General features: G+C 39.4%; 1 protein-coding gene and 1 pseudogene across 3 annotated transcripts; one reads left to right on the top strand and one right to left on the bottom strand.

Moving 5' to 3' along the window:
• Nucleotides 1-47,218: 47,218 nt before the first annotated feature.
• On the top strand, nt 47,219-54,856 carry LOC149156422 (insulin-degrading enzyme-like 2 pseudogene; annotated as a pseudogene).
• A 187,112-nt stretch (nt 54,857-241,968) lies between these two features.
• Nucleotides 241,969-565,329, bottom strand: LOC149156421 (double-strand break repair protein MRE11-like). Of its 3 annotated transcripts, XM_089438149.1 has the most exons (23): nt 565,149-565,328; nt 563,382-563,468; nt 539,236-539,371; nt 536,181-536,338; nt 499,041-499,131; nt 492,850-492,969; nt 492,601-492,669; nt 492,420-492,511; nt 492,055-492,157; nt 491,840-491,947; nt 431,972-432,034; nt 431,812-431,883; nt 431,585-431,662; nt 380,422-380,484; nt 380,234-380,297; nt 354,340-354,422; nt 244,142-244,255; nt 243,955-244,035; nt 243,755-243,826; nt 243,224-243,489; nt 242,714-242,834; nt 242,341-242,538; nt 241,969-242,218 (listed from the first exon to the last, which is right to left on the bottom strand). In XM_089438149.1, exons 3-23 carry the CDS (start codon nt 539,311-539,313, stop codon nt 242,186-242,188), a joined length of 2,127 nt encoding a protein of 708 aa, XP_089294275.1. In that variant the 5' UTR covers nt 539,314-539,371; nt 563,382-563,468; nt 565,149-565,328; the 3' UTR covers nt 241,969-242,185. The 3 variants fall into 3 exon arrangements, with proteins under 3 accessions (XP_089294275.1, XP_089294274.1, XP_089294276.1); XM_089438148.1 differs by lacking the exon at nt 563,382-563,468 and having other exon boundaries at nt 565,149-565,327; XM_089438150.1 differs by lacking the exons at nt 380,422-380,484; nt 563,382-563,468 and having other exon boundaries at nt 565,149-565,329.
• Nucleotides 565,330-576,716: the final 11,387 nt, after the last annotated feature.

Genomic DNA, 576,716 nt, shown 5'->3' with positions numbered 1-576,716 from the left:
GATTCTTTCCACTCAAATTCGAATTTGGCCTTAGAGTGCCACATAAGGGTCCTCTAGAAGCCTCCTTTTAACCTATACATGTTAACAATCTCAACCCACTTGTTAGGTATAAGCATATGCACATTATTTTCTAATTTTTAACCACAAATTCACTTGAAAATGCTTAGAATTAATAAAGTTTGGAAAAACATAAATGTGGCCCAATGATAATGAAAGTGGGATGAATGTAGTGACATAGTAATGAAATGGAGGTGATATAATGGACATAATAGTGAAAGTGTAATGGAAATGAATGACATTTTCAAGACCCAACATACCCCCCAACTAAAGTTATTGCATGTCCTCATGCAATATATATTACATTAACTCTTTTGATTCTTGAGCTTTGGCTTAACTTTGCATGATATCATTTGATAACTTCATATTTCTGCAAAGTGTTTTACTTGAATTGCAACATGGTTGGTTCTTGTGTTACAACCATTTTTTTTGTTGTTGTTGCATTCTATTTTGATCTTTGAACTTTGCATAATGATATTTTGATTATTGTTGCAAAGTATATCTTTATTGGATTGCATGATGGTTGGTTCTTGTGTGACAACCATGATTTTGTTTGTATCCAATTTATCCTTTAAGCACTTTTTGAAAAGCCATTGTATGCTCATAATAACAATGTAATAGTTAATATATGTTGGAAGTATGTGGGCTCCTAAGTATGATATGGACATGGAAAGATATGAAGATGAATGTATTCCCCCCCCCCCCCAACTGATGGTATTGGAAATTTTATGAAATGAGGAAGAGAAATGTTTTTCCAACAATTATCATTCTAGCTTTTTATGGAATTCTATGGTCAAAAAGTTAGAAAATGACGTACCTTAACTTACCCTTTGGAATGGATGAGTTGTATGTGTGGTGGCTGCAAAATTATGATCATATTCTTCTTCAAGTGACTGAACAAGAGGAGTCATGGAAAAGAGTTAAGATGACTTTTTATTACTTCTACTAAAACTTGTTGAATCTGTCCCAAAATGTTGAAAATAATAGTCTTCATGTCTTCAAAACTCATTGGCCCAATTCCTACTATGTGAAAAGATGTTCTGATTTTGAACATAGTAGGAAATTGTTGACTTAGTGACCATTAATGGATGCCACTAGTCAACACGAGAACTCTCACCATTGATGACAATGAGAGTCAAGATGCTCAAAAACATCTTTCTAGGTATGAATGAATTTGCCAATGTCGAGTCACCTAGAATATCTGATAAACAAGGGACATTAATGTATTCCCATTGTTTGTCAGCATGAGAACTTGCCATTAAGGCATGCAAGCCTCAAAGTGTCTTTACAAGGAACTTAGACTCAAAGGACTATGGACTCAATAATTTGCATTGTAGCAGAGATTATTTGCCAAATGAAAATGACAAGAAATGGAAAATGAAAATGGAAGATGGCAATGGAGAGCATAAATGGCAATGGGAAATAAGCATGTGAATGAGCCTCTTGATTTTATTTGTGGGTTATGAATGGACAAAAAGAGATGGAAAGTGTATGTGAATGTAAATGGAAAATATGAAGTGAAATGAGGTGAATAGTTTAGTATGAGGTATAGATGTGATGGAGACAATAGTATCTAAAAGTTTTTCAAGTGTTTGGATCTGATTTTGCATCAGCATATTTCCTCTTTATTGTTGATCATCCTCTTATGAAACAAATTGGTCTCTTAGAGAGACATCATTCTCTTGTAGTTATTTGTCCTTCCTCCTGGAACCTGCAAAAAATATAATACTTCTTCTGTAATGGAATGTAAGATTATCAAAGGAGAGAGGTGATCTATCTCTCTAGTTATGATATTTACACACAAAACTAAGAATTTGTATTAATGAAACAAGTTATCAAAGGAAAAATCAAAAGAATTTATACCTGCTTTGGAATTGGTGCCTCAAGTTGTTGTTGCTTCTTTTCAGCAATTTATTTCATTATTTACCATTTCAAACTCTAATGATGGATTTCTCACTGTGTAGATCTTGTTGAGATCTTTCCAACGATACTTGAATCATCAAAATCTGATTTTGTAAGAGAAAGATATTCTAATTTGAACAATGAGGTTTTTTTGGCTGCAGAATTAGAGAATAGCTGCGGAATTGGACTTTAGCTGCGGAATGTGCATAGTTTCTGTAGCTAAAAATCTTGAATAAAAAGTTATCCATTCATCTTTCATCGTCAGTCCAAAATTAATCAATACCTTTAGAAAAGTGAGCAAATAACTTATTCATTTCATTGATTCAAAATTATTAATTTTTTTCTTGACATGCGGTGACTTAGTGTGGCAACTTAGTGATAACACACACCTTGAATTCCCTTTGACCGGGGTCTTTTTCATTGACTTGGATCAAATGAATAGGACACCATCCATGTACTGACATTTTTCCAGCTACCCATGTGGTTTGTTTCATCTCTTGACACCTATAACCTATAGAAGTATGAAAATGGCTGCGGAATTGCCAGTTAGCTGCAGAATCAGACTGCATTCCGCAGCTAAAAGACAACCAACCATCAGTTTTCTGATTTAAGTTATTTTCTTCATTGTCTGCATGTAGGAACTCTGTGAATGGTAGTGGCATATGGAGCAAAACAGTTTCAGCGATGGAAATGGAATATCAGGGTACCAACTCTTGTGCTGCTCATTTTTTTTATTTTTTATTTTTTTGAGATATACCCGAAGTGTCACTTTCCTACTGCCATCTGAATCATAAACCTTGAAGATGAATTCAATCTTTTGGTTACTTAGCAATTAGGCACGGGAACAATTTTAGAGCACTTCGACTATAAAAAAGATGCTTATGCAAGAGTGCAAGGATGCAAGAGCTAGTATGCAGGAATGATAGATTATTTTCAAGATCAAACAAAAACCAATGATTTCAAGAATACAATTATAATGCACCAGACTTTGATATGATTCAGATCAGCCCACAATTAGCATGCAAACAGTCCCAAAATCTCACTTGAAAAACAAACAAGATAATACTTATTGAGCCTTTAAGTGTATTAGGATTATCATAACTTATTTTCAAGACCAAACTTTGAAGATTACACTGTTGTAGCAATTATATCAGACTTCTGAAATACACAAGACTGCTAAGGAAAATGAGCAACAAAGCTTCAACTTATAGTTTTATAAACAACTGAAGGCACATCATGATAAAACCTCCACTCCTTCCAGTTTCTAAATCATAAAACAACCCATTTCCCTTTGCTGTCATGCTTCTATTTTCTATTGTCTGTGCCCTGTCCATTGTAAAATATGGACGATCATCCGGATTGGCCAATTTTGTCTACCTCATTCACATTTTCACCAGCAAGAAATTGAAAGTACCATCTAAATCATACGGGGCTGGAAAGAATTGCCGATAGCACAGGATTGCCATCGTCATGCTGCGAAGAGTGGATAGAAAAACAATGCAGAGTTTTGCAACGTGGCCCTGACGGTCAAAAATATTAATCTCAGCAAGATATAATAAGACATATCCTAAGCCTGCAAATGACTCTTATGCCCTTCATATTTTAGTGAGTAAATACGTCGAGCATCATAGGTATAGTCGTTAAACAGATCAATCGGGAAGAGTCGTATTCGATTCGGACACGTCTGACAGGTGTGATGAAGTATGAGTTTATTAAAGATGGGAGGCGTGTAATCAAGTTTTAGATGCTAGCACATAGTTGATTCCTAATTAGAATTCCCTTCCTCAGGCACGCCGAATTAAATCACAGCATGTTCATTAATTAAAATTCGTTTTTCTTCACGCGGCAGGCAAAAAGAGGCTTCAGAGAACCGAGAAATTCTCTCAAACCACCACGAATTTCTTAAAACCATATCTAGGTTATATAATTGACCCTATTGGCGAAAAAACCCATGTTTTATTTTTTCCAAATTCGCCTATGTTTGGCCAAATCGTGCAATCAAAGTTTGACATTTTTCTTTGTTCTGTGTTTTTTTGTGTGAATTACTGCATTCGGTTGTAAAATAAATTTCGAATTTTTTTAGATGCAATCACAACACAGGAAATGGCGAATGAACCAGCCAATATTAGGAAATTCTTGCAAATATTTTATAGCTTTGATAACTCCCGCAAAGAGCTTAGAGAGTCCTCTGGATGGTCGTTTGAAACCTGGTTGAATGCATACTTTGAAGTTCGGGTTTTGATATCAGACGTGGTCACAAATAAGAGATCAGAGCCAGCAAACAAATCCAACAAATGGGACATGGAATTTGGTAAATGATACTTTTGGAATTTGTTAAAAATGCCATCACACAAATGAAACTTGTCTTGCTTACACAGAAAATTTGATTTGTCTCTCACCATTCTTATTTACAAATCAACGTTTTCCTATTGAATTAAAGCTCAAATGATTTGCACAATTGGATTTTTCATTAACAAGTTTTGATAAATTCCTTAATCACAACAACAAAGGTTTTGATGAAGTTCTAATCACAACAATGTATTGCAATCTAATGGCTCCCAATTTCAGGCAGCAAAAGCTTCAAAATAAATGTGCTAAAAACAGGGCTTTGACTGAGGTCTTAAGCTGATTTTTTTATCAATCTGCGCTAGGTGACTAGGATAGGATCCATGTCGGGACAATTCCGGAGATGCCCATGTGGTCAGTTTCTTCAATGGATGCCTGTAACCTGCTAAACCTTGAAATTAGCTGCGGAATTCACAATTAACTGCGGAATCAGGCTGCTTTCCGCAGTTAATTTGCAGAATCTTATTAAAACAGGACACAGTGTTTTGAAAACCACTACAAACCATAACCAGTCAATCTTGGACGATTTAACCTATCAAAGCAGTTGGGTTTCATTTTTTTTTTTTCATTTCTTTTTGTTTATTTTTTTTTGTTTATTTTATTTTTATTTTTTTATTGAATCAAATGAAATGATGAAGTTTATTTCGTCTCCTTTTTTGTTTTTACATAACAACTCTTTTTCTGATCCTCCAGATCATACAAAGTGCAGGAGGAGAGCATACTCAAGAATTATTAATTTTTGTTTTTATAACAATTCTTTTTTTGATCCTCCAGATCACACAAAGTGCAGGCGGAGAGCATACTCAAGAATTATTAAAAAAAAATTAGATGTAAAAAATAAGGTCTCCTAATTACACTTCCTCGAGAACGGCGCCAAAATGTCTAGTCAATTTAATGTCTTAAATTGCTCTACATAAATTATCAATCCGGGGATCATAAATTGATGAAGTGTGGTGCACCATATGTGCTTAGTTAACCTTTTTCTTACTTCGTTGTTTTATAGTTTATGTTTTTTTTAGGGTTTTGTTCTTGTTGGTTTCTTAAAGTGTTTAATGCAAATGGAAATCTTATTCTAGGGTCTTAAGAATACTTTTAAAACTCAAGTATAGATGTGGATTTCAAGACAAGGTTTATGTCCCTTATGGTAACTTCCAAAACTTAACACTTCAAAAGATCTCAAAACATGCTATTAATACTTGAACAGGAATGTAAATATGTAGCTACTTAAATAAAAAAAAAATGAAATATTGATCATGAAATCACTGTCTCTGCTGCTCATCTAATTACAGAAATAAAATTTAAACTATTGCACTCAAACAAACCAAAAATTGCAGACTAACGAAAGCAAGATCAATTTACTTCACTTATAATCTGATAGCTCGCCAAGTAGCTTTTCTGGATTAAGCCATGGCTCTGGAGATAACGTCAATAACATGAAGAATTTATATCTAAATTATCTACTTGAAAATGAAAGTAAAATCAAGTCACTTCACTTATAATCTGATAGCTCACCAAGTAGCTTTTCGGGGTTAAGCCATGGCTCTGGAGATAACATCAATAACATGAAGAACCTGATATCTAATTGCAAAGATGAAAGTAAAATCAAATAACTTCACTCATAATCCGATAGCTCACCAAGTAGCTTTCAGGGTTAAGCCATGGCTCTATCAAATGATATGAAGAATTTGATATCTAAACTAACTAACAACAACAAATAAATAAGACTGAAATCAAAACATAACTGAAATTGAAAAGCTTAAGAAAAAGTTCAGCAGAGAGGCAAATCTCATGTCACTATTTGATGCAGAAACATGTAAAGAAAAACTAATCTACAATCAACTGGTTGAACACACTTGCATGAATTAAAATTGCATGAATGTAAAATCTAAACTATCAAACTTGAAAGCAATAAAATGACATACATAAATGAAATAAAATCAAAATTACAAAAGAAAATCCACTCTACCTTACATTCTAATATGTTCCATGACATCTACTTCACATCTCCTTCCATGTTGATAACATCAAAGCTTTATTCAAATTCTTCAAAATTACAAAGTACAACAAAGCTCTCCAAATCATTCTAAAGCCATCAAGGAAGAACTACAAACTCCAAGCTAAAGAACTAAAAAGCCAAGCTAAGCCAAGACTAACAAACTTACAAGCTAAGCTCTAAACTAACAAATGAAGGAGAGAGATCTCCTATTTATACAAAAAGATGAGAAGCCATCTCATTAATGAGAGTCCATGAATCTCTCCCTCTACCTCTAGAGTCCTAATCACAATAGGAACTAATAAGACACATGTCTTCTTAGAGTTTCAATACAATTAGGAGATGTGATACATATCCTCATGATCCCATGATTCTTTCCACTCAAATTCGAATTTGGCCTTAGAGTGCCACATAAGGGTCTTCTAGAAGCCTCCTTTTAACCTACACATGTCAACAATCTCAACCCACTTGTTAAGTATAAGCATATGCACATTATTTTCTAATTTTTAACCACAAATTCACTTAAAAAGGCTTAGAATTAATAAAGTTTGGAAAAACATAAATGTGGCCCAATGATAATGAAAGTGGGATGAATGTAGTGACATAGTAGTGAAATGGAGGTGATATAATGGACATAATAGTGAAAGTGTAATGGAAATGAATGACATTTTCAAGACCCAACATCACAAAGCATTCCTCTTTTAGATAGTCAATTACAATTTTTCCATTGTATTTGATTTGAATCATTAGTATTTCAAGTGTCAAAAACAATTTTAAATTCGAAATCCAAAGTGTCATCTTGGCTTTACTTTCATTTTTTTGAAAAGAAAATTGTTAGTACTGTCGCTTTGAAAGAAGATATTTCAGATCTATACTTAGCTTTATTTTTGTCATTCTCACATTAAGGAAACTGAAAAACAATACATGCATGTGTATTTCCATTAAGACTGCATGCTGAAGTTGATTTAGGAAAAGTGCATCTAGTGTGTGCTCTCTGCTCTATGTTGAAAGAATTTCATCTCTCTTTCCTTAGTAGCTAGGATTTTCATTGCAAAAAGAAAGTAAATGACTGTTTATCATCTTAGATTACACATTTAGGAATTGTATATCTACATCATGCAATGAACCTTAAAGGAAAACTTCTTAAGAAAGATCAACTGTAAAATAAACCTCAATGAACATAAAAAGGCTTTGGAACCTGACGCACAACATTTAGAAGTCTAGGCTAGAGACGTATTCCGGCGTTGTAAAGCCTAGTAACTATCGCTTTCATTGTAGGTTTGCTGATTCCTCCTCTTTGAGACGACAAGTGCTAGTATGGACTTGTGCTACCAGGTACCGTCAAGTATATATTGGGAGACCACAATAGGCTACATCCTTTATCCTTAGGAAGCCCTGTCCGTCGCCCTATCGATTGCAATGCACTGAACAAAACATTTGGGAAGATTAACTGCCGTACCGTAAAAAGTATTTTGTAGTTTTGGATTGGTTTGGTAATCCCTCTGTCTAGATTTCCACAGTAGTCACTTTCATTCCTTTTTAGACTCCTTAAAAGAAAAGGTCCATTTGAGCACTTGTCACTTTAGGCTCATTAAAAATCGAAGGTAACTAGAGTCATCTTTAGCTTTTTCTCGACTCTTAAAAATTGAAAAAGCAAGTTGTGTCAAAGCGTCATAAAATTTATTTTAATCGGAATAACGTCACTGTTCCCTCGTTGGTCTTGGGTTGAGAAAATGGAGTCTACCAATCAAGGATTTCCCCTTGGGGGAAATCCTAGTCCTTTCTCCTCTTGGGGGGATGTTGGTGCTCCACATATGGCTACATTGTCCCTTCTAGGACTCATAATTGGCCTTCCAGTATGGATTTTCTCGATCTCTTTCATTCAAAACACTACAATTCCTCAGCAATCCAATTAGCAACCAGATGAAGTTGCTCCCCAACCTTCTACTTCAATTGTTTCTCCTTCTCCTTCTTCCTCTTCGCTTGGTGAAGTTGGTAACACTAAAAACCAAGTAACTGAGAAGAAGAAGAAAGGGAAGGAGAAGAAGAAGAAGAATCCAACGAGGAAAGGGGCCAACCATGCATCATCTGGTGAAAATCCGTACACTGCACCTTCCAAATCTAAATCCCCATGTGTCATTTGCAAGGGAGACCACTATCATCGAGATTGTCCCTGCATCCCGCTTGCACAGTCCAGTGTCTTCAACCTCTGACGATCACGTTGAGAGCACACCATCAACTAGTGAAAACGAAGCCAATGGAAAGAAAGGAAGATCTAAATTTCCTTGTAGACTGTGCGAAGGAAATCATGTCCTCCACCATTTTCCTTTCCTAGACGAAGCTAAAAGAGTCTTGGATAACCGTCCTGCATCACCGCAGCAACTTCCTCATGGATACACGAAACTCTTGCCGAGTCCATCACTAGTTGAAAATCTGACTGACACATCATTGTTGTTGGTTGAAGCACCTATCATTGAAGATAAACCCTCTGAGTCCACACCAGACCAAAGTCAATAGGTCAAGACGGCAATCGACCCAATCTTGTCTTCAAAGTTTCCACCTTCAGATGATACTGTCACCAAGGAGAATGAGAATGACACCGTTCAAATTCTCTTTGTAAACACAGACTCCGATGAACATGGGGGCAATCTACCCATTCCTTTACTACAGGAAGGAAGTTTTTCAGAGATTTATCCGGCCGTTTATTCGGTCCCACCTCCAAGCAATCTAGTTGTTTCCTTCAATTGGAATCTTCTAGGCAAACTCCACCTACCATCTAATGTACCGTTTCGAATCATAGTACAAGCTTATAGAATGATCATGGTTGGTACTATCATAGATGAAGAGGCTTCTATGAGTATCCTTTCCTCAAATGCTTGGAAATCTCTTGGTTCGCCATCGCTTCTGCCTGAGATTCGAAATCTGACAGGATTCAACAAAGGAACTAGTCGACTGTTAGGGATCCTTCCAAATTTGCCTATAACTTTGAGAAGGAAAACCGTTCATCTAAACGTGATGGTAGTCCAAGGACCTCTAGATTACAATCTACTCCTTGGGCGTGACTACATTTATAGTATGGGAGCTATCGTTTCCTCACTCTTCTGAGTGATTTGTTTTCCACATGAAGGCAGAGTGGTCCACCTAGTTGATCAGCTTTCATTCCCTAGTTCAAACACATCTATTAGTCAAATTCCATCCCTAACTAGTCTTTTTGCATAAGGCATGTCTAATCAATCTCCAGTCCATCCACCTGATGATCACAAGTGATTCAGTGATTATGACTGAAACCCAGGAGGCATGTGCCCTAGTCTGCTTCGGCAGGAAAACCCCAGATATAAGGTAGGTTTCCATGTAGGAATATGACTAGTCTGATACCCCTTTCCGTCTAGGAAAATGGATTTGGACTGGAAAAGGATTCCCTCGTCAAAGGTTATGTGATTGGCACTGAAAACAGTCACCTTTGTCCATTTCGATGGACATCACCAAGGAAGTTTTTTGTCTGTTATGTGGATGGAACAATCTTGCTAATGCAAGAACTTCCGTATGGTAACCTAGAAACTCTACTTATACCTGGGGGCATGCAAACCTTTTTGTACACAAGGGAAAAGCGACTAGCGTAACTCTAACCCCATAGTTTTACTAACTTCAACTTCTTAAGTTAGGTGATTGGTCTGATCCACCATTCACCTTTGTCGAGACCAACGGAAATGGCAAAGTAAAGGAGACCGTTTCCCATCGAGAAACTATCCTACCTAACCTCAGTAGTTCTTTAACCCTTAGGATAGTAGTTGGTCGTTCCTTGCTTGCATACAAAAGGCTCAAGAGCAAAGTTGTGCACGGGGCAAGCTCCCTAAAAAATGAACCTACTGATGAGACATCCTTATTATAAGACTGGCATGAGCAGTTTTACGCGAAGTTCAAGCTAGTTAAAAAATAAACCTAGCAATGAGAAAATGTTCCCCCAGAGTTTAAGCTCATTAAAAAAAATGAACCCCACCTTTAGTAAATAATATTTGTAATCGCATAATTATCAGCTTTTGAACCTTGGTCATGTTCTTACCATCACGTCCACTCTTTTTTAGCTGATCATATGCCTCCATTTGATTGTTTACCCTTTTGAGGAACAGCTGTGACGAGTGATTATATTAGCCACCTTCTTTACACTGCCATGATTGAAAAGTTCCAAACCTTATCTAGAACTAGTTTCTATCCAAAAACATCACTCGTTCCTCAAAAAACAAGTCTCATTTAAGCTCTTTTCATCTGACTCGTAAAATATGAAAAGATTGCCAAGCAATTGGCCTCTCTAGCTCATTAAAATGATCGAAAGTGCCATCCCTCCTCTAGATTTTAATCTTTTTGGACCTGAGGGATTATTACACAAAAAGATCGAGTGTTTGTCTTGTTCGGCTGGTTAAAACTATCGAAAAAGTCATCCCTTTCATATTATTTTATACTTTTTCAGACTTAAGGGATTACATTACGAAAAAGGACCACTGGAGTTGCCTTTCTGTCCCTTTTTAGACTCTCTAAAATTGAAAAGGACCGAGCTATCTTTGTCGTTGAACTTGTTAAAACAATAGTGACAAACTTGTCCATGCAGACAAGAGCGAGTTTCACTGTCGCTAGGCTCGTTAAAACATAGTGACAGGTTTGCCCAAAGGGAAAATTATAGAACAAACATATGTTATCCTCCTCAAGCTTGACAAGAATAAAGAGGTACTAGTCAGCAATGACTGGGGAAAAAGGGAAGAAAACTTGAATAGCTTCGTTGGTAGCAGGTCACTCTTGAACATGACACTTTCACTCCGTCACCATGATTGAGTTGGGTTGGGTTATTCTGTTCACCAGTCATATCACCATTGGTCCACCATACCATCCACCTTGGGGTTAATGCTACCAATCCATTTCAGTGTCGTTGGTATGTTCAAGAGAAGTCGCTCAGAAAATTCACCAACCTAGCTAATGCCTCGTCCGGTGCAATACCTTCACTCTCCATTTTTCATGACCGCCACCCTTAACCTTATATCATCAAATCGTTTTCACCTCCACAAAATCCTTTTCTCGGTTCCGTGTCATAGATGTGGGATTCATTAAGGCCCTCCTACGACGGGTCACTTCTTCTCGACATCAGCTCATTATCCAAGAAGTTGACATAGGAACAACCCTTTTAGTACTTTGAAGCTTGCACGCCTCAATGGCAAGTTTCTCATTTCCGATGATAGGTTTACATCAATGGCCTTCGACCGAAAGATTTTACGTGGTGTTTGACATCAACTCATGTATTCACACCACATGAATTGTACTGCAGTACCTTGAGGGTCATCATTATTATCAGTGATTCCTCTCGCGCCTGTTAACAGCTTACATCATTGGCTGGTAATCAGGCAATGTCTTTCCATGTTCAACATCAGAACATCTTTTCACATGGATCGACTTGTACTTCGAGTGAAGATTGAACGATTTTGAAGACCTCGGATCTAGTTTCCTCCATCCGGGCAGCGATATATTCAGGAAAATAAAGACATCAAATGTACATCATAGCTGCACAGATAATCATCCAAACTAAAGGATGATGGCTCTACCAGAATCATCAATCTGCCACACAAACAATTGTTTGTCTTATGTACATGAGTATGAATTTATAAAGCTGAGTATGGGAATGCCCGCCTCAGCTAGATCATGAAAATATTATGAAGATAATGTATTATATTTTATCTTATTACAGGTCACCTTCCAGTTCGAAAAACCTCGGATCCTCATTATAAATCATTTCACCTCACATCAAAAAGATTTACGACCTCATGCTTTAGGGGGCAACTGTTATAGACATATTTGGGCACTGCAACCCCAATCACATATGTCTATAAACCAAGGGCTTATAAACCCCTAAAGTGTTGTTTCATACCCTAAAGGAACAAGGTCAGCTGATTACATCATCTTCCAGAAGTTCTCCATGAAAAACTACTCAGAACTGGTCAAAACAGGACCATACAGACTGCTCCATGCATAGGGTGCGATGCATCTCACCTATTACACACGGGGGGTGCGATGCATACTGGAAAGCCCTTCTGTAGGGTGCAATGAGTGAGAGCAGACAAATGGCAGAAGCAGTTTTCTAGGTGGAAACCAAAAGAATCTTCTAGAAAATGCTCATATGACACTTGCCTCTCTGAATTCACCCAGGGATGAGTAAGAGATCTGAAATCTCCAAGTGGAACCAAGAACTATCAGTGAAATGACACTAATCAAAATCCCAGAAGCTGACTCACTCTCCTGTAAACATCTATATATGGATCCCTCATCCTAGAGATCCAGAGGCTGGAATTTTGTAATTTGCAAGGAAGTGCTGTTGGTTTCTCTTTGAAGACATTGTTGGGTGATCTTGCTTTGTATGAGGTGAAGAGGGCTTTCATGCTGGGAGGATGATGCTGGATCAGACAGCCTGGTTGTAATCCTCTCTTCTACTACTTCTATCAATAAAGCTATTTGAGTTTTCCTCCATATGCTTGTATATCTCTGAATCTTGTATTTGTATATGCATTTATATGGTTAATGTACATTTGATCCTACATTATTTATGGTTATAGATCTCTATGCTTTGATGGTATTTTGCTGCCTTGACTCTACAGGTGTTCTTTGAAGCGGGACAAGTGAGAAAGGAGTGGCGAAATCTCTATCAAGGGAGAGAGGAAACAAGCAAGGATACTAGCGAAAGACTGAGGTTGGTACTCTCTGCTTCTCTCTCATCTATCTCTCATAAAGGAAAACAAAAGTAATTTTAGTTTGTTTGTTTCTAAGATAGCTACCCGTCTTAGTGGGACTAGCAGCTCTGAATGGACACTAGTTTTCCCGATAACAAAGAGGGATCTCTGAAAGGATATGTCAATGAATATATGTAAATAGACAGGTTTTAGGCTAGATATATGAGTTTGTTTTGATTTCTTGTGAATTTAGGTTTTTAAGGTTTGCTGGACTAGGGTTTAGAGCAAGTAATTAAGTCTAGGCTTCAAGTATCCAGAGACAAGTATAAATAGGAGCTAGATATTAGTGCGTTGTCGTGAAATTGGAGTGTTTATCAATGTAGTATAGATATTTGATATTAAAAGAAACTAATGAGCATGTGAAAGCATGAATTCATTAGCTTTAGAGGAAAGGAAACAAAAGTATGAATTCCACATAAACGTCGCTTAAATTCAAGATTCTTGTCTCTGTAACTATAAGGAAATTCATAGGAATAAGATAAAGAATGTAAAGAGATATTATTTATCCATTAGAAATTGATAGAAAGAAAAAACAAACATGATGGACTCACTGAACTAGAGTTCTTGAAATATAGCTGCAACTGCTCCTGTATTAGCTGAAGAGAACATAAACATGCAAGCCTTCTCCACAAAAGTCCAACCCCTCTCTCTAAATGAGAAATCATACATATAGACTCAATTGAACCACTTCCCCACCTTCTGGAGTGTAATTCCTAGGTGGTGGATCTGTTTCCAAGATTCTCTCAACCAACAGGTGAGAGTGAGAATGTCAAATACAAACACTTCTTGTAGACTTTGTTTTCGAGTTTTCTTCCTTAATGAGGTATAATAAACCATAAAACAATCTATCATGTATACTTATTCATCATTACATCATCTAACCTCGAACTAACTTCAATTACATCACGAGTTTTGACTTTGACTAAGTCAAACTGAAAACTAGGAAATTACATAATGAAATTTAAATGAAAAGCACAGAAATTTGCAGAAGCGCAATGCCAACTTTAAGCCCACTTTAAGGTGCCTTCCTGAGGTCCAAATTGATATATGAAAGAATTTTAAACTATCTTTTCCTTTCTAGTTTCCAGAACACCTTGAATGTTTGAAAATCACCCATGGGAAGGCCTTCCAAAACTCATTCTCCCAAGATGTCTCCAAAAGCGCAGCGCCTATCAAAAAGAGGGGTAGAATGTTGATATTTGACCCCTTTTTCTCCTTTTTTCTCAAAAACTGGGCCCTCTCTGAGAAATCTAATGAAATGGGTTTTTAGAGAAGGTCATGAAATTTCCAAAACAGAAAACCATTTGTCATTTGAAGGCCTAAGGAAAAAGCGCAGTGCCTTCTGTGACTAGCCAATTTTCTGAATTTGGCAACAAAATAACCAAAAAACAAAAAATGCTCAGAAATCCTTCAAAATTGGTCATGAGTTGTAAAATGATGTATTTCAAGCCCTCATGGATGCTTCAACAAGCATCTCCAATTTATCCCTCCCATTTATGTCCTTTAGTGTTTCCTTTAACTTGTTTTCCAACTGCTTGAGCTTGATGTTACATATCATGTTTACGGTTTGATAGTGATGTGCCATGTGCCTTAGTAGAAGGTTATCTATGTTGTATTTTTAAAGAATCATTTCTAAGTGTTCATTGACCTTATCTATCCAATACTCTCTAACCTCACTGATTTACAAAGCAATTCTCTCTTCAATGTCCAAGTCTTCATCCAGTAGGTTTTGTTATTTTTCTTTCTTCAATGCCCTTTTGAGACCTTGGTCCATGATTCCTTCTTTCCAAATTTATTTTCCTATTCATCATGTTCAATCACTACTATGATGGCTTTTTTCCCTTTTAGATTGGTGGCAATCCAATCAGTGAGCTGCTCATGAAAACCTAATTCACCCACCCTTTGACAAAACCCTAGGCAACTGACATCTTCAAAGCATTGTCTGATGAATGGGGAAAAGTTGATTTCATTGCAATTTGTGGGATCATACCTTAGGATCCTCCCTCCTTTATGATTTTTTCTCTTTTTTGATGGTGAAGAATCTCCATCCATTTTGAAAACCCTAGATGACAGGAAAGGGGAAAAACAATAAAAGTGATTGAAGTGGTGAAATGAGGGAGTTAGAGAAGGGAAAAGGTGATAGGGAAATTTTGCGAGATGGATAGGGGTTTTAGAAATCTTAGGAAGTTTAAATGGAGGGAAATGAATGAGGGAAAATGAGTAAGAAAATTAAAAAACAATCCTAGCTAGGAAAGCTGCTCAGTTTGATAGGTAAGAGCTAGGGTTTGTAGGAAGATGTAGTAAATTGAAAGGAAATATGTGTTTGGTGAATGAGATGGTGATTTATATGCAAATAGAGGTAGGGATAGCAATTTAATAGGGTTTGAATGTCTTAGCTGACTAAACTCATCATTTTCAATCTTGAAAGCATGAGATTCCTACAAACCCTAGATGATTTAAACTTACCATCATTCATTTACTTTGCCAAAGGAAAAGAGGGGGTAAGATGAGTATACTTACTTGAAAAATAGCTTAGAGGAATAAAATATTGGAATGAAAGCTTGAATTCTGAATTTGGGTTAATTTTGGCAATTTTCGGGCTACTCTATCACAAGCGCAACGTCGTTGGTAGAAGCACAACGCAGTTCACAGAAGCGCAACACCACCTCGAGAAACACAGCAAAAATGAAGAGACATTTTCCAACCCAATTTTTGAGGCCTTAAATTGCTCCAAATTGTGAACTTGATATGACATTGGAAAGATCTTGAAGTTTGCTACAATATGGACACCTCAAGAATGTAATTTGGACACTCCATCAGGGAGAAAAATGGATTTTCCCAAGGTCTCTCCAAAAACTCGAGGTGTCTCTGACAAACGTGCAGTGCCAACTTGCAGAGCACTTTTGGATGCCTTCCACTAATGCAAATCACTATCTGGAGCTACCATTGGAAATCTTAGCATGTCTTCTACACAATACTTTAATCACTACCAATACCTGCTCCAAATGCCTGGTAAACTGTCTTGATGTCAAGCTATCCAAAAGTGTAACAACTCTCTCGTAGCAAGTGTAGTTTGGAAATTTCACTGAAATAATAATACATGTGCATAAAATGAAGGAGGTTTTTGTTCCTTGGAATATAATGGACAAAATCCTCTTTCACTTTTGTGAAATTATTCTCCATTTTGCCAGAAACATATTTTGAAGAAAACATGTCACTCTAAGAAATGATGAGGCGAGGTAGTGTATTGCAGCATTGTCTTATTTGAAATAAAACATTATCTTTACCTTTATTTTGCTTTCCCTAAGCTGCTAACTCCCTTTACCCACTGAGTTACATGATGGACATGTTTTTATTTTGACCTTTGGTATCATGATGACACATGGAGTGAAACCCTAAACCATGACCTAAAATGAAGGATTTAACCATTTCATGACCCAAGACACTTAAATGAAGATATGATACCCTGAAGAAGACAATGACCATGATGAGTGATGAGAACCATGAGTAAGTGAAGGGAGTAGTAGTGACCTAGACACAATAGCCGATGACCAAATTTTTATTTGAAGACTCGTTGAAATGACAAAAAATTGACTTGACACCCTAACAATGCCTTCTAAGAGCATATTTGATCACTGGTGACAGGTAGACAAGACTGACACTAACATATCGCATATTGCAATCGCATAAAAGGGTTCGTGTTTACGAAGCATTTCAGTTGTAATCGCCAATTGCGATTTGCGATAGGAATGCCCAGACGTGATATTTTTATAAACTGTATTTAATAACCCCGGTGGGTCCATGTTGTAAAGACTTGGGTCTATCCACCGATGGATGCCACCGATTGAGAGGTACGATGGGACTGTCGGATGCAGGCTTTTATGAACTGAATTTGATAAAGCCTTCGGGTCCATGGTTATCATAGTGGTGCTTGATATACGGGTTTGGCCTATCCGCCGACTGAAAGAAATGCTAATTCTCAGTTAAAGTTATCGGGTCTAGGGAAGTGCCGATTCTTACTATTATCCGCCGGTTTGAGTTTTAAAATAAAAGCAGTTTGTATGGTTGCTTTCCGATGGGTTTTCTGTGTTAAGGATGTAAAATATCCAAGAGATGTCTTCGGACTGATATGTCAATGGTTGGATATGTCGATAAGTCTTTCCGTCGAGATAAACACACAGTTAAAGGGGTTTTCCATATTTAAAAGGGGTTTTCGCCATTTTTGTGAGGCCGGTTGCCTTGTATCATACAGGCCCGAGATCCTTGGTCTCACAACAACCCCGCTTGATAAAATTGTCATTTGTTTTTAAAACTACTCGGTTATGAAGGATTCAGCCACACCAGAATATATATATATATATATATATATATATATATATATATATATATATATATATATATATATATATATATATATATATATATATATAGATATATATATATATATATATCTATAGATATATATATATATATCTATAGATATATATATATATATATATATATATATATAGATATATATATATATATATATCTATATATATATATATATATATATATATATATATATATATATCTATAGATATATATATATATATATATATATATATATATATATATATATATGGGTCAGAAAAAGGGGGAGAGAAAGAGAGCATCTTAGATTTGCAGAGCAGAGTAGTGGCACCTACTCTTGGGAGGTAGCTGGAACCATTCATCAACAATTCAAGAGGTTCCAAGAAGGTTACAGAAAGTCCAATTATCCGAATGGGGTGTTCAGATAACTATTTTTTGCACTGTTTTTCGCTAGGAAGTCAGTGGTCTTGTCTGTTTCTAGAGTTAGGCTCTCCATTTTCCAGCTATCTTCCATATTGGAGGTATAAGGATGGCTATGTATAAATCTACTTTTGCTTCTCTCTTTTCATGCCACTTAATAAAAGAAGGCTTCCCCACTATTGAGTGGTGCCAGAAGATGTAGTCCAAATTGGACAAACTCCGTAATCAAATATCTGTGTCATGATCTTTTGTGATGATGTCTCTTTGTGTTCATATTACATGCTTAGTTTTTTATGTTTTTTAAGCACTGTAACTCATGTCAACTCCGATGCATCTATAAGAAAAAAAATTCCCAGATCATCTATCTTCTTCTGGAGGGAATTTTTCTAATTGACCTTTATCAGCTTCTATGAGATTGGTTAGGTTCTCACAGTTGCTTGAATCTCCTCCAATTGTTGCTGCTTTTGGTGAATATATTCTTGTAGCTTCAACACACTTGCGTCTTCCTACAATGAAGTCTAATTTTATAAGCTCTCATCAATAGCTTCCCACAATCTGACACTGCTATGGAGATGCCGACCATTGCAACCTTCAAGTTGGCCTCCCTCTACTCTCACACTTCCTGTGGTGTGGTTGTTTGTAGCTTCATCTGTAGCTCACGGATATTAATCTCATTTGTAAATTTTATGTCCGTGATCTTATTCTTGTATCCTTTTACTGCAAGGCCGAGCTTTGTGACCTTGTCCTCCACTGGTTCCTCTTATTGGACATCAATGTCTGGAATCTCGCAGCATGTTGCTTCGACCACATACTTCAGCTTCTACTACTGTTGTACTACCTGATCCCTCTCCTGGATCACTTGGTCAAGATTTTGCTACAGCGAATATCTCTCTCTCTCTACTTAAATGTTTAACTATGAAGTGTGATTTTCGTGCAACTTCAACTCATCTATAATCTCTACATGCAGCTTGTGTAATCTCTGAAGTGGTACTGCTACAATGTTCATGTTCACATACCTCCACTCTTTTGCGTGTTGTTGTACCTTGGCAGAGTCAAACTGCAGGGATCCGATAGGTATTAGTGCTATCCCCACTACAAGTGTAGGCTCTATTGGTCTTTCCTCTCCAAGATTTTCCTCTGCCTGCACTGGTTGTTTAACCATCTGTGCCAACATTTTCAGTTCTACAATGCGCTCCTCGACACCTATTAGAAGCATGGCATAGCAATCTTATAATTTGTTCCATGATTCCACCATTACTTCCTGAATTCTATTTCCAATATGGTCCATATCCCCATCAATGAGGACCACTAGTATTATGTCATTTGTCTTGTCCACCTTCTGCTTCTTTTTTCTTCTTGTGGCAACTTCAGCATGTGCCTTCCTCTTCTCTATGACAACTTGGTCTGTCTCTATATTTTAAGACTCTTTGTTTTGATCATCACCTTCAGGAGGATGCTGGTGACCCTCCCCGTATTTCTCCTCTTCTTCTTTTTCTTGCTCATCCTTATCCTTCCCACTCGCTTCCCCATGTTGTGTCATGTCTTCCTCTAACGAAGTATCCTCTGTCTATGTCTCCGGCGCAGTGATCCACTTCACAGGCCATTGCTATATCTGTGCTAGGAGATCATCTTCTGTCACTAAATATGGCAGGGGATTCCATGTCTTCTTTGTGTCCCTATGAGCTTGTATGTAAATTATGCGGAATTCAACCTTAAACTTTGCGACAGAGCTATACTTCTTGTATAGGCTCGGTGAAAGGCGAGGGTGATGGTTCACCAACATGTGTAAGTCCATATGATATAGAACAAAACGATTATGTTATCCTGTACTTGCACCGATTTAGTGGTATACTATAGCGAGGCATATCATGCGGCTTCACAAACATCCAAGGCTATCAGATGGAACTGTGAATCTTTCGGTTCTCTCCATGCAAGCATTGCAATTATCAAAATTAACCATACATAATGAAGCATAACACCTTTCTCGTGAGCCTCACAACAATCGTCTAGAAATTCTTGGCATAGATATGCAACCCAGTTGTACAGAACCCCATTAGTGCACTACACAACTAATGAAACTACCAGTGCAGGGACTTCATTAACCCAACACTTCCTCATGATTTTTCCAGCCAATATATTTGTTGTGAATCAAACTCCCTAGTCATTGATCAAGTTGATATCATAACCACGCTTCCCTTTTGTCAGTCCAAAATTCTTCTTATGTTTTCTACTATGGCTTTGTCCTGATCTTTTCCAACAAACTCCTCTACGAGGTTCAACCCTTGATAAGGTAGTCTTGTGATTCTACGTATTAGCATTGGGTCGATAGGGATCCTCTTACCCATCCATAGGCATCCATCATTCACCAAAACGAGAAATTGTCTCACACCAGTTGTGCTTCTTATACTTTTGTTGAAGTGTGACACATTCAACATATTCATCAAGCCCAACCACACAAATCCAACTGCCCACTATTACGATTCTAACCTTGTCACACCACTCTCAGGGTAGTGTACTTGTTTCAAGTATCTGTATGGTGTGAGCTACACATATTTATTTATGTCATTGAAAGCATAGTCTACAAACTTCAACTGTAGAATGTTCCCAAGGGTTTCTCCAGTAAATCACACTAACTCCGACAGTAAAGGTGTGAAGGTTCCATACTTTGTTGCGTGTGGAGCATGATTGTTCAGAGGTCTTTGTTTCAGCCGGATGTATACCCCAGGAAGTTTGTACACCCCTCCACGCGGGGGGGTGCGGGGGGGACTTGTCCCCCCCGCGGGGGCTCGGGGGCAGCGCCCCCGAAGCTAAAAACAAATGTAAAATTGCCTTGTAAAAGTATAGTAATTTCTAGTCAATCTGGGCCGTTCATTAGGCAGATGATCTGACGGTAGAACTTATGTTTAGTTTAGGGTTTTTGCCCTAGAAGGCAACCCCTCTCTTTGTATGAGGGCATTGTATTTGAGGCTGAGATATAGATGTGTATTCTGTGAGCGAGAAACTGAGAGGTGAGACTGTGAGAGAAAATAGAGGATATTACAGCAGATTTGTTGTAGGTTGTGTCTCTTCATTTTGCTAGGTAATAGAAAGGAAGGACTGGCTGTTCGGGGTGGACGTAGCCCAAACTGGGTGAACCACGTATATCTATGTCTCTCTTGTTTTATGCGTTCTCTGTGTTTATATTTCTGCAATATTTTATGTGTTCCATTGTTTCGTAATATATAATTTTCTAACAATTGGTATCAGAGCCGAAGGTCTATTTGGCTGATAAACTCGCAGGAAAGAAGGGTTCCTGGTTCGAGTGGGAGCAATGGCAGAAGATGGTAAGTTTAGGGTCGAGAAATTTAACGGCCAAAACTTCTCGCTGTGGAAGATGCAGATGGAAGATTATCTGTATCAGAAAGATCTATACCTACCATTGGGCGGAAAAACAAAGATGCCGACGGGTATGAAAAACGAAGAATGGAACCTTCTCGATAGAAAGGCACTCGGAACAATACAGTTGTGCCTTGCTGCATCAATTGCCTTCAACATTTCGAAGGAAACCATGACAGAGGGTTTGATGCAGACGTTGTCGAAACTATATGAAAAACCATCGGCCTCAAACAAGGTATTTCTTATGAAACGGTTATTTAATATGAATATGTCGGAAGGTGGATCTATTGCAAACCATTTAAATGATTTTAATACAGTTACAAGACAGTTAAGTTCTGTAGGGGTAAACTTTGATGATGAAGTTAGAGCTCTGTTATTCTTGTGCTCATTACCAGAAAGTTGGAATGGTTTGGTAATGGCCATTAGTAACTCCATTTCTGGATCTAGTACTTCAAAGTTTGATGATGTTGTCGGTGCTATCCTTGGCGAGGAAATGCGACGGAAAAGCTCCAGTGAGACATCGGGAACTGCTTTGAGTGCAGAGTCTAGAGGAAGAAAAATGGAAAGAGGAAAGAGCTCAGGATATCACAGTAAATCAAGGAAAGGCAGATCCAAGTCCAAATCGGGGATAATGTGCTGGAAATGTGGAAAGAAAGGACACCTAAAGAAAGATTGTAGATCTCGGAAGGGAAAAGAAGGAGATGCACAGCAAGAAAACAATCATGAAGCAAATGTGACAGGTGAGGTGTTACAGGATGCTTTGATTCTTTCTTTCGAAAATATTACCGATTCCTGGGTGGTAGATTCAGGGGCTTCATTCCATGCCACACCTGATAAGAAATACTTTCATGACTATGTTCAAGGAGATTTTGGACAAGTTCGTCTGGATGATGATAAACCCTGTAAAATCGTTGGAATGGGTAAGGTTCTTGTAAAACATCAGAATGGAAACCAATGGCTATTAAAGGAGGTAAGGCATGTTCCAGATCTAAAGAAAAATCTGATTTCAACAGGGCAGTTAGGCGGTGAAGGTTGTGTGACAACTTTCACAGATAAAGCTTGGAAGGTCACCAAAGGAGCCTTGGTAATAGCAAAAGGTGAAAAGGTTGGTACATTGTATTTATGCAATGGTATTTCTAACTCTGTTAATGCTTTAACTTCCAAAGGAGTAGACGCAACATTATGGCATCATAGGCTCGGACACATGAGTGAAAAGGGGATGAAGATTCTTCACTCAAGGAATTTGTTGCCGGGTTTGAAGAATGTTGATTTGGATTTCTGTGAGAATTGCATTTATGGAAAACAGAAGAGAGTCAGATTTCTCAGAGTTGGGAAAGAAAAGAAGAGCGAAAAATTAGAGCTTGTGCATACAGATGTATGGGGACCTGCTCAGGTATCATCTCTCGGTGGCTCTCGTTATTATGTTACTTTTATTGATGATGCAACTAGAAAAACTTGGATTTATTGTATTAAGAATAAATCTGATGTATTTGATACTTTCAAGAAATGGAAAGCTTTGGTTGAGATTGAGACAGGAAAGAAATTGAAGTGTCTTAGATCAAACAATGGAGGTGAATATTGCATCAAAGAGTTTGATAGGTACTGTTCAGAACATGGAATTCGCAGAGAGAAGACAGTTCCAAGAACAACACAAGAAAATGGTGTGTCAGAAAGGATGAACAGAACAATCATGGAGCGCGCAAGGTGCATGAGATTGCATGCAGGATTGCCTTTATAGTTTTGGGCAGATGCTGTAGATACTGCTGTTTATCTAATAAACAGAGGGCCTTCAAGTTCCTTGGATGGTGGTGTTCCAGAGGAAGCATGGACAGGTAAAAAGGTAAACTACTCTTTTTTAAAGCCTTTTGGTTGTGAGGCTTTTGTCCATATTGATAAAGAAAATAGAACAAAGCTTGAGGCAAACTCAAAGAAATGTACCTTTATTGGATATGGTGTTAATGATTTTGGTTATCGCTTATATGATTACGAAAATCACAAAATCATTAGGAGCAGAGATGTAATATTCAATGAAAAGGTCTTGTATAAGAATCAGTTGCAGGAAAAGAAACGGGAAAAAGAAAACAAGGAATATGCAGTTCTTGATGAAATCACTGAAAATGTAAAGGTGCCTGAAAATAATAATAATCAACAACAGCAACCACCACAACAGCAACAGGCACCCCAAACACCTGAAAGTGATGTTAGAAGATATACCAGGATAAGTAGACCCCCTGAACAATACTCTCCTTCATTATATTATTTATCGTTGACTGATTCTGGTGAACCCGAATGTTATGAAGAAGCAATGCAGGTTGAAAGCAGGAAGAAGTGGGAGGTAGCCATGGAAGAAGAGATGGACTCCTTAATGCATAACCAGACTTGGGACTTAGTCAGGTTGCCTGCAGGAAAAACTACATTGAAGAATAAATGGGTTTACCGGCTGAAGGAAGAAGATGGAGGAAAACAGAGGTACAAAGCTAGACTTGTGGTGAAGGGGTTTGCACAGAAGAAAGGTATTGATTTTGATGAAATATTTTCTCCTGTTGTTAAAATGACTTCAATCAGAACTATTTTAAGTCTTGTAGCAGCTGAAGATTTGCATCTTGAGCAGTTAGATGTAAAGACAACCTTTCTCCATGGGGATTTGGAGGAAGAGATATATATGCAGCAACCACAAGGATATGAGGTGAAAGGGAAGGAGAAACTAGTGTGCAGGTTGAAGAAGAGCTTGTATGGCTTAAAACAGGCTCCAAGGTAGTGGTATCTAAAATTTGACAAGTTTATGTCTGAACAAGGTTATATTAGATGTCACTCTGATCATTGTGTTTATTTGAAAAACAAAAATGATGGAAGCTATATTATATTGTTATTGTATGTAGATGACATGCTTGTTGCAGGATCTAACATGCAGGAAATAAATGTGCTCAAAAGAAAATTGGCAAATTCATTTGCAATGAAGGATTTGGGAGCTGCAAAACAAATCCTTGGTATGAGAATAACTAGAGACAGGAAAAATCGTAAATTAACATTGTCCCAGAATGAGTACATACAAAAGGTGTTGAAAAGATTTAACATGCACAAACCAATTAGTACACCTTTTGCTAGCCATTTCAAACTTAGCAAGGAAATGTGCCCAAAGACCCAAGAAGACATCGATTATATGTCTAAAGTTCCATATGCATCAGCAGTTGGAAGCTTAATGTATGCAATGGTCTGCACAAGGCCTGATATTGCACATGCAGTGGGAGTTGTAAGCAGGTACATGAACAATCCAGGAAAGGAACATTGGATGGCAGTGAAATGGATTCTCAGATATTTGAAAGGTACCACCAATCAAGCATTATGCTTTGGTGGTGCAAACATTTCTCTACAGGGATACATTGATGCAGATATGGCAGGTGACAGAGATAACAGGAGGAGCACTACAGGATATGTATTTACTGTTGGAGGAACAACTGTCAGTTGGGTTTCAAAAATCCAAAGTGTTGTTGCACTTTCAACAACAGAAGCAGAGTATGTTGCCGCTACAGAGGCTAGTAAAGAAAGGATTTGGTTACAAAGGTTTATGGGTGAATTGGGTAAGGAGCATGATAAGGGCACGTTATACAGTGATAGCCAAAGTACCATTCATCTTGCAAAGAACTCAGCATTTCATTCCAGGACTAAACACATACAGCTCAAGTACCATTTCATGCGATCAGTGTTGGAAGATGGAGAGTTGAAGCTGGAAAAGATACACACTAGCCAGAATCCTGCAGATATGCTAACAAAAGTTGTAACCAGGGAGAAACTGAGAATATGCTCAGTTTCAGTTGGTCTTCAAGGATGACGATGAAGATGAGAAATAGCCAGGTCCAAAGAGGAGTCATTGTCCAGCAAATGAAGCAGCCGTGGAGTTTCTACAATCATTCTCCAAGTGGGAGATTGTTGTGTGTGGAGCATGATTGTTCAGAGGTCTTTGTTTCAGCCGGATGTATACCCGAGGAAGCTTGTACACCCCTCCACGCGGGGGGGGGTGCGGGGGGGACTTGTCCCCCCATGGGGGTCCGGGGGCCAGCGGTCCCTCGGCGGGGGCTCAGGGGCAGCACCCCCGAAGCTAAAAACAAATGTAAAATTGCCTTGTAAAAGTATAGTAATTTCTAGTCAATCTGGGCCGTTCATTAGGCAGATGATCTGACGGTAGAACTTATGTTTAGTTTAGGGTTTTTTGCCCTAGAAGGCAACCCCTCTCTTTGTATGAGGGCATTGTATTTGAGGTTGAGATATAGATGTGTATTCTGTGAGCGAGAAACTGAGAGGTGAGACTGTGAGAGAAAACAGAGGATATTACAGCGGATTTGCTGTAGGTTGTGTCTCTTCATTTTGCTGGATAATAGAAAGGAAGGACTGGCTGTTCAGGTTGGACGTAGCCCAAACTAGGTGAACCACGTATATCTGTGTCTCTCTTGTTTTATGCGTTCTCTGTGTTTATATTTCTGCAATATTTTATGTGTTCCATTGCTTCGTAATATATAATTTTCTAACATACTTCACGTCCTTTTGATCTTTCATTGGTTTTTCATCTGGTTTCCTTGGTGGAATATATGGTGGGAGAGGTGACGGAAATGTTGCACCATCCATTTCCATTTTCCCTTGCTCTAATTCTTCCTCACTATATCTCACCTATTCGAGCTCTTTTTGAGGCTTACCAAGTCTCTTTTCTTGTTTATTCTTTGTTCTCTACTCTTTGGTCATTTTCTTTCATAGAGATTTCTGCTATGTGCGTGATGATGTTCCTATGTGTGGTGATGTTGTTTTGGGCATATCAGATGAGGCTACGATGGGCATATCTAATGATGCTTCTTCCATGACTCTGACTAAGCCCTTCTCACTAAATATAAGAATAAATTCTTTAGGCGTCAGGGCATCCATGCAAAAATTTCTGCAACTTCTTTGCAATAGCAATATTTGAACTCTCAAGACAACAAAGTTCCAAGTCTGGGTAGGACACGACTTTTTATAACAAATCTAAATTTCTAACCCCATCATTAACTCAAATTATGTTCATTAATTTCATGTCTATCACTAGATCCAACCTATCTGTCCTCATAAATGCATATTTCCACATATTTCAATGGAAACTTTCCTTTTTAACAGTCATATTTTTTGGCGAACTTCAACACATGCCATATTATAGTGAGAAACCCCTCTCATGTCGAGACTCGTATGAAATTTGACATAATCCAGAGTGTAGCTAAGTAATTTTCCTACATAGAAGCTCTCTCTGTAGCATAGTTTATAGTCCAGTGCCCACTTTCAACTGTAGGTGGCACTAAGAATCTTCTTCTTTCTTCAGACTAAAGTTGTAGGGGTAGGGTTGTCCTTGTACAACTTCAACTTCCTCCCATTTACTCTTCCATGAACCAATTATCCATTTTACTTTGCTAAATGAACTACACCTCCATCAGTAATATGCTTGATAATGTATGGGCCCAACCACTGGATCTTGAATTTTCCTGGAAATTTTACAAACTTACTGTCATAAAGGAGAACAAGGTCTCCTACCTGGAACTTCTTTTTCTTAATATGTCTATCATGCCATGCCTTTTATCTTGCTTTTTGTACCTACTCATGGAATCTTGCTATAAATCTATCTTCCTCCAAAGGAAGTAACTATGACATTCTTTCCTTCAATATATCAGGGTCTGCCATATCTGTAAAAGTTGCAATCCCCAAGCTAGGCACGATGTACTCCATGGGCATCACAACTTCTTGCACATAAACTAACATGAAGGGTGTCTGTCCTTTCAATTTTTTACATGTGGTCCTACAATCCCATAATACTGTTGGAATTCTAAGGTCCCAGTCATCTCTATTCACATTGCATACCTTAGTAAGTGCATTCTCCAAAATATTATTAAATTCTTCTACTATTCCATTGGCCTGAGGATGATAAGGGGTACTCTTCTGATGATAAACTTGGAACTCCTCAGTCAATGCTTCAATAGTATTATTTAGGAAGTGTGAACCTTGGTCACTCATCAAAATATTTGGACATACAAATCTAGACAATATGTACTCAAAAATAAATTTTGCAGCATTCTCTGCACTATAGTCCCTTATTGGTTGTGCTTTAGCCCATCTTGTCAAGTAATCAATCGTTGTAATTATGTACCTTGCACAAGTTCTCTTTCCAAGTGGGTTTATGGGTCCAACAAAATCAATGGCCCACTTTTCAAAGCTCTGCAATATAACTTGTGGTACCAATGGCATCTCATCTCTTTTGGAAGGCTTCCCTATTCTTTGACACACATCACATGCTCGACAATACTCCTTCACATATTCGTGTAGTGTAGGCCACCACAATCTTGCTCTCAAATTTTTTTACACAATAGCTTTTCCTACATAGTGTCCACCAGTTGCGCCCCCATGATCCTCTGCTAGAATCATCTATCTTTCATGTTCAGGAACATATCTACATAATATCTCATCTAGTCCCATCTTATATAATTGTCCTTCTTTTAATTAAAATTCAATTACCTTAACCACTAATTCTTTCTTTTGTTGCATAGTATACTATGAAGGAGCCATTCCTGTGGTAAAAAACTAAATGATATTTTGTGAAATGGTCATCTGCCATTCTGATTGAAAATCACTATGCATCAAGGAGATTATCCTCTATGCTAGTTGTTTCTTCTCCTGTTTCGACTATTGACAGATGCTCAGGTCATGCATTCAGTCTCCCTGGTTTAACAATGATCTCAAATTCATATTCCTATAATAACAATAACCATCTGCAAATATTTCCTCCTAAGACAGACTTATTAACCAAATACTTCAATGCAAAATGATCTATAAACATTTTAAAGTGTGACCCCAAAAAATAGTGTCTAAACTTTTGCAAAGCATATATCATGGCAAGTCTTTCCCTTTTTGTAGTAGTGTAATTCCTTTCTTCTTTAGATAACTTTCTACTTGCAAAAGCTATAGGATGATCAATATCTCTTGTACCAGGTTGTGCCAGTACCACTCCCAAAGCTATTTAAGAGGCATCCAAATGGACATGGAATTCCTTATTCCAATCAGGGAACACTAATATAGGTGTAACTACCATTTTTTCTTTGAATATGTTGAGGCTCTTCTAACATTCTTCATTCCACTGAAAAGTTACATCCTTTTTCAACAATTTCTCCATAGGAACAGTGATTTGAGCATACTCCTTAATCAATTTCTTGTAATAGCCAGTATGTCCCAATGTAGTGCAAATCTATCTTACTATCTTAGGTGGAGGCAAGTTCACAATGATAGCAATCTTAGCATGATCCACCATTAGTCCTTGCTTACAAACAATATGTCCAAACAATATGCCGAAAGGTACACAAAATATTCCCGTTTTTAGGTTCAAAGAGATCTGATATTGTCTAAATGTGTCAAGCATAATTATTAAATTTCCAATATGTTTGCTTAGCAATCCAAATATTGTCCAATCATCAAAATATACCTATAAAAACTTGTGAATGTATTCCTTAAAATCTCCAACCACCACCCTAGAAAATATAGTAGGGGATTTTTTTAATCCAAAAATCATTAATGTGTATTGATATGAGCCCCATTCTATAGCAGATGTGGTCTTATGCCGATATTCAGGTGCAATCCTAATCTAATGATAACTTGAGAATCCATCTATAAATGAGTAAGCTTCTTGGCCTCCTACATTATCTAGCACTTCATCTGTGAAAGGGGTAGGGAAGGGATCATGTAAACATGTATCATTCAACTTTCTCAGATTAACATAGATCCTAATTTCTCCTTTAGTCTTCTTCTCTTGCACAACCATAGGACTCACCCATTCTAATTCTTCTATAGGTTCAATAATTCCTGCTACTATCATCTTATCAAGCTCTACTTTCACTTTCTCCTTATACTTCGGGTTCAACCTGTAAGGTCTTTGTTTGACTGGCTTCACATCAAGCTTAAGGGGAATATTCATGACTCCTAGATATCCTATTATACCCTTCATCTATGAAAACTTGGTGGGAAATAGTTCTTGATATTCATGAAGTAACTCTGTAACTTTACTGACTGTCTCCTCATCCTAGTAGTCCACTATTGTTGCAAACTTGGGTTCCTTCTCTGATCCTATGTTCACCTTCTTGGTCTTTGGTGGCTTCATTATATTTGGTATCTCTAGCTCAAGTCTAGTTACTTCATGATATTCTTTTGACTCTTGTATTTCGATGTTGCGAGGATCTTCTTATTCATCTGTAGTGAAGTTATAACACTTTAGTGCATTTTCTATCTGCGCAACCCAATCAGGTTGTTGCCATGTCAGTGGTGTTACATTATCAATGATCCTCTTCTTGATTGTTTGAAGGGCCAAATCTATGTATGGGAAATCGTCCTCAAAGCTGAATGTTAATATGAAGCCATCAACTATGTTTTCCTAGTTCATGGTACCATGTCGAAGCTCTATTCCTAGGTACCAGTTCTTAGGGATTGTCTCTAATGTATGAATGAATCCATGTACCCATTCTTGTTGTGGAATATCCTTCCATGATGTAGTGCATAGATGAATATGCTTCCTAGGATTAGTTTCACCATAATATTTTCTCTCCATATCTGTATCTATCTGTCCAAGCCTTATCCCTATTAATCTTCGAGATTCCTGCCAGCCTCTTATATTCTTCTTGTGTGCATTCCACCATCTAGAAAGGGTAGATTTCAAGGCTATATCGAACGTTGCCAAACGTTGGTTTTTTGGAACTTGTTCTTCATAATCATTAAGAAAAATATTTACATCACCTAAGCCATCATAAGAAGGCAGGTTACATACCTCAGATATCATACAATGAACTAATTTGGTAATTATTGTACATTACCTTGTGGATACTTCATGCGACCTATTCTTCCGGTTCTCTGACTCTTCTTATTAGTCCAAGGTAAAGAACTATCACACTCCCAACTCAACTTGCCTTCTTCAATAGGGTTAACACAATCATGTTCCTTCACTTTCATTTGATATATATTGTCTATGTCAGTTGTGCAATATTCTTCTTTGACTAGTTTTGTATATCTTACTCCTTCTTATGGATCTAAGGGAACAATGACTCTCATATTGTTTCCTTCAAATATCATCTGTCTCTTCTTAAGATTAATTATGGCCATATTGTCAAATGCCCAATCAGTTCCAAGCATTGCAGGATAAGGGTTACTATCACCAATGATCTCTATTACTTCAAAATCAGTAGTAGTGTTAACTCCTTCAATATCCACTATGATACCTAGTAGTCTTCTTAGAGGGAAGAAATTTTGTTGATTTTCCATCCTTAACTGAATAGGTGACCAATGTATATTTGACTTACCCATTAATTCTGATGTCTTCTTCATCAAGACAATAGCATCAGATCCTAGATCCAAAATAATTTGTGTTGGGTTGTGTTATATTCTTTCCACAACTAGCCCACGTAGTTAACTGGGGGTTAGAGTGGGGGAAGGTCACAGGGGGTTTGAGGGGTACCTGTAACCCCACTTAATGGGGTCCAGGGCAGTGCCCCCGAAAATTTTGGTTTTGGACCCTATGTTAGGTTGGGCGGACCCACCTATGGTTTTGTGCATGATTTTCACACATGCTTTTGGACGCGGTGGTTTTTGGTCCATGGTTTTGGACGTGATGGTTTTTTAGTCCATGGTATTGGATGATTCGACATGTATAAATATATATTGTAACATTGAAAGGAACATAATGAAAAATCAAGCTGGTAGTCCCAGTTTTGGGATCCAGGGGAAAATATCTGTGTATATGTGTTTTTATGTGTTATGCTCTCACATTGTTTATTTTCTGTGTTTTATAAATTGTATGCAGGTAGTTTTTGTATGGGGTTAAAACCTACTTTTGGTATTAGAGCTATTTTGGCTTCAAGGGGATGCCTTTGTTGCTGAGGGGTTTCACTCGAGCCTGTGGTAGACCCTGTTCAGTGGGAGATCTGCGAGATCGATTCTATTGCTGAAAGAAGATGGTGAGTAGTGGAAAGATAGAGATCGAGAAATTTAATGATCAAAGTTTTGAGTTGTGGAAACTCAAGATGGAAGATCTGTTGGTGGATAAAGATCAACGGATCGTGGTAGATCCAGGTACTAAACCAACAGGAGTGTCCGATGAAGAATGGATAAGTTGGATCGGAAGGCAAAGAGCACAATACGATTGTGTGTCTCAGATTTAGTATTGTTGAATGTATCAAGGGAAGCTACGGCGAAGGCTTTGTGGGACAAGTTAGGGACTTTGTACCAATCAAAGTCTCTGGTGAATAAATTGTTCTTGCAGAAAAAGCTGTATAACTTGAGGATGAAAGATGGAGACTTGGTGACAAAGCATCTAAACGCATTTAATACTGTGGTAAGTCAGTTAGCATCTGTTGATATTAATATTTCAGATGAAGATAAGTGCATCAGTTTGTTATGTTCTCTACCAGATTCGTGGGATAGTCTGGTTATTGCAATAGGTAGCAATGAAACTACCTTGCATTTTGATGAAATAGTCTCATCCTTGCTGATAGAGGAGATGAGACGAAAAAATATGGAGAACCGGAATGGTGATGCCTTGTCTGTACGAGGACGATCCCAGAACAGAAACAAAAATAAGTCATCGAGTGGGAGATCTAAATCTCCAGGAAAACCTATAAAGGTGGTGTTTTGGAAATGTGAAAAGGAAGGGCACTTCAAAAGGGACTGTAAATCTAAAGCTCATAATAAAGGAAAGGGATCTGATGATGCTCCTTCTATAGAGGTGAAAACCACCTTAGATGAAGGTGGGGATGTGTACTTGGCTTCTTCAAGTATACATGTATATCATGAGGCATGGTTGATTGACTCAAGTGCATCCTTTCACTTCACTCCCCATAGAGAGTGGTTCTGCGAGTATGAGAAATACGATGGTGGTGATGTCTTCTTGGGGGATGACAGGAAGGCTAGAATCATTGGTCGCGGAAAAGTAAAGTTGAAGTTGCAAGGTGGAAGGGTTAGAACACTTTTGGGTTTTCTGCATATTCCTGCATTGGCCAGAAATCTGATTTTTGTAAGCAAGCTAGATGATGCAGGTGTAAAAACAGTGTTCGAGAAGGATACCTGCAAGATGGTTCGGGGAACACTGGTATTGATGTGGGGAGTTTGGATTGGAACTCTGTACAAGCTGCAAGGTAGCACTGTTGTTGATGGGTGCAACAGTTCTATGGTTCCTGAAAGTGAAGCAGAAAATCTAGTGGTCTCTAGAGAGAAGACCATGTTGTGGCATCAAAAGCTTAGACATATTGGAGAGAAGGGCCTTCGAATAATTCATGGTAAAGGTATGGTAGAAGGTATGATTAATAGCTCTCTGGATTTTGATTTCTGTGAAAATTGTGTATATGGGAAGCAGAATCGGGTGAGTTTCCCCTCCGGTAGTAAGAGGGCGAAATAAATATTAGATCTTGTGCACAGTGATGTGTTTGGACCTGTGAAGGTTCCATCACTAGGTAAGTTTGTGTACTATGTATCATTTATAGATGACTTCTCAAGGAATACATGGATATATTTCCTTAAGAAGAAATCTGAAGTCTTTGACAAGTTTAGAGAATTCAGGGCTCTAGTGGAAAACCAAACAGAGAAAAAGATAAAGGTGCTGAGGACAGATAATGATGGAGAGTTTTGCAGCAAGGAATTTGAAGAATTCTATAAGAAGTGTGGTATAGCATGACAGAAGACTACTCCATGTACACCTCAGCAAAATGGAGTTGCAGAAAGAATGAATAAGACGTTGATGGAAAGGGCAAGAGGCATGCTTAGTGGTGTCGGGTTAGGACAAGAATTCTGGGCAGAGGTGGTGGATATTGCATCTTACCTGGTCAACAGGTCACCTTCATCAACATTGGAGGATAAGACTCCACAAGAGGTATGGACTGGTAAGAAACCCTCTCTTTCACATCTGAGGGTATTTGGATGTGATGCATATGTACACGTTCCAAAGGAAAAAAAACCAAGTTGGATAGTAAATATGAAAAGTGCATCTTTATTGGGTATAAGGATGGTTTAAAGGGTTATAAAATTTGGAACCCAGTCACACAGAAGGTTGTGTACAGTCGAGATGTGGTGTTCAGAGAGGTAAAAGATGTTATTAAACATGAATTCCAACCAAAGGAACCTGAGAAGATAGATTTTGATCTTAAGGAGGAAGAATCAGACTCTACAGCAGAGGAGGAATCAGAAGATGAAAAGCCACAAACTTCGTGTGTGAGAAGATCAGTTCGAGAAAGAAGGCAGCCAGAAAGGTATAGTCCATTTGTTTTCTGTTCAAATTTTTCTTTATCTAATACTGACAATGATCCCAGAACTGTGAAGGAAGAAGTAGATTCAGAGGATGGCAAACTCTGGAAAGAGGCCATGGTTGATGAAATGGCATCTTTGCACAAAAATGAGGCTTGGGATCTGGTGGAGTTGTCGGCTGGAAGGAAACCCATTGGCAACAAATGGGTGTTCAAGAAGAAGAAAAATTTAGAAGGAAAGGTGGAGAAATACAAAGCTCGGTTGGTAGCAAAAGGTTATTCCCAGGTGTCGAGAATTGATTTTGGTGATATTTTTTCTCCTGTTGTCAAGGTAACTTCTATTAGATTATGTTTATTTGTTGCTGCTACTTTTTATTTTGAGGTAGAACAGATGGATGTGAAGACAACATTTCTTCACGGGGATCTAGAAGAGGAAATATACATGAAGCAACTTGAAGGCTTTGAAGTGAAGGGTAAGAAAGAACTGGTATGCAAGTTAAAGAAGTCTTTGTATGGGTTAAAATAGTGACCAAGGATGTGGTATCAAAAATTTGATACATTTATACGGGGACTTGGCTTCACTAGAAGTAAAGCAGATCACTGTGTGTATTTTAAATTAATTTGGGACCATGTTATTTATCTGGTCTTGTACGTGGATGATATGTTGCTGGTTGGAAATGACAAAGAAATTATCCAAGATTTGAAGACCCAATTGTCCTCCAAATTCAACATGAAAGATCTTGGTGTTGCAAACTATATTTTGGACATGGAAATTAAAAGAGATCGGGCAAAGAGGAAGCTCTGGTTAAACTAGAGGAAGTATGTCGAGACAATATTGCAGAGGTTTAATATGTAGGATAGTAAACCGGTGAAGGTTCCTATTCCTGTAGGTGTGAGGTTATCTGTTGAATAGTGTCCCAAGACACAAGAAGAGGAAGAGGACATGTCCAGTGTTCCATATGCAAGTGCAGTCGGTAGCCTGATGTATGCAATGGTCTGTACTAGACCAGACATTGCACATGCAGTGGGAGTATTGAGTAGGTTTATGTCAAAACCAGGAAAGGAGCATTGGACAACATTGAAGCAGGTTTTCAGGTATTTGCGTGGCACTAGTGATTATGGTTTGTGCTACCGAGGAAGACCAGGATTGGACAGAGTGTTGGATATTCATGGCTTTGTTGATGCAGACTAGGCTGGAGATTTGGATCAGAGAAGATCTACAAGTGGTTATGTGTTTAACCTATTTGGAGGTGCAGTCAGTTGGATGAGTAAGAAACAATCTGTAGTGGCACTATCAACTACAGAGGCAGAATACATGGCAACCACTCATGCAAGCAAGGAAGTAGTTTAGTTGCAGAGATTGTGTTCAAGTATGGGGTTAGTACAGGAAGCTATAAGGAGAGACTGTGACAGCCAAAGTGCAATTTTCTTGGCAAAGAACCCTGCATATCATTCAAAGACAAAGCACATTGATGTTCAATATCACTTTGTGAGGGATATGATAGAAGACAAAAAGGTGTTGCTAGTAAAGGTGGAAACTTTGAAGAATACTACAGATGCATTGACAAAATCTGTGAGCTCTGAGAAGTTCTCTTGATGTAGAGAAACAATGGGCGTTGCAGGGCTGGATAAATGACTAAGCTCTCTTGTGGCCCCCTGTGGAAAGAAAACAACAAGTGGGAGAATGTTGGGTTGTGTTATATTCTTTCCACAAATATCCCACGTAGTTAACCGGGGGTTAGAAGGGGGGGCAGGTCATAGGGGTTTTGAGGCGTACCCGTAACCCCAATTTATGGGGTCTAGGGTAGTGCCCCAAAAAAAATTGGTTTTGGACCCTATGTTAGGTTGGGCGAACCCACCTATGGTTTTGTGCATGATTTTCGCACATGTTTTTCGGATGCGATGGTTTTCGGTCCATGGTTTTGGACGTGACGGTTTTTCAGTCCATGGTATTGGATGCTTCAGCATGTATAAATATGTATTGTAACATTGAAAGGAACATAATGAAAAATCAAGCCGGTAGTCCCAGTTTTGGGATCCAGGGGAAAATCTTTGTGTATATGTTATTTATGTGTTATGCTCTCGCATTGTTTATTTTCTGTGTTTTAGAATTTGTATGCAGGTAATTTCCATACAAGGTTAAAACCTACAATTTGATCCATCTCATACTCTCATATCTACGCACTAAGCCTCATCTCTCTTTTAGTTATCCTCTGTCAAAGCAAATTATTTACTGCACGCATCTCAGTTCACAATTTTTCTTTGGATGCACAAGAATTGATCAACTATTGAAGCCCTTATACAACCTTTTGATCTCTTACCGATTTCATACGAGTCCATAGAAAATATTTTAAAATACCTACTTGATTTGCTGAATCTTGGTCTTGGTTGGAGCTCAATCCTGTGTCGGAGATCGGTCTTGTGTCGAAGTTGATGACATGTCATAGTTACTTTTCTGATTAGGCTTTGGTTGTGCATTATAGGTTGAAGCTCCAACATCCATAAAACTTCACTTTTCTTCCATAAATATTTATTTTTCTTCATGAATATAAAAAGCAAGAACTTTCTCAGTAGTCTTTCTAACCCATTCGATTTCATGTTCTTTCTTTTCATCTGCTTTATCACTATTGGTCGTAGCTTCACTTCTAGTGACAATACTAATTTGAGGTTTGTGTGTCCTCCTTTTAGTAGTTATCATTTGAATATTCTATGTCTGCCGCTGATTTATTTTTTCTTTCATATTCTCCATAAGTACATGACATTCTTCAATTACATGGTCAAAGTATTTATGGTACTTAAATGTCATTGTGGGGTTCTGATAGTCTCTCGCAAAATCACTAGGCTGGCCACTATTATAGAAAATTATTTGTCCACATCCTTGACCAACTCCACCACCTCAACCTCTTCCTTGGTAACCTCCTCGACCACCACACTATCCATTTTTCTCATGTCCATGCTCTTATTCTTTCATTCTATAAGTTTCAATACCGCGCTCCATCATTAGTTCGTAAGACCAAAAATTATTCTCATCATGTCCTACTGATTTACAGAATTTGCAATATAGATTCCTTGGAGTTTGTACATATTTATGTAACAAGTAACAGTCTTCTGAATGATGTTGGCCTCTAGTCTTACATATTTCACACCACAGGCTAGATCTTGTATTCAAGGGATTCGGTGCCCCACTAGCCATGTAATTTCTAAAGATAGGGCATTGTTCTTTAGAATGGCCCTCCAATCTGCACTTCGTACACCATACTTCTTCTCTAACTTCTTTTCTTTTCTTGATGTCTTATATTTGTAGGGTTAGGTTCACCGGCTGATTCTGAATCTGTTGCATGCCTGCATTAGTATCTTCTATAGGCGAAGCTTCCAATTTCATCGCAATCTGTAGAGCTTCATCTTGACTTTCTATCTACGAAGTTACCTGGGGGTTATCAAGATGGCTTTCTTCTCCTTCGCTTTCATATCCACTCAAAAGAGGACTATAATCAGTCTTTATAAAGGTATTTGGATCTTGTCCATTAGGTCTCTTTCTGGTATCTACTCTATATGTTTTTCCACTTTGTGTTACTCCGATCTCTTGCTCAGATTTATTCTCTCTTTTTCCAAACATAAGTAAACTAGCAATCTAATTTCATTTGTAAAACTCCCTTTTCACACAGAATCATCTTAATCCAAAGTTTCAGATATTTTATATACTTACCTTGCGGTCCTTTAAAGAATCGTCGTTTCGATTCGCTATAGGACATGGTCGAGTCTAGATGACCTTAGTAATGGATCTTCCCAAGATGTTATCAATCCAGAAATCGGCAGCCCTTGAGATCCTATTGTCAGTTCTCTTGAGTCATTGTATCAGTTCAGGAGTCCATACTATAGGTTCTTCACCTTTAAAACAATTCTTCCTTTCAGTCAACCTTGATATACACTCATACAACTCGACAAGAAATGAAGCAAAGAAAATCTCGTATTGATTTGTAAAAATATACTTTTGTAACCAACCTTTGGAGGTCAAACGAGGGTATCTATTTTCTTGATCACAAATTCTTTCTCTTTCAAGTCTTTCCAGTCTTAACTCTCCTTCTTTGACAGGTACCACATCCACATATCCTTCAAACAGATCCGAGTCTCGGCAATGGAACCATTTTTTGTCTTGGTCTAGGCTAACCTAGGTTCAATCTATATTGTGCACCAACAAAAACCTCAATCACTGGCCCTTTCGGCAATGACTTGCAAGCAGATCGCAGTCTCACCTGAAGTGACTATGGGAGGATTCAGAACCAGGTTTCTGCATCCTTGAGGGACTGGGAGATGTGGTATTAGTATGTTACTTTAATTTTAGCATTTATAAATCACTTTGCTGCATTAGATTAATCACTTAAACATGCCATATAAAACCATAAACCATCATTGTGTTGAAGTAAAATGCAACTGTAATAACTGCTACTCTACAACATATAATAAGAAAATATACACATCAAAAAACCAATGTATCGTGGTTCACCCGTGTAGGGATATGTCCACAAGAAATGTTTCTTAATATAATAAATCATTGAAAAGAAAATAGTTCTTGGCTTGCACACTAAGCTACAGGTTATCTGCGCACTCAGCTGCAGACTCAAGCCTCTGCACGCTCAACTATAGAACCTCACCTTCTCTATCAAATTATAGATCACCACATTTTTTCCATAACATTGATCTAGATCAATTCCATTGATTTTATGATTCTCTTCTCATTATTTTACCCTATATATACTATTACATCGAAGGGTTACATCATCAAAATACCATGGTCCAAATATGATGGAATCCCTAAAACAAGCAACTATCATCCCAAAACCATTGATCCCTTAGAAAATTGCATGATTTTACAAAAAGGAGGGGCTTCGACCCACCCCGAAGCCCTTACTACACAGCGCGGTATATTCAAAATGCTCCACTGCGCAATCCACTTCACGCTCTATTGCACGCTCCACCCCACAAAATGTGGAGTCTTTGCCAAAATCAAGGCCAAGTTGGGCTACGCCAAACACAAGGATGATCTTTAGATTAGAATCCCTCTCAACCAGATTTGAGAGGACTTCCTTGTACCCATAGAAGTGTCTAGAAGTCCCACTATCTATCAACCAACTATCACAAGAATTTAGATAAGAAGAACTAGAAAGGGAAAAAATAAGAATATATTCAGATTAAGTGGTAGCAACATTATTTTCATACCTTGAGTCCCTTTATCTCTTTTGTAGATGGTATCTTTCTTCACGAATATTAGGAGCATCTCTTCTTCTTCTATCATTGCCTCTTCTTCTATAATTGAATATTTTATTGTTGAAGCCGCGATTTTTGTTGTAATTGGACCTTGGAGCATCTCTCTTTTTAGGACAGTATCAGGCATAGTGACCATATTTGTGGCAGTTGAAGCATTCAACTTGAGCATGTCTTTTCTATACCTTCTCTTGGAGTCCTTGGATTCATGAGAATAATTTCTTGGATTAGATGGTCTCCCTCTACCTTTCATCTTCTTGTCTTGAGAAACAAATGCAAAGGGATCTCCTTCTTCATGCTTTTGAATCCTCCCTCTAGATATCATCATGGTTTCTTCTTGAGTGCACTTACCAATGAGTTCATCAAATTTTAGGAAGTTATCATTGTTTAGTATAGTAGTAATGAAGGTTTCCCAAATAGGAGGAAGACCTTGAAGAGTGACCAACGCTAGCTCTCTATCATATATAGGCTCTCCAACAGTCTGAATTAATACCTTAGTTGGGATATCCTCATAACATAGGATTGCACATATTGCCATTTGTTCATATTAATATCCTTGACTTCATTCTTTAAGGAGAGGATATGATTCAAATTGTTAACCTCATACATCCCAACCAACTTATCAAAGATATCCTTAGACTTCTTCAATTTTCCAACATAAGTAAGCAAATGGTCTTTCAAAGAATTTGTTGTAGCTCAACCTTACACAGTCAACATATTAGATCTTTTGCAATTAAGTATCCTGCTAATTCTTTAGTTTCCTTTATGCATGACAAAGAGGTGTTTTACATAATTCTTGTATAACAAAAAAGGTTTTAAACTTTTGGGCAAAAAACTGGCTTTTTATAAACAATTTTATGCCCTCGACCCCTTATGCAGGAAAGTTTGACTTTTATTAAAATCCTCGAGACCAAATCTGCAAATCCTCATTCCATATAACATATATCATTGGAGTCCAACCCAATAAAAAATCACAAGGAAGTATGACACATAATGGGCCAAACTAAGGGAGGAGCCCACAAAGGGGTTTACACTAGGGCTCAACGCGTCAAAGCAATGTGAGTGTAGAAATTAATGTGTAGATTCAAAACTGCTCATGAAATTTACTAAACCATAAGGCTGGAAGCTACTCTACTGATTTGCGGAAGTTAATTCACCATCTAGAGCACAAATCATAGACATGCAAAATGAAACATCACACATGCATAGATATTTATCTAGGGGAAAGCAACTGCTCAAAACCCCTTACTAACTATATTGCATTAATCAAAGAATATAGATGAAATACATATGCTTGCTCAAGCTTGAGCACACCCTGTAAGTGTATAGTTTATCCCTCTTCTTGTCTGACTAAGTATGGCAAAAAATTAGCTAATTTTCAAGCCCTCCAAGCTCTTATTTTATTGCGTTGTTCCTCTAGGAAATTGGCCATTATTAGTGACAAATTTCCAACTATTGAATTTCATAATTCCCTTGGGTCCTTCCTCTAACTGCATGCACCACCTGTACACATTGGAATATGCTATAACTAATAGTGCACTACCTTGGAATCTCCATCTCAACTAGGTAACTCAAATTTTCTACATGCAACAATTATTTTGGGTTGATTGATCAGTTAATTGGTTTATCACTGAGTGTGGTCGAAGTTCCACTTCCACAACTTGAGTTCCACTAGTTCTTCTGACAATTAGAACTAGTTAAACTGACAATAACTCAAATTCATTAAAATGAATTGCTACAAATTAGCATAACATACTAAACTGAACCCAATCTTCCCCAACTCGAATTAACTACCTCCAAGATTCTACTGAAATAGAAATTCAAATTTTCTCTAGTTTAACCAAGGCAAATTCAAACTGAGATTTTCTTGTTGCATTTTCAACAATGAGACCATTGATGTATATACATACTGATTGAGTGCTTCCCCCAAATAAATGTGGGATATTGGCTCTTCAAAAGAAAATATATATATATTATATATAATGTGTCGACATTACATGAAAATGTACAGGGAAATGTGGCCCATATAATGGAATTATATGACAATTTGAATTTTGGATGAGGCACAACAAGGAATTGCGCAAAAGGGAATCATGTCTCATGAAAACAACTCATTCATGAAAATGTCAATTATATGCCTTACCTTGAATAGTATGTAGATGGGACACAATTTGATACATGGCTATCTCATACAAATTAAATACTCAATAAGCTAACATTGTTCGCTGAAATGGGATTTGGAGCTCCCTAAGTTGGATGCCACATTTTAGTAGTATGTGACTTGCAATTTTAGGGCCAACTTGTGGTAATTGGTAGCATTAGCAGAGGAACTAAAGAACTCTGAATAAGAAGAGAAGGTGTCTAATAACAACAATGGAGCAAGGTAGCAATGTTACCATAGTGAAGCCATTCAATGACAAAAGGGAGTACAAAAGGGTTTTCCTTCTAAATGCTTTGCAGGTTCTCCTTATGAGTGATCTTGATAACTGACAAGGTCACTGCATCCACGAATGCATTTTTTGGATAATTTAGTGACCTTGAAGTCTTGGAAGGCTTAGCACACTTTCTTGAGCATATGTTATTCTATGCAAGTGAGAAATAACCTTTAGAAGATAGTTATATGCAGTATCTTACATATCATGGGGGGTGGTCAAAAGAATTTATTGACTCTCAAGATACCAAATTTCATTTTGATGTGAATGTTGATTATTTTAAAAAAGAATTGAACAAAATTTCCCAATTTTTCATTCGTCCCTTGATGTTACATCCAGGGAAATAAATGTAGTTGATTCTGAAAACAATAAAAATATTTCGGTGCATGCTTAGATATAGAATCAGTGGAAAAAACATATAAACATATAAGTTCAACAACTATCCATTTCATAAATTCAACATAGGGAATTTAGATATTTTGGGAGTGTGTCCTAAAGCAAAAGCACTGGATGTCAGAGAGGAGATAATTAAGTTCTATGAAATCCACTCTTCTTCGAATCTTATGCAGCTTGTCCTTATGGTAAGGAAAATATGGAAGACCTTCAAAAGATTGTGGAATCTAAATTTAGTGCAATTAAAAAAACTCAACGCAACCATCATTATTTTGTGGGTCAAACTATTCACTTTAAGCATTTACAGATTCTAGTGAGAACAATACCAATTAAGGAGTGCCACATTTTAAGTATTTTATGGTCGATCACTCCCAAACTGAAGAATTATAAGGAAGCACCTTCAAGATATCTAAGTCACCTCATTGGGAATGACGTAGATGGCTCATTGTTTTGCTTTCTTAAAAGAATTGGTTGGTAAAGCAGCTTTGGAGTACGGATTTAAAATATCATAAAGATTTTTCTTATGGAATTATTTGCTTAGTTGTTTTTCTAGCTGTCAGGTTGACTTTTCTCCTTATTTAATGTACTTCTGTTTCTTCATCTTGTCCTGAAGATGAACCGCATTGACTGATTCGAAACCCATCGACCAAATATTCTCAATGTGATTTTTTCGGAAAATTTTTCATTAACAAGTAGTTATTTAAATTAAACCAGCTTAGATCCATCTAATTTTGGATCTATCATGGGCTGGGATTATTTAAATTAAACCAGTGTAGATCCATCTAACTTCGGATTTATCATGCGCCGAAAGAAATCAAATCCCTCGAGGCACAAACTTTTCCTCAAATTTCACACTCCAAAAAGATATTGGAACAAGATTTTTTCAAGTCTTTGTGTTGAAATAACTTTTTTACTTTATTTTAGGAAATGGTATTAATTTTAGTAAAGAGTAAAGATGTTTAAAATTTTAACTCATTTGGAATTTTAATGTGGTAAAAAAAATTTGTTGAAAGTAATATTTATTTCAATTAGTTATTTTATCATATACCTTGAATTTGAATAACTGTATAAAACATTTAAATTAATTATTTTTATTTTGACAGAAATTAGTAAAATTTCAATTTTGATGAGCGACGAACAAAATTACGCATCATACTGGGCGGTAGAATACACCGCACAATAAATTAAGATCCAAATTCCATATAATTCTAAATTAAGATTCAAATTCCATATAATTCTAGAAGAAGTGTTTCAAGTTCATGAATATTCAAAATAATTTAGATGTTGAAGAGATGTATTAATCCCTTACATTTGTTCCAAGGGTTGGCTATGGCAGTCATCGTCCTCACTGTAAACAGTATCTTTTCAAAAGCCGAGATCGATGGACATTATATTTGTTTCACCACACAAAATGATGTTTGCTAACCGAATCACATATGGAACGCTGTCAGATCTATTCCTCTGACTAACACCGGCTCTTTATGAAGTCAACGAAAGGAAGTTGGGTTCATATCTCTCGAAGATACAGAAACAATCGATGGCTCATATTGATCCACTTTCCAGATTAACAAATTGCAAAAGGGTAAATAATCGAGAGTTAAAAATGGCTGAGGGTGGTGCAAATCTAAATTGCTAAACCGCTTATCACAAAATCGATGGTCCAAATTAGATTTTTTGAAACTGCTGAAGAGATCTGTCGCAAGGTGGTTTTTGGTTTTACAAAACAACTCACGATGTATGCATAACAAACCACCAGGCCTACTTTGTTATTTACATTTAAATTTTATGAGGTTTAATTAAAATCCCGATGTTTATATTGTAAAATTTAAAAAGAAAAGGTTGAATTCTATGTTTTATATATATATATATATATATTAAATTCATATTTTTTTAATATTATTATTTTAAATTTTTTTAAAAGAAATAATTTAAAATTGTTTTTTATAATTGATTGGACACAGTGGGATTAGGATAGAAATAAAATTACAGAATCAATATTTTTTTTTAGGGGTTTAGAGATTTAAGTTTTTTTTGGACAGAAACCTAATATCAAATTTTCTTTAGAGATCAAATAAAAAGACTAAAATGATTCCAATTCTTTGATGTATTGTAGTATGTGATGTTTTCTTTTTATGTATTTCACTTTATTTTTGTTATTTTTACTATGAGGTTAATATAAGATGTAGCAAGCTTATTTTGAAGAATATGAAGATTTATTTATGTTATCATAGATGGCAGACGATACCTACATTTTTTTTTTGAGAAATCCTTAAAGAGTTCTCCATTTCCTCCCTCCTATCATCTCATTTGTTCTCACTGTTTCATTCACCATTGCCTTCTCAGGGTGTAAACATTGGATTCCTTTTGGTCCAATGTGATAAACTCCATTCCAAACTATTTCCTCTTCCATTTATAAATTTTAGAATCTGCAGTCATTAAAGTAAAGGCCCTTCTAGTCCATTGAGTTTGTCTCCAAGATTAAATTGACATTACACTCAAGGGTGTTTTTTCTTCGGGAAAATATTTATAAAAATATTTATTAGTTTTGTGAATGTCATGGGCATTGACCTCATACAGCGAGAGGTTATCTCCGGGGCTACAACATCAATTGGCACCATTGCCGAGGAGTGGAGAGGTTATCTCCGGGGCTACAACATCAATTGGCACCATTGCCGAGGAGTGGAGAAAAAAAGTTAATTTTCTCTGGCTATTAAAATCTACATCTTGAAGGAGAATAAGATTTAGATATGAAATATTGGCAGTGAATCATTCATTCATCTGGTGACTCCATTGGAATTTTTTTTACTGAAGAGTATTTTTCGCTGATAGAAAATGAGGAAGCAGCATGGAAAGACCAGGTATCAAATGCTGATATTCTTCACAGAATTCTTATTCTTTTTCATCAATTCTATTATCTATTTTCCCTTACAGGTCAAAAGGATCATTTCCTGTTTTGTATATTCTGACCAGTCCAAATCCTCAGTTGCGTTCTTTCCCTTGAAACAAGAAGATTTGTTATCTGCATGTATTGTAAATATTGATCCTATTCCTTATGTTGAATCAAATTATCGAAATCATGTTTGCATTACAATCCCTCTTGAAAATAACCATTGTTGTCAACCTGTAACTAGAGGGACTTATTCATCCTCTTTGACAGTCACTACTTCACCTTGCAAACGACCCACTACTATTTAGTCCAAAATCAGGGAATTTTTTAAACCCCTGAAGTTTCCCTCAATTCTTCATGATTACCCTCCAAAATATTTTAAATATTTTCCTCAATTCAATGGGGAAACAATGTTACAACAAAGAAACATATTCTAGCCTTTGAATGCTTTGTTGATAAACTTGATATTATGTATGAAGATGTAGTTTTGAGACCGTTTTATCATTCTTCAAAAGGAGATGCTCAACAATGGTTTCAACATTTAAAAGAAGATTTTATTGACTCATGGAAAATATTTCTTGACATTTTCCTAAGATACTGGGGTGAACATAAAGCTCATGAGCAATATCTTTCAGGACTATATGCAATGCAGAGGAAGAGTAATGACATAGTTACCAAATTCAATAGGAGGTTTAAGAAGTTTTACTTCAGAATGTTAAAAGAAATTCATCCGCGTAAAGTTGCTACTATGGTATACTATTTAGAATCCCGTCATTCTGATAAAGCTTTTTATCTCAGGGAAAGGTGACATAAAACCTTGGAGGAAATGTTTATTGATTCCCAAGAAATTGAGGATAACTTGTGGGCTTTTAGGAAGCTTCTAGATCATAATATGCATGAAAATATGGAAATATCTCAGCAGGAGAGGGAATCTAAAAATTGATCATTAGATTTGAATCTAAACTTTTCTTCTTCTTCTAATCTTAGAGTTTTCAAATCAGATTTTTCCAAGGAGTCAAACAATTTGTGTCAGCAAGATATTTTACACAAGCAATAGATGGTTTTCCCTTTCATGAGATGATAAATGGATTTTTCATGGGGTTTCCTGAAGATGATGCTGCTGAAATTGGTGGTTCATGGTCACATTGTACAAAGCATTTTGTTGACAATGATGAGATTTTCCTAGTTTCTAGCAAAAATTTATCACATTAGCAATTTGTTGAGCAAGAACACCTACCACATTATCCAAATTTTTATTTTCAAATTAATTCTTCTTCAGTTGAAGAGTGCGTTAAATTGAACAAGAAGTTGTATGGACACATCTCTGAGAAAAAAAACCTTTTTATCAAATAGTGTTAAAAGACAAATTGTTATAGAGCCATCCAAAAGAATGTTGAAGCTACTGATCAAAAAGATAGATAGATATATATATATATATATATATATATATATATATATATATATATATATATATATATATATATATATATATATATATATATATATTATGCATTTTATGATCCTATAGCTGATTACTTGTAGTCTTTCAACAATTTGGAAAAGAAAGAACTTTTGCATTTGATATGTTTCACTAAACATATATCAGCACCTATTCATCATTCTCTTTTGTTCTTGCACCTACCTCTTTTTCAGGTAATTGGCATCATATCTAGCACTCAAACATTGTCCTAGTGTCACTTGAAGGTTGATTACACTTGATTGAGATCAACTCTGTGTATAAGTAGGAGTATTGTATATAAATAATCTCATCCATAAAGCATTTAATTTTCAATTTGTAGTGGTTTTAGCTCAGACTTATAATTGATGAATAAGGGAAACAGTTCTGTTCAGAACAGGTTTTGGAGATATTTCATATTTCAAGGTTTTCATATTTTGACTCAATACCCAACAAGGCTACTAGCCTGCAGTTCTCATTGTCCTTCCAGCTAATATATTGTCCCCATTTGGAGCCCATATTGTGGCTCAACCTTGCACAATTAACATATTTGATATTTTTCAAATAAGGATGGCGCTAAGTCTTCAGTTTCCTTGATGCATTGTAAAGAGGTATTTTTCATAACTCTTGTTAAAAAAAGGTTTTTAAAATTTGGGCAAGAAACTAGCTTTTTAAGCAATTTTCTGTTATCGGCCCCTTATTAAGGAAAGCTTGAATTTTATTAAAATTATTGGGGCTCTAGACCCAATCCCCAAATCCTCATTCCATCTTAAATATATCATTGGAGTCCAACCCAATAACAGGTCACAAGGAAGTATGAAACACAAGGTGCTTAACCAAGGGAGAAGCCCATGAAGGGGTTAACACTAGTGCTCAATGAACCAAAGAAATGTGGGATATTGGCTCTCCAAAAGAAAATATACATATTATATATAATGTGCCGACATGACATGACGATGTAAAGTGAAATGTAGCCCATATAATGGAATTATAGGACAATTTTGAATTTTGGATGAGGCATAAGAAGGAATTGAGTGAAAGAGAATCATGTCTCACGAGAACAACTAATTCATGAAAATGTCAATTATATGTCTTACCTTGAATAGTATGCAGATAAGACACAATTTGATACATGGCTATCTCATACAAATTGAATACTCAATAAGCTGATGGGAGCTCCTTAAGTTGAATGCCACAATTTAGTAGTATGTGATTTGCATTTCTAGGGTCAATTTTTGGTAATTGGTAGTGTTAGCAGAGGAACTAAAGCACTCTGAATAAGAAGAGAGAGTGTCTAATAACAACAATGGAGCAAGGTAGCGATGTTACCATAGTGAACTCACTCAATGAAAAAAGGGAGTACAAGAGGGTTGTCCTTCTGAACACTTTACAGGTTCTCCTTATCAATGATCCTAATAACTAACATGGTTGTTGTGTCCACAAATTTATATGTTGTATCATTTAGCGACCTTGAAGGCTTGGAGGACTTAGCACACTTTCTTGAGCATACGTTGCTCTATGAAAATGGGAAATACCCTTTGGAAGATAGTTATATGTAGCATCTTACAAAGCATTGGAGGTGGTTAAACACATTTACTAACTCCGAAGATACCGACTTTCATTTTGATGTGAATGTTGATTATTTTGAAGAAGCACTAGACATATTTGCCCAATTTTTCATTCATCCCTTGATGTCACCTGATGCCATATCAAAGGAAATAAATGTAGTTGATTCTGAAAATAATAAAAATATTCTGGTGGATGCTTAGAGGTTGAATCGGTTGTAAAAACATATAAGTTCCAACGACCATCCATTTCATAAATTTTTCACAAGGAATTTTGATATCTTGGGAGTGCATCCTAAAGCAAAAAGAATGCATGTCAAAGAGGACATGATTAAGTTCTATGAAACCTACTATTCTTCAAATCTTATGCATCTTGTAGTATATGGGAAGGAAAAAATTAAGGACCTTCAAAAAATTGTGGAATCCAAATTTAGTGCAATTAAAAATACTCAATGCAGCCATCCTTATTTTGTGGGTAATCCTTTTCACTTTGAGCATTTACAAATTCTAGTGAGAACAATACTAATTGAGGAGTACCACATTTTAAGTATTTTATGGCTAATCACTCCCAAACTAAAGAATTATAAGGAAGTGCTTCAAGATATCTAGGTCACCTCATTGGCCATGAGGGAAATTGCTTATTGTTTTTCCTTCTTAACAGCTTTGGTTGGGAAAGAAACTTGGTAGTAGGATTTTAAAATAGAAGAAAGATTATTCTTATAGATTTGTTTGCAGTGGTTATTTGAATTAAATTAGGAGCCCAATTCCATGTAATCTGAGATGATAAGTGTTCAAGTTCATGAATATTCAAAATAATTTAGATGTTGATGTTAGAAATTGTAGCAAGAAAGGCTCAATTTGACTTTTTCCTTGGTCAAATTGAGTAATTCGATTTTCCACATCAACAGGATGACTTGGATTGCAGTTAGCTTAAGTGATATGGCCTTGTTACTTAGTTAAATCAGTGAATTCGAGTTTGTAGGCTTGGAGTAGGGTTGTGCATGTAGTGATTACTAAAATTTAGCAATCTAGTTCAGTTGTTTTCAATTGAACTCAATTAACTGAGCTCTAGTCATTAATTGAGTCAGATTAAGGCCAGTAGAGTAGTAGAACTGTTGTTAACTCATAGATATCTCAGTTAAACTAGTCAATAAGCTAAAAATAGCCCATACATGGATGAAATTCGAATTCCCTAGTTGGAGTGGAGGAAAATGCACATTGTAATCATCAATTGTATACTATTTGAGTGTACAGGCTTGCCAATTAAGAAGGTGATAAATTCATTAGGATTTTTGAAAGGAAATAGGGAATTCCCTTATTATTTAGGAGCTCAATTGTTCTTGAATTGCGCAAGGAAATAGGAGGAAGCTGGAGGATGAAATTGGCTAAGTGTTGGCAAAAGTAGGACAATCAGTAGGAGAACAAGTTTACAATGCAAGGTGTGCTTCAGAGTTGAAGCAATACATTATAATGGTTTCTCATTCTCATCTGATTAATGAAAAACAATAGAGGGGTTTTTCGCAGCTGGGTTCCCTTGTAAAATCATTGTGTTCCTTGTGTTTTGACGGTTGCATGTCATTGCATGTCTTTCTATCTTGTGATTTTCTATTCTGCATATTGTAGAAGATGTTGGGAAAAACACTGAGACGGGGGGGGGCGTGAATCAATATTTTTTTAAAAACTCACAATAATAATTTTCTTTTCTAAAATTTATACGCGACTTGACTGAACCCAACTAGCGTATATACATGATGATTTTAAAAAAAACTAGCATATGCTCAGTAAACTTGTAAAACAATTAATTATTTATCTGTTAAACTTGAACCAGAATGTAAGAGATTTATTATGCATTTGACAAGTAGTAAACATGTGTAGTAATAACATAATAAATTATCACACATAAGTAACACACATGAACACCAGGATTTAAGGTGGAAACCCAATGTGGGAGAAAACCACCGATGTTGTCATCTCAGTCTTCAAAATTTATTAATATCAAAACTTCCTACATTCTTGTACTGGTGCAGACTCATACTAGTATGCAAACACCCACCTGTTGAAGACTACAACCTTCACTCATTCTCCATCTCCTACTAGAAGGGAGCTCCAACCCCCTGATCTGATCACCAACTACTACTGGCAGGAAGCTTCGACTTCCTCACTGAAGGCTCCAACCCTCAGCAACATCCATGGACCATGTTTCATGAATTTTCACACTGGATCCAATATCAACACTTATGCTCAATCATCACTGTAATACAATCATCAATCTCTGACACACAAAATCAACCAATCACTGAAACCCAATCAACTAACACTTAATCAAAACTCAACCAATCAACTGGAATAGTCAGATCAATCTAACCAGTACACAGAATTTAACTCAGAATACTGCATCAATACACATAATCAACTGCAACCCTGATCAGTCAAATTTCAAAACATATACGCTACTTCGCTTAAGGAAACCTACGTGTATATGCAATTTTCTATATAGAAACCCACGTACAGAGTTTAATATACTAAAAACTGAAAACTTGACATTTGCAATTCTTAAAAATAACACTGAATCATACTCAGATCTACTGCAACACTCTAAACCAATCACAGAACTATCTCTAATCTTCAATCACAATCAACAAGTAATATTAACATTCTTCAATCAATCCATAACCACATTCAACTTCATCATTCAATCATTTCTACTTTAGAAATTATCACTTAACCCATATCAATCATGAGGACATCATTGACAGACAGTAGAGAAGCAACAACACTGATCAAGTTGATGAGTCATTTATGAATAGAAACCCTTACTTTGTATACACTACTTTAAAGAAGTGAAGCCACGTGTATACGTGCTTTTCCCGATACCAATCAGCGTATAGATATGCAAATTTTGACCTAAAATTGTGCAGCTCTTCAAAACTTCAGAAAGACCTAGATCATAATATTCAAAGACAAAAACATGTGTCAGTACTTAGATCTAGTCAATCCATGAGCAGATCATACAATGAAAAGTCATTTCAGGTCTCATGATCTCGATCCATCATTGTATTCATCGGTGCATAATTATTTCAGATCTATGTGACAATTATGGCCCTTACAATGCAAATATACTTCAAATTTAAGTATTCATAAAAAATCCTTTCACTTGCACACTTAGGACTTTGATCTTCACCTCTTTATATAGTTTAACCCTTATCTAATACCATGGGGCAAAACTACACAAGTGCCAGTGGTAATCTTTGACGGGATCAATATCTGTTGTCGTGCTCATTACTGTGGGCCAATACCATGGTAAGGACCCTTGGTATTTAGAATGCCATGGTGAAAAAACCATACGCTACTTTTCTTTACCAAACTCGTGTGTATACGCGACTTGGCTTAACATAACCCACACATACTTCTTGAACTTCCAACTTTATCATTCCTCTACCTCTGAACTGCCATGCATTTTTCAAAGAACTCTGTCACATCTGTAAACACATCTTGTTTATACCTTTAACAAGTAGATTTTCATCAAGAGACAATTCATCAAGTAAGTTTCCATTCATCAAATAGGTTATCATCAAGGACAACTCATCAGGTAGGTTTCCATCAAGGACAACACCTAATTCATAATGCCAATAGAAGAAACTAGTATCTTATCATTTCAGTTTGTTTTCATCAATAGTAGAAAATATCTTTCCATTCCTTGTGAATATATCTTCTCCCTCAGTGATTTCAATTTGCAAATTCAATGAAACAGATTTCTTCCATGTGGGAAAATGTATTTCAATGGAGTGAGATTGAATTATGCCTTGGAGGGAACCTTGAATTACATAGATTGGAAGGATAGGATGGAAATTATACTCAATGATAATGAGGTGTTGGATAACACCAAAACTGGCATTCCAAAACCAACAATATCGGATGCACAACAATTAGCCCAATGTAAGAAGGATACCGCAAAATCTAGGAGGATCATCCTAGAGGGTGTGAGAGACCACATAGTCTCAAATTTACATGGAAAGGAACTCCATTTGATATGTGGAAGATCCTGACTAATTTATTCAAAAATAATAGTGATGCTAAGAAATTGGCATTGAGGGACAAGCTCAGAAACATCTAATTGCATAAAAATGAAACCATTCCACATTACCTCTCTAGATTCACTCAGGTTTGAGATAATCTTGGACGAGTAGGATAAAATGTGGCATCTTCTGAGCTAGTGATCCTTGCTCTCCTAGGCCTTTAGAAATCCTGGCGCAACTACCAAGACTCTATAAATTGAAGGGACAAATTGCAAAATTTGGAGAGGCTTTGGTCTGATTTGGTGCAGGAAGAAATTCAAAGGAACACTAGAGATGGAGTAACATCCATTACATAGGAGGAAGAAAATTTTTCCTTAGAAGGGAAGGGAAATAACACAAGGGCAAGAAGTCCCAAGGAAACCCTAAGTCTAGCCAAAACCATGGCAAGAAGAAGGACCTTAACAAGACAAAATGTTTCCACTACCACGAATATGGACATTATTCAACCAAGTGTTTGCATAACAAATCCAACAATAAGGCTTCAAGAGGAGTAGGAAGTGAAGCTCTCGCCTCACAATTCGAATTGGACTTCACCCTGATTGTATACATGGAAAGAACTGTAATGGGGAGTGTGTGGTACCTAGATTATGGTGCCTTGTTCCATATGACAAGATGCAAAGAATTCTTCAGTATTCTAGAGGAGAAGGACCTTCAAATGCAAATAGAAATTGGAGATGATGGGAGGTATAGTACCAAAAGAATTGGCATTGTCACCTTTAACAGGGACTCAAGCTCCCATCTTCATCTGAAAGATGTTATGTATGTACTTGGGTTGAAGAAGAATTTGATTTATGTAGCTGTATTAGAGGATAGAGGTTATGATATTATGTTCAGCAAGGGAAAATATTTCTTGGAGCATGTAGCTATAGGGAAGGTGAAACAAATTGGAGTTAGAGTGAAAAATATCTACAAACTTGAGCTGGATGCTTGCGTTGAACTGAGTAGCAAGGAAAAAATGTGCAGAGTTGAGATGTTGGAGAACTTTAGCACAAGCGCATGGGACACTTACACCATGGGGCCTTAAAAATCATGCAACAGATTACCACCGGTCTCCTGAAATGGACCCTTTACCAACATGATGTCTACAAGGGATGCACATTGCGGAAATATGTCGAATCCACCTTCTAGGGCTGAGATATCTGAGCAGAAGCAATCTTGGAGCGAGTCCACTTTGATGTATTTGGACCATTTTCTACATCCTCTATAGAAAAACACATGTATTATGTGGTTTTTGTTGATGAATTTTTTAGAAAATGTTGGATCATCTTCATGAGGAAAAGGGATGAAGTTTTTTCCAAATTTGTTGATTTCAAAGCATTGGTTGAAAAGGGGACTGATCAGAAATTAAAATAGCTAAGAATTGATAATGGAGGATAATTTGTATCTAATACCTTCAAGGAATTTTATGCCAAAGAGGATATTAGAAGAGAACTGATAGCAGCTCATAACCCGCAATAAAAGGGGGTAGCTAAAAGGAAGAACATAAGCATAGTGGGAGCAGCAAGAGCTGTGTTGCATGATCAAGGGTTGTCATTACATCTATGGGAAAAAGAATGCAACACCGTAGTTTAATTTCAAAATAGGAGCCCTCATAGAATACTTGGCATGATCACACCCGACGAAGATTTCCCTAGGAGGAAGATAGATGTATCTCATTTTTGAATTTTTAGAGATATTGTGAATTATCATGTCTTCAAGGATAACAAGAAGAAATTGGAGCCTACATCTGAGATGGGAGTCTTTGTAGGATACACAAAGACTCCGAATTTGAATAGAGAAGGTTATGAGATGGTCTCTAGAGTATCCCACTGGAGGAAGAGCTTCTAGTTACTAAGGAGGAGCCTCAAAAAGAGCTTCAAGATGTTGTGGTGCAGCCACAAGTGGAGGAGAAGACAGGAGGCTGAGTGGAGGCACCCACTCAACCAGAATCTTCAAGAGAGGGGAGGAAGATAGCCAGAGAAGATGACAGGTTGGTGTAAGATGTTAGGAAGCATGTAGGAGTTACTACATCCTTGCGAAGGTTGAGGAGGTCACCAGACAGGTATACTGGTTACATGGAACTCATGATAGAACTCATTTATTTTTAGCCTTCTTTATTTGAGGAAGCAGTTTCTCAACCAGTGTGAGTTGATTCATGGTGGAGGAATATGAATCCATCATGAAGAACAATGTATGGGAGGTGGTGTCAAGACCAAAGAACAAGCCATTGATTGGTTCTAGATGGATTTACAAAGTCAAGCATGCAGTTGATGTGAGCATTGAGAAGTATAAGGCTATATTTGTGGCCAAATGCTTCTCACAAGTAGAGGGAGTTGACTATGAGGAAAGTTTTTCCCTCATGGAAAAATATTCCTCAATCAGAACCATTCTAGAATCATTTGCATAGATGGGATGGAAAATCCACCATATGGATGTGAAAACTTCCTTCCTCAATGGAGTGGTTGAGGAATAGATTTATATAGAGCATCCAGAGGGGTTTGAGACATATGAAAGTGAGACACATGTGTGAAAAATTAGGAGATCCCTTTATGGTCTCAAGCAGGCACCCTGATCACAGTATACTCAGATTGACACATATCTCAGTGGATTGGGCTTCACCAAAAGTGAAGTAGATGCTAATGTCTATCACATTGGGGTAGATGGAAAGTTTCTTATCTTGGTATTGTATGTTGATGACTTTATACTTACAGGGGATGATAATTTGATCCACTCTTTCAAGGAGGACCTTGCAAGACATTTCAAGATGAAGGACATGGGCTTGATGCATTACTTCCTTGGGTTGGAAGTATGGTAGGGAGATGGAGTGTTGTTTGTGAGTCAGGGGAAGTATTCTTTTGAAATACTACAAATATTTCATATGCAGGACGACGAACCTATGGACACACCTCTAGCTACAAATTGGAGAAAGGAGCATAGTTCTTCAGGAGAGGTAGTAAATGCTACCATCTCCAGGTAGCTTGTGGGATCCTTGATGTATCTAGTGAAAACAAGGTCTGACATATGATATGCATTAAACAAAGTCTTTCAGTAGAAATCACATGAGAGAATTTTTTGGCTGACGCGTTTCGAACCAATTCTATCATGTGATTTCTATCGAAAGACTTTGTTTAATTCATTATGGATCACAGAATCTTGAATACAGAAAATATGATATGCAATTAATCATTTGATTCAAGCCATGGTGAAGCCTACCAAGTTGTATTGGAAGGAAGCAAAGCATGAGTTAAGGCACCTTAGAGGTACAACCAAGTATGGGCTATGGTATATAAGGATAAAGGGAGTGAAGCTCAAAGGATTCACTGATGAAAATTGGGCAGGGAGTCCATCAGAAAAGAAAAGTACTTCAAGTGTTATCTTCAGTGTTGGGTCTGCAACTATTTTATGGTATAGCAAGAAACAAAGGTCTGTGGCACTCAACTTAGTAAAGGCTGAATACATGGTTACAATTCAAGCAACAAGTAGGACCATATGGATGAGGAAAATACTTGTGGGTATTTTTAGTCAAGAGATGGACCCGAGAGTGATTTATAGTGATGATCAGAGTTGTATTAAACTCTTTAAGAATCTAGTATTTCATGATAGGTCCAAGCACATTGATATTTGGTACCATCACTTGCAGGATTATGGGCAAAGGAGAATCATGATGCTACATTACATTCCAACTAAGGAGAAGGATGCATATATCTTAAAAAAAGGAATCGTTAAGAGGAAAATTTGAATTCCATAGGTGTAGGACAGGGTGGTGCAAAATCTCTTTCTTGCTAAGAGGGAGTATTAGAAATTGTAGCAAGAAAGGCTCAATTTGACTTGTGCCTTAGTCAAATTGAGTAATTCAATTTTATACATCAACAAGATGACTTGGATTGCAGTTAGCTTGAGTGGCATTGTCTTTTCACTTAGTTAGATCAGTAAATTCGAGTTTGTGGGCTTGGATTAGAGTTGTGCATGTAGTGATTGCTAAAATTTAGCAAACTTGTTTATTTATTTTCAATTGAATTAAGTTAACTGAGCTATAGTCATTGATTGAGTCGGTTGAAGGTCAGTTGAGTAGTATAACTATTATTAACTCACCAATCTCTCAGTTAAACTAGTGAAATAGCTAAAAATAGCCCAGACATGCATGGAATTCAAATTTCCTATCTAGAGTGGAGGAAAAGGCACATTGTAAGCATCAATTGTATACTAGTTGAGTGTACAAGCTTAGAAGTTAAGAAAGTGATCAATTACTTGGAATTTGCACAAGGAAATAGGGAATTCCCCTATTATTTAGGAGCTCAATTTCTCCTAAATGGAGAAATGAAATAGGAGGAAGTTGGAGGCTTGAATTGGCTAAGTGTTGGCAAGAGTAGGAAAATCAGTAGGAGAAAAAGATTACAATGCAGGGTGTGATTTAGATTTGAAGTAAGACATTATAATAGTTTATCATTCTCATATGGTTAATGAAAAGAAACGAAGGGGTTTTTCCCACTTGGGTTCCCTTGTAAAATCATTGTATTCCTTGTATTTTGATGGTTGCATGGAATTTCATGTGTTTCTATCTTGTGATTTTCTATTCCAGAAATTGTAGAATAAATTTGTATCTATTGATTTCAGTTCGATTTCATCAGTAGTAGCAATTTTCTTTCTATTTCTACGGTTGAAGAGATCTATTAATTCCTCTAGGCATTATGTAATGCTTTGTGAATGTAGTTGTTCCAAGGGCTATCTATGGCAGTCGACATCATCATCCTCACCATAAACAATCATTCTCCAAAAGACAATATCGATAGTTATCATGATAATAGTGCCCTAGATAGTATATGTGAATCACTGCACAAAAGGATGTTCTACTAACCAAACCACATATGGAATGTTGTGAGATATAGTCCTCTGAATAACACTAGTGCTTGGGGAAGTTAATGAAAGGAAGTTGGGTTTTTATCTCTGGCAGATACTGAAACAATCAATGACTCATATTGATCCATGCTCTAGATTAACAAATTGTGATAGGGTAAATATTCGAGAGTTAAAAATGGGTGAGGGTGGTGCAAATTTGAATTGCCAAATCTCTCATCACCAAATCGATGGTCCAAATTAATTGTGACACCCTCCCTCAGTTTTTTAAAAATTGCTAAAGATACCTATTGCAAAGTGGTTTTGGGTTTTACAAAACAACTCACGGGTTTCTGATGTATGCATAACAAAAGACATGGGGACCACTTTGTTATTTTCATTTAAATTTTTTCATGTCTAATTAAAAGCCCGATGTTTATATTATTAAAATTAAAAAAAAAGAAGAAGTTGAATTCTATGTTGTAAAAGGATAATATTTAATTTAACATTATATATATTATATTAAATTAATATTTTTTTAATGTTATTACTTCAAAATTCTTTAAAATAAACAATTTTATAACTTTTTCAAGGGTCAGTTTTTAAACTGATTAGACAATTAGACAATGGGACTAGGCCATAAATAAAAGTCGAGAATCAACATTTTGTAGGGGTTTGGAGATTTATTTATTTTTGGCCAGAAGTGTAATATCAAATATTCCTTGGAGGAAAAATAAAGAAGACCAGAATGATTCCAGTTCTTTTATGTATTGCAGTATGTGATGTTTTCTTCTTATTTATTTCACTTCATTTTTATTATTCTTCCTATGGGGTCAATGTAGATGCAACATGCTTATTTTTAAGAATATACAGATTTATTTATGTTATCATAGATGGTAGACGATACTTGTTTTTTTTTTTTTCTAGAGAAAGCCTTAAAGAGCGCTCCATTGCCTCCTTGCTATCATCTCCTTTGTTCTCACTGTTTCATTCTCCATTGCCTTCTCAAGGTGTAAACATTGAATTCCTTTTGGCCCAATGTGATAAACTTGGTTCCAAACTATTTCCTCATCCATTTATAAATTTTAGAAGTTGCAATCATTAAAGTAAATGCCCTTCTAGTCCATTGATTTTGTCTCCAAGATTAAACTGACATTACAATCAAGGGTGTTCTATCTTCAAGAAAATATTTATTAGTTTTGTGAATGTCTCGGGCACTGACCTCCTACCACCAAAGGTTGTCTCTAGGGTTACAATAGAATCAATAATAATTTTCTTTTCTTTGAGCTCACCTTTATTATATTTGGACTTGGTAGAAATTGGAGAATTTTCTGAAGCATCAGGTACTTTTCCTTTGATATATTTCAAGACATCATTATCATCCAATATCACTTCCACCCTAACCTTCCAAGCAACAAAATTTAATGATTCACCCATCTTCTTTGTGTCATTGAAGTATGAGGTAAATATCTTGACCAAGCCTAATAGGCTTCTTCAACTTCTTTAAAAGATTATTTATTTAGTCACTTGACTTCTTGGGCTTGTCTTCACTAATAGCATGCTAATTTTTCACTGTTCTATGCTCACTGCAATCACTTAGCCCAATACTTTCTTCAATTATCAATTAAAATTAATCTTTCAATGAAAAATAACAGTTGTAGATAGAATAGAAAAATGCAATGTATAATAGAATACAACCAACATCAATAGAAAGCGGCACATGATTTGGTCAAAGACCATGGAAAAACTCAATGGGGAAAACCCTTTCAAATTCTTCTTCTATTATATTATCATAAAATGTTCACGAGAGAAATTACAATGTTCCAATTCATCAATTAGGTGTCAAAGTCAAACCTTTGACTATCCAACAAAACAAACTAATCAATATCCAAATGATGAGCCTCAAAGTCAAATCTAGTCAAAGTAAATAGAAACAACAATAGTCCCAAAATGGTCAATGGTCAAGGTCAAATTTCCTCCAAAAGAGCTTAGTAAACTATCCAAAAAATGCAGCCTTGAATGTTGGTCAAAGTGCAATCAAAATAGTCCCAAAGTAGTCCTCCAAAATAGATCAAAGTAAAAGTCAAAGTCTACTAAAACAATAGTTGCAAATCTGTAATCAACCAAGGTCAAAGTGCCTAGGAAAAATTGTCCTCCTTGCCAAAGAATTCGACTTCCAAAATAGATGCAAAATCTCAAGTCAAACCAAGTCAAACTCTTCCCAAACATAAAAAATTCAACATTGGTCAAAGGATGGTCAAAGACAAATTTCATCCCAATCAAAGAAAATCTCTCTCCTCGCACATGTGGAAAATAACTACAATTTTAGAAGTAGTTGAACCTCCAAAGAGAAGAAGAAGATGTGTGTGATGATGCCTCCAAATTGTTGTAAAAAATGCAACAAGAAAAATCCTAATTTAATTTGTCCTTGAATAAATTATGAATTAAATTGTAAATCTAATTCTTATAGCAACTTGTAATAGTTAACTAAGTTAATTTGACTTAGTGAGCTCAGTAAATTCGAGTTGGGAGTCTATCTAGAGTCATGTAGAGTGATCCCTAAATTTTAGGGGCCCAGGTTGAGTTATTATTGAGTTCTAATTATTTAATTAAGTTTAACTGAGTTAAATTTAGTTAAAATAGTTCTAACTGGTGGAGGAATTAGTGAGAGCTCAAGTGAATTAATTTGGATTTAATTCACATGCAGTGATCAATGAGATATTTGATAATTCACTCATACATAACTCATGCATTTCAATTTTGAGAAAGACCCAGTTGAGATTAGAGTGTAGGGACAATGTAATATCAATTGTAAAATCATCTAAATTAAACAAATGATGCATGCAATAAGAGGAATGCCTATGGATGGATTGTACAATTATGGATGAGGATTCCCAATTAAATATGGGATAATTCCCAAGGAAACTACGCAAGGAAGTAGGAGCTTGGTAGGAAATAGATTTGGCTAACTATTGGCTTGAGCTATTTTATGAAGCAGTGAGATATATTGTACTTGTGTAGAGATTGTTCGGGTTGAAAAAGCATTGTGTTTTCTTCTCAGATATTCTAATTAAGGAAATATATAGATAACAAGGGTTTTTAGCCATGGATTTCCCCAAAAAAGTATTTTGTTATGTGTGATTGAAATTCTTCCTTTTTCTACTTCATGATTTCATCGGTCAATTACTGTTTCCGCTGATGAGTAGAGTATATTCAAGTCAATTGTTTTAGCATATTACAATCTGTAGTTCGAATCTACTAGAAAATTATACATGGTATCGGAGTTGAAATCACTATAAAAGAGGAGAATACAATTTTGTTTTGCAGGAGAAATCGAATTTGCAATATCATACTTTAGAGCCAGCGGGATGTCATTCTATGGATTGATACTCGAATATGCCCTTGAGGGTAGTTCGAACTATATTCCTTGGAAGAACAGGATGGAGGCAGTGTTGGAAGACAACGAGATGAATGAATTCATAGATCATGATATCTCGAAGCCTCTAACATCTGATGCTAAAGATCTGGCAAAGTGGCAAAAGTGTGTGGTAAAGGCGAGAAAAATGATCCGGGAAGGAGTTCGAGATCATATTGTCTCGAATATCCAGGGTAAGGAAACTCCATTTTTAATGTGGAAGGCCTCGATAGACCTGTTTCAAAACAACAGTGATGACAAGAAGTTGGAACTAAAGGACAAGCTCCGAAAGATCAAGATGGAGAATGGAGACTCAATACCGAAGTACATGACCAAGTTCACCCAATGTCGAGATGAGCTTGTATGCGTCGGTGTTACTATTGCTAAAGAATATCTGGTGAGCCTAGCACTTCTAGGACTTCCTAAGAGTTAGCACAACTACCAGGACTCAATCAACGGGAGGGAGAAGCTACTAGAGTGGGAGCGATTGTGGTCCGACTTGGTACATGAAGAGATTCAATAGAACACCAAAGATGGATCCTCATCCATCCATGATGATGAGGAGAACTATGCTTTAGCTAGAAAGGTGAAGAAAGGGAAGGGGAAGTCATCCCATTCAAAATTAGATTCTAGTCAGGGTGGCAAGAAGGACATGTCTAAAATTAAATGTTTTCACTGTCACAAACTGGGACACTATGCCACAAAGTGTTCGCACAAGAAGGCTGGTAAGAAGTCATTAGTGGGAAAGGTAGGTGAATCTATTGCTTCACAATTCGAACTAGATTTCACCCTCATCGCTTACATGGTGACATTAGTGATGGGTAGTGTGTGGTACTAGATATTGGAACCTCAATCCACATGACTGACAACAAAGAGTTCTTTAGTGATTTGGAGGAGAAGGACATCCAGATGCACATCAATATGGGAGATGATGGGAGGTATATTGCAACCAACATCGGTACTGTTACCTTTTAGAGGGAGTCTTTTTCTCCCCCCACATTTAATGATGTCATGTATGTTCCAGGTTTGAAGAAGAACTTGGTTTTTGTTGCCATGTTGGAGGACCATGGCTATGATGTGATATTTATTAAGGGAAAGGCCTTCCTTAGTCATATATCCTCAGGACAGGTGAAGAAAATTAGGGCTCAAGTGAAGAACCTCTACAAATTGGATGTATAAGATTGTGTTGCTTTGAGCACTAAAGCAAAGAAGATGCAGAGCTAAGACATCGGTGAGTTATGGCATAGAAAACTGGGTCACTTGCACCATGGAGCTTTGAAGATCATGTAGAAAATTTCTACAGGACTTCCCAAGGGTACACTAGAGCAGAGAGACACATGAAAAGGGTGTACATTGGGGAAGTACGCCAAAATTTCCTTCCATGATAAAGAAATTTGAGTGCTATCGATCCTTGATTGAGTTCACTCAAATGTGCGTGGACCATTCTTGACAACATCCAAGGCCAAGCACAAATATTATGTAATATTTGTTGATGGTTTTTCTCGTAAGTGATGGATTTCTTCATTGCAAAAGAAAGATCAAACATTTGCTAAATTTTGTGAATTTAAAGCACTTGTCGAGAAAGATACTAGTAGGAAAGTTAAAGCTCTTAGACGTGATAATGATGGAGAATATGTGTCGAATGAATTCAAGAAATTATGTGCTTAAGAAGGCATTCGACGAGAGTTAATAACACCTCATATCCGACAACAGAATGGGGTGGTTGAAAGGATGAAAAAAAGTATTGTGGGAGCAGCATGGGCTATGTTCCATGATAAGGGCCTACCATTACACTTATGGGCTGAAGCATGAAACACAGTTGTTTATTTGCAGAACATAAGCCCTCATCGAATTGTCAGATGGGTAGACTAGAAGAATATTTTTCAGGTAAGAAACCAGATGTGGCACACGTCATGATCTTTGGTTCATTAGTCTACTGTCATGTTACCAAGGATGCATGGAAAAATATAGAGCCAATAGTTGAGTTGGGAATATTTATGGGGTACACTGATACAACTCACAACTATTGGGTGTACCTTCCATCCAACAGGATGACAGTGGTTCGTAGAGATGTGAAGTTTGATGAAGAGAAATCCATGAGATGTTCCCTTGAGAGGGAGCTTCAGTTACATGTAGATGAGGAGATTTCAACTCCAAAGGAGGAACCTTAGGATGATGTGGAGTAGTCACATGCAGAGGAGAAGAGACTAGAAACACCCACTCATGCAAAGATTTCCAGAGATGGAAGAAAGAAAACCAGAGAGGCTAATAAATTTATGTATGATGCAAGAGAGAATGTGGTAGAAATCACATCACAGTGTAGACAAAGGAGGTCATTAGATCGATACGTTGGCTACATGGCTCTAATGAGAGAGAGTGTAGATATTGAGCCATCCTCCTTCAAGGAAGAAGTGCAACAGCCAGTATGGGTTGATGCCATAGTTGAGGAGTATGAATCCATTATCAGAAATAGTGTTTGGGAGGTGTTCCCAAGACCAGCAAACAAGTCAATGGCGAGTTTCAGATGGCTTTACAAAGTAAAGAAATCAACAAATGGGAGTGTAGAGAAACATAAGGCTAGATTTGTGGCTAGAGGGTTCTCTCAGGTGGAGGGAATTGATTACAATGAGACTTTTGCTCCTGTAGCAAGGTACTCAACAATCAGATCTATTCTAGCACTCTCAACGTAGATGGTATGGAAGATACATCAGATGGATGTAAAGATAACATTCCTCAACGACATAATTGAGGAAGAGGTGTATATCGAGAATCCATAAGGATTTGAGACCTTTAACAGAGAGTTGCATGTGTGCAGACTCAAACGAGCGATGTATGGAATAAAACAATCATGCTATGCTTGGTACACTAGGATTGACAACTATTTCACTGGGTTGGGCTTCACCAAAAGTGAAGCAGATGTGAACCTTTACCATATTGTGGTTGCAGGTAAATTATTGATTATAATATTATATGTCGATGATTTATTTTGACAAGTGATGAGAAGCTGACAAAATATTGCAAAGAGGATCTTGCAAGAGAGTTCGAGATGAAGGACTTGGGGTTCATGAATTACTTTCTTGGTATGGAGGTATGGCAAGGAGATGAGGAACTATTTTTCTCTAAGGGAAAGTATGCCAACAAGATACTGAAAAAGTTCCACATTGAGAGAAACAAACCCATGGAGGCTCCTCTAACAGGTAACTGGAGTAGGGAGGATGCTACTTTAGGTGAAGTAGTGGAGGCTACTATTTATAGACATCTTGTGGGTTCACTTATGTATTTGGTGAAAACACAATCAAACATGTGTTTTGTAGTTAAATAGCTTAGTCAAGCCATGGTTAAGACAACCAAATTTTATTGGAAGGCAGCTCAACATGTTTTTAGATACCTCAGAGGCACTACTTAGTTTGGTCTTTGATATGTACGGACAAAGGGAGTGAAGATTCAAGGCTTCACAGATGCAGATTGGGTAAGGATTCCATCCAACAAGAAGAGAATATTGGGGGGAATCTTTAGTATTGGTTTAGCAATAGTTTCTTGGTATAGCAGGAAGCATATATCAGTTGCACTCAATTCCATAGAAGTATATTGCATGGCTACTAGTGAAGAAACTTGTGAGGCTATCTGCATGAGGAAGATCCTTGTTGGGTTGTTTGGTCAGCATATGGATCCTAGAGTGATTTATTGTGACAATAAGAGTTGTATCAAACTCTTTGAGAATCCAGTTTTTCATGATCATTCCAAGCATATTTACATCCAGTATCACCATCTATGAGATTGTGTGCAAAGGAGAATCATGTTGATGGAATACATTCCTACAAAGAAGCAAGATGCAGGTATTTTGACAAAGGCATTGTCAAGATGCAAATTCAAGTTTCACAGAGGCAGGATTGGGGTAGAAGATAATCCCTTTCTTGTTGCGAGGGAGCGTTGAAAAAAATGCAACAAGAAAAATCCTAATTTAATTTGTCCTTGAATTAAATTAGCAATTAAATTGTAATTCTAATTATCATAGCAACTTGTAGCAATTATCTAAGTTAAGTTGACTTAGTTGGCTCATTAAATTTTAGTTGGGAGTCTATCTAGAGTCATGTATCATGATCCCTAAATTTTAGGGGCCTAGGTTGAGTTATTATTGATTTGTAATTATTTAATTCAGTTTAACTGAGTTAAATTTAATTAAACTAGTTCTAACTGATAGAGGAACTAGTGAGAGGTCAAGTGAATTAATTTGGATTTAATTCACATGAAGTGATCAATCAATTAACTGATAATTCACCCTTAAATAACTCATGCATGTTATTTCTGAGAAAGACCCAATTGATATTAGAGTTCAGGGACAATGTACTATCAGTTGTAAAATCATCTAGGTGATTCATGCAATCAGAGGAAGTCCTATGGATGGATTGTGCATTTATGAATGAAGAATTTCCTAATTAAATGTGGGTTAATTCCCTAGGAAATTGTGCAAGGAAGTAGGAGCTTGGCAGGCAACAAATTTGGCTAAGTATTGGCTTGAGCTATTTTTTGAAGCACTGAGATAGATTGTACTTGTGTAGAGATTGTTCGGGTTGAACTAGAATTTTATTTTCTTCTCAGATCTTATGATTAATGAAATATACAGATAGCGGGGGTTTTTAGCTATGGCTTTCCCCAAAAAATTATTATGTTATGTGTGATTGAAATTCTTCCTTTTTATGCTTCGTGATTTCATCGATCAATTATTGTTTCCGTTGATGAATAGAGTAGATTCAATTCAACTGTTTTAGCATATCACAATATGTAGTTTGAATCTATAAGAAAATTCTACACAAATGATGTGACATGAGGTGTATTTATATGTTTCCAAGGAGGTCGAATTTTTGTGCCTAGATCGACTTGAAATTTTGTGCACTTGAGGGTCTTACATAAAAAATTAAAGTTTTTCTTGGGAAAATTAAATTCTTCCAAGGAAAAAGAGGGGCATATCCAAATGAGGAAGTTTGTCCAGAGGAGGGAATTCCCCCCTGAGATACCAAATCAACAAGGAAAGCAATAAGTGAGAATCAATTATGTTAGGAAGAAATACCAAAAGCAAGAGGTATGAAGTGACATTGCTAGCGAAACATTAAGAAAGGACCAAAAAAGGAGATGAAAACTTGAAGGTGGAACTAGTGAAAGAAAAAGGTGAGAGGTGGAGGCACTGGAGAAAAAATAACAAAGGAAATAGGTGGCTATGCTAGGGAGAAACTAGTGAAGGAAAGAGGTGATAAGGAGTGTTGAGGAAGTGGCCCCACAACTATGGGATGTGACAATTAATACCAAAATATTAAATATAGTGGTTGGTTCCATATAGGAAGAAGATATCTCAATTCTAACCTTACACGATAAAATAATCTAAAGTGAGCCACTCACCAATAATGCGAGCAAGAAAACAAATTATGAAGAAGAAAAATCAGTAAAAATAGAGGAGAAAGAAGAGAAAAAGACTCCTTGATTGGGTACTATAAACAGGTGATGAGGAGAAGGAAAATAAATCCAAGGGAGAAAATGAAGTAAGGCAGTTGTTGATTTCTTAAGGTAAGGAATTCTAATGAAAAATAGTCGATGTTGACCCCATAAATGTCCCGTTCTAGGATATAACTTGATAAACCATATTAAAATGTGAATACTTTCAAACACTAATATAACCCCAAGCTATCAATGAAAGGCTAGGAACAAAAGGCAAGACTTACTTTGAGTGTTCAAATCATAACAAAATTATGAAAGTAGGCATGAGAAAAGAAACAACTAACATGAGAAGCTAGGAGAAAGCAATGGATGGATTTCCCCAAGAAAGTCAAGGAAAGAGAATAAAAGAGGGAGGGGGTCAATAAGAGTGATTTAAGGTGTGTGGAATGGTGCTCGAGGAATCATCCATGAAGCTGAGAATGTGGAGTTATGCAAGTGAACTTTCTAGAGTATTCTTGCTAATGTAGATGCTCCCACATCCACATCACAAATGTATCCCTTTTGATTTCATGCCCAAAATTTAAAAGGCTTGAGAAATATTAAAAGAGTAAATGAGTTTTCCATATTATTTATAACAGTCGTAAAGTTTTTCCATAGTGAAATTTTGAGCTTCATGGCCTTCAAGCTTAGTAATAACTTTTTATCTCTTCACCATACTTAAGTCATTTTTTACTAGGTTTCATCACATTTAACTTTATGGGTCAATTTCAAATTTTAGAGTACAAATAATCAAACCGAAGGAAGGAATTAGAGAGGGTGAGTAAAAAATAGAGTATAATTTTTCCAAAATTATACAAAGAAACATAAAAATAGAGAGCTTGCATCAAAATGACTATCTTACAATCCAAATCTTACAAAGTAATTCCCTAGTTTATATACATCCAACAAGCTAGTTGACAGAGAGGTAGCAATGTATAAGTATAGCTTGTGTTATATTTGGTATAATATGTATGTGACAAAATAAAATGTTCCTTGGATGATTTGAAACAAGGTGTAGTCAAAGGATTCAACATGAGAATGAATTTTATATGATTCAACTCTGTAGTGATATATCAAGATGAATGAAATAGAAATCATAATCTCAATATTAACATATTCATATATTTCATTGGAAAATAAAACAAAAAACATCAGACATCGTGAACACTGCAAAATGAAGAGAAGAACACACCCATTAGAAAAAAAAAGTAGTAATGGTGAATGTCCTATAAGAAGTTAAATAAACAAACAATGTTAAAGACAGGGTCTAACCAAAATACAGAGAGAGCATTAATGGGGGTAGCTCAGAGAAACAATGAAAGCATTGCAAAAAGGAGTGGATAAATGAGCCAGGAAATAAGAGGAGTAACCATAGGAACCAATTCCAACCACAATTAATGATAGAAATACTAGAAAAATTCTTAACCTTATCACACTTAGAAGAGACTTAGAAACAAGATCTAGGGGATGGTAGAGAAAATAAGGGTCTTGTTGAACAAAATTATTATCAACAAAAAAAGGAGTGTTATCGAGGCAATGGAAGAATTGCATCCTATAGAAAACCAACCTACAATTACCATAAATGCAATAAAAAACTCAAAATTAATTGTGAATTGATTGTATAAAAGTATAATACTTTCAAAGCATTTAAAAAAAATGTGCTACATGATTAACATAACATTATATGATGGAAGGAATGGGCAAGGATTGGAAAGATAACTTAACGTAGACTGAAATCAAATTTTCCTTTGTAAAATGGGAATTGTTTTGAACAACTTGAACAATATGGAAATGAAACTCACTTGGATATTTTTATATAATAGATTTCAAATTTTAATAGGTTCTTTGTTGAATTGTACTCACTAAACAGGGAAACAATATTACATGCAAGATGAGGCACAAAAAATAGAGAAAAAAGTATAAAGTGTGAAGACTTGGAGAAGTAAAGGAATGTGAAGAAGAATAGTAGCATCAATAATGAACATATGGAGATATAAAAAATGAACAAAATCAAGGCCAATAATAAAAGTTAAAGTTTCACAAGAAACAAGACTTCTATATGTAGAATACATGATGATGCAGGAATAATGAGTTGAAGAAAGTTGAAGTTTTTTAAATGAAAGGAAACTACAACATAAAAGTAAAAAATTAAAACAAATAGTTAGAAGTTTAAGTCGGTTGAAAGATGAAAAATAGAAAAGGGAAGAATGAAAGGTAATGAGGAATCTTCCTTATAATACTTGAGAGAGGCAATATATTTTTGAAGGGGGGGAATGTTATCCCAAGTTGAACTTGTAATCTATTATGTCTCTAACACATGGTTGCTCTACATGTTATTATGAGACTTGTTATTATTATGTTGATCTCATTTTCTATAAAGTGGTTCAATAATAAGTCATGCACAAAATGTGAAGAGATGTCACTAGGAAATCTCAATTAGTTAATCGTTCTCCAATAATTATGTATGTTATCATCTATATATATATTTTCATTGTGTTACATCTCAATTTTTCTATAGTGTACCCTACATTTTCTAATGTTTTCTAATTATATGTGACCATCATGATGAACCAAAATTGTGATGATTTTTTTGCATCTAGCTATGTTGGGATGACTAATATATAAGTATTAGTTAGTGGCAGTCCAAATCCCCTATGGTGGATGGTCATGGTAGGTCATTTTAGTCCCCATTCTCAAGTTCCTTAGTTTTATTGCAACAAATGGATATCCCTTGATGGTGCTAAATCCCATTGTTGGGCCGTGAAACAGGTATAAATTTACCCTTGATTACACTCTCTTTTTCCTCCTTTTTATGCATTTGTGCGATGACGTAATAAGGTTTTGATAAGATTTCGATAGAAAATGAATGAAATTGCTTTTGATGCGATTTGATAGTCAAAACTAACTTTCGTTGTTTATTATGTAGAATGGAACAACTTCTGTTCAAACTATTGAATAACAAAGGCTAAACAGAGGAAACAATGCTCATCTTGTGTGGTCAAATCGAGAAGCAAATCAGGAGGATCAATACAAGATAGAAGACTATCTGATAATAGAATTTAGTTTCGAATTCCTCAGGATCTCTTGATCCCAAGGAATCACATTTATCTCTTTTCCTCTTTGACTATAAGGGAAAGACGCATAGAATGAAGAATGGAACTTTTCACCTTTTACTTTAGTTGTAATTTTAATATACAAAGCGTTATTTTGAAAGACATCGTGCTGTAATGACATTTGGATTTGATGAATAACATATATTTCATGTTTCTATTCATTTATGATATTTTGAAGTAATCAAGCAGTAATCATTGGCGGATTGGCCCCGATCACTGGTGGATTTCACTGTTGTTCCCTATTTTATAGTTGACCTTTCTTTTACTGCAAAGCTTAAATTACTCTGTTTTATAGCTTTACGATTGATTTACTTTCACTGGTGTTGAGTTTGTGTATTCACTGCATTAATTCTTATTGTTGTTGATTGGCTTCATTTATTTATGTCGTGGATTGATTTGATTGATAGATAAGAATCATTTCTTGTTAATTGAAAGCTAGAGTTTTATTGATTATATCAGATGTATTACTTTTATGTAGAAGTCTAGATTCAGCTAAAAGAGCTTTGTTATCACTATGGTGCACTCGGTTGATGTAATTGCAGTTAGAACTTTCGATTAAGATTGAATTGTGATTTCGATTAAGATTGAGTTTTGATGTTTGAATAAGTTAATTTCCTTGAAGTTACAAGTTGGTAGTTTATGGTTTGATCCATTTACTCTTGTATTGAAATCAATAAGTTATTTTAAAGCATTACTCTCTATAGATTCAACGATTTACATCACTTGCACATATTGTGTACACTCTTGAAACAAAAAGACTTACCCAGGTTGATAATTAATGTGAGGCATTTAAGAGTTCTAAAAGACACCTTATTTGCACCCAACATTTTGGCGCTATTGCCAGGGAGAGTGTTTCCATTTCACAGAAGGTGATGTGTGTTTTATGTTTGTGTGCTGTGAAAGAACTAGGTATTAAAAATGGAAGGTAAGAACCTGCATACGAGTAAGTAAAGTGCTTTCTCCCTCGCCCACTTTTCAGCACAATTGCGTAGGAATAGATGTTTGATGTGTGTTTGTTGTGAAAGAACTGGGTATTAAAAATGGAAGGTAAGAACTTGCGTATGAGTAAGTAAAGTGCTTGCTCCCTCGCCCGCTTTTTAGAAAAATTGCGTAGGAATTAAAGTAGAAATAAATGTTTGAATTTCTGTGTGAATGACTAAGAAGAAAAGAGTAGAAAAAGATTTAATTCCTCCACCTAGATCTGAAAAATTGAAGGGATCAGTGCCCCTTGGACAATCAACCTTCATCGACGAAATCATAAGGAAAGCTGAGTCTCAGTCATCAGTAGGACCCTGAATCGTTTCTACAAGAAATCCTACTGTAACCCTTCAGGTTGCAGGATCACCATCTGCAGCTGATGCTGAGATTCACAGCAAGACTAAAGGGTCTAGACAGAGCTTTCAAAACACTGAAAATTTGCAGTTTAGCCCTTTACAAGAAGGGAATTATTGCAACCTCCGTGAAGGAGAAGGAGAAACAGGTAATGCTGAAAAGATTAATTCATCAGAACCCAAATCTCTTGAAGTAGTACTTGAATAGAGGACACACAGTATTCTAGACCAAGGTAGTGTTGTTAAAATCATTTTAAAAGTCTCTTTTGACTCCCCCGGAAACAGAGCTCCAGCTCCAGAAATCCCTGAAGAATATATTGACATATTTTTGACCAAATGACCAATAATCCGCAACAACCTCAAACCTCCACATTACAATACCCTATTCTTCATACAGTTGTCAATGCTCCCATGAAAGCTATACCATTACACAATATTCCTACCTTCCATGGGTTAACTTTAGAGGATCCTAATGCATTCCTTTTTGAATTCAATGTTTTATGTAGGGGATATGATTACACTACCGACCCCCAGAATCTGAAACTGTTCCCCTCTACTCTGAAGGGAACAGTGCCACGTTGGTTTATGGGGCTTGGTGGAGGTACCATTAATGACTGGGACCAAATGAAAACAACCTTTCTAAAAAAATACTAAGATTATTGCCAAACTAGAGAACTGAAGGATGAAATATTTCAAATGATAGCTAAGACTAATGAGACTCTTGAAGAATATGTAGAACGTTTTCAATATAATCTGCAACGATCTCCTTATCCAAATTTGCCTCCTGAAGTTATTAAAACTATGATGATAAGAGGTATGAAAGACCAATGGGTAGAAACACTAAATTTATTTATTAAGAGGATTATGACAATATTATACAATTGCGCATCAGGTGTTCCAGAGGCAGTACAAGGCTGAAACCAACTGGGCATGACGCGATCACTAGAGACAAAAAAGCCTCAGGAGGAAGCATTACATGGGTTGAAATCAACAATCTATTAGAATATTTCAAGACTGATATCCTGGGGACCCTGACCACACCATTGGATATCATGCAAGCCAAACAAAAACAGGCCGAAGCATAACAAAATCTGGCTATTTTTTGTCCACACTGCAGAAAGAAACACAATCATAGAGAATGTCTGTTGGATACAATTCAAACATGTGCCATTTTCACTAAGGATCATACTACGGAAAGCTACCCATTGCTTCCTAGATTAAAGGCAATCTTCAAGGAAGCAGAAGAGGAAGTGGAACCAATATATCTGATGAACGAGTGCCGTCAATGGAAAACACATCCGGCAGATATGCCTACAGAACCATCTTCATTTTTTCCTTCTTCGCAATTTAATTCTTAGCAGTATTCCAGAGCAGCATGGCAGAACCAGCCACCTTTCTATACATGGCTACCTCAAGCATTTTTTATGCCACCATGGCCTAACCAATCAAATAATAATTGGCCAAATTCCTCTTTCCCTCCACCTTTCTGGCAGAGCACCCCCTATTCCTCTCAATGGTCTCCTTCTACCTCGCAAAATCATAACTGGCAACCAAATTGGCAACGATCTACAAACCAGCCTATGGGAATAGTTCCTATGCCTCAACCAACCTTACTAGCACCTTATACATTGCAGCAAAATCCTCAACCTAATATACGACCGCATCTCCCAGCTCAACCCAACCCAAACCCTAACAACAGACCAATCCAGTTAGTCCAAATTATTGAAATTCTGAACCTTGAAATTGAGATGAGAAAATGTAATGAACTTAAGTTAAGATCCGAACGCGTAATTGCTCTAGATGAGGACAAAAATATGCAACATTAAAGAAACGCATTTGAATAAGCCTTCGACTATAGATGGCCAACAAATAAAACAAGGATGAGATACAGCCAGGCAAAAAGATCCTGAGCAAATTATAATTACTTCTCCCCCATTCCCAGAAAGATTGATAATACCTCGACCAATTGAATATCTTGACTTTGATCTTTTAGGTGAACTCAAAAATCTCTGTATAAAAATACCCCTCCTCCAGGCCATTCAAGACATTCTGATATATGCTAAAACCACAAAAGTATTGTGTACAAAGAAGTCTGTGAGGAAAACAAAAATAACACCAACTATCCATGTCGTCGGAACTTTGTCTGATTTATTACTAGGCAAAGAGACATCTGTAAAATACGAAGACCCAGGAAATCCCATTGTCACAATACAAATAAATGACCGCTCTTTTCCCAATGCTTTAGTTGAATTTGGGGTAGCCATTAATATTCTTACAACAGAAAATTGCGAAGTGCTTGACATCACAACCTTAGAACCAACCACTACCTTGCTGGAATTAGCTAACCATTTAGTGATTAGGCCAGAAAAAAATTACAAGATGTGATGGTTTCTGTGGACTCATGGGAATATCCGACAGATTTTTTGATTATTAAACCCAGAAATCAGCTAGATGGACATCCCTTAATACTAGGAAGGCCTTAGCTAGCAACAGACGATGCTTATATAGGCTGCCGAACAAGCAGTATGACCATAACTAGAGGAAATGATGTAAAGAATTTAGCTTTATACCCTCCTGCTCAGCTAAGCCTAACCATTGTAAAAACTAGGAAACAACGAGTAGCATATTTAAAAGAAAATATTCGTTCACCATTGACTGTGGCAGATGTGCTTGAATTCAAAAACCAAACAGAAGACAATGTCATTAACACCTTTATTAATAACCCTGTTGCAATGTCTAATTTGATATGTCACATGATTGAAGTAGTCCTTGATAATGAGATTGAAGAAGATTCCTTGAGAGACATTAATGACCAACCAATACCAACAACCACAATCTATAATAGAAATCCTATTGAAATCGAGTAAGGGAAAATCCTTAACATTAACAGTAATTTGAGTAATGACCAACAACAAAAACTTATCCAAGTCCTTAGGAAATATAAAGGGGATTTTGCATGGGATTACCTAGACATGAAAGGGATTGACCCTCAGTTATGCATGCACCACATCTACACTGAAAAAGATGCAAGACCCATTCGACAGCCACATCGTAGATTAAATCCTCATCTAAAGGATATTGTGAAAGAAGAGCTTCAAAAACTGTTAGATGTGAATTTTGTTTATCCTATATCTAACAGTAAATGGGTTTCTCCATTAGTAGTTGTCCCTAAAAAGAATGGAAAATGGTGGATATGCATTGACTATAGAGAACTCAATAAAGAAATGCAAAAAGACCATTTTCTTCTTCCATTTATCGACCAGGTCCTAGATACACTAGCGGGAAAGAAATTCTTCTCTTTCCTGGATGGTTTCAATGGCTACAACCAAATCCAAATTGCCCCTGAAGACTAGGATAAAACTACTTTCACTTTCCCCTAGGGAACATTTGCTTACAGGATATTGCCTTTCGGATTGTGCAACGCACTTGCTACATTCCAAAGAGCCATACTCAGTATTTTTTCAGACTTGATAAATGAAGGATTGTAGGTGTATATGGATGATTTCACACCCTATGGAGATGACTTTGATCAAGCATTACAAACATTAGAGAAAGTCCTAGATCGGTGTATTGCTACTAGACTATGCTTGAGCCATGAGAAATGTCATATGATGATGACAGAAGGCCTGATTCTAGGTCATTACATTTAAACAACTGAAATTTAGGTAGATCCAACAAAGATATAGGTAATCCTCTTATTAGATACTCCTTGCACTCAAACAGAGGTACGTAGTTTTTTGGGATTTGCTGGATATTACTGTAGATTTATAAAGAAATTTTTGTAGATTGCTGCACCTTTATATGCCTTGACAGGAAATGTTGATTTTATATGGACTGATAGATGTGACACTGCCTTTACAGATCTGAAATGGTTAGTATCGACAACACCAGTATTATGAGGCCCGAATTTGGATATACCTTTTTAGATTTCATCAGATGCATCAAACACACCTATCAGAGTTGTTCTTAGCCAAGAAGAAGACAAGAAACCCTACGCTATATATTACATCAACAAAAATTTAACTCCTACTGAGTTGAATTACACAGTAACATAAAAGAATTTTCTAGTTGTTATTTATGCTATCAACAAATTTAGACACTATATAACTGGATACCCTGTATTTCTGTATACTGATCACCTTGCTATTAAATATTTAGCCAATAAACCTATTACAAATGGAAGAGTGACTCGTTGGTTACTATTTTTGTAGGAATTTGACATAACTATGAGGGATCAACCAGGGAAGGAGAACCTCGTGGCAGACTTCCTCTCCTGAGTGCCAAGAACAAACAATACAGCGGCGCTAGAGGATCAGTTCCTGGAAAAACATTTGTTTGTTGTGGCCGTAAAAATGCCATGGTATGCAGACGTAGCGAATTACTTAGCAGCAGGAAAATTGCCAAACAACTGACATCGAGAGAAAGAGATTAATCGTGCAACATAGCACTCGTTGCTCCTAGATCAGAGGATACCTTTTCCACACGAGAGCTGATATGCACATCCACAGTTGCATCAGGGAGGACGAAATTTATGATATCTTAAAAGCCTTCCATGATGGACCTTGCAGTGGACACTTTTCAGACTGCAGAATTGGACATAAAATTCTACAAATGGGCTACTATTGGCCCACTATTTTTAAAGATGCTAAGAAATTTTTCCAGGCATGTGATATTTGCCAAAGGATGGATCACCCTGGCTAGTCTGATGAAATTCCCCTGCATCCACAACTAATGATAGAACACTTTGAGTTTTGGGCATTAGATTTTGTTGGGCCGTTCAAACCACCATCCAACTAGGAAAAGTATATATTGGTTGCAACAGATTACGTAACTAAGTGGGTGGAAGCAGTAGCATTACCAAGAGAAACAGAGGAAACTGTTATTAATTTTCTTTTCAAAATTTTTGTGCGGTATGGCTTACCCAGAGAAGTAATTACTGATGGGGGGCCATAATTTGTGGGTCACAAGATTGCTGCTACATTGAAAAATCATCACATCACACACAAAATTACCTATCTGTATCACCCGCAGGTGAACGGGCAGGTGGAGAGCACCAATACAGTTATCGAAGCTATTCTAACAAATATTGTCTCATCACATCGATGAGACTGGACTACTCGACTGCCAGAGGCCTTGTGGGTGTATCACACAACTTGGAGAAACAGTACTAGACACTCACCGTATCAACTGGTATTTGGTAAGGAACCCATTTTTCCCATAGAATTTGAGATACAAACACTAAATACAGCCCAAGAAATAAGACTGGATTTGTCTGAAGCCCAGGTTAATAGGTTACAGCAGATGAATGAATTAGACGAGATTCAGCTATTGGCCCTACAACATATGACACGTATTCAACAACAAAGAGCCAAATGGAATGATGCCCTGATTAAGAAAAAGACATTTCATGAGGGTGACTGGGCACTTCTTTATGATTCCAAGTTCCAAGACTTCCCTAGAAAACTGTAGACTAGATGGTTAGGCCCCTATGAAATAAAGCAAGTACACGATAATGGCACTCTTACGCTGGCCACCATTGATGGGTTTGGTTCTTCTTTTAAAGCAAATGGGCATCGGGTGCACCTCTACCAAAATCCACTTACCAAAGAATCTTTCTATCAACAGATACGTGAGGACCCCACCATGCAAGTTTTAGCTGCAGAAGGAAATCCTTCGGCAGCTCCATCTTCATAAATTTTATTTCTTCTCTGTAAAATATGTAAATATGATTTCTGATTTGATTTCTTTTATTTTTTTCTTCTTTCTTTTTCTCTTCTTGTTTTGTTGTTCAATTTATTGAATAGCTACTATTCAATCTATTGAACAACACTTTCTTGCTTTTTGTCATTTTGCTGTTTAATTTATTGAACAGCTGCTGTTCAATCTATTGAACAACACTTTCTTGATTTTTGTTGTTTTGTTGTTCATTTCATTGAACAGCTGTTGTTCAATCTATTGAACAACACTTTCTTGTTTTTTGTCATTTTGTTGTTCAATTAATTGAACAGCTGCTATTCAATCTATTGAACAGCTGTCATTCAATCTATTAAACAACACTTTCTTTATTTTCATTGTTTTGTTGTTCAGATAATTGAACAGCTACTCTTCAATCTACTGAATAGCTGTCGTTCAATCTATTGAACAACACTTTCTTTTCTTTGCGTTGTTTTGCTGTTCAATATATTGAACAACTGTCGTTCAATCTATTGAACAACACTTTCTTTCTTTCCGTCGTTTTGTTGTTCAATATATTGAACAACACCTTTTTCGTTTGCTTTGCTGTTTATTTAATTGAACAGCTGTTGTTCAATCTATTGAACAACACTTTCTTTCTTTTCGATTGTTTTGTTGTTCAATCTATTTAACAACACTTCTTTTCTTTTTGCGTGGTTTTGTTGTTTGTTTAATTGAATAGTTGTTGTTCAATCTATTGAACAACACCTTTTTTCTTTTGTGTTGTTTTGTTGTTCGTTTAATTGAACAACTGTTGTTCAATCTATTAAACAATTGTTGTTCAATCTATTGAACAACACCTTTTTTTTCTTTTGTGTTGTTTTGTTGTTCGTTTATTTGAACAGCTGCTATTGAACATCTGTTGTTCAATCTATTGAACAGCTTATGTTCAATCTATTGAAAAACACCTTTTTTCTTCTTTTGCATTGTTTTGTTGTTCGTTTAATTGAACAACTACTATTCAATCTATTGAACAACACTTTTTTTTCTTTTGCGTTGTTTTGTTGTTCATTTAATTGAACAACCATTGTTCAATATTTTGAATAGATGTGGTCCAACCCAATTGAACATCAAAATTTTTCTTTTGTGTGATTGCTCTTCGCTTATCTCAGCCCCATTTTTCTTTTGCTTTTCATTTTGTTTTCATTTCATGGCATGAAGTACACTACTTTTATGAGGACAAAGAATTTATGGATTCTATTGAAAAGAGTTAATACCATTGACGTTATGATCTTTAACAAGAAAACTTCTTGATGATAGATTCTTTTCAAGAAAAGGGGCACAATTATTTATATACTACTTTACTGTATCGTTTTCTGTTGTACATGATGCTGATTGATTATTTTAAATCCATGCTGGTTCCACCCTTCCTGGTTATAATCTTCTCTGCCTATAACAAATAAGACTATGGGTATACTTTTCCTATTGACATGTTCAACTTCTTCCACCATCCTTGCTCTTAAGGAGTATTGAGCCTCCCTCTATTTATCACAAACATGTGTAATAACAAAAAAAATTGTTTTCATATGGAGGATAGGGGGTTTCATTATGATCCAGCCTACCATGTTCATAAGGTTGTAGCAAAGTGACATTCCAATTATGGTCACCACACCAGGGTTAGGATCCATTGGATAGCCAAAATATCCTTGGAACAGGAGGTCTCATCACGAGCCGACCTGATCACTTTTGCTACATCCCAGTGAATGTAGTGTGGTTATCTAGTTACCATGCCAGCACACTAATATCTTCTGTAGAACAACATTGGAACTCTCCATTTATAAATTGAGGATCCTGGCTCATATGGGTTAAAAAGAAACCCTGCAGAAGCTATGGAAGCCTACTGGCAACATAGGCTCTGCTTATGGTATTGAAGTTATATCTTATCGTCAATTACTACTATAATACCATCTTCTTATTCTTTCTTTTATCAGAGAAATTATTTCCTTAATGTTCCCCTGTTTATAACCTTTATGCATGAGATAATGTCTTTCGATCAATCGTATCATTCTCAGTTAGAATATCGTCAGCAGAGTACCTTTTTGGCATATTGTTGTCCTTTTCTTTTTCGCATAACTTATCATCAACCCAAAGCATCCTATCTCTTATTCATAACTATCGTTACACACTCCGCTCTCATTATAACCATACCTCTTGCCGTCCTATCATTGATATGTGTACTCTACTTCATTTACTGTCGTACTATTCATTCCCTTGCCTTGCCGTCAGAACAACACTTTCCCTGTCTACTTGGTTGTAGGCGACCTCTCTTTTAAGGAGGGGGAAGGATTTCCATTATGCCTTTGCATGCGCTATATTTATTTCGCTTATTTGACTTGATATGTTGTTGTGATATCCCATGATCAAATGACATGTGGCAATATGATAGTCCTTGAATTAATATTATTAATCCTCATGGAAATTCCGCTTAACATTATGGAATTTAGTTGTTACATCCACTTGATATTCTATTTCACCAAAGCAATTGTTGTTCTTTGTTGTTTCTTTTTTGCTGTGTTAATCCTTGAAATTGTAGGGCGAATATTGGAAGAATTCGAGCATTATGGGTGGAAAATCAGTTCGCTGAGAACCCTTAGTGTTAGAGATTTTTGCAGAGCCAGGGAAATTCTGGTGCGTGTAGGATGGATATCATATTTCACCAAACTTCAGGCCCCTAGCGAAGAAATCACTATCGAGTTTTTACAACAATTACAAGATGGGTAGTCCACAGTAAAAGTTGTAAGAGTAACAATATCAAAGGCTATGATAGCCGAAGTTTCCAGACTGCCAGCAGAAGGAGCAGTATGGCCTAAAAAGCACATAATGTTGCATAACGCGGTGGAGATTTTCAGAGACGCAGGCGAGGAATTAACACGAAAAGGAAAGGGCATTAAACCGTCCTCTCTAGGAGAACCATGATGTGAATTGGCGAGCGTCTTCCAGAAGTACATCACCTATGATGGTCGCCGGGATGTGGTAAAACCACAACAATTTAAACTCTTAGCCATTTTAAAGCGGAAGCTCACTGTCAATTTACCATTTTTCTTGAATTCATTATTGCATGACACAGAAGATAGAATAAGATGGGCTAGACATCTTAAGACTGTAGTTAGTCATCATGGTTTGATCAGACTGATAGTTACTCACAATCTTTCCCAGCAAAATTTAGTTTGGGATAATTTTATAGCACCGCTAGAGATAGGGGTAAACCCTGTAGTCCAAACCCCTGCAACCGTGGAAATTGAATAGCAGAACCCTGTTCCAAAGAGGAAACAAACTGCTCATACAACAACAGGACCCCATAAGTGCAGGTGTTCAACAAGGCTAAACCCAGTTCAGAGGACTTTCGTAGATCCTCAGGGTAGCGCCGAATGACTGACAGAACCAACAAGTCCAATTACTATGCAGGACTTTGAACCAGAACCAGAGGAAGAAGGTAATTCCGAAGCAGAACCAGAGGAAGAACCTAATTCTGAACAGGAACAGGAGGAGGAACCCAACTCTGAACTTGAACAGGAGAAGGAACCCAATTCTGAACCAGAACAGGAGGAAGAGCCTAATTCTGAATCAGAACCCGAGGAAGAATGCAATTCTGACCTAGAACAAGGGGAAACACAACATTCTTTTCAAAATGATGATGAACCGGAAAATGAAGCAGGGCCTCCTCAAACACCACCTATGAGCCCCCAAGATAATTTATTGTGGGACTTTGAGGAAGAGATGGCCCAAATTCTTGCAAATTTGAATGTATATATGCAACCTGGAGGATCACTTGACCAGAATCTGAACAACGCTCAATCCTCAGAAGATTCTAGCCACACAGAAATTTTTCCTTCCCCAGAAGTTGTACATCAGGAAGAGGAAATGGACATAGAAGTAATGCATGAATCCGATAACCGGTCAAGTGACACAGTTATATTGGAACATAGCCAATACAAGCACCAGGAACCTTTATATACATAGGGTATTGATAAACCCGCTTCTACAAAGAATGCTCCTCAGAAGAAGCGAGTAGCCGAAACAAAGTTAATGAAGATGAGAAAGAAATACAGAAAGCTCCAAAATATGGTTAAGCGGCTACATCAGAAATTGAAAGAGAGTGCAAATAGGGAAGCCCACAACACTACCACTAAGTTAGTCACTGTCGCCACACAAACTGAAATATGTGAAGGTAGGGCAATAGGAACCTATACCAAACCTATTTCTACTCAGACAGTGGTTACACAAACAAGCTTTCACAGAGAGTTGATAGATGAATCTACTGAGACCAAGAGCTTACCCTCTCACAACAAAAGCACCTAGGTAGAAGAAAAAATCAATAACGCTCCATCATGCAGTGATCATATTTTTTCAGAGTTAGAAGAGGAGATAGCACAATCCCAGCTTGCTTTAGAGCAATGTCAGATGGAGATAGTTCCCCTGCAAAAGTATCAAGAGTTGCAGAAGCAATGCAGAGAATTCACCATAACTAAGAATGAAACTTTTGATAAGTTCAGGCAGGAGGAATAAAAGCAGAGGAAAATAAAATCCAAGCTAGATAAGGTCATGGGCCAGGTCGATGCTATTTTCTCTTTATACTCTGATGTCTTATCTTGCAGGTCTTCTGCCACAAATTATGCTTTGCTTTTATTGGAAAGATATTTTCTGTTAAAGATTAAAGCTGTTAAGGCCGGAAATTTAGTTGAATTAAAGACAACTGACGAATTTATAAATTTTTGTAAGGAGCATGGGATCAAAGTCCAACGTCTCCTCTACGAATTTTATTTGCACAATTTTGTATTAGAAGGGGAGGTGGATAATAATCCTAGCCCTTTTGTTGGGGATATTTAGTTCCAAGCCTTTATTTTTTGTAGCAAACCAACTCAAGTGGTCCAAGGCTTATAACACCTTTCAAAGGAAAGAACATGGACTAGATTTGTGGGTAAGGAGTGAACCTACACACCCCTTGCAACTTTTTATTAAACACAAAAGGCTCATGACATAGGAGGGTGTAACTAAGATTCTGGGGCCCATACATAAAGAAATTGTGCAAACGGGAAGGGCATATTTCCTATCCATTCAAGAAAGATCCTTGATTGCATCCAAGAAGAGATGGACAATCTCAACCAATAGTGTCAAGGATAGAGAACTGTTTAATTACAAGAATTTTAAAGCTGCCGCAGGCCGTTTTGTCACATACAGTAATATTATCCTGAGGGAAGGACCATATTGGCTGGGATGTCAATTTAGGAGTCCTATTATTTGGTACCCACCTGAAGGATACCGTTCTGATTATGAGTTGCCTGAAGGTCATGAAGGGATAGCCTTTGCAGATTTAATACAAAAGCACAGTTTTAGGTCAGATAAAGAAAAGTCTTTCCTGCTTACTCTTTAACTGCATTACATAATAACTATTTATGTTCACGAGGACGTGAAACAAGGTAAGCAGGGGAGAATGTTGGGCCATGCAACAGGTATAAATTTACCCTTGATTACACTATCTTTTTCCTCCTTTTTATGCATTTTTGCCATGACGTAATAAGGTTTTGATAAGATTTCGATAGAAAATGAATGAAACTGCTTTTGATGTGATTTTACTATCAAAACTAACTTTCGTTGTTTATTATGTAGAAATTGGCAAATGGAACAACTATTGTTCAAACTATTGAACAACAAAGGCTAAATAGAGGAAACAACATGCATCTTGTGCGGTCAAATCGAGAATCAAATCAGGAGGATCAACACAAGATAGAAGACTGTCTGATAATAGCATTTAGTTGTGAATTCCTCAGGATCTCCTGATCCTGAGGAATCACATTTGACCCTTTTCCTCTTTGGCTATAAGAAGGGAAAGACACAAAGAATAAAGAACATAACTTTTCACCTTTTTACTTCAGTTGTAATTTTAATATATAGAGCGTTATTCTGAAAAACATCGTGCTGTAATGACATTTGGATTTGATGAATAATATATAATTTGCATTGCTTTTCATTTATGAGATTCTGAAGTAATCAAGCAGTAATCACTGGCGTCTTGGGCCCGGTCACTGGTGGATTTCACTGTTGTTCCCTATTTTATAGTTGACCTTTCTTTTATTGCAAAGCTTAAATTACTCTATCTTATAGATTTACGATTGATTTACTTTCACTAGTGTTGAGTTTGTGTATTCACTGTATTAATTCTTATTGTTGTTGATTGGCTTCATTTATTTATGTCGTAGATTGATTTGATTGATAGATAAGAATCATTTCTTTTTAATTGAAAGCTAGAGTTTTATTGGTTATATCAAATGTATTACTTTTATGTAGAAGTCTAGATTCAGCTGAAAGAGCTCTGTTATCACTACGGTGCACTCGGTTGATGTAATTGCAGTTAGAACTTTCGATTAAGATTGAATTGTGATTTTGATTAAGATTGAGTTTTGATGTTTGAATAAGTTAATTTCCTTGAAGTTACAAGTTGGTAGTTTAGGGTTTGATCCGTTTACTCTTGTATTGAAATTAATAAGTTATTTTGAAGCATTACTCTCTGTAGATTCAACGATTTACATCCCTTGAACATATTGTGTACACCTTATTTGCGCCCAACACCCATGAAGTCAAGAATATATTTCCTCAACATATATTTGTGTATCTTAGAGTAGATCTACATGGATACATGATTTATGGGAGTCCTAGATACTCAATTATTTTATCTCCTATGTAAATGTGATTATATGTCATAAGGGTTGTTAGAAAAATGGTTTAATGCACCTATTTTACCACACATGGACCCTCTCTTTCTTATGTATGTAGTACACTTTGACCATGATCCGTTGGAGGTGATTCTACTCATGATTATCTAGTTTTACATTCTGTGTTCAAACTCATAGTTCTTGAGGCATATCACATATATCAAGGCATTGGCCACACTCCCTGAGGCACAAATGGGATATTTACAACCACATGGGAGGTGATATAGTGTTCTCATCATTTCACATTTTTTGAGTTGATTTTGTCACTAATGAAGGTCAACCCACACATGTGGTCCTTTTGTGATAGACATGGGGCTATTTGGGGCTCACTTAGATGATGTAGGGGTCAATTAAGTGGTGTTTCACCTTTAGGATATGACATGGAACTCACTTGAAGTCATTTGGATGATGTAGAGATAAATTATAATCATGATTTAAAGACTAAACCAAAATGGAGGATTCTTCAACCTTTAAAGGCCCTTTTGTGACATTTGGAGAGGTTATCTCACTTATTTGAGGTAGATGTGGGAGAAAAGATAGATAAGGATCACTCATTACCTTGTTTTGAGGCATACCAATTGATTTTTTAATGGAATGGTGTACTAGAGGGGTGATATCGCCTCCTTTTAAGGTTTTAAGCATATACATAATCATTTTAATTGTGTTTAGATTTAGTCTCCAGGTTATGCAGATGACAAATCCTTTTTGTGATTTAGGCTAAATATAAGGAATAAAGAATGAGGAGGAGTTGTGAGCGTCATATATAAATATAGGTCCTCCTCTCATTCCATATTGTTGAGAATTATTGAGAATACTCTCATAATCCACATTAATAAAAAATATGTATTTGGTGTTTAGGCATAAAATTCTTAGAGCTCTCTCTTTCTTGGTTATTTTTATCGGTTCACTAAAAATTATGTCAATAATTATTGAAGACTTCTACTATCTAGCAAGATCAATCTTGTTGTCACAAAATCTAGCAAGCCTTGGAGAGAGAAACCCTACAAGGTATAAACTAGACATATTAGGAACAATGGGGTAGTGGCACACTGCCACCACAACCAAAACCCCCTTCTCTTTACAAATTTTCACTGATGGGAGGAGTCTCAATAGGAAAGAGACCACTTATAATAGATATTACAAGGCTAAATTATGAAATGATATTTCTAGGAGGTGTTTAAGAAAGACACAATTTTGGTTCAAGGCTTTGCAACAAAGCAATTTTCTTTCTATAAAGAGACCTATAAATAAAGGCATGATATTTAGGGTTTGATAGATTTGATGATTTTTGGAGAAACTAAAGTTCAAGGCAAAGAGAAAAGGTTTCTTAAAATATTTTTTAGCTAAGTTAAGACTCATGAAAACTCCAATAAAGACCTTAAGTTGAGGGGAGAAAATATAGGGTTTCCATCTTAGGGAAAACAACTAGGGCAAGAGAATTTATAGATGAAATTGAAGTGGATGCGCACAAAAATGATAATGTTTTTTGTAAACCCTATCCTCTTGATTTTTAGTCTCTCCAACCACCAAAATACCTCTTCAATAGAATTTTTCCCTAAGCCTAGCTCTCTACCCTAGCCTTGAAAGTACTAAAGTTTAGAGGGAAGAAAAATGGATTGAAGTAAGACATGATCACCAAACACTGACTTGACCAATTCCTTATGCCTTGGGAGAATGGAGTCAAGGATGATTTAGGATAGTCAAACTTTTTCCTAAGGAGGTAAAAATTTGATGCCCTAGTAGCAAATTTCAAGCATTTACCCATTCAATGGAACAATGGATTTTTATGGTAGAGCTTCAATGATTTCACCACTAGGACTATTGAATACAAGTTATACATGAATAATGCATGAAATATTCATATAGATAGAAAAATTAATTAATTTTCAACAAATTAGGGCACAATTTTGCATGACCGAGAATCAATAATTACATACATTAGACAAAGAATAATAAATCGTCAACAAATTAGGGCACTTACAAGACACCATGCAATAATTTCTTCTGTTATGCCACGGAATAGCTCCAAAAAATATCCAAGATTAACTCCAAATATCAAAATACATCCAAAATTCCAGTTCATAGAAAGAAGTGTGACTTCCTCTGTAAGGTCGAAATTCCAAGTGTGATAATGATGAGAGATCAAATGAGGTATCTCTAGTATATATGTTCTCTAACATGTCTTATTTTAGCCTACAATCCCCTATAATATTAAAATAATGTGTAAGAAATTGCCTAGGTCACAAGTCGACCTAGTATCTTTTTCAAGGTTAACTTTATCTCCACAAATGCTAGTTGAAATGTTGACATCATGCTTGTGTGGGATTCCTTAGGGCTGGCATTGAGCCCTTTTGGTTCCCTGAAAAGTGTATAAGACCTCTAAAATCAATATCTAGGGGTTGGCCCTCATATCTCAATGCAAATCATCCCGTGGCCCCCAAATGTGGGTTATGGGGAACAAAATTAGGTCTCATGGGTCTCCAAGTTGTAAAATCTTTGTCTCTGCTCGAATGTTAAGGGCACTGAAGATGGTGACAACCCTCCCATGTCTCAATGCAAGAGACAAAATTCATCTCAACCCTAGATCAATTTCCACACCATGTATATATTTTTAAGTCATCTAGGAGAAAACTAGTCCAGGTGTATCATCCCATGAATAATAAGGAAAATAGAGGAATGTTATGGGTGTTGAAGGTGCCCATGGACTACAAAAAGCTCCAGAAAATCAAGCAGTCATCCAAGCAAGTTGAATAGTCATCTTGCAAGCAAGCCATAGTTACAAATAAATCCAAGGAATTCAAACCATCATATAGCAAGAAGAGGATGAGGTAGACATAGCATCTTGGCTGAGGTTGCCCAAAATCGAGGTGGCATAAGGAGGTCTTGTTCATGTTTCCATTTTTGAAATTTTTGAAGTTATATGCTCTGTTTCTTTTTGTTGAAGGCTAAATCTGTATGACTAAGGGCTTGTTATGTAGTGACATAATGTCATATTTTGATGAAAATGTGGAGATTTTGGTTGATTGGAAGGTTTTTAGGTGTTATAAGGTTGGATGAGATGATAGGCTGATAAATACAAATAGTTTGGAGTAGGCGCTACTAATACAATTTCAGAATCTTTTTTCTATTGCGCAAGTGTTGTGCAAATGGTAAGCAGTCAGTTGGGAGGCCTGAAAAGGGTAAAGGAGATATCTCAGGGGTTCTACACTATCAAAACACCCTTTCAAGCATACCCATTAGCTTAGTTTTGTCCAAAATGATCTGCAACCATGTCAAGCTTGAAGGCCTATTTCACACTATTGTGCATTTGCTGTGCAAATTTATCAATTAGGGCTATTTTTACAAACTTTTATTTTGGGGCATTCTAGAAGTGTTTTTTGTGTTTGAATAAACATAGATAAGTTGGTTTAATTGATAAGTCTGGACATGATGTTTCTAAATTTTTGTAAGCTTTAAAACATTGATGTTTCCAAATTATGATAACTTCTATATGGTAGGTTTCTTCTTTTCTACAAATACATTGTATTTAGCCTGTTTTACTCATGTGCAATGAATTCGACCACCTAGAGTGGTAATTTCGAATTCCTCTTTGTATTTAATGATGAAAGAAAATGAAAAAGGTGTTCCTAGTAGGTAGTTTTATTTGGAGAGATCACTATTGGAATTTTTTGTAGTTTTTTTAGAATATTAATACAAATCCAGTTGTAGAAGTACAAATATGTTTTTACCAGAGATTCGAATACATGGTGCTTTGATGTATGTCCCTCTTCTTATGTGAATATGCATTATTTATTTGTTTACTATATTATCTCTAAAATATTATGAATGCCTGAAGTGTATTGTTTGGAATTCATCCATTGTAAGGTGCTCCATCACATGCAGTTTAAGTATTATTCCATTTTTTTATGATTATATGTTCATAATTCTTTCCAAGATAAATGTCATGTTCATAATAATCCTCATCTCATTCTTTCTTTCTAAAGTTATATCAAAGTTTTATCCTTTGTTAGATGCCTTTGGTATAATGGAATGTTAGTTTTATTCTTCCCAGAAACCTTAATAATCATATTTTTCACTTATAAGCACTACTAATATTGCCTTTGCTTTCTAAATAGATTTACCAATCACTAGTTTGATCATAAGCACTCAAAGTTTGGCTTCATTCCAAATGGTACTGTTAGCTCTACTACATGTTGCTAATGTTCGAGGAGCAGGAGTAAGTTTGGGTCCTTGGTTTTACTCAGAAAAAGCCTACACCGGATATCCTCACCCTTCTCCATTTCCTCGCCCATTCCCCTCTTCATCCCCTTTGCACATGCTTTTGTTTAATATTACATAATATGATTTTCCTTAAGCCTAAAGCATTAAAAACCCTGAAACCCATATAACCACGCACTTTCGCAAAACCCATAATCCGTCGTTTCTCTGTCACATCAAACAAAAAATCGTGTGATCAAACCCATGCCGTCTGATCATCTCTGTCGCGATTGGATGGCAGTCACTCCTCCCGCGCCTTCGAACCGCCCACGCGATAACTTGTGATCAAAGTCATTTTTTGCTCATCCCCGCCGCCACGCGTCATGCATTGACTCGTATTGCTCGCCCTTGTACGATTACCACCTTATGCCCCAAGGTAGTGCGATAAATACCGCTCACCGCCAAAACCGTCCTCCCCGCTCGTTAAACTCTGCACATCTCCTCCGTCCGATGACCATTGGATCTGTCCACCAAAGATCCAATGGCTCACGCTTGTTTTTCTCACGTTGCCTCCCAATGCCTCCCGTCGAGAGATCTCCGCCATTCATTCATCTGATCCAACGGCTGATATCTATTCCCGTCTTGTCCATGCATCCACCATGCAGTCCTCTCGTCCATAGCCTGTCCCATGCATCCGAAGGACAAAGGTGGCCAGTGTCCAGTACTCAGCATAATAGATCATCAACAACTGCATTCAAGAGGCAATATGGCCGAGAAGGAAAGGTACAAAGTCAAGTAGGTAAATGCATTCAATGGTTATGGGATTGCATCCCATATAACAGTCCACCTACCCGAGAAGGACAACAGAGCATCCAAGAAGATCAATTTTGTTCACTACAGCAAGCAATTGCACTTAGAAGTTCTACCAGGCAATTAAAGCAGTTGGTGGTCCATTATGACCCCTCCACGCCTAGAATAACAGAACATTTTTGTAATCAAACTCTATATATACCCAAAAAACAGATGTAATCAGGGTTGATGGTTGTTGTTTTGATGTAAGGTTCAACTTCTGGAGACTATAACTGCTTTGATACTTGCAGCATCTCGTCTTCATTTTCAGCTAATATAAGCTTCTTTTGCTGTTAATTGCTCACTTTCCATCTCTTTTCTGTTCTAGGCTGTGCTTGATATGCATTCTTCCTGAACTCTTGATGTATAGCATTAGAGGAGCTGTCATCCTACCTTTGTGTTTGAATCTTGCATGTATCAGTGAATCTGTCAATCAAGTTTCTTTTCACTTAGTGACAGAGAGATGTCATCTTGTCTGTGCATTAGGGAATTAGATTTGCAGACCTTTTTACTGGTTGCAGCCAGCCATCACAGGGTCCTATGCATCTGCTAGTGTGGTCAATATTCTCCATATTCACCCAATCCTTAAACTGTGAGTAATTGGTGGTCTAAAGCCTTGTAGTCTAGGGGTGTTCACGCATGTCTGGAGTCAAGAAAAGTAGGAGTGGTTATTTGGCTTGAACAAGCATCATCTCTTCCATTCATCTAGTTCCAACATTAAGTTGAGTTTGTAATGTTCCCAAGCATCTCCGAGCTACAACCTAGGAGAGTTTCTTGGGGTGATAACATTGGTTGGCTCTGTTTCTAGGGAGTGGAGATTGAAGCTCAGTTCCCTGGGAGAACGATACAGTTCCAGCTTTGATGATAGACAAAGTATGGACACATTTCTGGTTGTAATCATATATCTGGCAACTCTACTAGAGAACCTACCTAGTGGCGACTCCACATTTCAATTCTGGTTCAGTTTGTGAGGCATAGCCAGATAAATCCTCAAAAATCACTAGCTGACCCAGTTCCTGACCTTGAGAAGATTGCTAAGTAGAAGAAAACATCACAGAAAGGAGCATCAGGATCGGGTAAGCCTAAGAAATATTATGTATCTTTGAAGGAGAAGGTTATAGCTGAGGATATACAGTTTGAAGATTTAGAGCCTAGCACTGTTAGTAAAGAAATTCCTTCAGAGATTAATAGAGCTCCTTGTTCAGTCAGTTCCCCTTTATATCTCAATCCAAAGAAAGCCTCCCATACAGTCCATCATTTTCCTTCATTTCTGTCATCTATTTCATTACTTCCTACCATTCAATATGCCAGTATCCTTCCACGTATCTCAGTCATGGTAGGCCAGCAAGCTCCCACGAAGATGGAGAGAATCATAGCTGCTAAGTATGGACCCCTGGTCTTGCCTGTTCCTTTGAATGTTATGCCTACAAGAGAATATTAGAAATATATGCCCAAATTCACTGGTACAGAGGGGGTAATAGCTAAAGAACACCTTGAGTCTTTTATAGTTATGCTGATAACTTATATATCAGTGAAGATGATGTGTGGATGAGAGTGTTTGTTCAGAGCCTTGATGGAGAGGCTAGAAAGTGGTTCAGAGAATTGCCCCATAGGTCCATAACAGACATTGAGGCATTGGATGATGCATTCCTGAAGCAATGGGGAGATAGAAAAGACTTGCTCTACTACCATACAGAGTTGGGAAACCTAAAGAGGGAGAATGGAGAATCTTTGCCTGATTTTAATAAAAGATTTAACCGTATGTATAGTAAGATACTAGCTGAAGTAAAGCCTACCCCCACCTCTGCCAAACTCACTTATGCTAATTCTTTTGACTCTGATTTCTGCCTGCTTTCGAGAGAAAGAAGATGTGCCACTCTAGCTAATATGCAAGATGCAGCACTAGAGGTGGAATCAAATATTATGGCTGCAAAAAATCTTAAAAGTCATGCTGATAGAAGAAGGCAGAGAAGTGAGGCTTCTTCTTCCTCTGCTTCATCTTCAGAACCCAAATTAGATAAAATGACTAAAATGATAGAGTCATTGGCTGCTGAGATATCTAAGCTGAAAGTTGAGCAGAGTTCTGGGAAAGCAAGGTTTCCAAACACATTTGCTCCAAGAAATCCAAATCCATTCAGAAGAGAAAATGAACAGTTGCAAATCATTCAAAGGGGTAAAGAAACAAATGAAGAACAAAGAGTTAAGGCTCCTTTCCAAAATGTAGTCATGGAGGAGGAGCAATTTGAAGAAGAGGATGAAATTCATTGCATGGAAGATAAAGGCAGTGCTACCTTTTTTACATTGGCTGCATATGAAGAATCATTACTACAGGACCAAACCAGTCAAGAGTGGGACAGAGAGGCTATTCTGCAGACTGGTGAACAGCAAAGATATAATCTGAGGTCAAAAGCAAACAATGTCAAGGAGAGTCCTGCCCAAAAAGCTATTGTCCAGACAGAGTCACAGAATATCAGACAGAAAAGACCAACAGCTGATCCAGTCATCCTCAAAGCACCAGCTCAAGAGGTAAGAGGTCCTGATAAGTCCCCTTCCCCCTTCATTTTTGAATCAGAAGTCTAGAAGTTAAAAATATCTATGCCTATGATAGAACTAGCAAAGAATGAAGTTTTTAGAAAGCCTATCCTTGAGGCCCTTGAGCTGAAAGCCACACATACCCCTACTGACCATGTCAATTTGCAAGATGATAAACCTACAATTGTGCTTAGCCCTATGATCGAACCTGCTGATAATAATTCTCCATCATTTTATGTCTCCTTGAACATTCATGACAAAACCCTCCATATTTCCTGCTAGACACAGGGGTCAACAACAATCTGATGCCTAAAGCTGTCATGGAAGAGTTAGGCCTTGACATCACCAAACCATATCATGGTTTATTCTCATTTGATTCAAGAAAGGTGAAATTTCTAGGGTTGATTAAAGATCTATCCATTACCCTAACTCAGCTACCCATGAAGAGCATGATGATGGATATTGTGGTGGCTGATGTCCCTCCTAAGTTTGGCATGTTGCTATCTAGAGGGTGGATTAAGAGACTAGGTGGGACATTGCAGAACGATCTATCCTATGCCACTATCCCAATCTTTGGAGGGGAAAGCAAGAGATTGTACAGAGAAGCACAACTGGCCTACATCATCAGTGATGAGAAGAATCCTTCTAATCATCCTATTTATGCCGTGGACACTGATTTTGGAGCATGTATCCTCCAAATTGAAGAATCTCAGAAGGCCTCAATGCAAATCAAGAAACCAACAGATCAGACCAAGGGAGAGAAAGGAAGTCAGGTTTGGGAGATGTTCTTTGATGGAGCATGTTCCAGGGAGACCGCAGGAGCAGGGGTGGTGCTGATATCTCCAGAACAAGAAAGCACACATATGTATTTTAAGCTGGATTTTCAAGTCACAAACAATATAGCAGAGTATGAGGCTCTGATATTGGGTCTCAATGTAGCTAAAGACAAAGGAATCTGAAACATAAAAGTGTTTGGAGATGTTGATCTTATCATTCAGCAAGTAAACAGAACATTTCAAGCAAAGCATCCAATGCTAAAAGCATACAGAGATGAGGTGCATCCAATGCTAAAAGCATACAGAGATGAGGTATGAAGACTCAAAGATTCTTTTGATAATTTTTGTATCTCATATATCCCTAGAGCCAAAAATCAGCTTGTTGATTCCCTTGCTGTGTCTGCTAGCATGTTTATCCCTCCCATGCCTCCCAGACTAGTTTATGAAGTCCAGATGAAATATAGACCTTCCTTGCCTGATAATGTCCAACATTGGAAAGTCTTTGAAGATGATGATGAAGTGAATAGGTTTCTGCAAGTTATTGATGAATTTTCTGAAATGCAAATTGACCAAGAGAATGAAGCCTTGGAAGAAAGTCCCCAATCCCAGCTTAGAAACAGAATTGGTAAAGATAACATTGTCCAACTGTCCAGCAATCATATACCGAAGGGTCTAGTTCCTTTAGAAAAGTTTTTTGACTAGAATGATGTGCCTTATAAGGTTGCCCAAAAAGAAGATCAATCTGCAGTCTGTAAGCATAATATAGGGAGTCCAAGTCAACCAAGATATATAAATCTGTCCACCCGTTTATCTGTTGACCAAAGTGCTGAATACTGCAATTTAATGAAGCAATTTATTGATGTCTTTGCCTGGGAATATAGTGACCTAAAAACGTATGATAAAAATATCATCTAGCATAAAATTCCTTTAGAGAAATACACCATCCCTTTTAAGCAGAAGCTGAGACCGATAAATCCTTTGCTCCTTCCTCTAATCGAAAAAGAAATAAAGAAGTTACTGGCTGCCAAAATCATAGCCCCTCTCAGATATTCAAAATGGGTAGCTAACTTAGTGGTAGTGAGGAAGAAAAGTGGAGAAATCAGACTCTGTGTTGATTTCAGAAACTTGAACAAATGCTCTAAAAAAGACAACTATCCTCTACCCAAGATGGAGCATTTGTTGTAGAAGGTCTCAAGGGCCAAAGTAATGTCTTTCTTGGATGGATTTTTAGGGTATAATTAGGTTGTTGTGCATCCAGATGATCAAGAGAAGACTACATTCACCACTCCTTGGGGCATTTTTATGTATTCCAAGATGCCTTTTGGGTTGATGAATGCTGGAGCCACCTTTCAGAGAGCTATGGATATAGCATTTGTCGGAGAGAAGGATAAGTTTGTCCTTGTCTACCTTGATGATATAACAGTATACTCCAGCAGCCATCAAGATCATTTACAGCATTTAAAGAAAGTGTTCCAGAAGTACATAAGGTTTGGGATTTCAGTCAATCCTAAAAGGTCACAGTTTTCTTTAGAGGAGGGCAAGCTGTTAGGACATGTTGTTTCTGCTGCAGGTGTCAAAATTGACCCAAAAAGAGTAAAATCAATACAGACCTTGTCTGTCCCGATATCAAAGAAGGATATCCAGTCCTTTCTGAGCAAGATAAATTTTGTGAGGAGGTTTATCCCAAATTTTGCTGAACTCATAAAGCACGTTACCTCCATGTTGAAAAAGGGGTCAGAGGTCAAATGGACTGATGCAACAAGAAGATCCTTTGAGTCCATTAAGAAAGCTATTATGGAAGCTCCCACATTAAGAAAGCTATTATGGAATCTCCCACTTTAAGAAGTCCATATTACAGCAAGGAGTTCCACATATTTTCATTTGCCTCAAATGACACCCTTGCAGTAGTTTTATTGCAAGCAGATGAAGAAGGCTCAGAGCATCCAGTGGCATTCTTCAGCAAAACCTTAAGGGATGCTGAGCTGAGGTATGATATCATTGAAAAACAGGCATATGCTCTTATCAAGTCTTTGAAAGCTTTCAGAGTTTATATTCTACATTCCAAGATAATTGCATATGTACCCTCTACTTCAATAAAATATGTCTTAACACAGCCTGATGCTGATGGAAGAAGGGCTAAATGGATTGCAAAGTTAATTGAATTTAATATAGAATTGAAGCCCACCAAACTTGTCAGAGGTCAGGGCCTTGCCAGACTATTGGCTGAAGAAAATTGCAGAACATTGGACATAAATCTCATAAGCACAGTTGCAGAAAATGGTCAAACAGAAGAGGAAGCAGTTGAACCAGGGAAAGAACAGTCATTAGCAGAAAATCTAGCTTCTTGTGATTGGTACTCTGCAATAGCTAAATTCTTGCTGAAGCTAGAAATCCCTCCAGGCCTTAGTTCAAGCCAAGCCAGAATTGTTAAGCTCAGGGCAACAAGATATTTCATTCATAAAAATCTGCTCTACTGGAGGGATCCCTCTAGAATGCTTTTGAGGTGTCTGGACAAAGAACAATCCATTGAGGTCATGCAGCAATTTCATTCCAGCATGTGTGGAGGGCACCATTATTGGAAAAATACAGCCCACAAGATCCTCAAATCTGGGTACTATTGGCCCACCTTATTTTCAGATGTCTTTTCATTTGTTAAATCTTGTGACAGGTGCCAAAGATTTGAGGGAAAACAACAATTGAAGTCCCTGCCCCTAAAACCAATACATGCTAATGGACCTTTTCAGCAGTGGGGCTTGGATTTCATTGGAGAAATCAATCCACATTCCAGTGGCCGGCACAGATGGATAATAGTTGCCACTGACTATTTCACTAAATGGATCAAAGCAATCCCTACTAGGAAGGTTGATCATAATGTGGTCATGAAGTTTTTGACAGAGAATATCTTCACCAGATTTGGTTGTCCACATAAATTGGTCACAGACAATGCAACAGCCTTCAGGGAAAAAGAATTGGTGGACATGCGTGACTCAATGGGCATTAAGTTGGTTCATTCCACCTCATATTACCCTCAAGGCAATGGTCTAGCAGAACCTTCCAACAAAAGCCTGATAAGGATAATTAAAAAGTTGTTGGAAGAAAACAAAAAGAACTGGGATTCTAAGCTTAAATATGCACTGTGGGCTGATAGAGTGACCATCAAGAAATCCACAGGGAATTCTCCATTTAGGCTGGTATATGGCACTAAAGTTGTATTCCCGATTCAGTTAACTCTCCCTGTGGCAAAGTTCCTACAAGAAGAGCAGAATGAGGAAGAAGACATGGCAAAAAGGATCAATGATTTAGCAAAGGTACGCCAAATCAGAGAACAGCTGGTTGAAAGGTCTGCAACACATTAGAAGAAGATCAAGGAAGCTTTTGACAGAAACACAAAATCAGATAATTTTCAAGTTGGAGACTTGGTTCTGAAGTGGGTTGCACTGAAAGAGAAGAAAGGCAACCATGGGAAGTTTGATGCTTTTTGGACAAGGCCTTTTATTATTTCTCAGATCCAAGGGAACAATACCTTCATGCTGAAAAGTATCGGATGAGAAGCGGTTTTTGATGGCCTAGTTAATGGGCATTTTCTGAAAATTTATGTGATTTAAGGTCTTTTGGCCTTAAAGTTGTAAATATGTTGTTTTATCAGTTTTAGTTAGACTCCATGCCCAATGGAACACTAGGAAATTTTGCTATTTTATTTTCACAGGAAAGGCATTGATCAGCAAGTTCTTGAGACCTCACAGGGAGGATCTCATCCCCAGAAGGAGCCAGTGTTAGCTCTACTACATGTTGCTGATGTTCGAGGAGCAGGAGTAAGCTTGGGTCCTTGGTTTTACTCAGAAAAAGCCTACACCGGATATCCTCACCCTTCTCCATTTCCTCGCCCATTCCCCTCTTCATCCCCTTTGCACATGCTTTTGTTTAATATTACATAAAATGATTTTCCTTAAGCCCCGGGCATTAAAAACCCCGAAACCCATATAACCGTGCACTTTCGCAAAACCCATAATCCGTCGTTTCCTTGTCACATCAAACAAAAACTCGTGCGATCAAAACCGCGCCATCTGATCATCTCCGCTATGATCGGATGACAGTCGCTCCTCCCGCGCCTTCAAACCGCCCGCGCGATAACTCGCGATCAAAGTGGTTTTTCGCTCATCCCCACCGCCATGCATTATGCATTGACTCATATCGCTCGCCCTTGTAAAATTACCACCTTGTGCCCCAAGGCAGTGCGATAAATACCGCTCACCGCTAAAACCGTCCTCCCCGCTCATTAAACTCCGCACATCTCCTCCGACCGATGACCGTTGGATCTGTCCATGGGAGATCCGACGGTTCATGCTTGTTTTTCTCATGCTACCTCCCGATGCCTCCCGCCGAGAGATCTTCGCCGTTAATTCATCTGATCGAACGGCTGATATCTATTCCCGTCCTGCCCATGCATCCACCATGCAGTCCTCTCGTCCATTGCCTGTCCCATGCATCTGAAGGACAAAGGTGGCCAGTGTCCAGTACTCGATGTAATAGATCATCAACAACTGCATTCAAGAGGCAATATGGCCGAGAAGGAAAGGTACAAAGTCAAGCAGGTAAATGCATTCAATGGTTATGGGATTGCATCCCATATAACACTCCACCTACCCGAGAAGGACAACAGAGCATCCAAGAAGATCAATTTTGTTCACTACAGCAAGCAATTGCACTCAGAAGTTCTGCCAGGCAGTTAAAGCGGTTGGTGGTCCATTATGACCCCTCCACGCCTAGAATAACAGAACATTTTTGTAATCAAACTCTATATATACCCAAAAAACAGATGTAATCAGGGTTGATGGTTGTTTTGTTAGATTTTAGGCTTCTGTGGAGGTTTCTTGAAGCTTCATGACCCGGATTATCCACAGTTTCTTGTTCATTCTGCCAACGTTTCAAACCCCAAAGGGGGTCCATCATCAGGACAAAACAGAAAGAATATGAATGAGAAATTATTATTGAGAGAAGAGAGCAAGCGACCTGGATATAAATAAACTAAGAACCCTAATTTTATATAATGGCTGACACATGATATAATTTTATTTTAATTTTATTTATATAAATCTTAATTGATTAATTCTTTTAATAATTAAATTAGTTTATTTATTAATTTTATTATTATTTTTATTTTTATAAATTGGTTAGTTAGTAAATTTTTATTTTTATTTTAATTAATAAAATAAATTTGTTTTTTATCAATTAATAAGACTTTATTAAAATTTAATCCAAATGAATTTTAGTTTGATTTTTAGTTTGATTGAAATTATTATTTCTTTTTAAAAAATTTTAATTTTAAATTATTTAAAAATTTTTCATACCAATTGAATTTATATTTATATTTGATTAAAATTATTTAAAATTGAATTTTATTGTTTGAATAAAATTTTTATTTTAGTTAAAATTTTTATTTTCATTAAATTTATATTTAATTTTCAATTTCATTTTCATTAAAAATTTTATTAAAATTTTTATTTAATAGATTAAATCAAATTAATTTATTAATTTATTTGATTATTTTTTTTTTGAATATAATTAAAATTATTATACATAAGATTAACTTCAAATTCATTTCTTTTTATTTAAGAATTAAATCATTATTTTAATTAATTTAATTAATATAATTAATTAAATTAAATTAAATTAATTTAATTTAATTCAATTAATATAATTAATTAAATTAAATTAAATTAATTAAATTAATATAATTAAATTAATATAATTAATTAAATTAAATTAAATTAATTAATTTAATTTAATTAATTAAACCATTAATTTAATTAATTTAATTAATATAATTAATTAAATTAAATTAAATTAATTAAATTAATTGAATTAAATTAATTAGATTAATATGATTTAATTGTTTAAATTAATTAATTAAACCTACTGAATGAAAAACCCCTTACTTTCATCTTATGCTTCCAAGGGTCCGGGGGGGTTTATTTGCTTGATCAGAGGAAGCCAATTTCCACTGATTTCACTCCCATTGTCCCTGTTGAGGTTCTGAGGAAATTTCATAATTTCAATGGCCTCTCTGATTTTCCTTTTATGATAGTTGTCTTCTCTTGCAATTACCCTGGCGTCTTCCAAACACACATGATGTTTGGTCTTGGACGAGTGCTCCGCAAGGGCCGATGAGCGGGATCTTTCATTCTTTATGTCAGCGACATGCTCTTTAAGTCTTATTTTTAGAGACCGACCTGTTTCCCCAATATAACTCTTGCCACATGAGCAATCGATCCTGTATACTCCCTTGAGTTGCTGTCGATCAATGTTATCCTTAACCGACCTCATCATTTGCCTTATCGTTCCACATGTTGTAAATTGAGTGTCTATGTTATTCTTTTTTAAAATTTTTGCAATCTTATCTGTAATTCCTTGGATGAATGGAAGGTAAACTTTTCCTTGATATTCCTTCTTGTCTCGAGGGGGATGCTCAGAGAGGGCCCTATCCTAAGCCCTTCTTATAGCCTTCTTGATGCTCCACTCCTTGTATCCAATGTTTTTGAAGACAGAGGTTAAGTGTTCAATCTCATCCTTTATGTGATCAAGGTCAGAAATCCTGAAAGCCCTCACAGCCAGGGTATTTAAGACGCCGGATTTTTGGGAGGGATGATGGTAAGAGTCAGCATGAAGATAGCTATCAGTATGAGTTTTCTTCATGTAGACCTAGTGTCCCAAAGTACCATCATCTTTTCTACTGATCAGAACGTCTAGAAAGGGGATCTTACCATTCTCCTCAAGCTCCATCGTAAATTTGATTTCGGAAGATATAGAGTTAAGGTGATTGAAGAACTTCTCAAGCTCTGCCCTACCATGAGTCCAATTCAGGTTGGTGTCATCGACAAATCTTTTCCACCATGCTGGCCTCAGGTGGAATGAGTCAAGGGATTTTCTTTCAAAATACTCCATGTATAGGTTGGCCACGATAGGTGAGAGTGGGGAACCCATGGCGACTCCAGAAATTTGTTCATAATAGTGATCTTGGAAACTAAAAAAAGTGGACCGCAAACAGATTTCTGCAAGCTTCGTTGTTTCAGGATCGGTGGCCATCTTTATAACTTGAACAGCTTCATCAAGGGGGATCTTTGTAAACAAAGATACGACATCAAAGCTTACAAGAATATCATCCTTATGCACTCTTTTATTCTTAATGAGCTTTACAAAATCACTTGAGTCTTTTATAAAAGAGTCAGTGTTACCAACCAAAGGTTTTAGGATCTTAGCTACATACTTGGCCAATTCATAGGTAGGGGAACCAATAGTGTTAACAATTGGTCTAAGGGGAACCCCTTCCTTATGGATCTTTGGTAATCCATAGATTCTAGGAATAACCTCACAGGAGGGAATCAGCTTCTTTTTTAATTTATCCTCCAGGTTGGTTTCCATGATAGCTTTCTTGACCTGCTTTATCACCTTGGGAATAGGGTTGGAGTTGACTCTTCTGTAACTTCCACAACCCAAATGCTCATTCATTTTGCGTATGTAATCCTCCTTATTCATCACAACGGTGGCGCCACCTTTATCAGCTTTAAGAACAACTATCTTATCATTATTCCGGAGAGATCTAAGAGCCTCTCGCCCCTCTTTACTCAAGTTACTCTTTGGGCGCTTAGACTTCAACAAAGCTAGGGAACATTCCTGTCTTAATATTTCCCTGTCGTTTGAGGAAAGACCTTGAGTCCCATTCTCAATGTTGCAAATGATGTTTTCAAAGGGAATGTTCTTAGGAGAGACCGCAAATCCCAATCCCTTGCTCAAGATTTTTAACTCTTCAGGGCTGAGAATTATGGATGAGAGATTCACAACCCTCTTATCATGCTTATTGGGAACAATGGGGTTCCTTATGACAAACATATTATTGTCCGAATTATCGCTGGCAGCTCCATGGCTTGAATTGGTTTCAGCATCAAGATCTATATCATCAAAGTTGCTTCCATTCTTATAAACATTAAAATCATTCATCATTTTATTAGGGTCACTATTAATGTTCTTAGTATACCTAATTTCAACATCTTTAAATATATTATAATCGTTCTTCTTATTGTTGCTGGAATCGAAAGAGACCTTACTGCCTGCGCTTTCCTCCATAGCACATTTGGAATCGTTACTGCTGCTGGAAGTGTGCTCCACAATGCAGGATATCAATCTGTCCGCGTGCTCATTCAAGATTGCTGCTTTTTCCTTCATAGAAATTTTGGTATCATTATGCTCCACAACGCAGGAGACCATATCTATGTGTTCATTATATACGGCTTGCTCCACATTGATTTGAACAGCGTGCTTTACCTGTGGATCAGTTTGAACAGCGTGTATTAAAGGTTGAACTACCGCGTGCTTACAGTCCTGCTCCACACCAGCGTGATTGTTACCCATAATTGCGTGTTTCTTACCTATAACTGCGTGCTCAGGTTGACTAACAGCGTGTTCATTACAAACCACATTGAAATTAATTACTGGCTGATTGATTACTGCGTGCTCCTCATTGCCACTTACTTGAACAGCGTCCTTGATCTGAGCAGCGTGTGTAGCTTTAGCTTTTCCAGTGTCAGCGCTGTCCAGATATTCTGCTACTGGTGGAGCGTTGTCACAAATGCTCAATTCAGTGAAACCCACACCTTTCTCCAACCTGGCCAGCTTCCTGGACTGTCTTTCCTTGGGGATTCTACCCTCTGACTGGGCCTTTAATGCAGCTTTTGCATCAATTATTTTCCAAAGATCAAAGCTGATCTTCTTAGTTAGTTTCAGATGGAAGGAAAGGGCCAAGCGATTAAGCTTGTCTAAAGCAGCTCTGGTTCTTTTGATTTCACCCCGAATTAGGGCCAAACTTAATCTCAAAAACGACTTATTATTATAATGATTAAAAAGTCTATGATTTATCCTGGCAAAAGGAGGAATGATTTTCAAGTTCCTACATTGCTTCAGAAATTGCAGGTCCGCAATTCTCCTCTCAATTTTTATCCTTAGGATTTCGAGAAGACAGATCTCCTTCCATGTTTCCCCTCCGTACAGGGAAGTTATGTTAGATTTTAGGCTTCTGTGGAGGTTTCTTGTAGCTTCATGACCCGGATTATCCACAGTTTCTTGTTCATTCTGCCAACGTTTCAAACCCCAAAGGGGGTCCATCATCAGGACAAAACAGAAAGAATATGAATGAGAAATTATTATTGAGAGAAGAGAGCAAGCGACCTGGATATAAATAAACTAAGAACCCTAATTTTATATAATGGCCGACACATGATATAATTTTATTTTAATTTTATTTATATAAATCTTAATTGATTAATTCTTTTAATAATTAAATTAGTTTATTTATTAATTTTATTATTTTTTTTATTTTTATAAATTGGTTAGTTAGTAAATTTTTATTTTAATTTTAATTAATAAAATAAATTTGTTTTTTATCAATTAATAAGACTTTATTAAAATTTAATCCAAATGAATTTTAGTTTGATTGAAATTATTATTTCTTTTTAAAAAAAATTAATTTTAAATTATTTAAAAAATTTTCATACCAATTGAATTTATATTTATATTTGATTAAAATTATTTAAAATTGAATTTTATTATTTGAATAAAATTTTTATTTTAGTTAAAAATTTTATTTATTTTTGTTTTCATTAAATTTATATTTAATTTTCAATTTCATTTTCATTAAAAATTTTATTAAAATTTTTATTTAATAGATTAAATCAAATTAAATTAATTTATTTGATTTTTTTTTTTTTTAATATAATTAAAATTATTATGCATAAGATTAACTTCAAATTCATTTCTTTTTATTTAAGAATTAAATCATTATTTTAATTAATTTAATTAATATAATTAATTAAATTTAATTTAATTTAATTTAATTAATTTAATTAAATTAAATTAATTAAATTAATATAATTAAATTAATATAATTAATTAAATTAAATTAAATTAATTCAATTAATATAATTTTTTTTTCTAGGTTAAGACTAAACTAAGTACCCACGGGGAATTGAACCAGTGACCTATCGCAAGGAGTGCCTTAACAGCGCACCCATTCACCATCAATCCAAAGCCCCGTGGGCTAATTCAATTAATATAATTAAATTAATATAATTAATTAAATTAAATTAAATTAATTAAATTTAATTAATTAAACCATTAATTTAATTAATTTAATTAATATAATTAATTAAATTAAATTAATTAAATTAAATTAAATTAATTATATTAATATGATTTAATTGTTTAAATTAATTAATTAAACCTACTGAATGAAAGACCCCTTATTTTGATCTTATGCTTCCAAGGGTCCGGGGGGTTTATTTGCTTGATCAGAGGAAGCCAATTTCCACTGATTTCACTCCCATTGTCCCTGTTGAGGTTCTGAGGAAATTTCATAATTTCAATGGCCTCTCTGATTTTCCTTTTATGATAGTTGTCTTCTCTTGCAATTACCCTGGCGTCTTCCAAACACACATGATGTTTGGTCTTGGATGAGTGCTCCGCAAGGGCCGATGAGCGGGATCTTTCATTCTTTATGTCAGCGGCATGCTCTATAAGTCTTATTTTTAGAGACCGACCTGTTTCCCCAATATAACTCTTGCCACATGAGCAATCGATCCTGTATACTCCCTTGAGTTGTTGTCGATCAATGTTATCCTTAACCGACCTCATCATTTGGCTTATCGTTCCACATGTTGTAAATTGAGTGTCTATGTTATTCTTTTTTAAAATTTTTGCAATCTTATCTGTAATTCCTTGGATGAATGGAAGGTAAACTTTTCCTTGATATTCCTTCTTGTCTCGAGGGGGATGCTCAGAGAGGGCCCTATCCTGAGCCCTTCTTATAGCCTTCTTGATGCTCCACTCCTTGTATCCAATGTTTTTGAAGACAGAGGTTAAGTGTTCAATCTCATCCTTTATGTGATCAGGGTCAGAAATCCTGAAAGCCCTCACAGCCAGGGTATTTAAGACGCCGGATTTTTGGGAGGGATGATGGTAAGAGTCAACATGAAGATAGCTATCAGTATGAGTTTTCTTCCTGTAGACCTGGTGTCCCAAAGTACCATCATCTTTTCTACTGATCAGAACGTCTAGAAAGGGGATCTTACCATTCTCCTCAAGCTCCATCGTAAATTTGATTTCGGAAGATATAGAGTTAAGGTGATTGAAGAACTTCTCAAGCTCTGCCCTACCATGAGTCCAATTCAGGTTGGTGTCATCGACAAATCTTTTCCACCATGCTGGCTTCAGGTGGAATGAGTCAAGGGCTTTTCTTTCAAAGTACTCCATGTATAGGTTGGCCACGATAGGTGAGAATGGGGAACCCATGGCGACTCCAGAAATTTGTTCATAATAGTGATCTTGGAAACTGAAAAAAGTGGACCGCAAACAGATTTCTGCAAGCTTCGTTGTTTCAGGATCAGTGGCCATCTTTATAACTTGAACAGCTTCATCAAGGGGGATCTTTGTAAACAAAGATACGACATCAAAGCTTACAAGAATATCATCCTTATGCACTCTTTTATTCTTAATGAGCTTTACAAAATCACTTGAGTCTTTTATAAAAGAGTCAGTGTTACCAACCAAAGGTTTTAGGATCTTAGCTACATACTTGGCCAATTCATAGGTAGGGGAACCAATAGTGTTAACAATTGGTCTAAGGGGAAACCCTTCCTTATGGATCTTTGGTAATCCATAGATTCTAGGAATAACCTCACAGGAGGGAATCAACTTCTTTTTTAATTTATCCTCCAGGTTGGTTTCCATGATAGCTTTCTTGACCTGCTTTATCACCTTGGGAATAGGGTTGGAGTTGACTCTTCTGTAACTTCCACAACCCAAATGCTCATTCATTTTGTGTATGTAATCCTCCTTATTCATCACAACAGTGGCGCCACCTTTATCAGCTTTAAGAACAACTATCTTATCATTATTCCGGAGAGATCTAAGAGCCTCTCGCCCCTCTTTACTCAAGTTACTCTTTGGGCGCTTAGACTTCAACAAAGCTAGGGAACATTCCTGTCTTAATATTTCCCTGTCGTTTGAGGAAAGACCTTGAGTCCCATTCTCAATGTTGCAAATGATGTTTTCAAAGGGAATGCTTTTAGGAGAGACCGCAAATCCCAATCCCTTGCTCAAGATTTTTAACTCTTCAGGGCTGAGAATTATGGATGAGAGATTCACAACCCTCTTATCATGCTTATTGGGAACAATGGGGTTCCTTATAACAAACATATTATTGTCCGAATTATCGCTGGCAGCTCCCTGGCTTGAATTGGTTTCAGCATCAAGATCTATATCATCAAAGTTGCTTCCATTCTTATAAACATTAAAATCATTCATCATTCTATTAGGGTCACTGTTAATGTTCTTAGTATACCTAATTTCAACATCTTTAAATATATTATAATCGTTCTTCTTATTGCTGCTGGAATCGAAAGAGACCTTACTGCCTGCGCTTTCCTCCATAGCACATTTGGAATCGTTACTGCTGCTGGAAGTGTGCTCCACAACGCAGGATATCAATCTGTCCGCGTGCTCATTCAAGATTGCTGCTTTTTCCTCCATAGCAATTTTGGTATCATTACGCTCCACAACGCAGGAGACCATATCTGCGTGTTCATTACATACAGCTTGCTCCACATTGATTTGAACAGCGTGCTTTACCTGTGGATCAGTTTGAACAGCGTGTATTAAAGGTTGAACTACCGCGTGCTTACAGTCCTGCTCCACACCAGCGTGATTGTTACCCATAACTGCGTGTTTCTTACCTATAACTGCGTGCTCAGGTTGAATAACAGCGTGTTCATTACAAACCACATTGAAATTAATTACTGGCTGATTGATTACTGCGTGCTCCTCATTGCCACTTACTTGAACAGCGTCCTTGATCTGAGCAGCATGTGTAGCTTTAGCTTTTCCAGTGTCAGCGCTGTCCAGATATTCTACTACTGGTGGAGCGTTGTCACAAATGCTCAATTCAGTGAAACCCACACCTTTCTCCAACCTGGCCAGCTTCCTGGACTGTCTTTCCTTGGCGATTCTACCCTCTGACTGGGCCTTTAATGCAGCTTTTGCATCAATTATTTTCCAAAGATCAAAGCTGATCTTCTTAGTTAGTTTCAGATGGAAGGAAAGGGCCAAGCGATTAAGCTTGTCTAAAGCAGCTCTGGTTCTTTTAATTTCACCCCGAATTAGGGCCAAACTTAATCTCAAAAACGACTTATTATTATAATGATTAAAAAGTCTATGATTTATCCTGGCAAAAGGAGGAATGATTTTCAAGTTCCTACATTGCTTCAAAAATTGCAGGTCCGCAATTCTCCTCTCAATTTTTATCCTTAGGATTTCGAGAAGACAGATCTCCTTCCATGTTTCCCCTCCGTACAGGGAAGTTATGTTAGATTTTAGGCTTCTGTGGAGGTTTCTTGAAGCTTCATGACCCGGATTATCCACAGTTTCTTGTTCATTCTGCCAACGTTTCAAACCCCAAAGGGGGTCCATCATCAAGACAAAACAGAAAGAATATGAATGAGAAATTATTATTGAGAGAAGAGAGCAAGCGACCTGGATATAAATAAACTAAGAACCCTAATTTTATATAATGGCCGACACATGATATAATTTTATTTTAATTTTATTTATATAAATCTTAATTGATTAATTCTTTTAATAATTAAATTAGGTTATTTATTAATTTTATTATTATTTTTATTTTTATAAATTAGTTAGTTAGTAAATTTTTATTTTAATTTTAATTAATAAAATAAATTTGTTTTTTATCAATTAATAAGACTTTATTAAAATTTAATCCAAATGAATTTTAGTTTGATTTTTAGTTTGATTGAAATTATTATTTCTTTTTAAAAAAAATTAATTTTAAATTATTTAAAATTTTTTCATACCAATTGTATTTATATTTGATTAAAATTATTTAAAATTGAATTTTATTATTTGAATAAAATTATTATTTTAGTTAAAATTTTTATTTATTTTTATTTTCATTAAATTTATATTTAATTTTCAATTTCATTTTCATTAAAATTTTTATTAAAATTTTTATTTAATAGATTAAATCAAATTAAATTAAATTAATTTATTAATTTATTTGATTAATTTTTTTTATATTTTTTTTTATAATTAAAATTAATATACATAAGATTAACTTCAAATTCATTTCTTTTTATTTAAGAATTAAATCATTATTTTAATTAATTTAATTAATTTAATTAATATAATTAAATTAATTCAATTAATATAATCAAATTAATATAACTAATTAAATTAATTCAATTAATATAATTAAATTAATATAATTAATTAAATTTAATTAAATTAATTTAATTTAATTTAATTAATTAAACCATTAATTTAATTAATTTAATTAATATAATTAATTAAATTAAATTAAATTAATTAAATTAAATTAATTAGATTAATATGATTTAATTGTTTAAATTAATTAATTAAACCTACTGAATGAAAGACCCCTTATTTTGATCTTATGCTTCCAAGGGTCCGGGGGGTTTATTTGCTTGATCAGAGGAAGCCAATTTCCACTGATTTCACTCCCATTGTCCCTGTTGAGGTTCTGAGGAAATTTCATAATTTCAACGGCCTCTCTGATTTTCCTTTTATGATAGTTGTCTTCTCTTGCAATTACCCTGGCGTCTTCCAAACACACATGATGTTTGGATTTGGACGAGTGCTCCGCAAGGGCCGATGAGCGGGATCTTTCATTTTTTATGTCGGCGGCATGCTCTTTAAGTCTTATTTTTAGAGACCGACCTGTTTCCCCAATATAACTCTTGCCACATGAGCAATCGATCCTGTAAGGTTCAACTTCTGGAGACTGTAACTGCTTTGATAATTGCAGTGTCTCGTCTTCATTTTCAGCTAATACAAGCTTCTTTTGCTGTTAATTGCTCACTTTCCATCTATTTTCTATTCTAGGCTGTGCCTGATATGCATTCTTCCTGAACTCTTGATGTATATCATTAGAGGAGCTGTCATCCTACCTCTGTGTTTGAATCTTGCATGTATCAGTGAATCTATTAATCAAGTTTCTTTTCACTTAGTGACAGAGAGCTGTCATCCTGTCTATGCACTAGGGAATTAGATTTGCAGACCTTTTTACTGGTTGCAGCCAGCCATCACAGGGTCTTGTGCATCTGCTGGTGTGGTCAGTATTCTCCATATTCACCCAATCCTTAAACTATGAGTAATTGGTGGTCTAAAGCCTTGTAGTTTGGAGGTGTTCACACATGTCTGGAGTCAAGCAAAGTAGGAGTGGTTATCTGGCTTGAACAAGCATCATCTCTTCCATTCATCTAGTTCCAACATTAAGTTTAGTTTGTAATGTTCCTGAGCATCTCCGAGCTACAACCTAGGAGAGTTTCTTGGGGTGATAACAAGTACTCCTTTCAAAACCCTACCAGCACAAACTTTAATAAAAAACTCATCCTTTTCTCAAGATCTAGCCAATGTTCTTAATTGTAACCAGTATTTTGTGACTGATTTAAAAGAGAGAGCCCTCTCTAGAGTTGGAAGGGCTAGTTTCCAATTCCGCAAGTGGTTTGTGGTTACCCATGTGATCCTTCTTTTAGCCTAGAGGTTAATTAAATGGTGCTAACATAATGGCACTGTTGTCAAGGAACAAGGGTCAAATATTCCCTAGGAATACTTTTCATTTGAGAACTATATCTTATCCCTGTAGGTGACAGGTTGCTAGACATCAATAGGCTGAAAAATTGCCTTGAAAAATAGTGTTGAGATCTACAGTAGTCTTTAGGCTTCAAGGAGATGTACCAGACAAAATCCTGACCCAAATCCTCTAGAAATTGTAGACAACCCTAAAAAATTGCTTAGAAGAAAGAGAATACTTGAAGAAGGTCAAGGGAGTAATAGCCCCCTTGAAAGGTCCTACTCTCTTCCTGAAAGTTTGAGTACAGTTGAGGACATTAAATTCCACTTATCATCTGAACACCCTTTGTTTAGGACTAAGTCTGAATATTTTATTTCTGAAACTATCGTAGATGAATCAATATTGAGTCCTTATATCCCACCTCCAAAGACTGAATTTGGCAGGAATATATTACAGTAGTTTAAAAAACTTAAGGGTTTAGTCAATAAAGTGCAGCAGACTGCTGAAAAGGCAGTCCTTTTCCAGTAAACAATCCCTCTTTCATCTGCAGCCTTTACTTAATCTAATGTTTCTACATTCACAGTTTCTTTGAATCCACCAAACAACGCTACTGCCATAACATTTGTTGTTTACACACCCCCTATCATAACCACTACACAACAAACTGCTTTTTTGCCACCTATTTCATCCACAACAACTGCGACCACAACAATCTCACCAGCTACTCAAACACCAACCATGGCTGCCAGGTATGCTCCTTTGAACTTGACTTCACATTTAAATCCCTTGCCTCAAAATTTTGGTCAAAGACTCCCTGAATATGATGGCATTGGCAAACTTACCGCAATACAACATGTAGACAAGGTCAATGATTTTATTGATCTTGAAAAGGTTGATGAGGAGGATGTGAAGATGAGGCTATTGGCACAAATTTTCTCTAGGGAGGTGAAAAAGTGGTTCATAGGTGTAAGAGCTGGGACTTTTTCCACTTTTCAAGAACTTGAGGATGCCTTCATTGCAAGATGGGGAGAGAAAAAGAACCCTTTGAAAATCCTTGTAGAGTATGACAATTTGAAAAGAAAACCCGGGGAAACGGTCCAAGAATTTTCAAAAAGGTTCAACAAAGTCTATAACTCCATTCCAGCAGATATAAAGCCTCCTCCCAGATTAGCCTTGCTCCACTACCCTGATGGTTTCAATCTCGAGATGGCATACCAAATTAGAGAAATGAATCTTGCAACACTTGAAGATATGAAGAGTAATGCAGTTAGTGTGGAGGAAAACCTTTAGATGAAGAATTCTAATATGAATTTAGAAAGGAAAGTAACTATTAAAGAAGAACCTTCCACATCATCTAAAGAAAAATTGGACACCTTAGTAAAGACCATGGAGAAAATGATGGAAAATATGGCACAGTCAAACAAAATGGTTGCAAGAGAACCTCAAGGAGGTCCACAGATTCGGAATCCAAACTTTAGGAGGCAGAAGTAGGTCCAAATTAAGTAAAGGGAAAAAAGAGGTACTGAAAAACAATAGCAACAATAGGTGAGACCCCCCTTCTATGTGTTAGGTTCCTATACCAATAGGTGTCATTTTTCATGATTGACTGGGAAGTGCCAAATATGTTCATCCTTTCCATGCTGCAAAGGTTCCATATCTCAAAAGAGACAGAGAAAAATAAAAAATGTAAAGAGGGTATGTCTTAAAAGAATGATCAAAAGGCAAGAAAATGAATTGGTCAGAAAAAATAATAGAAATGAACCCCAAAGAAAGACCAGGAAAGTGGCCAGTCAAAATGCCACTACTACCTTATTTGCAAGTCCACAATGTGCAAGTATTGTTGTTTTCACACTTGATGGGTGGCCCAATAGTGCAATCTGGACCATGCCATGTTTAAATTGCTGTTGTAGAATAGAGAAAAAGTGCCTATCCAAATAGCTTAAGCTTGGCAGATGAGTAGTTAGGTAGAGAAATGAAGGAGCCCAACTGCTTAATCTGGGCCCTTGGAAGAGATAAGGGTACACTTAGATAGGAGGGCAGTCAAAAGAAAAGAAGATAATCAGGGTCTGCAAGTCTAAGTGCACCCATTCAAAAGGATGAAAAAATGTTAGGTGTATTAGGCTGGGTAGGTAGTTAAGGTTGCAGAAGCAAGGTTTTGATCACCTCATGTATTGTCAATCAGAGCTCCTCTCATCAATGACAGAAGTGTCAAAGCAGTTATTTTGATGGCAGAACTTTGGAAGAATGTCTAATTCCCCTTCTATTCCCCCATAAATCACTCACTAACATCCCCTTGAGGACCTTGGGATCTGCCCAACTAGTCTTGTTATCACTTCATTTTTGTAAAATACTAAGTCAAGCTTTGACTTTCTTCAATGAAAAGAAGCCACATTTCTTCTGTAAAAATCATTTCTCCACATTCCATTCACTTCTTATGCCTAAGTTTCAGTCCATAAACTTAACCTCAGCCCTACTCTTTCACCTCGCAAACTCATATTAACTTCTAATTCTATTTATATAGCTCCCTAACCTATGTTCCTATCCCTATTGCTACAAAAAGCTATATAAAATTCCAAAAAAATATAATAAATATTCGCACCCCATGGCACTATAGCCTTATAATGCAGTCTTGGGAAATAGTAGTCCATCTAGGACTATGATGAACCCTTCCGCGTCTTAACATGGAGTTAGTTTAACCACTGGTTGAATTAACAACCGCTGCCCACCTCTCCGCTCATTAAAATGTGTTACTACACCCTTCACGTTCATATTTAAAGTTTGGTGTTTAAATGTTTATTAACATTAAACTCCTCTCCAGCGCATATAACACATATAGCCCGCTTTCCAAAGGTTTGACCCCGCTGCCACATAAATAAATCAATATAATATATAGCAGGCCCCCGTACATTAACCTGCCGCCAGCTCCGCGCTCCGTCGACCCTCCGATACGCCCTCCCAAATCCAACGGCCCAAGTGGATTTCGGGGCGCCCCCGACACACGGGAGTTAGCTTCCGATAGCCTAGCAGTTTCTCCGCCATACAAAGGATGTGTGTCCACCTTTTATTGCATCGGGAGGGCTCTGACACATACCGCCCCCGTATAGAAGGCAATCCGATAAAATTGTAAACCGCCTTCTGTCCTATGCCACGTCGTCCCGCTGACGTCGCTGCCACATCACCCTACCGTACTACCATGTCATCCACCACCTGTCCTCTGCTGACGTCACTGCCACATCACCCTGCCGTACCCGGGACCCACCGATGACATCATGCTGACATCATCACAGAAAAGGCGCAAAGGGCGAGAATCGCGTCAAAGAATGCCTGAATCAAGAAACAAAGGCAGTTTTCGATGCGCGATTAGCGCCTAAGAAAAATTACTCAAGAAGGAGAGATTGCTATTGCTCGGCTACCTACAAAACCCAAAAATTCGCAAGAGGCAGCGCTGGAAACAGAGAACTCAAGAAAAGACAGCAGGTAGAGGGAGTCAAGATATGACTACGGCAATTTTATAAAAAGGACAAGTATGCATACCGAAAGCAGGATAACAAAGCCGTGACTCAGTAAAGCACCAGGGCAGCAGGCCCAAAAAACGCAAATTAAAAGCACAGCCTCAGCCGACTCAGTTGATCCCAAAAGTGTAAATTCTCTGACAGAACGGATAGCTAATACCCTAAATATCTACTGCATCATTTACTCTTTCATCTATTATTCCTCAAGAGTTGGTAAAGAAGTTATGAGTTATTAACTCATCAACTAGATATTTTTTAACTCATTTTTTGTATATATACCGCCCCACAGAACATATTTGGGATTGGTCGTTGGTGATTTTCTTTCTAAGACACTGCGCTGTAAATTTTCAAACCCTCTAATACAAATGGCTGGTGAAGTTCATGGTCTCTGCACTGTCTGGATGTGAAAGTAATCAACTATGTTATGCTACAGAATTCCTGTGTCGTTTAACGGAGCAATAAGTTTTCCTAAGCCATGTTTTGTCTTTTCTTTGTTTACAAAATTCACATATATGTTTCATAATCTTAGAAACAGAGAAGAAGAATAGCTCAGGACTTGTTTAAATACACCCTCTACTCAATCCCTGTTCCTAATTATGTTTTCTTCGGAATTGGTCATAAATATGAATTCATAATTGCTCATGTTTGCACTAATTCTCTCATTATGAATGCTGTTTAGGAATTCTTAATTGTTCCTAGATAATATTCTCACACTTTCCCTCTATCAGCATAGTGAAAGATCCTTGACTGCCTTTCATTCCCTGATTTCATGCCATCATATCTCAGATTTCAAGGATTGTTCCATAGATGCCTGTCTGGCTCTGTAGCATTACATTTTTCCATGAAACACTTTCAGCAGTACACCACCATTGACTCCATTGCCCAATAGTTTAGACTGTTCTGAGACTGCATCCCAGATCTGCCTGAAATCATCATCCAACCAAATTTAAAACAAAACCCTGCACTTCATATCTAGCCTAACATAACAAAAAACAAAGTTAAATCATAAAGAGAGAGCCCTCTCTGGTTGCAGGTAGGCTAGGACCTGCAGCTAAAAGATTGGTTAGTGGTTACCTCAGCCGTATTCCCTTTGAGGAGCTTAGGGAACAACCTGAGTGATAACATCATTGGCGACTCTGCTGGGGAATTTGAATAAATGTTTGTTACTACTGTCTATTTTCTAAAACTACAGATGGAGCCTGAAGTTAGCCAGATAGCCTTTGAAACTATTTTTGCTTTGCATTTACAAGAGTAAATAAAAGTTGCTTCAGTCAATCTCCAGCCTAGTTTTAGTCTTTAAACAGTTGTCCCAAAGGCTTAATCAGTTTCCCCGTTTCAAACTCATCTGAAGGAAATTCAAGCTCCTATTTTTTATTAACTTCCTCTTTCTTCAAATTGTTCTACAAGTTTAGATCTGATCTCTGATGGTGGCCAGGGATCAGACATACCAAGGTTAAAATCATCCACCTGGCGACTCCACATCATTTTCACAATCAAGACTCCACTGGAGAAATGGACCTGAAAGAACTCTATAGAAAGATCAGTCTTTTGGTTTGGATTGTTATCCAAGACATTGTGTTCTTTCTCATTGACAAAATTTTTCAATGTATAGTGTATTATAAAAATGATTTAAGATTAAATTTTTATTATCTTCTTTCCAAAAATGTAGACAAAAACTCTCCTTATACATTCAAACAACAGTCTTCTAATCCTCAAGATCATTTTTCAAATAAGGAGAACCCAAAAATTCAGATAAATCATCCAATCCCTGAACATATTCCACTGCCTCATAAAGTTCCTGATAGATACAAGCCCCTCATTTTGCCTCCTGCACTCAATAATCTACCTAGAAATCATCCCAAGTATCTCCCTAGATTTGATGGAGAGAATGGTGTCACTGCCCAAAAGCATGTCCAAGTTTTTGAAGATTATCTTAACTTATTTGAAGTGGATGTTGAGGATGTTAGTATTAGGCTTTTCGCTCTTTCTTTGCAAGGCAAAGTCAGGAGTTGGTTCAAAACTCTGCCTCACGCAAGCATCTCAAATCTTGAGCAATTTCTCGAACTCTTCCTTGATAGATGGATAATCAAATTCAATCTCCTCATGATCATAGAAGAATATAATCAGTTAAAAAGACATCCAGATGAGACAGTACAACAATTTTCAAACAGATTCAATCAAATCTATCATTCAATACCATTGAATATAAAACCTCCCCCTGATTTGGCTCTACTGCATTATCCAAGAGCATTTGATTCAGAGATAGAATTTCATCTGAGAGAGAGAAACCCCTCCACTATGCAACAGATGCAGAACATGGCAGTAGATGTAGAGGTTAATCTTAAAGTTAGGGAGAGGAAGCTGAAAGCAGAAAAAGAGGAAGAACTTGATATCTTGATAAAGAAAGCATAAGAATTAAAGCAGAAAGTCACAATGAAAGTTGAATGTTTGGATCACCATGACACTTCTGCTCCACAAGAAGAAAGGGTTGACATTTCTGAACAGATTTTTACCAATTCAACCAACCATAGATCAGAAAACAGATTCACAGAACAATGTGTGGAGGAGAAATCCCCTAGTTTACTATGTGCATTCGATAATATGGCTTCTTTTAATGATGTGCCCAAATATGATCAATATGATGATGATTATGTTTTTCAGATCCAAATTAACCTTGCAGACGAATCAGAAGATAATTTGGGCAAAAACAAAGAGATTCAGGTTCAACAGCTTCAAAGTACTAATCAGCTTGTTCACTTCAGCAATAAGAATGAGGAGGAAAGTGCAGAAAATTTTGAAATAAGTGAAGGAACTTTACCATTTTGTTTTGAGTCTTTTCAGTTTATCAGAGATAACTATCATGCTACTAAAAATCAAATATCAACAAGCCTTGGTATTGACCATCTGGAAAGCAATCAAATCTTTGTTCAAAATTTGTCATATCTAAATTTGCAGTCCCAGAATCCCATTGAACATCAGATTGCAGAAAAAGGCTTGGAAGCAGCAACAGATGATCAAAAAATCCAAGTTGGTTCCTTGCCCTTTTGTTTTGAATCATCTGAATTATTCAAAGAAAAAGCATAACAACTGGTAGGAATCTGTCAAGTTCCATTTGAACCTGTATGTAATAAATTACAGCAGTCCTTCCAAACTCCCTATGATCCAACAGCTGACAGGTTGAATGAGGAAAGAAATCAGAATTCTTCTCCATTAACAGACCATGAAGGTCCAAATCAAGATGATAATGGTTGCAGTAGACAGGCCCTACAGTCAGTTAAAATATCATCGCAAACAGCAGTTGAAAGCATGAAGGGTGGTGAAGACAAGGATGATATTTCAGTTTCATGGCATGAAAGCTATCCAGAACATTTGCACAGTTGTTTAATTCAGCTCAGGAGTAGTGTATATATTTTGCAAGATCCTTTTGTACAGTTTCTAGATTCAGCAAAGGAGATCAGGAGTTTCCTTATCTTCTCAAAGTTTAACAAAGCCAGATTTGATTGTAAGATCTCAGTTTTAAACACCATCAAATACAGGCAGCAAAGGTCACTGATGTATATAATGCTTAAGTGGTTGCATTGGCTGTTTCATTTTACCTAACCAGCAGTCAGAAAGCTGATTAGGATAAGTAGGTAGGATTTCAATTTAGTTTGGATAGTAACTTGCTGCAGTTGAAGCCCGAAGAGAAGGCCCTAAGCTCCACAAGTGTGCTGTCATATATGCAAATAAAGCAACCCGCAACAGGAAAGTTTTAGAGAAGAGCAAAAGTTATGCAGAAAGCCATTTGACCTACTATTCTTGACTTTCCACAAGGGAAAGCCATCCCCAAGTGGAGCCACTGTTAGGTTCCTATACCAATAGGTGTCATTTTTCATGATTGACTGGGAAGTGCCAAATATGTTCATCCTTTCCATGCTGCAAAGGTTCCATATTTCAAAAGAGACAGAGAAAATTAAAAAATGTAAAGAGGGTATGCCTTAAAAGAATGATCAAAAGGCAAGAAAATGAATTGGTCAGAAAAAATAATAGAAATGAACCCCAAAGAAAGACCAGGAAAGTGGCCAGTCAAAATGCCACTACTACCTTATTTGCAAGTCCACAATGTGCAAGTATTGTTGTTTTCACACTTGATGGGTGGCCCAATAGTGCAATCTGGACCATGCCATGTTTAAATTGCTATTGTAGAATAGAGAAAAAGTGCCTGTCCAAACAGCTTAAGCTTGGCAGATGAGTAGTTAGGTAGAGAAATGAAGGAGCCCAAATGCTTAATCTGGGCCCTTGGAAGAGATAAGGGTACACTTAGATAGGAGGGCAGTCAAAAGAAAAGAAGATAATCAAGGTCTGCAAGTCTAAGTGCACCCATTCAAAAGGATGAAAAAATGTTAGGTGTATTAGGCTGGGTAGGTAGTTAAGGTTGCAGAAGCAAGGTTTTGATCACCTCATATATTGTCAATCAGAGCTCCTCTCATCAATGACAGAAGTGTCAAAGCAGTTATTTTGATGGCAGAACTTTGGAAGAATGTCTAATTCCCCTTCTATTCCCCCATAAATCACTCACTAACATCCCCTTGAGGACCTTGGGATCTTCCCAACCAGTCTTGTTATCACTTCATTTTTGTAAAATACTAAGTCAAGCTTTGACTTTCTTCAATGAAAAGAAGCCACATTTCTTCTGTAAAAATCCTTTCTCCACATTCCATTCACTTCTTATGTCTAAGTTTCAGTCCATAAACTTAACCTCAGCCCTACTCTTTCACCTCGCAAACTCATATTAACTTCTAATTCTATTTATATAGCTCCCTAACCTATGTTCCTATCCCTATTGCTACAAAAAACTATATAAAATTCCAAAAAAATATAATAAATATTCCCACCCCATGGCACTATAGCCTTATAATGCAGTCTTGGGAAATAGTAGTCCATCTGGGACTATTATGAACCCTTCCGCATCTTAACCTGGAGTTAGTTTAACCTCTGGTTGAATTAACAACCGCAACCCACCTCTCCGCTCATTAAAATGTGTTACTACACCCTTCACGTTCATATTTAAAGTTTGGTGTTTAAATGTTTATTAAACATTAAACTCCTCTCTAGCGCACATAACACATATAACCCGCTTTCCAAAGGTTTTAACCCCCGCCACATAAATAAATCAATATAATATATAGCGGGCCCCTGTACATTCACCTGCTGCTAGCTCCGCGCTCCGTCGACCCTCCGATCCGCCCTCCCAGATCCAACGGCCCAGGTGGATTTCGGGGCGCCCCCGACACACGGGAGTTAGCTTCCGATAGCCTAGGGGTTTCTCCACCGTACAAAGGATGCGCGTCCGCCTTTTATTGCATCGGGAGGGCTCTGACACATACTGCCCCCGTACAGAAGGCGGTCCAATAAAACTGCAAACTGCCTTCTGTCCTATGCCACGTCGTCCCGCTGACATCGCTGCCACGTCACCCTACCATACTGCCATGTCATCCGCCACCTATCCTCCACTGACGTCACTGCCACATCACCCTGTCGTACTTGGGACCTGCCGATGACGTCATGCTGGCATCATCATAGAAAAGGCACAAAGGGCGAGAATCGCGTCAAAGAATGCCTGAATCAAGAAACAGAGGCAGTTTTCGATGCGCGATTAGCGCTTAAGAAAAATTACTCAAGAAGGAGAGCTTCCTATTGCTCGGCTACCTGCAAAACCCAAAAATTCACAAGAGGCAACGCTGGAAATAGAGAACTGAAGAAAAGACATCAGGCAAAGGGAGTCAAGATATGACTACGGCAATTTTATAAAAGGGCCAAGTATGCATACCGAAAGCAGGATAAAAAAGTCGTGACTCGGCAAAGCACCAGGGCAGCAGGCCCAAAAAACGCAAATTAAAATCACAGCCTCAGTCGACTCAGTTGATCCCAAAAGTCTAAATTCTCTGACAGAAAGGATAGCTAATACCCTAAATATCTACTGCATCATTTACTCTTTCATCTACTATTCCTCAAGAGTTGATAAAGAAGTTATGAGTTATTAACTCATCAACTAGATATTTTGTAACTCATTTTTTGTATATATACCGCCCCACAGAACATATTTGGGGTTGGTCGTTGGTGATTTTCTTTCTAAGACACTGCACTGTAAATTTTCAGACCCTCTAATACAAATGGCCTGTGAAGTTCATGGTCTCTGCACTGTCTGGATGTGAAAGTAATCAACTATGTTATGCTACAGAATTCCTGTGTCGTTTAACAGAACAATAAGTTTTCCTAAACCATGTTTTATCTTTTCTTTGTTTACAAAATTCACATATATGTTTCATAATCTTAGAAATAGAGAAAAATAGCTCGAGACTTGTTTAAATACACCCTCTGCTCAATCCCTGTTCCTAATTATGTTTTCTTCAGAATTGGTCATAAATATGAATTCTTAATTTCTCGTGTTTGCATTAATTCTCTCATTACGAATGCTGTTTAGGAATTCTTAATTGCTCCTAGATAATATTCTCACACTTTCCCTCTATCAGCATAGTGAAAGATCCTTGACTACCTTTCATTCCCTGATTTCATGCCATCATATCTCAGATTTCAAGGATTGTTCCATAGATGCCTGTTTGGCTCTGTAGCATTACATTTTTCCATGAAACACTTTCAGCAGTACACCACCATTGACTCCATTGCCCAATAGTTTAGACTGTTCTGAGACTGCATCCCAGATCTGCCTGAAATCATCATCCAACCAAATTCAAAACAAAAACCTGTACATCATAACTAGCCTAAAATTACACCAAAACAAAGTTAAATCATAAAGAGAGAGCCCTCTCTCGTTGCAGGTAGGCTAGGACCTGTGGCAAAAATATTGGTTAGCGGTTACCTCGGCCGTATTCCCTTTGAGGAGCTTAGGGAACAACCTGAGTGATAACACTATGCGCAAGATCAAGATGAGGAAGATGAAGAAGCGCCAGAAGACCAAATCCACTTCTTCGATGATGGTCAACAAATTGTATTTTTAAACAAGGAAGACCAAGATAAGTTTGAAAAATCCCTTGACAGAGGAAGAGGAGTTTTTATTTTCTCAATCACAAGATGAGATAATGATGGTTGAATTAGAGGAGTATAGAAAAGGTGACCAAAATTACATTATGTAGGTCGAAAGGCAGTACAAATTGAGGAGTAAAAATGTTGGATCTAATGCTACAAACAAAAATATAGCAGGAAGCAGTGAGAAAAAGGATACACCGAGTAGCAGCAATCAAAAGAAAGATGACTCTTCCAAAGACAAGGTAGACAAGAAGGATTTAGCTCCTAAGGAGACTCCTAAGGAAACAGATAAGATGCATAATATTTTTAGTTTTGAAGCAGAACTTGCTAAACTTAAAATTTCCATTCCTTTAAGTGAATTTTTAAAGAATGAAGAATATAGGACTCAGATTATGAAGGCTTTGAATATTGAGAAGACTTTTGATACTATAAATATAACTAACGATCATCCCGCCATCTTATTTAGACCAAATATTGAAGACAAGGGTCAGGATGGTGAAGTGCCTCCTTTCTATGTAAGCCTAAATGTACATGATGTAATTATTCACAATGCCATGTTGGACTTAGGGGCTTCCCACAACTTGATGCCAAAGGTAATCATGGAGAGGCTTGGGCTTGATGTGACTAGACCATACAAAGACTTGTACTCTTTTGACTCTAACAAAGTGAAGTGTTTGGGACTAATAAAGGACCTAGTGGTTTCCCTAACTCAAATTCCATCCAAAAGCATGGTGATGGACATTGTAGTGGCAGACATACCTCCTAAGTTTGGAATGCTCTTATCAAGGTCATGGATAGAAAAATTACAAGGGGTTGTGTAGACCGACATGTCATACATCACTGTTTCAATTTTTGGTGGCCAAACTAGGAGACTTTATCAAGAACCATTGATGTCATACATGATTACCAGTAAAGAAAAGCCTACCAATCACCCTATTTATGCAGTACATTCTGATTTGGATTCTTTTATTTTGTTCAACTCAGAATGTCCTAAAGAGGAGAAGAAAAGTCCAGTTGTCATTTCAGAAATAGAGGAAGAGGAAAACAAGAAACATGACAATGAGATACATGATGAGGAAGGAAAAGAGTTGAAGACCAAGGTAGATGAAGAAGAAGGGGAAAACCACCTTTGGAGTATGAATTTTGATGGTGCAACAAGCAAGGAAGGTGTTGGTGCAGGTGTGTGGATAATCAGTCCAGTAATTGGAAGATCCAAGTTGTGTTCCTACAAGTTGGCTTTTGACTACACCAACAATGTAGCCGAGTATGAGGCACTCCTTTGGGCTTACAGGTCTTCAAAAGGTCAAAGGCTAAAATAATATCAATATATTGATATTCCAAGTTGATTATCAAGTAAATCAAAGGTGAGTACTAGACAAAACACCCTTAGATGCGGGTTTACCATAATGTTGTCCTAGATTTGCTGTAATATTTTCCTGAGTATAATTTTTCAGTTAGAAAAAATGTTGTTGTAGATGCCTTAGCTACATATACATGTGATTTTGAAATTCCAATTCACCCAAATGAAAATTACGAAATTGAATTCAGGCATAGGTCTATTGTTCCAAATAATGTGAAGTACGGCAGGTTTTTGAAAATGAGAGGCAACTAGAAAAAAATTTGTTTATGAAGGAATAATTTGCCAAGATGCGGGTTGATAATCACAACGGATGGGAGGAAGGTGAGAAGGAAAATTTTATAAATCAGATTAGAGAACACTTAGACAAACATGGGGCATATTTGAAGGTGTTGCAGTTGAAAGGCAATGTCATTCCAACAGGGTTGCTACCAGTTGAAGATTTTTTTTACCAAAATGATGTGGCTCAAGGCCAAAGTTGATGCCTAGAGAAACATGGATAGAAGAGTGTAACATAGGCACAAAGGACAAGACCAAAATGGTCAAGTTGTTCAAGTATTTGAGCTTGGAAATGAAGCATGATCTCTTGATAGAATTCTCTAATGTTTTTGCATGGGGGTATGATGATTTGAAAGTCCATGATAAAGGAGTTATTCAGCATATTATCCCAATCAAAGAATAACAAAATCCATTCAAACAAAATCCATGGAGGATAAAACTTATTTTGCTTCCCTTGATCGAAAAAGAGGTAAGAAAATTTTTTTGATGCTAGAATTATTGTTCCTCTCAGATTTCCTAAATGGTTGTCCAACTTAATTCCAGTCAAGGAGAAACGGTAGAAATCAGGTTGTCTATGGATTTTAGAAATTTAAAAAAGGTGTCTCTCTAGGAAAACCATCCATTGCCCAGGATGGATCACATTATTCAAAAGGTAGTAGGTGCAAGAAGGATGTGTTGCTAGATGGTTTCTCAGGATACAACCAACTTCTTGTTCATCCAGACAATCAAGACAAAAGTTCATTTACTACATTGTGGGGTACCTTCATGTACCCCAAAATTCCCTTCGGTTTGATGAGTGCGAGAGCCACGTTTTAGTGAGCTATGGATATAGCCTTTACTGATGAGAAGGAAATATTTATGGTCATATATCTTGATGACATAACCATGTATTCAAATTCTTATGAGGACCATTTGCAACACCTAAGGAGTGTGTTTGAAAAGTGTAGAAAGTATGGCATCTATCTAAATCCTAAGAAGTATTTGTTTGGATTGGAAGAAGTCAAGATGTTAGGACATATACTTTCCAAAGATGGCATTAGAATAGAACCTAGTAGAATAGAAGAACTTTAGATGGTGGATACCCCACGAAACAAAAAATAAATTAAGTCTTTTCTTGGAAGAATAAAATTCTTAAGGAGGTTCATCCCCAACTTAGTAGAGATCATAAGGGAAATTAAAAACATGCTGAAGAAAGAGAACGAGATTAATTGGAGCAAGAAAGCCATAAAATATTTTAATGAGGTGAAATTTGCCTTGTCCTATGATCCTATACTTATTAGTTTGGATTATACTCAAGATTTTATCATTTTTTCATTTGCTTCAGAACATGGAATAAAATTTGTCCTAATTCAAAAGAATCGAGAAGGTGTAGAGAAACCAATAACATTCTTAAGTAGGAGTCTTAGAGATGTTACCCTCAAATACAACATTATAGAGAAGCAGGCCTTTGCCTTGATGAAAGTCTAAAGTTTTTTTGGGTGTACATTCTACATTCGCACATCATTCTTTATGTGCTAAGCTCTTCTGTGAAGGACATCCTCACTCAAAATGATATGGAAGGTAAGAGGGGTAATTTGATTGTTGTGATACTTGAATATGATGTGGAAATTAGGGTCCTATAGTCTAGGAATCATAGTGTTTTCTTATTTAACTATTCCATTCTGGAGGTCTTCTTATAAATTTTAGCCTATGAATTATTAGGTGTCATAACCTAAAGCTTTCTACGTGAAATGGTCTATGGGTGTCATAGGCTATCATCCCCCATTTTAAAGGTTCATGTCATAAAGGGGTTTTTAAAACTAAAGTTGAATTTTGTAAAATTATGAAGTCTAGAATCCATGAGAGGGAAAAATAAATTATTGAGGGTGCAAGCGGTCATTTCATGGGGTTCATCCATCATTAGTCAAAGTCATGTTACTCAGATTCATGTTAATTAGAATTGTTATGGGTCTGGTTAGTGGTATTTACTTCTCATTATTAATAATCATTGGAAGTTATCCCCCATGTTATTTCACTTTTCCTCCACTTATCCATTCACCCTCATGAAATGAAATACACCATAGGGAGGCATTAATTTCAAATTTTTTTCGAAACTGTGTTCATTCCTACTCTATTACAGCCCGCTCTTTGAGAAATTTTTGAAATCTCGCAAAGGGTCGAAAGTTAATTTTGGAAACTCAGTTGAAAGGAGGTCCATGCGAAACCGCTATGCAAACATCCCACGCTACCTAACTATTGTGCATGGGGTTCAGAGTCTTCACTAAGGTCTGTCTAAATTTTCTAGCCATTATCCTTATTTTTCATGATGTATGAGATGAGAATATCGCTCCCTATCTATTGTTTACATTAAAAAATTGGTCGAGTCATGATAGAGAGTGTCTGTGTGTATATATGCTCCACATTCACTGCACAAAGTCTGTATGCCATTGGTCATTATTTGAAATATCCATTTCACTGTTCTGATGGTTTGTGTAACGTGTTCGACTATAAATTCAACCTAAGATTCAGTTTGCACTGTTAGAAACTGAACATAGTCTCTCAGCTAAAGTTTTTCATTGTTCTGGCACGTATTTTACATGTAAACCATTATTTTGGCATCTATTTTGGCATATAAAGTTGTCGGTGTTATTTTTCCCAAAACCTAAAGCCATTTCCATCTCATTTAAAATTTATTTCAACTACCTAAATTGCCACATTCCATCATGTTTTCAGGCACTTACTTGGTCCGTCGTGCTCCTCTATCCACATATTTTACCCATAATTGGTTTTGAAAAGGCGTTCAACAATCTACATAACCATATGGAAAAGTCTGGGAACAAAAGGAAAAACAAGGGAGGAAAAGTGGTCTAGTTTGAACCCAAAAGTTCAAAGTGTGGAAAATTTGTGTAGGTTAACCCGATAATGCAATATAAATCAAAGCAGAATACTATAACCTACTTCTACTATCAATTTACGGAACCTTAAAGATCGAGCTGAACAATATAACCAGAAGAAGAAGAATCAATCACACAATACACATGAAAATACTTTGGGGAAAGCCTCAGCTAAAAACCCCTCTCTTTTGTATTATCATACATGGTGGGAATACATAGGAATTATACAAAGCCTTAGCTCTCACAACTAGCCAGCTCTTAGTACAAACCTCACAGGTGCTCACAGGAAATCTTGGCTTCTCTCCAGCTTTCCTCTCTACCCTCCAAGCTCCTATTTCCTTGCGTTGTTCCTTGTGGATGATTTTCCTTCAACCAAGTGGATGATCTCCCTTCAAAATTGCGCACCTCAAGGATAAATCCTTGACTTCATGCATGAGTTTTCTCTTTGTGAAAACACATACAACTGATAGTACACTATCCTTGGCTTTAATCTCAACTGGTTCTTTCTCATAATAGACATGCATGAGTTTCTGATAAGGGAATCTTCAGTTAACTGGAGTATCACTGGTTAAGTGCCTGCATGCATCAACTAACTGTTAACTCACCATTAGTTCCTCAAACAGTTTGGAACTAATTTAATTGGACTTAACTTAGTAAATTGAGTTAACTAATTACAACTCAAATATAACTCAATCTTATCTCCTTAATTTAAGGGATAACTCTTGCATGACTTCAAAAATACTTCTAACTTGAATTTCTCCAACTAATTAATTTAAAATAAATTAATTAATTATTTCCAAGTAGCTGTTAAGACTAAATTCGATTTTAATTCACAATTTAATTCAAGGACAAATTAAATTGGAATATTCTTGTTTCCATATTTCAACACTCCCTCTCAACAAGAAAGGGATTATCTGCCACCCCAATCCTGTCTCTATGGAACTCGAATTTACACTTTGACAATGCCTTTGTCAAAATGTCAACATCTTGCTCCTCTGTTGAAATATACTGCAACAACATGATCCTCTCGACCTGTGAAAAGCCATGGGAAACAAATATTGCCTTATGCTTCTCCACACTACCATCAACAGCTTGATTTACCTTGTAAAGCCAACGGGAACTCACAATTGACTTGTTCTTCGGTCTCAGAACCACGTCCCAAACACTGTTATGAACTATGGAGTCATACTCCTCCACCATAGCATCAACCCAAATCGGCTGCTGCACTTCTTCCTCAAAGGAATATGGCTCGGTCTCAACACATTCCATGGCAAGGGACATTTATCCAGTGTACCTCTCAAGTGACCTCCTATGTCTGTACTGAGAAGATGGTCCTCCCACATTCTCTCTCGCATCCCCCAATGATTTGTCAGCTTCTCTTGTGCGCTTCCGTCCATCTCTGGAAGACTCTGCTCAGTGGATGTCTCCACTCATGGAACCTCTACATGTGGTTGCTCTGCATCAATCTAAGGCTCCTCCTCCTTAGGAACCAATAGTTCCTCCACAGCCTATAGTTGGAGCTCCCTCTCAAGAGAAACTCGCATGGCCTTTTGCTCATCAAACTTGAGATCTTTGCGAACCATTGTCCTCCGACTAGTAGGAAAGTACACCCTATAGTTGTGAGGTGTATCAGTGTACCCTACAAATATCGCCAACTATGCTGTCAACTCAAGCTTCTTCCATGCATCCTTGGTCACATGGCAATATACCGATGAGCCAAAGATCTTGAAGTGACCCACATCTAGTCTCTTACTAGAGAAAGATTCCTCTGCTATCTTCATCCCAAGTATGCGATGCGGGCTTCTATTCTGCAAATAGACCGCTGTGTTGCATGCCTCAGCCCACAAGTGAAGTGGTAGGCCTTGGTCATGCAACATTGCCCGTGATGCCCCTATAATAGTTCTGTTCTTCCTCTCGGCCACCCCATTCTGCTGTGGGTTATGAGGTGCCATCAACTCTCATTTAATTCCTTCTGCTACACAGAAGTCCTTAATTTCTTGAGACACATATTCTCCACTGTTGTCACTTCTCAAGACCTTGATCTTCTTCCCTGAATCTTTCTCGACCAAAGCTTTGAACTCCGAAAACTTTGTGAAGGTTTGGTCCTTCTTCCGCATGAAATAAATCCAGCATTTATGAGAATAGTCATCAATGAAAATCACATAATACCTTTGCTTCATTGTGGATGCAGTCGAGAATGGTCCACACAAATCATTATGAACTCTCTCTAAGATAACCTTTGCTCGACTCTCTCGATCATGAAAGGAAGACTTGATGTACTTTCCCAAGGTACAACCTTTGCATGTGTCAACTTGATCAAGTTTTTACCTTTGGGAAGTCCTGTAGATATCTGTTGTATTATCTTCAAAGCCCCATGATGCAAATGGCCCAACCGCCTGTGCCACAACTCTCTAATGTCTTGGCTTTGCACCAATTCTACTTTTGTACTTAATGTTGCATAATCATCTACCTCTAGTTTATAGAGATTCTTCACCCGAATCCCTATCCTCTTGGTCTGAACTATGGCTATGTGTCTTAGGAACACCTTCCTTTATTGAAGACAACATCGTAGCCTTTGTCCTCCAACATCGCGACTAATACCAAGTTCTTCTTCAATCCAGGCACATACATCACATCTGTCAAGGTGAGAGGAGCTCCATGCTCCCTCTGAAAAGAAACCGTGCCCACTCTTGAAACACCATACCTTTCGTCGTCACCCATCTCTATGTGCATCTTGAGGTCTTTCTCCTCCAAGGAACTAAATAAATTTTTATCACCAATCATGTGGAATGAGGCTCCACTGTCAAGATACCAGACATAACCCATCATCGATGACACCATCCATGTGATGAGGGTAAAGTCCATTTCGAACTGAGAGGCTAATGCCCCACCTTCCGATCCTTCCGAGGATCCCTTCTTGGACTTCTTCGATGGGAAATTAGTCGCATAATGTCCCATCTTGTGACAATTAAGGCATCTTACTTTAGACATGTCACCCTTCTTCCCTCCATGAGAAGAATTCGATTTGAAATTGGAAGCCTTCCCCTTCCCTTTCCTTGCCTCACTTGCTAAGGCCAAATTTTATTCATCATCATTCTTGGATGAAGAACCATCTCGTGTGCTCCTCCTGATCTCCTCCTGCATAAGATCTGATCACAGTCATTCCCAATCCGACAGTTTCTCCCTTCCATTCACAGAGTCCTGGTAGCTATTCCAAATCTTTAGAAGGCCAAGGAGAGTGAGGCTCACCATATCATCATCAACAATAGTTATTCCCACACTTCCAAGCTCATCTCTACAGGTGGTGAGCTTGTTTAGATATGTGGAAATAGTATCACCCTTCTCCATCTTGATTCTTTGAAGCTTATCCTTGAGTGCCAATTTCCTTTGGTCGCTACTATTCTGGTAGAGGTCCTTCAATGTCTTCCACATTGAAAATGGAGTATCCTTCCCATGGAGACTCGAGACAATATGGTCTCGAACTCCCTCAAGGATGATCCATCTTGCCTTCGCCACACACTTCTTCCACTCAACCAACTCTTGTGCATTAGTCGAAGTTGGCTTTGGGATTTCTTGATAAATGAATTCCTTCAAGCCATTGTCTTCTAATACAACTTCCATTCTATATTTCCATTCTATGTAATTCAAGCTACCTTTCAAGGCATACTCAAGTCTCAAGCCATAGAATGTCATTGGCCAACCTTGAAGTATGATATGAATTCGATTTGCATCTGCAACCCCGAACTTCAAACTTCAAATTCTCTTCTCAGTATATTGTTCACAACTCCGATACCATGTAGAAAATATGTGTCGGTTAACCTGATAATACAATATAAATCAAAGTAGAATACTGCAACCTACTTCTACTCTCAATTTGCAGAAGCTTAAAGATCGAGCTGAACAATATAACCAAAAGAAGAAGAATCAATCACACAATACACATGAAAATACTTTGGGGAAAGCCTCAACTAAAAACCCCTCACTATTGTATTATCATACATGGTGGAAATGCATAGGAATTATACAAAGCCTTAGCTCTCACAGCTAGCCAGCTCTCAGTACAATCCTCACAGATGCTCACAGGTAATCTTGGCTTCTCTCCAGCCTTCCTCTTTGCTCTCCAGGCTCCTATTTCCTTGCGATGTTCCTTGTGGATGATTTTCCTTCAACCAAGTGGATGATCTCCCTTCAAAACTGTGCAATCCTCAAGGATAAATCCTTGACTGCATGCATGAGTTTTCTCTTTGAGGAAACACATGCAATTGATAGTACATTGTCCTTGACTTTAATCTCAACTGGGTCTTTTTCAGAATAGACATGCATGGGTTTCTAATGAGGGAATCTTTAGTTAACTGGAGTAGCACTAGTTGAGTGCATGCATGCATCAACTGACTGTTAACTCACCATTAGTTCCTTAAACAGTTTGGAATTAATAACTGGACTTAACTCAGTAAACTGAGTTAACTAATTACAACTCAAATATAACTCACTCTTATCTCCTTAATTTAAGGGATAACTCTTGCATGACTTCAGAAAGACTTCTAACTTGAATTTCTCCAACTAATTAGTTTAAAATAAATTAATTAATTATTTCCAAATAGCTGTTAAGACTAAATTCAATTTTAATTCAATATTCTTGTTGCCATATTTCAACATAGAGATGATCAATGTTGACCTAGCCATTTGAACAACATTAGAACAAATAGGATGTATCATGTTTTGTGAAAAACTTCAAACCTATGGTTACCATTTCCAAGTGGCCAACTTGTTTTCCCTCAGTGTCAAAGGAAACTAGGTGAAGTTTGGGGATTTGGAATTTATATTTTTAGAGGAAACCATATCCCAAGCCACAGGGATACCATTACTAGGTGAAAGTTGGTTTAAAGGCATGGAACTTGATCCATCACACTACAAATACTTCGTGAAACCTCAATACAAAGGAAAATATAGGCCTACATTTCCAAGAAGTTATCTATTGAACCACCACAACAAACCCCTTAAAGCAATACAGAGGTATTTCACTTGTATACCAATACCATATCATTTTTCTCATGCACTTCATTAGAAAAAGGAGCCTTAACTTACCTTATTACCTCTTCAAAATCTTAGGGAAACTGGTAGAAAAGGTCTAGTCCAGGGGAGAGAAACATTTGCCTAGTTTGTTCCACTTTGCACTAATTAAATTGCTGGTCTTGAATGAGTTAGAGAAGAGCAAGAGGTCTTGGGAGGTTTTCATGTCATCCCCAAGTCTGTTGGCCTATTCAGACAGATCAAAAAGCCAAGAAGTCCTTCCCTCGATAGGCACCAATGAAGAACCACCTGCAACTGAAGAATTTGTAAGTAGGCCTGAAGTTGAGAAGACAGAGAAGTCATTGAAGGATAAGAGAGAAATAGTCAAAGGGAAAGGTAGGGTGCCACAAGCTGACCAAGAAGAAACATAGTTTCACCACAAACCAAGAACTAGGTCAGCTACAAATAAAATGATTGAGGAACCAGCCTCTAAGAATAAAATTGAGCCACATGATGATGCACCAAAGAAATTAGAGGAAGGTGGTCAAGAATTTGGAGAAGATAACTAGGAGGCTCCCATGGAGGACAAGGATTTGAAAATCATAGAACTACAGGACATCCTTGACAAAGCTCATCTCATGATGGCTTATTTACAAAAGGAAAACAAGGAGCTTAGACACAAAGCAATAGAGGCAACTACATATAGTGAAGGTGAATCATCTAGGAAGCCTTCTAAACCTATAGCCCAGGACAAAGGAAAGCAAGTGATTGAGGTGGAGGAGTTAAATGTGCTAGAACAGTCAAGGAGACCTAGGATGATATAATCAGTTAAGAGGGAAGAAAAAATGAAAGAGACCCTTCCAACAATATAAAATCCAAATTTTGATGAATGGAAAGAGTATCAGAAACTGTTTGAGAAAATTTAGGACTGCCAACATCAATTTGATGAGGCGCTAGAAAGGAATGAAAGGTACAAAGAGGAAATTTATGTTGAAGTCTTGGAAGCCCTTGATGCACTTGAAAAAGCCAAGGTGGTTTTAAAGTGGACTCTGCCTGTACATAGACAAGTGAAGAGCTACTACACAAGGAATTTGATCATGAGAAGAAGGTTAAGACTGATGAGACAAAAGCTAGCCAGGACTAGAAAACAACTCCAGAAAATCAAACAGTCATCTAAGCAAGCTGAGAAGTCATCTAGCAAGAAGGCCACAGTTACAAAGCAATACAAGGAAGACAAACCATCATTTAGTAAGAAGAGGAGGAGGTAGCCTTGGCATCTTGGCTGAGGCTTCCCAAAACTGAGGTGGCATAAGGAGGTCCTGTTCATGTTTCCATTTTTGAAAATTTTGAAGTTATATGTTTTATTCCTTTTTGTTGAAGGCTAAATCTGTATGACTAAGGGCTTGTTATGTAGTGAAATAATGTCATATTTTGATGAAAATGTGGATATTTTGGTTGATTGGAAGTTTTTTAGGTGCTATAAGGTTGGATGAGATGATTGGTTGATCACTACAATTAGTTTGGAGCAAGAGCTGCTAATACACCTTCGCAATATTTTTCTTGCTGCGCAAATGGTAAGCAGTCAGTTGGGAGGTATCCAAAGGCTAAAGGGGATATATCAGGGGTTCTACTCCAGTACAACACCATTTCAAGTGCACACATTAGCTCACTTTTGTCCAAAATGATTTGCAACCATGTCAAGCTTGAATGCCTATTTCACACTGTTGCGCAACTACTACGCAAGTTTATCAGTTAACAATATTTTTACAAACTTCTATAAGTCTGGACATGATGTTTCTAAATTTTTGTAAGATTTAAAAAATGATGTTTTCAAATTATGATAACTTCTATAGGTAGGTTTCTTCTTTTCTATAAATACATTGTATTTAGCCTGTTTTACTCTTGTCCAATGAATTCAACTACCTAGAGTGGAAATTTCGAATTCCTCTTTGTATTTAATGATGAAAGAAGATGAAAAATGGGTTCTTGGTTGGTTGTTTTATTTGGAGAGAAGATTATTGGCATTTTTTGTAGTTTTTTTAGAATATTAATATAAATCTAGTTGCATAAGTAAAAATCTGTTTTTACTAGAGATTCAAATACATGGTGCTTTGATGCATGTCCCTCTTCTTATGTGATTGTGCATTATTTCTTTGTTTACCATATTATCTCTGAAATCTTATGAATGAATGAATTGTATTGTTTGGAATTCATCCATTGTAAGGTGTTCCATCATGTGCAATTTCAGTATTATTCCATTTTGTTATGATTATATGTTTAGAATTCTTTCCAAGATAAATATTCTACTCAGAATAATCCTCATCTCATTCTTTCCTACTAAAGTTATATCAAAGTTTTATCCTATGTTGTTGTTGTAGTGGCTACAAACACCCTCCAAATGTTTTCCTTAGCTTCGTTTTAGAACCTCCCCACCAACCTTTCATAGCAACATGTCTTGCCTTGTCAAGTACACAAGCTTCAATGATTTTCTTGCAGAATGACAGCATGTCCATCAAATCTTGTTGCATTCCTCTCACAAGTTGTTTATCCGGACTTGGTCTAGCTGCAGGCTGAGAAACTCCCTTAATAAATTATGCAATTTTGGAGGGAAAACAACCTTCCCTCCAGAAATTGCACAATTCTGTTTGGCAACTTGCTGGGCTCTAGAATTGCACAAATCTGCCTATCACTATTCACTGATAAAATTGCGCAATTCATCCCAGTAAGGCTACTCAGCCCATAAATTGTGCAATTCCTCCCAGTAGGGCTGATCAACCCATAAATTGTGCAACTCTGGGCAACAATCAGCTGCTCTGCCCAGAAATTGCACAATCCCTCTGGGCAGCCAGCCCAGCTCCCTCCCAGAAATGCGCATTTTTTCCCCTCAGCTGAGGAGACTATTGCATGTGCAGTTGGGTTGATCGGTTCCACCCAGGACCAAGAAAACTTGACTTCTATGCATGGGTTTATTTTTCCCGAAATAGAAAAAAGCAACATGCAAAAAGCATCCCTAGATTTTAGGGAGCTATTTTTAGCAGCTGGAGGTTACATGCAAATATCGTTTTAGAATATTTCCTCCAAGTGTCTCTTTTTAATAGATTTGTGGCATTCGCATCATGAGCCTCAACTTATTTATTCGATGCTTCAGAGATCACTTATTCACATCAATCTTGGAGTTCTAACATCCCACAACACATCTAGGAGTCTTCAACACATCCAGCTTAGCTATTCATGGGTAAGTAGTATTAACTTGTCTTTTGCAGCATTTCTGTCGCTTTTTTTGTTTTGGCTTGTGTGAGTGTTGTTTTCTTGATTTATGTGAACAATTTCTGTCATTTACATGCATACTAGCTTGTACTATCATCGTTTCAGTTTTCATTAGCATACCATTGTTGTCGTATGCATGAAATTGTTTTTCACGAACGGTCGTTGATTCGATGACTCACTTCACCCACATGCATGTTGTTCCATTTTCTGAATATTTCATTCACTATTTTCATGCACCATCATTTACCCCTGCTTACACTCAGTATCGCCATGCATTCACGTTCACATTTTCTTTCAGTTGCCCGTCGGCGAGTCTGGGCAACCTTGTCCCAGACTCTACCTCACCAAGACAACATTGTGCAATCCTGAGAGGGAAGGATCTATCTTCCTCTCAAAAAATGAGCACTTCTTCCCAGTGACTGTCCTCTAGTCTTTCATTGTGCAATTCTAAGGGATAATGATCGTTGGCCCAAAAAATTGTGCAATGAAGTCATTGGGCCTGCAACCATTGCTAGCTGCCATTGCACATTTCGCAATTCCAACAGCCAACAGGCCAGCCTGGATTGTGCATTGCACAATTCCAGTATCCATCTAGCTTTGCCAGACATCTAGACTACCTTTTGCACAGTTCTGGTAGCCAGTCTCCCAGCCTTCTACAAAAAATTAAGCTATCCTTGCCATTCAATCCCCAGGTATGTTGCATGTCATTCCTCAAGTTTTCTTTGGTTTTCGCTGACAAATTTCTTGCCATGCATGTCTCTTTGTGTCTAGATCTAGCAGGTGTTCGTCCACCTCTTAGTAGGTTAGGATGAATGGCCTCCAAGAGAGTAGGATCAAAGAACACTGATGGAAGTGCAACTCAAGCAGCAGTTGAGCGAGTGTTTGCAAGTCTACTGATCTATGAAGATACCAAGGTGATTGTAGATAAGGACATCAAGATGAAATGGAAAAAGGTGAATGATGAATTTGTAGGCACATTTGGGGAAGACATCGAAGACCGCCAAGTCTATGTGAACATCCACAAGTCCGGCTTGTATTAGATTGCATGCATATATCCTGTGCTCCCATGCGCGAACATGATACATTGGATCATCTTGCACACTGATCCTGAGACGATAACATTGAGCAATGTTAGTGGGATGGAGATTGCTACATTTAGGGCATAGGATTATGATGAGATGTATCAAATGTCAAAGTTCGTGATCATCATGGAGACTCCCTTCATCATACCCAGCAACAATGCCAACTCCAAAGACATTTTGAAGAACTTGGTGAAGGAGCCAGCCAAATTCAGGATGACACCCAACCAGGTCTACAAGACTAAGATATTGTGGAAGGCTTATCAATACTTGGTCATCTTTACATGTCAAATGTATGGCCAAGAAATAATGGGAACCTTCCCACATATTTGGATGATCGCGTTTGACAAACTAGCCAGAGAAGTCAAAGCATACAACTGGTCCAACATGTTGGCTCATTAGCTGAAGGAACAAGTAACAAGGGCTCGACAACCGCCCAAAGGTATGCAAGCAGAAATCTACATGTCTGCCTACATCTTGGATGCAATCTTTTCCCATTAGGAGTTCTCGGGCTTGAAGTGGGCATGGACACCGATGGAGACTGCTATGAACACTTATTATAAGATGTTATCTGAATGCAGCTTCAGAAGAGTCATCAGACAGTTGTCGAAACATTTTGTCACCCCGGTTTACAATATGATATTCGAATAGGATCCACCCTGGATGTCGAAGGAAGTAATGGAGGCACTGATTGACATAGCTAATTGGTATTCCTCACTGTCTGACACCTTCATACAGATGTACAATGTGGTGAAGCCTCCACATGTTCTACCAAAGTTTGCCTTGGACAAGCTCATCATGCAAGAAGTATCATATCACATCTCGGTAGGATTGATAGCCAGGATGCACCAGAAGAAGAAGGAACCCTGGTCCATTTTTCCGTTGCGGATCAAGTTATACAAGATATAGAGTTTCAAGAATTCGGATGTCAAAGTAGAGCAGATGAAGAATTATCCATTCGACCTCCGAAGTTACAATCCGTATGAGCTGCATTGCCTTGTGAAAGATCACTACGCGAGAGTACAATTTAACTGGATCCCTGAGGCATGTCATTGGGCGGAGGAAGACCCATAGAGATATTGTTACAAATCCTCTAGACTCAATGAACTAGTCATCCTCGCTGTGGAATGGATAGCGAAGCAGCATCTCGAAGAGCACCAGAAGCAACAATGGCAATAGAGGTAAGCATACCTGTCTGCAACAAGGGCAAGAGTAAGATTGTCGATTGCATGGAGGAAGAGAAAAGCTGCAAGTTCCGAGCAGACCCACTTGTGTAAAAAGAAAATTTGGCCATAGAGGCAAAGAGGCAACAACGCGACAAGAGAAACATGCAAAGGCAGAGAGAGAAATGAAGAATGGAGGAAAAAAAGAAGAGTTTCATGAGTTGAAGGAGCAAATCTAGAAGGAACATGAGCTACACAGACAGGAGAAGGAAGTGTAGAAGAAACATGTACAACAGGGGGTGCAACTTGTAGAGACAGATGAAACTACGTCCGTACAGGTAGTGGACTCATCAAAACTTATCGCATCAGGGAGACAGGATGAACCATCGCAGGAGTAGGAATTCGCTCGGGAGATAGAGCAAGCACTTGAACAGATGGATACAGATATGGAGCAATAGGAGTTAGGGCAATATATCAACCTCATGCCTCATCACCAAGAGGTCAATATACCAACTTCATTGTGTCTAGAAGAGGAGAAAGTCCCAAGAGACGAAGGAGACACAAAAATCCTTGGAGACAATCTGGAGGAGGATATGCACAACATCTCATTCGACGAGTCTCAACATAGAGTTGTGCAATCTCATAGAGTGTCGACTCCAGATGATCATACATCTCCTGCGCAGTTCGAGGAATGAGTGATCATTTCTAACAAGCGTAAACATCCAGCAACATTGTATGATTCTACCAAAGCATATGCCGAAGCTACTAGCTCGAGTGTTCACTTCCTAATAGCTAAGAATGAGTGAATGATGAAGGAGCTACAGACGACCAAGCAAGGAGGAGAATTGGTTACAGCATCCACCCGAGCAGATTTGAAGAAGGCAATACTGGATGAAGTATTGTCCCTTGACACAGTCATGTGAGCATTGTATTCCAAGTTTGGTACCATGCATAAGGCAGTCATCCATCCTAACGGATGGAAGCAACAATGTGATAGAAGAGCAAGTATCTTGTTGAACGTGCATGTTGCTTTTGATAAAGGGAGCCCCGCTTCACTTGTCTAAGATGATGAAGCCCAGAGTGGTCGAGCTAAAGGAATGCATCTAGAGTCAGATCCAGAACTATGAAGAGCTACCATAGCTCATCACTAGTCTACAGGCTTCCCATGAACATGTATTCAAGAGCATGGATGTTTTTGTGCATGCACATGTGATACCATCTATTGGGACACTCACCTAGGTAAAGACAAAGGCATAGTTCTGACTAGAGCTTCACTCGTACTTTGACAAGTTGATGTGCATAACCACTAGCCCAAACTTGTCCATCAGTGTAGACACCATGTAAAAGTATGTTTTTGGTCTGGTCGCACTCAAGACAATGATGTGCATGCTATTAGACGAGTTGGATAGAGGAGCCCGAGCAGTGTACCCGCATGTTATGGATGCAAGAGTCAGGTTCCAGAAAGATGTCACCTTAGAGTACATAGACACCATCGCGGACTACTGATCTTGGCATCAGTTTGCTATTGTCAACCACCGTGAGGATGTTGAAGAGCTCGTCTTCCAATTGTTGTCTGAGTCATAGTGATGTCTTGCATGGCTTGCTCAAGCAATTTTGTCTCACATGGGTACATGTGCATTGTAATGTAATTTCTTGTCAAGTGTAAGTTCAAGTGTCGATAATTGGATGTAATAGTCATAGAGTAGATGAAGAGTCATGAGGGTAGATGAACTCTCACAAAGGGGAATGTCAAGGGCCACCCTGCCCTTTGCTATAAATAGTCCTTCATAACTCATTGTAAAGGATTTTGGTCAGCCAAGCTTCTGATAAGACTATCTTAGAGAGAGCTTGGATAGTATTGTAACGCGCCTTGGCTTCTCCACTGCACAGAGCTAGTATATCTCTTTGGAGGAGCAAGCATTTGTGGTTGTAACATTCCGCTGTCAGAACTAGTGGTTGGACATGGATGTATTGTATGACTGGAACTTACACTTCTTAATATAAAAGGATCCAACACGTTTCATGCATATGTTGTATTGTATTCCATCTATTTGGAGTACTCTAAATGATATATGTATATGTTTTCTTGTGCATGCATGTATAGCTTTCTATATGTGTATGTATGTATCTTTCCAAAATGTGTTGTTGGTTTAACCATCACTTTGGATTTCTAGCTAACTTGCCTTCCATGTTGTGATTCATCTTTGCTCATGTGTTCCCTTCTTAACTCTATGCTATCACAGGTTTCCAAGGGGTGAACTCACCTCACCCTCCATGTGTTAGAACCGTTGATGCACCTTCCTTGGCTTACTGTAGTTGTCATACCCTTGCTACCAACTGGTACATCTTACTTGCCTCTGTGTGAAACTGCGCTCAAGGCATTACCGTATGACCCACTATTGGGACTCCTACACCAAATGGTCTGAGGTCTAATTGGGACTTCTTACTAGGGAGATCCCCTGACATGTTGGCGGGTCCAGCACCATCAACATTTCTGGCACTATAAGGAGGGCCAGATGACAAGATGTGTCCTCTCATCCTGTTTTGAACCTTTGCATATCTATCATGGAGTCTTGCACTCTTCTCCCTCCACGATGTTTTTCGCATGTTGAATCTGTTACCATCACGAGGGAGTTTTTCGATCTCTTGTCCACATACATGTATGATGATGAAAGCGAAGTGGCCTGGCATGAGTTCTTACATGGCTTCCTTGCGTTGCTTCTTGGGGATGATGGATGGTCTGATGAACAAGCCTGTTTGTTGCTTGTATACACACTTTGCGAATCTCCACATCGGTGGCTGTGCATCCTACCAACTGAAAGCGTGGAATCACTTGTGCACTTTTGTGATCTCATTGAAGACACTTTCTATCATTTTGATCAAGAACATCTTGAACAAAATCTTTTACAATAATAAAAGGCTTCGCATGAATCGCTTATGGGTTTTTGGCAGCACCTCCGTGATTTGCAGTTTCAAGCTCCGAAGAGCCAGATGAATTTTTTCTATCTTTGGGATAGATTCAAGTATTGTCTTAAGAAATCTTCCCATCCCAAGAAGAATTTTGAACTCAAGCCTCATTCAGCATTCTTTAGTGATGGAGTTGTGCAATCACAGACGGATACGGTCGCTATCACAAGTGACTGTCCATCGTCCCCTCATTAAACAGCTCCATAACCATTATAAAGTGATGTGGGAGATCATGCCCACACATCTGTTCATCTGTCACATCCTCTCAATATCACTCCACTTAATTTTCGTACAGATTTGGTTGTGAGTCCAACGAGTTTTCATATGAATTTTGTACCACAACCTCTGTCTTCGTACTCGGATGATCCTCCAGATGGTACTGTCTTGTGTTCTTCCATTCCTGACTCTACACATGTTGTGAACAAGGATCAAGTCATCGACGAAGTTGTGTTATCAGGAAAACTAGTGTCCATTCAGAGCTGCTAGTCCCACTAAGATGGGTAGCTATCTTAGAAACAAACTAACTAAAGTTACTTGTGTTTTCCTTTATGAGAGATAGATGAGAGAGAAGCAGAGAGTACCAACCTCAGTCTTTCACTAGTCCCCTTGCTTGTTTCCTCTCTCCCTTGATAGAACTTTCGCCACTCATTTCTCACTTGTTCCGATTCAAAGAACACCTGTAGAGTCAAGGCAGCAAAATACCATCAAAGCATAGAGATCTATAACCATAAACAATATAGGATCAAATGTATATTAACTATACAAATGCATATACAAATACAAGATTCAGAGATATACAAATATATGGAGGAAAACTCAAATAGATTTATTGATAGAAGTAGTAGAAGAGAGGATTACAACCAAGATGTCTAATCCAGCATCATCCTCCCAGCATGAAAGCCCTCTTCACCTCATACAAAGAAAGATCACCCAACAATACAATGTCTTCAAAGAGAAACCAACAACACTTCCTTACAAATTACAAAATTCTAGCCTTTAGATCTCTAGGATGAGGGATCCATATATAGATGTTTGTAGAAGAGTGAGTCAGCTTCTGGGATTTTGATTAGTTTCATTTCACTGATAGTTCTTTGTTCCGCTTAGATATTTCATGATCTCTTACTCATCCCTAGGTGAATTCAGAGAGGCAAGTGTCATATGAGTAGTTTCTAGAAGATTCTTTGAGTTGCCACCTAGAAAAATGCTTCTTCCATTTGTCTGCTCTCACTCATCACACCCTACAGAAGGCCTTCTCAGTATGCATTTCACCCTCCGTGTGTAACAGGTGAGATGCATCGCACCCTCAGCATGGAGCAATCTGTATGGTCCAGTTTTGACCAGTTCTGAGCAATTTTTCAGGGAGAACTTCTGGGAAATGATGTAATCAGCTGACCTTGTTCCTTTAGGGTATGAGACAACACTTTTAGGGGTTTAGAAGCCCTTGGTTTGTGGACATATGTGATTGGGGTTACAGTGCTAAAATATATCTATAACAGTTTCCCCCTAAAGCATGAGGTCGTAAATCTTCTGATGTCGGGTGAAATGCTTTATGATGAGGATTCGAGGTTTTTCAAACTCGAAGATGGCCTATAATAAGATACAATACAATACATTGTCTTCATAATATTTTCATGATCTAGCTGATGCGGGCTTTCCCATGCTCAACTTTATAAATTTATTTTCATGTACATAGGACAGAAAATCGTCTGTGTGGCAGACTGATGATTCTGGTAGAGCCATCATCCCTTAGTTTGGATGATTATCTGTGTAGCAATGATGTACATTTGATGTCTTTATTTTCCTGAATATATCGCAGCCCGGATGGATGAAACTAGATCTGGGGTCTTCAAACTCGTTCAATCTTCGCCCGAAGTACAAGTCGATCCATGTGAAAAGATGTTTTGATGTCGAACATGGAAAGACATCGCCTGATTACCAGCCAATGATGTAAGCTGTTAACAGGCGCGAGAGGAATCATCGATAATGATGATGACCCTCAAGGTACTATAGTACAATTCACGTGGTGTGAATACATGAGCTGATGTCGAACACCACGCAAAATCTTTCGGTCGAAGGCCATTGATGTAAACCTATCGCCGGAAGTGAGAAACTTGCAATTGAGGCATGCAAGCTTCAAAGTACTAAAAGGGTTGTTCCTAAGTCAACTTCTTGGATAATGAGCTGATGTCAACAAGAAGTGACCCGTCATAGGAGGGCCTTAATGAATCCCACATCTATGACACGGAATGGAGCAAATGATTTTGTGGAGGTGAAAACGATCTAATGATACAAGGTTCAGGGTGGCGGTCATGAAAAATGGAGAGTGAAGGTATTGCAGTGGATGAGGCATTAGTTGGGTTGGTGAATTCTCTTAGCGACTTCTCTTGAACATGTCGGTGACACTGAAATGGATTGGTAGTGTTAACTCCAAAATGGATGGTATGGAGGACCAAAGGTGATATGACCGGTGAACAGAATAACCCAACCTGACTCAATCATGGTGATGGAGTGAAAGTGTCATGTTCAAGAGCAACTTGCTACCAATGAAGTTATTCAAGTTTTCTTCCCTTTTTCCCTAGTCATTGCTGACCAATACCTCTTTATTTTTGTCAAGCTTGAGGAGGATAACATATGCTTGTTTTATAATTTGCCCTTCGGGCAAACCTGTCGCTATGTTTTAACGAGCCCAGCGACAGTGAAACTCGTTCTTGTCTGCATGGACAAGTTTGTCACTATTGTTTGAACGAGTTTAACGACAAAGATAACTCGGTCGTTTTCAATTTTAGAGAGTCTAAAAAGAGACGAAAAGGCAACTCCAGTAATCCTTTTTTGTAATATAATCCCTTAAGTCTAAAAAAGTATAAAATAATACGAAAGGGATGACTTTTCAATAATTTTAACGAGCCGAACAAGACAAACGCTCGATATTTTTGTGTAATGATCCCTCAAGTCCAAAAAGATTAAAATATAGAGGAGGGATGGCACTTCCAATGACTTTAACGAGTTGGAGAGGCCAATTGCTCAACAATCTTTTCATATTTTATGAGTCAGATGAAAAGAGCTTAAAGGAGACTCATTTTTGAGGAACGAGTGATGTTTTCGGATAGCAACTAGTTCCAGGTAAGGTTTGGAACTTTTCAATAATGACAGTGTAAAGAAGGTTGCTAATAGAATCACTCGTCGCAGTTGTTCCTCAAAAGGGGTAAACAATCAAATGGAGGCATATGATCGACTAAAAAAGAGTGGAGGTGATGGTAAGAACACGACCACGGTTCAAAAAATGATAATTATGTGATCCCAATGGGAACATATGCTCATTGCTAGGTTTATTTTTTAACGAGCTTGAACTTCGCGTAAAACTGCTCATGTCAGTCGTATAATAAGGATGTCTCTTGTCAGTAGGTTCATTTTTTAGGGAGCTTGTCCCATGCGCAACTTTGCTCCGGAGCCTATTGTATGCAAGCTAGGAATGACCAACTACGATGTTAAAGGGTTGAGAGCCTACAAACTAAGAAAATAAAAGGTCACTTTTCACTTGCATGCAAAAGGTTTGCATGCCCCTAGGTATAAAGAGAAGTAGGCGATCACGGTGGGACCCTCTTTCCAGTCTTATCCCATTTTCCTAAATGGACAAGGGCGTCAGACTAGTTATAAATCCTACGCGGAAACCTACCTTATAACTGGGGTTTTCCTGCCGAAGCAGACTGGGGTGCATGCCTCCTGGGTTTAGTCACAATCACCAAATCACTCGTGCTCATCAGGTGGATGAACTGGAGATTGATGAGACATTACTTATGCAAAAAGACCAGTTAGGGATGGTATTTGACTAGTAGCTGTGTTTGAACCAGGGAATGAAAGTTGGTCAACTAGGTGGACCACTCTGCCTCCATGCGGAAAACACATCACTCGAAAGCGTGAGGAAACAATAGCTCCCATGCTGTAAATGTAGTCACACCCAAGGAGTAGATTGTAATCTAGAGGCCCTTGGACTACCATTACGTTTAGACAAATGGTTTTCCTTCTCAAAGTTATAGGCAAATTTGGAAGGATCCCTAACGGTCGACTGGTTCCTTTGTTGAAGCCTGACAGATTTCTAATCTCAAGAAGAAGCGATGGCAAACCAAGCACTTTCCAAGCAGTTGAGGAAAGGATACTCATAGAAGCCCCTTCATCTATGATAGTACCAACCATGATCATTCTGTAAGCTTGTACTATGATTTGAAATGGTACATTAGATGGTAGGCAGGGTCTCCCTGGTAGATTCCAATCAAAGGAAATGATTAGATTGCTTGGAGGAGGGACTGAATAAACGGCTGGATAAATCTCTGACGAACTTCCTTCCTGCTGTAAAGGAACGGGTAGATTACCCCCATGTTCATTAGATTCTGTGTTAACGAAAAGAATTTGAATGGTGTCGTTCTCATTCTCTTTGGTGACTGTATCATTAGAAGGTAGACCTTCTGAAGACAAGACTAGGTCGACTGTCGTCTCGACCTGTTGACTTTGATCTGGTGTGGACTCAGAGGGTTTATCTTCAATGATAGGTGCTTCGGCTGACAAAAAAGGTGTGTTAGTCGGATTTTCAACTAGCGATGGACTCGGCAAGAGTTTCTTGTATCCAGGAGGAAGTCACTGCGGTGAAGTAGGACGATTATCCAAGACTCTTTTAGCTTCGTCCAAGAAGGGACAACGGTGGAGGGCATGATTGCCTTCACATAGCCTACAAGGAAATCTAGATCTTCCTTTCTGTCCATTGACTTCATTTTCACTAGTTGATGGTGTGCTCTCAACATGATCGTCAGAGGTTGAAGACACCAGATTGTGCAAGCGGGGAGACCAGTCCCTCAAGATCCGTGGGATGCAGGGACAATCTCAATGATAGTGATCTCCTTTGCAAATCACACATGGAATTTAGGTTTAGAAGGTGTAGTGTGTGGATTTTCACCGGACGATGCATGTTTGCCCCCTTTCATCATTGGCTTCTTCTTCTTCTTCTCCTTCTCTTTCTTCTTCTTCTCAGTTACTTGATTTTTAGTGTTACTAGTTTCATCAAGAGAAGAGGAAGAAGGAGAGGGAGAAACAAACGAAGTAGAAGGTGGGGGAGCGACTTCAAGATCATCTGGTTGCTGATTTGATTGCTGAGGAATTGTAGTGTTTTGAACAACAGAGGTCGAGGAAAGCCATAATGGCAAGCCAATTGTGAGTTCTGGTAGGGACAATGTAGCCATTTGTGGAGCACCAACATCTCCCCAAGAGAAGAAGGGACTAGGATTTCCCCCAAGAGGAATCCTTGATTGGTAGACTCTATTTTCTCAACCTAAGACCAATGAGGAAACAATGATGTTATTCCAATTAAAATAAATATTATGATGCTTTGACACAACTTGCTTTTTCAATTTTTAAGAGTTGAGAAAAATCTAAAGATGACTCTAATCGCCTTCGATTTTTAATGAGCCTGAAGTGACAAGTGTTCAGATGGACCTTTTCTTTTGAGGAGTCTGAAAAGGAAAGAAAGTGACTTCTCTAGAAATCTAGATAGAGGGATTACCAAATCAATCGCAAAACTACATAATACTTTTTACAGTACGGCAGTCAATCTTCCCAAATGTTGTGTTCAGTGCATTGCGATCAATAAGGCAGTAGACACGGCTTCCTAAGGATAAAGGATATGGCCTATTGTGGTCTCCCAATATATACTCGATGGTACATGGGGGCACAAGTCCGTACTGGCACTTGTCGTATCAAAGAGGAGGAATCACCCAACCTATGATGAAAACGATAGTTACCAGGCTTTACAACGCCGGAATACGTCTCTAGCCTAGACTTCTAAATGTTGTGCGTTAGGTTCCAAAACGTTTTTATGTTCATTGAGGTTTATTTTACAGTTGATCTTTCTTAAGAAGTTTCCCTTTAAGGTTCACCGCGTGATGTAGATATACAATTCCTAAATGTGCAATCTAAGATGATAAACAATCGTTTACTTTCTTTCAACAATGAAAATCCTAGCTATTAGGGAAAGAGAAATGAAATTCTTTCAACATAGAGCAGAGAGTACACACTAGATGCACTTTTCCTAAATCAATTACCGCATGCAATATAAATGCAAATGCACATGCATGTGTTTTTTTTTTCAGTTTCCTTAATGTGAGAATGACAAAAAGAAAACTAAGTATAGATCTGAATTATCTTCTTTCAAAGCGATAGTACTAACAATTTTCTCTCCAAAAAACAAAAGGAAGACTAAGACGACACTTTGCGATTTCAAATTTTAAAACTGCTTTCGACACTTGAAATACTAGTAATTCTAAAATCAAGTACAATAGCAAAAGTGTAATCGACTATCTAAAAGATGAAGACTTTACAACACTCTTTTTCTTGACTGAAAACAACACTTGTGACACTTTCAAATCAAAAGACGACAGTTTGATTAAGCTACTTTTTGCAAAGGAGAACTGTAAATGATGAAATATACATAAAACAAATTCACAATTCTTTATCAATGGAGGCTGAATAATGCAAAGGAAGATGGTTTCAACAGTGATATACTAATCATAGACAGCAAAACTATTGAATAAAGCTAAAGACAATGAATAAAAAACCAAAATCTTGAGGCAGAAACAGTCTTACTCAATCACCGCACATGTAACATAGGGAAACAGGGATGCATCTCACCTACAACACACGGGTGGTGCGATGCATCCAGATTGCCAATGAGAGATAGTGCGATGGTCTAGGGACGAGACTGAGCTTGGTTTTTACTCACAGTTTGCAGCTAAGTTCAGGGATTTAGGCTGAGCTAATGATAGAAAGCAAACACAAAGTATAGGGGCTGATTTAATGAGTTTATTTGAGCTACCACCGGGGAGCTTAGGATGTTTGCAAGTCAGATGTTCAGTTCATAAACTAACCTGGATATTGATTGAAGTAGTGTTGATCTACTTTGCAGTTGCATAGAAAAAGCAGTTCGAAGGCTAGTTGGCTTAACTTCAGGCTATGTCTGTAATTTATAAAGCAAACAATAGTAACAAAACAAACAAACTATTCATTCCCTAGCGGAGTCACCATTTTGTTATCAGGAAAACTAGTGTCCATTCAGAGCTGCTAGTCCCACTAAGATGGGTAGCTATCTTAGAAACAAACAAACTAAAGTTACTTGTGTTTTCCTTTATGAGAGATAGATGAGAGAGAAGCAGATGGTACCAACCTCAGTCTTTCACTAGTCTCCTTGCTTGTTTCCTCTCTCCCTTGATAGAACTTTCGCCACTCCTTTCTCACTTGTCCCGCTTCAAAGAACACCTATAGAGTCTCGGCAAAATACCATCAAAGCATATAGATATATAACCATAAACAATATAGGATCAAATGTATATTAACCATACAAATGCATATACAAATACAAGATTTAGAGATATACAAATATATGGAGGAAAACTCAAATAGATTTATTGATAGAAGTAGTAGAAGAGAGGATTACAAGCAAGCTGTCTAATCCAGCATCATCTTCCCAACATGAAAGCCCTCTTCACCTCATACAAAGCAAGATCACCCAACAATACAATGTCTTCAAAGAGAAACCGACAACACTTCCTTACAAATTACAAAATTCCAGCCTTTGGATCTCTAGGATGAGGGATCCATATATAGATGTTTGTAGGAGAGTGAGTCAGTTTCTGGGATTTTGATTAGTGTCATTTCACTGATACTTCTTGGTTCCACTTGGAGATTTCATGATCTCTTACTCATCCCTGGGCGAATTCAGAGAGGCAAGTGTCATATGAGCAGTTTCTAGAAGATTCTTTGAGTTTCCACCTAGCAAACTGCTTCTGCCATTTGTCTACTCTCAGTCATCACACCCTACAGAAGAGCTTCTCAGTATGCATCACACCCCCCATGTGTAACAGGTGAGATGCATTGCACCCTCAACATGGAGCAGCCCATATGGTCCAGTTTTGACCAGTTCTGAGCAGGTTTTAAGGGAGAACTTCTGGGAAATGATGTAATCCGCTGACCTTGTTCCTTTAGGGTATGAGACAACACTTTTAGGGGTTTAGAAGCCCTTAGTTTATGGACATATGTGATTGGGGTTACAGCGCCCAAATATGTCTATAACAAGTTGGTGTTGCATAACCAACATGCACTATCACTCATGAAGAGTATGATTTGGAGCTTGAAAATCAACACTCGGTGAAGGATGACTCCCTTCTGTCCGAGCCTCGTATGTTCTTTACTGACATCTTTGGTGAACCTTCCATCCCTGATTTTGCATGTGTATCTTCATCTATGAATGCACCCATTGTTGATCACTTGCAGGACACACCGGATGTTAGTCCATCATCTGACAATGGAGAGGATAAACTATTCATTGAAAATCCACTTGACCTTTCATCTGCATTTTCCGAAAACACAGAGGATGAATTTGTTCACTTCTCATCTACCCCTCTGTTTGATTTATCAGATCATGAGGATGCCAATGAAATCATTGATTTTTTTGATCATGGTTGTCGTGATCCATTTGCTCCCATATTCGATCATGACGATGATTCTATCACAGTTAATTTTTCGAAGCCGCCTGTTTATGATCATCTATCTAACGACAAAGTCGAAACACCCAAGACTGTCAACGCACTTCAGTTTGAGCTGATGGTTATGTTAGGCCCTCATTGTCTTAAGGTTGGTCTGGCTTCCAATCAAGAAATTGTTCAATCACCCGAGGCTCATCTTCACTCATCTGTATGCATTGAAGATCAATCTCACACACAGGTCATGCCTCCTCCACTTGAACTGCACAATCCCATCGCTTACGAATTGGAGGAATCTTACATTGCCAGCACACGTGCACGATGCAAGTTGTCTTTGTTTCTTTCGTTTGCTTGCATGTCACAATCAAGAGTATGTGTATGCTTCAAAGTTGCATGCAATGTCATACAACACCGTGACAAGTCCACGGACCACATGTCATGTACTTGGGCTCACTTATGTCCTGTGGACACTTTCAAACATGAAATGTTTTTGTCTTCATTGTTATATCTTTCTTATTTGTTGTTTTGGACCACCGAGTTTCTCGTGGACCTAGCCTTCACCAACATGGGTCAACCAATGTGCCGGTGGTTGCATTGGAAATATCACTTCATGTGATTAGGCCCATGAATTGTTAGTTTAGGAGTAGGAGTAGTTTTTTCTTTCATTTTGTTTTCTTGCATGCCTATTTTCTTACTTTCTTTGCTTGTTTGTTAGTTTGCTTACTCATTTTTCTTTTGCATTTACTTATGCTTCTATTTTGCTTTGTTGTTTGCTTGCTTGTTTTTGTTCATAAGTTAGTTGCACATGAAACCATTCATGGCTCTTGAAACAAGTTGGGTAGAAGTACAAGAGGCCTTGTGCAACTATCACTACTTGGTTATCTGTCATCCTACCTCTGTATGAAGAACTTGTTACTTCCGTTCCATGATACATCGATGGAAAATACATAATTTTCAAAGTGAACCTTGGTGAAAACTCAACACTTGTGCGCTAACTAGTGTCACCTACTCTAATCGGTTGTTTTGGGTTAATCCTTGTTAGCTCAGTCAAGTCGAGTAAGGTGAGGGTGAAAACCTTAACAAGCACATCAGAGGTACATACTAAACTACTTCTTTGAAGGAACAACCTCTTATGCTCTCAATAAGTTGGGATCCCTCTTCCGCCTTTGAAATGAATAAGTGTTATGCACAGTTATGAAAAAATGAAAAAATGAAAAGTGAAAATTTTCAAAAATGAAAAACAAATAAGGCGAAAAAAGAGAACGACTTCCTGTTTAGACAGGTGATGTAAGTAACTCTGTCGGGGTAATGACCAGACTCGCTAGTAGCGGAGTGATGCTTGTGTTCTCGTGTGACTCTGTCGGGGTACTTTCTAGGCCTGTTGACAGTGGAGCAACACCAGAGATGAAACTAAGACTCTAACGACTATACTGCTTGTGCACCAATATACCCCTCAATCGCAATCAAAACAACTGTGTTGACTTGGATTGGAATGTGTGTCAGCCGACCAAGATCTTGACAGATGCTACATCTTACAATCAAGCTAGTGTGAAAACCAAGACAAGCTCAGAACTAAACAATACTTCCGGAGGTGTTAGACTTGCTTTTCACGAACAAGTTCCATTCAGAGAGCTGGAGTTCTACCAGTGTGTTTCCAAGTGTTGTAGCGGCTACAACCACCCTCCAAAATTTTTCCTTGGCTTCATTTTGGAGCCTCCCCACCAACCTTTCACAGCAGAATGACTTGCCTTGTCAAGTACACAAGCTTTAGTGATTTTCTTATAGAATGACAACCTGTCCATTAAAGCTTGTTGCATTCCCCTCACAGATTGTTTCTCCAGACTTGGTCTAGCCACAAGCTGAGCAACTCCCTCAAGAAATCATGCAATTTTGGAGGGCAACCAGCCTTCCCTCTAGAAATTGTGAAATTCTTTTTGGCAGCCTGTTGGGCTCTAGAATTGCCCAAATTTCCCTGTCATTGTTCACTGAGAAAATTGTGTAATTCCTCCCAGCAGGGTTGCTCAACCCAGATATTGTGCAATTTTGGGCAACAGTCAGCTGCTCTAACCAGAAATTGTGCAATCCCTTTGGGCATCTAGCCCATGTCCCTCCCAAAAATGCACATTTTTTCCCCTCACTTGAGCAAACTGTTGCATGTGTAGTTAGGTTGACCGGTTCCACCCAGGACCAAGAAAAATTGACTTGAATGCATGGGCTGATTTTTCTCGAAATAGAAAAAAGCAACATGCAAAAAGCATCCCTAGATTTTAGGGAGCTATTTTTAGCACCTAGAGGTTACATGCAAATATCGTTTTAGAATATTTCCTCCAAGTGTCGCTTTTTCCTAGATTTGTTGCATGTGCGTCATGAGCCTTGACTTATTTATTCGATGCTTCAGAGTTCACTTATTCACATCGATCTTGGAGCTTTGACATCCAATAGCACATCGAGGAGTCTTCAACACATCCAGCTTAGCTATTCACAGGTAAGTGGTCTTAACTTGTCTTTTGCAGCATTTCTATCACTTTTTGTGTTTTGGCTTGTGTGAGTGTTGTTTGCTTGATTTCTGTGAATGCTTGCTGTCGTTTACATGCATACTAGCTTGTACTAGCACCATTTTAGTTTTCGTTAGCATCTCACTGTTGTCGCATGCATGAATTTTTTTTGCACGAATGGTCGCGAATTTGGTGACTCACCTCACCCACATGCATGTTGTTCCATTTTTTGAATCTTTCATTCACTATTTGCATGAACGATCATTTAACCCTACTTACACTCAATATTGCTATGCATTCACTTTCACATTTGTTTTCAGTTGCCTGTTGACAGGTCTGGGCAACCTTGGCCCAAACTCTACCTCACTAAGACACCATTGCGCAATCCTGAGAGGGAAGGCTATGTCTTCCTCTCAGAAAATGTGAATTTCCGCCCAGTGACTATCCTCCAGCCTTGCATTGCGTAATTATGAGGGACAGTGACTGCTGGCCTAGAAAATTAAGCAATGCAGTCATTGGGCGTGCAACCATTGCCAGCTAAAATTACGCATTGCACAGTTCCAGTAGCCAACAGGCAAGCATGGATTGCGCATTGCGTAATTCCAGCAGCTAGCCAACCTCCCTAGACATCCTAGATTTCCTTTTGCATAGTTCTAGCAGGTAGTCTCCCAGCCTCTCAGAAAAAATTGTGCAATCCCTGACAGTCAATCCACAAGTATGTTGCATGTTGTTCCTCAAGTTTGCTTTGGTTTTTGCTGAAAGATTTTTTGCCATGCATGTCCCTTTGTCTCCAAATCTAGCAGGTGTTCATCTGTCTCTTAGCCTATCAGGATCAATGGCCTCCACAAGAGCAGGATCAAAGAAAACTAGCAAAAGTGTAACTGGAGCAGTAGTTGAGCGAGTGTCTGCAAGTCTACCGATCTATGAAGATACCAATCTGATTGTAGACAAAGACATCAAGCTGAAATGGCAAGAGGTCAATGATGCATTTGCAGGAAAACTTGGGGAAGACCTCAAATACTGCTAAGTCTATGTGAACATCCACAAGTCCACCGAATTGCATGAAGATATCTCGTTCTCCCATGTGCAGACATGATACATTGGATCATATCACACACTAATCCTGAGATGATTACATTGAGCATTGTTAGCAGGACAAAGATTGCTACCTTTAGGGCATAGCATTATGATGAGATGTATCAGATGTCGAAGCCCGTGATCATCATGGAGACTCCCTTCAGCATACCCAGCAACAATGCCAACTCCAGAGACATTTTGAAGAACTAGGTGAAGGAGCTGACCAAATTCAGGATGACACCCAACTAGTGTAGGTTTTAACCCCGTATAGAAATTACCTACATACGAATTCTAAAACACAGAAAATAAACAATGCGAGAGAATAACACAAAACACATATACACAGAGATTTTCCCATGGATCCCAAAACCGGGACTACCAGCTTGATTTTTCATTATGTTCCTTTCAATGTTACAATACATATTTATACATGTCGAAGCATCCAATACCATGGACCAAAAACCATCGTGTCTAAAACCATGGACCGAAAACCATTGCGTCCAAAACCACATGCGAAAATCATGCACAAAACCATGGGTAGGTCCACCCAACCTAATATAGGGTCCAAAAAACAAAATTTTCTGAGGCACTACACCAGACCCCATAGAGGGGGGCTACCTGCACCCCTCAAACTCCCTGTGACCCCCCCACTACACAATCATAGCAATGAAGGGGGTGCTCCACCCCCCCTCTAACCCCTAGGTTAACTACGTGGGCTAGTCGTGCAAACAATATAACACAACCCAACATTCTCCCACTTGTTGTTTTCTTTCCATAGGGGGCTACAAGAGAGCTTAGTCATTTGTCTAGCCCTGCAACGCCCATTATTTCTCTACACCAAGAGAACTTCTCAGAGCTAGATTTTATCAATGCATTTGCAGTATACTTCAAAGTGTCCACCTTTACCAGCAACAAATTTTTGTATTCTATCATATCCCTCACAAATTGATACTGAACATCAATGTGTTTTGTCTTTGAATGATATGCAGGCTTCTTTGCCAAGAAAATTGCACTTAGGCTGTCACAGTCTATCCTTATAGCTCCCTGTACTAACCCCATACTTGAACACAATATATGCAACCAAACTGCTTCCTTGCTTGCATGAGTGGCTGCCATGTATTCTGCCTCTGTAGTTGATAGTACCACTATAGATTGTTTCTTACTCATCCAACTGACTGCACCTCCAAATAGGTTAAACACATACCCACTTGTAGATATTCTCTAATCCAGATCTCCAGCCCAGTCTGCATCAGCAAAGCCACGAATACCCAACACTCTATCCAATCCTAGTCTTCCTTGGTAGCACAAACCATAGTCACTAGTGCCACAAAAATACCTAAAAACTCGCTTCATTGTTTTCCAGTGCTCCTTCCCTTGTTTTGACATAGACCTGCTCAATACTCCCACTGCATGTGCAATGTCTGGTCTAGTATATACCATTGCATACATCAAGCTATCGACTGCACTTGCCTATGGAACATGAGACATGTCCTCTTCCTCTTATTGTGTATTGGGACACTATTCAACAGATAACTTCACACCTACAGGAATAGAAACCTTCATCGGTTTACTATCCTGCATATTAAACCTCTGTAGTATTGTCTCGACATACTTCCTCTGGTTTAACCAGAGCTTCCTCTTTGCCCAATATCTTTTAATTTCCATTCCCAAAATATGGTTTGCAACAACAAGATATTTCATGTCGAATTTGGAGGACAATTGGGTCTTCAAATCCTAGATAATTTCTTTTTCATTTCCAACCAACAACATATCATCCACATACAAGACCAGATAAATAACACGGTCACCAATTAATTTAAAATACACACAGTGATCTGGTTTGCTTCTGGTGAAGCCAAGTCCCCGTATAAATGTATCAAATTTCTAATACCACATCCTTGTTGACTATTTTAACCCATACAGAGACTTCTTTAACTTGCATACCAGTTCTTTCTTACCCTTCGCCGCAAAGACTTCAAGTTGCTTCATGTAGATTTCCTCTTCCAAATCCCCATGAAGAAATGCTATCTTCACATCCATCTATTCTACCTCAAAATCAAAAGCAGTAGCAACAGATAAAAGTAATCTAATAGAATTTACCTTGGCAATAGGAGAAAAAATATCACCAAAATCAATTCCCAGCACCTAGGAATAACCTTTTCCTACCAACCGAGATTTTTATTTCTCCATCTTTCCTTCTGCATTTGTCTTCTTCTTGAACACCCATTTGCTACCAATGGGCTTCCTTCCAGCCGGAAACTCCACAAAATCCCAAGCCTCATTTTTGTGCAAAGATGTTATTTCATCAACTATGGCCTCTTTCCAGAGTTTGCCATCCTCTGAATCTACTACTTCCTTCACAATTCTGGGATCATTTTTAGTAATAGATAGAGAAAAATTTGAACAAAAAGCAGATGGACTATACTTTTCTGGTTGCCTTCTTTCTCGAACTGATCTTCTCACATCCGGAGTTCGTGGCTCTTCATCTTCTGATTCCTCCTCTATTGTAGAGTCTGATTCTTCCTCCTTAAGCTCAAACTTTATCTTCTCAGGTTCCTTTGGTTGGACTTCATGTTTAATAACATATTTTACCTCTCTGAACACCACATCTAGGCTATACACAACCTTCCTTGTTACTGGGTTCCAAAACTTATAACCCTTTAAACCATCCTTATAGCCAATAAAGATGCACTTTTCAGATTTACTATCCAACTTGGTTCGTTTCTCCTTTGGAACATGTACATATGCATCACATCCAAATACCCTCAGATGTGAAAGAGAGGGTTTCTTACCAGTCCATACCTCTTGTGGAGTGTTATCCTCCAATGCTGATGAAGGTGATCTGTTGACCAAGTAACATGCTGTCACCACTGCCTCTACCCAGAATTCTTGTCCTAACTCGACACCACTGAGCATGCTTCTTGCCCTTTCCATCAATGTCTTGTTCATTCTTTCTGCAACTCCATTTTTCTCAGATGTGTATGGAGTAGTCTTCTGTCGTGCTATACCACACTTCTTACAGAATTCTTGAAATTCCTTACTGCAAAACTCTCCACCATTATTTGTCCTCAACACCTTTATCTTCTTCTCTGTCTGGTTTTCCACCAGAGCCTTAAATTCTTTAAACCTGTCAAAGACTTTAGATTTCTTCTTAAGGAAATATATCCATGTATTCCTTGAGAAGTCATCTATAAATGATACATAGTACATAGACTTACCCAACGATGGAACCTTCACAGGTCCAAACACATCACTGTGCACAAGTTCTAATAACTATTTCGCTCTTTTACCACCAGAGGAGAAACTCACCCCATTCTGCTTCCCATATACACAATTTTCACAGAAATCAAAATCAAGAGAGCTATTACACATACCTTCTACCATACCTTTACCATGAAGTATTCGAAGGCCCTTCTCTCCAATATGTCCAAGTCTTTGATGCCACAACATGGTCTTCTCTCTAGAGACCACTAGATTTTTTGCTCCACTTTTAGGAACCACAGAGCTGTTGCACCCATTGACAACAGTGCTACCTTGCAACTTGTACAGAGTTCCAATCCAAACTCCCTGCATCAATACCAGTGCTCCCAGAACCATCTTGCAGGTATCCTTCTCGAACACTGTTTTTACACCTACATCATCCAACTTGCTTACAAAAATCAGATTTTTGGCCAATGCAGGAATATGCAGAACACCCAAAAGTGTTCTAACCCTTCCACCTTGCAACTTTAACTTTAATTTTCCGCAACCAACGATTCTAGCCTTCCTATCATCCCCTAAGAAGACATCACCACCATCATATTTCTCATACTTGCAGAACCACTGTCTATGGGGAGTTGTTGGCCTCCTGTTGCAACAGGTTTCATATTTCATGATTGACAGTGGAAGTGCCAAAAATGTTCATCTTTTTTCATGCTGCAAAAGTTCCATTTTTGAAGATTTCTCAGTTAAAGGAAAGCCAAACAGTCTAAGCTTGGTTTCCCTAGGTTTAAATTTCTTGCTCTAGAATATAGAGAGTTAATCTATCTAAACAATTTAAGCTTGGAAGATTAGTAGCTAGGTAGAGAACGAAGGAGCCCAATAGCTTAATCTGGGCCCTTGGAAGAAATAAGGCTAGTTTTAGATAGGAGGGCAGTCTTAAAAAAAAAAAAAAAAGGGCAATCAGGGTTTGCAAGTCTAAGTGCACCCTTCCTGAAGTAACAAAAAATGTTAGGTATATTAGGCTGGGTAGGTAGCTCGGGGTTGCAGAAGCAAGATCATCTTCAGTTTTTGGGCATTGACAAAGAAGGCTCATCTCATCAGTGGCAGAGGTATCAAAGCAGTGTTTTTCTGGCAGAATGTTGAAAAGCATATCTAACTTCCCCTCACCTCCTTCTCAAAAGTTCCTTACTAACATCCCCCTAAAAGACCTTGGGATTTGTTGAACAAGTCCTAGTTCTTACTCCATTTTTGTAAAAAAACATTAAGTCAAGGTTTTGGATTTCTTCATGAAAAGAAGCCACATTTCTTGTGTAACAATCATGTTTTCATATTCCACATAATCTCTATGTCTATCTTTACTTCATAGACTTACCATTGTTCTCTTTCCTCTTCCACTCCACCATTATCATATTAACTCCTAATTCTACTATGTAGCTCCCTAATTTCTCCCCTATCCCTATTCACTACTAAAACTATATGAAATTCCCAAAAAAGATACTAAATAACCCCTCCCCTTGGCACTATAGCCATATTTCCTAAGTCCGGGGCATGCTAAGCTCATTTGGGGCCTGGCATTAACCCTTCCGCGTCCTAACCCGGGGTTAATATGACATTTGGTTAAATTAACAACCACCATTCCCTCCCCCACCCATAAACTTTATACTAAGTTCTTTCGCGCATACATTCCCTTCGGAATTAATTTGATATCTGATCAAATTAATAGCCACCCGCGCCCATTTGTAAACCCACTAAACCTGTATAACCCAAAGTTTAAGGCCCTGAAGCGCTGAATAAAGATTTAACAGTCAGGCGGGCCCAGTGCGTTAACATCCTGTCAAATCATTGTCCCGTCCACCGTCGGATTGGGCTCTCTCCATCCAACGGCTCTCGACGATTTCGGAGGTACCCCACTGCTCGGCCATTAGCTTCCAATGGCGGGGCGGTTTTTCTGCCGTACCCAAAGACACTTGTCCATTTCCTATTGCATCGGAGGGGCTCTGACGGATACCGCCCCCATACAGAAAGTGGTCCGATGAAACTGCTTTCCGCCTTCTGTACGCGCGCCCCATGTAACCTATCCTGTTCTACGTGTCTGCCTCGTCACCATGCCACATCACCTGCACAAACATCGGCCCCTTGCCGAGTCATCCTGCCACGTCACCCTCCGTACCCAGCCCGCCAATGACGTCATGCTGACGTCATAGTTAAAAGGCACCAAAAGTGTGAAATTATGATAAAAATGCGCAAATCGATCGTTTTATGTCATTTTCACTGCGCAATTCTGGGAGCTCTCTGCATGCTATTTCACGTTGTTTTTCCGCCTAAGTGCAAAATTCGATCGAACGAGCTACTGCCGCCCGCGAATTTGTCGACCATTGCTCTCCATTACACCTGCTCGTTCGTTACCGGCGCCTTAAGTCCAGGTATTTACCCGAAACAACGCCCGTAACCCTGTTTTTATATTTTCTCTCTGCAAGAATTGCCAATACACCAAAATTTACCTAGAGCACATTGACACATGCGACCTTTTCCTCCCTGCCTCACCATATAACTCAGTTGCGACCAAAGCCCGGCGTCTCTGTTGTCTCTGATAAAGCTGCCATTCATAGCTTCAAAATCCAGCTCCAATTTGGCCGCATAACCGCTGAAGACAGTCTGCTGAAGTCCTCTGATTTCCTCCCTCTCAGTGAATTTATTGCAGAACCTTGCACACTCTGCGTTTCATTGAATTCTGCTCATCAAAACATATCTGCACAGAGCTTAAAACTCTGAGTTCCTGGCCCGGAAAACCATCATCAGAATTCTGGTCTTTGCTGAAATACTGGCCTAAACCAGCTGTAATTATTGTCGAAGCATGGAGACCCCAGTTGCCCTGAATATTGCACCACTGAATGCTCCACATAGGGACTTGGAATGGCTGCCCCTTGCCGACAGGGAGTATCAAATGATGGAAACAGTTGAAATAAGCAACAAGTATCACATTGAAACTGTCTGTGAAATAAGGAGAAAACACAGAAGTGGTATTGATGACATGGGTATCTGGGAGTCCAACCTACCCATCTATTATCTTCCACAAGTGAATGTATTCCCAGACTTTATCCATCAGTGTTGTGAGCATTATGAACCCACTCAAAGAGCAGTTTTGGCTCCATCTGGGGCTGTTTTGTTTCACATCACCCCTCAATCCATAAATGAGATGCTAAGCTTTGAGCCAAGCAAACCTCTGGTACCCCTTTCTATGAATCTTCTACTTAACCAAGGCACTAAGCTGCCCAGCTCAGAGGTCGCGAGAATTGGCCAATTATTCATGCTCCCAGATTACCAGCCCCGGCAACCTCCTCCTTATCTACATGTCTGGTTCAATGAAACAGGGAGACTGCTAGTAGATATGATATCCTGCATCTTAGGATTCAATACCAGTGAGTATGTTGATGAGGTTATCTTGGTAATGCTATCCATGTTCACTCCAGGGCAGCCCCCCGCTGTCCAGTATGATTATGCCACCTTCATAGCTGACAAAATTCATGAGCAATTCATGAACCTGGAGAGAGAAAGGGTGTTTAAATATACTTCCTACATATATCACTTGTTGCTGTACTATCAGCCTGATAGTTTCCCGGTCTTCCTCAAAAGGTTGGATGCTAAGGGGAGGCGAAGGTCCGTAATATTTTGGTCATCAGTTTGCCACCATGTTTATTACTCTCCATACACCTACTGTGAGTTCATTGACCTGTTCATATACCCAGCTTCCTCCTTGCTAGTAAGCACTCCTCTCCCTAGACTCACTGATGAAATGCAAAAAATCCTGCAACTTTCCAAGACCTACAGTATTGGAGATTGGTATTTTTATCAACACCACACAGTAATCAGGATTTATGGGTGTGAGTTGGCCCCTTACAGACTGCCTAAATATGTCCCCATGAGACTCTTTGCCTTGGAGTACTTCCGACAGTTTGGAAATGCAGACATGCTTCACTTCTATGGCAAAAGCAAAAAGGCACAGCTGAAAATCAGGCATCAATTGGGCCCATTTATTTTCAATAAAAGAGAAGAAGCCTGGAAGGAGGCAAACAAGATGTTGAAAGACTTTCTGTTATTAAAAACAAGTTTTTACTGGGCACCATATGACCCAAATCACTTTATCAGCCTTAGAAGAGTCAAATACAAGCTTGCAGCATATGAACACTGTGATATCCCCCAAATTGAACAATTTGCCAACCAACCAGAATGGGTAGAGGGCACACTAGTTGAAGAACTGTCTGAGGAAGAGATAACAGAAAAAGCAATCAAAAACCTTGAAAAAGCAGTTGACTTGGAATCTTTTGGACAGGTGTCTTTTGCAGCTCCTCGGCAGCTTGGAGTAGGCACCTCATCTGCCACGGCCCCCCAGCAACCAGCCCAACAGACTATCCCACTAGCAGCAACAGACAAAGGTAAAGAGGTAGAGCATTCAGAGGAGAAAGTGCACCATTTAGGACAGCAAGAAAAAATGGTGGATCAACCAGTTTCTACTGATGAACAAAGTCAAGGGCAAGACTTTTCGACACAAACAAAGGTAACAGAAATTCCATTGTTGCAGACACCTCTCAATGAAGAGAGATCAAAGAAAAGGGACAGACAGCAAGAGACACCTCCAGGCACATCCACAGAGCAGCAAGGGGAGAAGAGACAAAGGTTAAATCCTTTTTCAGAAGAAGAAATGCCAGAGACAACCACAGAGCAGCAAGTTCCTCCTACCATGGAGACATCGGCCAGCTCATTTCAGTAGGGGCATGAGAGGCAGCGTGGCATGGAGGTGACATCCACAATACAACATGGCCGACAGCCCTCTGACATTAAAAAAACATTTACTGATATAAAGGCTAGGAATGAGCCAGTGAGAATCCAACTGTATAATCAGTTAATAAGGATGGCTCCCACCAACCAGCAAAGACTAATGGCGGCCTATGACATCCAAGAAGGCAAGATGACCCTTGGTCACTTCAGGCCTACAACTCAACAACCCCAATCAGCTGCTGATTACATTAGAACCAATCTGGAGGTGTTTGCCAAGGATATACATCCAATGGACCAGATTGAATTGCACAAGCAGGCAGCGGAAATGCTATATTCTACTCTAGCAGATAAGACATTGCTAGCTCACAAATTGCAAAATTCTTTGCACAACACTGCTGCCCAACTTGAGTTGGAAAAGGCTTCCTCACAGGCCAAGGACAATAGAATCAAGTCCTTGGAGGAGATTATCATAGAGATGGGACATGATCCCTCTAATCCCAAGGGCGTGCGAGCTCTATTAAAAAAGAGGGATGAAGACATCGCTGCCCTTAGGAAACAAATCAAACTGTCATCTACGTTGCATCCTCAGACTACAGAGGTAGCTCAACAGAAAGAAGAAAAGGATGTAGTAGCTTTACTCATGACCTTGCATAAAAGGTTGGTAGAAACAGAGACTGCCTTGGAGGCAGCATTACAGGGAAGACAGGGAGAGTTGGCCTCTCAGCCAATTCAAACAGCTCAGATCTCCACAGCCATTCCTCCCACGACCAGCACAACAGTCCCCCCTATCACTCCAGCAGCAGAAGCAGGTACCTCAAGTTCAGCACCAACTACAGCAACTACCTCAACACCTACAGATAAAGACACCAGCTTAAAAATGGACAATATGATGAAGGAAATTGAAGCTCTGGAATTGCAAATGACAGAGTTGAGACAAACCAAGGAAAAGCTGGCTACAATTGAGGCAAAATATGACAAATCAAAGCAGGAGGTAGCTGAGAAAACAAGAGAGGTCAAAGCCTTAGAAAAAAAAATAAAAGAGCTAGAGAAAGAGCTCACTTTTGATAGAACTCTAGCTGATATAAAGAAAATTCTATGGGCCAAAATCGGCCAATCCATTACAGACCAGTGGCAAGCCATTGAAACTATTCACGAGCAAATGGAGTTGATAAATTTGGCTCAATTCGAAAACCAAAAGGCCAGAGCATCTTTGAGAAATATGCCCGAGGAAGCAAATAGGATGATCTAATTCTTGAATACTCAAACCAAGGGGCAGCTGGCAGCATTAGGACTCAGTAGCAGGACTGAAACTATCTTGCTAATAAAAAAGGTGTTAACCCTTAGGAACTTTGTGCAGGCATTGGACAGAAAATGCCAAGAAATGCAAGCTGAGGTGGATGAGTTCAAGAAAAAGATCATGGAATTGCATAGCAGAGGACTACCAAGTTTGTTAACCAGTGCCGGAAGACTACTGTCACATGACCTTTATGCTAATAGAGTCAATAATTTTGCTGCCAACCAAATCACAACTTCCTCCAGCACTTCAGAAGGAACAAGGCCTCCATCAAGACAGAGTGTTTTTAATAAATTAGAAAATCTATTCTACATTGCACAAGAGATAAATCACCTGTTCGAATTCCAACCCACCTTCCATAGGTACACGGAGGCTGAGGAAACATTGATAAAGATACAGAGGCATCAGCTGCCTACGGAGGACTGGTGGAAGGGGATAAAAGAGATATTTCTCAGGTGATTTGGTTTATTAATTATTTTTGGTCAAGTTATAGGTCAGCACATAGAAATGGCAAGATACACCTGTCAAAGGTAGATCGACATGGAGAAAAATTGAATTGATGATTACAGCTCATCCAATGCTAAAAAGCCAAACACGCAGGACAAAGACCCAGGCAGCAGCAGGCAACGTACCAACATCAGGGGACACGCGCTAAAATAAATGCACAGCAGGCAGCCCACCCACTCAACCTACAAAGTCAATGGTTTTCTGACAAAAACAGACAGCTAGCAAGCTAACATTAACTGCAGTGTTAAATGTTTCATTTACTCCCTGGCAGGAGTTGGTGATGTAATTTATTGTCTGAAGAGTCATCACCTAGATATTTTGTGACTTCCTTTTTGTATATATACGACCTCTTGCACTGTAAAAGGGGTTGATCGACTGATGTATCCAGGAAAGACTTGCACTGTATTTTTGATATTTTTCTATAATCAAAGACTGCATACAAGCTTGGAGAATGGACTGTTGATGTGTGATTAATGTTTCTGAAGAGTTAAATGAGGAATTCTTGTGCTGCAATATGATACAATAAGTCTCCCTACCTCTGTTATTTCATTTTCATACATACTCAAGTCACTTAACAAAGGATTGGTATAGAATTTGCTTTGCCGCACTCTATGCCCAGGCTCCGTGGCTTCTTAATGTTTTTCTTCTTGATCTAGACATAAATATGAATTCTGTTAGGGCTCATGTTTGATCTATTTTCACATATGAATGACTGTCATCTGGAATTCTTAGCTTCTCCCAGATAGAGTTCATTCATCTTCTTCCTGCTAACCTGTTTGAGAGATTCTTTGCTGCCTCTCATTCTTTAGCCCTTATTCATCCTTATAAACTTGCAAAATTGTTTCATGAACAGCTACCCTGCTCCTCATCCTTTTTGTGATTAAGAAAGCACACCAACAGTCTTACTCCATGACCCCATGCCCAATGGTTTGAAATTTACCACCATATGCCTTGCCTCTCTACTTGAAACATCATCTTTCCAACCAAAACACAAACAAAAAATCCCTGAACTCAATAGCTAGCCTAAAATCATTATCAACAAAGCTAAATCATAAAGAGAGAGCCCTCTCTGACTGCAAGTGGGCTAGAACCTGCAGTCCAAAGTTGGTTTGTGGTTACCTCGGTCGTATCCTTTCTGGAGCTTAAGGACAACCTGAGTGATAACAGGAGTGAAGTGAAAGGATGCACCTGAGTCAATCAACCATGCCTCATGATCTACATGTGTACTTGAAGAAGCCAAGTACACATCCCCACCTTCATTTGAGGTGGTTTTCTCCTCTGCAGAAGGAGCATCATCATATCCGTTTCCTTTATCAGGAGCTTTAGATTTACAGTCCCTTTTGTAGTGCCTTTCCTTTCCGCATTTCCAACACACCACCTTTACAGGTTTTCTTGGAGATTTAGATCTCCCTCTAGATTTAGATCTCCCACTCGATGACTTATTTTTGTTTCTATTCTAGGACTGTCCTTTTACAGACAAGGCATCACCATTCTGGCTCTCCATATTTTTTTGTCTCATCTCCTCCATCAGCAAGGATGAGACTATTTCATCAAACTGCAAGGCAGTTTTATTGCTACCTATTGCAATAACCAGACTATCCCACGAATCTGGTATAGAACACAACAAACTGATGCACTTATCTTCATATGAAATTATAATATCCATAGATAATAACTGACTTACCATAGTATTAAATGCATTGAGATGCTCTATCACCGAGTCTCCATCTTTCATCCTCAGGTTATACAATTTTTTTTGCAGGAACAGTTTATTCACCAGAGACTTAGATTTGTACAAAGTCCCTAACTTGTCCCACAAAGCCTTGGTGTAGCTTCCCCTGATACATTCAACAAAACTGAATCTGAGACACACAATCATATTGTGCTCTTTGCCTTCCGATCCAACTTCTTCCGTTCTTCATCATACACTCCCGCTGGTTTAGTACCCGGATCTACTGTGATCCACTGATCTTTATCCACCAACGGACCCTCCATCTTGAGTTTCCACAACTCAAAACTCTGACCATTAAATTTCTCGATCTCTATCTTTCCACTACTCGCCATCTTCCTTTGCCACCAGAATCGATCTCGCAGATCTCCCACTAAACAAGGTCTACAACAGGCCCGAGCAAAACCATCAGCAACAAAGGCGTCCCCTTGAAGCCAAAATAGCTCTGATACCAAATGTAGGTTTTAACACTGTACATAAATTACCTAGATATGAATTCTAAAACACAGAAAATAAACAATGCAAGAGTATAACACATAAAACACATATACACAGATATTTCCCCCTAGATCCCAAAACCGGGACTACTAGCTTGATTTTTCATTATGTTCCTTTCAATGTTACAATACATATTTATACATGCTGAAGCATCCAATATCATGGACCGAAAATCATTGCGTCCAAAACCATGGACCGAAAACCATCATGTCCAAAACCATGTGCGAAAATCATGCACAAAACCATAGGTAGGTCTGCCCAACCTAATATAGGGTCCAAAAAACAAAATTTTTTGGGGCGCTACCCCGAACCCCATAGAGGGGGGTTACATGCACCCCTCAAACCCCCTGTGACCCCCCTGCTATGCAATTGGTGCAACAAAGGGGGGACTCCGCCCCCCCTCTAACCCCCTAGTTAACTACGTGGGCTAGTCGTGGAAAGAATATAACACAACCCAACAACCAGGTCTATAAGACAAAGATATTGTGAAAGGTGTATCAATACTTGTTCATATTTTCATGTTGACTATATGGCCAAGAAAGCACAGAAACCTTCCCACAGAGTTGGGTGTTCGCGTTGGACCAACTAGCCAAAGAATGAAAAGCATGCAACTGGTCTGACATGTTCGCTCATCAGCTAAAGGAACATGTAAGAAGGGCTTGACAACCGCCCAAAGGTATACAAGCATAAATCTACATGTCTGCCTACATCTTGGATGCAATATGTGCCCATCAGGAGTTCCCGGGCTTGAAGTGGGCATGGACACCGACAGAGACTGTTGTGAACACTTATTGTAAGATTTTGTTTGAATGCAGCTTCAAAGGAGTCATCACATAGTTGTCCGATAATTTTGTCACCCCGGTTTACAAGATGATATTCAAATAGGATCCACCCTTCATGTCGAAGGAACTAATGGAGGCACTGATTGACATAGCTAGTTGGTATGCCTCACCGTCCGATACGTTCATACGAATGTACAGCACGAAGAAGCCTCTGCATGTTCTACCAAATTTTTCCTTGGACAAGCTCGTCGTGCAGGAAGTATCATATCACATCTCAGCAACATTGACAGTTAGGTTGCACTGGAAGAAGAAGGCACCCTGGCCCGCTCTTCCATTGTGGATCGGGTTATATAAGATATAGAGTTTCAAGCATACAGATGTCGAAGTAGAGCAGATGAAGAAGTATCCATTCGACCTCTGAAGTTAGAATCCATGAGGCATGCCATTGGGTGGAGGAAGACCCATGGAGATATTGTTACAACTCCTCTAGACTTAATGAACCAATCAGCCTCGTTGTGGAATGGATAGCAAAGCAGCATGAAGCAGCATCTTGGAGAGCACCAGAAGTAGCAACAGCAGCAGAGGTAAACATACCAGTGCGTGACAAGGGCAAGAGTAAGATTTTCGACCGCACGGAGGAAGAGAAAAGTTGCAATTTCCGAGTAGACCCACTTGTGCAGAAAGCATATTTGGCCATAAAGGAAAAGAGGCAACAACACGACAAGAGAAATGCGCAAAGGCAGACAGAGAAATGAAGAATGGAGGAAACAGAGAAGGAGTTGCATGAGTTGAAGGAGCAACTTTGGAAGGAAGAGGAGTTGCGCAGACAAGAGAAAGAAGTGCAGTAGGAACAAGTATAGTAGAGGGCACAACTTGTATAGACAAATGAAACTGTGCCTGTATAGGTAGTGAACTCATCAGAACAACTAGCATCAAGTAGATAGGGTGAACCATCGTAAGAGCAGGACTTCACTCATGAGATAGAACAAGCACTTGAAAAGATGGATACAAATATGGAAAAAAAGGAGTTAGAGCAAGATATTGACCTCATGCCTCATCATAAAGAGGTCGATCCACTAGATTCACCATGTCCAGAAGAGGAGCAAGTCCCAAGCGACCAAGGAGACAAAAAAATCCTTGGAGACAATCCAGAGGAGGAGATGCACTACATCTCATTCGACGAGTCTCAACATAGATTTGTGCAATCTCGCATATTTTCGACTCCAAATGATCATACATCTCCTACATAGTTTGAGGAACGAGTGATCATGTCTGACGTGCACAAACATCCAGAAACATTGGCCAATGATACTAGATCATATGCCGAAGCCACTAGCTCGAGTGTTTGCTTCCTAATAGTTGAGAATGAATGAATGGTGAAGGAGCTATAGACAGCCAAGCAGGGAGGAGAATTGGTTACAACATCCTGTTATAGACATTTTTGTGCCTTACAGCATGAAGCATGAAATGTCAATAATCTAAGGGATCGAAAGTCCCTAAACATGTTGTTCCTACCCCTAGAGGAACAAGGTCAGCAAACCACAGCACTAAATATCAGTTCTCCACCTGAAAACACTCAAAAACAAGCTAATTCTGGATCATGTCAACTGCTCCACTGAGCATCTGCACTGAATGTCAACTGCTCCACTGTGTACCTGCGCTAAATGTCAACTGCAAAGAAGGCTACCTGCGTTGGGCGAGTTTGGCCAAGTGGCATAGTCATTCCTCAAGGTGTCAATGCCCAGGAAGCTTCCAAAATGACACTTGGATCAGAGAATTCGATTGGTGATGAGTAAGAGGATCTAGATCTCCAAGTGGAAGCAAGAACCTCCAAGTGGACTCAAGAACTGAAGAATAACTGAAGTGGGAGAGGACACTAGTCAGCTTCATGCCAGCCTCAAGCTGACTCATCCTTTCTCCAAAACTCCTATATATAGAGCTCTCTCATGAGGTCTTAGGGGGGCTGGAATCTTGTGAATGTAAGGAAGTGCTGTTGGTTTGAGTATAGAACTATTGGGTGATTTGCTTGAAGGAGGTGAAGAGGAGATTTCTTTCTGCTGGGAGGTGATGCTGGATTGGGCCTTTTATGGCTGTATCACTTCCTGAACTTTACTTCTTCCATTAATAAAGCATTTGAGGTTCTTCTATATGCATGTGTTTCAATGGTGTATTGTTATACTTGTGTATTTGATTTATTCTAATCCTTGAATCAGTTATGAATGTATGCTTCTTGTAGTTTCTCTCTCTTGCCATTTTGCGGGATCTTGGTGTAGCTGGGCCAGTGAAAGAGCAAGGAGCTGGGAGCAGGCAGCAAGGAGAGAAGATTGGATCAATCATTAGCGGAAGACAACGGTTAGTGGATCTCTTTCTCCCCTCTCTTACATCTCATAAAGAAGAAATCTCGAATAGCTTTGCTTTGATTGTTGCTGAGGTACTATCACCCTTAGAGTGGGATAGGGTCATTCCGTATTGGATACTTTTCCCAACAACAAATTGGCGACTCCGCTGGGGATCGTATCTTGTTGGCTGTTTGTGTTTTTTGCTATTCATTTCATAAACACAGGGAGTACCGAATCGAACTGCATTTGGAGCTTTCAAATGCAAAGTAGAGGGCAGCTACTCTAGCTCAGTTTCTGGGCATGTTTATGATTTGAAGAGCTGATCCACAAGGACTCTGAATAGCTCTTAGTGATAGCTTTTCATCCTCCTTTTCATCCCTTAGTGTGTACTTGACTGATAGCTTCTGATTTGGCCAAAAACTGTGAATTTTTGAGCAATCTGTGACCCGGAAACTGAGAAAAACGCAAGTTTATCTCTTCAGTGCAGGCACTGTGAAGGCAGTCTGCATTTCAGCGTAGTTCCCGAAGGGGCTACCTGCGCTGAAGGTCAAACTGCCAGTGTACTACATCCGCTGAACCAGTTTTGCCTAGTGCTACTGGGGTTCCCTGCTGTTTGTTGCCCTATTTTCACCCTTGTTTTTGCAGCCTGTTACCAGTCAATGTACCTATCTGAAACCAACTTTCCTTGCCACTATTCCGCCTCGGTTGTATAAAGAAACTGTATTTGTTCTTTGTGTATTTCTTATATCATTTGCAGTTTCCCATAACGAAAGTGAACTAGTCTTGCTGTGGCCTCTTAGATCTAGACCTGTGATAAGTGTCGTTTTGATCTTAAGAGTTAGTTTGTTTGTTGTTCATAGCTGATTGAGCTTTTGCTTTCGTCATATGGTTTGAATTTATATATTTCTAGTGTCGAAACAAGTAAATCTTAAGGTGTCTTTTGATTTTGGACAAGCTTGTTTGCTTTCACTTGAAATTGAATTCAAAATTATACAACAGCTTTCTTTTTGTATTGCACCAACATTAAGAAAGAGAAAAGAAATACCTGCATTGTGCATGTGCATTTTGACAGTTTGCATGTTGATTTAGGAAAAAGTGCATTAGTGTGTGCTCTATGATCTGTGTGAAAAGATGATGTCTTTCTTTTCCCTCAGTAGTTAAGATTTTCAAAGTTGAAAGATTGAAAAGTTTGCTTATCATCTTAGACTGCATTTAGGAGTGTTATCATACATCACATGGTGATCCATAAAGGCAAACTGCTAAACAAGATCAACCTTAAAATAAATTGAATTTACATAACAACGCATTGAAACATAACGCAAACACATAGAGGTCTAAGCTAGAGACGTGTTCCGGCGTCGTTAAACGTGATATCTTAGCGTTGAGTGGTTGGGTGATTCCTCCATGGTGAAGCGATAAGTATCAATACGAACTTGTGCTCCCACGTACCGTCGCGTATATATTGGGAGATCCCTATAGGAACAAAGCCTTTATCCATAGGAAACCGTGTCGGCCGCCCTACTGATCGCAATGCAGTGAACACAGCATTCACGAAGATCGACCACTCGTACCGTAAAACGTATTCTGTGGTTTTGCGAAAAGTTTGGCACACCCTCTGCCTAGAACTCCAGAGTAGTTTCTTTTGGCCTTTTTCAAACTCTATAACTGAAAAAGTCCATCCGAGCATTTGTCACTTCGGGCTTGTTAAAACATCGAAGGAGACTAGAGTCATCTTTAGCTTTTTCTCGACTCTTAAAAAGTGAAAAAGCAAGTTGTGTCTAAAAGCGTCTAATAAAATTCATTCAATTCGGAAACACAAATTTCCCCTTTTATATTTTGGTTGATCGAGTAATCCGCAATCGTGGAAGAAAGTCAATTGAAACCCCGTCGTTCGCGGAGGCTTACGAGTCAACCGTCTTTGTCTCCGGAATCGAAAACAGTACGGACAAAGCGAACTCGTTTAACCGGTTCAAAATCTCCTTTGAAAGTTAGAGCAAGTGTTCCAACTACATCTGAGGTTCCGGTTACTCCAAACATTTCTGGAAACCCTGCCTCTATAGAAGAAGTTCAACAGCCACAGAAGGACAGTAATATTGATCCTAGTCTGGGGGCAAATACTTGTATAACTGAACCAGTTCCATCTGTAACCGGTCCAGAGAGTTTTGTTCCTCAAACAACTGTCGCTGTCGAAGCAACCACTTCTTCGGCACCAGAAATATTTTACGGACCTGACGGTCTTCCTCTTCCACCGGGTTTGATTGCGATAGAGGAAATTGCAGAGGATCCGCAAGCAAGTACTCCAACTCATTTTGGAGTCGGGGTCACTCTATTTCCTTCATCAGAAGTTAATCCACCACAAGTGGAAGTTCCTGTAGAATCGCTAGGCAATCTATTGGATAGACTTAAAATGTCTGAACAACCATCATCATCTAGGACTGTGTCAAATGACACAGCGACAGCAGAAGCCCCTGCCGTCACTCCGACAATGTTTGCCGGCATACCAGCTGTCCCAACTAGCTCACAACAGCTAGAAGGAGTCCACCAAGGGACTATTTCGACAGTATGGTCTGTTCCAGTTTGTTCATCCGGAGTAATACCCGGCAACTCTTATGTTGAAACTCGACAGATTGATCCTCATGGAGGTCAATTTGGGCCATCCAGTCCTCAAGGACTAACAATCCCTATGAGTTCCGGATTGCTACCGTATGGGGGGCAGTATGCCCTTTCATTACCTCCTCCAGGAGGATATCCATATGGCAGTTCTCAACAGTATTCAGATTATACTGGAATTACATCAAGTAGTTGGGTACCTATGCTACCTCAACAACCAAGGGTTGTATATTCCATGCAACAGTGTGTACCTGTGACGAACATCCCAACCACACCGGCTATTGTAACTGTGTCGCAAGTTCAAGCGATACCTGTTGCATGTCAACCTCAGATTTCTCAGGTTGTAATGCAACAGCCGCTTGACCATGGGTCACAACCACAATCGCCAACTGGTGGGGCGACATAGGTCCAAACGGGTACAATCACCCCACACCTCGGTCCAACGGTTAGCATAGCACAACAGAACATGGCTTCACAACCATGGCTTGTGCAATACCAACAACCGCAATTCCAGCAAGTGTACCAAGGTTCTGAGCAGCAGATCTTTGCGAACAGTGGACAACCGTATATCCAAAACGGTCAAAACCAACCACTTTACAGTGGTCAAGTCCACCAACCGTATCAGTCATACCAACATCAATTACATTATGCTGGTATGCAAAGGCCCACTGCTCAAGCGATTCCATCGTACCCTGGTTATGCTTCGCCTAACCTGAATCAACAGTTACCATTCGTGGCAACTTTAGAGTTACCTGATTTACACCGATTAACCATCGATCTGATTGCTTATGCCCCTTGGTGGCCAGCGATTCCTCATAAACTTCCATCTGACATTCCTAAATTCAATGGAAATCCAGGTGAAGACCCATCGAATCACGTGATGACTTTTCATCTGTGGTGTTCATCGAACACCCTAAACGACGATTCGATAAGGCTTCGCCTTTTTCAGAGGACATTGACAGGTCCAGCGGCTAAATGGTATATTGAATTACCTAGAGCCTCTTTCGACAATTTTAGCTCCCTAGCCACGACTTTCTTAACACATTTTCAATTACCGATAAGGTATGAAACGGGGACAGAAATATTAACCAACTTCAAGCAGACAAATGCCACCCATATATCTGATCATATACATGAGTGGCGTCGTCGTCATAGGATGGTGAAAACATACGTTCCCGATTAGTTGTTAGCTGAGTGGTTTATAAAGTCGTTACTTCCTGCTATAACGGAAGATGTGGCAAAGGGGGGAGTCGTAACGGAGGAGCAAGTTATCGCTCATGCACAATATTTGGACTTAGTTTATACTCAGTCCGGCATGCTCTACGACAAAATACCTGACACCCCTAGACCGGAATTTTCAATTCCTCCTCCTCCTAAATCAAATAGTGACTCTCACGCCGGTGATGGTGTGATTGGCACGGCGAACGCGAAATCGATAAAGGCTTCGTCAAAGAAAGCCCATAAGAATTCGGATCAAAATGCAAAAGGAGAAATTCTTGCTTCGGAAGTAAATGCCGTATCAGAAGATAAAGGCAAAGAAACCAATCAACCAGGAAGCAAGAAGAAGCAAAACAAAGGGAAGAAGAAGAAACAGGGTGAGTCATCCCCTGGAAAGAATTCTTCGAACCCTCCTGGGAAAGGGAAACAAAATTATCCATGTCTAATATGTGATGATAAGGATCATAACACAAAGAATTGCCCATTCAAAACTGAGTTAAAGAGGTTCTTTAAAAGTTCCCAAACCTCAGCGGTGTTAACTGATCCATTTCCCAACCCAGGTCAAAATCTGGTTGATAGTGGAAATGCTTCCCCGTCTCAAGTGCTTATGTTGTCGGTTTCAAAACAGCAGAATGATGCTTTGATTTCGACAAGGAACAAAGATTACGGGAATCCTCAGCTGTCGAACAAAAAAGGTAAAGATCAACCAAGTAGTTCGACAACAACTTCGTTAGAAGTTGTAATGCCCATCATCCCTGAATTAACAATAAAACCGCCAAAGGGTGTAGTACACAAGTCGACATTTAATCCTCGCGCCAGAGCGGCGCAGCATTATAACATAGTGGAAGATTTGGCACAATCGCCATCCGCTATGTCGACTCTTGAAGTATTACAAAATTGTCCATCCCAAAGACAGGCGTTGTTATCAGCAATTGGTGGGGTTGACCCTAAGGATTCCAATCTTGTATCCTTTGATCACAAAGGATATGATCCTCAGTTGCCAGCTCAACTAGCTTTCCTTATTCAAGTGAAAGCCCTCAACAAAACTGTTCACAGAACGATTATTGACGAGGGAGCATCAACATGTATTATGTCGATGAGCTGCTGGAAAACTTTAGGATCTCCAACCTTGTCGCGATCATCGACGACATTAAAAGCATTCGATGGAAGGACTTATACCTCATACGGTATCCTTAATAACTTGAAGGTTGAACTAGGAGGAAAAACAGTAGAAATTGATGTTGAGGTCATCGATGGAAATCTTGACTATAACATCCTACTGGGTAGACCATGGATTTATGCCATGGCAGCTGTCGTGTCGACTTATTTTAGGAAGATCGCATTCCCATTTGAAGGAGGGATTACAATCGTCGACCAACAGAATTTCCTCCCTAATGGTTCACCAGTTACAGGAAGCATTCCCATGATCCATGAGAGCAACCATTCAATTCAAGATATCGGAGTAGGATTATTGAAAGACCCCACATTGATGGGAACTTTCGCGCTACCACCTCCTATTTATATAGGAAATGTACCGTTTGTAGCAACCTGCAACATGATATCGTCCACGAAGGTCGACATGGATCGTGCGATGGTTTTGCCCCCAAGCCCTTTAGAAATATTGTAGCAATCAATGTTTCAAGCATGGGAGGCGAACCCAAATCAACGCTCGTCAAGCATTTGGGTAGATAGGTCTAGAGAATATGGAACCCCATTAGATCCTTGGTCGAAAGTACATGGGACTGACGAAGGAATCTTACAATCAATGTTGATTGAGGGAGCACCATGGAATGATCACCACCATCGTTCCCTTCTTCCGGAATATGAAGAATATACTCGAAGTGAACTTTATCACCCTTCAGTATTTGAATTCCTAACAAATACTGTAAATACGGTGGATTCCGAGCGAAACCTATCCAATATTGAAGAGACTATAGCCATAAATATCTCGACTAAAACAGATGTTGTATAGAATATTTATGTCGGCAAAGGTTGTTCCCCTTCAGAACTGGAAATATATAACGCTCTTTTTCGCGAATTTAGAGATGTCTTTGCTTGGTCATATGATGAAATGCCAGGCATTGACTCGAGTATCGTTGAACATGAAATTAAGATGTATCCTGATGTCAAACCAGTAAGACAACGACTTCGACAGGTGCACCCCAAGAAAGCCGCGGCCATTAAGGCAGAGGTTGAAAAACTTCTCCATGATGGATTCACCTACCCGGTTCCTCTAACCGATTGGGTATCGAATATTGTCCCTGTTATGAAGAAACAAGGGACGATTAGAGTGTGTGTCGATTATAGGGATGTAAACCAAGCTTGTCCGAAGGACAACTACCCTACGCCCTTCATCGACCAGATAATTGATGAATGCGCCGGATGTGAAATCTTTTCATTTATGGATGGATTTTCCGGGTATAATCAAATAAATATCCGCCCACAGGACCAGTCAAAGACTGCATTTATTTGTCCGTGGGGCACATTCGCTTATCGAAAATTACCCTTTGGTTTAAAGAACGCAGGGGCGACGTTTCAGAGGGCAATGAATTATGCCTTCCATGACATCAAGAACATTGTTCAACCTTATCTCGACGATCTTCCGGCTCATTCGCGAAAGCAGACTGATCAGCCGTAGCATTTAAGAGCGATATTTCTACGTTGCCGACACTACAAGATAAGACTCAATCCACACAAATGTGTGTTTTGCGTCAGTTCTGGTCGTTTACTTGGCTTTGTAGTCTCTAAGGATGGGATTCGTCTCGACCCCTGTAAGGTTCAGGCAATCATTAATTTGCCTCCACCTTCAAATTTGCTTCAGATTCAAAAACTCCAAGGGAAAGCGAACTTTCTGAGGAGGTTCATTCCAAATTACGCAGAACTTGCTAAAGGTTATACTCATCTTTTGAAAAAGGATGTACCTTTTGTCTGGGACCAGGTGGCGCAAGCTTCCTTTGATGCTCTGAAAGATTGTCTAGTAAAAGCATCATTAATGTACACCCCGGACTATCAAAGAGATTTTAACCTGTATCTGGCTGCAGCGGATACGACCATTGCGATGGTTTTAATTCAAGAAGTCGATGGAATTGAACATCCTATCTATTATTTAAGTAAAAATTTAAATGATACAGAAAGTAAATATTCTTATGTGGAAAAACTAGCGCTTGCAGCTGTTCAAGCGATTCAAAGGTTTCGACATTATGTCCTCTTTCGGAAAACTACCATCTTGTCAGATTGCAACCCCATGACTTATATACTGTCGCGACAGTTGCTGGGGGGCAAATATTCAAAATGGATAGCGATCCTTCAAGAGTTTGATCTGGAATTTGTAAAATCCAAGTCAAAGAAAGCTCTAGTTTTCGCAGAATTGTTGTGCGATCTCCCATCGTTGTCCAACGATGAAACATCGGAAGAGTCAATCGTGGACGAAAGTTTGTTTCTGATATCTGTAAGTGATGAATGGTATGGAGATATCATAGTTTATCTCCAAACCCAAAAATTCAGGCCTAACACCTCTCGCTCCGAACAAAAACGTATACGATACCAAGCAAAAGACTACATGATCGTCGGTGATACACTTTACCGTCGCGGTATCGATACAGTTCTGAGGAGGTGCCTTACCCATGAGGAGGCCGAAAAAGCCCTGAATGAATGTCATTCAGGCGCGTGTGGGGGCCATCAATCTGGATATGCAACAGCACAAAAAATCTTACGAGCAGGATACTTCTGGCCAACCATGTTCAAAGATTGCATAACCACAGTCAGAAGTTGCCATGCTTGTCAAATTTTTGATAGCAAAACCAGACGACCACCCACACCTTTACAGCCGATAGTTGTTGTTGGGCCCTTCGCAAAGTGGGGCATCGATTTCATGCAATGTAACCCCACCTCGACCGGGGGGCATGGGTATATTATAGTCGTTGTTGACTATTTTACCAAATGGGCCGAGGCAATGCCTACATTGGATAACACTGGTGAAACAGCTGCCCTTTTCTTTTTCAATCATCTAGTCGCCAGGTTCTGCATACCACAGGCTATAGTGACAGATCATGGGTCGCATTTTCGCAATCACATGATGGTCGAATTAGCTGCCAAGCTAGGGCTATCTCACGACAGCTCTACCCCATATTATCCGCAAGTCAATGGACAAGTTGAAGTAATCAACAAAGTCCTGAAGCGTATGTTACAAAGGATGATTGGGGTTCATAAAAGAAGGTGGCACCTAATCCTATACTCAGCCTTGTGGGCTTACCGAACGTCGGTAAAGAACGCAACCGGGTTCACACCTTTTCAACTGGTGTATGGCCTGGAAGCAGTCTTGCCAATCCAGTGCGAAATTTCGTCGCTTAAACTCGCAATCGATCTTCTCCCCGGAACTTCAGAAGAAGAGGCTTGTTTCTTGGAATTAATCCAATTGGATGAAACCCGTCGTGACGCCGCTTTGGCTAACGAAGCCCATAAGAAACGAGTCAAGGCTCAGTTCGACAAAAGTGTCAAACCCCGTGTCTTCTCAGAAGGTGATTTGGTCTTGCTTTATGACCAAGAATCCGATAAATTGGAAGCAGGAAAATTCAAGTCCTTATGGATGGGCCCCTACATTGTTAAAAGGGTGTTAGCAAAAGGAGCCTACGAGTTAATGGATTATGATGGAATTCCACTGGCGCAGCCCCGCAACGGGTTGTACCTCAAGCGTTACTATGCTTAAATAGTGACCAATATGCATGCACCTTGATTTGCGTTATTATGCTGGGGGCATGCAAAATTATTGATCGAGCAGTTTTACCGCGGAATTTATGCTCGTTAAAAAATAGAAAAGCGAGATCCGAGCAGTTTTAGCACATAGTTCATGCTCGTTAAAAAATAAACATAAGATTGAGCAGTGTTTTTGGTGCATTCAAGCTCGTTAAATAAAAAATGAACCTATCCCGGTAAATAACCATTGTGATCGTAAATTTATTAGCCATAAAAAGCCTTGGTCGTGTTTTGCACCTGCCACCTCCATTCCATTTGGCCGATCGTTCACCTCCATATGATTGTTTACCCATTTTGAGGAACAGCTGCGAAGAGTGATTTCACCTAGCCATCCTTGTGACACTGCCGTGATTGGAAAATTCCAACCTGTACCTGGAATCTGCTGCTATCCCTGTTTATCACTCGTTCCTCAAAAGACGAGTCTTCTTTGAGCTCTTTTCATCTGACTCGTAAAATATGAAAATTTTGCCGAGTTTTGGCCTTCCAGCTCGTTAAAATGACCGGAAGAGCTATCCCTCCTCTAGATTTTAATCTTTTTGGACCTGAGGGATTATTGCACAAAAAGGTCGAGCACTTGTTTTATTCGGCTCGTTAAAATTATTGAAAACTCATCCCTTCTGTATTGTTTTATACTTTTTCGGACTTAAGGGATTAGATGACGAAAAAGGAATTTTGGAGTTAACTTTCTGTACCTTTTCAGACTCTCTAAAAATGAAAAGGACCGAGTTTTCCTTGTCGTTAGACTCGTTAAAATGATTAAATAGCGACAAACTTGTCTTTAGACGAGAACAAGTTTCCCTATCGCTAGGCTCGTTAAAACATAGCGATGGGCTTGCCCGAAGGGTAGGTTATAGAACAAGCATATGTTATCCTCCTCAAGCTTGACAAAAATAAAGAGGTACTGGTCAGAAATGACTGGGGAAAAATTGGGAGAACCTCAAAGCTTTAATGGTAGCAAGTCGCTCTTGAACATGACACTTTTCCTCCGTATCACATCGGGTTGGGTTGTTTCATTCACCGGTCTCATCACCATGGTCTTCGCCAAACCATCCACATTTGGGGTAATGCTACCGATCCATCACATCAGTGTCGTTATATGTTCAAGAGATGTTGTTCAGAAAGAGTCAACTGTGTCCCATCCACTACCATACATTATCCTTCATCCACCCATGATCGCCACCCTGAATCATATTTCACGGATTGTTTTCACCTCCACTAAAATCATTAGCTCTGTTCCGTGTCACTGATGTGGGATTCATTAAGGCCCTCCTTTGACGGATCATTTCTTGTCGACTTTAGCTCATTATCCAAGAAGTTGATCTAGGAACAACCCCCTCAGTACTTTGAAGCTTGCATGCCTCAATGGCAAGTTTCTCACTTCCGGCGACAGGTATACATCAATGACCTTCGACCAGAAGATTTTGCGTGGTGTTCGACGCCAAGTCCTATATTCACACCACGTGAATTGTACTGCAGTACCTTGAGGGTCATTATCATTATCGGTGATTCCTCTCGCGCTTGTTAACGGTTCACATCATTGACCGGTAATCAAGCGATGTCTTTCCATGTTCGACTTCAGCGCAATTCTCACATGGATAGACTTGTACTTAGAGTGAAGATCGAACGAGTTTGAAGACCCCGGATCTAGTTTCATCCATCCGGGCTGCGATATATATTCAGGAAATATAAAGACATTTGATATGTACATCATTGCAGCAGATAATCATCCTACTCAAAGGATGATAATTTCAGCAGAGAATTATCAGTCTACCATCAGACGATCGTCTGTTCTATGTACCAAAATGAATTTATAAAGCTGAGCATGGGAATGCCCGCCTCAACTAGATCATGAAAGCAGAATGAAAAATAATGTATTGTATTGTATTTTATTACAGGTCACCTCTCAGCGATTGAATGAACTTCGGATCCTCCTGATAAAGCATTTCACCCGATAAACGACCTCATACTTTAGGGGGCAACTGTTATAGACATTTTTGTGCCTTACAGCATGAAGCATGAAATGTCAATAATCTAAGGGATCCAAAGTCCCTAAACATGTTGTTCCTACCCCTAGAGGAACAAGGTCAGCAAACCACAGCACTAAATATTAGTTCTCCACCTGAAAACACTCAAAAACAAGCTAATTCTGGATCATGTCAACTGCTCCACTGAGCATCTGCGCTTAATGTCAACTGCTCCACTGTGTACCTGCGCTGAATGTCAACTGCAAAGAAGGCTACCTGCGTTGGGCGAGTTTGGCCAAGTGGCACAGTCATTCCTCAAGGTGTCAATGCCCAGGAAGCTTCCAAAATGACACTTGGATCAGAGAATTCGACTGGTGATGAGTAAGAGGATCTAGATCTCCAAGTGGAAGCAAGAACCTCCAAGTGGACTCAAGAACTGAAGAATAACTGAAGTGGGAGAGGACATTAGTCAGCTTCATGCCAGCCTCAAGTTGACTCATCCTTTCTCCAAAACTCCTATATATAGAGCTCTCTCATGAGGTCTTAGGGGGGCTGGAATCTTGTGAATGTAAGGAAGTGCTGTTGGTTTGAGTATAGAACTATTGGGTGATTTGCTTGAAGGAGGTGAAGAGGAGATTTCTTTCTGCTGGGAGGTGATGCTGGATTGGGCCTTTTATGGTTGTATCACTTCCTGAACTTTACTTCTTCCATTAATAAAGCATTTGAGGTTCTTCTATATGCATGTGTTTCAATGGTGTATTGTTATACTTGTGTATTTGATTTATTCTAATCCTTGAATCAGTTATGAATGTATGCTTCTTGTAGTTTCTCTCTCTTGCCATTTTGCAGGATCTTGGTGTAGCTGGGCCAGTGAAAGAGCAAGGAGCTGGGAGCAAGCAGCAAGGAGAGAAGATTGGATCAATCATTAGCGGAAGACAACAGTTAGTGGATCTCTTTCTCCCCTCTCTTACATCTCATAAAGAATAAATCTCGAATAGCTTTGCTTTGATTGTTGCTGAGGTACTATCACCCTTAGAGTGGGATAGGGTCGTTCCGTATTGGATACTTTTCCCAACAACACATCCGCTCATGAAGAATTGAAGAAGGGAATACTGGATGAAGTATTGTCCTTTGACACAGTCATGCAGATGTTGCATTCCAAGTTTGGTACCTTGTATAAGGTAGTCGTCCATCTCAATGGATGGCAACAATGATGCGTTAGAAGAGCACATATATTTTTTAACATGCATGCTACTGTTGGTTACATGCAAACATGGATGATGAGATATAAGGGAGACACCCTTCACTTGCATAAGATGATGAAGCCCAGAGCGATCGAGTTGAAGGCATGCGTTCGGAGTCAGATCTACAACTATGAAAATATGTTGCATCTCATCACTAGTCTACAAGCTTCCCATGCACATGTATTCAAGAGCATGGATGTTGTTGTGCACACACATGCGATCCCATCTATTGGGACACTCACTAGGAGAAGAGAAAGGCACAGTTCTGACTAGAGCTTGGCTCGTACTTTAACGAGTTGATGCACATAGCCACCAGCCCAGACTTGTCCATCAGTGCAAACAACATGCACAAGTATGTTTTTGGTCTGATCACACTCAAGACAATGATGTGCATGCTATCAAACGAGTTGGACAGAGGAGCTCGAGTAGTGTACCCGAATGTTATGGAGGAAAGAGTCAGGTTCCAGAACGATGTCATCTTAGAGTACACGAACACCATTGTGGACTACCGATCTTGGCATCAGTTTTCTACTATCAACCACCGTGAGGATGTCGAAGAGCTAGTCTTCCAACATTTTTTTGAGTCATAGCGATGTCTTGCATGGATTTCTCAAGCCATTTTGTCTCACATGGGTACATGTGCATTGTAATGTAACGTCTTGTCAAGTGTAAGTTCAAGTGTCGATAGTTGGATGTAACAGTCATAAAGTAGATGAAGATTCATGAGGGTAGATGAACTGTCACAAAGGAGAATGTCAAGGGCCACCCCACCATTTGCAATAAATAGTCCCTCATAACTCATTGTAAAGGCTTTTGGTCAGCCAAGCTTCTGATAAGACTATCTTAGAGAGAGCTTGGATAGATACATAACACGTCTTGGCTTCTCCATTGCACAGAGCTAGTATATCTCTTTGGAGGAGTAGGCGGTTGTGGCTGTAACGTTCCACTGTCAGAACTAGTGGTTGGACATGGATCTATTGTATGACTGGAACTTACACTTCTTAATATAACAAGAGCCATCACATTTCATGCATATGTTGTATTGTATTCCAACTATATTGAGTACTCTAAATGCTATATGTATCGGTTTTCTTATGCATGCATGTATAGATTTTTGTATATGTATGTATGTATATTTCTGAAATGTGATGTTGTTTTAACCATCACTTTGGATTGCTAGCTGACTTTCCTTCCATGTTGTGATGAATCTTTGCTCGTGTGTTCCCTTCTTAACTCCATGCTATCACAGGTTTCCAAGGGGCGCACTCATCTCACCCTTCGTGTGTTAGAACCACTCATGGACCTTCCTTGGCTTACTATAGTTGTCACACCCTTGCTACCAATAGGGAAATCTTACTTGCCTCTATGCGAAACCGTGCTCAAGGAATTACCGTACAACCCATTGCTGGGACTCCTACACCAAATGGTTTGAGGTCTAATTGGGACTTCTTACCGGGGAGATCCCCTAACGTGTTGGCGGGTCTAGCACCATCAAAAGTTAGATTATTTTTTTACAATGGACAGGTATTTTTATTCTTCCCAGACAGCGTAATAATCATCTTTTTCACTGATAAGCGCTACTAATCTCTCCTCTTCTTTCTAAACAAATTTACCAGTCACTGGTTTGATCATGAGTACTCAAATTTTGTCTTCATTCCCAATGGTACTCCTTTTAAAACCCTACCAACACAAACTTTAATTGAAGAAATCATCATTTTCCCAAGATCTAGCCACTGTTCTTTATTGAAACCAGTCTTTTGTGTCTAAGTTGAAAGAGAGATCCCTCTCTAGAGTTGGAAGGGCTAGTTTCCAATTCTACAAGTGGATTGTGGTTACCCTTGTGACCCTTCTTTCAGCCTAGAGGTTAATTACAAGGTGCTAACAAGTTGAACTTGGGTTTATCTCACTATAATGGAGTGGCATATAGGGTTATAACAGATTCCCCCAAATGCATGAGGTCAGAAGAGAAATTAATCGTCGAAATGCATTACAATAAAGTTTAGAGGTCAAAATGAGAGGAAGGAGGCAAAGCCATGAATCTAGATTGGAAGACACCAAATATTGAACTATTATATGTGCTGCTAACATCCCCAAGGTGGGAATACCCATTCTTTGTCATAAAGGAATATTGAACATGGCCACCAACCATACACTGTGGATCCATGACATGAAATTCTAGACATGGCCATTTAGAAATACACAGTGGATCCATGTGACTCATCATATAGAGCATAGCCACCAGAATATATAATGTGGATCTATGTCACAATATACATTATTAGGACTATCGACACATAACAGACATGAGGTGCCCAAAAATATCCCTTAAAGTACATAAAATACCTAACTTCAACGCAACTTGGGAAGGGTGCCATATAAGAGTGAAATGTTCCTATCTTAGGGCCTTCGACATAACCCTGATGGTACGAATCTATAGCATGAAAATAGATGTGATGTGGTTGAGCATGGTAGAAACCACGTGATTACTAGCCAGTGAGATAAACCAATAATAGACGCAAGTGAATCAACCAATGAGGAAAATGGATCCCAAGGTACCTAGTACATTCCATTAAGTTTGAATGAATGAGATGATGTTGAACACTAATGAACTTGACCAATTAGGATTCAATGACGTGAACCCACTGTCAATCATGTGGAATCCTGCAATTGAGGTTTGTAAGCTAAAAGTGATCGTTCTGCCTGTTGTCACTATTTAGCTAGCGAGAGACCACTGGGGTTCCAATCCAGACTTCTATAGATTCAAAAGAAGCTTGATTCTTTGATGGAAGAAAGGAAAATCTACTCTAGGAGAGTTACTCTATTCCAGTAATGGAGAAAGCCAACATGTAATGCTAAACCACACCATACCCTAATTAACCATTTAAGAAGCTACGATAAGCAGAAATGATAAATAAAAAATAAAAATATGCTACTATCTAAGTTGCAGAAGTAAGAAGCATCAAACAATACTAATGTGCAGGTAAAGAAACTAAACTAAATCTATTTTCACTTTTTTGGTCTTTTTATGCAAAATCAAGCATGCAAACTAATTGTTCTTGTGGATGTGACAGGTGGATTGAAGGTGTTTGAGGATGGCTAGAAGGTTTATGAAGTGGTTGGAGGGTGTGGAGGGATCCTAGGAGTATTTTTGTGACTTCCTAGAGGTTTTCCCTCAATTCATCCTCAAAACAAACCGTTTCAGAAAAACCTAGAGGATGTACTAGAAACCTACAGGATGATCCTATAGGAATTACAGGAAACCTACAAGATACAACCGAGAGCTAAATGTGAGGTGTTGTAGGTGTTGGGAGGCTTAGGAAAGGTGTGTGATGGGTGGAATGGAGTGTTAGAAGGTCTAGGAGCACTCAGGAGTCAATATCCAAGATAAGAGATGGTTAGATTCACTCAATGTGTTTGGGAGAATTTTAATGAAAAATGATGAAAAACTACTGAGGGTGATGGTGAAAGCTTGGGATGGCTAAGGTGGATGAAGTGGAAGGTGGCTACTAGCTATGAAGTCTTGGTCTCCTCCTGAAGCACCTTCTCTGCATAAAACATGTGTGTCTTCCAAAACGTTATGCAACAAGATATATTTTTATAAACTAGAAAAGAAAAACTAATGAATCAACTGCCTATATTATGCATGAAGAAAGTTGTTGAAGGGAATGAAAGCATGAGTGATATCTATTGCAGAAATGGAGATGGAAAAGATGACAATGAAATCTACCTTGCAACATTAACCAAATATTGAATTAAAGACAACAAACTCCAAAGCTCATAAAAGAACTAGAAATCTGTGTTTTTGGGGCTGCTTAAAGGTCCCTTCCTCAAGTCATGGTCCCAGAGGCAGAAAGTGAGGCTGAGACACCTACTAACAACCTTGTGGTGATCATTTTTCTCTTTACTAACCTGCTACTTGAATTAAAGCACAAATGGAAGCAAACTATCACACAACCAATCTAATCTACACTACTTGTAATGGAAATGCATCTAATAAGTAAATTAACAATTAAGCTATGAATCTATACTAAACATACATGTACAATCAAGAGGAGCCTTGGCTACTAGGTTTGGGCCCTAACCAAAGATCTTCAGCCCTCTGAGTTAACTCAGTGCTGGCTCAAAACAAAACTCATTCTTATTACCAAAATAACAAATTACATCAAAAGAATTGTCACAACTCTTGTAGATCGAAAATAGAGTAGAGTTTTACAATAAAAAATTTGAATCCCACTGAGGTCCTAGGCCACTCTAATTATACATCTGAAGTCTCCAATAACTTCCTTAAAATTTTGGAGGCTCGGCTCCCAAACTCGAGATAAACTGGTGCTTTGTCTCTTACTTGCTCGGATGCCTTCTAGTCCTCATGATTTGGTTGTTTGCACTCTGAGCTGATGGAGGAATATTTGAATGGAGGGGTAGTAAATGAGGAGGATTTACCTCCTATAATCCCTCTCCCTTGTCCCATTCGAGTTTTGACCTTGGCCTTTGCCAAAATTCCTTGATTTTCTCCTTTATTCCTGCATTAAATGCACATTATACCACAAAGAAAAATATCAAACTCTAACTCACCTCATAAAAAAACATAATCGAAAGCATGCAATAAGCTATGAGAATAGTTCGGTTGACTAAGCTAGGAGGTCAATTAAGGCCCATATAATTACCCAATGATGAGGCTCATCATCACTCGCCTATTAAAAGTGTTTCTCATCCTCTGAGCAACTTAGTCAATATCCATATCCTTCATGGCTCTGGTAGCCTCTCTGACATCCCATGCCTCTGCTGTGGTCTCCTCTTCTTGTTCATAGAACCCTACTTTATTTTCTACTTCTTCCCACAACCTCTTTTCTTCTTCTTCTTTTCTCCCTTCTAGCATCCCTAAGAGTATTGGTGGACTGAGTTTTAGGCCTATCCAATTGACCTTCAACCTTTTCCAGATTGCTTATACATAGGTGTCCTATTGAGTGCCTCTCTCAACCTTTGAGGGTAATGATATTCTCTTATCTTTAAACTGTATGGCAGGGTGTTCCATCTCCTCAGGCAAGCATGTATACTATCATCTCCTAGCAACCTGAACATGTCCTCAAAATGTGAAATTGCTTGCTCTTGGGCAGCAAGATATCTAGGTGCCAACTGAGGATCATTTGCAATCAAATTATGGGTACTGATGAGGGCCATGGGATTTTATTGTTCAGCTCTGATCAGAAGAGGTTTAGTTTGCTCTCTTGCCAATATCCTTTTCATCTCTGCAGCTCTTGACTCCTCATGGTTCATCCATGATTCCAAAGCCATTAATTGTAGATCTCCTATCTTGGCATTAGGGTCCCATACATTAATTTCTGTGAGGGCCATGTTGTGCAAATAAAACTCAGCCATTTTGGCCCTATCCTCTAGTGTACTTTGATCACAAAGATCAATAAATTGCCTGTAGTCCTGAAATGGCATGGTTCCTCTCTATGCTAGGGTCTTAATCTGAAACTGCAACCATTTTTCTTTGAGGTAGAGAGCATAGGATTTAGATGGCATCCTACACTAGGTTGCTTCCAATAGCCATACATGCCAATTGGTTCTCTCTTTCCTACAGTTGTCCCCTCAGCCATGCATTTTCTGTCTCTAGTTGATTTCTCATTATAGCTTCTCTGTCCCTCAAGCCACTTAGCTCTCTGCCCATTTCTTTGAGTTTCTCTTCCATGTGCCCAATGTCTTCCACCCCCTTTGATTTGGTGATCTACATCCATTGGTGAGTTCTAGCCCTCTCCTTCTGAAGCACGAAGAATAGTGGGATGGCACATTTCTGAGGTATGACCTTGCCTCATTCAATAAATCGGTAATAGGAGTCCAAGTTAGGTTGGGGGCTGAGTTCTTTTGTCTATGTGTCCTCCTCTTTAGTTTCTTGTTGCTACCCTACCTTCCTTTCCAATTTTTGTGCCTCCTGTAGATTCAACAGAGTATCTTATAGGATTGTTTTTGCTTCCTGTAGATTTTGCTGTGTGTCCTGTAGGATTGCCTTTCCCTTTGAGGAAGTTGATCTAGTAGTAGGCCTCTTCACATAGGTGATAGGGGACTTAGGGGAGGTATTTTATCTTTTTGTGTAGGGGAATATTCAATCACGGTAGGAATTTTGGTTGATGTTTGTGGCTTCCCCTGTCTTATTCTTGTGCTCTTTCTTGTCCTGAAATATAATGGGGTCTACCTCTGCCTTTTTTCTTTTTGCTTGATTGGGGTGTTGAGAGTAGTGAGGGCGACTGATGCCTTTCTCTTAGTGGCTTCTGGAGACACCTTAGGTGACTCCTTGTTCTATGTCCCCTCTATTACATTGCCTTCTTCATCTATGTTCTTCCTGTCTTCTTCTTCTTGTAGATCTTCATCATCCCTATCAGTTTCCTCCTTAATTTCCTCCTCTGTTTCTTCATCATCCTCCTTCTCTTCTCCCTCTTCTTCTTCATCTTCATCATGTTCCTCTGTGTCAGCTCCTTCTTCATCCATCTCATCCTTATCTCCTTTTGTATCTTCCACTTCTTGTTCTACTTCCTCTTCACTGACAGTAGGACTAACATCATAAGTGAGGGCTTTGATTTCATCCTCCACTGGCATGTCTCTAAAAATTGTCCATGTTATAGGAGTTATGAGGTTTTGGAGGGCATCTTGATGCTTGAGTCTATGAGTGATTGAAGCAAGAAGTATGGTATGTTGAGCCTTTGGTGAGGGGGTGTTTCTGCTCCAAATCTTAATTCTTCAAGGATCCTAAAATGATAGCCATAGACAACACTATACCTACCCTCACATGAGATGTATTTGATTAATTGGTAGCCTACTGCATTCCATGGATATGGAAGACTTTCCCTCCTTACTCCATTTTTGTCCTAAGTGGGTTCCTCACCTTCTAAAAAGAATTTTCTTCTGGCAACTTGGATATCTCCTTTGTCTTCTTTCCTCCATGGTATTCTTAGGGGAAGTGTGGTGGCTCTGTTGATGAGATCAGGGGTGAGATCTATAGTGAGGCCCCTTATTACAATAGTGGCATGGATTCCGATGTGTGGAGTGAGGGAGAGAGAAAATTATTGAGCCACCTCATCATCATACCCTCTGAATTTTTCAAAAAAACCCATCCAATTATGTCTTGTGAAGATTTCAAGCACTTGGGGGTGTTGTTGGATTCTCACAGTGTTGGTGGGCTCTCTCCTATTAAACCCTCCTGTCATCTTGCTGGTGAAGTTTGAGGAGAAAATGAGAGGGTTGAAACAATTTTTCAAATGCAGAACCAAAACAGAGATGATTGTGTGTTTAATTCCCTCACGCAGTTGCTAAATTCACCCAAACTTCAAGGATTTCTGGTTCATTTACTTGCAAAGAGGGATGTAGTTACAAATCCTACCTCTTTAGATTGTTTGTAGTGGCCAACTCCTGTGATATCCCTTCTGAATTCTTCTCTACCAATCCTGTAGACAGTCTCTGTGTATCCTGTAGGAATTCCTGTGCATGCTCCTGTAGGAATTCCTGTGTAGTCCTGTAGGAATTCCTGTGCAGTGAAATGATGGAGTATTGCTTCCGGTGGGTTGCCTGGGTATGAGAGCGACTTGAGTGAGGGAGTTTTGAGGAGGTGAAATGCATGAATGCATGGGAACGATGTTTTATTTCCTCTTATGGTGATTCGGGGTGAGGTGGTGTGCTGGCAGCAAAGGTACGTTGCCATTTTTGGACCGTTGGTCCCCACTACCACCTCATCATTTCCCACTCCTCGTAATCATCTCCCACCTTATAGATCCATAGTTTAACTGCTTTTTGTCCTACTCCTTCTCTGTCTTTGAGTTGACTGCAGCCATGTGTGAGAGGACACTCGGTTGTGCATGTGCTGACTGAACGAAGGTGGGCAAGTTAATTGGCCACCTTTTCACTTATAAATTGTTGGGTAGCACAGGCCCCACGTAACGGTTTTGTGGCGTAAAGCCCATAATTTAGGGTAATTATATTGTAAAAGTTCCATGAAGTGTGCAGAGCGCGAACTGTAATAGGTCGAGTAAAAGGGTTGTCCACCTGAAAATAATGTAAATAATAGAAAGATAGTCGGCCTGCCCATGGTCCACAGACCATGGGAATGTATAAATAGAACGAGGCTATGAGGGTAGAAGATAGCTTTGGCTAAGATCTAATGTATTATGGGTTTGTAAAGGCAATATTTGCTCTGAGTCTGTAAGTTTGAGTCATGGGTAGTGGTAGTTAGAGAAGGCTCTGCAGCTGTGTGCACAGAGGCCTGGTAGAGTCCGCAGCTGTGTGCACAGACCCCTGCAGCTGAGTGCGCAGGGTGGAATTGATTGTACTGAAGAGAAGAGTAATAAAGATAAGTGTTTCCGAATTATTGTGCCTTTCATTGCGATCTATATGTTTATGCTTATGTTCTGAGTTTATGAATTTCTATAAGATTTATGGTTGCGCGCGCTGGTTATACTGTGAAATGCTTGCTTAAGGACCTTAAGAAATAGATCTGATATACAAACAAGGTAATATGAATCTAGGAACTGCCCGTCACGGATCTACACAGAGGACGGATAGCTGTGCAGAACAGCGCGAAAGCACTACTTGGTTCGTGAACCTTCCAAGTTCTTATCAAGACATCCCTAGGGTGTGGAAACCTAGTTCCAGCATCCTCCCCAGCTGCCTCGGGTGAGACTTCAGTCTGTGCTCAATGGACTATTGCCGAAAGGGCCGATAGTGCGAGATTTGTTTGGCTAAAATACTTCTGAACCTGGGTCAAGCCCCATCAAGCCAACAAATGGTTCCGTTGCCAGGACTGGGATCTACCTAAGGGATGTCTGATATCGGAACACTGGAATCCTACGAAGAAAGAAATTGAAGATTGGTTGGATCAAAATCTGCATGAGTTTGTCGTACAGGAAAACAAAACCCCACAGATAGCCTCAGCTCACACAACCTCCACCAAACCAAAAGTTTAACATGGCAAGTGCGATCAAGTTGCCTATATTCAGAGGAGTAGGAAGCAAAGAGCTAGATCAGTTTTGGTTCATAATAAGAGCAGTGTGGGAAGCACATGGAGTTACGGATGATAACATTAAAAAGGCCACCTTGGTGAGTGCGTTGTAGGATCACACGCTGACTTGGTATATCAAGCACTCTAGTGATCATCCAAATGCTGGAATAGCAGAGATCCAGGATGCATTGAACAAAGATTTTAGCCGACCGAAATCAAAGACATAGTCGATCATCGAGTTCAAGGAGATCGTGATGCTGCCAGGAGAAACCTTTTGGGATCTGGATCAAAGACTGAAGAGTACGATCCATGAGGCTAACATGATGTTGACAAATGCGCAGCACCGCGTGTGTTTTGTGGCGTCTTTAACACCGCATCTAAGGATGACGTTGTCACAATAGAAGATCTCAACTCAGGCTAAAGCATTAGATATAGCGATGAGGTTGCATGAAACTCCAATACAAGATCCAGGGTTGGGAGTTCAGCCAATCCATGTGCAACTACAAAACCTATGCTTGGAAATGCAGAGTTTAAAGCAGGATAAGGCGCTCCGACCAGAAGCGCGAGAAGAGGTGTGGTGCATAAAATGTAAAGGCTAGGGCCACGATAAGGATCATTGCCCGGTATTCACGAACTATTTGACAGGGGGAGGACCGATGCCATTGAGACCAGAGGCATAGGCAGGGCCAAGCGTGACGCCCGTGCTCTAGTGTGTGATCTATCAAGTGGGAGGAAAGCACACAACGGATAACTGTCACCTATTGCAGTTGTTTTGCAATTTTTGTAGATCGATGGGTCATGATGAGTAAAAATGTCCAAGTTATGAACTATTAATGGACTGAACAACTACCTACAGGATGCAGACGGAGATGCAAGGCCTTGATCCAGCCGCGGGGATGGTATGTGCTGGGTTCCAAGGGCGAGGTCGAGGATGAGGAGGAATGGGGCCAGGAAGGGGCCGCAGACAACTAATCTACTATAACTACGAAGACCAAGGAATACGCTCGTGACTGTACCAACCTGACTAGAATATTGTGCCCTTATTGTGAGCAGTTCGATCATGAAATGATATATTGTCCCAAGCTGATAGCACAGATACGCGAGAAAAGGGCAGCATAGCCTACGTCGACGCAGAACATCTAAATGATGAGGTTCGAACCACACGAGGAAGACCCCAACATGAACATGATGCTCATAAGTGGCGCAACCACAAGGGAAGCTAAGGGGAAACAAATCGAGGGAGACATAGGGGTTCGCAAGGCCCCTGCAAAGCAGCCTGAATTCAACTTGGAAGGCGCGAAGGAGGCATATATGGAAGCTAAGAAGAGCTTTGTGGAAGTCTCTACTTCAGGTAGTAAGGATCTACCCGAGCCAGAAATGGATCCCTCTATGCTAACTACCTTTTTAGAGACATGCATGAAGCTGCTACACGACAATAAGGGAGTTAAGGGATTACAAGCACTGATAACTAGGTGTGCAGGATCGGGTGAACCTCGCGTGATCAAGAAACTAGGAATACATGCTCTGCGCACTAGCCGGGAAATGTGATTAACAGCGTAGATTGGCAATTATGAGATGGATCGGGTCATTCTGGACATAGGGTCGGACGCGAACGTGCTACGTAAATAGAAATGGGAACGCATGGGCAGGCCCGCATTACAGTGGTATCCGATTCAATTACGGATGGCGAACCAAAAAAAGATCTTGCCATGGGGAGATTGCAAGGAGTAACCATGGACATCGAAGATGCAAGCACACAAACAGATTTTGAGGTAATAGAAATTGTGGATGACAGCAACTCTTACCCCACATTGTTAGGGATAGATTAGGCCACAGATATGAATCGAGTCATTAACTTAAAGAAACAGAAAATGATATTTGAGAAAAAGTCCCTACGCATAGTTATTCTACTAGATCCAGCTGAAGGAGCATGCTACACTGAACCCATACGCGACGATGAAAGTGATGTTGACTTGGATCATATCTACAAGATAACTGCGCGAGATCAATATTGGCTAAATCCGACTGCTGAAGGAAGAATATCATGGGAGCACGCAGAGTCCTACACTTCAGATTCAGATGAAGAAGATGAACAATGGCATAATCAGTTGAACGAAGTAACAACACTAAACTATAATATTATGGCTAAATCACTACGTTGTGTATCAGTTCAAGATCGATATCTACCAACGTATGATGGGTTTATAGCGGTGGATGAATTCCTAACCAAGTTTGAGAACGTGGTACTAGAGCACTAGAGGTTCGATGCATTAAATGGGCATTGCGCGCAACGCCTGCGCGTTGGTGGGGAACACTTGAACGAACCTTTGAAGACTAGCGCGGCTGCAGGCAGATGATGCAAATAAGGTTTGGGAAGTCGGAACTATGAATAACTGAGAAATATGATGAATGTTATGACCCACGCATGCACCTCACCAACTGGACCAAGGCCTATGGAGAAGAACCCCAGCCGAAGTGGGTACACTTATTTTATCATACCCTGGATGTCATCCCAAGGAACTGGTATACTAACACAGAACTCTGACACAGTACAAGCGAATGGGATATCTTGTGTGAAGGATTATTATTAACATTCTTATTTGAGGACCAATCGATGGATACTGTTGATGATGCGCTATAAGTTTTGAAGGCTGCCATTTTCAAGATACCACTAGAACCAGAAGAAATAGTGCAGCCAGAGTGGTCGCATCAGTTGAGCCAGGCCCTAGAATGTTACAACGTGCAGGTAGAAGATGATGATGATGACCCCAGAAACATTAATATTCCATAAACAGAGGGGAGTCACGAGGTTCGCGGACCGGTGATCAAGGACCCTAACATCACCACGCCACTGAAAATGAAAAAAGTGAGCATTGGTACAGATGAGGAGCTGAAGCATGCGACACTAGGATACTATTGGGATGATGTTGTGGTGGATAAGGTCGTCGAGTTACTTTGAGAATATCAAGACTTATTCCCGACCAAAATCACAGAGTTAAAAGGGATCCTCGGCAACCTAGGAGTGATGAAAATAACTCTAAAACCCGACGCGAAGCTAGTTAAGCAGTGTCCTTACCGCCTGAATCCGAAGTATAAGGAAAAGGTCCGCGAAGAATTAGACAAAATGTTGGCAGCAAGAATTATTTAACCAGTGGAAGAATCTAACTAGGTGAGTCCTATGATAGTGCAGGAGAAAAAAAAGAAGGGAAAATTTTGAATCTGCATGGACGACCGAAAGTTGAATGATACCTGTGTCCATGATCCGTTCCTGACACCATTCACAGATGAAGTCCTAGAGAATGTTGGCGGGCAGGAAGTGTACTCATTCACGAATGGGTTCTCAGGGTACCATCAGATCAAGATCGCACCGGAAGATAGAAGCAAGACAACCTTCGCGATCGAATGGGGATGTTTCCAGTACACTGTTATGCCCTTTGGATTGAAGAATGCGCCAGTGATATTTTCGTGCATAGTAGTGGCCGCATTCAAGGAATTCATCCATAAGTTTTTGGAAGTTTATTGCGATGATTGGATTGTATTTGGGCTAGTCAAGAAACACATCGTGGGTTTATGGTTGATGTTGGATACATGCCGATGACACCAAATTGCACTGAACCTGAAGAAATGCACTTTCCTCATCCCCTTCAGAAACTTGCTCAGTCATGTGGTCTACCAACAAGGCCTGATGGTGGATCCCATGAAGGTTGTTGTCATACTCAATCTCGAGGTTCCACGAAGTGTTAAACAATTGCGCACCACATTAGCACACACTGGGTACTACCAGAAGTTCATTAAGAGCTATGCACAAATCACGGCACCAAGGGAACAGTTGTTGAAAAAGGAAACTACATATTGTTGGAATGAGGAATGTAAGACGATTCTGGAGGTTCTCAAGGAAAAAATGGCATTTTCTCCCATTCTGATCTTTCCAAAATGGGACATCGAATTTCATGTACATTTTCATGCATCTTGTATTGCATTGGGTGTTGTACTTACGCAGGAAGGTGCGGAAGGCATCGATCACCCGATCGCGTTCGCAAGCTGGCGGCTGTCCAAAGCTAAAAAGAACTATTCTACTACTAAGCGCGAGGGACTGGCGATGGTATACGCACTCCAGAAATACTGCCACTATCTTCTGGGTGGGAACTTTAAGATGTATATTGATCATTCCGCTTGAAATACTTAGTGAATAAGCCTATGTTGGGGGGGGGCATATTTGTAGATGCTTATTACTATTCCAAGAATATGACTTTGAAGTCATTAAGAAGCCGGGACGCTTAAACGCAGGTCCAGATCACCTCTCGCGAATTGAGAACAGTGAGGAGCCAATAAATTTGGAGGAAGGACTACCCGATGCACAGCTCTATGTAGTGCGTGTCACAGACGGCCACTTGGAGGACACAATCCACTTCTTAACCACAGGAACCACACCGCAGGGATATTCATTTCAACAGAGGAAACAATTGGTGATACGCGCAGTGGATTTTACTATTATCACAGGGCACCTCTACGAAATGGGAAACGATCAAATATTACGAAGATATGTACCTAAATTTGAGATAGGACAGATCCTCGTAGAAGCACATGTGGGGGCAGTAGGAGGGAATTATGCGGGACGCGCAACACCACAGAAGATTCTTCGCGCTGGACCATGGTGGCCAACTCTACATCAAGGCTCAAAAGTGTACTGTCAACCCTGTGACATATGTCAACAGACTAGGAAACCATCGTGAAGGGACGAAATGCCACTCAATCCACAAATGACACTGCAACCGTTCAAAAAATGGGCGATCGACTTTGTGGGGCCCATCGTACTTCAAGGAAAGACGGGTGCGCGCTATATCATCACCGTGACAAAATACTTGACTCAATGGGCAGAAGCATAGCTGGTTAAGGACTACACGACCACTATAGCTGCGAAATTTTTGTTCGAGAATGTGTTGACGTGGTTTGTATGCCTGAAAATTCTCATGAGCGATGCGGAACGCACTTCCTAAATGAAACTATCAGCGCACTCACTGAGGAATTCCAGATATATCATCATCAAAGAATGTTGTACCATCCGCAAGCGAATGGGACTGTCAAAGCTTTCAACAAGATTTTTGAGACTGCGTTGACCAAAGTATGTAATGCGCAGTAAAACGACTGGGATTTGCGCATACTTGTTGTGCTATGGGCATACTGAACCACATGCAAGAAATTGACGAGTCAGACACCTTTCCGATTATTCTACGACGCAGAAGCTGTCATGCCAATGGAATACATTGTACCCAGTTTGCGAATAGTAGCAATGACAGGCATGGCAAACTGCGGGGCCCTAGAAGAGAGGCTCATGCAACTTGAAGAACTGGAAGAAGAATAGTTTCTGGCGGGATTCCATCAACAGGTACAGAAGTATCGCGAAAAGGCTTGGCATGATCGCCATATCAATTGCACACGTTCAAAGAAAACGATTTAGTATTGTTGTATGACAGTAAGTTTGAGAAATTCCCTGGAAAACTCCGGATGCATTGTTTGGGACCCCATGTAGTCAAGGAAGTCACAGATGGAGGCACGGTCCAGCTCAACAAGCTTAATGGAGAGCCTTTCCGAGGAAGAGTAAATGGCAGTCGCCTGAAACTCTACACGGGTGGGCCGACTGCCTAACTAACTGACTGACATACAGTCTCACCACTCTAGACAGTTGAAAGAGATCATGGGACGATAAAGCAGTCTTGAGGAAACTGCACGACAACAAGGGGACGCGTAGAATCAATATGTCACAAGGGTCACGGTTGCGCAGAAGGGGCTGCGCTGCTGCATGGATAAACACGGAGGTAATTGTTGTTGTCACTATTCATGACAAGATGTCTCAGTTACAGCAAAAAGGAGCGGGTGGCGAGCAATTAAGATATGAAGTACAAGCCAGATCTAGCACGATCTACTGCAGATTTAACGATAATGCACTAGAAAAGGCGGGAGTAGCTGAATTTGAACTTCAACATGTCTATAAATCGTAGGGGGGCATCCACCAAATGATCTGTGGTATCGAGAGAAGTAAGCTATTGTGCCTTCCTACCGGTATGGAACTATTGATCATTGACGCTCAAGGAGTAAGCCCAGGGATTGTAATATGGCCAATGGAGATGCAGGACCTTCTGCATAGTGTGATGTCAACAGTCGTGGACACCGTGCCGAGTTCAGCACCAACGGCAAGGGATGTACCGGAAATTCTTAGACACAAAGCATAACTAGTCTAAATATCGCAGCCTAAACCACGGGCTAGCTGGCGACCCATGAAAGATAAGGGAAAGACTGAGAATATTGACACAAATGATGGAATTGCAATTAATAGTTCATCTCTGATGCACCTTGAAGATTGGGATCTCACAGATAGCAACATCTCTCTTGCAAAAATGCAACATAAGCTACAGCAGACGGCACGAATAGTGGACCAGAAATTGGAGACTTGCTGCTTTGGCACAAAGAGTTCCCACATGTGGCACCCCAACTTGAGCTAAAATCTTATGAGGGGGTGCTCTGTGTTAACCGAGCAGAGTAGAATGAGCATCATCAGTTGCATGAATTAATAGAGGCAATGGAGCAGGAGCTTGAAGAAGAGTTGCAGGAGACAAGGAGGGAGCAACAAAATGTAGTGTGTCACTCACAGGGATGGTGGACAATGAAGCCTTGGCAGCATGTATCGATGCACTGACGAGTGACTCCAGACGAGTCACGATGATTGTGTTAGGGGCCTGTTGGGTAGCGGAGGCCCTGCATAATGGTTTTGCAGCTTAAAGCCCATAATTTAGGGTAATGATATTGTAAAAGTTCCATGAAGTGCGCAGAGCGCGAACTATAATAGGTCCAGTAAAAGGGTTGTCCGCCCGAAAATAATGTAAAATAATAGAAGAGAGTTGGCTTACCCATGGTCCGCGGACCATGTGAATGTATAAATAGAGCAAGGCTCTAAGGGTAGAAGGTAGCTTTGGCTAAGATCTGATGTATTATGGGTTTGTAAAGGCAATATTCGCTCTGAGTCTGTAAGTTTGAGTCGTGGGTAGTGGTAGTTAGAGAATGCTCTGCAACTATGTGTGCAAAGGCTTGGTAGAGTCTGCAGATGTGTGCGCAGACCCCTGCGGTTGAGTGCGCAGGGCAGAACTGATTGTACTGAACAGAAGAGTAATAAAGATAAGTGTTTCCTAAATATTGTTCCTTTGATTGTGATCTATATGTTTATTTTTATGTTCTAAGTTTATGCATTTCTGTAAGATTTATGGTTGCGCTCGATGGTTATGCTATTAAATGCTTGCTTAAGGACCTTAAGAAGTAGATCTGATCTACAAACAAGGTAATACGAATCTAGGAAGTGCCCATTGCGGATCTACATGGAGGACGGACAGCTGTGCAGAACAGCGTCAAAGCACTAGTTGGTTCGTGAAACTTCCAAGTTCTTATCAAGACATCCCTAGGGTGCAAAAACCTGGTTCCAGCACCCTCCGCTGCTACCTTGAGTGAGACTTCAGTCCGCGCTCCGTGGACTATTGTCGAAAGGGCCGGTAGTGCGGGATTTGTTTGGCTAAAACACTTCCAAACCTGGGTCAGGCCCCATCAAGCCAACATAAATCAACTATCTCATAACCCTTACATTTTTTTGACTACATGATTCATATGAGATAGCGAGCGAGATACTTACTTATGGTTCCAATGCTATGCTACGGTTGTCAAAGTCCAGAGGTGCTGATGTGTATCTTTGTTGCATGCCATTCTTCTTCCTCCTCTTGCTGTTTGCTAATGGCTTCTTTTTTTTTGCAGGTACCTATGGTTGAAGATCTGATGTTGCTGCTTTGGAGCTCCTGGATCATCATGGTGAAGACTTGTTGCTAGTGTGATTGGTATTATGTGGGATAGGCTACTACAGGATTTCCTACAGGATGTCTTGTAGTTGCTTCTCTGTCATAACTCTTTAATCATTTCGCTTTCTGGGGCTGTAAGGATGGTGACATGGATGGAAAGAAGTAGTGAGAGTGTGGAGAGCAAAGAATACTCAGGTGATTCTCTTTATTCCTCTTTGTTCCCTTTTTTCCCCTTTTTTTTTGAAGACTGAAAAAAACTCTTGAAACTGGTTTTTTTGAATGGTGAGTGAAGGGATGATCATGGTTGACAAGGTGTGGTGCTAGATCATGAAGAGGGTGAATTTTAGGGACCTAACAATTCCATCATTTTCCTACAGATTGCTTCCTGCAGGATTTCTGGGTCACTGTAATTCCTAATGGATCATCCTATAGGTTTTCATGGAATCCTGTAGGAATACAAGGGATCCTGTAGAAAACATAGTCTTTGTATAAATTGAATAAATGGAGTGGAAAAATTACAAAAATGATGGAGGGATGCATGGTAATGAGTGAAAAAATAAATATGTGAGTGGCAAGGGTCTCCTTGGGATCCTCTTTTGCTCCTTGACTCTCCTTCCTACCCATCTGCAAATGGAAATTTCATGATTAAAATATATACATATATATATATATATTGAAAAACAACTAGGCTGCCTTAGAGAGGTTTGCACCCTAGTTGTTTGCCCTAGGCGCCTCAAGAAAGGTTTTCACCTAGGGATCTTCTTATTCTCTTTTTTTTTTGGTTTTTTTTTCATCATTGAGCCACCTCAAGAGGTTTTCAACCCAATGATGGGACTTAGGCACCTCATGGATTTTTTCAATTGAGTCCTTATTCTTTTTTCTTTTTCTCAGTGATTTGGTGAGGGAGGAGCTGGAACTTGCTCCACTATCATCACTGTTTTATTGATATCATCAATGAAATCTTGTTTCGATAAAGGTCTCTTGTAGATTTTCAATTGGTGTCCATTAACAAGCAAAGGAATGTCTTCTTCATCTATGGTTCTGATTTGCACTGAACCATTATCATGGCATCTTTCCACAACATAAGGTCTAAGCCATCTTGTCCTTAACTTGCCCTTGAAGTCTTTACACCTAGAATCATACAACAATGCCCAATCGTTTTCCTGAAATTGCTTCTCCTTGATATTTTTATCATTCCAGATCTTCCTCTGAAGTTGAACTACCTATGTATGTAGGAGGGCCTGCATTCTGAATTCATCGAAACCATTCAATTGGAACAATCTCCTTTTTGTGCAGTACTGAGATCCAGATCTAGCTAGGCTGCCATCCTTAATGTATTATATTCAAATTCAATGGATAGCAAGGCGTTTTTCTCATAGACCAGCTCATAGGATGCTGAATCCAATGGTGGTCTTCCATGTGGTATTATAGGCCTAGGTGGCCTCAACTAGTCTTTCTGCCCAATCCTTCCTATTGGTGCTCACCACTTTGGTCAAGATTCCCTTCAGTGCTCTATTGGTCACCTCCACTTGTCCATTAGCTTGTGGATAATAGGGAGTGGAGGTTCTATGCTTGATCTTGTGATGGCTAAGCAAGTCTTCAATCATGTTGGAAGTAAACTAGGTGCCGTGGTCTGTGACTAGCTCTCTAGGGTACCCAAATTTGTAGAATACATTCTCCCTTAGGAATTTAACCACCTTCTCTTCTGTTGTTGCCTCAATTGCCTTAGTTTCAGCCCACTTAGTCAAATAATCAATGCACACAATAATGTATTGTTTTTGCTTTGAAAGAGGGTGATTTGAAAATGGGGCACTTAGGCTTCTTGCTTAACTTACAAGAACCTCTCCCACTTCTAAAGCCTTAAATTTTCCCAAGTCTTATTGATTAACCAATGTGGAATTAAAAATGTGCTTGAACAGAAGGTGTATGCTGGTGTTGTTCATTAAATTTGTTTGTGTTGTAATTTAATGTGCTCAAACTGATATATAAATACATATAATAGTGATTAAAGCAGCAGAGACAATGCAGCAATAAAACACACACCGAACAACAATATTAATTTGGAGTTCACCCAAAACTCTTGGGCTACGTCTCTGTGAGCTCTAGTCAACTCAACTAGGCTCTCTGGGATTATAGTATAGGTCCTTTTTACAAGCTCTTGGCTCAACTCTTAATGTTTTACACAGAAACAGTGGGTTCAGACACCATGTCATTCCCCGGCTCTTGAAGCTCTCGCTCTTGGCTCTGGCTCTTTTGTAAATAGATTGTTCTATAACTACAGTATTGGACCAAATGAGATTCATTCGTTAGAATAGCTTCCATTGAGTCTCTGCACCTATCCCCTTCCTATCTTAGGAGAAGAAACATTGTCTTCATGAACCGGATTTGGCTCAGGATTACCCATTCAAAATATCCCAGGGTTCCCTGGATTTGGAAGCTATCACTTGGTAGGTTTCCATACCAAGGCTCAATTCGATCAAGTCCGTAGCGTCTACCAATTCCGCCATATCCCCTTCTCGAAGAACAAGATCATACCTTGATCTAATCCTATTATGTAATATCCATCAGCATTATTCATTGGATATTTGCTCAATATTGGGTGAGAAGAAAACAACTTTGATCAGTGCTTTAAAAGGGGTTTCAGTTCAAACGTGGGTCTTATTCAAACTCGATCTTATCAAGATGATTTACTATCCGAAATGTTTTCCAATAAGAACGAAGAAATTTTTCCTCGTATTCAAGATTGGTTTGTAACTGAATGTTTAAAAAACAAAATAGTAAACGAAGACATAGATGGAAGGAGTACCCTTTCTAATTCATCTAAAGAGGAACAGAATATTTATAGGATCTCTCAAATAGATAGTATTTTTTCAAAATGGCTCTTGGTTCTCGCTCTTGGCTCTGACTCTGGCTCTTGGCTCTTGGTTCTTGGCTCTGGCTCTTGGCTCTTCGGCTCTGTGTCTTCAACTCTGGCTTCTTTGGCTCTCTATCAGTTTACAGCTCTCTTGACTTTTCACTTGACTTCCAAGTGACTCCCTTGGTTGTTCTTTTTCCTTATGCGTTGCCTCTTTCTACTCTTTTCGCCTTAGCTTCCTGCTTTAGCTTTTCTTTCAGCAACAACCCCCAACAACCTTTAGTAGCCCTCGTCTCTGTTGTTCTGGGGCTTTTTAAGCCAAATCGGTGTTGCTTGTTCATTTTCCCTGTCGGCTTTCTGTCTCCTAGCCTCTGTCTACTTGAATCCCTCTTCTCGTGTTAAATAATCATTGCATAACGCATTTAGGGGAGGTGGCCACCTATTTCTGCAACAGATGAGGGCATCGGGCCTTTGAAATCCCTGAAATAGCCATTCTCTGTTTACACAGAGAAATGCATTCAACACTGGAAAACTCGTCACTTTGACGTTTATCGGACTTCAAATATCCTAAATTTCACCTTATATTTCTATCGAGTCCACTTGAAATCGCTATCACAAGTTGCCATGCCCATGTTTCATGGTTTTCTTTTGTATTTATAAAAATACATTAAAACATTAAAAATCCTGTAAAATCGCTTTAGATGGACTTGAAATGTTTATGCAGTGGCATTTACAAAACCCTTTCAGGTCCGTCGCATCGCATCAGCGCATATATATGTGGCCCACTCCATCACATGACCCTAATGCGATATTGCGATATCGCAATTGCGTATCGCATGGGCCCGGGGTTCCAATATGGCATGACTGATGTCAACACCGATTGTGATCCATCGATATCAACGATCGGCATATCGCTCGGCCGATCTCTATGTTATATCACATGTGGCTTCCTCCAACCTGATATCTCGGGGATAGGCGATTGAGGGTGCCCTTTTTCACTTAATCCACTCTTTTTCCCTGTTCTGATGTGATTTCCCCTTTTAAAGGTTTTTTTTTCCTTTTTAAAGGATTTTTCCTCTTTTTCTAAGGAACAAAGGGCATCTTCCTTAAGAAATAAATTCTCCATCTGAAATCCGTTTTCACCCTTTCAAGTTGCATTACATTCAGAATGAAGAGATACCTGAAATGAGACTATTTCTGAGAGCAACCTACGACTTTCATTTTCCTCTTATTTACAAAGGAATTGTGCCATTTGGCACCTTTTACCTCTTATATGAAGTCATTTAGACTTAGAGGTTTATCCAGGATCCATTTTTGGATCACGCCTTCCCACTAAAAGGGCTTTTGGTCTCCAAAAGACTAATATATTGATCTGAGCAGTAAATGAGAGTGACTCACCCTCTTCTTTCAACCTCCCTACACTTGCCTTGCATAGTGCCTCTGAGCCAAAGTTTCTAACCACTTTCCTTCGTAGATGGGCTGGTCTTCCTGGGAATAACTGTCTTCCTCCTTGCCTTTTTGCAGAACTTTTGCTGAGATGGTCATAGAAGATGGTTTGAACTCTCCTGCCTTGATCATCAATCCAAGGTGGCTCAAACAAATGTGAAGTACATCTGCTCCACAAAAGTTTCATTTGTACCTGTTGGACAAGTTGTCAACAACAACTGTTAACAACAATAGAAACACAGACAACAATTGGATGGACTAAACTCCTGCTTCAACAAAATAAACATATTTCACAGCTTGTGAACACCTCCATATCTTCATCTGCATACAAATGATGGACTAGATAACAAGCCCACAAAACATGCCTTTAAACAAATGACCCTTCAAGTCAAGCATGTAGAAAAAGACCATTAGGACTCTTTTTCAAAAGATGAAACTCTTCATCATTATCTCCATTTGGAGACCAAGTTAACTTCTTCCAAGTCAACATGGCATCACACGCACGTCAAAGCAATCAACCCTGCAAGTTAATTACACATACATGTTCAAAAACAAGGAAATCATCCACATCCCTGTGTTCATGCATCTCATGCTCATGCATACATTTCATCCTTCAACTTTCACTTAAGCACACTGTACTTTCAAAGCTGAAATGAAATATAATGTAGATGCATCAATAGACATGCAATCTTAATTGGATAAAAACTCTAACTGTTCCTTACCAATCCCTTTCAAAGGTACTACCTTTGTCTGCACATCAGCATCATCAAGCGAATCATTTTGAGACACATCATTCATGGAATCTTCACTTCCATTTTTGGCATCTTCTCTTTCCACTTTCTTCAGATTTTGTGGAAGCATTGCTGGATTCAAAGTCCAACATTTTGTAGCAAGATGTCCTTGCTTATGGCAGTAAGTGCAACACATGTGCATCCTCTTGACAACATGATTTGCCTTGTCCAATGGACCTTTGGCTTCTTGCTTCTTTTCCTTCTTCTGCTTCCTGTATGTAGCCATTCTCTTCGAACATCTAGAAATATTATGATTATCTAAACCACAAAAGGAACAAGCAATTCTTTTTCCATACTTATGTGGAAATTTATCATGCTTTGCAAAACCAAAAGGAAAATGTTTAGAACCAGATTTATACCTTTCTCTTTCACCTTTATTGCCTTCATGAGGAGGTGAAGCAAATGAAGAGGTGGCTCCCTTTGGAACACCATCAATCTCTTCAAGGTTGTTGGAGTCTCCCCAACTCTCTGGTTCAAGTGTGTGCTTCTAAACACCTGCATCCTGCAAATGATGTTTCAAGCTATTGCATTCCTCCTAAATACAATCTTCACACTTTGTAATGAAACTCCTTCTTGGAGTTGTTTCGATGGCCTTCATGGCAGCCTTGGAACTTTCTCCATAAGCTTGTCCATAGCCAAGACCCAAATACTTAGGCCTTTCCTCAATTATTATTGGTTGAACAATACCTTGTGCATGTCTACCGAAGCCTTTTCCTTCATATCCCATCTTGGACATTAGCTTGGAACCTATGCCTCTAGTATGTTTTTCAAAAGAACCAATATAAGCATCCTTAGAGGAATTTGAAGACAAACTAGAATGGTTTACCTCTTCTTCAAGCTGATACTTGACCAAGGCTTCTTGGGCAACAAAGAGTTGTGTCTCCAACTCATGCATCCTTTTCAAGTTCATATTTGCAATATGAAGTTGCCTCTCCATTTCCTGCAATTTGTCAGAAAGCAACTGCTTCTCTTCCTCCATGGAATTCAACTGCTCTCTAAGCATGCTGCTCTTCCTTCCATCCTCATACATTTCTCTCACCATATCCATCATGGTGGAAAATTCTTGCTTCATGTCTTCATCAAAGAATCTTGTGAAGAACGCAGAATTTGAGGACCCACTTGTAGAAGTTGTCATTATGTCAATGAACAAAAAAACTTCAACAAGATAAATAAAGAGCTTATTCAGCAACCTTTTGCAACAAACCTCTTGTGCTCCAAAGATTTCCTTGAGGTCCTTTGGGATAAGAAGAGTGCCTTCAGCTCTCTTTCCTTCTTGTCCTTCCTGGACTAAGCCATCAATAGCTTTCCCTTTACCTCTCAAACACAGAAAATAGTCAGTCTATAACATGCATACAATCAACCTCTGACTGTTTAAACACCTTTCAGAGAAGCAATCTTTGCTCTGTAAATCAAGCATTCTAATATAACCTTCTTTGAAGGTGGGGCTAACCAAACTTAATCTCTGATACCACCTGATCTAAAAATGGGGCACTTAGGCTTCTTGCTTAACTTACAAGAACCTCTCCCACTTCCAAAGCTTTAAATTTTCCCAAGTCTTATTGATTAACCAATGCGGAATTAAAAATTTGCTTGAACAGAAGGTGTATGCTGGTTTTGTTTATTAAATCTGTTTATGTGTTGTAATTTAATGTGCTCAAACTGATATATAAATACATATAATAGTGATTAAAGCACCAGTGACAATGCAGCAATAAAACACACACAAAACAGCAATATTAATTTGGAATTCACCCAAAATTCTTGGGCTACGTCTCCATGAGCTCTATTCAACTCAACTAGGCTCTCTGGGATTATAGTATAGGTCCTTTTTACAAGCTCTTGGCTCAACTCCTACTATTTTACATAGAAATAGTGGGTTCAAAAACCATGTCATTCCCTGGCTCTTGAAGCTCTAGCTCTTGGCTCTTGGTTCTGGCTCTTAGCTCTGACTCTGGCTCCTGGCTCTTGGTTCTTGGCTCTGGCTCTTAGCTCTTCAGCTCTAACTCTTCAACTCTGGATTCTTTGGCCCTCTATTAGTTTACAGCTCTCTTGGCTTTTCACTTGACTTCCAAGTGACTCCCTTGGTTGTTCCTTTTCCTTCTGCGTTGCCTCTTTCTGTTCTTTTCGCCTTAGCTTCCTGCTTTGGCTTTACTTTCAGCAAAAACCCCCAACAACCTTCAGCAGCCCCCGTCTCTGTCGTTCCGTGGCTTTTTAAGCCAAATCGGCACTGCCTGTTCATTTTCCCTCTCAACTTTTTGTCTCCCAGCCTTTGTCTACTCGAATCCCTCTTCTAGCGTTAAATAATCATTGCATAATGCATTTAGGGGAGGTGGCCACCTATTTCTGCAATGGATGAGGGCATCGAGCCTTTTAAATCCCTAAAACAACCATTCTTTGTTTACACAGTGAAATGCGTTCAACACAGGAAGTCTCGTCACTTTGTCATTTATCGGACTCCAAATATCCTGAATTCTGCCTTATATTTATATCGAGTCTGCTTGAAATCGTTATCGCAAGTCGCCATGCCCATGTTTCATGGTTTTATTTTGTATTTATAAAAATACATTAAAACATTAAAAATCTTGTAAAATCGCTTTAGACAGACTTGAAATGTTTATGCAGTGGCGTTTACAAAACCCTTTCGGGTCTGTCGCATCGCATCGGCACATATATATGTGGCCCACTCCGTCGCATGACCCCGACGCGATATTGTGATATCGCAATCACATATCGCATGGGCCCGAGGTTCCAATATGGCATGACTAATGCTGACGTTGATTGTGATCCGCCGATATCGGTGATCAACATATTGCTCAACCCGATCCTTATGTTACATCACATGTGCCTTCCTCCAACCCAATATGTCGGGGATCAGGAATCGGGGGTGGCTTCCCTTTTTCACTTAATCCACTCTTTTGCCCTGGTCTGATGCAATTTTCCCTTTTGAAGGATATTTTTTTCCTTTTTAAAGGATTTTGCCTCTTTTTCTAAGGAACAAAGGGCATCTTCCTTAAGCGATAACTTCTCCATCTGAAGTTTGTTTTCACCCGTTCAAGTTGTGTTGGATTCAGAATGAAGAGATCTTTGAAATGAGATTATTTCTAGGAGCAGCCTGTGACTTTCGTTTTCCTCTGATTTACAAAATAATTGTGTCATTTGGCACCTTTTACCTCTTATATGAAGTCCTTTAGACTTAGAGATTTATCCAGGATCCATTTTTGCATCAGGGGATCAATAGGCCCAATGAAGTCCATGCCCCACTTATCAAATGGCTTGAAAGTCACTTGAGGCTACAGAGGCATTTCATCTCTTGGAGTAGGCCTTCCAATCCTCTGGCACCAATAACACTGACTGGTGTATTTTTTCACATCCTGATGAAGAGTGGGCCAATAATAGCTTGCTTGTAACACTTTGAATGTTTTCCTCTTTGTTGCAAAGTGACCTCCACAAGGCCCATCGTGACAGGTCAAAAGGATGTCAAATACTTCCTCTTCCCTGGCACACCTTCTCAAGATTTGATCTGGGCCAAGTTTGAAAAGATTGCCCCTAGTCCAAGTGAAGGGGGCGCTTTTCCTGACTATCTTGCTCTTTTGTTTGGAGGACAAGTTTGGTGGGAACTGTGCTAATACCAAATAGTTTGCTATATCAGCAAACCATGGAGAGAGAACTGAAATAACAAATAAGTTCTCATCCGGTAACTGGTCATCCACCATTCCTTCTTCACCTACAAGAAAATTTACCCTAGGCAAAGAGTATGCAATAACGTTTTCCTTACCAGGCTTATAAACAATGGTTAGATCAAACTGTTGTAATAAATTAGCCATCTTATAATTTGAGCATTCACATCTGGTTTGTTCATTAAATATTTGATTGCAGCATGGTCAGTATGCACAAATGTTTGATAGATTGTAATATAATGCCTGAATTTGTTTAATGAATCCACAAGAACCAGGAGTTCTTTTTCGGTCACTGTATAATTTAGTTCAGCCTTTGATAAGTTCTTACTGATAAAATAGAGAGCATAAGGCAATTTTTCATCTATCTAACCTAGGGCTGCTCCTATGGCCTTATGTGAGGCATCAACATGAATATGAATGGGAAGGGCCCAATTTGGGCCTCGGAGAATTGGTGCAGTGGTTAACTTATCGTTTAGGATTTCTAAGGTCTCTTGACAACTTTTTGACCATTTAAACTCAAAATCTTTGGCCAACAAACCAAATAAAGGAGAGGCCAAGTTGCTGAAGTCCTTTATGAACCTTTGGTAGTATCCAACTAACCCTAGGAAACTTCTGACATCTCTCTAATTTTGAGGAGGTGGGACCCTTTGGATGATGCTATTTTGTTTGGGTCCACCTGCAGTCCTTGCTGAGATATTGAATGACCTAGCACGGTCCCTGCAATCATTAAGAATTCACATTTTTCAGGACTGAGAGACAGGTTCATTTCAATGCATTTGTGTAGTACTTTGCCTAGGTTAGACAGGGCTTCTTGAAAATCACAGCCATAAGGTGTAAAATCATCCATATAAATCTCCACCGTATCATGGACTAATTTGGCGAAAATACTCAAGACTGCTCTCTAGAAAGTGGCAGGAGCATTGCATAGGCCAAAAGGAAGGACCCTATAGGAAAAAGTATCCCAAGGACAAGTGAATGTTGTCTTATCCTGGTCTTCTGGGTAGCTATGGATTTGGTTGTACCCACTGAATCCATCTAGGAAAGAGAAAAACCTTTTCCTTTCCAGGCCATCTAACACTTGGTCAATGAAGGGTAGAGGAAAATGATCATTCTTTGTGGCTTTGTTCAACTCCCTGTAATGGACACAAATTCTCACACTTACCATTTTTCTTGGGAACTAACACCAAAGGAGAGACCCACTCACTATCGGAGATAGGGTAAATGAATCCTACATCTAGCAGTTTTTGCAGTTCTTTTTTGACTATATCTTTAAGAGTTGGATTCATCCTCATTTCTGGTTGCCAGACTGGCTTACAACCTTCTTTGATGTGTATGTGGTGAGTACACACTGAGGGGTGTACTCCCTTCATTTCCTTGTAACTCCAAGTGAAGGCTTCTAGATTTTCCTTTAGCATGTTGCATAGCTTCTCCTCTTCGAGAGCAGAAAGAGATGGATTTATCTTCAAGGTTATCTTTGGGCCGAATTCTATGGTTTTGACAAGGAGTGGGTTGGAATCGGCCAAACATAAGTCAATTCGATGATTGTTCTGAGTTTCCTTTACTGCTTCTTCTAAGGGTAATGAACTGAGAGATAGACTTTGGAGTAGGTGTTCAATCAAGTAATCCTCATCTTGTTGTCCTCCTCCCATGGTTTCTTCTAAAGCATAAAGTTGGGCAGAATAAACTTCATCTTCTTCCTCCTCCTCCAATAATAAAGGTAAGTCATGCTCTAAAGAAGGTTGAGAAAGAGGGTATAGGACTAACTTCTTGGACATATGCCCATTCTTGATGATCATATTCCCAGCTCTGCAGCTAATGTAAGCATCGGTAATGGCCAACCATGGCCTCCCAAGGATGAGAGGGTAACCAGTAATCTTAGCCTTAGGCTAGAGAACTAGGAAATCTGCAGGGTACTCCTAGGAGTCAATGGAGACCATCCTATCCTCCACAATTCCCTCAGGGGTTACTATGGAACAATATGCAAGTTGCAGAACTGTTATGGTCTTCCTCAATGAACCTTGGAGGTTGAGCTTGAGCATGGTGTCCTTGGTCATCACATTAATGGCAGCCCCAAGATCGATGAGAGTGTGTGGGACAATGGTGCCATTCATGTGCACATCTACTACAGGGCTTCGAGGGTCCAAATATCTTGGATAGATTACCTACCCCAGCATCAAGTTGGAAAGCTTCCCAATGACATTAATGATAGGGGCATCCCTTTTTCACCTCCCTAGATGCTTGAAGCACTTCTCCTTAATCAACTTATTGTAAATGGGAACATCTTTTATTCCCTGGAGAAGTTGGATCTTTACACATAGTTTTTTCAATTCTCTCAGAAGTTTAGTCTCTTCTAGGGTGGGCTGGAGTGGTTGGGATAATCTCTCAGGAAAGGGTGGATTTACTTTAAGGTTCCTTTCCTCTCTTTCTTCCTCAACCTCCATAGGTGGAGGTGGAGGTTGGTTATCTGGGATAACTCTCCCAAATATTAGGTTAATCTCCTGGATTTCCACAACACAAGATAGATATGATGTCTCTCCACTATATACTTATTGAGCCTGCCTATTGTTCAGGTTCAGATTTGGTTGGGCAGGCATCTGAGGTTGCTTGGGTGGAGTAGAGTGTAGGAGCTATGGTTGGGCAGGTAGTGGAGGCAATAGAGCTGGAGCATTGTTGTATTGGGGCCTCCACCCCTGATGTCACGCCCCTACACTGGCGGTACTCTTCCAACCGCACTATAGCGAGGTGCGGCACTACCAACCGTTTTATTTTCACCAATACTTACGATTGTAGACTACGCCTAACATTCCATACTTAGTTTATTTTTTCATTAACAAGTATTATCTTTGTCCTTTATACAGTGAAAGCCCATAACATTCACATAAACAACATTATACAATAAAAATGCACAACAGTATAAAGGGAGGGGCAACTCCCTGCAATATGAGTCTGCCCGAATCAATATATATAATCTTCTTTTATAAGTAGAAGTTAAATCTTGGGAAACCCCAAATTTACACTTAGCCAAATTTCCAACTTCGGCAAACTTTGTTGCCTAGCTCGTCAGCGCCTCCGCACGATCGCCGCACGACTCACCAACCCTTCGTTCACCTTGTCACACGATCGTGTTGTTTGCCCAACTTGGGCGCGCCTTGTCGTAACCAAGTCGCCACAGACGGTCGCCTCCACATGAGTCACACCTTCATTCACAACCTCAACACTTCACTGTTTCCACCATTTCGTCGTGCACGGCACGCCCTACCCAAGTCGCCCATCCACACAATTCTTCGTTCCGGCATGCATGGCGCGCCCTCACCCAACCACCCGTCTGCACGTCCACCCATTCACCCAAACTCGTTCACCCGAACAACTTCACCCAAGTCGCCACACGAATTCATCTGGGTCGCCACACAACTTCACCTGGTTCACCTAAACGACCTCACCCGGGTCGCCACACGACTTCACCCGGCTCACCCAAACGACTTCACCCGGCTCGCCCAACGACCTCACCCGGGTCGCCCAAACGACTTCACCCGGCTCGCCCAACGACCTTACCCGGCTCGTCCGAACGACTTCACCAAAGTTTCTTGCCTGATGACCTCGCCCGAGTTCTGCCTGAACAACCTCGCCCGAGTTCTGCCTAAACGACCTCGCCTGAGTCCGTCCCGAACAACCTCGCCCGAGTTTTGCCCGACGACCTCACCCGAGTTTTCTGCAAGAGTTTTACACCTGAGTTTTTTGCACGAGTTTTTTGCCCGACTTTTCTAAACAAGTTTTCCACCCGAGTTCCGCCCGTCATGCGGGCTCATCCACGCACCACAAAACTCCTTGTTCGAACTCGTGTTGATCGAATGATGATTTGCCTCCACAAACCATCCACTAATATATATAGGAGGGTGGCAAGTTATGTCACCAGGTTGACCCACACCCAACGCCCAAGCCGACTCGTTCAGCATGTTGCCTTCGCTCGAGTGGAGGGTCGGCCCGCCCATCTCGTGGGATCACCCTCACAACTCGCCCAACATCGTATAAACTCGCCTCTTGGTTCATTCATTTCGCATTTCGTACAAGTCCTTCGCACAGTGGAATCACCCTGCCTGTCGCACAGACCGCGATTCCATACATCCTTGCCCACTTGAATTCATTGTCATCCTCGACAATATCTCATCCCGGCAACCACCTGTCACCAAGATATCCGTACCAAGGCATACACCCCATTGGTATGTCATACATCCGAAAATCATCTCAATCCATGATCATCAACCACCTTGTCACAATCTCCACATGCTGCTCCCCATCATGGAAGGCTGGTCCCTCCATCTCAAGCTACATGCTTCCTGCGACATATTGTGTCGACCTCATCATGTGTCGTTCTCATGTGAACTGCTGCCATGATACTCCAACAAATACTAACACATCTCTATACATTGTCAACCCCCATGTTTGAACTAGTTGGGTGATCAATCCAACTATCACGCTTAAACCATGAGAATGCACATCCTCATGCCACCATCAGTCGTTTCTCAGAACATCCCGTCACATCCTCAACTCGATCAAGAATCCATCTCCATACAAATGTAAGCCATGCTCAGGTCCATGAAGTAGTCTCCATCTCATCTGCAACATGTTGTCCATGATGTTTTCTATCCAACATCATCATCCATCTGTAAAACATTCATCTCCTCAAAGTGAAGAGATCATCTCATCAAACTCCAACTCTCGATGTGCCACATCCAGGTCCATGAAGCAACCTCCATCATATCTGCAATGTGCCATCCCTCAAGCCTGTCATAGCAGCAAGTATACACATGTCTCATCTCCCATGTGCTACCCATGATCATAGATCAATCAGCTCCCATGTGTCAAAGGTGGTTGAGTCTCAGCTCAACCCATGCCTAGTTTTGCCACCAAGGCATCATCCTCGTTGTAACTCCATCACTCCAAAGTCACAACAATCTCATGTCATCATGAGCTACATGAGTCATCTCCAACTAGCACTCTGGCAAGCATACAAGTCTCGGCCCAAAGGTCTCTACAAGATGCCTCAGTTCTCCATGTAGTAGGAATGCTCCATAGTCTGCTCACAGCTCCATCCAATTCCATGGCCTTGTTGTACAAGAGTGCACAACCTCTCCATCGGCTCATAAGTAAAACATCTCCATGTCACACCAGCAAATCCACCTACACAACATCCCTGCCTTAGCACTCCTCATTGGATGCCCATAAGTGACACCTCTACAAGTGCTCCTACATAATGTCTCTGCATAAGACTGCCATGCTCCATGTCTCCAACCTAATGTCCATGACTAAGTTGCCCATGTAGTCCAACCAAGTAGACCCATCACAACAATCAGTCATCCTCATCCAAGTCTGCAATCTTCAGTCTAGTGAACTCGGTCACCCAACCATATCATCATCATGAGTCCCTTCCATCATAGCTCCCCCACTAAAGGTTTCACTAAGACTATTTCTTAGTCTCGGCCATGAGAAGTCCACCCAAGCAACTCAAGTGTGTGCCCTTCTCCAATATGTCCATGAGTCATGCCGAGCACTTAGCCAATTTTCCATATGCCCTTCTCCAATATGTTCCTCCCCTGTCATGGGCCTTTGTACCTTCTACCATAAGGTCACAAACAACCCCAACAAGTCCTGCAACAATCAACAATCCTTGCTCCTCCATACAAGGTCTCATCATAGACATCCATGGTAAGATGTTCCCTTGCACCGACAAACTGACTTTGCCCTTCTCTGCATACGGTCCATCTACCAAATGCTCAAATGAAACACAAGTATCAATAGTACTTACATCATCATCATGAGGTTCCTCCATGTGAGTATCCTCATCCATCCATGTCTGCAAATTGCACGATCCTGGTCCAACTTGATCAACTTCAAGTTCATCCTCCATCGTTGTCACATCTGCAACATCCTCAGCTATCACGGCTTCTTCTTCCTTATCTTCGCATTCTGTAGCTTTCTCCTTATGAGTCAAAGCTATGGAATGCTTCTTTTCAAGAGTTAGCCATTTCCACTTCTCTCGAATCAAGTTTTGCCTTATCTCCAATTCCTTGAGTTCTGCATCAAACAAGTCCACCTCCTTTGCAAGTCGATAGGCTTCGTCCCTATTCCTGTCAGAAATCCCTTCCTTGACCAAAGCATGAAGAGCATCCTTTGCTTTGAACAAGCCTTTGCCCCATTCTACAAAACTCTGTCCAACCTTACTTGATTCTTCAACTAGACTTCCTTCAAATTCCTCGAAGGTTGTAAAACCCATTTCCTGCAAGATAGACATCCTTCTTGACTCTTCACTATTCACTAGGTTCCCCCTGCAAGACTGAACCAGCTCTTGATTCCACTTGTCACCTGCAAAACTTGAACTCCCTTTCAAGTCTTCGGCCTTCGTAGAATCAGCTTCCTTCATCTGCACTTCACCTGAACTTGGCTATGATACCCCTGTCATGCCCCTACACTGGTGGTACTCTTCCAACCGCACTATAGCGAGGTGCGGCACTACCAACCATTTTCTTTTCACCAATACTTACGATTGTAGACTACGCCTAACATTCCATACTTAGTTTATTTTTTCATTACCAAGTATTATCATTGTCCTTTATACAGTGAAAGCCCATAACATTCACATAAACAACATTATACAATAGAAATGCACAACAGTATAAAGGGAGGGGCAACTCCCTTCAATATGAATCTGCCCGAATCAATATATACAATCTTTTTTTATAAGTACAAGTTAAATCTTGGGAAATCCCAAATTTACACTTAGCCAAATTTCCAACTTTGGCAAACTTGGTTGCCCAGCTCATCGACGCCTCCGCACGGTCGCTGCACGACTCACCAACCCTTCGTTCACCTTGTCACACGATCATGTTGTTTGCCCAACTTGGGTGCGCCTCGTCGTAACCAAGTCGCCACACACAGGTACCTCCACACGAGTCACACCTTCATTCACAACCTCAACACTTCACCGTTTCCACCATTTCGTCGTGCACGACGTGCCCTACCCAAGTCGCCCGTCCACACGATTCTTCGTTTCGGCGTGCATGGCGCGCCCTCACCCGGTCGCCCGTCCGCACATCCACCTGTTCACCCAAATTGGTTCACCCGAACAACTTCACCCGAGTCGCCACACAACTTCACCCGGGTTGCCACACGACTTCACCTGGTTCTCCTAAACGACCTCACCCGAGTCACCACACGACTTCACCCGGCTCACCTAAATCACTTCACCCAGGTCGCCCAACGACCTTGCCCTGGTCGCCCGAACGACTTCACCCGAGTTTCCTGCCCGACGACCTCGCCCAAGTTCTGCCTGAACGACCTCGCCCGAGTTCTGCCTGAACGACCTCGCCCGAGTCCTGCCTGAATGACCTCGCCCGAGTTCTACTCGACGAGCTCGCCCGAGTTTTCTGCACGAGTTTCCTGCATGAGTTTTTCACCCGAGTTTTCTGCACGAGTTTTTCGCCCGACTTTTCTGAACGAGTTTTCCACCCGAGTTCCGCCCGTCGTGCAGGCTCATCCATGCACCACAGAACTTCTTGTTCAAACTCGTGTTGATCGAATAATGATTTTCCTCCCCAAACTGTCCACTAATATATACAGGTGGGTGGCGAGTTATGTCACCCGGCCAACCCATGCCCAACACCCAAGCCGACTCGTTCAGCATGTTTCCTTTGCCCAAGTGGAGGGTCGGCCCGCCCAACTCATGGGACCACCCTCACAACTCGCCCAACATCGTATAAACTCGCATCTTGGTTCATTCATTTTGCATTTCGCACAAGTCCTTCACATGGTGGAGTTGCCCTACCTGTCGCACGGACCGCAAGTCCATACACCTGAGGTGGTGTATTCCACTGAGGTTGTGGTGGAGCATAAGGTTGAAATGACTAGCTGGCTTCCTGGTAGTGATATTGAGATTCATAGGACCACGGAGGTTGTGTAAACTAGGAAGGATTAGCAAGGGGTCCCTAAGAAGGTATGGTTGTGGTTTGGTTGGGGTTGTAATATGCATGGGACAACCCTTTCATGCCCTACGATTATGGTATAGGCCCATGAGGTCTCCTTTGGTTAATGTAGCAAAGCTGCTCAGCGACCCCTTCAGCTCCTTGAATACAACTTTGAGTCCAGGTAAATAAGGGCACTTGTCTGTGGAGTGGTTTTATTCACAGACCGAGCAAATTTCAATAGAGTTCAATGGACATTCATTCCTAGGATGTCTCCTGTTGCATCTAGGACAAACGATGGCCAAGGGTCTCTCTGCTTCTTCCTGCTTCCTCTTAATGTTCATGGTGTTCGTTTGTAAGGCTAGGGTTTGCAACATATCACTTTTGAAATCTTCCAGCATGTTTCCAATTTCACCCTTGATGGATGAGTTGGAAGATGATATACTGGCCATAGGTTGACTACCCCTACCCTTTTTCCTGGCTTCCTTAAAATAGTTTCTAAAGACAGCCTTGATATCCTCATAGGGTAATTGGTATATATATCCTCCTACTAATAAATGTAAGGTATATAGAATATCTTCTCTTACTGCCCTAAGCAGGACCAATTTTAGTGACTCAGGGTCAAGTGTGCACCTGGCCCTTCTGTAACTAAGTTAGAATCTTTCTTCGTAATCCTCTAAGGATTCATCATTGCCTATGGTCATCCTGAAAATTTCTTCTTAGTATCCTTTGACCGAAAGTAGTCCCAATATTTGTTGTTAAAGGCCTGCTGCATCTAAGCCCAAGTTATGATGCTATATCCAGGTAAACCCATGAACCAGCGCAATGATGCATCCTTAAGGGTAGATGGAAATAGTTTTAACTTTTGTTCATCATCTATATAGTCATAGGTTTGGCATATAACAGCAAACTCAAACAGGAAAGTGTCGGGGTCCTCTGTGGTCAGGCCATGGAAATGAGGTAGGGTAGAGGGACTTATATTTTTCATCTTAGTGTCCCCATTGGTTTCCCTGATGGGGAAGGCACCCTCAACTCTCTCTCTATTCCCTTTGTCATTTCGGTTTTCAGCCATTGGTTCAGTAGGAATGGGCTCCTCTTCATATTCTTCCCCTGTAGGTTCTTCAAATATGTCAGGTTTCTCACCTAAGGGTTCCTCCAATTCACAACCACCCAAGAAGAGATAAGGTTGGCTGTTGGATGCAGTGGGGGTATTTGGCAAAAATTTCCCTAAGTTTTCCCTTTTCCTACGAGCCATGAAAAGAAATATTTTTGGGTTGGTTTTGTATTTTTTAAACTTGAAAAGTATTTGCAGAATTGAAATTGTTGATTGAATGAGTATTACTGACAGAATGAAAAAGCTACTTGCTGAATTGAAATCCTACTTGCAAAATGGAAAGGAAAGAAGACAATGAAAAATGAAAGAAAGGAAACAACTAGATTACTTTTGCAGAAATAAACTAATGGCAGAATATTGAAGATGAGAAATAGAAGAAAAGAAACCAATAATCATGTTCTACTCAGACACCTCCCTAACAAAGATGCTAAAAAGTGATGAGCGCTAGTCTTGCAGCAAGGATGTTGCAACTCCTGGGCTACCAGCTTTACTTATCAACCCGGGGTTCGTACAAACTTGGAGGTGACAATGTTGTATGCATAAGTAAAAGTGATGGTTTTTCCTGTTGTCACTATTCAGCTGGCGAGAGACCACTCAAGTTCCAAGCCAGACTTCTATAGAGTCATAAGAAGCTTGATTCTTTGATGGAAGAAAGACAAATCTACTCTAGGAGAGTTACTCTACTTTGGTAATGGAGAAATCCAACATGTAATGTTAAACCACACCATACCCTAATTAACCATTTAAGAAGCTATGCTAAGCAGAAATGATAAATCAACAATAAACAAATTCTACTATCTAATTTGTAGAAGTAAGAAGCATCAAACAATACTAATGTGTAGCTAAAGAAACTAAACTAAATATGTTTTCACTTTCTTGGTCTTTTTATGTAAAATTGAGTATGCAAACTAATTGTTCTTGTGGATGTCATAGGTGGATTGAAGGTGTTTGAGGATGGATAGAAGGTTTATGAAGTGGTTGGATGGTGTCGAGGGGTCCTAGGAGGCTCTTTGTGACTTCCTAAAGGTTTTCCCTCAATTCAGCCTCAAAATAGGCCGTTTCAGGAAAACCTATAGGATGTACTAGAAACCTACAGGATGATCCTATAAGAATTACAAGCAACCTATAGGATACATCCAAGAGCTAAATTTGAGGTATTGGAGGTGTTGGGAGGGTTAGGAAAGGTGTGTGATGGGTGGAATGGAGTGTTAGAAGATCTAGTAGCACTCAGAGGTCAATATCCAATATAAGAGATGGCTAGATTCGCTCAATGTGTTTGGGAGAATTTTAATGAAAAATGATGAAAAACTAGTGAGGGTGATGGTGAAAGCAAGGGATGGCTAAGGTGGATGAAGTGGAAGGTAATTGCTAGCTATGAAGTCTTGGTCTCCTCCTGAAGCACCTGCTCTACATAAAACATGTGTGTCTTCCAAAAAGTTATGCAACAAGATATATTTTTATAAACTAGAAAAATAGAACTAATGAATCAACTGCTTATATTATGCATGAAGAAAGTTGTTGAAGGGAATGAAAGCATGAGTGATATATATTGCAGAAATGGAGATAGAAAATATGACAATGAAATCTACCTTGCAACATTAACCAAATATTGAATTAGAGACAACAAACTCCAAAGCTCATAAAAGAACTAGAAATCTATGTTTTTTGGGCTACTTAAAGCTCCCTTCCTCAAGTCATGGTCCCAAAGGGAGAAAGTGAGCCCGAGACACCTACTAACAACCTCGTGGTGATCCTTTTTCTCTTTACTAACCTGCGATTTGAATTAAAGCAAAAATGGAAGAAAACTATCACACAACCAATCTAATCTACACTACTTGTAATGGAAATGCATCTGATAAGTAAATTAACAATTAAGCTATGAATCTACACTAAACATACATGTACAATCAAGAGGAGCCTTGGCTACTAGGGTTGGGCCCTAACCCAAGAGCTTTAGCCCTCTGAGTTAACTCAGTGTTGGCTCAAAACAAAACTCATTCTTATTACCAAAACAACAAATTACATCAAAAGAATTGTCACAAGTCTTGCAACGCGAAAATAGAGTAGAGTTTTACAATAAAAAATCCAAATCCTACTGAGGTCCTAGGCCTCTCTACTTATACATATGAAGTCTCCAACAACTTCCTTAAAATTAAGGAGGCTCGGCTTCGAAACTCAAGATAAACTCATGCTTTGTCTCTTACTTTCTTGACTACCTTCTAGTCCTCATGATTTCACTGTTTGCACTCCGATTTGATGGAGGAATATTCAAATGGAGGGGTAGTAAATGAGGAGGATTTACCTCCTATAATCCCTCTCCCTTGTCCCATTCAAGTTTTGACCTTGGTCTTTGCCAAAATTATTTGATTTTCTCCTTTAATCCTACATTAAATGCACATTAGACTACAAAGAAGACTATCAAACTCTAACTCACCTCATAAACAAAATATAATCAAAAGCATGCAATAAGTTATGAGAATAATTGGTTTTACTAATCTAGGAGGTGAATTAAAGCCCATATAATTACCCAATGATGAGGCTCATCAATAGTTCCTCCACATATCCAATGGATGAATGATCGATGCCAACTCAAGATCATGTGTCAGATAATTATGCTTGTGCTCATTCAATTTCCTTGATTCATAACATAGCACATGTCCACATTGCATAAGGAGTCCACCAAGTCCTCTATTGCAAACGTCTGTGCATACCAGAACTCTTTGTCTGGATGTGAAATATTTAACACTAGAGAATTCATCAATAACTGCTTCAACTGCTCAAAACTTGTTTCACATTCCTCTATCCATTCAAATTTCTTACCTTGCCTCTACAGTGACATAATAGGATATGAAATGCAAGAGAATTTCTTTATGAACCTCCTATAATAGCTTGCTAACCCCATAAATGGAGTTACCTCATCCACATTTCTAGGAGCTTCCCACTCCATGATAACTCTTATCTTCTTTGGATCCACTATTATGCCTTCCTTGGAGACAACATGTCCCAAGTAATGTACCTCTGTTTGAAAGAAACTACATTCACACAGCTTAGCATACAATTGATTCTCTCTCAGTAATCTCAATGTTTCTACTAAGTGCTTGGAATGTTCTTCCTGACTTTTAGAATATATCAAGATTTCATCAATGAATACAATAAAAAACTTGTCAAGATAAGGATGCAACACACTCTTCATCAAGCACATAAAGGTAGTTGGAGCATTAATCAAACCAAATGGAAATACAAAAAATCATAATGTATGTACCTGGTCCGGAAAGAAGTTGTGTATATGTCCTCTTCCTTGATGTGTACCTAATGATATCCTGATCTCAAATCAATCTTCGAGAACATTGTTTATCCCTTCAATTGATCGAACAAGTCATCAATCCTCGGCAACAAATACCTATTCTTGATGGTCACCTTATTCAATTGTCTTTAATTAAATCATAGCCCAAGAGTACCATCCTTTTTCTTCACCAAAAACACTAGTGCACCCCACGATGATACACTTGGCCTAATGGATTCCTTGTCAATAATTTCCTTCAATTGTAACTTCAGCTCTACTAATACTGGTATGCTCATCCTCTATGGTGCTTTTGATGTTGGTGTTTCCCTAGGTACCAACTCAATGGTAAAGTCCACTTCTCTGTGACGCAAAAACTCTAAAATCTCTGCTAGAAACACATCTTGAAACTGTTGCAAGATTGGGTACTTTCTCAATACTTATGCATCCTTAACATCCTTACCTTTATCACTATAAATATGCACTGCCAATAACACACACCATTATTTGCAACTGCACTTTTCCTGCATAGTTGTCACTGTTCTAACTGATGTTGCCTTCTTCTTACCGTTAAAATGGAAACTAGGGCCAAATTCCGCTTTGGACAACTCATTTTATGGAGAGGATGATTTCATTGAATTCCTCTTTTTGAGAGGACCAAAATCGACCTAAATATCATCAAATTTGGACAAGAAGAAATGTGTTTTTGAATGTATGCCCACATATGTGCAAATTTTCAAGGTCGTCCACATCATCATGTAGGCTCATGAAGCCCAAGAGACATGTCACTTCAACTTCAACGACTTGTATAAATATAAGTGACCTCCAACCTCATTTGGAATTTCACTCACTCACTCATTCTTCTCTCTCCTTCTCTCATAGTTTCATACAACTATTGGGTAGCTCTTCATCTCACATGTGTGGCAAGGAGGAAGAATTTTCGGGTAGATTAAGGGCGAGAATTCCAGAGTTGTTGTAGGGTTTAACAACATTAACTAGACACTTTAACTCATCCTTTGGCTACGATTTTTTTGGAAAATTTTGGGTTTTTGGCAGGTTGATATGTTTGGCATAGAAATCAAGAATTTCTGGGTTGTTTGACCTGCATTGACTGTACAGTTGACTTCAGGTTGGCCAAGTTTGACCACAGATTTTGTGACTATTTTGGGCTATCTTTGATCAATTTTGAAGTTCGAGTTTGACTACCATTGACTAAGCTCCAAAGAGGATTTTTTTCTATTGCGTTGACCATATTTGAATTTCTATTCAGGGTTGAAGTTGATTGTAGTTGATTGTAGATTTGATAGGACTATTTTGAATTTGATTTGGCAAGTCAATTTTGACTCTACTGTACTCTCTCGCTATCTCTCTGTTGAATATTTGATATAATAATAAAGAATAATTGTTCAAAGGGTTTTCCCCATCTTGGTTTTTTTCCCTGGCATCCACCAAATATGGTGTTCTCTCATCTTGGCTTGTCGTTTGCATTTTATTGTTCATGTTCTATGTATAGTTACTATCATTGTGATTTATGGTTAACGTGATTGCTATTGGAAAACTATATTGAAATTGTCATTGGGTTGCTAAAGGACATTGAAGTAATTGTGCTAACCATAGAACATACCATTGATAACCAAAATTAGCATGGTATCGGAGCCCAAGTGAAGACAAATCCCAAGCAAGAGAGAGAAAATAAATCACCAAGAGAGGTTCATTGGACAAGTTTCAATGGCTTCTTCATCTTACTTCAAGACTGAGGACAAGCTCTATGATAAATCTGACTATCATGCATTGAAGTTGACTTTGGACCTGACTTTAGAGGAGCATGAAGTATTGCACTATGTGTAAGGAAATATACTGGAGCCCCCTTCAAATGCACCAGCTGTTGCTAAGACAAAGTATAGGAAACGTGAGGTCAAAGAAAAGAAAATTTTTGACTCTATTCAAAAGAATTTGTCTCCCTATATTTCTGATATGGGAACTTCTAAGGAGATATGTGATAAGCTGGTTGGGATGTTCAAAGTGAACAATGGAAATAAAATCCTCTTTCTCAAAAACAAGTTGAAGGAAATCAAGATGGATAAAGGGGAGTCTATTCAATCCTACTTCATGAGAATAACACAAATAAAGAATGATTTGTTATCTATTGGAGAAGCTATTTCTGAAAGTGATCTCTTGCTCATTGCTCTTGGAAGTCTTACAAGACCATGGGATGTATTTTTTACCACCATTCTCCATAATGACAGGATACCTAGTTTTGATGAGTTATTGGTTAGAAGAAATGAAGTAGAGACTAGGATGATGGAGAGAGACAAACCTTCAAATGGAAATTAACCTACTTCTTTCTTCGCTCATGCAAAGAGGGAGAATAATGTTGGTCCAAGAAAACAAGGTCAAGGATTCAAGAAGGGATTCAAAGAAGGAAGAAAAGGAAGGTTCTACAATTGCAACAAGTTTGGTCACTATGCTAAAGAATGCCCTCACAAGAAGAATTATCCAAGGGATGATGACAACAACAACCACATCAATTTCAAAAGAAATGGAAATCAAAGGAAAGAGAAATTCTCCCGCAACCAAAAATGGAAATGGTCGACCTCCCAAAAGGAAGAGAAATACCAAGTATGATGAAAGTAATGTTGTAGAAAATAAGATGACTTTTATCTTATCTCCACTCTATCTACTGCCTCTCCTCTAGATACTTTGGATGATTGGTTGATTGATAGTGGAGCCTCAAGGCACTTCATTGGGTATAAGGAGGCCCTCTCAAATTGGTTGAAAACATTACTAATTTGAAGATCTGTTGTAGCGGCTACAACCACCCTCCAAAATTTTGCCTTAGCCTCATTTTGGAGCCTCCCTTCCAACTTTCACAACAGATTGACTTGCTTCTTCAAATTCACAAGCTTCAGTGTTGTTCTTGCACAAAGGCAGCCTATTGGTCACAAATTGATCCATTCCCCTCATAGGTTTTTCACCCAGACTTGGTCCAACTGTAGGCTGAGCAACTTCCCCTTGAAAATTGCGCATTTCTGAAGGGAAATCAACCTTCCCTCCAGAAATTTCACAATCCTCTCTCGCAGCCTGCTGGACTCCAAGATTGCGCAATCCTGCCTACCAACACTCCCAGCAGGATTTGTGCAAATTTCCCTAACAAGGCTACTCAACCCAAAATTTGCACAAATTTGGGTAGCAGTCAGCTACTCTGCCCAGAAATTGCGCAAATCTCCTGGGCAGCCAGCCCAGTGCCCAGCCATAAATCAACATTTTTCCTTCAGTAGTCAAGCAGCGTCTTTCATGTGCAGCTGAGTTGACTAGTTCCCTCCAGGACTGAGCAAAATAGACTTGCATGCATGGGGCTCTTCTCCCAAGGTAGCATGCAAAGGCATCCCTTGTTTCATGGATCTATGTTTAGCAATGGAAGGTTACATGCAAGGAGAAATTTTGAAACCTCCCACCAATTTTTGCTTCCCCTAAATTCGTAGCATGCACGTCACAACCTCGATGTTATCAAAACTCATCAACTGGATGCTCTAGAGCTCATTCCTCACATCAACCTTTTAACTCTAACATCCCACATCAAATCTAGGAGCACTCGACACATTCAGCTCAGTTGTTTTGGGGTAAGCCCGCTTCCCATGCCTTGTGCTGCATTTCTGTCGCTTTTTGTGTTTTCTCTGGTGGGAGTATTGTTTGCTTGATTTCTTTGAATGCTTGCTATCGTTTACATATATACTAGCTTGTCCTAGCTCTGTTTCATTTTTTGTTGCTGTCCCACTACTGTCGTAGGCATGAAACTGTTTTGCATGGAAGTTCGCCCAACTGATGAACTCCCTCACCCACATGCATGTTGATCTATTTTTTGAATCATTCATTCATTTTTTCATGCAATGTCAAGCACTTATGCTATCACTTAGTGTCGCCATGCATTTACTATCTTAGTTGCTTTCAGTTTCCCGTCTGCGAGTCCGGCCAACCTTAGCGCAGACTCTGCCTTCACCAAGGCTACATTGCACAATCTGAGGAAGGAAGGCTCACCTTCCTCTCCAAATTTGCACATTCCTACCCAGCACTGGCCTCCAGGACTATTTTTCACATTTCTAGAGGACAATGGCTTCTTGGCCCATGAAATTGCACAAATATGTCCCTAGGCCAACAGTCCTTCCCAGCTGGAATTGCAAATTGCGCAATCCCAACAGTCAGCAGCTAGACAAGACTACGCATTGTGCAATTCCAATAGTCAAACAGTCTCCCAAAAGCCTAGACTGTAATTTGTGTAGTCTTGGTAGTCAGGGTCCCACCCTCACGACCGAAATTCTGCAACCTTCAAGATCATGCACCCAGGTATGTTGCAAGTCAATTCTCATGTTCATTTTGGTTTTTGACTGACAGATTGCTTGCCATGAGTGTTGTCATGTCTCCTGGTATCCCAGGTGTTCATCTGCATCTCAACAATACAGGTACAATGGTTTCCAGGAGAAAAGAGATGAAGACATCATTCAAAGCATACTTGGGGATGCATTTGATCAAGTGTCCATGGACTTGCCTATCCACGAAGACATCAAGTTGTTCATAGACAAGGACATCAACATATGATAGCAGCAACATCACAGCAAGCAACATCATGAACAACAACTGAAGAAAGCATACCAAATGCAACATGCAAGAGGAGGGTTGTTGACAACACAGAGGTAGAACAAGGTTGAAAGCTCGAGAAGGTCCATTGATGATGAAAGCAACTTTGGAGACTTCGACTATGAAGTGACGATGTGACATGAAAATCGCGCGAAGGAAAAGGATGGAACAGAGAAGGAGTTGCATGTGCTAAAGTAGCAACTCAGAAAGAACATGAAGCCGCACAGATAGATGAATGAGTTGCAACAGAAACAAGAACAGTAGTGGGTGCAACATGCACTCATAGATGAAACTGTTCCTGTACAAGTTAAAGATCCATCCCAGCAACTGACACAGAGCAGACATGGTGAGTAGTGTTGTTGATCACATACAAGGGATTCAACATCATCCATGTCATTACGTGCATGGATGCAATCCAACCCATTCAACACACTCACCAAGGCAAAGACAAGGAGCAAGTCCAACTGGAGCTGAACATGTAATTCGACAAGTTGATGTGCATGACCACCAGTGCACACTTGAAGATCAACATGGACACTATGCATCAATGTGTTTTCGGTTCAGTGCATCCAAGAATACCATGCGCATATTAGCAGATCAGTTGGATGAAGGAGCCGAACCAATGCACCAGTTGCAATGGAGGCAAGAGTTTGCTTCAGCAAGATGTCACCATGAGGTGCATGCACACCATCGCAGATGACCAAGCTTGGCATCAGCTCACCACCATCACCATCACAAGCATGTCAAAGAGTTGGTTGCTATAGGGATTAATGCACGGGTGTTTGATGATGTAGAAAACCCTCAAAGATCTTCCCAGGATCCTCAGCAGATAGTCAGATTAGCTGAAGCTATCACAAAGATACATTCATATCTATGTTTAACAAACGAATATCAAAGCGAGAAGGAATTATGACCTCAAGTCTTAATGTGGTGTTGCTGGAGAGCGCAATGCAGCTAGGCGGAAGACCCCTGAACTAGCTCCAGATCAAAACCTACAAATACAAGCGTAATATCACAACATAAAACCTTGATAAACAAATGCATGAACATATAAAAGATATCTAGTTGCATATAACTAAGCCACTCATGCTAGAAGATATTAGATCAGCATATAAACAAGTTATAATACCAACATCACAGAGTGGAAAACATAACTGTTGTTCTATATTGATGTAGAAAGAGTGATTACAACCACCAGTTGCATCAGCCTTCCCTTACCCCTCTAGCTCCTCTCTCTCTCTCTCTCTCTTCTTAACCTCTTTTGATGCCTTAGTCTAAGGCTCTACTTGATAGTCAAATAGGTAGTCCTTTCAGATGTTTCGACCCCTTTCACAATGGCCCAAGCCTTGCATATATATCATGTAGGGTTAGGGTTTCCAAGTCCTTCATGAGTTCCATTAGGAAAAAGCAATGATGTTTCCATGCTTTAGTGCTCTTTCCCGTTTGCATACTCCGTTAGGAATTAGTAATTCCCCCAAATAGGTTGAGTTATGATGTTTCCCCGCTTTTATGAGCTAACATAGGAGAGAATCTAAGGATATTTTCTTAGTAAATTCACTCCTTTGACCCATAGAAACTGATTTAGGGTCACTAATGTTGTTCCTGAGGTAGCAAGTAGAGTTACCCTAGGCACTAACACACCATTAGCTTGCTGAGAAGCTTTATAAAGCGGGTTGATAGTGTCTAGACAGCGCTAGCTTAACAACTGGGCCTGTGAACTTGGCTAGTCCTTCAGTCATCATGTCTTTGTCCTCTGAGTTGATGAGGAAGTCATTTTCCTGTATAATAGATGCCCCCTAAAACGTGAGATCAGAGGCTGCAATGATGGCCAAAATACTTTATATTTAACTGTCCTTTTCTTTGGAAAAAAGAGAGAGGATCAGAGCTTTGGGCGGTATGGGAAACCTGATACAACACATATATATAAAACAACTAAAATCATGTCTTGAGTCGGGCATTCCCACACTCAGTAGCTATGTTAGAGTGATTTTCTCAAAAAAGAGATATGACGATGCTGGCTGCCGATAAGCACAATGTGGAACCTGTGTCATAATAGGATCATTCTGATGAGCTGTCTCCAAAAAACAATAACCACAACTTGGGAGAGGAAACAAGGCTGAGTGATGCAAGCCTCTACCCAAGGTCTTGATTTTCGCTTCACTGAACAACATAGATTGATACATGTGAATATAGGCATTGATGTCAAACATGCACAAAATCGTTTGATTACCAGTCAATAATGGAGACCGTTAACAGACGCGAGGATGGCCACTGATAATGGTGATGGTCTCCAAGATGCACAGTACAATCTAACGAGTGCGAAAAATGTTTTTTTCGTCGAACACTCGTAGAATCGTTTAACCAGGAGCCAATAATGAAAACCCCTGATCAAACACAAGGTGACCTGCCACTGATGTCTGCAAGTACCAAGGCACTAATGTGTTTCTGGGTCTTCTTCCTAGATAGAGTGTTGAAGTCGATAGGAAGAGACCTGTCGAAAGGTAGGTAATAAGATGTCCTACATCAGTTGACACAAAACAGGACAAGAATGATTGTTTTTTGAGGAAACAAAAGATAAAGGTTTTTCCTTGAACAATAGAAGGCACAACAATGGTTTTAACCATGTAACACTAGACTCATGAACACCAAAGAGTGTTAGGATAGAGATATGCAAGAACATCGGGGTATATAGGCTAAACTCATAGGATGGTAAGATTCATATTGAGAGGCCATCACAAGGAAGGCTTATCTGAGGGAGTGCCATGTTCAAGGGAGCGACTGTTGCCAAAAACCTCTTTCAAAATACGGAACATAACGCAGTTGTATTGTCCACTTTCCCCATCTGATTAGTTTAGTGAGTCCAGATGGGTAAACTCATCGATATTTTCATGTTTTAGGAGTTTGAAAAGGACTGTAAAAATAGCGACTATATGCTCTATCTGATTAGTTTAATGAGTCCAGACAGGCAAACTCGTCGATCTTTTCATGTTTTAAGAGTTTGAAAAGGATCGTAAAAAGAGTGACTATATGCCCTATATGATTAGTTTAATGAGTCCAAACAGGAAAACTCGTCGATATTTTCATGTTTTAAGAGTCTAAAAAGGATGGTAAAAAGAGCGACTCTATGCACCATCTGATTAGTTTAATGAGTCCAGACAGGCAAACTCATCGACCTTTTCATGTTTTAAGAGTCTGAAAAGGATCATAAAAAGAGCGACTATGTACCTCGTCTATGTAATTTAATGGGTCCAGACGAGAAAACTCGGTGGTATTTTCATATTTAGAGACTCTGAAAAGATCGTAACGAATGAATCCAGGGTGGTCCCTTTGTCATAGTTTTTAACCGGGTGCGACAAAAGTTGAATAGTATACCTGGAACGGTTCCTTTTCTGTGAGTTAATCTACTGAGTCCGGATAAAGAGAAACCTATGCTCAATAGATGTTTGCCTCATTTTGTTATGAGTATGAGGAGACAGATTAAACTCGATTTTTGTCGTGAATTTTTAATGAGTCACGCAATGACAAACTCAATACCTTCATCAAATTTTAACGAGTCAAATGAAGAAAATTCAGGGTATCTTTTACAATTTAGTGAGTGAGGAAAAAGAGGTAAAAGAACTGCTCATTCCTTCTTTGTAGATTTAACGAGACCGAAAAGGGAAAAACTCGGGGATTTTTTTATTTAAGAGCAAGAAATAGTCCTAAAAAAGAAAGCGCTCATATCATCATCATAAACGTTTAATGAGCCAAATGACGAAAACTCAGGCTTTTTTTGATTTAACGAGTGAGAAAATTTCCTAAAAATAATACTCGAAGCTTCGTCATAAGTTTTTAACAACCCTAAAGAAGGAACTTAGGGTTTTTTCAGTTTTATGAGCGAGAAAAAAGTCCCAAAAAAGAATTCTCAATCGATCTTTTTCAGTTTAGTGAGGTAGAAAAAGAGGGAAAAAGAGTTGCTCAGACCATCGTCGTAAGTGTTTAACAAGTCTGATGATGAAAAACTCAAGGATTTTTCAGTTTTAGAGCAAGAAAACATCCCATAAAAGAAATCTCTCATAGAGAATTGCACATGGTCATTTCTGTCGTTCAATCCTAAAAATTCTTTCATCAAAACATGAGCAATTTCTACTGATATGGAGTCATGGCGCATGATAATTATCATTGGAAATGGACTACTTCTACATTAATGACTTCAATTAAGATAAGTCATGTCTCCAAAGTGACTATAAGGGAGTTCTTGATCCTCCACTTTCACCATTTGCATCATTTGAGCGCTGTGAGAGTGTTTTGGAGCTAAATAGGAGAAGATTTTCCACGAACGATTGCGGGAGATCTGGGCAACCATTCGACGTGTCGTCAGTCCCATGTAGGTGCCAAAACCTTGATCTTGCATTATTGAACCTTTTATTATCAGCTTTTGGGGTGATTTTTTGGAGAACTAGGGAGCCCTATTTCTTTAATTTCTCCTAACACCCCCTAGCAAGCCTGTAGGGGGCGTTAAACGCCCTTTACGACCTGCTAGAGGGTGTTAATCCTCCCTGTATGTCACTAGGGGGTGTTAGTGCATGAGGGCGCACCCCAAAATCCCCGGAAATTATTTTATAAGAAATTTGGCCCCATTTTCACTGAGTTTTGGGTTGATTTGTGTAGGTTTTGAGCCATTATGACTAGTATATGGAGAGAACAAGCCCATGACCGACAAGAATTGTTGATGCGAAATGATCCTGCTTGCATACTTGCATTGCACCGCTATGGGTTGATGAAGTATGCTAAGTTGGACTTGATGAAAGGTCAGGAGGACCTTTTGAGCTGGATTATTTAGTGCTGGGATGAACATGAGTAGGTGTTTAGGATTGGAGATCATGAGTTGGCCATTGACCAAGATGATATATACTTTTTGACTAGTTTGTCATGCAGAGGAGCACAAGAAAACTTGATCGAGGGTAGGCCTAATCCTTGATCCACCCTAGAGATGGTTCAAGCTTACTGTATCCCTAAGAGTGGACTCGTCAGCAACAGAGTCCCTATAGAGAGGATTAGGTCCAGATCTATGAGGGCCATTTTATGGTTGATTGTGCATTTGGCGGGGTCAAAGAGTCCCCATGTTGCAACAAAGGCCCAACTATTGCTTGCAGTTGATTGTGTCTAGCCTCAGATGTTCAACTGGTGTGAAGCAGTGCTTCGCCAATTGAAGGCAGAATTGACTGCATGCAAGACTCAAACCCAACAGAGTTTTGGGTATGGCACTCTCATTGTCTCATTCATACTTGAGAGGGTACTTGTTATGCACCCGTGGATGAGCTTAGGTCCCCTTGATCCGAGGGAGCCAAGACAGGGGCGATGGGCATCACTTGATCCTCACACAGGAGGAGGACCTATCCAACACTTTTTCGAAGAATATTTCTTCGAATGGCTTAGTGGCCAGATTGTGATGATTGACGACTATGCCTATGAGGGCATGGACTTCACCGGCAACCCTGACTTGATTCTGCCTCCTGGGACCAACTAGGGGCCTCAAGGTAAGAATGATTTTGAGAGTACTTAAAGTATTTTTAAGCTTTTGAATATTTATGTTATGTTTTTGTTGATTTTATGGGTGAACAAGTACTGACATGAAGCTTTTTTCTTGACACAGATGTGGCACCGGTACGACCTGTAGGCGAACCTCGCCAAGTGAGGCGGGGAGGCCAACTACCTGATGGGGGGGTGATGCTAACAGTCTTTGCGAGGTTTTAAGGAACCTGGAGGGCTTGAGCATGGGTGTGTCCCCCCTTCCTATGAGGGAGGTCCTTGCTCATATGCAATGACACACAGTCAGTGTGCCTACGTGGTTTCTAGTTCCTCTTCGGAGGATAGCTAAAGCAATGTTATCATTTCATGAGCGGAAGGATCTATTAGCAGGCGCTTTGGTATAGCCAACGGGTGTTTATAGCTAGGTTTAGTAGCCATTTTGTACTTAAAACACCCAATTTTTGGAATATTTTGATGTAAAAGACTGGATTCAATATATATATATATATATATATATATATATATATATATATTGGTATTTTATGATGTAAATGTTTTTTAAGTGTTTTTTTCAATTTTTAACTATGTCAATATTTACTTTCATACATGTATCTATAGTTAATGAGATAGATGCCAATCTAACACATAGTATGCCAATGAATCAGCAACTGTATTAAATTCTCTAGGAATGTGTTCATATGTGATAACCTCAAATTGACGTTCCAAGAGTTGTACCCTTAAATAATGACGTAACAATATTGGATTACGAACGTGATAATGATCTATCAATTGCATAACAACAAGCTGAGAGTCTAACTTGACCACTAGATTAGAGATGTCCCTTGATGACATTTCAGTGAGAAGTGAAATTACAGACATGTACTCAGCAATATTGTTGGTGGAAATACCAAGAAAGACTTCGTCGAAACAAAAAAGTTCCGACTCAGATGTGTAAATGACCCAAGCAGTTGATGCAATGTGCCGTGTGTGATGACTGGCACCATCTACGTATCCTACGTATGTTAAGGATAATGAAGACATCTGCATTACGAGAAATATATATGAGACAAATACTTCAATAAATACCAAAAAATCCGGTCACATCAAAAAAAAAGAAAAACTTATAAATACATAAAATTACAAAGCACATGCTTAGTGCAGTACTAGGCATAATACTTTTTCATATAGAAACCATTTCAGGGCTCAGCAAGCAGGACTCCTTCCCAGTCCTGAAGTTCATATGCCCCTTTTGAGAGGGCTTTCTTGACGACATATGGACCGAGCCATAAGGGTTGAAGTGTTCCTTCCCCCAAGAGGTCATGTTTTTTATCATAGAGTAAAACAAGATCTCCCTCTTAGTAAGAACGAGGCTTGACCTTTTTGTCATACTGGGCTTTGACCTGACACTTGTGGGCTTCGAGTGCCAATTCGGCATCTCGATGGGTTTCATCCAGTTGATTTAGGTATAGCAAGTGCTCTTCTTCGGCAGTAGTGTCGGGCAAGAGTTCAACGACGATTTGTAAGGAAGGAATCTGACACTCAATTGGTAAAACTGCTTCTAGGCCATAAGCCAGTTGAAAAGGTGTGAAGCCTGTAGCAGTCTTAACTGAAGTTCGGTATGCCCATAGTGCAGGATATAACATTCGATGCCAATGGGTTTTATGATTCCCTACTAACCTATGGATCATGGTTTTTAAGACACCATTGATGGCCTCTACTTGACCATTAGCTTGGGGGTAGTAGGAGGATGATTGATCCTAGCGAAAACCTAGCAACGATGTTAAGTCAAACATCATGTGATTCTGAAAATGAGACCCATGGTTTGTAATGATCATGCGGGGCACACCGAAGCGATAGATGACCTGATTAAACAGGAATAGCACTGCAGTTTCTCCATCGGCCCAGAAGGTGGGAAGGGCTTCGACCCATTTCGTGAAATAGTCCACAGCTACAATAATATAGTTATGTCTAGTAGAGGAAACGGGGTTGCAAGTTACAAGTCTACCCCCCATTTGGCAAAGGAGGTAATGGAGATAACCGGGTGCAGTAAGGCGGGAGGAGCGCACATTTTCTTTGTAAATACTTGACAAGGATGGCATTGCCGGATAGCCTTGATACAATCTTTGAACAAGGTCAGCCAGTAATAGCCTACATGTAAAATTTTCTGAGCAATAGATATGACAGAAAAAAGATCGCCAAATGCCCCAGCATGGCAGTCATTTAAAACGTGTTATGCCTCTTCATGAGTGAGGCAACGTCGAAGAACTGTGTCTGTACCACAACGATATAACGTATCGTTAAGCCCTAAATAGTGTCATGCTTGGTGGAAGATGTGACGACGGTCACCTGATGATAGCTCAGGGCAGAAACGTTGCGCTTGGAGGTAGACAATAATGTCACCATACAAAGGGTTAGTAGTGTTGATAAGATAGGCAGCTTCATCTAGAAAAGGATCATGGGCTATCGCGTTAGGATCGACAATGGGAAGATCCAACAAAAGTTCGGCGAAGACTAAGGAATTTTTCGCCTTGGCAGCAGTGAAAAACAAATCAAATTGTTGGAGGATCACGATCCATTTTGAATATTTCCCTCCAATTACTTGACGAGACAAAATGTGTCTCATGGGATTCTCCAAGGCGATGACAGTAGTCTGTCACAACAATATGTAATGTCAGAAGCGGTTGACAGCAAAGACAACTGCCAAGGACAGCTTTTCCACATGTGAATATCTGAGTTTGGGCCCAGCTAGGCCTTTCAACAGATAATATATCACATGTTCACTCTGGTCATCATGAGTTTGAACCAAGACCATTCCTAGAGAGGATGGCAAGGCTGCCAAGTATAGAAGAAAGTCGCGCCCATAATTGGGAGTGCTAAGGAGTGGGGCTGATATAAGCGCCTTTTTCAAGGCATCAAATGATCGTTGATCTTGATCATCCCATAGATACGACACTCCCTTCTTAATTAGGCGCATAAAGCCTTTCATCAACTCAGCATAGTTTACGATGAACCATCATAAAAAGTTTGCTTTCCCTTGTAAACATTGGTGCTGAAGAATGGATTGTGGTTCGGGAAATTGAGTAATTACCTTTACCTTATCGAGATCAACCCTAATCCCATACTTGGAGACAATGAATCCAAGTAAGTGTCTAGACTCAACAAAGAAAATGGATTTATGCGGATTCAGACGTATGTTATAAAACTAACACCTAAGAAAGATAGCTCTTAAATGATCTAGGTGTTGCGCTCACTTCTTGGAATGGGTTGGAAGGTCATCCAAGTAAGCCTAAATGATACATCTGATATCGTGAAATTCATAGTCCATGGCCCTTTGAAATGTTGCTCCAACATTCTTTAAACTGAATGGTATTTTTCGACAGGCAAAGATTCCCCATGGGCAAATGAAAGTGGTTTTGTGCTAGTCTTTGGGTTTTATAGCAATTTGGTTGTAACCTCAGAATCCATCCATGAATGAGAATGATTCACAACTGGCGCAGTCGTTGATGATTTGGTCGATGAACAATGTCGGATAATTATCCTTTGGACACGCGGTGTTCAAGTCTTGATAGTCGACACATACACGGATGGTTCCTTGTTTCTTATCGATAGGAACCAGATTGGAAACCCATTCTGTTAAGGGAACGGGATAGACGAAACCAGCACGTAACAAATTTTCCACCTCAGTCTTGATGGCTGCTGTTTTGTAGGGGTGGAAGGGTCGAAGCCTTTGGCAGAGAGGTTTAGCATTGTCGTATATGTTGATCTCATGCTCAAAAATAGAAGGATATATGTTGGGTGTTGGGCATGGAATCAACCCACAACAAGTTTTGGGGCTCAAAACCCAAGTTTTGGTCAAAGGTTTTGTAAGACTCTGTGAATTGCGGGCGTAGAGTGCGAAGTAGAGGTTAAGTCATAAGGTTGTCTGCCCTAAAGTAATGTAATATAATATAAAGTCATGTCGGCTTACCCATGGTCCGTGGACCATGGGATTGTATAAATAGAGCGAGGCTATAAGTTGTAAAGATAGTCGATGATTGAGTAAGTAGCGAAAGAATGGTTCAAGCTTAGAGTAGGATTCTAAGTGTATTGCGTCATAGTAGTAGGGAGAGGCTCTGCAGCTGAGTGCACAAAGGCCTAGTAGAGTCCGCAACGGAGTGTGCGAACCCCTGCAGCTGAGTGCGCAGGGCAGTGTCAAGTTTGTAAGCAAGATTGATGATTAATAAAAGAGAAGTTGATTCCTATTTTTGTGTATTTGTTGTGCATTATCTTCTTTAAGTTTGTATTGATTTATGTATCGCGCACACTGATATGATTGTTGAATATGTTGTAATAACCATAAATCTTACACACACAAGTTAAGTAATCGGTTAAGTAGCAAGGGACTTTGGTATTATACGAGTCGCGCCTTGAGTAGGGCTACGCAAAAGCTGCACCACAGGTTGCGAAGGGATCGCAAGTGCGCGTAGCGACAAGTCAGACTGCAGAACTCCAAAAGCCCATCATACATCCCAAGGGTGCGGAAACCTGGTTTTAGCACCCTCCCATACTACTTCGGGTGAGACCTCAGTCCACGCTCCACGGACTATTGCCGAAAGGACTAGTAGTACTAGGATTTGCTTGGCTAAATCACCTCTGAACCTGGGTCAGTCCTAGACAAGCCAACAAATGGTTTCGCTGCCGGGATCGGGATCTACATAAAGGATGTCTGATGTCGTGCCACCGGAATCCTACAAAGAAAGAAATTGAAGAGTGTTTGGACAAGAAGATTCACAAGTTCGCAGTGCAGGAAAACAGAAATCCGCGAGTCTCTAAGGAACAGTGGTTGGAGCGCTACTTGTACACGGAAATCCACGAAATTTTCTTTGCATCTTTTTTGTCCGAGCTGTATGAGTGGATTATGAAGATAGCAGACAACCAAGGAAGGTGTAGGCTCGACAAACCAATAGTGTGGACTCCGAAACTAGTGCGCTGACTAGAAGCTTCAGAAGATAAGATAGCGCGAGCTGTGGACCACTGGCTTGACTGAATAATAGGAGGATTTATCACTGAGTTCGCTGTAGACATGACCATCAGCTACAGTGAGCAGAGTAATGTTTTCTCAAGGGACTGCAAGGTAAGTATATTAAATCTTTGAACACTTGGATTAAGATGTTATTGTGTGAAACGTGGGTTATGTGAATAAATTAATGTTTGGGACTACGTGAAGCGGAAAGATCTATAGAAGCGAAAGTAGTGAGGAGTTGGAAAAGAGTCCCTAAATTTCACCCTCACGAGAAAGCGAGGAGGAGCTCGCGAAAGTCTCTCCAAGAAGCGCAGTTAGTTTGATAAGACAGAGAATTCCACGTTTACGACCTTCACCCACACCACCACCCATTTCACCCTCCTCACCTCCATCTCCACCCAGTCCACCTCCGCCACCATCGCAGCTCAGCATGGCAAGTGTGATCAAACTGTCGGTGTTCAGAGGAGTAGGAAATGAAGATCCAGACCAATTCTGGTTTGTGGTAAGCATAGTATGGGAAGCACAGGGTGTCATGGATGATAATATTAAAAAGGCTACGCTGGTGAGCACGCTGCAGGATCACGCCTTAATGTGGTATATCAAGCATTCTAATGACCACCCGAACGTAGGTATTGCAAAGACCCAGACCACGTTAAACAGAGAATTTAGCAGGCCAAAATCAGAGACACAATCAATCATCGGGTTCAAGGAGATCGTGATACTCCTAGGCGAGACCTCGTAGGATCTAGACCAAAGGCTGAAGAGTACGATCCGCGAAGCCAATATGACATTAACAGATGCACAACATCGCACATGGTTTGTGGCCTCACTTACGCCACACTTAAGGACAACGCTGTCATAGCAAAAACTTTCCACCCATGCTGAAGCGTTGGAAATGGCAATGAGATTGCATGAGATCCCTATACAAGACCCTGGGTTGGGAGTCCAACAAATCCAGGCGCAACTGCAGAATCTGCGTCTGGAGATGCAAAATTTGAAACATGACAGGACAACTCGACTGGAGGTGTGCGAGGAAGTATGGTGCATAAAATGCACAGGCCAAGGACACGACAAGGACCACTGTTTAGTGTTCACAAACTCCCTGGCGGGGGAGAGCAATTCCATTAAGACCAGAGGCACAGGCAAGGCCGAGCGCGACATCTACATTATGGTGCGCAATCTACCAAATAGGAGGGAAACACACCACAGATAATTGTCATATGTTGCAGAAGTATATGCAGACGTCCCAGCAATTGTTTTGTAATTTTTGCAGGTCGGTAGGCCATGACAAACGCACCTGCCGAAGCTATGAACTAATGATGGATCAGACTCCTGCCTATAGGGTGCAAACTGAAATGCAAGGCCTCGACCCAAATGCAGGGATGACGCACGCTAGGTTTCAGGGGTGCGGTTGGGGTCGAGGTGGAATGGGACCAGGAAGGGGTCGTGAACAAATAATTTGTTACAATTGCGGAGGGCCAGGGCATTATGCCCATGATTGTACGAACCCAACTAGGATATCATGTTGTTACTATAATCAGTTTGATCATGAGGTATAAGTTTGCCCTTCGCTGATAGCGAAGATGTGCGAAAAGGGGGTATTCCAGCCCCCTCTGACCCAAAATTTACAAATGATGAGATCTGAACCACACGAAGAAGACCCAAATGTAAACATGATGCTCAGGTGGTATGGCCACGGGAGATGATAAAGGGAAGCAGCCAGAAGACAGTGTGTGGGTTTGCAAGGCTCCTACAAAGGAACCCAAGTTTGACTTAGAATGTGCGAAGGAGACATTCATGGAAGCTAAGAAGAGCTTCACGAAGGCCTCCACTTCAGGTAGTAAGGATCAACTAGAACCAGGGATGGATCCTTCAATGCTCACTACCTTTCTGGAGACATGCATGAAACTGTTGCATGACAACAAGGCAGTCAAAGGGCTAGAGGAACTTATCACTAGGTGCACGGGGTTAGGAGAACCACGCGTGGTCCGAAAACTTGGAAAGCATGCATTGCACACAGGAAGGGAGATGAGGTTAACTGCGCAAATAGGCGAGTATGAAATGGATCAGGTAATCCTGGATCTGGGTTCGGACGCGAATGTACTACCAAAGCAAAGATGGGAACACATGGGCAACCCTGCCTTACAATGGTCCCATATTCAGTTACGAATGGAGAACCAACAAAATATTTTTCCCATGGGAAGATTGTAAGGGGTGAAAGTCGATATTGAAGGCGCGAGTGCGCAGGCGGATTTTGAAGTGATAGAGATTGTCGATGACAACAATCCCTATCCCGTGCTACTAGGAATAGACTGGGCTACCGATATGAACAGAGTCATAAATCTAAAGAAGTGCAAAATGATCTTTGAGTAAAGGTCACTACGCATAGTAATACCGCTAGATCTAGCCGAAGGAGCGCGACACACCGAACCGCTGCACGATGATGATAGTGATGATGATCTCGACTATATCTACAAGATAACTGCATAAGGAGAGGATTGGGTAAATTCAACTACAGATGGAAGGATTTTGTGGAAACACGAAAGCTCCTGCACTTCGGATTCAGATGAAGAGATAGAGCGATGGCAGAATCAGCTACACGAAGTAACAACACTGCACTGCAACATGATGATCAGGTCATTGCGTTGTGTAACAACATAGGCAAGGGTGCTGCCGACATATGATGGATTGTCAGCGGTGGATGAATTTCTGAGAAAATTCGAAAGTGCAGTACCAGAACAGCAGCGATTCGATGCGTTGAAGTGGGCACTACACGCCAGACCCACACGATGGTGGGGTATGCATCAAGGAACTTTCGAAGACTGGTGCAGATGCAGAAGGATGATGCGCCTACGTTTTGGAAAACCCCAGCTTCGAACGAAAGCCACTCAGCAAGGGCGGAACAACTTGTGCGCCCACCTTTCTCAATGGGTACAGACATATGTTGTACAGTCCGCACAAGCGCACACCAACCCCAGCCTAAAGAATCGAAACAAACCACAACACCAGAAAAGGCGACGCGCGTTACCAATTCTCCACGACAAGGCATTCCATAGGGTGCGCGAAGCACTAAACAAGGTTCACTAGGTGAGACGAACTGATTGGGACCTGCACGTGCCAGTGGTTCGATGGGCCTATAGGACCATGTGCAAAAACCTAAGCGCAGAGATGATTCCAAAGGTGCGAAATAGAGTAGAAACCGAAATTTCTGAAGGGAATACCAAAAGTAATCCACACGTAATAGCTCCCGCAGTTATGACAGTGCGCGAAGACTAGGATGAAGGAATCATATAGCTACGCGAGGACGACCATATAAGGATTCGGGAAGCCATTCGACAATGGAACCTTAGACTTCGCAGACTCGAAGAAGATCAGGTACGATTGAGGAAGAAAAGCATGTTGAAGGACACTGAGATCAAAAGACTAGAAAACGAGGTCACACAAGCATGTCTCGTCGGTAAACCAAGGATGACAAGGCAAGATATGAATGGTCATACCACTGCATTAGAATATTGTCGCCAAGAATTGATGACTCTGATACCATGGCTGAGACCACACCTTACCAAAAGCAATAACAAGGGGAGCACACCACATAAGGTAGAACAGGTTGTTCTAGCTTTCACGAGGGCAACTGAGGAGTGTCCACAGACTCTACTGGAAGGCAAATTGAAGTCTCGCACAGATGGTGCGACCACCTAACTAGCCGTAGGGAGCACAGTCTCGGTGCTCCAGGCAGTTGAAAGAGAGCACAGAACTATAAAAGAGTCTGTGTGGGAGCTGCGCGACAAGAGAGATGCGTGCAAAATCAGCTTGTCACAAGGATCGCAACCGTGCATAGGGGGCTGCGCTACCACACAGGTAGACTAGGAAGTGACCGTTGGTGTCACTGTTCATGACGAGATGTCCAATTTAAGGCAAAAGGGAGTGGGCGACGAGCAATTTAGACATGAATTAAGAGCTAGATTTGGGACAATCCGCTGCCAAGAATGCATTAATGACTCAGAAGTGGGGGGAATGGTCAAATTCGAATTCAAAAGACGCTATAAAACTCCAAAGGCTAGCCACGAGACAACACTTGTTCATTTGAGATTTGAGCTATTACGAAGAATAGAAAGTGTTGAGCACCAAGCGGTATTTGAGCCCCCAAGTTCGTGAACAACCACAGAGAGTTCGAACAAAATGACAACTACCAAAAGAGGTGTGGGTTTTGTAGAGAGTACCGCTGAGGAAGCCATGCAGAACCCTACGGTGCAGGTTGGGGATGCGCTGAAAATTTTGAAATCACCTTAGATGCCGAGGCCCAAGAAGGATAAACAAGCAATGGGACCAATCCGAATGTCCCACAAAATCCGTGGTTTGGTAAACTTTCCATGGAAGAAAAGGGCAAGGTTGTCAACATTGAGACGGATGATGAGGAGGACCTACAGGCTCTCGTAGATGAGATAGAGGTGGATGAAGAAATGGAAGAAGACATCTAGCTGGTGCGCGCTGTAGCAAAATTGCCCAAGTACATTCCTCCGTGGAAAGGGAAAGCTAAGGTACCCAAGGATTTGGATGTTGCTAAGAGTGCACTCCAAACCCCACTCCTCCCAGATGGAATTTTGTTTGAGGGCTTGGACCTGGACCACATGCCCACAATGAAATTTGAACACTGGGACCTCCCAGACAGCGAGTAGTTCCCACATTTAGAGACTGAGAACCTCATGAAACAGAGCAAGGAGGGGTCAGCTATAGCGCTAGAGCCACAGAAATGATTGTGCAGTGTGGAGAAGGCCGGACTACTACACCTACTATGGATTCCACACTTTCACTGCACACCTATCATGATCCTTGTCATCAGGCAGCTGCTTTACCTGGTGCACGATGGATACTTATGGCTGAAGGAGTCTATTCCCATCATGGCAGAGCTTATCCATAGGATTTCTCGGCTTCCCTGTAAGGGAAAGGACCTCGCGGAGATAGCTCGCAAAAGCAGAGATTGGGTGCTCATAGAGGCCATGAAGGAGTATAAATTGGAAAAGAAGAAGAGAGGCTACGCAACCAATAGCATTAAAGATAAACGGGTACACGTAGCCACCCAACCACTGGTCGGGAAGGTGATGCGAAAATGCCATGGAGACGAGGTACCAGCGTCGGTCGTTACGCTGGCACAGCAATGCACGGAGGGGGTCCAATTCAATTGGGCCGAGTTCCTCTGCGAAGAATTCCTAACCAACTGCAAGGAAGCTCAAGAGTAGGGAAATACCTTCTACTCTGTTGGGCATGGAATCCCCCACAACAGGTTTTGGGGCTCAAAGCCCAAGTTTTGGTCAAAGGTTTTGTAAGACTCCGAGAATTGCGGGCGCGAAGTAGAGGTTAAGTCATAGGGTTGTCTACCCTAAAGTAATGTAATGTAATATAAAATCATGTCGGCCTACACATGGTCCGAGAACCATGGGATTGTATAAATAGAGTGAGGCTCTAAGTTGCAAAGATACTCGATGATAGAGTAAGTAGCGAAGGAATGGTTCGAGCTTAGAGTAGGATTCTAAGTGTATTGGGTCGTAGTAGTAGGAAGAAGCTCTGCAGCTGAGTGCGCGGACCCCTGCAGTTGAGTGCGCAAGGTGGTGTCGAGTTTGTAAGCAAGATTGAAGATGAATAAAAGAGAAGTTGATTCCTATTTTTGTGTATTTGTTGTGCATTATCTTCTTTATGTTTGTATTGGTTTATGTATCACGCGCACTAATATGATTGCTGAATATGCTGTAATAACCATAAATATTTCACACACAAGTTAAGTAATCAGTTAAATAGCAAGGGGCTTGGGTATTATACGAGTCGCGCCCCAAGGAGGAGCTCGTGAAAGTCTCTCCGAGAAGCCCGTTCAGTTTGATAAGACAGAATTCCATGTTTACCACCCCCACCCACACCGTCACCCGTTTCACCCTCCTCACCTCCATCTCCACCCACTCCACCTCTGCCACCACCGCAGCTCAGTATGGCAAGTGCGATCAAACTGCCGGTGTTCAGAGGAGTAGGAAATGAAGATCCGGACCAATTTTGGTTCATGGTAAGAGTAGTATGAGAAGCATAGGGTGTCGTGGATGATAATATTAAAAAGGCTACGCTTGTGAGCGCACTACTGGATCACACATTAATGTGGTATATCAAGCATTCTAATGACCACCTGAACGCAGATATTGCAGAGATCCAGACCGCGTTGAACAGGGAATTTAGCAAGCCAAAATTAGAGACACAATCAATCATCGGGTTTAAGGAGATCGCGATGCTCCCGAGCGAGACCCCCTGGGATCTGGACCAAAGGCTAAAGAGTACAATCTGCGAAGCCAATATGACGTTAATAGATGCACAACATTGTGCATGGTTTGTGGCCTCACTTACACCACACTTAAGGACGGCGCTGTCACAGCAAAAACTTTTCACCTAGGCTAAAGCATTGGAGATGGCAATGAGATTGCATGAGACCTCTATACAAGACCCTGGGTTGGGAGTCCAAAAAATCCATGCGCAACTGCAGAATCTATGTCTAGAGATGCAAAGTTTGAAATAGGACAGGACAACTCGGTTGGAGGTGCGCAAGGAAGTATGGTGCATAAAATTCAAAGGCCAAGGGCATGACAAGGACCATTGTCTAGTGTTCACGAACTACTTAGCAGGGGGAGGGCCAATGCCATTAAGACCGGAGGCATAGGCAGGGCCGAACACTGTCTGCATTATGGTGCACGATCTGCCAAATAGGAGGAAAACACACCATGGATAATTGTCATCTGTTGCAAAAGTATACGCAAATGTCCTAGCAATTGTTTTGTAATTTTTGCAGGTCGGTAGGCCATAACGAACGCACCTACCAAAGCTATGAACTAATGATGGATCAAACACCTGCCTACAGGGTGCAAACTGAAACGCGAGCCCTTGATCCAAATGCAAGGATGGCACGCGCTAGGTTTCAGGGGCGTGGTTGGGGTCGAGGTGGAATGGGACCAGGAAGGGGTCACAGTGAGATAATTTGTTACAATTGCGGAGGGCCGGGGAATTATGCCTACGATTCTACGAACCCAACTAGAATATCATTTTGGTACTATAATCAGTTTGATCATGAGGCAGAAGATTTCCCTTCGCTGATAGTGAAGATGCGCAAAAAGGGGGTACTCCAACCCCCTCCGACCCAGAATTTACAAATGATGAGGTATGAACCGCGCGAAGAAGACCCAAATGTAAACATGATGATCAGGAGTGGTATGGCCACGGGGGATGATAAAGGGAAGCAGCAAGAAGACAGTGCATGGGTTCCCAAGGCTCCTACAAAGGAACCCGAGTTTGACTTAGAGCGCACGAAAGAGACATTCATGGAAGCTAAGAAGAGCTTCACGGAGGCCTCCACTTCAGGTAGTAAGGATCAACTAGAACCAGGAATGGATCCTTCAATGCTCACTACCTTTTTGGAGACATGCATGAAACTACTGCGTAACAACAAGGTAGTCAAAGGGCTATAGGAACTTATCACTAGGTGCACGGGGTCAAGAGAACCGTGTGTGGTCCGAAAACTTGGAAAGCATGCATTGCGCACAGGAAGGGAGATGAGGATAACTGCGCAAATAGACATGTACGAAATGGATCCAGTAATCCTAGATCTCAGTTCAGATGTGAATGTACTACCAAAGCAAACATGGGAACACATGGGCAGACCCACCTTACAACGGTCCCCTATTCAATTGCGAATGGCGAACCAACAAAAGATTTTTCCCATGGGAATATTGCAAGGGGCGACAGTGTGGCGTAAGTGAGGCCACAAACCATGTGTGATGCTATGCATCTGTTAACGTCATATTGGCTTCGTAGATCGTACTCTTCAGCCTTTGGTCCAGATCCTAAGGGGTCTCGCTCGGGAGCATCGCGATTTCCTTAAACCCGATGATTGATTGTGTCTTTGATTTTGGCCTACTAAATTCCCTGTTCAATGTGGTCTGGATCTCTATAATACCTCCGTTCCGGTCGTCATTAGAATGCTTGATATACCACATTAATATGCGATCTTGCAGTACGCTCACCAGTGTAGCCTTTTTAATATTATCATCCACAATGCCCTATGCTTCCCATACTACTCTTACCACGAACCAGAATTGGTCTGGATCTTCATTTCCTACTCCTCTGAACACCGGCAGTTTGATCGCACTTGCCATACTGAGCTGTGGTGGTGGCAGAGGTGGAGTGGGTGGAGATGGAGGTGAGGAGGGTGAAATGGGTGGCGGTGTGGGTGGGGGTAGTAAACGTGGAATTCTCTGTCTTATCAAACTGACCACGCTTCTCGGATAGATTTTTGCAACCTCCTCCTCAGGGTGCGACCCGTATAATACCCAAGTCCCTTGCTACTTAACTAATTACTTAACTTGTGTGTGTAAGATTTATGGTTATTACAGCATATTCAGCAATCATATCAGTGCGCGCGATACATAAACCAATACAAACATAAATAAGATAATGCACAACAAATACACAGAAATAGGAATCAACTTCTCTTTTATTAATCTTCAATCTTACTTACAAACTCAACACCACCCTGCGCACTCAGCTGCAGGGGTCCGCGCACTCAGCTACAGACTCTACTAAGCCTCTGCGCACTCAGTTGCAGAGCCTCTTCCTACTACTACGACCCAATACACTTAGAATCCTACTCTAAGCTCGAACCATTCCTTCACTACTTACTCTATCATCGACTATCTTTACAACTTAGAGCCTCGCTATATTTATACAATCCCATGGTCTGCGGACCATGGGTAGGCCGACATGACTTTATATTACATTACATTACTTTAGGGTGGACAACCCTATGACTTAACCTCTACTTCGTGCTCCGCACCCGCAATTCGCAGAGTCTTACAAAACCTTTGACCAAAAATTGGGCTTTGAGCCCCAAAACCTATTGTGGGGGGATTCCATGCCCAACAGACAAGAGAAACCCCGCATATTTGAAGGTCTTGCCCTGCTCTTGAGCTTCCTTGCCCACACAAGCCAACACCAGGCATTTCCTCGTAATACCAAACAAGTACATCGCGGAATTTCTTAAAAAGGTAGGTGAAGCTTGCAATTTCCTCAAGATTGCAATCTGCTCCAACATGGATGTTTTCTACGATGGTTGTCATGACAGAAATATCGATGAGAAATGTCTTTGAAATATTGGCCATGTTTCCTTCTGAGTCCAAAGTTTGGATAGTCGTATATGGTGAGGAAATGATTTCAGGTGCATCAGATGACATGATTTGAGGAGGCATCATGTCCGAATTAGATATCGAAACATGATGGTACGAGTCCTCCCAAGGTTTCTCTTCTAAACTCATGATCTCTCTAATAGCTTTGTTCATAGGTAGGACTTGATTGAGGGGATCGAAAGGAGTAGTTATGGGACAGGCAGTGGTACTATTGGTCGTGACCAAAGTGACCGAAGACTCGAATGGAGATTGAATGGCCTGGTAGGCCAATTCAACTGGTGATAGCGACATTTGTTCTCCATAACTGCAAATGTCGGAAGGGGCCGATAGGATCCAAGGATCAGTCAGTTCGTGAGGAATGGATGAAACCATATTGACCATCTGTGGAACTGTTGGTGGGAGAAGAGGGAAACAAACCATCAGGGAAGAGCCCTTAAGTAGATCGGTACTGATACTAATGTAAGAGTTAGCTACACCACCCACTAAGGGTACAGAGCCGTTGGGTAACAGGGAATAATCAAGGGTACTATATTTCCCTTGGTCCATTGTGACTATCTTTCCATCCAATGGAAATAGGATGATGTGAAATATAGTAGACACAATGGCAATCATGGCATAAGTCCAACTGCGACCCAACAAGAGATTATGGTTGAGCTTTCTATCTACGACTTCGATGTCCACCGTTACCGTTTTCCCATACAAGGTGTTGGGGTAGCTAGCTAGGTAACCTTTTGGGATGAAAGTGTGGCCATCGAAAGCTTTAAGGGAATTTGACGGCGGGGATAGGGTTGGAGAACCTAAAGTGAGCCAACATACTAGAACCATATCGTTGAAGAAGGAGCTCATGACACCATTAGAGAAGCTTGAAAGACTAGCTGAGGTAGAAGTCTACATGGATGTAGTTGTCATCATACAAAGGAGTATCTCTTGGTAACCTCATTAAAAGCATATATAGGACATATGGTTGAAAGAAATTTATCTAGCATGATAGAAGGAATTCATCATACATCATCATCATGAAAGGAGCATTTGCCAGATGAGGATAATATAGATCCTCTATTGGAATCTTCATTAGAAGGTTCACCTCCACCTGAAAGAAGCAAATGTCTCACTGATCATTCCACCTTGTGTGGAATCCATTGATTAGAAGGATAATTGTATGATGACAAAGGAATGTAATACGTCGAGATAGTTGAAGTACTTTCAATCAAGGAAGTTGCCAAAGGAAGACTAGATGACCAAAAGGAGAAAAGAGATATGTTTAAATCATGTGATCATATAGTTGCAGATAGCATGGGTAAATGCTCTACCTTGACAGCATGATCAAGGATCTCTTCCTTTGAAAAAATGCATGAAAGCATGGTTCACATATTGACTAGATGAAATCAACATAATATGTCTTCATATGGTATATGAGGTAGTTGACCAAGATGAACGAACTATGAGTTCTTGAAAAACAATATGTGAAGAAATAAAGAAGAGATCGTAAAAAATGCAACTACGTTCACAGGAAGTCAACATCCAACGACTAAGAATTGATCATCACATCTCCATAGAGAAGAGGATCGTGATAAGGTATGTAAAGAAAGGAGACCCTTGACATATAAAGTTTTGGAGATGTGTTTATGAATGTGCAGGATGTTGCAGGCAAGCAAGATGTCATGATGAAAGGTCATCACAAAAGGTAACTTTGATTTGATGTCCACTTTTTTATTTTTGAATAACATCTGGATGGATTGATACAAGGCTACTGAAAAGAGAATTGTAGATATCACCTACAACTAGCACTCAAGTGATTAGATGAAAGATCCTAAACGAAACATGATGTGGAAAAGGTAGGTGTATGTAGAAAAGCCAAATGTGGACTAGAAGATCACTTTCCGACAGAGAGAAGGATGACATGACCAATATGACTCGTGAAGGAAAGTGATGGATGGTCAATGCCCTACAAAGAATTCCCTAAAGATGAAGACTCCATAATGTTAAAAATAAATTTCATCACATCAAAAGGAGGAGCTCAACAAGCAACCAAAGGTCCCATGATCTCCACTAAAGAAGAAAGTTGTTCTTGGAAGCAAGTCCTTGGAAGCAAGTCCATGGATAAGAAGGAACTTGGGTACATTCTTTTTATAGGAATGGGAACATTCCTTTAATGGAATGGGTATATCTTCCCTAAGTATGAGAGAGAGATAAACACATCATTATTGCATTCACTTTGGAAGAAAGAATGGATTGGGTAAGCATCTGGCATCTGACACTCTTTGAGGATGTGGTAGGGCATTCAAGATAAGAGTGGTTGTAAATGGCCAATATTCTTTGAGGACTAAGAATCCAATATAAGAATAGTCCTGGAAGGTCATACTATGTGAATACCCGAGTACGGTATGTACCTTGAGAGACAATGATGAAGGTGTCTATAAATCATTAGTCTCACTAGCATTGTGCTCTGATCTTGTGGAGTAATAAAGTTGTTAGTCAAGGCCTTGCTATGTGACAATGCTAGAAATTATGATGCTAAACATATGGGTTACCAATCCAACTCTTCTTATGAGAACTTCTCAAGGTTGTATTGTCCATGTACCTATTGATGTCAATTATGAATACCTCCCTAGTTAAGAGGGAGCGTTGAAAATGGTAACTAGTTTTGGTCTTCATAATTGTTTATGTACCATGACTTGATGTAATCAATGTACTTGTCAAAAGGAAATTATATTTTTCAAAAGAAAAATTATTTATTAAAGAATGGGTTTCTTGCCCATTGATTAATTTATTTAGTTTTTTGGCACCCATTGTGTGCCCTAGGGTTTTGCCAAGGTCATGATGTAAAGACCCTTGAAGGGCTCTTGGATCAATGTAAAAGAAATTATTTTTGTATGTAAAATGGCAAGAAACCACCAAATGATGGGTCGGCCAGCCCACCAAGTCAGGCCCACATGAAGTAGTTGCAGCCCACTCAAAAGACTATATATAGAAGACTCATTTGATCTCCTTGGACACAATCAAGAAGCTCGCAGATCCTAGAAGTCTGAAGCAAGAAGCATAGCAAGGAAGAGGAGAATGTCTATCAAGAAAGTCCTATGTTCGATTTGTGGCATCTTCTTATGTTTGAGAAGCTCGCACGTGTAAGGGATTTTTTTGTCTTAGTTCAGACCTATAATCCAGTGAAGAAAATCAATTCGAATTGCAGAAAGAAGTTCTGATTGGGTGGCTGGCCATCACTTGGTGGATTGTCTTGGTTAAGGTTTGGATGTCTTCCTTGAGAATTCTATAAGAGAGAGAAGTTTGGGTTTTCCCCTATGGAGGGGTTTTGCCCTGGCGAAGAGCCTAATTTTCTGGTGTTCTTGTGATCTTCTTTATTGGCATTGTCTTGATGATGATAATTATGATGATCTAATCTAATATCACAAGGAATGTCAATGCTTTAAGAGAAAACAATCAAAATAATTCTGAACACTGTATGCCCTAGTTTTCTTAACATACCCAAACTGCATAAATCGGTGAAACAGATTAGAATTAGAAAGACTGACCCTCTAACATAGGTGAGGAAAGCCAGCATAACCACCATGGCCCTAACTCAAGAGAGTATATATTCATGCAGAATATGACAATTCTGCTCCAAAAACCCAATTATAAAAGGAAGGCATCCCCATTTAAAGTAAAGTGACATTTTTCATAAAAGAGAAATTCCTATAAACCATGTGAGGTTCCACATTTCTCTGCCATGAAGTCTGATCATTCACTTTTGTCTTGCAAAATCACATTTTCGAATTAGGAGAGCTAACAACAAGAATGGCACATTCAGAGGCAATCCATTCCCATAATGCTCATGCAAATTCAGCAATCCCAGAACACATCCGCAGTCTCTGCTATAAGACAAATTACACAATACCCATCTGAGGTGGAATTTATCTCTAGCTGCCAGATTTTGGTTGAGCACTAACCATCCATGTCATAGAAGACAGGTTGCATTCATAAAGGGATTGACCATAGGTATATAAACTTCAGCTTCATGGCTCTAGAAAATGGATCTGGTATATATGACTCACATCTTGCAAAATAGCATTTGGTTACTTATCAACGGTATAAGCATATACTTCGATAAATATTTCTTTAACTGAAATCATAATCATGCTTTCAACTCAGCACCATTAAGTGCACTTACAACATAAGCATATACTTCCATTGAATACTTTAGTGAATATTGTGCTTGTGAAACTAATGCTTGATAAGAACAATTTTTTTGCCTATACAAGCATGAAATGTGATGTCAAACAAAAATCAGGGACAACCTAGGGGAAGTTTTAGGTTTTAACAGACGACCACTGGACAGAAGTGCGGTCATTTTATGCTGAATAACTGTGCCAATGCACAATTGTGATGAGACATTTTCGTTGTTTCCACTTAAGCAAGAATTCACTAAAACAATATTAACTTCTAATAACTGTTAAGGATTTTATTGGGGTCACATTGAGTAATACATGATTGGAAGATGGACCATGCAAAGGCTTGTGTGGAAGACATTTGTCAAGATCAATAAACAGGCACCACACAAAAACATGCCTCATTTCAAATTGCAGAAAAATATGCACAATGTATTCAAACTGTAAATAGCTATGACTGATCTGTACTGTCTAAAGATAGAATTGACAAAGTAGGAAAGAGTGTCTAGACATAAAAGATTTTGTGAGAGATTTTTCAACGAAAATCACATGGAGTATCATTTGTCGACGCGTTTCGAACCAACTAGTGTGGTTCATCGTCAGGACAAGTTGAAGAACAGATCCACCCTAGCATGATAAATAGCCTGAGCAGAGTCTCCAACGGCTAGATTGATTAACGGCTAATTTTGACCTTAGGAGCCAGGTCAAAATTATAATTTATTAATTTAATATTTTTACTATTTTTATTATTATTTTTCTCTGGAAATAAGTTAAATTAGGTAAATGGTTGGTTTTAAAAAGGAATTTATTTATAAAAATTAATAAATATAATTATAATACTAGGTTATTAAAAGTTAGGATTAATCATTTCAATGGTTGATTTGAAAAGAAAAGAAAATTTATTTATTTATTTAAATTATTTAATAATTAATATTGGTATTATACATATATATAAATATTTTTATACATAATAATAGGTTGACAAGTATTTTTATTCAATCATAATTTAATTCAATCATAACCATTAAATTATGATTGAATAAAAATACTTGTCAACCTATTATTATGTATAAAAATATTTATATATATGTATAATACCAATATTAATTATTAAATAATTTAAATAAATAAATAAATTTTCTTTTCTTTTCAAATCAACCATTGAAATGATTAATCCTAACTTTTAATAACCTAGTATTATAATTATATTTATTAATTTTTATAAATAAATTCCTTTTTAAAACCAACCATTTACCTAATTTAACTTATTTCCATAGAAAAATAATAATAAAAATAGTAAAAATATTAAATTAATAAATTATAATTTTGACCTGGCTCCTAAGGTCAAAATTAGTCGTTAATCAATCTAGCCGTTGGAGACTCTGCTCAGGCTATTTATCATGCTAGGCTGGATCTGTTCTTCAACTTGTCCTGACGATGAACCACACTAGTTGGTTCGAAACACGTCGACAAATGATACTCCATGTGATTTTCGCCGAAAAATCTCTCACAATCTTGATATGGATCACAGAAGCCTGAACTCTATAAATAAAAGATTTTGATTTTAAATTTTTAGAGTTATAGTTATGCCGAAAGAATGAACAGAAAGAAACATGTGATTATTTGTTGAAAAATATCATGCATTGGATACCATCAAGGCAGCAATGCTTCCGTGGCATTGATGTCCTCTACTAAATATAAATTACAAATGAAGTGCTGTCACGCACAAGCAGTCATGGCCACTCATTTTTGCTTCTCACTAGTATATTTAGTGTTTCCAACGAAGCAACTGCATGTAGAATGCCATTCATCTTATGGATGTGAAGAAGAAGCTACTCATTTTAGAAAATCGTGTTGTATGGAATTTTTATTGATATAATTACAGAGATCTGATGTACATAAATTGTATTCACAAGTATGCATAGTTGTTGACAAGAATATAATGAAACCTGCAAATCTGCAAAATTGAGGATTTTCTATCATGTGAGGCACTGAGGTCCTCCAATTTGTATATATGAATGATGACAGCAGAATATCTGGATGATATTGAAAACTGCTATCTCCTTAGAGATCCCCAATTGCGATTAACCTGGAAGTTCATATCACAATCCAAAAAATGGATCTCAACCATCACAAACAAAGATTCATGTTGATGCTAAATATGCAGTCCAACAATAGTGAATTATCTATATTTGTATGCAAAATGCAAACCTTAGGACTGGAAACTTTGGATGTTCTTGGTTCATCATAAGTCTCATCTTCATCATCATCAATGAACATTTGTCTGACTACAGTATTTCCAGATTTCCTTCCCCGTTTCCCAGTAGAGCCCGTAGCTCGTCCTCTACCTTTCCCTTGTGGAGCAGGTCTCTTGCGTCCTTTTGCACTTTTAGGGGTTTCATCAGGCTCCTGAAATCAATTGCCAAAGTACTCTTTGGTGTTTAGTAAACAACTAAATTTCCATTATATAAGTAATGCATACTTTGAACTTATAGCTGATATCTACTGGACTCTATAAAGCTGTATCCTCTCGTATTGAATTCTTTGAACACAGAACAGAAAAGAAAGTTAAAATATATCTCACCAAGCCATTGTCTGGTTCATCTATTTCTTCTTTTTCAATTTCATCACTTGAAAGTGAATTCACATCTTCTTCATCAACTACAACACTCCGTACCGCCACAGATGCTGCAGCTGATGCAGTTCTGAGAAAACAATACGTACAAAATAATCAGAACAGATGCCAGTCAGAAGAGTACAGGATGCACAAAAACAATAGTACAGCTACCACTGAAGATATTACTGCCTCCATCTCTGAATCAGTTTTCTCTTTTTCATGGAGCAGGGGTGGGGCTTGGGTCACTCTCCCTAAGGAACTGTGTAAAATATATCATGAATATCTTGACTATATCTGCTGAAAGCAAAGAGGACATTGTTGAGGATGCCCTGATTTTCTATAAAGCTCAGTACATGTGATTAAATTTTAGTCAGTAAAAGCAACTGTAGTCAAATTTGAAAAATCACTCCATCTCTGAAAACTGAAACCAGTAATGTATGTATTTGTGAGTTTGAATGTATTGTGATGCACTCTTACCTCTCTGAATGACGGCTTCCCATAGCAACATCCAAAGTGGTTTGCTTAAGACCACGTGAATCTCTTCCTCTTCCTCTACCCTTGGTACCTCTTCCTCTTTGAGTACTTTCTGGAATATTATCAGTTACTCTAGAAGAAGCTTGTGATGATTTTGTTCCACGGCCCCGACTCACAGCTTTTGACTTAGTGACTTTCACAGGTTCATCTTCTTCATCACTGAACGCACTCTGGCTGGCTAGTTGTAATGAGTTTTTATTTTTCATGCCCTGTATTAGAAAGGTATTATATAAGTAAATGGTAAGAAAATACAGTGGTAAAGTCAGCTCCTTAAGTCTCCGAAAAGGATCCATCATTTTGCTGTTAACTTGTATAAATAATATACAGCTTGATTTAGAAAATATAACACGTCAAATATGCTCATGAGATTATTGCCTGGGAAGGTCACACTAGTTTGGTTAAGAAAATATGATGTATATAAACAGTAGAAGTATATTCAGAATGATGATGCTTAACATTATCAACTGATCATACCTGTGAGGGCTGAGAGCTGGACCCAACTGACAAACCTGTCTTTGGACGTAATGCTCTCTCTTTTTCACGTTCCTAAATCAATTGAATAGATATTCAGAACAAGAGTTCATACTGTCTCTCACCAGGGAGGGCCTCCTAGAACAGTATTCCTAATATGTAGGCAATTGCAATTTCAACTGTATTACTGTAGTGTTATATACCTGCATGCATTGGCCCACTTTGTGGACTAAATCCTCCTCTTCTTTAATTTGCAATACATCTACTTCTTCCACAAGTTTATTCTGAGAAACAAGCAGACAATCCAACCAATGCATAGATATGTTAGTTGAAGTCACTTGCCAATTCAAGAAAACTTGAAACAATAACTTTATCAAGCCAATTCATTACCCGTGTCTCCTCAAGATTATGCTGCAAACAAGAGTGGAAAGCCAATTTATCGTCCTTGTTAACAAATTCATGCAGTGCAACATCTAGATCATTAACCGGAAGGATCTCCATCTTCTGCAAATACATTCAAAAAATAGTACAAGGATTTCATTGCATGGACATCCATCCATGTAGATTGCAGAAGATTCAGGAGAATAAGAGCATTCACAATTAATAAACACAATACTTTATAGAAAAGCAAAAGCTATAAATACTTGCATAATCTTTAAGAATATTAGTGCAAAGATGGAAACAAATTGCTTGATTTTGTAGATGGAAAACAGGTTGATGCAGGTAATATTAAAGTCTAAGACTTTTTTAGCCATTTGGTTCAAGCAACCAGATATACAAATAATGTAGCCAGCAAAATGTAACACGATACATATGACAAAAGATCTTTACATCAAATTGGGGGGAAATTGAGATATTAAAAATAATTTGACAAACCAAATTGATCTGTGTGAAGATCATGCAAATTGAGCAAAAACCATGTGTGGTGTCATTATGGTCGAATAATGCTGCACCAGACCATCGTAGCAGTTATAGTTCCTGACAAAGTACATGCCCAAAGTGCTAACCTTTGTATTGCACTAAGCACCACCACCACTTTGTTGCCAAACTCTAATCATGTAAACCTGTAATTACAACACTGAGCCCCTTCAGCACCAGCTTAGTATTAGACATCAGAGGCCACAAAAAGATACATTTGGTGACGAAAGTGGATATGGTCATCAGCAATATTGCACACAAGTCGCTAACCAAACTGTTGAAATTTGGGTAGCTCAGAAGGTATTTCCAAGTGGAGAAAACCCACAAAAAGTGACCTTGTGGGAAAGATACCCAAGGTTTGGGGTTTTGGCCCAAAGGAATGTGCTTAAAAGTTTAAAACCCAAGATGATGAATTTTATATTCTAATTAATCTTTAAGTGGTTGAGTGGGCAACACCTTAATGGACCAAGTATCCTATGGACAACTATATATTGGAAGCCAAAGGAGAGGCTTAGATACAAGTGCGAAGGACTTCATTTGTGTGTGAGGACAACCCTAGAAGGAGCCACAGCCAGGAGAAGAAGGCCGAGTCAAGAAATTCTGTTGATACGAGTTTTAGGTCTGGACAGCGAAGAAGAAGCAGCAGGCAGGCCACAGGGCTGAGCGTCGAAGTCTGGCCAAAATTTGAAGCAGCAGATGCCTTTGTTACAGGGGTTGAAAGAGCTTGTCTGTTAGGGCTAAACAGGTGCTAAAAGGAAAGGCCTACACAGAGCTGGGCAGAGGTCAAGGAGAAGGCCGTAGGCTGAACAGGAGCTGTGGATCTATGTCCAGTGGTGGCCAACAACAGAACAGAAGAGGCTGCAGGCCTAGAATAGCCTGAATAAGACTTCAAGGAAGGTTGGCTGAGTTGTTAGAAGGCTGTAGCAGCTAGCAGAGGTCTGATCAGCAGATGTAGGTGACAGAGGCCTAAAGGAACAGACTGTATATACAGGAGACCTGTAACAGCTGAGGGCTACAGGAAAGTGGATCATTGGGCTAAAGGATATTCTCAAATTGAAATATTCATATAAGAAAGGATCCAGATTGATAAGCATCAATGATGTTAACATCATCTGTAACAAACAAGGTTCGTACTATGCAGTAATCTTCAGAATACTTTGAAGACAAAGACATCCATTGTAGGACAAATAATTATATATAAGAATATCTGAATACAAGTGAGATAATTTTGATTACAACTAAGGGTCCTGTATATATAGCTAGATAGGTACCCTTTCACTACGGTCATGTCCATAGAGACATGCCTCTTCACTACTAATTATTAGTATATATATATATATATATATATAGATTCATAACATTGTGTTCCTCCTCAAAAAGATTTGTCTTCAAAGTTTATTGCATGACAAGGCATGGCATTTGTTTCTTTGTCTTTTAATATTTTTGCATCTTTCGGAATTCTTTGAATTGTCTTCTTCGTTGATACATGATTATAGGATCCTTTGAGTGATAAACAAAATTGTCATACTAAGAAAGGATAAGACCATCCTAAATTAATTTTTATGGAACTTGGCAATTACTTGATAGCTGGGATAATTTGTTACCGTCAATCTGGATTGTGCCGACATCATTGTCATTCAGAACATGAGTTTGTTGTTTCTGTTTTGTGCGATAAAGATACGCAGACTGATTGGGATGTCTGCTCTTGTGGTTCAGATGCCGATAAGGAGTACTGGCGATTTGACTTTCTCTTATCATTTGTTTGGCAATTTATTGATTTACTTTAGATGCCGATGTTGTTGAGTTGGTTACAGAACCTTCACTTGGAATGTTCATCATCTAAACTGCAACCTCTGAGTGTGTCTTTTCTTCAACTGGTTTATCTTTTTCTTGAGTTGTAATATTGACCGGATCAGTATTCATTCCATTCTCTTCAACTTGAATTTCTTCGTTTGAAGATTTTGACGCTTCCTTCTCAATAAGCTGTTGTACCTTGTTTTCCAATGACTTCTTGTCCTTCTTAAGTTTCTTAATTTGTGTTAATAATTTTTCACTATGGTCCTTAAGCCAAGAAACTTATTCATTCTTGTCAGCGGTGATTTTGTCAACTTCTCTTTGCATATTTTGTAATACTTTTTTACCTTCTTGAATAATTATTTTTGAAATATATTGTATCTCTTCTGGTGTTACTGAATTTAGATTCAATATCATGTCCTGTAGTGTTATTTTTTTCTTCCTATAGGAAAATGTTAAAAACTTCTTCTTCGTATTTAGGATGAAGGGCCCTAGAGTTTCCATCTAGGGCGAAGCCAAAATAATGTCACTATCGTCCTAAAATAAGGTTTTCACAGTGAATTGCGAGATAAAAGTATAATCTTGAATACTTAGTTGTAGATTGTTTCTACCGTATTGTTTGCCACTTGTTTCAATTATATTCGATTCAAGAATCACTAATTGGTTAGCACATTTAGTACTAACATAATTACTATCTTCAATAGAACTTATAGAGATTTTAATATCTCTTCCTGCAAGTGATCCTTTGATTTTAAATATTGCACTAACACATTTATTAAAGGTTTTAGGAAATCTTTCATTATTGGCCTCCATCTTTTCTTTTTCGGGATGAGCCTAGGGTTTTAAAAATAACCCCTTTAACTTAATTATAACTACTTTAAATAGCTTCATTAATATACCACTTAGGTACCTTAGTATTATTTTATTATAATACCCTTTCTTTTATTTTTCTATTTCCTTTTTACTATATATATATATATATATATATATATATATATATATATATATATATTCTTTTGTTAATTTATAGTTTGAATAAATATCACTGCAATTAAATACTATTTATTTTTTTCAAAGTCAAACTTCCTTTTGTTATCATAACTCTTTAATATCCTCTCTGATTCATAGGTATCAAGTCTTTCTACTACCAATGATAATGGAACGACACTAGGTTTGAAGCGAAATCCTTCGATTAATTAAACACTTCTAATATATTATTTTAGATCTGTTATGAAGTGTCGTATCAATATCTATGAACAGTCACACCGTATAAGCCACGAATTGATATGGTGTACAAAAGCAGTATGGCAAGTAGTGGAACGTGATTGCTACAAGTCGATGTAGCATATTTTTTTTGAATTGGTGAATTGGGGTTCGTGACTGTACAAAATAGGGGTATACAACATTTGTGGTTTGTCAGGAATCTAGCGGCTTTTGCATGGGCGAAAACTGGATTTGATTAGCAACAGTTGTGGCTGCAATGTGACAAGGTTGGCTTGTAGTCGTGGAGAGCGATTGAGCAAGGTCAACGGTGGATGGGTGAGGTAAGCAACGACAAAGCATAGGTCGCAGGGGGGTCAAGCTAATAGTGGAGGCACAAGCAAACAGGTGGTGTCATGGCTCAACGTTTGTTTGTGTCGTGTGACTGCAACAAATGTCTAGTGGCTACAGTTGTTATCGGGGAAGCTATGGTCTGTTTGTATGGCAGCTTGGCTCAGCGTCTTGTGTGCGGTGGGGGATTAGAGTGGGGGCATACGGCTGGCAGAATGTTGGTTGACGCAGCTAGTCAAAGCGGTGTGTCAGGTGGTCGGCGTGAACTAGGTAAGACTGTTTTAGCCACACACACACATATATGAAATTTTAACGTCCACGAGACTAGATATAGTCTATTGGAACACTAGCTTCCCTGCATTTTTCCGTTTGCAATTCAATCCTCTTATTATTCAAATTAATGATGAGCTGACCCAACCTTCTAACAGTCTCCTCACAGAAAAGACACGGCCAAGGAACCAATGTTAACACACTGTTGTAACCCTCACTATTGTCTCTGAAAGCATCACATTCCAAAATGAAATGTTTTTCCGATTCCACTGTCCCAGAAGTGCAAAAAGTAGACACCTGCTCTTCCCAAGCTTCTTTAGGTCTTTTCCACTGACCTATTATGCACCGCAGTTGATGCAAGTTAGTTCTTAATTGAGCAATAAGAATCTTTGTTCTCCATGAAATGCTAGCTCCAATGTACTCTTTTTGTTGGAGATCACACGTGGGGTTGAATTCTTGAACATAGTACTTCTTTCTACCCAACTCTTTTCCCCATATATGCTTACAAAACTTCTCCATAACATAACTCTTTAAATTCTTGCTATTTGTGGGACATGCATTGAGGTAAATATTCCATTTTTGCATCCATTTGTTGTTTTGTCTCATCCATGATTTCTTTCTTTCACTCATTCCTTCATTGAAGATAACTTTAGGCCATCTACCTTCTCCCATTTTCTCAATTCTCTGAAGATACCTTATGAGACGCACCATAGCAATTGCTTCGATGGAAGTTGCTCCTATTTCACTCAGTGTTATCTCATAAGAAACCGAACTTTTTATTTTAAACTTGCTCATGATCAAGCATTTTTGGATTTTCTCAATTTGCTTCCATTTTGAGACGAGGATGTTGCTAGCCCACAATTCACACCCATATAATATCACTAGACAAACTAGGAGCCCAAAAGCACTTTAATTGTTTTCCAATCCCATAACTCTGCCTCTCTACATCTGTTTTGAAGAGCATATAATGCTTTCCACCCTCCTAAAATTCTCTTCTTTCTACAATGCTCCCAATTAAGTTTGTTGTTGAAATCAATCCCGAGGTACTTGTATTCATTTACTTCTTCAAGAATATTACTTTCAAAGAAGAACGTATGTTGGCTCTGCTTCTTTTTATTTGAGAAAATCATTATTTTGGTATTGTTGGTATTGACTTGCATCCCCACTACTTTACAAAATTGCTCAAGGGCATATAGGTGCATCTGCAATCCCTAGGCCGATTTAGCAATCAATACAAGGTCATCAGCATATAAAAGAAGCTTTATCACAAACTCCCCCAACCGAACACCATCCCCACCTTGCAAATTTAGCCACTCTTCCAATTTATCAATATATAAACCAAAAAGAGTAGGGGATAAAGGGCAGTGTTGCTTGACTCTGATGTCACTTCTAAAGCTTTCTAAAATGCCTGCTGAAGTTATAATTTTGACTTTCACCTCTTCATAAAGCCTATGGACAACAACTCTATAATGCAAAGGAATTTCAAGTTCTTCCATTCTACTCCACAACTTATCTCTAGGGACCGTGTCAAATGCCTTTTTGAAGTCAACAAAGTAGCAAAATACTTCTTCTTTTCCCTCCCAAACCTTTTCAATAATGTGTCTTAATGTGATACTCTGATCTACTGCAGAATGTTTCGGCCTAAAAGATGCTTGCCTTTTTGCACTCTTTTCTTTGACTTCCGCCCACTTACTGATTCTATTTTCCACCATGTTGTTGAAGATCTTTGCAAACAAAGGATTGATCATAATGGTTCTATATTTGGAAGGATTATTAATGTCTCCACTTTTAAAAAGGGGTATTGCTAGACTAGTTGTCCAATCTCTTGGGAATCCTTGCCGAATGACGTTGTTGAATATTTCCATGATGTGCAATGCAAGTATGTTCATTCCCCACATTAGATATTATGTTTGAAGTACCACCAAGTCCTTTGCCTTTCCTATTTCCAACTTATTAATTCCTGTCTCTACTTCCTGTAATGTGAAAAGCTTTGTAGTTGTGTTGATCTTGGGAGGAGGCTCCTCATCTGATTCTTTCTCATAGAGTTGTCTTGCATAGTCAAACCATTGATTGGTTGTAATATTATTTTCAATTTGCTTCTTCCTTGGTTGAAGTTCCTGCCAAAAATGCTTTGGGTGATTCTTGCCTAGATATATTAACTCTTCTTGCCTTGTTTGCATGAACTCATCTTTTTTCTTTTTTAAAATCTGCTTATATAACTTTACATTCATCTTCTTCTCGCCTGCTTCTTTCAAGGTTTTCCTTTCCATTCTGCTATTTTGCACTTCTCATGTGCACTCTGAATTATCTTTGTTAACTCGTGACTATTGAGGCTTTGGGAACCACTCTTCCCCTTCTGAATTGATCTCTCCAACATTGTTCTGAGGATAGTGCAATTTTCTTGTGTTAGAAGAATTTTTCCCCTTGATATCCATTGTCAAGAACATTGGGTTTTCCTCCTATGTTGTCTTTCATCCTAGATAACCGGATTCGTCCTATAGGCCCCACGAATCCCGAATCCAGCGTGTCCGACGTGATTCTGTCTAGATTCGTGTCCAAAACCAATGACACGTCGTGTCCTTTTCTGACACGTCGAATCCGACTGCGTGTCGCGATTTTCATCTGCGTGTCACGATTTTGGGAATCGTGTCCTGTTTCCAGGACTCGCTAAGCTCAAAAAGCGACCTGCGCGGGTATGAAAAGGGCGTGTTTGCTCATTACAGCCACGCATATTTTCATTTGGCAAGTGTTTTGTGAGCTGTTGGCAAGTGGAGAAGGGTTTGCAGCAAGGAGTTAAGGGAGTAGAGCATTCAACAAGGAGAATCGACCACCAAGTAAGTGCATTTCTGATCTATCATCTCACTGTTTCACTGTGTTCTGTATTTGGCACTATCTGGTTTCTCTCATATAGGTTGTGGACTATGTTAACTGCTTTTATAGCTATGTCTGTCCAACTGTGTTTTCTTGATTAAAATTTATCACATCTACTCCCATCATGTTTGTCTTTTTTCCATGCTTTTTGTGGAGCTGTGGTTGTCCCAAGCAAATATAACTGCTGCCGTGGTGGTCTGAATATGTGGTTTGACTCTACATCGTAGTAAAAGACTTGTAAACCAAATGCACAGTGGCTTTAATTAATCTCGTGTGCGTTCCTGTCCTCTAATTTTGGGGTTTCAGTTGGAAACTCACACTTCAACACCAACAAACAAACGGATAATTTAGTTTCTGGAGTTCAAAATAGGAGGGTTTCTAACTATATTTCTCGCAAAAGGTTCAATGATGTCTCTCCTTCGATAAAACTAAGCTACTCACCAGTCTCCTTGGAAGACAGTATGGGCAGATAGATGTCATTGGAACATGATGCAGATGGATATGTGTATCTTGCCTTAGCAGGGGTTGCAGGGTCACCCATTGTAAGCAAATAAAATATTTTGCAAGAAACTACAGCATTTATCCCTCAAAATCAATGTTGCCCATTTTAGCTTATCCTATTTGCAAGTCTTTTCTTCATTTCTAACATGGACTCGCAGAGAACTCCCTTCTCATCAGTGGAAACATTTATCTGCCCCTCGTTTCTATAGTTGATTTTTATTGATATTAAAGCTCTCTTGACATATTTCAAGATTCCATTTGTTCAAACTTCACATGTTTCTTCCCATGAGTGGGAAATTAGAAAGTTGGAATATAATTTCTATCACTGTTTGAGTTATCAAATATTATCCAACTGTGCTTTCTTGATATGGTCAACCATATCTAGTCCTGTCATGTATGTCTTTCTTCCATGCTTTTTCTGGCCGCTGTTGTTGTCCTGAGCGAGTAGAATTGCTGTTGTGGTGGTATGAATCTTTTGTAAATTGTTTCCATTATTTCCCCGTGTTTAAAATAACCCCTGCAAGAGAGTTAATTTGTTCTAAAGAGTTCCATCTCTATTCATAGCAATTGCTTATGATTGCAAGGTGATCAATACAGGGGGTTTTGTGAGTTTGTGTGTTAAATGTGACTGGCATTTCACCTCCATTTTTTTGCATTTCTTACAGCAGTTTGTATATGATTTTTTATTTACAAATTTGTGCATGCTTTGTTCATTTCTTTTGCAGTATTCATGGCTCAATCAAAGGCAGCAGTTAGGGGGCAAAGGAAGGGCAAGAATGTCATGGGTGGAAATGCCCCTCCTCCCCCAATATCATCAGAGTCTGCTGCAAGTAATGTTGAGGGAAGAGGACCTAAAGACAGTGATAAATATCCATTGTGGAAATATGTCACAAGAGAGGATGGGCCAAACACCAAGGGAAAGGGAGGAGGAAATGTCCAATGGAAATGCAACTTTTGTAACATTTCTTTCAAAAGCACATATTACCGTGTGAAATCACATTTGTTGGCTTTACCTGGTTGTGGGATTGGAGCTTGTAGAGCTGTTTCTTCACAAAAGAGAAAAGAATTGGAAAAGGAGGCCAATGTTGGTATGGAACATGTGGCTTCAAAATCAAAAAAACCCAAGAATGAAGACCCCCTTCCATTTTTGAGGAAAACCACCACCAAATTTCCATTTGAGAGTTCTACTTCTACTGGGGGACAAGCATCAAAAAGAAGAGCATTTGGTCCAATGGACAAGATTTTCCAAAAAGAGAAACGGGAAGAGCTTGATCTCACCATTGCCTTCTTCTTCTATCAAAACTTCATATCATTTAATGTTGCACGTTCACCTCTATTTATTGAGATGTGCCAAGCTCTAACTCAAGGGGCTCCAGCAGGGTATGTGCCTCCTGGGTCAGAGAAGCTGAGAACCACATTGTTGACGAAGGCAAAAAAAGAGGTGCAACAAATGCTTGAGCCTATTGTAGCATCATGGCCAACATCTGGGGTTACCATTGTTTTTGATGGATGGACAGATCCAGCATGACACCCAGTCATCAACTTCATGGTGTCTTCCTTGAGTGGTCATGTTTTTATGAAAGCAGTGGATACACTTGGCGAATACAAGGATGCACAATTTATGGGTGAGTTATTTATTAAAGTTATTGAAGATGTAGGTGTTGATTCTTGTGTGCAAATCATTACAAATAATGCATCTGTTTGCAAGGTTGTTGGCATGATTGTGGAAGCTAAATATCCACAAGTGTTTTGGACACCTTGCATTGTCCATTCATTGAACTTAGCACTGAAATCCATTGCTTCTGATGTGCTTTGGATTGGAAGCATTATTGAGGATGCAAGACATATCTGTAACTTTGTGCAAAACCATACAAATGCCCTCACTATCTACAAGGAGTACAGCAATCTATCATTGTTGAAGATTGTTGATACACGGTTTGCATCTTCATTCATGATGTTGAAGAGGTTGAGGGAGGTCAAGACCGCTCTTGGTTCCATGGTTATTTCTGAGTTTCGGTCTTTTTGGAGAAAGACAAATCAAGTAGCCTCTAAAAGAGTGAAGGACACAGTGCTAGATGATGCTTGGTGGGAGAGGGTAGATCTAATTATTCGGATCATGGACGCTATCATTTCTTTGCTTCGAGTTGCAGATACAGACAAACCCATCCTAGGAGAGGTTTATGAGGGATGGGATTCCATGATTGAGTCTGTGAGGAGCATTATTCTACAGAGTGAGTGCCTCGAGTATGAGAAATCACCAGAGGCCTTCTGTGATACCATACATGATATTCTTGTCAGCAGATGGGACAAGAATTGTACACCTTTACATTATTTGGCTCACTCATTGAACCCCAAATACTACAGCCATGAGTGGCTGAACGGTGGACCTTCCCGCAGATTCCCTCCTCACATGGATGGTGAAATCTCACAAGGGAGGAAAGAGGCATTTAGGCGGATTTATCAGGATACTGCATTGCTTGCTGAGGTGGAGGATGCCTTTGCAGAGTTTTCCACTGGTAGTGGTCGATTTGGAGGTTATGATGTGATTAGAGACAGGGGGGCTAAGAAGCCCTATTCTTGGTGGGAAAATCATGGGGCAACAAGCCCTCCTCTTCAGTAGTTAGCCATGAGGCTCCTCTCTCAGGTGACTTCATCCTCTTGTTGCGAGAGGAATTGGAGCACATATGGGAATTTGCATAGTGTGAAGAAGAGCAGGCTTGAGCAGTCCAGGGCAGAGACAATGGTGTATGTGCACACCAACCTTCGTCTTATTTACAGGGAAAGGGAAGAGTGGTTAAGGGGAAAGACAAAGATGTGGGATGTCTTTCCTGATGATATGGGTCTGGACACCACTGTTGAGTTGGCATTGGCCAACATGGATCTCAATGATCAAGTGCCAGAGCCTGTTAGATTTGATGACTTAGAGGGGTCAACCTCCACACAAGCAGATGCAGAGGCGACTATGGATACAGGGGAGGAGGAGGATGCAGAGGAGAGCAGTGGGGACCATGATGATGAGGACAGTGATGCTGATTGATGCCTTGAGGGTTGTACACCTGTAGTTGTTTTATATTTTCTATTTCTATTTGCCATTGGCATTGCACCAGCACTACCTATGTAACACATTTTGATTTGATGACTTAATGAGAAAACTACAGTTGTCAGTGTGTTTATCTTACTATCTTGTAGTTGTAAGTTGTCTTTCAGTTATGAATTATGAATCATGATTTAAATTTTAATAGATTTATCATTTATGTGACTAGTACCACTGACATTTATTTGAATTTTGTATGTACTATGCATGCTAATAGCTATAGATGAAGATCTATGTTTGAAATCAATAAATTTGTATCATTAATTAAAATTTGTGTAAGAAATATCTATTTTTTAATATATATATATAGATATATATTTTAATAAAATAATATATAACAAATCCTACGTGTACTGTTCCGGGGGGTCAACGTGTCCGAATCCGACACCATGAATCTCGAATCCTACGTGTCCCAAATCCCCGTGTCAGGTGACTTAGCTTTCATCTAACCAAGATAACTTTATATACATTGTGTTATGGTCTGATTTTAAGTCCCACATGTCCTCTCCAATCTTAACTTCATCTATCCTTTCTATCAAGCTTTGTGAACAAATAATGCAGTCAACAACACTTGCCCCATTGTATGTGTTGCAAGTGAACTTCCCAGACCTTTTCCATTTATCTAGACCATTGCAGATAATTAAGTTGAAAGCACCACACAACGTGAGCAACTCCTCTCCAAAATGATTGCTAACTTTGTCATCTTCTGAACATCTCAACCATTGGGATTCTCCTCTTCAATGAGCCAAATAGGATTGTGATCCTCTTTGCAACAAAAAATACTAGCTTGTTGATTTGTTGTTCTAGCATTGAAATCTCCCACTAAAATAACTTCTCCCTGCTGAGAATATACAACAATATCTTGCTTTAAAGCTGCATATGGGTCTTTGCTATCTAGCCCCTTATTTTTGTAAGTTTTTGAGACTTGAGGTGCAAAATAGCATGCTGCAATTCTTATGTGGTTCTCATTCTCTGTTATTTTGAACCATAAATATTGCTTATTTGTATCTTCTTTCACAAACTGTATGTGACGACCTTCTTTTTCTTTCACTAAAACTAGTATTCCTCCATACCCTTTGCCATTTTCTGCTGCCTCATTCCAAACTGCTAATTTCAAATAACCATCAAACATAGGAGTTTTACAACCATCATGTTCATGAGTTTTTGTGAGACAAATTATGTCTCTACCTTCTGCAATAGGCCCTATCCCAGGTCCCCTCCTCCAAGGGTAACCTCTACAGTTCCAACAAACTAGACTTAGGTAGACCTAGGTAGGATTTGATTGCTACGCGGCTTGGCACACAAGACTCAAATTTGATCTTGTTGATCTTGTTGCTTTCCATCCACGTTGATCTTGTTGCTTTCCTCCCTATTATAGAATTAACTGTTTTTTCTACAGCTCGATGTCTCCCCACCTCTTCTCTAGAGGTACATGAGAACTCATGGCACAATCGTCATCCTCTTCTACCTCCTTTTCTGCCTTCATTAGCATTGCCTCAGAGTCAGGCGCCTCTCCCTTATTCTTCTTCCTCGAACACTGGTTCGCATAATGCCCCAATTCCCCACAGTTGAAGCACTTTATCTTGGAGAGGTCCTTTTTCTTCCTCTTCTCCTACTTCCCCGCAGATGCCAAAGTTGCATCCTCTTCCTCCTCTTTCTTGATCCGGACTCCTTTGCTGCTACTTCCCGTCTTGGACAGTCGTCTGATCTCTTCTTGGCGAAGAGTCGCCCACAATTCTTCCCAATCTGGAAGATTTGCTCTGCCCAGAATACTCTGGACGAATGTCTCCCACTCCTCGGAGACTGCATTTAGAGCGGTCCTCACCATCAACTCCTGATCTGGCGTGGCCCCTATGGAAGTCAGTTGGTCCCAGATCTCCTTCAATCTACCAAGGAAGTGATCTATCTGCTCCCCCTTCTGCATCTGGTATGACCGCAACTAATTCTCAAGTAACATCTTCCTCTGCACGGAAGTGTGTTGATACAATGTCTTCAAGGTGTCCCACATTTCCTTGTCAGCAATATGCTGGACCACATGATCCTTGACCCCATCAAGGATTATGCATTTGGCCTTGGCCATTTCTTCGTCGTACTTTTCATTGTCAACTGGGTCAACTGGGATAGCCATTGTTCTCAAGGCAAAGGCCTTGATGCGATGTCTATCTAGAATGGACAGGATCTTGGCCTTCCAAACGACAAAGTTGGACGCCCCGTCCAACCTGTCCTGATCCCTCAGTCCATTCATGGCCATCTCTCTACTCTTCCTTTCGACTCCTCCGAGTCTCTACTTCCCTCTGGAAGTTCTCTCTTCGACTCCCTTTGAGTTGCTACTTCCCTCCTGGAAGTTCTCTGCTAGACTCCCTCTGAGTCTTGATTTCCCTCCTGGAAACCCACCTGCCAACCATCGAGTCGCACCTCTCTGATCTCCTATGCACCTGCAACACTGATCTGGATTTCTTGGCTAGAAATCCACCTAGGTAGCGACTCCCTCTACCTTGGTTTTGCCCCGTTAGGTATTGTTCTGTCTCGGCAACAACAGCACCCCACCAGCTTCACTCCTCGCAATCCGCCCACAGCGTCCTATGCCCCAGCAACTAAAGGACTAAGCCTCTAGGCTCTGCGGAATCCCGACACTGGCTGAAATGCTCCCCTAGCCAATTGCATCAACCCTCTTGGTCTATGCGTGGCTCTTTGTGAGCCTTTTCTGCCCTCCTCAGCATCTGCGCTGGCCTCTCCCTGGCTCGACCTGATGACGCAGTCTCTCTGCGTCAACCCTTCTCTACCGCTTTCTGCTAGGAACAGCTTCTATCACTTTGGACAGTTGTTTCTGCTGCAAATGCTCTGATTCAGCTGGTGCCTTCAGCTCTGTTGTGATCTGCAACCACGCTCTAATACAATGTTGAAATTTCTAAGTATTATCGTTAGAAATTTTATCTATATTTCTTTGGTTTATTTCTCCTACTTGTCAATTACAAACAAGTTATTTAATCATATAAACACTGAAACAAACAAAATACAGTCTCAACCATCTACAGATCAACAGCTGAAAGAAATAGCCAACACACAAGTGACACCGTTATTTTTGGACATCTCGTCCTGGAAAAACCCAACTTAGGAAAACCAGTGAAGCAATTCTGAGGGTTATTTTATTATGTCGTCTTTCAGAGTATAACTAGGTGCTAAATTGGCTCACTCAACAGAGAAAATAATCCAGTAGTAATACCTCTCTATTTGGAAGTAGATATTCAGAAATTTTGCCCCACGAAACCCTTTCTAGCACAATCTAAAGCTTAGCGTCAGCCCACCCGACCTCTATGTCAGCCCAAAACTCACTGCGTCAACCCTCTAAGGCTCTGCGCAGCCTCTACGGCCCTCTGCGTCACTCCTGCAGCCTCTGCATGGATGAGGCAGGCTCTGCTAGCCTCTACGCAGTCTCTTCTGCCTCTGTGTGGCTCCCTCTGGCTCAACGTCTACCTCTCTCTACTTCTGCGCTGGTCTCTCAGCACTATCTCTGCCTCTTTGTCTCGTACTCACTACCCGTCGCTGCAATTGATCACTGATTCGACTTCTCTTAGCAAACCCCTCTAGAGAACCGAATCACTGATCACTCTGGTGTGTTTTCCAACTGACCCTCAAGCCTCTTCTTATAATTTTCCTGTTGGTCCTTCAATAGCCAAGATTACATCTTTAATCAACGGCTAAGATTAGATCTGGCTTGATCCATGTCATTTGGAACCTTCTAACCCAGTTTTATATTAATACCAATTAATATTTTATTTTTCCTAAGTTTAGACTTAGGAACTCCATTAAAATATTAATTATTTTAATATCTCCTTAACTGAGTAGAATCTACCCAAACCATTTTTGGGTCTTGGAGATCTCATGTGCTTTAGCCTCTCCACAAATTTTCATGACTAAAGCACATCCGATGCTACCCCAAATCAACAGTGTTGAAAAGTAACTAGGTTTGATCTTCATAATGACATGTGTAATTGTTATTTTCTCTCATGAGTTTTGTTAGAGTCGGTCTAGTAGCCCTCCATCAGCGATCAAAACTCTTTGCATTTGCATAAGTAGGTGTCTCATCAGTGTCAATTTTTGCATTCCATTAGGCATGCAATAACCCTGATGGAGGAGCTGGTGTTTTTGTTCCCCTCTTGGCATTGCTGGATCAAAGTTGTTTCAGTCCTTAAACTCTTTTAAAGCTTACTTGTCTTGTCTTGAATTCAAAATTCTAGGTCTAGGGTTTTGGTCAAGTTTGTCTTCAAGGTCATTGTCTCTGAAGGTCAATAAGTGCCCAGCAAGCCAGAGGGATGTTTTTCAAAGTGTTTCTTCGAAATTTTCTATCTTGTACAGTTAAATTTCACCTTGGATTTAAAAACCCTGTTTTTAAAGCCAAGGTCATTTTTTAAATTTTTGTAAAAAATGGTAAAATTTCAAAAGGCTTCAAAGGACAACATGTAACCCTGGCTCCCTTGCCAAGATCCCTCAGATGTTATCCCTGCAAAAAGTATCGAGCAAAAGCATCAAATTAGTCAATTTCAGGATAAAAGGAAACCAAAAACATCAAGTTTATAAAGTGTCAAAGAAAAACATTATAAAGTGGGTTTGGGCATGAAATTAATTCAAATCAAGGTTATAAAAGCCCAATCTCCCTCCATCGAGCCTCATTGTGCATCTAAGTCATTGAGCAAGTGATTGCAAGTGAGTTCGAGGCGAATTTGTGAGTTGCAGAGGCGCGCGACCCGTCAGACCAGGCGCGCGACCCGTCAGAGGCGCGCGACCCGTCAGGCGCCCTCCGACAGTGCAATTTTTTAACGGGCGCGACCCGTCAGACCAGGCGCGCAACCCGTCAGAGGCGCGCGACCCGTCAGCGCCCTCCTTATCAAACTGCCTGCAAATTCATCCAAGGAACCACCAAAATCGCCGAATTGCCTAAGGTAGGCCCTCCAACTTAAAAATTGTTGCTTGTTATGGTCAAAGGAAATCGTGATTGCATTTTTAAAGATCTATATTTGCAAGAGAAAAGCTCCATGTGGCTGTGGTTTAATATTGTAAAAAAATGGCTAGGGTTTTATGCTGTTTTAAGGTATTCCCTTGTAATCATTTTTTCCCATTTCCCATTTCATTTTCCTTGTCTTCCTATGTAAATTTCCCTTTTAAATTTGTAAAGAAAAACTAAACCCTACCCCTCTTCCCTAAAAGATAAAAAAAAATCAAGCCCTAATCCTACCTCTCATAATACCCATGTAAACAAATTTATATAATGATGCATATGCAATGATTTTGTAATGATTTTTTCCCAAAACCCCTGTTTTATATATTTATTCCCATTTTCCCTTTAAAGTGTCCCTCCCCTAACATTCCCCTCATGCTCCTTGTCCCCTTGAAACAGCATTTTAATCAGCATTTTATCAAGCAGAAACAGCAGTACATTTCAGCCACTTTGCTCCTTAAACAATGTCAGAAACCGAAACCAATTACGAGCAAAGTGATGACCAGGCATCAGCTTCAGAGTTTGAGGTACAGAGGAGGCCTCATAAGGGTGGAAAGGGTGGTCATCATAAGAGAGAGGAGCCCACTTCTTTGACAGATTTACAGGCTTGTCCTATGGCAGTATCATGTTTCCAGTATATGTCTTGTTATGAGTTTTGCGAGAGGATCTCTCGGATTCAGCATCACAGAGAGTTGGCTCGCCTATTTGTTTTACATTTGCATGATGGACATGTCAACCTTGCCGGGGTGGACTTTACATTGACACCCGAGATGATTGCATAGACCACAGGGATACCTAATGTCGGAGAGGTATGGAATAAGCGCAAGGTGTTGGACAGTGTTCATTTTGAGCCTTTCGTTAGACCCGCACTCATGAGACACTTGACAGGTGTGTTCCCCTTCAGATTTCTCAGGAGTGAGTATGCTCCCATGATGAGGGCAAATTTTCACAGGTATATTCGTACCATATTCGCCTATTGATGCATTTCACACGGGTACGGATGATGAACATCCCTGTTTTCTTCTGCCAGAACATTGAGAGGATGGTGTCTGTGATGCAGCGGAAGAGCCCGGCACAGCAGTATAGGAGCCTTTACCATTATGGTTTGATTCAGCTTGTGGTCCTACATCAGTTGGCTCAGCAGGGCATCTCATGGGAGGAATTCATCTCTCGTGAGCTTTTCACAGCACCACCACCGCCACATCCTGAGGTTATTCACGAGGAGGGAGGACCATCACAGCAGCATGACATCCCCGTGACTAGACATGTCAGCTCCTCACCATTGGTCACTTATCAGAGAGGCCAAAGGGCCTTATTTGCAGCAGCTCGGCGAGTACTTTCTCCACAGCATGTGGAAGGGGTCTCGCCTTCTTCATCGGCTCAGCGAGTGTTATCTCCACAGCAGGTGGAAGGGGCCTCGCTTTCTTCAGCAGCACAGGTATCAGGGAGGGGCAAACAGCCCAGGATTGATGAGGGGCCATCAGGTGTTCCAGATATAGAGCTTATTGATCTTGATGTCAGTTCTCCTAGCCTAGAGTCGAAGGAGATCATTCAGCACCTTAGAGCTGAAAATGATGCATTGCAGAGGAGATTAGAGGGGGCACAATGGACAATCTCATATCTAGAGCAGCGCAACAAAGAGTTGGAGGATGAGCAAGCTCTTGATGAGTTGTGGAGGATTCGTAGTGACCGCAACTTGAATCGAAGAAGACCCGGTGATCTATTGCCCGTTGAACAAGAGTCCATGCTTATCCAGCTCAATGCTCACTTGGAGAGGCTGTTGGCTAAGGCCAACCAAGATAAGAAATTGTTGAGAAACATGAAGAACCATTATTGGGCGCGGATGCACATGTGCAAGGCGAAGATGAAGATGTTCCAAAGGCGGTTGGCCAAGGCACAAAAAAGGAGAAAAAGGCCTGATCCCCTCAACATCTTGGCCGAGGCTTCCTTGAAGGAGCAAGGCACTAAATAGCTCAACCACAGCACAAATCCCAAGAAATTTTGAGCATTTTGGGTCAATTTTGGTTTTTTCAGGCAATTTACAGGTTTTGTCCCTTTAACCGGTCTCACCCCCCGCGCGACCCTTTCTCTTGGCAACTTCATTTTGCAAAAACTCTGCATTTCCAGATTTGTCATGAAAAGTTACATATGCTCATCCATTGCCAAGAGATTTTATGAAGTTTTGGTCCTCCAGAAGGTCAAAAAATGACTTTCTGCCACATTTTTGAGACACAGAAAGCAGTCTTGGGAGATTGCAATTTTGGAGGGGCAAATGTCCACCAAATTCAGAAATTCCAGTTGGGTTGGAAAGTAGACTCACAGACCTTTCCAACAAGCCTACGCTTGCCCAATTTGGACACCTGGAAGTGTCCCAAAAGTGCCCTCAAAGGCGCGCGATCCGTCAGGCAGAGGCGCGCGACCTATCAGGCAATTTTCTCAAAATTTCACTGTACAACTCAGAAAAACGCAGATTTGACCATGTTTGACTTTTTGGAGTGGATTGTTATCCTCCTTGATGTAAATAATGTAATTTTTTGACACTTTTACACTTATGTATCTCTTCTGGAAGATTCATTCATGAGATAGGTGAAAATTAAATGAATGAATTGGTTTCCAAGTTTATAGAGGCAAGTTGTTTTGACTGCCTAGTTTTCAGTGCTTAGTTTAGAATTGGTTGAAACAGCTCCTAGGATAGTGAGCTCGACCCCTAGAGGCAGGGAAAGATGTTAGATGATCTATATTATGTACTTTCTTGCTCATTTTCATGGTTGGACTCTTGAGGGAGAAGCTATCATTGTATTATTCACTGTATCTCTGCAATTTTTTGCTAAGGAAGACCAGGGTTTTGCAGTCCTTTTTGGGATTCTTGTGGTTACATGTATTGATGGTGTGTTTCTCTATGTACTTGTAAGTGTGTTATGTGAATCATTTCCTTTCTTTTCCTTCTGCACATTAAACAAATGAAGTGTTAAAGTAGAACTCATGACTGTCATGCTCTGCTTTTAAGTTTGTTTAATTTCAATGTTTTCTACTGTTTAAGGAGAATTCAAAGTTATTGTTTGCTCTCCTTAGCTCCTCATCTGTCATTCTTAATCATCCACCTCAATCAAAGGCATCAATACTGTCTCCTACCTCGCCCCAAAGAACCCCCTGCAGAAACTGTGTCCTATCCCCGCGCCCAAAATTGTCACTCCTCAATTTGCCACCAAAAACCCTAAAAATCCCAAATCAACCCTTTTGATCAGTTTACTAGCCTAAAATCAGTGTTACCCTATTGGTTATCTCACCCATTGAAGATTTTGACCGAGATAGACCGGAGAGAGCCCTCTCCTGCCCCGTAGGGCTAGCTACGAGGCTAAGTGGTTTGATGTTGCCTTGAGGTTTACCTTTCTCAGCCTGAGGTGAAATTTCAAGCGCTAACAGGTTTCATGAGCAAGGAATTTTATTTTTAGTAATGGCTCCCATTGTGAGCCTTTAGATTTTGTCATCTAGTCATAAAAGTCAAATTGAGTCAACGACGTGTATGAAGGAACCTTCTTGGGCATGTTACATTTGTATATGAGTCAATGAAAGTGTCAAATACCCCTCCAAGACAAGCACAAGCATCTCCCTTCAAGTCGGCTTCAAAAGGAATAATAATATCTCTCCAAATGACACGTCAGCCTAGCTTGATGAGAAGTCGGCCTATTATCATGGGAAACAACTATAAAAACACCAATCGACCTCATTTGAGACCAAGTAATTCGGTCATAATATGCGATTGGAAGAAGTGCGAAAAAGGTGAAGGAATTCACATGTTGAATTTCTAAGTCTATCCGTTAGAAAATTAATCTGTATTTTGCTGGTTTATTTCTTCTACTTGTTTAAATTTGAAGAAGTTATTTAATACATTAAATATCGAAAAAAACACAATACAGTCACAACATCTACAGATCATCAACTGAAAGAAAACAAGCACACAATTGAGACCGTTATTTTTGGACAAATGTCCCCGGAAAAACCCAAAGCTGGAAAATCAGTGCAGCGATTGAGAGGGTTATATTATTATGCAGTCTATCTGAGTACAACTAGGTGCCTAACCGGCTCACCCAACAGAGAAAAATACACGGCAGCAATACCTCTATACCCGGAAAAAGGTATTCAAAAACCCTATCCCACGAAACCCTCTCCGGCACAACTAAAGCTTAGCGTTGGCCCTTGTTGGCATTATGATACAAATATTGTCCTTGATGGCAACTCTACAGGTCAACTCAGTTTTGATAAGAGGCTAACAGGAATTTTCAGAGGCAACAGGGCAGTGGTACAGAGGATCAGGAAGATGGAACTAAGGCCTATTGATCAAAATAAAGAAGTTGAAGAAAGAAGATGATGTAAGAGCAGTTTAAGAGATACACGTAGGTTCACTTAGTCCAAGCAGCGTATACACGCAGGTATTCAGATCAGAAAAAAGCATATAACGTACACTCGCACTCCCATAGAAGGCAAAGCGCATACATGCTAAAAACCATGGTTTTGGTCTAAGGTATTTGGTCCAAGGTATCTTTGGACCATGGTATTGACCCTAGGTATTTAGTCTGAGGTATTCGGTCCATGGTATTTGATCCAAGGTATTGGTCCTCAGTGGATTCGATCCATGGTATTGAGAAAGGCCAAAAACTATATAAAGAAGAGAGGATCATAAGGTCAGTGTGCAAGTGAACAAGATTCTAAGGAATACTTCTATCTGAAGTATATTTTATGTTGCAGGTTATGTTTGGGACTAGATCTAAAATATTTATGTGCACTTTGAGTTCGATGTTGGATCAGGATCATGAGACCTGAAATGACTTATTCTTGAATGATCTGATATTGGTTGAGGCTAGATCTAATGTTTTGCGCCTATTTTATTCGTTATCTATCATGATCTGGGTTTGTCTGAAGTCTAGAATTGCAGCGAAGTTCTAAGTCAATATTTGCAAATCTGTACGCAGGTTTGTCTCGACCAAAGTGTAGGAATTTACAGGGTAAGTTCCTCAGAAAGAATACCAAAAGGACACCGCTCACAACCAGATCTCAAATCAATACACCAGTATTTTTGACGTGGTTAAAACCCTCAGAGTGCAAGGAGGGAAACAGTCCACGGCCTGTCCCAACGTGGGTACAGACAATTTATTAATCAAAAAATGAAAATTTACATAAGCTTCTCTCATGCACGGATTACCCGAACAATGACCCTCCATGCGCTTTAAATAGAACTCATGGACCAATCGGGTGTCAAACCACGGATCAAGTGTCGATAATACCGAGGTGAGAGTGAATCGTCGGATCACTACATATCGTGACCGTCGGATTGTAAGTTACAATATGTACAACGGTAAAGAAAGACACTTTACCTAACTCTATACCTAACTCTAAACTAGACCAAGTTGATCTTAACTATATCCTATGTGTCGGAATATCCTAACATCCCCCCTTAAGAACAACTTGGGATAGGATTGAAGGATTTACAAATATGACACAATAGGAGAAGGAAGGAGGCACTAGAGCCTATCCCCCCTTAGTGACAACTTCCTGAACTCTAAGCATATATCGAAGTTTAGTGAACTTCGCCTCTGTGAGAGCCTTTGTGAAGATGTCTGCAATCTGATCATCTGTTGGACAATATTGTACTTCAAGAGCATGGTCATGAATGAGTTTTCTGATGAAGTGCATGTGTAGTTCGATGTGTTTGCTGCGCTGATGCTGGACTGGATCTTTGCATAGCTGAATGGCACTTTGATTATCACACCAAAGGGAGGTTGGATGCTGCTGCTCAAAGCCAAACTCTGATAGGATCTGACGAAGCCACAAGGCTTCCTTACTAGCTTCCACGGCACCACGATACTCTGCTTCTGCTGACGAAAGAGAAATGGCAGCCTGTTTCTTACAAGCCCATGTAATAGGTCCTGAACCAAGAGTGAAGACATAACCGGCAGTAGACTTCCGATCATCAGGGTCACCAGCCCAATCAGAATCAGTGAAACCAACTAACAGAGGAGCTGCTTTGGCACTGTAATGAATCCCAAACTGTACTGTACCTCGAACATAACGAAGTATTCTTTTGGCTGCTTTCCAATGACTTTCACGGGGGTTTTGCATAAAACGAGCAACAAGGCCAACAGCAAAGGAAAGATCAGGACGAGTATGGGTTAAGTACAAGAGTTTTCCTACAAGTTGACGGTATAAGGTAGCATCAACTTCAGGAGAAGAACAAGAGACTGAAAGTTTGACTCCAGACTGAAAGGGAGAAGGGGCTGGCTTACAGTCTTCCATGTGAAAATGACGAAGAATATCACAAGCATACTTGGACTGGGAAAGGGAAATACCCTCCTTGGATTGCAAGACTTGAAGACCGAGAAAATAGTGTAAGTGTCCTAAGTCTGTCATTTCAAATTTCTTTTTAAGGATAGACTTCACATGGTTTATAAGGTTGGGATCACTACCAGTAAGGATAAGATCATCAACATAAAGAACAAGGATGATAAGAGAGTCACCCACTTTCTTGGTGTAGACAGTATTGTCAGAATGACACCTAGAAAAGCCAGATTCTAAAAGAAAGCTATCCATTTTGGCATACCAAGCCCGAGGAGCCTGCTTGAGACCATAAAGGGATTTCTTAAGTCGACACACAAGGCTTGAGTCTGTTTGTATGAAGCCAATGGGTTGTTCCATATAGATTTCTTCCTGCAAGTCCCCATGCAAGAAGGCAGATTTAACATCCATTTGATGGACTTCCCATTTTAAAGAGGCAGCAAGGGAAAGAACAAGGCGGATAGAGTTCATTTTGGCAACAGGGGAGAAGGTTTCAGTGTAGTCAATGCCTTCAACCTGTGAAAAGCCCTTAGCAACAAGACGAGCTTTATGTTTATCAATTTTCCCATCTGGTCCATACTTGGTTCTGTAAACCCATTTACATCTTACAAGTTTTCGTCCCGTTGGTAGAGGAACAAGATCCCATGTATCATTTGTCATCAATGAATGATATTCTTCATTCATAGCTGCTTCCCAATGTGGATGGCCTGAAGCTTCTGCAAAAGTGTCAGGATCATGATTTACTGGAGCTTGAGCCAGTAAAGAAGAGGCTCTTTCAAACTGAGAACGTGTACGTCGCTGATCTGTAGGATCACCGGCAAGATCACCTGCTGCATCTCGAGTAGCACGGACCCATCTTGGAAGTTGAGGATCCTGAGAAGGTGGGGGAGGATTGTCATCCTCACTTTCATCATCTGAAGAAGAAATGTTTTCAAAAGTAGAAGAGATAGGAAGAGGTGGCACATCCGCCGGACTAGGCTCGCAGGCCGATTTATTTTCATCAAATTTTACATCTCTTCTAATGATAACATTTTTGGACTTAAATGGAATAAGTCTATAACCTTTTACATCTTCAGAATATCCAACAAAAGTGCATTTCTCACTCTTAGGTTCTAAAGCTTTATGCTTTTCATCTGGAATATGGGCCCATGCTTCACTTCCAAACACACGAAAGTGACTTACATCTGGTTTAATGGAACTCCAAGCTTCTTCTGGAGTGATATTCTCTAGAACCTTAGTAGGAGTGCGATTGATTATATAATTTGCACAATTAATTGCTTCGGCCCAAAAACTAAGACTGAGTCCTTTAGATTGCAGCATACAATTAGCCATTTCCTTTAAGGTGCGATTTTTCCTTTCAGCTACACCATTTTGTTGTGGAGTGTATGGAACAGTATGTTGCATTTGAATTCCATTTTCAGTGCAAAAGTTGATGAATGTGTTTTTAACATATTCTCCACCATTATCAGTTCTTAGCTTAAGAATTTGATGTCCAGATTGTTTTTCAACAAAGGCTTTGAAGGCCAAAAAAGTGTTAAATACTTCGCTCTTGAGTTTTAAGAAGTATACCCAAGTGCGTCTGGAGAAATCATCAATGAAGGTTAAGAAGTACTTGCAACCAGAGAATGAAGCAACAGGAAGAGGACCACATAAATCACTGTGCACAAGCTGTAAAGGGGCTGAGGCGTGCCAAGAGGCACGTTTGTCAAAACTGTCCCGATGATGTTTTCCGAGTACACATCCGGAACAAACACCATCTCTGCAAGATACCATAGGAAGACCTGTCACCATATTTTCTTTACATAGATGCTGAAGGGAGCGATAGTTTAAGTGACCAAATCGCTCATGCCAAAGTTTGCTCACTTCATCATTATGAGCAACAAATACTGAGGGAAGATTTGATGACCCAAAGTTGTGAAACTTATACAACCTTGTGGAATCATCAGCAAGACCAGTAGCTAGAATCTGTTTAGGATCTTTTAGATCCTTGATTACAACATCATGAGGTGAAAATTCAACAATTTTACCTTCACCTGAATGAGTTATCTGATAGACAGATAGAAGGTTGCAGGATAAGGTTGGAACACATAATACATCATTAAACTGACCATTGTCTAGATGAACAGTTCCAGTCCCTACAACACTAAGAGATCTATCATCACCAACATATATATTTTTGGTGTTACAATCTTTTAAAGAAGAAAACATGGCTTGGTTTTTGGCCATGTGATAAGAGGCTCCAGAATCAATGAGCCACTCATGAGAATGAGAAGAAGAAGAAGATACATTTAATGCATAACCAGACTGAGATGATTGACAACGACATGCAGAAAGTGCCATTCCGGAAGTTGAAGTTGAAGTAGGCTCCACATGGATGTTATGTTTCTTCATTGCGGCTTCCAAGGCTTCCATCTTCTTAAAGCATTTAGATTCTAAGTGGCCATCTCGATTACAAAAGTTACAATGTCTGTCAGTCCTCTTCCATTTGTTTTTATTGGTCTTGTCATTTTGCTGAAATGATCTTTCATCTTGAGGCTGAGTTGGTTTAGGACCATTCCTTTGAGGATAAGACTTCTTAGGATTCTTTGAATTTGGTTGCTGCTGGGCGGCTAACGCTTTCGAGGAAGAGTTTCCAAGATTAAGAAGACCAAGGTGTAAGAGTTTTTCTTGTTCTCTTATTAAGGAATCACAAAAGGAGTCAAAGGAAGGGGGTTTGTAGTCTTTGCCTTGACAAATGAAAGCTTCCCTTGTAGAATGGAAAGTGGAAACAAATACAGAGTAGGCTGGTCCCAACTTAGTAAGGATGGAATAAATAAGGTTACCATCTTCTTTCTTAACTTTAACACCTTCCAAGAGATATCTAAGGGTCTTGAATTTGGACAAGAAATCTTCAATGCAAGAAAAATTATTAGGATCCAAAGTAAGCAACTCATTCTCAAGTTGATGGGCTCTAATTTCATTTTTAATCCCAAAAACTTTAGCAAGTTTTTCTAATGCTTCATGAGGAGTTTCAATTTCTGCAATGTGGAATCTAAGATCAGGAGAAACAGACATTCCTATCAAACCACGTGCTTGATCTTGTCTATTTTCCCATTTTTCGGCCTTGTCTTCATCTTTGGGTTTCTTCTCTTGGTCTGTGGCTATTCTGAAGAGACCTTTACTTCTAAGTAAATCTCCCATGTAGGCTACCCATTGGAAGTAGTTAGTGCTGTCAAGAATGACTTGGCATGGACTTTCCATTTTTTGAAAAAAAACTGAAGCTGAAGATGCTGAAAGTAAGTGGTCCAATGGATAGATCTCGAAAAAATAGGCGGTTTTAAAAAAAACGGCTCTGAAAAAGGCTTCCGGATGAAGAAGTTATGGCTTTTTGAAAAAAAATTGTTGACGTTGCCGGCAAAGTGCGCGAATGAAAAAATCCGCCCCCACAAAATGGAGACTTGAACCCAAGACCTCTACTCTCTTAAAAAGTCTTTGAACCAATTGATCTATACAAAATATTTGAGAGAGAGAGAGAGAGAGAGAGAGAGAGGGGGGGGGGCCTCGATTTGCGTGCTTGCCTTGGGAAGGCTCTTTTCCCCTACAAAACACAAAACACAAAACCCAACACGAATATAGAAAGAAAAACGAACCTTACGGCTCAAAGTTAGCTTTAGCCAAAAAACTAGAATTTAAAAAAAAAATCTCAAAGTTAGCTTTTAACCGAAAAACTAAATATTTTTCTCAATGTTTCTGATTTTCCAAGATCACACTAAGGTGCAGGGAAAAGAGCATACGCATGAGAAAAATCCTTTCTTTCTGTTTCTGATTTGCCCAGATCGCACAGAGTCGCAGGGCAAAGAGCATACGCAGAAATGAAAGGTATAGATCCGAGAAAAAAAAGGCTAAATAAACCGAAACCGAAATAAGCAGAGAGAAAATGACAGTAAACTGCAAAAAAAACACTGTATACCTCCCGATCTGAAAAATGACGCAGCTAGGGCTACCGGAAACCTTTTCGCGTGAAACGAAAGGGGTTCCTCACTGAAACAGATGCTCCGAACGCAACAGAGCAGTCCTCTCGGCCCGAAAGCAGTCAGAAACAGCAGATCTAGGAAACGACAGCCGCATGCAGTTCTACCGGCTTCAGATTTGGATCACCAACGGACGCGGCCCTCAAATAGCTCTGATACCATGTAGGAATTTACAGGGTAAGTTCCTCAGAAAGAATACCAAAAGGACACCGCTCACAACCAGATCTCAAATCAATACACCAGTATTTTTGACGTGGTTAAAACCCTCAGAGTGCAAGGAGGGAAACAGTCCACGGCCTGTCCCAACGTGGGTACAGACAATTTATTAATCAAAAAATGAAAATTTACATAAGCTTCTCTCATGCACGGATTACCCGAACAATGACCCTCCATGCGCTTTAAATAGAACTCATGGACCAATCGGGTGTCAAGCCACGGATCAAGTGTCGATAATACCGAGGTGAGAGTGAACCGTCGGATCACTACATATCGTGACCGTCGGATTGTAAGTTACAATATGTACAACGGTAAAGAAAGACACTTTACCTAACTCTATACCTAACTCTAAACTAGACCAAGTTGATCTTAACTATATCCTATGTGTCGGAATATCCTAACACAAAGAGCGTATACACACAGATTCTGTTCTTTCAAGTAGCATATACAAAAGAAAGGCTTGATGTTCAAAGATGACTGATCTATTAGATCAGTATTGCTAATTTATTGTTGCAGCTATTTGAAGTCTTTTTAGATCTAAATGTAAATCTAAATGCATAAGGAGGTTGATATTTGATTGATTGTATAAGTGAGAAGAAGTGTTTTCTGTTGCCTGCCTGTGTAAAGTTCTATAAGTTGACAATAGATGTTCAGTATACTGTTGGTTGGTACAGTTTGTGATTCAGAGATTTTATGATTCAGAATCTTTAGAGGTATACGCAAGTTGGGCTGAAAGAAGTAGCATATACACACAGGTTTTCTTCATTGAAGTAGCGTATACAGTCTGACACATGAATTTTTGAGGTTTCAGTTGGCTCTGAATGTTGATGCAAGTTTATGGGTTTAGCACAGTGTTCTGATGACAGTGATCTGATTATTTCAGATTAACTGCATGTTGGTTGATGAAGTTTGAGTTTCTAAATTTCTGATGGGTTATTGATGAGTCAAAGTCTTCATATGTTTTGATATGTGTCAGGAGCATCCAGTGTGAAAATTCATGAAACATAGTCCCTGGTGGAAGAGTGGAGTTTTCTATAGGCCGGCACCTACGAACTAATAAACATATTGGCTAGCACAAGAGCTAGGGGGTTGTAGCCCCCTTCCAGTAGAAGCTGGAGAAAGAGAAGGTTGTAACCTTCTGCAGGTAGAAGCCTGCACACTGGTATGAATCTGCACCAATACAAGATTGTAAACAGATTTTCTTATTATTAAAAGAAGACAGAGACGATAACAACAGGTGGTTTTCACCCACATTGACTTTCCACCTTAAATCTTGGTGTTCATGTGTGTTGCTTATGTGTGATGGTTTATTATGTTTATACTGCACAGGGTTACTGTTTAATGATTGATGAAGTATTGATGCACTGATTAAATATCAACATATGATGAATTAATTGAATCATAAGTTTACTGCATAAATGCTGGTTGCCTTAAAGACAGTGGCGTGTACACGCTAGTTCCCCTATCTGAAGTAGCATATACAAATCTGATTATGAAAAAGAAAAATTATTGATCTAATAACACTAATTCACCTCCCCTCTCAGTATTATTTACAACAATTGATATCAGAGTAGGTCCTTCAGAAAAAGCTTGATCGCTTGAAGGAAGATCCATCAAGATAAATAATCACGAAAGCATGGGATCCATCAGACCGCCAATCTTCGATGGGAGCAACTTTGTTTATTGGAAAATAAGAACCATAGCCTATCTACAATCTCTTGGAACAGATGTTTGGGAAATTGTGGAAGGAGGATATAAATTTCCAACAGCAATTCCTACAGACACAGTGGGTAAAAAGCAATATGAAACCAATGCCAAAGTTGTCAATACTGTATTGGGAAGTTTGTCACAATCAGAGTTTGTCAAAGTCATGCAGCAAAAATCAGCGAAAGAGATATGGGACAAAATCGTTCAGAGCAACGAAAGAGACTCTCAGGTAAAACGTGCTAAGCTTCAAACTCTCAGAATTCAGTATGAAACTCTTAAGATGCATAGTGATGAGAATATAGCTAGTTACTTCTTACATATAGATGAGGTTGTTAATTGTATGAAGAATCTGGGTGAAGAAATAAAGGAAGTTACCTTAATTTAGAAAATTTTGAAATCCTTGTCTGCTAAATTTGAATCAAAAGTGTCTGCCATAGAAGAAAAACAGGATCTGCAGAATATCACTATGACATAGCTTCACGGAATCCTAACTGCTTTTGAGATGAGAAAAGGAGGTCCATCAGATATGAGAGAAGCCGCATTTAAAGCTTCAGCAAAAGGAAAAGAAAAGGAAGAACACAATGAATCAGGACACATTTCAAAAGAAAAAGATGAGGTAAATTTTGTCAAGAAGCTTCAATGGGGTTCTGGAAGGTTCAGAGGTCCGCTACCTTTCAAATGCTTTGCTTGTGGTAGATTCGGTCATTATGCTGCCAGATGTCCTCATAAAGATAAATATGAAAAAGGAAAGGAATATGCAAAAGGGAATAGGAAACAAGTTGTGAATAGGAGGAGTTACTATACTCATGAAGATAGCAATGGTTTATCTAATAGTGATGAAGATGAAACTGGACAAGATTATAGACTTCTCATGGCTTATGATAGCGATGATTTTTGGGATAGTTTAGAAGAGGATAGTGATGGTTTATCTAATAGTGATGGTTATAGACTTCTCATGGCTTATGACAATGATGATTTTTGGGATGCTTTAGAAGAGGAAAAATTTCATGAAGAAATCTCTGAACTCAAACTCTGTTTAGAAGAAAAGAATATGATCATAGATACCTTGACATACCAACTTGCCGAAAATGAAAAACACAACGAAAAACTAGAATGTGAAATTGTGGGTCTAAGAAAAGATCTTGAGAAAACAAAATCTCCCAATCTTAGAGTTGCTAAAGGATCAAAAACTTTAAATGAAATTATCAAAGTTCAGCGTTCTCCTCTGATAAAGACGGGTCTTCGATATACTGAAGAAGCATCTCAATCATAGAAGTCGTCAACCTCCACCAAAATCTATCTTGATGCAACAAAGACCAGTGAACAGTATGACAATCGTCAGCAAAGGCATAACGCTGATCACCAAGTAAATCATACTCAATTTGCTCCAAGGATGAATATCAATAGAAGCCACAACCAACCTCAGGCAAATCATACTCAATTTGCTCCAAAGATGAATATCAAAGAAACTACAATCAACAGGGAAATAGATTCAATAGTCGCAGAAACTTCTTTAACGGGCAATGTTTTTCATGTCATAATTTTGGGCACAAAGATGCTCAATGCGTTGCTTACAAAACCATCATGACTAGAGAAACACGAAATCAAAGGAATGTGACAAGGATCAAGAGAAGTTCCTGTAATAACTTTTCTCCTCTTGAAAATGAAATAGAATGCTCAATCTGTAACAACTTTGTTCATGAAGAATCTGAATGCAGGAGCAAATTTTGGCAAACACCTCAAAAGGAGCAAACGACATTAAATCCCAAGATATGGAGAAGGAAAGAATCTCAAACAGAAAGATGTGGTATAGCCTTGTATGCAGAAGAACAAGAAAATCAGTGGTACATCGACAGTGGATGCTCCAAACACATGACAGGTGACAAAGAGAAACTTCACTCATATAATGCCTTCGAAAAGGAAAAGAATGTTTCATTTGGAAATGACACTCCAGCTGTCATAAAAGGTAAAGGTTCTGTTTTCTTGAAAGAAAAAGTTAAAGCTGGAAATGTTATGTATGTGGATGGTTTAAAGCATAACCTGTTGATTGTCAGTCAAATGTGTGATCAAGGAAATGAAGTGGTGTTTCGATCAAACGGATGTGTTGTTCGTGAGCTTGATACAGGAGAGACAGTGATCAAAGGTACAAGAACTCCAAACAACTTATACATACTCAAAGGAGGACAACAACAATGCTATCTAAGCAAAAATGATGAAAGCTGGCCGTGGCATAGAATATTGGGACATCTAAGCTTTTCTCAAATAAGAAAAGCATGCAGACTCAAGGTTGTTCGTGATCTTCCAGATATCAGCATCCCAGAAAATACAATATGCAAATCATGTCAAATCGATAAGCAAACCAGAGTTCACTTCATGGAAAAAAAGGGTCAGCTAGTAAGCATCTTGAACTTATCCATACTGATTTATGTGGACCAACAAAGAAAAAGTCACCTCGTGGAGAAGAATACTTTATTTTGTTCATTGATGATTTTTCCATAATCTGTTGGATAGGTCTTCTAAAGCATAAAGATGAAGCATTTGAAAAGTTTCAAGCCTTCAAAGCTTTGGTTGAAAATGAATCAAATCAAAAAATCACATGCCTCAGATCTGATCGAAGAGGGGAATTTATATCGGATGAATTCTTTGACTTTTGTGAACAACATGGAATAAAAAGGGAATTCTCCACTGCAACAACACCTAAGCAAAATGGTGTAGTAGAAAGGATGAACAGAATAGTTCAACAAATGGCTCGAACCATGCTAGATGAATCTGGAACTCTCGCAACCTTCTAGGGTAAAGCTGCATTCGCTAACGTGACTATTCTTAACAAAGCAAATGTTCGAGTAAATAGCACTCAAACTCCACATGAACTTTGGTATGGTAAGACTCCTACTGTAAAATACTTTAAAGTTTTTGGAAGCAAATATTTTATCAAAAGGACTGATGAAAAACTTGGTAAGTTTGAACCCAGAGTAGATGAAGGTATTCTTCTTGGTTATTCTTCCAGAAGTAAAGGATATAAATGTTATAATAAAAGACTTGGGAAAATTGTTGAAAGGGTTGATGGTGTAGTTGATGAAGCATGCAGAAATCCAAAACAGATAAAATCAACAGAAGATTATGACAATGAGGAAGATGGGGATTACTTTCCCACATCAAATCAAAATTATATTGAAGAAGAAACCAATGAAGCACCAAAAGAAAATATAATGGTAGAAGAAAAGACTCTGTCCAGGTATTTTCAGAAAAATCATCCAAAAACGCAAATTTTAGGCGAAAAGGAGGTTGGTGTACAGACAAGAAGAACTATTACAGGGACCTCAAGCTATCTAGCATTACTATCCTCCACCGAACCTCAAAATGTAAATGAAGCATGCAAAGATGAATGTTGGGTCAAGGCCATGGATGAAGAACTTGAACAAATTGAAAAGAATGATGCTTGGGAATTAGTTCGTAGACCTCGTGATAAAAATATTATAGGAAGTAAATGGATATTGAAGAACAAGCTAAATGAAAATAGAGAAGTCATTAGAAACAAGGCCAGACTTGTTTGTAAAGGGTATGCTCAACAAGAAGGTATAGATTTTGAAGAAACTTTTGCACCTGTTGCCAGACTTGAAGCCATAAGGATGTTTCTTGCTCTTTCCAGCTTTCAGAAATTCAAAGTATACCAAATGGATGTAAAATTAGCCTTCCTTAATGGAGATTTAGAAGAAGAAGTTTATATTGAACAACCAGAAGGATTCATTCTTGGAAATGATGCAAAACTTGTATGTAGACTCAAAAAGGCTCTCTATGGTCTGAAACAGGCTCCAAGGGCATGGTATTACCGCCTTGACAAATACCTACACCAACAAGGTTTTACAAAAAGATCTGTAGATAGCAATTTATATACAAAGATTGAAAATGATAAATTGCTAATTATTATTGTTTATGTTGATGATATCATTTTTGGTAGGAATGAAGAATCCATGAGTCAGAATTTTGCTTTAGTAATGTAGCAAGAATTTGAAATGTCCTTGCTTGGTGAACATACCTATTTTCTTGGTCTACAAGTTCAACAAACTAAAGATGGTATTTTTCTTTCACAAACCAAATATCTCAAACAGATCTTGAAAAGGTACAGAATGGAAGATTCTAAACATGTATGTACCCTAATGATAACAGGATGTAGTCTCAACTCAAATGATGAATCAGCAGCAGTACATCAACCAACTTACAGATCCATGATTGGCAGTCTGCTTTATCTAACAGGTACCCAACCTGACATCATGCATGCAGTAGGAATAGTTGGAATATTCCAAGCAAATCCAAATGAATCACACCTCTAGGTAGTCGAAAGAATTTTCAAATATCTTCAAGGAACTTGGGACTTTGGACTATGGTATCCTAGAGATGCAAATCTTACTCTTCATGCATATATAGATGCAGATTCGGCAGGAAGTGTTGATGATAGAAAAAGTACTACTGGTGGTGCATTCTATATGGGTTGCAGGTTAGTGTCTTGATTCAGCAAAAAACAAAGTTCAATTGCTTTATCTACAGCTGAAGCAGAATATGTGGTTGTTGCATCTTGTTGCACACAACTACCTTGGATGATGCAAACTTTGCAAGACATTCAGATCATAGGTACTCCACCCATCTCCATTCTATGTGATAATACAAGTGCTATCAGTGTTTCAAAGAATCTAGTCATGCACTCCAAGACCAAGCACATACCCATCAAGTACAATTTTCTACGAGAACAAGTGCTTGAACAAAAAGTCAAATTGGAGTATGTCCCCTCCAAAGAACAGGTTGTTGATATATTCACTAAACCACTGCCCAGAGAAACATTTGAATATCTCAAACAAAAGCTGGGAGTTGTTGCTGCATCATCCTGTTGTTAAATCCAGTTTTTCAGACGAAGTTTACTACACGCTAGTTTCATGAAGTATATGCGCGAGTACACACAGGTTGCCTTCGCTGAAAGCACGTATATGTTTTTCTAACAGAAAAATAGTGGTTCAGACTCTGTGCTGTGTCTGATTTTTTATGACTACAATCTGCTAATATACTTTGCTCATTAAATTCTTATCTGTTGACAAAGATGTTTTGATGAATAACTTGCTGGCAATGCGCAGATAGCACAAGTTCAGGGGGAGTGTTCACATTCCACATTGTTGGCATTATGGTTGCTGAACTCAGCTTTTTCTTATTTGCATCAGTCATGATCTATATTTCAGTGAGTTCTATTGGTCATATGATGTAATTTATTTCCCTAATATCCTTGGGATGGATGATGTAATAATTGTTGTATTTCTGTCATGTATCAAGTTTGGTGTATCACCGCTTGGTTGGGCAGATGAGTCAAATATAGTGTATCCCCACTTCGTTGGGTGATTGATGTATGTATTCGTGGTCATAGGGAGGTCATACTCACTTTGTTGAGTTATAGTGTCATGTTATTATATTGAATCATCTATCTGCAGACACGGCATGTACTCAGGGGGAGTATGGATAGCATCATGCAAAGGAGGAGAGTAGAGTGGTCCGCCCTTTGCCCTTGATGTCAAAGGGGGAGAGTATTTTGGCATTTTGGTGTTGTATGGTATCTCTAACAGTGTTTACAGCTTGCAGTAGTCTACACCATCATGGTTGCCATCAAGTCCAAAGGGGGAGATTGTTGGCATTATGATACAAGTATTGTCCTTGATGGCAACTCTACAGGTCAACTCAGTTTTGATAAGAGGCTCATAGTAATTTTCAGAGGCAATAGGACAGTGGTACAGAGGATCAGGAAGATGGAACTAAGGTCTATTGATCATAATAAAGAAGTTGAAGGAAGAAGATGATGTAAGAGCAGTTTAAGAGATACATGCAGGTTCACTTAGTCCAAGCAGCGTATACACGCAGGTATTCAGAACAGAAAAAGCGTATAATGTACACACACACTCCCACAGAAGGCAAAGCGTGTACATGTTGAAAACCATGGTTTTGGTCCAAGGTATTTGGTCCAAGGTATCTTTGGACCATGGTATTGACCCTAGGTATTTAGTCTGAGGTATTCGGTCCATGGTATTTGATCCAAGGTATTGGTCCTAAGTGGATTCGGTCCATGGTATTGAGAAAGGCCAAAAACTATATAAAGAAGAGAGGATCATAAGGCCAGTGTGCAAGTGAATAAGATTCTAAGGAATACTTCTATCTGAAGTATATTTTATGTTGCAGGGTTATGTTTGGGACTAGATCTGAAATATTTATGTGCACCTTGAGTTCAATATTGGATCAGGATCATGAGACCTGAAATGACTTATTCTTGAATGATCTGATATTGGTTGAGGCTAGATCTGATGTTTTGCACCTGTTTTATTCGTTATCTATCATGATCTGGGTTTGTCTGAAGTTTGGAATTGCAACAAAGTTCTGAGTCAATATTTGCAGATCTGTACGCAGGTTCGTCTCAGCCAAAGAGCGTATACACGCAAGTTCTATTCTTTCAAGTAGCATATACAAAAGAAAGGCTTGATGTTCAGATATGACTGATCTATTAGATCAGTATTGTTGATTTATTGCTGCTGCTATTTTACTGTTGTCTGTCAATGAAGTCTTCTTAGATCTGAATGTAAATCTGAATGCATAAGGAGGTTGATATTTGATTGATTGTATAAGTGAGAAGAAGTGTTTTCTATTGCTTGCCTGTGTAAAGTTCTGTAAGTTGACAGTGGATGTTCAGCATACTGTTGGTTCGTACAATTTGTGACTCAGAGATTTTATGATTCAAAATCTTTAGAGGTATACGCACGTTGGGCTGAATGAAGTAGCGTATACACGCAGGTTTTCTTCATTGAAGTAGCATATATAGTCTGACACATGAATTTTTGAGGTTTCAGTTGGTTCTGAATGTTGATGTAGGTTTCTACGTTTAGCACAGTGTTCTGATGACAGTGATCTAATTGTTTCAGATTAACTGCATGATGGTTGATGAAGTTTGAGTTTCTAAATTTTTGATGGGTTATTGATGAGTCAAGGTCTTCATATGTTTTGATATGTGCTAGGAGCATCCAGTCTGAAAATTCATGAAACGTGCTCCCTGGTGGAAGAGTGGAGTTTTCTGTAGGCTGGCACCTACGTACTAATAAACATATTGGCTAGTACAAGAGCTAGGGGGTTGTAGCCCCCTTCCAATAGAAGTTGGAGAACGAGAGAAGGTTGTAACCTTCTACAAGTAGAGGCCTACATACTGGTATGAGTCTGCATCAGTACAAGATTGTAAATAGATTTTCTTATTATTAAAAGAAGATAGAGACGACAATAGCAGGTGGTTTTCACCCACATTAGGTTTCCACCTTAAATCTTGGTGTTCATGTGTGTTGCTTATGTGTGATGGTTTATTATGTTTATACTGCACATGGTTACTGTTTAATGATTGATGAACTATTGATGCACTGATTAAAGATCAACATATGATGAATTAGCTGAATCATAAGTTTACTGCATAAACGTTGGTTGCCTTAAAGACAGTTGCATGTACACGCTAGTTCCCCTCTCTAAATTAGCGTATATAAATCTGATTATGAAAAAGAAAAATTCTTGATCTGATAACACTAATTAACCCACCCTCTCAATATTATTTCCAACAGCGCTTCTGGCCACTGCATCAGCCTCCTGCTGACCTGCGTCAGCCCTTTGACCCTCTACGTCAACCCTCTGAGGCACTGCGCAGCATTTGGGAACCTTTGTGGCACTACACAGCCTTTGGGACCCTCTACATCATTGTAGCAGCCTCTGCGTTGGATGACGCAGTCCCTCTGGCCTTTATGATGTCTCTGTAGGGCTCTGTGTAGCCTGGAAAAGCTACTGCTCTCGCTCTCTCTGCTTCTGCGCTGGTCTCTCAGTATTGTCTCAGCCTCTCTGCCTCATACTCACTGCCCCTCCCTACTGATCACTGATTCAACTTTGCTTAGCAACCCCGCTCTAGCAAAATGAATGACTGATCACTCTAGTGTATTCTCCAACTGACCCTCAAGCCTCCTCTTATACTTTCACTGTTGGTCCTTCAACGGCCGAGATTAAATCTCTAATCAAAGGCTAAGATTAGATTTGGTTTGATCCATGACTTTTGGAAACTTCTAATCCAGTTTTATATTAATGCCCATTAATATTTTATTTTTCCTAAGTTTAGACTTAGGAACTCCATTAAAAATATTAATTATTTTAATATCTCCCAAACTGGGTAGAATCTGTCCAAACCATTTCTGGGTCTTGGAGATCTCATGCGCTTTAGCCTCTCCACCAATTTTCATGGCTAGAGCACATCTGATGCTACCCCAAATCAACAAGGCAGCTTATAACCAGTGAGTGAAAGAAGAAGAAGATCGAACTATTTCAGATATGTTTTGGGCTCTGTGTTGTCACATGTGTGAAGTAAGAGGCGACATCTGTTGCAGAGGTAACTGAGGGTATTACTAGAGGATCCAAGGTTGGTAAGGTCACTTGAGAAGCTGAAATCATCAAGCCGAAGTATTTGAGTAAGACTCCCCTCTAAGCGAAGTGGTGACAAGGTGTAGAAGTTGGTTATCATACTTCTCACATGTTGCAATTAGGGCCAAAATAAAGTGCAGGTTTGATACAGAAGGAAGCCAAAGTAGAAGGGTAACCAAGAAGAAGCAAGGAGCGGAAGTTTGAATAGTATTGACTTGGGCATGAAGGAAAAGCAGTGGAAGGGAACTTTTGTCTTGGTCTTGGAGACACAAGTAGGTCAAGGGTCTTGGTCTCAGTGTTCGTCAATTGGAGTCTCTATAAGAAGAAGAATTTGTTTGGGTTTTCCTCTCAAGTGGGAGAGGCTTTGGCCTTGGCTGATAGCCTATATTCGGTGTCTCTTGTCTCTTTATGGTTTATGCATTGCTATTTGTTTGATGAAGAATAACACTATAATAACATAAGTAAAAGAAGATCATAATCTAAGAAGTAAAAAGCATTCATAAGCAGTTACTAATAGAAGAGAAATCACTTAACTTTGATGCCCTAGATTTCTCAACACAATGAACCGTTCTACCTTAAACTTTGAAGTGGGTATCCACTACTATCTCTCACACTTTATGCTCTTACCCCTTGAGCCCCAAGCAGTCAATTAAAGAAAAATCATAGAAGGCAAAGACATATAAAGAAGGAAAACAAAAAAAAAAATCAACGTTGGGGCACTTCATGTACCACGATTGCTCCCCCTATACATTATATACCCAAGTGTGGGCTCCCCTTGTATTAGCTACCCTTACACCCTCGCATGTGACCCAGGGTTGCCCCTTTCATCCCCTATTCCATTCATCCCTTTATCACATGCCACAACCTTTTCAAGGATATACTTTGGACATACTATCCCCTTTAGAAGTAGAAACCACCTAATAGGATACTTGGTTAACCCCATTTGCAGCTTGGAGACAGTAGCATATGCCAAAGCCCACTATGGAAGGACATGCCATTTTGAAGTCCCCACCTGTTGTCCATGGTTTGTAAGCTCCTTTACTTGATTTCCTTGATGGCTTGTTGTATTGGAAGGCTAGGGGATGCATTGGATCTTATGCAAGATTGCAGGTGGTCTCCATCTTGGGTTTGGTCTCCCTATACGGGGTCCTAAGCCCCCAGAGGGCTGCATTGGCACATGTAGGGTGTGTGTTGAAAGCCATGGACCTCGACGGCAGTAGATAGCACTCCATTGATCCCCAGAGATATTCAAAGATTGCTCGAGATTCACCTATTGGATGAGAAAGATGCACCTAGTTCACCTTTTCCCAGTGAGCCTCACAGTTGTACCCTGAACTTAGCAAATGACACAGGACATGTATACTGATGTGGCAACACTTACACCATTATCTAAGCCCTTAAAGATGGTCTACAGGCATCTTCAACTCTCTTGGAGACCCTTGAGGTCACGTGGGTGCCCTCACACCCACTAGGAGCACCACAAGTTTATTATGGGGAGAATTAGGGGCCAACCCCTTGTCCATTACTTTTGGAAGTCATATTCATCATTATGGCACTTATGGACTTCATCAGGCTTCTTAGAGAGCCCAACGATATGTATTATTAATCATTCGACCTCTTGAGAGGCTTGTTATTTTGTTTATGAGCTAGTTTGGTGGGCTTGTCACGAAAAATTAGTTATTTGCACATTATTTCTATTTTAGAGGATAATGTAGGCTCAAATAGCTAAATCGAACTCATTACGAGTGTATAAATACAAATGATGGGAGTTCATTTCTCATCATAACTTGGTTTGGACTTGTCTCTCTCTTGAGATTTTCGTTATTCCTTCTTGGTGGATGAAATTTTGGTGCATGGATGAATTTTGATGTATGGATTATCTTTTCTTATCTTGGAGCTTCATGATTGGCAAGCTTATTGGTGGTTGGATATACTCTTACATGTAAGTATTGAAGAAAGTGTAACTAGGTTCGGTCTTCATAAATGTACTTTTGATATTTGTATTTATTCAAGAAAAGAAATATTATTTTTGTTATATTTATCAATGAGTTTCTTGCTCATTGAAATAGGTCTAGCACATGTTAAAGTGCTATATGTGAGTCAAGGAGTCAAAAGAAAATGTTGAAAACCCTTAAGGGCATGTTACACCATGTATATATTTGTATAAGAGTCAAAAGATATCCCTCCAAGAAAAGTCAAGTCCTCTCCATGCAACGACATCTTCAAAGAAGCAAAAACGATGAAGAAAACTCAAGTCAGCCTACAGTCCTCAAGTCGACCTAAAGGAGGGACAGTCCTCTATATATCAAGGTTGTCCACTCCTCCAGTGATACATCACATCTATGAAATCAGCAAGAAAAAGAGTAGAGAAAAGAGTGAAGGAAAAGCGAGATAAGGAGCCTCTAGTGCAGCGAAGAAGGAGGAGACATAACCGAAGTTGAAGGGACTATTTTTAGGGTGAATTGCAGTCACACATGCCAGGAAAGGAGGGCAGTTTGTTGCCACTACAGCAGCCACATCACAGTTGCTCATTTCTCATCGTTTGGGCTAGAAACTTAGGCCTACAAGGCCTCCTACTTAAGCGAAGAAGACTCTCTCTCAAGCGAAGAAGAAAACGATCAAATACACAAGGAAACCTCTCACACGTGCGAGAAACTAGGGCTGCAATACTGTCACATCAAGTCTGCAACCTCACATCAAGAAAAGGCTCGGTTGGTCAAGAGAAGGAAGGTGTCTTCATTGGTAAAAGATCTCACTAAGGATCAAAGGTTAGAGTCTCTTCTAGAGCTAGTATACCAAGGACTATCAACAGTTGAAAGAATAAAGAAGGTGTCGGAAGGAGGAAGACAAAGTGTCAGAGAACAAAGTGTCAGAAGAAGCAGGACGAAGTGCAAGGCAAACAAAGTGTAGGAAGGAGGAAGGACTTGACTTGTGCTTGGAGGATATTCTTGTCAAGGGTCTAGGGTTTGTCATTGATCAATAGAAGCTTCAATAAGAGAAATTACGAAAGGGTTTTCCTCTCTAAGAGAGAGAGGTTTTGCCCTGGCAGAGAGCCAACATCTTGTGTTCTTGTTTCTTGTGTTTTGGTAGCAGTTTGATGAAGTAAACACACATGCATTAATAAGAAGAGAAGAAGATTAAGCTAACAAGATAAATTGTAAAAGTGCTTCACAAATTGTTATCAAGTCTAGAAGAATCCTACTATATCTAATTTCCCTAGATTCTTCAACATGGTATCAGAGCTAAGGTGACACATCAAGGAAAGGGCATCTCAAGAACACTCATAAGGTGACTCATCTAAGAAGGACATCTCAAGAACATCTACAAGGTTGAAGCATCAAGCCAAGAAGTCTCAATCACATCAAGGACAAGAAGGTCTACTATCTACTATCCATCAAAGAAGACTACTAAGCAAGAAGAAAAGCCTTGTATAAAGGCACCTACAAGAAGAGAAAATCAAAGAGGGACCTACATCAAGCTACACCATCTTCAAAAAGGAAAAGCACTACAAGTCAAGTCATCAAGCAAGTCCATTTGAAGGAAGAAACTTGAAGAACATCAAGATCTAAGGAAGGCAAGCCATCAAGTCTTCAAGAATAAAACAAGTTCACTACATCTCAAACTCTATCATGTAAGTATATGTCCCCCTCTGAATATACCTCAATGTCTTTTTGCAAGGAAAGCAACAAATTGGTTAGGACCACTACCTTCCTTGCAGGAAAGAAGAGGATTGATTTACTTCTCAAAGAGAATGAACTTCTAGACCTCATCAAAGGGAATATCATTATCCCCACTAAGGAACAAACTCAAGCCTTAGCCAAGTACAATAAGGATGAGACAAGAGCTCAAAGGATTCTAATAGAATCCATCAAAGACTCTCTCTCTCATTCCTTATCTCTCCAAATTTGAAACATCAAAAGAAATCTATGATAAACTAATAGAGCTATTCTCATTAAGCATAGCTAGAGCAATAATATCTCTACGAAATGATTTGTACAAGATGAGGGTATCAAAGGAAGGAATAGCTCCCTACTTCATGAAGAACTCTGAGATGAGGGATCAACTTCAAGAGCTAGGGGAAGTCATGTCTGATAGAGAAATGGCAGTCGTAGTACTCAATGCTCTACCTGAAGATTGGGGCAACTTCACATCAAGCATATATGCCAAGAAGGAAGCTACCCCAGTAAGTGAACTATGGTCTCTATGCAAGATAGAGGAAACTAGACTCAAAGCAAAAGATCATGTGGGATCAAAGGAACAAGCATTTGTTACCATGGCCAAGAGAAAGGGGAAATTTGGAAAATTTGGTCCACAAAGATCAAGCAATAGACATATGTCCAAAGTCCAATGCTTTGGATGCCAAAAACATGGACACTACAAAAGGGATTGTCCTAAACTTGAGAAGGACAACAACAACAAGAGAAAAAGGAAAAAAGCTCATGTAACTCAAGAAGTGAAAGAAGAAGCAGAAAAAGGAAGATCTTCCAGATCTCTACTATGACTAAGTCAACCTCTTTACTAAAAGTATTCTTTCAAATTTTTTAGTATAGGAGCATATAGAAATAGAATAGAATACATGTTTAAAGATATCTTCTAAAATATGGGAGCATGGTGTAGATATAGCTCAAGATATTCATGTGGAAGGAGCATCCCTATTATAGGACCTCATCCATGATGAAAGAATAATTGATCATGGTTAAAAAGGCCTCCATTGTCAAAAGGAAGAAACATTTGCAGGATAAGGGTCTTCACAAAGAAGAACCATCAAAAGAAGCTAAGATGATCAAAGCAAAATCAAGATGAGGTATGTATGCATCAAAGTTTAAGTCATGTCATCATATATATATGATTGAGTCATGGGAATAGTTCTATACTATGATCAAGTATAAAAGGATCTCTTTCACCAATGACATGCTCGAAGGCATGTACCTCAATGCAATGAAAGTCAACATGAAGAAGTGCTCCCACAAGGAGTATAAGGTGGTTGACTAATCCATCCAAGAAAAGGCAAATGAAGAAAGAGATCAAGCATGTGAAGAACACCATGGTCACAAAGAATCACTATCTGACAAAATTCATTAAAGAAATCTCTCGAAAGAAGGCATGACAACTCTGATAAAGGACGAAAAAGATCAAAGGACTATTGACACCAATGAAGGCCTTCGAGATATTAAGGTACAAATAATTGATTCAACTCTACAAAGATGTTATGATGAAGAAGCCATCCAACAAAAGCACTATTTGATGTTGAAGCAATGTCAAGATGAAGTCATGAAGGGCTACTAAATTGAAGTATGGGAACAAGCAAGAACAACTAAGAATCTATGTGACAAGTATTTTGAAGCATAGAAGGATGAGAAAGGAGTAGCTAGTGACGAAAGAACCTAACATATATCAAGAAGGCCACTTTCCACGAAGGGAGCAATGACATGCAAAGCCAAGAAGGAAAGTGATCGATGGCGGGTGCCCTACCAAGAAAAAGTTCAAACAAAGACTTCATCACATCAAAAGAAAAAGAAAAAGGAGATCAAGCAACTGAAGGACCCATGAAGAAGAAGTTGTTGATGAATGGACAAGTCCCTAGCTAAGAGGGAGTTCTAACAAGTTCCCAACTACAAAGGAGCTTGAGCAAGTTCCTTGTCAAAGGAAACTTGGGTATGTCTTCCTCAATTACGAGGAAGAGATAGACACAACATTCTTGTCTTCACTTGGGAAGAAAGAATGGGAGGATTGGGTAATCATCTGGCATCCGATACTCTTTGAGGATGTGTAGGTCATCCAAGACAAGAGTAGGCAAGAGGATCGATATTCTTTGAGGGCTAGGAACCCAAGACAAGAATAGTCCTACGAGGTCATACATAGTGAACACCCGGGTGGGTGTGTACCTTGAGAGACAATGACTAAGGTGTCTATAAGTCATTGGTCTCGCCAGCATTATGCTCTGATCTTATAAGAGATAGAGTTGTTAGTAAAGGCCTTGCTATGAACAATGTTGATTACTATGATACTATAACAAATGGATTACCAATCTGGTTTCCCTTATGTTAATTCTTCAAGATTGAAAAATAGCAAAACACCTTATAATGATTTATGAATACCTCCCTAGTTAAGAGGGAGTGTTGAAGAAAGTGTAACTAGGTTTGGTCTTCATAAATGTACTTTTGATATTTGTATTTATTCAAGAAAAGAAATATTATTTTTGTTATATTTATCAATGAGTTTCTTGCTCATTGAAATAGATCTAGCACATGTTAAAGTGCTATAGGTGAGTCAAAGAGTCAAAAGAAAGTTTGAAGACCCTTAAGGGCATGTTACACCATATATATATATATATATATATATATATATATATATATATGAGTCAAAAGATATCCCTCCAAGCAAAGTCAAGTCCTCTCCATGCAACGACATCTTCAAAGAAGCAAAAACAATGAAGAAAACTCAAGTCGGCCTAAAGGAGGGACAGTCCTCTATATATAGAGGTTGTCCACTCCTCCAACGATAAGCCATCACATCTCTGAAATCAGCGAGAAAAAGAGCCAAGAAAAGAGTGAAGGAAAAGTGAGATAAGGAGCCTCTAGTGCAACGAAGAAGGAGGAGACATAACCGAAGTTGAAGGGACTATTTTTAGGGTGAATTGCAGTCACACATGTGAGGAAAGGAGGGTTGTCTGTGGTCACTACAGCAGCCACATCACAGTTGCTCATCTCTCATCATTTGGGTTAGAAACTTAGGCCTACAAGGCCTCCTACTTAAGCGAAGAAGACTCTCTCTCAAGCGAAGAAGAAAAGGATCAAATACACAAGGAAACCTCTCACACGTGCGAGAAACTAGGGTTGCAACAACATCTTCAAAGAAGAAAAACCGATGAAGAAACTCAAGTCGGCCTACAGTCCTCAAGTCAGCCTAAAGGAGGGACAGTACTCTATATATAGAGGTTGTCCACTCCTCCAACGACAAGCCATCACATCTCTAAAATCAGTGAGAAAAAGAGCTGAGAAAAGAGTGAAGGAAAAGTGAGATAAGGAGCCTCTAGTGCAACGAAGGAGGAGACATAACCGAAGTTGAAGGGATTGTTTTTAGGGTGAATTGTAGTCACATGTGCGAGGAAAGGAGGGTTGTTTGTGGTCACTACAGCAGCCACATCACAGTTGCTCATCTCTCATCATTTGGGCTAGAAACTTAGGCCTACAAGGCCTCCTACTTAAGCGAAGAAGACTCTCTCTCAAGCAAAGAAGAAAAGGATCAAATACACAAGGAAACCTCTCACACGTGCGAGAAACTAGGGCTGCAATACTGTCACATCAAGTCTGCAACCTCACATCAAGAAAAGGCTCAGTTGGTCAAGAGAAGGAAGGTGTCTTCATTGGTAAAGGATCTCACTAAGGATCAAAGGTTGGAGTCTCTTCTAGAGCTAGTATACCAAGGACTATCAACAGTTGAAAGAAGAACAAAGTGTCGGAAGGAGGAGGATGAAGTGTCGAGGAACGAAGTGCCGGAAGAAGGAGGACGAAGTGTCGGGGAAACAAAGTGCAGGAAGGAGGAAGGACTTGACTTGTGCTTGGAGGATATTCTTGTCAAGGGTCTAGGGTTTGGCATTGATCAATAGAAGCTTCAATAAGACAAATTATTTTAGGGTTTTCCTCTCTAAGAGAGAGACGTTTTGCCCTAGCAAAGAGCCAACATCTTGTGTTCTTGTTTCTTGTGTTTTGGTAGCAGTTTGATGAAGTAAACACACATGCATTAATAAGAAGAGAAGAAGATTAAGCTAACAAAATAAATTGTAAAAGTGCTTCACAAATTGTTATCGAGTCTAGAAGAATCCTACTATCTAATTGCCCTAGATTCTTCAACAGTAAGTACAAATTTAATGTTATTATTCTTTTACTTTGTCACATGCATTAATAATGAGATTTTCTCTATACTAGGGCTAGTTGTTGCATGCATTTACTGCGAAATTGTGGAATTATGTTTCTATATAGCATATATCTATGTATGGTCCATGTATGTTGAACGAATTCTCCTAGGGATAATTATATGGTTGAATTTATCTTGACAAGCCACCTTACCTTGCAAAACAAAGTATAAAAGCTTTTAAGGTCACTCTCCTTTGCCCTAATGACAAGCGAAGTTGATCTTAGAGCCTCCTTGACCTAGAAACGAAGTCCATTTTCATATTCATCTTGACTCCAATCTCCCCAAAGGATTAGCCACTGGTCTACCATAAGGTGATCACTTAAAGGATTACTTTTCTTCACCTCTCTTCTTTTACTCTAGGTCTAGCCACATTAGGGTGCCCAGGGCATCATTTTCTCGGGAAACCACCCATTGAAAAACTTCGATCCCTTGGCCTCAACTGTGTTGGTGTCTCTCGTAGGCCTCCTCCAAATTTGAGGAAATTCCGATGGTGGGGTTGTGAGATATCCCAAGCCCTAGCCTCGAGATTGGTTTTTGCCCTAAGTTTCCCTAGGCTAGTTCCTCATAGGGATCATGTTACACCTTTGAGTGAAAATCACTTCTTTAATCGCTTTCTCCTCCTTGTTTAGGTCAAATCTATCATTGGTTGCTAGTCTCCTTCCTATTGACCTAACCTAGGTCCACTTGGTCCCAAGTGGTCCCATACCTTTGAAAAGTCAACTCTTCAAAAGCCATTTGGGAAACCAAGGTCAACAAGGATTTTAGGGTTTTGGAAGCTCCTTTACAATTCACACTCCTTAAACCTAGCCCTTAAATCATCATCCCCTTCTCCTGGGAAGCCTTGTACCTTGCTTAAGAAGCAAGCAAGTCCCATTCTTGAGCCTCCCCTAGGAAAGGGTCCCCGGGATCACTTCAGACCCATAGTTGATCTATCCTTCCTAAGTGATTCTCTATATATCGAGTCTCCTCCCATCATTGAAAGTCCGTAAAGCGTAGGAAACTTTAGTTGTGATGACTGTAGGCTTTAGCTTCATTGTTTCTCTTGACCTAGCGAGTGCCCCTCTAGGACCCCCTGATAGTCTGAGCGGTAACAAGCATCGTGCTCTGATCTCTTTCTAGAGTCAGCTTGTTTATCAAAAGATTTATATGTGCCATATGTCAGGGATACTAACTGGGTTATGGAAATTTGGTTGATGTTGGTGATGATATTGATGATGATTCTTATCTTAATCTTGATGATTCTTTCTTATAGAAGTTGTCAACTTGAGAACATCCTAAAAGTCGTTATGAATACCTTGCTAGTTAAGAGGGAGTGTTGAATTTTATAACTAGGTTCAGTCTTCATAATATTCTTATTATGATCTTTTTAAAGAGTCAAAAAGAATTTATTTGAGATGTAAAAGAAAAAAAAAATGATTTTTTTTATGTACCCTTTTGGTCAAATCCCAAACTACCAAGTCAGCGCTCCAGATGACAAGTTGGCTCAGCCTTGAGAGGCATCTTTTCGGACATGGAAACAACTATATATTGGCACCTACACTCCATCATCTTGGCATCAATTTTGCACTCTTATGTGATAGCTTATTCGAATCAATATGAGATATAAATAAAAGAGAAGTGAGGCATATGGTTCCTATTTCATATGAATTCTAAAGCGACATCTCCTGAAGATTATACTAAGTTTGAAGCTCTCTGTAAATACGAAGTTTGAAGTAGCTCACACAACTTTCATGAGGCAGATAAAAGTACATTTCTAAGGCAGCTCGCATAGCATTCCTGTGGCAGAAGCATAGTTCGGATGTTGAGGCAATATTACAATAAATTTTTGAGGCAGTATGAAAGACAGGGAAATGAGATCACAAGTACAGATTTGTGGACAGTATTGTGAGTAGTATTATGGATAGATGGAGGGGTGACTTGGCACTTGGATAATTGGTCTACTGGTTCGTTTAACTATGACTTGGAATTCTCTTGTTGACTAAGATTCTACAAGGAAAGGACTGTTGGGTTTTCCCCTTACGGGTTTTTCCCTAGCCATTGGCCTAATCTCTGGTGTCTCTTGCTTTTCTTATGCATTGTACTTTATATTTTGAATATATAATTGCTTGATGACATAACTAAATGAAGTAAATACTAAATGGAAGCATATATATTAGTCTCAAGTAATTATCATGATCAAAAATTCTAGATTACATTAGAATTTGAACAAAATCCACAAGCTCAAGTTTGTCTCGAAAGTACTCATATTCCCCTTATGTCAATTACCTATTCAATCGTGGAGATTGGTTGTAGCTTCATTGGCTCCTATTTGCACCATGCTCTCGAATCATAAAATGCATCGACCTTCCATAGAAATCGGATTCTTGACAATCATCATACAACTTTTGATTATTACAGAGTATCATGATCAAATCCAACACGTCATCAAATAGTCCATCAAACATTTTACGGAGCCAAAACTACTTCACAGCTAACTGCACAAACTGCCAAATCTTCTACCTCTGCAGTGCTTAGTGCAACAGAATCTTGCTTTATGTTCTTCCAAGAAATCATACCAGATCTCAAGCAGAAACAACCACCAATAGTACCTTTTCTCATCATCAACATTGTCAGCCAATCAATGCAACCTTGAATCAAATGTATCAAGGAACGAATCAACAACCGATACAATGATGGATCAACAAGATCAAAACTTCTCAGCTTCTTCATATTGTTTTACAATCCATTATTCCAAACTTCTGGAGGATCTTGATTACAAGCTTCCTTTGATCAAGGAAGATTTCATCAGTTTTCTGCCAAAACCTCAAGTCCCAAGAAGTGGAGTATCACTCCAAGATCCTTCATGTCAAATTCTGCTTCCAAGTCCCTCTGAAGGAAACATCTTTTCCTCTAACTCAAGAGTTCTTCTAATGTCAGAAAACAAATTATTAAGACCATTCTTAATCAACCAATCTCTAGCTATGAGATCTACTGAGGTGCTCTCAAAAATCCATGGTTAACTCTTCCAACTGAGACAAGCATCTTATCATGATCCTCTCCCTCTTACTGGGAGAATCGTTTTTCTTTCATGTTGTCATCTAGTACATGCTAGATCTTGAGTCTTCTTGGATAAGGAATATTTTAGACTTCCTGCACCTCTTTCATTCCAGACTTAGAAAGTCTCTTTGCTACATTCATCCATTTCCTTCATTTGTTGTCAAGACCCTGCAATCCTCATTATCTGCTTCCTCTTAAACCGAAATGTTCTACATTAGTCAACATATCTATATATTGAGATCATTGGTTCACTCTTACATTTGAATCATCTTCACTGGAGTTTGGAGTAGATGTCTCATCAAAAATTAATTCCTTCTAGCTAGAAGAATCTTCATAAATTTTTCCTTGGATTTCTATCTTGCTGCAAGCTACATCTTGACTTTTCTTTAAAGAAAATAGACCATTGATTTAGAGATAGACTTCCTAACACATTCTTTGTTTTGCTCTTCTACTATCTCCCAAAGCCTTGAATATCTTCATTATATACTTGTAATCCTTACTTCTTTGAAAGAAATGTTAGCTTCCTTCGAATCTTCATGACGAGATTGTCTTCTTACAGAAGTTTCAATCATGCAACTGCTTTCTTTGATGAGGATACCACAAATGATCAATTCTTTTCATAGATGACCTAAAACTTTATCTTAATTTTAATCTCCTTGAATCAATCTAGACAAACTTCAAATCCCAAATATACTAGCTTTTGTAGCTTATCTTGTCCTTATTAGATTCTATTTTGACTATCATCTTGTATTCATAAAAATGAAAAAGTAAACTTTTACTTCAAACCTGGTGTAAGGATGGATGCAAGTTACACCAGCCATATTCTTCATGATCTTCAATAGTAGAGATCCTTGGGATTTTCTTCCTTCGGTTTCTTTGGAGCTTCTTCATCTTCAGTTGTTGATGCTTCATGTTTTTCCTTCCTCTTGTTGTTCTTAGGGTTCTTAGGACAATATTTCTTGTAGTGCCCATATTCATGACAACCATGTTAAGATATTCCAACACATAGGAAATAGTTAAGTATAACTTGGTCTAGTGTATAGTTATGTAAAGTGTGTTTCTTTACTATGTGCTTTTTGTAACTTACAATCTGACGGTCACAATATCTTCTAGACATGAAGTAATCTGACGGTTCATTCTCTCCTTGGTATTACCAACACTTGATCCGTGGCTTAACACCCGATTGGTCCATGATCTCTATTTATGGTGACCGTTCATGAGAGAAGCTTATGTAAATTTTCTTTCTTTTACATTAATAAATTGCCTGAAGTGGCTGCGTTGGCGCAGGACATGGAATGTTTCCCTCTTTGAGGGTTTTAACAACGTCAAGAATACTGGTGTACCGATCTGTGATCTATTTGTGAGCGGTATACTTTGGTGTTCTATCTAAGGAACTTACCCTGTAAATTCCTACATGGTATCAGAGCTATTCGAGCGTTGCATCCGTTGGTGATCCAAATCCGAAGCCGGTGCAACAGCATCCAACTATGATTTCCTAGATCTATTGTTTCTGACCACTTTCGGGCAGAGAGGACTTCTCTATTGTGTTAGGAGCATCTATTCCAGTGACGAACCCCTTTCGTTTCACAGGAAAAGGTTTCTAGTAGCTATAGCTACGTCATTTTTAAGATCTTGAGGTACACAGTCTTTATTTGCAGTTATAGTTATTTATCTCTCTGTTTGTTTCGGTTTATAGTCCTCTAATTTTTTTATTATCAGATCTATACCTTTCATTTCTACATATGCTTTTTGCCCCGCGAGTCTGTGTGATCTAGGAAAACCAAAAACAGAAATACAGGATTTTTTTCATGTGTATGCTCTTTCCCGTTGCGCCTTAGTGTGATCTCGAAAAATCAGAAACATTGAGGAAAATATTTAGTTTCTGGTGAAATCTAACTTTAAGCCATAAGGGTTCGATTTCTTTTGCATGTTCGTTTTGGGTTGTGTGGGTTTTTTTTTGTAGGGAAAAAGAGGTTTTTCAAGTAAGCATGAACTCTAAAGCTTCATTGTGAAAAAGCAAAAGCAAAAAAAAAAAAAAGAGAAAAAAAAAAAAAAAAAAAAACCTTCCTCCTTTCCAAAAATTACTAACGTTTTAAACTGTCTCACTTGGTCCAAAGTTACTTTATAAAAATAGAGGTCTTGGGTTCAAGCCTTTCTTTTTGTTGAGTTACTTTTTCAAAAAGCACATGTAACTTATGTTTAAAAGTTACTTTATGTAAAAGTGTTCTCACTCATTATAAAAAGTGAGTCACTTATTTTTTATTTCAGTTACAATTTAATGGGTAGTTCATAAAGTACCATTGTAAAAGTGACTTTCACTTATTTATAAAAGTGGGTCACATAAAGTAATATTTTTTTAAAAGTGAGTTAATTAGATTAAGTTTAGAAAGGAGGGGGACGGGGGGGGTATTTCTTTTAAATATAACATTATCATTCATTTCCCAACATTCATGTAGTTCGTTGGCATCTTCAACAACATTTCTTCAAAAAGCCATAACTTCTTCATACGGAAACCATTTTTAGAGCTGTTTTTTTAATCGACCTAATTTTTCGAGATCTTTCCATTGGAACACTTAGTTTCAGCATCTTCAGCTTCAGTTTCTTTTAAAATGGAAAGTCCATGGCCAGTTATTCTTGACAGCACCAACTACTTCCAATGGTTATCCTACACTGTGGATTTAATTAGAAGTAAAGGTCTTTATAGAATAACCTCAGGCCAAGAATCTAAACCTAAAGATGAAGATAAGCTAGCCAAATGGGAAAATAAGCAAGATAAAGCATGTGGGTTGATAGGAATGTCTATTTATCTAGACCTTAGATTTCATATCATAGAATTTGATACCCCTGATGAAGCAATGAAATAACTCAATAAGGCTTTTGGAATTAAAAATGAAATTAGAACCCATCAACTCGAAAATGAGTTGCTTACGTTGAACCCCAATAATTTTCCTTCCATTGAAGGTTTTTTGTCCAAGTTCAAGACCCTTAAACTTCTCTTGGAAGGTGTTAAAGTTAAAAAAGAAGATGGTAGCCCTATCTATTCCATTCTTACTAAGTTAGGACGAGCCTACAATGTGTTTGTTTCCACCTTCCATTCTACTAGAGAAGCCTTTATTTCTCAAGGACAAGCCTACAGGTCTTCCTACAGTATCTTGCAGAGATGGTGTTTGTTCTGAATGCGTACTCAGAAAACATCATCGAGATAGTTTTGAAAAGCATGCCTCTTGGCATGCCTCAACCCCTTTACAGCTTGTGCATAGTGATTTATGTGGTCCACTTCCAGTTGTTTCATTCTCTGGCTACAAGTATTTCTTAACTTTCATTGATGATTTCTCCAGATGCACTTGGGTATACCTTTTAAAACTCAAGAGTGAAGTCTTCAACATGTTCTTGGCCTTTAAGGCCTCTGTTGAGAAACAATCTAGACATCAAATTCTTAAGCTAAGATATGATAATGGTGGAGAATATGTTAACAACAAATTCATCAACTTTTGGACTGAGCATGGAATTCAATTGCAACATACTGTTCCATATACTCCACAACAAAATGGTGTAGCTGAAAGAAAGAATCGCACCTTAAAAGAAATGGCTACTTGTATGCATCAATCTAAAGGACTTAGTCTTAAATTTTGGGCAGAAGCAATTAACTGTGCAAATTACATAGTAAATCGCACTCCTACTAAGGTTTTAAAGAATCTCACTCCAGAAGAAGCATGGAGCTCATTTAAACCAGATGTAAGTCACTTTCGTGCAGTGTTCCACGGGGACTCGCCCCCCCCCCCCCCCAAGGGGTCTAGTTTCCTAGCTCCCCCGTGCTCCGAGGACTTGGGGACGAGAAGGGGTTGTTTCCCCACGCTCCCAAAAAACAGGTTATGCATGGGGACGTGCTAGGGGGTCGTTTCCTTTTGCTGAAGAGTCATTTCCGAAAAAGGGGTCGTGGGGGGTCGAGGGGGGACATCGGGGGTCGAGGGGGTTCGAGGGGGAACGTGGGGTCCAATTTTTTTAAATGAATTTTTGTTTATAATCATAAATTAAAATTTAACATTCGTTTTATAACTTTAGGGTAAAGAATGACTTCCTATTGATGATCCTGAGGTAAAGAATGGCTTCCTAGATGCAATTGCAAAGAAGTACAATGAGGAGGAGGGGGGCAAGATTTCGAAGACTGTTTGTTCAATTTGCATCTTTTAGTGGCCCCTTCAACACACGTGGTGCTTGGGTAGATCGCATTGATCTAGCCCAAGATGACCTGATTGGTTGGTGGAGGATGCATGGGGATGGTTCTCTAGGGCTCAAAGATCTAGCTATGCATTTGTTGTCTCAGATTGCTAGTTCGTCTACAACAAAGACGAATTGGTCCACATATAGCTTCATCCACTCTATCAAGAGGAACAAGCTTACCTCTAAAAGAGCGGAGAAGTTAGTTGCTGTGCACAGTGCCCTACGTCTTGAGCATTGGAAGACACCCGAGTATGTGAAGGGACCAGCAACATGATGGGATGTTGATCCAGAGGATGATGCACAGGTAGATATGGAGGAGAGACTTGATGAGAGACAGATGGAGTTGGTTGGTGTGCCACTTAGCATGTTTGAGAATGCTAGTGATTCAAATTCAGATGGTGATATGGTTGATCCTAATTTATTCATGTTGCAACTGGATGCAGAGATTAGTGGGGCATTACCTTGAGGCTTGAACAAAATTATGCTCGTTTATCTTTTGATATGTTGATGTTCTTATGTTATTCTGACTCTATAAAATTGACTCTTGATGATCAGACTTGACTTTAGTCTTTTATAATTCTATAAAATTTTGACTCTCGATGTATCAAACTTGACTTTTATAATTTTATGTCGATATTCACAATTCAGTATTCAATGTTCATAGTAGAAAGTGGAACATCAATATGGTTTAAACTTTAATCATAATGTATGATGTATGATTATAAATTAGAGTTTTAAATTTATATCATATTAGATAATGGTATTCATATCAATGGTCATGCTTTGCATCTTTTCAATTCAAACACAATTGTCATAGTGGACTCAATTTATAAATTATATTTTATATTTATAAGTTTTTAAGACCCTGACATCTCCCCACATTTCCTAAAATTTGGTGGGGAGCTTTTGCATAGGCTGCTCCCGCGTATCCTCGCCCCCTCGTCCTGGAACCTTGGTGGAACATTGCTTTCGCGTTTTGGGAAGTGAAGCATGGGCCCATATTCCAGATGAGAAACATAAAGCCTTAGAACCTAAGAGTGAAAAACGTATTTTTGTTGGATATTCTAAAGATGTCAAAGGATATAGACTTCTTCAACCTAAATCCAAAAATGTTATCATTAGAAGAGATGTAAAGTTTGTTGAAAATATATTGGCCTACGAACCTAATTCGGTGGATGTGCCACTTCTCTCTATCTCTTCTACTTCTGAAAATATTTCTTCTTCAGATGATGACAGCGAGGATGACAATCCTCCCCCACCTTCTCGGGATCCTCCTTCAGCTCCTCAGCTTCCAAAATGGGTCTGTGCTACTCAGGATGCAGCAGGTGCTCCTGCAAGTGATCCTACAGTTCAGCGTCGTACACGTTCTTAGTTCGATAGAGCCTCTTCTTTACTGGCTTAAGCTTCAACAAATTATGATCCTGACACCTTTGCAGAAGCTTCAAGCCATCCAGATTGGGACGCAGCTATTAATGAAGAATATCGTTCACTATTGGCATATGATACATGGGACCTTGTGCCAATTCCAAAGGGACGAAAACTTGTTAGATGCAAATGGGTTTACAGAACCAAGTTTGGACCAGATGGAAAAGTTGATAAACATAAATCTTTTCTTGTTGCTAAGGGTTTTTCACAAGTTGAAGGCATTGACTATACTGAAACCTTCTCTCATGTTGCCAAAATGAACTCTATCTGCCTTGTTCTTTCCCTTGTTGCCTCTTTCAAATGGGAAGTCCATCAGATGGATGTTAAATATGCCTTCTTGCATGGGGACTTGCATGAAGAAATCTATATGGAACAACCTCCTAGCTTTACACACACAGACTCCAGCCTTGTATGTCGATTTAAGAAATCCCTTTATGGTCTCAAGCAAGCCCTTCGAGCTTGGTACATGAAGTCTAGCCTTAAAAAGCAGTTTGAAATGACAGACTTAGGACACTTGCATTATTTTCTTGGTCTTCAAGTCTTGCAATCCAAATAAGGTATTTCCCTTTCCCAATCCAAGCATGCTTGTGATCTTCTACACCACTTTCACATGGAAGACTGTAAGCCAGCCCCTTCTCCCTTTCAGTCTAGAGCCAAACTTTCAGTCACTTGTACTTCCCCTGAAGTTGATGCTACCTTATACCGTCAGCTTGTTCGAAAACTTTTGTACCTGACCCATACCCATCCTAACCTTTCCTTTGTTGTTGGCCTTATTGCTCGGTTTATGCAAAACCCACATGAAAGTCATTAGAAAGCAGCTAAATGAATACTTTGTTATGTTCGAGGTACATTTCAGTTTGGTATTCATTACAATGCAGAAGCATCTCCTCTATTGGTTGGTTTCACTGATTCCGATTGGGCTGGTGACTTTGATGATCGAAAGTCTAATGCAAGTTACGTCTTCACTCTTGTTTATAGACCTATTACATGGGCTTGCAAGAAACAAAGTTCCATTTCTCTTTCTTTCGCAGAAGTAGAGTATCGTGGCACCGTAGAAGCTAGTATGGAAGCGATGTGGCTTCCTTAGATCCTGTCAGAGTTTGGTTTTCAACAGCAGCATCCGACTACACTTTGGTGTGATAATCAAAGTGCCATTCAACTATGCAAAGATCCAGTCCAACATCAGCGCAGCAAACACATTGAACTACACATGCACTTCATTAAAAGGTTCATTCATGACCATATTCTTGAAGTACAATATTGTTCAACCGATGATCAAGTTGCAGACATCGTTACAAAGGCTCTCACAGAGGCGAATTTTACTAAACTTCGATTTATGGTTGGAGTTCAGGATGTTGTCACTAAGCGGGGAAAGGCTCTAATGCCTCCTTCCTTCTCTTCTTGTGTCATCTTTGTACATCCTTCAATCCTATCCCAAGTTGTTCTTAAGGGGGGATGTTAGGATATTCCGACACATAGGAAATAATTAAGTATAACTTAGTCTAGTGTATAGTTAGGTAAAGTGTGTTTCTTTACTATGTACTTTTTGTAACTTACAATCCAATGGTCACGATATCTTCTAGACATGAAGTGATTCGATCGTTCATTCTCTCATCGGTATTATTGACACTTAATCCGTGGTTTAACACCTGATTGGTCCATGATCCCTATTTAAAGAGCAAGGAGAGTCATTTGTAAGATGACCGTTCATGAGAGAAGCTTATGTAAATTTTCTTTCTTCTACATTAATAAATTCCCTGAAGTGGCCGCGTTGGCTCAAGTCGTGCACTATTTCCCTCTTTGAGGGTTTTAACCACGTCAAGAATACTGGTGTACCGATCTGTGATCTGTTTGTGAGCGGTGTACTTTGGTGTTCTATCTAAGGAACTTACCCTGTAAATTCCTACAAACCATAGTATTGGATTTTAAGCATGTCTTTATTTCCTTGAGATATGTTATCGACATTTTTGTTTTTCTTCTTTCCAAATTTCTTCTTTGATCTAGATGCAAAAGCTTGAGAGTCTTCATTAAGAGGTTAAGTATTGCTTCTTGCCTTTAGTCTTAATTCCTCTAGAGTGCACGATGGCCTTAAATCTTCAAAAGAAGGAGTTTCCTTTCGAACATAAATGCCTCCAGCAAGACCATCCCATTCTACAGGTAAAGCATTAATTAAAACGGTAATAATTTCTGAATCAGATATATTTTCAACAACCCCATGAAGTTGGTCTCTAATCCTTGATCACTCCATAAAATATGAAGCTACATTATCATCCTTTGTCATCCTTGTTCAATAGAGTTGATTTCGTAGGGATATCAATAGAGTTGATTTCGTAGGGATATCTTGTGTCTTGTTGTGTTAATAGAGTATAAGTTCACCAAAGCATCATAACCTTCTTTTGATGTAGATAATTCCGAAACAAAGGTGATGAGATGATTTTTGATGGATTTCAAAGAGAAACCTTTGAGCTCAGACTTCTCCCTTATTATACTTGGCTACTTCTTGAGCATTGTTTTTATCTAGTGCTAGAACTTTTCCTTCAACGAATTGCATGACCTCATTTTCGATGAGAACTAAATCAATTCTCTTCTTCCAAGCTTTAAAATTGGATGCACCTTCAAGCTTGTTTCCCTCTTTGCATAAAGATGCCATTTGATTAGAAGTGTTAGACATAGAGACTTGGAGGAGTACTTACTTGAAAGAGAGCTGCTACAAAAATATCTTTCAAGGATGTCTTTAAGTAAGAGAGAGTTACTACTTGAATGGTGTCTTCAAGAGTGTGATCTTCAAGCTTTTCTTTCTTCACCTTAGCTCTGATACCATGTTGGAAAAATCAAGTGCAATATAGTTCAATACTTGTTTCCTCTTCTTGATAATTACTTGTGAATATTAGATATTTTCTTATTACTTCTTATGTATTCTTCATCAAGCAATTATACAAATGTTCAATCTTTCAGGAAAATATAGAGATGACAAAGAGACAAGAGACACCAAAATTAAGTTGCTAGCCAAGGCAAAACCCACAAGAGGAAAACCCAACAATCGTTCTCTTATAGAATCAGATCAAATGAGAGGCCAAGAAAAAATTGCTACCAAGATACCAAGTCCAACCCTCCTCCAAGTCACCTTCAAATAGTCAAAGTCAACACTCGTCAAACTGCCCCAAAACTAATCAAAGTTCTGAAATTTGGATCTACAACAAGGAGGCCGAAATTCAGCCTATGGTCACCTCAGGAATTTCAGCCTTCTTCCACATAAATCAGGCCTCTTCAAATGTGCGAATTCTAGTAGTCAAATATTCGATCAAATGAAAGAATATTCTTCTTCTTTTTTACTTCGTCTTCTCTCTTCTTTGACTCGGCTTCTATTACTCCTTTGCTTGCTTCAGAAGTTCTTGTTGGTAGAATTAATGAGCTCCAAGTAGGTCTAACTTGCCTTTTATATATATTTGTCCAGGCAAGTCGAATAAGTGTCTTTTGAAGGACTAGGTCGACTTGTCCAAGCAGGGCCGACTTGGTCAACTTGTGGACTTGTGACTCAACATAAAATTCAATTTTCCTTTTCTTACAAATGTCCAAATGGGACATGACCCGAATACATTTTCTCGAGTCTTTTAGACTCTTCAAGCATGAAGAACATACTTTGACAAAAATATGTTAAATACAATAAATACATCGATGATAAGTTTACATTATGAAGACCGAAACTAATTACAATCTCCAACATAAATATCACAATTTGTAGTCCACAAGGAGTATACCGACTGAAATAAATATTCGCTTTTTGGCCAAAACCCATTAAAACGCCAAATCAAAGCCATAGTTTATAGTTCATCAAAATATGATTTTACCTCTTGTTGACCACTACGTGTTAACGAGCCATAGCAATACAACCCCTTTTTTCACAAAAGGGATAGCGCCTGATCGATGTGGCTGTGTCATTCAGCTATCATCATCAACCTGATTATCATGTTACAATGCAAACCCATTCTGCATGTATATGATGTAAATAATCTCAGCAGATCTGTTTCATGTATGTAATTGCCTAGGTAAACCTATTTTTCTGGTAACGATCTACATTCTGGGAGGTTTTTTGTCTCACCGATCGATTCTCGGATGGTCGGCAGAGTTTTCCTTCGGTCTTACCCCAAAGCCGAAATGTATTTTGTCACTGGGATCTTAAGTGATTCCTAGTGTTATAGATCGAGTCTATGTAAAGGTGATTTGGGAATAATCCTAACTATTTGGTTAGGTTATTTTATTACAAATTGCTTAGTCTGCTGGATTATATTTGTGTCGCAAAAATGTGTGGTCTGTGAGAGTCTATTTCAGATGGGTTTTCCCCCTTATGATGTAAAAGCTATGAAAATAATGATATAAAGCATTCTGAGGGTTGGAAAAATAATTTATCCTCTCATAGGTTAGTTAAATAAATTTTCTGGCCAAAATTAATTGAAATCCTAAGCCAGAAATTTAATTGATTCTAGTCCTAGGTAAATTTAAATTTTCCAAAGCCAAAATTCTTTGGTCCTTAAAATTCAAATTTTAAAAGGTTCCGAAACTAAGGTAAATTAATTATTTTGCTAAAATTTAAGCCTTTGGTCCCTGGGGATTAAGTCAAACTCAAATTTTTGAGGAAATTAACTCAAAAAAATTATTTTTGAGTTAATTAAAATGCATTTAATTTAAAAATTCGAATTTCCTCAAGAATTTAAAATTTCGACAGATGAAATTAAAAGAAATTTTGATCCTCATCAACGGTCGAGTTTGCTTTGAAGAGGATCACTCGAACTAGCCATTGGAAGATTCATCTTTAAATAGGAGGTCATTTGTCAGTCAAATCATCCGATCTTTTGATCGTGTGCTAAGCGAAAAGCTCTCATGTAATTTTTATTCGTATAATAAAGAAAGACTTTGGGGTTAATTTTTTGTCGGTGTTACTCTTCATGGAAATACTGTAAGATGTGTCATTTTCATGCGTAATTTTTTTAGCCATTGATAATAGCTTCTGAAGAGTGATTTGAGTACAGATATCTTGCTCAGTCGTTGGGGTTTGAATAATAATCTAAATTTTGAATGTAATAGCAAGTATCTCTATGTGTCTGAGTTCTATTATTGTTTTCTCGCTCTATGTTGATAGCTAAATTGAGTTTTACAGGAAAGTCTTGATTGTTAGATCATCGGGCGTTCGGGGAAGTTTTCAGTTGGACCAGCCAACTCTCGATCCGTGTTTTCTGAAGAGCCCAGCTTAATTTGATCCCGGGCTTATCATAAGATATTTTTTATGGGTGATGCATGAAAGGTTTTGAGCTTAGCACCTCCTTTAAACCTTAAAAAAAAATATTTTTTACGTGCTAAATCGATAGATCTGGTTGTTGAGAGCCTCAAATTATCAGATCTGGGAGCGGAGTCGGACTCACACTCCCTAGATCTGATAGATCTGCCATTTATGTACATAAATCTATAATTATTTTTGGTTTTCTAGCTTGGGTTTTGTTGGGTTTTAGTTTTATCATTGTATATATTGTTTGGGTGTTTTTTGTTGCCTTGCAGCCACAGATCTAAAGAAGAAATCTTTGTAGAGTCCAGATCTAGGCCCTGGAGGGTAAGATCTGGATCTCTAGGGTTCTACAAAATCATTTTGCAGGAATATTTTTCGCAGTCTAAGGGTTTAAAGAGTTTTAAATCTAGAAAATTTTATAAGGGTTCCAAATTTTTTAGATCCAGGTTCTTTTTCTTGAGTTTAGGGTTAAATCTGAAGCAAGTAGATTCAAAGTTTTAAATTAAGATTTCTGGAAAAAAAATTAAGAGGTTCCGGTGGATTTAAAGGGGTTCTGGGCCATCAATTTTGTAGATTGATTTGCTGTCTGGTTTTAGGGTTTACTGTGAAAATTCCAATTTTTTTAATGAAACCCTTCTCTTCTCTCTGCTGCTCGTTTTTCCACTGCTTTGTCACCGCTCAAACAACCCATAGCTGCAAGCACCAGCTCTCTTTCCCTCTCGTTGTGCGTCCTCTCCTTCAACCTGCAACAAACTCGCTCAGACTTGCGTTCTTGCTACCCGTAGTCCCATCATCTACTGCCATCCAGCGCTACAACCCTCAAATGCGGCTTCCTTCGCCCTCCATACCCTCGATTCTGCCTACACTGCTTCTTCTCCTTTTCCATTGCCACTGCCATAGAAACCCGCTCCTCACTACCATTGTGTATGCATGCCTTTCCCTCTGCCACTCCCTCAAACCTTTGTCAATTCCCTTGCTAAGCCTCGAACCCCTCCGCGTAGCTGTATCCAACCCTCTTTTCTCGTCTTGTCCTCCTCGTTGTCCACCCTCACTGCTCGTGACCTACATTTGTAGCTCCAAACCCTGACTGCAAACCCTCATACGCTGCTACCTATCTCCCTAACCCTCTAATCTTTGTCACTCATTCTGCATCCATCCCATCTCTCTGTTGTCCTTGCTCCACATTGCCATAACTGCAAAACAGTCCTCCCATTGCAGCGTCCTTCCTCCTCGGCCTACTCCTTCCTCCATTTCGTCGACCTCCTCTCTGTCGTCGGGCTCACCTACACATAGTAAACATAAAAATTCGATTTTTTTTATTATGCATGGGTTTAGTTAGATTTAGTGCATTCACATTTTTTTTAAGTTTCATTTGATTTTCGACTTAGGTTAGGCCCCTTTTATTTTTTTCTTTTTAATTTCGATTTCATTTTTTCATTTTGTTTTATTTTCAATTTGTTGTTTTGACTTTTATTTTTATTTTTATTTTTTTTATTTTCTTATTTTTCTTATTTTTTTAATTTCGATTTTGGTTTTGGTTTTTTTTTCTTTTAATACTTTGATTTTATTTTATTTCTTTTATTTTATTTTTAACTTTATGAATTTGATTTTCATTTTTATTTACATTCAAAAAAAATCTAAAAAATTTAAAACATTTAAAAATTTCTAAAATCATAAAAATTCTAAAAATGAAATAAACTAAAGTAAATTAAAGGAATTGCGCTTAAACATTATAAACTTTTAATGTGGCCTATGGCCCATTAAAAACTCAATTCATTGACCCTTTGATTTATTCATCAGTTATCATTGAAGTTATTGCCTAAGGAATAATTTAAATTTAAATTTGAAGTCCCTTAGTGTTTAAAATTTAAATGCATTTTTGATATTTCTCTATTGTCAAGTGCGATAAACGTTTTAAATCATATTGACTGTTGGAGAGCGTTAATTAAACCTAGATCTGGGCAGTTAATGAAAATCATTTTAAATCTGGAATCTCTTGCATGTTAAATTTTTGGGCGTTTATATTGATCATTCCTGATTGTCACTATTTGTCACATATTGGAAAATTATTCTAGATAGCTTGTTTTATTTAGTCTATGGTTAATACAAATATTAAAGGCACTGGTCTGTAGTCGTTTATATCTTGTAATTGTGTCTTACTTTAATCCATCTATTTTAATTGACCGAGACTTGTTACACATTCGTCAAGTTGTCCATCATCAAAATCTCCTAGAGCCTGTATTTCACAAGCTATCCTCATCCATTTACCTTAGGGACCACCACCCTTGACTTGTCTAGGAGAGAGTCTAAACAGAGTGAGTAAAGATTAAGAGTGACATCCCTTACTCTGAGCATTGTCACGGTGCCTAGACACTTTGTGCAACAACATTTTTTGGCGTCGTTTATATCTTGTAATTGTGTCTTACTTTAATCCATCTATTTTAATTGACCGAGACTTATTACACATTCGTCAAGTTGTTCATCATCAAAATCTCCTAGAGCCTGTATTTCACAAGCTATCCTCATCCATTTACCTTAGGGACTACCACCCTTGACTTGTCTAGGAGAGAGTCTAAACAGAGTGAGTAAAGATTAAGAGTGACATCCCTTACTCTAAGCATTGTCACGGTGCCTAGACACTTTGTGCGACAACATTTTTTGGCGTCGTTGCTGAGGACCAATTTATTGGGCCTTGGCTCTATGACATTCATCTTTCATCTTTCTATCATTCATTTTAGCCGACAACAAAAATATTTTTTGGCGTCGTTGCCGGAGACATTTTATTCTCGGCGTTTCATCAACATTTCCTCATCATTCTTCTCATTTCTCATCTTTTCATTTGAGCCGACAATGACAACATTTTTTGGTGCCGTTGTCGGGGATAGATTTTTTTGTCCTTGGTCCTCATGACATTTTTCTAATCTTTCGTCATTTCTTATCCCATGAGCACAACAGTTCCTGGCACCATTTGATCTTTTCATCGCCCTATCTTTCGTCATCTCATTAATCGTTTCATCTGCGCTTTTAGCACCTGGGCATTTCGGTTCGTTTCTTGTTTGGGTAGCGACTCCACTTCTTTCATTTATTAATTCTCAGACAAGAATTCCTCCCTTATATCCAGCTATTTTTGCCTTTTGGATCCTAGAGCTAGATTCACATTCAAGTGGCGACTCCACTTCTTTCATTTCTTACAACAATTTCAACTAGAAGCTCACTTCTTGTGGATCTCTTGATTTTCTTGAGTAAGGGTCTCTCTCTAGCATCCATTTGGTCCCTCCTTATCCCTTTAAACAAGTCATCATGGATGATTCGTTTACCCTGTGTCAATTTACTAATTTTCTCCATGATATGCCGAAAGAGGCCATTCATAAATTGCCTTTGTTCTCGGGTGGTGATTCAGTCGCTGTTAGAAAGCATCTATGCAGGTTTACTCATACAATAATCAAATATTGTAGTTCTCCCCAATATAAACATGAAGATGTCAAAATGCGTCTATTTTCCTTTTCTTTAGAGGGTGATGCTTTGAATTGGTTTAATAATTGTCCTGAAGATTCTTTCACTTCTTTACAAGACATCATCAATGCTTTTACAAATAGATATGGTAATCAAGGTAGCTCGCCTTGTGCCCCTAACATTATGCAACAGAATGAGAGTGATCTTGTAAAGGATCTAGCTGTCAATGAAAGATTTCAAGACAATTCTCCATATCAGAATGTGCCATCCACTTGTACCGTTGCAGGACGAATCCATGATAGTGGAAAAGCAGGAACAAGTTATCAAATCAGTGTCGACAATGAAAGGGAGAATGATAAGCATCTTATAGAAGAACTAAAGCAGTTGGTTAAAGACATGCAGTTCAGTCAAACACAGCTGGTAAAAAATATGGAGCTTAATCAAGAAAAATTTATAACTGATTACGTCAAGGATATGAGAACTTTGTACACTCAACTGGAAAAACGTGACGAGGAAATGGAAACCATGCAAGCTAATCATGACAGGGAAATTAATTCTATGCAAAGCAAGTTATTAGCCCTAGAGGAAAATATGACGATCATGGAATTTAATCATTCAAATCACGTGACTACCATGGAAACAAGTTATCAAGAAGAAATAAGTTTGATTCAGAACAGATTGTCAACTATGGATGAAGAAATGACCATCATGAGATTCGATTATAATAATCAATTAGCTATCATACAAGCAAATCATGAGAAAGAGATAAACTCTATGCAACATTGCTTGATGACCATAAAAGCAGATAATGACAAAGTAATAAAAAATATGGAAGCTGGTCAGATATGTCTTTAGAATAAGTTATTGACCATGGAGGAAAACCATGCCAAGGAAGTCAGTGCTATGAAGGTTGAACACTCTACCCAGATGGATGCCATAACAATACAGGTACAGAAACTTCAACATTAGTTAGAGGATGAAAGAAACAAGGAAACATCAACAGATCATAAGCCTCCTTGTCTACTACAGCAAGCTCTATCTTATTATGAGGAGGTCATTTGTTCCATTGAAAAGTGGCTAATTGAAGGTGACCTAGATAAAACAAAAATTGATAAGAATCAGATGCAGAATGAAGAAAGACATGTCATGCATACCCTACATACTTCATCTGAGAGTTTTGAAGCAGAATGTTCCACATCATCAGTGATACAGCCTGCCACAAAGAAAAAACGCAAGAGAAAGAGAATGAGAAAGCGATTTGATGCATCAAATGACCGCAAGAAGCTTGATTTTCAGATAGGAAGAAGTCCTACCATGTGCAAGATTAGACATGGCACATCTAAGAAACAGCCGACAGATTTGCCTGAAAGCAAGCAAATGCTCAGTATGCACTATATTGAACACATCTGATGTCATGGGGCATCTTTGTATTGTATTTCTAACCATATGCTTGTTATTTTTGTATTTCATTTTGTAGTTAGATTTATGTTTTTCATGTTGTTAGACTAGTTAATAAATGAAGAGCTTATATCTTCCCTATGCTTATTGTTATATGATGATTTTTGGATGGACGCTACTTATGTTATATTGTGTGTTGCGTGGATGCAAATTCTGGATTCTCACATTCCTCTGTTGCAGCAATGTGTCCCCAAGTAGAGCTAAATGTTGACCACTACGTGTCAACAACCCATAGCAGTACACCCACTTATTTCGCAAAAGGGATAGCGCCTGATCGATGTGTCTGTGCCGTTCAGTTATCATCATCAATCTGATTATCATGTTACAATGTAAACCCATTATGCATGTATATGATGTAAATAATCTCAGCAGATCTGTGTCATGTATGTAATTGCCTAGGTAAACCTACTTTTCTGGTAAGGATCTACATTCTGGAAGGTTTTTTGTGTCACTGATCCATTCTTGAACGGTCAGCAGAGTTTTCCTTCAGTCTTACCCCAAAGTCAGAATGTATTTTGTCCCTAGGATCTTAGGCAAGTCCTAATGTTATAGATCGAGTCTATGTAAAGGTGATTTGGGAATAATCCTAACTATTTGGTTTAGTTATTTTATTAAAAATTGCTTGGTCTATTAGATTATATTTGTGTCGCAGAAATAGGTAGTCTGTGAGGATCTATTTCAAATGGATTTTCCCCCTTCTGATGTAAAAGATATGAAAATAATGATGTAAAATGTCTTGAAAGTTGGAAAAATAATTTATCCCCTCATAGGTTAATTAATTAAATTTTCTAGCCAAAAATTAATTGAAATTCTAAGCCAGAAATTTAATTAATTCTAGGTCCTAGGTAAATTTAAATTTTCCAAAGGCAAAATTTGTTGGTCCTTAAAACTCAAATTTTAAAAGGTCCCGGGACTAAGGTAAATTAATTATTTTGCTAAATTTTAAGCCTTTGGTCCCTCGGGATTAAATCAAAATCAAATTTTTGAAAAAATTAACTCAAATTTTTTATTTTTGAGTTAATTAAAACGCATTTAATTTAAAAATTCGAATTTCCTCAAAAATTTAAAACTTCGACAGATGAGATTTGTTGACCACTACGTATCAACAACCCATAGAAGTACACCCATTTTTTTCGCAAAAGGGATAGTGCCTGATCGATGTTTTCGTGTTGTCCAACTATCATCATCAGCTTAAAGATCATGTTATAACGTAAACCCATTTTGCATATATATGATGTAAATAATCTCAACAAGTATGTGTCATGTACGTAATTGTTTAGGTAAACCTACTTTTCTCGTGATGATTTACACTCCGGGAGGTTTTTTGTCTCACCAATCCATTCTCGAATGGTCGGCAGAGTTTTCCTTCAGCCTTACCCCAAAGCCGGAATGGATTTTGTCACCAGTATCTTAAAGGAGTCTTAGTGTTCTAGATCGAGTTTATGTAAAAGTGATTTGGGAATAATCCTAACTATTTGGTTAGGTTATTTTATTACAAATTGCTTGGTCTGCTAGATTATATTTCTATCGCAGAATTGGGTAGTCTGTAAGGGTCTTTTGCAAGTGGATTTTCCCCCTTGAGATGTAAAAAATGTGAAAATCATGATGTAAAGTGCCTTGAGGGTTGGAAAAATAATTTATCCCCTCATAAGTTAATTAATTAAATTTTCTAGCCAATATTAATTAAAATCGTAAGCCAAAAATTTAATTAATTCTAGGTTCTATGTAAATTTAAATTCTCCGGAGGTAAAATTCGTCGATCCTTAAAAATTAAATTTTAAGAGGTCCTGATATTAAAGTAAATTGATTATTTTGCTAAATTTTAAGCCTTTGGTCCCTGGAGTTAAGTCAAAGTCAAACTTTTGAGGAAATTAATTCAAAATTTTAATTTTTCAATTAATTAAAATGCATTTAATTGAAAAAATCGAATTTCCTCAAGAATTTGAAATTTCGACGAATTAGATTAAAAGAAATTTTGATCATCATCAACGGTCGAGATTGCTTTGACGAAGATTACTCGAACTAGTCGTTGGAGGATTTATCTTTAAATAGGAGGTTATTTGTCAGTCAATTCATCCCACCTTTGAGTCATGTTCTAAGCGAAAAGCTCTCGTGCAAATTTTTATTCGGATAATAAAGAAAGACTTTGGAATTAATTTTCGTCAGTGTTACTCTTCATGGTAGTACTATAAGATGTGTCGTTTTTCATGTGTAAATTTTTTTTAGCCATTGATAATAGCTTCTGAACACTGATTTGAGTACAGGTATCTTGCTCAGTCGCTGGGGTTTAAGTGATAATTAAAATTTGAATGTAATAGCACGTATCTCTATTTATTTGAATTTTATTATCATTTTCTCGCTCTGTTTTAATGGTTGAATTGAGTTTTGCAGGAAAGTATTGATTTTTAGATCATCGGGCGTTCAGAGAAGTTTTTAGTTGGACCAGCCAACTCCCGATTCGTGTTTTCTTAAAAGCCCAACTTAATTTGATCATGGGCTTATCATAAGATATTTTTTACTGGTGATGCATGAAGGGTTTTGAGCTCAACACCTTTCTTAAACTTTAAAATTTTAAATTTTTTACGTGCGAAATTAATGAATCTGGTTGTTAAGAGTCTTAGATTATCAGATCTGGGAACGGAGTTGGACTCACTCCCTAAATCTGATAGATTTGTTATTCATGTGCATAGATCTGTAAAGTTTTTTGGGTTTTCGGACTAGGGTTTTTCTGGTTTTCTAATTTCATCATTGTATATATCGTTTGGTGTTTCTGGGCTAGTACCTCATCTAAATTATTTAGCTCCATTTTTATTTTATTTTATTTTATTGAGCTTTAAATGATCTATTTGTTGTTTCTAGAGCTACTCTATCTGCTCTATGGGCAGAGGCGACCTCATACATAAATTAGATTTGTAGATTATCTTGAAAATACTTATAAATATTTTTTAGATTTCATTTAATTTTGCAGTTTAAAATTTAACTTTTAATTTTTTTCAAGTGTTTTTTTAATCCCACATTCAAAATTTGAAATTAGTTTTTCACATTTGTGTCTATACATACTAACCCTTTGAATTTTTCTTTTGTATATAATTATTTTAAATCTTTGATTTACTTATGAATGTTGTAATTAATTTATGAATAATTTTGTCTAACCCTTTCATTTTCCATTGTCTATATAATTAGTGGGGTTTTCTCTTACAAATTTAATTGCACGGCTAGCTCCTTCACCATTTTGCAGGTATTATGTCCAAAGGAAAAACATTTCATTGAAGTTTTCAGTGTTCAAAGGAAGCTGTCTAGGCATTCAGAGAGGACCGAGGGAATTGAGAGGTCCACATTGATGAACTCCTTGAAGGCCGAAAGTCTGAATCTGATGGGGTTTTCATTAAATTTTTGAGGGTCGTTTTCCAATCTGACAAGGCCACAGGAGTTTGACGTTTTTCTGGGCTCCCACAGGCCTTCGATCTACAATCTGGTGACCCCGTACCCTCACTAAAATTTTTAAGGCAGCCGCTGGTCTAAAATCCTGAACCTGAATGCAAATCATACTTCTGTCAGGGGTTTCGTATCTAGAAAAAAAAAGGACTTTGCAAAATAAATGATGAGATATTTCTCCATTTTTTACCATAAAAAATTTGACTCAGTTTGACTATTTTGCAGGTATATGGCCAATTTTTGGGCATACTTTTGATTGCCGAGCTTTCTTGAGCCTATCTTGCTCTAGCCATAGGCATTTTAAAGCTTTTTCCTTTCTGAATATAGTCTAGGGTCGATTATTTATGATTGCGGGTCAGCGTTATAGCATTGGAAGGGTTTCATCACTGGTTTGGAGCCAAGAAATTGCCATTTGATCACCACACCTGATATATCATTTGCAGGAGGGAGGCCGCAGGGCCCAGAGGGTTCAAATCTTCTCCAACATTCACCTGTTGCAGACTGTCTATCACTCGGATCTAAAGCGTGATATCTGGAGGGTATTCCCACAAAATTTGATAATTAAAGGGCTTGAAATCATTTAAATTCACCACATATAATTCATCAAGATTTTTAACAGGTCTTCTAACTTCTTATCTATCTTACCCAAAATTGTCGGGACTGTTTTGCAAGTAGACTTTGTCACTGATTACAAAATTTGCAGTGACTAATCTCATCTTAACAGCGGTGTTTTTAAGGACTGGTCCAGGTAGCTGAAAGCTGAAATCCATCTGCCAACAGTCACCGTTGTTTACATTCTCAGGGAGTGCTCTTGTTTGAATAAAAAGTAAAGAGGATTCTGTTTTTGTCTAAACATAGCATTGTTGCCTCTAATAACAAATCTGCCTTGACTGAAATTGCATATTGTCTAAACAATAATTTCTGCACCTACATACGAATTACAGTGGCTAAGGCATGACATTGAACTGATCTGAAACATTATTCTGGCAATCTCATAATAACCACCATTTCACTCTTGCATGAACTTGTCTTCATGGGTCTCTCATTGTTCGGCATCTCATTATTTTAGACTGTTATGGTCATTTTCTTCTGTCCCAAAATAATCGTGGTTTATTTAAAATCATTGAAATACAAGTTGCATACAAAAGGCTCATTGTTGTTTGTCATGGTTATATTGGAATGAGTTACTATTGGTTTGCCATCCTAACACGTGTTGCAAGCTGCCGAAAGCTTCAAGTTTCTGCATTAAGAACACTCTCTAAAAGACACCCAGCAATTCTAAAGATCCAAGGCATTGGTGTTTCTTGCATTTATTACATATTGCTGAATGGTCACTATTATTCTAGCATCTTGTCGCTTTGGATCTAAGCTGCTCTTTGTGTTTAAAATTGATTATCTAAGCAATATTGTCATTGACATTGTCTCTAGAGGATCTTTGAATAAGTGCTTTAATCATTCATGGTGCTTACCTATTGTGAAAATTCTCTATTAGTGAATCATTGTGAAACACATTTACTTTATTCTTAGACAAGTGTATCTTTTGGTTATCCATCATATCATTGACTTTTTTTGTTCATCTAGGCCATTCTCTTGTGTTTAAGGATTGTCCTTTAATTTCAATTAATAAGTACATATCGTCATAATTGAAGAGTAACCATAACTAAAGTACTTAACACAAGCAACCTTAAACCAGGCATCACTCATCCTTTGAGTAAGAATCCAAGCAGCAGTTTTCCGTCATGTACTTGGTCCTAATTTCTTAGCAAGTTAGTTGACTCCTCAAGGCACTGGTATCAATTGTATAAATCGAATCATTTAAGTCTTGCTACATCTAAACAAGTATTTGGTCGCTCAACTATGTCTCTCGGACTGGTTCGTTCCCAACTAGTCCTCCATTCCATTTCCATAGGGTCCACCCCCCTTAGCCTACGGTAGGGAGACAGCTTAAACGAAGATATTGGGGATCAAGGTGACAGCCCCCGATCTGAGCCGTTGTCGTGGTGCCTAGACATTCTTGCGACAACAAGATTAAAAGAAATTTTGATCCTCATCAACGGTCGAGATTGCTTGGACGAGAATCACTCGAACTAGCCGTTGGAAGATTTACCTTTAAATAGGAGGCCATTTGTCAGTCAAATCATCCAATCTTTTGATTGTGTGCTAAGCGAAAAGTTCTCATGTAATTTTTATTCGGATAATAAAGAAAAACTTTGGGGTTAATTTTTCGTCAGTGTTACTCTTCATGGAAATACTGTAAGATGTGTCATTTTCATGCTTATTTTTTTTTAGACATTGATAATAGTTCCTAAAAAATTATTTGAGTACAGGTATCTTGCTCAGTCGCTAAGGTTTGAATAATAATCTAAATTCTGAATGTAATAGCAAGTATCTCTATGTGTCTGAGTTTTATTATTGTTTTCTCGCTCTATGTTGATGGCTGAATTGAATTTTGCAGGAAAGTCTTGATTTTTAGATCATCGGACGTTCGAGGAATTTTTCAGTTGGACCAACCAACTCCAGATCCATGTTTTCTGAAGAGCCCAGCTTAATTTGATCCCGGGCTTATCATAAGATATTTTTTATGGGTGATCCATAAAGGGTTTTGAGCTCAGCACCTCCTTTAAACATTAAAATAAAAAATGAAAAAATTACGTGCTAAATCGATAGATCTGGATGTTGAAAGCCTCAGACTATCAGATTTGGGAGCGAAGTCGGACTCACACTCCCTAGATCTGATAGATCTGCGATTTATGTACATAGATCTATAATTGTTTTTGGTTTTCTGACTTGAGTTTTGCTGGGTTTTAGTTTTATCATTGTATATATCGTTTGGGTGTTTTTTGTTGCCTTGCAGCTACAGATCTGAGGAAGAAATCTTTGTAGAGTCCAGATCTAGGCCCTGGAGGGTATGACCTGGATCTAAGGGTTCGTCAAAATCATTTTGCAAGAATATTTTTTGCAGTCTAAGGGTTTAAAGAGTTTTAAATATGGAAAATTTTATAAGGGTTCCAAATTTTTTAGATCCGGCCTTTTTTCTTGAGTTCAGGGTTAAATCTGAAGAAAGTAGATTCAAAGTTTTAAATTAAGATTTTTCGAAAAAAAAAATTAAGAGGTTCTAGTGGATTTATAGGGGTTTTGGGCCATCATTTTTGCAGATTGATTTGATGCCTGGTTTTAGGGTTTACTGTGCAAATTTCAAATTCTTTTTAAGGAAACCCTTCTCTTCTCTCCGCTGCCCGTTTTTCTGTTGCTTTGTCACCGCTCAAACAACCCGTAGCTGCAAGCACCACCCCTCTTTCCCTCTCATTGTGCGTCCTCTCCTTCAACCTGCAGCAAACTCGCTTAGAGCTGCGTGCTTGCCGCTCGCAGTCCCATCATCCACTGCCATCCAGCACTACAACCCTCAAACGCGGCTTCCTTCGCCCTCCATACCCTCGGTTCTGCCTACACTCCTTCTTCTCCTTTTCCATTGCCGCTGCCATGGAAACCCGCTCCCCACTGCCATCATGTATGCATGCCTTTCCCTCTGTCGCTCCCTCAAACTTCCGTCGGTTCCCTTGCTAAGCCTCAAACCTCTCCGCACAGATGTATCCAACACTCTTTTCCCATCCTGTCCTCCTCACTGTCCAACCTCGCTACTCGTGACTTGCGTTTGCAGCTCAACCCTGACTGCAAACCCTCATACGTTGCTTCCTATCTCCCTAACCCTTTAATCTCTGTCACTCATTCCACATCCATCCCATCTCTCTGTCATCCCTGCTCCACGCTGCCATAACTGCAAAATAGTCCTCCCATCGCAGCCTCCTTCCTCCTCGACCTACTCCTTCCTCCATTCCATCAACCTCCTCTCCGTCGTCGGGCTCACCTACACACAGTAAACATAAAAATTCGATTTTTTTTTATTATGTATGGGTTTAGTTAGGGTTAGTGCATTCACATTTTTTTTAAGTTTCATTTGATTTTCGACTTAGGTTAGGCCCCTTTTATTTTATTTTTTTTAATTTCGATTTCATTTTTTCATTTTGTTTTATTTTCGATTTGTTGTTTTGACTTTTATTTTTATTTTTATTTTTTTTACTTTTTGATATGATTTTCTTATTTTTTTTAATTTCGATTTTGGTTTTGTTTTTTTTTTTTAATGCTTTGATTTGATTTGATTTTTTAATTTTATTTTTAACTTTACGAATTTGATTTTCATTTTTATTTACATTCAAAAAAATCTAAAAAATTTTAAAAAATTTTAACATTTAAAAATTTCTAAAATCACAAAAATTAAACAAAGTCTTTTGGTATCACATGAGAGAATTTTTTGGCCGACGCGTTTCGAACCAACAAGTGTGGTTCATCATTAGGACCAGATGAAGAGGCAAACCATGGCAAAGGCTTAAATAGAGAGCAATGTAGAGACATAATTTCAGGTAACGGCTATATTTGAACAATAATGTTTAAATTATAATATTAATATATTAATATATTAAAAATAAATATGATTAAGTAACGGCTATATTAAGCGGCTAGCTTTTGAAAAAAAATATTTAAATAATGATATTATTTCATTAATTTATTAAAAATATTAATAGGTGACGGCTATATTAAATGGTTAGTTTTTGAAAAATAATATTTAAATGTCCGCATGGGGTAGCTCAAGTGGCAATGGCCGTGGAAATGAAGTCTCACTGAACCGGAGATCTTGGGTTCAATTCTTGTGCTACCCTCCCCAAAAATGGGGTGAATAAGGGGCATGTAAAAACTTGAAAATGAGAGGGTCCTACCAAGCTTACAAAAAATATATATATTTAAATAATGATATTAGTTTATTAATTTATTGAAATATTAATATGTAACGGCTATATTAAACGGCTAGTTTTTGAAAAAATATTTAAATAATGATATTAGTTCATTAATTTATTAAAAATATTAATAGGTAACAGCTATATTAAATGGCTAGTTTTTGAAAAATAGTATTTAAATTAATTTATTAAAACCAAATATCACTAGTTCTTGAAAAATAATATTTAAATAAAGATATTAATTTATTAATTTATTAAAATATTAATATGTAATGGCTATATTAAACGGCTAGTTTTTGAAAAATAATATTTAAATTGATTTATTAAAACCAAATATTACTCATTTTTGAAAAATAATATTTAAACTGTGATATTAGTTTATTAATTTATTAAAAGCAAATATTAATAAGTAACCGCTATATTAAACAGCGAGTTTTTAAGATAAATAAATAAATAATCAAAGTCAAACTTTAAAGGAGGGGAGTCAAAAAATATAAAAACGAGTGAAGACCTTAATCAACACAAGATCATTTGATAAATAAAATAATTAATGGAAATAAAATAAAATAAAATAAATTAAAAATAATTAATGGAAAAATAAATAAAATAAAACAAAATATACACAGGTCAAAATAAATAAATAAATAAATATATATATATATATATAATAGAAATAAATAAATAAACAGAAACATATATATATCCAAAGAAAAATAATCAATAAATAAAACGGGGTCAACAATAAAATATGGGGCTCAGGCCCATTAAACAAATAAAAAAAATACTAAAAGGAGTTAAGAACGAATAGGATAATAAAATACATAAAAAACCCGAAGGATCAAGAAAATAAACTCTAATGAAGAATAAATCAACAATAAATACTATAAAAAGGATGCCAATACCTACATACATAAAATTAAACAAAAAAAAACTAGGAGAACAAGACAGGGACCCAACTTCTACTAATATTCCAACCATCATCTTTATTCAAATTATTGGGTCTTTTTCAATTTCTAGGGCCTCCCTCAATTTACGATGATGAAAATGACTAACCTTAGCAACAACTTGGGCCTCCTCAATGCAGATGTGATGCTTAGATTTATCTGCATGCTCCGCCAAAGCAGAGGAGCGGGTCCTACCATGCTTGATGTCAACAACATGCTCACGAATCCTTTGATTAATCGAGCGACCAGTCTCACCAATGTAGGGAGTCCCACAAGAGCATGGGATAACATAAACACCCTTCATATTCTTGGGGTCCATTGGGTCTTTTACAGATCTAAGGGAGCTCCATATGGTATTTAAAGGCCGAAAGGTTGAAGCCACCTTATGCTTCCTTAGGATCCTTGCAATCTTGTCAGTGGTCCCTTGGATAAAAGGAAAATGAACACCAGAAAATCGATCCTTGGTATCTTTCTTAGCACTAGGACCTTTTTCAGCTCTAAGGAAAGCCTTAGTACATTGGTGTCTACTATACCCATTATTAAAGAAAACACTTAGGAGATGTGCTTTCTCTTCCTTGAGATGGTTCTCATCAGAAACTCTTAAAGCTCTAGTTGCTAAGATATTGAGAACACCAAGCTTTTGAGCTGGGAAATGATGAGAATTAGCATGAGGATATTGTTCCGTATGAGTTTTCTTATGATATAAAACCTAATTGTTTAATATAGCGGTTACTTATTAATATTTATTTTTAATAAATTAATAAACTAATATCACAATGTAAATATTATTTTTCAAAAACGAGTAATATTTGGTTTTAATAAATTAATTTAAATATTATTTTTCAAAAACTAGCCATTTAATATAGCCGTTACATATTAATATTTTAATAAATTAATAAACTAATATCATTATTTAAATATTATTTTTCAAGAACTAGTAATATTTGGTTTTAATAAATTAATTTAAATACAAAAACTAGTCGTTTAATATCGCTGTTACTAAAACAGTGCGAAACACGCATATGGATTTCCAATGAATGAATTGAATAACATGAGCAGAATGAAGCTCAATAATAATACAGAGATATTTACAGTAATAGAAACATCAAGTTTCTATTAGGAAATAGAAACAACCAGTTTCATCTAAGAAACTGCTAAAAAGATAAAAATAGCAACAGCTAATAAGAATGAGCATTAAACACTAAATAGTATTATTCTAATACCCTCCCTTAATGCTCAATCTATTTACAACACCAATAGACCCTCTGAATTTTACAAACTTATCAGGACCAAGAGGCTTGGTGAAGATGTCTGTGGGCTGCTCCGTTGTGGGAACATATCGCAACTGAACAGATCCGTCTTCAACAAGCTGGCAAATGTAGTGGCAATGGGTTTCCACATGCTTTGTTCGTTCATGAAAGACTGGATTCTTGGCAAGTTTGAGCACTCCCTGATTATCACAAAATAAGGGAGTAGGACCTGTCTGGGAAACATGCATATCCGCAAGCATACGTCGAAGCCAAACTGCCTCACAAGATGCCTTAACTGCTCCCCGATACTCTGCTTCTGTTGAGGAGAGAGCCACTGCCTGCTGCTTCTTACTAGTCCAGGTGACAGCACCGGATCCTAGACTAAACACATACCCAGTTGTAGATTTACGGTCATCAACCGAACCGGCCCAGTCAGAATCTGTGTAACCACTGAGTATAGGATCAGAACTTCGAGTGTATAGGAGTCCATAATCAGGAGTGCCACGCACATATCGTAGCACACGCTTTGCTGCTATCTAATGATCAGCCTTAGGAGCTGACATGAAGCGGGAAATGTAGCTCACTGCAAAACTGATGTCAGGTCTAGTGGCAGTAAGATAGATGAGGCTGCCCACTAATTGCCTGAATAAAGTTTCATCCACAAGGGGGGAGGATGACTGAACTGAAAGTTTGAGCCCTGGTTCCATAGGAGTCGTGGCCGGTTTACAATCCTGCATTCTGAATCTGTCCACAAGATTTTTTGCATACTTGGACTGAGAGAGAAAGATGTTGTTCTCAGTCTGCCAGACTTCAACCCCCAAACAGTAATGAAGAAGTCCCAAGTCTGTCATATCAAAGGCGCTGCATAAGTCTTGTTTGATCCCATGGATCAAATGTGCAGAGCTGCCAGTAATGATAAGGTCATCCACATAGACAACCACAAACAAAATATCATTACCAGTATGCTTGATATACAGGTTTGCATCAGATGGGCTCCGCTGAAAGCCATGATCTGTCAGGTACTGATCAATTTTGATGTACCAAGCCCGAGGAGCTTGTTTTAATCCATAGAGTGCTTTAGCTAATCTACACACTTTCTGTTCTTGGCCGGCAACCTTGAATCCTGGAGGCTGCGTCATGTAGACTTCTTCCTATAAGTCACCATTTAGGAAAGCACTCTTTACATCCATCTGATGAACTTTCCAATTGAACTGAGCTGCTAGAGCAAGGACAAGCCGTATGGTACTCATCTTGGCTATAGGAGCAAAAGTCTCCTCATAGTCGATGCCTTCCTTCTGTGAGAACCCTCGAGCCACAAGACGAGCTTTATACTTGTCTAGAGTTCCGTCAGCTTTGTATTTCACTTTATACACCCATTTGCAGCTGATGGGCTTTTTCCCTGCAGGAAGATCAGAAAGGGTCCACGTGTGATTCTTCTGAAGACTCTGGAATTCAGCTTCCATAGCTTGTTCCCACTCAGATGTACCCTTAGCCTCTGAATAGGTTTGAGGCTCAGAAATACTGTGTAGGTTAGCCATAAGAGCAATATTTACTGTAGACTGCTGTGTGCTCTTATGTCTAGAAGTTCTACCTTCAAGGAGCTCATCATCCCGGAGATCACCAATGGTTTTAGCCCACCATTTAGGCCGAAGAGTAGAGGAACCAATATCAGGAGGGGGTGGAGAAGGCTCAAGAACAATAGGGGCAGCAAGAGGAGGGTTATTTTCCGGAGGAAGCTCAGGTAGTGTATTATCAAACACTGATGTTGCATCATCCCTCCCATCAGGTGGACCTACCGGAAGAAGAACACTGTGAGGCTGATCCTCAGAACACTGATTAGAAGGAGAAGACTGAAAGAATCCTCTGTCTTCATCAAATACGACATCCCGACTGAAGCTAAGATGACCAGTGGCTATATCTATCAGTCTATAGGCCTTGTGATGATCACTGTACCCTGTCATCATGAGTTTCTGGCTTTTGGAATCCAACTTAGAGCGCTTAGCAGTTGGAATCCAAACATATGCAACTGAGCCAAATACTTTGAGGTGACTGATCTTAGGCTTACGGCCAGACCAAACCTCTTCGGGAGTCTTCCCCTTAACAGCCTGAGTGGGTGATCGGTTAAGAAGATAAACAGCAGTAAATACTGCTTCAGCCCAGAATTTGTTCGGAACACTCCTGTGTTGTAACATGGAACGAGCCATTTCAACAACCGTACGATTGCGGCGTTCGACAACACTGTTCTGTTGAGGAGTGTAGGGTGTAGTTAACTGGCGTTTGATGCCATGAGTATCACAGAAGTTGGAAAAAGCAGAAGAACAAAATTCCCCCCCCATTATCTGTCCTAAGAGTCATGATATTACAGCCAGACTCTTTTTCAACTTAGGTTTTAAACTTCTGAAAGGTACTAAATGCATCAGATTTATATTTTAGAAAATACACCCACATCTTTCTACTGAAATCATCTACAATAAGCAAAAAATATTTGCAAGCAGTGATAGAAGATGTATTCATAGGACCACAAATATCAGCATGGATTAACTGGAGTACCTTAGATGCGCGCCAAGATTCTCCATCCTTGAATGAAGACCGATGTTGCTTGCCAGCTTGACAGGCGCCGCATACGCCCAATTGCTGAGTCTGAATATCAGGTAATCCTGACACAAGTCCCTCCCGAGAAAGCTGAGAGAGATACTGCATGTTTAGATGCCCATATTGCTGATGCCACAGAGTGCTGATGGGAGAAACACGAGCTGCTAGAGCCACTTCTGGAGAATCACCAGTGTCAAGAAGCCTGTATAGACCATGATCTTCTAGGCCAACAGCAACCATAAGACTAGTCTCCCTGTCGATAATAGAACACTTGTGCGCACTGAACACTACATCAAGCTGAGGGGAGTTCCTCATAATCTGGCTGACCGACAGCAGATTAATTTCCATACCAGGAACATAGTACACATTCAGGAAGATGAGTGTGCGCCCACCAGACTGGATCTGAACTGTACCTCTGCCAACCACTGTGTACTTTTCTCCTCCGCCAAATACCACGGAATCACTGAAAAGTGAGAAGTCAATAAACCAGTCACGCCTGTGAGAGAAATGGCGTGATGCGCCAGAGTCAATGTACCAGGCAGAAGACGGAACATGATCTGAAGACCTTTTAGCCATAAAGGCGTAAAAGGCAGAATCTGTCTGCTCGGAATGTTTTGCAACATTTGCTGTCTGATGGAGCCCTCCCTGTTTCTTCTGTTCAGAGGCAATCCTCTGTCAGCAATCTTTCTTCATGTGGCCGAACTTGTGACAGTAATTACACTGCACACTTTTCTTCCTAGCAGGATCAAAAGGCTGAGAAGAAACTTTCTGCTGAAATGACTGAGAAGACTGATATTTGGCAGCAAAAGCATTTTCTGAGGAGGTTGATGCGGCACCACTACCAAACTGTTGTTTCCAACGATCTTGTTGCATGAGTTTGGTGCATAACTCCGGAAACTTCAGATCAACATTAGTGGAGGTAATGTTGAGTGTTTCTATGAAGTGCTCATAAGATTTTGGTAGACTTTTCAGAGTGATGACTACCATATCTTCTTCCTCCATGGTGCGACCAATGGCTTCGAGCTGATCTCGAATGTCTTTAATCTTGTTGAGATGTTCCTGTAAAGACATATGTTCGTCCATCATGATGGAGAACAACTGATTTTTGAGAAAGAAAGCTCTGCTCTTTTCAGATGTCTCATGCAGTTCTTTCAACTGTTGCCAGATCTCGGCAACTGTCTTGCCAGAAGGAATCTGCGATAACTGATCATCAGTCACAGAGAGCTTGAGGAGCATAACCGCCTCTCGATTTCGATCATCAAACTTATCTTGATCGGTACCAGCTGTACCGGGACGGAGCTCTTTGCCCAAAATGAGCTGATCAAGACGCCTGTATTCAAAAATGGTCAACATTCTTTGTTTCCAGATGTTATAATTGCTGCCATTAAAGCGTTGACTGCCTTCCAACATCAGATTGGTTAGCGAAGCCATCTGCACGTTTCTCAAGGTACAGAAAACAGCAAAGGAATCTGTCGAGGATTATAAGGGCAATTTATCTGGCACGAATTTTAATGCAAATGCCGGCTGATCTGGTGGACCAAAAAAACTGATTCTTCCACGTAGATGACTGAAAAGAGAAAAATTGTTACGTGATACCCCCTTGGCTCAGAAAAACTGTTACGTACTTACTGGATTGAAAAAGTGAGAATCACTTCCTCCCATCACGTGTCAGATAAAGAGAAACCATTGGGCGGCGGCGGAAGAAGCCTCAGGAACGCCGCAAAGGCAAAATCGTGGTTTCCGCAGAGGAATACGTGCTTCTGTGCAAGATAACGCTCACGAAGGGAGACGAGGAAATCTATTACCTTCGCTGTGTCGGGTCCTCTGTCGCAGTAATCTCCCAAAAATATGACTGTTGAAAGAGAACAAACCTTTGCCAATAATTTTCCGCGGCGATAGATCTGTCTGGATAATATACTTGCTGGTTATTGTATCATGGCCCCATCATAATACTGTTGCAAAACTCCCTGCAGCGTATTGACGTCGGTTTCCAAGGAATATTCAAGCCCATAGAATATTCAATACACTCTGAAATGCGACCACTCGTCGTAAACCCCGCGTGCAAATTTCTCCGAGACAGACCCCGCGTGCAAATTTCTCAAAAACCCCGCGTGCTCGTTGCCTGCGAATTTCTCCGAGACTTTCTATGACTTTCTGTCGCTTTCCTCGCCGCTCTGATATGAAGACGCTGAGCTCTGATTTGAAGGGACGACTGTTGGTTTTGTGGCCCGATTACAATTCCTCGGTGGTTAATCTGTTGACTTATGTCCGGTGGTGAATTGGATTCAGATCTGCTCTGATTATCCAAAAAAAAAAAATCCACTGCCTCTCCAATGCTGCCACGGTGTTACTGGTAGTGTGTAGAATGAAACCCAGATTCTGAGGAAGAAAAAAAAAAAAAAACTGAATCCTGGAGCAGAACAACTATGATCAAATGGAGTCCAATGTAGGCATGTAGCAAAAAATCCCGTAGAAAAACCAACGTTCGCACGCTGAATTGTTTTAAAGCAACCACAATCAATCGATTGCAGTACCAGTTTCCACGGAATGGCCCAGATCCACTGAAGAAGAGAAAAAATTCTCTACAGAAGAGCAATTTCGAAATAAAGCAAAAAAATACCTTGCTCTGATACCATAAAACAGTGCGAAACACGCATATGGATTTCCAATGAATGAATTGAATAACATGAGCAGAATGAAGCTCAATAATAATACAGAGATATTTACAGTAATAGAAACATCAAGTTTCTATTAGGAAATAGAAACAACCAGTTTCATCTAAGAAACTGCTAAAAAGATAAAAATAGCAACAGCTAATAAGAATGAGCATTAAACACTAAATAGTATTATTCTAATAGTTACCTCCAGCCCACGAGGCTTTGGATTGACGGTGAATGGGTGCACTGTTAAGGCACTCCTCGCGATAGGTCACTGGTTCAAATCCCCCGTGGGTGCTTACCTACCAAAAAAAAAATAGTTGTTACCTATTAATATTTTTAACAAATTAATGAAATAATATCATTATTTAAATATTTTTTCAAAAACTAGCCATTTAATATAGCCGTTACATATTAATATTTTAATAAACTAATATCATTATTTAAATATTATTTTTCAAGAACTAGTAATATTTGGTTTTAATAAATTAAGTTAAATATTATTTTTCAAAAACTAGTCATTTAATATAGCCGTTAGCTATTAATATTTTTAATAAATTAATGAAAAAATATAATTATTTAAATATTTTTTTCAAAAACTAGCCATTTAATATAGCCGTAACTTAATAATATTTGTTTTTAATATATTAATAAATTAATATTATAATTTAAACATTATTGTTCAAATATAGCCATTACTTGAAATTATGTCTCTACATTGCTCTCTATTTAAGCCTTTGCCATGGTCTACCTCTTCATCTAGTCCTGATGATGAACCACACTTGTTGGTTCAAAACACGTCGGCCAAAATATTCTCTCATGTGATTTCTATTGAAAGACTTTGTTTAATTCATTATGGATCATTGTTTAAAGATTCGGTCGGCTCGGAAACGGACTCGATCGAGTTGGTCGGAGCCAGGAAAAAAATTTCAACCCGGCAGAAAATTTGGTTCGGTCAGACGAGTTATGACTAACCCAGCCAAGTCATAGCATGACTCAGCCAAGTCAGTCATAACTCGGTCGACTCGGCCGGATCCGTAACTACTCGGCTGGGTAGCTGACAGTGGCCAGTGAACCATAAAAACATGCCTTTTTTATTTATTTTTTTATTTTTCTAAGTGTGGGGGACTCCAAAAGGGCTTATGAATTAGTTTGTTGGTCTTTGGGATCCATTCCCCTCTCCCAAACCCTAGTATTTGATCATATTGCCCTATTAAGGCTATGTTATTCATGGTAATGTTAAATTCTTAAAGTATTTTACTTAAATTTTTAACATTACCATGAAATGACTCATGATGTTTGAGAGTGGTTCCGGCCTCATTGGATTTCATATCGAGAAAGTAGAATTTTAAATTTCATTCAAAATCTAGCAGACTTATCGGTTTTCAGGATTTCAGGATTGGGGGATTGCAATGTTTCCATTGAATTTTGTCATGTATTAGGGTATGGAACTCGTATTTAATCAAGAGCACCAATCCCTCTATGTACCTTGATGTTAGTGACATTGGTTGTCGAACTCCTCCGAGATTCGCTCCCAAACCGGGAGCTTCCGAAAATGTCGCTCCTGCTCCCTTTCTCGCTCCCGCTCCCAAGTAACACTGCGCTAGATGATGTTGGAAACTCTAGTTGTAGCCAGTAGTACTGGTTACAGACTTTTGTTGTAGAGGCCATTTGTAGCCTCCTTGGTTATGTGTTTTTGTTTTGATCTCTATGTCATCATCGTGTATGTATTGGACAATGCACTGGGTGCCATTTTAATATAATGGATATATTCATGAGCCTACTTTGATCATATGTTTTCTTCTATCTATATTCTAATGTTGTGTGATTGGAAACATGAATGAAAATCTTTAAAATTATGTGTTTTTATAGAAAATAAATATTTAATGTATTTTTTTACAACGACCGAGTCATTAAAATCGAACCGGCCAAGTCGATACCGAGTCGGAGTCAGAGTCGGAGTCGACCCTCGGCCGAGTCGAAGTCTGAGTCGGAGTTTTAAAACATTGTTATGGATCACAGAAGCTTGAATACAGAAATCATAAAATTTCTAAAAATGAAATAAACGGAATTGCGCTTAAACATTATAAATTTTTAATGTGGCCTATGGCCCATTAAAGATTCAATTCATTGACCCTTTGATTTATTCATTAATGATCATTGAAGTTATTGCCTAGGGAATAATTAAAATTTAAATTTGAAGTTCCTTAGTGTTTAAATGCATTTTTGATATTTCTCTATTGTCAAATGCGATAAACGTTTTAAATCATATTGACGATTGAAGAAAATTAATTAAACCTAGATCTGGGCAATTAATGAAAATCATTTTGAATCTGGAATCTCTTAAATGTTAAAGTTTTGGGCTTTTATATTGATCATTCATGATTGTCACTATTCGTCACATATTGGAAAATTGTTCTGGATAGCTTGTTTTATTTAGTCTATGGTTAATACAAATATTAAAGGCACTGGTCTGTAGTCATTTATATCTTGTAATTGTGTCTTATTTTAATCCATCTATTTTAATTGATCGAGACTTATTACACATTCGTCAAGTTGTCCATCATCAAAATCTCTTAGAGCCTGTGTTTCACAGGCTATCCTCATCCATTTACCTTAGGGACTACCCCCCTTGACTTGTCTAGGAGAGAGTCTAAACAGAGTGAGTAAGGATTAAGAGTGATAGCCCTTACTCTGAGCGTTGTCACGGTGCCTAGACACTTTGTGTGAAAACACCTCTGTGGCTTTTACATCCAAAGTTGGGACTTTGTCCATTTGCTCAGCGATGTAACGGCCTAGTAGATTTTGGGCTTGATCAACTGATGTGACAGGTTTTCCCTTCAATGCATCCTTGAACGTAAAAGAGCCCATAGAGTTTCTAGGGTTTGTAATATTGTGGCTACTCATTTTTAGACTTCCTCCCCACAACCTCAAGTTTATGATGATGGTGGGGTTATGTTTGATGTCGTAGTTCTAGAGTCAAATGTCGTCTTGTAACAGTTTGCCTTCACAAATCAAGCTCTAGAGATTTGTCGGAATACCCATGGTATTTTGCATTTTCTTTTTCAAATCTCTTATTAGATCTAAGACTCGTACCTCTAGGAGATGTGATTTCCCATTTAGGGTTTTTGCAAAAATTTGGAAGGGCTCCTTCAGATCTTGATTTATTTTTTGAGAAATGGGTTTTTGAGCATAAGGAAGCAAAGGCCCAAAGCCCAATCTGAAATAAGGTTGGACCTGAGGCAAAGACAATCGACTGTGCCCATAAGTCAATTGCAGTTGGTTACAAACCACCCCCTTCGCTCTTTGATTGTAAAAGAGGTAATGCATGATCTTCATAAAACTCAGAGCCCCCACATCTTAATCCTAATAACTAGGCAAGAAAGAAAGACAATCAAGCCGCCACAGTTTCCCCAAGCCTACAAGCTCCACAACTCCACCAAAGCCAAATCCTGCAGAGAGACATAATAATAATTGCAGATCTAAGATTGCAGAGCCATGATCTATTACATGGTAAATAAAACCTCCACCCAAAACTAATATATCCGTGTAGAGTTGTTTTATGCCATATACTACAAGAGAAACACCAAGGGATGACAAATCTAGGATCAAAAAGAAAAGATCCAGCATGGGAGTGTACCCATCAGAGAAAGAGTTTGCAGGAACCAAGGGTCCACTACCTACACAAGACGTTGGTTTTAGACAACCTTTATCCAGCCCCAACAGAGCTATCTCAAAATATCCATACCCCACTTCCATCACCCAACAAAATGTGAGATCCTCGGTTCGCAAATTGCCACGAGAACCAAGGACAAGCAAAACCTCTGTGGCGATGCATACTGCATTGCAGGAAACCCTAGCACTCCTATTCGCCATCGACCTTGATCAAGATCTTTTAACTTCAAGGATGCATAAAGAATTGCATATAAAAGAGCATATTAACCAAGTAACTTAACACATGGAAAAGAAGAGGAAAATCATAAAGCAACCATGCGATCAAAGGCACACAAACGATTTGATTACGGAGTTCACCCAATGTGGGCTACGTCTCCGGGCCCTGCTCACTCTAGAGAGGACTTCTTTCATTAAATGGCAGCAAAGAAATGAATTACAAGCAACTTTACAAAAATGACCCTTATACCTACATTTCTAATAATAGCCTAAAAATGGAGACCTCGACTCGAGAAACAAACTGTATGATTGGACTCTTGGAGAGAAACGTGCAAAAATGACTATAAACTTGTCAAATTCTGACAGTGACACCTTTGGCCCCCTAAGGGAATCTTTTCAGCATCTAGCAAGATCCCTCGATCATGGTTCCAACCCTCTTGGATTCTCAGGGTTCCGTGCTTTGCTCCTCTGCCCATCTTAGTCGAATGGCATGAATGAGGTTTAAGTAACGTAGGTGCGTGAAGCCACCAACATATGAGTCGTTGGCTTGCTGGTGGCAGTGGCGCATAGCACAAGGGCGGTACCGATTCGAATCCCATCACATCCGTTCAACATAGTCACATTTCGTTTACTGTTAAGCAGATTTGTTGTTAAGTTTTGGCATTATTTGATAACTGGGGCCGGCCCACATGGGTCGAGTGGGTTCTAACCCAACCAGCTCTATCAGATACGTGGCTTGCATTGAGTCATCGGGCGGGTCCATCGGGGGTGGCATGCTCACACACCATTTTAAAATATGTGCCATATATATATAACATTCGCCATTGGTTTTGTTGGGGGTTGGCACGGGTGGCAGCTCACCACCCCATAATATATTTTTTTATTTTTTTAGAACCATATAGTTAAAAAAATTCTGCCATAAATTAAGGGTTACTGGACAAATTCGCCCTTTTCGACCGATGTTTTCCATGCGTCGTCCCTTAGCCAAATTGTTGCCTCGTTAGTAACTGCCACTTGGCCAAGTTTGACTTGAACTTTGACTAGCTATAACTTGAGCATCCAAACTCAGATTTGAGTGTCGTTCGCACTGTTGGAATCAAGGTGATGAGCACCACAATCTGGTCCTGGTTTCATTTCCATCTGATGACTTTGATTTTTGAGCCATTTTCAAGGTCGCTTCTATTTTTGGATCCACCCAGATCAGTCCTTCTCTTCTTCCTCTAGTTGTCAACCTAAAGTCGATATATATATCATTACTCTAATATAGTTTATAACCTAAACTAATTCAATTCAGTTAACATTATAATTTATATCATATATTTATATTTGTAATCTATTCTAAGGGTGGATACAGATCTATATAATTTTAAAACAAGCTCTCGTGTGAATGGTGATTCGAGAAAAGGTAGGATTTGAGGTGGGTTTTTGTGAATGGACAAGTTAACCAGGTGAATAGGGTGAACTTTGGTCGAATAGAATACGTAGGGATTCGTAAACTATCTAATTTTGTCATCCATGCTTTCCAATTCTAGCAAAGTCTAGTTTGTGAACACATTTTAGCAGCGACAATTTCACCAATTTCAAATTTCATGTTAGGTAGTTGGACATAGTGACTTATCTCGAGCAACACAGAGGAAACTGAGCCTAAATCGAACTTGAATCAAAACTCAATCGAACCTAAACATTTTTTTAGGTTCACTGAACTTCGAACCTCAAGCTTCAAATCTAGTGAACCTCGTGACTTAGGGTCACCCTTACCTCTCATATATATATAGAGGAAGGAGAGAGTCTCTTCATTTATACAATCTTCATCTTGTGTTTAGAGGTTTGAGGAAGAGCACTTTAGTCTCTCTCTCTTGGAGATTCTTATTTGTACTTTATCTCTTGTCTTCAAGTATAGGGGTATAGTTTCTACCCTAAGATGCAAGAAGCTAGGGTGTGGTGATAAATGTTATAGTTGTACTTGTTAAAGAGGAAGATGAAAAGAAACATCTTTCATTGAGCCAAAACATCTTGTAGTGTTTGATCCAGGTCGATATCGATGGCCACCCACATCTTCCATTAACTCAACAGTTACCTATCTTCTTGGTGCTTTTTCTATGGTATTTTGGGTCCTATTACCTACCAAAAAGTGGGTAACCCCTAGGAGAAAAAATTTTCCCTCATTTGATAGCCAACCAACCAATAGCCACATGATGGTAAACACATAACACTATGCCATAATTCTCCATCTAATGCTCTGATCACATCTCTCTCCCATCTAGCATTTCTTCTTGAATGAAGGTGGGTCATCTATCAGCAGATACTCAAACCATTCTTGCAATTATGTGCTTTCATGTAATATTATGGGCATATTAAAATAGATCATGAGGTAAATTGGATGATTGATCAATATTGATTGTATTTCAGTCCCCATACTTCACTTGGGAGTTTAGTCTTTGACTCTAATGTGGTGAGTCCCCCTCTGAGGCCTTGGGTTTAGGAAGGGCACTACTATTGAGGCATTTACTGATATAGCATGTCCAATGTAATCCATACTTACGATTTTCCATCTCTCTCGATTATCCATCTCCATTCTTTGGGTTGGTAGTCATTAATCATTGGGATTGGCACCCTTCATCCACATCCTTGAGTCAAGGCCCAAAAACATGGCAGCAAAAGTTCATGTTGCTAAAAGAATGTTAAAAGCATGCAAAGCCACAATGAAAGAAAATGTAAAATGCAAAAGATAGTTGGGACAATATTTAGTGTGTGGGCAAAAGCCTAGCATGAGCTCTACCCCCCTCATTAGCCATCACCCAGTTCCTCAAGCATTTAATGCTTCATTTCAAATAAAGGACGTCTTGAATGTCCCAACCTTGATGTGTGAGAAACTACATCTTAAAGGGGTATTGAGATACACAAGCAAGTTTGGGCTCCTAAGCTATGCACCAAATTAGACAAATCATTAAATTAAAAGGTGCACAAGAGGGGTGGAAAAAGCAGGTCGAGGAATGAGGTAACGCATGCCATCATAATCACTCTCTCCTTACATCATTACACATAGGAGATTGGACCCTCATTAGTTGATATCATGGCTATGGCACCTGCCTTGAAGTCTCTCCCACTCCATGACCATCATTATCACACACACATAGATTTATTGGCTAACCTTAGACATGTCACTCCCCTTGGGGCATGGAACACCTAATAGGGTTGTTGACATAATCATCCATAACATAAGTGAGGTGACTTGTTTATAGGCCCTGATCTAGTTAGACATTTGAAGGTGAGTTTTGTGTGAAGCATTCTTGTGCCCTTACATTAGATATGGTCCATTATGATTCTTTAATGGTTTTTATCCCTAACAATGTTGATCTCACTTGATCTTGACAGGTTTGTTTCACGTGGTATTCGCACAACAACAAAGATCCATTGGGGATGGCCCTGACACTCTTTAGCACAACTAAAAAGGATGTTTTTCCCCATTCCAAGGGTAGATACGACCTTGATGCATTAGCATTGCCCCTCCAAAATGAGCATTGGGCATTGAGATGATTCAACATGGTACTACATTCATGTTGGAAAAATTATTACTGATGTCAAAGGGTGAATGGGCTAGCATTAGTTTGATGATTTGCGTGCTCAAATCAAGCAAATTCAGGTAAAAGGACCTGTTGGAAAATGTAACTAGGTTTGGTCTTCATTATTGTACTTGAATCAAAATGTAATTTATTTGTCAAAAGAAAGTGGAAAGAATTTTATTATTAAATTGAATTAACTTATTAAAGCATGGGTTTCATGCTTGGGTCAATTATAGGTCAAGCCGCCATTGTAGGCTTTAGGTTATTGTCAAAGTCATTTATTGTTTGACTCCTCCATCAAGTCAATCTACTCATCAAAGACAGCCTCTTGAAAGTCGGCTTCAAAAGAATTATTATCAAAAGAACACATGTCGCCTCAATTAAAATACACCTCTTCATGATACATGTCGACTCATTTAAGACAAACGAACCACTATATATATACCAACCTGGGATCTTCGCATTTCATCAACTCAGAGCTAGAAATTTTAGATAAACTTCGGTTATCACAGAGAGGAAGTTTCGATGCATCTCAGAGCAAGCTTTTGTTGAAATCTCAATGACAATTTCAATGCTAATTACAATGAGAAGTTCAGATCTCAGTGAGACATACCCTCGGTGCTATCACAGTTAAGGAAATGCGGATTGTTCAGTCTACAACAATTCTGTGCTCCCACGTTTTGATGCTATCACATACTACAGTCTCGGTGCCAATATTGTCTTGGTGTAACTATAGTATGGTGGGCTCGGTGCCATCACAAAAATGAAGTCTATCGTTGCTATGACCTCATAGATATTGCAGTGATGATGTTTCAGTGAAAACTCAATGGCAAGTATTCGATGCTAACACAGTGAAAGGAAGAAGGGTGACTTGATGGAGGTAGTCTCGAGTCTAGATTGTAAGGGTCTTGGTCGTCTCATCTTTTGAATCTACTGAAGGAAGAATTTTTTACTGGGTTTTCCCCTCGAGGGGGTTTTTCCCTGATAGTGTGTCTATATCTTTTGTTCTCTTCTTTTGTTGTTTGGCATTAATCTTGATGATAAGAAAAACAATTAAGAGATCTAATACTAATAATGTAAAACATCGCAAGTTAATGTCATAATAAAGGAAATCGCTTAAACTGCCAACTCCTAGGATTTCCCAACAGGACCCTCTAGATTGGTAGCCCTTGTCACGCCGTTTCGTTTGATAGGTCGCACACCTTGTGAGTCCTCCTGGTTGGAAAGATATTAATTTTTTAATTTTGGTTCCCCAATGATGGGTTTAGCACCAACGCTTTGCCCCAAAGTTTATGGCCTTAATCACTTAGTTTTTGCCCTCAAAGCAGGTCAAAATCATAATTTAAATTTGTCTAAAATCATGTTTCCTAATCAGCCCCCTAAAAGGAGAGCCTATGAAATACAAAAGAAAAAAATTGAATTTTTAAGTGTTCAAAATCCCCTCTCACAAGTCAGCTTGATATAGGCTCAAGCAAACCCCTAAATAGACGTGTTCGTTCAAAGGAAATTTTTTTAATTGAATAAGTTCAAGTCGGACCCAACTTAGGCTGTCCTCTATCACTATATATACCCTACTCATGGAGCAACAAAACATCACCAACTCGACTTTTCTGAGGCAAGCAGATCTGTGGAGGAATCTGAAGGAGGTGTAAGACAAATATTTGGACATGAAGCATAATGACCAATGTTGAGAGATCTAATTCTTTCTTCAAGCATTGTCTAACCAAGCCGACTGTTCAAGGTTTCTGGATTTAACCAAGCTCGTTGCACAATTACAAGCATATTATGGAGCCCTAGATGAATTAACTGAGACCTATTTTTGTTGGACTTGGATAGACATCCTGTGTGTTGAATTTTGTAGCTACTGTCAGTGTTCATAATTAATATTTTTCTCTTGATGTATTTGTAAAAAATATAAAGCATGTTCTTCATGCTATTTTGAAAAGAAGAAAATTTTTCAAAAGAGAAAAACTTGAATTTTTAAAAATAGAATTTTTGGCTCCAAAGAAGCCAAGTCAGCCCACCTCCTAGTCAAGTCGGCCCCACTACAGAGGCACCCATTTGGATAGCGTAATCACTATATATGAGGCATTCGACCTCCCTCCAAGAGCAATTCGGATCTCCAGTTTAAGATTTGTCTAAGGCAAGCAAAGAGACTAATTGAGGCTAAACAAGAAATCAAATCTGAGATAAGAGGGAGATAGATTTAAGGTTAATGCAAAATTTATCTAAAGCACAGATATCTATTGAAGAGAACATCGTATCTCTGAGAAAAGCGCAGAACTGAGATTCCTAAGGCAATGTGCAAAGCCTGAGTTCCAATGACAAGTTGTAGGACAAAGGTTCATGGTGAAAAAGCAGATTGAACTTCTGAAGTATTGACTTGACTAGGAGGATTTTTTATCCAGGTTTGACCTAGCTATTTTGTTGGCCTGTTTGATCGTGTATTTGATTGATGTATCTCTGTTGAACTTGATGATTTCTCTAAGGAAAAGGTTGTCGGGTTTTTAACCTTTTTCCCCATGTGGATTTTACCAAGGTAAATTCTTGTGTGTTGTGCTTAGCTATCTCTTTATGATCCCATCGTCACATGTGTTATATTGTTGATGTCTTATGTATAATTGCTTGATGATGAATAAGAATATGTAAAAGGAATGAAATCATTTTAAGTAATTATCCATTCAGAAGACCCTATAAAAAGTCAACATGGTATCAGAGCTATGGTATAAGAGCAGCCTTGTTGTAGAGATTAGAACAGTAACCCTAGATCTGTCCACAATGTGTTTTGACCAAAAGAGACCTAAATTGTGCTAGTGTAAGAAAAGTTCTTGAAGAGGGCAAAAGCCCAAAATCCTAGGTCTCAAACCTAACCTCAGTACCGAGCCTCAAGGTCTATTACATAGTCCAAAAAATTTCAAAATATCTGAAAATGACCTCACGAAAATTTCAAGAACGCCGAGAAGGCCTCAGGATGACCTCAGAAAGGCTGAAAGATTTCAGTATAGCATCCTCAGTCACCGAAGTAATCTTAGGCATGAAAAGGATTACAATTCTAATGTTTGATCTAGGTTTGACCTAGCTATTTTGTTGTTTTGTCTTACCGCTCAAACTAGCAGGGGGGCTAAGGGGAATCCCTAAAGGGAAAATGCTAGGCCAAGGGCAACAAATGGAGTCTTGGCCCACTGTCACCTCAGTTAAGGCTTCCTTCTATTTACAGACTTTCACCGATGGGAGGAGACCTGGTATGTGTGGAATCACCAATGAGTAACAATTCAATGGATATGAGTGACCCAAACCCTTTCAAAGAAGGTTTTGAAGAATGGGACTTGCTTTCTAAGCAAGGGACTATGTGCTTCCAAGGAAAGGAGGATGATTTGAGGGGGTGGGGGGGAGGGGGTTTAGGTGTATGAAAATAGACCTTGAAGGAGTTTCCACACCCTAAAATCCTTGTTAGAATTGGTATCCCGGATGGCTCTTGAAGAATGGTATTTCAAAGGAGTGGGGCCACAAGGGGCCTAGTGGACCCGGTCTAGTGTATGGGGAAGGAATGTAGCAACTAATGATATTCTTACCCTAGACAAGGTGGGGAGAGGATCAAAGAAAATATATTTACTTAAAGATGTTGGTTTAAGCCCTAGGAAGTGCTAGCCTTGGGGATGGGAGGGCAAGTTTTGGTCCCAGAGCTAAGGCTTGGCTTTTCTCCTAATTCCACCCTCGGAATGTCTTCAAATTTGGAGGAGGGCTAGAGGAAAGGCCAACGCAGAACCCTAGGATATCGAATTCTTTTAGTGGCTAGCTTGTCGCAAAATTGATGCCCTAGGCACACCAATGTGGCTAGAGTTGGGAGGAGGTGAAAGAATAAGAGTTTCAGTGACCACCCTTGGTACATCAGTGCCTTAATCATTTGGAGAATGGAGTCTATGTTAATTATGTGTAAGATTTCTAGGTTCCCAATCAAGGAGGCCTCAAAACAACTTCACAAACCCTCTAGGTCAAGTGAAAGCAATTTTGGAGCTTTTATACTTCAAATGCACAAGAGGAATGGCTTATCAAGGTCCGATTTTACCACTAGGTGATTTTGCTTACGCTACATGGCCCATACATGGAGAGAACTTCATAATAGAGACAGTCCCACAATATTAAGCAATAATTTGCAGCAATTAGCCCTAAAACAATGAAAATCCCATCTAGCATATATGACAAAAGTAACAAGAATAACATCGAAATTTTGTACTTACATGCAGTAGAGTATATCCAACCATTCGCAAATGACAATACAAAAGCTCCAAAAGAAGATAGACCAATCACCATACATCAAAATTCATGCATAAATGGTCAAATTCATCCTCCAGAAAAAGTGCGAAATTCTCTAAAGAAGAGAGAGATCCAATCCAAAGTGATAATGAGAAATGACCTCACCCCACTTGAAGTTGTATCTATACACATCTAAGGAGTTTGAATTAGCCTCCTTGGCATACAATAGCCCCAAAAATAAAATAATGTGCTAATAATACAACCTTTTGGTGACAAGCCCACCAAACTACCTCACAAATGAAAAGTTAGCCTCTTAAGAGGTCAAATAATAATCTATGCATCTAGTAGGGCCCTCTAAGAGGCCTAATCAGGTCCATGGGTGCCATAATGAAGAATAAGACCCTCAAAAGCAGTGGACAAGGGGTTGGCCCCTTGTAATACCCTGTGGTGTTCCAAATGATTGTGGGGGCACACAAGTGTCCTCATGGGTCTCCAAACAAATTGAAGATGCCTGTAAGTTGTCCTCAAGGGCTAGGATGATAATGTAGAAGATGCCACATCATCGTAGAAGTCTTGAATCATCTGCCAAGTGTATGGTGTAGAACTGGGGCCAGCTGGGCAAGATAGATCAAGTGCATCCTCCTCATCCAATAAGTCAACCACAAGCAATCTTTGAATGGTTGTGGGGATCCATGAATTTCAATTTGCTGTTGTGGAAGCCCATGGCTCTCAAAGCTCACCCTATATGTGCCAACGTAGCCCTCAAGAAGATTAGTTCCCCATATAGGAGACCAAACCCCAAATGGAAACCATCTATAATCCTACTTAAGATCCAATGCATCCACTAGACTTCCAATACAAGTCATTAGAGAAATCGAGCAAATGAGCTTACCTAATCATGGACCACAAGTGGGGACTTCATAATGGTCTACCCTTCTATAATGGTCTTCAGGTTGTGCTAATGTCTCCTAAAGTCCCAATGGGGTTACCCAAGTACTCCATTAGGTGGTTTCTACTTCTAAAGGGGATAATATAGTCAAGGTACATCCGTCAAAAGGTGGTGGGATGTAACAGATAGATGAATGAGGAAGGGAATGAGAAGGGGCAGCCCTGGGTCACATGTTGGGGCACAAGGGTAGCTAATAAAAGGGAATCCCACACTTGGGTTTATAAGGTATAGGAGGGAGCAATCGTGGTACATGAGGCGCCTCGACCTTGATTTTTCAACCTTTCTTTATATGCCTTTTGCCTTTTTATGATTTTCTTTGATTAATCGCTTGGGTCTCAAGGGGTTAGAGCGTGATCTATAAGATATAGCAGTGAATTCCCCCTTTAAGAACTGGCGGTTCATCGCCCACCAAGGGTTGGGACAATCATGGGTTCCTATAGGATGAAGAAAGCTCATAAAACCTGTTGGAACCAGGGTGATGGCCATGATAATGGGGTAGAGCTCATGTATTGGCTTTTGCCGACATGCTAAATATTTTTCTCACGGCCATCTTTTGTATTTTGTGGTACTTTTCCTATTGAATGTGGCCAGATATGTTTTTAACTTTCTTTTTAGCTACATCAACCTTCGAACTTCATTCCAGGACATGAACCAAGGTGTGGGCAAGGGGAAGGGGCGAGCTAACCCTATGTGGACATGATGGAGGAATGTGGACCCAAGTGGGAGAAATGATGGATGGAGTAATAATGAATGGAAAGAGCATAATATGAGCGGATAAGAGAGTGGGACCATGCAACCAAAATTGGGGTTGCCCGTGAAATACCATCCTTGGAACCAAATGCTCAGTAAAGGACATCCCGCGGGACTAGAATCTAAGGTTAATTCCTAAAAGGAGTCTAGGGGACAAAAGCACAGACCTAGCCCATTCTTTATGTTGATCCATACCCAGAAGTGTCCATGATAAGCAAACTACAATACTCAATCTCCAAAAGACAAGGCATACCTTTAGATTCGGAAGGCCCACCTTCAAAAATACAATCATGGCAGATGGGCGAGGGACCACATGGCTGGCTCAGGTGGCAGAGAAATGGCACAATGAGCTAGCTGGTGACCGCAAGGGGTTGTTGGCTACCGGCTAAGAACCATCTTGGAGAAAACATTCCTCCTAGGGATATTACCCACAAAGTTGTGGGTAACATTTGGCTCCAACTTGGACATGATCTCTCGAAGAAGTGGGCGAAGCTACTCAAACGGGAGGTCACAAAAACTCTGTGAAAATTCCACAAGAGGAACCCCTACTGCAGGAAACTGATGTTATTTCTCCTACTTGTTAATCCATATAAGTTATTTACTATGTTACAGCAAACATTGAAGTAAATACCACTGCAACCTTCATTTAATTAAATTATAAGCAGAAACAAGATACTGAGAAAGAAAGAAAATAAAACACAATAAACATCATTATTTTTGGACAAATGTCCTTAGAAAAACCAAATGCGGGAAAATCAGTGCAACTCTAAGGGTTTATATTTATTAAGCAGTAGTTATGAATACAACTCTAGATGTCGTTCCGGCAATCCAATTATAGAGAAAAAGACACTGGCAGAAAACTTAGTGATATTACCTCACTTCACCCGGCAAATCCCTCTGATCCGGCAACTGAACTAACTATCCTCAACTACAACTGTGTTGCCCCTTTGCAGTAACTGCATGGGCCTGTATGGAGCTCTCTAAGGCTCTGTGTCAGCTCTGCGTTGGGTCTCCTTACCTCCTGGAGCTCTGATGTCAACCCTTCCGGCTGATCCCACAACTCCCTGGCAATTTCAGACTTCTACTAGAAGGAAATTCTGCCTCTGTGCTGGCCCTTTTGGCTCTGCATCAAGCACTATGTGGGCCCTCCTAGCCCAGCATCAGTCTTTCCTGGGTCTGCACTGCCTCCACTAGTGCTTCTTTGCCTCTCTATTGAGTAGTTAGGGTTCTGTAGAAGATCCTCCAACCCAAGTATCCATGCCCTGCAACCACAAGAAATCTCCTCAATCGAATTTTCCTTCAGAGAACTTCAGAAAATCGATTTCTTGATCTCTCTTGGTGTGTATTCCAAATGACCCTCAAGCCCCTTCTTATATCTCCCTGTTGGACAACCAACGGCCTAGATTAACTCCTAATCAAAGGCTCAGATCGTTTTGACTTGATCTCTTTTCTAGAAGTTACACCCACAATTAGATTAATACCCATTAATATTTTAATTTTCCTAAGTTTAGACTTAGAAACTCCATTAAAAATATTAATTACTTTAATAAAATCGTCTCTGAGTGGAATTTCCCAAAACAGTTTCTGGGTTCTTTGGAATATATGTGCCCAAAACTCCCTGCAAAATTTGAGGCTTAGAGCACATCCGATACTACCCGAAATCAACACTCCCTCTTAGCAAGGAATGTGCTCTAGCAATATATTGCTACTGCATACTTCTCTAATTTTGAAGCATCGTCCTCTGCATTGTTGATGTCTGACATGTTGTCCACCAACTACTGCGCTATTGCTGCAAGTGTACTATGGCCTTTGACACTGCCACTGCCAATGCTACCTCTGTACTATAGCTCCCTCTCAAATGTTGCATCTGCTATGCTGCTAGTACTACCACTACTAACATTGCATTCATACTACAAGTCAATTGCTGAGAGAACTAACCGAAAAATATCCAAAACTACTGAACTAACTATGTTCAGTATGATACCACGTGAATGTTGGAATTGACTACTGCTAGTCTCTGCGCTGACCCTCTAAATCTATTGTGTTGTTGTTGACCTCTACTCTGTCCCATCTGCATTGTTGCCAACTCTGCTCTACGTTGTTGCTAACCTCTGCTCTGTGCCATCTGCACTGCTGCCAACTCTACTTTGCGCTGCTCAAACTCTGGCGCTCCTAGCCACTGCAACTGTCTCCTCGACACTCCTTTGCACCATCTGACACTAGTCCATCCTACTACTACAAAACCGGGCTCTCATAGCAAGGTATTGATCCAAGAGGTGGATTCCTCAAGGATCCTGCCCATCTGTAGCTCTTTCAAACTACAACTCCAAATCATCCCACCTCCCTCTTGGAGGTATCTCAGCTGTCATGGCGAACTCCTCCTGTTCGATCTTCATGGCTGCAACCTTAGGATCGTGCTTCTCATCCTTGTCCTTTTTCTTCAAAGGACACTGGGATGCATAGTGGCCCATCTCACCATATCTAAAACACTTCACCTTGGAGACGTCCTTCTTTCGTCTTTGTTTCCCTTGTTGTCCCTTCGATGCAAGGGTTGCATTGTCCTCCTCCTCCTTGAGCTTCGACCCACTGCTACTGCTACTTCTGTCAAGTTTGACTTTGACCAAGTCTCTCCTCAGCTCCTCTTGTTTTAGAGTTACCCACATCTCATCCCAATTAGGCAATGTTGCTCTGCCCAAGATACTCTGGACAAAGACTTGCCACTCATCTAAGACAAAATTGAGGGCCAGTCTAACCAACTCTAAATCTTGAGGTGTATGCCCTGCAGCAGACAACTCATCACGGGTTTCCTTCAACTTTGTGAGGAATGGATCCACATGCTTTCCCTTCTGCATCTAAGCAAATCTCAGCTTCTACTCTAAGTACATCTTTCACTGCTCGAAAGATCCCTGATATAACGTGCCCAAGGCATCCCACATCTCCTTAGAAGTTCCTCTACTAGCAATATGACACACTATGTGATCCTTGAATCCATCCAAGATCATCCTCTTAGCCTTTTCCATCTCAGCTCTATACCTCTTCAGCAGATCTGCATCCGCAAGTTCAACCACCACGCTGTCGATGTACGTCTTGAGGGCATGCTCATCTAGAAGGAAAGACATTCTAGCCTTCCAGATGACGTAGTTGGATGCTCCGTCCAACCTGTCCTAATCCCTCAAGCCACTAGTTGCCATATTTGCCAAAAATGTCGAAAATCCCCTCTGCTTCTCAATTATGCTGCATAGCCAACAAGAAAACGGACTTCTCGGCGAGAAGTCTGCTGAGGAAAAGTTCCCTCAAAGTGCTTCTCTTCCTTCTTCTGACATTTTTCAGCCCAGCAATCTGCCTGCTGAAAATCTGCGTCCCACCAGCTCTCTCACGCTAAGGCTTCAGCGTTGCTCCCTCTGCCCCGACAAAAAATTCGAACTGTAAGTCCTTCTCTCCAACGGCTCATTTGAAAAGAGACTGCCTCAAAAATCTGCCCTCCTGGCTTGGAACTGTGTCAATCCTCTAGGAGTTTCGAATTGCTGCCTCCCGTAGCTTTTTCGAACTCCCTTCTTCTGCTCAGCACAAGATCTACTAGCTCTGCTCTTCTTGCTTCACCTCTTATACTATGTGAAAATTCCACAAGAGGAACCCCTACTGCAGAAAACTGATATTACTTCTCCTACTTGTTAATCCATACAAGTTATTCATTGTCTGCTACGGCAAATATTGAAGTAAATACTATTGCAACCTTCACTTAATTAAATTATAAGTGGAAACAAGATACTGAGAAAAAAGAAAATACAACACAATAAACACCGTTATTTTTGGACAAAAGTCCCCAGAAAAACTCAATGCAGGAAAACCGATGCAGCAGCTCTAAGGGTTTATTATTATTAAGCAGTAGTTCTGAATACAACTCTGGATGCCTTTCCGACAATCCAGTTACAAAGAAAACGACACTGGCAGAAAACTTAGTGAGATTACCTCACTCCACCCAGCAAATCCCTCTGATCCGGCAACTGAACTGACTATCCCCTGCTACAACTACACTGGCCCTTCACAGTAACTGCGTGGGCCTGCGTGGAGCTCTCTGAGCCTCTATGTCAGCTCTGCGATGGGTCTCCCTACCTCCTGGAGCTCTGGCGTCAACCCTCTCGATTAATCCGGCAGCTCCCTGGCAATTTCGGACTTCCGCTAGAAGGTAATTATGCCTTTGCGCTGGCCCTTCTGGCTCTGCGTCAAGCACTGCGTGGGCCCTCTTGGCCCAACATCAGTCCTTCCTGGGTCGATGCAGCCTCCACTAGTGCTTCTTTGCCTCTCTGTTGAGTATTCAGAATTCCAGAGAAGATCCTCCAACCCAATGATCCCTGCCCCTCAACTGCAAGAAATCTCCTGAATCGAGTTTTCCTCCTGAGAACTTCTCACTTCAGAAAATCAATTTCTTGATCTCTCTTGGTGTATATTCCAAATGACCCTCAAGCCCCTTCTTATATCTTCCTGTTGGACAACCAATGACTTATATTTACTCCTAATCAAAGGTTCAAACCGTTTTGACTTGCTCTTCGTCTTTTTCTAGAAGTTACACCCACAATTAGATTAATACCTATTAATATTTTAATTTTCCTAAGTTTAGACTTGGGAATTCCATTAAAAATATTAATTATTTTAATAAAATTGTCTCTAGGGGAATTTCCCAAAACGGTTTATGGGTTCTTTAGAATACCTGTGCCCAAGCCCCCCTGCAAAATTTGAGGCTTAGAACACATCCAATGCTACCCCAAATCAACAAACACCAGCAATCTCTTGGTTACCGTAGACCTGTCACATGCACATATAATAGATGGCAAAACACGGGGCAACATGCTTTCACGATGTCTCATGATCGCACATGCTAATATGTTAGGCCATAAAATCAACACAAAATAAAACATGCAAATATGCATCTATCTATCATGATAAATATCATATGACGTAAGTTCTAATGCAAAATTAACATGTGATGCAACCTACTATACCATGCATGTGATACAATGTCGAGTGCTAGGTATAATCATAGACCCAGTGCAACCAACATTTCATTGGATCAATACAAGAATGCATGCTTCCATGATTATTTTTGCAATGGACTCGACACTATAACTGGGGATAATGATGCGAGGAGGTACGAGGGTGGGAGGTGGAAAAACAAGAGACCCATATCATATAAAGGGGAACGCTAGAAGAAGGGAAAGACATCAACCGAGAAGATTGAATTTGGTCTTCTAACCCAGAGATATAAATGTCAATGATCAAGTACATGAATCTTCGATGAAGAACTATCTCAGGCCTATCACCCTCTAGGTAAGAAGGATTGAATGTCTTGACCATTTTTAGGATGATATCATTTTGGTCATTGGGAAAACAGGAAATGGACTCATCATCATATTTTGGGAAAAACCATGATTCTTGGTTCTTTGTAGGAGAAAGCAGCTCTTCATCAAGACTAGGGAAATGAACATAATCACAAACCTCTATTTCCATGGCAGGGGAGGAACTCTCAAACATGAAGAAAAACCCTTTATCGGGGTCATAGCCTAAGGAAGCATCTTCCTACATTTCTTCTAAACTAGAGTCATCAGAATTTCCCACAATCTTCAAAAGGATCTTCTTTGATTGAATCATCCTGGAACATAAAGAAGAGACCTCTCCAATCACTAGGAAGGGCTTCATAAGGACCATCATTGTTATTCAGAAGGGGCGGAGTATTTTCTTCTTCTTTGAGCTCATTCTTATGGACTTGACAAACCATGGGGTCTTCATTTCTATAATCATATCTAATTCCCCAATCAACAACCCCAAAGTCACTCGTAGATTCTCTGTTTATTTGACTATCATGATCTTCCTTAAAATCCTCACATTCTTCACTATATATTTGGTGTTGGTTAGGATGCCATTCATTCTCTTCTTTATATAGGGAGGTCTTTTCCTCCTTCATTTGTTCTCGAAGAATGATCTCCAAGGTATTTACTACATGATTTTGATAAAATACCTCGAAAAGAAGGTCATCAGTAGGACTCTTTATATTCTCTCTTCATCTAACGGAGTCTTTCCGATTGCTCACAATAGTGGGAGAAAATCTCTTGGGAGTTATATGTGGCCATCAATTTCCTGCAAGACTTTTCATATTTCATCATCCATTCTTGCAATGTCTGAGGGCTCTCGAGATTGAAATCTTCTTCACTGTCCTCAAAGGATATGCTTTTCAATTCATGAGTCTCTCCATTGGCATATTATTAAAGTACACATCAATAAGAGGACCTTCTTCAAATATAAAACCATATTCAATAATCTCCTCCTCTCAAAGGGCCATATCTAACATTTCAATGAAGGACATTTTGGGGTCCCTATCATATCTATGGCAAGAATATATGTGGTCAACATGTTATTGGGTCCTTAATGACATGGGAGTCACCAAGGTGACTGAAATCGCTTTAACAAATGCTTGTTTCACCCTACAAGCATTGACTTTGAAGTTCAATGAAGAACTAGGGCTTCGTTATACCAATGGAGTCGCCAATAATGATATGTCAATATGTTGTATGGCAAACAAAACACACATTTCGTGTCCCAAGGAACGACACGAAAATGTTACCACTCGAACTAGCAGGGGACCTAAGGGGAATCCCTAAAACGCAAATGCTAGGCCAAGAGCAACAAATGGAGACTTAGCCCACTATCACCTCAACTAAGGCTCCCTTCCATTTACAAACTTTCACCGATGGGAGGAGACCCGGTATGTGTGGAGTCACCAATGAATAACAATTCAATGGTTATGAGTGACCCGGACCCTTTCCGAGAAGGTTTTGAAGAATGGGACTTGCTTTCCAAGCAAGGGATTATGTGCTTCCATGGAAAGGAGGATGATTTTGGAGGGTTAGGTGTATGAGAGAAGACCTTGAAGGAGTTTCCAGCACCCTAAAATCATTGTTAGAATTGGTATCCCAGATGGCTCTTAAAGACTGGCCTTTCAAAGGAGTGGGACCACATGGGGCCAAGTGAACCTGGTCAAGGGTATGGGGAATGAATGTAGCAACCAATGAAATTCTTACCCTAGACAACGTGGAGAGAGGATCAAAGAAAATATAATTGCTCAAAGATGTTGGTTTGACCCTGGGAAGTTCTAGCCTTGGGGATGGCAAGGCAAGTTTTGGTCTCGAAGCTAGTGCTTGGCTTTTCTCCCAATTCCACACTCGGAATGTCTTCAAATTTGGAGGGTGGCTAGAGGAAAGACCAACACAGGAGACCCTACAAGATCGAATTCTTTTCGTGGCTAGCTTGTCGGGAAATTGATGCCCTAGGCAGCCCAATGTGCCTACACTTGGAAGGAGGTGAAAGAATAATAGTTTCGGTGACCATTCTTTGTAGATCAATGCCTTAATCCTTTGGAGAATGGAGTCTATTTTGATTATGTGTAAGATTTCTTGGTTCCCAGACAAGGAGGCCTCAAAATTACTTCACAAACCCTCTAGGTCAAGTGAAAGCAGTGTTGAAGCTTTTATACTTCAAATGCACAAGAGAAATGGCTTATCAAGGTCTGGTTTTACCCCTAGGAGATTTCGCTCACACTAAATGGCCCATACATGGAAAGAACGTTTATAATAGAGAAAATCCCACAATATTAAACAATAATTTGCATGCAGCAATTAGCCCTAAAACAACGAAAATCCCATCCAGCATATATCACAAAAGTAACAAGAATAACATTGAAATTTCGTACTTACATGTAGTAAAGTATATCCAACCATTCACAAATGACAATAGAGAAGCTCCAAAAGAAGATAGACCAATAACCATACATCAAAATTCATCCATAAATGCTCCAATTCATCCTCAAGAAAAAGTGTGAAATTCTCTAAAGAAGAGAGAGATCCAATCCAAAGTCATGATCTCACGTCACTTGTATTTATACACATCTAAGGATTTCAAATTAGCCTCTTTCGCATACATAAGCCCCAAAACTAAAATAATGTGCTAATAATACAACCTTTTGGTGACAAACCCACCAAACTAGCTCACAAATGAAAAAGTAAGCCTTTCAAGGGGTCAAATAATAATCTATGCATGTCGTAGGGCCCTCTAAGATGCGTAATGAAGTCCATGGGTGCCACAATGAAGAATAGGACCCTAAAAAGAAGTCGACAAGGGGTTGGCCCCTTGTAATAACCTATGGTGCTCCAAATGATTGTGGGGGCACACAAGTGTTCTCATGGGTCTCCAAACAAATCGAAGATGCCTGTGGGTTGCCCTCAAGGGCTAAGATGATAATGTAGGAGATGCCACATCTTCGTAGAAGTCCTAGATCATCTGCCAAGTGTATGGTGTAGATATGGGGCAGTTGGGCATCATGGATCAGGGGCATCCTCCTCATCCAATAAGTGAACCACAAGCAATCTCTGAATGGTTGTGGGGATCTATGAAGTGTAATCTATTGTTGTGGAGGCCCATGGCTCTCAACGCTCACCCTATATGTGCCAATGTAGCCCTCTAAAGGATTAAGACCCCACATAGGGGGACCAAACCGCAAATGGAAACCATTTGCAATCCTACATAAGATCCAATGCGTCCCTTAGGCTTCTAGTACAACAAGTCATTAGAGAAATCGAGCAAATGAGCTTCCCTAATCACAAACCACAAGTGGGGACTTCATAGTGGCCTGCCCTTCCATAATGGGCTTCGAGATGTGCTAATGTCTCCTAAACTCCCAATGGGGTTAACCAAGTACCCTATTAGGTGGTTTCTACTTCTAAAGGGGATAATATAGTCAAGGTACATCCGTCAAAAGGTGGTGGCATGTGGCAGATAGGTGAATGAGGTAGGGAATGAGAAGGGGCAGCCCTGGGTCACATGTTGGGGCACAAGGGTAGCTAATAAGAGGGAAGCCCACACTTGGGTTTATAAGGTGTAGGAGGGAGAAATTGTGGTACATGAGGTGCCCTTGCCTTGATTTCTCCACCCTTCTTTAGATGTATTTTTCCTTTTTATGATTTTCTTTGATTAACTGCATGGGGCTCAAAGGGTTAGAGCATGATGTATAAGATATAACAGTGAATTCCCCCGGCTAAAGTGGGGCGGTTCATCGCCCACTAGGGGTTGGGACAATCATGGGTTCCTATATGATGAAGAAGGCTCATAGAACTTGTTGGAACCAGGGTGATGGTCGTGACAATGGGGTAGAGCTCATGTATTGGCTTTTGCACATGTGCTAAATGTTTTTGTCCCTTCCATCTTTTGCATTTTGTGGTACTTTTCCTGTTGAATGTGGCCATATATGCTTTTAACTTTCTTTTTAGCTACGTCAACCTCTAGGCTACATTCCAGGCCATGACCCAAGGTGTGGGCAAGGGGAAGGGGCAAGCTGCTATGTCGACCCGATGGAGGAAGGTGGATCCAAGTGGAAGAAGTGATGGATAGGGTAATAATGAATGGAAAGAGGGAAATATAAGCGGATAAGGGAGTAGGACCACGCAACCTAAATCGGGGTTTCCCATGAAATAATATCCTTGGAACCAAATGGTCAGTAAAAGAGATCCCACGAGACTAGAATCCAAGGTTAATGCCTAAAAGGGGTCTAGGGAACAGAAGCACAGACCTAGCCCATTCTTTTCGTCGAATCCCCTTATTAATCCATACCCAGAAGTGTCCATGATAAGCAAACTACAATATTCACTATCCAAATGACAAGGCATACCTTTAGATTTGGGAGGCCCACCTTCAAGCATACAATCATGGCAAATAGGCGAGGGACAACATGGTTGGCTTAGGTGGCGGGGAAATGGCACAATGAGCTAGCTAATGGCTACTAGGGGTTGTTGGCTGCAGGCTGAAGACCATCTTGGTAAAAAATCCCTCCTAGGGATATCACCCACAAAGTGGTGGGTAACAACTGGCTCCAACTAGGACGTGAACTCTCGAAGAAGTGGGCAAATCTACTCAAACGAGAGGTCATGAAAACCCCAGCAATCTCTTGGTTACCGTAGACATGTCACTTGCACATATAACTGAGGGCAAAACACGGGGCAACATGCTTTCGCGGTGTCTCATGATCACACATGCTAATATGTTAGCCCATAAAATCAACAGAAAATATAATATGAAAATATGCAGCTATCTATCATGAGAAATATCATATGATGTTAGTTCTAATGCAAAAATTAACATGCGATGTACCCTACTCTACCATGCATATGATACAATGTCAAGTGCTAAGCATAATCATAGACCCAATGCAACCAACATGTCAATTGATTAATACAAGAATGCATGCTTCCATGATTATTTTTGCAATGGACTCAACAATATAAATGGGGATAATGATGCGAGGAGGTACGGGGGCGGGAGGTGGGAGAACAAGAGACCCATATCATATAAAGGGGAACCCTAGAATAAGGGAAAGACATCAACCGAGAAGATTGAATTTGGTCTTCTAACCAAGAGATCGAAATGTTAATGATCAAGTACATGAATCTTTGATGAAGAACTATCTCGGGCCTATCACCCTCTAGGTAAGAAGGATTGAATGTTTCGGCAATATTTAGGATGATATTATTTTGGTCATTGGGAAAACAGGAAATAGACTCATCATCGTATCTTGGGAAAAGTCATGGTTCTTTGTAGGGAAAGCAACTCTTCATCAAGACTAGGGGAATGAACATCATCACAAAACTCTATTTCCATGGCAGGGGAGGAAGGCTCAAACATGAAAAAAAACCCTTTATCGGGAGCATAGCCTAAAGAAGCATCTTCCTCGATTTCTTCTGTACTAGAGTCATTAGAATTTCCCACAATCTTTGAAGGCTCTTCTTTGATTGAATCATCCTGGAACATAAAGAAGAGACCTCTCCAATCACTAGGAAGGGCTTCATAAGGACCATCATTGTTATTCAAAAGCGGGGGAGTATTTTCTTCTTCTTTGAGATCATTCTTATGGACTTGACAAACCGTGGGGTCTTCATTTCTATAATCATATCTAATTCCCCAATCAACAGTCCCAAAGTCACTAGTAGATTCTTCGTTTATTTGACTATCATGATCTTCCTTAGAATCCTTACATTCTTCACTATATATTTGGTGTTGGTTAGGATGCCATTCATTCTCATCATTAGATAGGGAGGACTTTTCCTCCTTCATTCATTCCCCAAGAATGATCTCCAAGGTATTTACTACATGATTTTGATCAAATGCCTCGAGAAGGAGGCCATCAGTAGGACTCTCTTTATATTCTCTCTTCGTGTTATGGAGCCTCTTCGATTGCTCACAATAATGGGAGAAAATCTCTTGGGAGTCATATGTGGCCATCAATTTCTTGCAAGACTTTTCATATTTCATCATCCATTCTTGCAATGTTTGAGGGCTCTCGAGGTTGGGATCTTCTTCATTGTCCTTAGAGGATATGCCTTACAATTCATGAGTCTCTCCCTTGGCATTATTATTAAAGTACGCATCAATAAGAGGACCTTCTTCAAACATAAAACCATATTTAATAACTTCCTCCTCTCGAAGGGCCATATTTAACATTTGGGATATGTCTTCATGAGATTGGAAACTCGGCCCTTCATGCAACAAGAACTACGTGGTCAACATTGCAAGAGAAGGAATGCTTTTAGGTTTACATGATTAAAGCCAATCGGTATATGGGGCAATTGATAGGACAAACAATTCCATTTGGTCACAATGTTGAGTTATATTTTGCTTTGAAAGCTACCTTATGAACCTTACCAAGTGGTTGGCTGCAGAATGTGGATCCCAATCGAACATTGGCATATTCTTCAAGGATTTTGATGAAGGATATTTTGGGGTCCCTGTCATATCTATGGCAGGAATATATGTGGTCAACATGTTGTTGGGTCCTTAATCACATGGGAATCACTAGGGTGAATGAAATTGCCTTAACAAATGCTTGCTTCACCCATCAAGCATTGACTTTGAACTTCAATGAAGAACTAGGGCTTCGTTCTTCCAATGAAGTCGCCAATAATGATATGTTAATATGTCGTATAGCGAACAAAACACACGTTTCGTGTCCCCGACAACGGCGCCAAAATGCTACTACTCAAACTAACAAGGGACCTAAGGGGAATCCCTAAAGGGCATATGCTAGGCCAAGGAAAACAAATGGAGTCTTAACCCATTGTCACCTAGCTAAAGGCTCTCTTCTATTTACAGACTTTCACTGATGGGAGGAGACCCGGTATGTATGGAGTCACCAATGAGTAACAAGTCAATGGATATGAGTGACCGAGACCCTTTCCGAGAAGCTTTTGAAGAATAGCACTTTCTTTCTAAGCAAGGGATTGTGCTTCCAATGAAAGACAAAGGACTTTGGGGGGTTAGGTGTATGAGAATAGACCTTGAAGGAGTTTCTTGCACCCTAAAATCGTTGTTAGAATTGGTATCCCGGATGGCTCTTGAAGAATGGTCTTTCAAAGGAGTGGGACCACACAGGACCAAGTGGACCCAATCCAAGGAATGGGGAAGGAATGTAGTAAACAATGAAGGTGGAGAGAGGATCAAAGAAAATATAATTACTCAAAGATGTTGGTTTGAACTGGGGAAGTGCTTGCCTTGGGGATGGCAGGGCAAGTTTTGGTCCCGAAGCTAGGGCTTGGCTTTTCTCCCAATTCCACAATCGGAATGTTTTGAAATTTAGAGGAGGGCTAGAGGAAAGCAGACCCTAGGAGATCGAATTCTTTAAGTGGCTAGCTTGTCAAGAAATTGATGCCCTAGGCACCCCAAAGTGGCTAGACTTGGGAGGAGGTGAAAAAATAAGAGTTTTGGTGACCACACTTGGTAGATCAGTGCCTTAATCCTTTTGGAGAATGGATTCTATGTTGATTATGTGTAAGATTTCTTGGTGCCCAGTCAAGGAGGCCTCAAAATTGCTTCACAAACCCTCTAGGTCAAGTGAAAGCAATTTTGTAGCTTTTATACTTCAAATGCACAAGAGGAATGGCTTATCAAGGTCCGATTTTACCCCTAGGAAATTTCACCCACACTACGTAGCACATACATGGAGAGAACGTTTATAATAGAGACAATCCCACAATATTAGGCAATAATTTGTATGGAGCAATTAGCCCTAAAACAACGAAAATCCCATCTAGCATATATCACAAAAGTAACAAGAATAACATCGAAATTCCGTACTTACATGCAATAAAGTATATCCGACCATTCACAAACGACAATAGAGAAGCTCCAAGAGAAGCTAGATCAATAACCATACATCAAAATTCATCCATAAATGCTCCAATTCATCCTCCAAAAAAGTGAGAAATTCTCTAAAGAAGAGAGAGATTCAATCCAAAGAGATGATGAGAAATGATCTCACCTCAATTGTATTTATACACATCTAAGGAGTTCAAATTAGCCTCCTTGGCCTACATAAGCCCCAAGAATAAAATAATGTGCTAATAATACAACCTTTTGGTGACAAGCCCACCTAACTAGTTCACAAATGAAAAAGTAAGCCTCTCAAGAGGTCAAATAATAATCTATGCATGTCGTAGGGCCCTCTAAGAGGCATAATGAGGTCCATGGGTACCACAATGAAGAATAGGACCCTCAGAAGAAGTGGACAAGGTGTTGGCCCCTTGTAATAACTTGTGGTGCTCCAAATGACTGTGGGGCACATAATTGTCATCATGGGTCTCCAAACAAATTGAAGATGCCTGTAGGTTTCCCTAAGGGTTAGGATGATAATGTAGGAAATTCCACATCATCGTAGAAGTCCTAGATCCTCTGCCAAGTGTATGGTGTAGATCTGGAGCCAACTAGGCATGTTGGATCAAGTGCATCCTCCTCTTCCAATAAGTGAACCATGAGCAATCTCTGAATGCTTGTGGGGATCCATGAAGTGCAATTTGCTGTTGTGGACGAGCATGGCTCTCAACGCTCACCCTATATGTGCCAATGTAGCTCTCTAGAGGATTAGGACCCAATATCTGCAATCCTACATAAGATCCAATGCGTCCCCTAGGCTTCCAATACAACAAGTCATTAGTGAAATCGAGCAAATGAGCTTACCTAATCATGGACCACAATTGGCGACTTCATAATGGCCTGACCTTCCAATATGGGCTTCAGGATGTACCAATGTCTCCTAAACTTCCAATGGGGTTAACCAAGTACCCTATTAGGTGGTTTCTACTTCTAAAGGGGATAATATAGTCAAGGTACATCCATCAAAAGGTGGTGGCATGTGGCAGATTGGTGAATGAGGTAGGGAATGAGAAGGGGCAACCCTTGGTCACATGTTGGGGCACAAGGGTAGCTAATAAAAGGGAAGACCACACTTGGGTTTATAAGGTGTAGGAGGGAGAAATCGTGGTACATGAAAGTCCCTGGCTTTGATTTTTCCACCCTTATTTATATGTCTTTTCCTTTTTATGATTTTCTTTGATTAACTGCTTGGGGCTCAAGGGGTTAGAGCATGATGTATAAGATATAATAGTGAATTCCTCTGGCTAAGGTGGGGCAGTTCATCGCCCACTGGGAGTTGGGACAATCATGGGTTCCTATATGATGAAGAAGGCTCATAGAACTTGTTGGAACTAGGGTGATGGCCATGACGATGGGGTAGAGCTCATGTATAGGCTTTTGCCCATGTGCTAAATGTTTTTGTCCCATCCATCTTTTGCATTTTTTGGTACTTTTCCTGTTGATTGTGGCCATATATGATTTTAACTTTCTTTTTAGCTGCATCAACCTCCAGGCTTCATTGCAAGCCATCACCCAAGGTGTGAGCAAGGGGAAGGGATAAGCTGACCTTATGTGGACCCAGGTGGTAGAAATTATGGATGGGGTGATAATGAATGCAAATAGTGTAACATGAGTGGATAAGGGAGCGGGACCATGCAACAAAAATCAAGGTTTCCTGCGAAATACCATCCCTGGAACCAAATGGTCAGTAAAAGAGATCCCACGGGACTAGAAACCAAGCTTAATTCCTAAAAGGGGTCTAGGAGACAGAAGCACGGACCTATCCCATTCTTTTTGCCGAATCCCCCCATTAATCCATACCCAGAAGTATCCATGATAAACAAACTACAATACCAAGGTCCAAATGACAACGCATACCTTTAGATTCGGGAGGCCCACCTTCAAACATATGATCATGATAGATGGGCGAGGGACCACATGGCTGGCTCAGGTGGCGGAGAAATGGCACAATTAGCTAGGTTATGGCTGCAAGGGGTTGTTGGTTGTCAGCTGAGGACCATCTTGGAAAAAAAAAATCCTCCTAGGGATATTACCCTCAAAGTGGTGGGTAGCAATCTGTTTGATTTTGTATTCGATTGATGCATCTCTATTTAAGGAAAAGGTTTTTAGGCTTTTAACTATTTTCCCCATGTGGGTTTTCCCAAGGTAAATTCTTGTGTTTTGTGCTTAGCTATCTCTTTATGATCCTACTTTCACATGCGTTATATTGTTTCTTATGTATAATTTCTTAATTATGAATAAGAATATGTAAAAGGAATTAAATCATTTGAAGTAATTATCCGTTTAGAAGGCCTTGTAAACGAATCAACATGGTATTAGAGCTATGGTATAAGAGCAGCCTTGTTCTAGAACAGTAACCCTAGATCTGTCAACAATGTGTTTTGATCATAAGAGACCTATGTTGTGCTGGTGTAAGAAAAGTTCTTGAAGAGAGCCAAAGCCCTAAATCCTAGGTCTCAAACCTAGCCTCAGTGCCAAGCCTCGGGGTCTGTTACATATGCCGAAAAATCTCAAATGATCTGAAACTGACCTCACAAAAATTTCAGGAAGGCCGTGAAGGCCTCAGGGTGACCTCAGAAAGGCTGAAAGATTTCAATATAGCATCCTCAGTCACCGAAGTAGTCTTAGGCATGAAAAGGATTATAATTCTGATTCAAAAAGCTTTGAATCATACTGCAATAAAATCTATGTATGTGTATTTGTAATCAATATTTTTGACGAAGCCTAGGTCAAGAAAATATTTTGACAAGCTAAGGACTTAGTCAAGCCTAGAGAATGTGAGAACACTGGAAAGATTACCTCTCTTATCTCAATCGCACTATTGTTTGAAATAATTCAAACTATATCTGTCAAATTCTAAGATAATCTGATATACGTACTATAAATATTTTTTATGTCATCCGTCTCTCTCTTTGAAAAGTTGCGAAATAAAATATCGTTCAATATGCTAATGCGTTTATGAATTCTTGAAGCAAGATATTATAAGAAAATAGTTTGAAGGAGTCTTAATCAATCATCCTATAATTTGCGAAGGCCTGTACTCCATCTAAGAACAGATGAAAGGCAGCGGGATGTCATGATCTCATCCTTCACCTTGTTGACATGATAACTAGAAGATTGATTTCCTTGCTATACTAAGACAATGGGATCCTATGACACACTCTTTTGATTCTGATATATTTTGAACGATGATTTCCACTTCCGAGCTTCGGAAGATCTGATAACATATAAGTCAATGATATCACAGTTTTTGGATTATGATAAAGCCGCTTCGCACCCTTAAGCTTGATTTGATTGAAGTTAAGGTTCAGACCTGTGTAAGGACATTCCTTTATGATTGTGAGCAATTACCCCGGATGCTACATTCATTGCTTCATTACTACAATCAAAATGGGTAAAAGTAAACCCATGGTAAAATGGTGGTAAAAACACTTCATACCATACAGCCTCTAGATGACCCATTTTGGAGCACTTTACAGTTATCATCCACCAAATCTTGACACTGATAGTCAAGCTAGTACAAAAGGTTTAAGTGAAGGCGGTCAGACCATACTTCAAGGCCCAAGATACCTTAGCACTTCTTAAGGACAATCTTATGCTGGTACAAAACCAGATGAAACAGCTCTCTCATAAGAAACATTCAGAAATGTAGTTTGATGTTGTTGACTGGACTTATCTTCGCCTTCAACCTCACAAACAATTATCCATCAAGAACAAGTGAAACCAAAAGTCATTGCCAAGGTTTTAAGGACACTACCAGATTGCCAGCAAAATTGGGGAGACAACACATGCCTTAGAGTTGCACTCTTGTTCATGTATCAACAATGGCTTTAATGTTTCTTGCCTGAAAATGTCCAAGGGGAAGCACATTACTATTCAAACCATATCAGCTGAGTTAGATGAAGAAGGTAAACAGATTTTGGAGCTGGAATTAGTTATAGACACCTGAAGCCGACAGTTGTGTCACAAGGCTGTCACTGAGTATCTGATCAAGTGGAAGAGTATTCTTCCACTTTCCTTCCTTTCAATCTTCAAATTAGACATCATATGTATTGAGGGCATGTTAATTTAAATGAAATCATCTGGAGGTCCTCCTTGAAGTACTCAGCAACATAATCCTCTATTTTGCCTCATCATTTGCCACTTTTTGTAGTGCACTCGTATTGATTATTTCTTCATGGTGGATGTTAATGGCATAATTTTCTCTAGGCCATTATCTGTAAGTAAAGTATCCTTCCAAGGTACACGCATTTACTCATGTACATGCATCAAATAATGCACTCAAAAACAATGCCAAATTTCCTTCGACCACCACATTCTTTGGAAAAAAATTCATTGATTTCAATCAAATTCCACCAACCTTATGAGCCATATTTTAATCTTGGGATTAGAATTAACAGCAGGCAAATTGCCTAAACTGTCATACTTCATATATAGTTCAAAACAAAATCAGTTTACATTTTCAAACACGAAAAGCAAACCATAACCTACAGTGGACTATTTATGATCATGGAATTTTATAATTTCTTCGCCAGATCACATTCAAGCAGAGGATCATGCTTCTCTTTTCCCAAACCTATAAATCTGTATTTACCAAGCATTATAGTAGATTGCAGATAATAATGTACTTTCATCAGAAAAAATTCTAAATGCCTAACTAGTGTACGACATATCATGCAAGATATCCAAGACAACTTAGCTATTTCAAACCACAATCAAGAACACTAATCTGTTTGACATAAGGAAAAAAAAGGTAATATACCAGATTACTTTCTGCAACAAGGGCCTCAATGTTTTGCTGGTTAAGTTCCTCTGGTCGCAGGCGTTCAGCATCTTGAATCTTTTCTGTGTCAAATAAGCAGGTTAAGAGCTAATTCAGTTAGAACAAATCCACTGCTGATCATGAACAACAACAAAAGAAAATCAAACATTAGGTTATAGAGGGCTATCAACAAACTCCATCATATGATTCAAATCCACTTTAAAACATAACATCTACATTGAACTTCATATCCATAAGATAAGATAAGATAAAATAATAGTACTAACATCCAACAAATGACCACAAAAGTAAGTCAATGGGACTGAAGAGTACAACCAGTATGAATACAATGTGGGAGTGCTAGTGCAACTCCTCAAAAATGCCGAAAATAATTGAAGGAAAAAATCATAAATAATAATGATAATAAAACAAACAAAAGCTTACATAAGTATAACATCAGAACATTTGTATAAAACAGTGACAAAGGTAAAAAGTAATACAAAAAACTGAGTTTGTCCAAGACTAGAAAGCTGAACAACCCTACTCCAAAACATGTCAAGAGAGAGAATGACAAAGAGAGATCAGGCAATGAGGCCTGTTACCCACCAAAAGTGGGCAACCCCATAGGAAAAAAAAATTCTCCTATCATGGACAGCCAGCCAGCCATCAGCCCTATATAATGCTCAGTTATGATGACATGCCACATTTCTCCGCCATTTGCACCAGTCAGATACCTCTTGTTAATTTTTTGGGCTAGATTGTTCTCTGTTGTAGATAATTGCATTTTTTAACTTTTTCAACATTATTACATCCCCCCATAACATCATATCATCATTAGCAACTACATAGAGAGAACAATAACATCAACAATGCAGCGGAACAGTAAGGAACTATAGAAAAAAAGCATACACAATAGAGACACCAGGATTTTGGTCAGAGACCAAGGCAAAACGCCACAAGGGGAAAAAACCCATAAATCAATTCTTCTTCTTCTATTAGATATTCATCAAAGTTCAGCTGAGATACAAAGTACATTAAGTATGAGACACATCTTTCAACACTGAATACATTAGGCCTCCTAACCCATACCTGGCAGCAGACAAGTGTAGGGACGTAGATCTCCAAGTAACATATTTCTTTGTTTAGTCACTGTCATAGAGACAAGGCATACATCATAGATATACTGCCATGCATCAGAGAGTCACTGCCATATCAAGGTCATTGTCATTGTCACTATCATTCATCACTGTTATGCAACAAGGTCACTGTCATAGTCAAAGGTCCCAGCCACACAAGGTCATTTGCTTCTGTTGCCAGGTACTCTTCTATTAGATCTATTACTGCTCTTGCTTCTATTACAGGTTAGAAACTGCATCAAATGGATGTCAAAACTTCTTTTATTAATGGAGTTATTGAAGAGGAAGTACAAATTGAACGCCCCCGAGGCTTTGAGATTCATGATAGAGAGACACATGTTTGTAAATTAAAGAAAGCCTTGTGTGGGCTTAAGCAGGCCCCTCGTGCATGTTACTCTCAAATTGATGGCTATTTGTTGAGTCTTGGTTTCACAAAGAGCGATGTTGATCCTAATCTGTACTTCAAAGTTGTTGAAAGTGAACCCTTGATTTTGCTAATGTATGTCAATCATCTATTTCTGAAAAGGGCTGAGAATCACATTGTCCAATGTAAGAGGGTGTTGATTCCTAAATTTGAGATGAAGGATCTTGGTCCTATGCATTACTATTTGGGACCGGAAATATGGCGAAATCCTGGTGAAATCCTTGTTGGGCAAGGAAAGCACATAATTAAGATCCTTCAGAAAATTGGCATGATGGATTGTAAGTCCATGGATACTCCAATGGTGAAAAATTTGAAGAATCTACGAGACTGTGATTTTAATTTTTGATATGGTTGACCCCTCTATGTATAGTAAATTGATTGGCTCATTGAACTATTTGGTTAACACCAGACCTGATATCTTCTATGAGGTGAACACATTGAGCCAATTCTTGGTCGAGCCCCGACATGTGCATTGAGTTACAGTGAAACATATATTGAGATATCTACGATTCTACATGGCACCATTGATTATGGTTTGAGATATCTTTCCAATGGAGAATGGCAGTTGCATGGTTTTACAGATGTTGATTGGGATGGATGCACTGGAGATAGAAAGAGCACTTCTAGTTTCTGTTTTAGCTTGGGCTTTGTTATGATATCATGGTCAAGTAAGAAGCAGACTTTTGTTGCTCTTAGTACGGCTGAAGTTGAGTATATAGCTACCTGTTCAGCCTATTGTGAAGCAGTTTGGCTTCAAAAACTATTTGTTGGTTTGCTTGATCAAGTGTTGAAATCGACTGTGAAATATTGTGCATAGCTATGTAAAGCTTTCTAAGAATCCAGTTTTTCATGACAAGTCAAAGCACATTGAGATCAAGTATCATTACATCAGAAAGATTGTCCAGAGAGGAGTTGTGAGGATCAAGTACATCCGTACTAATGAGTAGGTTATTGATGTTTTGGCAAAGCCACTGTCCCAAATGAGGTTTGCTTATTTCAAAGAAAAGCTTGGAGTGGTTGAGAATCCCTCTCTTGGAGAGAGGGAGCATTGATTGTATAGCATCATGAGATTGACAATCTTCCTTGGGCTTAGTTGAGAGACCATGGTTTATGGTCAAGAAGATTGTCCTGGTTACTCCCTTGGGTCATTGAGATTGACTAAGAAACCAATATGGTTGGGGAGTTTGGTTTTGAGGCTTGGAGTGATCCCTTAAGTCATTGTGTTTGCCTAAGAGACCAGTGGCTTTGTTCGGGGACACTGATTTTGAGTCCTCTTCCTTGAGTCATTGTGTTTGACTGAGAGACCAAGTGGACTTCGTCAGGAAGATTGATTTTGATTACGTGCTTGGGTCATTGCGCTTGACAGAGAAACCATTTCATATGGTTGGAGAGTTTGGTCTCATTCATTAATCCCATGGTCAGTTGGGTTATGACCTCTATGCCATTGGTTTTGTCTTGTGGGATGAGTTTGATGCTATCTATATTTCCTTATGATGAGACTTGTACACTTGAGAGAGAGAATGAAAAGTCCCTCTGTAGATAAGTGGGAGTGTTGAGAAATTTGCTTGCGGACGGTATTTTCACGGTCAAAATCAAAGGAGAAATGATTTGCTTTCTTGTTTTCCATGTTGGCCTCAACTAGACAAGTCGTCCCCATCCCTTGAAGGGGTTTGACCCCAAGGTCAAAACCCACCTCTTGACACACATATAAATTGGCATTCATTGTACCTCATTTGGCATCACTTCACAACCTAAGTCATAGGACACGTCCCTCAGGGTCACATGTCATGTATTTCACGTGTCGAACACGAAATACGACCCAAAATGTGTCCAAACGGTTTTATCGTGTCCTCCATTCGCGACACATGTTTAAAATGTGCCCTAACGTTTTTGCCTCTTAGGACACGTGTCCCACAAAAAGTCACTCATAAATCCTGCGCATGGTTCATTTTTTTGGCTTTTTCGATCATTTTTCGTCGTCCAAGCTCACTGGAGTCATTGTTGTGTTGGAACTTGGTCATTGTTTGCTCGCTGGAGTCATTGTTCTGTTGTGTTGGAAGTTCAATCAGTGATTCCCAACTGTCAACTTCACATCGACCTGGGTCCTGGATAATAGCATTCATGGTTTGGAACTCGTGGTTTAGGGCTTAAATTTTTTGTTTTGGAGCACGCGGGGCTAGGGCAACATTTTCTTGTATTCCATACGCCCATATCTATATAATTTGTATCAATGTATTCAAGTGCCTTTTTAGGTGTTGGCTACCATTCATGATTTTTAACTAATGAAATAGCTTTCATCATGGTCTCTAAAGCTCGATTCATTTGCTTGTTCTCTAGATATCCATCTAGAAACATTTCCCATGTTTTGAAATTTGGTTTTCCTCCTTTTTCTAAAACAAGTTCAAGAACGACTCTGCGGCATGTCTTTTCAATCATTCCTTTTGTGATATAGGCATCAATTAGTACATTGGGCACTCTGATATCATAACTTAGGCCATCGAACTCCCACTCTTCAAAATATCTTTCAACTCCTGCATATCTACAAGTTTGACCAATGAAGAAAGCATGCATATATAGCCATTGTATTGTTTTAATTGCAAATTTCAATGCCTATAGCTAGTTGACTTAAATATATAGGACTCTACCTAGTTGAGTCTATCTTGCAATTGTCCACATTTTCCAAGATGTGCAACTTGAGTAAGTCAGATTCATATACTAGTCAACAAGAGAGCTAGAACTACTGAGAAAGAAAATATCAGTCTAATGTCACATGTGCAATATGCAGAATGCCCCTGTTGAGATCCTTGATTTGGTTCTCAATCTATTTAATAAGTTAATAACATGAAGATTCAAGAATGAACATTGAACTGTGAGCAATGAACATCATTGATGTAGTAAATTAATAAACTAATACTATATTTCAGTAACTTAATACGGATCAAAACCTATATTTTAGTATTTTATACACACACACACATATATATAAAATGTGTCATTCATGTCTTGTTTCTGTGGTCATTGTGTCTCGTGTCGAATACTCATATTTATGGGTCCTCCGTGTCTCGTGTCCTCAGGTCATGTCACTTAGTTCACAGCTTAGTCATTTGACCTATCACAAGGAGATGTTCACACGTGCGAAGAAGAAGAAGAGGATTTATCTATGTGTTGACCAACAAGTTTTGATTTCTGTTAACCAGAGTTTGTTGAGATTTGTAGCTTGGGACTCGGAAGGTACTCCAAGCCCTAGGATTCAAGGGTTTGGAGGAAGGAGCTCCACAAGTGACCTTGTGGGCTTAGAACCCAAGCTTGTGGGCTTTGCACCCAAGCATGTGGGTGTGAATCTGTGATGAGATTTGATTATGAGAGTGATGGAGATGATAGAGGACTTCAAGAGCAACCAAAGGCAATGAAAATCATCGAAATCCGAGTTGTAGAAATGAAGTTATGAACTTTTGAAGTATATGTGTGGGCTTGCACAATGAGATTTCAAGTCGACCTAGTGTTAAGAGGCCTAATGACAACTAGACAAGCCCATTTGGATGATTTGATGGAGCCCTTATATTTGGTGTAAATATAAGGTGATTGTGTGCACTCATTTCACATCCCAAGTGCATCAATTCAAAGCATTTCTTCATCTAAAGTTGGTCGCAGCCCTAGGAGACCAAGCAAGAAGATTATTGGAGCCCTGTATGAGGTGATTCTATGATTATTTGAAGTCTATTTGGGCCACAGATCTGGGCAGACCCCAGCGAAGGAGGAAGAGGGTTCTTGGAGCACCTCTTGGATGTTGTTTGGGGGTCGAGATGATTAGATGCAAGGGTCGAGGTTGATGGAATAGTTCTAGGTTGTATAATGTAACATTAGAGTGGCATATCTCTTGTTTCGCACGCCGCAAGCTTCCTATAGCATCGCAGAGAGGTCGAGTTCAAACTAGATAGCTACAAGAGGATCGTGACCTCTGTTTTAGAGTATAGAAGGGCCATACTTGTATAGACAAGGAAGTCGTAGTTGTTGAATGGATTGTTTGGGCATATAGAAGAGAGGGTCTAACAGTGGTTGTTATAAGCCCTAACCAGGCAACAAGGTACAATAGTCTACATTAGCCTAGAAGGTATGTCAAGATATCGAATTTGTAGTTGTTTTCATGCAGGTGAATGGTGTCCTAGGAGAGGACAAATTTGTGAAGTTCGTTGGCAACCAAGAGGAAGGGTAACCAAAGGTGTTGGATGCCCTAACCAATGAGCAGATTCTACAACAGTTTGTTGGTGCCTAGATTTGTGCAATAGCTCCTCTATTGTGGAGCAAAGGGCAGCATTCACAGAGCTCTAGATCAGGCCTAGTTTGGATGTCGTGTGAGCAGATCTGAAGGACAATGTCTTGGACACTGGTGGTCTGATGGAGGCTACCGCAAGAGTGGACCAAGTGTGGGCCTAGATAAGGTAGAGTTGGTGCAGCCCAAAGAACAACTTGGGAGGATAGTGGAGGCTTGCTTCAAGCCCAAAGAAACAAGTCTCTTGAAGGACTAACAGACTGTTAGATGTGGCAGAAGAAGAAGCTCAAGGGTCTAATCAGCCAGGAGCAGTTTGAGCAGCCCTAGACTTGCCTTGTGGAGAATGACATCTACAGCAGAAGAAGGGCAATCCTCCTAGCTCGTGTTCATTGTGGGAGAAGGGCATCTTGTAGTGATAGGTGGCAGCTCTTCGTGCCCTATATTAACCTTCATTGGAGCAATGAAGGAAGACTATAGCGGGTTGAAGTCCTTGAGTAGTTGAGGAGCAATAGTGGGTAGTTGAGAGTTGTGAACAACTCGATAGGAGTATTAATGTGTTGATGCATTGAAGGACGAACAATCGATTAGAGAGCATATTGGAACCGAGATTCAATGGCCAAATGAACCTGGTGCATTGATAGAGTCAGGTGCTACAAATCGAGAGCCGAAGGACTGGGCAGGTGTGTTCAGGGTATGACCGGGAGAGCCGAGAAAGCGTGCTACAACCAGATGGTTAGAGTATCTTGTTCAAGGTAGATTGGTGGTCATCACCAAGCCATAGTTGTTGTTGTATTCTTGTACTAGAGGATATTTAAGGGCCATTATCGTTGGTATGGGAGCCCTAGACTGTTGTATTATTCAGTTGGATTAATATAACAAAGTTGGATTGTAAAATTTGTAAAAAGTTTTCTATATTGTCCATGTGTTAATTTACGGTCATATTTTATTTCGTTGTTGCAAAGTAGACCCGTTGTGATACTCGGTTTGGTAGCGTCGATGATTTAAGATTCTATCAGAGACATGAGTATCATGGAAAAACAATATAGTATCAGAGCCAGGTTTGAAGGGCCAGTGAATCAAAGTGTGCACAACAAAGCTGCTCAAAGTGAGTTGGGATTGTCTAGATCATGGAGCAAAGGGTTCAACTGAATACATGGAGATGTGGTCTCGATAAGGTACATGGTGAGATGGGTTGGGAGTTCTGGTGGATCAGTTATGAACCTAGTGCACTGTGCACTATAGTATGTTGTGTGACGGTTTGCAGATCGTGGACTTCCTATGTCTTGTCATGGATGGTTGGGATAGATCGATGATTGCTTTGGCATGGACGAGATTAGCATGATCGAGATTACTTCATTTGATGGACTACAAATTGGCAAGCTAGTTTCTTCATTGAATCGTGATGTTGCATATCCGAGATTGGAGGGATGTGCACGAGTCGTGTTTGATCCAGGAGGATGCATGCTTGCAAGATTGGTTTGTCGTGATGATGGCATGTGTTCGACCGCAACTCGGACCAACCTTGTAGGACACAATATCAATGACAAGTTGAGCCAGTGGAGATCGTGTAGACTCAAAGGTAGTCTAGCTTCATGTTGATTTGGGGTAACATAGGATGTGCTCTAGCCATGAAAATTGGTGGAGAGGCTAAAGCGCATGAGATCTCCAAAACCCAGAAATGGTTTGGACAAATTGTATCTAGTTTGGGAGATATTAAAATAATTAATATTTTTAATGGAGTTCGTGAGTCTAAAACTTAGGAAAAATAAAATATTAATGGGTATTAATAAAAAACTGGGTTAAAAGGTTCCAAAAGTCATGGATCAAGCCAAATCTAATCTTAGTCGTTGATTAGAGATTTAATCTCGGTCGTTGAAGGACCAACGAGAAAAGTATAAGAAGAGGCTTGAGGGTCTGTTGGAGAACACACCACAGTGATCAGTCATTGCTAGAGCGGGGTTGCTAAGCAAAAGTGAATCAGTGATCAGCAGCGAGGGGCAGTGAGTACTGGACAGAGAGGCAGAGACAGTACTGAGAGACCAGCGCAAAAGCAGGGAGAGCGAGAGCAGCAACCAATTCAAGCCACGCAAAGCCCAGCAGAGACAGTGCAAAGGCTAGAGGGACTGCATCATCCACGCAGAGGCTGTTGGAGTGACGCAGAGGGTCCCAGAGGCTGCGCAGTGCCTCAGAGGGCTAACGCAGAGGGTCCTGGGGCTGACGCATGTCAACAAGAGGCTGACGCAGAGGCCAGAAGGGCCAGCGCTGAGCTTTAGAGTCGTCGGAGAGGGTTTCGTGGGACAAATTTTCTGAATACCTGTTTCCAAATATAGAGGTATTGTTGTCGTGTATTTTTCTCTGTGGGGTGAACCTGTTAGGCACCCAGTTGTACTCAAGGAAATATTGCATAATAATAAACCCTCATAATCCCTGCATCGGTTTTCCCGCATTGGGTTTCTCCGGCGACATTTGTCCAAAAATAACGGTGTCACTTGTGTGTTTGTTTTCTTTCAGCAAATGATCTGTAGATGTTGAGATTGTACTTGTGTTTATTTTCAGTATTTGGCTTTCCCGCATTGGTTTTTTTCGGCGACATTTGTCCAAAAATAACAGTGTCACTTGTGTGTTTGTTTTCTTTCAGCTAATGATCTGTAGATGTTGAGACTGTACTTGTGTTTATTTTTAGTATTTATATGGTTAAATAACTTGTTAAGTAATTAAACAAGTAGATGAAATAAAACAGATAGTACAAGAAGAATTTCTAATGGGTTAGAATTAGAAATTCCAACAATTCAAAGGGAGCGGCCCTACGGAAGTTTGAGGTCTTCAGCTTCAGATGAGATGAGGCAAAGGCACTATCGAGATTGCAGGGTTCATTCTATAGAGCATGCAGCAGTGATGGACACCAGATGGGCTAGTGTCGCTGGTGATGATTTTGATGGAGACTTCCTAGTGTTGGAAGTACCTCCCTCGCTAAGATGAGTTTTGAGATTTATATCTTGGGAGGTAATCCAAGCCCTAGGATTCAAGGGTTTGGAGGAAGGTGCTCCACAACTGACCTTGTGGGCTTTAAACCCAAGCTTGTGGGCTTTGCACCCAAGCATGTGGGTGTGAATCTGTGATGAGATTTGATGATGAGAGTGATGGAGACGATAGAGGACTTCAAGAGAAACCAGAGGCAATGAAAATCATTGAAATCCCAGTTGTAGAAATGAAGTTATGAATTTTTGAATTATATGTGTGGGATTACATAAGGAGAGTTCAAGTCAGCCTAGTGTTAGGAGGCCTAATGACAGTTGGACAAGCCCACTTGGATGATTTGATAGATCCTTATGCTTGGTATAAATATAAGGTGATTGTGAGAGGTCATTTCACATCCCAAGTGCATCAATTCAAAGCATTTCTTCATCTGAAGTTGGCCAGAACCCTAGGATACCAAGCAAGAATGCGGATGAGGTGATTATGTGATTGTTTGAACTCAGTTTGGGTCACAAATCTGGGTAGGCCCCAACGAAAGAGGAAGAGGTTTGTTGGAGCACCTCTAGGAGACTGTTTGGGAGGCGAGATGATCAGATGCAGGGGTCGAGGTTGATGGAGTAGTTCTGGGTTGTATGATATAACATTAGAGTGGCAGATCTCTTGTTTAGCAAGCCACAAGCTGCCTATAATATCACAAATAGGTCGACCTCAAACTAGACGGCTACAAGAGGGTTGTGACCTCTATTTTGGAGTATAGAAGGGCCAGACTTGTATAGAAAGGGAAGTCGCAGTTGTTGATGGATTGTTTGGGCGGATAGAGAGGGTCTAACCAATGTTGTGAAAAGCGCAAGCGGGATTAAATCGGCGCGGGGAACAAATCGGAAAAAATCGGAAAAAGCGGGAAAAAAGCGGGAAAAAATCGTTTGGTACAAAAATATTCATTTTTTTTCATTTTTTTTCAATTTTTTTAATATCTAAACCATCTACAACATAAAATAAATACATTGACACATAAATATGATAGAAAAACTAATATATAAGATGTTTAATATCATTTCTAGCGCTAAAATCACACATAACATTGAATCATGTCCTGAATAGTAAGTCCTGACTCCTGAGTCCCAACTCAGCCTCAAAATATCAACAAAAAATATGATAATGTATCTCATCATGTCATAATGTCATATACAATAAAATGAGGTCTAATCCTATTGATTTCCTCTGCCCCTATTGCGAGAAAATGCCACAGCTTTCCCTTTCCCTCTAGATGTAGATGCTAGTGCCTGTGTTGGTGGAGATGGCAGTGGAGTCTGATGTGCTCTAGAAGCTGAGGAACTAGAAGTAGGAGCTATAAGAGGTAGACCACGTCCTCTACTGGTGGCAGGGGTAGCCCGAGCAGGTCGTGTCACCTGGAAACATTACAATCTCCCAATTCTGAAATCCTGAAAAACTGATAAGTCTGCTGGATTTTAAATGAAATCTAAAATTCTACTTTCTCCATATGAAATCCAATGAGGCTGGAACCACTCTCAAACATCCTGAGTCATTTCATGGTAATGTTAAAAATTTAAGTAAAAGGATGAAAATGAAGATTAAGGAGAATGTCACTTTTACTTTAAGAATTTAACATTACCATGAATAGCATATCCATACTAGGGCCTAGACTTGATCATTAAGCTGCCCCACTCAAAAATTATTTGTTTCTTTCAAAAAAAATTGCATGAAAAAACCCAAATGACCAAATGAAAAACCAAAATTTTTTTTATAAAATCGTGCTGTCCTGGCAACCCCGAGCTTTTTTCGGAAAAAATCGCGCTTTTTTCAAAAAAAGCGGCAAAAAAAATAGCCGCTTTTTTCGTGTAAAAAGCGCAATTAAATCGGCGCGGGGAAAAAAGCGCGATTTAATCGCGCTTTTCACAACACTAGGTCTAACAGTGGTTGCTAGAATCCCTAACCAGGCAACAAGGTACAGTATTCTACATCAGCCTAGAAGGTATGTTAAGATGTAGAATTTGTAGTTGTTTTAATGTAGGTGGATGGTGTCCTAAGAGAGGACAAATTTGTGAAGTCTGTTGGTAGCTAGGAGGAAGGGTAACCAAAGGTGTTCGATGCCCTAACTAGTGAGCAAATGCTACAGCAATTTGTTGGTGCCTAGATTTGTGCAATAGTTGCACTATTGCGTAGCAAAGGGTATCATTCTCAAAGCCCTAGATCAAGCCTAGTTTGGATGGTGTGTGAGCAGATTTGAAGGACAATGTATTGGACACTCTTGGTTTGTTGGGATGCAGCATGAGAGTGGACCAAGTGTGAGCCTAGATAAGGCAGAGTTGGAGCAACCTAAAGAACAACTTGGGAGGATTGTAGAGGCTTGCTTCAAGCCCAAAGAAACACATCTCTTGAAGGACTAAGGGATTGTTAGATGTGGTAGAAGAAGAAGCTCAAGGGTCTAATCAACTAGGAGCAGTTTGAGTAGCCCTAGACTTGCCTTGTGGAGGACATCTACAGTAGAAGAAGGGCAGTCCTCCTAGCCCATGTTCATTGTGGGAGAAGGACATCTTGTACTTATGGGTGGCAATCCTACGTGCCCTATGTTAGTCTTCATTAGAGCAGCGTAGGAACACTATGGTGGGTTGAAGTCCCTAACTAGCTAAGGAGTAGCACTGGGCAGTTGAGAGTTGTTCACAAATGGAGTTGTGAACAACTCGACAGGAATATTGATATGTTGATGCATTGAAGGACAAATAGTCGACTAGAGAGAAAATTGGAGTTGAGATTTAGTGGCTAGATGGACTTGGTGCATTGATAGAGGCAAATGTTGCAGATCGGGAGTCGAAGGACTAGGCAAGTGTGTTCATGGTACGACCGAGAGGAGCTAAGAAAGCACGCTACAACCAGATGGTCAAAGTATCGTGTTCAGGGTAGATTGATGGTCATCGCGAGAGACACCAAGCCATAGTTGTTGTTGTATTCTTGTACTAGTGGATATTTGAGGGCCATTATCCCTGGCATGGGAGCCCTAGACTGTTGTATTATTCAATTGGGTTAATATAACGAAGTTGGGTTGCAAAATTTGTAAAAAGTTGTCTATATTGCACGTGTTGATTTACTATCGTATTTCATCCTGTTGTTGTAAAGTAGACTTGTTGTGATACTTGGTTGGGTAGCATTAGTTATTTAAGATTCTACCCTAGACACCATTATTGTGGAAAAACAACAGAGTTGACTCGAACAAATTCTTTGATGTTTGATCGAGTTATTAACTAAGGATTGGAGACCGAATATTCTGTGATTTGTTGATTGTACTTTGTTGAGATTCTACTTTTGTTATGGGAATTGACCAAGGTTTGCCTGCAAGTCAAAATCTGAGGTTTGACCGAACTTCCTATGGAAATTGTAGCACCAAATTTCGGCCATTTGACAAGTAGCCTCAGGTCGAAATTCGGCCCCTTGTACAAAAATTCACTGTGAGCAAATCGTTGACCTATTCTCTCTCCTTTGAGTAGTTTTGACTTGGCATTTATTGAAGTTAAAGGTTGGGATTTTGACTGGAATATTCTGATGTACAATTTGATGAATTGAACTCTCTCTCATAAGAAAAGATTAATGACAGGAATGCTCTATAGAAGTCAAAATTGTATCATTGGAAGTAGTTATCAACTTGAAAATTGTCCTAGTCTTGTTTGCAACCAAACAATCAACAGGTACATCGTGAAGACCTACAAAGGCTTTGACAACAGATGGAAGAACGAAGCAAAGTTTGTGGGATGAGGATTCTCTCAAGAAGGAGAGAAAGCTATGAGAAGAAATTTGCTCCAAACCAAAGAAGGATTTGCATGGACCTCAGGCATACTATACTTGGAGTGATGCATATCTAAGGAGTCTCGGTTGATCTTGTGAACATATGTTTTGTTTTTGGTGTAAGCAAAAGAGTCACGTTGCAGAGGGAGCAACAATGGCAAGAAGATTTACTTCTGTGATAGAGGGAGCAATCATGACAGAGGGCGCAGTCATGACAAAGGAAGTTGATCTCTGATTTTTTTTGAGAAATCAATGCATGTAGATGCATGTAGTTATTAGGGGTTTGATTCCTCTTTTCTTTATAATTACTTGTGAATTGTGTTGGCTTCTTTACTTCTTTATTATGACATCTTTCATCAAGCAATTACATAATCAAATATGCATGAAGATCACAAGAATAACAGACACAAGATGTAGGCACTCAGCCAGGGGAAAACCTCTCTCTAAGAGAAAACTCAGTCAAACTCTTCCTCTATAATCAAACCAAGTCAAAGTGAGACAATCCAAGACCTTTTGACCTAGACAAAGACCTCTTCCAATCACCAACTCAGCGCTCCTTCCAAGTAAATAAACATTGTCAAAGTCAACAAAAGTACCTTCCTTCAAAACTGCTTCAATCTGGAATTTTGGCCTCCCTGCAACTCAAAATTTCGAACCTGCAGTCTCTACAAAAATTTCAGCCCCTACAACTTGCCTAGAAATACTAGAAAACTCGCATGTTTGAGAGAGAAGATGCACAAACTTCGATTTTTTTCTGCCTTTGATTTGACCTTCTTGTCCTTGACTTCACACTTCCTTTTCTCTTCCTGTTCTACAGATCAAACTTGTTGATGGATGAATGCGAAATAGGTCAAGCTCTTCTATTTATACTGCTTCCACAAGGTCAAATGACCCTAATCTGGGTCGACTTCATCAAGGTAGGGTTGACTTGGTGAGGAGGTGACAAATAATTGATTTGTCTCAAAACTAATTTTCTTCACATGTTACAAAAGCCCAAGAAGGGTCTCTACCAAATGTGACAATGACTCTTAAGACTCAATAGAAACGCTAAAAGCCTACAATGTAGGCTTTGACCTAATAAATAAATAAAATGAGCGTGAAACCCATGCTTCAAAATAATTTTCTCTTTCTTCTTTTTCAATTTTACAATAAATACATAATGATAAAGTACAATAGCAATTATGAATTTCGACCATAGTTACATTTTCAACACTCCCTCTTAACTAGGGAGGTATTCATAATTGTACAAATAGGTACAAGCATGAACTCAAATTGACATGTTCACAAAAAAGTTTCAGAATACGCAATGTTAGGGATACCCTAACTACCAAGGTATCCTCCCAACAGGGACTAAGATCTCATCAAGGCAATTGCCTCTATAGGTACCAACAGGCTACAGCTCTGGTATCAATAGACACCATTTAGGCCTCCATGCCTTGACCCCAACCCTTACTGGGATCCAAGTATCATCAACACTAAACCGAACCTCCAAGATACCCTCCCACACTAGGATCTAGACATCATCAACAACTGAGATCTCAATACTAGCCAGGCCAGGATGTCCTCCCAAGTACCATCATATGGGCAGTTTTGTGCTACTTATTTCTCCATCCCACAAAAATTAGAGATATCCACCAATCCAAGCATGCTTCCAAATCGAAATCTTCCCGCAGTAGAGGGAGCAGCGTTGAAGCCTCAGCGTGAGGAAGCGCTGGTGTGCGACACAGTTTTTCCGCAGGGCGTTTTTGTTGGGCAAAAAGACATCAGAAGAGAGAAGAGAAGCACAGTGAGGGAACTTTTCCTTAGTAGATTTCCTGCCCAAGTAGTCTGTTTTCTTATTGGCTGAGCAACAGCAGTAGGAAGCAAAGAGGAGCAGTTCGACATTTTCGTGGCAGAGATGGCAACCAGTGGGCTGAGAGATCAGGACAGGCTGGATGGGGTATCCAACTACTTCATCTGGAAGGAAAGAATGTCATTAATTCTAGATGAGCATTCTCTCAAGACCTATGTCGACAATGTGGTGGTTGTGCCTGCAGATCAAGATCTGCTAAAGAAGTAGAGAGCAGAAATGGCGAAGGCCAAAAGGATGATCCTAGATGGAGTAAAGCAAGGTTGCACGAAACGGGGAAACAGGTACGAGTTTCCGAAACGGGAAGCGATACGAAACGCGACCTCCCCAAATTTTGGAAACAGGGAAACGCGAATATATATATATATATATATATATATATTTGAACATTTAAGAAATATGTGCAATCATAAAGCATATATGATACATTCTAATTTATTACATTATGATAAAATTGTCAATTGTCAATGCATAAACTATAAGTATCTAAATTTACATCACGTTTACTCATGAATAATCACATAATGAAAATAGAAATATCCAAAATCAGCCAAGAGAAATTCCTAATTTTTTGTCTCGTGCTTGATTGGGAGTCTCCTCCTACATAGTTAAATGACCTTAGTGCTCTTGATCAAATACAAGTTTCATACCCTAGTACCCTACATTCTCTTGATTATTGGGAGTCTCCCCTGCATAGAGGGCTTTGTTCTCTCGATTAAATACAAGTTCCATACCCTAGTACATGATAAAATCCAATGGAAACATTGCAATCCCCCAATCCTGAAATCCTGAAAAACAGATAAGTCTGCTGGATTTTGAGTGAGATCTAAAATTCTACTTTCTCCATATGAAATCCAATGAGGGCGAAACCACTCTCAAACATCCTGAGTCATTTCATGGTAATGTTAAAAATTTAAGTAAAAGGATGAAAATGAAAAATAAAGGAGAATATCACTTTTACTTTAAGAATTTAACATTACCATGAACTGCATATCAACACTAGGGCAAAAGTTCACTTCTATAACTTTAGACAGGCATCTGGAAGCAACTAGAAGTCACTAGGCTAACATAAGAATAGATTAGAAAACAAATAAAAAAAATTAAAAATTAAAAAAAACACAAGTAAATGCTGAAACGTGGGTCGTACGGCCCTGAAACGCATTTCAGGCCGTACTGGCCACGTTTCAGTTTCGTGAAACGTGGCAGTACGGCCTGAAACGCGTTTCAGGGCCGTACCAAACGCGTTTCAGCGTTTCGTACTCGTTTCCGTACGGAAACGCCCTCCTACCCCACGTTTCCTGCAACATAGGAGTAAAGGATCACATGGTTTGTCACATCGCTAGCAGAGAGACTTCTAAGGAGATGTTGGATGCCTTGGCACCACTATATCAAGGATCTTCCGAGCAACGAAAGATGTACTTAGAGCAAAAACTAAGATCTACACAGATGCAGAAGGGGGTGCGCATAGATTCGTTCCTCACGAAGCTTCAGGAGACCCGGGATGAGTTAGCATCTGTGGGGTCTACACCTCAAGGGTCTGAGTTGGTTAGACTGGCCCTCAATTTTGTCTCAAATGAGTGGCAAGTCTTTGTCCAGAGTATCATCGGCAGGGCGACTTCGCCAAATTGGGATGAGATGTGGGCAACTCGTAAGCAAGAGGAGCTAAAGAAAGATCTAGTCAAGTGTAAGCTCGACGAAAGCAGCGACAATGGGTCGAAGCCCAAGGAGGAGGAAGAGAATGCATCCCTTACATCCATGGGCCTACAGGAGCAGTGGAAGCAGAAGAAGGATGTCTCAAAGATCAAATGCTTCAGGGGTGGTGAAATGGGTCACTACGCTACACAGTGTCCTCTCAGAAAGAAGGACAAAGATGAGAAGCATGATTTGAAGGTTGCACCCGCGAAGATCGAAGAAGAGGAGTTTGCCATGAAAGTCGAGATACCTCCAGGAGGAAGGTGGGCAAATTTGGAACTGTAGTTCGAAAGAGCTACAAATGGGTAGGATCCTTGAGGAACCCACCTCACAGATCAATTCCTAGCTACAAGAGCTCAGATCAGCAGTAGCAGGATGGACCAGCGTCAAATGGTGCAGAGGAGTTGGAGCGACAGATACAGTGGCTAGAACGCCAAGTCTGAGCAGCGTAGTGCAGAGTTGCAGCAGTGCAGGGAGGTACAGTGCAATAGCAGTAGCAACGTAGTAGCTTCAGAGGGATACTATGGGACTAGCACCAGTCAAATCTTCAACATCGAGATGCATCTATGCTGAACACTTGTTCAATAATTTGGGATGTTTTTCCATTGTTAATGCAGTAGCAGCCGCAGTTTGCAATGCAGGGGCAGTTGGAAGTGGCAGTACCAGCAGCAACACAGATGCAGAAATTCAGAGGGAGTTGTAGTACAGATGTAGTGTTAACAATGGTAGTGTCAGCAGTAGTACAGTTGCAGCAACAACGCAGTAGTTGGTGGACAGCATGTCAGACATCAGCAGCGTAGAGGACAATGTTATGAAGTCAAGGTGATGCTTCAGTGAGAGGCATTGCTAGAGCACATTCCTTGCTAAGAGGGAGTGTTGATTTCTAGTAGCACTGGATGCGCTCTGAGTCTCAAATTTTGTACGGAGGCTTGGGCAGATGTATTCCAAAGAACCCATAAAAGCGTTTTGGGAAATTCCACTCGAAGACAGTCTTATTAAAATAATTAATTATTTTTAATGGGACCCTAAGTCTAAACTTAAGAAATTAAAATAATTAATGGGTATTAATCTAACTGTGGGTGTAAATTCTAGAAGAAGACGAGGATCAAGCAGAAATGATCTTAGCCATTGATTAGCTTCTAATCTAGGTCATTGAATGTCAACAAGGAGATTATTTATGGAAGCTTGAGGGTCATTTGGAAGACACATAGAGAGTTGATCAGTCAAATCGAATTGTTGAAGCTAGAGCAGCGCAGTGATCTGTAGTGATCACCTAGAGAGGGGCAGAGGGAGTTTTGGCTAGAGGATCTTCTCAGGAACCAACAATACTCAGCGGAGAGGTAGAGAGACACACGAAGGAGGCAGCACAGAGAGTGATCATCATCCTTGGCCTTTAAGAAATAGATCCAGGTTTTTCTAAAGTGATCATCAATAAAGGTGTCGAAGTATTCGCCACCACTAAGAGTTGTCGTGGACATTGGGCCACAAATATCTGAGTGTATCAATCCCAATACAACTTCTACTCTATTTTTACTTCTGGAAAAAGTTGCTTTAGCATACTTCCCTAGTGCGCATCCTATACATACATCATCATGCTCATTACTAAGGACTGGAACCCCTGTAACAGTCTCTTTGAGCATCCTCATTGCTCCATGGTGTAAGTGCCCCATTCGCCTGTGCCACAGTTAAATCAATTCCTTTTCACCATTATGATTGTTGCCTATCAGTGCCATTAGAGACTCGAGCTGCAATCTATACAGTCTATTGCTTCAAGCTCCAATTTGTATCTTCTTCTTCCAACTTGGATGTTTGACGTATACTTTCCTTCCAATGAAGTATACACCGTATCCCTTGTCCTGTAACTGGGACACTAAAATTAGATTCATTCCTAACTCGGGCACCTGCAAAACGTTAGTGGCTCGTATGCTGGTTCTTGCTTCCGTCTTTAATGCTATGGTGCCTCTTCCTACTAGAGTACACTTCGTTCTGTTTCCCATAGTAATCTGAAAGTCCATTTGCTCATCTTGATAGCTCGAGAAATATTCTCGTACTCTAGTCATATGCGCTGAAGCCTCGCTATCAATATACCAAACATCTATTGACGCTAAACTTGACAAGCATGTGAATTCTTCTTCCAATCTGGAAGATAATTCGGAGACATCTTGATTTTCCATCCTTCTTTGTACTATTTTTCCTATCGATTTCTGACACTTTTCTATCCCGGTAACTGCTCCAAAAAAAACTACGTATTAGCAGAAGATCTGCTCTACAAGGAAAAATACGTTGCTCCCTTCTGCCTCTGGAAAGCTTCGATCTGGAGATCGAATTTCTCTATCAACTCACTCAGAGAAATGGATTTCTCCTCAAAACTTCGACCTTCTAGCCCAAGGACTACGCTGCCTACTGGGGATTCGAATTGTTGCCTCTGCAGTAATTTTGAATTCCTCTTCCTTTCTACTTCTGAGCTTTTCTGCTCACGATTTGTTCTCTGATACCATGTGAAAATTTCTAAATAGAAATCCAACTACAATGATTGATATTATTTCTTCTACTTATTATTTCATAAATAAGTTATTCACAGTGTTTCTACAGCAAATATCGAAATAAATTCTACTAAAGCCTTCACAATTAAAATACTACAGAAAGTAAATGCAAGGAAAAATACTAGTACAAGTATAAACACAAAGACAGAGATTTTTAGATAATTGTCGCCGGAAAAACCCAATGTGGGAAAACCGGTGCAACAGATGAGGGTTTCTTTATTAATCTTCAGCAAAAAATCTCATGTACAAGATACAACCAGCAGAATAGAAGAGGAATTTTTGTGAGAAATATTACAGACGATATTCTCACGCTTCTCAGCTAAATTCTGACTCTAGAGAGGACCTACTGCGCCCTCTACGTCCCACTGCGTCAGCTTCTGCGTAGAGATTGTGCAGTCCTAGCGTCAATCCCAGCGTCACAACCTCAGCGTTGTCTCTCCTCTGCTCTGCATCTTCTTCTGTTCCTACACCCCTAACTAATGTTGATGCCCTCTCTCCTTTTCACCAGCAACTCTCCCTCTAATTCGATTTCCTGTTACTGAACTTCGACCAGTGAGAAAATCGATCTTACTTGGGTAACTGAGTATCTGCTCGGTGTATTTTCCAAATGCTCATCGAAGTCCTTATAATCCACCAATTGAGTAATCAACGACCCAAATTAGATTCTAATCAATGACTCAGATCATATTTACTTGATCCTCGTCTTCTTCTAAAAGTTTCACCCACAGTTAGATTAATATGCTTTAATTATTTTAATTCCCTAAATTTAGACTTAGGCACCCATTAAAAATAATTAATTATTTTAACAAGACTGTCTCTAGGTGGAATTTCCCAAAACAATTTCTGGGTATTATGGAATACATGTGTCCAACCCTCCCACCAAATTTTGGGCCTTAGAGCACATCCGATGCTACCATAAATCAACAGGTGGATCATCCTCCAAGCAAGAAACGAATTCTCCATGTGATGGGCATCATGAAGAACGCCATCATGCCCTCCAAGTCTCCAATGCTCGAAGGAAATGTGCCCATAAACTTCAACACAAGGTCTAGCAATCCATGAGTAAGCTATCTCTAGTATGTTTCTCCATCACGGTAGCACAAATGTTAAATGCAATCCATATCTTGTTAATTTGGCAGCGCAAGGACAAATTCCCTCCTTTGGACAGTCTTCCTCATCAAGAAAGAACCCTCCTAGCCCTTGGAAGCATCTAATTTGGTTAAGGAAAAAATGTATTTTTGAAGAGGAAACCCACATGTGCACAAAAGGACAAATCAGCTTTAATGAGAAATTGGACACCCTTGGAAGCATATAAATACAAGTGAAACTCATTTGGATATCATCAACAAGCATCTTCTTCTCTCTCTTCTTTGGTTTTGGCTCGCACAGGTCTGAGGTTGGTTCACGAAATTGGTTCGTACAAGTCCAAAATTGTAGGGTCCAAGCTCGCACGTGTGAAGAAGGGAATTTGATTTGTAGCCGCAGGGTTGGAACAGGGAATTCTCGGTTGTAGCCGCTCGCATGATAGGGTGCTCCCTGCGGCTGGAGAGCTACAGTCGCTTGCATGGTCACTAGCTCCGTGTGGTTGTGACCTAAGATACTTTTGACAGTTGACTGCAGACTTTAACTATTGACCGTAGGCTTAGAAACTTTGATTTGAATCAGATCTATCTATTGGGCTCATCTCTTGGATATTGTTTGGTTGGTTTTGTTGGATAGTATTGTGATTGGTGAATTGGATCATTGTACTCTCTCTTTGTTGAACATTTTATGACAATCTAATAAGAAAAAGAATTTGAAAGGGTTTTCCCCCTTGTGGGGTTTTTCCTTGGTCTTTGACCAAATCCTTGTGTCTCTTATTGTTCTTGATTGCCTTCTACATTCTATTGCATTCACTGTTCTATCTACAATTGCTCTTGATAATTGAAAGAATAAATTGTGTTGAAAGATTGCAAATTAAAGAAAAAAATTAGGCTAAAGTGATTGTAACAGCATAGAAAAGTGGAATCTTAGCATATCCCATGAAGCGACCTAAAGCATGGTGTAAACACTTTCAGAGTAACCCCAAAAGCTAACACTCAATACATCATTTACCTCCATTTACTTCCACTAAAACTCTCCAATGAACGTTGAGCTCCTAGACTTATTCAAGGCATGAAAAAAGGAGAGGAAATGATTGAACTTAAAATATTTGAGGAGAAACTACAAGGAGGTGGCATTTCAGAATATCTACCCAGTTCTCTAATTTGCAACCTCATCCTATATGTCTTTGTTTTGTTTCAAGCCACATGTAAATTGTGTTGATTTGGGGTAGCATCGGATGTGCTCTAGCCACGAAATTTGGTGGAGAGGTTGGGGCACATGAGATCTCCAATACCCAAAAAGGGTTTGGGCAAATTCTAAACAGATCAGGAGATATTAAAATAATTAATATTTTTAATGGAGTCCCTAAGTCTAAACGTAGGGAAAATAAAATATTAATGTGTATTAATATGAATCTATGTTAGAGTGGTCCAAAAGACATGGATCAAGCTAGATCTAATCTTAGTCGTTGATTAGGGACTTAATCTCAGCCGTTGAGATGTCAACAGGAAAAGTATAAGAGGAGGCTTGAGGGTTACTTGGAGAGCACACCAGATGATCAGTGATTCTATTCTCTAGAGCGGGGTTTGCTAAGAGAGATAGAATCAGTGATCGGGAAAGCAGTTGAGGGGCATTGAGTTCAGAGAAACAGAGAAGGCAAAGATTGTGTCGGGAGAGCAGCGCAGCAGCCAAGGAGGGTGATGCAGAGCCAACAAGGGCTCATGCAAGGCTACATAGAGGTAGCCAAGTGCTGCGCAGAGCACCAGAGGGGCCAGTGCAACTGACGCAGAGGCTCCCAGAGCTGACACAGGGCCTCCTGGGGCTGACGCAGGCCTAGAAAGGCTGATACAGGGCCAACGTGAGACAGAGAGGGGCTGACGCAGTCCATATTGGGCAAGCGCTGGGATTGCAAGAGCAGCTTTGTGCTAAAGAGTTGCCAAAAGGATTTTCCGGGGTTTCAGCTAGGAGATTTCTCTCAAACTGTGAGGTATAGCTGCTAAGGAAATTCTTTGTTGGGTAGGCCAATTTCGGCACCCAGATTGTACTATGATATTGCTTAATAATTAAACCCTCAGATAGTTGCACCAGTTTTCCCGCATTGGGTTTTTCCGAGGACATTGGTCGAAAAATAATGGTGTCATGTGGTGTGTTTGTTCTTGTTTCTTTTATTTGTTCATCTGTAATATGTTGAGCATGCACTGGTGTTTATTTTCAGTATTTACTTTGTAAATAACTTGCTAAAGAAAAATAACAAGTAGGTAGGAATAAATCAGAAAAAGTGCATGAAGGGTGCATAAACTAAGTAAACTTAGAAACTTCAACAAATTGACTTGTTGACTAATGCCTCAAAATAGGGGTCTTGATCCTATAAGCAATAGAAGAGATGGTCCATGGTGCCATGTCCAGCCTCAAAAGGTACCCAAATTGATGGAAATAGTCAATGTCCTCCATGGTTTGAGCCTTCAAGGGTGACAAGTGATCTCCCACGTCAAAAAGTCTCCAACATTCCAACACAAGCTTGTGGTCCAAGCCGTCAACCATGGTGTGGCATCAAAGAATGGTACAACTCCCAACCAACAGCCTCAAGGGGAAGGTAGTACCATTCCAATCAAAGGCCAGATCTATGATAACAGCACTATAGACCATTCAAAGCAGAGGTCCAAAGCCTCCAACTAAGGCTCCAAACAAGGATCCATACCCATACCTCATCAAATTCTCGAATAATGGCCCACCGCTGCCATGTGTGCAAAATGTTGAAGTTTCTAAGTGTACCAGTTAGAAACCCTCCATGCACTTCACTGATTTATTCCTAACTACTTGTTCTATTAATTAACAAGTTATTTACCATGTAAATACTGAAAATAAATACAAGTGCATGCTCAACATATTACAGATCATCAACTAAGCGAAATAGAAACAAGCACACAAATGACACAGTTATTTTTGGACTAATGTCCCCGGAAAAACCCAATGCGGGAAAACCGGTACAGCTATCTGAAGGTTTTATTATTAAGAAACTCTTTTCTGAGTACACTAGGTGCCAAATTAGCTAACCCGACAGAGATAAAAAGATATGGCAGCAATACCTCTCTTCGGAAGCAGGTATTCGGAAACCCTACTCCACGAAATCCCTCTCCAGCACAATCTGAAGCCTAGCGTCAGCCCTACTGGCCTCTGCGTCAGCGTACTGAGGCTCTGCGCAGTCTCTGTGGCTCTCTGCGTCACTCCTGCAGCCTCTGCATGGATGATGCAGGCCCTTCTATATCTGCGCAGTCTCTGCTGCCCTTGCGTAGCTCCCTTTGGCTCTGCTTCTGCCTCTCTCTGCTTCTGCGTTGGTCTCTTGAAACTGTCCCTGCCTCTCTGCCTCCTACTCACTGCCCCTCGCTGCAACTGATCACTGATTCTATCTCTCTCAGCAAACCCCGCTCTAGAGAATAGAATGATTGATCACTCATGTGCGTTCTCCAAGTGACCCTCAAGCCTCCTCTTATACTTTTCTCGTTGACATATCAACGGCCGAGATTAAGTCCCTAATCGACGGCTAAGATTAAATTTGGCTTGATCCATGTCTTTTGGACCATTCTTACACAGTTTTATATTAATTCACATTAATATTTTAATTTCCCTAAGTTTAGACTTAGGGACTCCATTAAAAATATTAATAATTTTAATATCTCCCAAACTCTTTAGAATTTGCCCAAACCCTTTCTGGGTATTGGAGATCTCTTGTGCCCTAACCTCTCCACCAAATTTCGTGGCTAGAGCACATCCGATGCTACCCCAAATCAACACAAAATGGCCCTCCACATCAGCGCATAAGGTGATCAATAAGGACAGCACTCAATGATGTTACAAATGGCATGCAAAAGAGGTGTCCAAGTGTCCATGAACAGCCCCAAAACTGCCTTGGGAGGTGTAACAAATGCATCAATATATGTGAAGTTCCTTGAACAACTTGAACTTCCTTGGGAAATGTGAATGTAACCAAAAATCAGAATGCAATCAGCTCATAAATGAAGGGTATGTCGTGCCACAAACTGTTGTGTTTACAAAAAAATTTAGTATAGGTACCCCAGCCAAAAAGAGTGGTAATACCCCCCCAACCCCCAAACAACAATTTGCATTATGTCATTACAGTAGTTTCTCTTGAGTTTCTTGTCATCACCTGATTCAATTGGGGCAGCATATTCCCATGATTGATCAAGCAGCCTCTTGAATTTGAACTTGGGAGCTATTGACAGTGAAGAATCAGAGATAGGAAACAAAGAAGAATAGGAGATAGTCTAGACTCTAGAGTTGTAGGCCGATGATTCATCTCCGCAAAGTTAACACATAAATCTAAATGAAGTATCAGAAATCTACTTGGCTGTCAATGAAAATGCCTTCTGCAAAATCAGAAATTGAACTTGAAGATGCAGATGGCTTTTCCCTCAAGTCTCCACCTTTTATGCAGTCTCTAGTAGGTCGATAGAATGGATCTCCAAGTTAGACTCCAACCACCAATTGATCTCCAAGCAAGGTAAAAGGCATTACTGGAAAATGCTTCTCTGTGAACAGTGAATATGAAATGCAAAAATGAATGTATAGTGAGTGTTTTTGGGGCATTTAATAGATTTAGGGTTTTGTTGGAGGCCTGCCCCTATTTTTTCCCTCTTAAAACCTCGAGTTTGGATTTTTCTCTGAGGCAAAACCATGGGGTACGTGTTTTCTAAGTTTGGCAACTACATGTGAGTTCAAGCCAGGTTTGGGAAAATTTCCCAAGTTTGAGACACATTTTGACAATAGTGAGTTTTATGGCAATTTATGGGCAGTTAGCTGTTTCAGGAACCACCTTGCTCGACAGATACCTACCAGTTTCACAACACTGAGTCACACCCTTTTAATATGACCTTTCACTTGCATTTATACAAGAGCACTGTCCTTCGTAAAACATCATACTATCAAATTATCAATCTTTTGTTATCACATATCATTGTGCATTCTCATATGCAAGTATATTTTATTCACAGGTGCATAACACCAATGGTCCAAAAGACATGGTACATGAAGAATGGCACCATAGTATGCAACAATCTAAGCCTCTTTGTGCTTACTCTTGTACCATGTTAAAATGGTTTTGTACCTCTCACCATGATTAAAAGCCCTGATGCTCAATTAATTCTTCAAAAACAGTTATGTAAGGTATGTGAGACAACTAGAAAGGTTGAAAATGAATATTCAAAAAATAACATTTGCTCAAACCTATTAACATATCTAAAGTATTGCACAATTCGGGTGAATAAATGAGTGATTCAAAAGTTCTGAATACAACCAAATAGATTCTCTTCATATCTTCAAACCTTTGAAGATCAAATAGGCACATTGTCATGTAAATGATCACATAGTTCTCTAGTATGAAATCAAGATGGAAGCTTTTGACATTTGGCATATCCCTGACCCCAAAGATAAACTCCAACTGATTGCATCCAAAATACTAACATTTAGGAAACCATTTCCAGATTTAAATACTCTGAAAAACTCCTCATTATTCGTGTTGTCTTGCTTGAATGCAAACATGGTATTGCTTAGCCTATCCTCTAGAATCCCTTTCAGACTTATTGTTCCTATAAGTTGATTTCACAAGCCTAATACATGTGCTCCAACATTTATGAAGCCTGCAGTAATGACATTTGCAAGCTACTTTATTTATGAAACTTGAACAAGTAATGAATTTTTCTCAATCAAGAAGCAATGAGACTATGTGAGAGATTGATCCTAAGAGTATGATGATCTACATCTCATCCACATGACACTGGAAAGAACACCTACAAAGATTCTTCATGGCTATGATCCTGAGATAGTGGTTAGCATATCCACATTTCACGGGAAAAATAAAAGGTGCTGAAGCTTATCAACCCAATCAATCTGTGGTGAAATATTCTCCACAATATCAAATAAAGGTTACGTTTAAATAAAAAATAAATGAAAAAGGACAATAAAAATGGGAAAGAGAACAATAGAAGTCAGTATAATGAAAAACAATATGACACTGCCACAAGGCTCAATAATGAGTCATATGCATCAATTGTTCAAAAATTAATATCTAAATATTTCGGCATTTAAATCGATAATATAAAACCTTACCGTCCATGGATTGCTGCCTTCTTGTGGCCTTTGAAAAGAGAAGAATGTCGTGTGGATTTGCAACCTGTCCAATGGTCATATCCATTTTATCAAGATTATTGACAAAATAAAGATTTCATTTGAATAATTACTTTAAAAAGCAATGGTTCCTTCTGGTATTTAACCCCACAATAGAACATGATCCAAACCTTTCCAACAAATTTTTGACCAAATCTTTGAGGATTTATAGTTGTGAAGCCTGTATAGTCTACCTACAAAATCAAGATTAGAGACATAAGGAGAAAGCAAGTCTACTTTGCAACAAACAGTACTCTCATCTTAGTATTAGCTAAATTATCCAGCTCCTTGTCACCAATTTCCCAAAAGGATTAGCACATCAAATCAGGAAAAAACTGGCATTGTAAAGGGCAGGGAACAAGTGAACTGAAAAACTAAGGTTTATAAACATAGTATTAACACAAGGATTCATGAAACAAAAATTCAATCTATCATAATTTTTCTACGAAGTAACATATGCAGCATTTTCAAATAAGAAATCTATGTGCATCATTTGTCCATAAATATCTTCACTCTTATATAAAGAATTCTTCCGTCAATTATATCAACATGCCAACATAAAACCTTCAGGATTTCAAGGCAAGCATTCAGCATAAGAGCAAAAAAGAGTGGGAGATCTGCTCCTCAAAGTTGCATTTCATATTACTCAATAATAAATTATCCCAAAAGAATGAACAGGAGATAAAGACAAATCTTCAGCTTCTGTGAATAGACTAACTTTACCAAACGTATTTTTCCTCACCAGTGGCACTAAAACTAATGTAGTACTAAAAAAGATTCTGCAAATGGAAAACAATGTATTTATAGTGCTCAGCACTCCCTCCCTTGTTGGAGGAAACTATTTTGATTGCTGCCAAAGATAGGGAAATCCCTCAAATGGAAAGTTCCCTTTCCAGCCAAGTATATAACAGTTTGTTGTTTCAAGAAGTTTCAGTCTTGGTATAGAGCAATGCATCTTCAGAAAATCAAGTGACATAATTTACAAAACTTGACCTAAGATTTCCCTCTCAACTGTAGAAATTTCTGTTTTCCCACCCCGGTTTTCAGTTTCACCTTATTTCTCCCATATAGTTAAATACCCATTCCCATATCCATACATTTAACACTGAAAAAATAAATTTTCGCTGAAAACACAAATTCTGGAAATTTTACAGAATGCTGGAAAATGCAGAAATAAAATTCAGCAGTTACAAACAGCCATTAAAACACATTTAAACACAGAGATTTTTGGTCAAGATGACCCTGGAAAAACCCCCTACAACTCTTGGGGAAAACCAGTTCGAGAGCTCTTCTTTATTTCTGAAAATTGCCTTTTTACAATGAGAAATATTCAACAAAAAATCAGCAAGCAAATTTACAACTTATCTCTTTTCCCGTGCCTCACAGCAATCTGGAAATTACAGCAAACAGGACAGCAATCAATGTTGTACGGCCTCCTCGACTTTTGTGCCCACTTTCAGCATTAAATGTTGTTGTACTGCCAACATTAAATGCGATGTACGGACTGTAATAACTGCATTGTACGGCCTGAAATAAATGCGTTGTACGACCCTCGTTTTGCGTGCAAAAAAACCAACAAACTGCTCCTCGATTTTTGTGCAAACCACTCCTCGAAAATCGGGCCAAAAACTGCCTTTCACTGTGTGTTGAATCAGCTGTACAAATCTGCTCAACTGCTGCCTTGGAATGGGTGCCAAGCTGTTGTCTTCTTCTCCTCCCTGCTCAGAAATCTCTCTTGCTCTCTTGCTCTACTTCTCCCAATCTGCTCATGAAAGAATGAATGACCTTTTCCTCCTTTTCCTCCTTTAATTCAACCCTAAGTGACTTTTGGGTGATCCCTAAATCCAATGGCTGAAATAGATTGAGATCTAGGGCTGAGATTAAATGCACATTTAAATCTCACTTTCTATTTTTTAATTCACCCCACTTTAATAAAGACCCACTTAGTCATTTATTTTCAAAGTCACTTTTCCTTTTTAATTTTTCATTGACTTTATAAAAGTCACTTTAAAATTAGGCTTTAGTAACTTTATCACTTAAAGTCACTTTTAAATTAGATTTGATTTTATAAAAATTATAAAGTCACTTTAGGAGAAAAATTAAATTCTTTTGGACACTTCTCCCTAGGCCAAAGATCAAAGCCTTAGGGAACCACCTGTCCTTCGGTACCAAATTTCAACACTCCCTCTTACCGAGGAAGGTGTTCCTCACCACACCCATCTTGTTCCTGAAGTAGTCATGTTTGCCCCGTGGTAAGGCTTTGGTAAGAATATCTGCAACCTGCTCATCAGTGGGAATATACTCAAGCTTCACAGCGCCCTTTTGAACACAGTCTCTGATGAAATGATAATTGATCCCGATATGCTTTGACCTGTCATGAAATACTGGATTCTCCGTGAGTTTAATGCAACTCTGATTATCACAGTAAATCACTGAAGGTCTCAACGGCTGACCAAATAAGCCAAACAACATCTTGCAAAGCCAGATGGCCTCACAACTAGCTAGACTGGCTGCCATATACTCTGCTTTCGCTGAATTCAATGCTACTGACTGCTGCTTCCGGCTGAACCATGACACTACTGCCGAACCCAACCCAAAACAGCACCCTGAAGTGCTCTTCCTATCAGAAGCACAACCTGCCCAATCAGAATCAGTGTAACCTGCCAATCTCACTCCATCCCCCTGCCTATAGTCCAGACCATAATCCACTGTCCCGTGCAAGTATCACAAAATGTGTTTTGCAGCCACCCAGTGAACCTTCCTAGGGTCACACTTAAACTGACTCATCGTGTTGACTGCAAAACAAATATCTGGTCTAGTGTTGACCAAATACATCAAGGAACCAATCAGCTGCCTGTACAATGTGGGATCCACCAACTCAGAATCCGAAGCATGAAGCTTCTTCCAGTTGGTGATCATCGGTGTCGACATGGGTCTACAATCCTCCATGTGGAATCTGCCAAGGATGTCCACAATATACTTCCCCTGCCCTAGAAAGAAATGCCCCTCCTCCTGCCACACCTCCAAACCCAAAAAGTAATGCATCAAGCCGATGTCCTTCATCTCAAACTCCGCCGCAAGATCTCTCTTGCAGTGCTCTATGAGTCTCTCTGCACCTGTAATGACCAAGTCATCCACATACAGCACCAAAATGAGAGGCTCCTCACCTATCACAATAAAGTAAAGGTTCGGATCTGCCTCACTCTTTGTGAAACCCAACCCCTGCAAGTATGTATCTATCCTGGAGTACCAAGCTCTAGGAGCTTGCTTCAGGCCATAAATGGTCTTCTTCAGTCTGCACACATGGGACTCCTTCCCATGCACCTCAAAGCCCTGTGGCTGCTCAATGTACACCTGCTCCTGTATGAAGCCATTGAGAAATGTAGTCTTCACATCCATCTGGTGGATCTTCCAACCCATCTCTGCTGCTATCCATATAATGGAGCAGATCGAAGTATATCGAGCCACGAGAGCGAAGGTCTCTCATAATCAACTCCCTCTACCTGGGAGAACCCTCTAGCCACAAACCTCGCATTGAATTTCTCAATGCTGCCATCTGCAGCATGCTTTACCTTGTAAAGCCATCTGGAAGTAACCACGGATTTGCCCTCAGGCCTCGGCACCACCTCCCAAACATCATTCTTCATGATAGAAGAATACTCCTCCTGCATGGCCTCTCTCCAAACCTGCTGGCTAGCTGCCTCCTCATAGCTAGAAGGCTCAAAGTCAAGGATGTTGGTAACCATTGCCATATAGCTACAAAACCTCTCAGGTGGTCTACTCTCTCTGACCGGCCTCTTCGGCTCAGCAACAAATGTGGCATCTCTCAAGGTGTCCTGAAGCCACTTGGGCTTCCTCTTCCCTGACTGCACTTCTCCCATAGGAGAATGAAACTCCTCCTCCCCATCATCATCAGGAGCTTGAACTCCTGACTGTCTGTCTGCTGTCCTCCTGCCTGCACCTGAACCTGTAGAAGCTGAGGTACCGTGTGAACTGTCCATCAGTGGACTCCTTAGTGAACTGCTCTGTGAACTGCTCTGTGAACTGCTCTGTATGCTGCCCGAAGCACCACACCTCTGGCTCGGTGAGCCACTGCTCACTGACGGACCTGATATCCTCATAGATGTACCTCTTGATCCCTGCCCACTGGATCCCTGCGACTGAATCAACTGTTGTTGAGGGTCTGGCTGATCCAGATACTCTAACTCCTGTGATCTCCTAAAGGCCTTGTCCTCCTCGAACTTCACATCCCGTCTGACAACAACTCTCCTTTGTGCAGGAATGTAAATCCGAAAGGCCTTTGAGGTCTCACTGTAGCCAACAAAGATACCCTTCCTGCGGTGGGCTCTAGTTTGGTCCTCTTCTCCTTGGGTATGTAGGAGTATGTAATGCATCCAAAGATACGAAGATGACCAATATCAGGCTTCTTCCCAGAAAAAGTCTCCTCCGGAGTCATGTGCCCCAAGGCACGATGCGAACTCCTGTTCTACAAGTAAACAGCTGTGTTGCAGACCTCTGCCCACAAGAACAATGGCAACCCCTGATCATGTAACATGGCTTTGGCAACCCCTATGATGGATCTGTTCTTCCTCTCCGCAACCCCGTTCTGCTGGGGGTTGTAAGGAACAGTGAACTCCCTCCTAATGCCTGCCTCCGCACAATAGTCAACAAACTCTCCAAGGGTGTACTCTCCCCCATTGTCCAACCTCAGGGACTTGATCTTCCGACCTGTCTGTGTCTCCACAAGAGCTCTAAACTCCTGAAGCCGCTTGAAGACCTCACTCTTGGTCTTCAAGAAATAAATCCAAGTCCTCCTGGAGTGATCATCAATGAATAAAACATAGTACTCATATCCACTCAAGGAAACATGAGACATCCGACCGCTCACATCAGAATGAATCAAATCAAGTATCCCAGTCGCTCTGTTGTCACTGCTGGGAAAAGGGGATTTGGCAAACTTGCCCATCGCACATCCTCTGCAAGTATCAAAGTGATCAGTGCTGAAATCTGGCACACCTGTAGTGATCTCCCGCAAGGTCCTCAAGGCTCCATGATACATATGTCCCATCCTGCGGTGCCAAATCTCACACAGCTCAGAACTGCTAGCTCTGCTGTCGGTACTACTGCTCAATGCCACAAGGGACTGGAATGCAAACTTGTACACCTTTGCATGGCGTACACCTATCACTCTAGCTGAATCAGCTAGAGTGCCCCTGGGATACATCAACACCTGTCCTCCCCTAAACAGTACCTCATATCCTCTGTCCTCCAAAGCTGAGACGGATATGAGGTTCTTTCTCATCCCTGGCACATAAAGAACGTCTGACACCTTCAAGGGAGGTTTGGACTCCCACTGCTCTGACAACTCTGTCATCACCGAGTACTACCTCAATATCAGTGTCACTCTCTGAAAGCTCTGAGAAGTACTCCCGGACTCCTGTCATGTGACGTGAAGCCCCACTGTCCACATACCAGATACCTGAAGAAGCTCCGCTAATCGAGGGAAAAGCATGCTCCCTCTGAACCTGTGTGGCAAGTGATCCTGCACTAGGGGACTCATACGCAGTGAACCCAAACTCTCGGTCAAAACGAACTGCAAAGTCCTCAACCTCTGCTGAAGCTGCCACGTTCTGGTTTTTCCCCTTCTTCTTCTTCTTCTCCGGACACACAACTGCATAGTGTCCGATCTTTTGACAATTCCAACACTTCACCTTGGAATAGTCCTTCTGTGTGTCACCCTGTTTACCTTTACCTTTGCCTTTGCCCCCACCATTGCTTATGGAAGCCTGCTTCTTCCCTTTGCCTTTCTTGCCTCCTGTCGACAGTGCTACATCCTCATCCTGCTCAACTGGGTTGGCTGCCCCAAGCTGACCTTTCCTGATCTCTGTCTGAATGCAATCATCCCAAAACCTCTCCCATGTGGGAAGGGTCTCACGTGCACAAACCCCATCAGCGAAGTTCATCCATGAACGGGGGAGGCCATTCATTGCAATCCACACCAACTCAGTGGGTTGAATGGCCTCTCCAATTGCTACCAACTCATCTCCCACATTAGTAATCTTTGTGAGATATCCAGTTGCACTACCATTACCCATCTTAATGTTCTTCAGCTTCTCCTTCAGGACCATTTTCCGGTTCTCATCGGTACTCTGGTAGAGATTGGATAATGCTGTCCACATCTCATGGGCATTTCTCTTTCCTCTCACATGAGGAATGCAATGGTCTTTGACTCCGTCTAGAATTAGCCTCTTACCCTTGTTGTTCTTTTTATAATACTCAACCAACTGAGTAGCATCAGTAGGCACAACAACAGGGTTCTGTGTGGTATGCACCATGATATCCCAGAGTTCTACCTCCTCAAAGATACTTTGCATTCTCTCCTTCCAAACACTGTAATTTGTATGCCTGTCCAACCTATCCTCCACCTTCAATCCCAATGACATCCTGCTGTCCTAAAACTGAAAAATAGCACTGCTGTAGTAAAGATAAAACTGTTGTTTGTGAAAAATCAGCTTGCTGGAATTTTCTGAGTGAAAAATCAGCAGCTGTAATTTTTTCTCCTTGCTGTCCCAAACTGCACTTTAGCACTCAAGCTCTGATACCATGTAGAAATTTCTGTTTTCCCACCCCGGTTTTCAGTTTCACCTTATTTCTCCCATATAGTTAAATGCCCATTCCCATATCCATACATTTAACACTGAAAAAATAATTTTTTGTTGAAAACACAAATTCTGGAAATTTTACAGAATGCTGGAAAATGCAGAAATAAAATTCAACAGTTACAAACAGACATTAAAACACATTTAAACACAGATATTTTTGGTCAAGGTGACCCTGGAAAAACCCCCTACAACTCTTGGGGAAAACCAGTTCGAGAGCTCTTCTTTATTTCTGAAAATTGCCTTTTTACAGTGAGAAATATTCAGCAAAAAATCAGCAAGCAAATTTACAACTTATCTCTTTTCCCGTGCCTCACAGCAATCTGGAAATTACAGCAAACATGACAGCGATAAATGTTGTATGGCCTCCTCGACTTTCGTGCCCACTTTTAGCATTAAATGTTGTTGTACGGCCGGCATTAAATGCGTTGTACGGACTGCAATAAATGTGTTGTACGACCTGCAATAAATGCGATGTACGGCCTTCGTTTTGCATGCAGAAAAACCAGCAAACTGCTCCTCGATTTTTGTGCAAACCACTCCTCGGAAATCGTTCCAAAATCTTCCTTTCACTGTGTGCTGAATCAACTGTACAAATCTGCTCAACTGCTGCCTTGGAATGTGTGCCACGCTGTTGTCTCCTTCTCCTCCCTGCTCAAAAATCTCTCTTGCTCTCTTGCTCTCCTTCTCCCAATCTGCTCATGGAAGAATGAATGACATTTTCCTCCTTTAATCCAACCCTAAGTGACTTTTGGGTGATCCCTAAATCCAATGGCTGAAATAGATTGAAATCTAGGGCTGAGATTAAATGCACATTTAAATCTCACTTTCTATTTTTTAGTTCACCCCACTTTAATAAAGACCCACTTAGTCATTTATTTCCAAAGTCACTTTTCCTTTCTAATTTTTCATTGACTTTATAAAAGTCACTTTAAAATTAGACTTTAGTAACTTTATCACTTAAAGTCACTTTTAAATTAGATTTGACTTTATAAAAATTATAAAGTCACTTTAGGAGAAAAATTAAATTCTTTTGGACACTTTTTCCTAGGCCAAAGATCAAAGCCTTAGGGAACCACCTGTCCTTCGGTACCAAATTTCAACATCAACATGAACAGGTAATTGCTATGATATCAATGTCAATAAACTTTCCATTGAATAGAATAACAGCTAGGGGAGGATAAACAACAGCAAAGACTTCAGCAATTCCAAATACTGAAAACCAAAAACATGGGGCCAAGGCCTATGTCAGCATCCACCGACAACATGAATTACAACTGCACCCAACAGCTTGGGAATAAATTTCTCGAGGCCAATTCCTAGGAGGGTTCAATCTCATTGAAACTATTTTTCCCTGAAAGAGACCTGGTCAAGAAATTCTATATTCACAAAGGGAACTTGTTCTCAAACTTTACCCCAGGAAGAAAAATCCTAACCTCAACAAAAAAGCCTATAGGTACAACAAGAATACTACCCACTATCAACATAGTAGCCTGTGAAAATTCCTTAAACCCGGGAATCCCTACTGCAACAACTGATGACATTTCTCCTACTTGTTAGATTTACATGAACAAGTTTTTTGCAGTTTCCTATGGCCAACGCCGAAATACATACACTGTAGCCTACACCAATTAAATAATATGGCGAAACAAGAAACTGAACAATAGAGAAAGATACACACAAATGACACAGTTATTTTTGGACAAATGTCCCTGGAAAAACCATATGCCGAAAACAGGTGCTGCAAATCTCAGGGTTTTTATTATTAAGTATAAATATTTCTGAATACAACTTCTGGATGCCTTCCTCGCAATCTAGTTACAAAGAATATCACTCAGCAGAAGAAATTAGTGAGATTATCTCACTCTACACTGCAAGTCCCAGCTGATCCGGCAGTTGAACCAACGAATCCCTGGCTACTTCTGTGTGGACCCTGCGTCAACCTCTAAGGCACTGCGTCAACCTCTAAGGCATTGTGTCGCCTCTACTGGGAATCGATTTGCCTTCTGGAGTTGATTCTAGCCCTCCCGGCTCAGAATTGTCAACCTCCTTAGTAAATTCGGACTTCTGCATGGAAGGCTTCTATGTTGCTCTACGTGGGGCCTGCGTGAGCCCTTCCTTGCTCTACGTCACCCTCTTTGGCCTTTGTGTTGCCTCCTCTATGTGTCTCTGCCTCTCTATTGAGTATTCTTGGCTTCGGAGAAGATCCTCCAGCCAAAATTCCCTCTGCCCCTCTCTACGAGATCACTACAAATCAATGCATTGTGTCTAGCTTCAGCAATTCGATCTGACTAATTAATTTTGTGCATGTCTTCCAAATGGCCCTCAACCCTCCTTAAATAATCTTCTTGTTGACATTCAACGGCCCAGATTAGAAGCTAATCAATGGCTAAGATCATTTCTGCTTGATCCTCGTCTTCTTCTAGAAGCTCCACCCACAATTAGATTAATACCCATTAATTATGTAAATTTCCTAAGTTTAGACTTCGAGTCACATTAAAAATAATTAATTATTTTAATAAAACTGTCTCCGGGTGGAATTTCCCAAAACGCTTTTTGGGTTCTTTGGAATACATGTGCCCAAGTCGCCCTACAAAATTTGAAACTTAGAGCACATCTGATGCTATCAGAAATCAACACTCCCTCTTAGCGAGGAATGTGCTTTAGCAATGCCTCCCACTGAAGCATCACCCTGACTTCATAACATCGTCCTCTGCGTTGCTGATGTTTGACATGTTGTCCACTAACCACTACGTTGTTGTTGCAACTATACTGCTGCTAACACTGACATTGTCAACACTACATCCGTACTACAGCTCCCTCTGAATATTTGCATCCATGTTGTCGCTGGCACTATCACTGCCAACTGCCCCTACAATGAAAATTGTTGCTATTACTGCATCAGCAACGAAAAAACATCCCAAATTACAAAACAAGGTGTTCAACATAGATGCATCTCGATGTTGAAGATCTGACTGTTGCTAGTCCCACGCTATCCCTCTGAAGCCACTGCATTGTTACAGCTACTACACTGTTGCAACTCTGTGCTATGTTGCTCAGACTTGGCGTTCTAGCCATTGTATCTGTCGCTCCAACACTCCTCTGCACCATCTGACACTTAGTCCATCCTGCTACTCCTGATATGGTCTCCCGTAGTAACGTAATGGTCCGACAGGTGGGCTCCTCAGGTATCTTATCCATTTGTAGCTCTTTCGAACTACAAAGCTAAATCAGCCCACCTCCCTCCTGGAGGTATCTCAACTGTCATGGCGAACTCCTCCTCGATCTTTGCGGGTGCAGCCTTTGGATCATGCTTCTCATCTTTGTGATCCATTTCACCACACTTGAAGCATTTGATCTTCGAGATGTCCTTCTTCTGCCTCCGTTGCCCCTTGGATGCAAGGGCTACATTTTCTTCCTCCTCCTTGGGCTTCGACCCACTGTTGTTGCTTCCGTCAAGCTTACACTTGACCAAGTCTCTCCTTAACTCCAATTGCTTAGGAGTTGCCCACATATCATCCCAATTTGGCAAAGTTGCCCTACCCAAGATACTCTGGACAAAGACTTCCCACTCATCTAAGACAGAATTGAGGGCTAGTCTAACCAACTCAAACCCTTGAGGTGTAGACCCCACAATTTCTAACTCATCCCGGGTCTCCTGAAGCTCCGTGAGCAACGGATCTATGCGCTCCCCCTTCTGCATTTGTGCAGATCTCAATTTCTGTTGTAAGTACATCTTTCGCTACTCAGAAGATCTCTTATACAACGTAGACAATGCATCCCACATCTCCTTAGCAGTCCCTCTGCTAGCAATGTGACAGACTACATGATCCTTCACTCCATCAAGAATCATTCTCTTTACCTTCGCCATTTCTTCTTCAGCAGATCTTGATCTATCGGCATAGCGACCACACTGTCGACATAGGTCTTGCGAGAATGCTCATCTAGAAGGAATGACATCCTTGCCTTCCAGATGACGTAGTTAGATGCTCCATCCAACCTGTCCTAATCTCTCAGCCCACTGGTAGCCATTTCTGCCACAAAAATGTCAAATTGCTCCTCTATACTCTTGTTGCTACTACTCAGCCAATAAGAAAACAGACTTCTTGGCGGGAAGTCTACTGAGGAAAAATTCCCTCATTGTGCTTCTCTTCTCTCTTCTCATGTCTTTCTGCCCAACACAACGAACTCCAAAAAAAATTTGTCCCACCAGCTCTTCCTCACGGTGAGACTCACCGTTGCTCCCTCTGCCACGGCAAGTTTTCGATCTGGAAACCCTTCCTCTCTGTCGACTCAATCTGAGAGAAACTACCTCGAAAATTCAGCCCTCCGGCTTGGACTGCCCAAATCCCTCTGGGGATTAGAACTGCTGCCTCCTGCATCTATTTTGATCTCCTTTTCTGCTTAGCGTTGGATTCTTTTGCACTGTTCTTCTAGTCTCACCCGCACTGCTCTGATAGCATGTGAAATTTCCTTAATCCCGGGAATCCCTACTGTAGCAACTAATGATATTTCTCCTACTTGTTAGATTTACATGAACAAGTTATTTGCAGTTTCCTACGGCAAACATCGAAATACATACACTGTAGCCTACACCAATTAAATAATGTCAAAACAAGAAACTTAACAATAGAGAAAGATACACATAAATGACAGTGATTTTTGGACAAATGTCCTCGGAAAAACCCAATGCGGGAAAACCAGTGAAGCAGATCTGAGGGTTTTTATTATTACGCTGAAGTATTTCTGAATACAACTTCTGGATGCCTTCCCGGCAATCTAGTTACAGAGAATATCACTCGGCAGAAGAAATTAGTGAGATTACCTCACTCTACACTGCAAGTCTCGGCTGATCCGACAACTGAACCAACAAGTCCACGGCTACTTTTGCGTTGCCCCTGCATGGGCCCTGCGTCAACCTCTGTTGGGAATCGATTTTCCTTCTAGAGCTGATTCCATCCCTCCCAGCTCAGAAATGTCAGCCTCCTCAATAAATTTGGACTTCTGTGTAGAAGGATTCTACGTTGCTCTATGTGGGGCCTGCGTGAGTCCTTCTTGGCTCTGCGTCACCCTCTCTGGCCTCTGCATTGCCTCTTCTGTGTCTCTCTACCTCTCTGATGAGTATTCTCGGCTTTGAAGAAGATCCTACAGCCAAAACTCCCTCTGCCCCTCTCCGCATGATCACTACAAATCACTACATTGCCTCTAGCTTCAGCAATTCGATTTGACTGATCAATTTTGTGTGCGTCTTCCAAATGACCCTCAAGCCTCCTTAAATAATCTTCTCGTTGACATTCAATGGCTAAGATCATTTATGCTTGATCCTTGCCTTCTAGAAGTTACACCCACAGTTAGATTAATACCCATTAATTATTTTAATTTCCTAACTTTAGACTTAGGTCCCATTAAAAATAATTAATTATTTTAATAAAATTATCTCCGGGTGGAATTTCCCAAACGCTTTATGGGTTCTTTGGCATACATGTGCCCAAGCCTCCCTGCAAAATTTGAGGACTGTGCCAATCATGCTCCCCTAGACGTGTGATGATGACTGTCAGATGCCTACTAGGAAATCAGGGTGATATAGTCAACGTTGTCAACCTTGAGGTTCATGAATGGTTAAATCAGTATAGCTGATGCCATGGCATATTCCAGTAGAATGCGTATAGGATGGGAGCAGAAGAAATTAGGAAGGATAGGGTGATTCTAGAATAGTTTGGGAGCTTGGTTGGAGCAAAGCATGATTAATAAGATTGTAAAACTATATATATTCGAAACACAAATTTTAGAAATAACCACACATTAAAAAAACATTCAATCACAAAATATAATCCTTACATGATTACACTAACTGCTAAAATAATCATTGATATACTATATAAACCTTAACTCGGAACAAGGTCTTCTGAAAGAGGGGTGTATGTAATGACCACCTCGAGCTATAGGGAACATAGAAATATTATCATGCATACAAGACATGCATATGATAGCTACATATACATATATCACGTGCATTGCACTAGTATGCGTACTAACTAGAGCTGCGGGGGAGTGGCTCCTCCCCCTCTCCCCCGCTCCCCTCCCTAGTTTTTCGGGAGCGTTTGTCTTTTTTGCAAAAAAAAATTGCAGTAATATTCTAAATGCAATTTTTTTTCAAAGAAACAAATAAATTTTGAGTGGGGCAGCCTAATGATCAAGCCTACAGCCCTAGTATTGATATGTTATTCATGGTAATGTTAAATTCTTAAAGTAAAAGTGACACTCTCCTTAATCTTCATTTTCATCATTTTACTTAAATTTTTAACATTACCATGAAATGACTCGGGATGTTTGAGAGTGGTTCCAACCTCATTGGATTTCATATGGAAAAAGTAAAATTTTAGATTTCATTCAAAATCCAGTAGACTTATTAGTTTTTAAAGATTTGAGGATTGGGGAGATTGCAATGTTTCCATTGGATTTTGTCATGTATTAGGGTATGGGACTCGTATTTAATCAAGAGCACCAATTCCTCTATGTACCTTGATGTTAGTGACATTGGTTGTCGAACTCCTCTATCATGACCCTCCTAAAAATGTACACATCACTCAAACAAAATATTGACTTGACATCCAAAGGTAATAACAAAGATACCTCTGGATATTAATGCTTAGAGGGTGATATTAATGACAAAGATCTTGATTTTCCAACAAGACTAAAAAATTAGACATTTCTCGTGGCAGCAAGAGGCCCAAGCATTAGCAATAAATAATAGATTTAATTGTCTTTTCTAGTTTCTAGTAGTTTTTATAACTATTGACTATTTCATATTTATTATGATATTTTTTGTAAACAATATATGACAATTTAAGTTTGAAGTTTGAAGTTGCCAATTATAACTCAATAGTAATGAATTATGACTATCATGCTTCGTGAAAGTTGAAAGTTGAAAGTTGTTTCTGTTAGAGTCGGTCTTGTAGCCCTCCATCAGCGATCAAAGCTCTTTGCATTTGCATAAGTAGGTGTCTCATCAGTGTCAATTTTTGCATCCCATTAGGCATGCCATAACCCTGATGGAGGAGCTGGTGTTTTTGTCCCCCTCTTGGCATTGCTGGATCAAGTCATTTCAGTCCTTAGTCACTTTCAAGCTTGTCTTGTCTTGTCTTGAGGTCAAATTCCTAGGTCTAGGGTTTTGGTCAAGTTTGTTTACAAGGTCATGTCTCTGAAGGTCAATAAGTGCTCAGCAAGCCAGAGGGATGATTTTAAAGGTGTTTCTTCGCAAATTTCTATCTTGTACAGTTAATTTTCACTTTGGATTTAAAAATCTTGTTTTTAAAGCCAAGGTCATTTTTCAAATTTTTGTAAAAAGTGATGAAATTTCAAAAAGCTTCCCAGGACAGCATGTAACCCTGGCTCCCTTGCCGAGATCCCTCAGATGATATCCCTGCAAAAAGTATCGAGCAAAAGCATTAAATGAGTCAATTTCAGGACAAAGGAAACCAAAATGGTCAATTTTATAAAGTGTCAAAGAAAAACATTATAAAGTGGGTTTGGGCATGAAATTATTTCAAAACAAAATTATAAAAGCCCAATCTCCCTCCATTTACCCTCATTGTGCATCTAACTCACTTGCAAGAGAGATTGGGCGAGGGTTTGAGCGAAATTGTGAGCTTGACAGGCGCGCGACCCGTCGAGCCCATTCCAACAGTGTTATTTTATAACGGGCGCGACCCGTCAGTGGCGCGCGACCCGTTGGGTGAGGCGCGCGACCCGTCAGCGCCCTCCTTACCAAATCACCTGCAAATTCATCCAAGGAGCCAACAAAATTGCTAAATTGCCTAAGGTAGGCCCTCCAACTTACAAATTGTTGTTTGTTATGGTTAAAGACATCATGAATACATGTTTTAAAGATCTCATTGTGCAAGAGAAAAAGCTCTATATGGTTGTGGTTTAAAATTGTAAAATATGCCTAGGGTTTTATGTTGTTTTAAGGTTTTTCCCTTGTAAATCATTTTTCCCATTTCCCATGTCATTTTCCTTGTCTTTCTATATAAATTTCCCTTTTAAATTTGTAAAGAAAACCTAAACCCTACCCCTTTCCCTAAAAAATGAAAAATCAAGCCCTAATCCTACCTCTCATAATACCCATGTAAACAATGTATATAATGATGCATATGCAATGATTTTTGCAATGTTTTTCCCTTAAATCCCTGTTTTATATATTTAATCCCATTTTCCTTTTAAAGTGTCCTTCCCCTAACATTCCCCTCATGCTCCTTGTCCCCCTTGAAACAACATATAAATCAGCATTTTACAAGGCAGAAACAACAGTACATTTTGGCCACTTTGCTCCTTAAACAATGTCAGAAACTGAAACCTATGAGCAGAGTGATGACCAGGCATCAGCTTCAGAGATTGAGGTACAGAGGAGGCCTCATAAGGGTGGAAAGGGTGGTCATCATAAGAGAGAGGAGCCCACTTCTTTGGCAGATTTACAGGCTTGTCCTATGGCAGTCTCATGTTTCCAGTACATGTCTTGCTATGAGTTTTGCGAGAGGATCTCTCGGATTCAGCACCACAGAGAGTTGGCTCGCCTATTTGTTTTACACTTGCACGATGGACATGTCAACCTTGCCGAGGTGGACTTTACATTGACACCTGAGATGATTGCACAGGCCACAGGGATACCTAATGTCGGAGAGGTATGGAATAAGCGCAAGGTGTTGGACAGTGTTCATTTTGAGCCTTTCGTTAGACCAGCACTCATGAGACACTTGACAGGAGTGTTTCCCTTCAGATTTCTCAGGAGTCAGTATGCTCCCATGATGAGGCTCATCATGCTCTATTTTACCTGTGAGGGCAGATTTTCACAGGTATATTTGTACCATATTCGCCTATTGATGCACTTCACACGGGTACGGATGATGAACATCCCTGTTTTCTTCTATCAGAACATTGAGAGGATGGTGTCCATGATGCAGAGGAAGAGCCCGGCACAGCAGTATAGGAGCCTTTACCATTATGGTTTGATTCAGCTTGTAGTATTACATCAGTTGGCTCAGTAGGGCATCTCATGGTAGGAGTTCATCTCTCGTGAGCTTTTCACAGCACCACCACCGCCACATCCTGAGGTTATTCACGAGGAGGGAGGACCATCACAGCAGCATGACATCCCCGTCACTAGACATGTCAGCTCCTCACCATTGGTTACTTATCAGAGGGGCCAGAGGGCCTTATTTGCAGCAACTCGGCGAGTACTTTCTCCACAGCATGTGGAAGGGGTCTCGCCTTCTTCATCAGCTCAGCGAGTGTTATCTCCACAGCAGGTGGAAGGGGCCTCGCTTTCTTCAGCAGCACAGGTATCAGAGAGGGGCAAGCAGCCCAGGATTGATGAGGGACCATCAGGTGTTCCAGATATAGAGCTTATTGATCTTGATGTCAGTTCTCCTAGCCGAGAGTCAAAGGAGATCATTCAACACCTTAGAGCTGAAAATGATGCATTGCAGAGGAGATTAGAGGGGGCACAATGGACAATCTCATATCTGGAGCAGCACAACAAACAGTTGGAGGATGAGCAAGCTCTTGATGAGTTATGGAGGATTCGTAGTGACCGCAACTTGAATCGAAGAAGAACCGGTGATCTATTGCCCGCTGAACGAGAGTCCATGCTTATCCAGCTCAATGCTCACTTGGAGAGGCTGTTGGCTAAAGCTAACCAAGATAAAAAATTATTGAGAAACATGAAGAACCATTATTGGGCGAGAATGCACGTGTGCAAGGCAAAGATGAAGATGTTCCAAAGGCGGTTGGCCAAGGCACAAAAAAGGAGAAAGAGGCTCGATCCCCTCCATATCTTGGTCGAGGCTTCACTGAAGGACCAAGGCACTAAATAGCCTAGCCACAGCACAAATCCCAAGAAATTTTGAGCATTTTGGGTAAATTTTGGTTTTTTCAGGCAATTTACAGGTTTTCTCCATTAAGGGGTCTCACCCCCCGCGCAACCCTTCATCCTGGCAACTCCATTTTGCAAAAACTCAGCATTTCCAGATTTGTCATGAGAAGTTACATATCCTCATCCATGGACAAGAGATTTTATGAAGTTTTGGGCCTCCAGAAAGTCAAAAAACAAGCAAAAAAATGACTTTCTGCCACATTTTTGAGACACAGAAAGCAGTCTTGGGAGATTGCAATTTTGGAGGGGCAAATGACCACCAAATTCAGAAATTCCAGTTGGTTTGGAAAGTAGACTCACAGACCTTTCCAACAAGCCTACTCTTGCTCAATTTGGACACCTGGAAGTGCCCCAAAAGTGATCCCAGAGGCGCGCGACCCGTCAGGCAAATTTCTCCAAATTTCAGTGTACAGCTCAGAAAAACGCAGTTTGACCCTGTTTGACTTTTTGGGGTAGATTATTAGGCTCTTTGATGTAATTAATGTACTTTTATGACACTTTTACACTTATGTACCTCTTCTAGAAGATTCATTCATGAAAAAGGTGAAAATTAAATGAATGAATTGGTTTCCTAGCTTATAGAGGCAAGTTGTTTTGACTGCCTAGTTTTCAGTGCTTAGTTTAGAAGTGGTTGAAACAGCTCCTAGGATAGTGAGCTCGACCCATGGAGGCAGGGAAAGAGGTTAGATGATCTATATTATGTACTTTCTTGCTTATTTTCATGGTTGGACTCTTGAGGGAAAAGCTATCATTGTATTATTCACTGTATCTCTGCAATTTTTGGCTAAGGAAGACCAGGGTTCTGCAGTCCTTTTTGGGATTCTTGTGGTTACATGTATTGATGGTGTGTTTCTCTATGTACTTGTAAGTGTGTTATGTGAATCATTTCCTTTCTTTTCCTTCTGCACATTAAACAAATGAAGTGTTAAAGTAGAATTCATGACTGTCATGCTCTGCTTTTAAGTTTGTTTAATTTCAATGTTTTCTACTGTTTAAGGAGAATTCAAAGTTATTGTTTGCTCTCCTTAGCTCCTCACCTGTCTTTCTCATTCATTCACCTCAATCTAAGGCATCAATATTGTATCCTATCTCGCCCCAAAGAACCCCCTGCAGAAACTGTGTCCTATCCCCGCACCCAAAATTGCTACTCCTCAATTTGCCACCAAAAACCCTAAAAATCCCAAATCGACCCTTTTGATCAGTTTACTAGCCTAAAATCAGTGTTACCCTATTGGTCATCTCACCAATTGAAGATCTTTACCGAGATAGACCGGAGAGAGCCCTCTCCCGCCCCGTAGGGCTAGCTACGAGGCTAAGTGGTTTGATGTTGCCTTGAGGTTTACCTTTCTCAGCCTGAGGTGAAATTTCAAGCGCTAACAGTTTCATTTTATAACATTTCATTTCATGTTAGATATTATTTGTTGTAATGGTTACACTTAGCTTACAAGTACAACTTTGGTGATCAATGACGATAAATGTTATATATTGAATTTTGAAAGCTTGAAACTTTAAGATTGATGAATCATGAGACTCAATATGTTGTATGTTACTATGATACTAACTTGTGGATGTGGTTGATGAAGATGATAACTTCTAGATGATTGTTATTATATGGTTCAATCTATGTTTCTTATGTTTTTTATGTCTAATTCATCATTCTATATGCTTTTGCTAACATATATGTTGAAATTTCTAAGTCTAACCCATTAGAAATTCTTCCTGCACTATCTAGTTTATTTCACCTACTTGTTCAATTACTTAGCAAGTTATTTAACCATATAAATACTAAAAATAAACACAAGTACAGTCTCAACTATCTACAAATCATCAACTAACAGAATAGACAAACACATAAGGGACACCGTTATTTTTGGACAATTGTCCCCAGAAAAACCAAACTTGGGAAAATCGGTGCAGCAGTTCTAAGGGTTTTATTATTAAGCAGCTTTCTTGAGTACAATTGGGTGCCAAACTAGCTCACCCGATAGAGAAATCAATTTGGCAATAATACCTCTCTTCGAAAGCAAATATTCGGCAAGGCTGCTCCACGAAAATCTCTCCAATGCCTCTCTGAGGCTCTACGTTAGCCCTCCTAGCCTCTGCGTCACTCTGAAGCCCTCTGCAGCAGCCTTCTACTACTCCACACTGGCTCTCTGGCCCTCTGCGTCATCCACGCAAGCCCTGCTTGTGAAAAATCTATCACTACAACAACTGATTTATTTTACCTAATTATTTCTCAATAAGTTGTTTATGAAAACACTTCAGTATACATTAAAATAAATTATGTTGTAGATATCACACCATAATATAGAAACAAACACATGCACAAGAATCAACACATCAACACAAATATTTTGGACAATTGTCTCAGAAAAAACCCAATGTGGGAAAACCGATGCAACAGAGGAGGATTTTATTATTCAGCAATTCTTCAATACCATTGGGTGCCAAACTAACTTACCCAACAGAGAAAAATTCTCCAAGATTTCTCCCAGTGTCAGCGTCAAGTTTGTTGGCCTCTGCACAGCTCCCAAACCCTCTATGTCAGCTCCTGCCTCTCTACGTCAGCACTAAGCCTCTCTATGTCACCCACACAGGGCCTCTAGTGACTGCGCAATCTGCTGCCTATGCATCTGCCTCTCCAACCTTTACGTTGGTCTTTCGGTGTTGTTCTCAACTCTTTGTTCTGTACCCACTGCCTCTTGCTACTCTCTAGAGGACTAGTTTGAATTTCTCAACTAACCCCGCTCCAGAAATCGAACTGACTGGTCTCCCTCAGTGTGTTCTCCATCTGACCCTCAAGCCTCTTCTTATACTTTTCATGTTGGTCCTTCAACGGCCGAGATTAAATCTCTAATCAACAACTAAGATTAGATTTGGCTTGATCTGTGACTTTTAAAAACTTCTAACCCAGTTTTATATTAATACCCAATAATATTTCATTTTTCCTAAGTTTAGACTTAGGAACTCCATTAAAATATTAATTATTTTAATATCTCCCAAATTGGTTAGAATCTGCCCAAACCATTTCTGGGTCTTGGAGATCCCATGTGCTTTAGCCTCTATACCAATTTTCATCGCTAGAGCACATCCGATGCTACCCCAAATCAATACTCCCTCTTAGCGAGGACTGTGCTCTAGTAATACTCCACATTGAGCATCACTCTGACCATACGGCACTGGTACCTGTGTTGATGCTAGGCCTCCCCGCCCAACATCCTCTACACTACTACATCATGCACTGTTGCCCATGGCTCTGCCTCTACCACTGCTGCATCCGTACGGCAGCTCCCTCTGCATTTATGCTGTTGCTGGTCCTTTCTCCCAATATCGCATCTGCACTCAACTCCCTCTGCATCTGTGCTGCTATTGGTCCTACTTCCCAACACTGCATCTGCATTGCAACCTCTTCTCATCGTGCTGAATCGTGCTACTGCTGACTGCTACAACATTGCAACATCACCCCCATTTCTGCTACTAAAATGGATCCTTTATCATCCCCATCTTTTGCCTGAAATAATCAAACTTTGTTCTTCTAAGGGCCTTGGTGAGGATGTTTGCCACCTGTTCTCCTGTAGCAGTGTAGCTCAACTGTACAGCTCCTCGTTGGACACCGTGTCTGACAAAGTGACATCGGATATCAATATGATTTGATCGATCATGATACACTGGATTCTCAGAGAACTTAATGCAACTTTGATTATCACACATGATCCTAGTCGCCTTCATTATTCTTCTAAATAGGTTCACAAGCAGTTTTCTAAGCCATATGGCCTCGCACGAAAGTGTGCTTACAGCCATATATTCTGCCTCAGCTAAGCTTAGAGCTACAGACTTTTGTTTCCCACGGCACCAGGAGGTCATTCCTGATCTAGTGTTGAAACAGTACCTATAGGTACTTTTCTGATCTACTGAACTTCCAGCCCAATCTACATCAGTGAATCCACTCAATCTAATATCCTTACTCCTGGTGTACAAGAGTCCATAATCGACTATTCCTTGTATATATCTGAGAACATGTTTGGCTGCTACCCAATGCGCCCTCTTCGGCTCCACCATGAATTGACTGAGGGTGTTGACAGCGTAACAAATGTCTGGCCTGGTATTGACCAGATACAACAGGGACCCTATGAGCTACCTGTATAAGGTGGGATCAACATCCTTGTCTTCTAATGCATCAATTTTCTTCCAGTTGGTGATCATTGGAGTAGCCATGGGTCTACAATCCTCCATCTTGAATCTCTTCAGAATTTATGTAGCATATCTCCCTTGTCCAAGGAAGATCTCTCCCTTTTGCTGCCAAACCTTTAACCCCAAAAAATAATGCATCTGTCCCAAATCCTTCATGTCAAATTCTGTGGCTAGATTCTTCTTGCAGTCCCTGATGAGCCTAGATGATCCTGTCAGGAAGAGATCATCCACATATAATACTAGGATTAGAGGCTCATTCTCTACAACCAAATAGTAGAGATTTGAATCTGCGTCATTCTTGACAAATCCCATCTTTTGCAAATAGCCATCAATTCGACCATACCATGCTCTAGGTGCCTGTTTCAGCCCATACAAGGTTTTCTTCAATCTCTATAAATGAGACTTCTTCTCATGTGTCTCAAAGCCTTCTGGTTGTTCAATGTATACCTCTTCTTCTATCACCCCATTAAGAAATGTCGTTTTGACATCCATCTGATGAATCTCCCATCCCATCTGTGCTACAAGAGATATCACGGTTCTATTAATGTATACCTAGCTACTAAGGCAGAGGTCTCTTCGTAATCAATTCCTTCCTTTTGAGCATACCGCTTAGCCACAAACCTAACTTTGTATTTTTCCACACTATCGTCTGCAGCGTATTTAATCTTGAAGATCCATCTCGAACCTACTACAGATCTGCCTTAAGGCCTTGGCACTACCTCTTAGACATTGTTCACCATTATGGAGTTGTGCTCCTCTACCATCGCATCCAACCAAACCTGATGTTGAGTAGCTTCCTGAAAACTGGCAAGGCTCCCCATCCTGAGCTACTAATGCTTGATATCTATCTACCTGTTTTCGCTCCCTCTTATTGTTCCTTGGTGCATCGATGAAATCCTCTGCATCTCGCAGAATCTGACAAAGTTCCCTGTTCGTTCTTCCTCTGCCAATTGTGCTTCTGTTAGCTCCTCCTCCTCCTGTGATTCTTCCTAATCCGAGGAATAATTCTTTACTTGCTTTGGTTGAAGACGTTTGACCAACGGCTCCTCTTTTGACTGCTCCTCAGAAGGCATATCTCGAGAATTTTTGAAAACCCTGTCCTCCATGAACTTCACATCTCGTCGAACTACTACCTTCCTACTCCCTGGAAGATAGATTTTGTATGCCTTAGCATTCTCACTATATCCCATTAGATATCCTTTCTCTGCAGTTTGATCCAGATTCTTCCTCTTTTCCTCGGGTATGCGGCAATATACTAAGCTCCCAAATATCCTGAAATGATTGACTTCCGACATCTTCCTTGTGAAGACTTTCTCTAGAGTAATCTTGCCCATTTCCCAATGAGGAGTTCTATTCTGAACATAGACTATCGCTTTGCATGCTTCTGCCCATAGGAATTTTGGCATATCCTAATCATACATCATGGCCCTAGCTGCTTCTACGATAGTCCTGTTCTTCCTTTTTGTTACTCCATTCTACTCCGAATTGTAAGGAGTTGTCCACTCTCTTCTGATGCCCTCCTTAGCGCAAAAATCAATGAAGTCCTTATCGACATACTCTCCACCATTATCTAAACGCAAAACTTTTATTTTCTTCCCAGTCAGATTCTCCACCAAATCCTTGAACTCTTTGAATCGACAGAAAACCTCGTCCTTGGTTTTCAGAAAATAAATCCAAGTTTTCCTTGAGTGATCATCAATGAAGGTAAGGAAGTACTCGGCACCACAAAGAGCTTTAGTGGACATAGGTCCGCAAATATCTGAGTGTATCAATCCTAGTACACTCTTGGCCCTATCTTTACTTCTAGGAAATGTTGCTTTAGCATACTTTCCTAGAGCACATCCTCTGCATAAATCATCTTGTTTCGTACTAAGATCTGGAACTCCTATTATAGTGTTCCTGAGAATTCTCAAAGCCCCATGGTGCAAATGTCCCATTCTTTTGTGCCATAGTTCGTTCAAATCCTTGTCTCCATGACTGCCTATTAGTGCCATTGGTGATTCTAATTGTAGTCTGTACAACTTGTTACTTTTGATCCCGATCTGCACTTTCTTTTTCCAGCTCAAGTGTTTGACGTATACTTTCTCCTTGATGAAGAAAACGTCATAGCCTTTGCCTTGAAGTTGCGACACGAAAAGTAAGTTCATCCCCAATCTTGGTACATGAACACATTGGTAGCACGAGACCGCTCTCCTGTTTCTATTTGATAAACTATGGTACACCTCCCTACTGGAGTACACTTTGCCTTGTTCACAATGGTGATCTGAAAGTTCATCCTCTCATCCTAATAATCTGAGAAACATTCCCGGATTCCCGTCATATACCAAGAGGCTCCACTATCTATATACCATACCTCTGATGATGCAAAGCTAGTCACACAAGCCACTTCTTCTTCCAGCCTGGAAGCCAACATAGAGAAATCGAAATTACTGTCTCTTGTGCAATTTTCTGAAAATATGTGTGAGTCTCTTGACGTAGATGCCTCTACATCATGGTCTCGACCCATAATTGATTTTCCCTTCCTGTCTCTGATTACTTCCTCTGATACCATGTGAAAATTCTATCACTGCAACAACTGATTTATTTTACCTACTTATTTCTCAATAAGTTATTTATGAAAACCCTTCAGTAAACATTAAAATAAATTATGTTGCAGATATCACACCATAATACAGAAACAAACACATGCACAAGAATCAACACATCAACACAAATATTTTGGACAATTGTCCCCGGAAAAACCCAATGTGGGAAAATCAGTGCAGCAAAGGAGGATTTTATTATTCAACAATTCTTCAGTACAACTGGGTGCCAAACTGGCTTACCCAACAGAGAAAAATTCTCCAACACTTCTCCTAGTCTCAACGTTAGTGTTGTTGGCCTCTGCACAACTCCCAGACCCTCTGTGTCAGCTCCTGCCTCTCTGCATCAGCACTGGGCCTCTCTGCATCACCCACGCAGGCCCTCTAGTGACTACGCAATCTGCTGCTTCTGCATCTACCTCTCCAACCTCTGTGTTGGTCTTCTGGTGTTGTTCCCGACTCTGTTCTGTACCCGCCGCCTCTTGTTGCTCTCCAGACCACTAGTTCGAATTTCTCAACTAACCCCACTCTAGAAATCGAACTGACTAGTCTCCCTCAGTGTGTTCTCCAACTAACCCTCAAGCCTCTTCTTATACTTTTCCTGTTGGTCCTTCAACAGCCAAGATTAAATCTCTAATCAATGGCTAAGATTATATTTGGCTTGGTCCATGACTTTTGGAACCTTCTAACCCAGTTTTATATTAATACCCATTAATATTTCATTTTTCCTAAGTTTAGACATAGGAACTCCATTAAAATTTAATTATTTTAATATCTCCCAAACTGATTAAAATCGCTACGATCTTATTAATTTTGTCAAACCTGTAAATCCCTCCTCCCATGAAGTGATTACATGGATACAAAGGATTCTCATAATGTAGAAAAAAGGCCATAACGAGACCTTGGATCCCAAAATGACCGGTAGTCCCATTGTCTACATTGGAAAAAGTCGGCAGAGCTCCGAAGATGCTTATCGGTGCTCTATTGCAGTGTTCACCCCTTATTTCAGCCAACAAGAAGCAGATACAGAACTGGGAGGGTGATTTATCATATCCTTCGCAAAAGAAACACCAACACTGCAACTTGTCAGCACCACTGATAGTGGAGGTGTTAATTTTAGGTATGTTCTATGCTTAGAGCAATTTATTTCAATTTTCATAGTTAGCTCAATATCTTTTCCAGATTAGCAATCACATCAGCGTTAAAGTAAACTGCAAATAGAACATAAACATAAATCGCAGAAGACAAGCCAAGACAAGAGGACACAAGATGTGGCGCTAGCCAGGGACAAACCCCAATGTGGGGAAACCCTTGATCAATTCTTCTTATATGTTCTTCAATAGTTTAGCAGAGAGAGAGAGAGATAATACATGTACAACAGAAGTCAACACTTTGACTTATCTAGGTAAGAGAATAGATCATCTCTAAGAAAATGATACATGAGATCAATTGAAGACATGCTGCTTCAACTGATTCTCCAAGGTGACTCCTTCACCTATCATTGTGTTGCATTTCGTCATCATGTTGCACCTCACCGTGTTGCACCATGCTGCACCCATCATCACTATGCTGCATCTCATCATGCTTCATTAATCATGACTGTACCAATCATTGTACTGCATTATGTGCCATTGCTGCACCACGTTGCCATACTAACCTATGTGTTGGTTGCATCTTGCTTGCTTTTTGTCCCTAGCTTGCTTGTTGTCCCTAGCATGCTTGTTGTCCTTTGCATGCTTGTTGTTGCATGCTAACTGTAACATTGCATGCTTGGTGTACTTGCTGCTAAGTACCATACAACTGTCCCAATGTTAGTTAGTTGTCCCTTGCATGCCGCTCTCCTTCAGAGACAGATGCTTCGACAGTTCCCGACAGTTCCAGCTGTTCTGGCAGTTCCCGACAGTTCCGACTATTTCGGCAGTTCCGGCTGTTCCCGGCAGTTCCGGCTGTTTCAACAGTTCCGGCAGTTCTGGCAATTTCGACAATCCCGGTAGTTCCGGCAATTCCGACAGTTCCCGACAGTTCCTGGCAATTCCGGCAGTTCCCGACAATTCTGGTTGTTCTGGCTTCTGCCCTCTAGATTAGGGCAGCGTTATCCCTTAAGATCTCTCCTCCTACTAAAACCCAAAGACAAATAGAGAGGAAGAGATCCCAAGTGTGTTGAAATGACTTGAAGGCCACCTCTATTTATACTAAAACATTGAGCACAAGTGGTGTTTATTTGGTTGTTGGCCGACCTTGACGAATTGTCCCATAACACAAATAAATTCATATCTCCATGAATACTGCGAAATTGGACGATCTTTAGATCAATCCTACACCTCTCGATGAGAGGGATCCAAGAAAAATATCAGCTTCCATTAATAAGATGACCCACATGGATTTTAGCCCTAGTTGCCAATTTTAATAGGAGGTCATCAAATGCTAAAGTGGCTAATTTTGCAAGCAAAAGCTTGGTTTCAAACAAGCTCAAGAAAAAAGATATTACCTGGATTTGGTCGCCATATATGGGCGGGACATTAAATATAGAGATGATTAGATGAGATGTCCAATTAAAGACACAAAAGTTGCTTGCTTGGCATCGTCTTCATATCTTTCCGAGAGATTTCCTAGTCAAATCTTTCTTGGTCTTCGGGATGTTGATTTCCTTTACCATGGTTGCATACCTCATGATCTCTTCCTTCCTTTCACACATTTCATTCCAAGAGCTTCCAATAAGAGTTCCTTAATTGTAGTCAATCACCTCATACTTCATATGAGGACATATTAAGTTGATTTCATCTAGTGTGACCTATGCCTTCCTGCATCCTTTCAAAGGAGGAGATCATTTTTCCTTTGATCATGCTTCCAATAAGAGTTCCTTAATTGTAGTCAATCACCTCATACTTCATATGAGGACATATTAAGTTGATTTCATCTAGTGTGACCTATGCCTTCCTGCATCCTTTCAAAGGAGGAGATCATTTTTCCTTTGATCATGCTTCCAATAAGAGTTCCTTAATTGTAGTCAATCACCTCATACTTCATATGAGGACATATTAAGTTGATTTCATCTAGTGTGACCTATGCCTTCCTGCATCCTTTCAGAGGTGAAAATCATTTTTCCTTTGATCATGCTTCTTAAGATAGAAGTAGTGATCCATATTACCTGCAGCCATACGACATGACATTATAATATTAAATACAAGCATACATACCTCATTTACATTTAGGTCATCTAGGCTTCTTTCAGCAGCTTCCTTGATTGAAAAAGATCTTCAACCCCTTGATTTGCTTCATCTCTTATGTCATCATACCATCATCCCATGAACTCCACAAGTTGGAGTTCCTGATGAAACACTTGCTTCCTCTCTAGATCGGTGAACCCTCCGATGAGGATTCCATCAGAGAATCTTGAGGATCTTGCATATCCCTATCCGACAGATGTTTCCTTTTTGACTTGATGTATGATGAGCCTTGTCCTAGATGACTTATTCCTTTCCTTAAGTTTGCAATGAGGTTCCCAAGAGCTATATATTTGACTGCCAAGGATTTTGTTCCAAACATCCTTCATGTTTCCTATGGTGATGTCACGAGCTCTTGTTTCTAATGTTTCCATGATGCCACAATGCATCTTGTTATTTATTATAGCCATATCCTATAACATAAGATTTAGAAGCTATGTCAAGACCTTTTGTGAGGGAGACTTTCTCAGCAAAGTAGAGATCTCTTACTTCCTCTTTCCTTGAACTTCTTCTCTTCGGCTTCATCCACTTCTTTGGTGATATGGGCTTTTGATATTGTCCCTTTAGGACAATCTTTCTTGTAATGTTCATAATTTTTACATCCATAGCACTGAATCTCAGCTATCCTCTTCTTTCCTTTCTGAGGATCAAATTCCAAATTCCCTTTCCTTCCTACAAATGTTTGATTCCTTTAATCTTCAACACTTTTTCCCTTAACTTGCCTTTTCTATCTTGCATAGAAACCACAAGTTGTAGAATGAGGTAACTCTCTTATCCCCATGGAAATTTGTTATATTGTTTATTAGTTAGTGCATTTAGAACAATGATGATTATCTTCTTATCATCTCTCCCAGATCTCGTAGTTGAGATCTTATGAAGATATCCCTTCATTCTTTGATACCTTCAATTTTGTGTAGATCAGATCTAAGTCATGTGACCTTCTTTATCGCATCTTCAGAGAATAGTCTTACGAGCTTATCATATACATCTCTTTGATGTCTCCAATATTGCTATATGAGGGGACCTTTCATAAGAATCCCTTTCCATGTATTCAGAGGAGACCTTTTTCATTGATGTGTTCAATGACTTCACTTTCTTCGAGGACTATGTCTATCCTCCTTTTTCCATGCAAGGAATTTTGATGACCCAACCAGCTTATAGATCTCCTTGCAAATATGAATTCATTTACCAAATTTGATTAAAGAATGAAAGATACTTACTTGACAAGTGAAGATGAAATCTTCAACTTGATCACTTTGATGATGGTTGAAGAAGATGTATTAGTGCTCCCTTTTGGATGATCTTCTTCCAAATGAAAAGGCCTTTCTTCAATAAAGGAGATTGCTCCTTTTATGATGTCAATGCCTTTAGATCTAGCTTTCTTTGTTGATGGTGATTTTTGCTGCTTCCTCGGATGATCTTCTTCAAGGATAAGAAGAGGATCCTAGCTTCAATGAGAGGGAACTTTCTTTGTAGCTTTTGAAGATGATGGCAATGCCTTCTAGCCTTCTTTGTCTTCAAAATACTTCACCTTCTTTGGTAGTGAATGAGTGCAGATCAGAATTGCTTCTAGGGTTTCAACTTTCTTCAAGATGATGTGATCTTCGTCTTTAAAGTCCTTCGAGCTACCTTGCTTTGTAGATAACTTGATGAGGGTCTTTGTGGTCTAGAGGATCCGAAACTTTTGTTGTTGTAGACTGCTTCTTTGATCTAGGGTTTTATTCTTCAAAGTAGATCTTGATCTTTTTCTTTGATAACCTTTGACTTGCTTAGATGCCTTTCTTGAAACTCGATCCTTGAGTGTCTCTTCAATTAGATGCCTTTCATTTGAATTTAGAACCTTCGCTCTAGTACCATGTTGAGAAATCTAGGGCATTAGCAATAGATGATTTCTCTTCTATTAGTGACCGTTTGTGAATACTTTTTACTTATTTAGATTAGGATCTTCTTCATGTTAGATTATTAATGTTCTTCTTCATCAAACAGTAACCAATGCATGAACATAAATAGACAAGAGACACAGCATGTAAACTATGAGTCAGGGCCAAAACCTCTCACTCTTTGAGAGGAAAACCTGCACAAATTCTTCTTATAGAGATTCCAATTGACGAATACCCTTGACCTATTAGCCGCTTCCAAGATCAAGACACTAGCTCTCTTGATTGTCTTCTCCTTCCTCCTTTTGGTTCTTCTTACGCATTGGGATCATCTCCTTTCTGAGCATAATATGATAGCAACGAACAGTTGACACACTTGAGATGGCATTGTACCATATCACTATCTTGTCACCAAACTATCCTTACTGCAGCATTAGCAAGACACTGTAATATTTAGCTCCTTCACATCACCAAACCGTGGCTTCTATACATCATCTAGCTATGGTATAGATACCCTCATTCGAACTCTATCTTTCTGCTGTAGCAATGAGACCTTTTACCCAGAGATATGATCTTCATACTGTCACTGTTTACCCGAGATTACAGAGAGACATCTGAGCTTCTTTCACTGTGGAGATCCGAACTGTATCCTAGAGAAACCTTCATTGTCTCTTCTCTTTTGTTTGAACTGTGTATTGTGATATGACATCTGAATTCTAGAGGGATCCATATTCCCTTGACTACAGTAGTATTCGAATTGTTTACTTCTAGTTGTCCACCAAAAGTCATGAAGATGTTCGAACTTCAGTCTATCACCTTATCCTAACTACAGAGAGATGTTTGAATACTTTTTTGTTCTACCCATCCAAAAAATTCAGAGAGGTATGCGAAAATCCTTGTATTGAGGAATAGGTCGAGGTTGTTATATATATTGGTTTGTCCATTATATTAAGTCGACATGAACCATGCGAACCGTTGTGTCTTCATAAGGTAAGTCGACGTGATCTTTACTTCATCTTTGAAACCGACATGAGGAAGAGAGCTAGTGCTTGTCGTTGGAGAGCTTCTAGACAGTCCTATTAACTCAAATACATTTGTTACATGCCCAAGAAGGGCTCTTCATACATGACATAGACTTTTTGACTTTTAATGACCAATCCTAAGGCTCTCAATGGGAGCCATCTAAAATAAAATCACTTTCTCATGAAACCCATGAAACAAGGCTTACAAAAATAATTTTATTTTCTTCATTACATCATTTACAAAAGTCACAATTACATGTCATTATGAAGACCGAACCTAGTTACACTTTTCAACAGGTTTCCCATTGGCTAGTGACCTCATTGGGATCATAGCACTAAATCATCAAAGCAAGATTCTTTCTTTGATTCTCTTCCTTTGCCCAATTAGGTCAATTACATCCTTGATTGATCAACTTCATATCCTTGACCTAATTTTGGGTCCCCTTGGCCCTTGGTAGTACCACAACTTGTCAACTCCAACTCCACAAATATCACTTAGAAGCCAAGCATTCATAAGGCCTTTTGAGGCTAGGGGCTTCCTTGACAAAGCATACTCCCAAACCCCATCCTCAAAAACCCTCTTAGCCCTTCATAGAGTGCACATCACCTTGCTTCTAAAGCAAGCAACCCAATTAATTGATTCTCTCTTGCAAATAGGCTTAGGAATCATTCCCTTATCTTATCACTAACTATATCTATTCTAGTGATTCCTCACATACTGAGACTCCTCCCATCGGTGAAAGTCCGTAAAGAGCAGGGAGCCTTAGCTGAGGTGACAGTGGGCTATCGCTCCATTGTTGCCCTCGACCTAATAGTTTCACTATAGCATCCCCTCCTAGGACCCCTGCTAGTTTGAGTAGTGAAAGGGTGGAAAATTTATCACCCCTATGATTCTTCTTCTTTAAATCAAGGCATCATTATTTAGCAGATAAGTCGAGATGAGCAAAGACGACATATGATATGATGCAGTGATGATGAGACAGGTACATCTGAGATGAGACTGATGATATAGATGGAAATTCCTCCCTCGCTGAGAGGGAGTGTTGAAAATTGGCAATTGAGGGGGTATTTTACCCATTTGGGAAGCCCAGCAAACCCTAAGAAGACCCTACTGCACTTGGAAAAATTTAATTTGCACATCGGAAAATATTATTTTTAATATGGGTCCAAGTCACCTTCCAAAGTACAAGTTCGCCTAGAAGAGAAAATTCGACCTCCCAAATATGCCTCATTTGGCATCACATCACACATCCATTTCTTCTTCATTGGTTCAATCTAGTTTGAAATTGCAAGGTTAGAGAAGACATTTATGTTGACTGACTTTGACATCTGTTTTGCGACTGCTTGACCAGCATTGACTTGAGGAGAGTTTGACTTCGTTTGATTGGTTTCGGATCTGTCTTGGGAGGTTGAGTTGACTGGGACTTTGACCAAACTCTTTTCGACACTTTGACCAGTGTTGACCGTAGATGTACAGCTAGGCTTGTCACCTCTCTGATACCATTGTAATATTCCTATAAGGAAATTTTACAATGATAACAAGGACATGCATAAATAAATAACAAAAAAAAATTTCAGAAATGCATACTCATAAACCAGAAATTTCTACAAATCCCAAAACTGGCCAGATTTTATTAATACTATCTGTTGTGGTACAAATTAGTTGGAGAAATTGCACCTGGGCTTGCACAGGCAAGCTACAAGCACCAGGTGATGAGTACGAGAAAGCCAAACGGTTGTAATAATCAACAACTCTAGAAAATTGTGTTGTTGCTCTAAAATTGCACTGTTGCCTGACTTCGCCCCCTGATTTGCCCACTCTAGATTACCCAGAAAATTCTATAAAATTAGGAGAGTGCTCCTTGCCCAAGACCTAGAAAAACCCAGAAAGGGTTTCCCTTAGTTCCAATTTTTGAAATTTGACCCTTCACAACTTGGCCCTCCACCAAATTCGAATTTTGTTACTATGGCTACTCCTATCAATCTCTTCTCTCCAAACTCTAGCAATCCTCCTCAAATTTCCCTCCCAATGAATTCCGAGCACCCCAGCTCCAAACTCCCCGGATGATGTTACCCCAAAAGAGTCTCACTCCAATGACTGCGCAGTCATGGTGGAGATGATGCAGTCCTATGTATGATAAAGTGAGAGCTGTGTGTAGGTTGGTCCTCTTGGCTGTAGCTGCCCTCCACACTCATGAAAATGATCAAAGAACACTCTTGTAGCTTCTTTGGTCAATTCCCCAACAACCCAGCTCCACAAACAACCAGTGAATCCTCCCTTTATGTAGTGGTGGCTCCCAGACTGCATGCTCTACTCCAAAAATGTGTGGGACCTGTAGTTGATGCCTCTTCCAGTCTCAGTGATGAAGGAAAGCCTTCCTAGGGTGGCACTCGAAGTCCACTGAAGAAAGGTTGAGCTTCTCTCCTTGGGAAGCTCTTGTGCTAAACAACACAATATTGGCTCAGCTGAACAGCTAAGGCAAATTCAATTTTCAAATAGACAAAAGACCCCTATATTGCTCCCTCATTCCTTCCTTTTATAATTGTTGGCCATGCATTCCTTGTGGGTCCCTCCACCAATTCGATTTGCCTCAAGGAATTCGAATTCTTTCTTCCCCAAGTGCATACTTTATGTAGGCCCCATATTCCACTATCAATTTAATCTTCCATTTTCTCTAATGTTGGTGGCCTCCATCTCTCCAAAAATTAAGTGGGGACTCCCTCCATGCACTTTTGCTAAGTTTACATGTCAAAATATTTCCCAACATCCAATTGCAAAAATAGTAATTCAACTTAGCAAAATTAATTTAATTGTGGACATTACATTACTTTCAAGTGATTATCTCTTACTTTGAGCATTCAAGTATTCTTTATGTGGCATTGGTCTCTACTTGCTACATCTTTTACTTTAAGAGTATTTCATTCATTGATCATTATTACCATATCTCTTGCTTATGAATTATTACGGTTATTTATGCTCATAGAGTTTACTTACATGCTTTGAAGTAACATGTTGTAATCTGCATATTGATGGTTGAATGTGTCTTGGTCAATCTTAATTAACTCCTAGAACTAATATTCCTTATTTGCCACAAAGGTCTTTAAGTAGAGGGCTCACTAGGAGGTGGATCAATGGGATCCATCGGACCTTCAACATCGGGCATCGGGTCATCAGTGGGAGGTTCATCTTGCTTTTTCCTGCATCATCATCATCATTGTCCCTCCTGTTAGAGTCGGTCTTGTCGCCCTCCATCAGCGATCAAAGCTCTTTGCATTTGCATAAATAGGTGTCTCATCAGTGTCAATTTTTGCATCCCATTAGGCATGCCATAACCCTGATGGAGGAGCTGGTGTCTTTGTCCCCCTCTTGGCATTGCTGGATAAGGTCATTTCAATCCTTAGTCACTTTCAAGCTTGTCTTGTCTTGTCTTGAGGTCAAATTCCTAGGTCTAGGGTTTTGGTCAAAATGGTTTACAAGGTCATGTCTCTGAAGGTCAGTAAGTGCTCAGCAAGCCAAAGGGATGGTTTTAATGGTGTTTCTTCGCAAATTTCTCTTTTGTACAGTTAATCTTCACCTTGGATTTAAAAACTCTGTTTTTAAAGCAAAAGTCATTTTTAAATGATTTTGCAAAAAATGTAAAAATTCAAAAGTTTTCAAAGGACAGCATGTAACCCTGGCTCCCTTGCCAAGATCCCTCAGATGATCTCCCTGCAAAAGAATCAAGCAAAAGCACTAAATGAGTCAATTTCAGGACAAAGGAAACCAAAAAAAGTCAGTTTTATAAAGTGTCAAAAAGAAACATTAGAAAGTGGGTTTGAGCATGAAATTTATTCAAATAAAGCTTATATAAGCCCAATCTCCCTCCTTTTACCCTCATTATGCATCCAAGACACTTGCAAGAGAGATTGGGCGAGCATCCAAGCGGTTTTGAGTGAAACTGGTCGAAATTGGGGAGCAGGACAGGCGCGCGACCCGTCAGGCAAGGCGCGCGACCCGTCAACGGCACGCGACCCGTCAGAGCTCATCCCGCAGTGTAATTTCATAACGGGCGCGACCCGTCAGGCGCGCGCGACCCGTCAGCGACCTCCCTTTCAAACTAACTGCAAATTCGTTCAAGCACCCTCCAAATCATCAAATTGCTTGAGGTAGGTTCTCCAAACTTTGAAATGGTTGCTGATTATATTAGAGGGACATTATGCATTTGTTGTTGAAGATCAAATTGTGCAAGAGCAAGACCTCCATATGGCTGTATGTTACATTGTAAAAGTGTGCTAGGGTTTATTGTTGTTTCATGGTTTTTCCCTTGTAATTATTTTCCTCTTTCCCCTTTTCACTTTCCTTGTATTTCCATGTAATTTCCCCTGCTAATTTGTAAAAGAAATACAAACCCTACCCCTCTCCCTAAACACTAAAACTCAAACCCTAACCCTACCTCTCCATATGCCCATGTAAACACATGAATTTGATGATGCATATGCAATGATTTTTTTTGCAATGTTTTCCCTAAATTCCCTGTTATATACATGTATTCCCATTTTCCTTTCAAAAATGTCCCTTCCCTAACTTTCCCCTCATGTTCCTTGTCCCCTTGAAACAGCAAAGAAATCAGCACTTTTAAAGGCAGAAACAGCAGTACATTTTGTCCACTCTGCTTCTTAAACAATGTCAGAAACCGAAACATATGAGCAGAGTGATGACCAAGCATCCGTTTCCGAGATTGAGGTACAGAGGAGGCCACATAAGGGTGGAAAAGGTGGCCATCACAAGAGAGAGGAGCCCACTTCTTTGACAAGTTTACAGGCTTCTCCTATGGCAATTTCATGTTTCCAGTACATGTCTTGTTATGAGTTTTGCGAGAGGATCTCTCGGATTCAGCACCACCGAGAGTTGGCTCGCCTTTTTGTTTTATACTTGCATGATGGACATGTCAACCTTGCCGGGGTGGACTTCACTTTGACACCCGAGGTGATTGCACAGGCTACAGGGATACAAAATGTCGGGGAGATATGGAATAAGCGCAAGGTGCTGGATAGTGTTCATTTTGAGCCTTTTGTCCGGCCACCATTCATGAGACATTTGGCAGGTGTGTTTCCATTCAGGTTTCTCAGGAGCGAGTATGCTCCCATGATGAGGCTCATCATGCACTATTTTACCTGTGAGGGCAGATTTTCACAGGTATATTCATACCATATTCGCCTCTTGATGCACTTCACCCGAGTGAGGATGATGAACATCCCTATTTTCTTCTATCAGAACATTGAGAAGATGGTGTCCATGATGCAGAGGAAGACCCCGGCACAGCAGTACAGGAGCCTTTATCATTATGGTTTGATTCAGCTAGTGGTATTACATCAGTTGGCTCAGCAGGGCATCTCATGGGAGGATTTCATCTCTCGTGAGCTTTTCACAGCACCATCACCGCCACATCCTGAGGTTATTCATGAGGAGGGAGGACCATCACAGCAGCATGACATCCCTGTCACTAGACATGTCAGCTCCTCACCTTTGGTTACTTATCAGAGAGGCCAGAGGGCCTTATTTGCAGCAGCCAGGCGAGTACTTTCTCCACAGCAGGTGGAAGGGGTCTCGCCTTCTTCATCGGCTCAGCGAGTGTTATCTCCACATCAGGTGGAAGGGGCCTCGCTTTCTTCACCAGCGTAGGTACCAGGGAGGGGCAAACAGCCCAAGATTGATGAGGGACCATCAGGTGTTCCGGATATAGAGCTTATTGATCTTGATGTCAGTTCTCCTAGCCGAGAGGCAAAGGAGATCATTCAGCATCTCAGAGCTGAAAATGATGCCTTGCAGAGGAGATTAGAGGGGGCACAATGGACCATCACATACCTCGAGCAGCGCAACAAACAGTTGGAAGATGAGCAAGCACTTGATGAGCTGTGGAGGATTCGTAGTGACCGCATTTTGAACCGGAGAAGACCCGGTGATCCATTGCCCGCTGACCGAGAGTCCATGCTCATCCGGGTAAATGCACACTTGGAGAGGCTGTTGGCTAAGGCCAACCAAGAGAAGAAATTGCTGAGGAACATGAAGAACCATTACTGGGCAAGAATGCATGTGTGCAAGGCAAAGATGAAAATGTTTCAAAGGCGGTTGGCCAAGGCACAAAAAGGGAGAAAGAGGGTCGATCCCCTCCATATCTTGGCTGACGCCTCACTGAAGGACCAAGGCACTAAATAGCCCAGCCACAGCACGAATCCCAAGAAATTTTGAAAATTTTGGGTCAATTTTGATTTTTCAGGCAATTTACAGGTTTTTGCTCATTAACGGGTCTCACCCCCCGCGCGACCCTTCATCATGGCAACTCCATTTGGCAAAAACTCAGCATTTCCAGATTTGTCATGAAAAGTTACACATGCTTATGGATGCACTTGAGATTTGGTGAAGTTTTGGGCCTCCAGAAAGTCAAAAAAACTAGCAAAAAATGACTTTCTGCCACTTTTTTGAGTTACAGAAAGCAGTCTTGGGAGATTTGATTTTTGACAGGGCAAATGAACTCCAAATTCAAAAATTCTAGTTGGGTTGGAAAGTAGACTCACAGACCTTTCCAACAAGCCTACTCTTGCCCAATTTGGACACCTGCAAGTGCCCCAAAAGTGGCTCCAAAGGTGCGCGACCCGTCAGGCAGAGGCGCGCAACCCGTCAGACAGAGTTTTCCAAAATGCGCTGTATAGCTCAGAAAAACGCAGTTTGACCCAGTTTGACTTTTTGGGGTGAATTATGATTCTCTTTGATGTAATTATTGTACTTTTAAGACACTTTTACTCTTATGTAACACTTCTAGAAGATTCATTCATGAAAAGGGTAAATATTAAATGAATGAATTGGTTTCCTAGCTTATAGAGGCAAGTTGCTTTGACTGCCTAGTTTGTAGTGCTTAGTTTAGAAGTGGTTGAAACAGCTCCTAGGATAGTGAGCTCGACCCATGGAGGCAGGGAAAGAGGTTAGATCATCTATATTATGTACTTTCTTGCTCATTTTCATGGTTGGACTCTTTAGGGATAAGCTATCATTGTATTATTCACTGTATCTCTGCAATTTTTGGCTAAGGAAGACCAGGGTTTTGCAGTCCTCTTTGGGATTCTTGTGGTTACATGTATTGATGGTGTGTTTCTCTATGTATCTGTAAGTGTGTTATGTGAATCATTTCCTTTCTTTCCCTTCTGCACATTAAGCAAACGAAGTGTTAAAGTAAGAATTCATGACTGTCATGCTCTGCTTTTAAGTTTGTTTAATTTCAATGTTTTCTACTGTTTAAGGAGAATTCAAATTTATTGTTTGCTCTCCTTAGCTCCTCACCTGTCATTCCTGACCATCCACCTCAATCAAAGGCATCAATACTGTCTCCTATCTCGCCCCAAAGAACCCCCTGCAGAAACTGTGTCCAATCCCCGCACCCAAAATTGCCATTTCCCCAATTTTCCACCAAAAACCCTAAAAACCCCAAATCAACCTTTTTGATCAGTTTACTAGCCTAAAATCAGTGTTACCCTATTGGTCATCTCATTCCATTGAAGATCTCACCGAGATAGACCGGAGAGAGCCCTCTCCAGCCCCGTAGGGCTAGCTACGAGGCTAAGTGGTTTGATGTTGCCTTGAGGTTTACCTTTCTCAGCCTGAGGTGAAATTTCAAGCGCTAACACCTCCTAAGGAACAAAAGATCTCAGACTTTCCTAAGGGCGAAATCTTCAACGAAAGTGACATCATGACTTATTTCCACTTCCCTATGACCAAGCACATAGATTCTATATGCCTTTGAAGTTTCACTGTAGCCCAAAAACGTTCCTCTCTTCCGAGATGCTTCTAGCTCGTTTCTTTTCTATTTCAACGCATGAAAATATACGGGACAACCAAAAATTCTAAAATGAGAAACATCAAGTTTCTTATTGGTGAATACTTCTTTGGGTGTCTTGAAGTCCAATGCTTGATGTGGGCATCAATTTTGAACATACACAGAGGTGTTGGCAGCGTCTCTATATAAGAACTTCGGAAGACCTTGATCATGAAGCATGGCATGGGTGGATTCTATGATAGTTCGATTCTTCCTTTCGGCAACTCCATTTTGCTCAGGAGTATATGTAGTAGTGGTCTCCCTCTTAATCCCAGCGTCTCTACAATAGTCAATGAATTCATTTGACTCATATTCGGTCCCATTATCAGTCCTCAATATTTTGATCTTCTTCCCTGTTTGATTCTCAACCAAGGCTTTGAAAGAGCAGAACCATTTGAACACTTCCTCCTCCTCCTTTAAGAAATAGATCCATTTTTTGCGAAAGAGGTCATCCACAAAAATTGCATAGTACAAATATCCACCCAAAGATGTCACGGGCAACATACCTGATAGATTAGAATAGACCAATTGAAGAATATAGGTAGTTTGACTTTGACTTGAGGCGAATGGTCCCCTTGTATGTTTTCCAACTGCATAACCCTGACACATGCCTTCATGATCGAAGTTGAATTCGGGCATACCCGTGACCATCTTCCTTACATCAGGTAAGGCTTTGTAATAAAGGTGAGCAAATCTTCAATTCCATAATTCAGATTGAAGAGAAGTATCGCAAGTCATTTCTCCCAACAGACTTCCTCCAACCTAATAGAGACCTTCAACCCTTAATCCAAGAGTGAATGCATCTCTTGGGTTCCTTTGCCAAACATGAACCTTCCCATCAATGAATGTCGCCCTAAAACCTTTATCTTCCATTGCAAAAATAGAGACCAAGTTCTTTTTCAGATCAGGTACATACAACACTTCTTGTAAATGAAGGGTTTGACCTTGATTTAAGTGAAGAGTTACAATCCCAATTCCTTTCATGGGATAAGTTGTAACGACCCCTCTATAATAATTAAAGTTCTAAACTTTATATGAATAAACTTCATATAAAAAAAATAAAAATTAAAAAAAATAAAAATAAAAAAAAAATAAACATAAAACAAACTTTATAATAAATATAAAATTTAAACTTTATATTAAAAATTTAATTTAAAACTTATATAAAAGGACACATAAATCAAACCTTGCTATATAATCAAAATACATATATGAACAATATAATAAAACAGATTGATAAAGCGTGAATGATCAGTACAAATATCTGATGGTCTCGAATGCATGCAAGGCATGTCGGGAGGAGGGAAGGCGGCGGTTGCAGGTAGGAGGGCGGCCACCGCCACGCCCGTAGTTAAAACCGGAGAACTGAACCGAGAACGGGGGAGAGAACACAGCGAGAAACCATAGGAGGAATTCAGCAGTGAGGGAGATTTTGCCATCAGAAGAGCTATAATCAGTCTGAGGTTCTGGGCACAGGGGATAGTAAGCCTCTGTGGGAAGCTTACTGGATTGAGCAACCAGGCTTTGCTCAGTCTAGGCTGGGTGGAATTGGTTTCCCGGTAATTGGCATCAGAAGCAACCACAACACCATCAACATCACCAGAGCAACACCAGAGCAAGCAGCAGTTCAGGTAGGTGTCCAAATTCTTTTACTGTATTCCGGTTCAGTTTTGTTCTTACTGTATTTAGTTCTGGTTATTTCCGAATTTCAGTTTATGGTCGTTATACATGGTATCAGAGCCCGTGTTCAAACCTTCGGGACCTCCCAGGCCCTACGCTCGTGTACACTTGTGATTTAATTCTGCTGTGATTTAATTCGTTCTTGGACCAGCAATCTTTACGAGCGCTGTGTGTACCACAAAACCCTAGACGCGTGAGTCTCTACGGTGTTTACAGTAATTCAGGAGGCTGAGCCGCGCGTGGTAGAACTGGAGATTCAAGTCCCTGCCACCGCTGCCTGATGCATATTAATTAATAAATTTTGTTATATACATGGCTATACCTACCTACGGGCCACTTCCGAGAGCCCGATACTATAAATGTTTACAGTGATTCAGGAGGCTAAGCCACGCATGGTAGAACTGGAGATTCAAGTCCCTGCCACCGCTGCCTGATGCATATTAATTAATAAATTTTGTTATATACATGGACATACCTACCTACGGGCCACTTCCGAGAGCCCGATACTATAAATGTTTCCGATTATGACTGGACTGTGATCTGCGGTGGGTTGTCTTTGTACATACGACGGGATTCGGTATAAAACCATATACTGGAGGTTAATAATAGACATGGACCCAGAAAATTCAGCTTATTTTTAGCGGATGATTATTTAAACCTTCCCGACTTCCGACCGGCCATGGCGTTCACGCTTCATTGGGTAAGGCAGGATCTTGCTTAGGTTGTATCCCCAAACCCGTAATTGTTGGCACACATCAATCGTATCGCTTTCACGTGAGAAAACCTGTCTTCCACGTTGATTTGCAGAACATTCCTCCAATGTCTCAAACGCTCAGTCAAATCTGAGAGCGTAGCTGGAAATGTCGACGTACTGGCCGGATCAAGACCTCGCTCCAAGTCCCGTTTGTACTCATTCACAAACTTAACATTTTCGTTCATACCGTCTGATGGAAAGAAATCCCTACACAACTTCGAGAGCTCATCCTTAAGAGATTTGGGAACCTCGGCTGTTGTCACGATGGGATACTTGTAACATTGGTGCTCGTGCAGACAAGGACCTGAATTTTGTTGTTGGAAAAAAGTTCCTCAACCAAAGTCCTGTCACGATCATTTAGACCAGCATGATGCAGACCAATTCCAAATTGCAGTGTATGTCTTAAGTTTGTATCTGTAACCTGGGATATTAGCATTTCTATTGTTTCTTCAGGGATATTAAGAAACTGTCTTGGTTTGTCATCAGCAGCAGCAAACTGAATGAGATCAAGAGCTGTAAGCCGCGTTTGACGACGGGATGAAACAAAAATAAGCACTGGCTTCGAAGGTGAATGGGAGGTTATAGCAGCATATGATGGCTTATCATACTATTCATCCGGGGGCAGTAGAATTTTCCAGGGTATCCCTGAATGTGAACTTCAAGAGGTACTGGCCTTACACTCGGCTTGAAGTTGAAAAGACCAACTTCATCAATACCCAGCCATTCAGCCAAATCATGAGCATTGGCTAAAGCAGTTGACAAACCAACGAAGCGGATGGGACATGCTGTTTGTGAAGAAATAAATCTCATCCGAAAAACAAATAACCTGATCAGTGGTATCAGTTGGCATTCCGGTCAAGTGTGCAAGCTCAGTTTCATTTGGACTTAGAATAGTAATGCACTTGAGGAGATCATCTGGAATAGGGCCCTCCATGCCTCCAACATCCAAAATTACAGGAACATTTGCACTTTTGCAATCATGTCCAAGAAGTTAGAACCAGTTCCAGCCAAAAACTTTAATAGTTATTTTCCATTTGGTTTAGATCTAAACCAAATATGCCAACTGGAACTCGGGTGCTCTATCATACATTAATCGATTGCATTTGAAATGGTTACTGCAGTGGAAGAGCAAGACCCCCCTAAAAACTTAATTGACAAGCAAACTCCAAAATACAGTTAGAAGGATGCGGACACTGCATAAACAAGCATGCACAACCACATTTTTATCATAAATAGTGAGTTTCACATAATATAACTTTGATAAGGATATTTTATAGTCCTATAATCCCCAAGGTTGTCGAAATCCATTGATGGCCGTGTGGGTATATATGGGGATGCCAATTTTAAAATCCAGGTTAGTAGGTGTCCCAAGTGTGTCATATGTATGTATGTATATCAAATATGTGACAAAATTAAAATCAAGAGTCACAATCAAAACTAGTAAAATCTAAAACACAAAAATCATATGATAACAGAAATTATTGTTAAAACCAAAAATATTTCATCAAGAAACAAGATCAGATATCTTAATTTCATTAGCATAGGTACCGTTATTCATTTTCTGGAAATATTCTCCCTCAAGGCAGAAAATCTCTGCCCGGTGCTGACTTGGAAAATTTTCCAGATTGGTACTATTAATTAAATTGATCCCAGTTCTTAATTCCCCTCTCATTTCTAAATAAGTTTTTGCTTGTTCTCTTATTTTCACAAATCTTTCGTGCTTGAACTCCCGTGTGAAATAGCCAGCATTTTGTTCAGCTCAGTGACACACATCATAAAGACCTTGCTTGCGGGCCAAACGAGCAAGCTTGTTAATGCTCCTTGCCTTGTCACCATATCCAAGTTGAGGAATCTGGGTGTTTTGTATTTGAAAAATCTTTAAATGAATTCATTACAGTATTATACATGTGATTCCTCCGCTGAAGCAAATCATCCCAGACAGAGAAATTATCCCAATCGTTAGGAGTCTATAACCATACTTCTGCATTATTCATATTAGGATCGAATACCCTGCATTAGGACAAGGAGGTCGCGAGACCACCCTCCTTGACCTCGGTACCAGTAAGATCCGCCTAGCGGATAAAAATAGCAAAACTATACCCGTTTACAAATGTGAAGTTGCAAAAGAAAATTATGTGTTAAATTCGGTTGTCTACCTCAAATTTTTATAGAAATTTTATTATGTGTTCAGGGACCATTACAATGGTAAGGACGTATGAGCGACGACGACGTGACCAGGCAGCATCACCACCATTAATGCCGCCACCGTCGCCATCATCATCCCCATCACAATCGTCACCACCTAGACCGTTATCAACATCAAACGCCCCAGCGCCAGAGTTGACTGTGATAATGAACTCTTTGGAAGCCTTATTGGAGACATTAAAGGAATCAACTAAGGCTAAAACCAAAGAGGAATTTCAGCATGTAGCCACCAGTTCAGCAGAACCAAATAATTATGAGCCCAGAAGACCGAAAGAAGACATTTCCAGGGAGCTTCAGAAAATTAGACTCCCAGAATTCTCAGGAGGTCGAGCAGGTGAGCGCGCTGAAGCGTGGTTAGAAGGAATGAACCGGTGCTTTAGGTTAAGAAAATATTCTTCTTCTGCAAAAACAAAAATTGCCGTATTTCAATTAAAGGAAAGCGCCTTGATTTGGTGGGGAAATCTGGAGAAGCAGTTACACCTTACATCGGATAATGTCCCTTGGGAACTATTTGAGGAAAGGTTCCGCGCAAAGTATTTACCTCCATACTTTCAACAACAGCAAGCCAGAGCCTTTCATACATTAATTCAGGGAAGTAAAACGGTGGAAGAGTACGAGATAAGGTTTATGGAGCTGGTAAAATACATTCACTACTTAGACTCTGATGAACGTCAAGCTGAACGCTTCATATTTGGGTTAAATCCTCGCATCAGAGCCTTGGTAAGCATGTGGAAACCATCATCAGTAGCCGAGGCAGTCGAATGTGGTCGTTATGCAGAAGAACATCTTGGAATCAAAAAAGATATGGGGCCAACAGGGCCTATCCAACCAGGATTTCCAGGAAAGACACCCCGAAACTTCTTCAGAGAAGGTGGCTCGAGGTCACCTTACGGTAACAGGTTTACCCCAAGAAATGTGGGGACAAGAGCTTCCATGGCAGTAAACACTATAGCCGCGGAATCATCAAACACCAGTCCGTGGACATCTCGAGGGGCTGCCACTAGAGGAAGAAATTCGAGAGGAATCAACATGAGAGGACGAAACTCGTTCTCTAGAAATTCACGTCCCGATTCAAGAGGGTCAACGCAGCTTAATTGTTGGGGATGTGGGGGACCGCATTTTCAACGTGACTGCCCAGAAGCTTCACTGAATATATTGCATAGGACTGGAAAGGGACCGATATCAAACAACCCAGGTAATCATAGAATTCACGCAGTAGTCGGCAACGACCAAGCAGCACATCAATCCACGGTAGTGGAATCTTCAGGTATTATCAATGGTATAAAACTCAAAATCTTATTTGACACTGGTGCCACAGATAGTTTCATTTCATCATATGCATTAAACAAATGTGGGCTGGCAGCTCGTAGACAAAATGATTTCCACCAAGTGGAACTGGCCTCAGGAGAACTCCAAACCGTGGGCTTGAATGTGGATCAATGCAAAATTGACCTAAGAATCTGTGCGACTAAACTGAAAGTTTATGTCACAGCCTTAGGAACGTATGATCTTATCATAGGTATGGACTGGCTAGAAGCTCACCAAGCTTGAGTACACTGTTATGGGAAAAGGATCCTAGGCATAAATGATGAAGGAGAAGTAATCCAAATCCAAGGAATCAGGAGGGAAGTTTCCTTACGCTACATTTCAGCAACGCAGATGAAGCGTTGTTTAAGGAAAGGTTGTCAGGCTTATGCAATCCAAGAAGTAAGCCATGGAAAAGGGCCATCCTTAGAACAATATCCGGTGTTAGCCGAATTCCCGGATATATTTCCAAAAGAACTACCTGGATTACCCCCGGTAAGAGAAATGGATCTCACTATTGAATTAAAACCAAGTACCCAACCAATCTCTAAAACGCCTTATAGAATGACAGCTCCAGAACTTCAGGAATTGCAAATTCAATTAAAGGAACTACTGAATATAGGGCATATTCGGCCTAGTTCATCACCTTGGGGCGCTCCTGTAATTTTTGTGAAGAAGAAAGATGGATCTTTAAGATTATGCATAGATTATCGAGACTTGAATCGAGCTACAGTAAAGAATCAGTACCCTATGCCTCGAATCGATGATCTTTTCGATCAAATGAAAGGAGCTGCTGTCTTTTCAAAAATTGATCTTCGCTCAGGATACCATCAGCTAAGGATTTCTGAAAATGATATTTCTAAGACTGCATTCCGGACACGTTTTGGACACTATGAATTTACGGTGGTACCCTTTGGATTAACAAATGCACCAGCCGTATTCATGAATCTTATGAACAGTGTTTTCCGTGAATATCTTGATCAATTTGTGCAAGTCTTTTTAGATGATATTCTCATCTATTCCAAGAATGAGAAAGAGCATGAAGATCATTTGCGGATAGTATTGTCTTGCCTTAGAGAACATCGGTTATATGGAAAACTATCCAAGTGTTCGTTCTTTCAGGAAAAGATTCATTATTTGGGTCACATCATATCAGGTGAAGGGATTTCAGTAGATCCTGAGAAGGTAAAAGCGATCATGGATTGGCCAATACCGAAAAATGCACATGAGATACAAAGCTTTATGGGTTTAGCCGGTTATTACCGAAGATTTGTGGAGGGATTCTCCAAAATCGCAAAGCCAATTACCACCCTTCAGCGTAAAGGTGTTAAGTACGAATGGACCGAGGAATGTAATAAAGCATTCTCTGAACTCAAAAGACTACTCACCAGTGCACCAATCCTAAGAGTCCCAGACATGGACAAAGATTTTACTGTATGTACTGATGCATCCCAACAAGGGCTGGGTGCAGTATTGATGCAGGATAAGGGAGTGGTAGCTTATGTTTCCAGAAAGTTAAAACCTCATGAAGAACTCTACGCTACTCACGATTTAGAACTAGCCGCTGTAGTGCTAGCTTTAAAGATTTGGAGGCACTATCTAGTAGGACGAAGTTTTACACTCAAAAGCGACCATCAAAGTCTACAATATTTGTTCACCCAAAGAGACTTAAATGCCAGGCAAAGGCGCTGGAGCGAATTCCTAAGTGAATATGACTTCGAAATATCATACATTAAGGGAAAGGAGAATGTGGTAGCAGATGCTTTAAGCAGAAGACCTCGGATATTTTCTCTCATACCCATTAAAGTAGACTTAAGACAACGAGTACTGGATCATCTTATAAAGGACAGCTGGTATTTAAAGGTAAGAGCAGGTCTTGAAGGTGATAGGGTAAAAGAATCTAAATTTGAGGGATATAAATTAGAAAGCGATGGGATCTTACGATTCCATGGAAGGATGTATATTCCTAATGATAAAGATCTTCGAGATACCATCCTTGGGGAGGCCCATAGAGCAGTATATTGTGCTCATCCTGGAGTAGGGAAGATGTATGCGGATACCAAGAAACTCTTCTTTTGGGCAGGCATGAAGCGTGATATCACTCAATTTGTTGCAAAATGTCTGGAATGTCAGCAAGTAAAGGCAGATCATTGTCACCCAGCGGGCCTCTTACAACCCCACGACATTCCTATGTCTAAATGGGAGACCATTTCGATGGATTTTATCACTGGACTACCTCTTACTTCTCAAAGACACAATGCCATTTTGGTAGTGGTGGATAAATTAACGAAAAGCGCCCATTTCATTCCCGTAAGAGATACTTACGATGTTGCTGACGTAGCTCGAGTGTTCGTAAATGAAGTTATTAGATTTCATGGAGTACCTAAAAAGATTATATCTGATAGAGATTCGCGATTCACTTCTAGATTCTGGACTTGTATGCAAACAGCCTTAGGTACTCAGCTAAATTTAAGCACTGCTTACCATCCTGAGACTGATGGGCAAACTGAAAGGGTAAATCAAGTACTTGAAGACATGTTGCGAATGTATGTGATGGATCAGCAATCACATTGGGAAAAGTACTTACCCTTAGTCGAATTTGCATACAACAACAGTTACCACAGTTCGATTGGGATGCCCCCATTTGAAGCTTTATATGGCAGACCTTGCAGAACTCCATTAAGTTGGGACAGGTTAGAAGATCGAGTGATAATAGGGCCAGAATTAATCCATGAAATGGAAGCGCAGGTAAGACAAATTAGACAAAGATTAAAGGAAGCACAGGATAGACAAAAGAGTTATGCGGATGCTCACCGAATTGATAGGAGGTATGAAGTAGGGGATCAGGTCTTCATCCGCATCAAACCAAATAAAAGTACTATTCGATTCGGAAAAGGGACAAAGTTGTCACCTCGATTTATTGGACCATTTAAGGTCATGGAAAGAGTTGGACCTGTTGCCTATCGTCTTGCCCTGCCACCCCACCTGCATAGAATTCATAATGTATTTCATGTTTCTGTATTAAGGCATTATATAGCTGATCTATCTCATAACCTTCAATGGAAGGAATTGCAGGTATCAGACGAGGGAGTCGTAATGGTCGAACCATTACGTATACTGGAACGTAGGGTTCGACAGCTGAGGAACCGCCTGGTGGACCAAGTTAAGGTCCAATGGGACAAGTATAGTCCTGGATCAGCAACTTGGGAAGATACAGCGGACATATGCCAAAGATACCCTAATCTATGTCAATTTTGAAGAACTTTAAATTATGTTTAGTATATATTTACTTCACTACAATCAGAGATTCAGAAACATTTTGAATGATTATGGATAAACGTGAAATTTTGGGGCATAATATATGTTTAATTCCTGCAGGTACATGGATACCAAAACAATATATGTGGTTCATTTTACTAAATTATAAATGTTGAAGTAAAGTTAAGACAGTTGAATGATTTTACTTCTGATAGAAATCAAGATATTATAGATCTGATTTATTTATACATGTCAATATGATCAATGGGATAGAAATCAGGAAGTGAATACATTCTAGATAAAAGACAAAAGACATGCGTGGAATATAGAAAATATGTTGTATTGTAGTATCAAAAATGAATTAATAAAGGAATAATATGTGAGTTATTTGAATATGCTGATGCACATTTTACGGATGCATGGATAAGCGTACGATTGCAGGTAATAGACAGTTACCGGGATGACCACGTGATGACAGAACCTCAGAACAATTAAAGCTCCAAGTGATTCTATGATAGGGTGTTAGCCCTGAATTCTATTGAGAGGGGTGGAGGTGTTGCCCACCGTTTATCCTCCGAACCCTGGAGTCATGGGAGGACTGTGTGAATCACGCTCCCCTAGACGTGTGATGATGACTGTCGGATGCCTACTGGGAATCAGGTCGGTATAATCGACGCTGTCACCTTAGAGTTTATGAATGGTTAGGTCAATAAAACTGACGCCATGGCATACTCCAGTAGAGGACGGATAGGATGGGAGCGGAAGAGATTAGGAAGGATAGGATGATTTTATAATAGCTTGGGAACTTGGATAGGGTAAAATTTATCCATCAAAATCATAAACTTAAAACTCTAACTTTATGGTCTCTTGATATTAAAATGAAATTTTTTTAAAAATCTAAGAAATGGTTACTAATTACTATCATAAGCAATCAGATAAGATAAAAACTCTAACTTCGGGACGAAGTTTTTCTAAGGGGGAGTGTATGTAACGACCCCTCTATAATAATTAAAGTTCTAAACTTTATATGAATAAACTTCATATAAAAAAAATAAAAATAAAAAATAAACATAAAACAAACTTTATAATAAATATAAAATTTAAACTTTATATTAAAAATTTAATTTAAAACTTATATAAAAGGACACATAAATCAAACCTTGCTATATAATCAAAATACATATATGAACAATATAATAAAACAGATTGATAAAGCGTGAATGATCAGTACAAATATCTGATGGTCTCGAATGCATGCAAGGCGTGTCGGGAGGAGGGAAGGCGGTGGTTGCAGGTAGGAGGGCGGCCACCGCCACGCCCGTAGTTAAAAACCGGAGAACTGAACCGAGAACGGGGGGAGAGAACACAGCGAGAAACCAGAGGAGGAATTCAGCAGTGAGGGAGATTTTGCCATCAGAAGAGCTATAATCAGTCTGAGGTTCTGGGCACGGGGGACAGTAAGCCTCTGTGGGAAGCTTACTGGATTGAGCAACCAGGCTTTGCTCAGTCTAGGCTGGGTGGAATTGGTTTCCCGGTAATTGGCATCAGAAGCAACCACAACACCATCAACATCACCAGAGCAACACCAGAGCAAGCAGCAGTTCAGGTAGGTGTCCAAATTCTTTTACTGTATTCTGGTTCAGTTTTGTTCTTACTGTACTTAGTTCTGGTTATTTCCGAATTTCAGTTTATGGTCGTTATATAAGTGGCATTATCCCCAAGCATAATCTCCATATTTGTCTTGTTTTCAATCAAGTTTAAGAGAGCCTCTTTGTACCCAGTGAAGTGCCTTGAGGCACCACTATTAATCAACCAATGATCCAATGTACCCAGAGGAGAGGCGGTGGTGAGGGTAGAAATAAGATAAAATTCCTTTTGCTTTATAACATTAACTTCTTCATACCTAGAGTTTCTTGACTTCTTGGGAGGACAACCATTTCCATTTTGAGCAACGCGAGCATTCCTCTTTGCTTTGTTATTGAACTTGTTGTTCCTTTGATTGCCATTGCCTTTGAAGTTATTGTTATTGTTTTCATCATCTCTTGGAGTATCCTTCTTGTAAAGAAACTCTCTAGCGAAGTGGCCAAAACTATTGCAATTGAAGCATCTTCCTTTTCTTCCTTCTTTGAATCTCAGCTTGAACCCTTGACCTTGTCTTCTTGGACCAACATTGTTCTTTCTCTTAGTGTGAGCAAAGAAGGCGGTAGAATTGTTTCCATTTGAGGGCTTGTCTCTTTCCATCATCCTTATTTCTTCTTGAATGCGTCTAGCCAATAACTCATCAAATCCAAGAATCCTGTCATTGTTGAGGATGGTAGTGTTAAACACATCCCATTCTCTTGTAAGGCCTCCAAGTGCAAAAAGAGTGAGTTCCATGTCACCAATGACTTCTCCAATAGATATGAGATCATTCTTGATTTCGGTAATCCTCATGAAGTAGGATTGAATGGATTCTCCTCTATCCATCTTGATGTCATTCAACTTGTTCTTGAGAAAGAGAACTTGAATTGCATTATTTACTTTGAACATCCCAACCAGCTTGTCATACATCTCCTTAGATGTTTCCAAATCATAAATATAGCCAACCAATGGCTTCTGAATAGAATCAACAATAATTTTCTTAGCTTTAACCTCACCTTTCTTGTACTTTGTTTGTGCAATTGCAGACGCATTTGAAGGAGGCTCCACTACTCTTCCTTTGACATAGTCCACAGCATCATTTTCTTCCAAAGTCAAATCTAGAGACATCTTCCATGCATGATAGTCAGATTTGTCCTTAAGCTTGTCCTCGAATTTGAAGTAAGATGTAGTTGTCATTGGGACTAGTTCCAAGTTCTTGTCCAACAGCTTCCCTTAGTGATTGCTTTTTCTCACTCTTGCTTGGGCTTTGTCTTCACCTGAGCTCTGATACCATGTTAATTTTAGATAACAATGGTATGTTTTATGCTTTAGCATAATTTACTTCAATGTTCCTTATCAGCCCAATGACAATTTCCAATTATTTCCAGTAGCAATCACATTAACTTAAACACAACGATAGTAAATACAGATAGAACATAAAAACATGTGCAGAAGACAAGCCAAGACAAGAGGACACAAGATTTGGTGGATGCCAAGGAAAAACCCCAATGTGGGGAAAACACTTTGATCAAATCTTATTATTATTTAATAGTTCAGCAGAGGGAAAGAGTACAAATATCAAATTTACTTGCCTGAAACAGCCCTGTCAAAATCAGCAGTCAACAATGGTCAACTGCAGCCCTAAACAAAAAGTCAACGCTGGTCAAATCAGCACCAAAACGTCCTCCAAGCAGCTCGGTCAACAGCAGTCCAATTCAGCCTTCAAAGAGTCAAAGTCAGCCCAAAACAGTTCAGTCAAACCCAGTCAATGAAGAGAGAAACATTGTTGTAATTTATGTAGTCAAATCTGAATTCAATGCTGAAGTCAACTTGCCCAAAACACCTCGATTTATGTGCCCAACAACTCGGCCTAGAGAAATTGGAATTCTACCCTAAAAACCTAAGTCAAAGATGGTCGAATCAACCTTGGTCAACGCCAGTCAACGCTGGACTATTGCTTTGAGATTTCGGCCTGTCCTTGTCCTGAAATTTTCGGCCTCCTACCACAAGTGTGAAGAAGAGAAAGAGGCTGCCCAAGTTGTACAAACCAATCAAGAGAGGAGAGAGAGATGTATGTTGCGATGAGTGATGTCCAAATGAGGGTGAGGAGACACATCCATTGGGCTTCCTGAGCCTACATTTGACTGAAGCCGACCTTGACAATTTGTGCATGAGAGAATAAATTCAAAATTCCACTTCTTCTTGTCAGAATGAGATGATCTTTGTATCAAAATTGGACCTCTTGAAAAGAGAAATCCAATGCAATAATCATCTCCACCATATGAGCTGTCCCAAAGTGGAATTTGGCCCTAGTTGCAAATTTTAACAAGGGAGTAGTGAAAAGATGCCAAGGAATATTCCTGAAGATGCTCCCGTGATATTGCAGACTATGGATTGGAGTATGGGAAATGAGCAATGAATAAGTGGCTGCAGCAAGGTTTAGGAGATGATAGACATGTGATGCATTTACAAAAAATCATTGTGCTAGATGCCATGAGACAAAATTCCAACAGAAATTTTTGAAAGGAAACCATAAAATCTAAGAAACATACTACACTCATACTAGTATAAAAAGTAAGCAACCAGCAGAATAGTATATACATTGAGTGAAAGAGAAGAAGAAATGTGTGCATAAACAGTACAAGGGATAAAATAATAAAGCCAGCTAAACATGGGGCTTAGTAGGGAACGAAGACAGGGTTCAAACAATAAAGGGCCACAGCAGGGTTCAGGAGGGAGAATAGACATGTAATGTATTTACAATAAAGGGCCACAGCAGGGTTTCAGAGGGAGAATAGACATGTAATGCATTTACAAGGGATCATTGTGACAGATGCCATGCGACAAGTCTCCAACACAAATTTCAAAGGGAAACCCGAAAACTTAAGATATATACTACACTCATAGCAGTAAAAAATGTAAAGTAACCAGCAAAGTAGTGTATAAATCAAGCGGAAAAATAAGAAATGGGTGCATAAACAGTAGAAGGGGTAGAATAAGAAAGCTAGCTAAGAAATAAACATAATATTTGTGCACATATACACCCATTCAGAGAACAATTCCATCTGCACATAAAAAAACAATACAGGTTACTAATGAGAAACAAATCCTAATTAATATCATGAGCAAAATAATCTACCTTGATTCGAACTAAAGGAATCTTGAGTTCCGAACGACTAACTTTCTTTCTTTCAGCCAGTATAATCATATCTTTTACCTGCAAGATTAAAAATTCCTGAATTCTAAGAATATAAAGAAGATTATAAAGCCTCAATAGCAATGCAATGAATACATACTCAACAACAATAAAACAGGATAATAGGATATATAGAATAAGTTATGGTTTCCTATGAATGAAAAACTCACCACTTTATCTAGAAATTCTAGAACAGCATCTTGATCATTTGGATCTAAATCAGGTTCATCCTTCAATACGACCTGTTAACCACGAACTAAATTTTTCAAGGGCATTCCCATACAATGACATTGTTTTTGAACAAATAAATGTGCTCATAAGCCTGATCACCTCTTGATATTCGAAAGGTCTCACTGACTGCAAAGGGATTTTCGTCGGTCGATATTGGCTACCCTGAAAAAAGGTCGGTGCTGATTAACAAAACATATTGTTCATCACCAGTCATAGAATAAAAGCAAGACACTAAATTCTAGAACAGTCATACCATGTCCTGGCAAGTAAAGACTTCGCAGAAGAAGCTTTGCAGGAAATTCTAAAAGGCTCTAATGAAAAACTCTTCAGTTCTTGAAATGTATCCAAAATATCCACAAAATGGTAGTAATAGATATACAATGCCATGTACCATTTCCAAATAAGAAATTATTAGTTTACTCTAAATTATTTATTCTTCCAGAAATTACTTTGTTGCCCTGTTCTAATCTTTTTCTTTATGTTTTCTAGATGACGAGATAATAGTCCAACAGCAATCACATTAAAAAGAAAGCCAAGGGCTATGCCTAAGAATAATATTACTCCTACGCTATCAAATGTCAAAATCAAATAAAACAGCTATAGGTAATTAAACGATTGAAGATGATATGAGATAATCTTTCTAATATGCACAAATGACAGCAAAAGTAGGTCAATAGGACTCAAAAGTACATTAATAATGATAAGGAATAGGACTGCAAAAACTTCTCTTAAAATCTAGAAGCTAAAAGCTAAGAGTAAGGAAAAAGTTACAAACAAGCAATTATGAATTTCTATTTCCATTGATACGATGTAACAGTGGCGTACTATACAATTACCGTAGAAGTAGAAATAAGGGCAAAACAGGAAGAAGAAAAGGCAGTATCAGGACTCATAGAGTGAAGAAATTGTCACAGCAGAGAAGGAATTTCTAGACTCCACATCTACCATAGAGACAAGGCCTGTGCACAACCAAAGGATCTCCTCAGGTGAATAACTACAGTTGAGAGGGCTTCGTTGGGCAGCGTGAGAAGCAAGCATGGAACAATGAATGAAACCATACTAATAATTGAGATCTAACAGCCCAAAATGCATAACACTCTCTCGAGGAATGCCCCGGAGGAGGGTCAGGATGTAGAAGCCTTAGTTCCCCTTTGATCTGTCACGTAATGAGGAGGAGAAAAATTTTATGGCCTTTTCCATAGGTGTGTCTCTCCTATCATCTGAGATTGAACAGAGACTCTTATCTTATCTAGAATCATGTTAGGAGAGTAGGAGCATCATTTGGGTAAACTTTTTTCTTCGTTCAAAATGCATTGGATGGCCATGGGACCCATCCCCTCAATAATAGAACATTGTTTTTTATTGTAAGTTCTATAATTTGTCTCAATGACAGAACTTGTGTTACTCAGGGTAGACAGTTATCCTTATAGACTATTCTAAGTTTCATTATGGCATGTGTCATATGTGCTACTCCACGTGAGATTATTTTAGGAAAGCATATATATTGTAAGCTTCAGTATGGGATATGTTTGGTTAAAGAGAAATACTAAGGATTTTTAGTCAAATGAAGACAACAACCATCTCTTGATAACAAACAAATGACATAAACACATCATCCATAAACCCTAAAATGACCTAACTGAACTTTGAATCATTGACACAACACTAAGCATAAACTAGACTAAGTCGTAAAGTGACTTTATTATTATGCCTTCAATCTATACTTTAGATGACCATTATAAGCTATAACACAAGATTTATAAGTTATTTTCTCCTAGAAACACTGCATGCTCCATTGTCACAAAAGGAGACAATTAATTACTTACTGGAGAGTTCATTAACAGACATGAATCATTATACAAGCCACAAATAAGAAACAATACTCAAAATACTAGGGATTGTGAGTCCATGCAATTTCATTTCTCACTATGGCCAATGATGTAAAAATGGATGAATGCATGAATACGATTGCAATATTTAAATTTCATACAGAAAGAATAAACTATAAGCACTCAAATGGAGATACACATATACACCTTGTTGACCATGTACATGTCAACAGTCCGAGATGCAGAGTATAAAGCATTGGATCAAATATTTTAAGTCAATTTCATCATTGTAATACCAAATTCTGCAAAATTATTGTAAATGATTCTAGTATGACTTTAAGCCATGTAACAACACCTAGGTAAGCCTATGATTCTTTGTTAAAATTTCTAAGTTTAACCCGTTAGAAACTCTTCCTGTACTATCTGATTTATTTCTTCCTACTTGTCCAATTACTTAACAAGTTATTTACCATGTAAATACTGAAAATAAATACAAGTACAGTATCAACACATACAGATCATCAACTGAAAGTAAACAAGCACACAAGTGACACCGTTGTTTTTGAACTAATGCCCCCAGAAAAACCCAATGCGGGAAAACTGGTGCAGCTATTCAGAGGGTTTTATTAATATGCAGTTTCAAAATAAAACCTGGGTGCCAGAAATGGCTCACCCAACAGAGAATTCCCTCGACAATAGTACCTCTCAGTCAGAGACAGATATTCCAGCTAAATCACCATATGAACGATCCCACAGCAACAATGCAGCTTCTGTTTCTCTGCGTCACTCTAATAGGGACTGCGTCACTCTAATAGGGACTGCGTCACCCTATCCAGCTCTCCATCTCTCAGTCTATCCCACAAACTTCTCCCAGCGCTGCCTCTAGGCCCTGCGTCAGCCTCTCTGGCCCTGCGTCAGCCTCTCTGGGCTCTACGTCAGCTTCTGGAGCCTCTGCGTCAGCCCTTAGACCTTCTGCATCTCACATGTTAGCCCTCTCTGGCTCTGCGCAGCTCCTGGTTGCCTCTGTGTGGCCACTAGCTGCCTTTGCGTAGCCTCTAGCTGGCTCTGCGTCAACCTCTCCTAGCTCTGCGCTGATCCTCCTGGTACTAACTCTGCCTCTCTGTTATGTATTCACTGCCCCTCAGTTGCAACTCAAATTACTCATTTGATTTCCTCAGCAAACCCTGCCCCAGAAAATCGAAGTCTTGATCTCTCTTGGTGTGTTCTCCAACTGACCCTCAAGCCTCCTCTTATATTTTTCTCATTGGTCCATCAACAGCCGACATTAAATCTCTAATCAACGGCTAAGATTAGATTTGGCTTGATCCATGACTTTTGAAACCTTCTAACCTAGTTTTATATTAATACCCATTAATATTTTATTTTTCCTAAGTTTAGACTTAAGAACTCCATTAAAAATATCAATTATTTTAATATCTCCCAAACCAATTAGAATCTGCCAAAACCATTTCTGGGTCTTGGAAATCTCATGTGCTTTAGCCTCTCCACCAATTTTCATGGCTAGAGCACATTCGAAGCTACCCCAAATCAACACTCCCTCTTAGCAAGGATTGTGCTCTAGTAATACTCCTTACTGAGTATCACCCTAATCATCCAACATCGGTCCCTGTGCTAATGCTAGGCCTCCCTGCCCAACACCCTCTGCACTGCTACATCCTATATTGTTGCCCATGGCCCTTCCACTGCCACAACTGCATCTGTACGACAGCTCCCTCTACATCCGTGTTGTTGCCCATGGCCCTGCCACTGCCATTGTTGCATCTGCACTGCATCCCCTTCTCCTCACGCTGCATCGTGCTGCCCATAGCACTGCCACTGCTAACTGTTGCACTACAACCCAGTTACTGAGAAGGAAGTAATTGATCCACCCAACTCTGACATCCCTGTCAGGCTAGAGACTCTCTCGATGTTGAAGCTCCCTTTGCTGCTAGCAAGTGCTCCCTCTACTGACCTCTGCGCTGTTGCAAAAACTTCATGCATCTCGCACTGTTGCAGACCTCTCCGTGTCATCCTGCACTGGTGCAAGACTTCTGTGCTTCTCGCACTGTTGCACCCTACCAGCCTATGCGATGTCTCGGGACTCCTGCACTGTAGCACTCTCTGTCGCTTCATCTGCATCCGTCTCTACCGAAATAAACATAATACTTATGCACATATACACCCATTCAGAGAACAATTCCATCTGCACATAAAAAAACAATATAGGGTACTAATGAGAAACAAATCTTAATTAATATCATTATCTTAGCAAGGTATAATCCAAGAGGTTGGGTACCTCGAGGATCTTGCCCCTCATCGCTTGTAGTCCGTCTAACTATAGCTCGATGTCTCCCCACTTTCTCTCAAGTGGCACATGAGCACTCATGGTACAATCATCAACAGTCTCGACTTCTTTCTCTGCCCTCCCTAACACTGCCTTGGTCTCAGAAGCCTCTCCCTTCCTCTTCTTCCTAGGACATTGGTTCGCATAATGACCCAGTTCCCCACAATGGAAGCACTTGACCTTGGAGAGGTCCTTCTTCTTCCTCTTCTCTTGCTTTCCCTCAAATGCGAGAGCCACATCTTCTTCTTCCTCCTTCTTGATTTTGACCCCTTTTCCGCTACTCCCCGCCTTGGTCACTCGTCTAATCTCTTCTTGACGAAGAGCCGCCCACAGTTCCTCCCAATCTGGAAGGCTCGACCTGCCCAGTATGCTCTAGACAAATACCTCCCAATCCTCTGAGACTGCGTTCAATGCAGTCCTCACCATCAGTTCCTGATCTGGTGTGGCCCCTATGGAAGTTAGCTGATAATGAATCTCCTTCAATCCACCAAGGAAGACATCTATCTTTTCTCCCTTCTACATCTGGTATGACCGCAGTTGATTTTCAAGTAACATCTTCCTCTGCACAGAAATATGCTGGTACAATTTCTTCAGGGCTTCGAACATCTCATTTGCATGTCCTTCTCCGCAATATGCGGCACCACATGATCCTTGACCCCATGAAGGATGATGCACTTTGCCCTGGCCATTGCCTCCTCGTACTTCTCATTTTCAGCTGGGTCAACTGGGATCGCTATCGTTTTCAAGGCGAAGTGCTTGATGCGATACCTGTCTAGAATGGACAAGATCTTGGCCTTCTAGACTATGAAGTTGGAAGCCCCGTCCAGTCTATCCTAATCTCTCATCCCAATCACTGCCATCTTGCTGCTCTTCTTCCGACTCCTCTGAGTCTCTTTACTTCCCTCCTGAAAGTCCTCAGTTCGACTCCCTCTGATTCTCGATTTCCTTTCTGGAAATCCCTCCTTGGTCTTACCCTGTTAGGTAATGTTCTGACCACAGTACCCCACCAGCTTCGCTCTGCAAATTATCCGTAGCCTCCTATACCCCAGCAACTTGAAGGACTGAACCTCTAGGCTCTACGCAATCCCGGTACCGGCAAAATCTACACCTCCTGGCCACAGTGTCAATCCTTCATGACTGAGAAAGATGACTGGGCACTATGTAGGTCAGGTCTGCTCCTCTCTGCCTTTGCGTTGATCCTCCTCCTGGCTCGAACTAATGACGCAGGCCCTCTGCGTCACCCCTTCCTTGTTGCTTTCAACTAGGAACAGCTTCTGTCACTCGGGACGGTTGTTTCTGCTACTACTACTCTGCTTGGCTGATGCGTTCAGTTATCCTGTGATCTGCAACCACCTCCGGTACCATGTTGGAATTTCTAAGTTTAACCCGTTAGAAATTCTTCATATACTATCTGATTTATTTCTTCCTACTTGTTTAATTACTTAACAAGTTATTTACCATGTAAATATTGAAAATAAATACAAGTATAGTATCAACACAAACATATCATCAACTGAAAAGTAAACAAGGACACAAGTGACATCGTTGTTTTTGGACTAATGTCCCCAGAAAAACCCAATGCAAGAAAACCGGTGCAGCTATTCAGAGGGTTTTATTATTATACAGTTTCAACATACAACTTAGGTGCCAGAAATGGCTCACCCAATCACTGCCATCTTGCTGCTCTTCTTCCGACTCCTCTGAATCTCTTTACTTCCCTCCTGAAAGTCCTCAGTTCGACTCTCTCTGATTCTCGATTTCCTTTTTGGAAATCCCTCCTCCTTGGTCTTACCCTGTTAGGTAATGTTCTGACCACAGTACCCCACCAGCTTCGCTCTGCAAATTATTTGTAGCCTCCTATACCCCAGCAACTTGAAGGACTGAACATCTAGGCTCTACGCAATCTCGGTACCGGCAAAATCTACACCTCCTGGCCACAGCGTCGATCCTTCATGACTGAGAAAGATGACTGGGCACTATGTAGGTCAGATTTGCTCCTCTCTGCCTTTGCGTTGATCCTCCTCCTGGCTCGAACTAATGACGCAGGCCCTCTGCATCACCCCTTCCTTGCTGCTTTCAGCTAGGAACAGCTTCTATCACTCGGGACAATTGTTTCTGCAACTACTACTCTGCTTGGTTGATGCGTTCAGTTATCCTGTGATCTGCAACCTCCTCTGGTACCATGTTGGAATTTCTAAGTTTAACCCATTAGAAATTCTTCATATACTATCTGATTTATTTCTTCCTACTTGTTCAATTACTTAACAAGTTATTTACCATGTAAATATTGAAAATAAATACAAGTATAGTATCAACACAAACAGATCATCAACTGAAAAGTAAACAAGGACACAAGTGACATCGTTGTTTTTGGACTAATGTCCCCGGAAAAACCCAATGCAAGAAAACTGGTGCAGCTATTCAGAGGGTTTTATTATTATACAGTTTCAGCATACAACTTAGGTGCCAGAAATGGCTCACCCAACAGAGAATTCCCTCAACAGAGGTACCTCTCAATCAGAGACAAATATTCCAGCTAAATCACCGAATGAACGATCCCACAGCAACAATGCAGCTTATGTTGCTCTACATCACTCTAATAGGGACTGCGTCAACCTATCCAGCACTCCAGCTCTCAATCTGTCCCACGAACTTCTCCCAACGTTGCCTCTAGACACTGCGTTAGCCTCTTTGTGCTCTGCATCAACTTCTGGAGCCTCTACGTCAGCCCCTAGACCTTTTGTGTCTCACATGCTAGCCCTCTCTAGCTCTGCGCAACTCCTGGCTGCCTCTGCGTGGCCACTAGTTGCCTCTGCGTAGCCTCTAGTTGGCTCTGCGTCAACCTCTCCCAGCGCTGCGCTGATCTTCCTGCTACTAACTCTACCTCTCTGTTATGTATTCACTGCCCCTCAACTGCAACTCAGATCACTCACTCAATTTCCTCAGCAATCCCTACCCCAGAAAATTGAATTCTTGATCTCTTGTTGTGTTCTCCAACTGACCCTCAAGCCTCCTCTTATACTTTTCTCATTGGTCCATCAACGGTCGAGGCTAAATCTCTAATCAACGGCTAAGATTAGATTATGCTTGATCCATGACTTTTGGAACCTTCTAACCCAGTTTTATATTAATACCCATTAATATTTTAATTTTTCTAAGTTTAGACTTAGGAACTCCATCAAAAATATTAATTATTTTAATATCTCTCAAAACGGTTAGAATTTGCCAAAACCATTTATGGGTCTTGGAGATCTCATGTGTTTTAGCCTCTCCGCCAATTTTCATGGCTAGAGCACATCTAATGCTACCCCAAATCAACATTCTTCTCAAATAGTTTCACTCTAGGTAGTTTTTTAACCTCCCCAAATTATTTGTGTTTCTAAACATGGATAATTGGCAAAAGTTTTTCTCCCAGATATACCCCAAAGCTAGGGTGGCACTCATTGACGAGGTCTTAGGTGAGTCCTAGTGTTTATCGAATCTATGTATTTTTCATACTAGATCATGTGTCTTGTCGCAAAATTTGGTTGAGTCTCAAGTGGCCTATGTGTGTGTGTATTTCCCCTTCTAAGGGTTGATATTGTAATATTTGAAGTAAAAGTGTGTTTAGAAATATTTTTGGTGAATGGTTCCTCATAATTAGAACATTAGCACCAAAATATTTTTTAGATGCACTTAGAGGGTGGAAAAATAATTAATCCCCACTTGAGTCTTTTTAAATTTCATTCCTGGCAAAACTAAAAATTAATATTAGCCAAGAATTATCCAAAAAATAAAATGAAAGGAAACTTAATTAGACTCCAACAAAAAATTATCAAAAAAAACCCTCAAAAATTCATGGGTCCGAAAAAGGTTAATTTTTTGAGGTCCTCCATCAAAGGAAAAGTCAATTTTTTGAGAAAAATTGAGACTTTGGAGCATGGTGGTTGAATCAAGGATCATTTTTCAAGGAAAATGGGTTTGGAAAAAATATTTTTTGGACGAGGATCAAGGCCTTCATCAACAAATTCGATTTTTTTCAAGATCAAGGGACAGGATTTGATTTTGGCATGGATCAAGTAGCAACTAGTCATTATTCTCTAAGATCAAGTCAAGCTATCCGTTATTTCCACTTAGAGGGGTTATTCCCTATCATTTTTTCTATATAAGGAAGCTCTCAAGCTCCTCATTATAACAATGAACGGTTGTTGAAAATCTTTTGTACTGAGCTAAGCTCTGTTGGAATTTTTGCATCAATAAATAGACTTTGGGGATTCAATTCAAGGTGTCTCTCGCTCAATGATTCATGGTGTGTGTTGAATTGATTTAATGCTCTAATTTTATGTTTTAACTGAAGATCATTATTTTATAACCAATGGTTGGACTATCTATTAGCGTGGGTATCTCGCTTTAGGTTTTTGGCTAGAGTAAACACATTGAATTTGGTGGATCTAGCAGATATCTTTAGATCACTAGCCTGTTTGCATGAATTGAACCCCTATGAAGCTAATCATCTATCTTTCAAGTGTATAGAGATATTTTCAAGTGATTCAGCCCTTGGTAAAAGGTGCAGTTCATGGACTTTGAGGTGATCACATTTTGTTTGAACCTTGAACTTATCTAACGAATTTATTTCCCAAAGTTTGGGTTTGTGCGTTTATTTAAAATTATTTACATCAAAATATTTTTTTTTGTCTACTGGGCCTATGAATGAATTATTCGCTAATCAAAGTTACTTTTCTCGTGTAGATTATTGTAAATTATTTCTAACCCTTGTAAATTATTTTTCTCATTTGTAAATAATAATTTGGGGTTTTATTTTAGAAATTTCTAGATCTTTTGTCTTGTGCTCTATTTATTCATCATGTGGGCACTTAATTTCAAAATTTCAAAGGCAAATCTAAAGCAAAGGTGACTAACCATCATTCATCCCAAATTGCTAGGGTTTCAGGGCCAGCGTCAGCCTTAGAAGGAGTTGTCCAGCCTACCGAGGGAGTGCGTTGGTAATTTGAGGGTGGATCTAGGCCTTTTAGGACCTAATCTATGAGACCCAAGTGCCTAATTTTGGACGATAGGCCTGGGAGACAAAACGCTAGCCCTAGAGGGCTTGTTCGCTGCTGCAACTGGGGTTTTCTTGAGCAATTATTTTTTGAAGTGGTTTGTAGTTTGTTTTTCAAGGTTACAATCAAGTTTTGGGCGCTCTCTCAGCATTTTTGGCCTTGATTGTCCTAGCTGCAAGGGTTAGAAGGCATTATTGGTCTAGTTGTGGGGATTTGAGGGAAAAAATCCCTAGTTATAGCCTCTTCGAGACCTTTCTTGGTAGGTCGCGGCCCTAATTAGGCTTCTAAGTGTTAAAATTGGCAACTAGGGCCAAACTCCATATGGGTCACGTTATTTATGGCAGCTGATACTTTTTTTGGATTCCTCCCATCGAGAGGTGTAGGATTGATCTAACGATCATCTGATTTCGACATGTATTCATGGAGATATGAATTTATTTGTATTCTTGACAATTTGTCAAGATCAGACAGCAAGCAAAATAGTCATTTTCACCCCCAGCATATCCTCAACGTGGCATATAAAAGGAGGAGACCTTGTGGCATAAACTCACTCATCTCATCTCACATTCTTCTCTCTCCTAGCTTGATTGGGTATGCGTTGGAGGAGCAGATCTCTCACACGTGGGAAGGAGGATGCAGATTCTGATTAGGGCAACAATGAATAGGGTTGACCAAGCTGCAGGTGGGCAGATTTGATAACGCTGACCAACAATGATTGATTCTTCCATGCAGATTGGGTTAGGCTACCTCTCCTAGGCAGGCCACATTTCTAGACAGCTCCATTGACCTATTTTGGCCACACTTTGACTAGCATTCACTATCAAAGGTTGACCGCAGATCTGTCCCAATGTTGACTGAAGTTTGATTGTACCTTTTTTGAACTGTTTTGGGTTGACTTTCCCTGTTGTTGGAGGCCAAGTTGAGTGAGCGTTGACTGGGATTGGTTAGAGGTCAAATCTGACGTGTTCGACCAACTTTGACTTTGCTAGTTAGGGTTTTGTTGTTGTTGTCATAAAATTACAGATTTTTATAATTGTACTATCTCTATCTCTTTGCTAAATTATTGAAGAATATAAGAAGATTTGGTCAAGGGTTTCCTCACATTGGGTTTGTCCCTGACTAGTGCCACATCTTGTGTCCTCTTGTCTTGGCTTGTCTTCTACTATTTATATTTATGTTCTATTTGCATTTTACTATCATGCTGATGTGATTGCTATTCTAGAAATTCATATTGGGCTTATAAGAAAATTTGAAGTAAATTGCTCTTAAGCATAAGAACATACCAAAATTAACATGGTATCAGAGTTGAGGTGAAGACAAAGCCCAAGCAAGAGTGAAGAGCAATCACCAAAGACAAGAGGAAAGGACAAAAGGCTCAATGGGTTCCTCACTCCACTTCCCGACCGAAGACAAGCTCCGTGAGAAGTCCGACTATCATGGATGGAAGATGTCTCTTGATCTGACATTAGAAGAACAAGAAGTGTTGGATTATGTGAAAGGTAAAATCTCAGAGCCTCCATCAAATGCAATGGCTGCTACAAAGAACAAGTACACTAAGGGTGAAGTCAAAGCAAAAAAGATTATCTGAAATTCTATTGACAAGCGTTTGGTGGCCTACATCTCCGATTTGATCACCTCCAAGGAGATCTACAACAAATTGGTAAGCATGTTTAAGGTTAGTGATGCAAATCAAGTTTTGTTCCTCAAAAATAAGTTGAAAGATATTAAGAAGGGCAAGGACGAGGATATTCAATCCTACTTCTTAAGGATCACTGAGATCAAGAATGATCTTCTATCAATTGGAGAAGTCATTCCTGACAGGGAACTAACTATCACTACCCTTGGAGGGCTCCCATCCGAATGGTATATATTTAGAACCACTCTTCTCAATAATGATCGAATTCAGGGGTTTGAAGAATTGATGTCGATATGCATTCAAGAAGAGACAAGGATGGTGGAGCAAGAAATGCCTTCAAATAGAGGTAATCCCACTGCTTTCTGCTCTCATGCCAAAAGGAGAAATAATTCTGGGTCTAAAGGTCATTTCAAAGGAAAGCCCAGATCGATGGGTGGAAGGAAGGGAAGATGCTTTGTTTGCAATAAATTTGGCCACTATGAGAGGGAGTGTCCAAATAGAAAGGACACATCACATGATGGTGATCACAATCACTCCAGGGGCAACTTCAACAACAACAATCAAAGGAATGGCATGTCCAATAGCAAAGGAAAGAGGAATGTGGGAAATCAAGGAAATGGTCAACCCTCCAAGAAAGCAATGAACTCCAGGTATGAATCAAATGTTGTTAACAATAAGCAAGATGATTATTATCTTATATCAACCCTCTCCACTACCTCTCCTTCGGACTCGTTGGGATATTGGCTTATTGATAGTGGTGCCTCAAGGTACTTTACTGGTTACAAGGAAGTTCTCTAATTTGGTAGAGAAGAAGACAAACTTGGAGATTATTCTTGGAGACAATGCCGCCTATCCCGTAAAGGGTGTAGGGAATGTTACCCTTCAATTGAATCAAGGTAACACAATCCATTTACAAGAAGTCTTATATGTGCCTGATCTCAAGAAAAACCTGGTGTCCATTTCGGCAATGGAAGACAAAGGCTACAAGGTGGCATTCATCGATGGAAAGGTACGTGTTTGGAAAAAGAATTTTAAAGATGCTTTTACTCTTGGGTTTTGGGTTGACTCTTTATATCAAGTTGGAGGAAGTCCATTGGGGGCCATGTCTTGCGACACATCTCTACAATCTAAACTATGGCACCGAAGGTTTGCCCACCTTTATTATAAGGCTCTACCCGATGTAAGATAGATGGTGACAGGGATACCCGAGTTCAAAGTAGAGCATGAAGGTGTATGTTTGGGATGTGCCGAAGGAATTCTTAAAAGGGAACCATTCCCCTCAAGTAATAGCAAGACCTCAGACATTTTGCAGTTGGTTCACTCCGACATATCTGGTATGATGCCCGTAAACTCTTTGGGAAGATATCTATATTATCTCACTTTTATAGATGATTATTCTCGCAAGACTTGGATCTACTTCTTGAAAAAAAAGGATGAAGTGTTCACCTGGTTCCGTCACTTCAAAGCCTTGATCAAAAATCAAACCGAGAAGAGAATCAAGATATTAAGGACTGATAATGGGAACGAGTATGAATCCAATGAGTTCCATGACTTTTGCAAAGAAGTTGGCATTAAGAGGGAGACCACAACACCATACACCCCTGAGCAGAATGGTGTGGCTGAAAGGAAGAATCGTACGATTGTGGAAGTTGTTTGTGCCATGCTTCATGATCAAAGGCTTCTGAAGTTTCTATGGGCCGAAGCCACGAATACTGTCGTATATGTTCAAAACTAATGCCCTCATCAAGCATCGGACTCTAAGACTCCCGAAGAAATGTTCACTGGTAAGAAACCTGATGTCTCTCATTTTAGAACTTTTGGAAGTCCCATATATTTTCATGTGTCGAAGGAGAAAAGAAGCATATTGGGTGCATCTGGAAAGAAAGGAATCTTTGTGGGCTATAGCGAAAATTCTAAGGGCTATAGAATTTATGTGGCTAGTCAAAGGGAAGTTGTGATAAGTCATGATGTCACCTTTGATAAAGATTTGGCTCTTAGCAAGGTTGACAATCTTTCTATTCCAAGGAAGGATAAAGACGCTGACACTAGGAAGCCGGATGAAAAGGAAGATGAAACGATACCGCATGTTGAAGAACCTATGGATCCTAATGATCCTCCTCCTCAAGAGCCCTCCTCCTCTAGGAAGAGGCCCTCATGGCTAAGGGGGACTCTTGAAGATGCCGAGAGACATCTTGCACCAAGAGGGACTTTCCGTGAAAGCAAGAAGTCAACCAAGTATCAGGGATACTTGACATTATGAGCACTATCATTCAAAACGAGCCTACATTGTTTGAAGAAGCCGTGAAGCATCAAGTACGGAAGGATGCTATGAATGAAGAATACGAATCCATCGTGAAGAATGATGTCTAGGATGTGGTCCCCAGACCCCAAGACAAATCAGTTGTCGCCTCGTAATGGCTTTACAAAATCAAGCATGGAGCGGATAAGAGTGTTGAAAAGTACTAGGCTCGCTTTGTTGCTCGAGGCTTCTCTCAAAAGGAAGGTGTGGATTACGATGAGATATTTGCACCAATTGCCCGATACACCACCATCCGCTCAATCATAGCCCTTGCTACTTCGCAAGAATGGAACCTACATCAAATGGATGTCAAGACTGCTTTCTTGCATGGTTCGATTAAAGAGGAAGTCTATGTAGAACAACCCGAGGGATTTGAGATTCATAATCGGGAACCTCATGTGTGCAAGTTGAAGAAAGCTCTCTATGGGCTGAAGCAAGCACCCAGAGCTTGGTATGAGAGGATCGATAGCTATTTGATGAAGTTGGGATTCACTAGGAGTGAAGCCGATCCAAACCTTTACTTTAGGGTTGAAGATGATAAGCCTCTCATACTAGTGTTGTATCTTGATGACCTCTTTCTGATTGGTGCAGACCCTCTCATTCACAAATGTAAGAGGGAGCTGGCTTCCGAATTTGAGATGAAGGACCTAGGACTGATGCACTATTTCCTAGGGCTGGAGGTCTGGCAAAATCCAAGAGAATTTTTCCTATCACAAGGAAAATACGTGGTGAAGATATTGGAGAGATGTGGTATGGTAGACTGCAAGCCCGTGACTAGCTCGATGGAGCTTAACTTCAAGAAGTTAAGCAATAGTGTTGTCAGACCTGTTTTCGAAAATGCTTCTAAGTACCGTCAACTCATAGGAGCATTGATGTTCTTAGTGAATTCCCGTCCGGATATCTGTTTTGCAGTCAACACATTGAGCCAATATATGGTTGAGCCTAATCACTCACATTGGATTGGTGCCAAGAATCTACTAAGATATCTTCAAGGCACAATCACTCATGGGTTGAGATACATTGTCGGAGATGTGAGGCTACATGGATATTCCGACGCTGAATGGGCAGGCAGTGTGGTGGAACAAAAGAGCACTTCCAAGTGTTGTTTCTCTTTGGGTTCTGCTTCGATATCCTGGATGAGCAGGAAGCAGACGACGGTGGCTTTGAGCTCCGTTGAGGCAGAGTACAGTGCTACGAGTATGGCCTCCTGTGAGGCTGTCTGGTTGAGGAAGCTCTTCAGTGAGTTGTTTGGACATACGTTGGATACTACTGTGATCCTCTGCAACAACCAGAGTGGGATTCGTTTATCAGAGAATCCCGTATTTCATGATCGCTCCAAGCACATCGATATCAAGTACCACTTTATCCGGGATATGGTACAATGAGGAGCAATAAGGCTCCATCATATTGGGACTGATGAACAAGTCACCGACATTTTGACGAAGCCCCTTGGAAAGATCAAATTCCTGAATTTCCGAGAACGACTAGGTGTCATGGAGAGACCCTCTTATGAGGGTCTTGTATGATACATACATTGAGCTTTGGGAGCTCCCGGGGGCTTGGGTACTTCTTGGAGCGACGAGCAACCATAGGGTTACTCACCCTCCCCTAGTGGTGTGTTATGTATAGGGTGAATGATTCAGCCTTCCCATGTGATACCCGTAGGCAGGAAGAGTGGTTCATCCTTCTCCTCCTGAGACATCCTACCCATGCAGTCTGGGATGCATGGGAAGTACCTCTCATCTGGCCAATGAGTAGGGAGATGAGGATAGGGACCATAGTAGTACCGATGAACGCATCTTGTAACTACCGTACTCCCTATGCTAGGATGACATTGATCTGGGATCATTTGGAACTGACTTCGGGTCAGTAAGAGTGGTATGACACACTCTCTTTATTTGGAACTAACTTCGGGTCAGTAAGAGAGGTATGAGACACTCTCTTTATTTGGAACTAATTTCGGATCAGTAAGAGTGGTATGAGACACTCTCTTTTATTTGGGACTAACTTCGGGCCAGTAAAGAATGATATGATACATTCTCAATCACTTCTTCTTCTTCATAGTTCAACAGAGCAGTGTTAAGCTGTTAAAATTGGCAACTAGGGCCAAACTCCATGTGAGTCATCTTATTTATGGCAGCTGATATTTTTCTTCGATTCCTCTCATCGAGAGGTGTAGGATTGATCTGAAGATCATCCGATTTTGATAAGTATCCATGGAGATATGAGTTTGTTGAATTAGGGCAGCATCAGATGTGTTCTAGCAATGAAAATTGGTGGAGAGGCTAAAGCACATGAGATCTCCAAGACCCACAAATGGTTTGGACAGATTGTACCCGGTTTGAGAGATATTAAAATAATTAATATTTTTAATGGAGTTCCTAAGTCTAAACTTAGAAAAAATAAAATATTAATGGGTATTAATATAAAACTAGGTTAGAAGGTTCCAAAAGTCATGGATCAAGCCAAATCTAATCTTAGTCGTTGATTAGAGATTTAATCTCGGTCGTTGAAGAACCAACAAAAAAAGTATAAGAGGAGGCTTGAGGGTCAGTTGGAGAATACACCAGAGTAATCAGTCATTCATTTTGCTAGAGTGGGGTTGCTAAGCAAAAGTGAATCAGCGAGGGGCAGTGAGTACGAGGCAAAGAGGCAGGGACAATACTAGGAGACCAGCACAGAAGTAGAGAGAGCTAGAGCAGCAGTCAATCCAGGCTACACAAAGCCTAGCAGAGGCAGTGTAGAGCCCAGAGAGACTGTGTCATCCACGTAGAGGGCAGAGGGAGAGACGCAGAGGCTCCCAGAGGCTGCGCAGTGCCTCAAAGGGCTGACACAGAGAGTCTTGGGGCTGACGCAGAGGCCAAAAGGGCCAGCGTTGAGCTTCAGTTGTGCTGGAGAGGGTTCCATGGGACAGGTTTTTTGAATACCTATTTTCCGGATATAGAGGTATTGTTGCCGTATATTTTTCTCTGTCGGGTGATCCGGTTTAAGCACCCAGTTGTACTCTGATAAACTGCATAATAATATAACCCTCTGAATCGCTGCACTGGTTTTCCCGCATTGGGTTTTTCTGGGGACATTGGTCCAAAAATAACGGTGTCACTTGTGTGCTTGCTTTTCTTTCAGTTGATGATCTGTACATGTTGATACTATACTTGTGTTTATTTTCAGTATTTACATGGTAAATAACTTGTTAAGTAATTAAACAAGTAGGAAGAAATAAAGCAGATAGTACAGGAAGAATTTCTAACGGGTTAAACTTAGAAATTCCAACAGAATTTATTTGTGTTATGGAACAATTCGTCAAGGTCAGCCAGCAACCAAATAACCCCCACGTGTGCTCAACGTTTTAGTATAAAAGGAGGTGACTTGATAGTCATTTGATCACACACTTCACTCTTGATTTCTCTCCACTTGTTTTGGGTTTTAGTAGAAGAGAAGTCTAAGAGGAGGAAGCCCTAGACGCAAGAGGAAAAGGAGCCTAAGCATGAAATCTAAACACAATCCTAGATGATGCCCTAACAGCTCTATGATAACCTAAATCAAGGAAGACGTAGTCAGCCCTTATGGTAATGACCCACCTAAAATAAAATAATAATATAGATTAATTAAAAAAATTATAAATTTAATTAATTCATTAAAATAATAAATAAACTTTATTAAATCAAAATTTCGTATCCAAATAAAAACAACGAAATCAAATGAGATTTGATTTCATAAAAGTTACACGTAACCAAAATATTGACACAGAGATGAGAAGAAGGCGGTGGATGAGGAAATAAAAGAAGGAAGGAAATCTTGAAAGGAGAGGAAAAAAAACCATTTTTACAGAGGGAGTAGAGATGAGAACAATTTAGGAATACGGTGGTACAGCTAGGAAGGGAACTTGAGTCTTGATTATACTGGAGTTTTTGGGCATGGGGGAATCAGATTGCTTCAATTGGAAAGCTTTCTGAGGCTGAGTACCTAGGTTGTACCCAATTCGGCAGGGAGGTTTTGGCCATTTTGGTAACATAGTCGGACAAGAATTTGCAGCAGAGCAGACAAGTTGGTATTCATTAGATTAATCTTTCAAATTCAGTATTCAAATTTCATGTTCTGGTATTTAAAATTAATTTGAAATCAAGGTTCTTACATTTTGGTATCAAAGCTTAGTTCAAACTCTCGGACCTATTAAGTCTGTTAAGATAAGGTTACAGTTGAATTCAAAAAAAAAATTATTATGTTCCAAAGTCATCTATTGAACTCTTGAGTAATGAAGAGACAAATCGAGGGATTTTACAGTGGTTGATTTTTACAATGATGTATTAGTTGGATTTTATGTGAAGCTTGTTCTATGGCTCCCATTTCAGGGAATTAAGTCTATCTCCAATATAGCTTATCTTATTGCCGAAGACTCCACGATAATACATACAGGGTTTCAGGGTCTCACTAGAGGTCCTTATGTTGTTTAATTCAAATATCAGCTAGTGTGAGAATCTGTCACTGTATTGATCTATCATCTGAGATATTCGTCCCTGTAATGATATGACTCATACGTTATGTAATATGTGTACACCAAAGAGCAAAAATAACAAATCACTGTACAAAAAAAATCATATATATAGTAAGTCAGAACTAGTAATACAAGTTTATTTAAGCTTCAGAAACAATTATGTAAGTCTCCTCAGTATTATTAATGGCACATTGATGGCGATTTTAGAAGATGATTTCCTCAGAGAAGAAGCCAATGTTGGACAAGAGAATGATGGAAGTATTATACAATTTATGCCCAAAAACAAAGAACTGATAGACGGCCAAGGTCGGTGATTTGCATCTGCAACGACATAATTTCATCTGTTTGCAGTTATTTAAGTCCTTGTTGAACTGATATTATACCTTCTTCTGCCAAATCCTGTCTAACTTCTGGCACCACCGATAGAATTCTCAAAACCCCACCGCTGCCACACCTGACGCCAATAGCAACCAGATTCTGAATCAAAAAAAAAATTATCACAGCTACTAAACTACATGCTGGAACTGCTTAGCTGCTAAGCATGAGATTCGAACTTATTATGCTAATACTCACGCTTCACAGGAGTCTCACCGTTGTCCGATAGCTTATGAGAATACCTTCCATTCATTGTTCCATTCTCCCTCCATCCTGAGTATTCTTGGTCATTTTGTGTGTTGTTGTCTATTTTACCGTAGGTGAATATTTTCCTTAGCCACAGCGTAGCCTCTCCACAAATCTTACAGACCTGTTAGATTCTCCGCAAATCTTATGCACCTGTTAGATTGAAACTAACGGACCCTGCATGCATTATAAAAGCCACGGTGCTCACACATCGTTTTTAAACACCTGACGCATCGAAACTCATTTCTTAGGTGGCGTTTGGTGTCAAACGATGATATTATTTGCCTAAACCTTTGACGTATGTCAACCACCAGCGGATAGAGGAACATCTAATCAAATGATTATCTTTCTGTATCATCGTGGGGTTCACAAAATATACATTGAAGAGTAATGATGTGTCACTTCTATTCATAGTTTTGCTGATAGGGCAGTCACATGGTAGCATATCCCGGTTATAATCACATATGACGTCTGGCTATAAGGCAGATGTTCCACCATAACATGCCTTTAGTATGGTAGGCATATATTAGTATGTGATGACATGTGTTAGTCACAATATTATAAACAATGCAAGCAATATAATAATAACCCATCGTAAACCATGTAAACTATGATATATATATATATATATATATATATTATACTGAAATAGTTTGAGCTCATTCTGCCTGAGAATCTCCGTATTTGCTCATTCAAAAGACGAAATATGCAGACATTTTAGAAATTCGAGAAATATTCTAAAACTTCGCATAAGAAATGTAGTAAGGAGTGATAAAACTCAGGCATGGAGAGATACGACATCAAGAGCTAAATGCTCGGAATTTCACTGAATCATCAATGCCTCTACATTGACCTTCATCGATAGGGCTTTCACAGTAACGTTGGAGATCAAGTTAGCCGAATTACAGGTAGTAGACTCCATCATTCTCTGACCGCCGCAGAGACAGTTGAGTGAATTTACAAATCCTTCACAACAAACGCAGAATGAAACACAGAATATAAGTCGAAATGTTCAATGATGCAGAGTACTTTCTAGTGGCGCTATATATCATAACATAAAGTTGTTATATTATGCTTGTTTATTTTAATTATATATATATATGTCATATAAAACCACGAACCCAAGTAACATCAACTAAAGAAGCGCTACATATGCTAAACATCGAGAAGAGGACACATGAAACTATTAGTCCATTGTGTCCTAATTTATTCATATATATATATATATATATATATATATATATATATATATATATATATTTGTCATATATAAAATATAATATAATATAATTAATATAAAATATTGATTTAAAATATATATATATATATATATATATATATATATATATAATTTATTCATATATACATTTGTCATATATAAATAAGTGTATTAAGGTTAAGGGATATAATATAATTAATATAGAATATTGATTTAAATATAATAATAATAATAATTTATTCATATATATTAAGGTTAAGGGATATAATATAATTAATATAGAATATTGATTTAAAAAAAAAAAAGTTTATAAAGACCCATGCATTAGAATAAGTATTATTAAGCATTAGGATAGAATACCCTGCATTAGGACAAGGAGGTCGTGAGACCACCCTCCTTGACCTCGGTACCAGTAAGACCTGCCTAGCAGGTAAAAATAGCAAAAAAAAACTATACCCGTTTGTAAATTTGAAATTGCAAAATTATATGTTAAATCTGAAAGTATATCTCAAATTTTCACAATTTTATTATGTATACAGGAAACACTACGATGGTAAGGACATATCAGCGACGACGACGTGATCGGGCAGCATCACCGTCATTAACACCACCACCGTCGTCATCACCATCTCCATCACCACCATCACCGCCTCCATCGAGACCATCATCAACACCAATCGCTCCAATACCGGAGTTGACCGTAATAATGCACTCATTGGAAGCCTTATTGGAAACATTAAAAGGGTCGACAATGGCTAAGACCAAAGAAGAGCAACCTCAACCCATAGAAACCAATTCAGTGGAACCAAAAATTTCTGAATATAGAAAATCAAAGGAAGATATTTCTATGGAGCTACAGAAAATTAAACTCCCAGAATTTTCAGGAGGACGAGCTGGAGAACATGCTGAGGCATGGTTAGAAGGAATGAACATATGTTTTACACTAAGAGAGTACTCTTCTTCTTCAAAAACAAAAATTGTCGTATTTCAACTAAAGGAAAGTGCCTTGATTTGGTGGGGAAATCTGGAAAAACAATGACACGTCACAATAGATAATGTCCTTTGGGAATTGTTCGAGGAAAAATTCTGCGCTAAGTATTTACCTCCATATTTTGAAGAACACCGAGCCGGCGCCTTTCATACATTAATTCAAGGTAATAAAACAATGGAAGAATATGAAATAAGGTTTATGGAGCTTGTGAAATACATTCACTGCTTAGATTTTGATAAACGTCAAGCTGAACGCTTCATATTTGGGTTAAACCCTCACATCAGGGCCTTGTTTAGGATGTGGAAGCCATCATCAATAGCCGAGGCAGTAGAATGTGGCCGCTATGCAAAAGAGGATCTCGGAATCAAAAAGGATGTCAGGCCAACAAAACCTCTACAATCAGGGTTTCCAGGAAAGACTCCCCGAAATTTCTTCAGGGGAAGTAGTTCAAAACCACCACCTTATGGTAATAAATTTATCCCAAGAAGCTCCCATGGCAGTTAATACTATAGCCGCTGAATCATCAAACACAAGTCCATGGAAATATCGTGGAACTGCTAATAGAGGAAGAAATACGAGAGGAAGCGGCATGAGAGGGCGAAGTTCTTTATCTAGAAACTCACAATATGATTCAAGAGGACCGACCCAAGTTAATTGTTGGGGATGTGGAGGACCGCATTTTCAACGTGATTGTCCAGAAGCTTCATCAAGTATATTGCATAGGACAGGAAAAGAACCAATACCAAATACCCAAGGCAATCATAGAATCCATGCAGTAGTCAACAACAATCAAGCAGCACATCAATCCACTGTAGTGGAATCCTCAGGTATTATTAATGGTATAAAATTCAAAATCTTATTTGATACTGGTGCCACAGATAGTTTCATTTCGTCATATGCATTAAATAAATGTGGGTTGGCAGCTCGCAAACAAAATGATTTCAAATAGGTAGAAATGGCCTCAAGAGAACTCCAATCCATAGACTTAAGTGTGGAACAATGCAAAATTGATCTAGGGGTTTGTTCAACTAAATTGAAAGTTTATGCCACAACCCCAGGAACTTATGATCTCGCCATAGGTATGGATTGGTTAGAAGCTCATCAAGCTTGGGTAGACTGTTCTGGGAAAAGAATTCTCAGTATAAATGATGAAGGAGAGACGATCCAAATTCAAGGTGTTAAGAGAAAAGTATCTTTATGCTACATATCAACAATGCAAATGAAGCATTGCTTAAGGAAAGGTTGTCAAGCATACGCAGTTCAAGAAATAAGCGAAGAAAAATTCAAAAAGGACCATCCTTAGAACAATACCCGATGTTAGCCGAATTTTCGGATGTATTTCCAATTGAACTACCACGATTACCCCCCGAAAGAGAGCTAGATCTCCCAATAGAATTGAAACCTGGTACTCAACCAATCTCTAAAACACCTTATAGAATGATAGCTCCAGAACTTCAAGAATTGCAAATTCAATTGAAGGAACTATTGGATATAGGACACATTCGACCCAGTATATCACCTTGGGGTGCTCCTGTAATTTTTGTCAAGAAGAAAGATGGTTCCTTAAGATTATGTATAGATTACCGAGACTTGAATCGAGCTACAATAAAGAATCAGTATCCAATGCCTCGAATTGATGACCTCTTCGACCAAATGAAAGGAGTTGCTGTCTTTTCAAAAATTGATCTACAATCAGGCTATCATCAGCTAAGGATTTCGGAAAGCGATATTTCTAAGACTGCATTCCGAACACGCTTTGGGCATTATGAATTTACTATGGTACCATTTGGGTTGACTAATGCACCAACAGTATTCATGAACCTTATGAACAGCGTTTTCCGCAAATATCTTGATCAATTTGTACAAGTTTTCTTAGATGATATTCTCATCTACTCCAAGAATAAGAAAGAACATGAAGATCATTTACGGATAGTATTATCCTGCCTCAGAAAACACCAGTTATATGGAAAGTTATCCAAGTGTTCTTTCTTTCAGAAAAAGATTCATTACTTAGGTCATATCATATCTGGTGAAGGAATCTCAGTAGATCCTGAAAAGGTAAAAGCAATCATGGAATGGCCAATACCGAAAAATGCACATGAAGTGCGAAGCTTTATGGGTTTAGTCAGTTACTACCGAAGATTTGTGGAAGGATTCTCCAAAATTGCAAAGCCAATTACAACTCTTCAACGTAAAGGTATTAAGTATGAATGGACTGAGGAATGTAATAAAGCATTCTCTGAACTCAAAAGACTGATGACCAGTGCACCAATCTTAAGAGTCCCTGATATGGACAAAAATTATACCGTATGTACTGATGCATCCAAGCAAGGGTTAGGTGCAGTATTAATGCAAGATAGAAGAGTAATAGCATATGCCTCAAGAAAGTTAAAACCTCATGAAGAACACTACGCCACTCATGATTTAGAGTTAGCCGCTGTAGTACTAGCTTTAAAGATATGGAGACACTATCTAGTAGGGCGAAGCTTTATGCTTAAAAGCGACCATCAAAGTCTACAGTATTTGTTCACCCAAAGAGACTTGAATGCTAGACAAAGACGATGGAGTGAATTCCTAAGTGAATATGACTTTGGAATATCATACATTAAAGGAAAAGAGAACGTAGTGGCAGATGCTTTAAGCAGAAGACCTCGAATATTTTCCCTCATACCTATCAAAGTAGACTTAAGGCAACGAGTACTAGAACATCTCATAAGAGATAGCTGGTATTTAAAGGTAAGATCTAATCTTGATAGTAAAAAGTCAAAAGAACCTAAGTTTGAGGGATATGAACTAGAAGATGATGGAATCTTGCGATTTTATGGAAGGATGTATATTCCTGATAATGGGGATCTCCGAGACACCATTCTTAAGGAAGCCCATAGAGCAGTATATTGTGCACATCCTGGAGTAAAGAAAATGTATACTGATACCAAGAAACTCTTCTTCTGGTCGGGCATGAAGCGCGATATCATTCAATTCGTTGCAAAATGTCTTGAATGTCAACAAGTAAAAGCTGATCATTGTCATCCAGCAGGTCTCCTGCAACCTCATGACATTCCTATGACCAAATGAGAGATCATTTCTATGGATTTTATCATTGGACTACCTCTCACTCCACAAAGACACAATGCCATTCTGGTTGTGGTGGATAAATTAACGAAAAGCGTCCATTTCATTCCCGTAAGAGATACTTACGAAGTTGTCGACGTAGCTTGAGTATTCATAAATTAAATTATCAGATTTCATGGAGTACCTAAGAAGATCATATCAGATAAAGACTCACGATTCACTTCAAGATTTTGGACTTGCATGCAGTCAGCCTTAGGAACTCAACTAAATTTGAGCACAACTTATCATCCTAAGACTGATGGGCAAACAGAAAGGGTAAATCAAGTACTAGAAAATATGTTGAGGATGTACGTTATGGATCAGCAATCACACTAAAAAAAATACTTATCCTTAGTCGAATTTGCATACAATAACAATTACCACAGCTCAATCGGAATGCCTCCATTTGAAGCATTATATAACAGACCTTGCAGAACACTATTAAGTTGGGAAAGGTTAGAAGATCGGATGATAATAGGGCCAGAATTAATCCAAGAGATGGAGGAACAGGGAAAACAAATTAGACAACGAGTCAATAAAAGGTCACTTCGGGTCAATAAGAGTGACATGACTCACTCTCTTGGAACTAATCTGGGATTAATAAGAGTGGTATGACACACTCTCTTCATATGGAACTGACTTCGAATCAGTAGAGAATGGTATGAGACATTCTCGATCAATTATTCTTCTTCATGATTCAGCGGAGCAAAGCAGTGCAGGGCAATGATGGCAGAGATAGTACAGTCTGGCAGATGGATCAGCGAATGGAGTTACCCCTAATTGAGAGGGAGTGTTAAAATTGGAAACTAGGGCCAAACTCCATGTGGGTCATCTTATTTAAGGCAGCTGATATTTTTCTTGGATCCCTCTCATCGAGAGGTGTACGATAGATCTAAAGATCATCCGATTCCGATAAGTATTCATGGGTTATGAATTTATTTGTGTTATAAGACAATTCGTCAAAGTCGGCCAGCAACTAAATAACACCTACATGTGCTCAACATTTTAGTATAAAAGGAGATGACTTGAGAGTCATTTCACACACACTTCTCTCTTGATTTCTCTCCACTTGTCTTGGGTTCTAGTGTGAGAGAAATCTAGGAGGAAGTAGCCCTAAGACGCAGGAGGAAAGGAAGCCCTAGACGATGTCCTAAAGAAGCCCGAGACGCTGTCTTAAAGATGCCCTAACCACAGTGCATTGTGCAACACACAATACATCAGAAAGGAGCTTGTTGAGGAGGATAACTTCTGAGTTAGGCCGCAGCAAAGAAAGGAAATTCCAACGTGGATTTCAGGACTATCTTAAGGGAAAACAGGGGTCCGAAAGTGTTGGAAGGGAGCTGTGATATTCATTGGGATAGCAGCAATAGGATGGTGCTGCTAACACATTGGAACAGCGACAATAAGATTGGGACAGCAAACACATTGGAACAGCAAGCACAATTGGGACAGCAGCAATGACATGTGGCAACAAAGGCACAATTGGGACAGCAGTAATGACATGTGGCAGCAAAAACACAATGGGACAGCAGCAAGGTACAGCAAGGCTGCAATGGGACAGCAAAGCAATCATAAGAGCAGCAGTCACTAACAGTGGGACAACAGTGCTAGGAATGTGACAGCAAGGTGACACACGAAGTTTGAATGCATGATAGTGCAGCAAGATGCATGGGCAGCATGATAGCAATGATGGCATGGTACAGCAATGTTACAATGACAGCATGATAGCAATGATGGCATGGTACAGCAATGTCACTAATAGTGGGACAGCAATATGCCACATGGAACAGCAGTGACTAGCATGGTGCTGCTATGGCACATGGGACAGTTGTGGTAGCATCGTAAAACAATGGCATATGGGACAGCAATGGCAGCATAAGGTGCAGCAGTTTGATGTGTGCAGCATGGTTATGTGATCCAACATAGTGATGATGGGGGCGGCATGGTGCAGCACGGTGAGGTGCAGCATGATGACGAAGTGCAGCACAATGATAGGTGAAGGAGTCACCTTGAAGAATCAATTGAAGCAGCATGTCTTCAACTGAGTTCAGCTATCTCATGTATCATCTTCTTAGAGATGATCTATGCTCTTATTTAGATAAGTCAAAGTGTTGACTTCTGTTGTAAATGTGCTCTCTCTCTCTCTCTGGTAAACTATTGAAGAACATATAAGAAGCAGTGATCAAGGGTTTCCCCACATTGCGGTTTGTCCCTGGCTAGCGCCACATCTTGTGTCCTCTTGTCTTGGCTTGTCTTCTGTGATCTTTGTTTATGTTCTATCTGCAATTTACTTTAATGCTGATGTGATTGCTAATCTAGAAATGATATTGAGCTAACTGTGAAAATTGAAATAAATTGCTCTAAGCATAGAACATACCTAAACTTAACAATGAGCGAAAATTCCATACATTATACATGTGTACATGAAATAGAGAAATAGACCATGAAAATTCTATTTGCTAGAGGATGCAAGAACTTAAGATTGATTTTTTATTTAGCCCTTGGTCCAAATATTGTTAAAAAAAAACAAAAACAACTTAAATTTATTAATGGACCAAAATTCATGAGCACATTATCTGTTTGGGTCCAGAAATTATTATTCTGTGAAGGCCAGTTAGCTTTTGGACCAAAAATTAATATTCCTCTTTGACCAGGATGAAATTTTTTTTGAAGTCGATATCAAATTTTGGCTCCAAAATTTTGATTTTGAATTTCGTTTCTCCCATGTCGGCTCCATTATAAATGAACTTCCAAAAATTATATAAGCGACCATATCCCTCCTTCTATGGTATGGAATGAAATACACTTTTACAGTGTCTTGCTTTCTGAAGTGTGTTCGGTCCTGTGGAAGACTGTATGAAGAAATCGCATATCTCTAACATGATTAAAGTTGCGGCCCTCCTCACAGCCTATATACAAATCGGCATGTCTCCAGCTCTCCATGCAATCTGTCTTGGAGATCAGATGAAGGGTTTTAGTTTTGAATCTTGGATAAAGGGGTTTCGTTGAGACGAATTTTATTGCAGGCCGCAGATCTCTCTAGGGCACTTTTATTGCAGGTCGTAGCTCTCTCTAGGACATCAATCTTAACATCAACATCTCTATGACTCCTGGATATCAGCAAAGGAAAGAACTTTCTCTCCTGGTTGGTACAGAACTATTCATCATGAAAGACCTAGAACTATAGCAAGTTCAGTAGCATGGAAGTTTTCGTTGAGCACCCTTTGTCACATTCGACACCTAAGTTGTGGATCTTTTATGATTGTTAAGCTGTGAACTAAGCATAATGAAATTAAATCATCTTGCAGCCATAATCTTCTGAAGCTTTCGATCTTGCTTAAGAGCCAATACTCTGGAATCTAGAAGGCGAAATTATTCTATGGGATTATTGATTTATACCTCATGTACAGGACATCGCATCTGGCTTTTCTGTGAAGGTCTGAGGGCTAAAACCTTTGATTAGAACAGTAAAATTCTTGATTTAGGTCATGCAGTAGAAACTAATGACCTATACCTTGACTCAACCATGGATGTGCCTGTGGCTAGGAGCAGAAGAGCGAACCCTTGAAGTAGTTGTAATTTTGAATATTTTGGGCTTGTGGTTTCGATGGTTTCGTTGGGTTTTATTTTGCAGAAACACTTATACCATGAACCTTGGATAAACCTTCCACCTTAACAAAATTCATCTTTGCGGACTAATTCTTTGTAGTCCTGATTCCTCTCAATAAATGGTACCAAAGTTTGAAGTTCAATCTGCAGTGACATGTTTATCCTATGAATGTGTCTCGTTGTCCTGAGGCCTTGTTGATTAATGCAAACTTGTGGCAGTGGTCCAAAAACCAAAAGACTACATACAATTATGTTGTAGCATACCTTGAAGCTTGTGAACTTGTTTTGAAGGCAACACACAGATCTGTGACAACCCCTGAACCTTGAATAAGGCTGAAGCATCCATCTAAAGCAATTCATTGATTGCAACACTTCTAAAGCATATTCAGCCTAACTATATCTGGTGTGTAAATTCAAACAAACAGTGCTGGATTTTGAATGAAGATATTGCTAGAAGCCTCATCTGGATACAATAGCACCTTGATTTGTGCATGGGGGAACTCTGAGCACAAAAGGATTGTCAGGTCTCGATTTGAAGATCACTGCTCTTTGAACATCACAGTGTAGCAAAATTCTGACTACAATGAAACAATGTTTTATTAACGGTGAGATAGTATGACAGTAACTTATATCCTGATGATTTCATGTCCTTCATATACTAAGTAATATGGATATGACAATGATTGAGTAAAGACCTATGATAGGTTAATTAGTGCCTACTTTATATCGAGCATGTAGCAGTGATCCTTAATGTGACTTGTGTAGCATTAAAGCAGTGATGTATCAATGGAAATGGCATTTTAATATGGCAGTAATGAACATAACCTTGTTATACAGCTGAAACATGGTGGTAGCCTTGAAATAGTGTGTGACAATAACTTAATATATTATTGACCTAATATGGCAGTGCCGGAGTGCCTTCATGATGACAGGGTATTCAATGGCAGTAACCAACCATGCTTTGTAGCAGTGACCTTAGCATGATAATGACAGTAATATTAGTAGTGGTGGTTGACATGGGACAACAGCAGCTAGGGCTTGAACTGTTTGAGAATGCATGACCTTGAAGTGGCAAGAGACTTTGTAACAATATTGCAGTGAGAATGTGAATGTGGTAACAGCAGTGAGAATAGTGGCAAGTGAAACAGTAGTTGCAGCCAGTGAGGGCAGCAGCAGAGAGCAATGTATATTGCAGCAAAGATAACAACAGTGGATGGTAGTGCAGCAGTGAGAGCAGAGGCAGCTGGAGATAGCGGTGCAGCAGTGACAAGGACAACAGTATAAAGCAGTGATTGATTGTTGTATATCTAGGCCATTATCCCTAGTACGGGAGCCCAAACTTTAGGGAGCATTTGCTTCCTTCCAGTATTGTGGGTAAAACCCTTTGGGGAGACTTGCACTTCCTTCCATACTTGTCTGGTAAATGTTGTATGTACATCATACATAACTGAGCTTATTGTTCAGCCAAATCTTGTGTACTGTCATTGATGTGATGATGCTGCTTTATGCTTTTTGAATGCTCTAAATGTTTAATTTATTAATCTAACCCATTGTGAAAAAAGAGAGTAATAATGATTCACCCCCCCTCAGTATTTCCAACATATGACCATTGATAAAGAGGCACCTGCCTAGGTATATAATCGGGCCCTCATTTGTAGGGAGCATTTGCTTCCTTCCAGTATTGTTGGTAAAACCCCTTGGGGAGACTTGCACTTCCTTCCATACTTGTCTAGTAAATGTTGTATATACATCATACATAACTGAGCTTATTGTTGAGCCAAATCTTGTGTACTGTCATTGATGTGATGATGATGCTTTATGTTTTTTGAATGCTCTAAATGTTTAATTTATTAATCTAACCAATTGTGAAAAGAGAGAGTAATAATGATTCACCCCCCTCTCAGTTTTCCAACACATGACCGTTGATAAAGGGGCACCTGACTAGGTATATAAGGGGGCCCTCATTTGTGACAATCATCTCATATCTTTTGTACATTTGTATATATTAATATAAATATACTACTTGCCTTATAATGGATATTTACGTATTTCAAATCTTCTAAGTATTTTGTTGTGTATATGAACTTTGCTCATAACATTTGGTATCAGAGCGATTCAATTCTCTGGCCGCTCAACCGTTCAATAGAGTCAGATTGATCCGGTCTTTGGCCATCAACTTGCCATCAACTTCGTTGTCGTCGTGATTCAAGGGTTCTCCATTCTGCTGTGAAGCCTGTGGCCATTTAAAAAAAAAAAGAGTATATAATATTAAAAAATAAATAAATAAAAAATATTATTTATATAGAAAAAAATGTATATATATAATTAAAAAAAAGAGGGAAAAGAAAGGCATTATATATATAAAAAGGAAAAAAATATATATTTGAAATATATATATATATATATAGTTTTAAAAAATCAAAAGAAAAAGTCTATAAAAATTTAGAAAAAATATATTAAAAGAACATATAAAAATAAAATAAAAATAAAAATAAACTAAAAAAAAGCACTACTGCAGCCACTGTCGTTACAGTCAACCACGACATCAAATGCTTGTCTGCGTTGTTGTCTCAGACGAGCGGCAATTGTCAATTGAATTCCAGAACAGCCATCACAGTATAGTTCACTGCCATCCTACTATAGTGCCGCCAATAGACAGCTACCCGTCGCACCTGGCACACTCGTCCATAGACTTCGTCGCACCAGGTACACTTGTCCAACCGCTACATACTCTAAACTGTGAAACCAGGTTACAGTAGTCCACTGTGAAATTGCCACGCAGATTACAGTGAAAGGACTATGCATGTTTGTAGTTGTGTTAGTGAGTTGTCCTTGGTCGTTGTTGATTCTGCTTAACCTACCGAAAAGGTTGTTTCAAGGAAGGACGTGACTGCAAGGACTGGACACGACTGTCCCAATTAAAATTCAAAAGACCAGGGGGTCAGATCGTCCAAGTGAAAGAAATATTATAAATTATTAAAAGGATTCAACCCAAAGGATTAGAAAAAGATATTTTAGGTTTTAAGGTATTTTAATATAAAGGTTTTTTAAAAATATTTGATTTATAAAATTAAAATTAAAAAAGGATTAAGAGGAAGTTAGCAGAGTCAAGGTTATTTAAAAAAATGCGGAGATTTTTATATGTTGAAAAAATATATTCAAAAAAAAATTATTAATAAAATTATTTAAGAAAAAGGTTATAAAAAATATATTGAAATATATTTCATAATTATACAACTAAAAGGAGTTATAATTAAAGGGGAGTAAAAGATTAATAAAATATTAAAGGGGTTACCTTTAAAACCCTAAGCTCATCCTTAAAAAAAGAAAAAATTGGAGATCAGTGACAAAAGATTTCCTAAAACCTTTAGCAAATGTGTTAGTGCACTATTTAAAATCAAATGATCACTTGTAGGGAAGGATATTATAATCTCTATTGATCCTACTCAAGATAAAAATTATGTTAATACTGAATGAGCTAACAAATTAGTGATTCATGAATCGAATATAATTGAAATGTTGGATGCGATGGATAAAAAACAATATTACATAAGCAATCTACAACTAATTATTGGAGATTATACTTTTATCGCGCAATTCACTGTTAAAACGTTATATTGTAATAATACGGATATAATTATGCGTTTCCCTGCATGGAATCACTAGGGTCCTTCATCCTAAATACGAAGAAGAAGTTTTTAGCATTGTCCTATAGGAAGAAAAAAATAACACTATAGGACATTACATTGAAATCAAATTCAGTGATACTAGAAGACATACAAGATATCTCAAAAGTTATCTTTCAAGAAAGCAAAAAGGCGATACGAAATATGCAAAGGAAAGTTGACAAAATCACCGCTGACAAAAATGAAGAAGTATCTTGGCTTGAGGACCATAGTGAAAAAGTATTGACGCAAATTAAGAAGGACAAGAAGTCATTGGAAAACAAGGTACAACAGCTTCTTGAGAAGGAAGCGTTGAAATCTTCAAATGTAGAAATTCAAGTTAACAAAAAAAAAAAAATGAATGTCGATCTAGTGAATATCACAACACAATAAGATGACAAGCCACTTGAACGAAAAACATATTTCGATGTTGAAGTTCAGACGATGTAAAATCCGAATGAAGATTCTGTAACCAACTCAACAACATCAGTATTTGAAGTAAATCAGGAAATTGCCACACACATGATAAGGGAATATCAAACCACCAGAAATCCTTGTCGACATCTAGATCAAAAGTGTGGAAAACTCAAACAATCTGCATATCTGTATCACTCAGAACAAAAACAACGAACTTATGTTCAGAAGACTACTAATGTCAATGCAATTCCGTCTTGTGATAAAAATTCACACGAAGCATCCAGTAACCACAAAGATTCCATAGAAAATTAATTTAGGATGGTCAGATACCTTCTCAATGCGACAATTTTGTTTATCACTCAAAGGATCCTATCATCTTGTATCAACAAAGATGACAACTCCAAGAATTTGTAAAAGATGCAAATAGATTACAAGACAAGAAGAAGATGACATGCCTTGTCAGCTATAAGCTTTGAAGACAAAGCTTTTGAAGAGGAAGACAATGTTATGAACATAATTTATATAAAAATAATATAAACGTAAATAAAAATAAAAATCATAATGATGATTAATTAAATAATGATTAGTATAGAAGAGGCAAGTCTCTAAGGACATGACCATTCATAAAGGGGCACTTGCCTAGGTATATAAGCGGGCCCTAATTTGTCACAATCATCTCATCTTTTGTACATTTCTATATAAATATACTAATTGTCTTATAATGGATATTTACATATTTCCGATCTTCTAAGTATTCTACTACGTATATGAAATTTGTTCGTAGCACATTCTGGATTATCACACTCCTCACAAGGCTAGTGTCGATGTATGGTGTGTCTTTTCCCTCTCTAGCCCTAGGTCATTATGCGACCCAGTGTCCAAGGAAGAAGATCAAGGGAGAGGCCTCCGAGACCAAGGTTGCGCCAGCAAGGGCAGAGAAGGAAGTGGAGATAGACGATCACTGTGCCATCAGTGCACACACACCACTTGAGCTGAAGTGGGGAGACATCACGTTGTAGTCAGACGGACTACAGGCGATGAGGAGCAGGATCCTCGAGGTACCCACCCTCTTGGATTAGACCTTGCTACGAAAGCCCCGAATAGGAGTAGCAGTACTGGCGGATGTCAATAAAGACGGATGTGGATGGAGCGACAGAGGGAGCTACAATAAAGGATTCCCAAGACAGCGTGAGGCAACAGTGCGAGATGCATGGAGTTGTTGCAGTAGCACAGAGGTCAGTAAAGGGAGCACTTGTCAGCGACAGAGGGAGCTTCAACATCGGGAGTGTTTCTAGCCTGACAGAGATGTCAGAATTGGGAGGATCAGTTACTTACTTCTCAGTAACTGAGTTGCAATGCAGCAGTTAGCAATGGCAATGCTATAGGCAACACAATGCAGCATGATGAGAGGGGATGCAGTGCAGATGTAGCAGTGGCAGTGGCAGGGCCATGGGCAGCAGCACGGATGCAGAGGGAGTTGTTGTACGGATGCAGCAGTGGCAGTGGCAAGGCCATGGGTAGCAGTGCATGATGCAGCAGTGCAGAGGATGTTGGGCAGGAAGGCCTAGCATTAGCACAAGGACCGATGTAGGATGATCAGGGTGATACTCAGTGAGGAGTATTACTAGAGCACAGTTCTCGCTAAGAGGGAGTGTTGATTTGGGATAGCATCGGATGTGCTCCAGCCATGAAAATTGGTGGAGAGGTTATAGCACATGAGATCTCCAAGACCTATAAATGATTTGGGCAGATTCTAAACAGTTTGGGAGATATTAAAATAATTAATATTTTTAATGGAGTTCCTAAGTCTAAACTTAGGGAAAATAAAATATTAATGTGTATTAATATAAAACTGTGTTAGAAGGGTCCAAAAGTCATGGATCAAGCTAGAGTTAATCTTAGCCGTTGATTAGGGACTTAATCTCGGCCGTTGATTTGTCAACGAGAAAAATATATAAGGAGGCTTGAGGGTCACTTGGAGGATACACCGAGTTGATCAAGATTTCGCCTTTATGGGGCTGGGTTTGCTGAGGAAGTTGAGAGAGTGATCAGAGTTGCAGCTGAGGGGCAGTGAATACTAAAGCAGAGAGGCAGAGATAACACCAGGAGGATCAGCACAGTAGCCGAGAGTTAGGGATGCAGAACCAGCCGAGGGTTCATGCAAAGCCAACCAGGCTCACGCAAAGCCAGCCAGGTGTTGCGCAGTGCCTCAGAGAGCCAATGTGGGTGACCAGAGGGCCAGAGGGCTGATGCAATGCCTCCAGAGGCTAACACAGGCCAAGCCAGAGTGACAATGGGCAAACACTAAGCCAGAAAGGGCTGACGTTGTCCCTAGAGGCTGACGTTGGGGTTTCGTGGGGAAGATTGGAGCTATGAAGCTACCAGAGTGATTATCCAAGGTTTCAGTAGGAACATCTGTTTCCGATTGAGAGGTACTACTGTCGAGATTATTCTTTGTTGGGTGAGACGGTTTTGGGCACCCAGATTGTATTTAGAAACTGCATAATAATAAAACCCTCAGATAGTTGCATCGGTTTTCCCGCATTGGGTTTTTCCGGGGATATTGATCCAAAACAACGGTGTCACTTGTGTGCTTGTTTTGTTTCCTTCAGTTGATGATCTGTATTGTGTTGAGCATGTACTTCTATTTATTTTCAGTACTTACATGGTAAATAACTTGTTAATTAATCAGAACAAGTAGGCAGAAATAATCAGAAAAGTACATGAAGGGTTTCTAACAGTTAGACTTAAAAATTCCAAAATTTATAACTTTACATTGAGCTAAATCCATAACACTAATCTCCAAAGTGATTAACAGTCGATATAAGATCTCACCTCACTTCAGATCAATAGTTGAGATTAAAACAAATCACTAAAGTAAATTACTTTAATTTTCCTATGTTTCTTTTAGCTCTATAAGCTAACATAGTAAAATGTGTTTTTCAAAAGTTACACTTACGCTAAGTCATATTAGGAACTTGCTCACACTTGACCAAGTGCTCTAAGGGGAATGTGGGAAACTTTTGCACACCTAGATACAAGACATGTGCAAAAGTACCTACCTGAACTACAAATTTCAACACTCCGTCTTTGGAAGGAAGGTACTTAAGGAAAAAAACTCCTCAACCTGGACCTGTCTCGAATGCCACCACATCATCTATTGTTGTAGCTACTCACTCTGAACTGGAAGGCTTCCCTGCTACCTAGTTTGGAATCTGCACTAAAGACTTGTTTCTCCCAACTATGCTCCAAGGATTCTTAACCTGTTTCTAACCATCCATCAATGTTAATTCATACCAATTGGTTCTAACAGATCTAGAAGAGGCCTCCTGTCCATCTTCCAGATTAGAAAATCGAGTCCTTGGGCTCAACTCAATCTTCAAAGGCTTATGATCATTCTCTGTCACTAGCATCGATCCCTGATCCAAGATCCCGCTAGATCTACCTGCAGTCTGGCCCTGCAAGCTGTACAAATTACCCTTCTTGGCACCAAGCCTTACTGTTGTGTCCTCGATAGCTCCCTCTGAACGTATCACTACTTGTCCTTTCTGGAACACACCATGCCCTTCATCCTCCAGATCTGAGAATGAAAGAAAGTTCGTCTTCAACTCTAGCACATATAACACCTTTTCCACCTCCAGAGATCCTTTTGATTCTACCTAGAATAACACTGTTCAAACCCCTTTCACTGCATGCATGGTACCAATACCAGCATTCACATACATGTTTGAATCCATATTTGAGACACTAACAAACACTTCCCTCATTCATGTCATATAGCGAGAAGCTCCATTATCCACGAACCATACATCATTGTCCACAAACTGAACACTTCTAACACTAGTGCTAGAAAGACAAACAGCCACCAATGAGAACTCCTCAAATTTTGTTGCAAACTCATCAAAATTTGTTGAAGTTGCAACCTGTGTTTTCCCTTTATCTTTCATTTTATTTGGACGTTGGCTCGCATAATGTCCTGGCTTGTGACATACAAAGCAACTGACTTTGCTTATGTCCTTCTTCTTCTCATCATGAGAGGATCCTTCCTCTCCCTTGTTCAATTTGGCAGTCCCATTTCCCTTTCCTGCATAGCCCGAAAAAGCAATGTTCTCCTCATCCACTTCACCTGTTACCTAGCTGCAACATAGTGCCTCCTCGTGAGTCTCCTCTAGGGTGAAGTCATCCTACAGCTTATCCTAGGTTGGGAGATGCTCTCGTGCCACAACTCATGTTGGTTTCTCTTAAACCTAGCCAAACGATCTAATGTGTCAATAAATTTTTATACCGACAATTAATTTTTGCGGAAAACTCAAATCTGAATTCATGCACAAAAAATATTGTTGAGCTTCTAACAAATCTACACGGCAAAAATAGAAATCAAGCACACTAAATTTTGACAAAGCCTTTTTACCTAGGAAACCTAACTTCCGAAAACCAACATTTGTGCTTGTTTTTTATTTTAAGATGTAGAGGAAAACCGAAAATTTACTACAACTATAAAACTTGTCCCAATGCCTTGGAAACAGAGCCAAACAGATCTATCTAGATCTATGTGCCAAATAGCAACCTATTGCCTTAATCTGTGTGACAATAGTGCCCAAATATACATCGCAAATTGTTGCCTCAATCTATGTCAATAGTGCCTCGATCTACATGTTGTTGTACAGCCCTCGATTTCTCTACACAGATCCATGTGCATCCCTCCCACACGTGTCTTGTCTCAATTTGCATGCCTAGTTGCCTCGATCAACGTGTTGGATTTTCCTCTCCTTTTCCTCACTCGATACTCCTAAGCATGCATGCCAACTTCCTTGAAGTGTGTGCTGCCTTTGGAATGTGTGCCAAGATCTCCTTAAGCAATTACTTCTATAATTTCTGTTTTGCCTCGTGATTCACAACATCAGTGTCATGATTAACGAAGTCATCCTCGTAATTCATGATCTCAAGATCTTTTAACATTAAATAATGAATGTGCTTAGGAAAAATTAAAACTCGCTTTGCTAGGTAATTTTGTCGGACATGTTCTACATGCTTAACATTAAGCCTATGAAAAATCACTTGTCTGATCTCACAAAATTTAACAGTCCCTCTTAGCAAAGAAAGTGTTTTGCGTCACCCCTAGTTTATCTTTGAAAAAGACGAACTTGCCTTTCATCAAGGCCTTCGTGAGGATGTTTGCTACCTGCTCATTTGTAGGTACATATTGTAGCTTCATTTGTCTCCTTCTGCAGACAGTCTTGGATGAAGTGTTACCTAATCTCTATGTCTTTCAACTTGTCATGAAACATTGGAATTTCTAAGACCTTGGTGCAACTCTGATTGTCACAATGTATCACTATCAGATCCAACTTTTGGTCGAACAACCTCATAAGTAACTTCTAAAGCCAAATGGCCTTGCATGATGCCACGTTGGTTGCCATCTACGTTGCACAAACATCAAAACATCTGGAATTTTCCGAAATGGGTATGACTGGAAAAGAGACCCCACAAAAATGGAAATGTCGGGCGAAATGTCACATATATATATATATAGAAGTACGCATTTTTTTTAATAAATAAGTTAATAACGCATCTTGCAAGAAAAAAAAAGAATGAGACACATAAATGACATTTTAGAAGGAAAACCCAGTCTATGTTAACTCTCATAGATGATTAAATGATTCAAAATCCAAAATTATCATTTATAAATGAGGTTGTACATCCAAGATTCGAAAATCAACCTTTATACATGAGGCTTTACATCCAAAATCAACCTTTATATGTGGCTATATGTGTTAAAAATGAAACATAACATACACTAATGACAAGTACAATTACATATCTTATAATCCTAATCCTCATCTTCATTAACAAAAATAGAACAAGTTGCTTTTTTAGCAAAACTAGAGTGTGGATTGATTAGAGATAAATTAGTTTTTGGAGTGATTAGACATAAAATTTAGTATTATAATAAATATATTTTGGACAAAGAAGGGCCCCACAATGTTCTTGGGTTTTGAGTGAGCCCGCAGAAGCAAAAAAGTCATGGAAATCGGGCAAAATTGGCTGGAAATGGGGCAAAATTGAGCCGAAACGCCATAGAAACGTTTCAGCAGCATTTTGGTGGTGTTTCCAAATCAAGAAACGCCACCCAGACGTCTCAGCCGCGTATTGGTCGCATTTCAGCGGCGTTTCGAGGAGTTTCAAGTACGGGGACGCCACCTTGGTGATCGTTTCCTACAACATAGGTTGTCATGTACTCGGCCCCTGCAGAACTCAATGCAACTGACTTTTGTCTCCCGCTAAACTAAGAAACTACTCCAAATCCCAACATGAAACAGCAACCTAAATCATTGTTCCTGTCAACTATGTTGCTTGCCAAGTCAGCATCTATATAACCCATTAGCTTCACTCCAACTCCCAGGATATAGCTCAATCCATACTCGATTGTTCCTCGCAGATATATTAGGACATGTTTCATTTCTACCCAGTGCACTTGCTTTGGCTCAACCATAAACTGACTAAGTGTATTAACAACAAAACATATATTTGGTCTAATATTAAGTAGGTACTTAAGAGGGCCAATCAACTCCCTGTATAAAGTGGGGTCCACTATCTTTGACTTGGAGGTATCAATTTTCTTCCAATTGGTCACCATTGGTGTAGCCATACGCCCGCATTCCTGCATCCTGAATCTCTTCAAGATCTCCACAGAGAACTTCCTTTGTCAAAGGAAGATCTACCCATCACTCTGCCACACTTCCTGTTAGAAAATGTAACTATGTTCGGTCTTTAATAATGTACTTGAGTCATTATGTAATGTACTTGTCAAAAGAATAAAGAAAAGAAATTTTATTATTATTATTGTGACTTATTAAAGCATGAGTTTCATGCTTGGGTCACCTTGTTTTAGGTCAAAGTCACCATTGAGGACTTCTAGGATTTATTCTAAGCCTATAGAATTATTGTACATTTAAAGAGACCCTTCTTGGGCTTTTGAATCATGTAAAAAGGTTAAGTATTGTGTCAAATATGAATTATGTAACCTCCACACCATGTCGGCCTAGAAGAAGATCAAGTCGACCTAAGGACCCTATTCGACCCCACAAGAAGCCTATAAAAGGAAGCTCATCAAATTCATTTGGAGCATCATTCTCTCACAAGTTCGAATTCTCTTGTAGCTGGGAAGAAGTGCGAAAATCTCTTGTCACTGGGCAGAAGTGCGAAGTTCTCTTGTAGCTGGGAAAAGGTGTGAAGTCTGTTGCCGGAAAGCCAAAGTGAATGTGAGTTTGGGGGAGTCTAAGGAGACAAGGAAAATCGAAATTTTGTTGTCTCTCTCTATTTTGTGTCCTGGATTTGGGAGATCGAAGTCTTCTAAGTTTCATTGTTGCCGGAAGTTTCCAATTGCCGTAAGTTGCTTACTAGTCGAAGTTGCTGGGAAGAGGTCAAAATTCTAGGAGGTTGACTTGGGTTGAGGGAATGTCTAGTCTTGGTCTAGGGTGAAGAGTCTCAAAGAATACTATTGAAATGAATAATTATCTTGACTGGGTTTTCCCCTCGAAGAGGATTTTGCCCTGGCATGTGCCTACATCTAGTGTCTATTGTTTTATGTGTTGCTGCTTTTGGTAATTGCTTGATGAACTAAAGAAAGAAGATATAAAGAATCGTAATAATAAGAAACATCACAAGTAATTATCAAGAACAAGAAAATCTTTACTGCCTTTCTGATTTTCTAACATGGTATCAGAGCTTTGGTGAAGAAGGAAGAAAAAGGCAGTCTCAAGCACTTGATCCATTCATAGGTACTATCTCAGGGAAGGAGTCTATTATATTCAAGGAAGATGTCTAACTCAATCAAGGGTGAGAACAAACTTGAAGGAGCCTCTAACTTCAGGTCTTGGAAGAAGAGGATTGACCTAATCCTCGAAAAGAACAAGGTGCTGGACTTGGTAAGAGGAAATGTAAAGAAGCCTACAAAAGAAGCCAGTGATGCCAACAAAGCGAAATACAGGGAATTAGAATTGGTGGCCATGACTCTGATGGTAGAAGGGATAAAGGACAATCTTGTCCCATTCATAGCCAACATTGATCATGCTCAGGAAATGTATGAAGCCTTGTCGAAGCTATTTACTATTAAGAACATTGGACAAGTAGCAAGTTTGAAGAATGAGCTAAGGACTACGAAGATGACTAAAGAAGATATTGTGGCAACCTTCTTTGTGAAGATAGCTAGACTCAGGGATGATCTCTTAGCCATTGATGAGATTGTTCCGGACAAGAACTTGTGATCGCTGCTCTATTAGGATTTCCACCCTCTTGGGGCGCATTTGTTGCAGGTCTCAACAGTTGGAAGGTAGCTCTCACCTTTGAAGAATTATGGACTGCCTGCAGTTAAGAAGAACTAAGGATCTCGATGGTTACCAACCCTGAAGAAGTATCAAATGCTTATATTGCTCATCATAAAGGAAAGAGAATGAAGGGACCGAGGAAGAAAGTTGACATGCCTAAGATAGAGTGCTATCAATGTTATAAGAAGGGTCACTACAAAAGTGATTGTCCCGAGAACCCAAAGAATAAGAAGAGAGGAAGGGATCAAGCCAACCTTGTTGTAGGAGACTCAAAGAAAGTCAATCCCGAAGAACCCGACATTAGGGACTTACACTATTAAGTCTTTTGCTTGTAGCTTTATGTTATGAATATAATTCATAACAATTAAATAAATTAAATAAATGTAAATATTAAATAATCAAATATCGACTATGTTAAATAGTCATTAAGTTAAGTGAAAAAGCATGTCTAAAAGACACGGCTAGTCACGAAAGGACACATGCTTAGGTATATATATGCGGGTCCTCATTGTAACATTCATCACTTATACATTTACATTCGAGCCAACAAGCTATCAGTTTTTATGCTTCAACGGTATCAGCGCCATGGCGCACAATATAATCATGCGAGTCTTCAAATGTAGTTCACCGCACAATACGCCATTATGTTCATGTCCTGAATACATTGAGCAGTTTAGTAAAATTCACGAAGCATTTCAGGGTTTAGAAAAAAAATTTGTAGAAGTTAAAGCATGTCGAAACGAAATTGATAATAAGGAAGATGATAGCAACAGTGAAGAAAGGACACTAGGTGAAGCAGGAGAAGCAGATTTTGATCAGAATAATGATAATGAACATGAAGCTGATATACGTCAAGATGAGGATCCAAATGAAGTTGATCTTGATATGGACGAGAATGATATAAACATTGATGATGATGAAGAGAAAAATGTGGAAGAAGGAAAAAATCATGTTAAGGTGCAGAAAGATATTTTGGAGGGTCTCTTGGCTCGAATTGTAAGCTCAGAGAATACAACGCATCTAAAGGAAGTATTGGAGGAAGTGTCACCTCCGACCATCCTTGAAGCCAATGAAGACAACCACATTGTTAGCATGTTTCAGTTAGATCCTCAAAATCCCCCAGAATCATTACCGCCCGCTACTAGAAAAGTAGAGACTGTTCTTGGCACAACCAGCATGGGAAAAGGTGATCTTATTATCAGTGATGCAGGGGATGGCAAAGAAAAAAAGAAAAACTATGTAGGATATGTTGGTCAATACCAGTTTCAAGAGTGTATTGGATCTGCTTCCATGTGCATGGACAACCCTATTTTCTCTTTTGATGTGCCAGGTCAAATTTTGGACGAGAGCAAGTTATCCATTCCTGAAACTGATTCTCATCAATCTCTTTTCTAGACAGAATCTGGAAAACCTGTAAATATATCTATTGTGGGTATCTTGAAAGCTAAGGCACTGCTGGAAGTTGAAAATATTCAATCTTCCACAACAACTCTTTCCGAAGATAACACTGGTAGTGAATCCAATGGAATGCATCAGTTCAGGTTTCAAATTGCAGCAGGTCGATCTGTCAGTGTATCCACAGAAGCGATGAAACAGGCCATGAAACTTCTTGGAAACAAAGCAAACAAGGGTGCAACAAGGATGCATTCATTAAGTGATCTTAAAATGAACACAGTTAGCTCTTTAGAACCACCTTCTCTACTATTCCAAATTGGAGGAGGGAAATCTGTGTGCATTTCAAATGTTGCTATGGAAAGAGCTAGCAAGCTTCTAAGTGACAAGAGGGGTATATCTAGTGCTACAAAGGATTTGCAAAGTTTGAGTGTCTCCTCCACAAGTTGTTTTTCTCCAACTGTAAAAGATTGCAAGGAAGTTGCATCAAACAAGGAAAATATTCCTTAATCTAGACCATCTGAAATGGGAAGTGTAACTCATTTGAAAGACTCATTATTATCTTCAAGGGACACTGGTACAAGAAAATTGGGTAAACGAAAGGTCTCCATGAGTCCTTTGGCTGAAATTTAAAACACAAGTCGTGCTTTCGATTTTCGTACACATTGTCAGGGGCTTGTCAAAACATTTCAACGCAACATCTCTGGTGTTTGTCAGCAGTCATATATATTTTTTTCAATAAACCCTGTTACATTTATCAAATGACAGGCCGCAAAGCATCAAAATTAGACATTGTGTATGATCCAGTCCATTTGCATCTAGATGGCAGATTGTTTGATCGTATCGATCTGGAAGACATATTGGACAAGGATTACAGACCTGAAGGGATTAACCCGGAGACTGGCAGGCCTTTCAACATATACAATATTCAACCCCAACCCCAAATCAGAATGCAGATGCGACAACGTGTGGTGGTCGTTAGAGACGACGAGTATGACGTGGCAGGTACTCAAAACGTGTTTATATGCACTCGAGCGTGATACACGACTACCCATTTGAGATATTGGACGAGACTCATATGTCTGATTACATGCATTCACTGGTTCGATGGATTGCACGTGATATCAGTTTACAGCGAGATTTGAAAATCCTGTGGAAAACTTTAAATCTCCTTCGTCTCAATTGCCAATATAGCGACGCCAACAAAATACTGTTTCGTTCTGTAAATGGCTTCGTGACATTGATTCGACCTCTGAGCCGCCTACTCTGACAAATTGCAAGGCTCAAGTATTGTTAACCCTAGGAATGACAGGCATACTGTGAACATCTGTCGGGAGATACTTAAGCTTGCGGAGATTACAGACTTCAGTGAAGAGGACGGGGATTTTATTTTGGGCACACATTCCCGTGCCAAGAGCTTCTTTAGCATAATGCATACCGTTTTCAATTGCGGCGTTACCTTTTATTTATTTTGCGCTGCGTACAGACGTCGTCCACCACCGTGGAGAACATGCTCAACACTTTGCGCTACGTACAGACGTCGTCCACCACCGTCGAGAACACGCTCAGCATTTTGTGCTACATACAGACGTCGTCCACCACCGTGGAGAACACGCTCCGCAACAACCGTGGCAGTGAACGAAGACTAGCTGACCATTGTGTCGGGTGTCGACCAATCCGTGGAGAACAAAGTCTTTCTGGAATCCGTAAAAAGGTCAACGAGGCAGCGTGACCGTTGAACGACGTCGGTTGGGTCAGTACGAGGTTTATCATAAAAATTTGATATATAAATTATACAATTACATATTAATTATAACTTATATATTATAACTTTATAATATATATATATAGTTTATAATTAAATAAAAACAAAAGAAACAAACAAACAAAAATAGACATAACCATGGGTTCAAGAGTAGACATAACCCTGGACTCAAAATAGAGTTACTAGCGAATTATAGAAGTTGAGCCACCAGTTACGGCAAGTTTCCATATGCTGAGACGACAACTGTAAAGACAATTGCTAGCAATATAGCTTTGACGACAAAACTTTTGAAGGAAAGGGCTAATTTATGAATATAATTTATAGCATTAAATAAAATAAATAAATGTAAATATTAAATAATCAAATATCGATTATGTTAAATAGTCATTAAGTTAAGTGAAAAGGCAAGTCACAAAAGGACACCTGCTTAGGTATATATATGCGGGTCCTCATTGTAACATTCATCACGTATACATTTATATATATATATAGATATAGATATTAATTTATTATTACCAAATACCTCTTGCGTATTTTTACATTCAAGCCAACAAGCCATCAATTTTTATGCTTCACTTTAGATACTTTGTTTTATATGTTTTAGAATTTATAGGTTTTTAACATATTTTGGAAAAGACATTTTTGTATTGTTTTTATAAGTTTGTAGGTATCCCTCAAGCTTTGGAGGGAGCCCCCAACAACTCCCAAAGATAAGTATTTCATGTCTTTTCAGTTTTGGGTTCATGTACTCATTTAGTTTTGATTATATTAAATACTAATCACCTTTCTCCCTCTATTGTCTTGATTAGGGAAAACATCTACAAGGAGGATCTCTCAAGACAAGGTTAGTCAAGAAACAAAGGTATGCTCTAAATACAGTGATTGAAAGGATTATTCATTTGATGATCTATTACTAACATTGCTATGTCTAAGCTATATTGAATCTTAGTGATTCTTGTTTGGGTGATTCATCTCTTGATAAATCTACCCACCCCACTCTTAATTGATTTTGTAGAACCCTAGACAAGTTCTGGAAAACCCTAACCAAAGGGTATGCTATTGTGAATGTCTGAAACCCTAAGTTGATTAGGGATATTGTGAAATGATGTTTGAAGTTTTATTGATGATGTCATGTTTGAATTTTGGTATGATCAAGAAAACTTAACTTGTTAGGATGGAATGATAAGGTCTAAAACCCCGAATCTTTGAAGTTTTGGTTATGTTGGGTTTGTTGTGTTTCTACATTGTGTGAACAAGACCCTTATATTGTCTTAGAAATGATGTCCTTGGTATGTGTGTGTTTGTCTCATTAAACCCTAGTGTAATCAAGATAGTTGTGTGTCTAACTCCTATTGATCATTGTGAAGTTGGGTTTGCCTAACACATGATATGAAATATCTTTGCATGATGATGAAATCTAGGCATATATAGATATGTCATTTTCGGTTGAAACCCTAGTTTAGTTCAGATGTATTAATGTTGTTGGACATATGATATGATTGTGAATGATTCTGAATTCCTAGATATGTGTGTTGACCTAGTCATTGATGGTCATAAGTTTTAGGATTTAATGGAAATCCTTGTCTGAGATTCTAGGATGATGATATTTGGAAATATGGGGTTTTATAGCTAAACCCTAGTGAAGTTAAATTGTCTAGTATGTGTGATATAACAATCTCAAATTTATTTAATTGTTGGAAAATGAAAGTCTAGAGTTTTGCAGTTAAATCCTAGTAGTGACATTGTCTAATGTGTGTAATATAACAATCTAGATATATGTATTTAATGATTGTTGAGATTGTGAAAATAGAATTCTAGGGCTTTGGAGTTGAACCTTAGTCAAAGTAAAATCTCTAAAATATGCTGATTTAAGATCTATGTAATTGGAATTCTAGGGTTTTATAGTTAAACCTTAGTTGAAGTAGAAATCTCTGATATATGATGACTATATGATAATTTGAGATTTGTGAAAGATTGTTGAAATTTGAATTTTTGGTTGAGATTGATGATTGATCGGAAATCTAGGGTTTGCAACTAACCCTAGTGATAGTTGGTCATGTTAGTGACTGATTGATGGTTGATTGAAAATCTAGGGGTTGGAACTAACCCTAGTGGAAGCTGGTTAGGTTAATGACTACGCTATGATTGACTTGGATTGATTCTTTTGTATGAAATCTAAGATTTGCATGAATCCCTAGTGAGGAGTCTAACATATGTATTTTGAAATGTTGTAAGATGCTTTGTAGATCTATATTTGTGTGAATTGTTTCTAGGGTTTGCTATTTGTTGAAGAACGGTATGTCATACCTTTGGAAGAAACATTGAAACCTTAGATGGAATAAGAAGTGTTCTGAAGTAGTCTAGGGTGTGTGACAAAAGTCCCTAGCAAGATGTTGAAGAGTATATGTCTCTTGTTTGTAATTGAGTTTGGGTATCTGATATGTATAAAGATGAAATGCTTCCGTGATTCTGATATGGCTAACATCATGTTTCTATAGATTTGGTTGTACTTGCTATTTAAGTTGTGTAGGTACACAATCTTCAACTTGGTGAAGATGCTCATTGATATGATAAGCATGATGTGATGATGATGACTCTAATATGGTTGGAAGCCACGAAAGATTCTCCGATGACAAAAAGAAGAAGTTGATCTCCCTAAGAAAGCATGAATAGAAGAGAACTTCCTAAGATTAAGAGGGAGTCCAAATAGTGAGATGCTTTCTGGTTGAGGGAGGGCATAGCTTGATGTTAAATGAAGAACAAATTTCGCAAGCTATGTCACTGCATGGGAAGTACGAAGGAAAACATATGATTATGGAATCTTCTGTCAAAGATTCAGTTGATAGTCCTACTATGGAAAGTTGACAAGCAACATCAAGTTGTCTATGAGATCCAGGAGGTTTGTATTTGATTATGTACATGTGAAAGTATATTATTAATTGAGGTTGTGTTTGTACAAGTAAATCTCTCGAAGGATTTGATGTCATGTAGTAACCAATCAGGTTGATTGGGAGAGATTTGTCATTCTTGATCTGATGGATCAAGGGGTTTTGAGGCTTTGTGAGTGAAGCATTTCCTGGGAAGACATTTGGCTGACACTTTGTGTTGATGTCTAAGTCCCGAAGATGGAAAGATGGTGTTGGTTATTGAGCTCAGTGTTGGACACACACTTGGATGATTGGGTTGATGGTTAGCAAGTAAGCCTGAGGGTACCTAAAGGGGCTGAAAGCTTGAGTCCATCTTGGTCCCACTTGGATAGATTGCCCTGGTCAAGAATGTAGTCCATGGCATTGGGGTGCCTAAATTGTTGAATGATTGCCTGGATAGATTGCCCTGGTTAGGAATCTAGTCCATGGCATTGAGGTGCCTAAAGTTCTTCATGGTTCATATAGTTTGAGATCTTCCATTGTATTTGTACATTATGAATACCTCCCTAGTTAATAGGGAGTGTTATAAAATGTAACTATGTTTGGTCTTCAATAATGTACTTGAGACATTATGTAATGTACTTGTCAAAAGAACAAAGAAAAGAATTTTTATTATTATTATTATTGTGACTTAGTAAAGCATGGGTTTCATAATTGGGTCACCTTGTTTTACGTAAAAGTCCCCGTTGAGGACTTCTAGGATTTATTCTAAGTCTACAGAATTATTGTACATTTAAAGAGACCCTTCTTGGGCTTTTGAATCATGTAAAAAGGTTAATTATTGAGTCAAATATGAATTATGTAACCTCCACACCATGTCGACCTAGAAGAAGATCAAGTCAGCCTAAGGACCCTATTCGACCCCACAAGAAGCCTATAAAAAGAAGCTCATCGAATTCATTTGGAGCATCATTCTCTCACAAGTTCGAATTCTCTTGTAGCTGGGAAGAAGTGCGAAAATCTCTTGTTGCTGGGCAAAAGTGCGAAGTTCTCTTGTAGCTAGGAAAAGGTGCGAAGTCTATTGTCGGGAAGCCAAAGTGAATGCGAGTTTGGGTAAGTCTAAGGAGACAAGGAAAATCGAAATTTTGGTGTCCCTCTCTCTCTCTCTCTGTTTCGTGTCCTGGATTGGGAGATCGAAGTTTTCCAAGTTTCACTATTGTCGTAAGCTATCAGTTGCCGTAAGTTGTTGCCTAGTCGAAGTTGCTGGGAAGAGGTCGAAATTCTGGGAGGTTGACTTGGTGTGGAGGGAAGGTCTGATCTTGCTCTAGGGTGAAGAGTCTCAAAGAATACTATTGAAAGGAAGCATTATATTGACTGGGTTTTCCCCTCGAGGGGCTTTTGCTCTAGCATGTGCCTACATCTGGTACCTATTGTTTTATGTGTTGTTGCTTTTGGTAATTGCTTGATGAACTAAAGAAAGAAGATATAAAGAATCGTAATAATAAGAAACATCAAAAGTAATTATCAAGAACAAGAAAATATTTACTGCCTTTCTGATTTTCCAACACTTCCAACCCCAAAAACTAATGCATCAACCCCAAATCCTTCATGTCGAACCCTGAAGCAAGATCCCTCTTCCAATCTGCAATGAGCTTCTCTAAACCTATAAGAAACAACGCATCTACATATAGCACAAGAATGAGTGGCTCTCCCCTTACCAATATGTAGTACAAGTTTGCGTCAACATCACTCTTGGTGAAGCCCAAAACCAGCAAATAGTTGTCAATCCTGGAATACCACGCATGTGGTGCTTGCTTGAGTCCATATAGTGCTCTCTTTAGTCTGCATACATGGGAATCCCTCCCATGCACCTCAAAAACCATCATTATGAAATGTTGACTTAACATCCATTTGAATAATTTTCCAGCCCATCTCTACAGCAATGGAAATCACGGCCCGGATGAAGGAATACCTAACTATAGTGGCGAATGTCTCATCATAGTCAATTCCCTCTCTCTAAGAGAAACAATTACGCACGAACCAGGCTATGAACTTCTCAATACTTACATCAGCAACATGTTTGAATTTATAGATCCACTTAGATCCTACCACTAATTTCCCTTCAGGTCGTGACACAACCTCCCATACATCGTTCTTCATGATGGAAGAGTACTTTTCCACCCATGGCATCTTGCCACACAATCTACCCATATGTCACATGAAAACATAAAAGCTCAACCTCTATCAACTTGCTCATAAGAGCCATATACCTAGAAAATCTTTGTGGCACTCTGCTTTCCTTGACAAAAGTTCTAGGCACATCCACATGCTCTTGAGCTTCCCTCGAGGTAGGCTCTACTCATTTCAACCTCTTGTTCCTATAAGTCTCAACCTAGGTATATAGAGCATCTTGCTCCTTATCATGCTCATCTTGTTTGTTTTAAACACCAGTTTAAGGTCTTGCAATTTGTAACAATTGTCTCCCTTCTTCTTTTCATGCTTCCTACTCCTGAACCTCTACCTCAACTGGCACTAATTCCCAAGACTTTCTAAAGCCCTGTCCTCAAATTTCACATCCCGTTGCACCACTGTTTTCCTAAGTGTAGGAATGTAGACTCTGTAAGCCTTTCAAGTTTCGTTGTACCTATTGCCACACAATCTAGCAGGGGTCCTTGGAGGGGTACCTAAGGGAGAACTACTAGACCAAATGACATCAATGGGACAAAGATCCACTGTCACCTTAGTCAATTTCCCCTGCTCTTTACGGACTTTCACTGATGGGAGGAGTCCTGCTATGAAGGAAATCACTTATAATGATAGATTCAAGGACTAGGTACGAAGTGATTTCCAAGGCCCATTCAAAGGAGAGGCTCAATTAGGCCTCAAAGCTTCAAGAGAAGCTAAGGAAACTCCAAGAAAGGCTTATAAGGAAGGCCTAGACCTAAGGTTTAGGGATATTCAATAATAATAAGTATGCTTAGCATGAAGAATTCCAAGGTGAGGCAAAACCTCTCTAGGGGCTTTTCCAGATGATTCCTTTTCAAAATAGGGTTTTCTTTCCACTAGAGAGACCTAGAAGGAAGCCGAAGCGAGACCTAGGGTTTTTGAGTAATCATGGGAGGAAGACCTCCAATGTGATCACTACGCCAAGCAAGGGTAGAGAAAGGGTCAAGAATGATCAATTTTTCTTGATCTCTATGTGGAAATGACCATTGAGAAGACCACCAAACATAGACTTTCAAGATGAACTTTCAAAGAAGTAGCTAGGGCTTGAGTCACAAATGAATAGTGGGAATTCCCTGAAACTTTGAGGATTCTTGAGGGAGACACCAGCATAGTACCTTGTCCAAAAAGAGATGGAAAATTCCTCCTCTAAAGGAATTAACATGCAGCCCTAGCTCAGTCGTCTAGGAAGGGGACCCAAATTTTTGGGAGAAGAAAAAGAGAAGGGAAAAAGGGTCGATCACCAAATTTACTTGGATCAGTGCCTTACCCTTGGGCAATGGATTCTATGTGATTCGAAATTTGGCCAAAATTGTCTTCAAGGAGGCTAGAAAGTGATGCCCTAGCAAGCACTCTCTAACATTTACCCACCCAAGATCTATGCAATTTCATGGAAGAAAATCAAATTTCAATCCACTAGGAACATTCATCTACTTGTTATTCAATGAGTAACATGTGCAATTTCACAATCTAACAATCTTTACAATGATATTCAATAAATTAGGGCACAAAAGAAATAGCTAGTTGCAATAATTCCACACATTAGACATTTTTCATGCAAAAATTTTTAACAAGATTACTTGCAAGATAAAAAAGAGATATATCCAATCCAAGATCAAGATGATGGCTCCAAGAAAGAACGAAATTTCAGCTACAAATATATCGAAATGCATCAAGAGATCCCCAATAGACAACCAAGGGAAAATTGTGAAATTCGTCAAGAGAATTAGATCTAGGTGTGATGATGATGTTTGATACAAATAAGGCTTAACTCTATTTATATGATCCTCTCAAAGCTCGAATTATCCTAAGATGCCCCTAAAAATATTTTAATGTGCAAAATAACATTACTTTGGTGACAAGCCCAACAAATAGCTCATAAAGTGTAAGATAAGCAATCCAAAATGAAGCCGAAATGATGTAGCAATGGTGTAAGAGGGTTGTTGGAAGGCCTAATCAAGTCTTCAAGTGCCATGATGAAGAAGAGGGCTCCATGAATGATGGTCAACGAGGTGGCCCCTTGATCTACAAGTAAAACATCATGTGGTGCTCCAAAGTGCCTGTGGGGCACATGTAGTGGTCTCATGGCACTCCTGGTGTAAAATAAGACTGTAGACTGCACCAAATGAGGGCACGGAAGATAGTGTTTTCCCTCCCATGTCTCAAGGATGAGACAAACCTCCTCCGAGCCTCGGATAGTCTGCAAACCTTGTATGCAATGCTAAGTCGACTAGGGGCACTACTAGTCCAAGTGAATCATCTCTTATATAATGTGGGGCAATGAACAAGTTGTTGAAGGTGTTGAGGTCGCCCATGGCGTGAGATAATGCTCTGTCACATGATGGAAACCCATGGCTCTCAACACTTTCCCTACAAGTGTCAATATGTTCCTCTGGTGGGCTTGGATCCCGTATAGGGAGGCCAAGCCCAAAGAGAAACCACCTGCTAATCCTGTATAAGATCTAATGCGTCTCCTCACCTTCACATACAATAATTCATTAGTACAATTTAATCAGTAAGCTCGTTAATCAAAGGCAGAAATGGACACTTCATAGTGGGTTTCCCTTCCAAATTTGGGGCTTTGAGCATGTAATGGTGTTACCTCCCTTCGTAGAAGTGGTTAATAAACAACCCTATTAGGCGTTCCTAGCCCATAAAGGGAAGCACATGTCGAAGGTACATCCTTCAAGTGGTAGGTGCCATGTGAATAATGATGAAGTGGATCGAGACACAGGGGTATCAAGGCCAAATGACATGGGCTCAAGGGTGGTAATGATGAGGGATGTCTACATATTTGGGTGTATGAATGTAGGAGGGAGTAATTGTGGTATATGAGTTACCTCGGCCTTTCTTTTTCCACCCTTCTTCACTTTCCTTTTGCCTTTTATTGATTTTTCTTTTATTTTACTACTCAGGGCTCTAGGGGATGAGAGCATGATGTGTATGATATACCAATGATTTACCTCTTAAGGTTGGGCAGTTCATCACCCACCAAGGGTGGGGACAAACATGGGTTCCTTGATGATGCAGGGGGCACTCATAAGGGCCCTAAGAACCAGGGTGATGGCTATGATAAGCGATAGAGCTCATGTTCGGCTTTTGCCCATGTGCTAAATTTTATTATCTCGGCCATATTTTTGCATTTTGTGGTACATTTCCTTTTGTATGTGGCCATATTATGTTTTTATCTTTTTTTCGCTGCATCAACCTCTAGGGCATCGTTCTAGGCCCAACCCAGACATATGGACAAGGGGAAGGGGATACGAAAGCCTAATGGACCCAGAGAGGGAAGATGATGAAATAAGGTGTGTAATACGCGGAGGGGACTGAAAAATGTGGAATAGGAAAACATGACCATGCTACCAAAATCAGGGTTTTCGAAGTAGTGCCCATCATAAAGTTGTAAGCCAGTAGAGGAGATACCACGAGACTAAGGTTGAGGATTAGCCCCCAGTTAAGGTAAGGGAACAAGACTACAGTCAAAACCCTTCCTCCTTCCAAGTCACCAAATAATCCATACCTAAGTGTGCCCAAGAAAGAAAAAGTTAAAACAAGCACAAGCACCAAATTACCTAATGAAAAATCACACCTTTAGGATTCGATGGCCCACCTTCAAACATACGATCTCGACATATGGGCGAGGAGACATATGACTAGCTCAGGGAGCGGAGACATCTGGCACAACATCAGCTACACTGGTGCATGTCGGTTGAAGACGAATCTAGGAGAAAAATTCTCCTATGGGGTCACCCATTAGTGGTGGGTGAAATCTGGCTCCAACTACAACATGAGCTCTTTGTGGAGTGCACAAACCATGTACTCGAATGGGGAGGTCATGCGAACACCAACAATCGTCTAGGACCGCAGACCTGTTATCTTGCACATCACAAACAAACCTTGGAAGCATATGTCCTGTGCATGCTTTGATCACCCATGTTTTCATGAAATAATAATAAACCCTTACAAGAAACAAAATATATTCTAGATGCAAGTCTAATCTAAATGCATCTAATCTAGCATGAGAACATGAGATGATGATAGTAGCTATCCAAAATCAATATGCAATGCATCCTACTCTAACATGCACACTATATCATGCAAGTGCTAAGTGTAATCATAGAGCCAATGCAACCAACATATGATTAGATCAATATAAGAACACTTACCCTTATGAACCATTATGAGCCATGGCACCCAAAAATCACATTTTCCATTGCAAGATTTCCTTGAGGAATGGTAAGGGTGAGAAGTAAGAACATATGAGGATCATGTATCAAGGATCATGGGTGAGGAGGGAAAAGAGGAATCCAACTCATGCACCTTTCTTGCAACAAGAGAATGGAGAACTCAACGACCAAGCTCATAAATTTTCGATGAAGAGCAAGCTCAGGCATATCCTTTGTATGGCAAGAAGAGATAGATGGTTCATACACATCCATAATCACATTATCCTGATTATCGTGTAGGGAACAAGGTGGACTACAATCATCATATCTTGGGAAGAACCACAACTCCCTTTCAGAGCATTGGGAAGGCTCCTCAATTCCATGGCTCCCAAGAGAATCATCAAGAGGGGCACAAAGCTCCTCCTGGGAACTAATGACATCATGATCATTGAATCGAGGATCATCATCATAAAGCATATAAAATAGGCCTTTCCAATGATCTTTTTATTGTCAGGCAAATTTTCGTATGATTTCAGATATGGCGTCATTGGGCTGAACTTGAAATGCCTAGAGAGATGCTTGCTTCACCCTACAAGCATTGACTTTGAAGTTCAATGAAGAGCTAGGGCTTCGATCTTCCAATGGAGTCACTAGATAAGGATCTATATTGTCGTTAAAGAAGAAGGTGAGTATTACATAAAGGTAGACTCGCTTCTTCCCCAGCAATGGCGCCATAAATGTTGCCACACAATCTAGCAAAGGTCCTAGGAGGGGTACCTAAGGGACAACTACTAGACCAAATGACAACAATGGGACAAAGACCCACTGTCACCTCAGTCAGTGCCCCTGCTCTTTACGAACTTTCACCGATGGGAGGAGTCTTGGTATGAAGGAAATCACTTATAATGATAGAATCAAGGACTAGGTACGAAGTGATTTCCAAGGCCCAGTCAAAGGAGAGGTTCAATTAGGGCTCAATGCTTCAAGAGAAGCTAAGGGCCCTCTAAGAAAGACCTATAACGAAGGCCTGGACCTAGGGTTTAGGGATATTCAATAATAATGAGTATGCCTAGGATGACGACTTCCAAGGTAAAGCAAGACCTCACTAGGGTCTTTGCAAGATGATTCCTTTTCAAAATAGGGTTTTAGCTCCACTAGATCAACCTAGAAGGAAGCCCAAGCGAGACCTAGGGTTTTTGAGTAATCATGGGACAAAGGCCTCTAATGTGATCACTGGGACAAGAAACGGTAGAGAAAGGGTCACGAATGATTGATTTTTCTTGAGCTCTATGTACAAATGACCCTTTAGAAGACAACCAACCACAGATGTTCAAGATAAGCTTTCGAAGATGTAGCTAGGGCTTGAGTTTTCTCACAACTAAACTATGTGAATTTCCTGAAATTTTGAGGATTCCTAGAGGAGACACCAGCACAATACCTTGTCCTAACGGAGTTAAAAATTCCTCCTCTAAAGGAATTTGCATTCATCCCTAGCTCAGTTGTCTAGGAAGGGGGCCAAAATTTTTGGGAGAAGAGAAAGGGAAGGGAAAAAGGGGTGATCACCAAATTTACTTGGATCAATGCCTTATCCTTGGGCTATGAAGTCTATGGGGTTCTAAATTTAGCCAAAATTGCCTTCAAGGAGGCTAAAAAGCGATGCCCTAGCAAGCACTCTTTAACATTTACCCACCCAAGATCTATGAAATTTCATGAAAGAAAATCCAATTTCAATTCACTAGGTGTTGAATTTCCACAATCTTAGATCTAGGATAGAATCTTAAAATCTTTAATGCTACCAAACCAAGAATCTCAATGATAATACTTTGCACAGCAGAATGTAAACAACAATAAATCACACATGCACAAAATATGGACAACTTTTTACAATTTTCAATCCAACTTCGTTATATTAAACAACATATAATACAACAGTCTAGGGCTCTCATACCAGGGATAATGGCCCTCATACATCCACTAGTACAAGATACAAAACTGGGGCTTGGTGTCAGTCCATCGACAACCAATCTGCCCTCAACAAGATACTCTGACCATCTAGCTGTCGCATTCTCTCTCAACTCCTCTCGATCGTACCCTAAACGTACTCAGTCCTTCGGCTCTCAATCTGCAGCTCCTGCCTCTATCAATGCTCCAAGTCCATCTAGCCACTTAATCTCAGCTGTCCAATCTGCTCTATAATTGTGCCTTCGTCCATCAAGGCCACAACACATTAAGACTCCTGTCGAGTCGTTCACAGCTCCACTTGTGAACAACTCTCAATCTGCCCACTGTTGCTCCTCAACTACTCAGGGACTTCAACCCACTATGGTCTTCCTGCGCTACTTCGATGAATACCAACATAGGGCACAGAGGGTTGCCACCTATCATTGCAAGACGTCCATCTCCCACAATGAGGGCTAGGAGGATTGCCCATCATCTACTGTAGAAGTCCTTCTCCACACACAAGTCTCGGGCTCCACAAATTGCTCCTCTGGTTCATCAACCCTTAAGCTCAACAATTGCCAGGCTAGCAATCACCTTTGTCCATCAAGGTGCTGCACTTCGGCTCCAACTTGGACATTATCACGTTGTCCTCCAACAGACCGTAAGTGCCCAATCTCGTCCACACTTGGTCTTCTCTCACGTTGCCCTCCAACAATCCACGAGAGACCAAGTCCATGTTGTAGCATCTGCTCCTAGTTAGGGCATCCCCACACTTGGGAGACCCTTACACATGGCTGCCCACAGACTTCACCAATCTGCCCTTTGTTCTGCAATAGAGGAGCTATTACACAAATCTGGGCATCAACAACATGTCCTCTCCTAGGACACCATCAACTCATCAACCAAGGGAACATCTGCAACATACCTTGTTGTTGTCCTCTTGCCTCTCATATGATGTGCCTGCTATCACCTTGGTTGCTTGGTAGGCTCCCCAACAGTGGACAGTCCACCCGGGCTCCTCCAAACAGCTCCTAAGACAACCTGCAAGCAACCCATCAAACTGATCCAAGTTGTTGCCCAATCACTGTGGAAACTGTCACTGGTTTAGGGCATCTAACCATGAGGTTTGCCCCTCCTCTTTGACTTTCACAGGTTGCCCTTTAATTGATCTAAATCTAGTCACTACAATGACCCAACGCTTCTCCAAAATCACTACTCAGAATTATGTTTTCATGCTACTGTTGGTGGCTGTCCTGGTTAGGGCACACTGTTGTAACCTTAACCTTCTCCAACATACCCCAAACATCATCTAGAAAACTGCAGATTAGGCTGCTAGATTTGTTCCTCCAATACCTTGAGGGTAAGGGCTTAATTCAGCCCTTAGAATGGCCCACGCATTCCTTGCTGCTATGGTATGGCCTGTGGCCTACCACACAGCAATTCTTTTTCCCTACGCTGCCCTCAAACAAACCCATAGACAATCTGCAACTCCTTCAAATGGCAGTGTTTACCTTGAGATCTCTTCCAGCACCCTCGACCTCTCCAACAACAACTTCGGATCCCTAATCCACCCTAAAACAATCACAGATCTACCTTCGGCCTTCCTATAGGTATCCTTCTCTTGTTGTCGCTAGGACATGGGTTGCCCTTCCTCCAACAAGTCCTCTCCTTGTGAAAGTGTTCTTCAATTTGGATGAGTCTAAAGTGACTCCCTCACCCTCTATTTATACACAAATGAGGGGCTTCTTAAAATGTCATTCTAGGGGCTTCCACAACTAGTTAAGTCAACTTAACACCAAGCCGACCTTAACACGTGTGAAAACTCCATTACTAAACTTCAAACATTCATAACTCCTCAACGACAACTCGGAATCGGATGATTCTCGTTGCGTTAGAATCGTCTCGCCGAGAGTTATCATCCTCATCCATCACATGTCGAAGACTCGTCATGGTTTTGGCCCAAACATCTATGGGTGAAAAACCCCAGGCTTGGGTTCTACGCACACAAGCCTACTTATGGTACTTTGACCTCCAACCCTCAAACACTAGGGCTTGGACTACCTCCCAAGCTACACAAAAATGAACACTAGGAACATTCATCTACTTGTTATTCAATGAGTAACATGTGCAATTTCACAATCTAACAATCTTTATAATGATATTCAATAAATTAGGGCACAAAAAATATAGTTGGTTGCAATAATTCCACACATTAGACATTTTTCATGCAAAAAATTTCAACAAGATTACTTACAAGATAACAAGAGATATATCCAATCCAAGATCAAGAAGATGGCTCTAAGAAAGAACGAAATTTCAACTCCAAATATATCGAAATGCATCAAGAGATTTTCAATAGACAACCAAGAGAAAAGTGTGAAATTCCTCAAGAGAATTAGATCCAAGTGTGATGATGATGTTTGATACAAATGAGGCTTAACTCTATTTATATGAGCCTCTAAGAGTTTGAATTAGCCTAAGATACCCATAAAGTTATTTTAATGTGCAAAATAGCACTACTTTGGTGACAATCCCACCAAATAGCTCATAAAGTGTAAGATAAGCCATCCAAAATGAAGTTGAAAAGATGTAGCAGTGGCGTAGGAGGGTCATTGGAAGGCCTAAATGAGTTCTTAAGTGCCAAGATGAAGAAGAAGGCTACATGAATGATGGTCAAGGGGGTGGCCCCTTGATCTTCAAGTAAAACATCACGTGGTGCTCAAAAGTGGCTCTAGGGCACAAGTAGTGGTCTCATGGGTCTCCTCATGTAAAATAAGCCTATAAACTGCTACAAATGAGGGCACGAAAGATGGTTCTTTCCCTCCCATGTCTCAAGGATAAGACAAACCTCCTTCAAACCTCGAATCAACTGCCAAACCCTACATATAGTGCTAAGGTGGATGGGGTCACTACTGATCCAAGTGCAGCATCTCGTATATAATGTGGGGCAATGAACAATCTGTTGAACGTGTTGAGGCTACTCATGGCATGAGATAATGCTCTATCACATGATGGAAACCCATGGCTCTCAATGCTTCCCCTACACGTGTCAATATGATCCTTTGGTGGGCTTGGATCTCGTATAGGGAGGCCAAGCCCAAAATGAAACCACCTACCAATCCCATATAAGATCCAATGTGTCTCCTCTCCTTCAAATACAATAATTCATTAGTGCAATTTAGTGAATAAGCTCGTTAATCAAGGGCAAAAAATGGACACTTCATAGTGGGTTTCCCTTCTAGATTTGGGGCTTTGAGCATGTAATGGTGTTACCTCCCTTAGTAGGAGTGGTTAACGAATAACCTTATTAGGTGTTGCCAGCCCCTAGATGAAAGGACATGTCCAATGTACATCCTTCAAGTGGTAGGTGTCACGTGACGAATGTTGAGGTGGATCGAGACACGAGGGTCTGAAGGCCAAATGACATGGGATCAAGGGTGGTAATGATGAGTGATGTCTACATATTTGGGTGTATGAATGTAAAAGGGAGAAATCGTGGTACATGAGTTACCCCAACTTTTATTTTTCCACCCTTCTTCATTTTCCTTTTGCCTTTTGCTAATTTTTCTTTTATTTTATTGCTCGAGGCTCCGGTGGATGAGAACACGATGTGTACGATATAGTAGTGATTTACCCCTTAAAGTCGGGCAGTTCATCGCCCGCCAAGGGTTGGGACATACATGGGTTCCTTGATGATGTAGAGGGCACTCGTAAGGGCCCCAAGAACTAGGGTGATGTCCATGATAAGGGGTAGAGCGCATGTTCGGCATTTGCCCACGTGCTAAATTTTATTATCCCGACCATCTTTTGCATTTTGTGGTACATTTCCATTTGTATGTGGCCATATCATACTTTTATTTATTTTTTTAGATGCATCAACCTCTAGGGCATCACTCCAGGGCCAACCCAGACATGTGGACAAAGGGAGGGGGATACCAGAGCCTTGTGGACTAAGTGGTTATCTGGACCTACAGAGGGAAGATGATGAAATAAGGCATGTAATGTGCGAAGGAGAGTGAAAAATGTGTAACGCGAATACGGGACCACACTTCCAAAATCAGGGTTTTCCAATTAGTGCCCATCCTAAAGTTGTGTGTCAGTAGGGGAGATCCCAGGGGACTAGGGTTGAAGATTAGCCTACTAGTAAGGGAACAAGACTACAATCAAAAACCTTTCTTATGCCAAGTCACCAAATAATCCATACCCAAGTGTGCCCAAGAAAAACAAGCATATGCACCCAATTGCCTAATGAAAAAATCATACTTTTAGAACTGGATGGCCCACCTTCAACATACGAACTCAACATATGTGAGGGGACATATGACTAGCTCAGGGAGGAGAGACATCTAACACAACATCGGTTACACTAGTGGCTATCAGGGGTTGTTGGCTGTCGGATGAAGACAAATTTGAGAGAAAAATTCCCCTATGGGGTCGCCCACTGGTGGTGGGTAACAGTACCCAACGAAAATGTTTTTCTTTGTAGTAGGCTCAAGCTTGGTCCTCTTCTTTGATGGGATGTGGCAATAAACCATGCACCCCAAAATATGAAGATGTCCAATCCTTGGTTTCTTCCCCGTCTATGCCTCTTCAGGGGTCATCATCCCCAACACCTTATGTGGACTCCTATTTTGCAAATAAATTGTCATATTACATGCTTCCACGCATAAGAACATAGGCAGATCTTGATCATGCAGCATTACTTTTGCTGCCCCAACAATGGCTTTGTTCTTCCTTTCTGATACTCCATTCTGTTGTGGGTTATATGGAAATATCAGCTCCCTCTTAATTCCAGAATATGCACAAAACTCCTTAAAGACATTCGAGTTGTACTCGCCTCCATTGTCAGATCTAAGCACATTGATCTTTCTCCCTGTTTGATTCTCCACAAGAGCTTTAAACTCTTAGAACCGACTGAAGGCCTCATCCTTGGTCTTCATAAAATAGATCCTGGTTTTACCGATGTGATCATCTATGAAGGTCACATAGTAGTTGAACCCTCCAATAGACACAGCTGACATGGGCCCACATACATTTAAATGGATCAAGTCCAAGATCCCCTTGGACCTGCTATCACTGCTGGGAAACATAGTCTTGGTGTACTTGCCCATGGCACACCCTTTGCACACCTCATGTTGATGTGTAGTGAAAGCCGGAAGACATGTTACAACCTCCCTAAGCACTTTGAGTGCTCCATGTTGCAAGTGTGCCATCCTCCTATGCCACAGCGCCCCCAAGTCACGGTTGTTGCTGCGACTTACCAATGATTTGTCTGACTTGATCTGAACTCTGTACAACTTGTTCCTTCTTACTCCAAGCACTTTTGTTGTGCTGAGGCTGGAACCCAAAATACACCTTCCCCTTCCAAAAAGTCACCACATAACCCTCGTCCTCCAATGCTGAAACAGATATCAGATTTTTCTTCAATCCTGGAACATACAGCACATCCTTCACCAGTAGAGGCTTCCCAGACACCCTCTGAAACTTGACAATTCCACTACCTACTAGCTTGTACTTGACATTGTCATGAAGTTCAATGTGGAAATCCAGATTGGGTTCTTTTAGACTGATAAATTAGTCTTGCACTTCAGTCATGTGACATGACGCGCCACTGTCAACATACCACAAACTAGTGGCCACTGAACTAGCGAGACATACGATGAGTGAAAACTCATCCTCAAATCTGGCTGCAAACTCATCCATCTCAGCGGTAGCAGCGACCTGCTTCATTTGTTTGTTCATTTTCTTGATAGGGCACTAGCTGGCAAAATGTCCTGGCTGGTGGCAAGCAAAACATTTTACTTTGCTGATGTCTAACTTCATTTTCTGTCTCTTGTACCATCCTGACTACTTTTTAAACTCACCAAACTGTTAAATGAAGTTTGGATTTCTATAGTATGCTGCATCTTAATACAATTATTACAGTTAAACAAACTGGCATTTCTTATACTTGTAGAACAAACAATTAAGCAATAATTCAACAGTGGACTAGCCACTATATAGAGGAAAACCTTTATATCCAGAAGAAGCACATGCTTGGGCTTTGCTTCACCATCAATCAGGGATGTTGCAACTGAAGAGCCTGGCTGTGTTAAATGAAAACCCATTCCAGGAACTTCCTACACCATAAATTTGAAAAACAAATTAACTTGCAAAATCAAGCAACACAATTTCTGTGCACAATTTATTACAAATCCACGTACAGTCAAAAATTTAAATTGAAAACCTGTGGGTCAACCAAGCATTCGTGTTCATGCCCCCAAATTACAAGATCTAAGAAACGTGGAAGGAACTGCTCATTAATGGCATTTTTTGGATTGGTTTTGACCCTGCAGTATACAACAAAATCATAACTAAATAGGATTTCACTTAAACAAGATGTTCATGTCCCTTTCAAACCACAACTCAACACTCACATGGACCCAGAAAAATACTCTAAAAACAAGAAACAGTCAACCCAGCAAAGTAGTCAATATTGCAGACAGCTACTATTTTTAAACAGCAAGCTCACCACAGACAGCATATTTGCATTCAAGTAAATGTTCAAGTTTCGAAGAATGACAGAAAGGATAACAAAAAACTAATACCTACCTGTTTTGATGAAGAACTAAAATATTGAACCAGTCTGACATCGGGCATCCTTCCTGAGGTTCAGGCCGCATCCACTGAACAGCATGGGGTGTCTAAATCAAAATCAAACAGTTTCAATTAATATCTGTAACCTTGGCACTACTCCAAAATTCCAAATGTAAGAGGAAAAATTGTAAACTACCTGGAACATGCGGTTAAGCCGCTCATCACGTATATTTCCCATCCCATAAAGAGCAACAGATGTAACATCCTGTAGCCAGACAGTATTGATTTTATTTCTACCCACGGAGAACACTTTCAAATATTTTATGTGAGATTAACATAAAGATCATTTTTTCCAATCTACGGCTGGCGTTTAGGGGTAAACAACTTTAAAATCAAACATCTATAAACAAGTCTATCTTCAAAAATTTATAATGGAGAAGGGTACCTTTCGGATAAGTATAGGATAAAGAGTAATCTGACCAACCCCAGAGCCTCCAAGCACCATTTTTCCAAAATAATTCACAAGATTACATGCAGAAAGGATGTCAATTGCAGAAAGATTATCCTGTCACAACACGAGGTAACCAATTACACGAGCTCAATCCAAACTCTTGGACAAGGAAATACTCCAATCAAGAAAATAGTATTCATGGATACTAATTCTCAAAAATGTTAATAGGAGTACTTCTCAAGAATACATGCCTCAAACTTATTCGTATATCAGTCCAAAATAAATTAAGCTGATAAGAAGTAAGAATTGTTGATTTTTTGTAGGGTCTTCTAAACTGATAATTACTTCTAACAATTTAATTATTTTCATATTCATTCACATCATTAAGCAAGTAGGATCATGAAGAGAGAGCCAAATCAATAACACAAGAATTTACCCTGGGAAAAACCACATGGGGGAAAAACCCAGCAACCTTTTCCTTAGAGAAATTGTTCAGATCAACAAGAGATACACCTAAACTTTCAGGCCAAACTTAAAGTCAAACTGACTAGTAGCTAAACCCCGTAACACCTGGTCAAAACTGCCTTTTGGACAAGTCCATCTTCTGCCCACATGATTCTGCCAGGTGAGCTCAAAATTCAGCCCATCTGCTTGCCATAGAATTCAGCCATATGCCATAGAGAGAAGTCTGCCTCAGAGATTCGGTCTTTCCTCAGGAATTCGGTCTGCTCCAGAATTCGTTCTGCTGCCCAAGATGAATCTGCCCAGAATTAGTCCTTCTGCCCTAATTTGATTTTCTGCCCAAGAACTCGTTTTCCTCAGATGATCTGAATTACTTCAGTACAGATGATGAACGAGTTGTACTTTTGGAGGAGGTGGAAGCCTCTATTTATACTAGGCTAGGAGGCTGAATGGGTATGACCATAGGGGCAAGCCAACTTGTCTTCTTGGAGGGCCGACTTTACATTTTGGAGGCACATTTAATATAATTTGAAAATTCAAATTTCCCACTTTTGAAGCCGACATGAAGAACATGTCGTATATTATTTTTCTTTTGACAACAACATGAAGAACATGCTTTATATTTATCATTATAAATACATTGAGGGCTAAAATATTAATTATGAAAACCAACCATAGCTACAAAATTCAACACTCCCTCTTAGCTAGGGAGGTATTCATAATGACTATCTAGATGTTCTCATGTTGACAAATTTCTCTAAGAAAAGGTTATAACAAATCCAATTACCATAATCTGGTCAACAATTGTGACACATGGTAAAACAAGTTACCATAATCTGGTCAACAACTATGACACATGGTAAATCAATAGCATCAACAGGTTACCATAATCTAGTCAACAACTGTGACACATGGTAAACCAACAACATCAACAAATTACCATAATCTGGTCAACAACTGTGACACATGGTAAATCTTTAGCATCACTAGTCATTGTGATTATGATCGGCGCCTCTGACCAATAGTATACTAACTAGTCTTGGTTCAAACTTCACCATCATCCTGGTCAATCTCTTTGACTCGTGGTGAAACCTGGGGAAAAACCCAAATCCAAAGGCCACACTCTACCTTAACAATTCAGGCCCGATGCTAAATGAGCTCACTCACCTATCTAGAGAGTAATCTGAGCCTGATGTTGAAAGGCACCCACTCAACTGAGTGATTCTGGTCCTCTAGGACCATTTCTTCCTAATTCCGGTCAAAACACTTGCCACAGGAAGAATGATTACCCTCTACCGGACCAGTCTCCCTAATTTGATCATATTTGACACAAGGAGGATGACTATCCTCTGATGCTATCAGTACACTGGACGATCTTTCCTAATCTAGTCATACTTGACACAGGGAGAATGTTTGTCCTTGATGTTGCAATTTCATAACTCCCTCTTGTTGAGAGAGACAAGCTCAACCATTCTAAGCTTGTCCTCCAAGTATATGTAAACTTCATCCTGGGACAAAGGTTTTGCTAGCAATTTGCTACATTGTAGAATAATAATAAAGCCACATTGCTTCCTCCTATATCATGTCTTGGTACTGGATCTCACTGTTCTATGACCTGTCATCATGGTTGTCACTTGCACCTAATCAAGACGGACCTGCAAGTAGCCTTTGAAGCCATACTGCTTCTCAACTTGCCAGTCTAGCCACAATACATTCTGACTCATCTTGATGAACTCTTTCTGCACTCTCTGCCCAATCAAAATCTGTGAATCTCTGCAGTTGTATTTTGTTGAATTTCCACGATCTTGGGTCTAGGTTAGAATCTTAGAATCTTTGACACTACCCAAACCAAGAATCTCAACAAAACTATAAAGCAGTAAATCACATATGCACAAGTATAGACAATTTTTAACAAAATATTGTACAATAATGTACAACCCAATCTTCGTTATATTAAACCAATCTAAATAATACAACAATCTATGGAATACAAGATACAATGACAATCATGTTGCAGACTATATGTCGTATCTTGTATTGTCGGTCCTTTGCTCTTGTTCTACTCTCTAGCTGCCCCTTGGTCCATCAAAGCACAACACATAGAGACTCCAGGAGGGCTACCACCTAACACTGCTGCAATGAACACGGGTTGATCCAATCTATTCTCTATGCTAGCCAATACCTGAGCTCCAAACTGCCAAGCTAGTAGCCTCTTTCGTCTATTAAAGGGCTACACATTAGGTTCAAACTTCACCCAATCAGCACCATACAACGTCCTTCTTGTATGTTGCTCTAGGGCTACTTTGGGTAGCCAACACACTGCCCTTCACCAGTCCAATGGCTCCCAACTCTTCACTGCAAGATCTACTCCTAGTTGAGGTCTCCAACTACCCAAGTCAACCTCAACACACAACTCCCACAGACTGCAACAACTTTGTCACCATCCCTAGCACCAAATCAACCCTAAACACATCATAACATACCTCTATTTTAGGATTGTTCTTCTGCAATGCAAGTTTGGTCCTGGTTAGGGTTGATAACACACTGATGCAACCCCTTATTCCACCTTCCAGACCTCCTCCAAAGTTGCGGTCTTATTGTCCCTAGCTCCTTGTGTTAGGACTGCCTCCTAGGATGAGTTTAGGACTTGATTAGGCCTCCTAGCCCTCTCCACACTACCCAAAATTCCTCCGGATCTCTGCAGCACCCTTCAGCAACCCTTAACACTCCTCAAATAAGCCTATCGGTCCCCTCAAATGAGTCTAATCTCTACGATCCTCAAACAAAAGTAACCCACAACAAATCCACACCTCAAAATAGCCCTTATTCCCCTCTCTGTAATACGGCCTACCTCAGCAACTGTCTCAGACCTATGATAAGGGTAAATCATGCCCAAAACAACCCTTAACCCTTCACAGCTTTCTCTCCTTTGGCTGCGGCTAGCTCAGAGATGTTACGATGGTAATTTGATGCTCTTGGATGGATGAGAAGTGACCTCCAACGTCACTTATATTTATACAATTCCATGTGGTGTCAAAACATAACTTGTGGCACTCCAAATTGTCAAGCCAACCTCCATTTGGTGCCACATTAACCCACAATTTCATTCAAAAATTCATATCTCCATTTCTACACCTCAGAATCGGATGATTTTCATTGTGTCGGATTCATCTCGACGAGAGCTATCATCCTCATCCATCACATGTCGAAATGTGTCCATGGTTTTCGCCCAAATCACGAAAGGTGCAAAACCCCAACCTTGGGTTCCAAGCCCACAAGTGACTATTGTGGTGCTCCACCCTCGAAACCCTGAACCCTAGGGCTTGGAGTACCTCCCAATCTACTCAAAAATCAACATATTTCACTGTTTGAGACATATATCAAGCCATAATTGATTGTGGAATGACCAATTGTACCATGTTGGTACTCCAACACATGTTGAGCTACATGCCTTGGCTCAACCATACACAAATTTGCTTCCTTCACCATCACCACAATTACTTACTAGTCACTTTGACTGGGTGCTTCCTCTCACACTGAAACATACCTTGTTGTGGTAATCTTGACTGGTCCCTCAGCCTGATAGACCATCATCTCGACCTTAGAGGTCAACTCCCTCTGAAGCTAAAACAAGGCTCTCTAACTGCTCCCTCTGTTACAGAAGCAATTCTTTCTGCCATAGTTGCTCCCTCTGACGTATGAGTCATTTTGCTTCCGTCAAAGGCAAATCAAATAGGACTAACTTTGATACATCAATCCAAAAATACCAAACCCAATGTGTCTACTTGTGACTGTACAAAGCATTCTTTAATCATGAGACTTGTTCTCATGTACCTCAAAGCCATGAGGTAGCTCTATGTACACTTCTTCTTCCTCAATTACTTCATTGAGAAAAATGATCATTGCATCCACCTGGTGCAATTTTCAAAGCAATAATTATAGTTCTAACAAAAGTTTACTTGAAAACCGGAGCAAATGTTCTGTCATGATCCTCTCCCTCTTTCTGGCAGAACCTTGTACACGCTAAATCCCGTCGATCTATTTGGAAGTCACCATTAACTTCTCCAAGGCACAATCAAGTTATACTTCAAACTTCCTGATGTGCCTGCTCCCTCTGGGCTCAGATCTCATCTAGTATAATATCTCTCATAAATCATCGATTTTAGGAGAGTCCTCTTGTCATGAATTTTGCCTTGTTTTTCCATTACTTCCATCTACTACCAGAGCCTTGGCAACCCTTGCAATGTACCTACAATCCTCACTAGGAGGCCATGGAAGAACAACAATTATTACCAAACAAAGGATGAGAGGCTAACTAATAGTAAAACAATGACAACAATAATAATCAAGCAAGAGAGATATAGAGTACTTATCTTTTGAGGATTATAGGGAAATGTCAGCCCCCTCTTTATCATCGATCTCATCGTCAGCATGATGTCATTCCTTCCTTGCATGAGCTAGGGTTTCTTCTCTCAGTGGAAACGTTAATTCAGATCTAGGGTTTCTTCTTTCAACAAAAACGTTAATATAGATCCATCTCTAGGTTTTATCCACAAACCCTAGGGTTTTTACATCCAAGACTTCCAGTCTTCTAAACCCTAGTTTTTAAAATTTCATTTTACACATCTTGCAGGTCCAACAAACTTTGCAATGTGAAAATTCTCCTTTCCAACGTGAAAATTCTCCTTTCCATGTCCAATTGTCCAAGGACCAAGACCATAGAGTCATTCTACAGCATACTTGATTATTGCTTCAACATTACTAGCAATTCAGCTAAACATTGATCTTGACCTTTTCAACCCAAGTAGCCTACACTTCATCATAGTAGTAGTAATAATAAGGACACATCTGTAAACCACTCATCTTTCTTGAGAGGACTTTTGGTCTCAACCTTAAAAGTGGGTTGAGAATCTTAACCACCTATGAAAGCACTAGGGAGGGAGTCAATTTTTTTGGCAGGAGCGACCAGGGAGAGAATTTTTTTCTGGCGGGAGTGCACTCACGGGGTCGCTCCCCTGGCACTTCCGAGCAGAGCACACTTTGGGAGCGGATTCGGGGAGAGGGCTGCTCCCCGCAGCCTTGGTCCTTAATGATAGTAACCTTTGGTTTAAGCCACGTGTCTCCCCATGCCTTCCATCTCAACAGGGAAGCCATTCAGTGTTAAATTAAAAAATTTAGCATTCTCTCCTGAAAGTCTGATTTGTACAAATAACCACTGACAGAAAACAGCCTATTTTACATTACAGCTATTCTGCTTCTGAAATTACAAAATTTGCAATTTTTTCAAGTTATGAGATTATGAAGTTAGCATGATATGATCCGGAGATTCTGCAGTGCAATCCATAAGTTTTGCACACTTGTCCATGTACAAACTCTGATTAAAAATAGGAAACAGAATTCTGATGCCACGGGTGAAAATTTGAAAAATTAGGGACACAACCAATCAAAGAACTCATAACAACCAGACCCCCGAGGGTAGAATACTTGTTCACCACACAAACCAAAGACTGATGCCCAAAAGCTTTTTTTGTGGGTAGTTTTCCCAGAATACCCCGTCACTACCAATGAGATCTCCCATAACTTCTTTCTGCTTGGAAACAATGAAAGTTAAGGGATAGGATTTATAGGATTTACAAGGTGTGAGCTTTTTATTCCTCAAAAAAAACTAAAAATTTAAAAACATAAGTAATTAAGATTCATGATGTTTGACCACAGTACAATACCACTCCTGCTGGATCATCATGGTTGCCATGAATGGTGAACACTGGTAAACCAACATTGAAATTAGGATCTTCGTAATTTACATGCCCAAATCTGCACCATAAGCATCATATTGTTTTAAGTTAGTTGCAGAAAATGTTTGACATCCTACAAGAGATAAGTAAACCGAAACAGCTATCTATAATCCATCTGTTACATCAGAATGGGCTAAGACACAGAACAAAAGTCAAATGTAGACATGGCAAACAAATGCAAAAATTGGTTTGCACATAAACAACCTGGAAAATACTTTAAAATAGTAAACAATTAGCTCTTTACAGTCTAAATAATGAAAAACAAAGCACAGATGGATCATTTAGTTGTCAGGCAATCTGATCATTTTCCTTAGTTTGCCTATCAAGTTGCATGGATATGAATATGGGTACAGATACAAAGTATGGAAACAGCAATTTTTTCAAGCAGCCTGGAAAAAAAGACAAAAATTTTCAAAATGCCATTCATGTATTTGAACACAAAGCCAAAATGAGAGTACTCATAAATATTAGTAGACATGACTATTGAGAAATGTAGCTTGATCATGAACTTCTTGCACAGGTTCAGTGTCAAGGCACAAAAAGTGGTTCGAGACATTTCTTTGGTGACCACCTTGCAAATGTGATCACTAATTCTATCTTGTAATTTCACTTAAAACTGTAAAAAATACAAATGAAATCCTAATGTTTTCAAGTCAACTAGTCCTAGGAATCGAAATGAAATGTTTTGAAAGTTCTAGAACATTAGAGACTTAGATTGGGATTTAATCCTAGCCATAGGCCCATACATCTCATGATAGAGATAGGTAGCAGATAATATTGAGGAGATTAGTTATCCTCTTTTAAAGCATAAATAGGAAAAGATAGGAAAGATCTCACACACATGAGAGCAAGAGAGCTGCAGGAAGCCAGAGTGCATACGGAAGAGAAAATCTGCTAAACAGACCAATAAGTACAGGCTACAGTAGACCATACGGTCTGTACCACCACTATAGCTGTCTTTTTTTCAAGTACATGCCATACATAGATCTGCCCATACAGAACACTCCCAGAGTGTGATTCAATGATTGAAAGAGAGGAAAGAGCAATTTAATGTCCAGTAAAGGAAAAAATAAAGCACGCTGTACTGCCTTACCTGTACACTCATTTCACAGGACATAAACAGTTGTTTGAGGTGACTTTATTGACCATAGAGTTGCTGGTTCAAAGCAGGCTATGGAGGTAACCTTGTAAGCTGCTGATTCGAATGAGAAATCTGTGTACGTGTTTTATTTTTTTCACTGTTCAGAAATTAAATTTAAACTTTGTTTGAGTTATTTAGCAAGAGAATATTAGGACACTGATCACCTAGGCTTGAAAAATTTACATGGTATCAAAGCAACGTTCTCTCATTGAGATTCTCAAGAGTTTACAGTAGTAAATCAACTACCACAAAGAAGGAACGACAGTAGAGGGTTTCTTTCGCTGCAAATTTCCTACCATGGAAAGTGAGGGTTACACTCATATTAGAAGAGAATGATCTCTACAATATTGTCAAGGATGTTGTCCTTCACCTATAGATTCACAGCAGTTGGCAACGCACAATGAGAAGGAAGTGAAGGCCAAGCAAATGATCATGGATGCCATAAGGGATCATTTAATGCCTCATATATCCAAAAAGAAGATGACAAAGAAAATATTCGATGTCATGGTAATCCTCTACCAAAGTTCGAACATAATCAAAAAGATGATATTGTGAAATAAACTAAGATCGATGGAGATGACCAGATCAGATTCAGTCACACGTTACATTATGAAGGTCACACAGATTCGTGAAAAACTTGCAGCAACTGGATGGAAGGTTGCAAATACTGAGCTAGTGAACATGGTATTGAATGGATATCCAGCATCATGCGAACTATTTTTCGAAGGCATTCGTGCTGATGAGAACCTTCCTAACTTTGGAAGGTTGTGGGATGATTGTTTTCAAGAGGACACTCAGATAGAGTCAAATACCAGCAAAAAGGGTGTTGATGAAAACCTAGCCCTATTTAGCCAGACAAATAAGAGTAGAGGTAAAGGAACCTATCAAGTGAAAGGGAAATAGGGAGGAATCAGCCTCGCTGCCAAGAAAGAAGGACTTGAGTAAAATCAAGTGCTTCTTTTATCATAAGCACAGTCATTATGAACCACAATGTACATATAAGAAGGGTAACGAGAAGCAGTAGCAAAAGCCATTAAAAACCTATGCAGAAACTCAAATAAATGAGTTTGATACCAAGTTTGAGAAGGATTTATTAGTGATATCTTACCTTTCTATCAGCACAGTTTCAAAGAATGCATGATATGAGGATAGTGGGGCATCTAATTGTTATTTTCTAGTCTAACGAAGCAAAAATCAGGAGTACAGGTTAAGCTTGGTGATGATGCCAAATACCTAATAGCAAGAGTTGGCGCCATTCCCTTCCAACTCAAGTCAAGAACTCTTTAGATTTTGATAATGTTTTGTTTGTTCCAGGCAGTGTTGCGGGGGAGCGCCCCCCCCCCCTCGCTCCCGCTCCCGATCCGCGCTCCGGGCGGGAGCGGGTCGGGAGCGCGCTCCCGAAATCGCTCCCGATTTCGGGAGCGCGCTCCCTAAAAAAAATTTCGCTCCCTGCCTTTTCGGGAGCGTTTTGCCTTTTTTGCATTTTTTTTTTGTAGTAATGTTTGAAATGCAATGTTTTTTGAAAGAAACAAATAGTTTTTGAGTGGGGCAACTTAATGATCAAGTCTAGGCCTTAGTATTGATATGTTATTCATGGTAATGTTAAATTCTTAAAGTAAAAGTGACATTTTCTTTAATTTTCATTTTCATCCTTTTACTTAAATTTTTAACATTACCATGAAATGACTCAGGATGTTTGAGAGTGGTTTCGTCCTCATTGGACTTCATATGGAGAAAGTAGAATTTTAGATTTCATTCAAAATCCAGCAGACTTATCAGTTTTTCAGGATTTCAGGATTGGGGGATTGCAATGTTTCCATTGAATTTTGTCATGTATTAGGGTATGGAACTCATATTTAATCAAGAGTACCAATCCCTCTATGTACCTTGATGTTAGTGACATTGGTTGTCGAACTCCTCTATCATGACCCTTCTAAAAATGTACGCATCACTCAAACAAAATCTTGACTTGACATGCTATGCTTTTTCTATCTTATGTTAATGCTTAGAGGGTGATATTAATGACAAAGATCCCTATACAGATACAAAGGTAATGACAAAGATACCTCTGGATATTAATGCTTGGAGGGTGATATTAATGACAAAGATCCTGATTTTGCAACAAGACTAAAAAATTAGACATTTCTCGTGGTGGCAAGAGGCCCAAGCATAAGAAATAGATAATAGATTTACTTCTCTTCTCTAGTTTCTAGTAGCTTTTATAACTATTGACTCTTTCATATTTATTATGATATTTTTTTAAACAATATATGACAATTTAAGTTTGAAGTTGGCAATTATAACTCATTAGTAATGAATTATGAATATGATGCTTCATGAAAGTTGAAAGTTGTTTCATTTCGTTTCATTTTATAACATTTCATTTCATGTTAGATATTATTTGTTGTAATGGTTACACTTAGCTTACAAGTACAACTTTGGTGATCAATGATGATAAATGTTATATATTGAATTTTGAAAGCTTGAAACTTTAAGATTGATGAATCATGAGACTCAATATGTTGTATGTTACTATGTTACTAACTTGCGGACGTGGTTGATGAAGATTATAACTTCTAGATGATTGTTGTTATATGGTTCAATCTATGCTTTTTTATGTTTTTTTATATCTAATTCATCATTCTACATGTTTTTGTTGACATATATGTATCAAAAATTAAAAAATATAAAAAATATATATATTTTTAAAAAATCGCTCCGGGATTCGCTCCCAAACCGGGAGCTTCTGAAAATGGTCGCTCCCGCTCCCGCTTCCGCTCCCGCTCCCAAGTAACATTGGTTCCAGGTCTCAAAAAGAATTTTCCTCCAGTTTCGGTTATGGAGGATAAGGATCTAGCAGTTGAGTTCAAGAACCAACAAGTCCTCATCAAACCAAAGAAATCTAGCCCAAACATAGCTCAAGAAATAGGGGTTAGAGAAGCTAATCATTACAGGTTGCAAGGTTCGAGCCTTGGTTCATAATAATGACAACTTGTTGAGTTGTGGCACAAGATGATGGAGCACCTACATCACAAAGAATTGCCTATTCTAGTGGAGATAGTCATAGGTCTTCCAAAGTTCAATATTGACCAACAAAGAGGATGCAGAATGCCAAGGCCACTTTCATAAGCAGTGAAAATGGGTCTAATTAGATTCTAGACCTAGTGCACTCGAATGTTTGTGGACTAATGTCAATACATCAATTTCAAAAAACATGTACTATGTTTCCTTCATTGATGACTTCTCTCGCAAAACTTGCATCCACTTCCTAAAGACCAAGGATGAGGCCCTTAACAGGTTTCAAGAGTTCAAAGCTCTAGTTGAAAACCAAACAGGGAAAAGGAACAAAGTCTTCAAATAGCGCAATGGAAGTGAGAATATCTCCAAGGAGTTCGAGAGGTTCTGCAAGGATGCAAGAAACAAGAGAGAACTAACTATTATGTACAACCCACAGTAAAATGGGGTTGCAAAGCGAAAGAATAGTTCAATCATAGGGGTTACTAAGGACGTTATTCACAACTAGGACTTGTCAATGTTTCTTTGAGCAGAGGCATAAAACACAGCAGTCTATATTAAAAACCCATGTCCTTATAGGGTCTTGGAGGGCAAGACACTAGAAGAGGCATCCACCAACAAAAAGCCAAAGGTGCATCATTTCAACATGTTTAGTTGTCCAGTTTATATACATGTACTGATAGAAAAGAGGACTAAGTTGGAACCCTCCAGTAGGAAGGATTTATTTATAGAGTACAATGAGACTTCAAAGGCCTACAGGCCCTATATTCCACAGCAAAGGAACATGGTAGTGAGCACGAATGTAAGTTTGATGAATACTTTGCATATAGGAATTGTCATGAGCCTATTCCAATCGCAAAGGATCAGTAGTAGGAAGCTCATAAGGTTGAGCCAAAGTCACCAATAACTTCCAGACTAGTACAACAACCTTCAAGTGAACAGGAGGAGATAGTAACCCCTTCCACTCCTATGAAGACACCTCAATGGTTCTCAAACATTGAGGGATGTTCATGACTACGTTGAAGCTCCTAGGAGCACATTTAGAGGGAGTGGACCTACAAAAAAGTTTCCAAACACCATGACATTGATGAGCAACATCATAGAATCCATGCCTTCAGATTTCAGGAGGCAGTAGACCAACAAGTATGCCAGGATTCCATGCTAGAGAAGTTCACCTCCATCATGAAGAATAATATTTGGAACACAGTGCCAAGACCAGAGGGGAAGTCAATACAAGGTTCCAAGTGGCTCTACAAGATCAAGCATGCAACAAACGGCAACAATGAGAAGTTCATCAAAATCATTGCCTATATTGGGGTCTTCGCCATCAATATAACCATTTAGGCATTAAAATGAGATAGAAAAAACGTAGCATGTCATGTCAAGATTTTGTTTGAGTGATTGGTACATTTTTAGTAGAGTCATGATAGAGGAGTTCGACAACCAATGCCACTAAGATCAAAGTACATAGAGGGCTTGGTGTTCTTTATTAAATACTAGTTGCATACCTTCATACATGACAAAATCCAATGGAAACGTTGCAATCCCCCCAATCCTAAAATCCTGAAAAACTGTTAAGTCTGCCGGATTTTGAGTGAAATTTAAAATTCTACTTTCTCCATATGAAATCCAATGAGGTTGGAACCACTCTCAAAGATCCTGAGTCATTTCATGGTAATGCTAAAAATTTAAGTAAAAGCCTTAAATTTTCATTTTCATTATTTTACTTTAAGAATTTAACATTACCATGAATTGCATAGCAATACTAGGGCCATAGGCTTGATTATTAGGCTAAAGGCCATAAACTTGAATATTAAGCTAGCCTAGGGGAGAGTAAAAAGTGGGCCAACCAATTAAAAAATTAAAAAAGGGCAAAGTTTTCTACATGGAACCGGTCCTGAATCGGTCGGTTCAGTGAAATAGGTTGGTTCAGTACCGAACCGACCTATTCTGGCTCAGACTAGTTTTGGGCCAAAAACGACCGGACCGACCAGTTCCACCAGATCCGGTTCGGTTCTGATAACATTGTTTTCTAGTGGTTAACACAATGACCTTGCAGTGGTCAAACCCACAATCTCTGCAGCGGTGGAGGCACCAAGTGGTTGGAACACAAGGGGAGGTATCGTTAATCAAGCCTCTGCTTGCTTCCCGTTGGCTTCCATCCCACAACTTACTCTAAACACTGATCTCAAAATAGTTAAGAAAAAGGTTCCACTTAGACTAGGCATATAATTTAAAAGTAACCAAGATCCTTGCATCACACTTAGATCTTAGGATTTGCATAGCATATAGGTTAGTTAATCATTTAAGCAGCGGTTGTCCATCTGGTTACTTGGTCTTAATTTGTAACAAGCAAGAATTTTGACTCCATAAGGCACTGATCTCATTTCTAAATCTAATTAAATCCTTAAGTCTTGCTAAATTTAACCAAGTAGCTAGGCCACTCAACTGTGTCTCCCAGATAGGTTGGTTCCCAACTTATCTTTCATCCTCATTTCCATAGGGTCTACCCCCATAGCATGTTGTTGGGAAACAGCTAGAATGAAGTGGGCAGAGATCAAAGTGACAACCCCCGCCCTAAGTCATTGTCGCAATGCCTGTACAATCTGAGCAACAACAAGGCCAAGGGAGGTAAGCGGCAAAGGCTAACTTGGCTGGCTTGGCCAAGGTTTTGGCCAAGGGATCTAATGGAATTCTGTTAAGCTAGGTTTTTCCCCAGAGTTGGGGTTTTCCCACGGTAAATACCATATTTACTATGTTCAGTGTTTGTTGGTGGTTATTTTTATTGATCCTCTCGGTAAATTTATATTGTCTCTCTAGTAATATTTTTAACACTATACACAAAATACATAGAAGCAAATACTACTAGTTACAACATCGTTTGTCTTTGCAAATTACGTGGAAGATTGTTTGATTAGTAGTTGGACCCCTGTTAATCCCTAAATTTGCTCCTTACAAATTTGGAGGATTAAGAACCAACACATTTCATTTGGCTAGAGGTTGAAAGACAAATGCAGATATAGGATGGCGGTTGGTTCCCAGGGAGACTAGTTGCAGGATTGATTCAGTGATGATTTAGACACAATTTCGCACAGCATGGAGAGAGTTCCTATTTTTAGCAAGTCCCCCACTTTGTAGGAGATTCAGTTATGTGGCTTCTACAACAGTATTGATCATATATTTGGAATACTTATGAACTTAGGATACCAGTGATGCTTCTCTAAGTGACATGCATGGCACTTACAATTTTTAGTAGGTTTCATGATCCGAAGAATCACATATCAAAGATAATGGTATATCTGGAATCCTTCCAAGGTTCTAAATTCAATGAGCTACTTACATGTGATATGCGAACACTTTCTATTTTTAGCAATACTTGCATGTTGACTTTGATCGCAGATTTGGATTCTTTACTAAAAGACAAATCCAATATGTAATTTCATGAAATTTTGACCATGGTTGCATGTCAAGTCTAATTACACATTTGGCCTCCCCACTGAGTTTTGTGTCCAACGACGATGGTTTTTTCTAATTCTGAGGACTTTTTGTTTTTAGCGGTCCTGCTATGGTAGTGCCAACAACGTATTTGGTTTCCCATCAGATGGTGAGTCTAATGTGTATAATATTGTAGGCATAAAGTGAGATTTCTAATTTTAGCAATGCTTATTTTTAGGTATACTATATATGGAAAGATCCCCTTATCTTTCTGGGCATTTGTTACTTTTTCCTATTTTTAGGGGGATAGCTATTTTTGGCATGCCTATTTTTAGCAACATGAAGTGGCAAACTGCGGGTTGACACATGGAATAAGTGTGAGTGGACAAGTGGTAAAAGTCTCGACGAGTCATCAGAGAGGTGGTCGAGCACATGAGTTGACATGGTAATAAAGGCGATTTTATATTCCTCTCTCATATTATGCTCACTCCTAGCACGTTCCCTTCTCCTATTTTCCCTCCTACTACTCTTCCCCATCCCCCTAATTTTTCTCCATTTTCCTCTCCCCTTTTCTTATTTTTCCTCCTTAATTTACTCCTTTTTTCCCAATAAAAAAGCATATTAATTCAACCTCCTAAAACTATACATGGTAATAAAGGCGATTTTATATTCCTCTCTCATATTATGCTCACTCCTAGCACGTTCCCTTCTCCTATTTTCCCTCCTACTATTCCCCATCCCCCTAATTTTTCTCCATTTTCCTCTCCCCTTTTCCTATTTTTCTTCCTTAATTTACTCCTTTTTTCCCAATAAAAAAGCATATTAATTCAACTTCCTAAAACTATACCAAGTTGAACTCCCAAAGATGGTTTAAGGGAGAATAATTAACCTAGTCAAATTGCTTGAGGCAAAATTAGGCAACTCGACCTAGGTCAAATTTCCTTGGAATATTTTTATCATGGAGAAAAATTTCCAATAATACTTCAAGGAACTTTTTACCGTAGTCGAATTAGCTATATTTGTGTTTAGAGATATTTTTATAACATGACAACTTGGAGATTCTTCAGTTCAACTCAAGCAAGGGCCACTTAGTCTTCTTCTATAGTCAGAGCTCAGTTCAACCAAGCATGCACATCAGTGACAATTAATGGAGAATTTGATCTCCTCTTCCTCTTGGTACAAATTGAAGAGGAAATTTATTATAAATACAGGGCAAGGCCAACCTTCCCGTTTGAATTGCCTTGAACAAAGCAAGCAACCTTCTCTCTTCTCATCATCATTATTCTCTCTCTCTTTTAACTCTTCTCATTTTGTGTTAGGATATCATTGTATTAAAGTTCTTTGATAGTCATATTGGTGCAGCCAACCTTTTGGCTCTTGTAGAATAAAATTCAATTTTGACCCACTCACTCTAGTTTATTTGATTCAATAGTATTTTGTGCGACGTATTAAGAGTTATTTCAAATCGAAGAGGTTGGCAATACTGAGGGAAGAACCTGGACTAGGGTTATGAGTTAGGGTTTTGTTGCTAGTCACCATGGCGGGGCGCGAAGGAGGGAGTTCAGCTCCCTCCTACAGACAAGTGGTTGCGGACAGGAGCAAGGGAACTGGATCGCATAGCTTCAAGAAACCAACGGAGGTGGCCTCAGAGGCTACGAATACAGAAAAAGCGAAAAATATCAGACCTCAGGGACAGGAGGAGAATCATGAGGAAGCTAGTAAGGAGAAGAGGACGGAGATTAGCAATCAAAAAGTTGCTCCTATGAGTAAAACAAGGGTCTGTAAACCCAAGTCGACCACTATTCCTTGGGTCGTTTTAAGTGATCCAGCGCTACAGGTGCACAGAGATCACATGGCGGAATATGCAGTTATCTACAAATTTATGGGGATTTGACCGACGAAGAAGGCCCTGCAAGCATGGATAAGGAACCACTGGAAACCAAAGGGGGAAATCAACCTTCACCTTGGGTCCAAGGGTTTCTTCACAGTGGTGTTCACAAGCTTAGAGGATAAAGACAGAGTGTTCGAGGGAGGACCCTATTTTTATGCTTCTGCAGGCCTTTACATGCGACCATGGGTGATGAACTTTGTCCCAGAACGAGAAACTTTCACATCGGTATCGGTATGGATAAGACTCTACTCCCTTCCTTTAGATTATTGGTTACCGGAGTCTCTAAAGGCTATCAACAACAAGCTAGGGCATTTTATAAATATCTCTGATGCTACTCTAAGAGGCAAATATACCTCCTTCGTCCAGATATGTGTGGAAATGGACTTATCTGGGGAACTTCCGAAAGAAATCATTTTAGAGGTGTATGACAAGGAATGGGCACAAGCGGTGGACTATGAACACGTCCCATTTAGGTGCCGTAAGTGCCATGAACACGGGCACCTATACAGGGACTGCCCATTGAACAAGCTGGAGAGCAAGACGAAAGACACTACAGACAAAGATCCCGAGGGTTTTACTAAGGTGGGGGTAAAGGGAAAGGAGGCAAGCAGTACCAAAAGAAAATTAATGAAGACGGACAACCAAGCCACAATAGTTTCAAGATATTAGAAGAAGAAGTTGGAAACAACGGGACAAACTAGGAATCAAAGAATATTCCCACTGAGAAGGAAGGGATGCCAATATGGAGGATATACAAAAGGATGATATGCCAAGCATGATGGAGCTTAGTAGGGACCATGAGATGACCCCAAGTGAGGCTGGAACGGAAGACCATGAACTGCAGGAGATTCTAGAGAGGGAGAATTTAGATCTAGAAAAGTTTCTGGAGCAGGGAATCACTAAAGGGGTAGACTCTCTGCCAGAAGAGGAGTTAGACAGAGTTCAACAACTCTTCCTCTGGAGATCACAAATGAAGGGTTCTGGAGTCAAAAGAAACCATGATAGCCAGGAGAACAGAGGGGTGAAAACGATGGAGGATACACCGATGTATTCTTCCAAGAACCCGGGTAGGAAGAGAGGAAGAAAAAAACAGAATGAGTTGCTGACAGAATGTGGGAAACTTATGATCAACTCAGGTAAGATGAGGGATCTTACCAGTTACTCCTTTACAAACCTTTCTTAATGAAGCTTACAACCTGGAACATTAGGGGTCTAGGAAGTAAAAGGAAACAAAGAAATCTTAGCAGTAGAATAAAAGAAGAAAAACCTGATATGGTTTTTATTCAGGAAACAAAATGTTCGATGGACAAGATCAGAGAGATACACAGCAAATGGTTAATCAAGTATGAGTATCTAGAGGTTAAAGCTGACAACTCGGCGGGTGGGATTCTTACGCTATGGGATCCTCAGAAACTTGGAATCCTGGATGCTAAAGCTTCTAGGAACTATCTATCGCTGGTGATTCAACCTTTGGGTGATAAGGAGATCTACATGATCACTAACGTATATGGTCCTCAAAAACTAGAAGACAAACTTAAGCTTCTCACCTCACTTGAGGAGCTGAGAGAGAGATATCATTGATGTGCCCTGGATTCTGGTAGGGGATTTCAATATGATCAGATCTCTTACAGAGAAAAAAGGCGGTACCAGAAAACTAGGCAGAGACTCCATTGCCTTATAAAACTTTATGAATGACATGGGGCTAGTGGACACTGAAACAGTAAATGGCACTTTTACTTGGAACAATAAGAGGGGAGGGGTTTCTCAAGTCACCTCTAAACTAGATAGATTCATAATCTCAGAGGACCTCCTTCTAACAGGCCTTGATGTGTCAGCTTTAATCCTTCCCTTCGAAGGCTCGGACCACTGGCTTGTCCAGCTTGAAGCTACTTTTATGGGTACACCGAGGAACAGACCCTTTAGTTTTGAAAATGTCTAGTTCTCTCACCTTAACTTTACCAGCAATATTGACAAATGGTGGAAGGAAGATATGCCCGTTCAAGGCACTAAAATGTTCATGTTATAGCAGAGACTTAAACACATCAAATCTAGGCTTAAAGATTGGAACACAAAAGAGTTTGGTAATATTTTTAAAGCCAAAAAAGAAGTTGAGCAGAAACTCCAGGGGATTAATCAGATCATCATCACAGAAGGTTTTACCGAGGAACGGAAAATTCAAGTTGACTCTCTTCAGAACGAATGGGAAGATCGGTGCATGCAAGAGGAGATTTTCTGGAGACAGAAATCGAGGGTGCAGTGGATTAGAGAAGGAGAAAGAAACACGAAGTTTTTTCATAGATCAACCTTGGATCACAGATCACATAATAGAATTTCAAAACTTAAAGATTCTCAAGGGAAAGAGCTCGTCTCTCACAAAGAAATGGAATCTGTCCTAGTTCAACACTTCCTTAGCATAGCAGAGGAGCCTCTCGTCGACAGATCTTGATTCATTAACAACTTCACAAAGTTCATTCCTAAGCTTGTAACCAAGGAAGACAACCACAATATTTACAGGCCAGTGTCTGAAGAGGAAGTCAGTGAAGTTATCAATGAGATGCAAAATGGGAAAGCTCCTAGCCCTGATGGTTTCAATGTGGACTTCTTCAAAGCTTGTTGGAAAACAGTCAAACAAGATATCCTAGATGTTGTGGAGGACTCTAGAAGATCCAAAACTGTCTTGAAGGCTCTTAATGCCTCTTTCATAGCTTTGATTCTGAAGCAGGAAAAAGCTATGACTCCGGACAGATTCAAACCCATAGCCTTATGTAATGTGGTGTACAAAATTATTTCCAAAGTGATCACTAACAGACTCAAGCCCCTTCTTCCTGCTCTCGTCTCAGAGGAGCAAACTGGATTTGTGGAAGGGAGACAGATTCTCAACAACATTATACAAGCTCACGAGGTGGTACACTCTCTTAAGAGTAATAAGCAAGTTGGTATGATCATGCAACTTGACCTAGCGAAAGCTTATGATAAGCTAAGCTGGTCTTACATTAGGGCAGTGCTAAGAGCTTATGGCTTCGACCACAACTGGATAAGATGGGTTATGGCCCTTGTATCCACGGCTAACTTCTCCATTCTGCTTAATGGCTCTCCCTCTAGAACCTTTAAGCCTTCCAGGGGTCTCAGACAAGGGGATTCGCTCTCCCCCTTCCTCTTTGTTCTCATGATGGAAGGGCTAGGCAGAGCGATCAAAATGGCAAATGCTGAAGGAAGAATCCAGGGTCTGAAACTTACCCCGGAGGGTGATGCTTCTACTCATCAACAATTTGTGGATGACACAATGCTGCAAGGCATTCCCACGGTCAAGGAAGCCAGAGCTTTCAAACAAATCCTAAACGACTTTTCTTTGGCTGCTGGTACAGAGGTAAGCCATGACAAATCAAAGGTTTCTTTTTTAACACTGACATTGTTATTCAGAGGAACCTCACCAATATTCTTGGGTTTCAAAGGGATCAATTACCTTCCAAGTACCTTGGAATGCCTCTTACGGACAAACCTCTAAGCAAGGGAGTGTGGGAGCCAGTAACTAATAAACTGCAGGACAAAGTCAGGAAATGGACCTGCAGGTCTTTGAATTTGGCAGGGCGTCTTGTGCTTACAAAGGCTGTCTTGCAAGCTATTCCCATTTTCATGTTTTCAGCTTTTCCTGTTCCTAAAGGAGTTATGCAACAAATCAAGACTATTCAACGATATTTTCTTTGGGGCAAAGGGGAAAGGAAAAAGAAGTGGGCTTTGGTAGCTTGGGACAAGCTCTGCAAACCTAAGGCCCGTGGTGGTTTAGGGCTTACTGACCCTGAAACCCTCAGCAAAGTTTCAAGAGCCAAACTTTGGTGGAGGTGGCTCAAGGAATCGGCAACCCCTTGGGCCAAGCTTTGGAAATAGAAATATGCATATAATTGGAAAGAGAGGGATCATATCCAGATGTCTGGGTTCATCAAGGGCTCCCACATTTGGAACCTTGCTTGGGAGAATAAAGCCATTGTCCAGCAGCATAGTTTCTGGGAGATCCAAACTGGGAACCTTGCACGATTTTGGGAGGATAACTGGCAGCAGGAACCAAATTTGTTTAGAGAAGAACTAACCGCTCTCAAAAATGACACTGACAACAAAGGTTTACTTATGGTAAGTGACTTTTGGGATCAGGTAAGGGACAATGGTAAATGGAGAATGTGGAAGGATCTTGGTTATAGTGAAGCGAGTCCTTTGAAGGCCCAGGCAGATTCCCTAGCTCTTGACCTAGAACAGAGGAAGATTTTGGTGTCATCCTTGTCTGACCAACTGAGATGGGGTCGAAACACCGAAGGCACCTTTAACCTCAGAGAAGCTAAATGCAAGGCCCTAGGTTTTGATCATCCAAACCCTGATCAGGTGTGGAATGACCTATGGCAGAACCCGCAATGGATGAAAATCAAGTTGTTTATGTGGCTGGTTCACCAAAAGAAAATTCTCACATGGGAGAATCTTTTGAAACAGGGTTTTGTGGGCCCATCCAAATGCCATCTATGTGGCTTACAAGAGGAGACGATGGAACATTTACTAAACCTCTGCCCCTTCACCTCAACCTTGTGGGATTGGGCGGCCTCAGTCTTCAGGCAAACTGACAGGGACAGACTCAGCATCACCAACACTTTGAAGAATTGGAGGAAAGACTTCTCAAGTAATGAAATTATTAACAAGGCTTGGACTCTGGTTCCAGGCTTTATTATCTGGGATGTCTGGAAAGAACACAATGGCAGGATTTTCAAGAACAAAACAAGCTCGACCCAGAACATCATTGTCCAAATTTTACGACAACTCAAAGATACAGTAGGAGCCTTAATTTGGAAAATTCCTGAGGACCCTCCATCGCCCCAGGATGCTAGCATACTGCTACAGTTGGGTCTCCATTCTCTGGTTCCCCAAGGCACTGACAAGGGTGTGAGAAAAATAACTGCTGGTAAAGATATCTGGAAGCCTCCTCCTCATGGTTTTTTAAAAATCAATATAGACGGAGCTTCTAAGGGCAACCCAGGGATGGTTGGATTTGTTGGTGTCATAAGAGATGAGCAGGGGCGCATACAAAATATCTTTCACAGTCATTTGGGGAATGCCACTAATAACATGGCAGATCTCATGGCCTTAAAGCAATGCCTAGAAATCCTGGTGGAGTCAAATTTACACAATGCCATCATTGAAGCTGACTCTGAATTGGTCATTAATCCGGCCAAGAAAATGTGTAATGGAACGGCACCTGGAAAAGTGTCGAAACATTGGAGGCTATCGCAGGTCTTTCAGCGTATTCATTCCCACTTGCGAACCTTGAGAACCGTCAGCTTTGTCCATGTGTGAAGAAAAGCCAATATGTTAGCTGATCGTCTGGCGAATGAAGGAGTGCTATGTAAGGAAAGCTATATTCTTCAAGATTAGGAGTCTAGACTCTATATCCTCTGGCAAACTGCGTGATGATTGTCAATGTCAAGCTGCCAAAGATATGGAGCACTTCCAGACGATTAGTAGTGAGCAGGAGGAAGACTAGCAAAAGGAGGAGAGAGCGGAGGCCATAGTCACTCCTAATCGTAAAAACTCAAATGAAGAGAAGAGCGAAGTAGTGAAGTGGATGCACAGTAACCGTTGGATCTAGATGATCAACGGACGAGATGTGTTCAGGATGGGCAGCCAGGATTAAGTCGCATAAGGTGGAGCTTAGAAATGAACAGCGGAGTTTCAATCTAAGTACTGGCGGATGTCGAACGGCAAGAATCGATCTGGACCGTCGGATCGACAAGGTGGATCGATGGTGCTCAGTAGACTAGCGGGAGTAGGAGAGAGAGGAAGTCCTGGAGCTTGGTTGAAATGCCGCAATAAATCCTAACCGTCGATCCCGCAGTCAATGCTTACGTCTTAGTCAACTACAGGGGTCGAGAGCTGGTTAACCTGTTTGCTAGATGAAGGGCCGCAGACCGTGGGATTTAATGGCCTTAGTCATCCAACGGATATCGGGCCAGAAAGGGACCGAATGTTAACCACAAGGACGGACCCAAACATTTATAGATTAAAGTGGTTTAATCTTTATCGGCTCTGTAAGGATGTTAATTGTCGTGTAAGTGGTCCAAGGCGATGTCATTGTAGACCGTCGGATCAAATGGGTTTTGATCAACAGCGCTGGATCACCGAGCAGCTCTGTTGATCAGAGGAAGTATCAACCGTCAGATGGAAGGTAAGTTCGATGGTGGTGATTGAGCATTTAGGCTTGGGCGAGCGGACCCGAGAAGATTATCGACACAGTTTCAATTTATTTGAAGTCCGGTGGCTTTCGCATTTCGCATGCGAGAACGGTGAAATCACATGGTGGTGCGTTGCGATGCGATCTTGCAACAGTCATTGATCTGGCGGATTAGATCAACGGTGGAAAAAGGAATTCGCATATCGCAAGTCGGGAATCCTGTGTGCATTTGCTTTTGAGTCTTTGTAACTCCGTGATGCGATGTATGATTTTGGGTTTTGTTGACCCTGTTGTTTGTTAACCAGCAACGGGTATATCTTGAGCTGGTCTTTACACTGGTAAAGACGTGTACCATATGTAATCCCCTTTTTCGGTTAATTGAAGGTTCCACTCTTACTTGAACAAAAAAAAAGAGTTATTTCAGATATTTATTTGGGCAATTAGCCAATTATATACGCTTTATTCTAGCTCTGTTTTCCATAATGAATGTTGATCTGCAAAGGACTATCCACACAGTCTATTCACAAAATTTTACACACTTACTTGGCCACCAACTCGCTGGTCAACTAGCCACTATCTTGCTATTTTTTCTATGATTTATTGCAGATTTACTGGTTAGAGCAGTAGGAACAAAGGCTAGGAACACCCCCGTGAAGTTTGCAAGCACTAGCCCAAATGAAAAGGGAGATTTGCTAGTGATACTTAGGGTAGATTTCCTTATATGTTCGCTGATTTCTACTACTGATTTTAAGGTTTACATCAAACTGCAGGGTGTAGAAATTAGTGCTAACCCCAGTCATTTATTCTGATCATCAAAGTTGTAACAAAATCTCTGAGAATCCAGTGGTTCATGACATGTCCAAGCACATAGGGATTAGATATCACTCCATGCAGTGCTTCATGGATTAGGAATCTGGATTAAAGATGAAATCAATCAATCAATCAAAGAAGGTAGCAGCCATCTGAATAGAAGAAATTACCTCAATGACAGGCGAACTCCATCTTGTGCTGACAAGCAAAGGTAAAAGCACATACATCCAACCTTTATAGGCATGAAGAGGGCACCTACTTGAATGATGTGGCCTACGTAACTCACATAACTGGATCGGTAGTTGTTGAGCTGTGCCACTTCTGCTTTAGGCTGTAAATGCTGTCAACTTGCAAGCCCCCTTGAACCCAAGTAAATCATCTCTTCGAGAAAGATGCCTCCCCAACCAATTGGTCAAGTTCAACCAACAAGAGAAAAAATCCGATCCAACTTCTTATCCCCTTGTTGGTCCATAGCAGTGTTGCACTTATCAAAATATTATCAGAATTATCGCGATAATATTTGCCTAAACCAACCTTGGCAACATATAGGCAGCATACACTGATAATTTGCAATTTTGAAATTATTGTGATGATTTAGATAATTATCACAATAATTTGCAAATTATCACTCTTTTTTTTTCACGAAGAAAAAAATCTTTCTTTTATTAAAAAAGAGAGTTTGAAATACATGCGATTTTCCACTTACTACCATCTGAAGCATACAATGACATACCTGTTGCATCTTCAATATCTGAACATATTACTATCCTGTAGCTATCACTATGAAGTTCAAAAAAACTATATTGTTCTTTGCAAATGTAAGGACCATCTCTATGTAGCAGACAAACATCAAAATGTCGACTAACAAAATCCATTCTGCCTGTCTCAACTGTTACCAGAAAATACAAATACCTCACAAATGACTCTGTTCCAGTGTTCCATCATAATGTGATATCTCCAGATTGTTGCAGGCGCCCATGAACAAAAGCTTGATAACTGATCTTTCCCAGATCTGCACCGCATCCTTCGTTAGATAAAAAGTATGTCTCTCTATTTTGTTCCCTGTAGATATGGGAGATGGAGACCCTATTGAAATCATGTATCAGCTCCTTGATTCTGTTCTGCCAGTTGCAAATTATCACTCTATCTCTATCATTATCACCTTCTACCTAGATTATTGGTCATTTAACCCTCATTTTTTCAAAGTGAGTTAGGGGATTGAGCTCTAAGGATACTGTGACTATTTTCCATCAAGAAAACAAGCGGAGATCTTTGTTTCCATTTCTCATCGTTCATCTCATGTGATACATACTATAGTAGTTAATGGTAATTTTAAATTCTTGAAGTAAAAGTAACATTAAATTATTAACATTACCATTAATTATTTCAAAGTGTTCAAAAGCACTTCCAACCTCATTGGATTTCATATGGAGAAAATACAATTTTACATCTTGTTACCCACCAACAGTGGGTGACCCCATAGGAAAACTTTTCTTCTAGATTTGTCTTCAGCCAGCAGCCCCTGACAGCCACCAGTGTCGCCAATATATTGTGCCACTTGATCTCCACTCCCTGAGGCACCATATCTCCCTTCACCCATTTGTCCGCAGCATATGCTTGAAGGTGGGCCATCCAAATCTGAAAGGTATGTTTTTCATTGTGCAATCAGGTGCTTATGCTTGTTTTTCCTTGGGCACATTGGGCATGGACTATTGGGTGACTTGGAAGGAGGAAGGGTTTTGACTATAGTTTTGTTCTCTCACCTTAAATGGGGGGGTTAATCCTCAATACTAGTCCCGTGGGATATCTCCTATTGGCTTATAGCTTTAGGACAGGCACTACTTGGGAAACCTCGATTTTGGTAGCGCGGTCTTGTTTTCCCATTTCACATTTTTCACTCCCCTTTGCACATTACAAGCCCTATTTCATCATTTTCCCTCTCTTAGTCCACATGACCACTAGATACACAAGACTCTGGTACACCCCCTCACCTTGTCCACATGTTTGGGTCGAGGTGAAAATGTTGCGTTAAAAGCATATCATGGCCACAAGCAAGAAACAAAAGAAAAGAATATTATAAAATGCAAAAGATGGTTGGGGCATTATATTAGCACGTGGGCAAAAGCCAAACATGAGCTCTACCCCTTCATTATGGTCATCACCCTAGTTCCTAGGGCCCCATGAGTGCCCCCACATCATTAAGGAACCCATGCACGTCCCAACCCCTGGTGGGCGATGAACTGCCCCACCTTAAGGGGGTAATAATTGCTTGTATCATACACAGCATGCTCTCATCTCATACAACCCCAAGCAATAATAACAAAGAAAAAATCAATTAAAAGCAAAAGGCAAATGAAGAAGGGTGGAAAAACAAAGGTCGAGGTAACTCATGTACCATGATTAATCTCTCCTACATCTTTTTTCAACTGAAAAAAATTGTTCTTGGAGCAGCACTCAGGCATACATAGTCCTGCCCGGGATTGGACTGCGAGACTTGTGGGAACCAAACCTCCACACATAGTCGTTGCACCACAGACTTAGAACTGCATCTATACACCTAAATATGTGGAAATCCATTACAACCCTTGAACCCATGGCATTTGGCCTTGACACCCCTGTGTCCCTATCCACCTCATCATCATTCACATGACCCCTATCACTTAAAGGACATACCTAGGACTTGTCTTTCCCCTTAAGGGCTAGGAACACCTAATAGGGTTGTTTATTAGCCACTCCTACCTAGGGAGGTAACACTATTACATGCTCAAAGCCCCAAATTTGGAAGGGCTAGATGCACTAATGAATTACTGTACCAGATAGTGAGGAAGCGCATTGCATCTTATATGTAATTGACAGTTGGTTTCATCATGGGTTGGGCAACTTAACTGGGGCCCAAGCCCACAAGAGGATCATATTGACATTTGTAGGGGATGCGTTAAGAGCCATGGGACTCCATCATGTGTTTGAGCATCATTTCATGCCATGGGCACCCTTAGTACCTTCAACAATTTGTTCATTGCCCCACATTATTCGCGGGATGATTTAATTAGACCAACATGTGGGGACCAAACCTCCACACATAGTCGTTTGACCACAACCTTCAGACCGCATCTATACACCTAAATATGTGGAAATCCCTTATCATTACCACCCTAGAACCCATGGCATTTGGCCTTGACACCCATGTGTCCCTATCCACCTCATCATCATTCACATGACCCCTATCACCTAAGGACATACCTAGGACATGTCTTCCCCTTAAGGACTAGGAACACCTAATAGGGTTGTTTATTAGCCACTCCTACCTAGGGAGTTAACAATATTACATGCTCAAAGCCCCAAATTTGAAAGCGAAGCCCATTATGAAATCTCATTTGTGCACTTGATTAACAAGCTTGGTTCACTTAGATGCACTAATAAATTATTGTACCTGATGGTGAGGAAGCGCGTTGGATCTTATATGTAATTGGCAGGTGGTTTCATCATGGGTTGGGCAACTTAACTAGGACCCAAGCCCACGAAAGGATCATATTGACATTTGTAGGGGATGCGTTAAGAGCCATGGGACTCCATCATGTGTTTGAGCATCATTTCATGCCATGGGCACACTCAGCACCTTTAGCAGTTTGTTTATTGCCCCGCATTATTCACGAGATGATGTAATTGGACCAACATGATCCAGCCAGCTTAACATGATCAAGGTAGTTGATCCAAGGCCTTGAGGAGGTTTGTCTCACCCTTGAGACATGGGAGGGCATGCACCATCATCAGAGCCCTCATTTGGAGCAGTCTACAGGCTTATCTTTCATTAGGAGACCCATGAGACCAACATTTGTGCCCCAAACCCACTATGGGGCACCACATGATGATTTGCATGGAAAATTAGGGGCCATCCTCTAATTCATCTTTATTGGAGCACTCTCTCTCATCATGGCACTTAGAGGACTTAACGAAGCCTTCCAATGGCCCTTCTTCATCATGACATCATCATTTTGGCTCACTTAAGGATGGTTTTGTCATAACTTGTGATAGCTACTTGGTCGACTTGTGACCAAGGCTTGTTCTTAGCACATTATTTTATAATTTTGGGGGCTCATTAGGCTAAATTGAATTAGGAGGGACTTATATAAATAGAAATGAGTCTCATTTGTGAGAACTCAACATCATCACTTGGATCTTTCTCTTGTAAGCAAATTCGCCCTTTTCTCTTGGTACACTATAGGAGATTCTTTCATGTTTCGATATTTGGAGCTAGAATTTCGATCTTCTTTGGAGCTACTTAATGGTTTATGGTTGGATATATCTTATTGTCATCTTATAAGTGCTTCTTGTTGAATATTTCTTTTGAAATAATGTCTACTGTATGGAATTGTTGCAACTAGTTAATGCTCTTGTGCCCTAATTTGTTGAATATTATTGTAAAAGGCTATTTGGTTGACAATTGCATATGTTATTCATTGCATGACAATAGATGAGTGTTCCTGGTGGATGAAATTTTGTTTTCTTTCCATGAAAATCCATAAATATTTAATGGCTAAATGTTAAAAGTTGGTAGATAGAGCATAAATTTTTAGCCTCCTTAAGGACAGACCAATTTTGAATCATCTTAGACTCCATAGCCCAAGGGACTAGGCACTAGTCCAAGAAATTTAGTGATCAACCTCTCTTTTCTCCTTTTCTCCTCTTAAAAAATTTTGGCCCCTCTTTCTTAGGACAACTAGCTAGGGCGTCAAGCAAATTCTCCTGGAGAAGAAATTTTGGGATTTTGTCTAGATAGAACTCTTCCTTAGTGTTTCCCCTTAATAATCTCAAATTTTGGTGGAATTCTCACAGTTAATTCTCCATAAATCCTTGTGCCCTATATACTAGGCTTGTATATGTAGTTGTTCCTTCTTGAAAATAGGTCGACATGACTTCATGAAAGGTTGTGTCTTTATTTAAGATCAGGCCAACATGATTTCACTTGAACGAAGCCGACATGATGATGATCTATTTGAAGCCGACAGGAGGAGACTTGATGGAGGAGTCTTTGACCAATAAACAAATCGACTTTGACCCAAATAAATAATCCTAAAGCCTACAATGGAGGCTTGACCTATGACAATTGACCCAAGCATGAAACTCATGCTTTAACAAGTCAATTTAATAATAGTAGAAATTATTTTTGCTTTTCTTTTGACAAATATATTACATTTTGACTTCAAGTACAATTCTGAAGACCAAACCTAGTTACATTTTCCAACACTCCATCTTAACTAGGGAGGTACATGGAAGATCTCAAACCACATCATCTATGAAGAAGTTTAGGCACCGCAATGCCATGGACTAGATTCCTAACCAGGGCAATCTATCCATTGGTCTCTCAACAATTTAGGCACCGCAATGCCACGGACTAGATTCCTGACCAGGGCAATCTATCCAGGTGGGACTAAGATGGACTCAAGCTTTCAGCCTCTCTAGGTACCATCAGGCTTACTTGCTAACCATCAACCCAAAGATCCAAGTGTGTGTCAGAGCTCAATGACCAACGCCACCTTTCCAACTTCGAGACCTAGACATCAACACAAAGTGTCGGCTAGATGTCCTCCCAAGCAATGCTTCACTCACAAAGCCTCATCACCCTTTGATCCAGTAGATCAAGGACAACAAATCTCTCCCGATCAAACTGATCGGTAACCAGCATGCTATCAAAAACCTTCGAGAGATTTACATGTACAAACACAACCACAATCAATAATATACTTTCACATATACATAATCAAATACAAACCTTTGGGGTCATTCTAGATGTTGCTTCTCAACTCAGTAGGACTATTAACTGAATCTTTGACAGAAGATTCCTCAATCATATACTTTCCTTTCCTACTTCACATGCAGCAACATATTCTTCAATTGGATCCAGCTCTCCTACTTTCAGCAGCGCTTCAAAATGCATTCTCCAATTTCCTTCTCTCACTCACGGCCTTCACTAAAACTTACGGTTGTTAGTCCTGGTCTAGTGCATGACACATGAAGTAGAGAACCATATATGTCACTCCCTCTTAATCAGAGAGGATCTAATCATTTTTGTACATCCTCTTATCCTAAGGAGATTCTCTTTATTCAAGCGCCCTCTTAACCTAGGGAGATTTCATCCACGCTCCCACTTAACTTAGGGAGTTCTACTTCTTCTTTACAATATCGGAGAATCTTTCATGGCTTCCATCTTTCTTATCAGAGTCATTCATATATCATGCTTATCACATCAACTTTACTTATGTTCATCTTCACCATCTTGAAGATGACGTACCTGCACAGCTTAGATAGCAAGTACAACCAAAATTATAGAAGCATGAAGTTAGCCATATCAAAATCTTATAATAACAGAAGCATTTTTCAAACATAATCAGCAAGAGACTATACTTCAATACTTCAACTTCTTGCCCAAGTTTTGTTACAAACCCTAAATCACATCCACAGCTCAAAATATTAAACTCATCTAGGGTTTCAACAACGAGATGGCAAGTTCTATCATATAGCAAAGCCTAGAAATAATTCAAACAAGTAATGTGTCTAACAATTATTAGAATTCATATGTTAGACTCCTCACTAGGATTTCATACATATCCTAGATTTCATACATGAGCTTCAACAATCAAAACCAATCACAACTTAATCAACATCATGACTAGCATCTACCAGGGTTTACATCCATCTACAAATTCTCAACAATCACTATATAGATTCATAAATTCCAAACGGTTATACATACTAGAGAATTTAACTACTACTAGGGTTTAGCTGCTAAACCCTAGATTTTCCAAACAACATCATCCTAGACCATCAAACTTTGACTAGGGCTTGTTTCCAAACCCTAGGACTCATGACCATTAACACTTAGGTCAACACATATATCTAGGAATTCATCAGCATATCATAAGCACATCATATGTCAGGCAATATTAATATGTTAGACATATACCGACCTAGAACAGGCTAGGGTTTCAACCAAATGGACACATACCTAGGGTTTCATTCCTAGGACTTTAAATACATAACAAGGGTTTTGCTTATAGACCCAACCAAACCCTAAGGATCTAGGGTTTCAATTCATAACATAGCAAACCCTACTTTACCAGAACTTCAAAGGTTCGAGATTTCAAACAACATCATTTCAACCCTAACAAGTTAGGGTTTTTATGATCATACTAAAACCCCAAACATGACATCATCAAAAACTTCAAATAGCATTTCCCAATATCCCTAAGCAGTTTTAGGGTTTCAAACATTAACATTAGCATACCCTTAGGTTAGTGTTTTCCATAGAACCTATCTAGGGTTCTATAAAATCAATTACAAATATGAGGGTAGACTTATCAAGTGATGAATCACCCAAAGCAAGAATCATTATGATTCAAGATAGCTAGACATAATAGTGTTAGTAATGTAATGCAAACTTCAAAAATAAGATGATCATACTTATAAGAGAATCTTGCAAGATGTATAGTTTGAGACATACCTGGAGATGTTCCTTGGCAAACCTGGTAAGGATTCCTTGAAGTGTTCTCTTTGTATTAAGCCATCATCTTTTATACCTATAGTACAACTTACAAGCACGACATGTGATACCAATTTCTTAAGTTAGATCTTCTACCTAATCAAGGAGGAGGGAATCTTATGATAAGTTGTTCATTCTTTCAAACATCACCAGGACTTTTTTATTTGACATCCTAGATTACATGTAAACTCTAGAAGATAAGGATGCATGTTATCTAGGGATTACAATCTTTCCCCTAGACTAGTTATAAGCAAGAATCATTTAATATTAGATATATTGCAAATCTAAAAACTCATGAACATATGTACCTTGTGATTACATACCTCTAATTTTATTACACTTGTTGTAGTAACAATACTTACTTGGTTCCTTGTACTCAAATCCTCAAAGAGTCCTTTCTTCAAGTTGGTTCCTTGGACTATCAATTACATTTCCCGTAGGACAGACATCGGATTCTCCATGTGATGACATAGTTCATTAAGGTGCCTTATACTTTGGTTCTGTATGGGTGATAGACACATAGCAATAGTGTCCATAACTTGTAGTATCATCCTAATCTTCGTTATTGTAGGAGTGACACAATTCTTTAATGATGACAATGTAGAATGGTATTGTGGATATAGCCCAAACAATGATTATCCATACTCACAAACCTTCGGTCCTATGATGACTGAGTTTTCTTCACTGTAATAAACTGAAATTTTGTCTCTTGTTTTTCATTGTCATTCCACACTTACATGTCGAGAATCTTTCTGCAATTGATAGTGAATTTACTCCTTTGTTGTACTGTGCATTCACTGAATTTCTACAATCTAATTCTTTGGAATGATTCAACTATTTTTGTTGAGACATTTGAACCTCCTCCTTCTTGGTGTCTTTAATATGCTCACTGTAGTTTAGTTTCATTAGTTTCATTAGCCCAGAACTACCTTTGACCATGACCATAGCTCTAAAACCATGTTGGGAAATCGGAGTGGCAGTTAAACGATTTCTCTGATTATGACATTAACTTGTGATGTTTTCATCATTATTATTAGTTCTTATTAAATATATTTTCTTATCATCAAGACTAATGCCAAGTAATAAATAGAAGAGAACACAAGATGTAGGCACATTGTTAGAGAAAAACCCAACTCTAGGGGAAAACCTAGTCAAAGTTCTTCCTTCAGTAGATTCAAGATGAGACAACCAAAACCCTTACAACTTAGACTCAAGACTACCTCCATCAAGTCATCCTCCTTTCACTGTGTTTGCATATCAAGATCTATGTCACATTGTAATAGTACTGAGACCTCATAACATTGAAACTCCATTTCTTTGGTGGGACCAAGACCTTACTGCAAATGTTGGAATTTCTAAGTCTATCTGTTAGAAATCCTTCATGTACTTTCTTATTTATTTCTTCCTACTTGTTCTGTTAATTAACAACTTATTTACCATGTAAATACTGAAAATAAATACAAGTACATGCTTAACACATACAGATCATCAATTGAAGGAAAAAACAAGCACACAAGTGACACCGTTATTTATGGACTAATGTCCCCAGAAAAACCCAATGCGGGAAAACCGGTGCAGCTATCTGAGGGTTTTATTATTAAGCAGTTTCATAATACAATCTGGGTGCCAGAAATGGCTCACACAATAGAGAATGCTCTCGGTCGTAGTACCTCTCAATAGGAGACAGATGTTCCAGCTGAAACCCCGAATAATCACTCTGGCAACTTCACAGCTCCAATCTGCCCCACGAAACCCCAACGTCAGCCTCTAGGGACAGCGTCAGCCCTTTCTGGCCCAGTGTTTGCCCAGCATCACTTTGGCTTGGCCTACGTCAGCCTCTGGAGACACTACGTCAACCCTCTGGCCCTCTGTGTCACCCACGTTGGCCCTTTGAGGCACTGCGCAACACCTGGCTGCCTCTGTGTGAGCCCTGGCTAGCTCTGCGTGAACCCCTGGCTGGTTCTACGTCCCTCACTCTCGACTACTGCGTTGATCCTCCTAGTGCTATCTCTGCCTCTTTGCTTCTGTATTCACTGCCCCTCAGTTGCAACTATGATCACTCTCTTGACTTCCTCAACAAACCCAGTCCCAGAAAGTTGAAATCTTGATCAACTCAGTGTGTTCTCCAAGTGACCCTCAAGCCTCCTCTTATACTTTTCTCGTTGACAATTCAACGGCCAAGATTAAGTCCCTAATCAACGGCTAAGATTAGATCTAGCTTGATCCATGACTTTTGGACCACTCTAACTCAGTTTTATATTAATTCACATTAATATTTTATTTTCCCTAAGTTTAGACTTAAGGACACCATTAAAAATATTAATTATTTTAATATCTCCCAAACTAGTTAGATTCTACCCAAACCATTTCTGGGTATTGGAGATCTCATGTGCTTTAGCCTCTCCACCAATTTTTGTGGCTAGAGCACATCCAATGCTTCCCCAAATCAACAACAAACCTTCTCACTGTTGTGGCACCAAATTCTTATCACTAAGGTTACACCAAGACAGAGTTTGCACCGAGATTGTGTTATGTAGTAGCACCGAAACTGTGATAACACCTAACTCTGATAGAACTAAGTGACAGCACCTTACTGTGATAGCACCTTCACTGTGATAGCATTATCTTATTGTAACAACACCGAGAGTATGCATGTACCCCATCCGAGTTTCTCATTGTAATAGTAACGAGACTTTCTTTCTGAGATGGCACCGAAACTTCCTTTCAGTAGATACGAACTTTTGTGATTGCACCAAGAGTAGATCCTGTGACATCCGAACTTTATTTCAAAGATCTTTGAACTTGTTCTTCTTTGTGGAATGCGAGGTACTAGGCTTGTATATATACTTGTTCCTTCTTGAAAATAGCCCGACATGACTTCATGAAAGGTTGTGTCTTTATTTAAGATGAGGCCAACATGATTTCACTTGGATGAAGTCAACATGATAATGATCTATTTGAAGCCGATAGGATAATGATCTATTTGAAGCCGACAAGAGGAGACTTGATGGAGGAGTCTTTGACCAATAAACAAATTGACTTTGACCAAAATAAATAATCCTAAAGCCTACAATGGAGGCTTGACCTATGACAATTGACCCTAGCATGAAACCCATGCTTTAACAAGTCAATTTAATAATAATAGAAATTATTTTTACTTTTCTTTTGACAAATGTATTACATTTTGACTTTAAGTACAATTATGAAGACCGGACCTAGTTACATTTTCCAACTTGGCATTGATTGTTAAACTCCTCTATCATGAACCTAGTAAAAATGTACCCTTTGTTGAAATTTTATAGCATGTGTAGAACACAATTTTTTGATCTGATAATTACTTCCTAATGATCCTTCAAACAATGTTTCTTATGCCACCAATATCAATGAATAATATAAACAAAAAATATCCACTATAAATGCAGCAGGAACAATAAAGATCATAGAAAGACAGCTATGCACAATAGGCACAATATTTTGACCCTGGGAAACAAAAACTTGGGAGAAAACCTAGCAATCTTTTCTTGATGAGAAATTATCTTTTCAGAGAAGTTAACAAATCATAAATTTGTCTAGAAATCAAAGCCAACATTACAAGTCAAATCACCAATCAAACCTAGTCAAAATGTTGTTGGTCAACTTTGGGCAAACCAATCAGAGATCAGAAGTCAACATCCTAAGATCAAACTCAACCTTGTCGTCAAACCCACATGTGCGACTGGTCAAACTCACATGTGCGGCTAGTCAAAATGCAGTCAAAACGCAGTCAAACTCCTCACACGTGTGGCCTCCAAAAGAGAGATAGAGTGATGAAGAAAAGGTGAAGATGAACAAATTTCACCTTACTTGAATTTCTCCTCCACTAGAAAAGATTGAAATGAGCTTGCTATGTTGATAATTTGTCTCCTCATATGCTTGTCTATTTATATATAGCTCTAATCTTGAGGGAGACCCATAAAGAAGCGCATCATCACAAGAAACCCCTTCACTTATGGAGCCTATATTACAACTCAACATTAGAGTAGAATTGTGTATTCCACTAATGGGTAAAAACCCCATTAGATAAACAAATCAAACCCGCTCTATAAAAAAATATATCACTCCATCCCGGAGCAATCAATGTGAGTATCGTGGGACATTCACCCCTAGCCAAATCAGCATGGCACCATAGGATAAAGACTGTGTCGGGTCATTCACCCCTAGCCAAATCAACATGGCCCCATGAGTGAATGCATCTTTCTCCCCAAGTCAAAGCAGCATGACCCCGTGGGAGAATGTATGCCCGATGCTACAAACTGCAAAAACATCAACATCCTTCACTCAAGTAAAATCATTGACTGGACATGTTAAGCCTTTTCTATCTTATTTTAATGCTTAAATGGTGATAAAGACAAGATGCATCCCAATATGGGCAATGTTTTTGATGTTATGTAGCTATTTGGTGTAGCATGATTTTTTTTTAACTTTAGAAGCCATTTAGAGCTTCTTTGATGATGTATTTTGGTTCAAAGACGGCTTGCACTCAGTGTTATTTTCGTTATATGCACCCTTCATGATACATGAGAAACTTCGCATATTTGTGTATAATAGATTGGATTCATGTGGATGCATGTGAATTATATGTTTCGTTCAAATTTTGAATATTTTATGCACTTTTTGGTGAACCGAACTTTTGGTCTAGTTTTTTTCATGTTCCACTACGGATCAAGTCTTTGAGATCAATCAATTTGGTTCTCACAACACTGTTGAGGATGTTGTGAACATTTTCTATCAAGCAAACAGGGGGGAATCTATTATTTTCATTGCCATGATTCATCTCATGAGATACATTTATATTTGTTTTGTTGTGATTTTGCATCATCATGTCAAAACTTATAACTTAAGACAAATATCATATTTCAGTATCGATATCTAACATACCATTTGGCATCTTATATATCAATTTAATTTTCATATTTATGTGCAATGTGCTTGTTTGATGTTGATGTTGCTTTAGAAGTTAAAAATTTGAAAAAAAAAAAAAATACTTTTTAAGTTTCCCCATACTTCCTAATATTTTCCCCAATATTGCGAATAACTTAAATTTCAGAGCCACGGCAATAAATTGTTAACGATAAATGTAACATTGTTTCATAAAAGACAAGATTCAAAAGGGAGTGATAAACTCTAGTATATCCCCACATATCAGTAGGTAGTATATATTATGAACAAACCCTTTAACAAAAGGGAAGTTTGAAGCATTCAAAGACAAACTTGGATTGGTGCAGAGTTCATTTCTTACTAAAAGGGATTGCTGAGAACTTTAGCTCAAGCATAAGTTTTTACACAAATTCAATGAAAGCATGGAGGAAGTGGTTCAAGACATTTTTTGGTGACCACCTTGGAAAGGTGATCAATAATTCTATCTTGTAATTTCACTTGAAAAATAAAAAATGAAGTCTAATGCTTTGAGTCAACTAGTCTTACAAATCTAAATCAAATGTTCTATAAGTTATAGAACTTCGGTGACTTAGATTAGGATTTAAACTTTGGTGTACATCTCATGATTGAGATAAGTGCTAGCTAGGATTGAGGAGATTAGTTATCCTCTCTCAAAACATAAGTAGGACAAGATAGGAGAGATCAAACACATTAAAAGGTAGCAAGAGTGTTGGAGGAAACAAGAGTGAATCCAAAAGTGAAGATGAGCAGATTTGCTAAAGAGACCAACAAGGACAGCAAGCCATATAGTTCATACCACCGTTGTAGCTATCTTTGTTGCATGCACAAGCTATACATCTTTAGATCTCGTTGTACACCTTCAAATGTGGCCATACAATGTACTGTTGGAGTGTACTTCTGTTAGGCCAAGGAATGACTCTCGACTGTTGATTTGCATTAGTTTAAACATGATTATATAACATGAGGAATTTGTTGGAAAATTTATTAGGGCAGCTTTTAATTAATCTTTTCCATTCTTGATAGTTATTTGTGATATTACGTTCTTCTTCTTATTTTCTATCCTTATGTTCTCATCATCAAATAAATGCCAAAACAAGAAGATCACAACCATACACAATGAACACAAGATATAGGCTCCAAGACAGGGAAAAACCCCTCCAACGGGAAAACCCTGAAAGAACTTCTCCTCTTATAGAATCAATTTCAAAGGAAACTTCCAAGACCAAACCCTAGACCAAGCTTCCCGCCAAAACCAAGTCAACCAGCCCATCAGCGAGACAAAAATGTTCAAGGGCAGCAAAACAAGATCTCTTCAAGATTAAGGCTCTTCTAGCCTTTTGAACTTGCCAAAGCATCCTGCAATACCTCCTGCAAATTTTGGGTTTGAGGTAACCCTAGAAAACGTAGGGTACACGCATGTGTGACCATAGGAGGACAGATTTCAGACTTTAGGCCTTCTTCCTTGCTTTGCTCTCCTTTTCCTTGCCTTCCAAGGCCTTTGCACCCATTCCTCAACTTCAACTCGAGTCCAAGAGATGTATGCTTGAGTGAATACCAAATAGGACGAAGTGCCTCCCTTTTATAGCCTTCCAAGAGGCTTGAACAACCCTCTCTAGGCTGACTTCTTCTTGGCTAGCCGATTTGGTCTTTTGGAGCCTTCTCGACATTTCTATTTACCAAAAAAAAAAACTTCTTTTGATACAAACGCCCGAAAAGGTCTTTTGCAAAATGACAAGGACTCTTGACTCATGACAAACCCTAGAAGCATTCAATGGATGCTTTACCTAGTGACAAATAACTTGAGCATGAAATCCATGCTTTACAAATAACTTTTCTTTTGTTCTTTACATCATTTTCATTCTTATTTTTATAGATACATATGACAAGAGTCAAATAACAATTATGAAGAACGAAACTAGTTACATTCTTCAACACTCCCTCTTAAATAGGGAGGTATTCATAATTGTCCAACCAGTACAAGGACAATACTCCCTTTGAAAAGTTCTCATAAGAAGAGTCGGATTGATAAGCCAACTATAAGCATCAACATTATGATCAACCAAAATTATCTTGAGGCCTAAATAGACAAGCTCTACTTCATTCAAGAGCATTATGTTGGGAGGCTTTACATGTGATACCGCACTACCTCTATAAGGCACATATCCCATCTGAATGTCCACAAAGTATGTCCTTTTAGGACTATTCTTGTCTTGGATTCTTCGCCCTGAATCCTCAAAGAATATTAATCCTCTTCACCCACTCTTATCTTGGATACCTATCATGTCCTCAAAGAGTGTTGGTCCCTTTCCTTTATTGGATGTTCTATCCTCAAGGAAACCACATATGCTTATCCAATCCTCTACCATTCTCTCTCCAAGACCTTCACTTAGACTTACGACTATTAGTCCTGGTCAAGTGCTTAACACATGAAGTAGAGAATGCACATGTGATGCCCAACATCACTCCCTCTCATCCAGAGAGGAGATCCCTATTCTCCTTTTAGCTTGAGAATAGATCCTTGCTCCTATTCAAGGAGACTCCTTTACTCCCCCTCAAATCTATAGGTGATTCCTGACTTCCTTTCTAATTGGGAAGTCATATCCACAAGCTTTCAAGCTTATCTTCATAAGAGTATAAGTTTCCAATTCTTCATAGTTGTTTGGCTCCCTCTTTTCTTTGCATCTCATCATATCGAGCTTGCTTCCTTTCTAGGTATCATGGAACCATCTTCTTCAATCTTGTGGCAAGTTCTAGATCATTAATTTTGCACATCACTTTCAACTTGTCAATTTTAATGAAGGCATTATGTTGAGCCTTCCCAAGTTTCCAATTGATCATAATTTCTTCAAGAAAGTGATCTCCTTTGACCTTCAAGTTATCTTCTCGCACTACTACCTTTCAATTCCAAGATGAGCGCATCTTGACTTCACAGTTGGCAGGGACCAGATATTGAGCTTTCCTCAACATTCTTCATATATTCCATACAGATGAACGCACCTCAACCGTCAACCTACAACATTCTCCCAAGTAGCAAAACAATGTGTTACCAAGATAACCGACAATAAATATTAATATCATGTTTACCTCATTGTGACAACTTTCTCATCATCAACATCTTCAAGGTCCATCTCCATACGATTCTTCCTTCATGCATCAAAGTACCCAAGGATCGAACTTGATTACCAAGTTACCATTTTCTTCTGGAGATTATACTAGATGTTGATCACTAATATATATATATATAATATAAAGTGAGAAAGTCTTTAATATTCTTATCCATTCAGAGTAAGTCAAATTCATCCTCTTAGGCATCATATAACCAAATGAAAGATTCACTATGCATAACTTATGACTAACTTTTCTTCCAAGATTATATGAATCCAACCCAAAAGTTATTTCAAACATGCATTCTTAATCTTTCACACAATCATCTAGCTAAATGTATTCAACAATGAGCCTGCAACTTTACCAACTACATTCCTTCATCCTTTTCAGAGTATTGTTTCCATATAATATGGAATATATATTAATCTTGTCATAATGCTTCTTCCAAGAGTCTTCCAAGATGATGACTCTTACAGGATCATGATGATCCATCTTAACAAAATGACTTCCTCCAACATAATGTAAGACAATGTATGGATGAATTATTATGCAAAATGGTCCCCAAGCTTTTCATTCTTAAAGGACTAGATGATTTCAAGCAATTCAAACAAGTAGACTTTAAATATGCTACTATCACCTGCTTTTATCTATGATGCCATGCCAGAACAAGAGTCTTTTAGAAAACACAATGATACATGCTTAGTTTCTTAATGAACTTGTTAGCGTTAGTTCCCTCCCTCCATCACCCTCATCATTTCCAACGAGTCATCATTAAGCATGATAGTTGCTTTGCTTCTTCCCTCCTCATCTTGCTTTCACCTGCAATCTTTAATAGCAAGCACAACCAAGCAAAGTATACAAATACAAGAGCATGATGTTAATCCAATCAATCTAGGGTTTCCATGGTTTTCTTAGAAGGTAGACTCCTAGGGTTCTTAAGTACAAACCCTAAATTCCTTGATCCTTCTCTAGGAAACATCAACCCTAGGGTTTTGATGTCAAACCCTAGATTTCAACCAATTCCACCTTTACCATGTCCTAAATTCTTTTAGCAAACCCTAGATGTCAAAAGCTAGGGTTTCTATGAGGGAACAAACAAATTAGGGTTTCTCACTAGGGTTTTTCCTATTCAAGTTCCATCTAGGGTTTTCAATCTCTAGATGTCAAAAACCTTTGACTAGATGAAGTCTACAAACCCTATGTTTAAAACATGCAACAAAAACCCTAACTCATTGCTTTATGCAAACCCTTTATAAACAAATATACATACCTCAAAGATCACATACCTTTGTCTTCCATGATCACTTGGAAGCTGCTACAAGACCTTCTTCAAGATCTCAAATCCTTGATCACACAAATCAAAGCATGATTATTGTTTCTTTTGTCACGATCTTTCTATCAACACTTCCTTCAAGATGCGGTTTGTCTTAAATGTTCCCAAGACACTTGATGCTAATTCAAGATACCAAGGTGTTGCTTCTTTTGATTTCTGCTTAGGGTACACTGTAATTACCATTACTTTCTTTCTAACTCATCCTTATCCTTCCTTGGATGTCTTTTTTTTCAATTTGCTTGTTTTTAACAATAGGTAAAGTACTTATTTTTGTTCTGTATATATTTTAGGTAAAGTACTCATCCTAAATCTTAGGAATTCGTCCTAACTTATAGGAATTAGCTCTTAACTTATAGGAATGGGTTCCTAACTTATAGGAACTCGAGCATGTTAAAGAATAACTTATTGAGGCCTCTTTGACTAAGGCACAAGTCAAAGAAACCTTTTCTCGCTATCATTTTCAACATAGGCATCTTAGAACAGTTGTGCATAAGGTGTATGAAGAGGTGAAAGTAAAATTAGAACTTCGGCAAGCAGCTCCAAAAGTTTTAGAAGCGATATCAGGGTCAAGCAAGGGTGCCCATTGTCTCCTGCCCTTTTTGGTTTATATATTGACAAACTTGAAGAGTGATTAAATTCGTAAGGGGGTGATGGTGTCCATTTGGGCGAGTTTGTTATAAGGCTTTGTTTGTATGCGGATGACCTTATTCTGATTGCTAAATTTGCTCTTGGTTTGCAAGAGCACTTAATTTCCCTTAAGCATTTTTGTAGAATGGTGGGGATGCAAGTCAATATTAGCAAAGAAGAAAGTGGTGGTTTTCTCTAACAAAAGAAAACATAACCAGCCTAAGTTCTACTTTGAAGGCAGCACTCTTGAAGAAGTTGTGGATTACAAATACCTCGGAATTGACTTCAACAGAAATCTAAGTTGGGAAGGCTGCAAAAAGAAAAGAACTTTGAGGGTTGGGAAGCATTTTATGCTTTTCAAAATAGGTGTAGAGAGGCAGAGCTATGGGAATGGAAGACCACTCAAACTCTTTTTAGGCTTTTAGTGATTCTGATGATTCTCTACGGTTGTGAGCTGTGGGCAAACAGTGCATCTCACATAGAGTGGAAACAAATTTAGAAAATTCAAAAGCGCTTGATTACAAACAACTTCAAAATTAAAAGTTCAGTTCCTTATGATATCTTGTTTAAGTGAAATGGGGGCTACTCCTATTGAAGCAATCGCTATAATGCAACTCATAAGATATTTAAAAAATAATTGAGCAAATGGAAGAGGGAAGATGGCATAAGGTTGTCTTCAATGACATATTGTGCAAAAGAAAGAAGACTTGGATGCAGCAAATAACAAATGGTTTAGTAAATGGGGTATTTACTTGAACATGTGCCCCACAAATAATAAAGAGATAAAGGCTTTTGTTATGGATAAGTTCCACAAGCGTACTTGGGATAAAGAACTAGGGAGAAAGAGAAAGTACTATATTGAAGAGTTTAATCCCACTCGTAATCGTCATCAAAAAGCGTACATAGGGGCCAATATTTCTTGGAGAGCCAAAATTCTTATTGCTCAATTAAGGACTAATTCTCATCAACTCTGTTGTGAAATAAGGCATTGGAAAAGACCAAAAGAAGTTTCAGAAGAAAAAGTGCGTATTTTTTGCGCTTTCGGAAAAGTAGAAATAAAAAAGCATTTCATTTTGTTGAAAATGTAACTAGTATCGGTCTTCATAATTGTTGTCTAGCTCATGACCTGATGTAATTCATATGTATTTGTAAAAAGAAGAAAAGAAATTATTGTAAAAATAAAAGAAAAATATTTTTATAAGCATGGGTTTCATGCTCTATTTATTATGTTTCTAGGTCTAAGCACCCATTGTGTGCTTCTAGGGTTGTGTCACGTGTCATAGTCCTTGTCATCATGTAATAGACCCTTATTGGTCATTTTGTATCAAACCTCCTCCATCAAGTCGGTATGCCCTTCCTTCAAGTTGGCCTCAAAAGGGGTGATCCAACCACTATAAATAAGAAGGAACTCAACCTCATTTGTTCACTCACCAAGAAGATTTCGATCTGCAATTCTAGAAGAGAAAAGGAAGTGTGAAATACATGAAAATGAGCCTATCTCATTGCAAGAAGAGGAGGAAGCCTAGCAAAGAAGACTAGAAGACAAGCGAAGAAGAAAAGATCTGAAACTTTGTCATTTTCTGTCACACGTGCGAGAGGAATGAAGTACTGCAGAGCTGAAGGTGCAGGACTGAGATAGCAGGTCGAAAATTACAGAAGTGGAAGAGAGGGTCGAGACCCTAGTTGACTTGATTTGAGGTGTTTGACTTGACTTGATTTTGAAGGATTGACTTGTTTTCTTGGGAGGCTGACTTAGTGGGTTGGAGGAGGTCTTATTGTTGGGTCAAGGGTCTTGGTTGTCTCATTTGATTTGGTTCTTGAAGAAGAGAAGAGAATTTTTGGGTTTTCCCCTAGAAGAGGGGTTTTGCCCTGGCTGAGAGCCTACATCCTGTCTCCTTGTTTTGGTCTTCATGCATTTATGTTTTGGTAGTTGCTTGATGATAAGAAGATAAAAGAAGACATAAAAAAAGATAATAATACTAAGAAATCACAAGCAATTATCAAGATAAGAAAAATTTTCTGCCTTTATGATTTTCTAACACATTTTAGAATGTGAGGCCTTCAAAGATAGCAGGGACAGTTATGTAGATATTCTGACAGTTAGCTCTTGGGATAATTTATTTAACAAAGGAATTGTCGAAAAGCTGGGAGCATTCATTGTGAAGCTACATAGGAGAAGGGCTGAACACAGGAATCAGATTGCGAAGCAATCAGTCCCACAGGCTGTCTTTAGCCTCGTGGAAGTTAAAAATAAGTTCTTTTTTTCTTTCTTTCTTTACATTCATTTTTAGTTTTCTGGACTAAATTTATTTAGGGAAACCCCCTTGTGTTGAACAAGAGCCAAATTAAAGATAGGAAATACAGTACCAAGGCAACAATGAGTAGTCTTTCTAAGTTGCACCTAGGGTTTCACTTTGTGCTTGGGACTCTTGCTCCTTAAATGAGAACTTGGAAGGTAACAAGTAGAAGGGAGAGATTTTTGCCTAAGAGGGCCTCATGGCCCCACCAAATGTTATGTTAATGGCACATGCAATCAGTTTTATACTGGAATTCAACACCTAGTCTACTCCTCCAATAGTTATAGGGGTTGTGTGTAATATACACATCTACTTATCATACAAAATGAACATTGAAAAGACATTAGTAGGAATCAAAATAAAATATGTATTTACCTATCAATGATGTATCACAAAAGCAACTAAAAAGATTTAACAGATCATGCTTATGCTAGAGGATATAGTTAGACTATTTCCATATGCCTAAACCTCAAAGAGATTGCCACAAAGATCACTCATCTGAAAATCAATAACTATAACAAAAGTCCTTTGTGTATCTAGTAAGAGCCTTATGCATCTAGCTTATGGCTATAACATCTGTACAACATTCATAGGTTGTTTAGAACATTAATTACTAGAAACAGCACCAATTGCTTTCATTCTCAATATTCTCCCATGCTTGAATATTAGAGGTTATCTACCAGTGTTATTTAGTCTCATAAACTCAGATGCTGGAACCAAATAGCATATCTTACACGTTTGCAAAATTCACAGTCTGATCACTGACAACTTGAAACTGTACTGGCTGATCATTGAGGCAGTAACGCCGCAGGATTTCTATAGTTTTCACTAGAGTGGTCCTCGATGGCTTGTTTTCATGAAAAAGATCACCACCAAGTAGCAAAAAATCTACCTGTCAGAGAAATCAAAAAAATAACATATCATGTGATGTATAATTAGAATTAAGTATAATCATAGAGATATCAACTCAAGAGCAAACAAGAAAGTTACTTTTCACCTCTCAACAATAAGCATTCATGACTCTAATCAGTAATACTCTTCCATCAAAATGTGCATATTCAGAACAAATTTATCAGTTCTGCAATAATCCTTTCATTACAAAATAAATATGAAACAGAAAAAAGAATTATTTCACCCTTCACCAACAAGCATTGGTAACTCCAATCAGTAGTACTCTCATGACAAAATGTGCATATTCAGAACAAATTTACAAGTTCTAAAGTAATCCGTTCTTATTACAAAACTACCATCTATTGCTTTACAAAATAAATATGAAACAGAAGAAGGCCTAGCTATTCATTGATTTTTCCAGTAAACTAACAATAGCATACAGCAGTCTCTTCCAAGAACAACAGAGCGAATGAGTGAGATTTGGGACCTGCTGCCCCTTATACTAGCACGGGTACATATACATTCATTGCAGCAATTTTACACCATCGTAAGCACAAGGCCACAGGTTAAAGTCATGTAACAACCATGTGAGGCCCTGTATCAAGCATCCTAGACCCTGTTGGTCAGGCAGTGGCTGGTCCCTTTGAGTTCATCTCTATTCCTTTCGTCATAGATAGGATTGTAGAACCTTTGATTGGTTTATATGAGGACTCATAGTTTTAGAGAAGCCTTGCCTTTGTAGAGGTGATCACCAGTGTAGGGGCCAATCCATCCCATGGTGAGTGCACCTATGTCTTTTCACATAGTTATTAGTCTATTGAATCTATAGGTGGCGTTGGCTTTGGTGTGCTATCCCTCAGATGTTCCACAGATGTGGCCGTCTCACATTTAGCGACATTTCACACTTCCTAAGGCAATTCAGATTTCCCAATACAAAGTGGTCCTAAAAGTCAAAAAATTGACAAGGTCTCAGATTGCAAAGCTTGATGAGAGGATGACATGCCACAGAATTTTTCCATTTGGTGAAGGCGTGCTCAAGATATGAATAGTCAAAGTTGATCAATAGGTACTTCAGGATTGCAAGTGGAAAAAAAAGAGCATTATGCTATTTTAGACATACATTATGTCAAACATGATCTACTAAGCAAGACGAACAAAACCCATGTTTCAGTTTTTTGAGTTCCTCAAGGGCATTAGAGATCTTCAGTTCGACTATTATTATGGAGGTTTGACCAAGCCTGTGCGGCAGTACAATGGACTTTTGGAGCTGGCAGGGCATACTATAGGTTTAAACTCAGCGAACTGTACACAGATGAGGTGGAATGCTTGGCCAAATCAGCAGTCTTTCCAAGATGTTTCAGAAATTGCAAGGAACAAGACCTTATGATGCCTATGTGTTAAATTTCGCAAATAGGGCCAAACTCCACCTTGGACAGCTCATATGATGGAGATGATATTTTTGTTGGATTCCTCTTTCCGAGAGGTGTAGGATTGATCTAAAGATCATCTTATTCTGACATATATAAATGGAATTATGAATTTATTTCTTCTATGGACAAATTGTCAAAGTCGGCCAGCAATCTAATGTAGGCTCAGAAGCCCAAACATCGCGTCTCTTCACCCTCAACGTTGCATATAAATAGAAAGAGCATCTATCTCATTTGCACATTCATCATCTCACACATATCTCTCTCTCTCCTCATCTGATTGGATCGTATGAATTGCAGGGCAGCCTTCTTCTCCTCCACACTTACAAAAGTTTGACTAAGGTCTTCTGATTTCTGCATTGACCAAGTTGCAGCAAGTTTGACCAGCGTTTGACCTTGTTTGACTGCGATTTTTGTGGGAATATTTCTGTTTGGGCAGGCTGCATTCTTTGGCACAGAAACCGAGATTTTATGTGCTGTTTGACCAGCATTGACTGCAGCAGGTTTGACTGTGTTGACCAAATTTTTCAGGACTGTTTTGGACTGATTTGGACTGTCTTTGTAGGCCGAATTGACTGGGTTTGACCGAGCTGATTTGGAAGAATAATTCTGCTGATTTGACAAGCGTTGACTTTCTGATTAGGGCATCTTGTTGACTACAGTTTGACAGGACAGATTTGACTGTGTTTGGGCAAGTGAATTTTGTATATTGTACTCTCTCTCGACTGAACTTTTGAAGAATAATAAGAAGACTTGATCAAAGGGTTTCCCCACATTGGGGGTTTTCCCTGGCATCCGCCAAATATTGTGTCTTCTTGTCTTGGCTTGTCTTCTGCTTTTTATTTATGTTCTATCTGCATTTACTATCATGTTAATGTGATTGCTAATTTGATATTGGGCTGACAAGAAAAACTGAAGTAAATTGCTCTAAAGCATAGAACATATCATTGTTATCTAAAATTAACAATATGAAACTCAATTACCCTTGCACTCAGTATTCTTACTTGAATGAAATTATCAAATTGTGATGCAGTGGGACTACTCAGTGACATTCAAAACCTAATTCAAGATTGGAGTGCAGGCTGGAATGCAAAAGCAAGTCCTAGATCAATAATAAAGGCAGAAAAGGTTAAAAAAGAGTGTCTAGCTAAAAGCAGTCTTTCCAAGATGCTTCAGGAATTGTAGGGACAGGACTTTATGATGCCTATAAAACTTAAGCACCCTTGCACTCCATATTCTTATTGAAATGAAGGACCAAGTGACGATGCAGTAGGACTACCCAGTCACTTCCAAAATCCAGATTCAAGGTTCAGGAGTGCAGTCTGGAACAGTTTGCAACAGAAACATTTGTATACAACAAGCATGCTTTTGTTCTTAAAGTTCAAATAAAGAGCATTGATATGAAAACTCAAATCACAGTTTCAGACGATTTGGTCAGATATCTAGGTAAGTTTATCTCAAAATGGAATACCTGTCGCTGCTCAGCTATTGAGCATATCTCTTCAAATGCATAAAATGAATCATGGCGACGAATTTCATCCTTTTCCATATAACCAAGATGGCAATCTGTAGCAACAAGTATCCGCAATGTACTGCTATGATCATCCCTGAAATTTATTCAAAACCACTCATTAAACAGCAAAACCATCAAATTACTAAAACAAATGGAAATTAATAGTATCAGGACTCAGGAGATATTGGAAGCTCAGTTTTGCAATATGTGACAACAATGAGTGACAACTAATGATAATCTACTGGGGCTTCAAATCACTGGTCTAAAAGATGTAATCTAACATATGCTTAGGATACAAGGCCCATCTAATGTCATTGAAGCCTTCAAGTTAGCCCTCCGTATTGAAGCTAAAATATAGCTACATGCAATTCTTCCCATCAGATCCATGACAGGAGGCCAAGATAGATATGCTATGAATAACACAACATCCCCAGCCCAATAAAACCACCCCAAAGGAGATGGAAGAAAAGGGAGCTAAGGGATTGTGTTTTAGGTGTAACACAAATGGTCCAGCGGGCATAAGTTCCTGAACAAGATTGTTTACAGTACAAAACAATGGTGAGGCTAAGAAAGAGCCTCAAGAAGAGTTTGACACCCTTTGAAGTCAGAAGAAGAAGTCCTCACCATATCAATGAATGTTTTGGTTGCGCCGAGAGGTGCTCTATAGCCCAATATGGGGAGACGTTATAGTGAATTGTTAGATAAGATATTGTGATGAAGCATTAGATCAAATAATAATGAAACACATTAGATCAAATAATAATGAAGCATACTGTCAGTTCAATTTAAAAAGTAATAAAAATAATAAGCCAGCTCAATTCAATTGGTTATATTGCAGTTTTGTTTTGATTAATAAAATAAAGACAATTTCTTTGGGAAAAAATCATAATATAATATGCATATTACATTAAAATAAATTCAAATAATGATATTTCATATTTGTAACCATGATAATTCATAACTTCATGTTCAAATTTAGTTTATAACCACATAAAGACTTAATAGTTACAATAAACTCTTTTTTCTAAGCTTTATATATATATTCAATCTATGTTATGCACATTGCATTAAAAAATTTAAAAATAAAAAATAAAAAAAACATGTCGAAAAAAAATACCAGATGCATATGTATGTAGCTATAGGTGTTATGAGGGTTTTAACTTTTAATAGAATTAGAAATAAGAATATCCTATATATAAAGATGTGAGATATATATTAAATATAAATAGTAGCTATAAATTATAGATCCAGCTTATATATAAATTAAAAAAATGATAATTCATAGTTGTAATCATGATATTTCAAAACTTCATGCTTAAATTTAGTTAATGAACATATAAAAATTTAATACTTACAATAAAGTCTCTCTCTGTATATATGTGTGTGTGTGTGTGTGTGTGTCAATTGAGTTTAGCGTGGATGGTTGGGCGGAATAGTTGTTATCCTCCCCACCCATGTTCAAGTTTCATAAATTCACATGTTGACACTCTAGAATAGAGTAACTTCGTCGTGCTTGTTGTCACTCAAATTGTACAAGCAAGATGCAACAACGATCAGAGCGGGGGCCATCACTTTGACCCCTGCCCTCTCCGTTCTAATTATCTTCCTACAGCAAGCTATGGGGGGTAGTCCCTATAAAATGTGAAGATGAAAGACCCGTCAGCACCCAACAAATCCAGGAGACACAACTGGATGGCCTAGCAACTTGGTTAATTTAGCAAGTTCAATGATTTGATTAGATTAATTTGAAAAACTAGTGCCTTAAATGGAGTCAAAATACTTGCTTTATTTGAATTATCTACCAAGCCACCGAATGAACAATTGTTGCTTTAGGATGCTTCACTATCCTATATGAAATGCAACACCTAAAACTAAGTGAAATGCAAGATCTTGGTTTATTTTAAATTAGATGCCTAACTAGGTGAATCCTTCCTCTCAACTATTTTGAAACTAGTCTCTAGAGTAGGTTGTGGAGTGAAGCCCAGTGAAAGCTAGCAATGGTTATATTCACGATACCTCCCCTAGAAATCTAACCACCCGATGCCTCCGGCGCTACAGAGACTGTGGCTCTCATGACTGCAAGGTCACCGTTTTAACCACTAACGAGAGTCTAGTCTTCACAAGCTAGATGAGAAAGGTGGCCCTAGAAGTCTTTCAACCAATTAGTGCAAAACTAAACCTAGAATGTAGATGCAAGAAACCTAGAATGTAGATGCAAGATGAGAGATTACTTTTAGTGAGATTGTTAAATATCTTAAGTACTTAGAGACAAATTACAATGATATTCAATTTAGGACAATGAAGTACTTAACAATGTATAATGACAATCTTCACCAAAAGAAAAATGCTCAATGAAATAAGATAGATGGTGCCAAAATGTTGTCAAAATCAAGATAGACAATTGTTCATGAAATAACCATAAATACAATGCTTCTTTCAACAATGCCAATTAGATGATGATCTTTAAACACAATTAGCAAATTCTTAAGGCCACTTTAGATTACAACAATGGAATGCCAATGTGCCAATTAGAGACAAAAAGAGCCAATCTCAATATTACAATTATGATTGTCAATTAAGTGTTTATGAGTGACTTGATTAGCAAGAATATAAACTTAGATATGAAGCTCACTTGCAAGACACAATATTAGTTACACTTGTCACAAAGAAGTTTCCACAAGAAATGCAATGATCACAAGAAACAATGTAACCAATTATCCAATTCTTTAGCAATGACAAGTAGAGATATTTCAATGACACAATAATGCTAGCTATCAATGCAAGAAAGACAGCATTTATCAACAATATTATTTCTTAGAACAATTAGCCAATATTAGCAATTCAATTAGCCTTTTTGAGCACTTATGTTTGTTAATGAGAATGCAAACAGTGATGTGCTTTGAGCATGCAAGAATGCAAATGTACGCAAAATGCAATGAGATGCAAGAGATGGAAGCCAAGAGACCAATGATTGCAGCTGTAAGGAAGACACCAAAATTCACTAGACAACACATTTTCAAGATGCATAAGGAAGCAAGGAATGAATGTCAAGTGAAATTAGATGATTGCTAACACTTTTTACAACACTGCTACACTTATATCAGACCATATGCAGTATATATCAGACCTCTAATTATTATGACAACCTTCAAGAAATGATGAGTAATGCAAGCCTAAACAATGCCAATGATTTGCCAATGATAAAATATGCTTGCAATTTAATTATTATGCCAATGTTGTGTTATTTTACCACTGTTGTAGGTGATTTTAGATGGCTTTAGCAAACATATCAGATCTGGAAATTAACCCACAGTCCACAAAAATTCATTTATATGCAATCAATGAAGCATTAGACCAATGTTGATTTATCTTAAATGAATGATTAGTGAATTTAGGCTTAATTTAGAAGTGTTTAGGTTAGTGTTGCGGGGGAGCGCCCCCCCCGGATCCCGCTCCCAATCCGCGCTCTAGGCGGGAGCGACTCGAGAACAGGTCGGGAGCGCGCTCCAGGTAAAAAAATTTGCGCTCCCTGCCAATTTCGGGAGCGTCGCTCCCGTCGCTCTGGGAGCGGATTTTATAACCCGGGAGGGGTCGGGAGCATTCAAATAAATAATTTTTTCTCTATTTCGGTTTCCCATTCCCATTCCCATTCCATTTTATTAAATTTTGCAGATTCAAAACTACAAATTTCAAACTTCATGGTTATATTTCTTGGCATTTTCTTCTTCTTGGTTCCTTTTTTGGTTATTATGGTGCTGGAGAGTAGAAAAAGGAGGGTTCAAAATGAAGAAGGGGGACAAAGTGGATTTGATGAAAACCCCAGTGAGGAGGAGCTGGAGGAGAGTGAACATGATTCAGCTCAAAAAACTAAACAAGACCAAACCCCATTGTGGAAATATGTTAACAGGCCTAAAGCAAGGAAAGGGGGTGGAACCACTAAATTTCATTGCCCCCATTGCAACAATAATTACACAGGTTCATACACCCGTGCCAGAAAACACCTCTGCGGGAAAATGCCGTTGGATGGAGATAAACAAATAAGAATCAAAATTTGTACAGCTGTGTCAGTAGCAGATAGAGCCAAATACATAAGGGACGAAGAGGAAGCCCGATACAAATCTAAAAATCAAAGGGTTTCTTTGAACCAAGCTCACATGCACAAAGAACTCCTTCGACATCCTCCCAAGGCAGTGGATATGCAGGGACAGGGTCATCAAGTTTAAGGCGTAGAACCATATCAGATTTCCTTGATGAAGGGTGTAGGAATGATGTGGATTCAAAAGTTTACAGGTTTCTCTATGCATGTGGGATACCATTCAATGTTTTTCGCTCACCTTATTGGCATGAAAATGGTTTCTGCCATAAATGATGCCCCTAAAGGATGCAAGAGCCCTGGGTATGACAAGGCAAGAACCGTTGAACTTGATCATGAAAAAACAAAAATATCACATTCTTTGTGGAATGATAAGTTCTTGGACTGACCATCGAGTGTCCATTGTATCTATGGATGGACAAATGTAAAAGGCAAGCCATTGATAAGTGTTCTTGCTGTGTCTGTTAGTGGTGCCATCTTTCTTTCAGCATATGATTACTCAGACAAGTTCAAGACCAGCATCAACATTGCAAAAGCATTACTTGAAACAATTGACCGTATTGGGCCATACAATGTCATCCAAGTCATCAATGATAATGCTCATAATTGTAAGGCAGCGGGAGCAATTATTGAGGATAAATACCCCAACATATTTTGGTCTGGGTGTTTGGTTCACACATTGAACCTTTTGATGCATGATATTGTTAAGAACAAAAACGAACATTAAAAATGGATTGGTGATTTGTACAAGAAAGGCAAACAAATGATAAAAATTATTACAAATCATAGCAATACCCATGGCCTTTTCCGCAGTCACTCAAGATTGGAGTTGTTGAAGATTGCGAGGACTAGATTTGGTAGCTATTACCTCACCTTCAGGCGCCTTTTGAAGGTAAGAGAGTCATTGGCTAGCATGGTATCAAGTCCACACTAGCAGTTATTAAAGGAAAGGGCTACAAATGCAGCTGACAGGCAAGGTTTTGAACTAGTGGAGGAGGCCGCTCTTGATGGTATGTTTTGGGCACGTGTGAGGCAAGTATTGGATTTCACCAAGCCCATTTATCACATGATTCGGTTTGCAGATATAAATAAACCAGTGATTGGCGAGGTGTATGAGCAGATGGATACCATGTTGGGGCAAATAAAAGATATTGTTCATAACAATGATCCCAACTTGTACAAACTGATTCACGATTGTGTGTGTGTACGTGGGATAAACTTAATCTTCCACTACATTGCTTGGCGTATATCCTTACACCAAAATACTACTCTACATCTTGGTTGGGCCAACCTGCACCAGGGGGTGGGGTTAGGACCAAACCCCATATAGATGAAGAGGTATCTAAAAGATATTTGGAAGCATTAGAAAAGTTGGTACCTGACAGAGAGGAATGTGCTAGTGTGCGCCTTGAAATAGGCAGATACTTCCGTAACACTGGTTTGTTTGGTACCTTCCATGCAATGGAAGATAGAGACAGATTTGATGCTCTCACATGGTGGGAAACATATGGCGGCCATGGACTTTTGCCATAATTGGCAACAAAAGTTCTCTCACAGGTTGTAAATACTTCCTCTGTAGAGAGGTGTTGGAGCACCTACAGCTTCATACATAATGTGAAAAGAAACAAACTCAATGAAAACCAGGCAGAAAGCTTGGTTTATGTGCACTACAACTTGAGGTTGTTGAGTCATTACTGTGATCAGGCTTATGAGGATCCAACATATTAAATTTGGGACAACCACCCAAAGGATGATAATTTGGAGGATGGCATTATACATCTTGAAGAACTGGAAGAGGAATTTATAAGGGAGGAAGATGAAGCAGCAGCCATGCCACCTCCACCATCCAGTAGCAGTGCTCGAGTTCCGAGTCTTGTTCCTTTGCTGTTGCCACCTCCATCTACACCCTCACGTGGAGGGCATGTGCCTTCTAGTTCTGGTCGTCGGTCTATGCGGGAGACTCCTAGAAGACCACCACGACCTGCTCATACATTAGACTCTCATGGCAAGGGCCACATGCAGTAGTAGATAATAGATTTACAGTTTACTTGTCTTTTCTAGTTTCTATTAGTTTTCATAACTGTTGAGTCTTGACTCTTGACTCTTTCATATCATAATGATATTTTTTGTAAACAATATATGACTGTGACAATGAAAGTTTGAAGTTTGAAGTTGGCAATTATAACTCATTGGTAATGATTCTAGATTATGAATATGATGCTTCGTGAAAGTTGTTTCATTTCATTTCATAATTCATTTTATAACATTTCATTTCATGTTAACAGTTAGATATTATTTCTTGTAATGGTTAAACTTAGCTTACAAGTACAACTTTGGTGATCAATGATGATAAATGTTATATATTGAATTTTCAATTTTGAAAGCTTGAAGTTGAAACTTTAAGATTGATGAATCATGATTCACGAGACTCAATATGTTGTAATATGTATGTTACTAACTTGTGGACGTGGTTGATGAAGATTATAACTTCTAGATGATTGATGTTATATGGTTCAATGATCAATCTATGTTTTTTTTATGTTTTTTATATCTAATTCATCATTCTACATGTTTTTGTTGACATATATGTATCAAAATATATATATATATATATATATATATATATTATATAAAAATCGCTTTGGGATTCGCTCCCAAACCGGGAGCTTTTGAAAATGTCGCTCCCACTCCCAAGTAACACTGGTTTAGGTCCTAAATACACTGATGTCATAAAATGCTTCAAAATTACAAATAAATACAATGATGAGAAAAGAGACTCAGAGGGCAAACCACTAGGCCTAATGGCCTTGTAGATGGCTAGAGAGGCTTCCAATGAATTTGACTACCTACAACCACCAAGTTAGCTCCAAATCGCTGCAAAACCAAATGTTAGAGATGAAACACTAATGCAAACCAAATCAATGACTGAAGAATGGCCAAATGAAGGCTAGAAGAAGAGGTTAAGGCTAGGAGAAGACCAACGATAGGGTTAAGAGGCCAAGGAAGGGCAGCAATGAGGGGGAGGAGGTCTACGGCACACATGGAAAAGCCTCCTAGAGGTCTGCGGCTAGGGTACAAAGGGCAAAGGAGAAGGGTCGAGAGGTTTTGAGGCCCCCTTAAGGCCACAGGAAGGCCTTTAAGGCCTGCAGCTTGAGGTAAAGGCCTGCAGCTAAGGATGACGAGCCTCTAGGGCTCACGACAGCCCTAAAAAGGGTTGCGGCCAAGGGGAGGAGGCCCTAAAGGCACTACGGCCAAGGGGAGGAGGCCCTAAAGGGGTTGCAGCCAAGGGAAAAGGCCTGCGGCCTTAGGGAAGAAGGCCAAAATAACCTACGACTCACTCAAAGCAAGGAAAAGGCTGACGTAAAGGGGAAAAAGGCTACGGCTAGGCTGAAGAAGGTGACAGATAGATTGAGGACTAGATCTTGCCTTCTTAGACCTAGATCAACCTCAAAACCCCAAAAAAATTTCCTTTGAAGCTTGAAGATTCACTTGCAAAATGAATGAAAGAATTCCAAAACCCCAAATAAATACAAAAATTTCAAAACCCCAGAAAACCCAAGTGCAAAAAAATAAAACAAGGCTTAGAAAATAATTTACAAATATTTACAAATGTACAATATTTACAAAATGAAATTATTAGCTCTCATTAGCAAATAAATTCTTTGTAGCCCAAGATCAAATAAAAGTTTTGAAAAAAAAAATAGATAAATTGCATGGATGAAAAATTTCGAAAGATAGACCAGTCAAAACCCTCCTGCAAAATAATTCACCGCAATGAAAGCTTAGAGCCTTGTTACCCACCATTTTGTGGGTGATATCCCTAGGAGAAAAAAAATTCTCCAAGATGGTCCTTAGTCGGTAGCAAGCAAGCCCTTGCAGCCACCAACTAGCTCATTGTGCCATTTCTGCACCACCTAAGCCAGCAATGTGGGCACTCGCCCATCTGTCATGATCGTATGTTTGAAGGTGGGCCTCCCGAACCTAAAGGTATGCCTTATCATCTGATAATTTAATATTGTAGTTTGCTTATCATGGACACTTCTAAGCATGGATTAATGGGGGGATTCAGAGGAAAGAATGGGCTAGTTCTCTGTTCTCGTCCCTTAGACCCCTTTTTGATATTAACCTTGGATTCTAGTCCTGTGGGATCTCTTTTACAGACCATTTGGCTTTAGGGATGGTATTTCATGAGAAAACTTGATTTTGGTTGTGTGGTCTCGCTCCCTCATCCACATATATTGCCCCCTTTCCACTCATTATAACCCCATTCATCATTTCTCCCACCTAGGTCCACATAGGGCTAGCTCTCCCCTTCCCCTGCCCACACAATGTGTCAAGCCCGGAATGATGCCCCGGAGGTTGATGCAGCTAGAAAGAAAAGTAAAAGCATAATTGGCCACATTCAACAGAAAAATACAACAAAATGCAACAGATGGTCAAGACAAACACATTTAGCACGTGGGAAAAAGCCAATACATGAGCTAAACCCCATCTCATGGCCATCACCCTGGTTCCTACAGGTTCTATGAGCCTCCTTCATCATATAAGAACCCATGATTGTCCCAACCCCTAGTGGGCAATGAACTGCCTTACCTTAAAAGAGGGTATCCACTGTTATATCTCACACATCATGCTCTCACCCCTTGAACCTTGAGCAGTTAATTGAAGAAAAATCATAAAAATGCAAAAGGCATATAAAGAAGGGTGGAAAAATCAAGGTCGGAGCACCTCATGTACCACGATTGCTCCCTCCTATATATTATATACCCAAGTGTGGGCTTCCCTTCTACTAGCTACCCTTGTACCCCAACATGTGGCCCAGGGTTGCCCCTTCTCATTCCCTACTCCATTCACCTCTTTATCACATGCCACCACCTTTTAAAGGATGTACCTTGGACATATTATCCCCTTTAGAAGTAGAAACCACCTAATGGGATACTTGGTTAACCCCATTTGGAGCTTAGAGACATTAGCACATGCCAAAGCCCATTATGGAAGGGCATGCCATTATGAAGTCCCCACCTGTGGTCCATGGTTTGTAAGCTCTTTTACTCTATTTCCTTGATGACTTGTTGTACTGGAAGGCTAGGGGATGCATTGGATCTTATGCAGGATTGTAGATGGTCTCCATCTTGGGTTTGGTCTCCCTATACGGGGTCCTAACCCTCCAAAGGGCTACATTGGCACATGTAGGGTGTGTGTTGAGAGCCATGGGCCTCCACAGCAGTAGACAACACTCCATGGATCCCCAGAGATGTTCAGAGATTGCTCGAGATTCACCTATTGGACGAAGAAGATGCACCTAGTTCACCTTTGCCCAGCTAGCCCCACAAATGTACCATGCACTTGGCAGCTGACCCAAGACTTGTAGGATGATGTGGCATCACCTACACCATCATCTGAGCCCTTACAAATGGTCTACAAGCATCTTCGACTTACTTGGAGACCCATGAGGTCACTTGTGTGCCCTCACAGCCATTGGGAGCACCACAGGTTTATTATGTGGAGAACAAGGGGCCAACCCCTTGTCCATTACTTTTGGAAGTCCATCTTATCATTTGGGCACTTGAGCACTTCATCGGGCCTCTTAGAGAGCCCAACGAAATGCATTGTTGATCATTCGACCTCTTGGGAGGCTTATTATTTTATTTGTGAGCTAATTTGGTGGGCTTGTCACCAATAGATAGTTATTTGCACATTATTTTAGTTGATGGGCTAATGTAGGCTCAAATTAGGTAACTCGAACTCCTAATGAGTGTACATGAATTCATTTGTATCATCACTTTTGATTGGATCATTCTTCTCTATAGAGAATTTCGCACTTTTTCTAGGATGATGAATTGGAGCATGGATGAATTTTGATGTTTGGATTAGAGTATTTTATCTTGGAGATTCTTTATTGTCAAATTGTTGATGATTGGATATGTTCTATTACATGTAAGTACAAACATTTAATGTTATTCTGGTTTTACTTTTATCATATGCATTGAATGGGACTTTCGTTGTACTAGGGCTAATTGTTGCATTACATAATTGCGAAATTGTGGAATTATTGTTTCTATATAGTATATAGCATCTCTCAATGTATGAGCCATGTATGTGAATGAAATATCCTAGGGATAATTCTAACAATGAATTTATCTTGATAAGCCATTTCTTTTTGCAAAGCGAAGTATAAAAGCTTTGGGGTCACTTCTTCTTGCCATAAAGGCCAAGCAAAGTTGTCCTCAAGGCCTCCTTGACTGAAATACGAAGTCCTTTCTCATCATTCTCCTAGACTCCATTCTCCCCAAGGGATTAGGGACTGATCTACCAAAAGGTGATCATTCAAAGAACATTTCCTCCATATCTTCCCTTTCTCTTATAGGTCTAGCCAAGTTGGGTCACCTAGGGCATCACTTTCCCGACAAAATGGCCATAGAAAAAGTTCGATCTCCTAGCCTCTACTACTCTGGTGTGTCCTCAAGGCCTCCTCCAAATTTGAAGCCATTCCGACGGTGGAGTTGTGAGATAACCCAAGCCCTAACTCTGAGATCAAACTTTGCTTTGGTATCCCCTAAGCTAGCACCTCATAGGATCAATTTGGCACCTTTAAGTTCAAATCATTGCTTTGATCTTTTCCCCTTCCTTGTCTGGGTTAAGAACATCCTTGGTTGTTAGATTCTCTCTCCTTAACCTACGTTGGGTCCACGTGTTCCCGTGTGGTCCCATACCCTTTTAAAGTCAATCCTTCAAGAACCATTCGGGAAGTCAAGTTCAATAAGGATTTTAGGATTGGGAAACTCCTTTACAAGGCATATTCCTCTAACCTAACCCTCAAATCCTCACCTCCTTATCCTAGAAATCTTTGTACCTTGCTTGAAGAGCAAGTAAGCTCCATTCTTTACCCCCTTCTAGGAAAAGGATCATTAAGGTCATTTCACATCCATTTGTTGATTCATCCTTCACAAGTGACTTCCATATACTAAGTCTCCTCCCATCGGTGAAAGTTCGTAAAGAGTAGGGAGTCTTAGCTGAGGTGACAGTGGGCTAAGTCTCCATTGTTTCCCTTGGCCTAGCAGTTGTCCCCTTTAGGAATCCCCTTTAGGCCCCCTGCTAGGCTCTTCCCAACAGTCTGTGAACTTGGAGCCCAAGGACTAGTGTACCTGTAAATCTCTATAAATTCTCAAGATAAATTGTTAATTCATATAGTGAATCAGATCACTTAAGATAACTCGTACCAACAGAATGTTCTTATCACCGGCAAATGAAATAACAATTAAAAATTATTCAGCACAATATAGGATAAACACAGCTAACACATATCACAAATCAACAAATAGAAAAACACCATGAACTAAACCCCGAAGTCTATCTATTATGATAAAAAATGTTTCCAATAGAGCAGCAGCTCAGTACAAGCGTTACAAAATTACCTCATCCAAAGATGGTAAATAGAAGCTCAATAGCTTATTTATATAGAGAAAACACCTCTAAGTGGAAAATAACGGCTAGTTGGCTTAATCCTCGTCAAAATAATCTCAGCCATCGAAAATAACTTGATCATCTTTTAATCTCCACTGTTGAATTTTTGCTTTTGAGGAAAAATTGGATTTTTTCTTAAAAACCATTTTTAATTAATCCAAAAATAAATATTTTGGATTAATTTCCTCAAAAAATTGACTTTGACTTAACCACCAAGGTCCAAGGGCTCAAATTTTCTCAAAATATACATTTTCCCTTAGTGGAGTACCTCCAAAATTTGACTTATTTTTAACCCACGAATTTTTTATTACTTTCCACTTCGAGAGAAATTAATTTCTCTATAATTATATTTTACTCAAAATTAATTAATTTCATGGCTTAGGAATTTTATTTAATTTAGCCAAAAAAAATAATTAATTGACTCTAGAGGGGAGTAATAATTTTTCCACTCTCAAATATTTTAGCCATGGTGTCTGACTGCGAGGGACCATGCACTAAAATATTTTCACATCAAAATATTACAATTAATTCAACCCTTAAAAGGGGAAATACATATTTAGATCGACCCTCAAGACATTACCCAATTCTGCAACACAATATGATCTAGTATGAAACCAAGTATGTTTATAATAAAATTATTTAGCCATGGTTTCTAATTATGAGAGACCATGCACTAAAATTATTCCTAAACACACTCTTACAATAGACTCGATATAACATTAGGACTCACCTAAGACTTTGTCAACGAATTCACCCTTGGAAGAAAAGTTTTGCCTATTTGGCGTGTTTACAAACACACATAATTTGGCAAGGTTAAAAACACTTCCTAAGATGAAATCCTTTGCCAAAATCAAAGGCTTACCTAAGAATTGTTACATAATTAAATGGTCATAGTAGCATCATTTACAACAAAACTTGCAAAAATTGGGTTTACAATGACAACTTCATGCTGGCATATGACTTTGATTTTCGAAAAATTATCTCGACTTTCCTATACACTGCTTTCTTGGATTGTTGGCAAAATTGTGGATAACTGTGCTCTTAAGTGAGTCTATATTGAGGGTTGGCCTAGTACCAGCAACCTCTCTCTTGCCTTCGAGCTGAAATGGAGGTTGACTTTCTTCCCTAGGTAGTACCCAATTGCCCAAAAAATTGTCACTTTCCACATATCCATTGACATATTTTACAAGTGATCCCTACACCACCGGGACTCTTCCCATCAGTGAAAGTCCTAAGAGTAGGGAGACTTAGTTGTGGTGACAGTGGACTAAGCCTCCACTGTTTCCCTTAACCTAGCAGTTGCCCTCTTAGGAACCCCTTTTAGGTCCCCTGCTGGTTTGAGTGGTAACATTTCTGGTGCCGTTGTCGAGGACACGAGACGTGTGTTTTGTTCCTCGTACGACATATTGACATATCATTATTGGCGACTCCACTAGAAGAACGAAGCCCTAGTTCTTCATTGAGCTTTGAAGTTAATGCTTGTAGGGTGAAGCAAGCATCTATCAAGGCACCTCAATTCACCCTGGCGACTCCATTATAATCTTAATATGCAAAATCATAGAGGATGGAGATTTCTCTTGGTCCTATATTTGAAAAACTCAATAACCAAGAGATTCAAGAGCTACAAAAGAAAGTTGTCGAACATGCACGAACTTTTCAAAATATGTTGGAGAGCATGGATATGGAATTCATGCTCAGGTTTTATAGGTCGCAAGTACAACTCGACATAGTAAGGTGTGCTTACGAAGAGGATCCTAGTCGTCTCCTTGACCTTGCTCACATAACTTGTGCCGTGAATATTTTGGATAACCTCATTAATATGAAAAAGAATATGTAGCATACCTAGAGGGGATAGTATGGGGTACAGAGGGAGATACCCAAGGGAATAATGTAATAATGGGATGGGCCATAGTTAATAAATAAAGTGGTTTACATGCATCATGTAAGGGACCACAAGTAGCTAGCCATAATGTGACAAGCCCATGGTATTAGATATATGGTATTGAGAGAACCATGGTAATGACCCATGGTATTGTATGTACGAATCCTATATAGAAGCTAAAGACTCCCCATTGAAAGATGTCAAAGATTATTGTACTGGCAAGCATATGGCTTGTGGAGTGTTCTCCTTCCTTAAGGAGTGATTGTATGGTGTTACCCTACCTCAAGGGTTTGATATTAATAAAGAGAAGCATTTTCATGTTATATTATTGGGTCGATCTTGTTATTTCTGGGTTTATTTCCATTTTTATATACTTACAGGGCAGATCGATTACAAAATACCTCCTCTGGGGATGACGAAGAGGTGGATCACAAGAGCCTCCAAGTCACGCAAGAAAGAATGGATGAATATAGTAGGTCATGCAGGGAGGTAGTAAGGGAATATAATTCTAATGAAGTTTTCTCTTGCTTATATGATGAAGAAGTGAAGCTTCATAAGATGAAATGTGAATATAAGGAGAACCCTACTAACGCTCTCCTCCTGGAAGCATACTACCAAAATCATGTAACAAATACCTTAGCCATTGTTCTTCAAGAGAAGAGAGAAGAAGAGAGGTCTCACTTATCGACCAACCAAGATGAAGATGACCTTGAGGATCTCAGTGATGAGCAGGAAGATGAGTCCTCATCGGGGTTGCAGGATGGATACGATTATTTTGAGAGTACATCTGCTGAGGAGAATGAAATTATGGAAAGTAGGGCCGAGACTGACTTTACCTTTCTCAAGGATATCACTCCTAATGAATCCCCTTTTGAAAACCTTGAGGAAGGTGATCCCGTAAGCTCCTTGGAAAGTGACATTGGAGATTATTTCCTCATTAAAAAGGAGAAGTGGGAAATTGTTGGGCCCCAATTTGATTGTGCTCCAATTTATGATACTGACAGGGAAGATGAGATTGAGATTGGTTCTTCCTTTATCCCGAACATTACTTGCAATGACATATCCATCGATACCTTTGGGAAATAGTATTATTATTTTCCCTTGCATGAAGAAGGACAATTGGAAATGACTGATTCCCCTTTTAACAAAAGCCCAATCTTTGATGCTTATAATGAGGAAAATAATGAGGCTCCCACCTACCCACCTCAGGGCTATGTATTCAAATCACTTGAGCCTCTAAATTGTGGAGAAGGAAATCCCATCAAATATGACACTTCGCCCTCCCCTTTGCCTTCCCCTCTTGTTCATCACCTTGAGTCTCCCTCAAGTAATTTCCTCGTCTCTTTTGATATGACCTTCAATGACAATGTCCCTTTTCCCCTTTTTGAATATGGTGTCAAGGAGGAACCCTTCATTGAATATAATTTATCCCCTTTGACACATCATTAGGATTATGATCACTCCGCGACCTCCCCTCCCCGCTGTGACCATCACATTGAGAGACCTATTTGTCACACTCCTTCTTCCTCTCACCCTTTGTTCCCCTCTCATCATAACCATGTGACATCCTCAAAGCATGATATTACAAGCAGTGATTGTGATGAGGAGTTCTCGAGAGTGAACATTCATTCCTCCATTTTGTACCTAAAAGGGGAGCCCTAGACCTCTAGAATGACCAATTTTCTTTCTCCTAGGACCTCCCTCTACCTCGAATGGAGATCATATTTTCCCTTCTCCCACCCGCCTCGTCCACCATGTGACTATGTTCTCATTCGATTTGGGGGTTCCTACATGAGTAATCATATTGGCAGGCATATGTATATTGATGTGATGATATGTTGGTTGTACTGGCTTTATGATTACACTTAGTATTAACATTACTATATGCATGTTAGGGTAGGATGCATTGCATGCTGATTTTCCTCATTATAACTAAATGCATATGATGTTTCTCATGACACATTAGGTTTAGGTTAAAAAAAATTGCATATTTTATTTCTTGTTGGTTTATGGGCTAACATTAAGCATGGGTGATCATAAGACACCGTGAAAAACATGTTTTCCCGTGGCTTTGATCATTGACATGTGCAGATAATAGGTCTACGGTGACCAAGAGATTGCTAGAGTTCTCGTGACCTCTCGTTCAAGTGGCCTCATCCACTTCTTCAAGAGATCACGTCCCAATTGGAGCCAAATGTTACCCACCATTTCATGTGTGATATCCCCAAGAGAATTTTTTCACAATGATGGACCTCAGTGAGCAGCCAACAGCGCCTAGCAACCTCCTGCTAGCTCGTTGTGTCGTTTCTCTACCACCTGAGCCAGCCATGTGGTCCCTCACCCACCTATATTGATCATATGTTTGAAGGTGGGCCTCCCGAATCTAAAGGTATGTCCTATCATTTGGTAATTGAGTATTGGGTTTACTTCTCATGGATACTTTTGGGTATGGATTGATGGGGGTATTTGGCGGAAAGGGTGAGCTTAGTTTGTGCAATTGTCCCCTTGATCGCTTTTGGATGTTACCCTTGTATCTTAGTCCCGTCGGATCTCCTTTATCGACAATTTGGTTCTAGGGTGGTACTGCTTGGGAAAACCCGACTTTGGGTGCGTGGTCCCGCTCTTTATCCGCATATATTACTCCCTTTCCACTCACTATACCCCATTCATCATTTCTCCCACCTGGGTCCACATTTCCATTCTGGGTCCACATAGGGCCAACCTCCCTATCCCCTTGCCCCCACCTTGGGTCAGGCCTAGAATGATGCCCCGAAGGTTGAAGCAACTAAAAGAAAAAGAAAAAAGCATAATTGGCCACATTTAACAAGAAATTGTACCACAAAATGCAAAAGATGACCGAGGCAAAAATAATTAGCACGTGGGCAAAAGCCAATGCATGAGCTCTACCCCAATCCATGGTCATCACCCTGGTTCCATAGGCCCTAGATGAGCCTCCTTTATCATTCAGGAACCCATGATTGTCCCAACCCCTGGAGGGCAATGAACCGCCCTACCTAAAAGGGGGTAATCATTGCTATATCTTACACATCATGCTCTTGTCCTTTGAGCCCCGAGCAGTTAATGAAAGAAAATTCATAAAAGGCAAAAGGCATATAAAGAAGGGTGGAAAAATCAAGGTCGGGGCACCTCGTGTACCACAATTGCTCCCTCCTACGCATTACATACCTAGGTGTGGGCTTCCACTTATCCAACTACCCCTATGTCCCAATATGTGGCCCAGGGTTGCCCCTCTCATTCCCTATTCCATCCCACTTATTTATCACTTAGCACCCCCATTAGAGGATGTACCTTGGACATACTATCCCCTTTAAGGGTTGAACCATCTAATAAGGTACTTGGTTAACCCCCTTTGGATCTTGGAGACACTAGCACATGCCAAAGCCCACTACGGAAGGGCATGCCATTATGAAGTGCCCACTTTGTTATTCATGATTTGTAAACTCTTTTACCCGATTATTTTAATGACTAGTTGTACTGAAAGCCTATGGACGCATTGGATCTTATGCAGGATTACAGGTGGTTTCCATTTGGGTTTGGTCTCCCTATACAGGATCTTAATCCCCAGAGGTCTACATTGGCACATATAGGGTGTGCATAGGGAGCCATTGGCCTCCACAACAGCAAACAGCGCTCCACAGATCTTCATCGATGCTCAGAGACTACTAGCAATCCACTTTTGGGATGATGGTAATATGCTTGGTACATTATGCCCAGCAGGCCCCCACAGGAGCCCCACACTCTTGGCAGGTGTCCTAGGACTTATACAATGTCATGGCAGCATTCATTCCACCACTCAAACCCTTGCAGAGGATCTACAGGCATCTCTAATTCATATGGAGACCCATGGGGTCATTTATGTGCCCTCAGACCCACTAGGAGCACCACAGGTCTACTACTTGGAGAACAAGGGGCCACCCCCTTGTCCATCATATTCCGAGGAATTTATTCCTCAGTATGGCACTTCAGGACATTATTAGGCCTTTGGAGGGCCCCATGACATGTAAATATTATTATTTGGCCCCTTGTGAGGCTTATTTTTACACTTGTGAGCTAGTTTGGTGGGCTTGTCACCAATAGGGGTTTTATTTGCACATTATTTTACCATTAGGGGCTAATGTAGGCCCATAGAGTAATTCAAACTCCTTAGGAGGCTATATATTGATGTTAGATACATTCATTTGGATCATCACTTAACTTGGGATCACTCTAATCATAAAGAACTTCGCATTTTTTCCTTGGAGGATAATTTTTGGACATGGATGAATTTTGACGTATGGATTTGGGCTACTTTTCTTGTCTTGGAGCTTTGTCTTGCAAACGAAATGCTGGTTGGATATATTCTATAACGTTGTAAGTAAATTTTGACACTGTTATTCTTGTTGTTGCATACCGCTAAAATTAGGGCTAGTTGCTACATTATTGAAATGTGGAATTAAGCATGTTTTGGCTAATTTAATGTATGGGCCAATGTTATATGAATGAAATGTCCTAGAGATTATTTGTCTCGATAAGATTGCATCATTTGCTTTGAAGTATAAATGCTTGAAGGTCACTTTTCTTTTCTTTCTCTCAACATTGGATGAAGCTGACTTTCCGGGCCTCCTTGATCAAGAAACCAAGTTCTTACTCATCATCATCCTTGACTCCATATCCCCAAGTGAATTAGGCATTGATCCCTCATAAAGGTTGATCATTTTAACCCTCTTTTTACCCTTTTCCCCTTTTTCCCTAAGTCTAGCCCCATTAGGTCACCTAAGGCATCAATTTCCTGAGAATTGACCCAAGGAAAAATTTCGATCTCCTACAAGCTATTACGTTGGTGGGTCCCCTCCCTCTCCTCCAAATTTGAGGCAATTCTAACAATGGAATCTCTGGGAACCCCAAGCCTTAGCTCTAGGATTGAATTTTGCCTAGGCATCCCTAAGGCTAGACGTCAACAGGATCAATTCAACCTTTTGAAGTAAACATTCTTGTTTAGTCATTTCCTTTCACCTTGTCCAGGATAGGAACATCATTGGTTGCTACATTCCATCCCCAAACCTGGACTGGGTCCACTTGGCCCCGTGTGGTCCCACTTCTCAATAAAGATTATTTGTCAAGGACCATTTGGGAATCCAAGTTTCCCAAGGATTATAGGGATTGAGAACCTCGTCTATAAGCCTATTCCTTCTCCCTCAACCCTCCAATCCTCACCCCTTACCCCTGGAGGACTAAGTCCCTTTCTTAAAGGGCAAGCAAGTTTCATTCTTCACTCCATCCTTGGGAAAGAGTTTCCAGGGTCACTTTCCACCTATCCATTGACATATACTTTACAAGTGATCCCTACACTACTGGGACTCCTCCCATCGGTGAATGTTCATAAAGCGCAGGGAGACTTAGCTGTGGTGACAGTGGGCTAAGCCTCCACTGTTGCCCTTAACCTAGCAATCTCCCTCTTAGGAACCCCTTTTAGGTTCCCTACTGGTTTGAGTGGTAACAAGACCCATTTTCTATCATACCACCTCAATATTAACTAAGTTTGCTCCTTTGGTTCCTTCTTGTCATTGTGATACTTTAATATCCCCACTCATTGCTTTTATTCTTCCATGTAACTTTATACTAGCTGCTTTTCTAGTTTCATGTAGGTCCATAGTAAGTCTAATGAAACTCACGTTCTTGCCTCAACGAATGTTGTTTCTCATGGTGTTGATGGTGGAGATATGCATCAACCTTCACTATTTGTTATTCTTTCTTTTCCTCTTCAACAACTATAATTCTAATGTACAGTACTCCATAGAATCTTTCTCATGTTCTTCCCTTTTATCCCTTTTTCTGAGGTTCTTAGCGGAGCTTGTCTTCCAATGCTTCCTAGGCTTCTTTTTCTATTCATCTTCATCTAATTTGTTTATGGGTTCTAAAAATGGTTACACTGTGTTGACCTCTACCGGTCAACTACCCATGCAGTACCCCCCCCCTTTTTCTTTGCAAGAAAGGGACAGCACCTGATCAGCGTGTCCGTGCCATCCAGCAGTCATCAGCAGCTTGATCAATCTAATTGTAAACCCAGTCTGCATGTATTAATTGTAAATAATCTTAGCAGATATGAGTCGTGTATGTGAATTGCCTAGGTGGACCTAACTTTCTAGTGGTAATCTACGTCCCGGAAGGTTTTTCGTCTCACCGATCCATGGATCGGCAGAGTTTTCCTTCAAACCTGACCCCAAAGCCGGGATGGATTTTGTCATTGGAATTTTAGGAGAATCCTAGTGTGTTGATCTGCTAGATTATAGTTGTGTCGCAGAACTGGGTGATTTGTGAGGGTCTATGTTAAAGGGGTTTTCTCCCTTAAGATGTAAATTGTAAAAGTCATGATGTAATGTGTCCTGAGGGTCGAAAAATGTTTTAAATCCCCTCATGAGTCCTAAGTCCTAGGTCCTAGGTGATGTTTCCGAAGGCTTAGTTCGATGATCCATTTTAAAATGAATTAAAAAAATTTAAAAATGAATAAAAATAATAAAATAAATAAAAATTAAAAAATGAAATAAATAATAAATAATAAAAAAATTAAAAAAATAAAGCAAAAACCCTAACTAATAAAATAATAATATTTTAAGTGAATAAATCGACGGATGAGATCAAGAGATGTCTTGATCCTCATCAACGGTCGAGATCATTTCTACATGGATCACTCGAACTAGCCGTTGGGATCATTTCCTTTAAGTAGGGTGCTAGGGGTCATTTTCAGATCATTGGAAGATCTGTGAGTCTAAGACTGAAGAAGCTCTCTTGTAAATCTGTTTCTGGTTAATAAAAGAAGACTTTGGGGTCCATATCTTGCTGGTGTTACTCTCTTGAAATGCTGTGAGATTGTTTAATTTTCTGCATATGTTATTTTCAGCCATTAATAATAGCTTTTTGTAGAGTATTGTGGGCACAGGTATCTTGTTCACTTGCTAGGGTTTGAGTGTTGTTAGGGTTTCTGAAGTAATGGCAGGTATCTCCATTACTGTTTGAGATCTAGCAGCATTTTTGCCCTCTTTATTGACGGTTGTTTTGAGCTGTGCAGAAAACATTTTCTGAAGGAATTTTGTGGGCGTTCGGGGAAGTTCTCGGCTGAACCAGCCAACTCCCGCAAGCATTTTTTGCTAAGCCCAGTTGGATTTGATCCTGGGTCTATCATTCGGTTTATTTTTCTAATTTGCATGAGAGATTTTCTGAAGTTCTTCACAGTGAAAATCTGAAAGTTTTATTTCTTTAAAATATTCTTGTTCTTATTGCTAAATCTGGCTGTGAAGGGGCCAAATCTGTACATTAATCAGATATTTTAGGGTTTCAAATTTTTCTGATCTAGGGTTTCAAATTTTTCTGATCTAGGGTTTCAAATTTTAGTTTCGCTTAGGTCAGGTTTATTTAGGATTTTGATTTTGGTTTTTATTATTTTTGGGTGATTTCAGGTGGCAGAAGCAAACACCAAATATCGATCTGAGGGCCAAGCCACGCAGACCTCCATCATTTAAAGTTGCAAACCATACGATCAAAGCTGTCTGAAAACGCAAGACATCGAAGCTGAAAAGAGATTATTAGTTGTGTCCTTGCCTCCATTGTCTGAGCCGCAGTCTATCAGCATAAAGGCATACTGCAGAGGGCGTGACTGCTAGACGGTAATCATACTTGGGTGTTGAATCCGTGAGCAGTTTTCCGTATGATCCACGCACCTGCAAATAAATGATACGGGCCAGATGATAAAGGAAAGTTCTCTGCGGCTAAGAGATCATTCAAACGTCAGTCAATCACTGCGCATTAATCCACGCAGCCAATCATCACTGTGGGTTATCTGCGTCTCTCAGGAGATCGATCCACAGGCTATCACTGGCTCAGAGGTTAGTTATATGTTTCACATGTCTGCGTTTTTCATGGTAATAAATCGAACCAGCGGACAAGGGTCTTCAGCTCCAGCATTTACACCAAAGTATATCAACGCGCATTGGATTTTCCTCATCGACATTTGCGTGGCCAGGTCATGGTTTTTCTGAGTTACGATTCTTCAAGCGCCGGATTTGACTTGGCATAAAATCGACTTACATTTCTCTGCCGTCTGCTATCAACACGCCATTTGCTGGTGATTGAGCCTGCACAAACCTAAAGATCAGTGGAAATCAGATTAAAATCATTCAACGCTTTGAAAAATTCTGCCAAGACCCTGAATGCGTCTTCGACTGCGTTTCAAGCAATTTCCACGCGGAGTGCTCACGAGTTTTGGCGTAAATCGGCTCAGAGAAATCAAATCGTTCTCCTGATCGCCGTCTTGAGGGTCTGCGTGCGTGTTACCAGGTAAATCAGTTCAGAGTGAAATCATTCATACATTCAGGTTAGCCTTCATTCAAGCTCTGGAAACGGTATACGTCAATTTCTTTTCCATTGTAACGCAGAGGGTAAGCATCAAAACGAAAACTTTAGGGCGGCACTTTCGTTAGACTTTTTTTTTTTTATGCGTAGTTATGTTTTACGTTTCATTTAGATTAAAAAAATTTATGTTTCCTTCATTTAGAATTTTAGATTTACGATTTTGTTACATTATAATTAGATTTTAATCATTTTAAGTTTTGATTTTAATTTTAATTTAGAGTTAAATTTTGGTAAGTTTACTTTATATTAGATTTTAAGTTTAAAGATTTGTAAATTTTAGATTTTTTCTAAATTTTCATATTTATAAAAAATCAAAAAATCAAAAAAGTATATATATGCATATAAAAGATCTGTAGTCTTAGGTTTGGTTAGAATTTTTTGTTTAGATTTATATTTTGTTAGATTTTAAATTTTTAGATTTTAATAGTTAATCATTTTCTTTTTAGATTTTTATTATATGGAAATTAAAAAATAAAAAATAAAAAAGATTTTTGGTTTAGTTTAATTTTTTTATTTATAGTTTAGTTTTAGATTTATTTTTTAGATTTAAAAAAAAAAAAAAAAAAAAAAAAAAATTAAAATTTCGAAAAAATAAAAAATAAAAATTTCGTGGAAAATTATTTTGCCAGATTCAGTGGTTTTTCATTGTTTTCATTGTCATATCTTTCATGCTGAGATCTAAATTTTCAAGTCGAGATGCGAAATTGATATCTGGTTAATGGTTTATGATTCGTGGTGGTTTAAAGCATTCATTTTTTTGAAAATTCTCAATTGCTGAATATCGTTTTGGTCATTCTAAGAGCATTGTGATTTAGCTGATGATAGATGATTGATGTTCATGGTCCATATTTTTATATCATTTAACAAGTAATCGTTTTAACCACAATCTCTTAAGGCACTGGTCTGCTAAATTAATCAAATCCATCGAGTGCTTTTTATATCGTATCTCGTGTCTCCCAACCAACTGGTCAACAGTTGGTCTCATCATCTCACAGGGACTACCCCCCTTAGCCGCGGGAGACAGGCTTAAATGGAGGGATCGGGGATCAGAGTGACAGCCCCCGGTCTGAGGGTTGTCGTGTCAATCCACGCGACAACACACTGTAATGAATTTTTCCATGTTCTACCTTGGGACCTTGGTTTTTAAGAAGAGAAATAATTGCAATGTGATTTTATTTTTCTTGTACCAAAGTTCCACGAACATCTTATGCATATTGATATTAATCATACCAAATGAGTCCACCCAGAAATATCCATATCAATAACGTAAAAATATGAATGCAAAACATATTTATCCATGGTAATCTTCAAATCCTCAGAAATCTAAACAATCTCCCCCTCAACCTATGTCCTCTAGATATGCTTTGCAGGAAGTTGGAACCTACAATTGTTTAGCCAAGTCAACATTGATAAGTCATGTTTTTTGCTAGGCTTTATGGAAATATTGACCTTCTCCTATTGAAGGGATCCATGAAGCTATGTTAGGAAATTTTCCAATGCACATAAATCCCTATGGCTCCCTGTATTCTTCTTCATTGCATGGGACCACTTGTCTAAAAATACATTTTCAGATTTTTCGTCAAAAAGCCTTAACTTCTCGCAAGTGTAAAGCAACTTCCACCATATGGCACCATCGGCCTTTTAGATTAATGTATGGAATATTAAGAGTTGGAGATTTTGACTTTATACCATTTATGTATACTTCACCATCAGATTCTCCTGTAAAATACCTCCTCCTTGTGAAAATCCCAAATTTGAACTGGGGTTTTGAAGAAATAGCTCATTTTCAATGTAGCTCCTTTGCGCAAATACAATTTTCAAGGCCACAAATTTATAACCCCAATCTAAAAATAACATCAAATTATGTTGCTAATGGAATAGATCCAAAGGTAATATACCATACTTTTAAAAATTTGTTCCAACTATAGTATGTTTCAACTAGTGTGTTGAGATTGCAATTTAAAAATGTTGTAACTTCCTCAATCTTTGTTCAACATCACTTTTATGACCACAATTCAAAAATGGCATCAAATATTGCTTCTAATGTAATAGATCTAGATGTAAATGGACACGCCAATATAAATTTAATCCATTTATTGTTTGGTTGTCCTAAGGCTTTGTACCTACAATTTAAAATGATTGCAACTTCCTCAATATTTCTCTAATCACCCCAATTCGAACATGACATCAAATTCTACTTATAATGGAATTGATTCAAATGTAATTAATTGCACCATTAAAAAGTTATTTCAAACATACCTTAGAAAAAAATATCTTCAAATCTGAAAAGAAAAGAAAAAATATCTCCCACTACCCAAATCGATGCTTCGATACCACTCGAATGTTCTAGATATGCAAAATGAAAGAACACAAGAATTTAGAAAATGCCCTTAAGGTACAACCACACCAACAATTACTCGTTAAAGAAGTAACCACTCCACAAGTAATGTTTTTTGCAATACAAATCTAACATGCTCAATACCATGATATACATATGTATAAATACTCTCATATGTACTCCTAGGGGCCCATGTCCATAACCCCTTATTATTACACTCCATAAATATTACCTACCAACTAACTTGTGGACCTTGTTCAGTAAGTATAGCCAAATTACATTAATTAACCTCCCCGGTACCTAAGACTTTGTCACTTATGTGCTTTGGCACATACAATGAACATATATTATGTCTTTGGCTTGTTCACTTATTACAAGTACTCCTAGGGGACCATGCCAACTACCACTCAGTACTACACTTCATAAAATATTACCTGCCAACCAACTTGTGCGCCTTATTTATGAGTATGGCCACAATACATTAATTAGTCTTCTTAGGCCTAGCACTTTGTCAATTATGTGCTTTAAAATATACAATGAATAGATATTATAGGTTTGGATTGTTTGCTATTACTATTTTTTGAGTTTTATGCCATTTAGACCCATTGACAAATAGAGTTTCGCAACTCGTCAACAGAAGGTTGCCAGTTCAGTGAAGGTGAGACGCTGATATTGCCCCCGCCAACATTCGAGTCACTTCTATCACAAGCTCGTATTTGTGCTCATGCTTATGGATGTGCCAACACACATAACAGCAATTGGGGCCAAGCGCAAAGCCTTGCTATCTTTGGCAGAATAGATAACCCCCACTCACGGCCTCTTACCCAAAGGACTCCGAATTTAATGGTATTAATTGCTATTTCTCCCAAGTTGGGTTCAGCCATGCTAGCCATATTAGGCAGCTATTACAAACACAAAAAACCACTACTCAGCCTAATACTCTTGATCTATAAAGCATTGTGCCTTGCCTGGTAATAAAAACAAAGTGAATCGACCTGATTGTATTGATTTCTATAGCATTGTGATTTGCCTGGTGCTCAATGCACCCAAACTGTCTGAACTGATGTATTCCTCCAATCATCTAAAGCATTTCTATGCATCAGCAAACTCTGGCAATTGGATCATTATTTGCCAGTTGCTTGCATCTCAAGAGAGGGGAAGGTGGTTTTGTTCCAATCAATCATTCAGATTGAGAAATTATATTGGAGAAAAACGGTTGGACCAAGCAATTGAGTTTAGTCCAATAGTGGTTGCTCTGCTATGCGCAGCAAAACAAGCAAAGAGTAATTATCGATATCCGAGTTACACAGAGTACGCACTGTTTGGGAGAGAGAAAGGACTATATTATCTAGAGTACAATAGGTCAGTCTCGTGCATTTTTCTGAAAAAATAAAGCAGCTGGGTTTTAAAACCATACAAGACCCTAGCGGTAATAGAATTGGCCCTAGTAGCCATGGAAATAAAACTGAGTAAAAATAAAGCATTTTAAACATCTATCTCCATATTCACTACAATAATTCTACACCCTGCGGGACTGTAAAAGCTCTATTCAAACAAAGTGCAGTAATTCCACCGTCTCGCTCCAAGAAAAGAAGAAAAATAAAACAGAAACAAAACAGGGCAATTAAAAGTTCATTGAAGCAGCAAAGAGAGGTGGTGTCATAGGTTCGGTCGAGAAATGAACTTACATCGTTCGATAAGAGGAGTTCGCAAGCAACTTTTACTCTCTTCTCTGTGTTGGAGGCAGATTATGCCGCCTCCGAGCGAGAAAAGTTATATATGTTGAAGGCGCCAACTATTCCTGCTCCGTCGAAAATAAAAGCTGGCCAGGAAAGAGGGAAGCCAATTCAATGGTGTGTTTGTCTTTTATCATTTTAAATTATTTTTTCAGTGAATGGGAGGGCTTTCGGTATATGGGAGGATTTTATTATTTTGGTAATGTTAAATATGGGCGGATATTAAATTAAAATGGAAAATCATATATGGATTAATAAATATAGATTAAATGAAAATAAAAATAAATAATGATGAGGGATATTTATTAATATTAGCATGATTTATTAGATTTTAACAGGTAGAAGATTATTTATAAGTTTTTAGCTTTTTATTTTTATGTTGAAAAAGTATTCTTCTTCTTTTTTATTTAAAAGGTTAAAGAGATTAGTATTGTTTTATATATTTTAAAAATAAGATTGATTGTGAATATAAGATGGACCAAAAAAAATTATATTCAATTTTTTTAGTGTGGCAAACTGTAAATTTAAAAATTTGGAGGGGATTTATTATTTTTAGAATGTTAATATGTGTATATCAAAATTAAAACCAGCGTGGATCTATTTTAACTCAAGATCTATCAAGTGCTTAGAGGTTTTTGAGTGTAAAATTTGAGAAAAAGTTTGCACAGATTTAATTTCTTTGATCCAGAGTTAAGATTGATCCAGACTAGTTTAATTATTAATAATTAATCATTATAATTATTTATTTTTTAAATGTAAATTTAAATTTATTTTTTAAATGTAGTTTGACCGAGTCGAAGTGTTTTAATTCATAATTATAAATATTAATTCTATTCATTTATGTAATTTGACCTAGTCAAAATGTTTAGATAACATAACAAGACATTAGCCCCGAGGGTTAGCTCAATTGGTCGAGTCCCCATCATTAAAGCATCTTTGTTATTAAGAGGTCACAAGTTCAATTCTCTTGACACTCTCGGAGTCAGGCTCTATGGTTGAGCTAACAAGATGGGATCCCTTCGGTTGGATCTGTCTGGTACAAATATTCTGTGAATGTGGCGGTCACCGATCTCTAAGGTCCATGAACCACATAGGAAAAAACATAACAAGACATTACAACATCCAGGATTAGATGTAATGATTAACCCAAGCTAGATCCATCTTAATTTGGATCAGTCAAATGCCAAGAGGGATCAATTCTCTTTTCAATCTAAAAGATGTTTGCATCTCAAGAGATTTGATCCCACTTGGTGCTTGGTAGATCCGAAATTAAGATGGATCTAGGCTAGTTTTATAATTATAATGATTAATTTTACGTTTTTTTATTTTATTTAGTTTTATTTTATGTTAGTTTTAGATTTAGTTTTATGTAATCTTAATTAGTCAAAATGTGTTATTGATAATTATAATTATTTTTTATTTTATTTTATTTTATTTTATTAATTTTATTTTATTTTTATTTTTATTTTATTTTGACCAAGTCAAAATGCTAAACATTACAATGTCTCTACCATACTAAGTTGGATAGCATCTCTCAACACAACCAGCCTAGATCCATCTTAACTCCAGATCTACCAAGCATTGAGAGGGATCAAATCTCTTTTCACTATAAAAGAGGTTTGCATCTTGAGAGATTTGGTGTTTCCGGCCACTCAGTAGATCTAGAGTTAAGATGGATCTAAGTTGATTTAATTATTACATCTCTACCATACTAGGATGGATAATTTTATGTTTTTTATTTTATTTTATTTTACTAAGTCAAAATATTTGACATGACATTACAAACGCTTAACAGGACACTACAACATCTCTACCATACTTGTCATGCCCTATTCTGGCAGTGGTCTTTCAACCGCACATAGGCACGTGCAGCACCGCTACCCAATTTCTTTTCACCAATACTAATGAGTATGTGCTACGCCTAACATTCAACACTTAGATGTTTTTTTGTAATTCTACTAAGCATTCATCATTTTACACAGTGGAAATAACATTCATCATCATCCTCATATAAATTGCACAGCAGATAACTTTCTTTTTAATGGGAGGGGAAACTCCCACATTAGAGTCTGCCCAATAATAATAATAATACAATTTTAACAAGTATATTTACATCCATAGTCTTTGCCAAGAACCCCAAATTCACCTTAACAAACTGCCAGAATCAGCAAATCGGCATGCTCATTCAGGGTCGCCCACCTCGTCGAATCGGGTCGCCCTTTCGTTCAGCAGCATCCTTGCTTGTTCAGTCGTTCAACTCGTTCGGGTAGAGGCGCCCTACCTACGGATTGACCTCCGCGCTCGTTCAGGCAGTTGTGCTAACCATGTCACCGTTCACCGTGGCTCATCGGGCAGAGGCGTCCGCCCCCGGGTCGCCTACAGGAACTCGCCTACTACAACTTGTCGGGCGGTCGCACCCGCTGCGACTCGTCTGCAGTCCATTAGGCCGTCGCGCCTGCTGCAACTTGTCCACAGTCCGTCGGGCAACCACGCCCGCTACAACTCGTCTGCAGTCCACCAAGCAGTTGCGCCCACTGTAACTCGTCCGCGGGAAAGGTCGCCCACTTGCGGCTTATCTACCCAGAACTTCAACTGAACTCGCCTTTCACTTTTCTTCCTTGGCTCTGTACTACAACCCTCTGTCTGTTTGTACGTTTCCCTTCTTATTTTACTCTTCTCCTTTGCTCATCTAAGTGTATAATCGATGCTTTCTCACTTGAGTTCCATGGTCCTTCTCTCCACCAACTCGCTATCTATATATACCAACTTGTCGTGTATTAAGGTGGGTCGGCCTGCCCAAGCCGCGCACACAAATTGTTCATAAAATCACCAAAAGGTGCGTCGATTCACCCAACTCATCGTTCCACATGTCGACCCACTGACTCGTCAGTTTTTCGACACCTCTATAAACTCGTCGCATGCGCCCTTCTATACTTAGCTGATTTTTCCTTTTCGGTTTTTCGACCCTCCAAGTAGCTTGTCGTTGCATGCTTGCCAAGGCACATCTGACCGAACACACCCGCTCGTCATCGCAACTCGGCTTGTCGCCTTTAACCGAAGTTCACCACCCCTCTATCACACATCCTCAGCTTGTGGGCGTGATAATATTGGGTTCGAGAGTGCTTCTCGATGCAAAAAAAAAAAAAAAAAAAAACAACAAAAAAACAAACAAACAAACAAAAACAAAAACAAAAAACAAAAAAACACACACACACACATATATAATAATATTAATATTAATATTAATGCAAAACTTGAGGAAAGGTTCGCACATATTTGTTCTCTCTAGACGCTTGATAAATCCAAAGTGAGTGAAAATGGATCTAGACTAATTTAATTATAATTAATTATAATTATTTTTTTTAATATTAATTTACTTTTATGTAGTTTGACCGAGTCAAAATGTTTTAATTAATAATTATAAATATTAATTCTATTGTTTTCATGTAATTTGACCCATTCAAAATGTTTAGATAACATAACAAGACAGTAGCCCCGAGGTTTAGCTCAATTGGTTAAGACCCCATCATTAAAACACCTTTGTTATTAAGAGGTCACAAGTTCAATTCTCTCAGCACTCTTGGGATCAGGCTTTGTGGTTGAGCTAACAAGAAGTGATCCCTTTGGGTAGATCTACTTGGTACAAATATTCCATGAATGTAGCGGTCACCAATCTCCAAGGTTCGTGAACCACAGAGGAAAAAAACATAACAAAACATTACAACATCCAGGATTATATGTAATAATTAGACCAACATTGGTCCATCTCAACTTCAAATCAACTAAACACCGAGAAGGATCAAATCTCTTTTCACTCTAAAAGAGATTTGCATCTCAAGAGATTTGATCCCTCTTGGCGCTTGGTAGATCTGAAGTTAAGATGGATCTAAGTTGGTTTTATAATTATAATTATAATTATTAATTTTATGTTTTTTATTTTATTTATTTTTAGTTTTTGTTTTAGTTTTATGTAATCTTAACGAGTCAAAATGTTTTATTAATAATTATAATTATTTATTATTTATTATTTTATTTTTATTTTATTTCGATTGAGTAAAAAATGTTAAACATTACAACATCTCTACCATACTAAGTTGGAGAGTGTCTCTCAACACAACCAGCCTAGATCCATCTTAACTTCGGATCTAGCAAGCGTTGAGAGGGATCAAATCTCTTTTTACTCTAAAAGAGATTTGCATCTCAGATATTTTATCCCTCTCGACGCTTAGTAGATTCAGAGCTAAGATCGATTTAAGTTGGTTTATTTATTACATCTCTACCATACTAAGTTGGAGAACTTTTATTTTTATTTTTTGACCAAACAAAAATGTTTAACAAGAAATTGCAACATCTCTACCATATTGGGCTGGAGAGTGCCTCTCAGCGCAATAAATATAAATTAAAATAAAATATTATTTTTTTAATTGAAAATAAAAATAAATATTATGATGATTACAAATCCAATAAAACCAATATGGTTTAAGAAAGTAGGAAATTATTTGAATTTTTTTATCATTATATTTCTATGTCCATTGAGAGAAGCATTCTAAGATCATCATAATCTTATTAATTTAAAAGGTCAAGAAGGTTGGTATTTTGACAAATATTTTGAAAATAAAGTTGAATGTAAGTATAAAATGGACAACAACAACAAACAAACAAAAAATGTGTTTTTCATCTTCAACCTTTTTAATACCACAAACTACAAACTTTTCATATTTTATAATTGTTAAATACACACGGGCAGCAAGAATAATCTGAAGGATAAAACATGAGAATGCAATTTTTATTAACAACTGATATACATTTATAGTACATATTGTGACCGTTGGGTTCCACATCCCAAGGTCTCTTGGACTCCTTTTGTCTATTTGGCTTCCACACTAACCCATTGAGAATTAGGTGTCCAACATTCCCCCCCTTAATCCGAAGGGTTATGTATGAGTCCAAAAAGAGAGCTGTAATACAAAATGTGCAAAAAAGCATGGCAACACTAGGCTAAATGTGATCTCTGAAATATTGGTATAAAGGGCGGTGGTTTAAGGATGACCACCAACACTAGAATGCTTAGTGCAGTTCCCGGAACTCTTCCAAAACTGGCAAGAAGCTGAAGTCTTTTGCTAGAGGAAGTGCTCCTATTGATTTGAAGAGGGAAACCTTCAACCATTAAAGGGAGGTCTCACCCTGAATAAAAGGGAGAACTTCAACCTGTGATGGTTTAAGGATGACCAACAACTCTGGAATGCTTAATGCAATTCCTAGAACTCTTCCAAAACTGGAAAGAAGATGAAGTCTTCTACTAGAGGAAGTGTCCTCAATTTCATTCATGGAATTCTTCCGAAACTAGCAAGAAGCTAAAGTCTTCTGCTAGAGGAAGTGTCCCAGATTACCAACTAAAGGCATGTTCACGGGCATCTTTGTCTCTAACTACAACTCTGAAACTGGTGTGGTAGGTTGTGGCTCAGGCTCGCTTGATGTGACTTTGAAGCTTGTAGATGACCAGCATTTCCCCCCCTGTCAGATACAAGGTGAGATGATGGAGAAAACTCAATTGCAAGACTGTTCAATACTCTGGAACAAGTTCTGACATGTGATTGGAATATCTTCTTGGCTATTGATGCCCATTGCCAAGAAGCGATCCATCCAAGATGAATCTTTGTTCTTGCAGGACATTTGTTTCTGAAGCATCTGTTTGAAGAATGACTAGTTTTATGACAGTGCTTACATGGATGAATATCAAAACAGTGATCTTTCAGATGGCCAACTCAGTCACAGTGTTGGCATTTCACAATTTGTTGTTTGTTGTTGTTGCTGTGGAAGAGGGGCAGAATCTGGAACAGCTGACAGTGAACTGTCATGAATGAATCCAGCACTCTGAAACTGAATGGGCTTTGAGTAGTCTGGAAAATGAAAGGACAAGTCCTTGTCATATCCAAGACCAGTTCTTTGCTTGTTGTGGACAAGTTGTTCCTAAGGTCTAATGATGGGCTTGGGAAGTGCAGACTGAGTTTTTGCATCTGCAAGTACAACTATTGCTTTATTGGGCACTGGATCTGAATGAACTTCAACAATATTGTCTTGCTATTTATGGGAGTCTGCTTCATTGTTCTAAACAGAAACAGGTTCAGAATGACTCCTCCGTTTTAATTCTTCTTGCTGTAGCTGAGATTCGAGCTGCAAAAAATCAATTTTCTCTTGTGCATTTTGTAGACAGACCTGAATGTCTATGAGAGAAACTTTGCTGACTTTTAATGTATCATGATTAGTAGACAATATGAGAGTTTTGAGGAACTCTAATACTTCACTGATTCTGGCCATTTATTCTTCAATGTCAGATTTTACACCTTAAAAAACTGATCACAACTACTACTCAATGCAGAAAAGTAATACCCACTCACAGTACACAGCAATATCCTTTATAAATGTGCAGCAAATGAATCAAGGAATCAATGCATATATATGTAGACAGAAACTATAATGAGTTTTAAATACAGTGCCACAACTGGGGCAGCAACAACTGCAAACTTTCTTGGATCCTTCAAATACTAGAAAGAGCTGTCACAGTAGAAATATCAACAGTAAATTTCTCTATTAAATCATCCTCTGTGAGATCAAGAACATCATGATCAAATACCGATCCATTGTTGTATACAGACTACACAATCAATCCATAGGAAAATGGCCGAATGCCAAGCTTTGCCAGCAAAACTGCCTCGGAAGAACCAACCTTGTCTCCTTTCTTAATAAGCTCCATGGGTGTTTTAATTTCAATAGTACCTTTGTTAATAGTTCACTGGTAATGTAGCTTCAGCAAAGATGTCTCCAACTTATCAGTTCCTTTCAGGGAAAACAACCATACATAATAGCCTTTAATTGGCCATGTCCAGCAGTGTTATTAACTCTAAAACTCGTACCAGTCATATGCAAATTGCACCAACAGCTTCCATGTTCAATCAGTGAGCAAGATGGGCTGATATTCCACTCGATTTGGTCTCTAGTCTTGGTCCAGACATGTCCTTGCACAAACTGCAGCTACAAAACTTCTCAGTTTCAGCGTAATTCTGGCAATTGCAAAAGAGGTCTGGATAGGAACAAACACATAGAAGCCTGGGACTTTATGGGGTTGATTATCATTTATTTTTTAGCAGAAAGCATAACACAACTTCCTCTTTTTTTTACCAATACCACACAACAACGCAAACACAAGACTGGTATTAACACATAGTCTTACCAATAACAAACTCAACAACGCAATGCCCTCTCAGATATTAACACCTGTCTTAAAAAATGTTTAACTTGATGAAAAAAGGTTTAACACACATGCAACATATACACCTGAGCAACACGACCAACGAGGCCAACTTTGATATTATATACTGCAACACCAACTCTGATATTACAAACTGCAATGCCAAGACGCTAAGCTCCTACAATGCTCCCTTAACTTTGCTTGGATTCTCAATAGCCGAACTTTCTTGCTCTCAAGTGTTTGTACGAAGGAGGCCAAACAAACATTTCCGCTGTTGAAGTTGCCCGGATGGTACAGTATGAGTCCGCGCAAATACAGTGCAGTTTGGGAGATTGTCAACAGTGATTTATTCGATAGGCAAGGCCAGCCCCCTTCCTTGTCGTTCCGGTTATTGGTTACCGGTGGCGCGGAGGGAAGTTGGGTGTGGCAGGCTGGACGCAATTTGCTACCTGCAAATTGGAAAGTCGGCTCTGTTTATGACTCCGGACTTCAGATTTCAGAAAGAGCACTCGAATTCAACTGCGCTTCTATTTACGGCATCTGTCCCTACGACATTACACCTAGAGGCTGGTTGATCTTGTCAAGGAGTAGCGTGGAGAATGCAAAGTAACGAGAGTGAGTTTGAGGCCTCGGATGATGAGCGTCCAGCAGGTGAGGTTGCTGGAGACGAGCTTTGAAACCAAGAGCAAACTCGAAACAGAGCATCAACAAGATGGTGCCAAAAATGTTATCACTTATTTCTTTAACCCGTGCAGTCCAGAACTCTCGGTGTCAGGGAGGTTTGCTACACATTTAGTCGGCTCCGTATCAAATTAACTAAATGAGATCTTGTTCCTCTTGAACAGGTGCCATTTATATTAAGATTTAAATTAGAATACCGACGCTGCATGCAAGCAATTGACTTATTTTAAAGCTTATATATTAAATTAAAAGAGTCCAGCTGCATCCAAGTAGTTATGTCTTATGTTTAAGCTTATACATTCCGACACAAGCGTGAATGGGTCAACCATATCAAAAACTTTGAAACTTATTCCATTGGATCAAGCCAATGACTACTGCGACCAAACAAACTGCTAACATTAATTTCCAACTGAAACTGAAAACTGTACAGTGTTGGACACAAAACTATACAACAGAGGTATATATCATTAGCATGATACCATATAGCGCTCTGATACCAACATCGTTCTAATACCGAGTGTGTAGTGGTCCTTCATGTAGTACTCCCTCACACTTCTAGCATCCGAATTAGAAGTAAAAGGCTTGCGCTCTCAGAAAAAGCACATGCTCGAACAATGTGCTTGTGCACAAAACAGTGCAACTCATCTCCTGTCAACGCATCCCATATTTTGGCACTAAAATCAGTTGATCCTGATGAGCAAGACAGGATTAGGATTCTTCTGTCTGCCTCCAACGATTACGACTGACAATTCCTCCAACGCCTCTGGCAATGTCCAGAAGGTATTATGCAAGGAAAATATTATAGCAGAGCAACGCAACGTAAAAAAGGTCGGTCAGAGAAGAGGGTGCAGAAAATTATTATGGCAGAGAGCCCAGGGTGCAGAAAATTATGCACAGAAGACACGCAGAGAGGCAGCGTTTGCAGCAGGTCTCTTGACAGAGGGCACAGGCTTGACAAGGGCGCAAACAATATCAAAAATGTATATGACACTGCATGGGGCAGGCTATAATAAGGTGCAGCGGCATGTGAATGATTAATAACAAGATTTAGTGGGGGCAAAGAGCCCAATTTAGGTCCTGCGTTCTAACAGTTGCAGATTTCAGAGAGTCTAAATAACGTTGAGGTTTAGAAACAAACTCACAGAAAATGACCACAAAAATTAGTGGCTTAAATTGGAGCAGGACCAGCAATCGCCCGCTCTGATACCATGTTAAACACACATGGGCAGCAAGAATAATCTGAAGGATAAAACATGAGAATGCAATTTTTATTAACAACCGATATACATTTATAGTACATATTGTGACCATTGGGTTCCACATCCCGAGGTCTCTTGGACTCCTTTTGTCTATTCAGCTTCCACACTAACCCATTGAGGATTAGGTGTCCAACAATAATCACGTATATTTTATAGATAAGTATAAAATATATTGGTAGCCCAAAGGGTTAGCTTAATTGGTCTAGAGCTAGACGTGAAGTTCTTTGATATTGTTGCTAATTGTTGTTGATCACAGGTTTGACTCTCTCTGATTCCCTTAGGGCAAGGTCTCGTAATCAGAGTCGAATTGCAATTGCCACACACACACACACACATATATATATGCATGCACACAGATAACTCTTCTTTGTTATCAATGTTACAAAAATATTATTTACGTTGATAAGTGTGTCTATTTTAGAAATTATAATTTTAATTTAATTACTAGTGCAGTCATATAAATGAAACAAATAGTCTAATTAATATACGAAATGACCATTTTCCAAATAAATTTTCTAGTCAATTCTATCCAAAATGCATTTTTCAAAACCATAAGTTTAAGTTGTGTAATTTGAAAAGATCCAGTGCCTTAGGGATTTTTCCAAATGTTGAATCCATTTATCTATCCAAAAGTTTATTTTAAACAATAAGAAATCACAATCTCGCTATAAATTGTATTGCGACCAAAAAAAAAAAAAACATTTTTTCAATTAGTTAAACTAGGCCTAAATTAAATGGTTGGACATAGGCCTGAATCCATGATAACAACAAAACACTCCATGATACATCTCACATTATTAAAATTTAAAATTAAATCACAAAAATTAACTAAATTAATTAATTAATTGTTATTAATTATAAAATGAAAAATGTATGAGTCAAATATATATCAATTTTAAAAAACATATAATCAGCCTAGATCCATCTTAACTCTAGATCTGCCAAGTGTCGAGAGGGATCAAAACTCTTTTCACCCTAAAACAAGTTTGCATCTCAAAAGATTTGATCCCTCTCGACGCTTGGTAGATCCATAGTTGAGATGGATCTAGGATGATTTAATTATGATGGTTTGCAGATTTATGTGGTGTGGTCTTTGAGGTTTAGAATTCGGATATTCCATAGTTTTCATTTTGTGTTGTCTATGTTTCAAGTCTACACTTAATTATAATTATTAATATTAATTTTATGATTTTTATTTTTTTCAATTATTTTATTTTTATTTTATTTTGACCGAGTCAAAATGTTTAATAGGGCATTACAACATCTCTACCATACTGGGTTGGAGAATTTCTTTTAATCGAATCAAAATGTTTAACAGAACATTGTAATGTCTAACTAGACATGACAACATCTCTACATACTCGGTTAGAGTGCCTCTAAGCACAACAAGATTCACCCACTTAACCATGCAGATTTTTAGCCTATAAATAGGCTATTGTTACAACACCATGGCCCAAAGACAAGAGATGAGAAATATTTAGGGTTTTTGTAGGTCACCGATCAATGGTGAATTCTAGTGATTCAGAGAAGAATTATGATTCTAATGAATGGATGGTAGCTCAAACCTTGATTTTACAATGCCATGCTGAAATCCAAATATGTTCTTCGAGTTATTCAAGAAGCTCTAACCCTTAGTTTTCCTTTGAAAGAGGATTCTTTCAGTTGTTTTTTTTAGATCAATGTTTGGTCTATAGATTTAATGGGTTTTGGTCGTGATTGAATGATCTCCACAAATGGATTTATGATACATGGAAACCCCTTTTAACAAATTATCTAAATATTTACCCCTTGGCTCGGTGTTTTTTTTTTTTTGATAATATTGAGGATAAGCAGAATATTTATGAATTCGGACCTTGGTTTTGAGGCAATGTTGGTTTTTTCATGCAACCCCTGTCTTGTACCTTTGATATAGTTATAGCATCAATCTCCACAACTCATGTTTGGCTAAGGATCTTGAACCTTCCCTTGCATCTTTGGAAGCTCCCAACGTTATATTTCATTGGTAATGCATTTGGGAAGTTTTATTGCCGCAACCTGGAATCTGTGTTGAGATGGATTTCAACAAGGATTTTCCTATTGAGGTTAATCTGACGGCTCCAGACTATGTGTGGGTACAAAATATCAACTAGGAATATGTTCATTTCGATGCTGAGTGTGTTATGAAATAGGGCATGTAATGGAAAATTGGCCAAAGTGTTTGCAAAATAATAGAGTTCGAAAAAATAACTAAAGGACCAAATGGCAGGAAGGAGCTTAGATTGAACATTATATAGTATACAAAGAATAAGAGACTCAGGGTAAAAAAGAAGAAACAAAAAAATAGGAAGAAGT

This window comes from Pinus tabuliformis, chromosome 9 (genome assembly GCF_031772625.1).
Source record: "Pinus tabuliformis cultivar Carrire ecotype Pingquan chromosome 9, CPIR1, whole genome shotgun sequence".
Classification (NCBI taxonomy): Eukaryota; Viridiplantae; Streptophyta; class Pinopsida; order Pinales; family Pinaceae; genus Pinus; species Pinus tabuliformis.
This window is presented reverse-complemented; position numbering and strand designations above follow the sequence as displayed.

Excerpts from the sequence above, each read along its gene's own strand:
- LOC149156421 (XM_089438148.1), bottom strand. Across the intron at positions 244,036-244,141 it reads ATAATCTTGAGGAGACACGG|AATAAACTTGTGGAAGAAGT; the intron begins GTAATGAATTGG and ends CTTGTTTCTCAG. Across the intron at positions 243,490-243,754 it reads CCAGCTCTCAGCCCTCACAG|GGCATGAAAAATAAAAACTC; the intron begins GTATGATCAGTT and ends TTTCTAATACAG.